This window comes from Ilyonectria robusta, assembly GCF_021365365.1.
Source record: "Ilyonectria robusta strain PMI_751 chromosome Unknown BGZ61scaffold_11, whole genome shotgun sequence".
In the NCBI taxonomy this organism is placed as follows: Eukaryota; Fungi; Ascomycota; class Sordariomycetes; order Hypocreales; family Nectriaceae; genus Ilyonectria; species Ilyonectria robusta.
Window position 1 is genome coordinate 987,647 of NW_025764445.1, and position 419,970 is coordinate 1,407,616.

The window sequence follows — 419,970 nt, forward strand, 5'->3', positions numbered from 1 at the left end:
AATAAGCGCCCGCTTGGTAGGCTGGTATCTATGACCGCCAGGCCGCATCTCTGCGTCCTTTACATGTATCAGGTGGGACAAGTTCATGGCTTCACAGCCATCCTAATGGCTCGATCTTAGAGTTCTGGGACGGCCCATGTCAACTCCACCCTTGAGGCTAGATGAACCGCATGGGCAAGTAGATGCTTGTAACCGCTGGCCGGCTGCCCCGGATGAGCAAACTAATCACCACCCAAGCCCACTCTTTTCCTGTTGGTGCTTCACTAAAAAAAGGAACAAAAAGAGGAGAATCTCTCAAGAGAGGAACCGGGGAAAAAACCTGGTTCAATTTATGCGGAACCGATGCGCTAATCGCCCTGCCGATCAGGGTCCTGTTGCACAGCCCCAGATTCTAGCCCGCGTTGCAAACCCGCCAAGGGCATGGCTCCCGTTGTCTCATTTGAGAGGACAAATTTCCTCATAGAGTACCGTTCAATGATAAAGTAATGACAAGGATATCAAGCCGAACTATAGTAACTATCTAAGCTATCGAAAGTGAGAGATGTCGTGAAAAAATCCACCAAAGAGTCAATTTAGCCAAGTCGATCACGGAGTACATCGTTCCATCCGACGTTCTTTACCCTTATCGCAAACGCGGAGGATGAGGGATTTTGCGAGAACAATCTTAAGCCTGACCATCCCTCACAGAGCTCTGATTCTCATCATAGTACAACTCAGGGCACTTTTCAGTCTTCCGCTGTAAGATCCATCTCTTCGTCCACCAGGGTAAAACAGTCTTGAGCTGGTATGATGCATGGACGCGATCGGGGACCGCGAACACATAGTCCAGTTCTTCGAGTGTCTTCTGTTTGGTCTCGGGTACAAACAAGAAAATAAGGGCTAAAGCAACTAGGTTCAGTCCGGCATAGAACCCAAAAGCACCTGTAGCCGTCATGGCAATCAACATTCGCGGGAAGGTGAGTGAAAGGACCGAAGCCCAGAAATTGTTGGTCGCAACAGCCCAGGACATGCCGATTTCACGATGAGATAGTGGGAAGACCTCAGCAGAGTACATGAAAGGAACTGGTCCCTCCCCTATAAATTGTTAGCATTCTGGTTGTATAGATCCTCTGTACCAATGAGACTTGCCTGGAGAGTAGAACGCTGCAAACAAGTAGACAAAGGTAGCGACTGCAGCAATCCGAGCACTACTGTCATCGTTACCCTTGTCAATCTGATAACAAAGACCGGCAACTATTTCAAATTATCAGCGATACTTGTGTGTAAAACATTTGAGGGCAACCAACCTAGGAGGGTCCAGAACATGTTTGGAAATGTGAAGAGCAGAAGCGTTCGCCGACCAAAGGTGTCAATCGTCCACACTGCGGGCCAAGCGAAGAGAAAGTTGATCAAGCCAAAGCCGAAACTGGCCCACAAAGCTGTGTAGTCGCTGATACCACTCTCTTTGAAGATAGTAGCGCTGTAGAAAGCAATGATGTTGATTCCTAGCCGCACGGTTAGCAAATTCCAACCTCAAGTTGGCATGCATTGAACTAGTGATGTCATACCACACATCTGCTGGGCAATCATGACAATTCCAGATGCCCATGTCGCTCGCCGATTTCTGGGAATGGTGAAAAGCTCGATGAAGCGTGTGACCAAGTTGCTTGTGACCTTCAGTCCAGCCTCGGTAACCATAACCCGCTCCTGTTCCAGCAGGCAGTGGATGTAGTATAAGTCTCGGCCAGCCTGAAGGGGAGTGTTTCTAAGTTTCAATAGCGATTGCCATGCATTTGTATGCTTGTTCTTCTTCATGTACCATCGGGGACTCTCTGGGCAAAAGTACGTGCCGATAACGAGAGGCACTGCGGGGATGAAGGCCGATCCCAACTGCAACCGCCATGCGATATCGCCGGTCTTTCCCATAGCGAGATTGGAGCATGTGCCCAAGAAGATTCCTGAGATTGCATGGTTAGCATGGCAATTAATTCCATCGGCTCATAGCTCTCACCAAATGCCGTCCACACTTGCCACGACATGACCAAGCCACCACGGATGATGGCAGGCGAGTTTTCTGCTGAGAACACAGGGACCGTGACTTCTTTGAGACCCATTCCAATACCAAGTAGCATTCTAAGGAGTTTGTTAGAAAGCGAGTCTCCGCCGGGCCGGGATCGAGCACCTACCGACAGGCTGCGAGCTGTCCCCAAGTCTGTGAGCCGGCCATGCCAAATGGCGCGATCAGAGAGAAGATGGCAGCAACAAAGATGACGCCTCGACGGCCCAGTAAGTCGTTCAGTGGATCAGAAATCCATCCCGCACTATATCTGTCAGCAACGGACATTATATGCCCCGGTGACATATAGTGCATACTCACAAAAGACAGATAGTAATGTAGGGCATCGCATTTACAAATCCGATAATCCAACTATTCTTGGAACATTCTCCCTCGTTTGCGACGGGTCCACAGGACGAACCGGCGGCGTCGGGGATGCCCAGGGCGTCGGGGAAGCTCAGATTCGCTCCGTTGGAACCGGTCTATTGTCGACGTCAGCATGATCTCCCAAGACGAAGATGACAGCTCTTATCCAACCTGATCCCATCCTTGAATAGCTGCGGCGATTGAGCAGAGGATGATGGTATAGTACAGCGCCCAAGGCTGCTTCCACCGATGGGTGACCTCCTCTCTCAATACACGCTTGTCGTCCTCGTCAAGATCATCAATGTCCTCAAAGTTGACTGGGTTTTGTGCCACCAAGGCGCCCTTCTTGATAAAGGGCAGGATGTCTTCTGGGAGCCCATGATCTCGGTGGAAGTTGGTGACATCTTCGAGGAGCTGGTCGCGCGGAATTCCCTTGAGAGGATTGCGAATCTCGCCCGGTAGGTTTTCGGTCAAATTGGCGATCTTCCGCTTCTCCTCCTCCTCCAAGACGTGCTTGTCATCGTGCGCCACACTGTGAAACTGGTAAGCGAATGTAACAGTGGAAAGGTGCGGAGTGATCTATGAAGATAGATTAAGAAGGGAGAACTTACGGCCCGTCGATGCCATTGGTGCCATTCTTTTCATCTGCCATGCTGTTGACTGTGTCCAGGGACGGTCTCCGTCGCCGATTAATGAAAGTAAGCTGGGTATTCTTAGACTCGATGAAATGTATTGGGAAGAGTGGAAGAATAAATATGCTGGTCCAATTGATGAGGTGAGACAGGCGGCCGATGAGGGGTAGTTATGTTGCGTCACGCAGAAGCATCAGGGTATCAGACGCAGACAAAATCCAGTTCATTGGCAGCATCTTCCTTGTTCATGTTGCATATGCCGAACCTTTGTTGACTTAAACAGCTCAAAACCCGCCGATCTCTTCGTCTCATGGTGTCGTTGCTAGTGGTCGGTGTGCCCGAGCAGCTCATAAGCTGATTAGAAATGTCACCCAACCGCTGTCACGCGGCATCTATGTTGAGCAAAGGACCGGGACCCCGGAGTACAGCAAGGCTACATCAGCTTTGTTAGGATGATACCTTCGGCCAGAGTCCGGCCCGGTGCTCATCACACGGCACTTGACGGAAAACCGGGGAAGTCAATCGACCTCGATGCCGAGCACTACGCTATCAATGTGCCGGGTGAGATTTGGGTGTTTTTAGGCACCAACTTTTGTCCCTTGTCTGGGGAAGAGCCCGAAGTTGGCCCAACCAATTGTCTCACTACTTCGCTCTCGCTATTATCCGGGGACGATGCGGAGGTCAGCCCACGCTGTCCAATGAGGCGCAAGTGAGGGTTACCTCGAAGGATCTCCGCAGGGTGAGCAACCATCAATGGCTGCGATGTGATGGTTACATCGCTAAAAACAAGAATGCATTGGTCCCGAAGTTGACCAAGAATGTGGGTACGAACGAGGGCCACGGTTCGAGCTCTAGAAGCATGCAGGATAGCTCGAGGTGAAGGGTGGCATGATTAGGGAAAATATTGCATAGCTTCTTACCTTGTTCAGAAACCGGCAGCCATTATTCTGTTGCCTAATCGTCACAGCAAATCACAGGACAACATTACTACAGGGGCTTGAGATCTAGTGTTGAACATATGTCAGAAATGCTTATTTGCCTCAGTGCCGCCCGTTTTTCGGATGCGGGACAAAGTGAGGAGCTGTTTATGCTCTCTAAATGGTTTAGCCACAGCTCGATAGGAGGGCTGAGAATCCTCATCTAGCTTGGTATATTAAATGAACCAGGATGAAGAGAAATGGAGGCTGGCTCACTGCTGTAGCTGCTCACGGTGGCGAATGGCGGCATGGCCGATAACGTTCAGATGATCATGTCGAGCGGTTTAATCACGCGCAGCTGAAGCAGGAGGCGTTTCTTTTCAATTGAGGATAGAGGTGGTGGTAACAGATATCACAGCCATGCAGATAGATAGATGACATAATAGTAAGGATAGAGAGTGAGTGTTGTTGGAGGGCTGAGACTGGCGTGATTCGAATATGAACAAAGCCCGAGGCAGGAAATACCCTTTGGCATTAGCGGTGTAGAGACATCTATGAATTGCCTCATTTCCAACCGGCGGTATGCCAAAGTAAGATCAATAATAATGGGTCGCCATCTGGAAGCTATTGTATGAAATAGCACAAACCCCAAGATTCTTTCTTTTCATCAGCAAGTCACGGTAGCAATATATGCGCTAGTAGCTCGGGCAGTAAGCTAAAGTATAAGATATGAATCCTCAGCTGTTGCCAGATCAATGGGCTTCGTCGGAATTGCGAATGGCGTGTAGCACGTGCGTAGAGTCAGACCTTGATGGTCGATATTGTGGAAGTGGGATGTCATAATTGTGGAGCAATTTGGTGTCATTCCAGTTATAGGAAGATATAAGAGAGAAATACGAGGAGACTGTCAGCATGTGAGTCCACAAGATCATGCAATAAATGTGTTTAGTTGGTTGTGTCCTAATCCTAACGGCTTCACATTAGTCAATGGGACTATGGGCTCGAAACTGTAACTGTACGCCGCCTAGAGTCATATGAAAACCCACGTTGAACTACACAGAATCGGCATTGTAACAGAATCGCGGACCTGTTAATAGTTGCCATTTCAATAACATCTTGGTTTAAAAGGCATTCCAACACAAAATGTAATAATCTGCCACCCCATCAGCCCGTCTACACTCATCAAGCAGCTGCCAATCGAGCACGGGTGTGTGGCTGTGGTAAGAAGGCCTTTGGCTTCATCGCCGTCACTTCAGGCTTGGCGATAACCCTGGTGCACCGTTTCAACTAGATCGAATCTTCCTTGCAGAAAACCAAGCGATTGTCGCCATCTTTGTGGTCGGTTACATCGAAAACTCCAGCTCCGCCGACAATAGCACCCTTTGTCTCGAAGACAGCGGGGACACACTCTTCCTTGTCAACGCGGTCCGCACACCAGCGGTTGAATGGGTCGGTGGCGGCACTGGCCTTGGAACTGATGCCGAATAATTGACTGGGTTATTCGTTCTATATTCGAGGCCAAAATGGGAGACCAAAATGACGATCTAGCTTGAAATTATCCAATTACAGTCAAGTTGCATTTTGATCTTTCCCAAGTTCCCAGTTCCTCAACCGACCATCTTACGAAAAAGACACCTTGATGATCTGGATGCGATTGTTGTTCGATGGTGGGAGTCCAGCCTGATTTGTCCAAATGAGGATAAGCCAGACCCGCGTACACGAGGATTTCGTCGATAGGTGCCGCCGTTTAAATTTCCTTATCTGCAGTCCATGGGTCCTCGGGGCTCGGAGCAGTGTGAAGGTAAACGGTAGAGCCGCACCTAGTAGGACTTACTGAGGTCGACGCAGATGTAAGTCTTAAAGTGCTTGTCCTATGTAATTTGCTCCTAGCCAACTCTCCACATCACGGCCGTCTCGGAGGTAAATGTTGAGAGAGCATCTGAGTTCCATCCTTGCTCCCGGCCCACCGATACTCGTACTTCCTCGGATCGAACGCATCATCGGCTGACACGCGCGCTTGGTAAACGAATGAATTCGCCGGGAATCCGGACTCGCTGTTAGGATTGCCAAGGATGCAGTTGTATTCACTCTTGGGATCTCGATGGGCTGCGAAGTCGCCCTACTTGGGCGTTCAATCTCCGCTCTACCATCAGCCGCTGTCTCCAAAGCGATGAATGACGCTAGGAACGCCGTCGACAAGTTCGACCTTCCCAACACCAGCCCCCTTGTAGTTCTCGGCGTCGTTCTAATACGCAGAAGTGTGAGGAGTCTTTCCGTGTGAATAGCTTCGGCTTGCCACGAAATAGTGAACAGCCCCGGTTCCGCTACAGTAGTCCGCTTCGACAATACTAGTGCCACCAAGCTCGAATATATTTTTCTTGCTCCCAGTCTCATTGGAGGGGACGAACTAATTCTAGTGCTCCACTAGGTCATCGTTGTTCAAATTTAGGTCGTAAGGGTCGTCCGTGAGAGCTGAGGCAGAATCACGGACCATGCCATAGAAGCCGTCGGTGTCCTGGGTAGGGTTGCTAACTCCGGCGGCCCATCACAGCGTGAGGCCGTAGAGTGCGTGCCATTTACCTTGGAGATGGCCTCTGAAACCCAAATTACGGTGGCTACGGCTATTTTCGGCGGCTTGGTTATCCAGAAATTTCACCTTGAAGTGATTGATGGTGTCGGTGTCACTGGCTCACGTGTTGTCGACCTGGTCTCAGGCAAGGCCTGCCAGGGAGAGCCCTCGAATGAACATGTAAGGAGCCATGATAAACGAGTAAAGAACGAATGGGGACAAAAAGACCAGGAGTGTTTCGAACGGAAAAGAGCGACTAAGTGAGCGCGTCGAAATAAGAACGAAACTGGGGAAACAAATACAGCACGCAGGGAACTATGTCAGCCTCAAGATTGACAGATGACGCGCATCTAATTGCCATCAAGATCTAGATAAGTTCATATGATCTTCGTCGTCAGGGTCGTGAAGCACTTCTCTGATCACCCTAAGTCAGCGCCAATGTAGCGAGCTCAGCTGGTACACAGACGGGCGAGATGGCTGCCACCAAGTATTTTAGCACAAGCGCGGAAAGAAGATCCGCGGAATTTCCCTTCGGCACCGTGCCAAGGTCCTACGCTAAGATACTGCGCTAGACCGTTTCCTCGCAGTCTGCCTCATGCAGTCATGGACTCTGTCCGAATCACGGTTTATTGTGGACATTGTACAAGTGTTTGGCTCGTTGGCTGAGGAAGAAGACGTTTCCATGAGAGTTACAGAGGTCGTAGATATAAAATCATCCAAGATGATGGCTTTTCTTTACCGGAAAGGCACACATGAACAAAGCTCCAGTCATGCCCTTTCGCCGCCTACTTCCAAAAATGCTGCGACCAAAGCCGGGCACAGTGATGACGGCAGAGATGCCTGGCGAACAATCTTTGTCAGCGGGGAAAGCCGCGTAGTTGGAAATTCGGATGTCACCGCTGACGTGCATCACCATGTTGACGTAACCAAACGTACAGCTTAATCTCCTGTCAGCTTTCTGCACATTCATGGGACCGCGCAATCTACCGCGTTCAACCTAACCATGGCAGAGCTGAGCCTGAGTGTCGAGATATGGTCGAAAGAACTCATATATACGAGACGCCACTTCTACATTTTATCGTTGTCGCGGACAAATGTGTGACCGCAGCCTGACGGATACCCTCCTCTGCGAATCATCAATTGGCAATCGCCGCTTCATACTCACATGCATCTGCACACCTTCTATCTTTATCCAGGCGATATCGAATCAAGTGCTGCAATGAATTAATTACGAATTCAAATACGAAGCTTCAGATCGAAAAGGTAGGACTTTGTGTCTGCAGGAGTGGGTGGTCAGCCATAGAACGCCTTGTTGAAATCCCGGGATCCTTGTATGCAACTTCCAGAGTGTAGACGGAGATTTCTCCATACTTGGAGACAGGATTGGAATTCAATAGCACTCAAAAATATGCGATATTCGCTTGGGCTAATCCTAGAGGTGGATCTCGTCGATTAAGAGACGTGGACTGGTGGGAGCGATCCTAAGTGAGCCACACCGCCACCGCCAGTACTGTATTGGAGGCAGTTCACATCACCGACGGAAGATGCCGCCACAGCCAAAGCTTCATTTAGAATGACGCTTAGCATTGCCCGTGGCTGAAAGCTTATGGCTCTGTATGTTCCCGCCCCGCTGGACAAGCTCTGGCTCGTTAGGCAGATTCATGTCTTGAGCAAGCGTGTCTCTGCGGCACCAATCGAATGCGCAGTCCCCAGCCACCACAAAAGCAGAGGAGCTAGCCAAGCCACGGTGAGGAGCTCGTGATGGCTCAATGAGCAGACCTTATTAGCTAGAGTCCTTTGTGGCATCTCAGCTGAGGTAAAATGTGTGCCTCCAAGACCTCAAACGGCTTAGTCCAAGCCATCTGCCGTGCGAGTCTCCGCTCCAGTACGGTGTTCTACTCAGTCTAGATGCAACGGGATGACGCCGCCGGAGTGCTATTGGCCGCCCTATCTCGGTTTATCCTCCCCCGCATGTAGCTTCCTCTCTGCTGCTGTGTTTTCGCTGCGCATTTTTCGCTGCGGTACCGAGTAGCTGATGGCTGAGCCGCCTCGTGGGCTGTGCTTGGCCCAGCGTGTCTCTAGACGGCGACCAAAGCTGCGAGGCTGATGCTATTTTCATATTTGTCGCAGCCATTAGGTTCTGGGCTGGCCCAAGGTCGCCGAGGCGTCAGCGCCAGGGACGGGCTGAGCGCCGCCTCTTTCTGCACACTGAGCTGGTGCTTTTCACTTGGGCTGATGCTGTCTAGTATATAACCGGCGTGAAGTCTGGCCAAATGAAGTGGTTTCTCATCATCGGCACACTCACAGACCTCAGATCAATTCAAGATTGGCGATTCTCGATTACATCTCAATCTCTCAATCTCAGCTCTTGCTCTCCCCATTCGACATGTTGTTCAAGACTCTCTTCACCGCGGTTGCCGTGGCCGTCTCCGCTCTCGCAGCCCCCCTTGAGGAGCGCGACACGTCCCAAAACAAGCCTCACTTTAACCCCTCGGCGACTTGGGCATACAACGTCCGCACGGGCGAGATCGCCTCCACGTCCCGGGGCGTCGTCTCCAAGTTTGACGCCAACAAGGGAAACGACATCACCGCCCTCCTGACCTTTACCTATCCCGCCGCCTCCAAGGGAAAGCAGTGCCAGTTCGCCTTCTACCTTAACGACGGCGGCAACTTCCACGGCAGCGGCAAGATCGACCTCTTCAGCAGCCTCACCCCAGCCCCCGGCACTACCGCCACCTGGCCGCCAGGAAACCAGCGCAACCAGCATCTCGCCCGCCTCTCCGTCGCACGTGGACAGGATGCCTCCTACGACGCCACCTACAGCACTTACCTGACCAAGAAGACCCCCTGCAAGGCCCCTGGCACCAAGGAAGGCTTCGAGCTCGTTGGCGTGTACGACAATGACTTTGTGTCCTGGAACCTCAACCACGCCGGCCCCCGAATCGTGTACACCTAAGTCCCGCTGTGCTGGGCTATTGGTTGACGTGATCGATTTATTCTTCTTCGACTTTCTTTGACCTTTTTGGGACTACTTTCTACACTGAGGCGTCGGATGGATTGGATGGCAAGAGCGTTAGATGGCTGTTTGATGGTTTTTTGCAGGATTTACTCCGGTCCTTTCAGCAAGGCGTAATGCATCGTCTTGGTCACAGATCATATTCTGTCCTTCCTTGGTAGTGAAACTGAATAGACACTTCCTTCCTACTCATCTATCCCCTTGTGAACGGTGCCTGGAAAGTAGCAATGCATGAGTGGTGACATGGAAGAGGGTAGATGTGGAGTAAAAAATCTTGTAGAAATACTGGAGATCACCCCCAACAAATCGTTTCAGCAATATCAATACATAATATGCGAACTATGGTCATTAATCATGCTACTACTGCCATGATAATCATGGTGATCATCTATCCGGCCAGCTGGTCTTGCAAATGCTCCTCACACATGCAATGGACACTTCATTCAACGCTATAGGGTAGGGACCGCCCCCTGTAAACTGCAAAAGTGGGACGCTCCACTGGAGAGAGTTCACCATCCCCGAAAACTTCGATATTCGGAAAAAGCCCACAACCCACATTGTTTACACCAAATATCAGGTGTTCGGATTCGGTACCGGCTCCACGGCAATGAATCAGGGGGAATCATGTGGATGAGAGAAGAAGCAAGACGGGTACACGCAATCAAATAAACTCCGTCCGACTCGTCCGCATTCGTCCGTGGCCCGAGAGTCCACTGTGTCGCAGCAAACCACCACAGGCTGTGTAGACCACCCTGTCTTGGTTCTGTGACTGGTTTTCTCAAAATACCGCGTAGCACATGGAATGCAGGGGATGAAACTTTGGAGATTGGTAATCTGGAGCATTGCCTCTGTGAATCCACACGACTGGGGAGTTGAATTATCAGTCAATGCCGAGTTAGAGAGCAGCATTGCCAAGATGAAGGCGGATTTGCCACTGGAGACAGAAGAACTGAGAAGCCACGATCGAGTTAGTACCGACAGAACTGAACTATTGACGCCCAGTAAGGCAGCTAAATCAAACCCCATGGAAGAGATTTAGTTGCATCGCAAGATAATCACGCGACGCCAAGACCCTGTTCGCCTGTTGGGTCGATATCCTCTGTGTACTTAAGCTGCGCCCGTCGCATGCCATGCAGTCTCCAGCCGCAGGGGGATTGCCATATATTTCGCATCTTCTCAAGCCTATCTTGGAGTACTGTTCGGGTTGTGTTAAGCTCACGCAACCCCGGGCGTAATCGTGCTCGGGAAGCAATCTCGGGTCGCGGGGCCGTTTTGCAGTCCGAGAAGTACGGAGTGTCGGGTTTGACAGGGATCATGCCACACGGAATGAGTCGTGATGAGTCGCGGATGGCCCACTTGGCGCCAGCTCAGTCTCCGAGAACCCTTGATTCCCCAGCCCAGTTGCCGCGTCTTATTCCAACAACTCTCATGACATCTATATCACATCATCGATATCCGAATTCAGGGGCGGGGTTATCACTGCCGCAAACCATTCCAGAAATATCTAGGCTCTTGAGGGAATTAATCGACAGGCTGTGTATTGCCGTTTTAGAAGTACATATTTCAAAGCAGGTTTCAATGCTGCTGTACTCCGTAGTGGTGCTTCAATCCACCCAACATCTTGTAAACCGCATCTAAGGCGACGACTCACTTACACTCAACCCAAATAAAAATAACCAAATAAAATAAATCTCACTGCATCTGATTGTACTTTTGTTGATAAACAAATCACTTTTTCAGCACGTTCCCCACGCTCCCTAGTTCGTATTCTTGCCACCCAACGACCCTACGGGGTGAGATGGCCCCGACAAGCTTAATGCAGTGCCTCCAGCCCGGGGTCCTCCAAGAACCCGAGACGGACGGCTACTCACAATCAGAGCCTTACACGTACCCCAAACTCGAAAACATGGACATCGATTGCGTAGTTGGCCCCCGGGAGGCCCACTTGCAAGTCCGAGCGGGCGGTCGAAGTGTCCGTTGCCACGCGATGGAGTATAATATCTACTCTGACAGTCCCCCCCCAGCATTATCTTTGGCATCTTCTATCCTAATTCAACACTCCTTTACATAGAAGCATCACCCCCGCTTCGTTTTCCTTTCTGTTGGTTCGAGCAAGGACATTTTCCCGTGTGCTACTCTCTGTGACTATTGCCCAGAGGCAAAGAGCAAACGGGACCGTCCGAGCCCCCAATTAGCAGTAATCTGGAAGACACTCAAACTTCTATTCGGCTTCAACTCCTCCATCGTCAAGCCACAGCCAACCCCTGCATCGACCGCCCACCCCCGACAACCCAATCTGAATATCTTCGACTTAATTCCACGCATCGCATCGACTACCGAACTTAATCACCACCATGTCGCAACCGCCTGACGGTGGCTTTTCGCTGCCGGCACCGCCAAGGTCCCCGGCTGGGAGCAACATCACCTATGTCGACCCCGGCACCGGCACTCCTCCGCCTCTGGGCCAGAGCTATGGACTTGACAGCAAGGATAAGCTCGACAACTGTGCCGAGAACAAGGGTGGAGACGCCAGCGACTCGATCGAAGAGGGTGACGATGGCGACGAGACGGAGATGGAGCGCCGCCATTCCATCGTCCAGAACCTCGCTCGGCAGTACACCAACCACTCTATGGGAAGAGTCAATACCCAGGCCGCTCAGTCCATCTTCATCACCGACGACCCCAACTCCCCCTTGAACCCCCGCGGCGAGAAGTTCAACGCGCGCGTATGGGCCAAGACTCTCTCGCACATGGTGACTGAGCAGGGTGCTGGTTTCCGCCGCACCGGCCTCTGCTTCCAGAACATGAACGTCTTTGGATACGGCGCCGAGACCGACTACCAGAAGGACGTCGGCAACGTCTGGCTCGAGGTTCCCAGCCTGGCTCGCAAACTCCTCGGCAACCAGAGCAAGCGAAAGATTGACATCCTGGACAACTTTGACGGCATCGTTCGATCTGGCGAGATGCTCGTGGTTCTTGGTCCTCCCGGTTCTGGTTGCTCGACCTTCCTCAAGACAATTTCAGGCGAGACCAGCGGCATCTACGTCGACGACAACACCTACTTCAACTACCAGGGTGTCAGCGCCGAGGAGATGCACAAGCACCACAAGGGCGAGTGCATCTACACCGCCGAGGTCGATGTCCATTTCCCAATGCTTCCCGTCGGTGAGACCCTCACCTTTGCGTCCCGCGCGAGATGCCCTCGAACTCTGCCCCAGGGAGTCACCGCCAACGAGTTCTGCGACCACAGGCGAGACGTTGTCATGGCCATGTACGGCATCAGCCACACTGTCAACACCCGCGTTGGTAACGAGTACGTCCGCGGAGTATCTGGTGGTGAGCGCAAGCGAGTGACCATCGCCGAAGCCACTCTCTCCGACGCGCCGTTCCAATGCTGGGACAACTCGACTCGAGGTCTGGACTCTGCCAACGCCATTGAATTCTGCAAGACGCTCCGTCTGCAGTCCGAGCTGTTCGGCCAGACCTGCGCCGTGTCCATCTACCAGGCTCCCCAGAGCGCCTACGACCTGTTCGACAAGGCTCTCGTGCTGTACGAAGGACGCCAGATCTTCTTCGGTCGCGCCGACGAGGCCCGCGAGTACTTCATCAACCTCGGCTTCGATTGCCCTGCTCGCCAGACAACCCCCGACTTCCTCACCTCGATGACAGCCCCGACGGAGCGCATCGTCCGCCCTGGCTTCGAGGGTCGCGCCCCGCGAACCCCCGACGAGTTTGCCGTGTGCTGGAAGCAGAGCGAGAACTACAAGGCTCTCCAGGCGGAAATCGAGGACTACAAGAGCGCACACGCTCTGGACGGACCCGACGCCGAGGCGTTCCGTGAGCACAAGAAGTCCTCCCAAGCTCGAGGCCAGCGTCTCAAGTCGCCCTTCACTCTCTCGTACGGTCAACAAGTCATGCTCTGCCTGTGGCGCGGTTGGAAGCGCCTTATGGGAGATCCGTCTCTCACCGTGTTCATGCTGCTCGCCAATTCTGGTATGGGCCTCATCGTTTCGTCTCTGTTTTACAACATGCAACCTACCACCGGATCATTCTACCAGCGTACCGCTGCCCTGTTCGTGGCAATCTTGACCAACGCATTTGCCAGTGCCCTCGAAATTCTGACCCAGTACGCCCAACGCCCGATTGTGGAAAAACACGTCCGCTACGCCTTCTATCATCCATCTGCCGAAGCTTTCGCTTCTATTTTGGTCGATATGCCGTACAAAATCGCCAATACCATCCTCTACGACTTGATCTTGTATTTCATGACGAATCTGAACCGAGAGGCTGGAAACTTCTTTTACTTCCTTCTCATCACGTTCTGTATGGTTTTGGCCATGTCCGGCATCTTCCGTACAATGTAAGTCAATCTATCCCGCCGAGAGATTACAGTATACTAACGCAGCCAAGTGCATCGGTATCACGCACTCTATCACAGGCCATGGTTCCAGCCTCGATTCTCATCCTCGCCCTCGTTATCTTCGCCGGTTTTGCTATTCCAGTCGACTACATGCTTGGATGGTGCCGCTGGATCAACTACCTCGACCCCGTTGCGTACGGATTCGAGGCACTGATAATTAACGAGTTCCACGGACGAAACTTCACCTGCGATGTCTTCGTACCCAGCTCTCTCATCGACGGATACGCCAATGTTGGAGCGGAAAACCGCGCTTGCAGTACCGTTGGTTCTGTTGCAGGTCAGGGTTTTGTCGATGGAGATGTCTACATGCAGACGGCATTCAAGTACTACCACAGCCATAAGTGGCGCAACTTTGGTATCCTCGTCGCTTTCGTCATCTTCTTCCACTTCACTTACATCGTCGCCACCGAGTACATCGCAGCCAAGAAGTCCAAGGGCGAAGTCCTGATCTTCCGACGTGGGGACCAGCACAACGCCGCCTCCAAGATGAGCAGTGATGTCGAATCGTCTCTCTCGCGACCCATCGCCGTCGCCGAAAAGTCAAGCGGAAACACTTCCGACGATGGTAACATTCAAGGCTCAACCAGCGTCTTCCATTGGAACGATGTGTGCTACGATATCAAGATCAAGAACGAACCTCGCCGAATTCTGGACCACGTTGACGGCTGGGTTAAGCCGGGTACTCTGACTGCTCTTATGGGTGTTTCTGGAGCCGGAAAGACCACGCTTCTCGACTGCTTGGCTGACCGTGTCTCGATGGGTGTCATCACCGGAGAGATGCTTGTCGACGGAAAGATTCGCGATTCTTCCTTCCAACGCAAAACCGGATACGTTCAGCAACAGGATCTCCACCTCGAAACGAGCACGGTACGAGAGGCCTTGACCTTTAGCGCCCTGCTTCGACAGCCCGATACGACGCCCCGAGCCGAGAAGATTGCCTACGTCGATGAAGTTATCAAGCTCCTGGATATGCAAGAATATGCCGATGCCGTTGTTGGTATTCTTGGTGAGGGTCTTAATGTTGAACAGCGAAAGCGCCTGACTATCGGCGTTGAGCTGGCTGCTAAGCCTCCTCTGCTGCTCTTCGTTGATGAACCTACCTCCGGTCTTGACTCTCAGACATCCTGGGCTATTCTCGATCTCCTTGAAAAGCTCTCCAAGGCCGGCCAGTCTATTCTTTGCACCATCCATCAGCCGTCAGCCATGCTCTTCCAGCGCTTCGACCGACTCCTCTTCCTCGCTAAGGGAGGTCGCACTGTCTACTTTGGCGACATCGGCAAGAACTCTGAGACCATGGTAGAGTATTTCCAGAAGCACGGCGCGCCTCACTGTCCTGCCGAGGAGAACCCTGCCGAATGGATGCTTGGAGCCATTGGCGCCGCCCCCGGCTCTACCACTGATCACGATTGGCATCAAGTCTGGCGCGACAGCAGCGAATATCAGGCCGTGCAGACCGAGCTCCAGCGTCTCAAGACCGAGGGAGCGGCCAACACAGCTGTGGATGAACATGCCGGTGCATACAACGAGTTTGCCACACCTCTCTGGGACCAGCTGTTGATCGTCACCCGCCGTGTCTTTGAGCAGTACTGGAGAACCCCGTCGTACCTTTACTCCAAGTTCATCCTCTGTTGCTCTGTCTCCCTGTTCATCGGTCTGGTCTTCCTGAACGCCCCGCTGAGTATGCAAGGCTTGCAGAATCAGATGTTCGCCATCTTCAACATCCTCAGCATTTTCGGTCAGTTGGTGCAGCAGCAGATGCCGCATTTCGTCACTCAACGAGCACTCTACGAGGTTCGCGAACGTCCATCAAAGACCTACAGCTGGAAGGTCTTTATGCTCTCGCAGGTCATCACCGAGATTCCGTGGAACTCGCTCATGTCGGTCTTCATGTTCATCTGCGTCTACTATCCTGTCGGTTTCGATAAGAATGCCTCCGACGCCGGCCAGACTGCTGAGCGCGGTGCTCTGATGTGGCTTTTGTTCTGGCAGTTCATGATCTTCACCTGCACCTTCGCCCACGCATGTATCGCCATCACAGACACCGCAGAGGCCGGCGGAAACCTGGCCAACATTCTCTTCATGATGTGCCTGCTTTTCTGTGGTGTGCTCGCTTCTCCCGATAGCATGCCTGGATTCTGGATCTTCCTGTACCGCATGTCACCATTTAGTTACTTGGTATCCGCTATGCTGGCCGTGGGCCTGGCAAATACCGACGTGACATGCGCCGCCAACGAGCTGGTCAAGTTCAAGCCCCTCGACGGCCAGACCTGTGGGGAGTACATGAGCTCGTACATTAACCAGACCGGAGGCTACCTCCAGGATGAGATGAGCACCACGACCTGCAGCTACTGCACCATGTCCAGCACGAACACTTATTTGACCGCCCTGACCTCCGAGTATGGTGACAGGTGGCGCAACTTTGGCATTGGTATGGTTTATATCATTTTCAACATTGCCGCCTCCCTGGCTCTCTACTGGCTGGTCCGCATGCCCAAGGGCAAGAAGCAGGTATAGACAATGAAGGATATAGACGGTATTAGACATCATCAGTCGGAGGAATTAGAGTACATTGGGTGGAGGTATTAGAGACTGCGTGGTATGAGGGGGATTCCGCATCACGGATGGACACAACAGGTCGCTCACATAAATTTTCTTTCTCATTTAATCATTTAAATCGCTCTAGGGGAAACAATCAAGACAATGACGTTTCATTTATCAATCAATGACTATTTCAAATTTATCAATATTATAGACTCTTACAACCCCGACTTGGCAAGGCTACGATAATGATACTGAGCAAGCTCGGGAAGTGTGACTCGAATGGGCTGATCCGGAGTTCGTACGTTCCAGTGACTCGTGGCCCAACGAAAGAACTGATGGGGTTTGCAGCAAGATCAACATGCAACGACATAGCTGACTCATCGGGGATGGAAGTCATTCATTCCGATTAAATCACTCAGACAAGCCAAGAAGTTTGTGGGTGCCAATATGGCTGACTCATCGGAGATGGAAGCGATTCACTCCGATTACATAGCCTGGTACTGCTAAGCGGGTCTGTTGAGGCCAATCATGACTGACTTGTCTAGATGCCTTCGTTCCATCACTGCATCCTTGCGACCCGCAACCTTCATAGCCCCCAATGACGAGTCCGAATACCATACCGCCCTGAATCTGCGCGCATAATGGAGCTAAACCGCGGGTGCGAGGCCACGGAAGCCGCAGCTCCGACATCTGCTGATTCTGTAGGTATAATCATACAGCAGGGGAGATCCACTAGAACTGGTGAATATAAATACACGACTGAATTACCTCAAGGATAGCAGCTTTATCCATCTCACCAACTTTTACTCGGCACCTCCAATTACAATGACTTCACTTTCAGCATCCTGGGTTCGACTTGCGTCGAGCGAGCGTCTCCAGCGCTCCTCTCAAATCCTCTCCATCTCCGGCTCGAACGCATGGATTTTTGGAGGCGAGCTGCTTCCCAGGCAGCCTGTTGACAGCCAGTTTGACGTCGTTGAGCTTGGAAATGCATCTGGTAAGCATTCATAGCGTCACTCGAATGTCATCGACTATTGACTGACCGATGAATTGCCAGTCCAAGCCAAGACGCTCCCTGCGCCAACTCTGGCTCCCTCTCCCCGAGTCGGCACATCCAGTGCAGTCCTTGATGGAGCGATCTACCTATTTTCTGGTCGAGGAGGTATCGCGATGGATGCCATCGACGAAAATGGCAGTGTCTGGAGTTATACACCATCCTCCAGCCAATGGTCCCTGATCCAGCCTCAGCCCGGGTCACACCCCATTCCCCGTAGCTATCATGCTATGACTTCTGATGGCGCATCTACGCTCTATCTCCACGCTGGCTGCCCTGCTGAAGGTCGTCTCTCCGACCTGTGGACGTTTGATGTCACCTCGCGTACCTGGACTCAGCTCCCCGAAGCTCCCTCTCCTCCATGCGGTGGAACATCAATTGCTTTCTGCCGCGGGAAACTGTATCGCATGGGCGGCTTTGACGGCAAGACTGAACAGGGTGGAAGCTTGGATGTGTATGACACAGAAGCAAAGCAGTGGACAAGCATCATATACGCGCCTGATGGGAAAGAGGGCCCGGAGGCCAGAAGTGTGGCCACTCTACTCACTCTCAAGACCCCGAGCGGACAAGACATCCTTGTTACAATGTTTGGCGAGAGAGATCCCTCTTCATTGGGCCACGCCGGAGCCGGTAAGATGCTGACTGATGTTTGGGCCTTTGATATCGAGAAGAAAACATGGAGCGCAGTCAAGACTACTGGTAAAGACGGTGTGCCAGCGCCCAGAGGCTGGTTTGATGCGGACATTTTGAAGCAGTCAAACGGAGACGCAATCATCGTCCATGGGGGCCTCGCTGAGGATAACTCTAGACTTGGAGATGTATGGAAGCTGGATATTCAGGATTAGGCTGTTTGAAATGAAGTATCACTGTCTGCGTATATCATATATGTATCTTGGCGTCCACACACAGTCACAGAAACTCAAGCAATGACGTTGTTGCCCACTTGCCTTACATTGAGTCCTCAATTCGAGTCTTGGGAGCCGCGATTTGTACGACGAAAACGCAGCATATGCAGATATTAAACTCCCTCATCGGGAAGAAAATTGCTTGAGCAAGATTAATTAGTATTTATCTCGCTTTCTAAAGACTTTGTGTTTATCAAAGAAATACCGAGCCTAGGCCTCTAGACTAAGCGTGCATGGCACTGTAATTCCTTCTCCGGAGTATTTTTGTGCCCATCAGGCTTCGTTCAGCAACTGCCATCTCTAAGTGCTTGAGAGATAGCATCCATGCCAGCTTGAAGCTCAACTCTAGTCGGCCATCCGAATCCCACCCGGAAGTACGTGTCGGACATCTCAAACCAATGTCCAGGTCCGACATACGTGTGGTACTTCTTAAGAAGCCTTTCGTAGAATGCAGCAGTTCCACCAACAGGCTCTTTCTTCATGTGAGGGAAACAAACTACTCCACCTTGGGGCTTGATCCACTCTAACATGTCGTCCTTTTCAACCCATAGGGCAACCATCTCTCGCCGAATCCTCATTTCTTCGCTAGTCGCTTCCAAGATGGAGGTCTTTCGGGCAAGAACCTGCTCGGCAATCCACTCGTCAATGACGCTACCGCTGATGTTGATCTGTTCCTTTGCAGCGAGGAACGTCTCCTGGAGGGTCTTGTTCTGGGTAATTACCCATCCCAAACGAATTCCCGGGATACCGAATGACTTCGACATAGAGCTGACGCTGAGTACGTGGTCACCAAGAGATGCGGCAATTGGCAACTGGGTTCCATAATGGACATCTCGGTAGGTCTCATCCACCAGGAGCAGACACTTCTTTTCCTTGGTAATAGTAACGAGCCGATCCAGACTGGCCCTGGACATGACAGTACCAGTGGGGTTGTGAGGACAGGTCACAGAGACCAGTTTAGTGTTGGGTTGGATAGCGGCCTCGATAAAAGATATGTCGGGCGTAAAACCCGACTCAAACTCGAGGTCAACATAGGTGATACCACAGCCGATGGCTTTTGGAGTCTCGAGGTTGGTAGCGTAGTTGGGTCGCACGACAACGAGGTGGTCCGCCGAGGTCAGCTGCGAAGTCGAAATAATGAACAACGCGGAAGCGGCACCAGTCGTGATGAGAACATCGTCTTTCTGCAGTCCCGAGTCTCCGACAATCAAATTGCGCAGTTCCGAGCTCCCTCGGTGCTCATTGTAAACGAGGGTCAAGTTTGGAATCTTGAGCCCCAGAGAGTCGAGGCTTTGGTCCGTGATGGAGCTTTCGGAGAGGTTGTTCTTGATTTTGTCGTAGCCGTACTCCTCGGGCGACTCAATCTCAATCGACATACGAGCGTACTTCATCTTGGTGCGTGCTGGAGACAAAATGGATCGGATTGCTGCAGTGTTTGGTGGTGCGGGGTGAGTTGACGCCGGACGATGGTACTGTGTTAAAAGTCACGAGGCATTCAGGGATGAAAGGAGGTTTTATAGCACGGTCTATGCGGCGGATATTCGCGGCTTCTTTTAAGTCACATGTCGACTCTCTCATTGCCAAACAGGATGGCTACATGGTGGTTCATCAATCATCCCAGGCGTAGACCGAGGCGTTCCGTGAGGTGGTGGTGGCTGCACTGCGTAAGGCCTCCGGTTCGAGCTTCCTTCCCGACTCCGGCTCGAACTTCCCTCCCAGGACTTCGGAGCTTCTTTCCTTCCCTCAATTGTTCGGAGAGTCCTTCCCTCCTCGATCTAACGACAAATTGTGGGGCTACGCCTTTCGTTGCGCCCGTTGTGTCTGGATTCTTTTAGGGCGGGTGTGGGACCGGTCTAGATCGCCACCTCGGACCGCAAGTTAGGTGTAAGTCAAGTATTTAATCGCCCGTTTCAAGACGGAATATCCCCTGCCTTTTTTGCCATATTATATCGGCATCTGCCTTATCCAATACCCTTGCTGCATATTAACTTTATCCCTGTATTCTCAGATCTTCCACAGCCATCATGGTTCGCCTCCCTGAATTCGATGTCGAGCGATGGATGAATGACTATGAGACGACACCAGGCGCTATCAATACCGCAGAGACCTGCGTCGCCTCCGTCTCCATCAATGATCTCTTCGATCTCTCCCTAGACAAGACGTCGTCCAACCCTATCAATTTTGGGACGAAGCTCCTGTACGGTCCAATTCGTGGCTCCGCCGAACTCCGCGAGAGAGTAGCTGGGCTGTACAACTCCGGGCCGTCGGGGAGCCCCGCTGGGAATGTTGGTGCCGACGATATTCTTATTACCCAGGGTGCTATTGGTGCCAATTTTCTGTCGCTTTACACTCTTATCAACCCAGGGGACCATGTTATCTGCGTCTACCCAACCTATCAGCAACTCTACAGTCTACCAGAGAGCATTGGAGCTGAGGTGTCGCTATGGAAGCTCACTGCAGACAACGGTAATGTGCCAGATGTCAATTCTCTTGAAACTCTTGCCAAGTCCAACACCAAGGTACGGCACTTACGCTCCTCCCTAAACCAATTACATTTACACTAACCCATGCAGATGATCATCATCAACAACCCCAACAATCCTACAGGAGCGCCAATCCCCGTCGAGGTTCTGACCAAGATTGTCGAGTTCGCTAGGGCTCGGGATATCATTCTCTTCTCTGACGAAGTATACCGGCCCTTGTTCCACGATTTGTATCAACCTGGCTATGTCGCTCCTCCCTCTGTCGCCACATTGGGCTATGAGAGAACTGTCGTCACAGGATCCATGTCAAAGGCATTCGCCATGGCAGGCATTAGTGTCGGGTGGGTTGCATCCAAAGACAAGAAAATCATCGATGCCATGGCAGCGGCACGAGATTATACCTCCATCAGCGTCTCTCAAATCGATGATCAGTTGGCGGCCTATGCACTGTCTCCGCCCGTTTTGGCCCCGCTGCTCAAGCGAAATGTTGGAATGGCGAAGAACAACGTGGCACTCTTGGAGGCATTTGTGAATGACCACAAGGATGTGTGCTCGTGGGTTAAGCCCCTGGCCGGGACAACTGCATTCGTGCGATTCACTGTAAAAGGTGAGCCAGTCGACGATGTGCGCCTCTGTAGGGATCTGCTAGAGAAGACCAAAGTTTTTGTTGTGCCTGGTTCAAGGTGTTTCGGCGGCGGCAAGGACTTCAAAGGCTACGTTCGGTTCGGCTATGTTTGCGATGCAGACGTGTTGAAGGAGGGATTGGAGAAGCTTAGTGCGTACGTGAAGGAGCATTTGAAGTGATTTAAAAAAGGAAAATAAATGCATAGTATTGACGCCAAAGACTAAGATAAAAAAGAATCGCTTTCTCAGCGTTGATGTGAGGGCGAGATGTGTTGCCATAATCAGCATCCCGGCGGTCCGCTTTTGAGCCGCACGAATTGTGAGGCCTGCCGCTTGCTAAAGCGAGCTACCAGCAGACGGTTCAATTGGGTTAAGAGGGTGTCCATAAACAGATTGGACAACGGGTAGTAGTACAAAAGGAAGGACTGCCGTTTCTCGGCCAGACGGGTATAATCCATGCTCTCCTCCGCTCGCTAAGTCCTCATCGCAAAGATGCTCAAAAAGATGCTCCAACCAAATCCCACGCACACGGCCACGAGCACGCGTGACCGCACCGGCACCCAGAGGAAATTGCAGACGGCCACCAGCGGCCAGATGTGCCAGCCGGCCTTGATGAGGGCCCAGATGCGCTCGCGGACGATGAGGAAGACCAGGGGCAGCTGCGGCACGCGCATAAAGTTGGTGCAGATGAGGAAGATGCAGCCGCTGATGAACAGGCCGAGGGTTTGGTCGAGAACCAGTTTGACCAGCACGTTGCGGTAGCTGACATCGTCGCCCACTTTGAGACAGGTCCTCCACGTCTTTGTCTTGGCCGGGTCGTCGTCCCTCTTCTCCTCCAGTTGGCGGGCGTGGCCGAGCGTATCTGGGAGCAGGCCGCCGACGGGGGCGTTCCGGGTTGGGAACCAGTCCTCCAGGAGGAACTGGATGATGTTGCCGACCTGGGAGCCCATCAGGCCGTACAGGGCAAACTCGCCGACCTGCTGCCAGTCGAAGATGCGCAGGGGATCCTTCCAGCGCATCAGGAACTGCACCACGAGGTTGGCTGAGACCTTGAGCGCCATGGCCTGGCCGGCGAGGCGCAGATTGAGCGCCCGGCGCATCGTGACGGGTCGACAGTCTCTCGATCCCTGCGTCTACGTCATGACAGGGTGGATTGACTCTGTAGTGGCGTCGGGAGACGGGGTGGTGGCTTCTTGATATGAGACTTTGGCGTGTTGAGTTGAGCTGACGCGCCCTTGAAGCGTAAAAAGGAGAGCTGTGAGCTGTCCTTTGCCAATCGCGGCCGAGGTGAGACGTTATCGGATAAGATTGGCGCGATAAGCGGTGGATCTCACCGAGATTGTCCAGCCAGCCAATCAAGTAGCTGGATGCTGGCGTCAGGAATGTTTCAGGTGTTTACCCTACACTCACTTGGAACGTGGATGTCTTAGATTGCTGGGTTTGCCCAAGGCGCTGGCATACAATAAAATTATGTTTAAAATCAGGTTTCATGGTTCCTGTCGCAAACACCGTGCAATCGCTCCAAGCTCACCATGATTGTGTGTGAGGGTCAAAGAGCCGAGACGTCGTCATCACTCAACTCCACTCCACTCAGTGACGCGGCCATTCTATGGCCTAGGAAACATACAATCTCATCAAGCGAACTGTTGAAGAAAGCCCACGGCCGCTTTGGCCTCAGGCAACAATGATCTCAGGCAATCAGGGCCTCATACAAACCTCAATTCCCTCGCCTAGCAAGCGAGCGATAGTCATCACAAACACACATCTTTGACCCCTGGACAATAGCAAACCGAATACCGGCGCAGTGGAAGCTGTAGTGGCTAAGACAATCTAAGTCAAACCACTTTGTGTTCGGCAGTTTAGCCTCAAAGACCCGTAGGCGCAAATGACAAACTATCCCGCTTGCAGCACCACATTTAATAGCGGACAAACACAAACTGCTGGTTTTGCTTGCAAGCCTTGAGACCAGTCAAACAATTCACTCTCCAAATGAAATTGCCTTTGTTATCAACCGTGTTTAAACTGGACTTGTTGGCCGGTCAATTAGCCGACCTGCACAAGCTTCCATACGAGTACCTAACAGCCATGCTTATCTTGCGTAGCGCATACTACATACTTGTGATTGCCTCAGTGAACAAACAGCCTGCCTCTTGTTGCCTGCGAGATGGGATGCTCGACTAACTATAAAGGCCACTCCCTTCTCCTCTCCTCCTTGGAATTCCTGCAGACATTCTACCTTCTTCACTCACTCCTTCCCGACTCTACTGGCCACCAGTACGTGTTGCCAACCATGTCCAGCGACGACGAAAACGACTCCGGCGTGGAACAAGAAGTCACCTTGGCCTCTATCGCCAGAAACCGCACCATAAATCTCCGTGTTAGCTCTGGGTATACGCAATGGGGCCCAGTGGAGGCCTTCCGTGAGCTTGTTCAGAACTGGTATGACTACTGTTAACTTATGCCCTTCATGAGATTCCGTTGCTAAATTGTAACTTCCCAGGCGAGATGGCATCATCGACTCGTTTAGACTTTCTGAAGACGAGTTCAAGGTTATCCGCAAGGAGCGAACCATTGACGGTAAAACGCACATCCTCTACACTGTCCCTAACCCGAAAGTGGCGACGGACTGCCTCGGGTACATCCGGTTCGCCCGGTTCGACGACCAAGAGGGCTTTGTTGAAGTTACAAACCGGAAAGCTGTACTTCAACCAGGGCATCTCGACTTTGGCAGCTCAAGTAAGAGAAACGAGAACACCCAGGCTGGTACACATGGCGAAGGCCTCAAACTCGCCCTTCTGGTACTCCTGCGTGGCCACCAAAACCATGCGATCCGTTGCACTACTGGCAATGTTCGTTGGAACTTCAACTTTTCCAATCTCAAAAATTTGGTGGCTCGACTTGGTAAAATGACCTACGCCCAGATCGACGCCGAACAGAAAGCAAGTCAAGTTCTACGGAAAGACGGCGTGATCCCCTTCGCACCGTCCGCGTCTGACGACGTCCAGTTCCTGATCGGTTGGTCGACGAGGAAAGGCCGAGATGACAAGGGTATCCTACGAACACGAGACCGCGTCCACATCAATGACTTCGAGGAGTGGTGCAAATCCGCCATCTTCCTGCAATTTATGCGAAACGAAGATATCGTGCGAACTACCGCCGGTGATTTGATCTACAACAACCTATTGCCCCGTAGTGGAAATTTGTACCTCAAAGGTCTCCTCCTAAAGGAATCAACCGGCGTCGACTCGGCAAGCATGACAGGCAAGCCGTTGAAGTTTGGATATAACTTCCGCGATGGAGTGACGAACCGGGAAAGAAAGCATATTCAGGGGCGAAATGCGGAATCCCAGGCAATTCTCAGAATCTGGGATCAAGTTTTGATCCTAAAGCCGGAGTTTGTCATTCATATCCATGAAATGCTGCTTGCCTCCGACTCACGCAACTCCGAGATCCCCTCGTCAGAAACGGTGTATGCGGATGTGGCAAACCCATCGCTTTTTCAGAAAGAAACTGTTACTTGCCTCAAAAACCACCTCTTTTCGGGAGGAAAGAAATGGTACTATTCTGCCCATGAGAAGGCACAGGTAAATTCAACCACCCTGCTATGAGCACCATTGACTACTTATTGACAGTGAGAGCTAACAACGCTAAGAATCACGAACTGCCGAAGATTATTCATGGACTCGGCCGTGAGGGAGTGCAGATCCCCAACGCATACTGGTCGATATTGGAAATGTTTAAGTTCGTGAGAACAGCCGCACAGGAGGAGGAGCGGCGATTCCTCGAAGCCCAAATGGCCGTAGTACCAAATACTGCGTTTGCCCAAGAGACCTATCGGCTCATTCGAGCAAGCCTGCGCGGCTGCACTGAGACTCATGACATGGGGGTCAGGTTCGTTCAAGCAGGACCGCTGGCCCTCGATATCTGCCTCTCCGGCACCAGCGGCCCCGTCAAGATCCATTCAAGATGGCTTACAAAGGCTGAATCAACTAAAGAAATCGGTGTAACGAGCACGCTCTTGGAGAGAAATGTGCTTTTTCACACAATCAGCAGACTATTTTCGGAAGTTCTTCGCGAAGTATGTGCAGGCAAGTCCGGCCAAGCCGAAAAAGAGAAGCGAGAGCGGATTGGCGCCCAGCAGAGACTTCTTGAATACTTGGAGATGAAGAAGCACTTATCTTTAGGTACGTCTTCTACTGCCAACCGCCAGCTCTCACTTAAATGGGATGACAAGTCGTCATGGGGCGACGGCGGCGGTGTGAGTGTTCAGCTACATCGCGAGGCAACTTGCTCCCATCTTCGCCAATATGCTTTTGCATCAGAATGTAAGTTCCACTTGCTTACCCAGCATCTACAAATTATTAACATTCGGCCAGTCCATGAGTCGACCGTACGCTGTATAGCTTCAGCACAGCCACCAAATTCCTCTGGAACTGGTGGGAATACAGCCCAAGGATGCCTTAGCCTGACACTATCCCTGAGTGCTGGCTCCTACGATTTCGAGCCACTCAAGACTAGGGAACCCTATTTTGCGGTAATGCTCAAGCCTTCTGAACCAAATTCCGTCGTCCTCGTATCAAACGTTCATACCGCTACGGGCGCTCAGCGAGGGTCAGGAGTGTTCGGACATGCGCCGAGAAAATCCTACAGTACGTTATTCTTGAAAACAACAAAAAGCGCGTACCAATTCTAACCCATTATAAGCCCAGGGAGACGCACTCGAAACATTAGATATTATTGAGCCGCGCGATTGGTTTGACGCTGTTGGAGAAAAGGAAGGATCGGTTGTCATTGGTATCTCCAAAGAAGAGCCACGCAACGACCGGAAGCGACGACGACCGGGCGCATAAGAACTTGTGCTATACCTGGAATCGGCATTCGGACTAGGTATCTAGAGAATGCCGATACTGCTGCTGGTGTTTACGAATGAGCGACACAAGGGAGAGAGCCACCTAGATTGGTGACCAAAGGGGATTTTACGGACCGTTAATCTTTCTCAATTGGGGCGTTTATTTGCATTGACCGACACCATGGATGAACTGGAAAGGGAATGGAATTGACATGCTTAGCCATCAGTGCCTAAAAGTTGATAAGCTGTCAAATAGAGGGTCTGTAACTCTCTGTCCTTAGATGGTGCGCAGCTTTAGGAGTCGTTAGATCTGCTTGACACTTTTAGGCCTCCCAATCTTATTTGAGATTTATATTGACCTTGCCCATCAGAAGACTGACCGGCAGTATCCACACTCAGCTAAAATTGCTACTGAAATGGTGAGCACAGATAAGCAGCAATTCTGACTTGAACGAAACTCTCTGGAGACTTGTGAAAATCTTAGGACATACAATTGATCTGCCACTCTTGCCAATTGGCCTGCAGAAGACATTCGGTACAGTGACACCTGATGGACGACGCGTTTACAACGACGAGATCTACCTCGCCAAGTCCGTGTCAAAGTCATTCACGACGTCACTCGTTTTGCGTGCTATAGATCACGGGCGCTTCAGCTACAGCGTGTCAATGGCAGACACAAGATCTTCTTACGTTATGAGCCCACGCAACTCTTGCCACTTTCTTCGAGATACTTCGACTGGTCAAGTCATTGCTATTTAATGTTTACATTGAAGACCCGCCGTATGTTTCTAATAATACACTTTGGCCTTCCCAAGATGAATGAAAAGTAGGCTACTCGATACCCTTCTACACTTTGAACCTGTGATGTGTGTTTGGATGCCTTCAGGTGTGTCTCGTGACGCCACTCGCTTTTCAACTGAGACCTTGTCCCTATAATACGTCGTTCCAATTCGATCCCTACTAGAGTTTGATTGGGAACCTCTGCCGGAGACTTTCGCCGTACTTGTACAGCACGAATGGAACTGGTGTAAATGCTAGAGTTATGAATCCAAGAACCGAATTTCCCCACCCAAATCCAAGGTCTTCATAAAGCTTCGGCCCCGCAAGCGGAATGAAGCATCCAAAAATAGATCGAATAACTGCTAATGCGGCAAGGGCAGATGCCGCGCCGTGAGCCCCAAATGCATCGACAACGTAAATTTGAGATGGCAGCTGCATCGTTTGTTAGTGCGTCCGGCTTGCATTGGTTGAGCCAGTTTTATGAGCCTTGGAGGACTAACCATTATGAAGAGACTTCCAGAACCAATGAATGATGTCGCTAAGATTGGCACAATCCAATGAACTTTGTACTCAGCCGTCCAGCCATAGAAAAAGAATCCCACTGGGATAAGGGGGCAGAGCCAAATCATGAGAGGAAGCCGGTATTCAGGTTTTGGGGCATCCACGCCCTTCATTCGTTTTAGGATCCTGTCACTCAAAATCCTAAAACAGAAGAGAGCTATCAGCATCCCACTTCCTAGTCCAAGGTAGCTGAGGCCTGAAATACGAGTGCCGAACCCGTATTGGAGTTGGAAGACTGTCGGAAACGTTGTAAACAGCAGGAACATCATCCCGAAGACCAAAGCATTGAAAAGAGAGAGAGACAACACTATTGGAGAGCAGAACAGGATCTTGGTAGGTCGGATAGTGGCACGTAGGAAGAGTGTCGTAGGCTTGTCGTTGGTCATTCCATTTGGCTGTAGCGATTGATCTCCCGATTCTGCTCGCATCTTTTTGACTATTCGAGCAAGTAGGACAGGTGCATAGGTCTCTCTCATAAAGATGAAGCTTAGAATAGTTTGAGTACCGCCCTGGTGCGTGGTTAGTGAACAGTTCAGTCATTGTTGGACTGAATGGTAGCCCACTCACGATGATACTAATGATCCATAATGTCCACCGCCAACCCAAATCCGCAGCTACAAGGCCTCCAATGATAGGTCCCAATACCTACATCCCAAATATTAATCTTGATAACCCACATGAGCTTCATACAGGGACCTACCGGTCCAAGAAGCGGGCCAATGCCATACGCGGCCATCGCCGCCCCCCTTTTTTCAACCGGGACCAAATCCGCAATCGTACCACCGCCAATAATAAGAGGGGCAGCGCCAGCGCAACCAGCAAGGAATCGGCATATTAGAAACGAGGCGAGATTCTGGGAGGTGGCGCAGCCGATGGTGAAAGCTAAGAAAATAACATTGCAGATATGATAGATCCACAAGCGACCATAAAGCTCAGAAAGCGGCGCAATCACCAACGGGCCTAATGCGAATCCCAATAGGTAGATAGATACGGTGAGTGAAGCAATAGTTGTGTTTGTAATGGAAAAGTCGACGATGACCTTCGCTGCGGCTGGGGAGAAGAGCGTTGCAGCAAGGTTTCTGTAAGTGTAAGCCATGACCCAACTCTTCGACCCTGAGGCGACAACCGTAACCTACACTACCAATGTGATGAAGCTGACGAGAGCAATATGGGTTACCCGCTGTGTTTTGGGCCAGTTGTACGGGTGTCGTGGGTCATCGGGTCCGTCCCAATCGACCAACTTGACGCCTTGAGAATCGGATTTGGGTTCCATGGTGACCGGGGGTCTTCTTGTCTTGTGAGTTTGGTTGGAGCTAGCAGGCTCCCGATTGAATACAGTTGCAGGACAACTGGTTTATATGTGTTTTATTTTATGTACGGCACACATCATCCATAGTGGCATGTTCCTCCGTGACTGACAATCCTTTGACTCCACTTTTCCGGGAATCGGGTTCGTAGCATCGGAGGGTCGGATGGTCGGGTTGCTGAGAGTCCGACTCGCGTCACCTTAATTTCTTAGCGACTATTCTGACCAATAATGGGGTTCATATAAGTGGATATTTCGGTACATGATTCTCAGCTCACTCGTCAACTCTTCCTTCACTTCATCAAACGCGGAGCATGCTTTTCACCCAACAATGGATTCATCGACGTCGGAGCTACCTACAGGCGGAATTCCGCGCCCTCCACCAAGTAGACGCAGGGATAAAGACCAGCTATCATGTGACCTGTGCCGGAGACGAAAGTTCGTATAATATTCGTATCGGTTTGCCGCTTAACGACCCATTTAACAGGTAAACTAGGACTCGTTGCGACCGACTACGACCCTGCAGCACATGTTCAAATCGCGGGTTATCCTCTAAATGTGTGTATCCCGTTAAATCCCGCGTTGCATATATCCATGGCAGTCCAACTTGCCCTCGCGACGACCTGAAGGGGAGGTTGGCCGCTTTAGAAGAGCAAATTGTGTGCTTGTTGGAAAGATCCCACCTCCCGTCTGGATCAAGCGCCACTGTCACTCTTACAGACGATGTCACTCCTACAGACGACGCGTCTGAGGCGGATCATTGCACGCCAACTCACAGGCTTCACGACACCCTTCGTACTACCCCGGTCGAGACCGGATATGTCAGCTACTTTCATTGGACATCGATCCTCAATAACATTATTGAGCTCAAAGATGAGATTCAACAGCAGGGCGGAGACGTCTCATCAGAGTCGTCCAGCTCGCCCCCAACGGTGTTTTCTGGGCCCCAGCTGCTCTATGGATGCGCTCCGACAACATTGGAAAACCTCCTCGCAGCCATCCCAGAACGGAAGGTGGCAGACAACTTGGTGTCTGCCTACTTCAGAGATCTAGGCATTTCAAACGGTGAGGAATCATTTGTGTAATTTTCATTGTGCTCTGAGGCATTGTTGCGTAAAGTGGCTGATCACTAACGACTGATTTCATTAGCTTTTCCCTGTCTTCACGAAGGGACTTTTCTCCAACAGGTACAAACTACCCCCAAGACCCCGTCTACTTCTTCAGGAGTGCATGGTGCAAAGCCAAGGCATTTTTTTAGGAAACCTTCTTCAGGTTCATATTGCTAACAAACATGGTGCTCAGTACGAAGATTTCTGGGAAGAGCCTTCTGGCACATCAGTCATCTGGTTGGGCCTTTTATTCGGCATGATGTCCATGGTAATGCTGTTCAAATTTAACCTAGACAATCAAGATCTTAAGCCACACGACCAGGATACACGCCGCAATGGCGGGCTATATGCTACCGAAGTCGTGCAATGTCTCTGTCTGGGGGGATATGCCGACGGAGGGCCTCACGTCATGGAGGCTCTATTGCATTACTTGATGATAGAGCATTGGTCGCGTCCCGACACGGAGGCTAAAGTCTGGCTTGTGTTGGGTACAATCCTCCGCATCGCCTTACGCATGGGTTATCACCGTGATCCTATACACTTCCCACATCTCAGCCCCTACGAAGGCGAAATGAGAAGGCGAGTATGGTCATTCCTATATTCTGCAGATATCATGCTGTCTGTGCAAGTCGGATGTCCAAAGTTAATCCAGGAGGGACAGTGGGATACTCAGCCCCCGCGGAATATATCCGACAGCGATTTCAACGAAGCGAGCATAGAACTTCCCCCAGCACGGTTAGATGATGAGCCTACATCTATTCAGTATGTTGTTGCCAGGTATAGAATGGTTTCCGTCATGGGAATTATATACCAAACATCCATGAATACTAGTCGAGAGGCTTGCGACCTCCGAGGGCTGAACAAACTACTCGACGACTCCTACAATTCTCTCCCACCCCGGCTACAGCTTGCGCCAAATGGAGATTGGTTTTTCGGCTCCGCCGAAGAAATTTTCTATCGCATCATTCTGGTTGGATTCCTACACAAGGCGCGAATTGTCCTCCATTGGCAATTTCTGGTCACCCGCTGCCCGCCTAATGATCCTAGCGAGATTGACAATGCCCGAAATGTTTGCGTCAATGGTGCCCTTCAGATCCTAAAGAACCAGCAAATTTTAGAATCCGCAATGGAACCTGACGGATCTTTGTTTCTCGCTAGGATCAGGCTGTCGTCAACAATATCGCACGAGTTTCTGACAGCAACTACCGTTTTGTCATCAGTGCTGTGCCAAGCTATTTCCTCTCCAAAGGAGTTGGAAAAAAGCATCAAGTTGGAAATTTTAGCCACTCTCAAGAATTCTTACAGGATATGGGCCCAATCAAGTAGCCGGTCAAGGGAGGCAAGGAGGGCGACTGAGTTACTAAATCTTGTATTTAAGAAGGTGGAACCAGGCAATTGGCTTTGGTAGCATACTATGTTTTAGGAAGTAATTTTGCCTTTGAAAGAGAGTACAAGGCAGAATTGACCTTGTTACGCAAGTGACCTTCACTTAATGTGTTGTTTGGCAAATGGAACAGGTCTCAGATATGCAGACAGTAGATTATTTTCTTTCTACAACACTCTCATCATCTCAATTGTACATCGTGTATCATTTTATCATTATATCTCAAACACACAAGACTAGACAGCTGGTTCCAGACTACTCCATAAACAAATGTGACCACTGTGACTTGCGCAGTGGAGTGCACAGTCTATGTGATAGGGGAGCATTTTGGTCATTTTCGTTCGATCCGGCTCTCTTCCTCTTAGTTTTAACTGCACGCCACGAGACCTCCGCGGAATAGGAGATCTGAACATCAATCAGATGATTGAGATGCCCCTTACTCCATATTGATTCGCCGTCTGCTTCGCAGGATCTGTCTGGAAGATTGTTTTAATTGGGACACCATATTCAGAGTGCACTCCCCGCCAAATGCATCACATATTGCTGTCGTGTCGACGAGAAAGTTTCTGGACTCTCAAAGCTCCGCTCAGTGACTCTACCCTTTGACCCTGATTGTGTTATGTTGGCTGCGATGCGCAAGTCAATCCATACCTTGGTCGCATGATGAAGCCGCCTTCACGAATAGACTGTCGGATAGAACTAATGGGAGAGTTGGAAGATAAATGAAGTTCAGAGAAGGGTTGAAAGACTATTGTAACTGATCTACAAGTTGCATGGAGCTGGAATACGAATACACAATCGCTCATGAACAACAGCACCCGCAAAGAGTACAAATAGCCAGATGGTCAAAAATGGAAACCCTGTAGGTAAATTACACTTCGCGAGCCTCCAGGTTTTAGTGCCCGCCTGTGCATCTCGTCGATTTTCAGCGCATTGGCCCCTACTCTGTAGCGCATGGATCCCTAGGTTTTGAGCGCTGTCAGCCCTAGACTTTTGCGTTACAGGCACCTTTTGTTTCTTTTAAGGGTCTCCTCCTGTGGCGGCCACTGTAAATTAAACCCTTCGGCTCAGCACACCTGTTCGATCCCGTAGCTGGATGAACTCTTAGCCTTGGGTGATGTTGGGCCGTGTTCAGCATTTGGATTTAAGAATCAAGACACTGAAATAATGACGAGAGTATTATAGAATAGATGATCCATTATCAAGTATTTAAACTAGTTAAATTGCCGCATATACAAGTCGTGGCAATTTGCTCTTGCTTTTCAACGTTTTGCCCATTTGCACTTGTTTCCAATTTCAATAACCCTGGATTAAAATGAAGACGGAGGCAAAAGGCTGACGTAAACAGAACCGAGCTACACGGGCCAATGTTACCCACTTCGGCTTGTTGCTGGACAGTTAAATAGTTAAATCCGCGTCATGTCCTACCCCGCCGCCATCGACCATGAATTCTCTTGCTCACTCCGTCGCGAGATGCCAAGAGGATCGTCATTGTACGGCTTGACTCCCTGGTATAGCGTCGTTTCACTATACACGGCTATTGAATTGATGGCCCCCGGTTCAACATGCAGCACACCAGCTCTCCACTAACCAAGCGTCCGCGAGCCGCTGTCGCGTGTAATGCTTGTCGGCAGACCAAGTCAAAAGTACGATTGCGCCTGTCTCAACCATTATCCGCCGTACTGACCAGATTAGTGCGATAGCGGCAGGCCTGTTTGTGGGCGCTGCGCAGCTCGGAGTGTCGAATGCGTGTACACGCAGACCGTCTGGGACAAGCGACTGGAGCGCCAAGAAGATCGAAGGTCAGCGCCTCCAACAGAAGAAAAACGCCTGGGAAAATACGCAAACTAAATCGCATAGGGAACCACAGGGCACTGTTGGTGTTGAGAAACAGAGTCAATGAACTCGAGGCTCAGCTCGCCGTGGCGTCCACGTCGGGACAGGCTCTAGATCCAACTTTCTACGACCAGGGGATATCGTCACTCGCTAAAGAAACTGCCGTTGAAGTCTCAGAGGTCGACAGCCTGGATACAAACCCTGAATCTGCCGCCGATATTCTAGCCACCGGTGCTTTTGACCGCCTCACCCCAGCCGAGATTGGGTACTTTGGTAAGTGATATTGCTCCTGGGGAATATCAGTATTGCTCACTGCGTTTCAAGGACCGAGTTCAAACCACGCCTTGTTTCGGTCCATGACCGTCTTCATCACCAAATTAGGCGCCCGCGACTCTCATCTTTTCCAGGAAAACCCACCCGGTGAAAGGTTTGGCCCCTCACTCCAAGTACCAGTTTCGGGACCCGATCATTCCGCAAGGCGAGACGCCGAAGAAGGCTTCCCAAATGCCCAGACATGCATCGAATGGATTGCGAGATTCTTCGACACCGTTGGCTCGGTGCTGCCATACATTAGCGAAGCACCTTTGTTGAGAGAGGCGAACCGAATGGGTGCTAGAATATGGAACGACTCGCCACATTCACGGTCTACAAAGGCGTTGCTGTACATTGTTTTCGCTCATGCTCTGTCCACGCTCGATGATGCATCGCCTGAACCTTTTTACCACCGATCCCTAGGATTGCTGATGACGAACGAGCAATCCGTCTTCAGCTGGAATTTGGAGACAGGTACGTACTGGCTTCTTGTCAGTCTGCTTGAGGCTAATTTGCCGTAGTCATAGCCTTGCTCCTCGTTGGCAGCTACCAACAAAACAGCCAGCGCGCCATGACCAGTTTGACAACTCATGTTCTCGCAGTCAAGGCTTCATATCAACTCGGTCTTCACTCCCCGTCAACATACGAAGGCCTGGGCGTGCAGGAGAAGGAGCTTCGAGTGAAGGTGTGGTTTGCCGTGGTGATTCAGGACAGGTCTGTTACACCGGCACTGTGTTTGAAGCCCCATAGCTAACATTGCGCAGAGTCTTGAGTGCGGCCCTCGGACGGCCGGTTCTCATCCCCCCACAATATGTCCAGGTTGACATCCCAGAGAGCATTGATCCTAGCAAGTACACGGCGGGAACTGTCACCATGTCATCTTCCCTCAAGAGCTCGATATACTACAGTCATCTCATGTGGGTTTCCCTAGCCATTTTGAACGTTCTAATGGAATTAACAAAGTCTAGATCCTTACATCAAATCGTGGGAATCACGCTGGACTCAATTTACAGTTCCAACATAGGAGCTACCCAGATGCAACCGAGGGATCTCACTCTGAAGGCCATCGAGTTGCTGGATCAACTAGAGCGCTGGCGTGATCACAACGCTCATTTTGCGATCCTAAGCTCTAAATCTGACCTGTCTTCGTGGTCTGCCGACATGTTCCAGCCAGAAGCTCATGTTATACTTCTGTCTCTTTTCTACTACAGAACCGTCATGTTGGTCAGTACACCTGTTCTCATGGCGGTTCTGGAACAAGTCACAAATCCTGCCTCTGGCAGCGAGTTGTCCGGGATGCTAAAGGACGTTTCGGCTTCCGTGCTGAAAAGAGACTGGGAGGCGATACGGGGATTTCAGAAAACTCTTTCCGCTATTCTACGGAATGCGCGGCCGTTTCTCAAAGCCAATGCGGTATGGTGGGTGTGTAATTTTACAGGTATGATACTATCGACACTGGGTGTTGGCGAGTGCTGATCAAGACATAGCGCTTACCGTGTGCTGGCATGGCTTGGGATTGTGGTTGGTTTGTATGCGCTCGGCAAGTTTGCCACAAGCAATCGGTATCACAAGCTCAGATGCCGAAACTTTCATGGTCGAAGGCCTCGAGACGCTGAAGTCAGTGGGAGGGTCCAGCATTATGACTGGCAAGGCACATCGCTTTTTACAGCGCATACTACATTTGATAAAGACGATGGGTAAGCATCTACCTTCCCGTACACCCTTGGCTTTTTCATCATTGCAGTGCTATACTGACGCGTCATCACACGCCAAAGGCCTCAACCCAAGTGACCAAGAGGGCTTGGCCGAGTCTGCTGGCATTCCCTTATCCAAGGATGCCTTGCCCTCCGACAATTTCCTGGACTTTATGTTTGGTTCGGTTGATGATTTGTTCTGTCAACTGGGCGACAACGATTTCTTAGGGGGCGAGTTGCTCAGCATGGATCAGGACATCAGTAACTACGATGCGGGGGGCTTTCTGTAGACGCGCCATCATTTTATGTGCCTTGTAACTAGATGAATATTTATTGTAACAACTTGTTCAACTTAAGCTCAAGATATCTGGAATAGCGGAACATTCCACAATATGAGTCTACATCCGTGGCGTACCTTCACCGCGGGCCAGTCCTTGGTACAACTCATCAAACCTCTCCGCTGCAATCTTCATACAATCATGACCGTATATCATTTCCTGGACCTCGGGTGACGCCCACTTATCCGGGACGTTCTTTCCGTTCTGGTTGGCAGCTGAAAACTGCTTATCTCTCTCAGCCTTTGCTTGGCCATCTCCGAGATGGAGTGTCCGTCCTGATGCAGCCGCCAAATCGACGAGGGTGGTAGTGCGCTCCTTGCGAAGAAGCTCGTAGACCTGCAGACACTTTCCGATTGTCTTGGGCGAAGCGTCGGGGGCCCGCGACAAGACCTCTGCCAGCACTGCTGCATCCTCGATGGCCATACCCGCACCCTGGTTCAAGTGCGGAAGAGTTGGGTGGCAGGCGTCGCCGAGAAGGGCGATGGTGCAGTGAGTCCAAGTAGGCAACGCCTTGTGAATGCGCAGCTTCCACTCGCAGACTTCGCCATCAGGAACCATGTCGAGCATGCGCAGCACGAGGGGGCAGAAGTCGGAGAACACGTCCAGCATGTCCTTCTTCGAGCCCTTGGTGGTGTAAGTTGCCGTAGGCGCTGTGGCGAAGTGAGTATCCGGCTGAGTCGATGACATATTGTAGATGGTCTGACCGGCAACGGGATACGCGATCCAGTGTCGCTTGGCACCAATCCACCGCGTGACTTGGTTGCTATCGAGCAGCGCAGCCATTTCAGGGTCTGCCATCATCTTCTCGCGAGGAAGCATGACGCGGTAGGCAGCCTGGCCGGTGTCTTCAACGACGCCCGGCGCTCCAAGCCTGGCGAGGATCTGGGCGCGGACGCGGGACTTGACGCCGTCGCCTGCGAGCAGGACATCGCATTGAACCTGACGGGGCTCGCCGTTCCGAGGCTTCACAGTGATCAAAGGAACGGGGACGAATTGGTCGATGCCTTCAAAAGCGCAGCCGAAGCTCCAAGTAATCGCGGCCTCCTTCTTGCATGCTTCGTAAAGCCCCCCGGCAAGAGATGCGCGGTGGCCGGTGCAGTGGGGGTAGCCGTATTTCTCACGGATGTTGGGCATGGTTACATGGGTTAATTCCTGGCCAGAGGCACCATCTGATTGCAGTCGCTGTTAGAGACGCGGTTTTCCAATTCAAGAAACCTCCAGGGAACTCACCCCTGATGCTGGCTTCAAGCACCTCGGTAGCTTCAGCTTCAATGCTCTCCCAGCAACCGAGCCGGCTCAACACTCGAACCAGGTTTGGCGCCATTTGAATACCGGCGCCGACAAATCCAAGATCAGACGCCATTTCAAAGACTTCAATGTGTTTGAATCCCTTCTTGGCGAGAGCCAACGCAGAGGCCAAGCCACCCATTCCTTTACTAATTGTCAGGTCGCTTCTACCCAATGCCAGAGGTTGAATCTTACCGGCACCAATGATGGCGATGCGCAAATCCGTGGGGTCAGGCCCCGTAGTCCCGTTTCCATTCATATTTAGTTGTTTGTCGTCCGCAACAGGTGTTTCAGGATGCCTGTGGCTGGTTTGTTGGTTTGAAGACCACGTATTCAACACGCTGCGGCGTATATATACTCTGAGGAGTAAGCTTTACCCGGCGTCGGCACTGTTCTACGGCAAACGGCAATATCGTCGACTTACACCTCCGGCTTCTGTGCGGGAGACGACGCGAAGCCTGGCGGATGATCGAATTCCGATTGGCCAATTTGGCAGCCAATCAACCGGAGCGTATCCGGATCTCCGCCATGATTTGGGGCATGGGGAATTAGTTCTCTAGTCTTAGTGGTTGGTTGAGGTTCTCCCCACATCACGATCGCGCTGCGGGCTCGTGGACCGGAGTTGAAGCCGGCCGGAAGACGGGGAAATCCAATGAATAGCCCAGATTTAGTAATCGTTGTCTGTGGTCTCTATTTGATGCGTGTTTGAGTTTGTGTGCGCAACCGGAAGGGCGAGGCTGGAAGCCATATTAGCCAGCTCACTGTGCCCTGATTATTTCCGCTCCCCGGGTTGTAAGGCCGCGTCGTTTGGAGCCGTTCCGCCAGATGGGCTGTTTGAAGTCGACTTCGGTAGTCATCATCGGCAAAAGATACCTTACTGGGGCGTATTGAGACGAATGGTCCGGAGCCAATTCAGTGTGCGAGCAGAAATGCGCTGGACTCGGCTTCTTTTCAAGATGTCTCCAGCAGAACTCCGGTGACACCTTATTCCGTTGCAGAGTAACGAGCCGACAGATAACAGCCAGCAGCACCCACTCTCGATATCAAGACACGTTACTTACTTCGTACTAGCTTACCTGACCACTGCGGGTCTTCGCGATGAACCCGCATCCTTCTGATTCAACCCATGTTATTCCCAGACTGAAATGGGCAGATCATTCCTGATCCAGCGTGTAAGTGGGAAAAGAATGGCATAATCACTGCCAAGAGTGGGGGAAGTGGTGTTTCATGATAAGACAACCAGTAATGGTTACATCGACAAAGATATCTGGGACAAAAGACGAACACTTCCTGATGAACTTGAGTTCGTTAACTTCGTGAAAATGACCTCAACATTGGGGTTGAGTCTCTCAGTCTTAGCTAGCATTCCCAAATGACTGTAAATATTGGTTTAATTGTGCTCGCCTTGACGAAATATTGATTGGAGATCGACTATGCTGTAATAAATATTGTTGAGTTTGGACTTTGCACGTGGGTAGGCTTCGTTCGCAGAAACTGTCCAAGAATGTAGTAGAATGGCCCCTTGAATAAAAGAACGCCGCTGAATTCTCCTACGGCTACAATCCACCTGCCATGGCCAACTAAACAAAATAACGCCAGCGGGGATCCTTCTCGCCATCCCTTAGCTCACTCGTGTCGACATTCTCCGCCTTCACCACAACTCCTTGTGCCTGATCCCGTCTCGTATTGTCTCGTCGCATCCACATTCCAAGCCAAAAGGTGAAACATATGCAAGTCAGATTGCAAGCCGCGGTTGCGATGAGAGTCGGGGCATACCGAGGAGCATACGTAGTCCTGAAAGTGGCTGAGCTTAGAATTCCGCCCAAGTTACCGAGGCCAACAAGGAGTCCGGTGGTGGCTGCCCGAGAGTTCTCATTCACATTGTTATTGTTGTGCCAAGAGTGAACAAGGCAGCTCGGAATGTATGCACCAGCAGCTACCAGAAAAGTCGCAAAATATGCCACCCCCTTATGAGCCTCTGCGTCGATGGCAGCCAGGATGATTAGGCCACACATAGACAGCGCGAGGGATCCAATTATGTGAAATGTCCGTTCGCGAGCCCGGTCGGAGTGGAAAGTTACGCAAAGAAGAACGATAAAGCCCACAAAGTTGGGTGGGACGGTGAGCAAGTTCGTGACGACAGTACTGTATCCAAGACGCCTCAAAACGAGAGGGAGGAAATTTGCGCAGGTCGAGAAAGCAACCGGGTATGTGAAAGAGATGACACACCATGGGAAGAACTTCCAGTTGTTCCAAGACGAGAAGCATTCCTTCAGATTAAAGTCGACCTCCAGCTGCTGGGATCCGTCGCGGAGGAGCCGAACTTTGGCAGCCTCTTTCTCGTCCTCGGTCAGAAACCAAGCTGTATGGGGAGATGCTGGGAGCCACCAGAATGCGAAGAAAGCAAATATGACCGTAAGGCCACCTTCAAGAAGGAACAGATATTGCCACCCCTTAATCGCCGTCCCTTCGATCTGAAAGACGCCGAAAGATATGAGACCGGAAAAGGCAGCAGCGAGGAGAGCACTTCCAAAGAAAATTGCGATCCGGAAACCAAGCTCTCCACGTGTGTAGAAAAGCGTCAGGTAGAAGACTGTCCCCGCGAAGAAACCTGCTTCGAGTCCGCCGATGAGAAGCCGGACAACGAGCAAGCTGGCAAAGCCCTTGCAGGCGACTTGGATCATCGACAATGCTCCCCAGCCAAGCATCAGACCGGGCAGCATTACACGACCCGAGAAACGCTTTGTGAGCATGTTGAGAGGGAGGTCGCAAAGTCCATTAGGGACGTAGAAGAGCAAAATAAGCAGCGAATATTGCTCGCCGACGAAGTTGAGATCAGTACTCATACCATCCGTTTCGGCATTCCCTAGATTACTCTTGATGCATGTTAGAGAAGATCCAGCCCTCTGGCGGTATTGGAGAATACGTACCCGATCCACAGAGTTGAAAAAGTACATAATAGACAGATAGGGTAGCAGGTACAAGTCCATCTTCCTGACTGGATTGTACAATTAGCCAGCATGAAGGATCATGCTCTTCAGATTGCTTACCATATGCCCTATCGAGGGCCTTATCAATAACGACATTGGTAGAAGTCCCAATTTCGGCCGCTTCTGACGGGACGCTGTTGGATCGGGCCTGCGATTTGAGATTCTTCTCGTTGGTGTCCATCATGACTGAGGCTCGAGATGAGACAGCGGTAAATGGTGAAAATAGTGGACGAAACTTTTCAATCCAATGGAATATGTGGCTATAAGTAGTTCAACGGCACCGGTTACTCTCCAAGCTCCTCACGAATTGAGACATGATTCAGGTTACCACATTACGCTAGACTCGACAGAGTCAGGATTATCAAGAGGAACCCACAGAGGCGCCATAAATGAGAAAATTCGTCCCATTAAAGATGAAAGCGGGCGCAATTATTGGTTAAGAAACGACAATTATCAGCCAGAGTCAAGAGTGGGCAATGTTATCAGTGAATGACTTGATATCAAGAGTGGGGAGTGTTCGGGATGCAGCCGACAGAAATGCAGATTCAATGCAACACTAGATATTTCCCCCCCGGGGTTTGCAGACATTCCCTATGAGGCGCATGACTAACTGAATATTTAAACTCGCGATGGATGAAGCCGGTTCTTGATTGTCGTATCGTCTTTGGCTGGGTATAGCAGCCAAAGCGACAGTGAGGCTGAAAGAAGGTTCGTTATATTCGATATGATGTCGATCGTTACGACCTGTACTAGAATTGTGTAAGCGGGTGGTAGGTACGTACAGGTAGCCACGGGTACGCAATCTTGGGGGGCGCAAACTACCGTCTCAGTGTAAGTAACGAAGCGAGACAAAAGCCGAAGCACCGCAAGACTCATGCAACCCAGCGCAAGGAGAGTAAGGATGGTAATGGAAAACTAAAGTGGCTCAAACATTTGACTCAACTTTCTTCCACAGGATTAGCAAGATAGAGAGGGCGTGTGTATACTACCGAGTGCGCCATGATTGAAATGAAACCTACGTCAAGGTAGATTCAATTCCGTCTATCGTGGGAAATATTTATGTGGCAATCCCAACCAAACCAACGAAGCGCTTCCAAGGGCTCATATTGTCTACATTATAAAGCTATTCTATCTCGAATCACTCCCTACCGTGACGCACTCTCAAACGCCTTGCGATTCACTGGTGTCAAAGGCTCCCCGCAAAACTCGCCCTTGTCATCAACGACTTGCAAAATGTTCTTCATCGCATTCAACTCAAAGTTTATTCTTGTTGTGATAGCCGCACCTCCATTGTGGCACGTCAGCGTCACATTATCCATGGCTGCCAGCTCCTTGGAAACCTGTGGCTCGTGATAGTGCACGTCAAGTCCAGCACCGGATATCTTGCCGCTTTTGAGCGCCTCGATCAGGGCATCCTCGTTGACTACCTGTCCGCGTGCGGTGTTGACAAGTCGAGCACCATCCTTCATGTGAGAAAAGGCTTCCGTGTTCATGAGGTCTTGCGTGTGCGCGTTGAGGGGCGTGTGCAAACTGACGCAGTCGGAAACAGCGAGTAGCTCGTGTAGAGTGGGATGGAAGACCGCACCCAGCTCTTTCTCGACTTCCGGGCTCGATCGTATCACATCGAAATAGTGGATTTCCATGCCCAACGCCGCCTGGGCCTTCTGCGCCAGCAACTTGCTGATGTTTCCCAACCCTACAATGCCCAGCACATGCCCACGAGGATTGTACGAAATGCTCCCGACAAGCTTGTGCATTGCAAAGAACTGGTCCGGGTCGCAAGTGCGGGCCCCTCGTTGAGAGCGCCAAAAATTGCGGAAGACTGACAGGATCATAAACAGTGCCGTGTCTGAGACGGCTTCGTCACTGCAGCCAGCTCCGTTGGCGTACCAGATGCCTCGGCGGCCCAGCGCATCCGTGTCGGCCCAGTTGAAGCCAGCTCCAGCGGAGGCGAAGATACGGAGCGACGAAGGGAGAAGGTTGATCAGTTCATCATCCCACTGGCCCATCTCACCACCGGATTGGAAATGCGGGCGATAGATGGCTGCAAAGTCGCCATATCTAAGATTTGTTAGATGGATTACGAGATGCCCAATGGCGATGGAAAAAGGGGCGGTACTTTTTCTCCTTAAGCGCCTTTATGAAGGAAGCTCGGTCCGGCTCCTCGTTGGCGACAACATGAAAGCGCTTGGTAAAGACATCATTGTAGAAGTCGTGGTTGTATTTGATATCCTCGCCGAGGCGGAGAACAATTGGCTTGCTCGACGTCATCTGAGGTGTTTGTGTAATATCAGAGGCAATAAGTGAAAGGGAATTTTCGTCAGATTTCTAGCCCAACTCTTAGTTTACGAGTCGTCTCCTTGCATTGCATTGTTTAAAAGCCGCCTCTCCACCAACCCCGCGTTTGATGGCGAGGACGATGGAGATGGAGGAGTAGCAAGGATCGGGTGTGGGTAAGCGGTCATACGGCCGTAGCAACGGGGATAAATCCGATGGCCTCATGCGGAAACTGTCTAGGCCACCTTTTCGGACACAGTATCTCGGCTTCTAATGGACTTCAGACTGGTGAATCACCCATAGTGCGATATTGAATGTTGAATGAGGGAGTAGCCGGTCTTGTACTACATTAGCTCCAACAGGGATCCCATCCCTAAAGAACCCTGAGGGGAGAACACGCCATCGTCATCCTCATTCAGCGCAGATTGAATCCCTCCTTTTGACCAAGAACATGAGATATGGACAAACAGCAACACAATGCGACTGAGGCGGTACAGCAAGACCCAAAGCTCGTGAAAGTTGCCATTTGGCGATGCCTCGAAACTCCACCTTTGCGCTGCAACAGCCTCTACAACACAACCTCGGTTAGCGTGCGGACTTAACTCCGTAGCGTGAGCCACTGCGGCCATCGCGGCCGAGGTCCTGTGGGGATGCGACCTTTTGTCCTCGATCTAATATTCACATTTGGGGTAAACACGGCGCAGAGTCAGAATACGCTCATGAATCACTCAAAGTTGCACTATTCCTCTGCTTCATTGTAAACTAAACGTACACGCATCGGTGTTTGGCTTCTCTCCAATTCCATTTCTCTTTCCAATCACGACAACACCATCATCATGGGCAGTCCACAACACATTCTCATCACTGGCGGCGCGGGCTTCGTCGGACAGGATCTGGCAGCCGCCCTTGCCAACAGCTCCGATGACTTGAGGTTGACTCTCAGCGACGTTGTAGAGCCGCCTGTTCCCAAGTCCATCAGCCAGCACGCCCACCGCATAAACACCGTTAAGTGCGATTTGACTGACCCATCTGTCATCGCCTCGCTCTTCCAGCAGCCATACTCGGCTGTGTATCTCCTCCATGGCCTCATGTCTGGAGGCGCCGAGGCCAATCTCGAGCTTGGGTGGAGAGTAAACTGGGATTCACACCGAGGAATTCTCGATTTTCTGCGACTGCATCACCCCGGCGCCGTCGTCATCTTCCCCTCGAGTCTCGCCGTGTACGGTCCCGCAAAGAGCGAGGACCCCCCGAATAGCGAGACGACTTGCCCAATCCCACAGTCCAGCTATGGCGCACAGAAGCTCATGGTGGAGACGTATCTCAACGACATGTCACGTCGCGGGCTTCTCGACGGTCGCATCGTCCGCTTGCCCACCATCATCGTGCGACCAGGCGCACCTTCAGCTGCCGCGAGTTCATTCGCCAGCGGCATTGTGCGGGAGCCATTGAATGGCATGGACACAGTCTTACCTGTGGCTAGAGATCTAAAGATGTGGGTTTGCAGCCCGGAAACGGTGGTGAAGAACCTCATCCTGATCAAGGATGTCCCGGCGAGCAAGTTTAACCTGACGAGGGTCGTCAACCTTCCGGGCATCTCTGTGACGGTGCAGGAAATCTTGGATGCTCTGGAGGCTGTTGGCGGGAAGAAGGCCATGGACTTGATCAAGGAGGAGAAAGACCCAAAGATCGAGGCCATCGTAGGGAGCTGGCCATATCAATTTGATACTCGAGTCGCTACAGAGCTGGGAATGGTGGCAGATGTTGACTTGGTGCAAAACGTGACCACCTTCTCGCAGCGACTTCGACTGGCAGCGGAAGCGTCTAAATAATAAGCCATTACATATAGGAGTATAAAGAACACCACGCATAGCTAAACACTAGAAGATTTAAATACAGGTAAATTTGCGCTGTTTAACATACAGATTCCGTGAAGGTTTATACCAGATGGCCGAGTTCGCCTCGAGGTAGTTATCGACGACGTGAATAATTGAGGACTACCCGTTGGCTAAGGTAGGGGGACTCACATCAACTAAAGACCTTATGCCTCGGCTACTTAGTGGGTTATAAAAATCACAGATGGCACTAAAAATTGCAGACTTATCCTTTCTTTTTAACTGCCTTGCCTGTGACTCAATTGGTATTTCTAACGATTTGTTTAATAGGTTGTCGGACCTTCTCTCCTCCCATTCTTCCTACCCTACAGTATCGGCACATCAGGTGTTATTCCCCTATCCAACACAAACCCTACCTTATCAGCACCTTAAGCCCATCTAACCCCTGAGGCACTAACCCTCAACAAGTATAGACTGACTGCTTCGTCTTTATCGTGATAAGGCACAGGCAGACCGTTTGTTATCGCTCTTAAGATCTTCTCGGGGTAGCTGACCGAGTTAACCCCCCCTGCTAAAATCGTCGCCATGCACTCCTCGGGCAGTATGGCCGAAGTGATAAACGGGCAAAACGGCTGCCTCAGTTGCCCGCACGCTGCCAGAGTCTCGGGGACTTCCCCAGACTCATCTATGGCTAGTCAGGTTCCCACCCCCCACTACCCTGGGTTTGTAACTCGTGGCTCGCTGGGAGGAAGATGATGTGGGCCAGAGACTTTGGCCCAATCTGAACTTCTGAGGCTGCTCAAATAAATGTGGACCACCCAGATACGCTGAACTGACTTGAATGACTCCATCTGCTCCGCTCCTGTTCTCGTTTGCTACTTGCTTCAAAAATCCCACTCTGTACCAAATGAGTCCATCAAACACCCCCAAGAACTCTGATCAAATCAGCTGCAGGAACAAGAAGCCGCATGTCGCGTGAGTCTTTGCTCTTGACCGTAGACCTAGCGTCCTTACTTATCCTACAATAGTTGTGTCCAATGCCGTGAGCGCAAGGTCCGATGTTCCGGATCGTTTCCATGCCCCAATTGCAGCCGCCGTTCCGCCGAGTGCGTTTTTGAGCCCGAGGATCGCAAGATTATTGTCTCGGAGAAGTAAGACCAAACTTGATGTAAATACTTAGTTGGGCTGCCCTGATGTGACGTGTCTAGCTACTTCAACGAGTTGAAGCGAAAAGCGGGGGAAGATGGCAATCCACAACCAACAAAGAAACGCCACCCCTCTGATAAGAGCCCAAGAGATCAGCATACGAGTCTAGGTGAGGCTAGTTACGAGAATGCTGATGCCAATTGTGACCTGGGAGCCGACTCGGGCGACGAAAGCTTCTCCGCCTTGACGAATCCTCTTGTCATGACCCCTTCTCAGGTCGTCACAGACACTGAAGGGCGAACGCGTGAGTCTTATTCGGGATATCTACCGCCCTGGAACTGGCGCTTATTTGACAATTGTTCCAGGTTTCCTCGGTCCATCGTCAACATGGGCTTACAGCCGGCATATCATGGGTATGATCAAGCAGCATCTCAATCACAATCTCTCTCCGGACGTGCCTCTCAACGTTGATGGCGCCGCATTCCCCATCAAATTCCCAAGCACGGGACGGCTCGGGCTCTCTATCTCGATGGAAGACCTACCATCCCTCGATTACGCCCTCTATCTCACCAACACTGTCAAGTTTCACGTTGGGCAAACGTACCATCTATTCCACGAGCAGGCTTTCATGCAAAGGCTCTTTTCTCTCTATAAAGACGGTCCGGAACCCCTAAATGCGACGAACCGCATGTGGTTTGTGCAATTCTTCCTAGTTATGGCTCTGGGTATGGCGCTGCTCGCGCGCGGTGTCTCGACAACGAGCCCCCCCGGAAGAGGTTATTTCATTCGTGCAGTAGACTTATTTCCCGATATCAACGGTCTGTATCAAGACACTATCACATCAGTAGAGGTTTGTTGTGGACTGGCCTTGTACTTGCAGTCTGTGGATCATCGGAATAGCGCATATGTTTATGTGAGTTCGATTCTGGTTCTGTCCAGGGCAAGTGTTTTGACATCTGCTACACAGCTTGGCCTCGGTCTGAGAGTAGCCCTTTCTCAGGGTTATCACAGAGACGTCGTCAGTGACCTCGATGCCCACACAGATATGACACGGCATCGTAACGTTTGGTGGACTCTCTACATCCTGGACCGCAAATTCTCGTCGTTGATTGGGGCTCCAAGTTCGGTACACGATAGCGACATATCGGTCCCGCTACCCATGTATCAGAAATCTACGCAAAAGACTTGCGCGCTAGATATGCATGTTAGATTATCGAGACTTCTTGCCAAGGTTCTCAACAGTAGGTTCAAAGGATTTCCCTATTCCCAATGGTTCCGTTTGACCTCTAATGCCTGGCCTTTAGCTGTCTACTGTGTCGATGGAAGGCTCAACTCGTCTTTTCTAAAGAATATTCAGGCTACTGTCCGAGAGCTCGCGGACCTTGCTGTTGAACTTAACGCCACTCCTGAGTTAAAGTTGAAAAACTCTGGCCCGGTTTCCCGACTGTCTGCAACCTTGAACCTCTGCTATCATCAGGCAAGCTGCTTGTTTACCCATCTTCGCTGCTTACAACGCCTAATTCGCGTATAGTGCATGGTACTGGCCACCAGGCCACTCCTTGTATGCCTTTTACATGACAGACTTGATAGACGGGCAAGCAAGACCAGACAGGCCACCATTATCATCGATCCTGTCAAGGCATTGTTGAAAACCTCACATGACTCTGCTCAAAAGTCTTTGCGTATTCTGGCCACATTACAGGCGCAAGGTCTTCTAGGCAAGCCAATCTCATGCAGACTTTTCGAGATTTGAGTGATTAATAGACTTTTCAGAATACTTCCTCCCTTTTGATCTAGACCATGCGTTTTCTGCTGGTTTCGTCTTATCTTTAATATCCGTCATCAACCCCGATTCTGTCGACGTTAATGATGCGCATCTCGAGAGGACATTCTGCCTTCTCGACACGCTCATTGCTGGCGGGAAAATACCTGCTGGCTTTCGGCGACAAGAACTAGCCTGCTTGCATGATTTGCTGCGCTGCTTGAAGGAATCAAATAGCGATACGTACCCTCAGGACACCGCCCGGTCTGGACTACCCCTCGCGGGTACTTACGATCTCTCACAGCAAGGAGTCTCGCCAAATGAGATGCTCGCGTTGGCAAGTCTTTTAGACGGTGATTCAACCCTTCATCTCGATTCAGAAGTTGTAAATAGCTGGTTGTGGGAGGCAGTCAACTTAGTGAGTATGCCGTTGGCCGAAAACCCGGAAGATGGATAGCTTTTTACTCTACAATCCTATAGTTTTCGCGAAGCTTCCCTGGACTCTTATTTTAATACCCTAAAGGTTGTACTCACTTCACATTCTGTGTTTCTTTTATTACCCGTTGGACCTCTGGTCCCCCCTCTGGTATGTGTGCTACTAGGGTCCTATGAACTCCTCATTCTACGTTCTAGCCTCACTACTTGGCCATAGATTTGGTTGTCGATTGTGCTTGTCCCAAGGTGTAAGGCACAGAGTAGGCATGGGCGGATCTAGGAGTACTCGGTTTGGAAAATCAGGAATGATTCGTCAACATGCTCACTTATAGCCGACCAGTAAATTATCCATAGATGGACAATAGTCAAAAAGACCTTATTGGAGTAAAACGGCGGTATAACTGAAAGGCACGGTTTGAGATGCTGCAACAGACGACATGCCCCGTGAACATATTTTGTTCCAGAACCCCAAACCCTCACGAAACCTGCGCTGCTTTATCCGCGTGCGACCTCTCAGCTGAAAGCCACCGAGACAAGGCGTCCCTATCATTGGCGTCCATATGTGGGACGGGGATCAAACGCGATACTTGAACTCGAGATCGCGGTCACCAGTCGTCTTCTTCCTAGTATCGGATACCTCTCCAGCCAGAATGGCAGCCTTTTCCTTGTTCGACCTCACGAGGTAGATAAGATGAGTAGAGACCAGGATGTTGGCCACGACGATACATCCGAGGGAAAAGCCATGGCCGAGCATATATGGAGACTTACGGTAGACCTGTCCGGCGACAATTCCAGCCGAGTTACCGATCGTTTGCTGGATACCGATGGCCGTAGCCCGGCGGTACTGGGGTGCCATGTTGACATTGAGCCACGCAAGGTTCAGGCCAGTACCGTTGTAGACAGCAATGGTGCATACAAAGGTGGCAAAGTACTTGACAGAGTTGTTACTGACGGCGATGAGAAGGATGTATCCGATAGCTCCCAGAGAGTTTGTGAAGAGAATGAACTAGAACGTTTTAGAGTTAAGACCTTGTTGGAGTACATCGGTGGTAACTTACAGGGCCGCACTTTTGGTACTTGTCGGACAGGAATGCGAAGGTGAAGAATCCGATGGCGCCAAGAACATAGACCGGGATAGTCAAGTAGTTAGCAGCCAGTCTACTGTGGCCCATTGCAGCCAAGATGGCAGGGAGAAAGGTGCCGAAGCCATTGCTCAGAATGTTCTGGCAGAATTGCGTACCGGCACTGCCACAAATCGTCAGGACTGAAGAGTGTCTTTCTTGCATTACCGGAGGTGACATACCATAGCCAGACCTTTGGGTCGCTGGCAGCCAGTTTGATTTCTTCCCAAGAGAAGACATCCTCTCCCATGTATGACATTCTCTGCTGGTGGCGGATCTCCATAATCTCACGGTCCTTCTCATTGAGGAAGTAAGCTTGTCGAACATCGCTAGGCAGACCAAACCAAATTCCGAAAGCGCAGACGATACTGAAGGCACCTTCGATGATGTAGACCCATCTGAGCAATGTATTGTCAGCCCGACAGCAGATTTGCAAAGACCAGGCTATCTTGACTCACCTCCAGCCCGGTAGTCCCCCGACTCCGTCCATTTGTAACAGACCGTACGCAAGCAGTCCGCCGATAGCACCAGACAGGGCGACGCAGGAGACAAGGTAAGAAACCCGCCTCGCCATTTCATCTCTCTTGTACACCAAGGTGAGGTACATGTTGAGCGAGGGGAAAAGACCGCCTTCTGCGGCACCTAGAGCCAGGCGGCAGGCGTAGAGGCCACCGACGTTGACTATAAAGCCATTCGCAATAGTTGCGCCAGTCCAGACGAGGCAGAGAAATGTCAGAATGTATCGTGGCGTGAAGCGTTTGACGAGAATCACGCATGGGATCTCGATGATGACGTATGTGATGAAGAAAATGGACACAGCGATTGAGTACTGGGATTGGGAGGCACCAATCGATTCAGGCATGCCAGCGACCTTGACATTTCCTGCAAGGTGAAGTCAGCTACTGAGAGCCCGGGGAGTGTTTGGTTTCCAAGTACCTATGTTTGCCCTGTCAATGAAGCAGGACAGATAGACGACGAAGAGAATCGGCGTCAGGAACAGATCAAGTTTCCTAACAACTCTCGCTTCATCCTTGGGATCAATGTAAAGAGCGTTCTGAGCTTCGTCGTTTGTGCTGGTAGCCTTGGCATCGGTTGCTGGGACCTCATTCTTCTTGAGGTCCACGGGTGTCTCGGTAGACATGGCTGCGTTTTGGTCGCTGGTTCCTGATTGCGTGATTGGTTTTGGCTCTCGAGTTTCTTGATGCTAGTTGACTTGGAGTTGCTTTGATTTACTGCTGATCGCGGCCTGGGAACAGGGTTTATATCGGGGACGGGGAAGATTCAAGGGGGGGGCTGTTTTCAGTCAGGGGGCCTCTCTCGTTATCGCGGCAGTCTTTGAACTGCACTGCTCTAGGTTCATCAGCAAGTATGGGGTCCGTCAGACGAGCTCATCGACCTTGACTAACTTGAAGGAACGAATCTACTGATAATCAAATTTACATTATGTGACGCCCAAAACTCCCGTAGCTTACCTGTTACACTTGATAAGACGATGTGAGGTGGGGCTTGGTGTAGTCCCTGGCTCGGTCGGTCCCGCCGAGTCTCGGGAATGGTGGCCTCGGTCGGTGGGGCCGGCCTATCTCTCAGATAACGTAGCATGGATCTTACCTGGAGATCTTCTCCGACAGAGAGACTTAGTCTACTTGATCAAAGGTCATCAAGCCGTTGCAAGGAAGATAAAAGGCAACGGTCGTGTATCAAGAGAACCCCTGGTCATCACTACTCAATGCACAAGAAGATCAAGATTCGATCTTTCCCAATAACTCGTTTGAAAGAGACACTCTGGCAAGGTTGAGCAGTTACACAATGGGGTCCATTCCAATCGTCCAGCCCAGGATCCGGATTGCAATTGGTAAGTCGCCCCGAGTACCAGAGGACCGCACAGAGCATAGCTAACCGCTCCACCCAGACCGGGGCGGCACCTTTACCGATGTCCATGCCTATGTGCCAGACACGAGCCATGAGCAAGTCTTCAAACTTCTCTCAGTCGACCCCAAGAACTACAAGGATGCCCCAACCGAAGGCATCCGACGCGTGCTCGAGACTTTCAGGGGCACGAGGTTGCCACGAGATGAGCTCATTGACACATATGACATTGAGTCTATCCGCATGGGAACCACGATTGCCACCAACGCTCTCCTCGAGAGGCAGGGCGAGCGGGCGGCACTCTTGACAACAAAGGGCTTCCGAGACCTCCTTGTCATCGGTAACCAGGCTCGGCCGCATATCTTTGACCTCTCGGTGCGGAAGCTCGAGAATCTTTACGAAGAGGTGATTGAGGTGGACGAGCGAGTGACGATGGAGGAGTTTCTTGAGAATCCTGAAAAAGAGCCTATTGACATCAGCAAGGATTCATCACTTGTCGAAAGCCTGACAGGCGAGATAATTCGCGTTCTCAAAGTCCCAGAAATGGACGTCGTTAGGGGACAACTAGAGCGGCTATATGACGAGGGCTACAGGAGCATAGCCGTCTGTTTCATGCACGCCTATCTCTATCCGGACCATGAGAACAAGGTCGCCAAGCTTGCCCGAGACATGGGATTCGACGTCTCGGTATCATCAGAGCTTCAACCAACGGTAAGCGACCCTGGTTCGACACGTTGGTTGCACGAATCGATCACTGACCATAAATTCAGATTAAGATGGTCCCTCGAGGAAATTCGGCCATTGCTGACGCCTACCTCTCACCGATGATTAAGAGATACGTCGAAAGCTTTGGCACTGGCTTCAGGGGTGGCGTAGAAGCCATTGCTAGAAAGCTTCTGTTCATGCAAAGCGATGGCGGTCTCTGTCTCTGGCAAAACTTCTCCGGCCTTCGTGCGATCCTGTCGGGACCCGCTGGAGGAGTCATTGGATATGCCAAATCCTGCTTCGACGACGTTGAGAACCGGCCTCTTCTAGGATTTGACATGGGAGGCACCTCGACGGATGTTAGCAGGTTTGCAGGCACATACGACCATGTCTTTGAGACCGAGACCGCCGAGGTAACGCTTCAGGTGCCTCAACTGGACATCAATACAGTGGCTGCTGGCGGAGGAAGCATTCTTCACTGGAAGAACGGCCTCTTTGCCATCGGACCAGACGTAAGTAACTCATATTCTCCAGTCTCTCAACCAAGTCAGCTTTCTGACGAGCCTCCAGTCTGCAGGAGCGCATCCGGGCCCAGTGTGCTACCGCAAGGGAGGTCCGCTCTCCGTAACCGATGCTAACCTGTTCCTCGGTCGACTTCTCCCAGAGTACTTCCCGGCCATCTTCGGCCCGAACGAAGATGAGCTGCTGGACTATGAAGCAACAGCCAAAGCCTTTACAGAGCTTACGCGAGACATCAACTCTGAAGACGGCTTGAATTTCACGGCGGAGGAGGTGGCGAGTGGCTTTCTTCGCGTCGCCAACGAGAGCATGAGCCGACCCATTCGCGCCCTAACCGAAGGGAGAGGCATCAGGACAAGCGATCACACTCTCGTCACGTTTGGAGGTGCCGGAGGTCAACATGCCTGCGACGTTGCCGAAGCCTTGGGCATCGAACAGGTCGCTATTCACCGCTTCTCGTCCATCTTGTCAGCGTATGGAATCGCTCTGGGTGACTTAACCCACGAGATGCAGCGCCCCAAAACGGACAGCCTGAACAACATTCAGAACCACTTTGAGGCCGAGTTTAAGCCCCTGATCGATGAGGGTAGCAGGGCGCTCATCCAGCAAGGGTTTCCCGCCCAAGATGTCGAATTGGAGCTGTTTCTGAACTTGCGATACGCAGGCACAAACAGCTCACTGATGATCCGAAAGCCTACCGGCTCTTGGGACTTTGCTTCAGTCTTCACTCGTCAGCATCACGAGGAATTTGGCTTTACGCTCGAGCGTGATATCCTCGTCGATGACATTCGTGTGAGAGCTCTCGGCAAAACGAGGGGTCACAACTTTGAGACCATCTCCCAGGCGCTCAAGTCTGCGCCGACGAACAACCTCTCGTCTGGGAAGAGCGTCAAGAAGACCAAGCTGTACACGGGAGGCATCTGGTGCGACGCTAACTTGTACAAGCTCGATGATCTTGCCCCTGGAGATCGCGTCGAGGGGCCTTCAGTCATCCTCGACCAGACACAGACGATTCTCGTGCAGCCCTCCTGGTTGGCGACCGTCCTTCCTCGCCATCTTGTCCTGGAGAAGGCCGCACAGTCCAAGATTAAGGCGACAGAGGAGGCCGAGGACCATATTGACCCCATTCAGCTGTCCGTCTTTGGTCACCGTTTCATGAGCATTGCCGAACAGATGGGCCGCTCACTCGAAAAGACGTCGGTGTCGATCAACATCAAGGAGCGTCTTGACTACTCGTGTGCCATCTTTTCATCAAGCGGTGGACTCGTTGCCAACGCTCCTCATATTCCATGCCATCTAGGGGCCATGAGCTTCGCCGTCGCCTACCAAGCTGAGCTATGGGGTAACCGACTTCGTCCAGGCGACGTCCTCGTCTCCAATCATCCCGCTGCGGGTGGCTCCCATCTCCCCGACGTCAATGTAATAACGCCCGTCATTGAAGAGGGAACAAACAATGTCTTGTTCTGGGTCGCTTCCCGGGCTCACCACGCCGATATTGGCGGAATCTGCGCGGGTTCGATGCCACCGCATTCCAAGGAGATTTGGCAGGAGGGTGCTTCTTTCCACTCGTTCAAGCTCATCGAACAAGGGCGGTTTAATGAAGAAGAACTTCGCGAAATTATGCTTGAGAAGCCTGCCAGGTATCCCGGATGCACTGGGACGAGGACGTGGAGCGACAATGTCAGTGACCTCAAAGCCCAAGCTGCGGCCAATCTGAAAGGCATTCGCTTGATCCAAGACTGTATCAAGGAGTATGGCCTAAGTACTGTTCAAGTAGGTCATTCCTTTTTTTCAAGCAGAAAATCGCACCACTAAACATGTTCTATGCAGAAATACATGAACGGCATCCAAACCAATGCCGAGAAGATTGTTCGCAGTCTCCTCCGCAAAGTTCACGATGAGTTCAGCGGCCTTCCCCTCGAAGCTGTTGACTACCTGGACGACGGCTCCATGATGTGTCTGAAGATTCATATTGACCGCGAACAAGGCTCAGCGACGTTTGACTTTACAGGCACAACAGGCGAGCTGTATGGTAACCTGAATGCGCCCCGTGCCATTACCTTCAGCGCAATCATCTACGTCCTGCGGTCTCTCGTCAATGAGGACATTCCTCTCAATCAGGGATGTCTTGCACCTATCGAAGTCATTCTACCAGAGGGCACGTTTCTGTCGCCGTCCAGTGGTGCTGCTACTGTTGGCGGCAACACCGATACCTCGCAGCGTGTCACCGACTTAGTCCTCCAGGCTTTCCAAGCCGCGGCCGCTAGCCAGGGAACTTGCAACAACCTAACCTTTGGATATGGAGGTGAGCTTGTGGATGGCAAGGTCAAACCTGGTTTCGGATACTATGAGGTAAGTGTGCATGCTACGGATTCAAGAAGTCTTCGTTTCGCTGACTACTCACACCTCTAAAGACCATAGCAGGAGGCTCTGGTGCAGGCCCAAGTTGGGTAGGTCAGTCCGGAGTCCACGTCCACATGACTAACACGCGCATCACGGACCCCGAGTCTCTCGAGAAGCGGTATCCTTGCATTCTCCGTGAGTTTTCCATCCGCAAGGGCTCAGGCGGTGCAGGCATTCACCCTGGTGGAGATGGTTGCATCCGTGATATCGAGTTCCGACGACCGGTCCAGGTGTCGGTTTTGAGCGAGCGGAGAACGATCCCGCCTCCGGGTATCCAAGGAGGAGGGCCGGGGAAGCGGGGAGAAAACATATGGATTAGGCATGATGAGTATGGGACTCGTGAGATTATGCTTGGTGGCAAGAACACTTGTGAGATGAAGAAGGGCGATCGAATCATCATCCGTAAGTATTGGCAATGCCAGTAAGAGAAATGAAACTAACACCTAACAGGAAGCCCAGGTGGTGGTGGCTACGGAAAGTCAGATTAAAAAATTTGACAAGAAATCTTAGCAGTGTTATATACGGGAGTCTTGAGATGTGTATAGTCCCCCGCAAAAAGAAACACGCTTCCAATCAGATGCTAGATAACCGTGTAGGAATTCACTCGTCGGTCCTCCAAATTGAGAAGATACCTAGAATGCCATTCACAAATAACACCGATATTCCCCTTTACCTCAGCTAGTAACATAAAAGAGACATATTTAGCTCATCACTATCACTCAGATGATCTAGCTATACATGGACTTGCGTAGTGCGTTGCAGAACAACGTGATGGCACGAGAACCTGCTTCCAGAACAGCATCCATAGCAATGAAAGGATGCGGCTGGCCCCTCATGGTGGTGACGTCTGTAGAAACGCCGTTTTCCTCAAGCTTCACGGCAAAAATCTCCCCTTCGCTACGGAGAACATCCAATTCGCCAAGTACAAAGCACGCCGGTGGCAGCTTCGACCAGTCGCCCTTCCAGAAGAGAGGGCTCGCCTCGGGGTGCGACCAGTCATCTTCCTCGGGCAGGTAATGTTTCCGGTACCAAAGCATCTTTGGCGCGGGAAGAGCAGGGGAGTTTTGATTCTCTCTCCAAGAGACGTTGTTCGTGGTGTTGGCGGTGTTGTCCATGACGGGAACTGAGAGAAGCTGGAGCGAGAATTTTGGTCCTCCTCGATCAGCCGCCCTCTGGCACATGATGGCAGCCAAGTTTGCTCCCGCTGACGAACCACCTATTTAATGTAGAGTCAATACAAAGGAAATATCTCGTACACGACACTGGGAGTTGGTGCACAGATCTGGGATAATACATACCCGTGGCCATCTTGGTGGTGTTTAGGCTAAGCTTTTCCGCACCATCCCCAACCACCCAAAGAACAGCCTCCCACGAATCATGAACGGCCGCAGGGAAAGGGTTTTCTGGAGCTAGTCTTGTTTGCAATAGTTAATACCTCGTCGGGTGCTCCAACCACGAGAAATAATGGCAGCACTTACCTGTAGTCGACGGCGACAACCACGCACTCGGCTCGCGCGCAAAGATGCGAGGCAATTACATTCTCGGTGTCGATTGTCCCGAGTACCCAGCCCCCGCCGTGGAAGTAGACACACACAGGCCATCCAGCTGCCGGCTTACTACCTCGGGGAGTGAAACATCGTACTCTAACGTCAGGTCCCTGGCTCTCGGCCCGAGCGATGGAATAGTCGACGGTGCTGGCTACGGGCTGCAAGGGACCACTGCCTGGGATAAGCGTGCCGCTTGTTCTCGACGCCTCTACAGGTTGCAAGTGTACCTGCTGCTTGTCGAGGATGTTCTTATTGTAGAAAGCAGCATATTCGGGGTCGATTCGCTCGAGGACCGATTCGTGAAGGGGATAAGGTGGTTGGGTACTCATGATGGAGGTGGCAGGTACGCAGGTGGGCTTGCAAACCAGCAAGCAAGCGACTGTCGGGATATATCAGATTGGCATGTAACGTAACGCTGAGTATTAAAAAGTACAAAGCCGACCAATTATCGGGGCGATAAGGCCTGCAGCGAGTCAGCATAAAATCATACTCTACGGCACTTGCTCTGAAAGGGAAGGTTGTATTCGTGTCAATCAATTACTTGGTGCGGTCGCGAGGTTGGATACACAGTGCGGGGACATCAATGGCACAACATTGCGACGGCCTGTAGGGATACTCCTATGCACAACGATTGAGTGTGATCGACGGTGGTACCAAAGACAAACAAGGCACAATGGCCAGTTGTTATCTGACCGGCAAAACTGTGTCTCACAGCTCTCAAAACTCGGTGTCCCAAGCCCACCACTTCAGAAGGCCCTGCATACACCCAGGTAACAAGATAAGCATCGGCCGGCAATCATTATCAGCACTGGAAGCTCTTTTTAAATGCTACATAGTATTTCTGAACCCCCGACACCCCTCATTCTAAGTTTCTATCCTTACATGCTCAAGGCGACATCATAGTTGAACCCTCATCTATCCGTTGGTTTGCACCAAACTTGCTTTCCGCGGTTGTCCCATTTTGCCCTCCGCTCAAATTCAACAAGATGGATTCCGAAAAGGACGAGAGTAGAGCTGGTGCTATCAACGATGTTGAATTCGGCGACATCGAGGAAACAGCAAGGGTCGTTGATCACCAAGCGGAGAGGCGGCTTTGTCGCAAGTTCGACGTACGAATCTTACCCGTGCTATCTGTCATGTGTAAGTATTAACACAACTTGGGTGAGAAATTGACTTGTTTAGGCTGATGGCAATATTTAGACCTCTTTAATGCCCTGGACAAAGGAAACCTAGGCAATGCAGAATCTGCAGGGCTGAGCGAAGGTATTGGTTCCCAACCAACATACCTGACTTCCGGGATTGACAGCATCTAGACCTGAACTTCAAGCCGAATCAGTACAACTTGCTTGTCTCCATATTCTTCGTTCCCTATGTCATATTTGCTCCACCTGTCGCTATTCTTGGCAAGACTTTCGGCCCAGCTCGCGTCTTGCCCATCCTCATGTTTATTTTCGGGTCTGCTACCATACTCTCTGTGGCAGCTTCTAACTTCGGTGGTCTATTTGCGCTGCGATTTATTCTGGGAATGGCCGAGTCCGGATTTTTCCCGTTGGTTATCTACTACTTGACAACTTTCTACCGTAGAGGAGAGTTGGCTCGTCGACTGGCCCTTTTTTACGCCGCATCCAACATTGCTAACGCCTTTGTAAGTACCAATTCCCTTGCTTATGATGAGTCAATTTCACTGATATTAAATTGAAAGAGCGGATTATTATCCTATGGCGTCTTTCATATTCGCTCGAAGCTTTTTGTATGGCGATACCTCTTCCTCATTGAAGGCGCTGCATCGGTTCTCTTCTCGTTTTTTGCCTTCTGGTACCTTCCTCGCAGCGCTCGCGAGGCCAAATTCCTCTGCGAGGAAGACAAGGCGCTTGCATTTCACCGTATTCAGGTCGATTCGTCGTCTATCGTGTCCGAGAAGTTCAATCTCAAGGACTCGCTGCGGATTTTCACATACCCCTCAACTTACGGCTTTCTCATGATTGAGATCTGCCTCGGCGTGCCGATCCAGTCTGTTGGGCTCTTCATGCCTCAGATCATCGGTCGTCTCGGGTACGATACGGTCAAGACAAACCTATACACAGTGGCTCCCAACATCGGCGGCGCTGTCATGCTGTTGATTCTGGCTTTTAGCTCTGACTTGCTCCGTCTACGATTCCCCTTCATCATGCTTGGATTCACTCTCACTTTTATCGGCTTCATCATCTACGTCTCCATTGAAGATGTTCAAGCTCAAATTCAGCTTGCTTACTACGCTTGCTTTATGATGGTCTGGGGCACATCTGCGCCATCCGTCATTCTCTCGACCTGGTACAACAACAACATTGCGCACGAGGGTCGTCGTGTAGTTCTTACATCGGTGGGTGTCCCGCTGGCTAATGTGATGGGCCTTGTCTCCAGTAACATTTTCCGAGAGAACGAGAAGCCAAAGTACGAGACGGCATTAATCACTACGGCGGCGTTTGGAGCATGCGGGTGTCTCATTGCCGGATGCTTGGGCACCTTTATGATGTTTGACAACCATCGAAGAAACCGCAGGGACGGAGTGAAGACAACGGCTGCAGATGTTCCGACTCAGAGGCTCCGCGAAGGACCTGATGTTCCCGAGTTCCGTTGGTTCTTGTAAACTACCGAAACGAGTCGACCTACGAAGAACTAAGCTAGTGAAGGGCGGGTCGACTTATGGGCGGGGAATGGGCAAAGGGGACTATAGTGTGTCATCTGCCGGTACTACCCCACAAACACAAGCCCGGCTTCCTTCATTTTGCCTAGATCATGTCAGTATGGCGGCCGTATATCGGCGCATCTCCCTCGAAGTGCTTGTATGGGGTCACGAGTCGAGAGGCGAGAGGGGGGATGCAGATAAGCTGTGGAGCGGAAGGATCATCGTTCGATTATGTAACGTTGTACCAATAATACGAAGAGGAGGGTCGAAATGCGTGCAACCCCTCACTTGTTGTCCGAACACCAAAGAATTTCGAGATCAGTGTGCTTCTCTCACTCCAGGCATTAGCTCGTTTCCTTTGATTGTGCTAATTTTCTACTTCTTTTTTCTTTTCGGAAAAAAATATTTCCCCAAGTCAAACAATCCAATCAAACATGGCTTCATCCTATTCCCCAAGCGTTGGTGACCGGCTTGAAAGCCTGGACACGCCGTCAATGATCGTCGACCTTGACCTCATGGAAGCCAACATTAAGAAGCTCATGGATTCTCTTCTCCCAACAGGCCTCAATATTCGCCCCCACCTCAAGACAACAAAAAGCGCCATCTTGGCTCACAAACTTAATGCCGCAGGCGCAAAAGGCGGTTGTGTGGCCAAGCTAAGCGAGGCAGAAGCCATGACGAGTGCTGGCTTTGACGATCTGCTCATCACCTGTGAGATCATCGGCGCACCAAAGGTCAATCGGCTGGTTGAGCTATACAAAAAGCATAGAAACATCCGGATCGTGGTGGACAGCGAGACTGGCGCTTCGGCTATCAACAATGCATTGGGGCAGGCGCCTGAAGTTGCAGACGATCCTATCCATGTGTTGCTAGACTTGGACGTTGGGCTACACCGCACAGGAGCCCAGCCAGGAGAACCGGTGTTGGCCCTCGCTCGACATGTTGGCATGCTTAAGAACCTGCGATTGATTGGCATCCAGGGTTATGAGGGGCATCTACAGCACTTGCACGACCGGGAAGAGCGCAAACAACAGTGTTTGGAGTCGATGAAGACTTTGACGGAGACGGCAGACGCGTTGCGCAGGGAGGGCTTTAACATGGATGTTATCACAACTGGAGGCACGGGGACGGCCGAGTTCTGCGCAACAGTGCCGGGCGTGACGGAGCTGCAGCCCGGCTCATTCATCTTCATGGATACGGATTACAGGAACGCGATAGGCACACGCTACTCCAACAGTCTGACGATACTGTCGACCGTGATCAGCAAGCAGGGAGATCGACAAGTGACCATCGACAGCGGGCTCAAGTCTTTGACGACGGACAGCGGACTAGCGGAATGCCAGGATTCAAGGTACGAGTATGGGTGTCTAGGAGACGAACACGGCTCGTTGAATTGGGAGGAGGGAACCCCGGAATTGAAGATTGGGGATCGCGTCCACATGATTCCTAGCCATATTGATCCCACCATCAACCTGCATGATGTCTACTACGCGCATCGCAGGGGCGTTGTTGAGGAAATCTGGCCAGTTGATACAAGGGGGAAGGTCCAATAGGTAGAAGGTATCTAGGGGCAGAATAACATATCGACCCTTGAGAGCTCGAGACAGAGCATCAAAAATCTGTGCCGCCCCGGTATTGATCATCATTTCGCCTCGTCAGTCTAAGTCCACCCCGTAATTGAAGTGCATGAAGCCCTAAAGTGCTTAATCATGAATTTCCAGCCTTAAAGCCGAGGAAAATGATTTAATATAATACAGATATAGGTTATTACGAGTCACAGGGGATTCAATAACGATAGTCAGGCAGATAAACGGTATATTCTGTAGGATAATAGGACTGAAGTTTACCCCTCTCTTCTTAGTCTAAGGGGTTGCTCTATTTAACCATAAGGAGATCGCCTCTCGATCGGTCAGCATACTAGATGACCACCGAGTATATATCTGCAGCTAGACACCCGCTAGTTTCCCCTATTACATTTAATTAATATTATTATTAAATATAATCTGATAATCCCCCGATAACCTAGTATTCAAGCCCCACTCAATAGACAACGAGCCAGCGTAAAACCTTTGGAAGCTATTCTCGCTGGGGCGTTGTGTCAGAGTGCAGTATAGACCCAGATAATGAAGCAGGTACTAATTATAGCAGTGCACTCACTATGTTTTCAGCCTGACGGCATGTATCTGACACACAGTCATACCACGTGACGTAAGCTTCGGAGGGAAGCGGGGTTGGGCATAAAGACCTTTCGTTCCTCAAGGCAACGACATTTGACTCCTGTCGCTCCTCACAGCCCGATTATCCAGACACTATTTTGCCTGTAGCACCGATACCACGACCATGGCCGAAACTCTCGGCCTTGTCGCAGGAATTCTGCAGGTTGTCGACTTTAGTAGGCAATTTGTGGTAACAGCACGGAAGATACACAAGTCGGGCATAGAAGGCCTAGACAGCCTCTCGGACCACCAAGTCTTCGCCAAAAACCTCCAGGTTGTGGTAGATGCCCTTCTAGATGAATCAGCGAATTCCGAGGCGACCACTGGAGACAACTCCGACGATACACTGGCCAAGGAATGTGCTAGTACCTTATCGGACATGATAGAGACGCTGGGCAGTATTCATATACCCTCGAAAGGATTGAAGCGCGACACTGCTGTTCAATCGTTCAAGGTTCTTTGGAATAAAGACAAAATAAATGCCCTCCAGGACCGACTCGACAAGTATAGTAAACAACTCACTTTGAAGTTGATACTCTCACTTAGGTTAGTGTAAACTGAGAGCCGCGTTAGCACGGAGGCTAACGATCTATGTTTATAGAATGCATGCCAACACCTCGCTGCAAAACCAGCAAGAAATTCTCGACAAGTTAGCCACACTGACGGGCGATCGCAACACCCTGCCGGAAGAAACCTCTTTGGCAAGTAACGGATTTGGATCTGCGGTGATTGAATATCTCGCTGGGCCACTGCAGGAATCCAGTCGCAGTAACGGAAAACTATTCCTTCGTCAAGCATTGGTCAACGAGGTGTACCAGGGAGGGAGGGATGGCGAGGCTTCATCCAAGATCGGCATGTCTGAGAGCCATAGAGCCAGTCTGTACGGCATTTTCTTGGCCTCTCTCCACTTCCCTGGAAATCAGGATCGAGAACAGCGAATTGCTGAAGCTCATCAACAAACATTCCGCTGGATCTTTGAAGAACCGAACGATGACCCTCATGCTGTTTCATGGTCGAGTTTCAAAGACTGGCTTCAGTCAGACGATCAGCTCTACTGGATTACTGGCAAGGCTGGAGCTGGTAAGTCGACTCTGATGAAATTCGTCACACAGCCCGCTCGAACCCCTGGAGCATACTCGCCTCCCGAAGTCCGTTGTGCAAAGTATTTGCACAACAGAACCCAGGAGAAGCCATTCATTGTGGCATCATTCTACTTTTGGGCCGGAGGTTCGATGGTGCAGAAGTCAACTACGGGCATGTTCTTGACGATACTCGCCCAACTTTTACAGGCGTACCCCGAAGCGATACCATTCGTTTCGCCCAATGCATGGGAAGCCTTGTCTCTTTTCGATGAACCTCCAAGATCCTTGACGCATGGCGAAGTTGGCGCCATGTTTCGTCGCGCAGTGATGCACATCGACTCCTTGGCGACACCTGTGTTGTTCATTGACGGCCTGGACGAGTTTGATGGCAATCATCAAGAGTTGATCTCACTTCTTCATGATCTCGTCTCCGCATCCTCTGTCAAACTCTGTGTCTCTAGTCGTCCATGGGTTGAGTTTGAGAAAGCCTTCGTACACCAGCCAAGTTTGCGGCTGGAAGATCTTACATACTCGGATATTAAAAGCTACGTCAGCAGTCGATTCCTCGGCGATCTATCGTTCAAGGATCTGCTACAGAGTGAGACCAATTTTGCTAAAGCTCTCATTGAAGAAGTTGTCGTGAAGGCATCAGGGGTGTTCTTATGGGTTCAGCTCGTCGTCAATTCTTTATTGTCGGGAATTCGCTTCGGCGACCGCGTCATCGATCTCAAAAGGCGGCTCGATCTCCTGCCCCCCGACTTAGAGAAACTATACGGAAGGATTCTAGACAGTCTTGATCCTTTCTATCGACGACATGCTACGGAGTACTTTGCGCTTATGGAAGCGTGCGTTGAACCTCCTCGTGCCCTCCTTCTCTCATTCGCAGATGAAGAGAACCCGATCAAGTTTGCCTTGAGGCTGAAGAGCGCAGCTATGACGCCTGAGCAAATCAAAGACAGAGTGAATTCCATGAGACTTCGAATTAACAGCCGAAGCAAGGGTCTACTTGAGATGGACAGGAGTAACCAGCATCCTGGCCAGTCAACGCTCAATCCATGTGACTTCAAGGTCCATTATCTACACAAGACGGTGAAAGATTACATTGGGAGCCCGGAAGCGCAGAGAAAGCTTGAACGGATATCCGACGATATTCATCTCAAACTTCTTGCGGCTAGGCTCGCCTTGTTCAAAGCCGTCCCTGGCAATGACCCCAATGTCTATGATTCCACCGTTGAGGAGTACATGTACCATGGGGCCAGGACTCTCCCAGAACACAAATTTGACATCATTCACCTGATGGACGACTTTTATGATGTTACAGTATCTAAGAACATCCTGATCCCCTTCCCAAAAGAGGCGCGGAATCAACCCGGAGACATTAGCCTCGCAAGTCGCTTTCTCTGCCAAGCCGCAAAGTTTGGGGTTTATCAGTATGTCAGCGCCAAGGCAAACAAGGACTGCCTCATTTCACATGATGGGAGTACGGGCAGGAAAGGTCACTCGCAGGAACGGGCAGCCAACAAGGGACGTGGTCGTTTTGTTCAGGCAGCTGCAAAATTGGCTCCAGGGCTCTTCCAACCCACTGGTAACGGCTACCCGCTACTACTACTTCCGGTCGAATCAAACAACCCGTGGAATGACTTCACAGTTAAAACTATGGAGGCCATTCTCCAGAAAGGAGGCAATCCAAACTATTCGTTCGATTTCCACTACTGCGCCAGGGTAAAAGCACCAACGGCTTGGAAGGTCGTTATTGCAAGAATTGTCTGTGCATCTGCTTACCAGTCTATCTACGCAAGAGACCGAAAGGCGCTGGGCAAGGTTGCTCAACAGATGATTAGTTACGGGGCTGTTGTGAGTCAATCGACAGTTGAAGACGCCTTGGAAATCCTAGCAGACCGCATTGTGGTTCGCCACGGTGTGGTCCAGTGGAGGTACGAGAGTGACCACTGGTATCAAATCAAGAATAAAGAGGAGATCAAACAATTGGTATATGGCGTCTTGAAACGCTCGAAGGCAAGCCAAGGTCGTTCCGCTATTGAAATTGGGCAAGAGTACAGGCTTCAGACTTCGGGTAACGCATATGGAATGCAGATTCAGCTCTAAGTATGAAAACAAGTTTAAGTATAGACAGCTCTCACAATCGACGTCGAAAAGGTCTTGCCTGTGCTGGCGCTACAAACGGCAGTTAGGTAATTTATCCATGCCCTATGCCTATCGTTAAAATACTAATAATGTTAGAGTGTCTAGAACAGGGGGCAGTATATAATTTATTTGTAATGTGAGAGGTATATTTTGGAATCGGATTTAAGCCGAGGCCGTCGTATCCCTCTACATCGGCAAAGACAAGTTGGGTTAGTTGGTCACCGGCCTGATTGCCGCCTCTCGGCCGTAAGACCGATGCGCCCCCACCAGCTTTAGATGCGTATGTGTGTTCTCACACCATACCTTAGTTTATAGTGGCTTGATAGTCAGCGCAGCAAGTTGACTGTCCCTACCAATTCTCTCTTGTTCTTCGTTGTCACCGAAACTTGACAATCATGGCCCTCCCACTCTCAGCCACACTCTCCAGTCTCCCCCCCGTCATCACAGACGAACCGCAGGCAAAGGTACGAGCCATCCTGCAAGACCCTGCTGCCCGAGCTCCAGTCCTTGTAATTTTAGACGATGACCCTACCGGCACGCAAACATGCAACAACATCCCAGTTCTGCTGATCTGGGACACGAAAACACTGTCAACTGAACTTCAACAAACACCTACGGGCGGGGGCTTTTTCATCCTCACCAACTCGCGAGCCCTGCATCCGGAACCGGCGGAAGCACTCATCACTGAGATCTGCACCAACCTCCAAGCCGCCTCGGCCGCTACTGGCATTGCCTTTGAGATTGTGCTCCGTAGCGATTCTACTCTTCGGGGCCACTTTCCGCTAGAGGTCGACGTCGCAGAAAGAGTCCTTGGGGCTGCAGATGCGTGTCTTCTATGTCCCTTTTTCTTCCAAGGAGGTCGATACACGATTGACGACGTGCACTACGTGGTCGAAGGCGATGTTCTAACACCAGCTGCGGACACACCCTTCGCCAAGGACGGAACGTTTGGGTACGCCAATTCAAATCTCCGAGCCTACGTGGAAGAGAAGAGCATGGGCCGCATCCCGGCTGATACTGTGGCCTCGCTGAGTCTCGACGTTATTCGCAACAGAGATCCAGACGTGTTATTTGAACAGCTACTTCAGGTACCAAAAGGATCTGTCGTGGTCGTAAACGCCACCACAGATCAAGATGTCGACGCCGTTGTGTTGGCCGTGTTGAGGGCAGCCAGCCAAGGGAAGCGGTACATCTACCGAACAGGAGCCGCATTTGTATCCGCGCGGCTGGCGATTGCTCAGATCGCGCCCATCTCGTCTTCCCAGCTCTCCTTCTCTCCACACGTGGGCGGCTTGATCATCGCTGGGTCCTACGTCCCAAAGACGACGGCGCAGCTCAACAAATTAATAGCTTCAAGTGGTGACCGTCTGACGGTGGTAGAGCTTCAGGTGGAGCAATTGCTCAAGTCCCCCGAAGACGCCTCAAAAGCCGTTGCCGATGCAATCGCAATCGCCGAGCGCGAAATTACCAGAGGACAGGATACGCTTGTAATGACAAGCCGCAAGTTGATCAAAGATGCAGACAAGGCCAAGAGTTTGACGATTGGATCTATTGTGGCAAACGCTCTCGTTCAGTTCCTGGTTGAGCTCAAGACGAAGCCACGATACATCATTGCCAAAGGAGGCATCACATCCTCAGATATGGCCACCAAGGGACTTAGAATGCAAAGAGCTCTTATTCTGGGACAGGCAGCGTCGGGGGTGCCGCTCTGGAGGTGCGACGAAGCATCATCGAAGTGGCCTAGTTTGCCGTATGTCGTATTTCCTGGAAATGTTGGGACTGATGAAGCGCTGTTTCAACTTGTAGATAGCTGGAGCAAGTAGCTTTATGGATTAAATTCTATGTAATTATCTTCTCGCTGCTAGTCACTGGTCTTCTAGTAAACCAATACCAGCGACGCACGCTCGATCCTCAACAATTTGTCAACCCCTGACCAATGTTGATCCTTACTGGTCTTCTCCTCGTTTATAATAAGCCAAAAATTGGGAAGTCACTGCTCCGACCCGCCAAAGAAGTAGTTTCCTAGAATGCATGCAACCACAATCCAAGAAACCTGCTGGGGCGCGGAATACCTCTGGGCCATGGCCACGCTCTCTGCGACTGGGGCCCCCGATGGCATTACCGACCTTGGCAGTGGCCCCTCATAAATACGCGATGGATTGTTGAAGGCCAAAGGCCAGAGATCCCTGAGCCCCTGATTTTGCATCAGGCCCATGGCGCCGAGGTCGTCCCACAGCAAACTTCCGAGCACTCGCACAGATCCGTTGTATCCGGGAGATTGCTCATCGGGTGTGGCTTCGAGAGGATCAAATTTAGCGTCTACTGCTAGGATAAAGCCCTCTTTGACTCTCCCTGGCTTCAAGTACGATCGAAGAACATCGCCATCGGCCACAAGGAACATCTTCTGACGAGCCTGCCTGGGCGCATTTTCAGACTTGACGAATTCCATAAAATGTCTGAAATGGCGTGTTAGTGCAATGGCTATAAATGATATCAATAACGAACTCACTTCTTGGCAGCCTCTATGTTTCCGTCTTCGATACCCAACTCCTTTCCGTCCAACCAGTGGATCTTGGAGATATTTCGGATTTCGTCAATTCCTGCATACTCTTGGCCCCAGTCGGCACTGTCGGCTTCAAACCTCTCTTTGAAGTAGTTCCATTGGCCATCATTGTGCTCATGGTCGAGCCGATACGCAACATAGCTCCATTTAAGTAGCTTGCTATCAACATTGTTCCTGAGATAATCGAGCCAGAGACCCAACCCCAGTGGTTCGGGTTCCCCACGAAGTTCCCTCCGGGTAATTGTTTGACTACTAAGTTCGCTGCGGATGATGAGGGTAATTTCCGTAGGGTCGTTCATAGGACGGGAGACAAGATTTTGCACCCCGGCCTGAGCGACTTCCTTGTATTGTTCCTGTCGCGCCACGTATCTGAGTCGTGCAGTATAGTCGGCTACGCGCCGCTCTTGATTGGCATGCCAGGTGATGGGCTGCTCGCGAAAGGGTCGTCGATCCTGTTCAGTCAACAGCACGTTATCCTGCGCTGGTAGCGGGTCACCCTTGTAGCCGTCGGTAGGCATGAAGATGGTGCTGTCAGCGTGCACAACGTTTCCCTGCAGATCGTGAATCTTGTTGGTGAGATACCATTGGATTGCGTCGTGGGCACCTGGAGCTACCGGCTTGTGGATGTCAAGGGCTGCTGCGATTGGCGCCCTGAGACGGTAGACGTGCTCAATCACCCACTGGTGAGCTCTGGCAGAGATGTACTTGTAGTGGGCGCTGATGAATTCGTACCAGAGGCTCGTGACGGAAACGGGTTGGTGGTAGCCTTCGGGCGAGGCGGCGCTTCGCAGGGCGTTGATGGCTTCCTCGTATGGCTTGAGATGATCCCAGATGAGATTGCACGTCTTTCGCAGATTGTCCTTGACCACTCTATGGTTCAGATAGTGAAACACGTTGGTGACGGCCACCAAGTACTGGCAGGCAGCGTGGAAATTTTGGGGATCGTCCAGCTTCAGATCCTTCCAGCGCCTCTCGGACAGGGGAGCAAGGCCCTCCCACACTCTGGTCTTCATAGAGTGAAGCTCCTTTGAGATTACCATAAGCCGCGCCCCATCTTCGTAGGAACCGATTCGCACGCCCATCCAGTCAACTGTTGATCGGTTGCTGTGGTTGTGAGGCGGCAGAGCCCACTCGGAGAAGGGCCGCACGATCCTGAGCACCTCTCTGGCCGTCGGTCGTGGGAGTGATGTTTTCCTACCGCCAGGCAGATGGCCAAAAGAGAGAAAGCTGATGAATTTTCCTATCATCTGCGGCTCCAGGGTGCGATCGACTACCCACAGCGGGGGCTTGCCCTTCGGACGGCTGGCTCCCCGTACATGGTCTTCAATGCCAGTCGGAACGTTTCCTCGTCGGTGAGCGGCATCAGCGAGTGGTTGAGTGAGCGGTGTCCCTTGCCCGGTAACTGACATGTCGAGCTCCATCATTGCCCTGACGAGCTCCTCCTGGTGTTGATCTCTTCCCGCCATGGTGGATTGTGATGTCGGCCAGCTCAACCCACGGGAATTCAAGCGTCTTCGGCAGTATGCATACAAGTCAGGTTCTCGAGGTGAGAAAAATAAGTCGCACCACCTAAAATGTCGAGCCAATGGCGGGTTAAGTTTGGGCATCAAGATTATTTAAAGAACTTCGCATTATTAGCTCACCTGACATTTCACACTTTAGGTATCTTCCGGGGGGGTCTTGAAGGTGATCCACAAGGAACGGATCGGGAGCATTTTAGGCAGCTCCCGCCGCTGTCTGGGATTGAATTAGAGCTCTACAGGGGAAAGTTGTTTATTTGTCCGCTAATTACAGGCCCCGCGCTCCCCGGAACGATGGGCCGAGAGGGCTGGCCAACACGCTGTCGTATTAATTTCCAGTGTGTAGCAACCAACAACCAACAACCAACAGATCTGCATTTCGCTCGGCGATGTCCTAATCTTCTCTAGTCTTGTACTGCTGAATTACCACGGATTTCGGGCCTATTTATGGTACATGTTCATTGGAAATGCGCTTTGACTGCATGTGAATATGGTATTGCCGATTGGATGAATTCTCGAATTTTGACTAAGTCAACTACCCTAGTAACGGATCAACCCACTAACGGATCACCCCCACTTACATGATCAATAGACCTACCTATCAACTTCAAATACAAATAAAACAACAACCAAGTATTCTAATTGGTCAATTTAAAGACTTTTTAAATAAAAAAAAGACTAAAGATTTTAAATATTTATAAATTAACCAATGAAATTCTAGTAAAAGCTACTTATTCTGAATATTCTAACTTAGAAGGTTCTATCCGGCTTCTTGTTGCTCTAATATTTTGAATAGAGATAAAAAGCTTATTTGGGTCTCTTTTAACTGCTGCTCTTTTTCTCTTTTTCGATTGGCTTAATTGCTGCTTTAGAGCCCTATTTTCCTCCTCTAGCTTTGATACTTTCATCCCTAGAGCATCTAGACCCTTACCCACAGTTCGAAATAGATGTCTTGTGGTTGGGCTATTATAGCTAGGTCGACCTTGTGACCGCACCAATAACTATACATCCCTTGAATGACTAGGGGTTGTAAATAGGTTATTTTCCAACCTCTGATTCAGTCTTGAAGGCGAGGGATTAGCTGATTGGACTGTAATAGTCTGATTGGGGTTATCAATAACGAACCGACTACCCAATGCCTTATTTCGGTCCATTAGCCACAATTCTAACCCTTTCCATCTAGCCTTTGCATTGGCTTCTGTCAGGGCGGTATTTCTAGCCTTAAAATAGCACTTTAGGAAGGTCTCTTTCCTTATTGGGCTGGTATTAACAAGGGGATTGGCTAGGGTTAATGTAGCTTGATATGCAGCCTTAATTGGCCCAAAGACTGATATATTAAGAGGCTAAAGAATATGGCTTGTATGTAGCGGTAAATAGACTAATTGGATTCGATTGGCTATATAGAGATGCATGAAATCGGACGTTGCGTGTAATCCGTAGCCATCTAATATAAGAAGTCGCTTCTTATTGGGTCTTTTTGTCTTTAATCCTGGAATAAAGATCTCTTTTAGCCATTCTAGGCTAATTGCATCACTAGTCCAGCCCTTTTCAGATGATGTAAAGTTCCAATTAGTCAGATAGTTCATATCCTCTGGAAATTACTGCTATTGTGAGTTTTTGCCTTTGAAGATAACCAATGGGTTAAGGTACTTTCCAGTTGTGGAAATAGCCTTAAGAATACTAGTCCAATGAAGGCTGTCCGGGTGTTTCTTAATAGTTGATTGTAGTTCTGATTGGCTAAGTACAAGCCTGTTGGTTCCGATCCCTTAAAAGATCCCAGTTTCATCCCAATTCCAACGGTTATGCGGAGGGATATTGCAGATACCTGGTTGGTCCAATATATCAAAGAACCTGCCAATAGCATACGGATTGGCCCCATTTATCCTTTTTGAGTCAATTCCCTTGGCTTTGAGTGTTTTTATTTGTAGATTGCGGCTTAAAAACCCGGCTATCCAGCGTTTTCCGAGAGGTCGGTCATCGCCGGCTGCGCCCAAAATGGAAATAACCAACTTCCGGATCTGGGCATGAGTCATAGCCATACCCAGCTTGTCTTGAAGAATAAGCCAATTACAGAGCTCCGTTTCCTGATGTGTAGAAAGCCTTTGCTGCCATTGGTGAGCCTTGTGACGCGTTTCTCTGCTATTGATCCGACTGTGTAGGGTTGTATAGGGAATATTGTGATGATTGGCTGCTTTGCGTATTGAGGTGCCTTCAGCAACTTCTTGGATAGCCAATTGAAGGTCATTTTGGGTGTAATTGGGCATGCTGAATAGCTCAAAGAGGTTGAATTGCCCAATAAGATGTTGTGGAAGGAAGAAACGCGTGTGGTCGGAGACGCGTTGTGGTCAACGCGGCTTAAAGTGGGGTGATCCGTTAGTGGGTTGATCCGTTACTAGGGCACCTGACTTATCATCTACCGACATTCAACGTGTCAATCTATCGTCCCCGGCACGCTCGGATAGATCATTGGTCATTTATCGACCACGAATTCGGGTGCCGTGACTGCTTCCTGTCTGATGATCAGGTTTTTGTAAATTAAGCGGTGTTGAGACTGCAACATGTCCACTATTAATGATTGAACACCCGCATACTAAACCCTGGCCATCCCCGTCAGCCCTACGACGGTGGCCGCACTCTTCATCTCGTACTTGGTCCAACCAGTGCCGTGTGTTGACGCTGGGGCTGACAATGAACAATGGATCCAGTATAATCAACCCCCTATTGGACATTGAACCACCCGGCCAGGGATGTTGCACAGCCTTCAAGCCCCTGTAGATTGGAGACACGTCATGTAACACATTGCGAATCCTCCTTGGCTTCAAACTCCGAATATCTGCCCCCGCCTTTAAATCTCGCGCAATCTCACTGATGCATCATCTCTCGGAACGCGACAACCCATAGTCGCCGCCACCAGATCCCACAGCGGCTTCAAATCGACTTCTCGCCAATCATGGCGCCTCATTTATTCAAAAACCTGCGCTCCAAGTTCAAAGGGTCGCACGAAGCTACAACACCTGATCCTGTCCCACCGCCGGTCAAGCCATCTCCACCAGATTCTCAGCCAGCGACGTCTCAATCTTCCTCCCAATCCGCCTCCCAATCCGCCTCTCAACCCGCCTCTCAGCACGCCTCTCAATCTACCCCTCAATCCACATCCCAACCCGTTTCCCAACATGTCTCTCAGCCCGCCTCAAATTCGTCCCCTCCCCAGGCTCCAATCTCAACCGAGAGCCTTCAAGAATGCCTTTGGAATGAGGCCTACGACCAGCTCAAATCCAACGAGCCCGACGTGGTAGAAACGTACGAGAAGATTCTATCCAGCCAACTTCATGCCGGGGACTCGCCACCTGCATCGCAGAAGAATGACATCGGACAAACCCGAGAGGAGCGGTCGCATCAGATGCAAGAACTTGTCCGTCTGGGGCTGGAAAAGACGGCGAAGGGCGCATCTGTCAAGCAAGGAATTGAAGGCGGTTTTCAAACAGCATCCATCATGAAAGGAATTGTCGACAAGGCAGTTCAGGCATCACCCGAAGCTTCTGTCGCTTGGGTGGGCGTCTGCTTAGCACTGGATGTGAGTTCGAACGACACAACGCTGGTTTGTACAGACATGGTTGCTCACACTCAATTTTTAATAGATTCTCTCAAATCCAATCACCGAGGCAGGCATTAACCGCCGTGGAGTTTCTTACGTCGTATCGAGAATGGATTGGTATTGGAACTTGGCCGGCCTTCTCCTTGATAAAAATCGGTCTGCAAGCTCTGCTGCAGGGCTTCGAGACGAACTAGAGAAGCACATCATCCAGCTCTACAAAAAGCTCCTCCTCTACCAGATGAGGAGTATCTGCATTTACCACCGAAACCAAACCGTCGTCTTCCTGAGGGATATGTTCAAGCTTGATGATTGGAATGGCCAACTCACAGACATCCAGGACGCGGAGGTTGCTGTGCGAAACGACTCTCAGCAATACAACACCGAACAGGTCAAGTCGCATCTTCAAGGTATTGCCGAAGCCGCCGTCTCCCAAGAGTCGAAGCTCCAGGACATCTACTCGGCTCTTTTAGCCCAAACCACGCAGCAAACAAAATTCCAGGAACAGCAGGCCAAGTTCCAAGAGCAGCAGGCGAAAATTCGAAAAGACGACAACTACAACAAATGTCTACACGATTTACGTGAGACCGATCCCCGAGACAACAAGACGCGAATCCAGGAAACGAAAGGCGGCCTGCTCAAGGATTCATACAGCTGGATTCTCGAACACGCCGACTTCAACCGATGGCGCACCGAGACTGAGAGCCGACTCCTCTGGATCAAAGGTGATCCTGGCAAGGGCAAGACAATGCTTTTGTGCGGAATCATCGACGAATTGGTGAAAGAAAAGACACACGCCATGTCCTACTTCTTTTGCCAAGCCACTGAGCCAACCCTCCGCACTGCAACAGCTGTGCTGCGCGGTATTGTTTACGTCCTCATCGACCAACTTCCGTCCCTTATTTCTCACGTTCCCAAAAAGTATGACCATGTCGGCAAGCAACTGTTTGAGGATAACGTAGCCTGGGGGACCTTGTCCAAGATGCTCACTGCTATGCTCGATGACCCGATACTGGATGGTGTAACGCTTATCATTGATGCACTCGACGAGTGCGTGACTGGATTGCCCGAGCTTCTCGACTTCATTTGTCAAATGTCGACTTCAGCCAGCGCTAAATGGGTCCTATCGAGTCGTAACTGGCCAGATATTGAGGAAAAGCTGGGTGCCATCGAGAGCATCCAGCTGTCCCTTGAGTTGAACGAATCTTCCGTCTCGAGTGCCGTCCGCACATTCATTGGGCACAAGGTCGACCAGCTGTCCCGCGAGAAGAAATACGACGAGAAAACACGACAAGCCGTTCTGGAATACTTGGCAGCCAACAGCGACGACACATTCCTTTGGGCAGCCTTGGTCTGCCGGGAACTTGGAGATCCCAAGGTCCGCAGATGGCATACGCTTGCAAAACTCCACACGTTCCCAGCCGGTCTCGATGCGCTATATACTCGCATGATGGGGCAAATCAGCGATTCCCTTGACGCGGATCTGTGCAAGGACATCCTCGCCACCGTTTCCGTCACCTACCGCCCAATTACCTTGAAGGAACTGACGTCTCTTGCGGAGTCACTCGAAGATTTCAAGGAAGATATCGAAACCGTGAAGGAATTCATTGGATGCTGCGGCTCTTTCCTGAATATCAGAAATGATGCAATTTATTTCATCCATCAGTCGGCAAAGGATTTTCTGCTGAACCAAGCCAGCGATCAAGTCTTGCCATCTGGCGTCATACATCATCACCACGTTATATCCTCGAGATCCATCAAGGTGATGTCGGAAGCTCTGAAGCGTGACATATACGGCCTGCGAGAGCTAGGGACTCTCATAGATGAAGTATCCCCACCCGATCCCAACCCATTGGCTTCAGCTGAATATTCCTGCGTCTACTGGATTGATCACCTTGTTCACGTATATCCCAGACTAGGTGCAGGTCTCATCGAGCATTTACAGGACGACGGCACCGTCCATGTCTTTCTACGAGAGAAATACCTGTATTGGCTGGAAGCGCTCAGCCTGCTGGGTAAATTACCAGGGGGGATCAGCGCAATGGATCGTCTCAGAGTAGCACTTGTGGTAAGTTCAGAGTATGTCGCGAAATAGAGTGTATACTAACCTTGATATCTAATAGGAAGAATCCGGAGCACCTCAAGTAACGAAACTGGTTTCAGACGCATACAGATTCATCCTTTCCCATGGCCAGGTCATAGAAGCGGCACCCTTGCAAGCTTACGCCTCAAGTCTCGTGTTCAGTCCTTCTCGCAGCTTGGTGAGAGAGTTCTTCGGCAAGGAAACACCAAAGTGGATAAGTTCCATGCCAAACATGGATCAAGAATGGGACGCCTGTCTCCAGACGCTCGATGGACACTCTGGCGCCGTAAACGCTGTTGGCTTTTTGCGAAACTTCAAGGAAAATGGGCTCGTCGAAATACTCGCCTCTGGTTCATCAGACTGGACCGTAAAACTCTGGTCTGTTTCTACTGGGCGCTGTATTCGCAACCTTACGGGCCATACTGGCACAATAACAGGAGTCGATTTGGCCTGTATCGACGATGGATGGAGACTCGCTTCAAGCTCATATGACTCTACTATCAGGATCTGGGACACTGAGAAAGGAACTTGCGTCCGCACCCTTTCCGGTCATGTCAGCTCCGTGCAGTCAGTCGCCTTCTCGGGCTACACCAAGAAAGTCGCTTCAGGCGGGCACGACCAAACAATCAAAATCTGGAATGCCACTACGGGAGCTTGTCTCCACACGTTGGAGGGTCACGACAGCATTGTTAGTTCAGTCGTCTTCTTGGACGAAGATGATCAACGACTCGTCTCCGGCTCAAACGATGGCACGATTAGGATCTGGGATACGGTTACAGGGGATTGCGTTCGGCTGCTCGAAGGCAATAGTGGCTCTGTATACTCAATCGCCATATCCTCCACACTGGCTCGACAACAAATCGCTTCCAGCTCTGCGGATAACAAAATCAGAATCTGGGATGAGGAGACGGGAACCTGTCTGCACACCCTTATCGGCCACAAGCGCTACATCACGTCAGTCATCTACACCTGCATAGGAAGCGATGAATATCTTGCCTCGGGCTCTTACGATCAGACAATCAAGATCTGGGACACGATGAAAGGGACTTGTGTACAGACCATAAAGGGAAATGCCGACACGGTGGAATCGCTTGTCTGTCTACAAGATCGCTACCGGATTGCTTCCGGTGCGATCGATGGGAGAATCAGGATCTGGAACGCAGAAATAATCGACGACGTACAGGTGGTGCAGAAACACGATAGCGGAGTTGCGTGCATCGCGTGTTCGGGTAACGGCGAGCAAATTGCCTCAAGTGCACGCGAAGGGGATATCAAGATTTGGGATACAGCTACGGGAAGTTGTATCCGCACACTCGCAGGACACACGACATTAGTGACGTCGCTTCTCTTCTCCAAAGATCACCAGACGATTGCGTCGAGCTCAAGCGATGATACGATTAAGATCTGGGAGATATCGACCGGAGCCTGTCTTCAGACCTTTGAGGGCCACGCTGGGTCAGTCAAGTGCATTGCCTTATCTGAAGATGGGCAGCACCTCGCCTCTGGGTCGGTCGATTGTTCAGTAAAGGTATGGGATACCAGTACGGGCATCTGTCTTCGGACTTTTGAGGGGCATGGTGGTTCAGTGAAAGCAGTTGCTTTCTCAGCGGACACTCGGAGACTGGCATCGGGTTCAGATGACGATGTTATCAAAGTTTGGGACTTTGACACTGGAGACTGCCTCCACACGCTGGAAGGTCATGTTTTCTCAGTACTTTCAGTCGCCTTCTCCGCCAATAACCAGCTGCTAGCATCTAGTGCAGGCGATGAGACAATCAGGATCTGGGATCTGGCGACTGGCGCTTGCATGCAAACCATCAACGCCAATAGAGTGGTATTTGATCTCAAGTTTGATCCGACGAGCAGCTCGCGAATTTATACAGATCTAGGTGTTTTGGATCTGGATTTGTCGTCTTCACAAGCGACGCAGGAAATCTTAGAGGATCCCCATTATCATGGCTACGGATTGTCCACCGATAGGATGTGGATCATGAAAGATGGAAAGAATGTACTGTGGCTGCCTTCAGAGTATCGACCGCGGCAATACGGGGTGATAGGATCGACGATTGCAATTGGCTGCAGCTCTGGGCGAGTGTTCGGGATGCAGTTTTCGGCGACTAGGACGGCAAAGTAGGTCCACAAGCATCGTCAATGTAGCTTATTATTAGAAACCATGTCGTTTTTTTTAATTTGTTCTTTTTGCCTTCTGCTATAACTGGCGGTAACCGCCAGCCTCACGGATCTATTTCTCAGGCGTTGTATTCTGGGTGAGAACGTGTTGAATAAAGAACCAAGCGGTGATCCAACCGACGAGGAACAGGCATGTCGGTACGAAGTCTCATCTTAGCGGGTACGGCGAGCGGCTAACACAAGCAAGCATGGAACACGGGTTGGAAACATCCATATCTCAAGTCAATAGTGATTCTGATTGCATCTTGAATCGATAGAGGCAAAACCTCCCAGTTCACCACAAAGTCGCCCATATGCACTTTGTCTTTTGTCGTCTTGTGCGGCTGGTCCCCATGGATGTGGAAGAATGATATGATACTGGTCCTTTCGATTCTCTTGCAGTTTCAAAACTCTCTTCGGCGTGAAGTCCAGCGTGAATTTTGGGCATCTATCGTGGTTATTCAGACAATCTCGTATCCAGTGAAGTGAGAGAGTGAGGTTCTGATTTGACCCGATGCACGCGTCAATTGGGCGTGTGCTGACGACGTTTGAAGCGACGTCCCTTGAAAGAAAGGCCGTGGTCAAATAATTGTGCTCGAACATATATTAGACACTTGATCACACCAACAGATGCAACGATGTCTAGATAGCCACCGGATTTGATTCGACACCGGGAAACGGATGCTGTAGTACGCAAATCAGAGCCAAGATATATCGCTCTGCAAAATCTCTTCAACAAGCAGCAATACGAATTATTATGATCGGTGTTGTCCTTCAATTTCATTGAACCAGCACTCGTGCTCGTCTCATTACCGACCATTGGTCTATCACGCCGCATTCTCGTTCATCACCCCTCCGGCAGCGATGAAAAGCTTCTCCAGAACCACCGCGGATTGCATTACACTGTCATGGTCAGCTCCATGAACAGTATGAGTTTCGAAATCGATCACATCCCCGAACTCCCCCTCTTCTTTTCCTTTCCAGCACTCCTCCATATAGGCCTGTCCCTTGGGACCAACCAAGGCATCCGTCTCGGCAAAGTAGGCGGCCACCTTCAATTTGGGCATCCCTTCATTGTTCCCGGCACTCCGTCTATTCCGCTCACGGTCAACTACCTCCCTCACGAAAATTTCGTAATCCTCACACTTCCCCCATGACAATGCCGGTCCCTTCTTCAAGACCTGCAACGCCTCGCTATTCGCGCCGACGGTATTCTCCTCAAACACTTTCTTCATCACCAAGGCGTCTATTTCAATTTGCACGTCACGAGGCAGTTGATAGACTGTTTCCATCCTTTGGCGGTTCTTCTCCAATTCAGAATCATCCTGACCACCGCCTGAAATCACATTTGAAGCCTTGGTAACTACCGCCCCACTTGAAGCGAAAGCAGGCCCCGCCTTGAGAACAAAGAATTTGGGAATGAGATGCCAGACACTGAAGGCTGAGGCAGGTATGTATTGAGCCAGTTGCATCGATGTGACGCGAGAGTGGGAGGGGTGAACCCAAGGCGCTATGAGGATGATTCGCCAATTAGCAACAACATTTCTCATAGTGGTAGGCGTGAAGGAAAAAGATCCACATCGAAGGGGAGGGAGACATACCCAGCATCGTCACAGACGGCTTTTCTGGGTGGAGGATATCGCGATAATGATACAGCGTGTTCAGTAAATAAATTGTCCCCGCACTATGGGACGCGAGTGCGACATGCTTGATACCGAGATGCTCCAGGAGACGGGGCACCAGTTCAAGCCAGACCGGGACTCGCTGTTCCAGGGGGACATCGGTAGACTTGCCCATCCCGGGTCTAAGGATGCATTCGAGAGTAAGTCTCAATAGGCATAAGAAGGGTAGAGATAGTGACCCACCGGTCGACGACCAAAACGCGTACGCCTAGTTTCTGAGCGACGAAATGCAAGGTGATGCTCAGATAGCGGGACGCGAACATGCCAGGCATGAACAGGACAGTTGGAGGGCTGGGACCCGTGGGCGGTTCTGGAGCTCGGCCAGCATCCGCAAAGCTGACAGTGAGGGCCTCGTGGTCGGCAGTCGCCGGGAGAGTGAGGGTCTGATGGAAGCGAGGATCCGAGACGTATCGGATGGCTGTAGCGCCAGGCTGTTCGTGATCTGAGCTCATTTTCAGTCGTTGACGGTGGGGAATGCAGGAGCTGGAGAAGTGGTGCAGTTGAGGCGATTGAGAGTACGGAACGATCCGGCCGAGCGACAGACAAGAAGGACAAGTATCTGAACAGTCTGTGAACAGTCTGGTGCAGGAGGTTGATGCAGATTCGGAATGGCTCCGTCGCGATGTGATGGTGCAGGTTGACGGTTGCAAGCTTACGCAGCCGTGGGAAATATCACGGCTTGGTGGTACCACCCAGGGAGGAATGGGAATAACGGGGCTGCCTGGTGAGGCTGAAGCCCCCACTGATTTCCTATTGTCGCAAATCCTCCACGCTGCCAATATTGATCCTTTATTAATCCCGGTTGAGGTACAAAGTACAAAGCAGGGTCTGGTGATCCACTTCGCTCGTATCGACAAACGAGGACTCGACCTCCTCTGTTACCACGGGACGCGGCGGTCAATTGAGGTTATATCGCTTTGCTCGTTTACCTGGATGCGGAACAAATACACTGAAAAGCTCTGGCTCGAACAATTATCCCGACTCGTCCTGGATTGTTGGGCCTGAATCCATCAGGTTGTAACATGGAATGCCACGAATCGGCTTTTTTATCCACGTTGTTGTAGTATTACGAGCTGAATGATTCATCCATCAATCTAGACTATTTCCTTTATCTTGGAGCCACTTGCAATTGAGATTTGGTTGGGATTGGCAAGTTTCCATTTCCTGTAACAGCTACAGGGTAGGATTGGCGAAGTGAACCACAGTCAAATCTGTTCGCTTTATTACCCCGCGATTTCACCCCAACAACATCTTTAGGCTCAATGCCGCGAACAGAAACTTAAGGCTCCGTTCTGAAGATGTTTACTGAAGTGAGTCTCATCTCCTGGTAGATATCTATTTTCTGCTTCATCGTCTCAAATGCATTGACTGTAACAAGAAACTTAGGTAGACCTGACAGAAAAAGACAAGTTGTCGAGGTCACTTCAGTATAGGTACCAGTGGATAGGACGAACAACAGAACAGCTCTGCAGCCTGCGTATTTTGTTAAATTTCGGTGCACTCTGTTTCCAACCTGCAGCTAAGGCAACCCGTAAAGCCTTCGAAATGCCCAGTTATCCAATACTCTTAGCCCACCCGGCAGTGTAGTAATGCCCTTTCCACCCGCATCGAGGTCTTGATCGTATTTGCCCACTGCCATGCCCACCAAGAACTCTCCAAGTGGCTTAGTAGGACTGTATAAGGAAGGCATCAAAGTCCGGAACAAGGGTCCCAGAAAGACACCCATGATCCTATACGCAAGGCCAGGATCGGGGATGAACGGCTTAATGGCATCGTGATCAGAAGCGTCTACACCGGCTGGGCGTACAGACTCGATTTGGAGGCAAGGAGTACGCAAACTTGACAAGAGCGTTTCAGTTTCACCTTTGACCCGACCGTAGAAGGCGGTAAAAAAGTTGGGGTTTTGCGTTGCGCCTCCGCCAGAGACGTAGATAAATCGAAAGGCTTGACCTTCGGGAGCAAGGTCTGAGAAACCTTTAGCCGCAGCCAGAGGCCAATCTCTCGTAATCTTGACGCAGTCCCTATGCGTAGAGTGAGCTCGAGTCACGAAGGCTACGTGGTGTATTAAGATGAGGTGGTCAGACTGACTCTTTCGTAACTTTTAGAGCGCTAATACCCAAAGCCCAAACCACGCCGTTGGCTCCTTGGAGCTGGCTGAGAACTTGAGAGTCATATTTCTCAAAATCTTGGTGGATAATGACGTTCACCTTTGGATTGTTGGATGCGGCTGGAACCGCTCGCCGACTGAGAATCGAAACCTTGGTGATCTCTTTCGACGCCAGCATGGCTTGGAGAACGCCGGAGCCGACGAGACCGGTCGCACCGGTGAGAATAAGATGCATATTTGATTCAAGGTCTTGCAAATAGTGGAAGGGAAACCGGTCTTACTTCAGGCGAGATTGGGGGATTAATAGGACCGCATCAGCCCCAGGCCATGATGCAATAAAATGCCCGATGACTCCCTAGCCAACCGACCGAGGTGTAAGCAGGATGCAGGATAAATTATTGACTGTTCACCTCCAATTTTGTCTCGCCTCACAAGTGCCCCCTTGCGTTACCGGCTACACCGAAAGGAGCAATCCTGGCGGTGACCTGCGTGGTTGCTCGCGATGGCTGACGCCACCCACTTCACTCCGTTGAAACGGATCAGAGCAATCGGGTTAACGGAGACAGCACTGGTCTTGCACATCTTTCACGTTTCGTGAAGGACCTCTTTGAGAACGCAATAGAGAAAGTCCTGACTGAATGAACATCTGTTGCTGCCTGTCCTATTAAGAGGGGGTGTCGACAAAAGAGGGCGGCTTGTGAGACATTGCCAACTGGCGGACTGTGCATCAGGAGACTTGAGCGCCGACGCCTATTGCTGTAGCTGCATAATCCCCCCCCTGCTCTTGTGGAGTGTTTTGTTAAAGCCATGACAGGGTGCAGGACGCAAGCCCAAAGTTGGGTGTTTCCCCCTCCGGATGGACTCACAATAGCAACTTCTTCACAAACATAACCTCTAACAAAGATCAATGAGCTGGGATCGCTGCATTAAAGACAACAAGCAACACGACCGTGCCTCGTTGAATTGAAAATCAGATCTTACTTTGCCCTTTATTGAAAACTTACGATGTGTTCAAATCGATCCTCAGTTCGTGGCTATTCACGGCCTCGAGCTACGTAAGAGCTTTCCTTTCTGCATCTCAAAGAGCAGGGAAGGTAAACTAACATGGAGGAAAACCATAAATGGGTTCCTATTTCCCTCTTTATGTCTAAATTTATCCCCGGTTAGCGGACGTGCAATTAAATTAACGGTGACGGAGACGGCCACTCCCAGAGACATGGATCTCGATGACGCGGCCTAATTCGCTACATAGAATTCAGTCATTGAATTAAATATTAGCAACTAGACCCGGAGATCTATCGCCTCCGTTAAGAGGACGGCGAGTATGTGCGTTGAACATCAGACTATCTGATTACCAACAACACTTTTTCAAAGTGAGTAGGCATTTTCTATTTAACCAAGCCACTGAACGCTTTGCACTCTGGTGAAATAGGATCCCGACATCTACGTGGGGCATGACGATCCGCCTATTCCTAGGCTGCCAAGGAAGTCGGATCCCACTTCCGAGAATAGTGTAGGGGGCATCCTAGCATCGTAGACGTACCTACGGGTTTGCTTCCAGGAGCCCCTTTGTTCGTCACCGGCAGGCGGTATATCTCTCCCGTGGGGAAACACCTGCGGGCGGTCTCGTTATCAACACCTCGTATATGCCCGGCTCGTACTGCTCGGTTCGGGAATTTACACCGCTCACCGCAAGTAAGACCAATTTTCGGATCCGTTAACCTTCCGGCCGGAGCGGTGGCGACCGGATCGTGTCGGCGAGACCGAACTGTTAAACCACGATACGAAGGCGTGCGGGCCGTTCTAAACCGGGCCCCGGGGAGGTTGGGGGAAGGGAATTGCCATGAACGAGCTGATGCTTATGCTGGCGCAAGTTTTCTTCGTCATGGACGTTGAGACGCTCACTGCCGATCGAGATCATTCCAGTCGAGGAAGCCGATGATGCACCTGGCTCTAGGCGTCATGGAGCATCCCATCCGGGACTATGTCGCGGCGCAGAGAGATAGGCCGTACTTGCGGTCTCGCCGAAGACTTTAACTGATTTAGCTCACGCAGCTGGATCCATTTGCCTGTAGTTTATGAGTTAGTGTCGTGGATACATCGTGGTGGAACCGTGAGGTGAAAGCTGCGATGCCATGGAATTGGTGGAAATTCCAATTATTGAATGCGTAACTTTGGGATTGCATCTTGTCGTATTCGAAATAGGTCAAAGAGAATCTCTAAATTCATATTTGGCATGATAGAAGGTTCAATATTTGGGCACCGGACCGAAACCAGTGGCGAATTGCTAGTTAATAAACTAATCAGAATCAAGAGCCGAAACATACTATCTAAGCTAGCGGAGACAAGACCCGGACGGGCTGGGATGGCCGGGCCCTTTTCTGTACGAGGCGGAAAATTAACATACCCCTACCTATTGGTGGAACATCCCAGTTGATCCCACATGGGGCCATGGATCGGGGACGTCGGCACGATTCTCAGCGGCTGCTAATCCACAATCGACATCGTCCCAACTCCCGTTTCAGGTCGCAGCGGTTATAGGCCAGCTAGTTAAGGCCGTTCGGAAAGCCAAACCCCGAGGGTTAGAGCTAAATTTCTCCTTTGGGGTTGGAGGCCGTAATGACAGGAGTTGATGATAGGAGTACTATCGGGAATGCCGCGGTCGCTGACTGCCGCAATTGACGATATAAGGCTTTCGGTCGTCCGCCAAGGGCTTCTAGTCTGCATCCATCCATCCATTCTCAGTTTACCGCATCCTCTTCCAACTCTCCTCACCATGAAGTCCATCTCCTACCTCGTGTCGGCTCTGCTGGCCACTGTCGCCGTCGCCTCTCCCACTCCCGAGCTCGAGGAGCGCGCCACTACCTGGTGCGGTGCCTTTGGCAGCGTGACCACCAACGGAAAGACTGTCTACCACAACAACTGGGGCAGCGGAGATGCTACTTCTGGATCTCAATGCACCACCTTCACCGGTGTCTCGAGCAACTCGTTCGTCTGGTCCACCTCTTGGACCTGGGTTGGAGGCCCCGGCAAGGTCAAGTCCTACTCCAACGTCGCCCTGGAGAAGACCAATAAGCCGCTTTCGGCCATTAGCTCCATTCCTTCCACCTGGACCTGGAGGTATGCAAACCCACATCTATATACAACATTGTCGCAAACTAACCCCATTCAAGATACACCGGAACCAACATGATCTCTGATGTGTCCTACGACCTGTGGCTCGCCCCGTCTGTTGGTGCCAACAACAAGTACGAGATCATGATCTGGCTCGGCGCTTATGGCGGCGCGCTTCCCATCTCTTCCACCGGAACTACCCCTCTTGCTACTCCTACCATTCTCGGCACCAAGTGGAAGCTCTTCAAGGGTCCCAACGGCGACACCACTGTCTTCTCCTTCGTTGCCCCCAGCAACATGGGCAACTTCAGTGGTGATCTCAACAAGTTCTTCCAGTACCTGACCGCCAGCCAAGGCGTCCCCACCAGCTCGGTCATCACCAGCCTCCAGGCCGGCACTGAGCCCTTCGAGGGTAAGTTGCGAATTGATATACCCTCAAAATGTCTGATCTAACATATTCACAGGCTCCAACTGTGTCTTCACGACCTCTGCCTACACCATCTCTGTCAACTAAATGATGGGGATTTGGATTATTGAGGAGCTACTAGTTGGCCGACCATTGTTGTAAACCCCCTTTCACTGTATTTATTGTATTTCGCTATATATAGACATTGCATGCACCGGTTCTGTTGCAGCTTTCAGAGTAAAAACAAATGTGAGTTCTTATCGATAAAATCAACTTGTCTAGCTTGTGAAGGAGATATGTGAGCTACGAAATCCTTGTTGACAGTCAGCTCGGCGTGTAGAATACTATTATTCGCATATACGCATACGTCTATTGCTACTTCCTCATCTCACCATACGCCTAAATCCGACTGACATATATTTTCTCATTGAATTAGGTTCAACATGGAATATTGGAAAGTAATTCTTACTAGTCATCTCCTTTATGGATATTTGCAAAGGGGCATCATTGGCAATTTCTTTATGATAGTCGGCGGTCTCGTTGTTGTAGTCAGTCTCATGTCGAGTTACTATCTGCTTGTTTTCGAATGGTCATGTCTATGATAAACCAATATGCCATGGTGCGGGGTCTGTATGGAAGAGTAGTACGGTGAAGTGTATCCCACTGTTCAAATCCCGGACTTTCTAGGTCAATACTGAGAGATTGGTAGCAGGGGAAGTCAGACTTTGGTTACAAAATAGGGCGCCGAAGTAGTGGGTGGGACTTGCGGTGTGGGTTTTGATATCGTCGACTCCACTGCTCCCTGAAAATTGACATGGACCCTTGACGACCCGACCAACCGAAATCTAAATAAATTCTACATTTTAAGATTATAATTATAGGCTTAATTTAGGTCAGTGCATTTAGGCTGTAGGGTGGACTAAGATTTTGGTTATGAAGGCTTTTTCAAAACTCGTTTCCAAGCACTAAAGCAGCCCCGAAATGTAGAACTGCTGGTTTTATTTATTTATTCAGTATACGCTATTTTACCTATATCTAGGCCTATAAAACCCCTGCTTACTAAATCAGAGAGGAAAAAACCTGAAAGCTATTTCTAGCTACAGGATGAAAACCTCGCTGCGGCTTCGCTCTGCTACCCCTAGGGGCTGCTTGTTGTCATCGGGTCTGTACTAGTAATCTCGTCACCAGCCTTGTCCAGGTTCGCACGTGTGCGAGTCGCCCTCCTAGAACTACTGGTTCTTTAACGTCGTATCGTTTTCGCGCCTGAGTTCATCGATGAAAATAATACCACCATGGTCATCGGATCTTGTGAGGGTGATATGGCTGTCGCTATCTCCCTTGGGGTAGGCCTGGCACCAGGCTAGTCGATTGGTATCCACGTTGTAGCTTCGTAGGATACTGTTTGAAGACTTGTTGAGTCGAGACCCCTTCTTTGGAGGGAATTCTCTGCGCTATTGACAGTGTATGTCGTTCTCATATCGGCATAGGGTGCGAGAGGCGCGTTGTCGGGGCTGGCTAAAAAGCTGCGGCTGCCCTGTGCTAATGACATTGACGTTGTCCCGTAGGTCGGTTCGCCGCGCAAGGGGGTAGAATTTGACTGGGTCGTCCAGGTGGGCGGATATCCCGTCACAAAGGCTCTGGTGGAATGATAACAGGTCTGAAATATCCTGAGGGCCTTGTTCTCCAAAGCAGATTGCCTTGGCAAAGAAGCTTCGCCGCTGGAAGGGTGGTCGTCCACCATGAGGCGGAGCCATAGACGATAAATGTAGCGCCCAATCCTATCATCTCGGATATCGGTAGATAGGCCTTTGGTCTCAAAATATACCATGATCTCCTTGTTGAGGTACTCCATCACATCACCGCCTCGAGCGAATGCTCATCGAGGAAGCCGTCGCTCATTAAATCTTGTCATCCGCCCCATTCGACGCCATCCAAGCCTGCAAGGCTCTACTGAGCGGAGGGAAAGAGCTGTTATTTCGTAAAACATGTTTTGTAATTCTCCTCGTATCAAAAACGTCATCTGCCCAGATAGCGGCTCTGGGGTTGGTGAGTTCAGATATCTCCGATTGTAAAAAGGGTGCTCCTGTCTGGTCCGGGACATCCTCTCTATTATAGCAAGGGCCAGTTACTAGATAGGGAGAGATCGCAGAGAATGGTGGGAGGTGGATTTCGATGGCATTTCGGGAATCGGGCTCCAAGCCAGTCTCTCGGCACAGAGTGCAACAATAGATTGACAATCTTGGGCGGCCCGGGAGGCTTGGGATTGAGAAGAGATAGGATAATGTTTTGCGTTTCCAGGTCTCTGGGGGAAATCGTGCTTTCTTTTATGTGGCGAGGACCCTGAGAATGCAATAAACCTAGTTCCACCCCCAGTTTACCTTGTCGGAGCCAAGATACGGTATTCTCCAAAAAGTGAAATGAAGTTCAATATTTAAGTTTTTCTTTTCAGCGTTACTCATTATCGCGAGATATATCACCGTGACACAAACAGTAGAGGCATATTTAGTACTGCAATTAGCACTAGAAGAAATAGTAACTTAGACAGTGGGCTGTTGGCTTGTTTGTTGACTTTTATTTCTGGAATCAAGTGCTCCGTGATAATTACATAATTGAGGGACATTGAAAAATCCGTTTGTAGCTCCTTGATTGATGCATTTGTTTATGCTAGTTATGTTAACGCACCGATCAAAATGTTATGCACAATGTGTGCAGGTGAATGTACTATCGTCCCTCTGCCGATGTGCGAAATCCCCCTCCCATCCTCAGTTCCAGGGTAGGCCGATTCTTACGGGCTCCGAGTGCTACGCTATGCTCAATTAGGATAGTACTCTCTGATTGGTTGAATGTCTGCCGAAGCGGGACTTGTGATGATAGTGTCATGAACGTGTCACGACAGGCATTCTGATGGCGGCTAGGATACGCCTCCTAGACCGTAAAGCTACCCCACCCCTCTCCCCGTCTTCAAGTAAGTTGCTCTGCTGTTTAGTGCCCGATTTGGAAACCGATCTCCCATTGGCTGGTGACCGATCATGCCCTTAGCTGGCCGACTCTCAACGCATCATGTTTGCATTGGAGATTGAAAATGCGCGAGGGGCTTGCCCAGTCCTCTCTTCCGGATTTAGCAAAAACCAAACTGTAATTAACGCCGTTGAATCCGTAAATGCCGATCACTTGAACTCACTGTGTGTCTTGATGTGATATATAACTGACATGCCATTCGCTTTATGAGCAAGCCTCAAGCAACTACTCTTCTCCTCATTATTCTACTAAGCACCGCTTTAAAACACGACACGGTTTACGTACAACTAGACACTTTTTCACACCTCTAAATTGTCCCTCCCCAAACATATCAGTCATGGCTGCTTATATTGCTACCCAACGCCACGATCTTCCGCTCTACGCCACGACGGAGATCTGCTCGGGCGGGACGTATATCGTGACTGGTGCCAACGTCGGCCTTGGATTCGAGGCCTCCAAGCACCTTGTGGCACTTGGTGCCGCCAAGGTTATCATGGCCGTCCGGAACATCAGTGCCGGAGAAGCCGCCAAGGCCAAGATCGAGGAGGCCACCGGAACGACTGGTGTTGCTGAGGTCTGGGTCCTCGACCTGGCAAGTTATGATTCCGTCAAAGCATTTGCCAAGAAGGCAGAGACGGAGCTCGAGCGTATCGACGCCCTAATTGAGAATGCAGCGGTCGCGATGGCTGGGAGTGCTCTGCCCGAAGGTCACCTTGCGCCGATTACTGTCAATGTGCTTAGCACCTTGCTTCTCGGAGTCTTGCTGTTACCCAAGATGAGCGAGATCGCTCGTAAGTTCAACATCGAACCTAAACTTGCCTTCGTCTCAAGCACGGTTGGGTTCGATGCCAAGGAGGATTGGGATAACGTCAAAGACGATCCGTTGCGAAAGATCAGTGCGGACGAAACCTTGGCTATGAAAATGTATGTAACCCCTAAAAGAGCCAGAGTTACACCCTTTGGGACTGGACTAACGCCCCTTGATCTAGATATCCGCTTTCCAAACTCATGGAGTCTTTTGCAATCCGCCAGCTCGCAGCCATCAACCCTGTGGCTCGCACAGGAGTCGTTATCAATTTCATCTGCCCTGGCCTTTGCAAGACCGAACTGAGCCGGGATATGCCACAAGCTGTGCGCGAGAAGTTCGACCCTCAGCTTGCACAGCATGGACGGACGGCCGAAGATGGCAGTCGCACGCTCTTGGCAGGCGCTGTCGCTGGCAAGGAAAGCCATGGACGCTTGATGGATTCCTGCGAAATCGACGAGTAAGTTGACGAATTTCCTTTCACCCCAGATCATTGCTCCTTGATGCTGACGCTGATGTGATGCAGGAGCAAAATACCTGAGTGGGTAACAAACGAGGACGGGAAAGAGTCGCAGCAGCGTCTTTGGGATGTTATCGCCAAGGAACTGGAGTCTGCTGAGCCTGGCTGCATAAAAAAGATGCTGGATGTTTAGTGGTTTCTAGCCCTTGGAGGAAGAAGTTGTTCAGGACGCGGCTTTTTGCATGTGGCATATCAAGTGAGAAAGTATTATTATATTATGTTATGCAAAAAGGGTCTTGAATCTCGCCTCCTTGTATAATTACGTTTGTGCCTGTCCCATCATGCGATATTCGAGTTTGTTATATTCCGTTCTACTATTCCTTCGATATCTGAACTGCCTGGATAGTATCATACCACCTTAATACATGTATTCAGTGCTCTGTAAAAGCAGTTGAATCGTCCCACAAACTTTGGCCGGCTTTGTCGTGCAGATCACCGACCCACGGGAATGTTGCAAGTGTTCGTCGTGCATCTTCCCAACTTTGCAGTGCGAGGGCCTCCACTGCGACCTTCACTTTTGGAATCAGCCAGGAATCATCTGTTTGCGTAAATATCGTATATCTCCCAATAAACAACAGCCAAAGCAGCACTTCTTGATCCTCTCGTTGCGCCGTAAAGTCATGCTGAGCTGCTGACCAAGATAACGTGGATATCCGAGGGTACCGGATCGTCTTCCTGTCAAGACCTCGCAAGAACGTCACCAGGAATGACGCTAAACCGAATTGAATTGGCGCGTGCAAATGGCTGGGGAATCGAAGTTGGTCCAGAGAGCTGGCGGAAACAAGGCGATACCCAAGCACTATTAGAAATTCATGAAGTTCATCCCCGCTCATCTTTGGTCGACGGCCAACGCTTGCGTCGTTGAGACCCCATGCAAACTTTCTGATATCGACAAAAAGCTCCCATAGGTCGGTACCCAACTGTGTAGACAAGCGAAGGTCAATGCTGCTTACAGCATCTTGAATTTTCTCCCCGCTCCAGTTTCCATCATGTCCAAACAACGCGTGGCTACATCGTCGGACGTCCTCGACGGTAAATAGGGTCTCCGACCCCAATTGCAGGGAGCATTCCAAATCAACTCTTTGACAAGAATTAGCATCCAGATTCAGCGAATCACCGCGTTGTGGACATTTCACCTCAGTATCATTGTAGTCAGGCCAGGTTCCGTTTGTGCGAGCTGGGATAATCCTCCCCGCAACTCCGTCATCTACCGAAGCCCTTTGACGTGAATGAGACCTCGACGAAACTGACCCTGTTGACGCTCATACAGTACCATTGCTACTATAGCCGCGATGGTCTGATTAGAGACTGCGTCGCTCCCGGAAAGTCTTTCATTGATCAGGCGTAACGCCTGTGACATGTGGCGCATCGCCTCAGTATTCTTTTCCTGGGTTGTAACTGACATGTTGATAGCTGGGATCGCAGCAGCCACAGCGCAATGGAAGACTTTGGTATTGGTAAGAGATTCGGAAAGATGTGTGGATTGAGATGTGAGGAGACAAACATACAAGCTTCGTCAAGCAACATGTATCGAACCCACATTGAAACGCCTCCACTCGGAAATGAAATGGCGTTGCTCAGCTCCGGCGCATATCTTGGTCCCCTCAACAAGTCAAGTACTATGAAGAACGTGAGTATTAGTGACGATAACTCGTGGTAAATATTGTATCTTTGTGAGAGATGACCAAACATACCTTTTCGTGCCAGCCGTGTGGACCCAGGAGCTAGTTTTACTGGAAAGGACAAACCATCTCCGACCGGGCGGACAATTTCAACGCCTACATCTTCGTTCGATTGCGCCTCAGACGCTTCCGATGCCGTGTCTGAGATGCTAAAGAGGCTAGTAGCGGCGGCGACTCTGGGTTTCAACTCTTTCTTCTTGGATACAGGCACGAGCACCTTGCCGGCAGTCCGACCCTTGCCCGCGTGGCTGCGGATTTGCTTCCTGGTGGCACAGCTAAAGGCGGTATTGTTGTCAACGAATTGAAATGACATATTCGCAGTAGTACAGTCACATTTGATGGGTAGTCGTATCTCGTCTGCTCTTGGTTGTGTTCTGTAACATGTCAGACTCGCTCCAGAGGGGTTGGCATGTCGGATTGTTGGATGATTCCGGGGTTACCGGCGATATCGGCTTCAATAGAGTGGATACATTCACTACATCCACCCCGGCGTGCATTCGGACGTAAGCGATTTTCGTCTCAATTTGTAGTGCGTGTCATGACGGCAATGGCAAACTGCCCCGACATTCGGGACTCGTGCTGAAGGTGTGGAATAACTGTGGGATGCTTCATGAACGGGTAGGTCAGTGGCGTCGTATCTTGTGGAAGAAGTTGCGCGCGCCAACTCATTTTCTCCCATTTAGTTCAGAAGATGGATTGGAATGCAAGAGGCTCAACTCACTTGGCAGTACATGCCGTCGGCGGGGCGGAGTACACGGTCGGGTGAAGGATGCTGATGCCATCCTGGCTGTCGTGTAAGTCTCGGAATGTTCGAGAGAGGAGGATCATGGAGCCATCATTAACCTCATCATCAGTGACGACAGTAGAGACAGAGTACAGCAATTACGATTAAAGGTAATGATAGATAGGGTCAGATCTAAAGAATCGGGTTGAAAGTGAATGAAGGCGGTCATCGCGAGACTCACAAAGCACCAACCTTGTCAAGGGAAACGGCTCAGGTCGCCACACAAGTTCCATTTCTCACTCGAGAACCCACAATGTAAGCCTTGAGGCTCGATTTTTGATCCTTGAGTGAAAAGCTGAGTGCTTTTAATTTAGATTTGCCTTCTGGGTCAGGCTGGCTGTTTTGGTATTGTGTGTATCCAGGATCTTCATGCATCTGACTTTAATATTTCTCATCTTCGGAGCCTAAACATCACGGGGGCCCACTGTTGGCATAAGAAAGCAGAACCAACACATGGATTTCATTCCCCTTTTCCTACTCTACATTGCCTATCCCGCATAACCGCCCCTCTTCTCTGCGTCCCATAGTTGGACCTTGATGGAGAGAGGAAGCAATATAGGGAAGGCCCTGGCGACAAAGGTGGTACTCGCTTCATGGCCGCCGCGCGTACGACACAAGGCGCCTTCATGGGGCCGCTCATTTCTTAACGCACCCGATATCCGGTGTGGAGGCCGAGAGCCAACAGGGATAATGAGTGCGGCTTGGAGTACATATGGCGTAGCTGGCAAGGATTGAGACGATGGTAATTGGAGCGATCGAGCGGTGGGGGCTGAGAAATGCCCCGTTCGGCGTTCATTTAAACGGACCCAGAAAGATGCCCGAACCCAGCTTCGCCGTTGTCGTTCTCATCAGGGACCAAAGTCCCAAATTGATGCAGATGCAGGGGCTTTGGGGGCATTTAGGTCCATCCACCAATGAATATCCCAGCTGAAGTGTGATTATATTGAACAGAGTTGTATTCAGCAAGAAAAGGGGAGCTGCGGTTAGAGATTCTGGGCGAATTGGGCTAGCACTTCGTAGTAGATGCGACCGGAGATTTCACCTTGCTGTAGGGCTGAGAGCATGATTGGATACGCCCTTCAGCAGACTCCCCTTGCCGACCATTGCTGCTGGTTTTTGTTTCCAATTTTAACCCTCATTTCGGACGGACTGGGCCGTCGATTGTGATGCCTGATCCGGCAGACAGCTTCACCGTCTCGGTCGTTTAAGATCTCCGGCTTGGCCCATACTTGTCCCACGACAGTTTTCTCCTCGACCGGTCACTGCATGCAGAATATGGCTATCAATGTAAGTTTCCCCATCGTGAATTATGGATGGGCTCCCGTCCGACAACTCTCAAAGAGGCTAATGGCATCGTCTTGACAGTATGACGACGCGCCTGAGGTGGCTCCTTTGTCGGCTGCCCCCGAGGTTTATACCCCTGGGATGCAACAGGCGACTGGCGGACAATCACCAGTATTCAAAGCTGAAAAGTACTCAGGCTACTCGAGTCCGCCAAACTATAACCCGACTCCTGTTTATCCGAACGCATACGGTAGCTATCGAGAACTGCAGCTAGAGGTAAAGGCGGACGCTACTAGCATTCAACCTCTGACGATCGAGCCCGAGAAGAAAGAAAAGAACGAAACGAAAAAGGGTATCTGTGGGTGCTCTCTGCTGGTTCTTGCCCTGTCGGTGATTATTGCTGTGCTCAGTATTGTCGTGATTGGGTTGGCGGCAGGAAATGGAATCGCCTCGAACAACTATAATGATGCGAACTTGAAACTGGAAGCATTGAGCTCCTCCTATTATTCGATTTTAGGAGCAGCCACCACTACCTGTAGCTCTTCTTCCGCTTCATCCGGCCTTTCGTCTACGTCTACGTCCACATCCTCTTCCGCTGCTGCCACTGCAACAGGTTATTCGAACATTACCAATGGCTGCTCAGGTGACGATGAGACGACTACTGGCAAGATGTACACATCGAAATGTATGTTCCATGAAAGTGAACATACCCACAGCTGCTAACAACTCTTATTTAGTCTATGACAAGACCTCTTATACCATGTACTGCCACCGCGACACTCCGAACACGCCACTATTTTCACTCTTCGCTGGGGATTTCAATGGTTGCATGGAGGCCTGTACTGCCTGGAACAGCTACCCGGAAACGAATCGCACCACCTGTGAAGCCGTCAGCTTTATCCCTTACTGGTCCGTTATTGCCAACGCAAAGGCAGGTGGTGCTCCGGGTGATTGCTACCTCAAGCCCGGTCCTCAGAGCAAAGGAGACTTGTCAGAGCCCGATATTGGCGCCGATACCGAATACCATTGTGCTCTGCGGGAAGATTGAGGAACAGTGGAAGGTCGAGGAGGAACGAAGGAGTATTTTTGGAAAGTTGCGCATGAATTGGGGGAGTTGAGAGATGGTTTTAAATTCTACCGCGGTGCGGGGTTTCTGGTCGGTCTACGCATTTAGCTACAAGCTCTAACCTATACCTTTGTGACCGGTCCAGTGAGCTTCATCTTCTACTCCGGCAGAGTATGATCGTCGGTGGTGTTTGGAGCATTTGGCGGCGTAAGCCCATGCCGTTCAGACCAGCGAATCAAGGATCGGTATCGTGAAGGCCTCGGACCTTGGTGACTGAAGTCCGCTCCGCTCCGCTCCCCGAGCTACGATCAAAACGTATTTTTTATTTGTCTAATCAACTTCTCAAACTGCTAGCATGCATTAGTGGAATCCACCAGCTTCCGTCATCTGTGTCTGTCCAGGCGTCATCTCAATAGCTAATGTGTAGCAGATAAGCGGCCATAACGAATGTCTGGGCTTACCTTGGTTTGGAAGGAGGGCAGTTGAGTGGTGATTTTCTCTAGATTCAACCACTAACACCTAACCGAAACCTAATCAGCAGTCCCGAATCGGAGGGCACTCAGCGGGCGGTCCCGGAAGTCCACAGCCTCGGATCTCTATGACCTCTCGGCCCGATCTGCAGGTTCCATAGGTTTACCAAGGTAAAGGAGAAATATTAGCATTATCCTGTCAATGCCCCGGTATTATTCACGTATTGTTATCATGTATGATGCCACCCGGTGAGATGGAGATGGGTTTTGCCACCGATTTGCTCATGGAAGACGTTCGACGTTAAGAGATAAAGGCGAGAATGCTCTGGCTTTGGACGACCTCGTCGTAAGCGGTGTGCTGATGAAGGCCATCTCGGTAGCATCATGCCTACCCAGGCTTCTACAGAATGCGCGAAATGTCTATAGAGTGAGATTTTAATTACGTGTTTCGTCGAAGCGAATCAAGTGAGATAATATCTCCCGACTCACCCACTTGCACTGTATTTCGGTTGCTACGGTCAATGACGCAGGTGGCCACGCCAACCCCATTTCCGACGCAGACGCATAGCAGATTTGAAGAATTCTCACCACAGACCTTGAACGTCTGACGGAATCGTGCTCCTGCGTTACATCTAAGTCTTGGAGGAAAGGCCTACTCTCCCGCCCAAGACTGGAGCCAGCAGACTAAGGGCGTAAGCAGATGTCCACACTCGGAAGCAGAGATCTGCGGTAGAGTAGATTGCTTGAGTTCGCTCCCGGATCCGACACCGCGAGCCGACGAGTCTAATTGCCGTTCCCCAGATCCAGATCCTCGGAGTCCCGCGGCTTCCCCGCATCCTCTGAAACTCAGTCCCACATGGCAATGTCACTAATTCCGCCGGTTATAGCCTCATTAAGTTTGTTTCTCACCCAGCGAGTCAGAGTGTAAGAAAGACCTAATGTGGAGGCGATATTAAAAGTCTATCCATGACGTCCAAGCAATTGATTGGCCGGCTATTTCACTCACCTCAATTTTACTTGATCTTTGGTCATGGTGCATACATGATGTTTAGATATGGCGCTAATCGGCATCAAAGCCGAGCAGCCTGACATCAACTCCGGCTGTACGGCTATCCTATCATCGACTATACGGTTGATTTTGTTTGCTCGTTTGAAACGTATGCAGGAATTTCCAGCCTGATATTGCTAGTATGATCTTTTATCTATAAAGCTCAAGCGTTCCCGCGGCTTACGATTGTGCCTGCGTTATTAACAGTCCCTTCACCAGTCCCTGGTGCTTATTCTCAGGTCCTTACATTAATTTTTCTTCCCAAATTAAATCTTCTCAACATGTCCGACAATGATGAATTTACGCGCAATGAGATCTTGCACAAGATCCAAACTTCAAGCAGCATCCCGATCTCGCCCGAGCTCTTTGAGCAGCTTTACCTTGCCCCGAAGACCGATGTCAAAGGACAACTGCGACAAACATTTGGAAATCCTACCCCCATAGGTTTGTATTGCTTCATCATTTACGTAGATGTACCATCGTTGCTAATTGAATTTCTCAAAGCTTTGGGTGGTCTTTTGCTATGTGCTATGCCACTTTCCATGGTGTTGCTTGGCTGGCAAGGTGCTGGTGGATTCGGCGGCGCTGCGAACGTGTAAGTTAACAATAAAAACTGCAGAAAACAATCGCTCTCGACTAATTTTGGCATTTTTTATCGTGTAGAGGATCGTACTTTTATCTAGGTGGCCTCCTACTCATTCTTGGAGGAATTGGCGAATGGATCTTGGGTAAGATGGATACCAAACTTGCCCATACTGCCAACATACGCTGACAAGAAAAAGGCAACACGTTTCCTGCAACCGTATTTTCCATATTTGGTGGGTTTTGGTTGTCCTTTGGTGCTACCATTGTCCCTGGGTATGGCGCATATGGCCTTTACTCTGTGAACGGTACAAGCGACCCTGCACAGGGCCTTCAGGAGCCGGCTTTCTTTGCCACGTTTGCCTTTCTTCTCCTTGCCATGGCTCTCATCTGCTTTTTCTTTGCCATTGCGAGCATTCGCACCAATGTCGCCCTTCTTGGAATCCTTGTGCTTCTGGTGCCGGCTTGTAAGTGATCCCTATTCCAGCGTTAAAGTAGGGGCGACACTAAAAATTCATAGTTGCCTGTCAGTCAGCCTGGTTCTTCGCCATTTCCCACCACAGCCCGTCCGCCTCAACCTACCAGCACGTTGGGGCTGGGCTGTTCTTAGCGGTGTCATTGTTGGGCTGGTACATTTTTCTCTCGCTTATCCTCCTATCTGTTGACTTCCCCTACACCCTTCCGCTTGGAGACTTGTCAACTGTCATCCCTGGTCGCACTGACCGAATGAGGAAGGTGAAGACTGGCGAAATCGCTAGTGTGTGATGAATGGCCAGGGGAGGACGAAAGAGGAGACGCTTTAGGAGGATGTGATTGCTAGTGTCTTAGCGCGCGACAGACAACGTTAATGAAAAGCCTATGGTTTTGGGTTAAATTGACAAAGCATCCTTATTCGTGATCTGCTGCTGTTTGTCCGAAACCCGATCAAACCCGATTTTGTAACTCAATCCTTAAAATCCTGTTCAGTGCGCGAGTAAATACTGTACATGTCGGCTACGCTGTTGGTCGGACTGCATATTTCCAACCAGGCAACAAGCGGCGGCGCAGGGCGTCTCAATGGAACGATTCGACATCACACTAGCTGGCTAAGGAAAGGTGAACTGTTGCACTGCCACGGGTCTCGAACGAGGCACAATTGACCATATCACCAACAACACTCAGCTCAACCAGCACAGCCCGATTCTTCCCCGCCTTGGCTCTATATAGGACGGTCACCGCGTTGCCGTTTCGCAGATAATTAAATACTCATTCTTTCACAACCAAGTCGTTCGACGCTGCCCACATTCTACATCCATCATGCCGTTGACTAGCGTTCACTCAACTCCCATGTTGGGCATCCGCCTAGAGGGCGGTCAGACTGAATTCGCGCCAGGTGACACGGTCACTGGGTGCGTCTACCGGCAAGCTCAGATCGTCAGCCCCGATGCTTCCATCATCCTCCGTCTACATGGACGAACGAAGTCCAGGATTCACTTCAGTCGCGGAGATCTTGGGGTTGAAACGTATCGTGGGCGGTTCAACTTGATCAACACCGCCGACCACACGCAAACGCTCTTTCAAGGGCCCCTTCATCTCCCAGATGGAAGCGACGAGCAGGTCTGGCCCTTCACCATCACCCTCCCGAAGTACGTGGACCACACAACCTTGGGCAAAGTTCCAGAATTGTGTAGCTGGTTGCCCTACACCGGTGGAGACGTCGCAACCCGTCCCCTGCCATCCACCTTCCATCAACAGCATAGTGGATTCAGAGCGACAATAGAGGGCTTTGTCGAATACTTCCTCCGAGCTGAATTGAACGTTGCGGGACAAGGTTCATCAGATGTCAAGGAAGCGGTGCTACCTTTGAACGTCAGAACCTTGGACCCTAATGCTCCAATCGCGGACTTCAAACTGATGCCATTCCGCTCCCCTCGCACTCTCTCCTCTTTTCGCCTGATACCGGGAAATGAGGACGTCGAACTGTCGTTTTCTCAGAAAACGAAGCGCCTTTTCGGGTCCAAAAAGGTGCCTACCATCAAGTTCAATGTCGAGGTCGATTTCCCGACTGTTATTCAGCTGGAGAACCCGAATCACATCCCATTTCTCGTCAGATTGATCCCGGACTGGGAGAAATCTAGTGCGGTTCTCAAGGGTGTTGAACAAAAGGTCAGGCTTCGACAGTTTACGATGTCGATTATGGCTCAGACTGAAGTGATGTGCGAGGGGACTTCTGCTCCTCACTGCGCAGACGACAGAGGGGAATTGGACCTGAATATTCCACCCGCCCTGGCCGGTATTGCGAGCGAAATATACATTCCATGTTCGGATAAAGCGCCGCCAGTCGACATTGGGAAGATGATTAACCTACGTGTTGGTGGTCAAGGTCGCCTGGGACAGGTGGGACCAGAGATTTCGCGTGGAAAGCTGTATCCTACCTTCAAGACGTACAACATCCTGCACACCCACAAGCTAAACTGGCAGATCCGTGTGGAAATAGCCAAAGAGGATTTCATCATCACTGGGTCGGCAAAGGTTACACTCTTGACCCCGAGCGATGAGGGGCAGTCTCAAAAGACGTCTGCACCGGACCCAGCGCTTCAAACATCAGAGTCGTGGATGGAGCCGCCAGCGGAGGAGCAAGCGCCCCCAAGTTTTACACAGGTTCAAGCGGAAGATACCATTCTGAAGGAATATGGAAACGGTGACAGCAAGAAGATGTGAGGCTGGGTCGGCGTATTCTCGGCCTGAAGGCACTTTTTCATTTGTGAGATGATTTCGTGTTTGTTCATACCCAGACTAGCTTGCATTAATTACAAAACTTCTACAATTTTACCAAGCTCACATAATTCCTAGACATCTTTACAGTGAGTTCAGTTGCAAATTCCAGTGTTGTAAATATGGACGTCCTCATTCGTCTTGGCGCAGACTTTGCCGCCATCACACAAAGACCTACAGTGCTTTTAAACCCTTACCCAGTAGCGTTCTCTCTCCGAACTCTCGCTCTGCGACTTGGAAGAGTGGCAATCCCTGGAAATACCCATTTCCCGTTGTTCCAACAGCCTCCCAAGTAGATTGAGCCTCCTCTTCACCAATAGTCACGAGCGGCTGCCCCGAGCCGGCAGCGCTCGCATCGGCGAGTAACTGTATCTGACAACATCGCTCAAACAACACAAACCATGCAACAGTGGCTTCAATAGTAGGCCCCAGAGTCATGATTCCGTGATTTCCAAGTATCGCTGCCTTCCTATTCCCCAACGCCGCAGCAATCGCCTTGCCTTCAGCGGGGGCCAGAACGAGGCCAGCAAAATTGGACCACAGAATATGGTCTTTCCAGAAGACACAAAAGTCTTGGGTTATCATTTGCAGCGACCGCCCCGTGGCACTGAAGGCTCGTCCATAAGTGCTGTGTGAATGGGCCGCACATAGCACGTCTGGGCGTGCCTTGTGGATCTCGGCATGGATGGCGTAGGCGGCTGGAGAGGAGTTATTGACAGTGCAAAAGGATGCCAATGAAATAGTGAATGGGATTGAGCATACCATAGTTTAACCTCCTGTTCTTGCCACCATCGACGACTTTGCCGTCATGATCCACACGAATGAGGTCTTCGTCTCGAATGAGCGAGAAATGCATACCTACGCCCATTTGTTAATCTGATATGGATTCGCAACATTATGAAGGGTGTGTTTTCTTGTTCGGCAATAACTGAGCACATTCCCATGATCTGCAACCCTATCAAGGACTAGCCACATACCAAAAGGATTTACCCAAAAGCTGTTGCAATCGACCGGATCTCTGACAGTGATATGCCCAGCAACACCTTCCGCGAGCCCAAAGTTGGAAAACACGCGAAAGGCAAGAGCAAGGCGATGCTTGAGGTATTTGCGCTCTTCGTAGGGGTCGTCGAACTTGGGCGCTTGCTCGGCTTCATCGTCCACAATGGCTAGGCGGGGGTCCCCGCTTGCATATGTTTTAGTTGTTGTTGAGGACATCTTTTTGGGCACAACTGCTTTGTATTGAATAGCGGGGATGTGTGTTCTAAGGTAATTTCTAGAGTGTCAGTGTTGTCAAGAAGAATGAAGATGAGCGTGGATATGGAGTCGCATTATACTACCTTTTTATGTCGAAGCTACCGTCTGAGTTGGGATCATTATGGCTCTATTGGCGGTATTCGGAAAGGGTTTCCGAGCTTGGTTGCCAGCATTCTCAAGAAGTCGTAGCAACTTGCTCCGACCTACTCTTTCTCATCCTCTCTATTCCGACTGGCGTTTCCGACCAACCATCATTGGACCGGGCTTATGCATACTCAATCACACCCTCATACCGTCCGATAGCCACAAAACTTCGGTAAATTTGGTCAATTGTTGTGGTCATCTACCGTCCAAAGGCGTTCCCACATTGCCGAGGATATTGGTGATGCGGGGAAATGGTAGGACGCGGCAAAGGCAATCGCGTGTGCGATGTTAGTCAACCCTGCAGAAGGGCTTTGCCATCATTCCGCTCTAATACCCAGATTCCGCATCCCTTCGATAAGCGAGTCACACTCTAGTGAATTTAATGCCGTATCAGGCCGAAACAAGCCGGTCCCGCGTCCTACACATTTCGTTGAACACGATTAGAGGTGCGTGCAGTTCATCTGCTATGGAGCGGTTCGATGGAAAACTGATATCATCAATAATAATCTGAGTTTGCTTGCCATTATGAGAAGCCAGACAATCCATATTTTCTATGAAGAGGAAGCGGCTTGTTCACAACAGTACCGGAATATATGCTTTATAAAAGCCAGGGCAAAGATAATATGTCACTGGTAATTAATCGTCCAGAGCCGCAACTTACCCTACACCCATGACGGTTTTCTCCCATAATTCCCTTCAGAGACAATAGCATACAATGGAGTTGAATAGCTTCGGGCATAGGAAACTGTTATCAATTGGGGAAAATGGTGTATTTTGGGCTCGATGGAGGAGAAACAAGCATAAAAACTCGATAAAACATCATTGCCTTCTCATTTTCTCCAGCTAGGCAATCTTCCTCGGCGCCGTAGCCGTGTCATGAAAGTTTGGCTGAGATTCCTTGTTAAAGCAGTTTCAAGAAAATAGATTCCATCCTGATGCATTCTTGTAGAGAGCCCGAATCCCCCAAAAGTAAATAATCGTTGTAGCACCCAGACACAGCGCGTATTGTATGATAAAAGGGCTGAGCTCCTTGAACTTGTAGGTTGGGGCTCCTTCAAGTGCTTCGACATCGTTCTCGTTTGTCCATTGCGGCTGACCGCTTGGATTTAGCGAGATGGCTGAGATAACCACGTCACGAAGATAGCGTTCAAGATTGTAGGGAGTGATGTTAAACCGAGCATTCCAGCGGTCCTCAAGACCCATGTATGGGCTACCCACGACTGATGTACCGTTACCCCATATCGAGTTGACATGTTGCCAGAGACAAGGAGCATTGCAGTGTCCGATATTCGGCGATTCGCAGGTGTCGTGTGTAGGTATGTTATTTTTCCTACATCAAAGACAAATCCAAGCTCTGCGATGAGGAAAATGGGCTCAACCTATGCCATGGAAAGTCCACATTGAGAGACACGGCTACAAGGCAGCTATCTCTTACGATGTCCCGATCTAAATTAAGGACCTCTGTTAAATGGTGGCATTGTATGCTGTGATTGGTGACGTGTGGATCAATCCTCATCTCAGCTTGCCTGATTTTCAACTTTAGACTGGAAAAAGGTTCAATATTCGCTTCCTCTCCTTGTCATTCCCAATAAACTCATGCATCGGGCCTGGGAGGAACGTGCTTGCATACCCGTGATGCTATGATGACAGGATCACGGAATTAGTGGAAGGCCGCCCAATCGACTGCCCTAAGGGCTGTTTCATCATGTAATAAATCAAGAATAGCGAGGGATCCCTGTTTCACTGCCCCAAAGTCCCACAAGGATCTGGGGGGGCATTGCAAATGCCAAGACGCTAATATGTCTGGTGAATTTTACAATCACCAGTCTCCCCACTGTATCATGGGCCACCGTCACTTTGTCGAATACGTAGTACAGATCGAGCCCTACGGGGTATTGCGGACATGCGGTGAAATTCATTTGAAAAATGAACGGCGGTTACAAGCGCCTGAGATATGTTATTGTATGGGATCCTTGAGGGTTAGGCTGTTTGACATGCTTGAAGCCGACTGACCGTCGCTTCCTATCCCCCCAGGTGTCTCTCCTGTCCCATCTCATGTCAGCATTGCGGCTGAGAGTAGGCACACTTCTTAATCAGGTTTGCGCCAAGCGATGGCCGCAACTGAGTGTGTCGAAAACTTGATTCAAAGTTGATCAACGGCCAAATTCCTGTGGGGCAAGGTGACATGGAGGGATTCTTGATGTCACATAAAACAGACTACGGAGCATTCTTGGCGCTTCCCAGCGGCTATGCCCTCCCCGTGCGAGCCGCCTTGGCACTGGCTTTGGGGGCTGGATTTATACTGACAGGGAAGCAAAAGGCAGCGAACGATCTTGCCGAGTCCTTATTAATCCTGTGGAGTTCATAATCCTCCCGATCCTTAATCCTGCCGAATCCTTCTGCACCCCCACAGAAGATCCTTAAAGCTAAGCTTACCGTGATTCTTTGCTTAATGTGTATTAGTGCAGCCTATCCTATGTAATAGTCAGTAGGGAATTCCATCCTTCGTGGACTGATCGTCATAGACACTTCAAAATTCATCTCGCCAAACTAAGGTAGGAAAATATCCACATCACGAGCCTACACTACCAGGCATCACCATTATGGCCTCCTTACGGGCCGACAGGCCGGAGTAGTACATATAAAGAGTCCTGTCTCTGCTTCCTGTGTCTGAGCTTTTGCTGAACATCCGCATCAATCCTCTTCGCCTTCTTGAAGACGAAACGACTCAAGCTCTTAGCGCCGGAGACCTAATCCTTGGGATCTCGTCTTTAATCTACCTTATATTAACCGCCCTGCTTCCAAAGACCTCAGCTAACGATGAGGCCCACCACTGCTCTTCTAGCCTTTGCTGCTTCGTCAAGCGCATCGCCGCTTTTTAGCAAGCGACAAGATGTCTTGGACAGCAAGGAGACACTCTGCAAGGGTTGGGATCTCCGAACCCCAGAAGGTGCTGACGACCTTTGGGAAAGGACGGCGGCGGGTGTTTCTCTTGAGCTCTTCATCAAGGGCCAGTGGGGTAAGTATTACTCTTCAACCCATCTGCGTAAACCACCAAGAGACCACCAAGAAATGGATTGCTGACCGTCCGAACCACACAGAGCATGAGAACTCGTGGGTTAAGAACATGGAGGACCAAGTCCAGGGCGGCACATCAGGCAAGTCTGGTGCCGCCGGCTGCGCCGCCCTCGGCAACGACTGCAACCCCATGAACGGCATGAGTTGCGAAGATCAGTTCGACAAGTTCGGAACCTACCCGCTGGCCAAGAACTCGTACTGGATCTTCCAGGCCGTCAAGGGCCTGCACGAAAAGTTCAAGGAGCTCAGTCGCCAACTCACCCAAGAGACTCTCATCAACGGGTTGAGGATCCCACAGATGGTGACGGACTTTGATGGGTCTGAAGGCGAGCCGGGTAATGTCCTGGGCTGGCTGGCTGCTGCCTCTACCATTGGTAACGCCGTCGGAGGTCTCGTTCCGGGAGCTGTACGTTACCCTTATTTTTCTTCATTTCAGTGGCGGCTAACACAACTGGTATCAGGGTGGCGGTATCGCAGCGGGCTTCGGTATCCTAGGTGGTATCTTCTCCGGTCTCGCCGGCCAGGGTCAGGATGAGATCGACCAAGGTTCCATCTCAAGCGCCCTCGCCAACGCCTTCGACCAGGCTACCACTGCCCTGGAGAATACCCTCCGGATCGCCACAGGCGGCGGCACCAGCCAGGATGAGTACAATTCTCTGCCCGCCCCCAAGTGGGACACGTATGAGACCAAGATTGCCAAGTTCTTCAACGGTGGCTGGTTCCTCGTCGACGATGACGAAGAGGCCGTCCGCGTTGCAATCGCGTCCATCAGCAACAACATCCAGAAGAAGGTGGCCAACGACGTCATGAAGGCTGCCAGGCTGCACCTCGTCGCCGACAAGCGCGACGGCTATCTCTCGCGCGAGGACTGCGGCTATGCCCCTGGCCGCCAGTGGCTGGAGCTGAAGGCTGGCGAAGAGTACTGCTTCTACATCATGAGAAACAACCCGAACAACAATCGCATCAACGACTGGGTCGAGGTGGAAGCAGACATCTACGACAAGATGGCCTCGTACGGGCTCGGCGATCGTGAGCCGTACTACCGCGCCAACATTGACTGTGCGCTCAACGGCGGCGATAACGATGATATTGACCTGGGCAGCATGGTCTGGGGCCAAGTGCCGACGTGCTACTTCACGCTACCAACTGTCTTTATTGAGAAGGACAACGATGTCGGCTGCGGGAGCCCCTTTGACGATCCGAACTGCAACTACCTCAAAGCTACACCGGTATCGTAAGTGCTCGGCATTATGAGCACATGTGTGTGGCTTTGATCGGATATGTGTATTTTTTCTTCTTCTTCTTTGCGGTGGTAGAACACTTTATTATTACGTCTGAACGTCGGGGGTAGCCAAGCCGTGATGAGCCCGTCGGTTGAATTGATATATGTGTTAAACACGTTTCTTTATTAAACAAATGATTGATAAAGATCCCTTCTGTATTGTAATTGTGATAACCGTTGCTCCGTTCCATCATTGACCGATACTCACTGAATGTTTCGTTTCATCCAGCAGCTGTGTGGAGCGACTTGTGGGCCACGCGATAGCTCATCTGCCTCAGAACAAAGAGCCACTGATTGTAGATCGAATTCATGCTATAATGTGATCACTTGACAAGATATATCCGACCCATATTGTCGCCTTATCCTACTTTAAAAAAAGAACATCGCTCTGGCTTTGTGCTGCCATGGTCCGGACATGATGCAATTGACAACTTGGCCGTCAGACGCTAAAAAGTCCCAATTTGGGTAGATCAGCATCACCTGATCGGACATTAGAAAAGGCCGCAAGGCTTCAGTGCGTGTCTGGCGTTCTATTGGGTCGCATCATGACCAGGCATCAGCCGCTTGGCTACAATCCGAGCAGACTGCAGTTTTCCAGTCGCATACGAATACTCCTTTTCTCAGCAGAGGGCATCACGGCCAGTCTAGTCTTGGCATTCTATTACCCGTTCAGAAGCCATGTCAACGGCTCTGCCGACGCGGGAGAAGACGACGCCAGGAACTTCCTCCGCCACGCCTTCGACCACATCTCCAGCTGCTCCTCCGCTGCTCTCCCCATCGACCAAACACAAGCGCGTGCTTGCATGTGTGCTTTGCCACCAGCGCAAGGTCAAGTGTGAGCGCAAGTTTCCCTGCTCCAACTGCGTTAGGTCCGGTGCGCAATGTGTGCCCACAACCGTGATCCCACGTCCGCGAAGACGGCGGTTTCCTGAGAGAGTGCTCTTGGAGCGTCTACGTCATTATGAAGACCTGCTGCGTCAGAACAATGTCAGCTTCGAGCCCCTTCACAAGGACTGGTCTGGAGCAAAGGCATTTCCCAACTTGGAACCCAACGGCGATTCAGACGATGAGCAGCCGTCAACCACGGGTGCAGATTCATCGTCTCTGTCGCCAACTGCCCAGCCCGACACACCACATGAGGCCAGGTACGTATCCCGACGAAGTCTAGAATAAGTTGACTAACTACGGTACGATAGGGACTTTTGGCATGCCATAAAACAAGGGGTAGGCACGCCACCGTTATATGTAATTGAAGCTCTACTCACAACTTGCAATAGTTTCTTGAACCGAAAAATCAATCAGACTCCTCTAATGAGGACACCAAAGAGGGCGTGGCCATAGAGGCATGGGATGCTCTATTTGACAACACTGACCATCTTCTACTCGGCTCTCGAAAAACATCCGTTGATCTCTCCGCCCTGCAACCCGAACCTGTACACATATTTAGGCTATGGCAAACGTACCTTGACAATGTCAACCCGCTCCTCAAAGTCACCCACACCCCCAGTTTGCAACCGCGAATAATCCAGGCGATGGGTAACATGGCAGATATCAGTCCTTCTCTCGAGGCGTTGATGTTCAGCATTTATTGCATGTCCATTAACACCATCCCCGCAGAAGAATGTCAAGCCCTCTTTGGCTCTCCAAAGGGAGATCTTGTCATGAGATACCAATTCGGCGCACAGCAAGCCCTCGCAAACTGTGGCTATTTGCGGACCAGTGATCGCATCTGTTTGACTGCGCTATACCTTTATTTGGTATGTTTATCTGATATTCTCCGGACGTTTACTTACCAGACCAGGTCTCTGTCAGCTCCAGCACAAACCCTCGATCACTGTCCTCCATACTTGGCGTTGCGGTTCGCATTGCGCGACGTATGGGGATCCACAACGAAATGGACAATGCAAAGTGCACTCCTCTCGAGGCCGAAATGCGTCGAAGACTCTGGTGGTCACTCATCGTTTTCGATTCACGAATCGGCGAACTTGCAGATCACAAAAGCACGGGTATCTCCCCCATCTGGGACTGCCGACTTCCTCTGAACGCCAACGAATCGGAACTTCGACCAGAGATGAAGGAGCTTCCACCTGCTGAGCTGAAATGCACCGAGGCGCTGTTTGTCGTCGTCCGCAGTGAGATGTCTGATTTCCTCCGACATACCTCATTTTATCTCGACTTTTCTAGTCCGGCGTTGAAACCACTGGCCAAAAATGCCCAACGCGAGCCCATACCAGAAGGGAGCGAGCTGGATACCCTTGAACAAACTATTGAGAACAAGTATTTCAAGCACTCTGACCCTGAGATACCACTTCACTACATCACCATCTGGGCATCGCGAGCGAACCTTGCCAAATGGCGAATTGTGGAGTACTATTGGAGATATTCCGGGTCTTCTGAGAAGCCGACCGAAGCCGACATCGACTGTGTCATTGAGCATGCATTTACTATGCTCGAGAGCGACACGAAACTCATGTCCTCGCCGCTCACCAAGGGATATCATTGGCTTCTGGAGAAATACTTTCCACTTCCTGCATACATGCACATCGCTCGAGATCTCAGACGTCGACCCGTCAGCAAACATGCCGCGCGAGCGTGGGAGATAATGAGTGACAGCTTTGAGGCTCGATTCGTTTACTTCAACAGAACACATGCTCCTCTCTTCAAATTCTTCAACAGAATCATTCTCAAAGTCTGGGAAGCTCGTGAAGTCGAGTTGACACGACTGGGAGAACCGATAACGCCACCAAGGATTATTTTGCGCATTAGAAGCATGATCTCGCAAATCATGCAAGATGAACAAGAGGCCAACTCTGTACAGCCTGAAGGTATTATTGAAATGGCCATCAACGATCTTTCGATGGCAATGCCGATGGGGCTTGACACCAGCAACTTCTCATATGCCATGGATTGGCAAAACACCTACGGAGGAGCTGGGACGGGGACGTATCCTCCCGGGACTGGACAAAGCTCGTCTGGTGCTGATATGAACCAGTTTGACTGGGCTACGATGATCTGGGGATTGGGCGATCAAAGGGGATGAACAGAATCACGCAACCTCAATATTAGGGCGATTCCCACATGGACGGGCTGTACAAAGGCAGAAGTACTCGGCCCATGGGATTGGGCCCGTAAATGCGTCGCATTGCAGACGCTGTATTTTAGTGGTAGACTCCCCTCTGTGGTAATACAATCTCACCTTATTATCCACGTATGCGCTCTGATCTGAGGCTCTTGAACAATGCAGAGAAGCCGGCTAAAACAACTGACGGCCTTCTGCCGATCTAAATATTCTGTAAGCTTGCGGGGAACAGCCGGCAACGGAAGAGACGGCACCAAAAGGACCAGGGAGTGTGGGGTTGAGCTCCCTGATTTGGTCACGACTCAGCTCACCCCACAGAGCGAGATTGTCCGATAACAAAAGTACCGTCGTGATACCATGTAAACGGTCGGACGGCGGCTGATAAGAGCGGCAAAGGTTCCCGGTGCTGATATCGGGTGGTCTCGTGTAAGTGGTGAGGGGCGTCAGACGACCGAGGCCATGGATATTGAATGCAATGGAACACGCAACCCAGCTGTTCGGGTTTGACAGCCGTAACATTGCATTTAATATCGTCCAAGAGCAGAAGAATTGACTTTGCTAATATGTGGGTGCGGACCAGATCGATACTCACTATCACTGTTGTAAATCAATCCGTAGTGATGGACCCCATGAACCCTGCCCCATAACCCAGAAGCGCGACGAATATCGCTTGAGACGGGTCCAGAACCGTCCGTCTTTCCACCGTAGGGCCATCGAGGTTTAGCTTAAACCATTGCTTGACGCGGCCATGAATGTCGTCAGCCAGCATGCCGAGAACCCTAGACAAGTCCGTTTCGCAATTTGGAGCGCCGCGCGCCAAAGCCGTGGCTCTCAGATCTGGCACCGGACCATGCTCCACTACCATTGGAGGTGCAACGTAACCAACGATCCGGGCTCGAGATAAGTTTAGACATGTCAATTGGCCTAGTAGGCAGCTTCCTAGAACGTGTTGGTGCTGAGGGTTGTGTGTCAAGTGACCGTAGGAGACGACGATAAGCATCCGTAATCCGTATAATAAACAATAGGGACCTCAAAGGTGGCACCGCGCCATGTGCAGGCACTGATTTCCCATTGTAGACTACGACCTGCTTGGCATCGCCCGAGACTCTATCATGGGAAAAGAGGAAACTCCTAGCCCGTCTCCAGAGGGCGTGGTGAGAAGCGACTCGACCAGCAATGACATACCCGGCGAGAAGAGCGCCAGCCTCACTGGCCAGGATGTCGAAGTAGGAAACAGCCACCTTGTCGATCTCGAAGTCGACTTCGACCATATTTTTGCCAAGGGCGAGGAAGAAGGCGACTATGCCGCTGATACGAGTCCGTTTCCAGCTGTGCGAGCTGTCGTGCCGGAGACGGATGACAAGGACATCCCAGTAAACACTCTGCGTGCCTGGCTCCTAGGAATTGTGAGGTTCTCCCAATTGGTACTAACGAGAGCACATTGTTAATTGGTTCAATAGGTGTTTGTATTCCTTGGCGCGGGGGTCAACCAGTTCTTCTCCCTTCGCTACCCCGGTGTTCGCATTGTATCCCTAGTCGCCGAACTGATCGCTTTCCCGCTTGGCGTTATCTTGGCAAAGGTCCTTCCAATCAGCCGCTTCAATCCCGATCGCCATTTCAACATCAAGGAGCATGCCCTCGTCACCATCATGGCAAACGTGTCATTCGGATTCGGATCGGCCGATGCAACAAACATCATCCAGGCCGCCAAACTCTACGGGTTCAAGCTTCCCGCTGGACTTTCTGTCCTGGCCGTGCTTTGCTGCCAGCTGAGCGGATATGCCGTTGCTGGTCTGGCTAGTCGATGGCTTGTTCAGCCCGCGAGCATGATCTGGCCTGGAGTGTTGAGCAACGTGGCGCTCCTGAGCTCTCTTCATTCAAGAGCAAATGCCGTTGCTGATGGGTGGAAAATTACCCGGATCAAGTTCTTCATGGTGGTGGGTGGTTGCGCGTTCGTTTGGTATTGGTTCCCAGGCCTGATGTTCACGGGCTTGAGCTTCTTTTCGTGGATTTGCTGGATTGCACCCAAGAACCTGGCCGTTAACCAAGTTTTTGGTATGGTTACCGGACTGGGTCTCTTCCCTTTGACATTCGATTGGTCCATGGTCGCCTACAACAGCAACCCGCTCCTGAGTCCACATTGGGCGGCCGTCAACGTCTTTGCTGGCTTCGCTCTCTTCTTTTGGATCGTTGTGCCGGGGATTTACTACACCAATATTTGGTTTACGTCTTACCTACCGCTATGCACAGCGGATGTATACGATCGTTATGGCGAGTTGTATAATGTTTCGAATGTCTTGACTGGAGAGCGGTTCGACCAGGAGAAGTACTCTGAATACTCGCCTCCTTATCTTCCAGCAACCTTTGCATTCGTCTACGGGCTATCCTTTGCGTCAATTACTAGGTAAGTCGCTATGCAGATGTCTTACCAGCCACTTGCTTAACCAAACATAGTGTTCTGTCACATGTCTACTTCTTCCACTGGGATGAACTGAAGCATGCTTTTCGAGGTTCCCTCAAACTTGACATTCACGCCCGTCTCATGTCAACGTACAACAAAGTCCCTTGGTGGTGGTGGGCCACTATCCTCACGGGTGTTCTTGCAATGAGCTTCGGCATGGCCGAGGGCTATGACACAGGACTCCCGTGGTATGGAGTGCTCCTCGCCTTTGTGATCCCAGCACTGTACATGGTACCCTGTGGAATGATTCAAGGTGTAACGAATGTGGATGCTAATCAGTTGAACGTACTCTCGGAGTTCATTGGTGGGTATATGTTCCAGGGCCGACCAATCGCCAACATCCTCTTCAAGATTCTCTCAACGGATGTAGTCGGTCAAGGGCTATACTTTTCTTCCGATATGAAACTGGGACATTATCTGAAAATCCCCCCACAGACCTTGTTCTTTGCTCAAGGACTTGCGACAATTCTTGGTGCCTTGACTCAGGTCGGTGTTACGCAGTGGATGCTTGGCAACGTGAAAGATATCTGTACGGAGGACCAGGCCAATGGCTTCTCCTGTCCAAACGGACGAACAGTATTCTCTTCATCAGTTGTAAGTGATCTGCCCCGAAAAATCCGATGCAATGGTCTTGCTAACCCTTATTGTGATTATTAGATCTGGGGCCTTGTTGGCCCCGCTCGCCTCTACTCTGTTGGGGCGATCTACAGCGGCTTGCTGCATTTCTTCTGGATCGGGTTGATCTTGCCGCCCATGACATATTTCATTTGGAAGAAGACCGGCAATAACTTCATCAAAAAGATAAACTGGCCGCTCATCTTTGTGGGAACTTACAATGTCCCACCAGCCACGGGAATCAACTACAGCAGTTGGTACATCGTCAACCTGATCTTCAACAAGATTATTTACAGGAAATTCTACGCCTGGTGGACAAAGTACAACTACGTGCTCGCCGCAGCTCTTGATACCGGGTTGGCTATCAGTGGGATTGTCATCTTCTTCGCGGTGACCTATGGACCAAACGTCCAATTCCCAGACTGGTGGGGAAACACAGTGTAAGTTCATTGGCCTTCAAAACGTCGCAATGACCTTGGATACTGACTAGGGGATTGAATAGGTGGCAGAACACTGCCGATGGGCTGGGACTACCTTGGTTGCAGATGCCAGACGTTGGGTATTTTGGCCCAGCTAATGGAACGTGGTCTTGAGATTGAGGGCTCATGATAGTAGAGCGATGATTAGGAAAAATTGAGCATCTCACAAATTCTCTATCTCAGACAGCAATGTTAGGTTCCCATCCATGAAGACACGTCAATTGGAATCCGTGAGTGAATGTGCCTTCCAAGCGAGCATGGTCTGTATAACCCGTAACAGAGTTTAGAACAGTATGTAAACATAAGAAGGTACATACGTTAGCCCGAACATAAAGTATAAATACAGATAGTTAAAGTTTTTTCTTATTTTTCTTATTTTTCTTATTTTTCTTATTTTTCTTATTTTTCTTATTTTTCTTATTCTTGAAATATCATTTTAACTACTAATGATCATCGAGAGGTTAATATACGACGTTCCGATAAGCTCCTCTGATCTACTGTGGACGTCGATACTCGTACCCCCAGCGTCCTTCCTAAGGGTCCGGATATAAGGTAGTTACGCATCTCGCTAACCGCCGGCCTGTTTTTTGCCGATACTCATTCGGTTATGGTAGATACTCATCTGCGCATACTCTGCGACAGTTCGGTAACTTCGCCAGTTAATGTCGAGTGTGAGGTTGAAGGCATCGATAGAATCTCGTCGGTCCAAGAGGCTGATCCTCCACCGCTGTCCAAAGAGGTCCTTGGAAGATATCGCATCGGCGGTCTGGCTGACGGGTGTGCACTACTTTGGATCGTTGAGGATTAAGCTTGAAGAATTTGGGGATGTGATAATAGGGATGAATACGGAGGCTTCGCTCATTCTTCCGACCTCGTCGATCACGCTCGGATCTGGCTTCCAAGCTGGAACATGCTGCGACAATTGGAGCAGTGCGACCGGAGTTCCAATAATGACATCTTGCTAATGGTTATAGGAAGAAACTGGCTCAAATCACTCAATCCAAGCAAAACTCGTCCACCTCCTTGATCCAATCCTGGTGCCATTCTCGTCCCCACCTTTATTGACACACCCCAAAATCTTCCTATCCTAAGGCGTATTTGACAACAACGCCACTAACAGAGGCCTAATTCATGAGGACAATTGATATCTCCCCAGATTTTATATTTTTGCACTTGATCTTTGTGAGTATCGGGTTCCGAGGATTCATGGCAAGCGGGTCAACCATCGTTTCAACCCTCGCTCAGTCGAACGACGTGAACTCTAGGATGGTTTCCTACCGTGTTGCTACCTCTTGGGAACGATGTCTAGGCGAACTGATCATTCATCTAGATCCTAAGATAGTAGTATACACTCTGGAATCTAAAAAAGGAAGGGAGAATAGCTCAACAAGCAAAGGGATTCCTGAGAGTAACAATCCTTGGGCAGCTAAGTGGAACGCTTCGAATTCATCCGAGTTCGACCGAATTCGTCCGACACCCAGCCCAATAAGTCTCGCTGACCGAGTTCGTCAGACAATAGGCTCCACGAGAAATAGAGACAAAGTTTGTAATGATTCGCCGAGTTGACAATTGTCTAAATCGCCAATAGAACCCCGGCCTCAATGGACTCGGGCGGGCGGAATTAACATCGATTGTTTCGCCCGAATCCACGGCCGAACTCGTCCGAATCGTCAGCTTCCAAGAGTGACACGCCAAGGCGATTTTCAGCGACTCGGACAACGATAAATACTGACCGCAGGCCCTTCCAGGACAAGAAAGAAAACATCCCACATCACTCAGACCAAAATTGCATAACATTTTCCCTTACCATCACCAGCAATCTAACATTGTGGCTTGGAGTCTACAAAACAACTAACACCAACACAATTCAAGATGGAGTTCGAGACCGGCCTGTTCATTAACAATGAGGCAAGATACTTTGTAGCTCGATCCATTTTGTCCTCCGACATCGTGCTGACTTTGACTACTTTTAGTACATTCCATCCTCTTCAGGGGAGACCATCTCTGTGTACAACCCCGCGGACAACACCCTGGTGACCGACAAGGTCCAGGTAGCTTCCGCCGAGGACGTGGACAAAGCTGTTGCAAGCGCCAAGGAAGCGTTCAAGACGTGGAGGTCGACGCCCAGCGGACAGCGTGCGGCCGTCATGAACAAATACGCCGATCTCCTCGAGAAGCATGCCGATCAGATCGCACTGCTCGAGACGACTAACATGGGCATGCCTATTGTCGGCAGCCGTATGCTGGTCGGCGCTCAAGCCCAGTCATTCCGTTACTACGCCGGGCTCGTCGACAAGGTTCACGGCGAGACGTACACCGAGGATGGAGACGGCCTGTTCAAGATGGTCACCTATGAACCTTTCGGTGTTTGTGCTGGAATCTCAGCCTGGAACGGCACCAACCTGTCCGTAGGCTGGAAGGTCTGTCTCATCGCATCCATCTGTTCTTCAAGCATTTGTCGCTTCTAACATTTGCTGCATTTAGATTGCCCCTGCTGTGGCCATGGGAAACACGTTTGTGCACAAGTCATCAGAGAGGAGCCCCCTCTCCGCCCTCTTCCTCGGTAGGCTGGTCAAAGAGGCCGGGTTCCCGCCCGGCGTCATCAACCTGATCTCCGGCGGTGGCGCGACGGGTGCAGCCCTTGCATCACACATGGACGTTGCGAGAATGTCCTTCACGGGTTCCGTAGCGGCTGGACGCAAAGTCCAGATGGCTGCCGCGCAGAGCAATCTGAAGCCCGTCACGCTTGAGCTGGGCGGCAAGTCGGCCTCGATTGTCTTCGAAGATGCGAACATGGCGAATGCCATCCGACACAACTCGCAGAGCTTCCTTGCCAACAACGCTCAGGCCTGCTCCGCGGCCTCCCGACTATTTGTGCACGAGAAGATCGCGCCTGCGTTCATCGAGAACCTCAAGAAGTCTTGGACAGATCTCCTGGGTACGATCGGTGACCCCACGAATACCAGCACTTTCATGGGACCAATGGTGGATCAAGCGCAGGCAGACCGCGTCAGGGAGTACGTCAAGGGGGCTAAGGCCGATGGCGTCGAAGTCTTGGTGGACAGCATCGAGGAGGTTGGGGCACGGCCAGGGAGTTTCTCGGGTCTTACTGTCTTCCTCAACCCAGGCCTTGACAGCCGCATTTGGAAAGAGGAAATATTCGGTCCCGTGCTCGTCGTTCGCACTTTCAAGACGGAAGAAGAAGCTGTAGAGCTAGCCAACGACACGGAGTTTGGCCTGTCTGGTGAGTCTGAGATGCACCTCAACCCGGATTCTCAACTCCCAATTCGTCTATAAAAGTCAGAGTTGTAGTAGCACCAACGTCCAAAGTACTAACCATCGTAACAGGCATCATCTTCACGTCCGACATCTCCCGAGCTCTCCGAGTTGCCTCGAAACTCGAGGTCGGCACACTCACCATCAACGCCAGCCATTACCCCAGCAAGTTCACACCGTGGGGAGGATGGAAGCAGAGCGGATACGGACGGGAGGGAGGTCTCGAGGCAGTCAAGGAGTATGTTCAGTCCAAGACGATCCACGTTAACCTCAATGCTTGAGTAGATTTCGATTCCAGTTTCATTTGATTTCAGGATCTGGATACTACTATAGATATTTCTTTGTCTTGGCTCGCAATATGCAACTTGTTCGAGAATGGTGACAATGTGTGAGGCTGTGTTGAGACGTGACGCTGATTGGAAGAGGTCGCAACATATTGGATGGATGATGATTAATGCCGAGTGTTCTGGTGTGTCAAACAGAGGTCCGATGGACCAATCAGTAGGCAGGCAGTCCCTATAGAAACCGGTCTATTAGTACTTCCGGGAAACAAAACCCGCCTCAGGCCCATTCGCCTGCAAATAGCTAGTTCTAACTTTTATACATACCTCTATGACATTCTGTACCCAATAATCGCGATTCGGCACTGTCGGACACGCTGGATCAGTTTTGTGACGACTAAATACCTTCCGAACGAGCTTCTCCGCATCCATCGGATCTAGCCCTTTAACTCCACCTCTCCCTCTTCTCAACTGGTGCTGCGACGCAACCTCGACATGAGCCAGCCGGCTCACAAGAGACGCAAAGTCCCCCGCAAAGGCACTCACAGCTGCTGGGAGTGTAAGATCCCATCCTTACACCGCCGCAGCCTGTAATCTGACGCAGAAATCCAGGTCGCAGGCGGAAAGTCAAGTGTCTCTTCCGTAACCCGGACGATCCGACCTGCATCAAGTGTATCGAGCGCGAATCAGCTTGCATTTCGCAAAGGCTCTCCGTTGATGATGCCATTTCTCAGGCTTCATCAGGCCAGACAGATACTGTGTCCTCAGGAAACGTCTACTGCCCGCCCGTGTCGACTCGAGATCTTCTCGAGTGCTCAGCTGCGACGCACGCTCACGATATCGCCGCTGCTGCGAACGGCGCCGAAGGTGTCATCACGCCCGAGCAGTCGCCTCAGTCTGGCTTACACGGCGCATCATCTGCGGAAGCCAACTTCGACCACCCGTATTTCGCCGCGCATCAAAAGAGCGCCCACGAGCGACATGATCAGATTTCGCAACGCTTGTATGCGCTCCTCCCGCCTTCTGATCTGCGCAGCCTTCTAGCACATGAGAGCCCCGGTGCCTCTTTTGTGCTCGCTTTCGCCCACAGTCGTGATGATCAAATCGCAGGCCGCGTGCTGCCGAACTGGTCGTTGGCATCCTCCAGCTGGCCATCGCCGGACACCCACCCTGTGCTCATGGCCAAACGCCTTTTACAATACGCCATTTGCCTGCAGTCCCTGCCGCCCAGCTTTGACGCCACTCGCCTGAAGACCACTCCCGAGGAGAAAGCCTGCGAGCTGGCTGGGAGGTGGGTTGGGGCCGTTACATCCCTCGTCTCGAATGACGACGAGCTTGTGTCCTGTGCCGAGGGCATAGAAACGTTGGCTCTTCTTAGCATGTTTCAAGCGGATGCGGGACATATGCGAAGGGCGTGGACGACGGTCCGCCGGGGCCTGAACTTCTGTCAGCTCATGGGTATCGACAAGCCGTCAACGCGACAGCTCGTTCGGTCGTGTGCGAGCTCCAAAGACCCTGCGACAAGGCCATCTCTTCCCGTTTTGTGGCTCCGCCTCAACTGTAGTGATCGTTACCACTCGCTGATCCTTGGGCTCCCGGTTGGTTCCCATAAGGATACCTTTGCACGCGTCGACGTGGTGCCTTGCGGTGGCCCGCTCGACAGGCTGGATATGGAGCATGCTGTCATTTGCCGGAAGATTGCCGACCGGAATGACCTTTTGTCTGGATCGCCCGAAGCTCACTCCCTCACGCAAAGTATTCACGACGATCTCGAACGCGCCTCAGGCATATTGGATGATCATTGGTGGGCGATCCCGGCCTCTTCCCCCGGAACGGCTTGGGATACAGTCTCGCCTACGGGGTCGCCAGCGCACTTCCTAGCCGCGCGTAGTGCCATCAAGCTCCAGGTTCAGCACTTTACACTGCTCATACTGCTCCATCTTCCCTATCTGCTACAAAAGAACGAGGGCCAACGGCATGTAGCAAGCCAGGAAGCTTGCATACACGCTAGTAGGGCCGTGTTGGAACGATTTTTGGCTTATCGAAAGAACAACGCCATGATCATATCGGGAAGACACATCGACTATTCCGCTCTCATTGCAGGAATGACGCTGCCACTGGGCTATCTAGAGAAAAGCCTTGAGAATTCTTCAGCGATGGCATCGGATAGAGTGCTCCTAGAAAGGGCAATACTTATCTTTCGGGACATGACATCTTGCAAAAACGACCGACTTGCGGTTGAGTCTGCCGACACGCTACACCAGCTGCTCCCTATCATGGCGGATGCTCCTCAGGGAAGGGGCCAAGAACCTCTCAGACTCAAGGTTCCGTTCCTCGGCACTGTCACAATTCAAAACAGGCCACTCGGTTTGAACAGTGCTGCACAGATTCCGCAACTGGAAGCCGGCACCGCTGGGTTTAGTCTTGATGACTTTGACTTCGATCCCCAGCTGTCTCTCACTCTAGATTCGGAGCTTCTTGGCATGGAGAGCTCAGAGCTTTTTGGGGTAGGAACTGCTGACCAGTCTTTCCTTACCCCTGCGTCTTCAAATGTAGATTTTGAGAACGGTGTGTTTCAAGGCATTGACAAAGTATACTGGTCTATGCTGGATCAGGCTGTGAATGGGGTCGCCGAGACGCAAGGCGATAGCGTGTCGGGCAGCTGAATTGGAGAAGCATGTAGAATTCTACTTAGTTTCTTGTAAGATCGCGGGCGGAATGCAAACGTTCTGTTCTCAAGATCAATGGTCAAGGGCATTTGTTCGAATCATGTCTGCTAGAGTCTCGGCTACGCATCAAGCTCAATAGCCATTTGGGGACCATGAACTACAGGAGGAGGCATGTCATATCGTTACCATAACGGACAAGGAATAAAAAGTACCATCCGACTTTGTCGCAGACTGGTTAGTCCAGCTCACAGAGTTGTCTGGTAATTGGCCTCTGAACTTTCGACAACGCTTAAGTAGCCTAAATGAAGTCCCGGCGGACTTGCAGGTGGTGGGTTGTCTTGAAAAGAACAGTTTTTTAGCACTTCCCTAAGATGATATCGACTAGGGATTGCGTAGTGATGATGGCAGTGGCGACAAAGCCGAAGTGATTCCAACTACCACAGGAGTGACAATTGGCTGTCAGGATTGGAGCTGCTATAGTGGTCTTCCGCTGACAACCCAAACTTGGCAAACCTTTCTTTGCCGCATACTTCGGCTTCACCTGCAGAGAACACTGCATTTACAATTTCACAGCAATCCCAACTCACATCCCTTCGGACGACGAACTGCAGCACCAGGCCCGCTGCATTTTATATCACTAGTAAGCACTAAAATGCCTTTCGTGTATGGTTACCAACTCTAACATTTATAGTGATGACCATTGAAACCACACGGCCGCCGCCAATGCTGAGTGGCTGCGACGATTCAAACGCGACGTTGGGATTCTCCACGAGCTCAACAATAACGCTCTATCGACAGACTCACCGTCTGCGTGAAGTGGGATCTACATCATCGGGACTAGTGCACATCATTACCCTACAGGACAGCCGAGGTACGGGTGCGCCCCAAACAGCTAGTGGCCGAATACCGGGCTGCAGCCAACCGGTTTTGGAATGGGAATGCGTGCATGCATTCGCCTTGAGCGGGGATGATGGAAGCGGAATTCCTTTAGCGACTCTTCGTAACCTGGAAAATCAGATCTGTTCCTTCATTCATCATTGACCGTCTCGCAATACACCACCTTGATTCGAAACCTGCCTCTAGCGATTAAACTGCTCTAGATCTATTGAAAATGGTCTTCACGGCGCCGGAATGGGTCCCCCAGCTGCCCTTCGGTACGTGTTTCTTCCCCGCACTTTGCAGCGGCTAGGAGAATGCGGAGGTGGATCTATCCGTGGCTAAACCTGAACATCTAGAGATCCCCGACTCCATCACCATCGCTGAGTTCATGCGCAATGAGCAGTATGGCCGCTACCCTGTCGCAGAGTCCAGGAACCCGTACACATGCGGTCTCACGGGCAAGACGTACTCTGCCGCCGAGGTGGTGAAGCGCGAGGACTGGATGGCTCGCGCCATTGCAAAGAGGCTGGGCTTTGACACCTTTGACCGCGACTCTACCGAGTGGGACAAGGTGGTTGGACTCTTCTCGTTCAACACGGTCAGCGGCTCAATCCAAGATGAGGCTATTTCCAAGGCCCTGTAAGCTGACGAACCATTCAGATCGACTACCTGCCCTTCACGCACGCCATCCACCTCATGTCGGGAATTGTCACACCCGCAAGCGCTGCGTATTCAGCCCCGGAGCTAGAGCAGCAGCTGCGGTCTGCGGGCGCCAAGGCACTTTTCACCTGCATTCCTCTGCTAGAAACTGCTCTTGCCGCTGCAAAGGCAGCTGGAATATCAAACGAGAACATCTTCATTCTCCCCATGCCCGGGTTCAACAAGCAGGTTCCTTTCAAAACGATTGATGACTTGGTTGAAGAAGGGAAGAACTTGCCGCAACTCCCACCGCTGAATTGGATTAAAGGGCAAGGAACAAGACAGGTTGCGTACCTCTGCTATTCTAGCGGCACGTCTGGTCTACCTGTAAGTCGGCACCCATCGTGCTTGCGGAGTATACTAAAGTGAGATAGAAAGCCGTCATGATTTCCCACTACAACGTCATCGCCAACACAATCCAAAAACGAACATACGACAGCGTCGGACGCGAGGCCCAAGGAATCAAAACCCAGGTCATGCTCGGACTACTCCCCTTCAGCCACATCTACGGCCTTGTTCCCATCGCGCACGTTGGCACCTACCGAGGTGACGAAATCATCGTTTTGCCCCGCTTTGAGCTCAAGTCGTTTCTGGCCGCTGTCCAAAAGTTCCGCATAGAACAAATTAGCGTTGTGCCCCCAATCCTCATCCAGATGTTGAGTAAGCGCGACGAGTGTGCGAAATACGACCTCAGTAGCATTCGGTTCATTTACACCGGCGCTGCGCCTTTGGGAGGTGAGACGGTGGATGAGTTGTTAAAGATGTTCCCAAACCGTCAAATCGGTCAAGGTTATGGTAAGCATCTTATCATCTAGTAGTTGACAACAGCCTAATCAACTTGCGTAATAGGCATGACCGAAACCTCGACGGTAGTAGTGTCAACTAGTGAGTTGGACACACTCGTCGGCTCCTCTGGCTCACTCCTCCCCGGGATCAAAGCCAAGATCATCGACTCCAAGGGGAAGGAGGTGACAGATTACGAGACTCTTGGTGAACTACTGGTCCAGAGTTCTTCTGTTGTTCTGGGCTACCTCAATAATGAGAAAGCGACAGCCGAGACGTTTGTCTTCCACGAGGACGGTCGCTGGATCAAGACAGGCGACGAGGTTCTTGTGCGCAAGTCCGCCCAAGGAAACGAACACTTTGTCATCGTGGACCGCATAAAGGAACTGATCAAAGTCAAGGTTTGCACCATTTTTCTCCTACGCAGTGAAACACTACTAAACAAAGCACTAGGGTCATCAAGTCGCCCCCGCCGAGTTGGAATCTCACCTCCTCACCCACCCACTTGTTTCCGATTGTGCAGTCATCCAAGTCCCAGACGCACGTGCTGGGGAGCTCCCCAAAGCATTTGTCGTCAAATCTCTCGAAGCGGCTCAAAAGTCTGATGAGGAAACCACGAAGGCGATTCATCTTCACGTGGAAGAGCACAAGGCGAAACACAAATGGCTCAAGGGCGGCATCGAGTTCATCGAGGTCATTCCAAAGAGTGCCAGCGGTAAGATACTCAGACGGGTGCTCAGAGATCACGAGAAGAAGTCTCGCAAAGCCCGGGGAGGGAAGTTATAAATGTGAGCCATGGATTCGCGCATTCTAACCACATTGTCTGGTCTGCTACACGGAATGTTAGAGCATAGAATCTCGGAGATTCTTTGTATAGATGGGCCATAAATTCGAGAGTAGTACCATGAGTTAGTTTACTAGTAGTGGCCTACCAGTTCTATCCAACACATCCATCCACCACACCTCCATCCCGGCATCCCTCTGCGACCAGACCTCTTCTAGTAATTTGCTTACACTATCAACCGCATGCAATCGTATCTTTTGCGTGAGCATTCGCATGACTGAGCGAATAAATTCCCTATCCGAAGACTTTGTCATTAACTGGCCCGCCGTCAATAACGGGATCGAACAGGCATGCCAAAGCGCACTCCCCAACGGGATGCGTTGCAACAGAGCGATCGTTGAGCAAGCGAGCTCCGAGAGGAAATCGGATGCAGAATCTTGCTCGGGTATTAATGCAAAACGTTTGACCCGTAAATATGGGCTGTAATTGTACAGTATCAGCAGTGCTGAGAACCTGTAAGCTTCGGCTAAGCTGTAAAACTCATTGGTGTAGTGGTTTTGGGTGGAAGAAAAAGCCGGTCGGGATTCGCCGTGTAATTGACATCTGTCAGCGTTAGGACTGAAGGATACCGGTTTCAAAGAGTCGCATTCGAGTGAGCAGCCAGGTATCTTGGTCCCATGGGGAGGCTCCCACTCTAGAAGATCCTTTTCAACACCCTCGAATAGGTCCTCCAGATCCACTGTATAGGGTCCTTTTCGTAATCTGCGAATAATGCTGCCAACTCGACCGACGTGGGGCATAAGAGTACCCCAACTGCCGACGAGAGGATCGAATGAACTGCTACTATTCATGTTGCGGCGTTCCGTATGGATGTCTGTGGCAGACAACACTTCGTAGATGGCCGGGGAGGAATGTACGAGCCCTTCGTTGTCAGACACAAAGCTAGCAAGAGTCTCAAGCCAGCAAAGACAGTAGGCCAAAAATGGCGGTATCCTTTTGTTCGAATCGAGGCGTCGGAGCAGGAGACGCTTTGCGGAATGGAGGTGTTCCGTGCCGCTGCTCCTCGGGTCAAACCAGCACTATAGATCGAGGAGGGTGAGTACAACTAAGCTTACACCGGGGCACGAAACACACGAGTTACCTCAGTCATGCCCATAAACAAGATAGCAGTGAGGACTGCCAAGGAATCAGACTGCTTGGCAAGATCCTTTTGCAATTTGGACATCGCCATAGCGCGATAATGCCATGCATACGCCATCCCGTCCTGATCTATGTTACTCTGCGCCATATGTAGGGCGGATATGGCAACCACAATCGAATTGAGTGCTATGTTGTGACTCATGTGTGGTTTTAGCTTCTCTCCAAATGGATTAGTACGGCCAGTCATCATCGATATGATATTGGCTGTATGGTTAAAGTAATGATCCAGAAAGTACTTTTCGCGGCATTCCTGGGATAGGCTCATATTAAAACTCGAAAGTGACGTCGTAATTGTAGACTTGTGGGTGAACGCGATATCGCTAATTTTATGTGTACCTTGCTCACTCGCGATGGGCTCTAGAAGGCTTTTTGAGTATTTTTGACAGTGCCTTTATGATCTAAGAGGTCAACTACTTACTCGGAAAGGATAAAGGCTGTCCAAGAGCCCTGATGTGGTTCAACTCGGATGTGTTTGTTGGTGACGATGGGGCAAATCCGGGTTGCCATCGCCATTGCCTTCCAGGGTAGCCGGGGCACTCGAATCCTCTTTTGGAACATTGGGCACAGCTGGGGAGAGTTTTGTCGCATCGGATATGCCGATTTCGGCAATTTTCACATCCTTAGAGCCTGCGCATCAATGTCTGTACGCACTAGAACGGGGCATGCGTGATTGGGTTTACCTCCAGGGATACGCCGGATCCTAGGCGGCAGCTTGGCGATGGGCTTAGCAGGCATCGTCGACCTCAAGCGGGTAATGGAGTGATCAAACGAGTATCAGGAGATTTACCCTGGCACCGACAAAAAACTGATGTTGACGAGGACTTGGTTCCGGAGAAGTGGGGGATGGTTCCGAGAGATCTGGAGGAGACCAGATGGAAGATATCGGGATGACGATAAGGATGTGTTGCGACCAATTGCAAGACTCGCTCTCGGTTTCCTATTGCGGTAAGGAGCTGTTGGAGCTCCTTAACGCCTATCAGCTTCGATGTAGCGCGTCTCCTGAGAAGTGGAGAGCGGAGATTGAATAATTGTTCACACAAATTCCGAGAACATTCCAGGACTGCCCAATCAAACAAGGCGGACTCTACGTCTAGATATGGCCATGCTGTGTTGCATGGCTGTATGATTAACAATTCCAGCATGAACCCGGCAGTGTGAATAAATATGTACGCATAGAGAGGGAGGCAAAATTAATAGATCGCCAACACACTCACCGACCAAGCCCACAGTCACCCCTCTCATTCTTTTGTCACTCACCAATACAAGCCATGCCATCCTCTGCTACCACAACGACTGAAGGCTACGCCTATGACGTGAAGACAGGCACATTGTCTCAAGGCCTCACCACAGAGTCCGTTAAGCCTTCCTCCCTTACCGCAGACGTCTCATATGATGTCATCGTCATCGGTGCCGGATTCTGCGGGTTATCCGCTGCTCGTGACTTGTCTCTAGCAGGAAAAAAGGTGCTATTGCTCGAGGCTCGCGATCGCATCGGCGGCCGCACTTGGTCGGCCAAGGCGTTGGACCACACATACGAAATGGGCGGAACCTGGGTTCACTGGCTACAGCCCCATGTCTGGGCTGAAATAACACGGTACGGGCTGACCAGTTCCATGAAGGAATCTTCGGGCATGTCAATGGATGCGGTGTGCTCGTATGCGATTGGCAGTCAGGGCAAGTTCACCGTTGATGACCCGGCCGTTATAGACAAACGACTTCTGCCATTGATCGCAAAGTTCATGGACTGTGATGGCGAAGGCGGCCGCTCTCTTTTCCCGCAGCCGTTTCTTCCGCTGGAAAATCGCCGCATCTGGAGCAAGTACGACATGAGCCTGCGAGCGCGAGCGGATCAATTGGATATCAGTGACGAAGACAAGGAATTGTTGCTATTATTCCTCAATATCAATAGCTTGTCCGCGCCGACGACTAGCTCTTACCTGAACTTCCACCGCCTTTACGCCTTGTCCAATTACGACTTCAATGGCTTTATGGAGATCTGTGGGAAATTCAAGTTCAAACACGGCACTACGCAGCTAGCATCTTGCATGTTTGACGAGTTCTCGGGTACGACGCTATTCAAAGAGGCTCTCAAGTCAATCACAACAAAGCCGAACGAAGTTGATGTCACAACGACGTCTGGAAATTCCTTCCGCGCTTCAAACGTAATCTGCACCGTGCCTTTGCACTGTCTATCTGACATCGAGTTTTCTCCTCCCCTCCCTGCAGTCTGGACAACCACGAGACATGCCAATATGGGCGGGAAGGTCCATATTCACGTCCAAGAGAAAGTTCCTGCCTGGTTTGGTCTTCGTGACGAGACTGCCAACGTTTCCGCCCTGTTTACAGAATCGCCTTCATCGACGGGGGGGACACATATGGTGAGCTTTGCAATGTCTGAGGGAATGATTGCTCAGGATCACTTGAAAGCAAAGCCATCAGCATATCTTGAGGCTGCTACCGCCGATGTCACCCCGCCCGGGTTGAACGTTTCGCCGACGCACATGTTCTGGCACGACTGGGTGCGTGACGAATTTGCAAAGGGGGCATGGGCGTCGCATCAACCAGGGACTCTGAGCAAGGGTCTTGGCCAGATCATGAACAAACCCCAGGTTACGGAGCGGCTCTATATGGCTAATGCCGACTGGGCCAATGGATGGGTTGGCTATATCGATGGAGCGATTGAAATGGGCCGGAGAGCCGCGAAGGAAATCGCAGTGAAGAGCCAAGTTATGTCCACGGCTCAGTCTTGGCCTCCTGCAGCCCGTATGTAGAGAGGTGAATCTGATACATTGTGAGATTTTACTCGCACAGCGAACCTAGACGCCCACTATATATGCGACATTCCCTGGTGAAGTCTTGAATGAGGGCCGCTCGAGCGGTTTATTTGTGGGGAGCGTGCTCCTTGATATATAGACAGAGCAGTGACATAAACAGTAAACGAACCAGGCACACCCAGCCAGCACTCGATGTTCAATAAATATGGCAATGTTCTAGATATGAATTGAAGGATTCAAGCTGTCAGGTCGGTATTGGGCAGCAGCTACAGTCGATCGACTTCCTTAGGAAAGACTGACGGCTTGCAGTTGGTATTACTACATCTTACCTCTGTAGTATTAATGGTCCACCTCAAAGAGTCTACCGCAATCCTGAGAGTCACATGTACTTATGACGAATATGTTATCTATATATATGTATAATGGGCCAACATTCTCTAAATATGGTACCCGGGGTTGCACAGTCTAAGCTGAATTAAAGTCGGCCCTTCACCGTAATCTTTTGCATCTCGGCGGATATTTTCAACGCTCGCCTGGCTGCCAGATCCAGGAGGATCTCCTCGCTCCCTCCCGGGACGGTGAGTGCCTTTACATCTCGCCAAATACGCTCAACCCTCTCACCTCGGCCCCCTCGAGTGAGTCCAACTCCGCCCATAATCTGAATAGCCTCGCGAACAACATGCTCCAGAACAATCCCGGCGTGGGCTTTGAGTTGAGCTGTTGTACCCGCGAGGAGAAATTCACTCTCTTGCTGAGACAGCTGACTCAGTTGATAGACCAAGCTCTAAACGATTCTGTTAGCACTTGAATGCACCCGAATATTGCAACATGTCCTCTTACCTCTATCCATGATTGAAGTGCCTCTGTCTCTCGGCTCATATTGGCAAATTTGAATCGTATAACGGCTAGCCAGTGAATTAGCATGGAGTTTGTCTCGAAGTATTCCAGTCACTCAGGAGCCTTTACCGTGTTCAGTGAGCTTTTTCCCGAATGTTTCTCGGTTCAAGGCGTATCTTTTAAATTCAAGTAAGCGTGATTCGAGGTAGAGGGATGCGGGCCAATATACTTGATCGAGTCCTCTAGGCAAACTCTTGCGCATCTCAATGCTTGGAATCCGAGGAAGAGTCTCTACGACGCATTAGTAGCTGGTACATTCAAGTTGTAGAATGGTATTGAGTAAAATTACCTCGTGGTTGAAGTTTGACATTACGTATTTCAATCCATTGCCACGTTCGCCGACGATCATGTCCAATGGGATTTGAACATCGTCGAAGTCAACAAATGCAGTTCCGGCAGCGTTGGAACCGGACATTGTCATGTGTTTGGTTGAGACGCCCTCTGTTCGGGGAATGACCAAGAGGGTGAAGCTACCGCTATCCTCTTTGACCAGCGTTAGGAAATAATCAGCATACATGCCAGATGTGATCCACTGCAGTAGATGTCAGCTTGTTGTCTTGCTAGTCAAGTTGTCTTGGGTATTTGAAACCTTTTTCTGGCCATTGATGATGAAGTGAGTGCCGTCGTCAGACAGCTTTGCTTCAGTTTGGAGGCCCTGGACATCCGAGCCGGCGTCAGGTTCTGTGATAGCCAATGCTATTCTTGAGCGACCAGAAAGAATTTCGGGCACGACGCTGTCGCACATGTTGGGTTAGTGATGACTGCGATTGCAAAATAATTCTTATTACTCACGATTCTTTGATCCTCTCAGTACCAAACCGCTCGATAGCTGGAACGGCAAGAGTCTGCGATTCAATGAGCTTACTTCAGCACCGAAGGAGCGAATGTTACCCACAACACCACCGACCAATCCATTCTCAATGCTGCCATGAAATGATTAGAATCAAGTCCTCGGATGCAGTAGAAAATATGATAAACTCACCCAATACCTCCGACGCGACCAAACTCGTCATGGATAATTAAATCGTGGAACCCGTCCCATTCGTCAACAGGGACATCACCGATAATCGGATATTTCCCTTTCCAATTCTCTCGGATGGACGCTCCAGATGCCATGGGCATGAGCAGCCCATCATCAGCTGCCTGCTTGTAGAGTGAATGTGGGAGCGACTCGGACTCCTCCCACTCGTGGACATGGGGGATGAGATGCTGCTTCACGGTTAAATCTCCGGTTCTCGTCGCACGCACTCTTGAGTGAGTGAAGACGCGTACCTTTTCGACCCAAGTTCTCATGGCATGGCGAAGCCGTCGATGGCTGTCGTGGTAATACGGGCTTGGACATCCTCTTGCCCACGGCGCCTCAGCGAATGGCAATGGGGAGCCATACAGCCATTTGCTTTTCAGCTCATCCGAAAGAGGAAACATATTATCGGCGAATGATTCAGGGAGCAGTATTTGCCCAATGATTGGGCCTAAGGTAAGTTTTACAATGTGGTGGAATGTCTTTTTACTCTCGCGCTACAACACGCTCTGTCCGGGACCCGGAATTCTCGTCATGGGAATTCCGTCCTCTTCCGCCTCGCCCAACTTTCACGGAATGGCGCTGCTCAACCCCGCATCCGGGGTAATTTCCGTGGCCGGTAGTTCCTTTGGACGAATAGTAAGATTGGTAATTGAATCATAATTGATTTTAACTGATTTTCGTCCCCGGCAACTACCCTGCACGAATTTGACCATCTACACCACATAGCAATCAGCTTGTCTCAGCCATGATCGTCAACCAGGTCCTCCCTCAGTCCATCGGCGGAATCCTTCTTTGGGTTCTCGCATTTATTGTGATTAAGGCTCTAATTAATAGATTCGGTGGAGGACTGAATGCAATTCCCGGCCCTCGGTTCGCAGGATTTAGCGACCTGTGGAGGCTTCTTGTTGTCTGGGGACGACGGCCCGAGCTAGCGCACATCGAGCTCCACGAGAAGTATGGGAATATCGTGAGACTTGGGCCGCGGACAGTCTCTGTCGGCGATCCCGAAGCCATTAAAATTATCTATGGCTTGAATTCAGGCTTTGTCAAGGTATGACCGGTGTCATTTCAGCTGCGTAGGTAAGCTTGCCCTGCTAATGAGTCGCTTTAAAGTCCGATTTCTACCCTGTTCAGCAGACGACCGCCAATGGCACTCCTCTCCAGAGCATGTTCAATACAACCGACAACAAATTTCACGCCAAGCTCCGGAGAGCTGTGTCGAACGCATATGCAATGAGCACCCTTGTCAACTTCGAGCCTCTTGTCGATTCCACCTCGGTCGAGTTTCTCAAGCAACTGAAAGAACGATACGCCAATCGGTCCGGCGATTCCGGCATATGTGATCTTGGGCAGTGGCTGCAATTTTACGCGTTTGACGTCATTGGAGAGTTGACTTACTCCAAAAGACTGGGGTTTGTGGACCGCGGCATCGACGTAGACAACATCATCGGAAATTTAGAGTGGTTGTTGAATTATGTTGCTGTGGTGAGTCGATGCACCATGATAATCTTTCTGAGATTCGAGATAACTGACGTTCTCTAGGTCGGCCAACTGCCCTTTTTGGACCGCTTGCTAATTAAGAATCCTTTAAAATTATGGCTCAAGCTTGGAAACACGACATCCCCGGTGGTTACCTTCGCGAGGAAGCAGATGTCTACTCGTGATTTCGCCAAGGAAAAGACCGCAGATGATTCCTCAACCAAGGGGCCTGTGAGAAAGGACTTTTTGTCTCGATTCCACGAAGCGCACATCAAAGATCCCGCTTTCATCAGCGAAGATCGCGTGCTTGCCCTCACGGTGGCCAACATGTTCGCTGGCTCCGATACAACTGCTATTACACTGCGCGCCATTTTCTACTATTTACTCAAGGACCCTCCCAAGATGGAAAAGTTGACTGCTGAGCTTGTCGAACAGAACAACGCTGGAAGATTCACCAGAGACGACGCGCTTGTCAGATGGGATGAAGTACGAGACTTGCCCTATCTGGGCGCCGTGATAAACGAGGCTCTGCGGTGTCATCCGGCCGCCGGGCTTACGCTTGAAAGAGTTGTTCCACCGCAGGGCATCACCGTTGCAGGACATCATTTACCCGGTGGCACCATCGCTGGGTGCTCAGCGTGGGTGATTCATCGCGACGAGAGTATTTTTGGGTCAGATGCCAGCGAGTTTCGACCTGAAAGATGGATTGACGCGACCGCAGAACAGCAAGCCAGGATGAAAAACGCCTTGTTTTCATTCGGTGCAGGGTCAAGAACATGCATCGGAAAGAATATCTCCTTACTAGAGATGTACAAATTGGTCCCCGCCATCATCCGAACATTTGAGGTAAGCGACCGCAGCGGAGAATCTGGCGATTCTATCTACCAGCGCTAATCACCTAACCATCTTAGATTGAGCTCATTAACCCGAAATCATCTTGGAATTTGCATAACGCTTGGTTTGTAAAGCAAAGCGGTTTTATGGTGCGGCTTACAGAGAGAGAGACCATCCTGTAAATAATTGAATACGGCCGACGTGACCCAGGCAGTAAGGCATTCTATAACATCATGGGCCCGAATAAGATGGAAAATCAAGAAAAAGGTGTAACGGATGTCACCATAGAGGTATTAATTGGCGGCTTCCCACCCAGCTTTGTGCGCCGACAAGCAATAACCGTCTAATGTTTGACATGAAGCATCCCCAAGCCCAGGGACGACTTGGATTAGTCGAAATTTATCCCCCAGCTTCCCCTGGTACATAGATCTCCCCCTCGCCGTCACTCGCCTATTACATACATGAATGTGAAGACTATGCCAACCCTCTACCCTCTAGCTTTAAGTTGCGACGCAAAGAGACTTCTAGGGGTTACTTGTGTGCCCTGGTTTATAAAAGTCCCGTTGCCTTGTTGACCAGCGTCTCCGCTGCAGCCGATACACCAATTGATCCCCAGAGGTGCGGACTCGAAAGAAGTATCCCCCCTGAGATTCCACCCAACTCCACCGTTTATAGACCAACCCTGGCCAGTACCCTTGGTGTCGCGGTTCACGAAATATACTGGCACTGAAGAATCCTCCACTAGAAGTCCCTGAGCCCATCTCTGGTGTGGGTAGATCGATTGGAGCCCTGACTGCGTGACATGGCGGAGGACAGCATTAGGCCCTGGCGTTAGCGAGCCCGTCATGACGGAGAATGCTTCGGCTGTCTTGAGCCCGTATTGTCCACAATCTTTTACAAGAATCTGGGAGCCTTTGATCCAGATGTCGGAAGGGATTGCCACTCCAGTGGTATCTGCGTCCCGGAACATGGCTACATCTTGAACCGTTATCCGGCTAGCGTCGTATTGAATGTCAACGAACTGGTTGAAACCACTCAGCACCAGATTACGTGCCCAGCTGTCCACTGTCCACGGTGCGAAACTGATTGCAGCGCCATTGCAAGCTGGCTTGCTAAGAGGGCTTCCTGAACAGGAAGATTTGAGATAGATAGAAAGCTGATCGATCCCAATTTCTGAGTTGAGGACTGGCGCTTTGTATGCTAAAATCTCTGGCTGCATGTAGGCTGCGTCCAGACTGTCCGTAAGAGGAACTAGTAGGTTGATCTGGGTGCCCTCAACAGAAGAGATAGTGTTGGGTTGCCGGACCAGTTTGCCAACCTGCGTGCACTAATTAGCTCAGGCAACATGGATTAGAAGGCTGTGAGGCACATACCTGTAGCCAAGTTTGATTGACACCATTTCGAACCAAATCACTCATTCCGTTGTACCGGACCCAATCCGCCGTCACTGCTCTCTGCACATAGACTGACTGACCAGGACTGAAGCCCGCAGTGTCGCTAACATTTAGCACCGTTGTACCTATTGGGACATAGGAGTCGGTTATGTTGGCCCGCACCAGCACTTTGGCAGGACTCCCACCAGTTCCCAGCGTAATTAACGGGGAAACTGGTTGCTGAGTGGAGATGAGCCTGGTCTGTCCTGGGCCGGCCCCTCGGAGCGTCACACCACTGGGTATTGACAGTCCAGAGGAGATTGTAAAGTTGCCTTTTTCCAGGGCAACTATACCACCCCCTGCAGATGCAGTCTGGTTGAGGGCCTCTTGAATTCGCTGGGTCTGGTCGCCGTTGGTGGGAGCAAGCGTAAGCCTCGGTGTCTTCTTGACTGCGGGAAGCGATTGGTTTGACGCATGATAGCCGCTGAAGCTAAAGTCGGGCAATAGATCTCCTTTGAGTGTGGTGATCTTGTGCCATTTGATGGTGGGGCCTGAGGCATTTCGCCGCAGCGTGGGGCCCAAGATAATGCCAAGGCAGAGTAAGGTGAGGAACATAACGACGAGAACTCTGACGTAGAGGGGTTTTTCTTGAAGTAACATAGTGATAGAGTTGCGAAATGCGCGTACACGGTACCAAGAGAATGTGATGGTGGATCGAGGACGAGGAGATATCTGGTCGCGATACGGCTGGAAACACGCAGAAATATCCTGGAAAGTGCAAGAAGAGGAAACAAAACGTGCCTTTCTCCTCTTTTGTGCAGTCAGCTAAGCAGTCTGGACTGACATGGTGGCGGAAAATACGAATGGGGAGCCAGGCAGTAATCTTTTTGGCCGCCACAGGACGGGTTCATAAAAGTTCACTAGCTCACACTATGAACTCTCCACTTCAGATACATCACGGCTCCTTGAATATCGGACAGAAAGCCGCAATTAGAACTAGCGTCAAGACCACATATTTCGCCATGATGAATCATTCAGACCACTCACGTGCAATCCAAGGTCCGGATCCGTGGCCATCTGTGACCAGTCATATTCGCTACCTCTCGGGTACTCTTTCTGACGGATTTGGGCTGTACGCCGTGCCGTTCGTGCCGGGCCAGACATTTCTTAGCCAGCTTGCTCGCCAGAGTCTATTCTCGAGCTTGTGTGAACAGCCGGCCGGCAACAGGTTCTATCCATAACTTGTCCAGTTCTCCGGGTCGAAGATGGCATGGCTCAAAATTTGGCGCGTCTAGATCAACTCTATCATGCCTGAATTAGTCTTTCCGTCGCCGACCTTGCGATGTTGGTAACGGTTCTGGATAGTGTTGCCGGTGAAGTTCAAATGCAGAAACTAGCATTCCCCGGCAGAAAGCGCCAAGAGCTTTGGCCGGTAGTTCTTGGTGAAGGAATGGGAAAACCACAAACGGTCTAACACTAGCCTCGGAGGCGTTCCCATCTCGGCTAGTTTGATGTCTCTGGCATGCTGTCAGTTGCTAGCGTGGTGGAGATGGACGGCATTGAGGGATGGGAATTGGGAAATACGGCCTTGGCGGGCTAAAAGTGACTTTCACTAGAGACAGCACACGTTGGCTTGTAATGTGATATGAATTATATTGTCTTGGCAGGAGAGTGGAAGACAATCGGGACGTCTAGAACAAACTGAGTTTGCCAAGAGAAATGCGGCGATTCCAGGAAACTTTTGGTGGGTTGATGGCCATAATGGGAAATCGGAAAGCTCCGAGAGGACGATTAATTACACTGTGAATATGTGCGTACTAAAAACTCATCACTCCCGATTGAGTTAGAGTTAGTCCGCCGCCGTTTATACGGCTGGATTAATCTGGAAGAAAAAAGAAGAAAAAAGAAGCAATCTGAGTTTTTGAATTAAAACCTACCCGACAGTGTAGTACAGACTTTCAAGTGCCACTAGGTTGAGCTCCTTTCGCAAAAGCTCATTGATCTTAGACGCTGTCTAGATCTGCTCGAGACTTGTCATAGGATCCCTTTCGCCGATTCTGAAACCCCAGAAAAGATGGTCGTTCTAGGGTAGGTGTCAACTAGTAATCTAACATAGGTAGCTCTTACTTACCGCGTTGCACTGAAGAACCACGGATGGCAACGAACTCTTAAGGATATTGCTTGAATAACAGCTCAGTACTTTTTTCAGTTCACTTTATGTCTAAATCAACAATCACCATCTATGTCTATACCCGAACCGGCCCTTTGCCTGGGTCCTTTGCGTTTCCCGTCGTCCTCGGAGTCTTCTGTCATAGATGGACCGCATTGTCCTTTCTCTGCTTCCGAGAGACCTCCAATTTCTGTATCACTCCCTTCAGTGGAAGAAGTGGCAGCTGGGGCCGCCGTGGATGCCGTCACTCCTGACATGCCCCACGCTGTAAATGTTAGCACCTTGTGCGAATACAGTTTCCAGGAGCACGACTTACCCTGGCTTCCTAGGTTTGTCGCAACCTTTGTGAAGATAATCAATGACATTACTGGTGAGATCAGCTTGTTGATTGAAAATCCTATGGCAAGCTTGTGTGCTCGCTTTCTCAATTCAGGGTCGAGGATAACTGAACAGAAGAACCAAAAGCTTGGCAGCTGGCCAATTATGAGCATCGGAATCAACTGTATGATGGTGACATGCGCCGAAGTAAGTCCCCATAAGAAAAGTGCTGTGTTGAGAACTCGGTAATAGACCATGCTGAGCCGTATGACTTCGATGCTAGAGGCAATGCGAGTTATGGGAAGCATATTCTCTCCAGCTGTATAGAAGTAGTTGTTGAAGTAGGCATTCGACCCCCACCTTCGACGCTGGCTGAGGTAGTGTTGGACTGATTGAGGTGCGACGGTTTCGCTGACAGAATCAGGTACGAATAGAGTGCGTAAGTGCTTCCCCTGAGAGAGCATAGAATAGGTGAGCCGTCTATCAGTTCCCTAGAGTAGCTTGTCAGCGCCACTTGACCGGTTTCACTTGTGCGGTGTTCCTATCTTACCAGATACTGCACTTGATGTGACAGAACGAGATATTCGGTGACTGGCTCCGCATATTTCTGTATGGCTCCTGCCATCTCTTTCCGCACTGCAATCATCGTGATACAGCCTGGAAGACAGGTGACTTTTCCCACGATGCCTTCCGCTCGCCTTCGAACATACTGTCCGTAGGTGTACTATTTTAAGTAAGCATGGTGCCCGGGGATGGGAGAGAGATTACGGACCTGAAATTGCTGATAAAGATTCCAAAATGACCATTCATATCCAGGTTCCAACTCCACAAGAACCAAGCCACAGGCTGCAATGGCGTTCTTATCTCGTGCGAGGGCGTTGGCGAGTCTGGCTATGGCGCCCTTGTGGATGGTTGAGTCCGCATCAGTGCAGAAGACCATATCGAACCCCTTAAAGTCCGACCCTTCGGTGAGGATCGGAAGGATTTCTTGCCATATCTCCTGTCTTAGAAGCTTCGTGTAAAGTGGCGAGTTCATGCGGGGGTAGTTGAAGAGATCGTGGCAGAAAATAAGGGAGTCTTTTTTACCGGCATTCTTCAGCTTTTCGATGACGATGACAGGCACATCTTCCATGAAACCAGCCGTAATGCGAAGAATGCCTCTCTTGAATTTCAGACTGATATACGGGCGTTCAAACTCGCGCACCACCCTCGTCATATGTGATCGGATGTCTCTTGGGTTTCCGTCAAGGACTATCACCATGACTTGGCGGTGGGGCTCGACACCGTTATCTCGGAGAGAGTAGACTGTTTTCACAATCTGCTCTTCACTCTCAGAGTAGGCGGGTATGAGGGAGAGGATCCAGCGCTCAGAAACAGGCTCGAGAGGTCGGAATAGATGGTAGATGCCCTGAGAAGCCATGCCCAGTGGGGAAATCAGAGCTGAAAGGAAGTCCTTGCTTTTGATGAATAAAACCACAACCAAGTTGAGCTTCGACTTTTTGGCAAAAATTGTAAGGACCGCCATGACGATGTTCAAAAGGAGGATCAGTGCCATGAATATGATGCGCTGATTTCGAAGATCCATATGGCTGAGTACCCGTGCTGGATTGACTGGTTCTTCGACTGTAGGGTATTGACAAGTTTCAACAGTGTCTCCATAGTTCCAAGACCGAGGAAGAACCTCCGGTACTGGCTTGGATGCGACGCCGACGTTGTCATGACCCTTCTCCAGATCCACGGGATCTGGTATCTCCATCTTGACTTGCACAGGAGTCGTACCTGATGGCTGCAGCTTAGTGTCGTCCATCGTTTTCTGCATGTCGAGTTTGACTTCCATCGTGCTTTCGCGCAGCACTTGGTTTGGCTCGTTTTGTCGAAAGTGGCCGTTCCTGCGTTGATTAGTCTCTGCCATCTGACCATTGAGGTGGGAAGCGCCACTGAAGAGGAGGACAAAGTAGAGGAAAGCAACGGCGGCAGCGCTATGTCCTAGAATGAGGCGCTGGCAGCACGCTTGTATCGTGACCCTGCATTGGTATGAACTGAGAGGTTCATGGCGGCCATGCCGAATGGAATGTAATACATTCCACAAAATACAGGTCGTTCACCATGGATGAAGACTGCAAAATGATATATCAAAAGCTCTAGACCCAGTTCGCCGGTGCTGGAAACGTGGTTGTCAGCCTTAGCGTCTGGGAAGATGAATGCAATGACAAAATCAGGCTAGCCAGTCTAGCAAGGACCGAAGAATCCCAGTCAACTCTCAGAAGTACCTCCACTTGATCTCCATAGTTCCACTGTTAACTGCACAAGGATTCATACATAAGTGATATACCGGCTGTCCTTTATTTCCCATTGGCCACCCTTTATTTTTATGGAGACGACCACTAGTTCTAGAGCGCCGCTACTGTTTTTTTATGGTAGACGCTACTCCGTTCTTGGGAGGGATAACTGAGTTTCTCACAGGACTTAACTAACTAGGTAAGTTGGTGGAGTATCTGAATGGGGTCAAGCCGCCGAGATGGAATGCGGAGAACGGCCTCAACGTTGCCATGAGTGTGGCGGGCGTTACTCGTGGGCCGAATGCGGTACAGTTAGACGCGCAGTGACAGTTGCCAACGTGGCTATAATGCGTGACTTGAGTCAGGAGACCCCAATTTGCTTTTCCATGGGAGCTTGGAAGCTAAGCGTAATCCGTTCGTGGCTGTCACCACCAACCGACCATGGCATGGTCTAGGCCTTGTGCTCTAGGCCCTAGGACCAAAGGTAAAGCACCGCTACGTGCCGGCCGCTAGACACCGGGGAACCGGGGAGTGTCCGTATGTCTCCCGCAGTACGGGACGCTAGATGGGAGCAGTCGACAACTACCGGTATGGACGCCAGCCAGCCTGTAGCCTATGCGGTTCTCGGTACTTTCTTGTCAGGCTTTGTCTAGACCATGACGCCTTGACTTTACTCAAGCCTAAAGTCTATGAACACGGTTTGGCTCTTTCTAGAACCACGTGGACTGCGGTTCCATTTGGTCTTGGGCATAGGTCGTACCAGGTCTCTGAACCCAGTTCTTGTCTTGGCATTTGCATCACACATCCATCGAATCGAACCACGTTTTCGGACGAGAGATTTCTTCTTTCTCGTGATTTCTGGGCTTTGACTAGCCTGTTGTTGCTTTTTGGAGCGAACCTTGCGTACCTCCACCTTCAGAAGTCCCAACAACTCCCGGAAATGTGGCCGAGGCCATTCTGAATGCGGCTTCTCGTCGTATGTTTCTTCACTTTATGTCGAATGCTGAAAGAGAAAATTTTCGTCTTGCGGAGGGCAATAGACAGATATAAACCGCCTCGTCCGATCAGTTCTACTCCCTGCTTCTCATCCTCATCCATTGACTACATCTTTCACCCAACACTCAACTATCACTCACCTACATCACAACTTCTATTCCTTGTCCCTCAATCACTCTCTCCAAGATGACTCGACAAATCTCTTTGCCTCTTCCTCTTGCCTTGGGCATGACTGCGGAACACCGCTCCAATGGCTTCCAACAGGCAGTCTTTCCCGATTCGCCCCCCTTGACGCCTCCTGCGGATTTGGACTTGTCCAACAAGTTTGACCTGCAGTCGAGCGTAGTCACTCGCGATTCGCGTCCTTTGGTGGCCGTGATCGGGGTCGGGTACGTGGGTACCCATCTCGTCGAAACCTTTTCCCGCGGCTTTGACACCTTGGGCTTCGATATCTCCGACAAACGCATTCAAGATGTCAAGTCAATGTTCGCCGGGAACGAGCGTGTCAGGCTATCCAGCAACACCAGCGAATTGCAAGATGCAACCCATTTCCTGATTTCTGTGCCTACGCTGCTTCGTCCCGACCGCAGCATTGACTCGTCATACTTGTGCAGCGCCCTCCAGACTGTTGCGGCGCATGCCCGGCGGGGTTCGACGGTCGTGATTGAAAGCTCAGTCGCCATTGGCATGACCAGAGAGCTTCTCGGTCCTCTTGCAAAGACCTGCGGCTTCTTCGTTGGCATGTCTCCAGAGGTATGTAGATACGCGGACAGAACATTAAGCATGAATACTGACAGAATTAGCGTGTCGATCCTGGACGTACCGAGCCACCTGCTTTCGATATCCCTAAGGTCGTGTCGGGCTTGGATGACATTGCTCCAGGCTCCCTGGATAGCATCCTGCGTCTCTACTCGACTGTTTTCCACCACGTCGTTCCGGTATCCAAGCCTGAGGTCGCTGAGATGACCAAGCTCTACGAAAACTGCCAGCGAATGATGTGCACCGCCTACGCCAACGAAATGGCTGACGCATGCGTTCCCCATGGCATTGACCCTTATGAGGTCTGCGAAGCCGCGGCTTCTAAGCCCTTTGGGTACATGCCTTACACTCCCGGTCCTGGAGTTGGCGGCCACTGCATCCCTATCAACCCTTATTATCTTCTCTCCAACAGCCACTTCCCCCTCCTAAGTGCCGCTACCGAAGCCATGTGGCGGCGTCCTGCGGAAATTGCGACCCGGGCTATCGAGACACTGGAAGCGGACGGCCTTGGCCAGTCTAAGCCTCGCGTGCTCGTTGTCGGTGTTGGTTTCAAGCCAGGCCAATCGACGCTGAGCAACTCACCTGGACTCGACATCATCAAGTCCTTGGATATGTCCGGCAAGGTAGATGTGAGCTTCGCCGACACATTGGTTACTCAGGAAGCAGTGCCGCAGGTTCTCCGCCTCGACGACGCAGGATGGAACGCTACCACGCTGGAGACATTTGACATGATTCTCATCGCAACGCGACAAGTTGGGTTTGAGTACAGTGTTCTAGAAGAGTTGCAAGGCGTCAGGGTCGAGTGGGAGTGCCGCAAATACTAGAAAGGCGTTTGCAGATGGGTTAAGGATGTTGAGTATTTCTTATGTTTTCTTATTTTACAGACTGTTACATTTTGGTCTCATTGTGAGAGGCCTGGGATAGATTCCAGACCGGCGGCTTGGAATCCGATCTGGAACGGTTCTTAGACCTCCAGATCTCGGTGCCCGAGATTGCCGGATGGTGCCCTCATCTTCATTTACAGGATCGAACCATAGCCCTTCGTTAAATAGGAAATCAAGAGCTTTAATAATTACCACCCTGATTTTATCCACGCTGTGTGAAACAGGAACGCACAATCGGTTACCGTTTGGGCTTCGTTAATACTTTTCATATAGTAAAATCCGTTTATCAGACTTTTTTTATGACACATTCTATTGACAGGTACAGCCAAACTATTTATCTTGCTTTTTTAGTATATGGCTTGAGAAAATCTCGGAGAAAATTGGCAGTCATGGCCGCTCTAATAATTATCCCAAGGCACACTGCCATACCGATTAAGTCGACTAACGAAGACAACACCACCACTAGAGGCCTCGTAGCACACAATGTCATAGCTAACTCTGGCGGGCTTGGATTCCCAGGTGTCACTGGCCCTTTTCTGTGCGCTTTGGTCGAGGCGCTTGTTCTGCGGTGGGAAGAATGTGTTCGACGTTCGCTGTCATTCTGCGGCCGATGAAGCTCAACCCAACTTTGAGCCACCGTCAGCGATCGGGAATTCGCTTGGAATAAAGTCAACGGAAGTACCATTTCCAACCCAAAACTGAGGGCGAGAGTCCTTGGCAACCACGGCAAATTCAGTCTATCGCTCACCTTATCGTACGTAAGTTTGGTAAGGAGCAGCTCGAATGACGCGATTGTAAGCTGGAACTATTAAACTTTACGATTCATTCCGTGCATCAACTTTCGGCGGTGTAGATTCGAAGCCCACATTGTGTGGCGCGGTTCTGATTGTTGGCCCCCAATGATACTTCACCAGCCTCAATCGTCAAGGATCAGTCCTAACAAGATTTTCAGCCAAGATTCATTAAGTAGCTGATCGAGATTGTGGCTGAGGGGCCCGGTTTGCCTATTCTGTCACAGCCTCGTCGGGTTCAACAAGTGCAAATCAGGCCGCAGTCTGCCTTGTCAGAAAACTGAGGCTTTTTCACGCTCCCCGCCCTTCCTCTTCTTCGCCCTGTTTTTCATCTCTCCATCCCAGACTGTAACGAGATAGTCGGTAAACTGCTCATCGATCATCATCAGGAAACCTCATGAGTTCTGATCAGTCACCCCTCTGGCAGGTTTCAAGATCCACCCGGAGCCATGGAAGCCATCGGTGTGGGCGCGAATGTTCTGGCATTCGTCCTTCTCGGGCTAAAGAGCGCAAAATTCATCCATGAGACTCTGTCGGCAGTCAAGGATGGCCCAGAGATTGTCCAGCGGGTTGCACGAGACATCTTACAGCTGCACTGGATCTTGGAACGGGTGCATCAATCTCGAGCTGCTGCGGATGATGAATCTCTGCTATTTCATGCTCAGCAATGCGTAGATGATCTAGGCAGCTTGGCAGAAATCGTGCAGAGACTTCAACTAGCGACAAACGAGAGGTTGACAGGCAGGTTTTGGAAGCGGATCAAGACAGTCTTGAGCGAAAAAGACTTGGCCAGAATCAGCACTCAGGTGACTCAGAAGGCTTCCTTGCTGGATTTTCGAATCAATCTGCTATCCAGGTTTGCCTACCTATTATATCGAATACTCACTGTCCCTCTTCTAACGACGAATTAGCGATGCAACTTTTGAGATCAAGGATGGACAGGATCAACTCATGCAAACAACTCAAGCACTCGACTCGTCCATCCAAAACCAATTCAACTCATTGACAGAACGCTTTGTTCAAATGGAAGATGCATTGTCAAGTAAATTAGCTGACAGAAAACCCCATCTGCCGGTTGGCCCGCCTGAGCACACACAAGCCGCAGAACCGATATCGGTGAAAGACATCGGCGACATGCTGCAACAAATCCGCGACCACATCGTCGCATCTCCTACACAGAGTATTTCAGGACCTGTGACTGGCCAAGGTACCACTGATGGGCTGTTAAATAGCCAAGTTGAACCCCCACGGGTCGACCAGCAAATGATGAACAGCTTGGATCGTCTTTGCCGCCTCATCGATGAAAAGCGACGAACGATTGATGCATACTCAGAAGATGACGAGTTAGCAGAATCCATCATGGAAGATCTTCAACAGATAGTGAATTCCCTTCAGCAACATGGAGCGCCGGTTGAACGCTCGGAAGATGGCTTGCTTGAAACCAAGGAATTAGAGCTAGTGTCTTTTCGTAATGGCCTCCGTCGATTTGCGAGGGGATTTGGGGGTGGCATACTTGAAATCAATGGCCGAAGTATTTATCTCCAGGACTTAGCCTCAACAAGAGCCTCGTTAACCCTTAATGTTCCACAGATAACGGAAAAGCAAAATATTCACCTGGTACAAGAATCCAACAGTCTAGAACATTGGATCACACAGACATTGGCGTCGGGAAGCTCAGTTTTCTGATCCACAAGCGCAAGCGGTCTATTCAGGAGAATCTTGAAAATAGCCGGAAGATTCAGAAGAGAGGCGGAACAGATTATTCAATGTCATTGACCTTTTTACCAAAAAAGTCGAGTTATCAGCCTATGATTGTGGCCTCTTCATTTCAGCATCAAACAGCCGATGAAGGCATCTTGACCTTCTCAACTCTCATGGTAAACCGAGTCCTGCCTGCAGGATCATTGGTATTCAAACTAGCAAGAGAAGGAAACCTTCAGGAGCTTCAAGAGATGTTCAGGAACCGAGAAGCATCTCCAAGAGACCACGATGAGCACGGTGCTTCATTACTTCATGTAAGTCACTCAATGTCTTCGTCAACGAGACACTAACTTCTGATTGAATGCAAGTATTCAACAACACAACCTGAAGTATGTAAATTCTTAATTGCTTGTGGTCTAGACCCAGACCACGTTGCAAATACTGCTGGGGTCGAAGGTGGCCAGGGGTATTTCGTGTACGCCTAACGCTCTTGGACGTGAGAATGATTGAACGAGAAAGCTGACCAAAGGCAAGATCTCTGCTACAGTTTGAATTAAATGATGATGAAATGGATGGTGAGGAACTTGTGCGAGTAAATCAGTGTCGCAAACTGCTTCTTGAGGCCGGCGGTGACCCAACTCTCAACCTCACAAACGAGGGAGAGAGTGTGAGCTATCTCGGAAACTCGATTGCCACGGGTACTTGTGTCCGCAATTTCTCGTCCAAATCTACATTAACACGAACTGATAAAATTACAGGAATCATTGCGAATTGCCTGGAATTCCGAGCTGACTGGGCATATTGCAAATGCCACCAGCTACAAAATCAATGGTCAGTCGGCGTTTCTAGCACACTGCAGGAATCTTGCGTGTACTATGACTACTGAGAGCATCAAGTTATTCCTGGCACTAGGTGCAGATATCCGTGATCGCGACGAAAATGGGTTTACATGTCTGCATATGTGTTTCCTAGAAAGATCGTACCTTAAGGATCCACATGAAGAGTTCAATGCTGTTAAGTTCCTCGTGGAAAGTGGAGCCGACCCGTCTTCAAGGACATATCTCGGTGCTTCAGTTAGCGACTTTGCTTACTGCCGAACAAAAGAAAAAGGGAGCTATGATGGTGACCTTTGGGATGCAGTTCTACAAAGCTGTAGTTTCGACATTTCGCAATTCCGTTCGCATAGCCATCGAAGATATGCAAAGTACACAATGCAATATAGTCGAGAAGATTTCGAAGCGCTTTGGGAGGGGAGAGAAAGCGAATGTCCATACTGGGATGATGAACCTTGGCCGCCACTGGAGCCTGGAGAGATCGACTATGGCTATGGGGGTTGCTCCGAGGATGACTCAGAGAGGATGGATTGCGAAGGCGATGAAAGTGACAGCCAAGTCGAGATATCAAGTGATGGACTCCGGGAATGGGAGGGTACTATGGAGTTAGGTGGTCGTACGTTGTGTGATCAGTGCTGGAAGAAGTGTCACGGCCTGGAGAATGTCGAAGAAGATACAAGTGGAGACTCAGAATCTGAAAGTGATGGGCAGGAATCACCAAGAATGGAGTCTCATTGCGAGGAGCAGTTGAATCAAGGAGACATTACGTATCAGCAAGCCGATGCTCGGGGAGAAATGCCGCATTTCTCACCGCTCTCGGACATGGAACTGGACAATCCATGGATTGATTAATGATTTACATATGACGCGATATCAATTGGATTTATGTTGACGGGTTCACTATCATAAACACTCCACATAACAGTCTTTCTGTTTCTCACTTGAATGCTGCTCGTGAAGACCTTGGCTTGTTAGCGACCACCAGTCAATTTGGCATTTGAAGTTAGCCTCTGGTGGTTCTTATTCACTTATTGTCTGAGAAACAAAACTCGGCTCGGCTCAATGACTTTCGTTCTACCTCACCGGCCCTGCCTTGAGGCGAAGAATGTGACCGTATCGATGAACGATAGCAACGATGACAACTCCAGCAGCCACAATAGCAGCTTGCGTACCAAAGCTAACGTCGTATCCGACCTTTGCACCCCACGGCTGCTGGAAATAGCCAACACCAAAGCCACCGATGGCTCGGGCAAAATTGGACCAGCCAGAAACCTCCGCAGGCGCAGTAGGATACGAATCCAGGACATATGCCGTGACGGCAACGGAGGCGGTCATGATACCGAAACTGTGTAGACCCCAACCCATTACGACAGCTGCGGCTGAGAGGCGGTGGAAAAGCGCCTGTCCAAGCAGAACGAGCCCGACGATCATAAAGACGGAGGAAATGTAAATCGTGTACAGACGGGCCTCGGGCTCGAACACACCATTGTGCTTTCGGACATAGCGACGAGCGACGAAGTCGTTGAAATAGTGGCCGAAGACTTCGCCAAACATGATTCCAACAATGGGAGAGAAATAGAGGTAACCGACACCATTGAAGGAGTAGCCGTAGCCACCGAATTCTCGCGGTGTGCCAAATAGGATGGCGGTTGTAATGTTGATGCCGATGGCCCAGGCAAAAAAGAGCAGACTGGACCAGAGTTAGTATGTACAGACAGTGATGGGGCATAGAAATGACGAACTAGGCGGACAAGATCAAGAAAACCGGTGGCTTGAGCAGAGTCTGGATATATCTCTTGAAAGAATCGTATGCCGTCTCGTAGTAAAGCCGATGGTGCTGGAGCTCCCATATTCCAATGACCCTAGACAGCCTTGCTAGCACGGTATGACCGCGCGGAGGTTGGTCGCTAGAGGGAATATCGCGATTGTACCAGGTCTCGTCAAGGAAGCTGAAGATCAAGATCATATCAAGACCACAGACTCCGACACAGACCCAGAAAACATTCTCCCAGGAACCAGTCCCGCCGAGAACAAAGTTTCCGACCAACGGTCCCCAGAATGGCGAGGCGATGTAGAGCAATGCCCACAGGCCAATCTTGCGAGCGCGTTCATGGAAGAAGAACATGTCCTTGATGAAGGCGATCGAGATTGTCTGTGCCGATGTGATGAAGAAGCCAGTGAGTGCTCGCATAGCAAAGAAGAAGGTAAAATTGGGCGAAATTGCGGTGAGAATAGAGAAGATGAGCCCCAAAAAGTTGGACCAGAATAGTGTCGGCGCTCGTCCAAGGAAAGATGTCATGGGGACCCAGATCAAGCCTCCCAAAGCCCTAGAGCACGAAGAAGTCGAGGTCAGCATATTTATGTATTAAGGAGTCGTCAGTGGTCTCTTCTCACATCATCAAAACGTTAATGCTGTTGGTGTGGTTGACGTTGGCAATGCTCTCGTGCCACTCCATGGCCTGTAGCAGAATCGGAGCGCTGCCAGCAGCCGATGTGAAGTCGGCGCAAAAGGCTCCCCAGGCAATTGTGAGAAGAATGGCATGTTTCTTCCAGGAGGGCCAGTTCAGGGGGTCACTAGGGTCCTCGGTGGGCTGCGGCAGGAGAACAGTCTGCAAAAGCCTGCGTATTAGCTACCACACTCAACTATACAATCGACAAAATCGCGGCAAAGAATCTAGCGGGAGATCTCACATGGCCATCTGCAGCAAGATGAAGGGGCGAGTCGCCGGGTGAATCGACATTGAGGACAACGCCGCCTTCGGCTCGAGCGGCCTGAGGAAAGGCTTCAACAGTCGGGTGCTTGTCCAATCTTTCGTCAGAAGAGACGTGCTCGACATCTGGCTTCTCCATAGTGGCAAGGGGGAATAGTTGTAACACTGAATGTAATTGACCTTCAGCTCAAAGCGTGAGAGATATCATTAAGCTTGTTCCAAGCTGAACGGCTTCATATATACGTGCAGGCCAAATGCCATGTCAATATCCCTGCTGAGCAGCAGCCCGGGGTCATATTCCAGGATGGCAGGATGGGTTCCGAAATTGCGGACCCAGTTCCCCACGGGGCGCGTCTTCCCCACGGGGTTGAGACTTGTGGCGTGTCCTTAAGCTAGTAATGAGCAGCTGACTGTTGGTGTCAACACCAACGTGGTTGGAAATTCCGTAAATTTCCGTTGGACGCGCGAAGCCAGGGATGTCACCCAGTCACCACAAAGCCACCAAGGAGGAACTAGGGGCTCCACTTCCCCTCACGAGCAGCTATCCTGGTATTGTTATCATCTCCTCAATAATCTTCATTATCAAACTCTAATCAGGTATCATCGCCGAGGTGTCCGGCGGTTCGGTGTCGCGGCGGAATTTGATGGAATCGAAGCAACGACCTTTGGGGCGAAGAACGGCGATGTGAGAAGCCGCTTCTCACGGGTAGTGAACTATTGAGCACGAACAAGACTCAAGGGGGGTCAATGTGTGACTTAGGCCGAGTTTGAGAGAATAATGCCACGCTGTCTTTGTGTCATGCCTGCAGGATAGGTATTTTAAAATACGTTTAGTAATTAATGAGAAGTTTATCATGTGGTATTTTCTTGAGTTTATTGGATGATAGAAGCATGACAATGTAGTAGTCCTGATGAAAGAACAAATACTGATGCAACATGAAATCAAATTTATCAACAAATACAACTAGATCATGTACAGTAACCGCTGTCTAGGCCACAGACTCCAACTCAGAACCACCATTAATCCCGAGAATAGTTTCTGTGATGCCGTTGGTCTTCAGTCCATTCTCCTTGAATCCATTCTCCTGCTTCTTGGCGATACCATTCTCCTTGGCAACACCATTCTCCTTACGAGCGCTCTCCAAGCGTGCAGTAACGGCATCCGCTGGGTGTGGCGACAGCTTAGCTTGTCTCAAAGCCTCCCCGAGGTCCAGTGCGGACGATGGGGGCAAAATACCAGCGTTCTCAAAGGAGCGGAAGGTCTTAACCCAGCAGTCGTACGTGTCATCGTACCTCGTCCAGCCAAACTTGCGCGCCTTGGACACGGAACCGATGGTGAACCAGGCCTTGCCAACCGCCCAGTCGAAGAAGTCCCAAGTTCCCCAGTGGAAAGCATCAGGGTGGCCACCGTGCTTGCGAACGACACTATCCCAGGCCTCTTTGTTGTCCTTGGCCCAGTCGCTCATGTAGAAATTATGTTCCATGCGCTGGCCTTCTCCACTGGCCTTCCATGAGTCTGATTCCGGGATCTGTGACATGCAATTAGTATTCGAAACGGGCAACCTAGGCTTAGAAGTGGCCACGAACCTCGACGCCAAAGTATTTGCCAAGCTTTGGCCAAAAGTACTTCCACACAATAACATCGCCATTGGTGTGGTTGAATGCCTCGTTCTTGGTGTGCTCTCCCGTGGAAGCCCAGACACTCATATCTGCGAGACTGGGGGCATATGAGGAATCATCGACCGAGTTGAAGAAGAACTTGTTGCCTGGGAAGACGGGGACTTTGCCATTTTCTTTGCAGCAAAGGATATAGATGGCCAGGGTGAGGGCAGCGGACATTCCGTTTCCTGTTGAACCCATTGTCAGTGTGACGTACAATAACCCTGGTCGGTCTTCCTTACCTGCTGGAGTGAAGCCGATGATGGCGTTGGGTCGAATGACGTTCCAGTCCCATGTGCGTTTTGTAGCAAGGTCGAAGAGGAAGTCTTCTTGTGGGTAATAAAAGTTCTCGCCATGGTCGTCGTATCGCTGCATTTCTTCGTGGATGGGAACCTCGACAGGACCAAGATGAACGCCGTAGTGCTATATGATATTAATAAAAATAGCCCGGCAGCATCGTGTGCTCGTGACGAACCTTTCCTCCGGTGTGGAGGCAGACGCGCTGCAGAGTCTTGGCAGCAACAACGTCGGTTGCGACAAGGAAATTGGTGAACAAGGGAAGGTTGAGCTCCTTCAACTTGGCAAAGTCGGCGACGTGGGCGTATGAGGCGAAGTATGCGTGCGTCACATCGTGGCAGAGATGTCGCATCTGCTCAATGAGGTCTTCAACAGGCTTCAGGAAGTCGAGGGCGATGAACTTGATGCGGTGGTCCTGCCAGAACAGCTGCTTTGGAGTTCGACGAGATGTGATGATAATCTTGGACCTAGACGGACCAGTCAGTAGCGCATCCAATGGCATTATTGAAGATTGACTGACCACTCGGACTCGGGCTGTCGAATAAGATGCTCGATGATTGCATTGCCAGTGATGCCATTGGCACCAGTGACAAAAGCGACCTTTCCCTTGTGCGAAGCCATGATAATGATAACTGAAAATGTTGGTGGATGAGAAGATGCTTGAATGAGATAGGATGATTAAGAAAGCTACACTTGGCAACGTGAGGGGTTATGTGTATTTCAGTTCATGGTCCAGAATGGTCCAGATCAACACAAAGCAGCCCGGATTGATTCATCGACGGGACGAGGAAATAATTCCGGAGAACGGGAGACGGCATCGTTTGCCCCAGATTCGGAATTGGCCATTTCCAGCTCCGGAACTTGGGGTAATTCGGAGGCCGGGGCTAGCATGGGAGAGCAGCGAAGCGACGGATCCATTTGCGGTTCGGGGCAGTTTACCCCGGACAATCATCTGGAATGTCATTTTTAATTCAGCAAAGAGTCGTGTGGTTTTCTCATTGATCCAATTACAGCGGCAGTATCTACCATCGACTCAGCGACACAATGGCCATCTACAGGAGCAAGGAGTCTCTCAACTACCCCCAAGACGCGACCATCACGGACGTCCTCTTTCACCACAATCTGAATAATACGCCTGCAAACAAGCCGGCTATTATCGATGGAATCACCGCTGAAGTTGCCTTTACGTATTCCAGCTTCAGGGCCAGCGTGAAGAAGGTCGCGAACCATCTCCGGCATGAAGTTGGGGTGAAGCCTGGCTCAGTGGTGGGTATTTTGTCAACAAACAAGGTAAGCAGGTCCAGTCTAATATTCACTATCGACCGTCGACTATGGTCGAATAAATCACTAACGCATGGTGCGCTACAGAACTATTACCCAATATGTGTGCATGCCATCCTCGCCGTCGGCGGCGTGGTATCCGCGTTGAATCCGCTGTATGAGCCCAACGTAAGTCAATCCATCCTATCTACCTTCGGCAATCCGTCCCTTAGCGACAAATATGCTAACAAAAAGTCTAGGAATTGGCACACGCACTGGGGCTCAGTGAACCTACCCACGTCCTTGTCGAGGATGCACTGCTTCCCCGGCTTGTGACAGCTCTGGACACATTGCCCGATCTTTTCCAGAAGCCGGCCTTGTATGTCTGGGACGTTGAAAAGCCCGAGCCTGGCGTGTACGAGGCCTTGAACGCGGAACACATTATAAAGCACGGCTCGGCCGACTTCGAACACATCAAACACGCCCCTGGTGTCGCAGCCACATTGCTCGCCTTCATTTGTTTCAGCTCTGGAACTTCGGGGCTAGTAAAGGGCGTAAAGCTCAGTCATGGGAATATTGTCTCCAATATTTTTCAACAATCACAAGGGCTTCGAGGCATGTTTGCGCCTAGCACCGTTGTCGCATTGATTGTCCCATTCTTCCACGTCCTGGGCTTGGCTGGGTTTTGTTGTCAATATGTCAGCCAGGTAAGCTTCTCTCCTCCCTCTTGTCTATTACGCGTCCCATAGAGGCCATGCTAACACTTGTTATCAAGGGCGCCCCAATTGTGACATTTCGAAGATTTGAAGTCGGACCTCTGCTGGAAGCAGTCAAGAAACACCAGAGTAAGATAGATCAAAACTAATACTCCGAATGCGCAGCTGATTTACCGGACAGTCACGCATATCAACGTCGTACCCCCAATCGCGCTGGAGCTCTTGCGCTACCCCATCGCTGGGAAGGGGGAATATCCCTCCGTCAAATGTTTGATCAATGCTGCTGCCCCGCTGAACCAACGACAAGCAGATCAACTTTGCGAAAAGTTCAGTTGCGTTGTCACTCAGTGGTATGGGATGACCGAGGCGAGTCCTAGTATCGCGTCTCAAAAGGAAGACGAGGTCAATATTCCCGGCACAATTGGAAGGCTTTTGCCTGGTATTGAAATGAGGGTAATCGACGAACACTACAACGGTAAGTTGATTACACTGCGCTTAGATTGATGGAATTAATCATGGCTAACCTTTTCTAGACGCACAGGTTGGCGAGTTTGCGATCCGCGGCCCCAATACCATGCAAGGCTACGTCGATGGCGAGAAGCGATCCGACAACCCAAACACACCAGATGGATTCCTGAGAACAGGTGACATCGGCTATGTCGACGACGAGGGATATCTCTTCATTGTCGATCGAGCAAAGGAGATGATCAAAGTCAAGGGGTAGGTTATATTCATCTAGGCTTGTCGCTTCTTTGACTGACGACTTTATCTCTTGCAGGAACCAAGTCGCACCGGCCGAACTGGAAGCGATTCTCATAACCCACCCTCAAGTTCTCGATGCCGCCGTCTGTGGCATCTACAACGAACATGGGACTTCGGAGATGCCTGTAGGGTACATCACGACGAGCGTGCAAGGTGCTGAAGAGCAGGAACTTCTCAAAGCTGACGTTTTGAGACATGTTCACTCTCAAGTTACCAGATACAAACAGATCACTGGCGGCCTGCACATTTTGCCGGCTATTCCAAGAAAGTAAGTCCACACGACGCATTCATGTTCTAGACCTTAATACTAACAACAATAAAGCCCTGCTGGTAAAATTCTGCGACGACTTCTGCCGGCCAAGCTACAAGCCACCTACCGTACTGGCATGCCTGCAAAGTTGTAGGCGGGAATTCTAGATTTCAGTAGAGACAGCAATGTAGATAGAAGTTCAGTGATAGATTTCAATTTGACCATTACTTAGCTAGCCATTTGACCATGTCCAAGATACATATTGAGAATCATCAATTATCGCATATTAATAACCACCATTCGTAGGGTTACAAAGACTCATCACAGCCTTATCCACATCCATATCGATGTCAAACACCCCCGTGGACTCCAACGAACCAAATATTGAATGATCGATATCAAAATCCATGCCTAGTCCTCCCCCTCTTCCTGAGCTGGACTTGTCGTCTTCTGCGATCGTAGAGAGTCCCTCGGCGGGCATTCTGGGGTTCATCCCATCACCGTTGATGATGGCTTCAAAGTTGAAATCCAACATCGCCCACTCCGGCAGCTCGGGCGTCGGATTGTCAGCGCCGCCCTCCATCATCGCCCACAGGCTAGCGTTGGTCTGATCGGATCGTCCGGGCTGCGTGTCAGAGAGCATTGAGGCATTTTCGGTAACCATGCTTCCTCGTCTGTCAAACCCGTGCGTGTTATTTTTGTCGTCGGCCGAGAATGTGCAAGACGGGTCGATTTGGCCTGTCGTCATTTGCCCGCTCTTGGTTGACGAGTCGTGTGGCAAGCCGTCAACATTGAGTACAGACGACCGCGATTCTTCGACACGATTACTACCCCCAGCATTCTGCAAGCCGTTTGCACTTTGCGCAGGCCGCTCTTCCGAGACGACTTCGTTTAGCGTGCGCTGAACGATCAGGGTCAGCTTACGGACCCAGCGCATCGTCTTTCCCGACACCCAGATCCGGTGGCAGTACATGTTCAACGATCGAGTAGCAGCCAGGATCAAGTCCTTGTATCTTCTCTTGAGATTTGGCTCCCTTGTAACCAAGCCAATCATGACCATCGTCGCACTGGTCAAGTAGTGGCTGAATGGGAAGCAGTACTTGAGCGCGCTGTCCTGTATACTCTCGTGGGCGCTGAGGATGCTAGCTGCGAGACTCGCGCAAAGCGACACGGATTCGAGTTCGTCGTCTTGGGTGCGGCCATCGGGCGGCGCGTTGGTTAAAAAGGGTCTTCGGATTAAAAGTCGAAGGAAGGTACTGCACTGCATATTGTGTAAGCCAATTTGAAGAAGATGAATGTCCAGAACTGAGTCTTACCGAGAAGAGCAGCATTGTTTGTTTGACCTGCCATCGTAACCTCGTGCCAAACTGGAGATCTGGTGATATCCTTGGATCAAATGACAGATCTTTCGGCACGTTTTCCAGCAAGTTGCACAGCACACTGTCTGCATACTCCACCATGGCAGACGAAGTGGGATTCAGTCCCTTGATGCCATACATGAGTTCCCACACCTTGCCCACAACTCGAGAGAATCGCACCATGGCCATCAAATATGGTATTGGTGTGATCGGCTCGCTTGCAATCTCTGCCGATGTCTCTCTTTTGAGGCTCTGAGCCGTGTCCGTTGCTTTTGAGTACTGGCTCAACCAATCATCGCCAAGTTCCAACGGCAACGCGGTATCGATGTTGCAGTCTTGAATGAGATATGGCCGCCCCGACTCGATTGCTAGTCGACGGTCTAAGACATAGATGGACCACCAGGTTCGGCAGTACATCTGGGCCCAAAATACGGGCATCTTGTCGTAAGTGCTCTGTCGGTGCAAGCCAACAATGTGCGCGTTGGAAACGAGCAGTGCGTGAACTCTGACCGCTCGTTGGGTGGCATCCAAGCGGAACAAATACAAGACCTACAGACTGTCAGTAACTCTGCGGAAAAGGGGACATAACCAGAAAATCTTACTCTCAGCAGCAGGATTTGCATTGTCACCAATGACTTTGCAGCATTGTTGCTCATCTCCATTGTGTCCTGCATCAAGGCCAGACCAACACTATACAGACTCCACCCAGCGGAATGGACGCCGTTGGCATCTGTCATTCTTGTCGATACGCTGCAGCGGCCCAGAGCTAGGCAGAAGCAGATTAGGGCCACCGACATGCGCTTCTGCTCTCGATCGGCGGAATTGCTCATTGACCACAGTGCTGAATACTCCCACAACTCGTTGAATGTCTCCCAGACAGTTGGCCGGTGAAGAATTGGGTAGAGGATATGGATCTCGTCCATAAAAATAGCGAGATAGCGCCTCCATTCTTCCTCATTGGCGACAACGCCGTGCTGGTTCAGAACACTCTCCAACCAGCCCCGAACCTTCCGTGAGCCTTTGTCCCCAGACGTCGCCGGATTCGAGAACGATTGACCTGAGGGGATTTTCGGGATCGATTTTGAAGTGGAGTTGACTGCATGGCCAAGGCCCTCGTCGACGTCTTGAAATGCTGGGCTCATTGAAATCTCGCCAGCGAATGTCTGCCCGTCTGCCTCCAGGACGTTTTCAAGCTCAGTAGATCTCGGTGTTGGGAAATCTTCTCCAGGCAATCCGCCGTGAGCGTGCGAATGTAGCGGAGGTTGGTATTTTGCGCCATCTTGGATTGGACTTTGCATGACGTTCAATCGACGTTCGACTTCGACCAGGCGTGACAGAAGCTCGTGGTTTGAGACACTAGTCAAGTGTGAGTATCACCGGCATACAGATACACGTGGAAGGACTGGGTTTCATACTTGCTGCCAGTATTGAGGCTCGATGAGTCTGCTTCAGAGCCCGTAGCCCAACTCTTCTGGTCTTGCCTGGCTTGTCCACCACGAGGGGCAGACACACATTGCCGCTTTCTGGCTATGCATTGTGCGCAAGGTTCGCCGCCCTCGCACTTGAATCGATTAGCACTCTGGTGTTTGGAATAGTATAGTATGATTCGAACCTTTATTTTCCGCTGTTGACATGATGTGCTACAAACCCTCGGTGAGCCGCCTGGACATGAAATTTGACTGCGTGAGAACATCGGCACCTACCATGCTCTAGATATGTATTTCCCCCGCTTCACCTTCTTTGCGGGTCGCTCTGAAGGGTCCGGGCTGGGTGGCGAGCCTTGGGCTTGCTCATCTACGGATCCTCGCTTGGCGTGTTCGGCGTGTTCGGCGGGAGCGTCGGCTGGCTCACCGCCATTGTCATCGTCTATTGCCGCGACCAAGATGGTCTGGCCAGGCTCTTCTCGGGTCTCAGTCGCCATGCTGATCGATGGCTGCGCCTGGGCAAAGAACTGCGCGTTGGGGAAGCTGTGGACGCGAGGGAGATGCAGCCGGGAGGTCCGCGATATGCGAGTGTGGGGTCTCACGACGAGGGGGGCCGGAGGACGATGAAGCAAAAGGAGCAAATGATTTAGATTCTAGCCTATAATGACGTAGCAATAGTTCGCTTATTCAACTTCGGTCGAGACCACCGGCGAACCCCAGACCCCAGATCACTTGCCCCGGATCACCACCGCGGAGAGCAGCGTCGCGGCCCACCCCCGCATTGTGCGGCGTCGACGAGTTCTGTCTAAGTTTGGATCTTGACTGAAAGGAGCTTAGACGGGGTCGATGAGGGGAAAGGGGCTGTGGCCACTTTTCCAGCATCCGGAATTTTGGACGGAAATTCCGTGCTCGAGACGCCAATTGAGCCCTGGAGTAACGCATTTCAAAGCTTTGCCTGTGAAGACCGGCGAGGCAGTGGGATGTCTCGGAGAAGGCCATCAAGAATAGACGTCAAGGCCTCTGGGTGAGTCATTGGCACCTACGTGAACAGGTTAGTATGGTAGCGGATTGACGAAGTTGCACTATGGCCCTACCAGGTGACCAGCTCCCGACAGGACCTGCGTCGTTGAGGGGGCCCGGATGATTCGCGCAACCGATTCTCGGTCCGGAACAGATCTGAGGTTTGTCAGTAGGTGTTCGACTAGCATTGACGGTTACACTTGCATCACTTTACTCTCGGAGCCCCAGACGAAGTGGTGGCGCCCTCGAGATTGGCCTATCAGCCCAAGAATCTCCGCATATGGTGCGGCAATATACGTGGCCTATATTGTCCATTCAGTGCATTAGCATGATGCACAAATCACATGGTAAGCTTTATACGTGCCGCTTCTTGAGCCTTTGGTGTTTTGAGCATCCTTGGCGACGTAGCACTCCCGTCAATTGGAAACGTCCCGTGTTCCTTGAAATCATCAGTGCGTGCCCAATTTGCAAATTGCATGTCAATACGTACAATGTATACCTGCAGCTGTCGCTTATCCCAGTCTTGGAGACTTGCACTCTTCTGAAATGCTGCGGTGAGATCCTCCCTGTAAAATATTGTCAGCGCTGTTTCACCGAGCAATTATTGGCAACCGACTTGGAATTCCACGTGTCCCGGCGCCTCATAGTCATTCGTGCGACGGCCTCGGTCTGATCTTTCATCTGGAATAAAATAGGTTCGATAAAGATGGTCGCCAAAAATGCTTCAGGCTCCATCATGGCTGCATGGCACCTAAAGTTTACCCCGTCAATGAGTATTTTTCTTTAACATGTGAAGCCAATCCAACTCACATGGCTCCCCCTCCAAATGAGTGTCCAATGCCGATTACAGGCTGTTCAACATCGAAATATTTCAGCGTATGGAGGATATCGCGAGAGTCGTCGGGCCAAAATGCTATACGCAGTCAATACCGACCGAAGTTCGAGGCGACATCGCCGAGACAGCTAACCTTTTGGTGGGAGGACGTCCTTGTTCAACACGGCACTGTCGCCATGGTTTGCAGCATCAATCGCAATCAATCTCTTGACTCTAGACCGTAATTCCGGTTGAGCTAGAAGCAAATCGATGATCAATTTCCAGAAATGTCTATTGAACGATGTCCCGTGCGTGAGAATTATCGTAAACCCAGCTTCATCTGCGTCACGGATGCGGTAATCATGCGCCGACAGCCTCAACGGTGTGGGGAGATTGTGTCGGACCGAAGCTTCATTTTGCCCCGGGACGCTGGCTGGGATGACAAGGGTCTGACGTGTATAAAGAGACGCCATTGGAAGGATCCAGCCGCAGATATGACACAGAATGATTGAATGGAATGTTCACTGAGCTGCGTTTGAAGCCTTCGCTGGGACTGTTATTAAAACAAATTTGGACGCATCCGCGCGCGACGGGCCGGAACTGGGACAATTCCGTACAGCGGTGGGTTCGCCCGCAGTCCGCTAAAATTCCGGCCCACCAGCGCTACAGGGATTCGATAAGCGCTGTAAAAATAGACCCCCGCTGTAAAAATTCAGGGAGAATCGAACGCTTCCACGTCTCTCCGGTCAAGGCCAGTATCAATTTGGCATCCCCCAAGCATCACTTACAGCACTGGGCTTAGGACTGTCCGCGCATCCAGCATCATATATGTTTTCAACACTAGTGATACTCAGACAGAACCGTTCCCTGCCCCCATCAGACTTTCTAGCGGAGGTCAGACTGGCTGCCGACACCGAGACCTTCATTCCCAAAGTCAGTGAAGCAACCGATGCGCTAGACGGGTTGGTTCATACCTACCCTGCAACAACCTCAGACTACGGGGCTCGACACCATCAATTTCACTGGTTTATTACACGTACGTCTTTTGAAGCTGTTGAGGGGCTATGCGGTGTATGCAGATAAACTATATAGATATGTGAGGCCGACCAACCTCTGAAGGCGGCACCGCTGCTAGGGCAAGTTAAGTTAATCAAGGACACACCACCCTGTTGGGGAGCCATCCATTGTTCAGAGCATGTCAAAACTGGTCAAGATAAAATATGGCGGAGGCTTAAGTTTGGCTTGCGATGTGAAGAAGCTTCCCGCAGGCACCCTGAGAGCCTCCTGCAATACAACCTGCTTCTCTAATGAATTTTCAACCCAGGCCTCTCTCCTCTTTCATCACCTCAGAAATCAATCTGGTGGTCTGGCACCCTCCTCTACTGCTCCTCCTCCTCCTCCTTCTTGGAACATTGCCGTCATGTCGTCGACAAACTTTGCGCCAAGCGCCATATACGAGGACCACAAACATCTGCCATCGATTATACCTTCGCACACGCTTCCAAAAATCGAAGCCGACTCTATCATTATTGGCGCTTGTGGTGTCAGCATCGAGGAGTGTCTAGACGACGACTGGTTGTTGTCAGATTTCTGTACTTTCAACTTTCTGCTCAAGGGCCTTGGGAAAAAGCAAACATGGCTCAGTGCAGTTTCGGAGCAGGATTTAATTGACGTCCTCGCCAAGAATCCCGAACTGTGGCCAGGATTCTTGCACGGCAATCCCTACATGGATCGCAAAATTGTTTTCAACAGCTGGCCTGTCGACCAAAATGGGATGACGCCATTTTCAGTTTGCCAGTCCTCTGAGTTAGTGTCGACACTGGTCACCGAGGTTCAGGCCGCATGCGCGCTTGCAGCAAAGTCAACCCCTCCGTCCCCGATCGTTCTTATGTTATTCGGTCATGGAACTCGAAGCCTTGGTATTTACCTGGATTACAGCAAACAAAAATCCAATGACGAAGCATTGCTTAGGATCGACAGGCTCCAGGCTGCCATTGATCCACGCGCGAATATCACCTTCATCACCACGGCCTACTACTCTGGAGGTTCGGCCATTTGCCCAGACCTCAACAAGCGAACCCTCCGCCGCTTCATGCAGGCCAATGCTGCAATGCTGGTCAATTCCTGCCCAGGTGACTGGAACATCGCGCCCAATCGTCGTCTTCGAGGTCATCTCCGGGCTTATTTAAAGAGGGGCCCGAGTCATACAAGGGAAAGAATTGTTAGACATAGCCCTCTCCGTATAATAAATACTAAATCAGAAAATAAATCAGAAAATAAGTCAGAAAATAAAACATAAGGTAAATCATAAAATAATCATAAAATATAGGAGTACGGCTGGATACACCTTAATCATCCGGCTATACGGGAAGATATTCAGAGGTATTAGAGCAGTTCCGGTGGATGCAGCCGACTCAGTGTAAAGCTTAACGATCAGATACTGGCAGATTGAGGGGCTGGTGTTTAGAACTGGTATAACTGAACGATAGCGACTGGATTGAATATTATCAGATTTGATCCTTAGAGCGAGAGCAGGGCCAACGGGACACGGCTGGCTGAGCTAGCCGGCGCAGAAGGATGTAGACGACTACCTAGTCAGGACGGGACAACATAGGACAACACCTTGAAAGCGCCTGGCACAGCGGAAGGCGACAGACCTGGAGCAAGCTGGCACGAGCTGGTACCTGGGCCACCCTGGACGTGGGAGATTGGAAATTGTAAAGAATTACAACAATAGCAGACTGAAAATAGATAAAATCTAGGTAGATGTACCTATGGTATCCCGTTTCAAGTCTTCACTAGCCTACAGTCAACCCTGCAGTCGATATGCACACTACAATTTCGGCGGCGGTGTCATCCTAGATACTGTCAGCTACTCCCACGTCACGACGTATCTGCTTTCTTACTTGATGTGAACAGCCTGGGGCTCCAGGTAGCTATACAACCCGTATGCTCCCAGCTCTCTGCCCTGGCCACTTTGCTTCACTCCACCAAATGGTGTGTTGAGTTCTGGGAGATATGGCGAATTTACGGATACGCCGCCTGTCTCCATGGCCACCGATACTCGCAGAGCTCTAGCCAGGTCCTTGGTGTATATGCATGCTGTGTTCCAGCAATTTTGTCAGTGAAGGTATAGAACAGCAGGGTCATGGGTCCATACCAGCGAGTCCATAGGCAGTATTGTTCGCCAATGCAACAGCTTCGTCTTCGCTTTTAAACGTCTTGACTGTCAAGACGGGCCCAAATATTTCCTCACACCAGACCGGGCTGTCTGCCTCTGGATTGACAAAGATGGTCGGCTCGATGAAACAACCTACCGTGCCCTTCCTCTTGCCTCCCACAAGAAGTTGCGCCGACGCTTTACCTTTCTCGATGTAGGACATGATGCGATCAAACTGCAATTTATCAACCACTGGGCCATGGTTCGTCGTCATTTCTAGGGGGCTGCCGCCCATCGCTGCCGAGGCCGCTTCAAATACGGACTTGATGGCAGCAAAAAACTTCTCTGCGATGGACTCCTCGACGAGTACTCGTGAGGCCGCTGGAGGTTGTTAGCACAATCTGTTGACGCTATGAGCAGGACCTCGTCTCACCAACGCATATCTGGCCTGAATTCGCGAGAAAGCCTTCAGCGACACTATAGAAGTCAGCAAACATCAATGAAGGAGGCACATACAGCGGGGCGTAAACATACCCAGCAACCGCGTTGTCAAAATCGGCATCGCTAAAGACTACTGCAGCAGACTTTCCTCCCAGCTCAAGTGTCACACGCTTCAAATTGCTTCTACTGGCAGCATCTTGAACTGCCAATCCACCAGCAATGGATCCGGTGAAGCTGATTTTTGAAATGCCCAAGTGCGACGATAGCAGAGCTCCCGTTTCCCGAGCGCCCGTCACAAACTGCACAACGCCCGGGGGGAAGCCGGCCTCCGCATACAGAGGTGCCAGCGCCAAAGTCCCAAGTGGCGACTTCTCAGACGGCTTGAAAATGACCTGAAGATTCTGTCAGTTGGGTGGTAACCAAATAGGAAATATAGTCGCAAACCGTGTTTCCCGCTGCAAGGGCTGGGCCAAGTTTCCACCCAATGTACATGAAGGTAGAATTCCAAGAGGCGATACTCGCACACACTCCTAACGGCTTGTATCGTACAATCTTGGCGAATCCATTGTCTTCCGTGAATGATTGACCAGCGATCTTATCAGCCCAGCCAGCATAATCTAAAAGGAATCAGCATGTTTCAATATTTCCAAACCAAACCACCCAGCAGGGACAATCTCGCATGCTTACATCTATACACCTGCGCCATGTGCGCCAAGTCGAAGTGAATGATTCCGGCAATCGGACGACCCGTGGGTAGTGACTCTGCATACGCCAGGCGTTCAGCATCTCTCTCAACGAGGTCGGCGAGCTTGTTTAGGCATGCTGCTCGCTGAGAGCCTGTGAATGTTGCCCATGGGCCCTGCTGGAACGCCTTTTGGGCGATGGCAACTGCATGGTCGATATCCTCCTTGGCAGCAATTTGCACGTCGTCCACGACGATTGAGTCGTCTACTGGGTTCAAGAGAGTCAATTTCTCTGCGGACTTGCTGAGACTGTCCACAATCTACACCAAATGGACGATCAGCTTGTGAGGTGTGAACACGGCACTTGCGTCTAACCTGGTTATTAATGAATAACCCACGCGATGGGAGCTCAATTGGTGACATTGTCATTTTGATAGTGTCGGAATACTCGATTACTTTTGCTGTTAGGTAGTTTCAGCCTCCCAAATCTGGGGCTTTTTAAAGATATGTTGCCCGACGGTGAAGTTCCGGTACCTTCGGAATTGCGACTGTTAGAGCGTCCCGGTGCTACGGCATTTCGGGGTGCCCACAGCCAGCGATCTCCACACGACCTCATCATTTTGTATCATAATGTCTACAGCTGCTCAGAAAGTCCAATTGCAGATCTATATGCTCTTGTGTCTGACTATTTGAGAGACATCATTTTATCTATCTTGGTGCCATTATAGGAATTATCTCAACCAAACACCAGAGCCATGGCGTCAGCGAACGGCCCAGTTACCGAGCTGGTGCAAATCCCTCTTGCGGTCCCCTTCTCGGAATTCTTGAGCGTCTTTAGCCAACATTTGGAGCCCGTTCTTTTGGCCCAGCCGGGACTACGCTCAGTCATGACCGGCGTCACTATACCCGCCAAAGATGGAGAGCAACTCTTCGCCGTGTCACTCACCCAATGGGACAGCGTTGAAGCGCACGAGGCCTTTTTAAACAGCCCCGACGCGGGTCCCTTCTTTGAAAGGGTGCAGCCGCTAGCCACGGGGCCACCGACCGTGGAGCATTATTACCTGGGAACCGTCGACCCGTCAGTCTACCAGAGTCGCTATGGCCTGGTTTTGAAGTTTTCTGTACTCGACGGCCAAATCCAAAGGGCAGCATTCCAGGGACACGTTTCTACTCAAGGAAAAGCAGCAGCTTTAATGGGAAACTGCGTGGAGCTGCAATCACAGAGCGCGGCTGTCTTGTTTGGTGATAGCCAAGTCTTCGGGGCAGCAACGGGCGTATGGGACTCGAATGAGTTGGCGAGCTCCTTTACGGTACGGTGGCACAGAATCGGGACTAAGAAGATATCACCGGCCCTTTAACGGATATGCAAGCACAGCGACAGATGCACAGCTTTGATTCATAGTCTCAATTCAGAAATCCCAGTACTCCAATTCGCAACATCTCCGAAACAGTATCCAAAATACTTGTCCATAAACAATAAACCTAGACTAAAGCAATCATGTTGGCAGGACTCGCTACACCTCCATGAACATTCAATGGGCAAGACGACAAGAAGAACGTCCAGCGCTTTTGTTCTCGACACCACTTGGACAAGTCTTCGAGCCAAAGCAGCTCTGCCACAGGACAGCCCCAACCAGCGATGAGCACCTCGTGATAACAGAAGCCAGCACTTTCATCAGCGGGAAAAGTTTCCCACGCCGGCGCATCACCTCCCACTGCCGCAAAGCGGTTGTCCCAAAGCCATTGGAGCAACCTCACATCTTGGTTTACGCCACACGATGCCGGCGGCCAAGCTTCTCCAACCTCTCGTTCTTCATGTTCGGTAAGCTCGTAATATCGCACCGAAAACCCGGACCGGATGAAGAGAACGTCACCAGCCCTAGGCTCAAGCTTGTCAGACGACATCTTCTGCTGCCATTGAAGACACGCCATCAAGTCGTCATACTCAATGCCATGAGGGCGAGCAGCGTCGTACTTTATGCCCGTGGCCTCTGCGTACGCCCAGTAGTCGAGCAATATTCCTCGGCCGGCGATGCATCCTGCTTCATGCCACGAATGAATTCCCAACTTCCCATCCGGCTCGTTAACGATTTCGTCTTTAGTTGTGCCATTGTAAAAGAGCTGCTCCTTTTGGTACGCGAAATGACGCAAGCCATCCCATTGGGTGCTTTTCTGTGTGTTGAAGGTGATCTATGTACAGCTGTCAGTCATCGAGATCCAAGCCAATTCGTCTTCGTTCGAGGCTTACTGTGTCATCGAGGACATGCCCTGGACCAGTAATGGTATGGGAATATACGTCTTTGTGCCTCTGAAAACCGGGTGTCTTTGGGTGGCTCAAGCACCAGCTAAAATGCACCGTAAGAATGGGAATTGGACGCCTTCGCGGATGCAAATGATATTTGGGTCTAGGCATACTTTAGGCTGAACCGTTTCCCCTCGCGGATCTCAGACGCTGCGTCTCGAACAGAATTAGGCGATAACAGGTTCTACGGTCATTTGTCAATACGTGTACCGACGATATACTTCTGAATAATTACCAAGGTTCCCAACTGGTCATCCTTCCCCCATAGCCCCCAGGCCGAGTATGGGGGATCATCTTTTCGGAGCGGCAGGGCGCTGAAGGAAGGGCGGACGACATGGGACAATTCTGGCATTTCCATTTTCAAAAATATTAGGAGTGTAACTGTCTCCTGGGCATTGTCTCCCAGCCTTCCGTGATATATGAGGTGCTCTGCGGAAATACCGTTCCCCCCGGCGCTACTTTCGGAGCAGCGGGTGCACTCACCGAGCTAAGACACCTCCGTTCCGGGCATGGCCAGTGTCCATAATTTCCTTGAGAGTGCCAGAGCGATCCATTTCATACAATGCTAGACTCCGTAGCCGCAATTGATACCATTGTCGATCTTGAAGGAGGTCCATATCAGATGAGAGCATCTATTTTCCAAGCTCTGTCCCCCGCCATCTATGATGGTGATAGTACGCCATTAACAAATGAAATGATACCAACTTGAACACCAAACAACGCATTCAACTGGACATGTCAATTATAATTGACTCTTCGCCAACAAATAGCCCACCGGTCTACGAAACGACACCGGAGCGGGCCAAATCCGACGATGAATCTACGCCAGTCCGGCCGAGAGTCTCGCACAGAAGGCCGAGAAGCGATTATCCTGCATGCCAAACTTGTCGAAAACGGAAGGTTCGGTGTATCCAGAGCACGCCTGGTGACCGATGTGTCAACTGCCAACTCTTTGGGGATGAATGCAATATCCCGTCCAGTAAAAGACGGCTGAGGCCCAAGGCTCCGACTCAAATCAACCCAAATGTTAGAGCGGGGACGATTTTACGCCGGTTAATTGGAGGTCCAAGGAAGCGTGGTGCATCTTGGATGAATCAACAAATACCGCCCCTCTCGGGTGTGCCTACGCATGAATCGACCTCAGCTTGTTCTTGTGAGGCTAGCTATGATTTTAGTCAGTCATGTTGGTGTGCAGAAATGAGCATGGAGGGCGACGATGGTTTCACGAGCAGCGTTGGCTCTGATTTAGAAGCGACACTCATGGATGAGGCTTATCGCCAGCCCTCGAAGAGCATTCAGTCTACTCCTGCAGAGCCTATAGGGCTTCTATCACTACTAGAAGCATGGGATGAGATTGGGACGCTAAATATCGCATAATCATTGTAATTATTGGTCTTTGGGAGATAAGGATGGTATATGTCGTTTTAAATGTCTCGTTTTAGCGGAGTGCAAATTAATGCACGTAGACCTCGCGTTATTTTATCAATGAATTAAAGTCCTTTCATCAACATAATCTCCAACCCATATTTTTCTACATTTACCCAAACATATAAATTCAGTTCTCATTACTGCCTGTGCATCTTTTCCCATTTGTTGAGTCGTAATACCCAAGGCACTAAGCCCATCCCGCGCTCGGTCCGTTGCACGGAAATCGCCAGCCATCTCGGAACATTAGACGGATAGAATTCCGCAACACCGGCCTTTCTGTGTCGGAGAAGGCCTTCTGGTCTCGCGCTTTCTCGGTCGGCATCGTGAATACCTTTCGATTTCCTACCTCAATCAGCCCATATTGAATGGCTGCCAGTGGTTAAAATACTGGCACATAGCACAGTAAAGAAGCTGCCCACACCGAATTGAATCAATCAATCAATCACTCCATCATCACACCAATTGCATATTCGCAGCGATAATAAACATGTCTTCGAAATTCCAACTTGACGTTATCATCGTCGGCGCAGGAATCGGAGGGCTTGGGGCTGCGCTCGCCATCACAAATGCAGGACATCGTGCGACGGTGCTAGAACAAGCAGTGGAGTTTGTCGAGGTAAGACAGTGACCATCGCTCGAATTATTCCAAGCAATTGGCTAATTACCATTAATTTTCACAGATCGGTGCAGGCGTTCAAGTTCCCCCGAACGCAGCAAGAGAATTGATACGATGGGGAATGGGGGACCGGATGGACGCCATCAGCTCCAAGCCGACGCGGATCAACTACCGGTCTTGGATCACCGGAGCGCCTGAGGGCTTCACCGATTTGTCGAGACATCGCGAAAAGTATGGCGCTCCGTACTGGCAAGTCTACAGGCCCGACTATCACACCGTCCTCCTCGAGGCGGCCACGGCAGCAGGTGCAAAAGTACGCAAGGGCCAGACTGTGGTTAAATACAATCCGGAGGAGCCTTCAGTCGTGTTGGAATCCGGCGAGGTCGTCCGTGGTGATCTTATCATCGCTGCTGATGGCGTCAAGAGCATCGCGAGACGGGCCGCGGGACTTGGGACCGAACCACATGAGACTGGCGACACTTGTTTCCGAGTCGTGATTCCAAGGGAATGTCTGACAAACGATCCCGAGCTGGCGCCATTGAGCAAAGACCCAAATTTTGAGCAGTTCTTGGGTCCTGATCATCACATTATTGGGTAAGTCTCGACCCAATGGTACAATCTGAACATGTCGACTCACGGTGGATTAGCTACAACATGCAGAAGGAGAAGACCTTTAACCTGCTCATGGTCATTCCCGATGACCGCAAGATGAAGGGCTACAAGGCTCCCGCCAATGCGTCCGAGGTGCGGAATGCGTACAAGGGCTGGTCACCCATGTAAGTCAACCTCCAGTGCATCAATGTTTGGCAACCGCTCACATCTCCCAGGATCCAGAAGCTGCTTTCATTTTTGCCAGACGAAGTTGAGAAGTGGCGCCTAACAGATCTCCCTGCAATGACCAACTGGGTGCATCCGAGCAACAAAATGGTCCTCATCGGCGACGCTGTTCACGCGACACTCCCCTACCTGGCTCAAGGCGCTGCCATGGCAATCGAAGACGCCGCCTTCCTGGAAGAAACCTTCTCCCACCTCAAGTCCAAAGACGACCTCCCTGATTTGCTACAGTTCTTCTATCGGGGAAGACTAGATCGCGTCCACGCAATCCAGCGGGGTAGTTTTACCAACCGGTTCTTCATCCATATGAAGGAGGAGGAGATCCTGGCTATGCGGCGCGGCGTCTTCAAGGCTGGAGATTACGCCAGCAGCCCGAACCTGATGGGCAACACGATTTTCCAAGATTGGCTGTACGGGTATAATGCAACATCTGATGCTGCACTGAGGTGGGAGAAGGAAAATGGCGGAATCAGTGCACGGTTGTAGCCAATTTGTGTTGACGTGGTGAGTGAGAGCTCATTCTGTCGATAGCTTGAGATGACTGTCTATTCAATTCTAAGATAGTATTTTTATGAGATTATCCGATTACGAAGATGTCTTGACGTCACTTGCAATTTGTGCACGACTACTCCCATCGTTTTGTAATTTAGCTCGAATCTGGAGGCCATCGTTGCGGCTTTCATAGTTAGGATGGCTAATGAGATGCCCTCGCGAGAGCATCTATGTGCATCCCAACTTCTAACCACTTCACCAGTACATTCAATTTTACATCTTACGCCCTTCGTCATGTTCTAATTATCACCCGGCAACCAACATCCATGCATGGCATTCTCAGTTAAGGGCTGACAGCAGTGTGTCAGTTAAAATTGCAGGGGCCTACAATGCCTTGCTGCGCCACAACAAACCTTAGAAATATCAACACCCGCTTCAATTTGGAACTAAACCTCTTAACCCACTTCAATCTTTTATTCTTTTTTATCAAAATGGCAGGCGTCACCATCTTTTACGCTGCTCTCCTCTTCTGGACGACCCTTGTGGCCGTCGGGGGCCATCAGGAACCGTTACAATCACCCGCAACCGCAGCGATACCAGGTCGAATCACTCCACAGGGCTGCTTCAGGTTGCTTCCAGCAAATGCGACGAAGATCGACCCAGATGAGAGGATGATGGGATCGGCTTTCGCTTCTCCGGGCCAGTGCCGTTACCTGTGCAATGGCGAGGAGAAACCTGTCATGATATTGCACAAGCTGCAGTGTTTCTGTGCCGACACTTACCCGTCTCGGTTGGCACTGATTGATGACGACCAATGCGATTTCAGATGCCCCGGCTATGACTTGGACGCGTGTGGTGGCTCAAAGGCTTATAGTGTTTGGAATACAGGTCTGGAAGTGAATGTGGAGTATGACGAGGATGCCGACACGCCTCCTCCGAGCTCCTATACTTCAGCCTCGACATATATCAACAACGTTATCAATACGTTCTCAGCGGCAGCTATCAAGTTCGCGAAGAAAGTTCAAATCTTCTTCCACTATATTGGCCATTCAGAGTCAAACCGAGCGGGGCAGTCGAGCAAGAAGTCAGACGAGTTGCAACCAGTGGTGGATCTCTAGGTCTAGGAGGGCACCAACCGTTACGTAGAATACATGCAGTCTACGATCAATCTCCGGCTCAGGTCAAAGAGGTGATAGCTAGGCACGCACTTTATCTGAGAGTCTTCAAGCCAGCAATCAGATAGCACAATCAAAGAAATGTGACCACTGTCAAAAATTCATTTTAAAAAGCGAATGGTTGGTTTAGATAAACGTCGAAAGGAAGAATGTGCACTGAAATGAATGAATCAGTTTTGAGCCGTCCCCTTCAACCAACCTACAAGCAACATCCACAATACTAGCTACTACACATCGTTTGAAACGATTCTACCAATTGATAGACTCGGCCTGGAAGGTAATTCAGGGACTAAATCACTGGCCCATCATCATTTTTGTCAAATATCCCACCTCCCTTGGATTAGTTTACCAAACTCTCATTTGGGGTATCCACAAACAGCAAAGTTGGGGTGTATAGGGTAACTTGAATCATCGCGGTGACCCCTTCACAGTTCAGTGACAAGCACCCGGATAGAATGCATCTAAAATCGCCTAAAATCATGTGAAACCGACATGTGATTGTTTGTAGGTTCACAGGTGGGAGGGGGTAATTGCGTTGCCATTATCGTGGCTGATGACCATGAATCTTCTACATGTGTCGGTTATCATCCCATTCTGGCTCACGATGCAACAGAGTCATGGATGACTAGCAAGGGTTGTTCGCCTTCCCTTAGCCTTCCATCTAGGTCTTCCAGCGTCTCATGCACTCAGTAGCTTGCCCTAAGTGCCCGACGACGCAGTCATCTCGCGTCATATCCATTTGTGATTATTGGGCAGACTGTCTCGATTGCCTCAGCCCTGGAAGAAAGAGGGCAGGAATGCCTTCGCGTCTCAGCTGCAGACTCACTGTGGCTGGCTTCGGTATCTCTCTTGGGGTAGGCTCATTTTATTACGCCCATGCAGGGATATTTAAGGACTCTGAATGGCTGTATTTCCGTCTCTGGCCCACGTGCTGTTTTAGAGCGGGCGCGACGTTACGCGCTCGCAGTATGAATCCCAATTCAGATTAGCGGTTTTTGTTCTCATTCACAGGGCGATATTTCGTATCTCGTATCGTTTCCGGTGGAAGGCATATAATGATCAATTGCAGCGCATCAAATGTAGTCTTTTGTGGCCATGGACAAGACATTATTCTCTCATTTCTAGAGCATCATAATGAAGAACTCCAGTGTTGAGCATATGCTCATCTCAGATGAAAAAGCCCAACTCTCCCTTTTCCCTTCACTCCCAGTTCCGGCCAAGACACTCCGCATCTATCGTCGAGCCATCTTAGGCCGCAAACATCTCTTTGCCCAGTCGGATTCTGATCACGGCCAATATTTCGTCAAGAATCCTATCCCAAACAAACATGCCGACAAGTGGAAGCCAATCTTCTACCGCGGTGATAATCCCAAGTACACTCCGACGACAAAGGCCATTGGCCGTGCGCGTCGGTCCGGGCTTTGGGACTCCTTCAGAATAGAGCTTGGCGATGGCGTTGAGGAAGTGCTGCAGAACAAGAGAAGAATTCGGGAGCGGAAGTGGTATCAGACGAAGCAGAAATTCCGCAAATGGTTCTGCATGGCACCGACGCCACCGAAGAAGCCACTGGAGGATACGCAGGAAGTGCAAGGCCTTGTCATGCCGTTGCGGATGCGAAAGCCGGATTTCCTGACCAGAAGCCTTCAGTTCACAATAGGGGGAGAGACGTATACGTGGAGCGGGACGAGGAGGTTTCTCCCCAAATGGTCGAAGCGGTGGAAGGGAGTATCCCACGATCTCAAGGTAATTTCCGTATCCTCTTATCACTACAACATACGCTGACTCAAATTTGCAGCTCGTCAATTCGGACAACGTTGTTATTGCGACGTTCGAGAAAGATCGGTGGGCATCATTCAAGAAGGCCCAAAAAACCGAAGACCCTGCCAACAAGAAAAAGTCCTATCTTGGCACCCTCAGTATTTTCCCCTCAGCTTCCCCGAGCACTCCCGCTTGTATCAATCACGCCAGACAGACTGCAGAGCAGGATGAACTTGACCCTTCCAAGAAGCCCAAGCCCAAGAAACACACCAAGTACATCAACTTTGATGGGTCTCACTCTGGCGAGATCACCGAGGAAACGATTGTTTTCACATGCTGGATTGCAATCGAGGCAGAGCATCGCCTTCGCTATAAGATTTTCGATATACTTCAGGCAATCGGCGAAATACTCGGCGGATAGTTTATCAATCTCCATGGACGGCTTCCGGTATATTGTCCGGACCTAATGCTAAGTTACAGCCCTGTTATGCCAATGGCTAAAACCCATCTCGCTCCCTGTAACTCCCCTATGTCTACGTTTGATCTTGATTTAACGGTGCTCTCGGCGGTTGACAACGTGGTGCTCTTGGAGAAATGAATCGCTATTTAAATTACTTCGCTTGAATTCTGAACGGCGCACTGTTGCGTTTCCTTGTTTCCGTTTTCAGACACTTTTCAGTTTCGCTCAATCGTGTAAATTACAAAACCCATTACAAATGTCATGAAGTTCCAAAGATTCAGTCATCCTGGATTTGCCCAGTAAAAGCCGGCAGTCTCTGGGAAACCTGCTCCCATGACTCGCTACCATTGACCAAATTGCAGACAGCTTGAATGATGGCGTCCTCCGAAGCTCGCACTTGACTAGTTGAGTCTCTTTCTCGTAGTGTAATCGAACCATCCTCCACAGTATCGAAGTCAATTGTAATGCCCAGCGGGGTTCCAAGTTCATCATTCCTAGCGTATCGCTTGCCGATAGACGTCGATGATGCGTCCACGTTGTTGGAGATCCTTAGCCGCCGAAGTCGGGCTGCAAGCTTTTTCACCGCAGGCTGGAGTGAGGGGTTGTTAGAGAGAGGGACGATGAGCACCTTGGTGGGTGCTACGGAAATGGGAATCGAAAGAACCTAGGACAGTCAGTACATTTTCCTCTTAAAGTATGTTGGGCTCTTACTCCTCTCGCAACATCGTTTGGCCGATGCCAGTACACATGCTCCAAGAGACTGTAGAGGATACGCCCAATGCCAAACGAGGGCTCGATGACATTTGGCGTGTACTCACGTATTCTCTCAATTCGAGTAACCTTCTTGATGACACAAATGTCATCAGAAAGCTGCACGGAAGTTTTGCCATCAGCCAACTCCTCGGTTGGAACCGTAATGACGGCTTTCTCGGTTAGCTCCGCAGCTAGATTCTCCAGCGTTTGCTGATCCAACGAAGCCATGGCGGCATCGACCTTTTTGGCGTCCTTCTTAAATCGTGGGCCAAGGAGCTTCTTATCCAGAGTCGCCTGCCATTCTTCCACCTCAATCGGCTCTGATCGGGGCTCTTTCACAACAAGTTTTGTACCTGTCTGCTCCGAATGAACCGAGAGATCGTATGCGCTTCGATCTGCACAACCAACGCATTCGATCCAGCCGTAGCTTGTTAGAAGCTCCGCATCCCAACAGTCAACAGCGTAATGGGCCATTTCGTTATCAAGATGCTGCCGAAACCGGAGCTTACTCTGATCTGCTCCAATATTCAGGAGGAAAAGATATACTCGCGCAAGGAAATAGCCAAGAGTTTCGTTCTCCACCAGGCCGGTTTGGACAGCTTCGCTAATTGACATGATGGCGATGGTAGTTTTGCCAGACTGTTGGGTGCCTTTATCCAGCAATGGTAGGTTTACCTCTGCAACCTCGGCAAATCGTTCGTGAGACTTGCTGGCCTCGGGGTCTACGTAGTGTTCAATCTCGGCCATGAGGAATTCTCTAACTCGCAGTAGGCCAGAACGCGGCGATATTTCGTTGCGGTATGATTTTCCGATGCTCGCAGACGCAAACGGCATGGAGCCCTGGCCAAACTCTAGGAGTCTCCGGAAGTTGAGAAACTGTCCCTGTGCCGTCTCGGGCCTGAGGTAGATCGGGGCTGCAGCGCTGGGACCGATGGTGGATTTGAACATGAGATTGAAGGGAATCGGCGACAGAACCTCGCCATTGCCGTCGGGGTTGCGGATGTCGTGTTGCTTGATGAGCTGGCCGAGTTCAGGACCATCGTAATTGTCGATCTGCAGTGTAGATGTCAGCAGGTGTGTTGTAGAGTATCGTTGGGGAGCGTACCTTGGCGAGGATTTCTTCATACTCTGTAGCCGTGGCATCATCCAGCTTTCTGGACTTTTCTTGACAGTCGACTTCTGCTGTGCTTTGGTATTTCGCTAACCTCGCTCGAAGCACAGATTCAATCAGGTGGTCGGTACGGAGATATTGGCCCTTGACCGGGTCTTTGCTCATCCAGTCGGCAAACTTCTCGACGTGTCCGCTCGTTTTTAGAACCACCTCGGGTGTCAGTACTGTGCAGTCCAGTTCCATCATGTTCTCCTCGATGACGAAGTGGTTCCGCCACTCGTTGACGATGTTGGCCTGGAGCGCGCAGCCGGGCGGGCCATAGTCGTATAGGCCACGGTTGTCAGTCGAGGCACTGGCCGATGTACGATAAATCTCAAAGGCCTCGGCGAAGAAGAACCGTCGTTTGAGCAGAGACTCAAATCTCTGGCGACTGAACGCCTCTCCGGTCATATCCGTCATATCGGCCATAATTTGGATGAGGAGATGTCAGATGTACTATTCCAGCATTCCAACATTCCAACGTCGCAATATTTGTAGGCGGGGACGAATCACTAAGCCTTGATCAACCTAGCACGAGTCACACAGATCTGGGATGGTCAGCAACCCCACTAGAACCGGCGTCTGAGTCAGGCCTGAGTCAGAAGGTGAGTAACTACAAAAACGAGGCTCAAGTGTACAGATTGTTGGGATGTTCGGCGAACTGGGCGAACTGGGTGTGTCTCTATGTTCATTCTCCACGCATTGTTGCCTACTCCTAACACCCGGTCACGCGATTTCCGCGCCATTTCACTCTGTAACGTTTCGGGCCACTTACTTCAGAAGAGCAACTATGATCCGTTAAGACGATATCGAGTTATTTAGCCTCGAATCCCTTGAGAGTCGTCATCAAGATAGCTATAGAACATATTCTTCATATCAAGACATTACACTGGATGCACCTGGCTTGTAGCCCTCTTTGATAAATCTGTCAGCTTCATGGATAATCCAGAGGCTTTGATCCACGCTCGGCGAATCTGAGCCTACATCAAGCTGCCGCCATTCTTGGAAGAGGCCCTTGAGATGGTCACCCATCTTGAGGACCTTTGGATCGATGAGGTTCTTCAATATTGGTACTTGACAGGCTGCAAGTAGAATGAGCATAGCTCCGGACATTCTGGGAAATGAATTAGCAAAGGTCTGGCAATAGTTTTGGTCGGCTTGTAATGTCAAGATCAGTACAAGGGGAGACATACGAAAGAGAGCAAATCCACGTATCGACTAGAATCGTGTGTGCAAACCCCCGTAGATTGAGGACATGCAGCATACAGGCGTCAATGCAGGCCCGGCACTTGGATAGCGCATCTTGACTAGGTGAAATTGCACTGATGCCATGGGAGCCGATCTGACTTCCACTCAGAATCCACATCAGATATGGACGGTAGATGACGCCCTGACAGGTCAAGTACCGCTGCCTCAGAAAGCCACCTGCATCTGTCCGAGTTGGTCGTGTGTCGATACTAAACTCAAAGGCGACAGGCAGAACATCACGCCATTCGTCAAGCTGGTGATTCAGCTCGGCGACAATAGGCGGGAATCGTGCCGTGTCGAGGGCGGCTCCGGTGCCCCGAGCATAGAGCAGTTGATGGACTCGATTCAAAAGGCGACGCATGCTGATACAAGCGAGGAAATAAAGAGCCGATTGCTCCTCTTGGTCGTTTGTAGAATGTGTGTGATACGCTCCAGGCAATGGAATGGAAGACTCGATTCGTGCGATGCCTGACGGAGGGCATGCAGATAGTTCTGCTACGTAATCGCTGTGCGAATTAGCATGGTTTGGGCAGCCGACTCGGCCAACTGGAAAAAAATACCTTTCAAGAATATAACATGACCAAAATATCCTTCTCACACGTTCCTGGTCTTCGGGTGTACCTCCATTGGGAGGATAAGAGAGAAGTAGCAGACATTTGGCAGCCGTTGCGCTAAGGAACTCCCAGGCTTGGAGCGGCCGGACGAGAAAAGCAAAGTACATGCTAATTAGTTAGCCTCTGACAGCTCTTTATGCAAAGAACGACATGTTTGAGTCGTTGGAGCAGTACTTACGCAGCGAAGAATAGGCATTGCGCAGCTTCTGAGTTGGTATGCAAGTGTGCTACGTAGAGTTTCTTCAAGGCGGATTCAAAGTAGATGTCGCCCATCTTCCGCTTCATTAATCGTCTTCGCGACTCGTCTTCGGTGAGAACCTCCCCAGACGCGAGGCCTGCAAGGGTCTGACTTGCACACCCAAGCGCCATGGTCAGGAGAGTGAGACACACCTCGACGTTGTCCTCGGAAGGGACGCCAGCCTGCAGTGTCACTCGAATCTTCTGAAGTTGCTCCTGGGACATGGTTGGGTACCAAAAGTTGAGATTGTGCTCGAACGAGTCGAGGATGGAATTGATGTCGTCAATGTCGACGTATGGATACATTGCGTTTGGCCTTATCGGAAGGATTGTTCGTGATTGTTCCAGGTGGAATATTGAAGTGTGTTCGGTGCGAAGCGACGGGAAGATGTCGAAGTGAGGCCATTGGAGGATTGATTCCGTGGTCGAAGTGTGCATTGAGTCGAGCACTGCATTGTCGAAGCTATATCCATTGCTGGGATGCGACTCGCTGAGGGCTTCTTGAATGGGGACGCTGGGACGGCGCGCATTTCCCTCGTTGTGAGGCGATCCCGAAAAGGAGCTTCCAAATTGCGCATTTGGGGAGACGTAGGAGACGCGACGATCGGGCTGCGAGCCAGTGGACTGCGCGATCAGTGAATATGGCGTCAAAAATGAGTCGTGACATTGGCACTCACGAGATTGGCATTTATTTCGTGGAGGAACTTTTCGACGCGCAGGATTCCCTCGAGGATGAGGTCATTTTTGCCTCTCCTGCGATGCAATTAGAACAGGTGCTGTTTATTATTCCCGGCAGTTTGGTGGAAACGTACGAGTTGGACTCGGCACCATATGTACAATCCTGGTCGGCCGTGGAGCAGGTGGTACACGGAGTTCCTCCATCACATCTCACGACTCAAGTCAGCGAGGAACGAGGAAACAGGAAACAGGAAACACGCGGAAGCACCGAGGAGCAGCCGACTGACCGTATCTTGCGCCCACGACAAGTATCGCACTGCGGAGAGTTAGAGAGAAGATGGCAGGGGATGAAGCTAATTGACTTACCGCATGCGATGTGCGGAGCCGTTTCCTCGACGGCTCGCCTGCGGGCTGGTGGAAGCTGTCGCCCATGGCCTGCAGCGGTTGTTGGTCAATTGCACATCACCACGAACGTGAAGGAGCTGCGAGAACGGCGGACCGAGACGGACCGAGGGAACGAAGGATCGCCAGCTTTATGAGGAGAGTGGGTAAATTGGCCGTCCGGGGGGGCGGGGGAGGGGCATGCGGGGAGAACAAGGGTTAGGGACGATGACTATTGGTGCGGAAATAGCCTGTTGGTTGCTCCTCGTGTGAGGCCGGCTCGTGATGCTCTAGTTTTGTTGATGCGTGGTGTAGTTTGGTGATAGTTGCGTTTGGGGATGGATGCCACTCGACACCTTGTTACGCGTAGTGGGCATCTGTCGAGGATGGACTAATGCTCTACGACTCTCCCAATACTCTGGTTCGGGTGCTGGCCCAGTTTTCGGAATGTCTGGACCTGAACAGGGATGCTGCGCTTAATGCTTGTTGAAGATCATGAAATGCATAGACAAGGCCATAGATCGACAGGTTCATATGGGCAGAAGCATCCAGGATTATAAAATTCCTCGCTAAAGCCATCGATCAACAGGTTCATATGGGCAGAAGAGTGCGAGATAATAAAATTCTTAGCTAAAGCCATCAATCAAGAGGTTCACATTGGCAGAAGCTTGTCTCAATTATAATGCTACCTCTGTCATTCGATCCCTCAGTGACCGTAAGCTCTGCCACAAAGACATCACGCCCAAGTTACAACCCCCTAAGCCAGACCGTCCATCTTCTCATCGCCCGTCACATTAAGCGTGTTCATAACCGTCTGCGCACTCCTCTTCTCCAGACTCTTCTTGACCGGGTTGCGCGCCTCAAACACCTCCGACAGCTCCTCCAAGGTGCGGTCCTTGGTCTCGGGGAAGAAAAAGTACATGAATGCACACTCGAAGAGGTCCCAGAACACAAACACCAGATAGTAGTAGTAGCCAATGTCCTCAAAGGCAGGCCCGCTGCTGTACTGGACGACGGTCGACGCACAGGCGCTGGCGAAGTTGCCGATGGCGGTTCCCTTGGCGCGGGTGCTGGTGGTCAGGGTTTCGGCAATGTACATGGACTGGAGAGGCGTCCATCCGAAGGAGAAGATGATGCCGAACAGGAAGATGAAGGCCACAGTGGTGTTTGCAACCGCCGTGTTGTCGGGCTGCTCGAGGGACAGCTTGCTGGTTCCGGTCATGACGGCAAAGCAGCAAGAACACGCGACAATAGAGTACAGTAAAAGAGGGCGTCGGCCAATAACATCAGTCAAGCGGGCTCCGAGAATGGCTCCAAAGAAGCACAGCACCGGGTTGATGCCATTGAGCGCAAGCACCTTCTTCTCGCTGAGAATGCCAGCGTTCTTCAACATGGCTGGGAGATAATACGAGCTGAGACTGTTTCCACTGATCTGACCAAAGCAAGCCATGCCGATGACGCAAATGAGACGGCGGCGAGCGCTGTGGGTGTTCCAGAGCTCATGGTAGTCCCACCACTTCTTGTCCGAAGCCTCGGTCGAGATCTGCGTGCTCATCTCCTGGAGCTGCAGCTGCACCATCGGGTGCTTTACGTCACCGTCGCCGTGGTAGGTGGCAAGCACTTTGGCGGCATCTTGATAGCGATCCTGGGCCATGAGCCAACGCGGCGACTCGGGAAGAAAGAAGACTCCCAGGACGACGAAGCCCGACGTGATCATCTGGCACCAGATGGGAATCCGCCAGGCCTTCTGGTCGGGATCGCCGCTGGCAGTGGTCATGTAGCTGCACCCGTAGACGACCCAGCTCGCGATGATGCTCCCGATATACCAAGTGCAGTTGTACAGGCCGGTCAGCGTGCCGCGCCACGAGGGGTGCGCCATCTCGCTCACGTAGCACGGCGCCGACACGCAGCAGAAGCTGACGCCGAAACCCAGGAGGAAGCGGCCCGCGAGGAACTGGCCGCGGCCGGTGGACGTGGCCTGCACACAGGTGCCGATGATGACGATGAAGGCGCCGGTGAACATGCCCCAGCGGCGGCCGAAGGAGTCGTTGACGGGGCCGGTGAAGAAGACGGCGGCGGCGGAGCCGATGTTGTATAGGGCGAAGACGATTCCGAGGCTCGAGCCTTCGACGCCCCTGTAGTTGAATTGTCAGTTTCGCTCTTGTCATTGTAATATAAGAATTGCCACGCACATGTTGAAGTAGTTTTGGTACGACTTCATGCCATTGAGACCGCCCATGAGGGATCCATCGTAGCCATTCTACACAAGCCACGGGTCAGCAAAGCCGATTTCAACTACACCACAATTGACAGATCGACGTACCAAACATCCGCACAAGTAGGCGCAGGCCAGCACGAGGTACAGGCGAAACATGCCGCCCGTCCACGGCGACACAGAGTGGTTCTGCGCATCGTGGGCCAGCTGCACCGCGGCGCCCGTGTCGCGGATGCCCTCATCACCATCCGCAGGGCGCGGCTTTTCAGAGCTATTCGCCATGGCAATTGAGGCTCGTATCCGAAGTCGGCGAGTACGGCAATGATATGATGATTCAACACTGCACAAGAGAGCAGGACAATGGATGGCTGGGTCGAAGCTGTATCGTCACTCGAGGGATCCAAGGCCTTATATACCAGATCGACAGGGCCCGTCGCAAAGCTCGATGGCCTGTTTCCGTCCCATGACAACGAACCTCAATAAACTCCATCACGTATGGCCCACTCTCTCCCGTCTTGAGTCTGCTCCGGCTTCCCCGCATTCTGGCGACGCCAATCCGGGAGCAAAAGAGCCGGAGGAGGTGACGGACTGGGCAATGGCGAGCCTGGGGTGCAGAAGCAGACAACCACACCACTGTGCAACTGTCCAACGGCATCCAGACGCGGAAAGGCGCCGTCCGGGAAGAGCTTGGGGCCCTGCATCGTTCTCGAGGGATCAAGGCACCGTCTCGGCTCCGACATCCCCGGCGGCGGGGACCACGGGGATCATGGATCATGGGGGTCACATTTTGCCTCCTCATTGGCTCGCCTGTGTAGTCGGCTTCTTTGGTTCCTCGGTAGCGGGATGGTTCCAATGCTTCAAATCTCCACATAGACGCATCGACGGCGTCAACGCGTGGTCGACCACATGCGCAACCGCCTGTCGATGAGTCAGGACTCGTCAAGTTGGGCCTTGTCTCTATTGAGTGCTTTGGCTCGCTTGGGTGTGACCTTGTTAACTCAAGAGCATCATTCAAGCACATCATACCAGCCCTCTGATATCTACTAGGATCATTCCACTCTCTAGTTAAGAAGCAGCCCTGCAGGCACAATTCGATCATATCATCGACCTTCCAGACCTCACAGTTTGCGTCGGGGAAGCTAAATTGCTTGTCAGGACATTTTTACACTATTCGTAAGGGTAGTCTCCATCCGACGAGCCATCCTTGCGATTATACGCTCGGTGCTGTGCCCTCTGGAAATCTCCCTTCAGAGGGTACTCGAACTGGTCCCATACGTCCTTCAATCTCAAATCCGGTGCATCTACTGGCAGCGGCTTCCTCTCCCAGATGTTTCGGTAGATGCCTGTCTTTTCAATTGGCTCCTCTGGATCTTCACGTCGGGTGTCTTCTTGGCTGGGGAGGATGGGAAGTAGCTTAAGGTCTGGTGTTTCAGAAGTGAGGAATTCCAGAAGTTGCTGCCTATAGGTGTCTGAAAGCTGCCAGATTCGGTATGTAATGTCATAGCGGTCGGGATGGAGCCAGACGGAATCTGGTTGGACGTCTGGAGATGCCTCCGGGTGACGTCTGTCGAAAAGCACGACGCCGCCTATGATGCGCGACTCGGCCCAGAAGGCTACCACATCGGCAAGACCGTTGGGATATTGTTCAAAGTCCTGGTACCATGGCTGGCGGAATAGAGTAGGCCAGGCACCGTCTGGGTACCATTGCCAGAACATATCATCCTTGGGAGGAACCCATGAGGCAATGCCATCGCTGGTGTGGAGACTGGTTCCCAAGTTGAATACTTGGACGGCGGTTTCATGGATTGCTTCTGCTGTGGCCTCGACTAGTCGAGTCTTGAAGGATCTAGATCCAACGGATGCAGCACGGTATTCGGCAATCAGCTAAGCGCGGACTCAGTAATCACATCTCAGAGAACATCAAGAGCCCGCGAACGTCACTTACAGTTGAATCTAGTTTTATCAAGGAAAGATCAACATCCCTGCGAAACTCGCGCGTCTTTTCCAAGACGCCAGGACATAGCTCTTTGTGTGCATCGTGAATGGGGTGGTCATCGGTCAGACCACCGTCTGAAGTGTCCTGGACGACACTGGCCAGGGGCAGTCCGTCGATGATCTGAGCAAAGGTCTCTTCGGCAATCTTGGTCGAGAGAACGTTTGAAATGGCGCGAATCAACACATCGTGATGTGCGCCTCCCAGACCGATGCCGATGCAGATCTTAGGCATTGAAGGAGGGCCATCTGGTTGGAGATGGGCCAGGTCTTTCTCCTCTGCCATGGCAGATTGCGAGATAAGTAACGTATTAGAGTATAAAAGGCGATAAATCGAATGCCAGAGAGTGAAGGCGAGTGTTGCAGCAGCGTGAGGGATGATTGATAGGGATGATTGATTGGGATAAGTTGGATCTACTGAAGCATCCGCGAGAACAGTGATGATACAGGCCTGAGGCACCAAGGCAGCAAGTGAGACGGTGATGATCGGATTGCCTTGACGCCTTGATCAATCCGAAAATATTCCAAAAATATTCCCAAAATAGTCCTGGCCTGTCTTTTCTATTAACACAACAGCGAGGCTGTGCACAACAAGACTGCCATCCTCTCGCAAGCAGCGGCTATTCAAACTGGTCGCTTCTGGGGGCTGGCGCTTATCACCGCCATGGCTCCGCTAAACTTGTCGTCGTGCCCTATCACCATCGCCCATTGACGCCTCCAACTGTGAGTCTGGGGGGATATTCACTTCCCCGTAGCGGCGAAGCAGGCCGCTATTTTGAGGCCAGTCTGTTTGGCGGGGTGGTGGAATTTTACGACGACAAGCAAGACCCCATGGGAAGACGACAAGCAGGAGTGCCTTACTTGATCGACGACGGGACAAAAAGTTCTAGAGCAATTGAGATCTCGAGAAACTACATCTTTGAGTTCATCGACGGGAGTAAGTACAGTTTTGACATTAGACCTCCCTCGCTCCGATGATAGGATTCTAATCGCTTTCAGACCTGACGTTCCCCATCCGTGCATCATCCAGAGCCCGTCCAACCACCCTGGCGGAACTGAAAGAGACAAGCAAAGAAACGTCGGGCATACGGCCGCGTCAGCGGAACCGAGTTCCCAAGACTTCATCGCCTGAACGCGACAATGAGCTCTACGTGCCGAGTGCAAGCAACCGCGGGTCTAGAAGTCCGAGTGCTGGGTCGACGGCTCACCGTCAACTACCTGTTCACCCTCAGTACCGCGCAGTCCGCACTGCTCATCCCATGGTAGAACAGTCTTACGGCGGAGCTGGGTCCCAAGCTTTCCTTGACACCCAAGGTTATGGAGGAGTTGGCAACCGAGCCTACGGAGGACCTAGCAGCCAAGTTTATGGGGGACCTAGCAACCCAGGGTATGGCAGACCTAGCCACCAAGCTTATGGAGGACCTAGCAGTCAAGCATATGGGGGACCGAGTAACCAAGCATACCCGGGGAGCGGAGGTTATGGTTGGGGTCAGAGCGGTCCAAGATATGGCCATTAATGGGAAGATTCTTTGTCCCCTCTGGAGAGGTGGTGAAGTGTGTGTGGGTATGGATTTGGGAGTATTGGGGTGGCGTTATTGCCTTGTTTGACGTGTGGTTTAGCAGTCATAGCTCTACCGTTTTTGATCTAATAAGTGTTCTGTTATGTAGACCTTCCATTCCACTGAAAGTGTTCTCGGCTCGCTCAAACGGAGATGTGCATTGCGAGTGGAATTCACGTAGATGAAGCGAAGCATGGATATATCTCCAGCCATAGCTTCAAATAGCATTCATTTAAATTCCCCTGTGTTACAGCAATTACCTGCTAGCAAGTGGACAGCTGCGCTGTAGTTAAATGGGGGGAGGAGATTGATAATGCCTTAAAAAGGGTCGAATTTATGATATTTTATAGGGTAACTCACTAGATTCAAGGTATCACCTTAAACTAATGTAATTGGTATAAAGTGGCACAAGAATTACCAAGGAAATTCTCCATATATCACAATATAATTATTTATTTTAATTGCCGCTGACCAGAAATGAACGAATTGACTTGACGCCTCTGCCAGTCCAAAATATCCCAAAAATATTCCCAAACTAGTTCCAGCCTGAGGCCCAGTCGAGGATTATGTGAACGGGAGTTCAGGCACCTGGGCTGAGTAGATGACCTTTTCAACCTCATTGGACCTCGGCATGTATCTAGAAACCGGGTCGGATTATCTTGGATATGCATGTTACTACAGTCAGCAAGATCTTTTAGTCGTCAGACAATTGATTACCCCATAAATACCACAATGATTTCTACTTAAGCTGTCTTACTATCCCCTCCTCTACTGCCCCGATCCAAATATCGTCGCTTCATCAACTGCTACCCATCAGGATTATGACAGAGCGGCACCAAAACCCGTTACGCAGGTTTCCAATCGAACTTCAGCGGGCGATATTGACATGTCTCCTCTCGTCGATTGAAATCCAATTCCTTGCCTTCAAATCAGCTGGCTCAATACAAGAGATAATTACAACCGGACATGGTCTATAAGATGGCGGCAATGACTGGTGCTTGAAACTTGAATTCGCGAATAATCTGGGAAACAAGCACGAAGACTGAACCGTGACCTTTCTATCGAAGGGCCGTTTGACCACGTCACTAATCGCATCAACAACACTGTCGGCATCAAGCTCGCGCAACAAAACCCGACGGGCGATATCCCAGAACTTTACTGAGGAAGCAAAGAATTTACGTCGCTTAGTTGTCATTCGTAATGTCCGTGTTGAGAACTGCATACAAACGGCGGGTGCCCAGTGGCAGCAGCCGTCAGAGTACCGCTCGACAACATTCCACGTAATTCCGACCTTCTCAGACCGGTAAAAAGAGACATTGAAGAGGATGAGGGTCGCTATGCCAGATGAGCGGACGATTAACGACGAGTTCCGAAGATGGCTAAGACGCATGCTGAGCTTGGTGATGATAGTCTTCTTGGTTTCTAAGGCGCAATTGGCCACTAGCGGATGCATAGCACCCAGAGACGCAAGGTAGGTTACTTAATTGTCATAATTAAATCCTGGATAGAACCGATAAAGCCTTGGAAGGCACGCATATTATTTTTGTTTTCTTACGTGAGGTAAACTACTAGGTTTTAGGCGCAGATAAAATCAGCACGGAATTTGTGATAATTAGCCCCGTCTTATGTCCTAGTCGCCGCGCCGACGCGGAGATAATGGAAATTGGGCAAAATACAGCGGATGTGTCGGACCGGAGTTTGGCGGTCGCGAATCTGCTTGTTAATTATGCTAGCCTTTCTAGAGAGGCAATGGGTATAAAATGGCATGAAAGATGACTACAGAAAATCATCTACTCCATCGCCTTCTTTTTTATCTGCTTGCATTCCCCGCTCCCTCCAAAGAAAATATTTGCCGCTGTTGACTACCATGGCGAGAATTTGGCTTGTAACAGGCTCCTCACGGGGACTCGGCCTCGCCTTGGTTGAGGCCATTCTCACTTCTGGGGATTCCGTCATCGCGACAGCTCGAAACAAGGACCAACTTAGCCACCTGGTCCACAAGTACGGCTCCGACCGAGTCCTTACAGCGGCTCTCGACGTCACAGATAACGATCAAGTCCTTCGTGTGGTAGAAAATGGCCACAAAACGTTTGGCCGCATCGATCTAGTTGTGAACAACGCAGGCTACGGCGAGACGACATCGATTGAGGATTTCGACCCCGAAGCGTTCAGGGCGCAGATCGACACGAATCTCTTCGGCGTGGTCAATGTCACTAAAGCCGTGCTCCCCATTATGCGTCAACAGAAGTCTGGACATATCCTACAAGTCTCCTCGGTTGGCGGGAGAGTTGGGTCACCCGGCCTTGGAGCGTACCAGGCTGCAAAATGGGCCGTTGGAGGCTTTTCAACTGTCCTCGCCAAAGAAGTTGCACCGTTCGGCATCAAAGTCACTGTTCTAGAGCCGGGCGGTATAAAGACAGATTGGGCAGGATCATCCATGGTCCAAAGCCCAATCAGTGAGCCATACCAGCAAACTGTCGGTGCATTCAAAGATTTGAGAATGCGTTATATCGACAACGGGTCCGAGCCTGAAAAGATTGCAGACGCCATCTTGCACATCTCTAGGGTTGACAACCCGCCGCTTCGACTTTTGCTTGGTCCGGATACTGTTCAGTTGGCGAAGACAGCCTCGGATGAATTGGCTGCATCGGATGAGAAATGGAGAGATGTAACAATGCTATCTGTTTAGATCAGTAAAGCATGACCTAGTCGCAGATAGTCAGAAGAACCAAGTCTATGGCACTCATTTTATTCACTCCAGGTTTCGACGTCACGATGAATTTCAAGACGAGGGGCGGGATTTCGTTTAACAAGTCTCTCAAAATCTATTAATAGTGCATTACAGCCAGCTGGATAGCTGCACTATACTAATACAGAAGGTAAGGGCAAGTGCCCGGTTGTTTTCTCATACACCTTAAACCATCAAGTGGAGTTGAAGCAGGTGTGCACCATTTCCGAAATCTCTCAAATTAACGGAGATTACAGGCACTGGTGGTAATAGTCATTGTGCTTGACACATTTAAGTCCGGAAGCGCACTTGGTGGCACCCTTGTAAGATGAACCACCACCGCATGCCTCCCATCGTCCCGCAGAGCCGCTCTCGGGGAGAGCCGAAGGGGTCGAAGAAGGAGTTGCCACAGGGGTCGAGTTGCGGTTAGGGGTTGGCAGGAATGGGGTAACATCAGGCGCAACGGGGGAGACAGTAGCGGGAGCTTCGGAGGTGGTAACGGCCTGGAAGGTGGTAGCAGCCTCAGTTACGGAAAAGGCGGCAGAGGTTGCCTTTAGAGTTGATGTAGGCTCCTCAACAACATCCTCAACATCTTCAGCTACGGCTTCGGTCGTGGTAGCCGCAGCTTCAGAGGCCGTTGCGCTTTCCGATGCTGACACTACACTGCTCGAGGACCAGCCGTTCTTCTCAGAGAGATAGTACCACCAGTTGCGGTACATCCAGCCGTCAAAGTCGGTGATTTCCATCGAGGCGCCAGCAAGCATGATGAAGTTTGTCACACCGGTGGGGGTCCAGTCGTAGAAATCGTCCAGGCCAAAGGTGTGGCCCATCTCGTGGAGGAGGATGTGGATGTTCTCGGAGTCAATGTTGTTCATGAAGTACTCGCGGCCGACCTGCTGACCCCAGCTGTAGCCGTAACCACCATCGAGACCCTCGGTAAGCCAGAGAGACTGATCGAAGTGGTGGTCAGCTCCGCCTTCACAGGCGCTGTAGTCGCTGTCCAGGTGGGCGTCACGGGAGCAACCGATATTGCACATGGGGATACCGTCGGCGTCAAGGTCGGTGTAGACATCGTAGCCAGTGGTAGAGCCCTCAAGGAGGCTCTTGTCGGAGACAGCCCAGCCGACAATGTTGACGTCGACCTTGGAGTAAAGGAAGCCGTTGTAGCCATACACCCACTTGAACCACTTCTGGTACTGGGTGTTGTAGACGGTGGCAATCTTGGCGCGCTCGGCCTCAGTGACGGTCTGGTTAGAGTCCCAGCGAACGCAAATGTTCAATTTGCTACACTTGTGATTAGTAACTTCTCTTTCTTCGATGCTGCTTCGGAAACGCTTACCCTTCATTGGCCATGACCTGGTGCCAGCCCCAGTTGACATTTCCATCAGCTCCACCGTCGTAAGTGGAAACAACATGGTCCCAGACCTCAGTAAGGGGGGTTGCCAGGTCAGAGGGCGGGCTCCATCCACTGGCACGCTTGACGGGGCGGTTTCGGCTCTGGTATTGAAACGAGCGCTTGGATTGCTTGGAGTCGAGGTTTGCCCAAACGGATCCGTCAAGATCAGAGAGTGCCGTGGCACAGACCGCAAAGCTGGCCAAGACGATGGCGGGAAGTCCGGAGTAGAGCATTTTGTTGGTAAAGAATGAATGAGAAAAGAGTGAATGTATAAAGAACGAATACGAAAAAATCCGACCCAAGCGGACTGAATGAATGAAAGACGTGGTTTACATGAAGAACAAACAAGTCGACGGCGCAAATAGGTATATATTTTGTTGGACTGGACATGTCGTGATACGACGGCTTCTCCCCGATGGTCCTCTGGACCACAGTATTAATTTCCCACCTATTGCGTCAGGATAAAGTCGTTTGCTGAGGGTAATTAGTTACTAAACCTGTGACATGAAACGGGGTAAACACGGACTGTCTAGCCTATATTCGGTAATGAGCCCCGTTGGTCCACCCAAATGAGCTGTCGTGTGTTTGAGACCCATGTCTGACAATTCGTATTCTTCCCCTTAAGTTCAAGCTTAACTTTGAGTCTCTAAGTCTGGAACACATCGGGGAGGATTCCGATGAGCAAGGCTGTAAAAATGTGGGCTGTCGGGTAACTGGCGCTGTCGGGCAACTGATTTTAACAAGGAAATAAATGGATGCGAAACCGAGTCGTATTGTCGTGAAGGAAGTAGCCAATGCTGACTGAGCGCGAACGTAAGTAGCAGGAACCCCCTTTTCATTTCCCGACAAGTTTTACGATTTCTGCAACTTGTCAGTTTTTTCATGTTGAATAGTTCTGGAGAACACGTGGGGATTCTAAGATGAAGGATCGAATTATTGGATTATTCGTCCCCTTTATGTAAGAAGTAATAGTAATATATACGAGAAAGTTAAGTCGTATCTACATTAAAGCCATAAAGATGCCAATCGCCAGAGTTGACATCACAGCAAGAACACTACCAGAAGCACGCGATGCACTACCAGTCACAACCACAACAGCCGTTTCAGCAGCGTTATCGCTGCCGGACTGAGAGCTAGCAGGAGCGTTGTCAGCCTCAGAGGAATCGGGTACAGTACCGGTAGACTCGGGAATGTCCACCACGGTTTCCGCAGCGCGTGACTGGGTAGCAATGGTAGAGAGCTGGATGCTGCTCACGACGATCGCCTTGGTGCTCTGGCCCTCAGAATCCTCGTGCGATCCAGTAGGAGCGCTTTCAGGGACTTCAACAGTACTAGAGGCCGCTTGAGTGGAGATGCGGATAACGCTGTTGTAGGGAGTGAAGGCTTGGCCTGCCGAGAAAGAGGCTGAAGCAGTGGCTTCAGATGCGACCACCTTGACGGTTGGGTAGGTCTCGGCATGCGAGGATTCAGTTGCCTCCTCAACAGGGCAGATGGTGGTGCTCACAGCCACGATGTTGGTGGTAACAAAGGTCGTCTGGGCCGAGGCAGGACAGTTGGGGACGGTAGAAGGGCAGGCGGTGACGGTGGCAACGTTGGTGCTGAAGACTGTCGACGTCGTGAACTGAGCATCACTATAGCTGTGAGCAGCTGCTTTGGAGGTTTGAGTTTCCTCGGCAACCTCGGAAACCGGGCAGACCGTGGTGCCGATAGCAATGGTCTTAGTCGTAACGTAGGTCGTCTTGGAGATGACAGGGCAGTTGTTGACGCTTGATGGGCAAGCGGTGATAGTGACCACATTAGTCACATAGGCAGTGGACGTGGTCATCTCAACTGAGCTGGTAACATGGGAAGTAGAGCCAGAGGTGGTCGTAGTAGGGTAAGCAGCCGAGTCCGAGGTAGCTTCAGTTTGCGACGGGCCGGAAGACTCGGACGCAGTGCTGGTGGCAGATCCGGAAGCACCCTCTGAAGAAGAAGCCGATCCATGAGAAGTGGTTGAGGTCTGGGTGTCGCTAGAGACACCGGAGGTCTGTGTATCGGTAGAGACACTCGAGGTTTGGGTATCGGAAGAGACACCCGAGCTCTGGGAAGAAGTCTGAGAAGAAGAAGAAGAAGAAGAAGAAGAAGAAGAAGTCTGCGAAAGAGTGGTCTCTGTGGAGACACCGGAGCTTTGAGAAGCCGAAGAAGTTTCGGAAATGGAAGGGGTCTGGGTTACATCGGAAGTCTGGGAAATGGTGGAATCGTCAGAAGTAGTTGAAGTCTGGGCGTCGGTGGAGGCCGAGCTTTCAGAAGCAGAAGGAGTCTGCGAAGGAGTGTAGGTATCGGAACTGGTAGGCTGTCCCGTGGGTGTAGTCTGTTCAGACTGAGAACCGCTCGTCGAGGTCAAAGTCTCGGAAGCGGAGGTAGGGGTCACATCGGACGTTCCAGGGGTGGTGAGGGTGACTGAAGTGGCCACCGAGGAGGTAAGGGAAGTGTAGGAGCTGGTGGGAGTGCCAAAGGTACCCGGAGTGCTCTCTGTAACTGAGGTTGCCGAAGTCGAAACATCAGTCGATGCGGTAGTGGTAGCGGCACCGCAATCAATCAGGTTCTCGATCTTGAACTTGAGGGGAGTGCAACCATCAAGAGGAGCAGTTCCATGTCGCACAAGGGCATCTCCAGTCTCGCAGATGTAGAAGGCCGTCTTGCTGTTGGACACACAGGTCAGCTCACCGTCCGTCTCGGTGCACTCGAGGAACGACCAGGACCCGGCGATGCTGGAAGTCTGGTACAGATACACAAGACTGTTCGTGTTGGTGTGAACCGATGCGTAGACCGTCACATCGCCAACCTCGGTTTGGAGATGGCTGTTGTCCACAAACTTCCACTCGAGATGGGTCTTGCTTCTGCTGTAGTCGACGGCCAAGAAGTTGGAGTAGATGTAGAAGCCGTAGGCCTCCTCTTCATCACCGACGTAGGCACTGAGACTGACGGGAGTAGAGGTTGCGTCGCAAGACGGAGCAGCGTTCGTGATGGCAGCGGTCGTTGAGCTGGCCTCAGCGGTAGTACTCGATGCCACTGTAGTCGTGGCGGTCGAGTTGGATACCGGATCGCGAGTGATTCTGAACCAATCTGACGTCTTGTATTGCCAGTCGTCAATGTTGGCAGGGTCTCCGCCGGTACGCAGCGTTCGTCCCAGAATCTTGTAGTCACCGGAGGGAATCTTGGTGCCATTGGCAAAGAAACCCTGGGGAGCAGCATACGTTCCTCCGTTGAAGCGGGGGTATTGCTGCAGAGGGAAATCGACAACTTCGCCGCTGAGGGCACTCGGAACCAAGCGGAATGCGCCGTGCCAGTTGTTTTCGCCTGGGACGGTTGGGTAGGTCCAATCGCTTGGCTGCCAGTCTCTTGAAACGAACTAGAGTCGCGTTGTTAGCAGGCATTATCAGCAACAGAAGTGGTGACCTACGTCGAAGCTGAATTCCCACGAGGACCAGAGAAGGTTGAAGTACGCTTGAGGGACGTCTGTTCCCTCTTCGAAGGTGTACACATGGCCCTCTTCGACGAGTCCTCCGTAGCCGCTGAAGAACAAAGGCACACCGCGCTCCATCTCCCACGAATCGCTGGCGTAAATACTTCCCTTGATACCCATGTAGGTCACTCGGACGACTTCGCCGTTATCACCGACAAGCACAACACCACCGCCGTACACAGGGAGCATGCTCGCGCTGATGGTCTCCGGCTCTGTAAAGGTTAGAGTCAACGTCTTGGTCTCACCAGCGCCCACGGTGAGGCTTTCAGTCGAGAAAGACACCTCGGCGACATTGCCAGTTCCGGCGGAGTACGAGGGCTCGAAGGAGACCCAGGCGTCGCCGTTGCCCTTGGTGTGGGAGGTGATGCCAGCCTCGTGGGTGATGATGTAGGTGATGGACTCGTCGCCGGAGTTGGTGACCTTGACTTCGTGGGTTCCCTTGAAGTTGACCGTGTCGTTGAGGTTCACGTTGGCAGGGCTGATGAAGGTCGAGTACAGAAGCACCTTCTCAGCATCAATCAAGCCAGCACCCTGCTTGGCGACAGAGCTACGAGTCATGGTTAGCATAAGTTAGACTGAACTTGCCGGTGGAACTTACGCGAAGTTGTCAGTGCCATCGTTGTGACGTACGGGCTTGCCACTAGCAATCATTCGCTCATGGGCAATCTTCGCTCCTCCAGCGCCCATCGCAGCACGTCCACCGCGAGATCCAAAGAAGAGCGCTCCAACACCCGCAATCTAGACGAAAGGTCAGTCACAAAGCCCACATAAAGCACGAGTATACCTACGTAAGGAGTAGCCATGCTGGTCCCCGAGTACACGGCCCAGCTGCCCTGCGAAACTGGCCAGGTGGACAGAATATAGCCACCGGGCGCCGAGATCTCTGGCTTCATCCGGCCATCGAGAGTAGGTCCCTCGGAGCTGAAGTCGTTGATTCTGCCGTCGGCGAAGCCTGTCCTAGGAATCGCGATGGCCTTGTCGTCCTGGATAAACTCAAAGGTAACGTCGTGGCCGTTCTCTGCTTGGGTAAACAGCCAGTCTCCATCGTCATAGAGGATGAGGGCGGCTATGAGCTGCTGTTAGTTACATTCTTGTGTCATTCAGTAGCTGAACGGTAACTTACAGCCTTGTGGTTGGTCCTCCCTGTAGACGGCTCGGTCGACGCGCTCCCAATCCGCGCCTTCGGTCTGGACGTAGAAGACGTTTCTCGTCTTGCCGATAAGTGTGCTGTCCTGCAATTGCCAACCGCAATCACCAAAACTAGATATCATTAGTACAAGGGCTACAATCAATGGCGCAACACCTACGGAATGATCATCACAGAGTCGTCGGCGGTGCTCTCGAGGTCCCAGTTGCAGGCGTCAAGGTCACGGGCACCAGTCTGGATGCTGGCCGGGACGGTGCCGTTGAGGTTGAACGGTAGGAATCTATCGCTCAGATAGACCTGATGGATGTCAGTACATGTATCATGTCAAGGTCCTCTAATACAGGGCTTACGATTTCTCGCTCTTCACCACCAGACGAGGTAGCAATGACGCTGTAGGCGACCCAGTCCGAGGCCTGAACGCTACCGACAGTGGTGCTTTCGAAGCCGTTGCCACCACTGCTAGTGTAGAAAGGTCCTGAAATACCGTGTTAGTGTCAATTACATGCAGTGGCAATAAGACACTCACCCATATCGCCACTGTTGCCAGCAGCAAAAAGAACCAACGCGCCCTTGGCCTGAATAGCGGTGGCAACCTCGGCCGTGGGCGTGTCCGCAAAGCCACGGTTGGATCCTAGTGAAGCACTGATGACATCTGCGCCCTCTTCGTAGGCTCGGAGGAAGCCAGCGACGATGACGTCTTCGTACGTGCCGTCCTCGCAGCCAAAGACCTTGTAGGAGCGAATACGCGCCTTGGGAGCTACACCGGGGACATACTCATCGCCACTGGCAGCGATTCCAGCTACGTGGGTTCCGTGGCCAAGACAATCCATCGGGTCATCGTCAGGGATGTATTCACCTCCAACGACATAGTCGTTGCCGACCAGGTCATAGCCCGCGTCAACTCTGAAGCCCTCTCCAAAGCCACCGCCGAAGGCTTCGTGGGTGTAATCAATTCCGCTGTCGACGAGAGCGATGATGACATCCTCTCCGTAGTAACCGAGAGCGTGCATCTTGGTCACCTTGGTGTCGTTGTGCGCAGTCCAGGCAGGGTAGCTGCTCTTGCTGCTGTCCTGAACGACCGCTGAGCCACTCACAGGAATCGTCATGTAAGCGGCTGGCCAGATCCTCTCAACCTCATCCAAGGCCTCGATGTCGGCAACAGTTTGGTTGTCAGCGGCGTTGAGGTCAAACGAGGCACCATGGAAGAGTTCCGAGTCGAAGCTCAGCGCAGGGGTTGCCTCGCCTCCAGTCTCCTGGAGCTTGTCATAGAACGCATCGCTATCCTACAATATTGTTAGAGCTGCCGTGACTGATAATGGTGAATCGCTTACGGTGCTTCCATCACGCTTCCTAAACTTGGCAGAGCCCGTTTGGGAGAACTTGACAATGTACCGTCCAGAATTGGAGGTGAGTGCAGTCGCAGCCGATGGAGCTGGTTGGGTGGTCTCGCCAAGGACACTCCCAGACAGGAGCAGCACCGAGGCTACGGAAACGAGGGACTTCAGGACACCCATGGTGAGGCCTGGTTGGGTAGTTTATGCCAAGGAGAGAGTGGGCGAGGTGCCTTGATCCTTCATCAATCCCAAACGATATGTGCCGGCCTCTTATATGCAGTTCTTCAATCGTATTGGGAGCCGGGCATCGCGGCTGTGTGCCCCAAAACATGCCACCGCTCATCTCCCATCCTTGTCGCCAAGTACGCGACTGCTGGTCTTGTGCAGCTCATCTGATTAGATCCATCTGATTAGATTGATAAAGAAGTATCCCCCATCCTCACTCCTATATCGGCCGCACAGACTGGCGGCCAATCTCAACGCGAACTCCACCCAGAGCGGAACAGTTCTCATGACAGTACCGATGCATCCTTGAGGTATTCTGGCTTCCCTGGCTTCCTCCAATAAGACGCGTGCGCCTAAACAGATCACACCACCAGCAAACGGGTCCAACGGCACCTTCCTTTGAGGTACGAGCGTAAACACACTCCCGAGGACCTGCCAAGGACGCTTCCAGGGACACTGCCAATAGACTTATCAATCTCTCAGGGGCTCCCTAGACGCAGCGTGGGACGGCCCCTGCATAGCGTGGCGCTGGCGCCGGAGCTTAAGCCATGAGGTTAGTGCGTTTCCTCCTTCGACTTCGACGTTGCGATGCCAAGCCAACGCCAGAGGCATTTTTACGCTGTTGGATGGAACTGGAAATCCGATGTCGGGAAATGCCACGCTCCATTTGTAGCGAGTTTCCTCTTTCATCACCACCTGGGACTAATAGAGCTGCCATACCACGTGGGAGGTGGGCAGTGCATCTGCATGGGCATGGCACGCTGATAGTGACACCGGAGCGAACGATTCAAAAGGACAAGAACCCGCCGCGGGTCGGCTTTAAAGGAAACAGACATATCATATCCTATTGACAGCGGGATTGACTACCGAATCCGGCAAGGGTAGCATTGAAAACGAGAAGGATCACCTGGTAGGGCGTACACCCTTGCCAACCGTGTAAAGTGCTCTTACATTGGTGGACCTCGTACTTTATCTAGTTTAGACTTAATGACTATTGAACTTAATCGTACTGCTCTCTTCGGTGCGGCAGCACTAAAAACGCGCACCTGTTACTCTGTGCTGCTCCAGGAGTGCCCGGATCCCGCGGGAATAACTGGGACGGGTTCAACAAAGGCATGAGGCCCGTGATTTTAAGATTTAATTTTAACGAGACACTAGAACTCTTGGATTCGAGCCAATCGGCAGATCTCGCCACCGCTCTCTACACGCGAGCTCCCTGGTCCAGCTGTTGAAAACGGTGAGAGCATCATGCGCACCCTGGTTCATGGTCACTCGCCATCACTTGCACCTTGGCTCGCGTGGTAAAATAGCTAGTCCACGACAAGAATTGCCAAGGGTGACATCATTTAACGTTGAGACTAGATCTGACCAAACTAGACCCATTCTCTACAAATGTTCAAGCACTAGAGATGACTCTTGGGCACGTCGCTTCCTCCAGACACAATATGATCCATCAACGTCTCCGCAGCCATGTCAAGACTGAAAGCTCCAATTCTTTCAGCATCCAACAGATACGCTCTCGGGAATTGCGGGATATCCGTTTCACCCAGCACCATCCGCGCAACCGCTTCGCCGCTGAGCCAACACTTGTCCATTCCGTGCCCATTAAAGCCCGCAGATATCCATTCTCCGCTTCCCGGCCTGCCCGTAAGACTTGCCGGGACGTTGCCCACAAGCGGCATGCCGTCTGCGGTGAATCCCATGATCCCCGACCACACCTTGAGTGGCTCGACGGGAGCTGCGTCCTCCCATATATGTGAAGCTGCCGAGCAAAGACTCTCGCGAGCGTCGGCGGCGACAAACGAGTCGTCGCTCGTTAGTAACCCGCTAAGTCTCTGCGCTTCTCCGCCGAGAAACATGACTCTAGTCTTCGCATTTTGCTGAGCATAGTATAAACCGACCTTGAGCAGTCCGGTTTCCGCGTCGTAGCTCCCCTTGGCGACATGAGACCATGAGATTCGGTCTCCGAGTAGCGGGAAGGAGGGGCCCATCTTCTGAGCAGACATAGTCCCTTTCAAAGGGTATAGCTTGCCGGTCAGGTTTGGTATCAATCGAGCCGAGTAGCCATTCGTGCAATGTACGATCTGTTTAGCTCGAATCTTTCCCCGTGGGGTATGTAGCGTGTATGCGTGGGCACTTGATGGCACGGATTCGTAGTCGATAGATAACACAGGCGTATTCGTTTCTAGAGTGAACCGTTCCTGGTAGTCCTTTTTTAGACCCGACAGGATTGCTGTCATCAGTCTATAGGGCCATAACGCTGCCACTCCGTGTTGCTCCGTAACCCCAACGACGTTCCCAAACTTGTATTTCTGTGTTTGAACACGGTCAGTGATCCCTTCGGCTCTAGGGTAGGAGCAGCGCACCTCGGTCTCCCCTTTGGGTGTCACCTTGTACTTTACATCACCATCGGGTACCGCCTTTGTAAGTTGGTTAATAGTTTCAACAGCATCCTTAAACGATTCCTTGTCTCCAAAACCAGTTACGGAGTTCACTGTACGAAACTCAACCGCATCTTGGTCGGCTGGGCTGAGCTGAGCCACTAGGTCCTTGATACGACGGATATTCGCCTCACTGAAGCGAACAGTCTCTACGGCGCGTTCAAATCCAATGGAGCTGACCAGTACTGAGAACAGAGAGTCGCTATCAGAAACGAGGTGCCCTCCATTGCGACCAGTTGCCCCGCTCACCGCCGTACGAGCCTCTAGCATCGTAACGCGAAGCTTCGCGGCAGAGGGATGGTGCAATAGGGTATGTGCGACGCTGCAACCGGTGATTCCGGATCCAATAATGACGATGTCAACCTCTTCGGGGAGAGAAGGCGACTGCGCATTCGATATGGTTGGATGTGCCGGCTCCTGCCAAGCGGCAACCGTCGGATTCATACTCGGCAAGCCGGGTGGTTGCTTGATGAGGTTCTTGACATCTTGGAAGTAGCCTAATAGAATTAGTCTCGTTTTAGAAAATTGGAAAGGAGCTATACCGACCTGGATTCGTCATGATGGTGGGTGTTGCTGACGAATGGAAAAGACTACGGCAGAATGCCCTCTGAGCTTTGAGGGGTGAGCATTTATTTGTCCCTCTCCCTTGGACACTGAATTGAGAAATCCGGCGGTTAGAACCGGAGCAATAAGACCATGTGACCAGTCCGCCACCATTTCAGTGGCTGGAATCACTCTAGTTATCTGGGACTGCATATGAACTGCATACTACACAGCAGCTGCCGCAGTGTCCGAGATAACAAGCCGGTCAAAGTCCCGGTCCAATATACAGGCGGAAGATTCAACCCTAGATCACCACACCCTCCGCTCATCGCGCGTCTGGATGCCTAAATGGGCCTAGGGTTGAATCTTTACGAGGTGGCTGTCTCACGTTCGCGCGCTCTTTTGCCTCCCATTTCAGGACTAGTGGATTCTAGACGGAGATGTACCATCTGAGCCATGGAATCAGAGTGCAAATGCCCGTAGTCAAGAGGGATTGAAATAAATATCCAAGAGTTCGCCATATTCACTCTATACAAGTCTTATCTCACTCAATCAATCGATCTTTTTACACCATGCCTGCAAGTAAAACTCCCACTGGAACCACCAAACTGAGAGTCGAAGGGCTCGGCGATGTGGACGGCCTCGAATTCCCCGACGGAGTCCGTCAATTCTCGGGAATTCCGTACGCAACAATCACCAAACGCTGGACGCGTTCACAGCTCAATTCTTCATGGCCCGATAATTTCCATGATGGCACCAAATTAGGGTAAATATTACAGATGGGATATTCAACAAAAAACGCTAATTCCCTCCAGATGCAGTGCCCCCAACCCGCCTGAGTATAACGCTGAGGTGGATACGCTTGTCCCAGTCCACATCCCCAGCCATTATGAGAAGCCTGCCGAGGACGAGTATAACTGCCTTGTCATGAATATTACTGCTCCGCCAGTAGATTCTGACACCAAGCTCCCTGTCATGGTGTATATTCACGGCGGCTCTTTTCTCTACGGCGGCGCAAACGGTGGCGTCTTCGACTGCGTCAATCTCGTCACTCATGCTCTGGCTCGCAAAACTCCCGTCATCGCAGTCAACTTCAATTATCGCGTCGGACTTGGCGGATTTCTTGCCTCCGCTGCCATCAAAGAAGATTTGGAGCGCGATGGTTATGAGGGCGTGGGAAACTTTGGACTTTCCGACCAGCAAGTTGCTCTTCACTGGGTTAATCGCTACATCGCCTCGTTCGGCGGCGATGCAAACAACGTCACCATCTACGGCGAGTCTGCTGGAGGGATGAGTGTTTCTCACCAAATTGCTGCCAAGAACCCTGCGCCATTCCATAGAGCCATCGCCATGTCCGGCCATCTAAACACCATCCCTGCTTGGACTTTGGAGCGACACGAGAAACACTATCGCGCTCTTCTTACATATCTGGGCATCGATCCAGACTCCCCATCGGGACTTGATCAACTTCGAAACGTTCCTCAAGATGTCGTTGCTCGCGCAACACTGCCTGTCGAGGGCATTTTTGTGGCAACGGGAAACCCATGCGACGACGGTGTCTTCCACGCAGCACCGCCAAGTTTCAACACAATCGCGTCTCCGCCTGACTGGCTCAAGTCGTACATGGTGGGAGACGTGTACGATGAAGGGATGATTTTCTACGAAAGTTTCTGCGAGGATGACTTCTCATCAGTGCGGACCCAAATGGCGACGCGGCTTGGCCTTGATATCACCGATTCCATTCTTGAACTGTACGGAATAACTGCAGACCTCCCCAAGAGCGAGTTTGTTAAGCAGATGGAGATCATGGCCGGCGATTCGGCATTTAAGGCCCACAATTGGGTTGCTGCCCATCGTTCCCAGGTCCGGCAGACATTTGGTTATCATTTCGATCAACGCTGCACCCATGAGGGTCTTTTCAAGGGATTGGCCTACCATGCGCTAGATTTGCTGTACCTGTTTCTTAATTTCGATGAGAATCTTACCCCAACACAACAAGAGCTCGCCAGGTCCATGGCCAATCATTTCATCGACTTCGCCTATGGAAAAGCACCCTGGCCGTGCATCAGTGAAGGTGCATCTTGGATGCGGTATGGACCCGACGACGGGTTCAAGGTCGTCAGCGAGGCTGAAGATGAACAAGTGCGCAAGTATTCACGGATGCAAAAGATCATCCTCATGGGCGTGTATCAGAAATTCACACTTGCGGTGGACGACATTGCCGTGAAACGTCATCGAATGGGAACATTCGAATGGAAACCTGATGCAGACGGCTATGCGACTCGTGATGACTAGAGGCCGAGTGTATGCCTAACCATGCTGCCAGGAACTCGACATGTCTTGGTAGTGAAATACTTATCGAGGAAGTGCAGCACCGGATGTATTCACTAAGCGTATCCGTTGGGGGGGCTTGGATTAGTACAAATACATTTCAATCTTCAGCTCTGCTGCAAAATCCGTAGCTAAAGTGAGCCTCGACACGTCGGGCTGAACTTTTGCCCTTTCCCAAACTTCCTGAACAATGTCCCACGCTACTTGGTTGTTCCGCCCCTCGCCATTGTTCTTCAAGTGATGGAACGTAACGCCAGCCACCCTTCGCTCCTGAGCCTTGTCCTCTGTGAAAAGACTGGCGATGAATAAAGGATAAACTAGGGGAGCAACTAGCGGCTGTCGAAAGGTAAATGCTCCGGAATCCACTATTGCTTGGATAGATGCGAATGTCTTCATCCGTATAAGTTCCTTGCTGGGAGTTTCTGAAATGGGTGATTCGCCGCCGTTACGGGTTGCGATAATAGATCGAAGAGCCCGGCTGTGAAGGATAGACGCTAGACGGAAGGCCTCCCAGATGTGAATTTGAAGAAACTCATCTCCAAGCTCGCCCGTCCATTCGAGAAGCCTTTTCTCGGCATAGGGCGATTCTAAATCCGCCAGTATGTTGATGAGTGAGTACGGCAGGCCAGACGTGTGCTCAATGCCAGATGTTTTGCTAGGGGCCACATATGTGGTCCACAGATTCATGGGTTGACTAATTCGGTTCAAAGTGAAGTGGGGAATGTCCAAGAGGGCAATGACTTCAACCAGATGGTCAGCCAGCACTGGCCGCTGAGCGTTGCTAAGAAGCCCTCGGTGTTGCAAAACAGCGCGTAGTCCCTTCATTAGGGGTGTCCAAATGTATAGAGAGGATATCTACATCAATATTAGCATCGAATAAACGGTGTTGAAAGCCACGAGACATACGCTGACGCTACATAAAAGGACGCCGGTTGAGAGCGTTGCATCTAGTTCAAGCTTTTCAGGTGTGACGAGATCTTCAAAGTAGCTAGAAAGAGCCGACTGGAGGTAAATCGGTGTGAGATGCCTCGAATCCTCCTCCACACTTGCTTGGTAGGCCAAAAAGGTTTGACGGAGGGACGGAGAGGTCTCGCAGAGAGGCAGAATATCTGATTTCAGCAGGCTACCCTGTCCATTTCTGCCCGTGAGTGTTAAATGCCCACTGGTGACAACTATTTGTCTGAGTGTTAGCTTAACCCAATTCAGCAAGGAGATTTCTTACAATTTTCCATGAGCCTTTTTGACACCTCATCACTTGGCTCTGTCTCTGTGCTAGGTGTGGAGCCGACGCCGTGTTGGAGATAGAGCATGTCCAGTTGGCTATCCGGTGACCAAACTTGACCTGATTCCACCATGTCATTCAGCTCCATCGACGCATTGGACGCGATATTGGAATCATCGAAGCCTATGGATCTCTGTTCGAGGCGTGACTGACGGACAGGATTTAACAAAATCCCTGTCGTCGACGAATCTATATCGGATGGGCCCCATGTGAGGCGCGTTCCATACCCTTCGCAACTTATTTTTGCTTGTATACATCGCCCGCAAGCCGGATGCGCTTCGTCGCATTTCTTATGGCGCTTTTTGCAAGTCCAACAACTGACGCGTGTAAGCGGTATAATCTCACAATATTGTGGGAGGAGCAGGGGGTACCCTTTTCGAGATCGCCGGATCATGATGGAAGGATGGAGGTCTCTTCCGAGCCGGATAGAGAGTCACCCTCTCAGAGTATGTACAATTTATATGCTGTAATTACGATTCATGTGATGGCGTATAATTTTAGATGCTCTCGATCATCTCGAGCGCTGTGTTGTTGAGGAATGTAACGGACTGGACGGAGATGAAATTGCGGGGATGACGCGGTACAATTTAGCACGTGATAGCTCTCATCACGATAAGACTGCCCGCTAATTTGAGCTCTCCAGAGTTCCACCCTACAGATGGCATCTTGGTGGTTGCATAGGCGATAATGGCAAGATATACGGTGGCAAGATATACGCTTCGTCTGGGCAAGTCTCAAAAGTGATTGAAAAGGAACCAATTGAAGCTAATCTAGAAATCAGAGTCTAAGTCTGCTTCACCTTGATTTCTCCTTGGGCACCTTCCTTGACCATGTAATAAAAAGTCGTTACCAGCTCTGGATCATGCTCATCTTGGAGCTTCTCTTCCTCCACGAGCTTGAATCCGTACTTCTCGTAAAAGGGGACGTTTTTGGCATTGGTGCATTCGAGGAAGCATGACGAGTCGCCTATACGATCCACCACCCAGTCCATGATCCGGCCGCCAATTCCCAAGCCCTGCGCGTCAGGTCTGACGGCAGCGATTTCGAGATAAAAGACTGATCCGGGGGCATATCTACTCGTGATTCGATCGAACGCTGCGTAGTGATGGGCATACATCACGGCAGCTCGCTGTCAAAGAAGTCAGCCAATTGCTCGTTGAGTGTCGTATTTATCAGGGAGTAACTTGCCTTTTCGTCACCCAATGGTTCATTCGGTCTGTTCCAAACAAACTCCCAATAGTATCTCAGGTATGAACCCCACCACCACGGTCTTAGCCAGCGGTACTGTGATCCGGGCGGGTACAGGAAACACACGCCGACGTTGGTGGGCGTCGATTCTTGAGTAACGATTTCCATCCCTATGGCCGCCAAGATGTACTCGCGAACTCGAAATTCCTGCCATCTCTGTAGTGCAGGGAGCAGGCTATCCCATCGTGGCCCGGATGGGTCGCGGTAGAGCCAGCAGATGAGAGGGTCGGAGGAAAACGAGAGGCTCAACGTTTTGGCAGCAGCTGCCACTGACTTGGAGTCTTGGATAACAAATTAGCTTTGTAAACCCATCTCGAATTGATGCAGCTGCACGTACCAAAGCCCAAGGGTCGCAAGTGAACACCAAGACGGGCTGCGTTCACCATGGCTGATTGTCAACAATTTGAAAGAGGTAGATTCTTCTCTAGAGTGTGGCCCCGAAGAGCAATGACTTCTGGCACATTCAACAAGAAGGGGCGGCACGCTTTACCTTGGACCAGTCTTGTTTTACACGATAAACGGCTCCCTCGGAACAGGGGAGAGATCCCCCCTCTCGTGACGTTGCCACGGAGGAGATCATCCGACGGCTTGATTGTCGCGGCTGGGCCTTCTAAAAGAGGTAAGCCCTATCTTGGAATGCAGGGGAAGACAATCTAGACGAGTTATCCCATTATGACAAGCGGTGCCGCGCTGAAGGGCGGGGGACATTAGCGTCGTGCTGGATAACGCATCCTTGCAAGCCTCTCATGCATCAATTTGGTTCCATGATGAGCTCCAATTGTCTGAATGGTACTTGCCGCGTGCTGAGACCGACGTCAAAACCGACAAGATCTGTTCATTACCCTTTCATTACATCGTTTCTCCATAGCTCAATTCCATTCCCAAATCGCTCTTTGGCTATTCTACCCATCAATCATCATGGCTCAACAAGATAACGCCGTTCAGGACAGCCCTGGAAACAAGCTGTACCCCGAAGTACCCAGGATGCGATCGCCGCACTTGGAGTTTGTTTATCGCCTTGTGGCCCAGATGCACCCAACCGATGGCTACGACATAGAGAATGTTCAAGGCACAGGCGTTAGCCGGTCAATTGGGCACATTCAATCCGGCACCGTGCGAGGCCCGGGGATCAATGGGATCGTAGTCGAGAACAGCGGTGCTGATTGGGCCGAACGAGTGCATTCCAAGAAGGTAAGGTTTCATCAACATATGCCATCATTTGCTAACGAGTACAGATTTACTACAAGCTCGATGCACGATACGCTATTCGAACTAACGATGGGCATCATGTCTTCATTCAAGCCCGTGGCCTTTTTAGACCAGGCCCCGGAGTTGAGTTCGACTACGATGGCGGCGGCAAGACAAGCTTTTCCCAGGATGAGGTTGAGTACTTCACTCATATCACATTTGAGGCCGCAGGCGACGGGCCGTACAACTGGATGAACGGGATTGTGGCCATTGGTGCACTGCAAAGCTTCGAGCGCAGTGCCATCATCGACTGCTGGCGTTTAACAAACTTCCCTGGGTGTGCAGTTGAGGATGTTTATGTTGGTAAATAGAGACCTGTAAATACCGTATTGAGCTTTCGATTGCCAATTACAATACACGACATGCGACTTGATGTTAACTTAATGCGAATAATGACACCCGTGCTTATACGAATTGTAACCTGTATCTTCACCCACACCTCCGGGCTTCCATAACTTTCAACACTTGTACAGAGGGTATGGACAGTTCTCATTTCTTAGTTCTGCCGCAGTGCACGGTGGGGCTAGGACACGACTAACCCACGGCAGATCTTGCTTCCCTTGCTTGCCTCGGATCTTCGTCTTGCGCTTATCATGACAATATTGCAACCACAATCCTGGTCCTCGGGAATTGGCGTTGATACCCCGCATGCGGCTTGAATGTTCCGGTCTATCTTTGCCCCTGTTGGAATGAAACTAATTTCACACCACTAACTGAATATGGCAACCGGAGCCGTCCTGTGATATCGTGCCCTCACACTGATAGTGATCATGGGGTGCATGTGTTCGTAGTGCCGGCCAGACGCTCATCCATATCAACAACCTGGATATTGAACTCTATGCAGCGCTCAGCCATACAATGCATTTAAGTTGATTGTACCGCTGCCAACTCGGCGCCATCAACCTCCCTCACACCTCTACATCACTCGCAGGTTGGGTGCACGTCTACAGCATCGACAATGGCACCGCACATGAGGCCACCTCCACCCGACTTCTCAACTCCCCCGGGGACATTCCGTCTGCTTGGAGGTCTGAATATTCCACCTTAACTAGATCTCGAGATGGCAAGACTGATACACAACTATAGAGGATGGACAATTCGAGCAGACTCGGATCTTGCCACACCCGGCACCGTCTGAGGATCCAAATGATCCTCTGGTAATTCTCCTGACTGGAAGGATTGCCCGCCTATACTGACCTAATTGTTACACAGAACTGGACTTCTGCTAGGAAGGCCGCCAATTTTATTCCCATCCTCGCTATCACGGCCGCGATATTCACTCAGTCAGTAGTCCTTTCGACTTTGTGCTGTCAGTGCTAACATTGTGCTTGCTGCAGAACCTCCTTGCCTCTGATCTTCTGGGTGCTCTGGGTCCCCGAATTCAACTGGACTTATGCCCAACTCAACAACTCACAAGCTATTGGCCTCGTCGGAACAGCCACGGGCTGCATCTTCTTCATTCCTCTGGCCATCAAATATGGCCGTCGTTCAGTCTATGTGGTGTCAATTGCAGTCATCGTCGCTACAGCCGCCTGGCAAGCTTGTATGACCACCATCATAGACTTGTACCTATCGACTTTCATATTCGGCCTTGCCAATGCCATCAACGAGACGATCGTCCAGATGACAGTAAATACACCTTTCCCTCTTTTCATACTCGACTAATATTTACGCATTTAGGTCGCTGACCTATTTTTCGTCCATCACCGCGGCACGGCGAATGGTGCGTACATGGTGATGGTTATGATTGGGGTATGTATCCATCATTTGTTGGGCACTAGCACATCTAACAATCTGCAGAGCTTCCTCAGCCCCATAGCCGGTGGGTATATGGCAGAAGGTGGCAACTGGAGGCAGTGTTTCTGGGTTCTCTTTGCCGTGGAGGGCGCTTTGTTCGTCTACTTCTGCCTCTTCTACGAGGAGAGCAAATACATTGTGCGCATCGAAGCTCTGCGGCAAGACAGCCCGGAACCCAGCTCAAGTCCCGTTTCAAAGAAGGGTATCGAATCTAACAAGCAGCCACAAACTTCCTCCGCTTCGTCAAATGCCCCCGATTCGCAAACAAACGTCGTTGACCCAAATATCCCTTTGCTTTCTTGGCGCCAAAAACTGCAGTTTATCACAAAGACTGACGAGAGTCTCTGGAAATGCACATATACTCCTTTCATTGTGTTGTTTCGATTCCCTGCGGTCATGTACACGGCCATTCAGTATGCATTTTCCCTCTGCTGGATTTCCGCCCAAGCCTCGGTTATTTCGATTGCATTTTCAGCCCCTCCTTACAACTTCGGTCCCGCCGGCATTGGCAATATGAGTTTGGGTGTCTTTATTGGCTGTATTATTGGGTCCGTTTATGGTGGTCTCCTGTCGGATCGAACAGTCCTGTGGTTCGCTCGTCGAAACTACGGGTATTTTGAGCCAGAGATGCGGCTTCATTTGCTTCACTTCCCTGCGGTATGCCTTGGCGGCGGCATGATCATGTTTGGAGTGACCACACAAAGGGTAATTACAGTCATCCCCATATCGCGACGGACATACTGACAGTAGTAGGGAATGCACTGGATATATCCAAGTCTGGGAGGCGCCATTTTTGGGTTTGGAATGGGCAGTATCAGCGATATTGCGCTTTGTCTCCTGATGGATAGCTATCAAGTGGTGAGTCAAGTTAGACGCTTGGTGCATCCATATTTCTAACCGTCAATAGGTCACAGGCGAGGCGTTTGTTGCTGTTACCTTTGTCCGAAATTGCGTTAGCATTGCCATCTATTTCGCGCTTGTTCCGTGGATGGATGCGCAGGGCTTGCAGAACATGTTCATCGTCATGGGCATCTGGGGAATGGTAGTGGGATTCTTACATGTTGCTTTCATATTGTGGGGCAAACGATTCCGCGAGAACACGGCGCCAATGTATGAAATGATGGCCAAGGAGAGAGAGGGCTCTCGTATATGAGGATGGAATTGGCATGGGCATTGCTAACATCATTGAGACTGCGCTAGAAGGAAATGAGTACAGGTAGGAAAATATCACCTTGTCACCACTCTCTATTCTCAGAGTGCTGCAGCATTCACGCGTCATGGCTCATGGGTCCCTGAAGCCGGCATATGACTACCCAATTGCCATTGCTAATATACTCGGCTTGACTAGGGCGACATTGTGTATTCAGTTTAGCTTTTGGTGGACTTTGGGCCTTTCGCAGTTGGCAGTGAGTCTTGTGTCGAGCCAACTGAACTACTGAACTTCCATGATAAGTGAATATGGACTCCAATCCAAATCAACAAGCATCTACGCCACAATTTCTCGAGAGGCTCAAGTAATGGAAGTAGCGAATTCACGAGCCTTGACTGCACAAGATGGAACAAAGTGAATTATTGTCAACACCTGCCCTCAGAAGTCCTCGCCTTAACTCCGCTGTACACCTCCCACCTTCATCGCAGCCTCTCTATCTCCTCTTCGAACTTGACCCACGCATTCGGAAACATAGCAGCCGTAATCCAATAGTTATCATCATGGTCCTTGCCCATTACGGCAAAAAAGTTGCGGAAGCCCATGAGTTCGTCCCAATGTTGGAAATGATAGTTTACCGCACTCCCCACGGGATTGCTCCGAGACTCCGTCTTGTCTCCCTGACGCGTGACTGCCCCGCTAAAGTCGACAGTCTTGATCAATTCGGCCTTGGTCAGGTTGTTGATCATGACCGGCAGCGCGTCCTTCTCTCCGAACATGGGTGTTTTGTTACCGCCTTTTTCAGCCATGCGGCGAGCGTAGCGCATGAAGCTGAGCGTCTGCTGTTCTGTCGTCTGCTCTATGACGTGGCGTCGATGAGCCACGGCAGTTGGCCCCATGGGTCCTCTGGCGGTCTGAGGGGATAGAAACGTAAATGTGCCCAGCACCATGTTTTGGATATACACGCCTCGTTGGTTGGCCAGCGCGGAAAGCCGGAATCGAGCGTTGACTAGACTCCCGATTGTTACTGGCCGTGCCTTCTTCTCTGACCATGCCACTGTTCGAGTGAACCATGCTGTCAGTGCATCTCCCTCTCCGACAAACGGCTTTTCGTCAGTGTCCTGAGCAGCCGCAGTAGCCTCTTCCTGGACTTGACTCTGGATCTTCTCAAATGCCTTCTTGGGAAGGAAAATGACGCGTGTTTCAACGGGAGGATTGCGGAGGTGATCCCATACGAACCGGGACAGAAACATGGAAGTACCCAAGGTCCCAAGACGCTTCCCTTCGAGTCTGAAGTCTTCTGGCTTCTCGCTATTTGACTGCTCCGCTTCCAGAAGGACATCTTTCGTTGCGCCCAAAAATGGTGGAACTTCCTCTTCTCGACCCGAGACCACGAGCGACCAGCAGCGCAGGAGATCTTGGTAGCCAAGAGCATCCATCAGAATATGAGGCCAGGAGATGGTGACGAGCGTTGCATCGTTGAAGGAGGTGATGTTCAATGATAATTGAGGCGCTTCCTGGCTAATCAATTCTGCAGCATTTCCTGGAAAACTTGGCGGGCCTGCCAACGGTCGAAAGTGACCATCGAACTTCTGGAGGGATGGGCCTTCAGTTGCCTTGGGGAGCCGACTAGCCAACGGGTGCTCGTTAATGCTCATGTCCGACAAGGCATCGTGATTGTACAAGAAGGCCGGCCGCTCAGCTATAAACTGCTGTGGGGCAAAGAGCTCAAGCTTCCCATCTTTCTACGTAGTGTCAGTCTACTTGCACATCATATCAGACATCAAGCTCTTACCTTCTCCCTCAAACGCCCACCGAGCTTCCTCCAGTCCCCTATCTCGAGAAGTCGGCGGAGGGAGTCCTGGATCTTTTCAGCATCGAGTATGTCGTTGAACCGCAGTGTCCAAGACATGGTCTTCTCGCGATTGGTCTTATTGTCGTCGGTGGGGTGCACGGGGTAGATGTCATAATCCATGGTGACAGGAGGGGGGTTTTGCGTGGACGTCATGTTGAGTCTAGGATGAATTTGGATGATGGGAGGGATTGACGGTATTGTTCATTTTGGGGTCAGTCTTCATATATGACGCCGATAACAACGGATGGGTGGAACCAACGGTATTTGCTGTAGTTGAGGTGCCGGATCAGGGAATTGCCCAGGGAGAGTTCGGCAGGCATTTGAGCCGCGGCTATCTAATCATATCCTTGGATCGAGATGCAATTGACTTAAACATGATGTCCCACTGTACTTGCTTTCGCCCTCGGCCACTTGGCGTTTGTGATTGCCTATTTCTCATCTGGAACTGGGTCTAGTTGGAACTGGCGTTGCGGGCCGAATGAACTGTTGATCTGAGACAACCTGCGCGTATTATTATTGGTATGTGGCTAAATATGCCCCTTTACGCTGGGGTGCTACGTCATTTCTCATTGTTCGGGTCTGGAATGTGGACGGAGCTGTCTCGGGTCGCTTTTAGCTCTCGGCGGATACATGACCATGGCCGTGTTGTTTTGCTCTCATTTGACTCATGTTTCAATAGTATTTGTGTCTGTTCTAACACGTCATGTATCAGTCGCTGATCATATTCTAGATTTCTTTCAATTCGTTTTGTTGGGCCACCAGAAAGTACGCACATCACACAACAAAACATGGGATCCCTGTGGCCCAACTGCTTTCTCAAACCGTTACATGACACTTCATGCGAAACGATTAGACATCGTATCGGGCATTTTTGAGGATACTGTGGCGTATTTTTGATCGTTGACAAGTGGCGGCCGGTGATGTCTCACGGGACGGCCCACCCGTCACATTCCTCACAAACTCGCCAATAAACTTGAGGCGGACTTGACACCTTGTTCTCATTCCATGTTTGTCTCATTATATTTGATTGTCTGCCGAAATACGTCACTATGTGAGACGCAGCGCAAATTACTGACGCAGAATTCCAGGCCAGGTCTTCCTCAAGCGGTGTGCATGCGTGTGGTCCGGAGGTAGGTTCGAGCACGCCGAGAGTCCACACCTTGACTTGATAACTTTGAGAAAATTATACGTAGGACTATATTGGCATTGGAGCACATTCTCTCGATAGGTCTATCCGACAAGAACCGAGAATTAGTGCAGTCGGCTGGAGTAATATTTTATGCGAGGAATCTGGACCAACTCGGCCCGTAAACTGGTATGGCCACAGCCAAGACTGTTTAGGTTGAGTCAGGCAACGAACGCTTGCTCGCAAAATTCAGCTACTAGAGGTAAAAGTGGGAGTTTGTCACGAATTCTAGTTCATCAACGAGCATTTGTTATCATCAGTGCCAAGGTTGAGGCTGTCGCTATCACATGGCAGTTGTCTACAGAACAGCTCCAGGTACTAATCACATCTCCGAAATGCTTACCGTGGCGTTATGGACAGCCTCGAAGTAGAACATCTGGAAATGGTAAATGTTATGTCTAAAAATCCCTCATCTCAGCATTACGGATCAATACTGAACAGTATAAACCTCTCCTATCAGTCGGGATACGTCTCTCCTAAGCCCTGCGTTTGTCGAGGTCTGTCTACGGTGAATGGTACCTCAATATCACAGCCAGGCATCGCGGATCCCAAAAAATTCCTTGTTCGTCAAGTAATTCCCTATAATAATTCCCTTCGTGCCCCGTGCTCGTAGCCTGCCGTATCCACGTGGGCCACAACCTGTCGGGAGCACTGGCAGGGACTTGGCGCCGATTACCGCGCTTCTAACAGCATCCCGGTCCTCTAGGGCCGCGGCTGGGCGCTATAAGAGCGCCTCCTTGCACAGCTAGTCGTGTATTACCATTCCAAGGAGCTTAACTGGAAGTGCTCTCCTGCGGCAGACGGCCGGTGAAGCGAGATAGCGCGAATCGCCACCTCAGCGGGGCTACGTTGGGCTTGTGGTGCAAGACGGAGCCTCTGCCCTACGGGTGGAGGCACATTGTAGAGCAGTATTCCAGCATATGATGTCTTATAACAAGCATCATGTTGTAGCTTTCACAGGTATCGCGACACAGGTGTCTGATTCTGAGAGGGCGGGAAATACCTCATCCGTCTTTGGGAAAATGATCTGGAGCATCAAATGTGCTGGAAACCATCTGACGCTTACAAAATTCAGAAAAGTTATGACTGATCTACCTGTGCGCAGAATTTACTCTCTCGATCTATCTTGATGGTCTACCGATGTGTTGACTGAAACTCAAGGGACCGAGCTCGAGCGACTACGGAGGCCATGGCTCATCTCGTCGAAATGGACCATGAAATGAAGCGATATGATGCGTCACTAGTTCGAGGTTCCTTACACTTGTTCTGGAGTAATATATGTACGATACAAATTTATCTTCTGGTTCTTAAACCAGTGCCGGACCTCCAGGATGTGTTAAGAGACTTGGATAGCTGGTACGTCAATGACATTCGGGAGGGTCTCTGTATTCTGACCGTGGTCGCTCCTGAGTTCTGTATGTTTTCCATTTGGCATCCTTTTTCCGGATTGACGCTGCTTACCGGCCTCGCCTGCCGTGCGTTTTCCAATATCCTGGCATGGTTGGTGGTGAGGTCTTTGTTGGTTCACGACGCGAGTTTGCCGTTGTCGTAGCCGGGCGGGGCGGGGCCGTAGCGCGTGGCGGATTTCGCGGGGGGTCCATCATTATCCATGGCTGTCTGGGGAGACCGGGGATAGTCAGAGCTTCAAAAGGAGGGCACGGGGGCTTCAAGGTCAGTGGGACGGACAGACTCGAGGCCAGACATCCGGATATCCGGGGCTGGGCGTCGGGCTTCTCCGGGGAATCTGGGGATACACACTCAGATAAACGCTACGAGCCGCGCCTGTATGCCGAGACTGAAAATTTGCAGCGAGTGACAAACCCTGGATGATTCGATGCTGATGACAGGATGCCATCTAGGGCCATCTAGAACGGTGGGTGGCGGCAGTTGGGATCGGCTACTACGAGGACGACTGCTCCGTAGCGTGTCTACGAGTTGCAAAGCGAGCGAGATGATTGGATATTGCCTCATCTGCTCTCTCAATCTTTGTGGTCCGCGATCCGAAGCTCGCTAGACGACTCCATCTAGCCTCTCCTGGCCACCATCTCCACATCCGAGCCACGCTCCCATCCCATGCGGCACGCCAGTGGGGGAAATACACTTACCCGTGGCGAGTAGCACAGCTCAATTGCTTGGCCCAGCTTGACAAGCGTAACTTGAGCGTTCACCCCGCCCGCATTGCCGAACTCGTTTGCCGCATTGTCTGGCATTGTACGTCATGCGATTCGTGCCCACATGGCGAGGGTAGCCGCTCTGGCCGGGCTTCAATTGATACTTAATATCCATCGTCGCCCTGCTGCTTGGGTTTTATTTCGGACATCATCGCGTCAAACACACTTACTTGTCACTTCAACTCTTGAACCAAGTCTCCACACATCTTCACAATGGCTACCAACGGCACCACCGCCGCCAGCGGCACCAACGGCACCGACGCCGCTCCCAACACCACCCACAGATTTGACCCAAACTTCACACAGCATGTCATTGACCTGATGAGCCCCGAGACTCTCCCCCGCCACCGCGAGATCCTCACCTCGTTGATCAAGCACATGCACGACTTCTGCCGCGACGTCGAGCTCAAGCAAGAAGAGTGGGTTCTGGGCGTCAACTACATCAACTCGCTCGGCCAGGCCTACCAGAAGAACCGAAACGAGACCTGGAGAGTCATGGACGTCCTGGGAATTGAATCGTGAGCATTACTCTCTCCTCAATCGCGTCGCCGCCGCTAACAAACAACCTCAGTCTCGTCGACGAAATCAACCACACCGTGACCACCGACGACGGCCGCGCTCCCACATCCTCCGCCATCCTCGGACCCTTCTGGTCCCCCGAAACCCCCTTCCGCGACCTCGGCGCCAGCGTCGTCCAGAACATGCCCAAGGACGGCGAGCTCACCCTCTTCCACGGCGTCGTCAAGGACGTCGACACCGGCAAGGGCATCCCCAACGTCGTCTTCGACATGTGGCAAGCCAGCACCAACGGCAAATACGACGTCTTCGACCCCGAGAACCAGACCCGCCACAACCTCCGAGGCAAGTTCCGCACCGACCGCGACGGCAAGTTCTGGTTCTACTGCCTCAAGCCCACCGAGTACGCCATCGACACCAGCGGCCCCTCTGCTGAGCTCCTCAAGATGATGCACCGCCATCCCTTCCGCCCTGCCCACATCCACATCATGGTCACTCACCCCGACTACGTCGGCGTCACCGCTCAGCTGTACCCCCGCGACGACCCTTACCTCGAGACCGACACTGCCTGCGCCGTCAAGAGCGATCTGGTGCTGGACTTCAAGCCCGTCGAGAACGAGCCCAACGGCGCCATCCTCGACTGCGAGTACGACGTCCGCTTGATCTCCAAGAAGTACAAGCCCGACAACACCATGTTGATGGAGAACGCCAACCAGAGCAAGTTTTAAGCGAGTTTTGATTTACATCTGATAGCGGCGGCCATGAGCCGTGGAGTCGAGACGACCCCGTAGCGAGATGCTACTCATTTGCGGAATACGCGAGTAGCGATTGAGAATTAAATCTGTAAATTAGCTGCAGGTTGACTCAGATGAGGCCATGTATATATGAATGAAAAAATTACTATAACAAAGTAGTCCACGTGCAAAAGTGACATGCCGTTGCAACCGCAAACTTGAATGCCCATTGTAGATTATCGTAGATTATTGTAGATTATGCAGGGACCTGCTAAAGGAACCCTTGTCGGCTACGTGCGTCATCAAGCAGACACGCCGTATCCACCAACCTGTCACTGCCCATGATCCGATCCTAACATACTCCGTAGATTGACTCGCGAAGGCAGAAGGCTTGGAGCTAACCGGGCAGTCACGTGAAGCTCTGGATAAACGAACTTCCAGAGTGCCAAGTTACACGGAGCAGATGAGTTTTGTCGCCTGCAGGTGAATTAATTCGGTTAGAGAAAAGCTGACCATCAGATCATTGTGTATGGAGACTACAAATAAGCATGAATAAATGGATATTAATGGCCTATCACTGGTTGTAGTCTTCGCTGCTGGCACCTACCCCGTGGGGGGTTTAAGCGAGGCGTCAGTGCATTACAGCTCATTCATCACGCCACTCAATGTAGGACGGATAACTGTCGAATTTCTAAATCTCGTGTCTAAAGACATTCACTAATACCTCAGAAGCAAGATGTATGTTTTGAAAACCGTGTATTCCAAAGTAGCTTACGTTAGCACCTGGCTATTCTAGAAGCTACTTGTGAAGAATAGAGTAGAATTGGGTTACCTGAGATGGTGGTATAGTGCTACCATCTTATATACTATTTGGTTTTTTTAGCTTTACTCAATATCATCAGATAGATCAAAGCCATATAGTAATCTCAAATAGTAGGAATAAACAATAAGTGCTTCATCTAGCACTAGAAGAAACAGTAGCTAAATAATAAGATTATTGCCCACTAGTCTCTGCCTGAAGCTTCTATTTAACCCCTCTAACTTCAACTCTATTATCTACAGTTAACAACCTTGCTATCTGTAGTTAATAACCTTAAGATAGTAATCTTATTCCGAGTAATAGAATATAAGGGAGACTGACATCTCCTATCATCAAGAGACCAACTTCCCTTCTAATACTTATCCTATCATAACTAATTTTCAATATAGCGAATTTCATTCAAGCAGCTCTTTCCAGGGATAACCTATTATATCCGCATTATAGATCCCAACTCTAATATAATCTCGGATTCTCTTAGAATCTAGAAGATAAATTAGAAAGATAGAAGCTAAAATTCCTCTTAAGCTTTCTTAAGAAAGAAAATCTATTTAAGCTATCGCTATACTATCTATAACGCCTAAATAGAAGCTAATAAATTGTATTAGCTATTTTTAGATACTATTTGCTTCTTAATAATAGAATTAGGGTTAATGGGTAAGGAAATTAAATTCTTATCTGCAATCTTGTTCTATATATCTGAATAGAAATAGCCGCGCTTTACGACTTGGCTAAAAATATCAACAATCCCGATCCAAGAGGTCAAGTCTTCCTCCAGGATATCGCCGGGCCCCAATACGACCCCTGGTTCCAGGAGCTGTTGTATTGTATTGGGTTGGTACGGATGCTAGCCATATAGGGTGCTGGCTAGAGGGGGGATTCGAATGACTTGGGTCATCATGGGCGTTGGGGATCTCGGGGCGTTAGGTCGGGTCGTGGGAGTTTTCAGTGCATTCATCAAGGTTAGACTGGGTCGAAAAAGTTAGACAGGATTCCAGCAGAGAAGAAAAAAGCAGCTTAAAACCCAAAACTTGGGCCTTGGCAACTGTGACGTGCGCGCAACGAAAATGCAGTAAATTCAAACACTAGGTTCCCTCATCGAGGGAAATCTTATATACTATATTATAGAAATAAATACTAATCACCTTTATCCTATTGACTTATAGCAAAGATAACCTCTCAAACAATACTTTTGCTTTCTCCAATTAGCTTATCTCTCCCCCGCCTCAAGCCTCCCTGGAAGGCATGAGGTTTGCTATATCAGGGTTGAGAAGTAGCAAGTATATGTCCTACACCCAGTTTGATAAACAGATCAAAGAGGCTCTGCTCAAGTTTGGTGCCCAGCCAATCTTTGACCTCTACCTTGCCGACGACGTCCTGGAAATGGTAGACGAAGATTTCTTCAACTGGTCAACGGATCTCTTCATAGTGTTTGTGAAAAAGCTCAACATTGCAGAGCAAGTTCGACCTTACACGCTAGCTTGAAAGATTGAATTCCTCGACGAGATAACAACGGATGATCCACACATCACTCAAAAGGCACGTGGAGATCGCACGCCTATCTCACGAGAGGTCATTCGAGACTAGGAACAGTTTGCACCCTCCGATGGGGCGAGATCAGCCTTGCGGTCAATATCACGGGACAAGGAAACCTGTACGGCATCGTGCGTCGAAAAAGATCACCTTGGCTTTCATCTTACGCCACGCATCTCCTAAATGTCCCTGGAAAATTCCCCTCTCGTTCCTTTTCGAGCGGGTCCCTGCACTAAAGTCTCGATATTACTCGATCGTTTCAGTATCGACTGTTCAACCTCATTTAGCATCGCTAGCTGTAAATGTTGCTATGCTTTAGCCAGATAATCCAGACGGAGTTGTCTATGACTTGACGTCGCATTACCTACTTGGCATGCTGAATCCACGAAAGGGCCTTTCTGGGGTGGGGATGTCTAGCGATACACTTCGGACGGCATATCGTTGCATCCGTAAATCCAAGTTTAAAGCACCCGTCTCTTAGCCTTAACCTATAATTACAGTGGCTACCGGGTCCGGAATCAATCTATTTAGAGGTTTTTATCCAGTATATTTTAAGAAATCTAAGCTCGATAAGGAAATCGGGTTGATAACCTTCTGCTTTGGTTGCAGGATCCTAGGTGAATTACTATACAATGAAGAATTCCAAGCCGCCGAGAAAAGCTTGCACGGACAGCTGCAGATCATCACCTCGTATTCGGGGGCCGGCACATCTAGGGGCCAAGGAAAAGATCAAAATGGAACATGAGCTGTTAGGGCAACTCCTCGTTGATGAGGATGCTAACATTTATATTCGTGGTTCACTGAACATGTCCCATGACGTACGACAGATTTTGCGAGACATCCTCTGCCACAAGCAGCAGAGGGCAAACTCCGACTTCACCATTTTTGAAGCAATGAAGAGGAGAACAAAACAACGGCAAGAGGACGTTTGAGGTTAACAGAAGCATAAATCTAGATCTAGGGAATTTGGTTTGGTGAATGTCAATATGTTGTCTTCCCTCACTTGCCCCAAGCAGTTTGAGTAGTAGCTGGCTGTACACTTAATTCCTTCGTGAAAGCGTCAATGATAGCGTCCTCCTGAAAATCAAGGACTTGGGAATTTCTTGAGTCGCTTAATAACTGAGAAGCTTCCTGCCGTCTTGCGTTCATGATTGACGCCCGTGTCTTGGTCTTCACCGCGGTGCGAATGCTCTTGTAAAAACCAAGACCGGGATATGCTACGATTCCGAAAGCGGCTGGGATCCTGCTAGTTAGCGATCTGCCATATACCACCGAGATTTACCTCAGCTTAGAACCAGACGCTTACCTGAAGAGATTTTCGTAGAGAATCCTATCAAGCCTTTCCCAACTCCTAAAACACCTCCTACCACACCGTCTTTGACGGCGCCCTGGACTGGTTTAACTGCCAGGTCAGCAAAGCCCTCCCCAATGCCCAAAACCAGACTTTTGCCAGACACCATCAGACCAGACTTCCAGTCCGTGACCTTGCCATAGTCTCGCACCTGTTCGCCGTAAAGCTTTGGAAGAGCTCGGGATCCTTCTGCAAAGGCTAGTGGTATGTCGACAAAGACGCCCTTAGAGTAGGTTTTAAAGAAGTCTCCGACACCAGAAGCAGATGCAAGGGTCATCGATGACACTAATTTGGAATCGTAGACCGAGCTGCTCTTGTGTGTCCTACCGTCGAGTGAAACACTATCTGAAGTGTGCGACGAGTGATTGTCCGTAGATGACGATTTGCGTAACGATCTCAGGATCGATCGTGACGAACTTCCAGCGGAAGGTGTCGGGGAAAGTGAGTTACGGCTTGATGTGGGTTCATCAACGTTGTCGGCGGCCTTTGAAGCTTCCTTAGCGGAAACTGCTGCACGATGCACTTCGATGGGTCGTGAAATAATACCGGCAACAGAAGAAAACATGCCATAATATGTTCCCACTGCAGCCGATGCTGTGCCTGAAAATGGATCCCATCGTCGATTCTCTATGAGAATTTCCAAAGAACTATGCCTGAATTGAATATTAGTAATCAAGAACCCCAATGAATAGGCATACACCGACATTCCGCGGCGTGAAGAGAACTTGGACAGCTTTAGATTAGGATATCTTTACTCACAGTTTGAGATGCTTCCGATCGACTTTGAGATGGTCGACCAAAACCTCAGCGGCAACGCCAGAGAGGTTCACAACTTTATCCTTGCGTTCATAAGTCCAAACTGCTGGACGATCCTTGAGAATATCGCAAGGTAGGCCGACCATGGGTAAGTTTGCGTGAAAGGACTGTGCGGCCCGCTTCACGCCACATTCCTTTTCCATTTTAGCAGCAATCTTCCCTGCGGATGCAACTACATCCTCTTTTAGACAGAAGAGAATAGCTTCAGCAAGTTTCTTGCTATCAAGGGTTTTGTAAGGAATTGGCCGAGGTCCAGCATTCGCCGCCGCAGCCATATCACCCCAGAACTGTTGACTGCGATCAAGTCAGTAATTGCACTGAATAGCTCACGTTTTCAAGAGGTTTACTTACTCTCCAAAGAAGGGAACAACGGTCGTAGGTCGTCCAAACTTCAGGCCACAGGCAGTAGTGCCCGCTCCACCATGATGCACGACAGCTACTACATGCTGGAACAGCCACTCGTGTGGGCAGTCGTCGCTGTAGTAGATGTTTTCATTCGAGTTTTCTGCTTCTCCGAGCTTGCTCCAGCCCCTCGATATAATGGCACGTACTCCAGTAGACTCGATAGCAGACAGTAAGATGTTTGTAACCTTTCCTGGGTCATCAATCACGACGCTACCGAACCCGATATAAATTGGTGCAGGACCCTTATCCAAAAAGGTGACCAGATCAGGAGGAGGTGTGTACGAGGGGGGTTCTCGGAAGAAGAAACCGCACACATCTATTCAAGTTAGTATCCACTCAATCTCATCATTGACATACTATCCGTACCTATGTGACTATCCCAGTCAGTTGGCTTGGGTATCAATGCGGGCGACCAGCAGTATGTGAAAGGAATCCTCAGAGTTTCTGCGAGACCAGGGCCCTCTGATAGTGGCACTGGTTCCAAGTCTAGCGTTTTTCTCCAATCATTGATAACATCTCCGAGTCTAGTCCATTTGTCAGGTAGTTGAAAACCATTAAGGAACAGGGTTGCTTACCCTTGCCAGGTCATCCATTCAACCATAGAGTATGAGACAAAATTAGAAGTCCCTTCACTCACCGCAGTCGTCTTTGACCTTTTCAAGTTTGCTAGAGGATGTGGGAATGACCTGGTACTTGACCAAGGCATCGTGAACATCAAGTGCACGGGAATACCAAGGGCCTGAGAGCAGTGAACGTGTGCAAAGCTTGGTGGATTCGCAATGATAGCATCTGCCACAAATGGTTTGTTTGACTTGGGGTCAGGATCCAAACACGAACGCCAGCACCCGTTCAGCATCTCTGCAACCATCTGTCGCTTCCTCTTGATCTCTTTGACTTTAAGAGACTTCATATTCGGGATCAATCCTGGGTTCTTGACCATATAGGCCATAAGCTCTGACGGGTCGCCGCCAATGGGGAAGAATTCTAGGCCATGTTCAGTCACAAACTGCTCGAAGACATTGTGTGTTGCCAAGCGGACTCTATGACCGGACTTTTGTAATTCGTTCCCCAGTGCGATGAAAGGTTGAACATCCCCACGACTTCCAACGATTTGAATGACAATGTTGAGTCGGATGTTCCAGTGCCGCGGCTCCACTGTTGGAGATTCTGGTTTACTTTCCGAATAGTCTGGAGGGTGGCTTGACTGAGAAGAGCCAGGTCGTTCGGCGTCTGTGGTGGGTGAGGCTGGAACAAACCGTGATAGTGTCCGAAATAGTCTTGAGTCCGGGTCCACATTGACACGACCGTCATCTAGAGCTATATCAGAATCAGTGCGATATGGAAGATGACATTCGTTCTGTCGCAAAATTTCGTACCTGCCACTTCTACATTCCCCTGTACACTACTTGAATCAAGGACATCTTCGTATCGAGGCAGTTCTTCCACTGCCTCTAAGCCCTCCAGTTCGTGAAGAGCCTCGTTTCTTTTACTCTCCAGAGCCATGGTTGTCTGAGAACGGAAAGCCGGTGCCTTACCGTAAAATTCCAGGAATTGCTGCGGCGAAAAGAGTAACCCGGACGATTTGGCTTGGCATACGAGAGGGGGGAGTCGTGGGAATGGGGATACGAATAAACCGATGAATTCATTCAGATATTACTCGTTGTGTCCCTCGGTCTCGCATTTCTCGGTTTCGAGTGTCTAGCCCACAAGGATTGAAAAAGGCTGTTTTTGGCTGCACGATTTGCCACTAATGTCTCACCTTGTCAAGGTCTCATCTCACCTTAAATCGTATGACAAGATACCTGGCGTCCCCAGTCCGTTAGGTGGCGAAGGTGATTGTCACAGCTGGGAAGGTATCAGTACTCTGCTGCTCACACTAGTTACCTGCCTTTATTCGTACCGAGACTTGTGTGGCAGGTCACAAAACAATCTGTCTTATCCTAATGGGCTGACCTGCTCGCACGCTTGTTGGCCAGCAATCCTGCATCACAATCGGCCCGAATGACGCCCGCCCCATACTGGATGCTAGTGTAGCCAATGAGTGGTATGAAGAATCGCACTTGGACTTTAACGTAAACCTTCTCTGCCGCTCTCCGGAGATGCTATACTCGTATACACCTATCATTAATTTGGATGAGGATTGGTGTCGGAGCTGGTGCGGCACATTGTGTGAATGAGACTTCTGGCACTCATCAGGCATTCCTGAGCATTCCGGTTGCATCCATTTTACTTCCGCAATAGGAGTGTGTCGCAACATTGAAGCCGATTGAACGAGTACATTCAGTCGATAGTCAAAGGCATATATAAGGAGCAAAAACTGACCTAGGTGCTATAGATAGTAGTGTATGAGTTATTCTGCTCAGTTGTTAAAATACTGTGATAGATAAATATAGCTATCCATAAATGAATTCACTTAATAATCCACGAAGATACTGTGATGGACCGGATTGACACCCCAGAGGCCGATGACTAGGCCTTAGCTAGCTGGATTACGGGACATATAAGGCCCCACTCGCCTGCAACTGTTGACGGGACCATCATCGATTTTTTTGAGTCTTGCAGTCTATTCTAGCTTTTGGGCCATACGGCCAACAATTCTGTTTCTTTTCCCTCAATTTTGATACCTTCTCTTGTTAGGGATATAATCACAATCTTCTTCATTTTCCCTGATTTCATGACGACTTGGTTGACGTGCAATTCCTCCGGGAGGTTGTTATTTTGATCGAGTTCATACTTCTTGTTATCTCAGCAACCCTACAAGCCTCAATTGGTGGGTGTGATTGTTTTGGTCCAAAAGGCAAGTTCCCCCGTTTTAGAATATTATAACACAAACTGGAGGTTATAGAAATATAATATAGAGCTGGATTATATTTAATTAAGGCTCTCAAATCAACGTATCATCTTACCGTTGTAATTATTTGAAACTGAAAATTATATTAGCCGAGTTGGGACCGAGTGCTGCTAGCTGTGGAACAATTTCCGGTCCTGGTTCTAGATCCTGAATCTGCATTCGACTATTAGCTTTGTACGGGACACGATTCTATCATCTTACCTTTTCGATTGTCGAAGATTGGATACCATGTTCTGTCATCTCTTTTGCCAATTGGCCCGCCAAGGATCTTGTTACTGCATTGCCCCTGCCTATAGCTATCATAATCTTGAGTAAAAACTCCAAGTCTTTCTCTCCATGAGAACTGTAGTCAGATAGTACGTCCTCTAGAAAAACCAGGGCCGCAATATACGCGGAGAAGTTAATTAAAGGGTTCATGAGAGATACTTGAAGATCAGACGTGATCCGAAAAATATTGAGGATGTCCTCAGGTGCCGGGAGAAGCCGATATTGAGATTCGAGCTTCAGGTGCTCTGGGAGAGTCTGTGACTTCACCATGAAGAGAGCTGCTCTGTGAAGGCAAATTGTAGCCGTATGGATAAGGATATGAATGAACAAGGCGTGTTGACAGTGGTTGTTTGCGGGAAGACGGAGAGTCTCGGGCAGTAATAATAAGATTATAGCCAAGTCGTTGTCTAAAGCTCTGTGTCGCTTCCAGAAAGGGTCAATTTTGGAATCCAAATTTGTCGCCAGGTTGACTTGAGAGGTGTGGTCCAAAATCTGGTAGAAAAGCTGTGAAACTCTCACTCTTGCTGCGAGAGCGGAATATCGTTCTCCATGTCGCTCATCTGTCAACATGCATGTTCTCTCTTCGCGGCCACTGCTATAAGCCTTATCAGAAGCAGGAAGTCGGGTTTGCATCTATATCGATCAATTTTCGTACGTGTGCATGAGAGAGCTGCAAGACATACTTGAGGATCCTGGATCAGTGTTGGCGATTTCGTAGTTGCAGAAACAAGACGGTCAGCGCAAAATATCACCCACCGTGTTCGGCGCTGTTCCTCTGAATAAGTCCAGTCTTGGGGTGGTTGCAGAGGGGAGGTTGAGCTTTCGTCAACTCCGTCGAATTTGTGTAGATTCAGCATCAGCGCAATTCGGACACTGCGACAGAGGCTCAGTGATGCTCTGGAGAACATTACATGTTCAGCTTCGAAATATGCGATCAACGACTAGCATTGAGCATGGGCTAGTGTATAGAGTCATCTTCTGGGCCCTAGAACATTAGCGCGTCCACCTTATATTTCTTTTCATCGCAAACTTACCCCCATATCGTCGGGGCTTGCATAGTTTCTAGCGCGTTGATAGAATGGTTTTGCTAAGTGGCGATGGGGCTCGGATAGTACATCCTGCATATTTTTACCACGTTTTTCAATTTTCAGCAATAGCCTCCACAACCAATTAAATGACGTAGAACAGCTCGAGTTGCGACTAGCTCAATCGATTTGAGGCCAAAATTAACTACTAGCCGTTCTACAGTACCAGTTCCCCCTATATCTTTCTGCCTTTCCTCGCTACACCTAAAAGTTTGCCTCTCGGACAATTTCTTCCAACAGCCGATGTGTCTTGGTTGCAGACTCAAAAGTTGCGTAGCGACTGGTGTCGCCTTTCGCGTACGCATCATAGATCAGCGCAATATTGGCTCCTTGTTCGGGAATCTCGGCTGCCACGTCCAGCCCTTGACCGCTCAGATCCACATCCTCAACTTCTTCAGCCTTGCCAAGTTTGATCTTCATTCTCATATCACTGTGGATCATTTGCCAGTGTTCTTCGGGTGCAGTCACCACAATCTCCCCTTCAGTGCCTGTAATCAACCAACGGAAACCGGTGTTGTCGATGGCAGATTGGGGTTTGCGGAACGCGATAGACGCGACTGCTCCGCCTTCCAGAACACCTTGTATGAAGATGTGATCAGGAGAAGTCTTGATGTGTACCGGGTCTACAGCGTTGCCGTCGGGTCCAACGATCGGGACGGTGGAGAAGTTTGTCTTCAAAATAGACTGCAGCTTCACAAAGTCCCCAAGAATATCAACAAATGAGTCCAGAACTTGTTCGTGGTCAGATGCGTGCGTGGCAGCAGATGAAGAAAGGGTCCAGACTCACAGTGCCCAAAGTACATGTAAAATTCATTGCCAGCACTTTTCATATCAAGGTAATACTCAAGGCCCTGCGGGCATATGGCTGTGGGAGCGACACTCGACGATGCAAGAACAGACGAGCTGATAACTTTACCAATCTTGCCATTCAAGATGGCTTCTTTCAGTTTCAGCACGAGTCTGCTCCCTCGGGTTTGTAAGCCCACCATGGTCTTGACGCCATTGGCCTGGGCCAGCTCCGTCAGCTGTTGGGCCTCAGCCAGGGAAGCGCCAAGCGGCCACTCGACAAATACACTCTTTTTGGAGAGAATAGCGGGTTGCGTAAGCTCAAAGTGCTTCCCGACCCGCACAGAAACAACGACGAGGTCGACTTCCGGCTCATTGGCCAAATCTTCCGGGCTTCCGTATGCCTTGGTCGTCGACGGCAGACCATGAGCTGCGATCGAATTGCGTGCAGACTGGACAGTCGAGTTTGCGATTGCAACTAGCTTGTAGTCCGGCGAGTTTAGGATGCTAGGGAGATGAACGAACGCGGCCCAGCAGCCTGGTTCGGGAAAATGAGATGTTGAAAGCCCAATGAGGCCAACGCGGATGGGTGCCATGATGTGCTGAGGCGGGACAGTGACGAAAGATTGAAAGAAGTCGGTGACAACTAGATGGGTTTACTCTCCCAGCCATTCCCGGCAGCGGTTCATCGAAGCCTGGTATATGGTAGTCTCCGCGGAGAGTCTCCGCGGAGAGACCCCAGTCCAAAGCCGGAGCGCTGCGACCAGTGTTATCGCCATTGGACCGTGGTGGACTTGCGGGCTCCAGGTTTCCACTTGAACTCCGAAGCTGACAGATGCAGGTCATATATCGCGCCATGTGTCTGGACGGCCTGATGTCTCAAGAGTGCGCACCAACGGGTGTGCGAAAGGGAGGCTTAGACGGCCGACTACCTGTATCAGCGTCACTCGAGTATCAAGCGGTCTTCCAGCACGCTTCTTTACATTCCATTATTACGGAAAATGAATAGGAGCATTCTAGCACCTTGTTGGCTTGCTAAACTATGATAACAGGCGGATTAAGACGCAAATCGCCCGCTAATGACGCTCAATATATTGGAGAGTAGGGATTACAGAATCCATGGGGAATAGCACTGGACATCTAAGACGGGGATTTGCCGCTAGCTATTGTTATTATATGCATTAACTGTCTAGCTGAAGGGCTATTAGGAATCTATTAGAATACACAGAATAAGTTATATATAGAATTAGGCGGAGTTGATTCCAGCAATGCTTTAGGTCACTCTAGGTACCTCAGCTGTTGTAGGGGTCTAGTGGGTCTCGTGACCTAGGTGGAGGCTTATGACAGTCAAGGGGTATTGAAAGTTAGAGCTGCAGCAGGAAGCATAGGAATTGTATGATGTGATTGATCTGACTAGCTAAAAAAGAGGAGACACTGCTGTCGGCTCTGTGATCGTCAATGTTGGCTGTTGCCTTACAAATTAGGTGTAAATCGGGATGGTAGGTGAACCCGTATGAAATTGGAGGTAGTTAATCCTTGTGTCCCTTCACCCAATCCACTCCGACAGAAAGGAAGTTTCACATAAATAGATCTCTTGTTGCCAGAAGTATTGTATCTTTCCAATCGAATTTACCCTAAACTTAATAAACACTAATCGAGTGGTGGACCTAACTTGACTCATCTTTCCAAACATTGAGCATCTCTCGTACAGTGAGAGGCTTGATGCCTGGAAATCTAGAGTTCATTTCCGCTGGAATAAGAGAAATTTTCTCATTTGCCGTCCATTTTGTGAAAATGGACATGAACCCCTGGAACTGCGGCTTGGGGATAAACGCATAACAAGGCACTTGGGATGGCAATTCGGTTATTTCCCCCTTTTCCAGCTTTTCAATAGAGTCGTAAGTAACCTTGAATTTGGAACCTGTCAGTAAGTTAGCAGACTGGGCTTCTATAGGCTAGTTTAAGGTGGGTTGGCATGCCAGTCACTTCCTCCGCGAGACTTAGAAACTCATTCCATGTAATGATATCGCCAGCAAATCTTGAGACCTCAGGCCACTCATCAAGATCCTGTAGAGCTACCACGTACTTTGCCATGTCAAAGGAATAAGTGAGAGAGAAAGGCGTGTTGCCATCACCAGGAATAGCAGCTTCCCTGTTGGCAATATCGATGCCAAAGGGTGACGGGCGAAGGAAGCTCTTAATATGAGGCTGACCCCAGTAATCAAGAAAGCAACCATTGTTGACTACAGTCCACTGTAGGCCTGACTTCTTCAATTCTCCAATAGCTTTGAAGTAATCAGTTAACATAGGGAGCTCTTTAATAGCTCTAGAAAGATGTGTTAGCAAGCTAAATCACAAGAGGGCGAAGACGTGTTGACTTACGATTCTGGATAAGCGATACCAAATGTGCTAGGAATAAACCTCTTTGTGGTAGAGGAGTTGGTAGACGCCTTGATCAAGTTCAATTGAGCCACAGCTAGAGCATCGCCTTCATAATTAACACAACTGATAACAGTGTGGATGTTATTCTTCTCAAGGACCTCTCGGATAGAGTCAATGTTGGTATAGTCAACTGCTAGAGCAGGAACGCCGACTTCAGTCTCAGCCTGTATATGATGATCCATATTAGAAATGCTGTCAAAATTGTTTCCATAGCTAGATCTCGATGCGGAAGGGAAACATACGTGGCGAGAAAGGATGAATGGAGCATGACGAGTTTGTTCTTTTAGAACCTCCACAATAGTTCGGCCAACATTACCATTGCCGCCTGCTACTGCAATGTTCACCATGATGTATGATTTTGAGATTGATACTGAATAGATTGAGATATTGTGCCACAAAACTGAAAGGAAAATAGAAGAGAGACTAAGTCAGTTCCTATATATAGTAGCCAAGTTGGATATAACTGGAGACAAGTAGCGTACTGAAGGAGAAAGATAGATGCGGGATCCGCAGATGTAGAGATAGCTAAGAGCTATAATCCACTGATAACAATACACCCCACCCCCACCTGTCGTTCTACTATCCTCTTGTTGGTGTGGATCCGACCGTATCTTGGCAGACTGGATTCAATTTACATAGCTATGCTTACAATTTTTGGCTGTGCTGTGAACAGTCGTTGTGATTTTGTGCCCAAGTATTCTCACAGCCACTGCAAGGTGATGATACATGTTACTCAATTTACATAACCCCCCAATCTACCAAGAATTGATAGATATGATAAGGTATCATCACGCCTGACGTTCCCACCTAGCAATCAAGCTCTAATATATCATACACACGATGCGAAGGTATCAACATAAATCGTGGTTGGTTATGAAAAAAGGCTCGATAAAGAACACATTTAGCTTTGGGATCTACTAGCACTATACAAATTATCACAAAACGCCCTATGAGCCGCAAACAGGGCGGGCAAGCCACCCAAGGCTTCCATGATGCCGAAGAATTCCGGCCTCCGTCCGGAAGCCGCCTCACTTCTGCTAGCAACTTGACGAGTCACGCCTCCATCGCTTGGACCCCACACAACTAGCTGATTGCTTTCCTTGAATAGAGGAAATTTATTCAGGCCGGCCACGAAAGCGGCCAGGTCAGTAGCATATGCCTCGGCAACGCCTACCTGTGACGGCGATAACCGATCATTGTACTGCTGCCAAAGAAGCGCTGTATCGAGCATGTGATTGCTTTTTCCGCGATTGGGACCGTCCCAGGGATTACCCTCGTTAAAATTTCCCACGTAGCCCTTCGGCCACAGTGTAGCCAGGAGGCAAGCAGGTGTGTAAAAGAAGAGGTCGTTCAGATAAGCCGTAATGAAAACGAGCGCCGCGTCGTCATCAGTATCGACTGACAACTCGTACAAATGGAGGAGCTGTTCGATAGCGGGGTTGGATTCAAACGTTTGCGTCATAGAGTCGCAGAAGACCTTGGCTATTCCATTCTTCTTAGGCGCCAGGACAAGGAAACCCATGATAGAAGACTACAGTAAGGGTTCAGTAAGAAGAGATTTTGGCGGTAAGGATTAATAAAAGACACACCTCGAAATTTCCTTGGACGATGAGCAAGCGCTCACACCACTGTTTGCCCGGGAAGATGGTGTCGCTATCTTTGAGCAATCCGTCAAAGGAGACGGCGTCTGGAACCACCTGCCCATCAGCCACAACATTGAGCCCCAAGGTGAAGTCAGCCTGGCCCAAGATTTCATCCTCATTCGCTGTCACCAATGCGTTAATCCGGTCATTTGGTGATAGGTCGGCTTGTTTAAGGGAGTCTGTGACCTTGTTGTATATCGCCTCAGCAGTGTCGAGAGATGCAGGACTTTGAACAAAGGTGGAGCCACCTAAAATTGCAGCCTGACTGAAAAGAGGCTCCGAGGATTGCAAATGATAGCAGATAGATACTTGGATATCAATTAGAACCCGGGGTGGGGAGGGGGGATGGTAAAAGTTGCAGTTCAGCTCGGCGACGACTTACTTGCTCCAGCACTCTGACCAACGGCCGTGATGGAGTCCGGATCACCACCGAAGCCTCCAATGTATTTTTTAAGCCATCGGAAACAAGTCTTTTGGTCAAGAAGTGCGTTGTTTGCAGGATAACCGGCTTCTCGCAGTTCTTGCGACGTCAAAAGACCCGGAAGGCCTAGTCGATAACTTTGTGTCCGTCAGCTATCCTTCATCTTAAGCATGTATGTCGGTCGTAGAGGGCGGTATACTTGAAAATGACGGCAATGACTGGAGTCCCCTTTTCCTTGGCGAGTTCGACGAATTTGTCTATTATGGGCGTTGGGGATCTTGGGGCGTTAGGTCGGGTCGTGGGAATTGTCAGTGCATTCATCAAGGTTAGACTGGGTCGAAAAAGTTAGACAGGATTCCGGCAGAGAAGAAAAAAGCAGCTTGAAACCCAAAACTTGGGCCTTGGCAACGGTGACGTGCGCGCAACGAAAATGCAGTAAATTCAAACACTAGGTTCCCTCATCGAGGGAGGATTTTCCCGGTATACGACTGGAATTGGCTGCATTGTTCGCAATTGATATACAACGTGTCGAAACACTCACTCACTCAGTGCATTGCTGGCATGTCCAATCTTGATACCAAGCATGCAGCTCAGTCATTCGGCCGTCATCCGAAGAAAGATAACACCACCAAGATGCGAAACCATCGGATTTGCAATTGCTCGGCCATATCTCTCGCATCTTTGCCCCGGTCAAGCTGGCCGTACCCCTCGTTCTGTCCGCGGATTCCGCACAAGGATCGCAATTCCACCGGACAATCATCAATATACTCCCAGACCCGTTCATCCTCACCAACAAGGAGCTGCACTCTCGAATGAAGAGGAATGCTTCCAATGAGCTGACGTGTCATATAGTTTGGGCAAATCACACGATCTTTCCAGTTCCGGATCTTTAAGCCACTGATCGCCATGTGGGCATTCAGAAGCCTAACTGGCCAGGGCGAGAAAGACCTGGCACAGTTAGTTGCGGCCGAGGTTGAAAACGCCCGCGAACGCACTTCGGAAGAAGGCCCCCATGACCTTTCTTCAACGCCTTCTACTCAACCAGAAATCCAACCCCAAGCTCCTCCACGACCGGGAGATAATGACGCACGCCTTTGGAAACATCACAGCTGGAAGCGATACCACAGCCACGGCCATGCGATCTATCGTCTACCACGTACTCAAGAACCCAGACGTATGTGCCAAGCTGCGTAGCGAGATCCGAGATGCAAACCTCTCGTTGCCTGTTAGCTTTGCACAGGCGCATGCCCTGCCGTATCTTGGCTTCGTTATCTAAGAAGGCATGCTAGTCCATCCGTCGGTCGGCATGCTGTTGGCGCGGACGGTGCCTGCTGAGGGCGCACAACTGTGCGGTTACCAAATCTCCGGAGGAGTCGAAGTTGGTCTCAACCCATGGGTTCTTCATCGAAACCCTGAGATTTATACGGACCCGGATGGCTTCTGGTTGGATAGATGGTCACCGTCTGTCTCAGATGAGGAACGGCTGCGAGAGATGAACCGTGCCTTCTTCACCTTTGGACACGGTTCTCATACGTGCAGTGGCAGATGGATTAGCATCATGGAGATGACCAAGTTGATTCCAACTCTATTGCTGCATTCTAATATGGAATTGGTAGATGACGGAAAGACGTACGGATTCGATGATTATTGGTTCATGATGCAGGAAGGGTTGTCTGTCAAGTTTTGAAGCCGAAAGTGAGAGGGAGTGTAAGGCTTGGAAGGTATCGTCAATCGGAATATGAAATTCATTACCTGCCCCCCCCCCCCCCCAATGCATTAATACCTCCTTGTTAAGTTTCGGTTTCGGAATATGAATTCCATCAAGTTGACACTGTTATTAGCCAGCGTCTTACAGAACCAAGCTATACGCATCGTGCCGCTTCCTTCGCGGCGAGCAGTGCGGGTCTACACAGGAAACCCTCGCCAATAAACTAGCCTAAGTATACGCCGTTTGGCGGTGAATACGGTAGTAGGAAATTGCGTCACTGGACACTGGGGTGCTGATTATGTCGCGGCGGGATATACATAATGAAAATGCAGTAAATTCAAATACGAGGTTCCCTTATCAAGGGAAACTAATGCATTCACCTATACAGCTTCTACTAATACTATAGCTGCCCTAGTGAGTTCGTCAAGATCTTGCAACGGTAGCCCAAGAAGGTCATTGTTTACCACTCTCTTCCCCGCAATATCAGCGCTGCCATCGGGGAAAAATACTCGACTGTATAACTGCTTGAGAAAAGCCGACCAATCTCCCTTTTGAATTCTGTCAGCCGCTTCCTTCCAGCGTCCCACTGCTGTCTCTTTGCTGAACTTCCAATCCGCGTTCGAGGTTCCCGTTACCCGCTTGACGCTCTCGAAAATGTCCTTCTGGCTCAGCCTGAAGCTGGAAATGTAGGCGACGTGGTTGGAAAACTGGCTGAGACTACGCGATGCGTCTTCTCCCTGAGCAGGTATTTCTTCAAGGCTCAGTAACCCTGAGATGGCTCTGCCACATTGTCGATAGCTGCTGACATTGATCATAGTCTCGCCCTCGTCAATCCAGATAACCTCGCGATTTTTTATGTCGATGCCGAACGTATCAAGCCCGACCGAGAGGCTGTACTCGTACCACATACCACAGCTCAATATGATCCAGGAACTCACACCAAGCTCCTCGATCAGAGCAGTAGTTCCTGTCAGTTGCGGTGGAAAGGGACAGTCCGCGAGGAGCACTTTGTTGGCAAAGTCAACACCATACCAATTTGGCATGACATACGGCACCCCTGCTTTGGCAGCGGCTCGAATTAGCTTCTCCTGCGAGTCCCTAGGAGCCGTCAATGCCATAGTGATGATGAGAAACTGCTGGCCCTCGAGTGCGGCAACAAGGGATGCTTGGTCGTCATAATCAACAGTTGCGATGTTGACACCGGCAGGAAATCCTGTGGAGCTGGCGGAGCGCGTGATGGCGGTAACTGTATGCTTGCCGGTTTTAAATAATTCTTCGACGAAGAAGGACCCTATCTGGCCACTCGCCTATCGAGAATAGTCAGTATGAGCATCTAAGTGCAGGTGAAGCTTTCACTCACACCAACAATGGCGACTCTTTCAACACGTTGTGCCATGGTTCATAGAATAGATGGAAGCAGGTGCTTGAGTGAGTCTTGTTGATTATCGATGATTCGAAAGGAGGTTGATTGCAGGAATGGGTAGGAGAGAAGGCAGAGTGACATTTTATAGGCTTGTTACTCGGGACTAAGTCGATCTTCAACATTGTTAGCAATCGCAAACTCCACGGAGTGACACTCATATTGATTTTTAATCAGTTTATTTGTCATCAGCAGCGGGACTCACAGATTTCGCAGTATGTCGTGTTGTTGCAGAACTTCAGTCCTTCAGTGTTGAGAGGAGTCTGTATTGTGTCATGATCGAAACGTCGTAAAGCTAGTCAGAAACTCCCTTCGGCTAGAGTTCCGGAGTCCTACAAAAGAATCACGACGACTTTCTATAATTAGGCTAGCGTTCCGGAGCCCTCAACCCATGTCAACTCATTCTGATTTGTTCTTCGGGGTTTAATCATGACTGACCTACCTTAATTAGGCTAGCTTTCCGGAGCTCTCAACCCACGTCAACTTATTCTGAGTTGTTCTTTGAGGCTTAATAATGACTGACCTACCTGAATTCGGCTAGCATTCTGGAGGTTCCGAGTACACCTTGTATTGTTTCGGAATTGTCTGATGGTAGACAAACACCAAGCAGCTCGTTCTCTGGCTACTACATATTGCACTGTTCATCCCTCGTGTTTGAGTCTCCATATCATTCCTACCATCTCATGAATCAATTCCATCGCACAATGGCCCGCATTCTCATCACTGGTTCTGCCGACGGCTTCGGCCTCGAGGCTGCTCGTCAGCTGGTTCAACGCAAGCACACCGTTTATTTACACGCCCGCAATGCCAAGCGTGCTGCCGATGCCAAGGCGGCCTGTCCCGGCGCGGCTGGAGTATTTATTGCGGATCTGTCCAACGTTTCGGAGACAAAGAAGCTCGCCGAAGAAGTCAATGCTACTGGGGACTTTGATGCCATCATCCTCAACGCCGGCATGCTCTACGGTCCTTTCCGCAAGACGGCCGATACTGGCATCCCGGCTATGGTTGTTGTCAACGTTCTGGCCCCCTATATTCTCGCCAGCCTCTTGAACCCCCCCAAGCGACTCATCTTCATTTCCTCTCAACTGCACCGCGATGCCACCAATCTCAGCGCCGATGACATTTTTTGGTTGGAGCGTGGCGAGAGTGCTTTCCAGGACTTCCCCGCCTATTGCGATTCCAAGCTGCATGTGATGCTGCTTGCAAATGCCTTTGCGAGAAGACTCAAGAACACGTCGGTTCTTTCGGTTCACCCGGGATGGGTTGCCACCAAGGTTGGAGGCGAGGGAGCCCCTGACAAGTTAGAGGACGGCGTGGAGACGTACGTCATGTTGGCTGAAGGGGACTACGATCAGAGTCTCACTGGCAAGTACTTTGACCCTAAGCGAAAGCAAGCCACTCCTCTTCCCTTGTCAGGAGATGTGAGCTTGCAGGATAAGGTCGTTGAAGCGTGCGAGAAAGTTGTTGGTCTGAAGCTTCCCGCCTAGGTTGAAATAGCCGGGGCAACAGGGGTAGCCATAGACTTGGTATCAGGTTTATTTTGCCAATCCAGCTTCAGAAGCTCGCTTGGCTGTTGCAAGGGAATATAACCGCTTCGACAATCATAGACATACCAATCCTTAGGTTCCATAGTAAGCATGTATCTTACTGACGCCCTACTCACCCCTTGCATCGCATAATCCATCGCTTCTCAACTCCAATCAACGTGCAATTGTCGTCTTTTCCAGATAATTTCCAGTTTCAGCTCTTGGGAACATTTGGTAGCTCATGTTGAAGCAAACTTGCCAGCTCTAGTCCGAGAGCCCCTCGCCGGGCCAACCCGAAATCGCTCCAAAACAAGAAACTTCTTGACGGTGTCATGGGCCAGCTTGATTATTCGCCCGTTGTATGTGTAAGAGTTTCCAAGCGTCGTCGTCACAGCGAAAGGTTCAGTCTCTTGGCAGACCGTGACCAAACATATGCGAGTCCCCTGGAGACTGTCTACGCCGAACAACTGGTCCCGTAGGTACTTGTTCTCCACGTCTCCCCAAATTACAGCCTCGAAGAAGTTTTCGACCGTCATTATTGGGCTTTCGCGCTTGCACAAAAAAGTACAAGGGCTCGACAGGCCAACCTTTTAGGCTCTTCCCAAATGCTGCAAAGAATCCTCTCGTAGGTCTCGTCCAATGTCTCCGGTAGGCTAGTGAAGGCTGCGTGGATAGCCGAGGGCTGGTTGAGCCTTCAGAGGATTGCCAACTAGCATGCCGCCTAATGAAACCTATGTCAGTTAGCTAGTTTCACAAATCAGTGCCTTGGTATTTCATGAAAGAAATATCTCACTTCCATTCCTTTCGCCCTATGCGGGAGCGCTTCTTCAACACTCTAACATTGGTCAAGGGGCTAGGGAGTGAACTTGGGATCTAAACGTAGTTCCCTTTGAATGTAACGCCGAATATGCTAGTCAAAATACGAATTTGACATAGATAGGAACATAGATATCGGATCCGGGGCTCTCCGGGTGTCAAGTTCGTCGCGACTCGTTGCCAATGTGGACACGTTGCTGAATGCCTGGTCCTGAGTCAGGAGCCGGAGGAAGTCGACGAACTCATGACGGCATCGTGACTCATCTACTTCATCCAGTGGTTGTTCGACTATCGCAACTGCTCACCCTAAGTTGGAGTTAGCTTTTCAGCTAATAACGCCATGGGATCGCACCCCACTGGAACAGAACAACTGTAGAGCAGAATGACGACAGTGATTTCGTTATAGTTCAACCTCTAGTCACTTGGGGTTACTTGGGGCTCATCGTTTCCTACATTGACTCATTCCTAATCCTTCAAACAAACGGGCTCGTAACCGCAATCTCTAGCAACTACTTGTTGGCCATTTATTGCATCGCATCGTCTATTATATAGCTAGCTATGGCGGTGGTAATATCGCCACCACTACGGCACACTCTGCCACTGCTGCCACCACCGTTACTACTCACGTCAGCGATATCAGACGAAAAAAAGATCTAGCCTGTAGAATTGACCCATCATCCTACTCGCAACATGTAAATAAACTCTACCTACTCAGTAAAGCACGATTAAAGTGCGCCGCATTTCTGGAAACGAAATAAGAAGTAGAGATCTGAGGGCTGTGATTAGTGCAGAAGTGGAAATACGGCGCACTTCCATCGTGTATTACTGAGTAGGCAAACATGAAGGGAAGTTTTTGACAATCCCTGACAAGCATCCCTAGAAGCGTAAGGGTGTTATTATTATACCTAAAAGACGTATTCTCTGAACTTTATTCATGCTGCCAGCGCATAGCTACCGACCATGGCATAGACGAGCCAGTAGTCCAAGTTTTGGTCACTTTTTATCAGGTCAGCAACATCCTGTGCCACCTTCATCCTCCCAGTTTCCGCCATATATGTGAGACATTGAATAATCCAGTCTCGCATGAGGATGTCGTTTGAAGTCTGATAGGCCATGTAGAGAGGAGCAAGTAGAACATAGCACTGTAAGCTCTGTCGTGATGAGAAAGGTATAGTGTGACCTGAATTTGTCTCTGGGAGGAGGAATTGGGGTACAGTGGCGCAAATCTGCTGCGTAAGGTCCATAACCGTAGCCAGGATTTTGCTGCAAGAGCTGGCCTCGTACCTGTCGAATGGAGTATGCTTTATAACAATGTTGTTGACTATCAGGCGTGCCACGCGGATACCATTGTTGACCTGGGTAATGAAGTGGTCCGCGAAAATTTCGTAATGAGTGCCAAAGATAAGTGGATGAGGCTTGGCAGGAGAGATCTGGTGGGGCCTCCAGGATGACGGCATTTTCAACTCCAAGTTGAGAAGAAGTTTGTCTAACTGAGTTGCTCTCTGGACCAGGTTGTTATCCCCACCGCTGTGAATATCAGCTTGCAGGTTAACAACTTGGAATAAAATACCCAAGAATTCCCACTTGACACCACTTAGATGAGAGTTCAGGTGGCAGTATAAGTCTTCTACTGCAGCTGGTACTCGGACAGCTATTGCTGCAGAACTGACAGTTAAGCTTGTAATTAAGCGGGCCTCGAGTTGGCATCTAGTAGGGCTTAGGTGTCGTTCTTGTGTATATGGGGCGATTAAGGATAATCCTCCATATATATGACTCATCCATGAGGATGAGCTTTGAGGGCTTCGATGGACTATCTTTTCATACTGGTCGAGAAGCAAAACAGATTGAAGGGCCTCTTCTACTCCAGAGGCTGACAGCCCCGCTAGAGCTTGTCCGAGCTTCTGTATAGCCTTATAATAGCTGGCATTAGCTAGTTGCATTAAGTCAGGAGCATGCAACTGATTCGCCATAAAAGCTAAGCTAGTCGCCTCAAGACTTGCAGATAGATGGCTAGCTGCAGACGCCTTATTGCAGAGCGGAGCTACTGATCCGAGACTGTGGGAGAATCCGAGAACGTAGGTGGAAACAAAGAGATATCGAGCGCGGACATCCCAACCGAATTCCATTCCTTGGGGAGCGGACGATTGAGTGACGGCTTGGGCGGCGGCCTGACGTGCCAACACCTTTTGCTGGGTAGAGCGGGTCTCATCGCGGAAGAGAAGACTTTGGCGATCGCGGTATCCATGGCATTTGATCCGAGCTCTCCGGCATTGTCCACAGCCCTCGACCAGAAGGTCACACTGTCATCACGTTAGGTCAATGACGTCGAGTTTGGAGTGGCAGGGGAGTGTACGTACTCGGAGTTTCCTCTTCCGGCAGGGAAGACAGTCCCGTGACGGCTGACCGTAGTTCACCATAATTCATTCACGAAAGTCGGCTGTGAACTGCTTGTACTCCGGTTGAATGTGCCAGAATGTTTTGGAGAGATCTCGAAGTAATCTCTGCAATAAGAACCCGACATTGCCGAAGGCCTCAACTTGCCTGTATTTGGCTAGCGTTCCGGAGTCTCAACCGATATAAGCTTGCCTTGATCAGGTAAGCGTTGCGGAGTCTCCATCATAAACGCTTGCTCTGAAATAGTTAGCGTTCCGGAGTGTCTAACCTTAACTTCTAGGCTACTGATACTATTACGACAGCTAGATGCTTCAAAGAGAGTGTATTGTATGTAGCAGGGATCACTGAGACCCCGGATCTAGCCAAGCTTACGTGCTCTTACGTACTCTGCGGCGAAATAGGTGTAGGCTGCAGGACCCTGATGATTGCGTCTTCAGTCCCGTTACTAGCTCTCTGGATCATTGGAACAATTCCCATTCTGCCGCGAGAATACGACTATATCCATGGTTCCTGGATAAGATGACGATTTTTTTGCTTCATACATTTCCTGCATCCGAGAACTTGAAACAAGGGCTTAAAGAAGGAGTTACAAACAGGTGGAGGTTCTTCCTCTGGTATATCTTGAAAATCGCTAAAGGGAATCAACTATATCGACAAACATGATATCAAACAAGATGGCAAGTGCTTTTCTTCGTGTCTTTCCTCCTCTTTTATTTTCTCCTCGGGTAGAAGGTGATAGGGGCGGGTTCTATTGCTGTCGGAACTATCAGTTGCTCCAAGACACTATCGCCAATTGTTGCCAAACCAGAAGACATGGCTCTATCCGCCTCAATCTCAGTCAGATACAGCGCTGTTCTTGTAGAACAAATTCACGCATCACATTGTCTGACCAATGTTATCGCTCGGTGACTCATAGATCTTTCAGGCGGCGATATTGCATGTCTGGCGGTTCAGTTAGCCTCTCAGCCCCCCCCGTAAAAGATTTGAGATCTTGCTCACACTGGGTCCTTTCTATAATTTGACACTACAGGGTCATTCAAGTTGGTACCCCGCCAAGAGAATGTGGATTTTAGAAGTCTGTAGGTAGAAATTCGCTATCTTTATCCAAGTTGCAGAAAAGTGCTTCAATATCGCCAGTCGAGAAACCCGAATCCATGCCTTCTCCTGAAAATCTGTGGGATAAGTTGGACTGCCTGATGTTTTCGTCTAAGCTCGAGAAACCCATGCCGTCGTAAGACACCGCATCAGATCTATGCGGCTCCCAGGCCGTCACAGGAGCAGTTTTGTGAATGCGTTCGACATATGACCGGCCCTCGTGCGCGCGGTTCGGGTGCTTTAGCATTGCTTGGTCGCACAAGTTCTCGACGGAGTTCCATGCAAGAACCTCGGCCACGGAGATATCCTCGTTGTTGTAGCGCTGGAAGACAACATCAATCTGCTTCCATGCCCGATCTGTATCCCCGTGGTCAGGCCGGCGCGCGAGACCCAGAAGCAGGCCCGCAATGCAATGAATCGGAATTGGCCATCTGAAGGCCCACTGCCAATGATTCGAGATTGCTGCCTTTTCTCCACACTCAAATTCCTCAAGACAAGCGAGACAATCATCATAGAGCCTGGGATTGTTAGTAGGGGGAAATTTAAAACGTAGGGATGTATGCTCACCGGCCTTGGAGTTGCTCAAACACGTGACATTGCAACTTTACTTTTGATGGTGACGCATGGAAGTAGAGTATCAAGACATGTAACAACTTGATCATCGCATTGTACCAATGGGTGATGACCAGTTGCATTGAATTGGATCCGTCGAAGTGCTGAATGAACTTGCACCGAAGGTATTTCTCGGTTTCGTCAACAATCGCCACGAGATCTTTGCAATTTGATATTGTTCCCTGGGCCTTGAAAAGGTTGTGGCACGCCTTACTGAGTTCCCTTCTTATGAGAGGTACCGTCGCGTCGCTAAATCCTTCCCCATCGCGAGGTCCAGGGTCGGTTCCCACTAACGTGGACACTTTCCAGTCCGCATCATTGGCGTTGTGCGACTGGTGAACATCACCGATAGTCAACATGACTGATTCCAAGCCGTCTATGTTAGCAAACTGTGCGTCCAGAGTAGCGATATGGCCCCACATCCGTCGCCTCATCTCAGCAATCCACGGCCCGCAGCCGTAGTACGCCGGATCTCTCTGTATGCCGATCCGCCTAGCAATACTCGCTGCAAGACCAAGCAAACCCGAGCCTACTTCAGCATTCCCAGTATGGAACTGACAGGTCTGTTCACCGATTAGTTAGGCACGGATAAAAGTAAGGACGAAACATGTTCATGTACAATGTAATAGAGTAGAGCATTAAAGAGGATGGTATTTCGGCTCCTCATCAGGTCCGCCCGTTGAAGTGCGAGTTCAGTCTTCTGCTGAAGTTGGTTGCTCAGTTCCGATCTAGCCACGCCAATCTGCTCCTGGATGATCGATGCCGGTAGAACTGTTGCGGTGATGTATTGCGTAGCGGACATAAGAGCCTCCACTTCACCAGCGGAAATGCAATTGCCTTGTCGATAGTCTGCCACCATTTGCCAGTAGTGTCCCTTATGGCTGATTCGAATGAAAGGTTCAACATGGTCGAAAAAATGGTTCATCAGCACATCTTCCTTACATCTCGGAAGATGAAAGTAAGATGTATTTCTGGTCTTAGGGCTCATTGGGTGTAGAGGCCAGTTCCACATCTCATCATCAGCACTATTATCAAAATTGATGTTAAGATGGCAGGGTTCATAGATGAAGTGGTCGATGCTCATCGATGGATGCGGTCCCATGTGATCGGAGTTTCCTAGCCGAAATATATGGCTTTCATTATCAGCAGGAGTGTCTGAACCAAGACCAGGACTACTGAAAGGGCTGTTTCCAGATGGGCAACTGTTTCGCTGAGAGAGTTGGAGAGCTGAGTCGGGGAGAGACAAGGCGATCAGGTCTTCCACTATACGTTCTAACCGCTCGACCCTCTTTTGAAGCAGCTGTTGGCTCATGGCAGATTCGGGCGGGGCTTCATAGACACATTGGACTCCATGACGGACACAGTTGTTGCAGGGCTGCTTCTTATCGCAACGAACCTTTCGGCGGCGACAAACACGGCAGGGCTTGTTGAAGTTGAGAACGTCGCTCGACATGTTGTTATGAGAGTTGCTGGAGCTGATCAAGTCGCGCTACCGAAGCCATCGTCCAACCGCTATTAATCACCCTTTCATTTGGGAGATAGAAGACGTGGATTTTAAATGCCAGACACAGTCTTGGCATTTTCCGTATTCCGATAAGAGGAGTGGCAAATCGGTCTCAAAAGGGGGATGCACTAGGCTCATGGGTACCCATGACCTTGAAGGCGCATACGCCCGTGAAACTATGGCTCTCTACAAGGTTAGACCATTCAGTGAGAAATACTATGTAGGGCTCTGAGAGAAAGAGAGACGACGCCCAGTGCTGCCTGGCTGGAAACAAGGGACAAGGCTCAGCAAGGGGAGTTTCTTATCAAGAGAGTTGCATGTTCGGGACAGCCTCAATGCCTCTTATGATAATGATATTAAAGAGGAGCCTGCGGCCAGGCAGGCATCATAATTAATAGCATCTTCTGGTTTGAGTGGGGAGAGGCAGCCTTCTGACAACTGGCAGAGCCTGATTCTCACATCCCACCAAGCGCGGGCTCGGCTAATATTCTCTCGTATCGGCTTCTTTGGAATCCAGACGAAAATCACAAGGGTCGTAGGGCACCCAGTGCTCCATCCTGAGGAGTTTGTCACGTCATCAACCTAATCTGCGGTGCCGAATTCAGTGTCGTTAAAACCGTTACGCTCGGTATAGGTCTTCAGGCCATATCAACAAAAGCCAGAACGTTCTATGTATCTGCATGACTTAGAGGTCGTCTCATGGGTGGAGACCGGAAGCCTAACCGTATTCAGTTTATAACCGCTCCAACGAAGGAACGAGCCTCAGCTTAGGCTTTGCAACCTTGAGAAATGGGGATCAAATGGCCCACTGGTACTACTAGTGATATGGAAGTGATCTAATTCAAGTTGCCAGACTTAGCCCGTCACTGCAATTGAGCAATCAGGGATCGAGTGGGCTGCAGGAAGGGTCACGATAAATTGTACCCACCATAATCTCTAGGTCAAGGATGTTCCGATATCCATCAGACCGTAGCCTGGCTGTCAAGCACTAGCCACACCCATCAAGCTCCAGATCGCACTGCGCAAACGCCCTTACGAAACTTATTTTAGCCGGTCGTGCCGAGGATTGAAACCAGACCTTGCTATTCGCACGGAATCACCCAACCGCCAACTCACTCAGTGTCTACATGAGGCTAGCGTTCCGAATGACCAACTCTAACTTTTGGTTTGAGACCGGGGGATATCTAGTCGTAAATGTTCGGCGTAGAGTTTCCGCGTGTTTAGATGTCGATTCTGTCTGATTGGGTCAAATTGATTGTATTGCTCCATCGTGTGACTATGTGTGTGCTGGTGTGCTGGTGCTAGATTTGTTAGACAGTCCGCTCAAGCACCGATAAGCAGCAAGGAATTTCAAAGACCTCCTCGATGTACGAATATCTATAAAACAACGTCTCCCAGCGAGCTTTTGCCACCTTGGCTTGAATTCTGCAACATCGATTCCGAGGTGTCGGCGAAACTTGGCCAAATACCCAGTTCTTCCAGCTCTGTGTGCAGAGTTTTCTTCCTGAATCTAAAACTATTGGATTTAATAGTCATGGCGGCCAGCACTACCATGAAGGCTCTGATCTTCAGGCCGAAAGGGCAGTCCCTAGCCGTCGAAGATGTCCCTGTGCCAGTCCCTGGGCCAAAGCAGATCCTCGTTCGGGTTCAGGCCGTCGCACTCAATACGGTGGACGTGATGAACCTGGATCATCCGTTGGCTGTTCAAGATACCCGTGTGGTAGGGTCGGATTTCGTTGGTGTTGTGGCAGCTATCGGCGAGGATCTCAAAAGCGTGGACGACCCCCGAGCAGTTGTCGGCGCCCGTGTCGCTGGGTTTGTTCAAGGCGGTAAGCGTTCTTCTGCTCCCTTGGGATAGAGTCGTATCTAATAAACCACAGCAAACTCTGGCAACGACCGTCCCGGTGCCTATGCCGAGTACGTCGTAGCAGACTACGACTTGACTTGGAGTGTTGCAGCCAACGTGCCGTTGGAAAACGCCGCCACGGTCAATCTCTGTGGTCTCACAGCTGCGCAAGGTCTCTTCTACCGCATGGGCTTTCCGTGTCCGTTTTACGGGACCCCAACGTTTGAGGGCGTAGAAGAGCCCGTGAATGTCCTGATATACGGTTCGACAACCAATGTTGGCCTTTTTGCAGCGCAGCTGGTCCGTATCGCGGAAAAGACTGCAGGTAAAAAGATTCGGCTCATCGGGGCTGCCAGCGCCTCAAAGCACGCCATGTTACGGGAGGCGCCGTACCAGTACGACGTCTTGGTCGATTACAAGAAGTCTAGCTGGACAGAGGAGGCCCTCCAGGCAACCGGAGGCAGCGGTGTTCTTTATGCAATTGACGCGGTTTCTTCTGGTCCAACAGTTGCTAATGTCGAGAGTACATTGAGCGCCAACGGCAAGTTTGCCGCCTACCGGACTCCTAATATTGGCAACTTTGATATGGCTGCCTTGAAGATTAAGCCTGTCATCGGCGCAGTTTGGGAGGGCCTTGGAGTCGAGATTGAATACCATGGTAAGTGTATTATTTTTCTCACTCTGGCGTGACTGCTGTCTAACGCGTATGCAAAGGTGTCACTCTGCTCGCGGATCAGGAGGCGCGCAAATTCGCAGCTGCTTTCTTCAAGTTCATCGGCCAAAGTACGGCTTCAGACCTCAACGTCCCGCAATCAGTTCCTATTCGTCTTATGCCAGGTGGAATCGAGAAGATTGTCTCTGGTGGTTTCAGCGTGCTTCGGCAATCGCCTTTGGCTTCCGGGGATGGTTCACAGCGGAGTATGGAGGCTCATCTCCGGCCGGTCAGCGCGGAGAAATTGGTTTATAAGATATAAGCTGAGCACTAGTCGTGATTGTTTTACATGGTACATTGCAAGGGTCATTTGCCCTGGCTCTGGATATACACAATGTCTGCGCCCTCCGTCAGTGCATACCACTTAGGCTAGGTGAACACGCTCTTTGATCCATACATTGCTTTACTCGTAATACTCTTCACGTCTTAAGTTTTCCCCGGGCCGTCCGTGGGGCCCGCCAGGCAAGCGATACACAAGTAGCATATGACCGGGCTGTCGCATTGGGTCGGGACGTAGCTCCGCGATAGGAGTATTCCTATTTAACCGTTATCAAACTCGTACGATATCGAGAAATCAAGGAGATAAACCAGGAGAACAATGGATGTAATTGATTGGGGGCAAGAGGAGACTTTGACACATGCATTGAGTAGTTCCCGAGTGAATACATAGCCAATAGTTGGGGCAGTTACCGGATTGTACTTAAATCCGTTCTTTGGGCCACTTCTCATTGAATGAAGAGCAATGAAACGTAACGTGAAAAAGGTAATGAGGCATCAATTTATCCTTCTCGAAATGCAAAAGTATTTACACAGCGGCTATATGTACTTCTAAGATAACTTGTCACTATCTCTCGAGAACCTGTCCCGAGCTGCTCCTGGCCCTATACTCAAACACCCGTTCACCAGCATAAATATGCGAGTGAAGCTTGAGTAATACAACACTACTGTTGAGTTGGGACTTCTTACAGCTTCTGTCCCGCAGTGGTGGGGATGGTGCTGGCAATCTTGCCAGAGCCCAGGGCAGTGACCTTGTAAGGCAGCTTGGCGGAGGTGAGCGTGCCGAGAGGAGCCGAGTTGATGGAGCCACCGAAAGAAACATCCTCGACAACAGCATATCCAGTCTCCTTGGAGTCGGCGAAGAAAATAGCACGTTCAGCGGAGTTGACAAAGGCAGAGCTCTGGACCAGGACCTGGGCTCCCATGCGGGTGTTGACACCGGAGAGAGTCATGGTATCCCAGAAGTTGTTGACGATGTGGACGGTGGCGAATCGAATGAGAGGCTGTCGGCTGTTGACGTTCTTCCAGTAGTTGTTGGCATAAGTGACGCGGAGCTTGCCAGTGTCCTGGGCGGCGTTGCTATCCGAGTGTCCGATCAGGGAGCCCTTCCACTGTTGGAGAATCCATGGTTAGCGACTTGCCTTCGCGATCAATACTTAATTGTGGACGGGTAACATACGTGGTCGTGGAAGTAGGTGTTGGAGACGGTAACCCAGTCAGCAGCGTGGGAGATGTCGAGGAGGCCGTCAAGGTCGTCCTTGCCAGCGCTCAGGTCTCCAGAAAGGTCGCAGTGGTCGACCCAGACATTGGTGGACTCGTCGATTCCGATGGCATCACCGTTTTCGGCAAGGACCTTGGCAATCTTGAGGTTGCGGAGGATGACGTTGCTCTGACGGCGGACGTAGAATCCCACGCCGGTGATGGCTATGAAAGGTCAGAATCTCGAAAACACCACAGCTTGCCACATAGAAAACATACAGCTACCGGCGGCACCAATAATGGTCTTGTCAGAGGTAGGGCGGACACGGTCGCTGCCGCTCAGCTGGCCGGACACGATGATAGTAAGGGGGCCGTCACGCTTAGCAGCCTCGATGAGGGCAGCAACAGTGTTTACAGTAATGGTAGATCCAGCAGCACCGCCAGTGGTGCCTCCATTCTGGGTGCAGTAGCCTACAGAGCAGGCCTCGGCAGCTTGACGCTTAAGAACGGCATCCGTGGAGTCGATGGGAGAACCAACGACCAGGGTGGCGAGGAAGGTAACGAAGACGGCGGAAAGCTTCATGATGAAGAGATGAGAGTAATTGCGGGATTGGGAGATGACAAGTTGGTGAACAAGGATGCAAATAAAGTGAAAGTCAATGAAGGTTGAAGAGTCGGCCAGGCGAGTTGAGAAGAAGAGTGTGTTGAACAAAGCCGAGATGATAAATAGGACGAAACAAGCTGGTTTTATACTCATCCAACCCCTATGTGAGGTTTCTACAACAGATAATACGACCTGCCCCTGTTGGTACAGCTGCTTACACGAGATCACGACAACATCATGGCTTCGCCGCTCTGGGGTACTCTCGACACGCTGAATTAGGAATTAAAGTTGTTTTTCAGCCGTAACGTATCCGATCTGGCCTAAAAACCATATCCGATACCCTAAATTCGAAACGCAGGTCATCCGAAGACCGAATGCAACGGCGTACACAACTCGCCGTCGAGGCGTCATTGGTGCATTTAAAACCGGGATGCTTGGCGGTTGGTGGAAAATCCGGACCAAAATTTTGCTAAGCACAAACGACGAGCTTGATAGATGGATTTGAAACTGGCTCGCGGCGCGGCTACCACCCTGTTCGGAGTGTAGATCTCCATTACCGGAATGGGGTAGCTGGACACGTCTCAGCAAGGCGGATCAGGGCTAGCTGGTCAATATGCGCCCAGGGTCTTTGCGTGCTTGGCAACGAACAGCTTACAGGTGACGTCGTATAGAACCCCAGCCGTTAATTAGGTGTTGAGGCTTCTCCGCCCCCTTAATAACCTTTTCCGACTGTACCGAAACGTATGATTTAAGCTTAAGTCCTGTCTCATACAAGACCTTGACACGATCCACACGTTGACGGTTTTCCCGGATGGGGGAACCCTGCCTGTCAGGCATTTCCGGCGTTTCGTTTGTCCCCGAATTCCTTCTCATTCTACTCAGACTTGAGGTTTATAATGTGTCATAAAAACATGCTGTAGATGTCAAGACTTTGGAAGCCAGTGGAATATTCTAGTAAAGTTTTCGGATTTACTAGGACATGGTGTTGGAGGGAACGCGACTCGTGACAAAACACAGTCTTTCTTACCATCCACGATACCGGCCTGAAGTAACACTTTAAAATGAGCTACGGTAGAAAATAGGGATTTCTTCCGGCGGCTCATGAATTAATCCGCACCGAGAGTTCTGTCAAATTTAGATAGTTTTCTCTTCGGGACGCGGCAAAACATACAGTCGGGTACAGGGTAAGCCGCCTTGAAATAGTAGATATTTCAATATGACTTCTATAATAAGTAAGGGCTGGGGTACTTCTCGCAGCTGGGTGTTAGATTGAAATAATGGGTAAGATTCAGGATAAATAATTTACTCCCTCTGACCTGCAGGCAAAGCAGTTGGTCGGGAATCGTCTGGTCATGCCAAGTAAATAGTTTTAAAATCGAACATTCTAAAGAAGGCATTTCTAGGTCCCCTCCGCGTCTCTCTACATACACCACGCGAACGCCGGATACGCGTCGTCCGATAAGATAGAACATTGTCGATAAGATAGAACAACTCGGGAATAAAATAAAATCCGAATTGGGGACATGAATAAAAATATGACGTGACTTCGTATGAGATGCATAAATCCACGTCTATCCGCACCTGTGGGGTGTCGCATGAACAAGCTTGGACCGGAAGATTTCTAAGCGAACATTACCCCGCATCTTCAAACTTGATGGTGGTGATGTGATGCTCAATTGAGATAGAAATCATCAAATAATCATCCTCCGAATTCTGTACGTGATTTCTGCTATATATATGGCTTTGAGCTTCTAGGAGTGTTGCTGCCACTACACCCGTAACTATACCTCAAAATATTCTTCAGCTTGCTCTAGTTTGGTATCAGTCATCCGCCACCTCCGCAGAATCATTCATCTCGAACTCCACGGTGTAATTATTCCAGATGCTAACGAGAACAAAAAAGAAGGCGCAAAAGGAATAGTTCAATAAAGGAAAGAGTACGTTGCCTATATAATTAACCGCTCCACGAGCCGCTTCAACTTGCGTGACTGAGAAAGATGCCAGAAAATGAAGTCCATAGAGTCATCTCGTTTGACCAAGAAATCAACCACTTGATGAATGGCACCAGCAGAAACCAACTCGGTAGTCAACATGCCGAAACCCCGCACTAAATATCGCCATGTCCTTAGCGGTGAGGCGGGGAATGAACCTTGCCCAGTTTTTTTCCCTCTCGTTTGAGCCGTTCAAATCAAACTCGTGCTTGGTGGTCGTTCGACTGCCGAATCCAGCCGACCCCCTTGTCGATCACGAGCTCGGCTGCAACCTCATCGAGGCTAAAAGCAATCCGCAAGGCTCATTGGAGGGACAATAAGCAGGAACAAATGGTTCTCTGCGCCGACTCGGCCCGATTTGTGCAGTAAGCGCAAAGTCAAGTCAACAATGAGGATAAAAACTCGATTGGACCTTGAATAGAATGCCACGATGGAAACCAGTCAGGTTGCTTCTACAAACCTCCAGTTGCGACAATGAAGCTCTCCAAGTTCGGTTTGGGGCTTGCGGGACTTGCGTCTCTCGTTGCTCCGGCTTTGACGCAGGGAACAGAGTGGCCGATACTTGACAATGGTTTGAATGAAGTTGTGCAATGGTTAGACCCACGCCAGATGCTTTTGAACTTTGCATGGTCTGACAGGTTTATAGGGACCACCACAGCTACTTCGTCAATGGCCAGAGACTGTTCATATTTTCCGGCGAGGTGAGTAAATATTGCTCCCTCAGTTCAATTCGGTTTGCTAATGTGTTCTAGTTCCACCCGTGGAGATTTCCAGTGTAAGTTGGCCGCAAAAATTGCCAATTGCTCTCTAATAGTCATTTGTAGACCCGAACTTTGGCGAGATCTACTTGAAAAGATCAAGGCGGCTGGGTAAGTCAATCTGAAGCCTTCGACTTAAGTGCTTATGTGACTAACAAGATCTGAGCTTCAACACCTTCTCCATCTACACATCATGGGGTTACCACAGCGCCTCACCGGATGCTTTGGACTTCACCAATGGTAGCCATAACCTTACGTCCATCATGACCCTGGCCAAGGAGCTCGGCATGTATGTCATCATGCGCCCTGGTCCCTACGTCAATGCCGAGACCAACGCTGGTGGCTTCCCGCTGTGGCTGACGACGGGTGAGTATGGTGACCTCCGTAACGACGACGATAGGTACACCGCAGCTTGGAAACCATACTGGGAAGAAATTTCCAGTATTGTTAAGCCGCACCTCATCACCAACGGCGGCAATGTCATCATGTTCCAGATTGAGAACGAGCTAAACGGCCAGTGGAAAAACATTGCCAACCGAGTACTGAACCCAACTATTGCAAACTACATGCAGTTGCTTGAGGACAGTGCTCGTGACAGCGGTATTGATGTTCCCCTGGCTCACAATGCTCCCAACATGAATGGGTACTCTTGGTCCAAGGACTTCTCCAGCGCCACCGGTAATGTCGATGTCGTTGGATTGGACAGCTACCCCTCGTGCTGGAGCTGCAACCTCAGCGAGTGTACGGGCACAAATGGCGAATACAAGGCCTACAAGACCGCCGAGTACCTCTCCTACTTCAATGTTCAGTCCCCCAAGCAGCCGAACTTTATGCCCGAATTCCAAGGCGGGTCGTACAACCCTTGGGGAGGCCCGCAAGGCGGATGCCCGGCAGATATTGGCTCCGAATTCGCGAATCTCTTCTACCGAGACCTCATCTCTCAGCGCGTCACAGCCATCTCGCTCTACATGATGTTTGGCGGGACCAACTGGGGGCATTCAGCATGCCCTGTTGTGGCAACGAGCTACGACTACTCCTCACCGGTGTCTGAGAATCGCGCTCTTTGGGACAAGTACTACGAGACGAAGCTTCTTGTTCTTTTCACTAGGGTCGCCCATGATTTGGCCAACACTGATCGGGTGGGCTCTGGAACCAACTACACCACCAACGACGTTATCACAGCCGCTGAACTCAGAAATCCCGAGACCGACGCTGCGTTTTATGTGGTTAGACACGAGGACTCATCGTCAGGAACTGTTGAGACACTCCGTCTCACAGTCGACACATCTGAAGGCGAGCTCACCATCCCTCGGTTCGGCAATTACATTAAGATCGACGGCCACGAGGCGAAGGTCCTCGTTACCGACTTCAAATTCGGCGACAAGAAGCTGCTCTACTCGACTGCTGAGGTGCTTAGCTATACTACCATTGACGGCAAGCAGATCCTCGCGTTTTGGTTGCCTCAGGGCGAGTCTGGCGAGTTTGCGATCAGGGGCGCGTCTAAAGCCAAGGTGTTGCGCGCTGCCACGAAGAAATCCGTGACGGTACGCAACGAGAAGAAGGGAATCACAGTCTCATACACCCAGAAGGCGGGCATGAACTCCATTAAGCTGAATGATGGTACACGTATCTTGATGCTTGATCGAGAGACGGCGTATCGTTTCTGGGTGCCAACTTTGGACAACGATCCGTTTGCGCCTGTCAACAACACTGGTAAGTTGATAACATTAACATATAAAGAATTAGGGTTGATCGTTTCTAGTCTTTGTCCAGGGCCCTTATCTTGTCCGTTCTGCGGCATATGACGCGAAGAAGCGAGTGCTTGCTCTCACTGGCGACGAGGAAGAGGCGCAGACAATCACAGTGTTTGGCCCCGAGAAGCTGCGTTCCATCACTTGGAATGGAGAAAAGGTTCCAGTCAAATCTCGTGACGGCCCAGTTTATGTTGCCTCCATCAAAGGTCCTTCGACTGTGAAGCTTCCATCTTTAGGTCCCTGGTCGTGGGCCGACAGTCTTCCCGAGATTGCCAATGATTATAAGCCGACTTCAGATGGTTGGGTTGGTAAGTGTTAATCCCTGAGAAGCATGAGATACAGCGATTAACCTAACCATTTCCAGTTGCCAACAACACAAAGACTCCCAACCCGACCAAGCCTGCTGGCAACAACCCGGTCCTATACGTCGACGACTACAAGGTCCACTACGGCAACAGCATCTACAGAGCCACTTTCCCCAGCACGAAGAAGCCCCCAACGGGTGTCTTCCTCGATCTTATTGGCGGATTTGCTTTTGGTTATTCTGTCTGGGTCAACTCGGACTACATCGGCTCTTACTACGGCCTCTCGTACCTCGGCTCGCACTCGGGAACCTTTTCCTTTGACAATGCTACGCTCAAGGATGATGGCGAGAATGTCTTGGTCGTGTTGATGGACCAAAGCGGCCACGAGCTACGTTCATCGGCGATTGACCCTCGTGGCATCACCAACGCAACTCTCGTCGGCTCGGGGAGTGACTATAGCTTCACTGAGTGGCGGATTGCCGGTAACGCTGGACTGGAGGACAACATCGATCCCATGCGAGGACCGTTCAACGAAGGAGGACTCTATGCCGAGCGAGTAGGCATGCACCTCCCGGAATACCCCGATAACGACTGGACCGACCTCCCCAGCAGCACCACTACCCTCGTGGTTCCCTCCGCCGGTGTCCGCGTGTTCCGCACCGTCGCACCTCTTGACGTGCCCAAGGGTGTCGACGTTTCCATCTCTTTCCACCTCACAGCAACCTCAGACGGTACCTTTACGCCCAGCAAGCCTGAATACACGAACCGTCTACGGGCTCTGCTCTTCGTGAACGGATATCAGTACGGCAGGTTCAGCCCGTACATCGGACACCAGATTGACTTCCCCGTGCCGCCTGGCATTCTCAACTACCATGGTGATAATTCCATTGTAGTGACGGTTTGGAGCCAGGCGAGTGAGGGAGTTGAGATGAATGTGGAGTGGGAGCTTAACTATACTCATTCTACCAGCTTTGACATGGGATTTGAGAGTAGTTACCTGAGACCGGGATGGACCAAGGATCGGCTTAGCTATGCATAGGTTGTATATTCAATTACATCTGGTTTGAAAGTAGTCAACCTGAGTAGCAGAGTCGCGGAAGAATAGAAGAGACTCGCATAGTGTTACAGGCTCAATCACTCATCCTCTAGTCCAAAGTCGCTTCGCGCACCTGTCGCAACTGCATCCTCAACAAGAACACGTATAGCAAGAATCGCCATACCCTTTGCGCACTTGATTGCCGCTGCGTGTGCCTCGTCCGTTCCAGCAGCAGCGGTGAATCCTGGGTTATGAGCAGAGATATCCGGACTTGCTGGGATCGCAAAAGCGCCGTGGAAACTGGGGACTAGATGCGACACGTTACCCATGTCTGTCGACGCATTGAAGTTCTTGGTCTGCCGAAGCATGATGTTTTCGCCCAGAACTGCCATCTCGTCCACGTATGTTTTGCAGAGCGTGTCGTTGACGCGGAGATTCATGTACGTCGGTGACCTACGAGCACGTCAGTGAAGTTTCTTGAGGAACGAGAACTTGGGAGTTGCATACGGGATGTAGCTAATAGAGCAACCAGTAGCCGCAGCACCAGCCTCGAAGCACGCCTTTACCCGACGTAGCAGGTCATTGCACCGCTTCATCGTAGGGCTTCGGATATTCCAGTTCATTCGAGTGTATTCAGTGATGACGTTGGGAACCGTACCACCAGCCTCTATGACGCCATGAATCCGTTCATCAGGCTGGATCTGCTGTCGCAGCAATGCCACATTATTGTATGCCGCAACGGCTGCGTCAAGTGCATTTACTCCATTCCACGGCTCACCAGCCGCGTGGGCCGTCTTGCCTCTAAACTCGACACGCAGTTTGTGGCTTGCGATGAGCTTGAAGCCCGCGAGGCCGGAAAAGTCACCGCTGCTTCCGATCTGGTGCGCTGCCACGGGATGCGCCATGATGGCGGCTGCGATATCTTGTGGAGGATTGAAAGCGCCAGCGTCAATGAGTTTCGCTTTGCCGCCGCCGCCTTCTTCTGCCGGCGTACCCAGAATGCGTAAACGACCGGGGATTTCCAGCTCTGTCATCGCACGAGCGGCTCCCAAAAAAGCAGCGAGAGACGAAGTTGCGATCAGGTTGTGGCCACAGGCGTGTCCTATCGTGGGGAGGGCATCGTACTCGGCACAAAACACGACAAGCCGTCCGCCCTCTCCAATCTCGACTTCGAAGCTGGTCTCAAGGCCATAGGTCTGCTTTTTGACCGTGAATCCCTGGTCCTCGAGGTACGCCGTGAGAGTATTGTGGGCGAGAAACTCTTGATATGCTGTTTCGGGGTTTGCGTGGAGAAATTTGTTGATATTTTGATGTAGCGATGGACTCAGATTGTCAAGACTTTGGTCGATGATGGCGCGTGCCGTCTCGATGACTCCGGGTGACGACTCGGCCGAGTCCATTGACGTGGGAAGACAGGCTCTGCTATCGTCGAGTTCATTCACAATCTGGTCCTCGTAAATTTGTGAAGCTGGCTGAGTCCCATGGCCGCGACCGGGTCTGATGGGTTCGCCCTCTTTGATCTCAGTCATTATGTACCTGGGGAAGATAGTATCCAGCTGAGTTTACGGGATTTAGGAATGGAGAATGGAGGAAGGGGAAATGAGTATGAATCCTGGGGTATTCTGACATCATGTCGGGCTTTTAAGCGTTTGCGTCACTAACACGAGCATAATGCCACTCCTCTATTTTTGTGGCGAATTCGACCTAGACTTGTAGATCGTGTCGATGGAGTTCCAGAACGTTACGCCACGTATTATGTATGTATTATGTACAGCCGACGCTCGGCAATCCACTTATTTCAAGATCCTGGTCGACAACGAGCTTATCACATCTCGTTCATCCACGAAGAAAGCCATCATCTGACTCCACTCTCACATTCTGGCACATGATAAGCCCATTGTCGATCATCGATAGCCGTCGGTCGGCTTTATCGGTCATGTTATCGCGACCTTCGGCTACAGAACTCCACGCCGATGCTTCCCCTCTCCACAATCACCCAGCCACGCGAGTTGCATCCCAGTCACCATCTCAAAGCAATCGAGTTCTTGCCTGCCAACATGAGTTTCGAATATGCCGCAGAAAAAAGCAGCGCCAGTCCCGGCTCGCCGCTGTCGCCCCAGTTGTGTCGACAGGGAGAGGGGCGGAATGCGGCGCGCTCACGCAAGGGATGCTGGACGTGCAGGGCAAAGAAGGTCAAATGCGACGAGGCAACACCTCAGTGTCGGCGATGTTTGAGGTTGAGCCTCTTGTGCGATTATATTCCAAGGAGGAAGGCGTCCAAGAACAGAAGTCTCGCGATTCAATCACGGAGCAGACACACTCCAACGGCGGAAGATGGGACAAACGTTGCATGCTTTCAACGACTGGCACGGAATCGGCTTCAATCATTAATCGAACAAAATGAATCACGATCCCTATCGACATCTTGCATCCCAGCGCCAGCTACCGGAGCCTCCTCTGTCGTTTTCACATCAGCAGACCACGAGTCAATTCGATATTTTCGGACCTCCTTTGCGAAGCTGCACCACACAAAGAACCCAGACTATTCGCTCTATTCCATCATGTTTGGCATTGCACAGGTGGATCCCATCGTCATGCACATGATTCTCGCTGTCGGTGGAAGAGAGATGGAGTTCCGACGCAACATGCAGACCGAAGACAATCGAGGTATTGGGTCCCCTCTCTGGCATTACTCGAGTGCCTTGAAGATGATGGCCGACCTGGTTGGGGATGACGATAGTGAGCGGCTGGATCTCGACTCGATCCATACGGCGTTATATCTGATGCTTCTATATGAGCAAAAATATGGTGACGAGAGATGTACGGGCGTCGCAAACCACCTGAGCGGTGCGGCTTTGATCCTAAAGCACCGATGCAATGACAAACTACTGCTGTCATCTCCTTCGTCAGGAGGCCATTCAAGGGCATTGATATCGACATCGACACAAATGACACAACAAGCGCCCGGCAGCAAACCACTATCTCTCTATTCTGCTCGATTGATAGTCTGGATCGCCCTTTTCGATGCCGCAGCGGCATCTTGTGGAGTTGGCGGAGAGCTGAACGCAATGCTGTTCAAGCTGATGGGTGGAAATAATGGAACTGATGGCCTTGCCAGTCGTTTTCAACCCTTGGAGAGTTTTGATAAACTGCACCGGTTCTCGAATCCTCTCTACAGAACGACTTGGGGTGAAAACTATCCCCAAAGTGAGTTGCTTGATGACGTGGAGAATCGAAGCGTCTACTCTCTTTTGGGAGCCTGCACCCAGCTACGTTTTATGATAGCACAGCTCGCGAAGCTTTACGAATGCGATGCGGCCAGTGCAACGGAACGTGCCTTGGTTGTCGAACTCTCCATCCAAGAAGTCAGCAGCAAGTTTAGCGAGCTGATGGAGGTAGCTGCGGAACTATCGCTCACTACCGACAACTCGCATCGGCTGGTGGCCAACATTCGAAGTGTCGTGCCGCATTTCTACGGCGTGGTGCTGGATTTTCTCCGTCTCACGCGGCCCGACGATGAAGCAGGGCTATGTCCACGGCAAACCAGCGCGCTACGCCAGATCATGAACCTGGCATTCCAAACGTACAAGCATGGCGGGGATGAGGCCATGATGCCAATCGCCTGGCCCCTCTTTATGGTTGCATTGGAGACAAACGACCTTCTCCACCGCGAGTGGGCCCTTGAACGACTTGAATCGATAACCAGGTTCGGCAAAAACTTTGAGCGAGCCCATCGGTTCCTAGTCGGCGTAGTTGATATGCAGATCCAGTCGGGCAGGCGGGTGAATGTGCGTGAGCGTTTTCAGTCTGGGGAAGTGGGCCTCTTTGTCATCTAGCAAGAAGTAGTTCGCATAATTAATGTTAATAAATACGGATACCCTTAGGCTGAATCACATTCTCCAGTACTGTTCTGTTCCGAGTTTAGCGAAGTGGTGCTGTTGTTATCTAGCACTCGCAGGGGAATGAAGCGGTCTCCACAGCGTCGATGGAATACTACTCTGAGCGGTGTGCACTAATTATACCCGACCATCGGCTATCTGAAAACCCAAGCACACATCTTGTTGCTATCTCTTATCATTTTGCCAGGTCAAAGATTAACATTCCCGGGGCTTCGTCATGATTGCAGGAGATAACTGCGGGGAAATAAGAAACCAAGTATATTCCTTTCTCTGAATCATATATTATTCAGGACAACCACCAATGCAGACTTGCTGAATGCATCTTTCATAGTTCATTTACCTCATGCACTGCCTTGACCCCGCGGAAGCACCACAGAGATCTACAATCTTCTCTCACCAGTGGCCTGCCTCGCTCCCATTTCATCATGTCTGAGATGCGAACAGTGGACGTCAAGTCCCAAATCGCGGACGAAACTGCAAAAGACATTTCTCAGGGCGAACTCCATTACGAGGAGCTTAGTGCAGAAGATGACAAGAGAATTCTACGCAGGATTGACATGTGGTAAGTGACAATCTCATTCAACACTGGCGTTCGGCTTGATTGTGGAGTCCAAGCTAACAAAATGGCAGCCTTCTCCCAGCAATGGCCGCTTCATATATGTTTCAGTTTCTAGACAAATCTGCCCTCAGTTACACCGCCATTATGGGCTTACGAACAGACCTCGAGCTTTCAGGATCTGGATATTCATGGGCCAGCAGCATCTATTACTTTGGATACTTGATTGCATCCTATGTAGCTGGTGTTATCATGGTTCGGTTTCCCATTGGCAAGACAATTGCGGCATCCATGTGCGTTCCCCCGTCCCTCCTTTATACTGCCGGAATAATATTGACTCGATACCTAGAATCATCTGGGGAGTCATATTGATGCTGACCGCCGTAACTTTCAACACTGGAAGCCTGTTGGCCAATCGCTTCTTTCTGGGTGTCGCTGAATCCGCCATCGCCCCAGGTCTCAGCGTTGTCACTGCAATGTGGTATAAAAGATCAGAGCAGCCTCTACGCCATGGAGTATGGTTCCTTGGAAACACGTGCGCAGGAATCTTTGGTGGCGTCGTCGCTTATGGTATTGGACATATTCAGAGCATTGCACCATGGAAGGTTCGTCATCTCGTTCGGTTCTTAGGGGACGCAAAGCAGGAACGATAAGGCTGACATATATTAGGCCGTGTTTCTCATTTTTGGAGCAATCACTGTCGCCTGGTCGTTTGCCATTTTCTTTCTACTTCCAGATACCCCGATGAAGGCATGGTTCCTGAGCGAAGAGGACAGCCGAAAGGCCGTTGCGCGAGTCAAAGATAACATGACCGGCATTAAGAGCGACAAGTTCAAGTGGTACCAATGCACCGAGGCATTGCTTGACCTAAAAACCTGGGGACTCTTCTTAATCCAACTCTGCAGTCAGATTGCCAATGGAGGAGTGCACAGCGTAAGAACAACACCACAATGGAAGGGGTTCATGACTTACCATCTTGTAACAGTTCGGCTCTATCGTGATTAAGGGATTCGGTTTCAGCACACTCAACACCCTCCTTGTCCAGATGATCAGTTTTGTGTTCCAGTTTGTCTTCGTCCTCCTTGCAACGGGAGGCAGCACTTGGCTGCACAACACTCGCACCTACTGGATGGCATGGAACTTGGCCGTTTCAATTGTCGGAGCTGCAATGGTTCGACAGATTTCTTCGGACAACATTTGGGCTCGCTTTATGGGATACTGCCTCACCGTCGCATACAGTGCCAATTTCCCACTGACATTGGCCATGTCGTCTGGAAATTTTGGTGGATTCACAAAGAAAACCACTGTCAACGCTATGGTATGTCGGTCCACTGTTGAAGTCAAGCAATGCTAATTTTGGTTGTTCGTAGATCTTCATCGGGTATTGCGCCGGAAACATCATCGGACCTCAACTATTCTTTGATGATGAGGCCCCGTCGTATCCTTCCGGGTTTCTGGCGATGATGATCTGCTATGGAGTTGCATTGGTAACTTGTTTTAGCCTACGATTCTACCTTATCTGGGAGAATCGCCGTCGTGACCGTGTTAGCAATGAGGAGATCAACAGTGATTCTCAGGGAAGCCTGGATTTCGGTTCATTGGACAAGACCGATAAGGAGATGTCGCAGTTTCGCTACGTTTACTAGGGCGTTTGACAAGTTCCTGCAGCCCTGTCGCAATCCATCGTCATTCTGAGGCAAGTTGATATGGTTTTTGGGAAGATGGCGGGGTTCAATTGCTTGCATCTCGATAATTGTTAAATACCAGCAATCCCTAGCAGCCAAGAACATTATGTGGTTCGATCTCTATACGTAGGTATGTCTTCAACGAGAACAGAGCAGACAATACGATACAACATTTTGTGGTCATGACTATGGGGTATCTCAATCGATATCGTCACTTAATTCGTCGCCTCATACCTGACGGGAGGAATTGAGCAGTGATCAATAGTTTGAATGCAATAAGAAAACTTAGAATATAAGGTAATCATGGTTCTCGGTAACGCCAGGTCTTGACAACTATTTATGGCATTAGCAACGCATCATCACGCAATAAGGTCTTCAAACAAAGCGCACTTACGTGTTCTGTCCACGGCACTGAGAGAGAAACGCCGTCGCCCAAACCCGTCGTGCGTTCCTTCCAAATTCTCTCCAGGATGGTGGTAGATGCTAGGTTTCGAAAACCCGTATCATCAATGATCGAATTAATCCTTGTTAGAATGTAGTCATGTTGATAGGGCATGGTGGCTTCTGTGCCAGCCATGAATAGCGGCCAGAATAATCTTCTCGATCCCTTAAATCCGACGGCAATTTTTGACCCCATGTTCAAAATATCATTGATACAGGTTTGTATCTCTGGACTTTCAGCTGGCAACGATTTATCCACAATTCTCAGACTGTGGAGAAGGAAGCTGTGTCGAAAGGCATTGGCTAAATAGTCGCCAGTCGGATCGGACTCGGATCCCTCGAGCTCTTCTCTACGCCAGACTCGGATCTCTTCCCGAATGGAGCTCACCAAACTGTCCCGCCTCCGGCCTTCTTCGTCGACTAATCCTAAATCCCGAGAAGATTCAAGAAGTCGAGAAAACTTGAGAAATAAATTCAGTGGACATCCTGAAAAGGATTCAAAAAGCCTGGGGCACATCTCTTGGTACGCGGCCTCACGAATGCTGTCCGGGAGCAGTGTTTCGTAAGTTCTGGGTATGCAACGTAGCATATGAAGCCTTGATCCCAGAAGTGTCAGTATTTCCAAGCAAAAAGGCCAAGAGACTTACCATGATAATGCACCGAATAAAAAGGTCATGCATGGTCGGTCAGATAATGAAGACTTCAGGAGTTCGGAATGCCTCCGACAGATGCTCGTGACTCCATTCAGGTGAATACCTCCAGCTGATACACCGGTTTCGCAGACCTGATGTGAATGAATCAGTGAGTGTTTGACACAAAGAATTTTCATAAAAAAAGGTTCAGGCCTACATCGTGCAGTACAAGAATCAGTATTATGGCTAAACCGGCCTCAACAAGACAAGGATCGGTAGAGTGGTTGTCTAGACCTTCTAGCCAATCAATTAGCTGCCGGATTGCCATAAACCGATACTCTAAGGCTTCTTGCTCGTTGTCCAGTGTATCGTAGTGATTGATTGATAGATGCCCAAGAGAAAGGCCCAATACCGCGTACAAGACTCCGGAAAACTGCAGCGACAACGGGAGCAGGTACTGTTGGAAGGGATTGGACCAAGACGCAGCATCATCTACAACCAGCTTAGGGCACACTGACTCGTCGACTAGTAAAGAATTAGAGGGTACCACCTGGGGTTTTAGGATATGAATTACAATATTGAAGGAGAAATTGGACGCGCTCCTGGTCCAGGTTTGTTGGTAGAGATGCAGTGTCGAGTGGGGGCGATAAACTTGGGAGGGCATCGAATTTGACGGCGGCAATCCGAGAAGCCCAGGTCATGCGGCTAAATGACGGAACTTCCGATCGTGAAATTTGTGTTTCTTGAATTGGAATACTGGATGAGAAGTATGTCTTCATACCAACCAGGACTCGCTGGCCCAAGACGCGTTTTGTGCCGGAGACGGCGTCCAAAGGGAGCAGTAGCTCGTCATCTCGAGACAGGCAACTGGCAATACTGAGTGGGGACTCCTCATCGACAGGTTGAACGGTGTCTTTGAAGGCCAAGGAATTTTCTTGCTGGTTATCCTGAAGTGCCAGGCGGATATCTGGCGAGGTGTTGGGCGTACTAGAGATGGGGGATGAGTGATTTGTAGGGGTGGAGGCTGATCCAAGATCAAGACTAGGTTCCTCCAACTCTGGTATGGATGGGATAGTGATACTAGAGACATCAGTGCGGCGAGTGCGACGGATCTTGTTTGGTCGAGGACTATCAAGGACAGGGAGTAGTTTCCCTGACAGCCTCCCTCTGCTGGCAACACCACAGAATTTTAGCGGGTAGCCCTCGCAAACATCACCCTCAACGCGATGTTAGCTGAGAATTTCTACTGGGAAGGGAGATGCCACATACCTTGGCTGTGCACTGGGAGCAGCTTGGTCTTTCACGGCCGCACTTCCTGCATTTCTTTCGACATGTCCCACAGGCGGCACCTTGGACACGGGTCAGAGACGCGCGCCATATGCAATGTGAACAGGGGCTCACCTTTGACGCTGGTCGGCATGACGCTTCTCGAAAATGTGATACTACACGGAAAGGGGAAACGGAGTCAGGGTGCACCGTGTGGTTCTGGGGGCAGTGGTTGTTCATTTGAGCTGAAAGCGGTAAATGGCCCATTAACACAATTAACAGAGCGGGGTTCATTCGGCTGTTATCAAGATGATGTCTTCCCCACAGTCTCAAGTGGAGTCAGGTGTGTGTGATACGGACTCTACGGAGATTCCCATTCGCCTCCTACGTAACGATCGAGATTAGTGCGCCCGCAAATCGGCTGCGGGGAGCGCCACCTTTGCACGGCGGAAGGATACCGGAGTGACAAAGTGTCATTAGGGGAGAAGTGGCTATACGTATCGACAGGAGTGGCTAACAGACGTGGATACAAAGGCGTAGGTGACACGCAAGTCACCGCCATTGGCCTGGCTTCGCGTATCAACTTCCATTACCAATTGCATATCTAGTCCCATACATACGGGTTTGGTAATTAATTCACGCCGTTCAGTTGTGCGCTTACACATGCACTGTCAAATTGAATCGTCTCGCAATATCTCTCAAGACTCCATGGTCATAATTGGATATTATCCCAGGCATCCAGATGATGCATTTGCAATGCTAAAAACCCAGCTATTCTAGCAAATCTACGAATCAAGAGGCTCGACCGACTTTATAACCTTGGCCGGGACGCCAACCGCAACCGAGTAGTCAGGGATGCTCTTCGACACGACGGCCCCAGCTCCAATAGTACAGCCCTTGCCGATGGTAACGCCGGGCAACACCGTCACATTTGATCCAAGCCAGCAATCGTCTCCAATGGTGATGGGCTCGGCGTACTCAATGTTGTCCCTTCTCGATTGCAGACTCGTCTCGTGCGTGGCAGTGATCAAACTGACGCCGGTAGCGAAAAAGACTCGGTCGCCGATTGTCACATGAGCGCAATCCAAGATGACGGTACTGTAAATAATTAGCAACCTGATCTACAGGCTGTTTGTCCCACGTACTTGAAGTTGGCGTAGAATCTGTCGCCAACTGTAATGTTGCATCCGTAGTCGACTTGCAAGCTGGGCTCGACGTAAATGTCCTCTCCAACCTTCCCGAAGAGCTCCTTGATCATGGCGACCCTCTTCCCGGCCACCTCGTCGGCCGTCTCGGCTTCGCCTGGGACATACGTGTTGAATGTCTGGGCGAGCCGCCGTGCGCGGTTTCTTGAATCAACGAGCTCTGGAGCCAGGCAGCTGTACAGCATGCCCGAAATCATCTTCTCGTAGTCATCGCACCATGGGATTTTGGACAACGACTTGGAGTAGGCGATGGCCGCCTGGTTTTTCTCCGTGCTGAGTGGAGGAACCATGATGTTTGGCTGGTGAATGGACTCGGCTGGCTATACCGCAAGGATTATAGGCGTCTGGTCCCTGGTCGCTTCGTCTCTTTGCGCCTACTTGTGCTCCTTTGGGAGCTGAAATTCAAGGCGGGGAATATAGCTATGGCAAGAAGAAACCGCACAAGTACCACATAAATACTCACTGAGCATGTGGTTGGCCGTGATTTGTCACAATCCTCGCATCTTGGCGACATGCAGATTGGCTCCATGCTGAGCAACGACGCTAAACAGATCCGGTTGAGCTGGCCGAACTGCTTGATTGGGAATAGGCGGCTTTGAATCGCAAGCTATTCCTTATATGGCAAACCACTTACGGTGTCATCATTGTGTAGGGTAAATGGCGGCGATGGGATTGTGCTGTTGTGAATATCGACTCTTTTCCTCAATTATTCACAATGAGCGCATCCGATCACGAGAGTAGACACCATACGCTTCAAGAAGCCATCTCCTTACACCCATTCCCTGATTTGCCCTTCATCCCAGAATACCGCTCGGCGCGCCAACTTCACTTGGATGGACAGCGACATTTGCTGCCCCAGCCTGAACCAACCCCCTCCGTAACTGAAGATGACATTTTCATCAAAGCTCGAGATGGGTATGACATTCGCACAAAATGCTACCGACCTGCCTCGTCAGTCACAGAATCACTCAACAACTCTCATGGCGGAAAGCAAAGACCCTTGATTGTCTTGTTCCACGAAGGTGGATGGGTCATGGGCAACAGCACGGATGAGGACTCCAACGCCAGGACGTTTGCAAAAGAGCTAGGAGCGGTTTGTCTCAATCCAGAATACAGATTGGCGCCTGAAAACCCATTTCCAACCGGCGTACTTGATTGCTGGGACGTCTTGAAATGGGCTGCGGCAAACGCTGACCAGCTGGGTGTTGACCTCGCCAAAGGCTTCATTGTCGGTGGATCATCAGCCGGTTCAAACATAGCGGCCGTGTTGGCACACCGAGCGGCGAGAGAGAAGCTGAATCCCCCTTTGACCGGACAATGGCTCTGCGTCCCCTATCTCTTGCCACCAGAACTTGTCCCAAGCAAGTATCAGGAGCGTTATTCCAGCATGTGGGCAAACCGTTCTGATCCCGTCCTTGGGCCTTTACTTGACGGGCCAGAGACCATGAAGACCAGCGGATTTATCCATGACTTGGTCAAAGCCGATGTGCTGTCGCCTTTGTTTTCACCATTTGCCGATGAATGGTACCCACCACGAGATGATCAAGACACGACCCCAGCGCATCGAACATTGATACCGAAAGCCTTCTTCCAAGTGGCTGGCCTAGATCCGTTACGAGATCATGGCTTGATTTACCGTACGGCTTTGGAAGAGGAGTGGAAGGTTGAGACGAGACTTAATATCTACGAAGGCTTTGGGCACATGTTCTGGACGAATTGGCCACAGCTTGAAAGGAGCCGTGATTACTGGAAAGACATGGTTGAGGGTATCAGATGGCTGTTGAAGGGTCAATGAGATCTTAGCTTACAATTTGTCGTGGCCGTCTTTATCATCCTTTTTAAGGCTCATTTATTTCGCTACCGATATTGTCGTATCGACTGCATCTTTTAAGTGTAATCATGTTCGTCGGTCGTCTCATCATTTGGGTCGCGACCGAGGTATTTGTGCCTACCTAGGTAGGTAGGCGTAGTATGTTCTAGGCCCTCTAGTTAGGTACACATGTCACCCCCCGTCCTGCGATAAATCAAGCGGCAGTGATTGCGAACCGTCAAGTGAAGTGTCTTGATTCATCTCATTTGCTACGTAGGTCGTGTCCCGAGGACTTCAAGATGCGCTCTATCAATCCTCCCATCTGCCCTTGACCCACTGAACGATAAGATGGCCAATACTCTATTCGAGGATGATTGCTTCTGCCTGTAGCTCAATGTGCATCCCGGGGATGGCGAGGGCGGAAATACCCACAGTCGCCCAGGTAGGATGGTGATCCGGCATCCTAGCGTTCCAGATTTCCATCATCAAAGCGTCATGGCGAACATCGGTGAGAAAGCAGGTGAATTTGTGCACTCCAGCGAGACCAAGTTTGACATCGGAGGCTTTGAGAGCGGCATCCACGCAATTGAAACAGGCTTCAATCTCGTCTCGGAGAGAGGTCGTGACGAGTTCGCCCGTTTGAAGGTCGAACCCAGGCTGCCCCGAGGTGACGACCAAACTACCCGACAAGGGAATTTTGGCAGCATGCGATACCCCGAACGATGTGAAGAGTTCTCCCAGTGGCCCGGGGGTTTGTGAGAAGGTGACTGACGGCATCCTGGTGGCGCAGCTGGGAGCTAGTAGATAGGCGAGAATGTGAAAGAAAGGAATAGTACTGTGTTTGAAGCTGGTTATCTTGCCCCCAACCACCCTAGTATATTCCCCGGGCATATATAGATACTAATCTCAACGGAAGTGAAATCCTGAGTAACCTTCTGCTTTGGGCGACCCGGCCAGGTCGGCTGTCGTGGACGAGCTAAGCTAGTTTCAAGACACAATATTGAGTTGGATGCAAGCGACGTCAGCGCCCATTCTCTAATGATCGGCTTTTTACCTCGATAACCAAGCCCATTTGTGGCTTATCGGCACCCCGCAGATAGTGTCGGGGACGCGATGAAGCTGCTGCGGTGTACCCGCTTGACGATAATAAAGCCAACCATCCCCGAGGTTTTCAGCCACGAGAACTATACGAGAAGTGGGATAAATATCCTTCGTATAGGCTTAGTGGTTCACGACATAAATCAATGCAGGCTGACAACATGAAGACTGACAAGCACTCAGCGTTACAGTCGACTCTGTCAAATCGCAGCAACGACCGAGTCGGCGAGACCATTGAGATTCAGAACTTGAACGGCCTAGATGATGCCATCTTGCGAGCACAGGGCCACGAAGCTGTCCTTCCACGGTCGTTCTCGTGGTGGGGGGCCATCGGCCTGGGCTACAGGTACAGTGATATGCAAGCCAGGTATACCCCTAGCTAATGTCTTTTCTCTGCAGTATTACCAATTCATGGATGTCGTACACCAGTTGTTTTGGTACAACTCTCGCAAACGGAGGTCCACAGGCGGTTGTCATCGCCGTAGTGGTTGCCGGCGTTATCCAATGGATCATCACTCTGGGGTTATCGGAGTTGGCTTCTGCCTTTCCGTCGTCCGGGGTACGTTACACATGCAGACATTCCGCATCAACCGATGCTAAATACAGCTAATACAGGGCCAATACCATTTCACCTACATCCTGGCACCCGAAAAGCACCGGAACTTTGCCGCCTTTGCGGTCGGCACATTAAATGTCATTGCCTGGTGGATCGTGACGTGCTCCGGCATTTCCCTCGGGACCATCTCTACCCTGGGCATGATTTCCTTTTGGAACCCTAGTTTCCAGGCGACGCAGTGGCAGACATATCTGATTTTCGATCTCGGCATCATCCTAACACGTAAGTGGATTCTTTCTCCTATATGCAGTGCTCTGACATTGCTTCACAGTGATCCCCATCTTCCTCATCCCCAACAGGCACATGGGGCGAATGACGCAATTCTGTTTACACCTATCTTTGGTGGGATTTCTGCTCGTCTTCATCACCATACTCGCCATGTGCGACAGCTTTCAGTCTGGTAGCACAATTGCAAAGCAGGGGAGCAACAGCAGTGGTTGGCCAGATGGAATAGCCTGGATTCTCGGCATCGGTAACGCCCTGTACGCATATGGTGGAACGGACGCGGTCATCCATATTTCCGAAGAAATCACTCACCCTGGAAAGCGTTTGCCGCAAGTAATGTTAGTCGTATCAATGCCAACCCTTTGGGCTAGGCTAATATTTCCAGGAATACGACAATGCTCATTGGTGTTGTCACGACAGTTCCTCTAGCAGTCGCCTACATGTTTTGCATCCAAGACATTGATGCCGTCATCGCCTCACCCTTGCCAAGCATGGAACTCTTCTACCAAGCTACGGGTAGCAAGGTCATGGCAACTTTTCTACAAGCCTGGACCACCGCCGTGTACTACTGTGAGCCTCCTATATCTTGTTAATATTAGTTCTCAGTACTAACAGCTTTTGTAGCTGCTTTGCCTAGCCAATGGATCACATGTGGGAGAATGACCTGGGCTTTTGCGAGAGATGTGAGTAACCAGTTTTATTATCAATTTTATGGTCTGACAATGTGCTACAGAAAGGTCTCCCTCTTTCAGCTTACTGGGTCGAAATCAATGAGCGATTCCAACTCCCCCTAAGAACGACGATTCTGTCCGCGTGTTTTTGTGCCATCTATGGCCTCTTGTACATCGCATCGACGGCCGCGTTTAACTCCATCATAACAACAGCGGTTCTGGCATTAAACATTACCTATTGTGTGCCCCAGGGCATTTGTGCCATGTACGGAAGATCCAAGCTTCCAAGGAGGCATCTGGATCTTGGCAAATGGGGGTATATTCCAAATTTCTTTGCACCACTCTGGGTTGTCATCATTGGAACCTTTTTTTGCCTCCCGGGTTCACTACCAGTGTCTGCAGACTCGATGAACTATACGTCAGTCGTACTTGTTGCTCTGCTATTGTTGATCTTGGGGCTTTGGACGTTCCAGAGACGGCATTTCGATGGCCCGACGATTGACTGGAGCCTTCTTAACGAGCTGAATGCTGTCGATGATGAACCTTCAACATCTGTGGTAAACTAAGAGTGCATAGTCACAACGTCAACATGTGGAACTTTGGACGGTTGGGTAGATACGTTTCTGCACAACTCGTGTTGCGCCGAGGAGTCAATTCAATCTCCGAATATGGTTGTGTCACGAGAGTGAGACTGGTTCCGGGATTTCGAGTAGAAGTTTACCTACCTTAACACAATTAATATTTCAAGGAGTTTACTTGAAAATAATTACCGAGGGGGCGTGTTTGTACTCGTGTTGGCTCGGATTCTTCCGAGAGGCGATCAAGTATTGCTGGACAAATGTTGATCTCGGCAAATAAAGACGTGACCAAATCACGCACCTATAAAATGTATAGACATTTGGATAAAATCTAGAATGGTTGATAATGAAGATTGTGGGACTGATGCAGGCAGAGAGTAGTAACGTACGGATACTTGACTTGTTGAAAGTTGACGCTGACGGACCTGCCTTTGTCCAGTTTGGGAATTCCTTCAAAGGTTATGTGGCCAAAAGCTGTGAATATGTCTTGATGAAGCAACCTGAGATAGCTAAACTTGTCGCCGAACCCAATCTCCTCAGATTAAGAACCAAGCTGGTTTAAGACCTCCTTGGCATTCAATGCACCCTGTTCAATTGCTCCGTCAATGAATGCCCTCCATCCATGGGCCCAGTCCGCCGAGGCGAAAAGGATGTTCCCATGTGCGCTCTGTAGTTCTTCCTGGTACAGGGTCATATACTTTGGTGGCCACCATGCCGGCCCTCCTTGCGAGTAAGGGTCCGTGTTCCAGTTGTGGAAGATCTAAAATCGGAAGGTCAGCTTTCTTTCTTGATATGACGGTGACGACACGATCACTAACCATTTTCTGGATATCCATTTGATGAAGCTTTTGGAAAGCTTCAACAGTCTCCTCTGGACAGTTTTCGGCTACATAGTGATCTCGTTCATCTTTCCCAAAGGCAACTATATGAGCATTGCCATTGTCCAAGACTCCATCTCCATAGCCGTAAAGCAAGAGATTAGGGTAGGCCATGCCATTCCAAGACGCAAGTCCGGGTCCTTTCACCTCAGCATGGATCTTGTTCATGAAGTTGACATGGCCAAGATTGACGGCCTCCTGTCGAAATTTGGAAAGAGGCGGCTCGAAACGAATGTGGCGCAGGACGTTGAGAGGAATCGTCGAGATGACCTTGGAAGCGCGAAACGTGAGGCCGGAGGTGGTGCTGACCTCGACAAACGTTCCGATATCGACGATGGAAGACACCTCGGTAGAAAAGGAATATTCCATGCCATTTCTGATAGCTTCGTCAAGCATGGCGCGTGAGAGATTCGATTGACCTTGGCGAAGCTTGTACAGGAGCCACACGTCCTCAAAGTTGTCAGAAGAGTGTGCTGCCAGTGCATGCGATCGGATCATGTCCCAAAGACTGGAATTCTCCAGGGTGCCGCCAGAAATATGGAGGATCAAAGACAAGAGCAATGCAGACTCGTCGGGGCTGAGCTGGTCTTTAATTTGCTCATACCGTTCCTTGCAAGACATGGCATCCAACCGTTCGACGTCTTCTCGCTTGACCAGTACATTTCCAAGTTGTTGATGCGGCAATGGGCAGATGGTGCGACATCCATTCCCATCCACGTTTACGAACAAGTCCCATGCCTTTGCCTGAAGCTTTCCGGCTTCACTGTGGCTCAGCTTTTTCGTATCACCTGCGAGAATGTGGTAATCAGCACTGTTTTAGACGCTAGTATTCGCATAGTATCTTACCAGAAATATTCATCGTGTAGTAATTATTCTCATGCATGCTTTGCCTGGTGGTGACGAGATCGCGATCAACACCATAGCGCTGCATCTCCCTGAACAAGTTGCCTTGAAAGTGCGAGACCCAGGTGCCTCCCATTTCATAGACGTAGCCTGGGGTGCGTTAGCGTGACGTCAAATACTAGGCGGATTTATGAGGGCCTTCATACCATCAAGATCAACACTGTACGTTCGGCCGCCAACGCGGTCCCTCGCTTCAATTAAGAGGACTTTCTTTTCTAATTTCGGTCAGCCAAGAGAATCGTGCTAGGCCATCCATAGCCCTAACCTGCTTCACATACTTGATAGAGCCAAGTCCCTGGCGGCAGTCAAGCCAGCATACCCGGCGCCGATAACAATACAATCGTAGGCGTCCTCGCTTTTAACATGCTTCGGGGGACTAACGACGCCCCTACAGGGCAAGGAACCTTGAGACATGCCGGAGGCTGGCGTCCACACATAGCCTTCGGAAGTGATCGTTGGAGCGCTCATTGTTGCTGTTGGCTGTTTGAAATGCTGAGAATTTGTAAGACAATTACATCGAGATAGTGGAAGAACGCGAGTATTGCCCCGAGCCCATCGAACCAAGCGTCTTTTAAGGCGTCTGTAGTGTGGAGGCTAAGTGAACTTGCCAAACCCACCTCTTCCAAGAGAGGCAGTTGGCCCAGTAGGCTTGTGGCGCACGTAGACACTCAAGCGGGGAACTACACTAGGCGCCTGTACGAGTGATAAGTAGCACAGAGATATTATGGGTCTCCTGTATCTCAATTAGCTCTATCAAAAGAGGCAGGCCGCCCAAGAGGCACAATGCATGATGACTTTTCCATCTACTCGTGTGAGACAATACGTGTGCGGAAGGTCTAGACCCCAGGCTAGAAGGCCAAGTTTCGGCCACTCACGCCATTGGAAGGAGAGTCCATTCGGGATGTCCCAGTCCGTTAAAACACTCCGATTCTCGGTGACACGACTCCTTCGTATTGGCTAGTGGATAAAATGCGCCTTTTACCGGCAAGTGTCCCAATCTCGGAAGCACATTTGCCGATGTTTGGCGGATAATCGGCGATTGAGATGGGCTCGAGATTAGCGAGTTCTAATTCATACCCTCTACAACATGTAATGCAAATACGTTTGCTCACATGCGTCCTGACTAAATGCTTGCCAGATTAGGCTTGAAGATATAATGATTTAATGATAAGCCTCCTGTGCAATAGTTTGAGCGTTCTGTTTTAGCCGTTTCCTCCCCCATGGCTGCCTACCCAAAGATGTGAATTCTTGTGAAGATAGTGTTGGGAAACTGGATGTCATAATGGTATCAAGTTTATCAGCGACATGGAATTTTACCCATGTGATTATTGGGAGACGGGTTTGGACCAGTTTTCACCAAAAAAGGGATGTTCATAATGTCAATATTTATTGATATTCTTAAAATACATGCAAACAGCTAAACTTATAGCTTGCTACAGCACTCCTTGATCGCCACTGACTTGTTGCTTTGCTGGTTAGAGCGTGGCACATCGTTGCTGGGGTTCTGCGTAAAAAAGCTAGATGGCTTCAACTCAATATTGATCATCTCCATAGGCATGACGGGGAAATCCTCGGGGCGCGGGTTGTGTGTCAGACCAAATGAGTGCCACAGCACCACGTCTGTATCCGTCACGTCTTCATCGCGCTTTGCCCAAACGGAGAGACCGGAGTCCTTGGCACTCTGGTTCGTGAACTCGCCGGCTGCGTACAGTTCGCCGTCGCGATATTTTGTCACCCAAATGGCGTGAGTTCCAAAGGTAGCTCGTTTGGCTCCAGGCGCCGTGGGTCTCATGAGCATCATCTGGGAAGCATGCGCGTGAAGCTTGTACGCTGCTGGCTTGCCAGACACTGAGTTGATAGAAGAGTTGTTGATGATCTTGTAGGTTCTGCTTTTGTTGACGTCCAAGTCATAGCCTCCGGGCCTGGTAATATCTGTGGTTACAGCATGATAACCAACTCCCAAGGGGTCTAGAACGGGGTCATCAGGCGTTGGCACCGAATCGTCGTAGGCCACGGTGTTGGAAAAGCCATCGATAGCAGGGTCAATACGGAGATTGAATAGGTGTTGATGATATGGCGCGCCAACTCCATCAGCCACACGAGTCATCCAGGGCAGTGCCACTCCGTCAGCAACAGGCATCGTTGACACAATACCAGTTGCCCGCACCTCAACGTGGATGTTGGCAGCTTGGTCCAGGGTCCATGCTAGAATATACTCGTAGTTCGAGACAGTAGCAGTGCCTGCGAATGTTAGCGCCAGTTCACTCATGGCCGGTCGCATTCTCGCAATACTTACATTGGATCACTAGGCGTCGGTCCCGGACCACAGAGGAAGTCGAGTTTCGATAGTTTGTATGCTTCCACCCGATTCCGTTGTCGATTTCATGCATGCAGATGACATTCTTCATTGTGACGGTTTCGCCCTTTGCATTTACTCGGTGGCCATGGAAGTATCGAATGGCCCCTAAGCAATCGCAACCCAGAGTTAGGCAATTCGACGTCATGCCTAGCCCAATATCGCCCAAATCGAAAGCCTGCTTTCTGATATAAGGCTGTCTCGGGTCTGCGTAGGGAACAGTCATCTCACTTAGAGAAAGACGGTGTAGTATATTCCGGCCGTCAAAAGTGAGGTTGTGAATCAAAGGACCCTCTCGGACATTCCAGCCCAGGCGGAATCTCCACTTCTGCCACTTCACCAAATATCCATCAACCGTGAAAGAGGGTCCTTCTGGCTGCACAACCTGCAGAGGCTTCAGGTCCGTCCGAAGACCTTCCTCGAGCAACGCGGCGCTGTATTCAACAGGCTTGCGGGGAATCCATTCCTGAGTGTCGACCCGATCATCGTTTGAGCCCAGGGGCAGATGATCAATTCGGACTAGCTCTTTTGTATTCGAATCAAATACAGGAGAAAATGGAAGTGGAATTGAATAGTGGTTGGCCTCCAGATCATCCGACATTGCCGCATACATGTAGCATTGGATGAGACGACGTGAATCGTGCACGCTATCGTCATCCGTGCCGTACGCCCATGGGTCGTTCAAAACCCTCGCCCTACAAGCGTCTTAGGTCAATATATTTGGTAGTGCATCAGGAGACAACTTTTCAACGTACCCCGCAGGAAGTTTCAGCTTCTCAATCTCTTTCAGAACAAGCGGGTGGTTGCTGCAGGCATCCTCAATCTCAATTTGCTCGTCAGCATCTGCTGGCGGCTGAATGCCCGACAAAACTTGATCAATCTGGACCGAATTCGCGGTGAGATCCACAACGGCGCGATGGAAGGCTTTATCATCAAGAGTGTGAAAATAAACGTATGCCATTCGGTTTGGTGGTGTGGGGAGATCCAGGTGCAACCTTTCGGCTTCGAGGTATGGAATTAAGTCATTTTTCGGAGGTTCCTCAAGAGTTATGACCTTGTATCGTAGCTTGCTAGTATGAGTACTGTTCAAGATTGCAACGACTTGCGCAATCTCATCTGCGTGTAGAGGGTCGAGAGGGTGTCGACGAAGTATCGTGGCGAGAGACATGGCTGCAGGGTGACACCAGCCGAATACAGAAAAAGATTTTGGACTAGGGCTCAAGTCAAGAATTATTTGTACGGAATCTTGTTGAATACTCGATTGATGGTTCGCTCAGAACCATTTATATCTTTACGACTTCCCACGTTAAAAAATTGGTGATTCTTTGTGCACTAATGCCGGGAATGGAAGTCGAGACAGCGGCGATGGAAGGCTAGTACAAGTCATGCAGTAATAACAGCCGATGCTGGAGTATCTAGTAGAAGGCCTTTGCTGAGTTGCCACTACCTTATTGCCGAGGATTGGATCTAGACGTACCAGCGCAAGAATTGATAACACTAACTTAATCCGAGCCTCATTCAATGGCGGAAGAGCTTCCAACCCGACTCTCCTGAGGAGGGCTCCGGCCTGGCTCAACTGCCTAATATGGAAGGTCATGCGAACCCGATGGACTCCACCAGCTTTTCGCTAGCTGAGTCTAGCTCTGTGGCTCGATAAGCCTCAGCACCATTCCACGGATCCCTTCGCGAATTAGAGATGATTCGTACGTGTCACAGGCAATGGTCTGCTTCTCTTGCATCTCCTCGCCCCCACATTCTCTTTGTGTGGCTTCGGCGAAATATTACCCCTCGAGGATCCGATGAAACTCCGTGATGTAGGCGCCCTCAAGCGTGTTCTTTTTCCTCATCCAGAAAATCACTCCGCAAGTTTTATTACCTGCAGATTGCCTTGACGTATTTAACGGCCCGTCCCAAACACCCGACAGCCTAGGATACTGGCATCATTGATAGCAGAAAGTCTCAGAAACCATGGCCAAACTACCACTTGAGGGCAAGACGGCCATCGTAACTGGATCATCTAGGTAAGATTATACATTCCATCTACGTCTCTCTCTATGGAATGTGTCATAGGCTAAATCCTGTTATTTGAGGTGAAGAGGGATCGGGGCAGGAATTGCATTAGACCTTGCGCAGAAAGGAGCCAATGTTCTTGTCCACTATAATTCTGAGTCAAGCACAGCTGCAGCTGAAGAAGTGGCGGACAAAATCCGCGCCTTCGGGAGGAAGTCGACCACACTGAGGGCGAATCTCTCTAATGTAGACGAACTCCAGAGCATCCTTGACTGCGCCTTGAAAAAGGTGAGCGAAACAGGCAAGATTGAGATCTTGGTACACAAGTAGGATCCCTCCCAACCTCCCTCTGCACTCTCGCTTAACATCTTGGCTTACTACGATATCTAGTGCGGCTGTTGGGAGAGATGCACTTCTGAAAGATACGACGCTCCAGTTCTACGACGACCACGTCGACTGCAACATCCGTGGACTCTACTTCCTGACACAAAAAGCATTGCCGCATCTGCCCCGGGGCGGTCGCATTGTCATCGTCTCATCCGTTGCTGCGCGACTTGGCGTAGCTACTCAGGGCATCTACTCGGCCACGAAAGCTGCTGGCGAGGCTCTCGCTCGAGTATGGGCTAAGGAGCTGGGACAAGAGTATGGTATTACTGTCAATTGCATTAACCCGGGGCCGGTAGCAACAGGTGAGTTCATGACCGGCAGATGACCGGTCAGTTACTTCCATTGCGAGATCGAGCGCTGATGAGATGAGAATTAGATCAGTGGCGTGCGAGTTCCGAGGAATTTTTAGAGGCTATGCAGCCCGTCATTGAATCGACGCCTGCCGCGCCAAGAGTAGGAGAAATTGAGGATATAGCACCTCTTGTTTCGTTCCTGTGCACCGAGGAGGCGCGCTGGGTGACGGGGTCTGTCCTTTCAGCTAACGGAGGCTTGTACAACTGATGATCATCGATCTGCTAGCATAGTATAATTATTAAATACCCCCCTCCCCGTTTTATCCACTGGTAGTGAATGTGAGAGAGTCGGGTGTGTATACACTATGCAGGTGACGAGAGTGCAAGCATCAGAGCAACTAATCAAGTTTTAAATTGTTCATAGTAATAAATTAAATCACATCCGCTTCACAAACAAGGTTAATCGCCTCAGCACGCGCCTGAAACATCGTCAGGGTTAGCGAAGCAGGTTCCGAGACCATCTGAGCATGCGAAACCATTCTTCGCAGCATCCTTGCAAGCCGTCTCCCACTGATCACCAGCGAGACGGTCCGTATCGTTCTCTTTTACGCACTGCGTATTTGGTTAGCCGTGGTTTCTACAGCTGAAGAGACTACTTACTCGACCGGAAGGGCTGTCGTAGGTGACACCGCCCCACTGGTACTGGGCATCATCGTAAGTCGTGCAAGCGGCTGTGGTCATGCGCCAGTTGTAGGCATCGCCATTGTTGCAAGCGCAGTTTTCGTGAAGATCAGCGGCGCTATACTATTGTCAGCGAAAGTGCTTGAGCACTTAGAGAAGGAATAACTCACGCCAGGGAGAAGAAAAAGAATGCGGCGGCAATGGCCTTGGGAGCAGAGAAATGCATGATGGTGGTGGATAGAGGGGTCGGTAAAGACAACGAGTGGAATTCCTTGTGTTAGGCGGGTGTGTAAAAGAGTGTGGTAATGAGACAATGTGATGCTAGTCGATGGTGTCTGATAGCTAAAGTGCAAAATAGGTCGACTTATATAAAAGTGTAGCAGGAGTTGAGCATCTTCATCGACTCAAGACCGGCCGGAAACTCCATTGTCCTCGCAAACTCCGTCTTGGCATGAACCAACCGTCGTGTTACGAAACAACCCCATGATCCGGCATCTCCGTGCTCAGTTCAGAGGTTCAGCGGCCTGAGATACCACGTGGGGGCCGAGTCTGAATACTACACCGACCGAAATAGAGTTTCGTCTGGCCTGATCGATCGCGGCAGAGTCGCGAATCGCGACGGACGTCAAATTATCCGTAGCGTAACGTGCTAACCTCAACAGACGAATTACTATAATCGGCATCATTCTCCGTGATAGTTGGTCCTTGCAACGCGGGGATTGGCCCTTCCTGTTACTTGCGGGGCTGATAGAAAAGGTCTATGCTTCGTCCCCAGTCTAATTGTCACCATTACGGTTGCTTTCTCCGTTTACTAACTCACTACGTCTGTCTGAAACGGCACGCCGCCAACAGTCAACGCCACGCCCCATAACTTTTGGCTGTGCACCGTAAAAGGGAGCATAAATGCTGGTGGAGAGGTAATTTCCGTCCCGCGGATGCTTGTCCACCCGAAACGTGGATCGGATGAACGTACATGGGGACGCATAAATTCAGTCGCTTGCTAAGCGCAAAAGCATGGCTCTATTCTGAGAACACGATTAAATGGCACCCCGTGACTTCAATAGAGTTTACCAAGTCTTGCCAAGGGACTTCTCAAACCGGAAATGTCCAGATTCGGCCAGATTCGTCCGCTTTCCGATGTGGTTGTGGCGTATCTGGTGATCTACAACGGACGAGATGCAGGGTGTCATTCGGTCTCTCCGCTGACGTCTCAAACACACCAGACCCTGACGGCAAATTCACGGACTTTAGCAAGTTGGGATGAACCGAGGGGAGTGATACTGGACATCCAATATTTTTTATTAAAGACAGTCCATGACGGCCACTGTAACTTCAGAACCAGCTCACAGCATCACCACTCGCTTCAACTCAACTCCACCTACAAGACTCCTAGTCTGCCACCACATTCGTTTGCATCTGCATTCTCAGTCTTAATTACACTCTTTCAAGATGCTTTTCGCCACTGCCATTGCCGTTCTCGGCCTCGTTTCTTCCTCTACGGCCGCCCCGGCCCCTACAGTCCTTTCCGCCGATGATATTATCGTCCTCAAGACCGATGGATCCACCGAGATCATGAAGGCTGCAGACTTTGAAGCTCTTGAGTCCAAGTCATCAGCGCCTACATCTTTCGGTCTACGGGATGCCACGGACGCCAAACTCGTTCGTCGCTCCTGCGAGGACAGCAGCACTGAGATCCAAGTTCTCTCTGATGAAGAATTCCTGAACTGGGATGTTGCCATCTCTCCAGTAGTCAGCAGTGTTGGCGGTGTAGGCTCTGTCTCCGTCTCCTCTGGCTACAGTATCTCCAACTCAGTCTCCGTCACCGCATCCGCCAGTCTCACTGTTGTCGAGAGCCTCCTCTCGATGTCTCTCTCCGTTTCATACTCGGAGACTTGGACCACCTCTCAAACTCAAACCCTGACCTTCACGGTTCCCGATGGAAAGCACGGTGTCATTGTCAGTGAGCCCTACGTCCGCCGCGTGCAGGGCTTCATGCTGGAGGGCTGCAGCGACGACTGGAAGAAGACCAGCTTCATGTCGGATACCTACTCAAGCCAGAGCTATGGCGACATGCAGTGGGTCAGGGGAGTCATTCGTCTCTGCAGCAGCGATACCTACCCTATCCCCTACTGCGTTGGTACTGGCCAGCACGAATAAGCAGTACGCCCTGGATCGAACATTATGAAAGAATGGTGCAAGTTATGGGTATTCAGAGAAGGATAGAAGAGAGAGAGGGTAAGCTAGTTGGACTTTTTAGTTGCTAGCATAAGAGATAGAGTTCATATTGTATAATACAGTATATGTATGCACATTAAGCCCCTTTAGCTATTGCATTAAATCGTTCCTTTATCCACTTCGCCTCTTTCAAATACAGTGCGCCCTCGAAATCCTTCTGGTAATATAGAATCAGCGCTTCCAGTTCTTGTCGGCGGTACGGATCTGAATTTGATGCCCATATTATCTTGAGAAATTTAGGCACAAAGGTGGACCCGAATGGTCTCATATCACCGCATTGGCTAGCCAACATGATAGCCTCGTCACGAATGTCATGCGACTCCTTGATGAGCTCAGAGGACTGGTTGAATTTGCGCAGGGCGCCGTTCAATCTGGCACCCAACGAAAGCAAATGTGCGTATCCAATCTGGTAAATCACACGGATTTCTGTGACTTTGGCGACGTTCGATGAGGCCATTGCCACCACACTGTATTGCTGAACTATGTTGCGAATCGTTGGGCGCTCGAGCTGCATGAGATCGTAGACTGACTGTATCTGGTCAATATATCTCTCAGGCTCACGAAGATATGATGCACCCTCCGCTTGAACTCCAATGTCGAGACTCATAAAGGTTCGCCCTTGTTGGCATTCATGCGGGCGCGATTTGCTGCAGGTGCTTAAGGCCTCCCAGAACCATTGGCCAAGCTGGACTTTACGGTTGATCATGCTCTCCCATAGCTGCAAGTCTAATTGTCAGTGCCCATCAGACAAGTAACGCAAATTTCTGCATGACTGCTTACAATTATCTGACAAATTCCAGACATGTACTCGGAATCAATTTCTTTTAGTCTGCCTTGGGAGACAGCATCCTGGACCAGATTTGCCAACATTAGGCGGTGTGTTGCAATTTCGTTGTGCTCTGGGTCAATTATACCCTACACCCTTCGTTATTCTTACTTGACCATAAAAAAATTCGCAAAGTTCTCCTACCTGGCAGATATAGATATTAAAAATTGTATATATCTTTATTCCTATTGATTGAGCGGGATTTGCCAAGGAGATCCTCAGGGCCTCGAGGGCGTCCCCGTACACAGCGAGGGCATCGACTTTAGGGTGTTTGCACAGATGAGTGTTGAATGAGGCAACAAGAGCAGATACGGAAAGATCGAGCGCCGGGCTAGAGCCAACACGTCGAGGGAGGTCCAGGAAAAACTGGCCCCCGAACGAGCGTATATTGTACCTAACATCCTCAACACCAAGGATGTGGACAAAGGAAGATGCAACTTTGGTCGTTTCGTTGCTCAAACTTGGTCTTGGAGTGTGGGTGACGGTTGCTACTTGCATCGAATCGCGAAAGTTTTTCTGGTGAAACTTCCAGCGCTGTACGCCGTTTCCAACACAAGGAATTCCGCGGCTGGTGCATCTCCCACATGTCGGCTTTGCTTGATCGCACTACATGGACTGGTCAGTTGGCCCCTATGCTGGTCCTTGTACAATACGGGAGCTTGCCTTTTTCTTTTGCTTGCGGCAGGCACTGCATCCTCGAGATGACGGAACTCCCGGCATAGTTGTAGCAGGTTCTCGACTGGAATGAGTCTAAAATTATGCTCGAGTATTCCGCATCTCGTGCCCAAGATGGGGGGGCCGAGCAAATTTATACCTATAATTACAGTGGCGCACAGCCCCAGTAGATCTGGGTACATCGTCAGATTGGAGGGTCGCAGAAATGCTTATTTTCAGTACCGCTGACTACACTGCCGCTGGGGATTTCTATGCTGTTCTAACCCCCTTTGACGTAAATAACTTAGCCAAGCTTGGCGGTACGCAAGATAGACGAAAGTTACTCCAGTCTACTGCAGTCAGCTGACGACAAGGCGTAGTACACAGCCAATCAATATGCCCCTGTGCCCATTGGCTTCCCTCCCCTGAATGCGAAGCCCTCAGATCAGCTCGGAGTTATAGATCCCCACCGAGTGATTGGCTGCTGTGTTGCTTTTGGCCACTCTGAGTCAGTAGATTGAAGCAAGGCGGAGTGAAGCCGGTACCTCCGTTCGCTTCCCCGTGTAGCGTGCTTGGCATGTTGCTGCTTGGCGTGTAAGTCGGGCCTTGGCAATGGCGAATTTACACTGCAGCAGTTTTGCTCGCATCTTCCATGACGCACACTAATTCCAGTTTCTATTAGCATCGACTGCATGGCGGAATTCCGCCACACCCCCACTTCTGATATCTCAGCAGCTTGATCATGGTCTCCATACGACATGTCCGAATCGTGATGTCCCGACGCCAATAGTCACGCAACTATTAATTGTATAGTTATACGAAATCGTTGCAAACAGTAGTGTATTAATTTCTATCATTTCAAGTTTATACCTTGAGGATATTTGCAGCAACAATAATCCCACGAGCAGTCTTGCTCACCCACCCCTGGGCCACCTCAAAGTTACCATCCTTGGCATATTGGATACCCTCAGTCACTCCGGGGAAAGTAACAGCGGCATAGCCAGTGTCGAGGCCGGGGGCAGTGACGACGTGCTTGTAGAACTCGCGACCGGGAAGTCCTCCCTGGGAGATAAAGCCACGCTGGAAATCACGGTACTTGTGATTGATGATGGTTTTGAGATCGTCATCCCCGCGCTCAACTGCCAGAAGCTCAAGGGCCTTGGCCTCATCGGCACTCTTCTTGAACACTTTAATGGCCGCGTCAAGCTCTGAGAGATCAAGCTCAGCACCTTGCTCTTCGGCATACTCCACAAGGTCATCGTAGTAAGCGCGAAGCTCGACAGCGTAGTTTTGAGTATCGATAGGAAGGATATCGTCGCTAGCCAGATGATATGCCACAAGGGCAAGATATTGGCCCATCGAAGCATGGACGTGGAATCCAGGATCTCCAAACGTCGACATCCAGTGGTACGTGTCGTAGTTGGAATGATAATGCCAAATCGGATCATTCGCGCCGCCTGAGCTTCCAACGTCAAACGAGCTGATGCCTCGGTGGAGGAAAGAGGTGTAGTCGGAGCCAGAGCCAAGGACTTCGACTTCTCCGCCAGATGCTTCATACCACGCTTCAAATAGCGAGATATTGTACCCTCCAAAGTTGGGATGAATGACCTTCTTCATGGTCTCGGTCGCGAGGGTGTGAAGCTCAGGCGTAGCTGCGAGATTTGGCCGCGGGCCACTGACGGCGACATCAATGTTCAGATATGCCACCGCAGTTTCAGTGAGCCAGTCAGTATGGTCCTCAACCCACTCGGTGGATCCGATGAGACCCCATTCCTCAGCATCCCAGGAGCCGAGAACAATGTTCCTCTTAGGCTGCCAGCCCGACTGACGCAGCTTGTTTATGGCGCGAGTGAATTCGACCAGAATAGCTGAGCCTGAGTTGGGGTCACCATTGCCTCCCTAATTGCGCAATTAGCACCTGCTATCTATACTTGGCTGCCCTCATAGCCCAAGTGTAGGTCGACTGCACTCACAATCATCCATGTATCTCTATGATTTCCAATCACGATGGTTTCGTCGGCATTGGTTCCGTTAATCCATCCAATGACATTCTGGATGGGTCTTATCTCTTCGCGAGACGCAACATCCACCGTGAGCTTCACACCCGGTGCTGGGCCGGTGCTATAGTCGGCGTCCAGACCTCCCACCCACGTTGTGCGATTAACCACCTCTCCGGAAATGCCGTATCCATCGAGGGCCTTCAGCAGAGGCTCCACGGAGAGATACGAGACGGGAAGAGACGGGATTCTCGCAACGACGTTGGAGATATCAGCTCTCGGAGCATCCTCATGGGACGGATAGCCTGGAGTTGTTGGGTCTCCAGGTTGGGTAGAGAGGAACAGGGTAGAGCCTTTTTGAACGGAGTTGGGGTTTCTGGCAGGTCCATCTAGAGATGTTATGTTAGCGGGAGGCTCATTTCTTCATCTCTGTTTAGGGCCTCACCAGGATATGCTTCATAACCGTTCGCAACGGTCATGTTGCCGTCATCACCAGGATCTGTGAAGATGACGGCCGCAACGGCACCAAAGTCCTGAGCATTCTTGACCTTGAGTCCACGGAAGAGGCCGCCGTACTTGATGAGGGCAATTTTGCCCTCAATCTCAACTCCAAGCTCGACGAGCTTCTCAAAGTCATCAATAGATCCACGACTAGTAAACGCCCGTCAGTAAGTCATTGGTCGCCGTGCTACTCTTTTCTGGAGCCTTACCCTGCGTACACGTATTCAGCCGTGACATTGCCTGTTGGCGAGTAGGCGAGCCAGGTTTGTTGCGAAATCCCTTCGAAGCCGGTGACTTCATCCTCCTCGAGGACGTCTTCTTCGATTTTAACCTTCGAGGTCTTGCCGTCGGCACCTGTAAACTGCAAATCCGCGCTAACGGGGTATCGGAAGTAGACGTGGTACTCTTTGAGATGCGATTCGAAGCCATTCTCATTCCAGCGGTCTGCCGTCCACTGGGCTGCTTCCTTGCCATAACCAGCGAGCTTTTGCTGATAGCCGTAGTAGTGGGACCACTCATCGATGGTTACATTATCAAACGCATTGACCAGAAGTGTTTCCTGATCATCCAAAATCGGCGGCCACTGGTCGTTGCGCTTAACGACGCGCTGACGGTGGGTGTGCCGGGCGACCACATTGAAGTCATGCTGGCAGGCGTTCACCGTAGCAGCAAGGGCGCCGAGAACAGAGAGCTGCTGAACACGCATCCTTGGGAGTAATTATTATGCAGATCCCGTAATGGTATGATCTGGTGAGAGCCTGTTCTCTCTCAACGGTGTTGGTGAGGGGTATGAGGAGCAGTGTGTATCGAGAGCCATATAAATAGACACACATTGCCAAGATATGCCACAATTGTGCTTGTCCGTGGTACCATCCGCAACAGCCCAGCAATGGGGCAGATAATGACCCGAGCCAATCCTGATCTCCAACTCTTACCGTGGATATGTCGTGCCACTCGGGTCAGCTTCCTTTCCAGGCCTCTGAGCTTACGACACCGTCAGCTTTGTGATGTCAGTGAGCTCGGGATTGACCTTGTCAGTGTCGTCATTGCTGCCTAGCTAAGTGGTGATAGCCAGTTCAGGAAGCTCATCCTCGCTGCCCAGTCACGCCGTTGCAAATGCCGGTCTTGGTGCGGGGATTGTAGTGTGACCTGCCTCATCCGTGATAGAGCTCCTTGGCGATCAGCGGGGCTCGAAGTGTGAGAGCGGCAGAGCCGAATGTTAACAGCCGACGCACGCTTTTGTATGAGAAATATAATTAAAGTTCCGCATAAGGATATCGTTTTACTTTCATGCTTATCTCTAGCGCGTAGTTTTGAACAATGACTGAGTGGCTGTAAACGGTTAACGAGGTGCACCCATCATTACTATTCCAAAGATAGGGTAGCATGACGTCGCGATTTAAGAAATAAAGTATGGAGTCTAAAGGATTGTAAAATCATAGAATTCAATGTCAGTAATCTGTAGTAACGGAATGCTTGATGGGTGTTCCATTCCTTCAGGAAGATGTATGCTGCGAGTCATAACTACCCGACAGTATTTTATCACACCTTAATCGTCAACTTGTTTTCTGCAGGGTCTACGATGTTCGATGAAATTAAAATACCTCAGTGCCATTATTCCATAGTTTATTCCGTAATATTACAGGGTCTCTAGTGTGCAACTGGGAGTTTCTTACGGTGCTCGCAAGACCTATTCCCCATCGCAGTTCCTCGCGATCGCTAAGAAGTTGCTGCAACTCCCTCTAAAATGTAACAATGTCCTGGAGTCCTCGACCTGTGTCAGAAATCCTATGCGGGGATTCTGTTGGGCTCGGCGATCGCGGACTGGGATCTTCTCCAAAGAACCGGAAAGTCCGGAACAACGCTGGTGCCAACGCCAACTGAACGGGCACTAGACTTACCGACATACCGGCTTCGAGTTTCCCAACTCTCCTATCTTTTGAATGGGACGGGCGGTGAGAAGTAGATCCGGACCGTCCGGGATATGTCCATCGGCTTCTCGGATGTATTTTCTTGATTCCGATCAAGAAGCCGGTCTGCTACATGTGGGGGCGAGAGGGAAGGCAAATCGGCGGCCGCTCGTCTCAATTTGTTCACTCGATAATCGCGCCCTATTGGAGAGACGGCTAGGCGGACCTGAATCGTAGGCATTTGGGATACAACAAGATTCGCACAGATAGCACAAGACTTACGTCCAGCATTCCCATACGCGTGTTGACATTTCCGCTACATCTACTCGGTGCGTCGCGTTTTGCGGTGATGGTGCCAATCATTTGCCCCGCGTATGCAGGGTGATTCCATAGCAACACGACAGCGCGTTGAAGGCATCAAGAGACTGAGCCCTGACCCTCCGAGGTTATATCCGGAGTGATAGAGTACAGTAGTACACTGTACTGAAATATGGAACATGGCGGTGCTCGTATATTATCCTGACCTTATCCTGACCTTATCCTGACTCTATCGTGACCTAGACGAGCCACGGCCTGGCCCCCACTTCAGCCCGCCGGCGTATTTGTCAGCCGAGGTTCCGCGGAAGCTGTTTGAAATGTTGATTGTTGATCGACGTTTGCTTTCGTCTGGATCTTAGTCCTGTGATCCCTGAGTGCATTCACCTCGAATTGCCATTTTGACCACTCCAGGTACCCCGAAGACCCAAATACTCGTACCATGACACCAGAGGCATCTTCCCGGAGAGTCCGTGCCGTCCCCCGCTGCCGTTTATATGTGCGTCACTGGGTCATTTCGCTAATGGGATCGAGTTTAGTCGTGCGACCTCTGTTATACGAAGAAGATCAAATGTAATGCGCAAAAGCCTCGCTGTTCGAATTGCGAGCAGTACACATCGGATTGCACCTATGCAGCCACCAGCCGAAGAACACTGAGCCGGAAGCAAAGACAGCGCGCAGCCGTTGCACCTTTGGAATCTCGTGTGGAATACCTTGAGACACGTCTTGCGGACGTTCTTGAAAAGATTGACCGGCTTGAAGAGAGACCAGTCCCCAAGAACACTGCGCGGAGCCCCTCATTGTCAGTTATAGGCTCAGATATCAATGACCCGGGCTTGCCAGCAGGGAAACCACACGGCCCTTCTATGGAGTTGCCGCCACTGCAAGAAGTTCTGGCTGCAGTGGAGAAGTACCTGACAACGTCCAACGCCTTCCTCCCCCTTTTCCACCCTGGCAGGCTGTTGCGTTCTGTACATAGGTGGTACTCGCACCCAGAACAGAGGGTTTCTGCAACCTGGGCCGCCATTAACGTAGTCCTCGCTCTGGCCTACTGCCAAGCCGATTCGGACGAAGAGAATTATGCAAAAAAGCCCGTCAAATACCTCAATAACGCGCAATCAGTATTGACAGAGATCACGATGCGAGATGTTGACCTCACGAATGTTCAGGTTCTCGCTGGGTTGGCCATGCTGTTCCAGGGGGCCCTGGATCTTAAACCGGCAACAATTCTCATCGCTACTGCTCTACGCCTCGCACATGGACTCGGTCTCCACACCCGCAGTAGCTCTGCGAACTTGGATAATTCGCTGGCCTTGGAGAGAGACCGTGTGTTTTGGATAATATACATTCTAGATCGGGATATCAGTTTTCGCACGAGGCAGCCACCCCTCCAACTCGAAACTGAGATTGATCTTGACTTGCCGCCCGAAGAGTCTAGCGGAGACAATGCAGAGTTCATGGCCACCGGAAACAGCCAGTTCAACTTCCTGCGTGCTCGAATACAGTTGGCCCACATACAGGGAAGGGTATACAACTGCCTCTATTCGGTTCAAGCACAAAATGTATCCCCCGAACAGCGAAATAAAGAGTTAGCAGGGGTTCGCCATTTGCTGAACGACTGGACCTCTCATTTGCCATCACAAGTTAAAATGTCTGCGTTATCACAAGGTGGCACTCCCACCTTATCAAGGTACTTCGGGGTTCTCTACGCTACACGCCAGGCGTGTTTGAGCTTGGCCAGCCAGGCGCATCCCTGGGACAGGCGCTGGCTTGAAAACCTCCAAGCCTATAGCGGAGGAAGCGTCGCAGAGGAAACAGATACGCCTGTGTCACTCACTCATAACTGGCAAGGGCTAGTGCACGAATGTCGCGAATTTATGGCATTTTTCGTGAGTATACACCGGAAGGATGCCTCGTTCATCTGGTAAGAACTGCGCGCCTGGGTGTGATGTTGGAGTTAACACAGTATCTGATTAGGATGACTGCATGCACTTATATTGCTTGCTTGGTTTGTGTAGTAGCCAACAGCGTCGTTTATCCGCTCCACGATTTTCTGCAACTTGACATGCACTTGTCAGTCACTGCCTTGCTGTTTCTGGAAGATATCGTTCTTCAAACAACAGACGATTCTCTTCAAAAACTACGAGACGCTTGCAAGGAACTCATGCTAAAGGCCTCCTTTATATCTCAAGAAGGGTCAGCGGAAAATAAATAGGAATCATCAATATGGTTGGGGAATAGAATCGCTTTACTATTAGCAGTCACGGGATTAGTTAAACATTGGATGTTTTCGTACAAAGAAGAAATGTTCCTTATAGATATTGTTTTTAAGATTCGCCATGTTACGTATTTACACGGATGACTGCCTAATCTTAGGATCGTTGAGCGCTATGACAGAGATGTGCGCGGAGGAGTTGAAATGACCTGCATTTTGGCCCAAAGCAAAAAAACTGACGAGGTGGCAAATCTTCTCGCAGCACCCCTAGTGTTGCAGCCAGAGTAGTTTCAGTTACGTGACCGGTGGTGGCCGATTTGGTGACAAATTCAAAGCCGCTCAGCAGCTTCCACGGAAGCCGTCCGCAATCGGAGATCTGCACGACTGGCCACGTTGGCTCATTCCATTGCAATAGCTGACAAACAACGGCTGCAAATTGCCCCACTGCGTGGAGATTTAATGGAAATGAGCCAGCGCACAAGTGAGTCCATGGCTTGATATGGAGACTGAGCAATAGCCGAACAAGCTGGAAGGATTCTACCTCGTTAACGCTGCGATGCCATCCCCTAGTCAGAGGGCGTCGAGAATGAAGTATAAATATGTGACTTCGCCCCTTATTTCCGTGGCCTAGTTGCTACTCCCTCTTCACTTCACGATACAAATACATAAGAAGATCACGGTAACCATTCAACCCTCAAACCGCCTCTCACACCTACTCTTTCTCGAAACGCCGTTGCTGCCAAGTCACCAACCTCCAACCTCCAACATGACGTCGCCGCCCCTACCCAGTTTCGTCTCGTTCACAAACACGTGGCACAACAAGCCTTACGCATTCATCTCGCCCACGCGTCCAGAACTATCGGCAGCCGGCAAGAATGTGGTAATCACAGGCGGAGGCACAGGGATCGGGAAAGCCATTGCCATCGCCTTTGCCCAGGCTGGCGCCAAATCTGTCGCCATTATTGGTCGTCGACTCGATCGCCTCGAAACTGCTGCGGACGCGGTCAAGGCAGCTGGCACTTTGACTCAGGTTATCGTGGAAACCGGCGATGTCACGAAGATCGATTCCATCAGGACAGCCCTAAACAACGTCGTGGATAAGGCGGGCAAAATCGACATCTTTGCTTCTAATGCTGGTACACTCCCCGAAGAAGCTCCGGTTTATGGCTACAGCGAGGCCCAGTTGCGGCTCGGCTTCGAGATTAACGTCATGGGCGCTTTCAACTCTCTACAAGCATTTCTTCCGCTGGCGGCCCCCGGCGCCAAGCTCTTCAATACAGGGTCCGGCATTGGACACTGGGCGCCGCTTCCAGAAGTTCCAGGAGTATTTAGTTATGCGGCAACGAAAGCTGCTACACTGAAGATGTTTGACTACTTTGCTTCCGAGAACCCCGACATTCACGTCGTGAGTATCCAACCGGGCATCATTGCCACGGAGATTAACCCGAATATCACTACTGGGTTTGATACAGGTATCTTTCCCCTCCCAACAGCGGTTTACTGTTATGGTAAAGCACTCTCTCTCTTGTTTCCGATCTAATTCTCTTAGTCGAACTGCCTGCTGAGTTTCTTGTTTGGCTTGCGTCAGAAGAAGCCGCATTTCTCAAGGGCAAATTTGTCTGGGCCAATTGGGACGCGCAAGAGCTTATGGCTCGAGCAGAAGAGATTCAAAGTTCGATGCTACTGAGGGTCACTCTGAGTGGTGTCGAGATGTGAAAACCCCGATGGCAGCTGGAGAGAAAGTTCAGCGGGCGAGGAATATTTATGGACATACACGCGAACACATCCCGTTTAGCACCGGGTAGATCGAGGGCTAGGCCGATAGAGCAACTATTACATATTTATTGATGGGTGCTGAGTATACTGTTGACCTTTGAATGGACTGGGTGTATGGTCTGTATTGTTGATACTATTGTTGGTGATTTCTTTTAATGTTGAGCTTCTAGTCCCCCCTCTGGGTATGTGTGTACTAGGGCACCCTGACCTCTTGATTGATGGGTGCATTTCCCGACCTTGTCTTAAAAACCCTGGATGAATCTCACTCATTTTATCATAGTCTTGTAATTACAAGTTGAGCGGCCGCATTTTCTGCTAAATGCATTTAATTTGACAATCTTTGGACTTCTTCCACGTTCACGATTTCTCGTCTGCATAGACTCTCTTTCTCGTCTAGATCCGATTCCTTAATATTCTTTACATATCTATCTTCAGGTTTTGTGCTGCTAGTTGGGTGTGCCTATCACATCCAGATGATAGGTAGTCCACTGTCGTGACACCAGCATGATCCCTAGTGAATAGTAGCTACGGCGCTCGATTTTCATTAGGGCTGACAAGTCGCTGGCCTGACTTGAACCCTACGCAGGGGGGGATTTTATCATTAAGACAGCTGTTTTAGACCACCTTAAGAGCTATTTTTGCATACTCATATTAAAGACGAAGCAGTTCCTAGTCCGCTGTGGCACAGAAATAGTCGGCAGAGTTGCATTGAGCGAATGCGGAGGTGCAACTGAGCATCCCTGATTAAAAGCGGCCAGTAGTCACTTGTATAGGTTGAGGAAAATTTCCATCGATCCGTTGCGTATAACAAGGAATGTTTATCAATAGGTTATATTCCTTGTCCGATCCCCTACTGAGAGTCAGGTGTTGGAGGTTTACTACAGTTTGGATTATGCCCGGTATAAATATGTTAAAGAAATAATGCGCACTTTCGTCCACCAGAAAGCCAAGATTTCATCAGCTACGGACTCCGCGGCACCCATTAACGGGTGTGGTTTTCGTCTGTCTCACCCTGACGGTGTCCGCGGCCTCCGTTTCTCCTTTGTGCGTGACGCTAGGGTAATATTGGCGCCTCATGCCCCTCACTTGCAAGCCTGTCGAGAAGACGCCATTCATGCCGTTTCCTGCGTAGCGAGATGACTATCGTTAAATACCTAAGCTGAGATTAATCCACCGAACAGCCCGGATTTAGAAAGCTCCGACTATCTCACTGACCGCATCTAGATGAATGGTGCGTACATAATCCAGTATCCTCGCTGTGGAAAGCCAGGCACGACGGAACGGACCAACAAAAATAGATGGGAAACGGGGATCTGACCAAAGATATTGAAACGCCATAGCTGGGTTCTTTACAAAGGTCAGATAAATGAACTTCAGGCAGGGTTAATGAGAGGTCTGGCAAACCCCACGTTAGACACCAAGCCAGTTGTTTGACTGACTTGACACCGACAATTATTAGCCCCATGGCCGCCCCATCCACTGATCCTTGGAACCCAGAAGCTCTAGGTCCAAGATCCGGCGGCTCGCGTTTAGCGAAAGTCCGGATTTCCGCAAGCCCGTGTTATAGAGCGATTGGTTCATGTCAGATCTTGGTGTGGAGAAAACCTGTCGCACGTCTTAAATACGACGTGGCCTGTGGTTGCTTTCCATCCTGAAAATTCGAAATCAAGGCCGGCGATAGAATCACCGTGAAGAGTAAACGTCAAGTCGAATAGACGATGTACGTTCCTCCAATCCTGATTAATATCCTCTGATACTATTTACTAACGAGTGACCAAGCTTATCCCTCCTTTGCCATGGCTCTCAAGATTATGGAGGTATCGAAGGTGATCAAGGCCTAGATAGGCGAAGCCTGGGGTATCATCTCAGCATTCCGGGGAGAGAAACTCTGGTTCCCTGGAGTCGTCAAATCAAGTCTCGAAGGATATGGTGTTGGTGCTGTTCGCTCCCTTACATTTGCGAATATGCCGAAGCCTGTCCGAGAACGCCTCGAGTCGGTCGACGCGGCCAATCATATACTTCGGTACAGAATCTTCAACGAGCACCCACAACGCAAACCAACCGCATATGCAAGTATGCAAGTGTTCCCTGTTAGGCTTCCCATGAACGCGACGCATCGCACCCATCAAACTGCCTCGGGCCCTCTGTTCGGCTTTCGATAAACGGTGCGCCCTGCCTACCCCATTAAATGGCTCACCTCTAAGTCTGTTAGCAGCAACTCGAATCCGATGACCGGGACCTTATGCAGGCACTCATAGCATCGGGGAGGCTTCAGCATATCCCCCAAGTGCAGCCTAGGTTTACAGGACGGTCGAGTACTTCCTAAGTTACGGTTAGACCACCTTAGTTCTGGGTGTAAGCCTTGTGCCAAGCCGATATGGGTAATTACGAAATTTGCTGTAGATTGTGTGCTGACAGAATGCCACTCCACAAAAACTGATGCCTCCCTCATCTGTAACTGCAGTAAGAGGAGCCCTTTCATGTCCCTTGATCCCGCTAGTGTGGAGGAAGAGGAAGCTATTGCGGATACTGTTGTAGAGGATTACCCAGAGATCACAAGATCCATGAGTGCGACTTTATAGTGAAGGGATGTGGACACCTTTAGACAGTCCCATTTCCTCTCCGAGGTATCTGCTTTTGAACCCACTTGAGCAGGGGTGTCCGCTTTTGTACCCGTCGAGCAGAGGTGGCGGGTTTGAAATCTGCCCCCTGTAGAAACACATACCAGCACCCTCGAAAAATCATGCACTGGAGGTACATGAAAGGGAATCCGGGATACGTCTCTGTCTCTATGTTGATTGTATGTGACTCAAGTTTATAAACCTGAGCTTTAAAAAAAGAATTTATGGCTTCTCCCTTATGGCTCTTTATTTCCTGCGGCTAATGCTGGCTAACTAGTCCAAATGCTCTCAACTGGTATTCAAAAGGTCCTACTGTAGCATACTCCAATACTCCTTATGTGGCATCTTCTTTGGATTCATGCAGTCGACACCGGTGATGGTCATTCAACTGCAGGTCCTGCGTGACCCGTCGCATCTCTTGGATCGGGGTTGAATGCCGCCGTTTCCTCATAAGCCGGTGGCAGATCATGTGAGAGAGAAGAAGCGATGATTTGAGTCTCACATCGACAGGCGTCTTGATAAGTCGGTAGCAGATCAGGTGAACGAGTCCAATAAGCGATGGACTCATAGTGACGATAACGAACGCCTTCAAGCCACTGACGAAATCTATTCCGGCGAGATCCTCTGATACCTCGATATTCCCTTGGTGTTTCATCAACCTCATGTGACCGATTATGAATCGCGGCGAAGATTCGATCCTCACTTTGACGGGCCTCCTCATTCCGGTCGTGGAACCAATTCTCGACAGTGGCGATGATTCGACCCTCACGTTCATAACACTCCTCATTCCAGTTGTGGATCCAATTCTTGATAGCGGCGATAATTCGCTCCTTACGTTGATAAACCTCCTCATCCCGGTAGTGCAACCCATTCAGGAAAGCTTCTCTGCAGCTTCGATGTGCCCGTGGTGCGTTGTTGTTAGCCATATTATTTAGTGTTTGTTGGCTCGAGGGTTGTTCTTCAAGTGATAATAGCAGTTAAGAAGACTTCGAGGTTCCTAGAGGAGAGTCTTCATGTCTGTAGATTTGGGACGAAGATTATGAAAGAAGCTGAATATTATTAGGTTGGGGAGCATGAAAGATGGGACGTACTCTTGCTTAAATATCTGCTTGATTTCTCACTATCCGGGTACCTGCAAACTTAGAAAGACAGGTGATGCTCTCGTGGGGCAGATATTGACTTTTCTAATGTTTAGCCTTTATGATGGCAGAAGCATAACCTCGAGTCTGCACCTACATGAACAGATGCTATAATAATTAGTTCGGCAAACTGTCTGAAGAAGAGAATAGAAGCAGATGAAATATCTATTCTTACCATGTGAGTTTTGACGGCATCACGTCTTTATCCCACTCAACTCACCCTGACTTTGTTCTCTCCTCAGCTCCTACAAACCCAACAGGCCGAAGGCTAACCAACCTACCAGAACCTTCCCGAGGCTAGAGGCCCCTCCATTTCCAATAGAGGACCCCGAAGTACAACCAGAACCCCCAAGCCTCAATAGCTCATCATATACCAGTTTCCCGTCGCCGGTAGGTTAATAGTAGACTGCTCTATGGTAGAGTGCTCTATGGTAGGCTCCTCTATGGTAGACTTATGGTAGCTCCTGTGCACGGGGACATTCGTGCCTTCTATCAGTACTGCTGCTCGCGTCGATTCCCCAACATAGCACTGGCACCTTCCTCCGTTATTCGCCAGCACGGCTGGTTCTTTTTTCCGCTCCCTGTCCTCTTCTGTGGTCTGCTCTACTTTTCTCTTCTTCTCTCTTACTCATTTCCAACGCCCACGCCCATTTTTTCTTCTTTTTCTTTCTCGTTGCGCGTTTCGCCCAATCTTCTTTCACCTACTTTTGGCCGGCTGGTTTGCCAGCTCACCTTCACCATCACCATCTCCCGCCTCCTCTCGCGCGCCGCCCGCTGACCACCCGCCCCGTCGTTGATCCAGGTTCTCGCTCTTTGTAGTTCGTTTTCCGCTTCCCATGGTCTCTGCCGTGCTGACATGGACAAAAAGGAGACACCAACACCATGGCCGAACCCGTGACCACTATCTTGATGTGGAAACTGATGGCATGCCTTTGGAAAGCATGGAAATCTCTGGAGAGCATATGAATTCCAATGCAATTTCACAATATGGAATCCAAAATTTGATTGACCCGGAGCTGAAACCCCCAGAGATGGACCAGTCCATCCTGAATTTTTTAGAATATCTAGCGCTTGGGGAATTAATTATAGATTCTTTCAGATTTTGACTGTCAGACATAATTTAAGAGTGGAGAGGTTCAATTAAAATATCACGGTGGTCTGAAGAGGTGAATTTAATTATGCTTAATACTGGTATCGTTATTTTATTTTTCCATAAAACCATGCACTTTTGAGCTGAAAAGCCGTCCGTTTTGCGAGTGGTACTGATTGAAGTAGGAATTGAATCCCATATCTTAACCCAACTCAGACATGACCATCAACCGAAGTCGATAATGAGGTATCAGAGGTAGCATTTAATATGGAAATTGGTGATTTATTGTTTGTTCATTCGAATAAAATTCTTTAGTCTAGGTATACAAGAATTCTCAGTGCAGCCTTGGGTATCATATTTTCATCGCGTACGAACGTTCGACCTCTTCCACTTCTACTACCATGTCATTTCGTACATATATTCCAGGCATATCGTGTTCAATACCAGTATAGCTTCGGGAATCGCGCAAGTGACTAGATATCACGGTCTGGATCGTTTCTTGACCGTGACCAAAATCTAACGAGTTATGTAAACCACGCATATGATTTGATAGTTGACGAGTGGAGCTCGAATCATCGGCCTCCCCTTCACTGGTCCTTGGGATCGTGCTCAGCTTGATGGGGTGGATGTGGCCCGCTCGGTTGATAGATTGGCTCCTGCTGTACGAGCCGATGAATGAATAGGGGAAGATGCGGCGGAAAATTGGTCGAAGCAATGGGAAACAAGCTAACATAGGTAAGCCAAGCGGGCTGATGGACGGAATTCAACACATACCAGACACAATTGCGACATTAATCTCAACATTCCTCCAGATAAAACCCAGTGCTACGTCACGTGGCAGCTCCGTTGTTTGGGGGTTAAATCGAATTGACTCAACAATGGTAATAATAGAGGCGAGACAAACACTACCTCGTTAGTCGTCCGCCTTCCCAAGTGACACAGGGGAAACTCACATAAAGCCAACCAAGAAGAGTCCAATAACGGCAAGCTTCTGACGAGGTCGAAGATGTAATTTGCAGATTTCAATAATCGGCAAGGCAAGAATAATAATATCCATCACACAATGTGCTAGGATTGTGCCAAAGAAAAACTTTGACTCGTTGATGGCGCAATGGCCATTGATCGATTTATCCCAAAAGTATCGTGTGGGGATACATTGGAAGGATACCATAAACGTTCGGAGAATGATCCACATGGCGGATATGACAAACATAATCTGGATCGGAATTCGAATCCATGACAGCTTGAATAACCGCCAGTAGAGTGTCAGGATTGTGAACTTTGTTGAGGCGATTGAGAAGGCATAGAAGTACTCGCAGCAAAGCATGAGACGTCTGCCGTGTTCAAGTATCTCCACTCTTTGATCTTCAGTGATGGATGGATGGAATGTTTGGCCAAGGTTCCAACGGGCAGCCCCTATATCATTAGCATGGGAGTAATTGACCTGAGGCGTAGCTCTTACATATGATCATGAGGATGTTGTAGCTGCTCGCAAATATCTCCAGCCTGTAAGTATTTCTATACGTGAAGAAGCAGGCGGATAGACTCACAAAGGCACACACGCAAAAGTAATCATCGACCCACCAACGCTGTTTCGTAATCCGCCGTGCGATTACTCGAAGTACTAGCGCCACAAGGGCGGCAGTCCAGGTGACGATGGCGGCGACATAGACATTCGTTTGGAGCCCTGCCATGGCCGCGACTACTAGCCCACGACTTCGCACTTATCAAGGATTTGATAGTCGAGAGTAGACTTCATCAAAGAACGGCGGTGACCATAGAACAACTGAAGTCGCCAAAAAATGAGTGCCAACGCGAGTAGAATGACGGGGAGGGGGGATCATCTTCCGGCATGTGTTCGCGTCTTTGCGGAGAAGGGTCACAACTAGCTTCTTTGAGGCTAGCATACCGGCCGGCACACCATTGCAGATATTAGATAAAACTTGAGGAAAGCCAGGCCGCCACATAATCCCCTCTTCTTCACCGTCTTTGGCGAGATAGAATGGATATGCAAAGCCATGTTACGTCGCGTCAGCATCGAGCCAAGACTAGACTGCGGCTTATCCGGCTACGGCTCCGGACACGTGCAGGCCCAGAGATCAGACGCCTAGACGATGGCTCTTAATCTAGGGGCAAGCGCACTCGCCGAATGGCTGAAGTTTCCCGGGTCTAGAATCCGATACTGACTCGCGGCAATACGCGGCTTCAAAACACGGCAAGGAAAAAAGCCTCAGATATCAATCACTGTATTCGATTTTGGTGAAGATATCAAGTCAGCCTCACGCGTTTCCGTCGAGCCTGGTCTAGTGCTGAGGTTGTCTTCACGGGTCTTGTATAGTTGAGAGGGAGGCGAGTGGGAGTGACCAGTGGGTAGACGAAGTCATAATTCACAATTATCTGTCATTGCGGGGTCATGTTATTTGTGCCATCAGGACTTGAACAGCGGGCGGCAAGAAATAGTCCGGGGTTGGTAAGGATGTCATTCAAGTGCCACGATTGGTTGCCCTGCGGTTGAGCTGCTTAGTCCCAACTTAGCTGCATTCGGGCCCTGCGATTGTGTAACATTCAAATGGGAGATGGTGTGAAGCACGGCCGTAGATCCGCGGCTGTGTTGGGTGTGCCCATCGTGGCGACTGAGAAAGCGAGATCCCGGGATGGTGTCGTATTGTACCTATAAAGATCGGTCGCGGTTGAGTAATCAGAGTTTCATATAGTCGTGGGATCAGCTGTGACTAGTTTAGGCCATATTAAATGGATCAGCGAAATCTGACAAAATACAACGTAGCGTCCCAAATTCTTTAGTCGATGTGAACATCATTTGAAACTGCGACGCTGCAGAGAGGGGTTTTGTGAGTGACATCGGCGCCTATGAACTACTTACGCTTCCATCTGAGAAAAGCAATATTTCAACGCGTGGAGAAATAGAGAAAAATGGTGTGACAGGCGACTTGGAATGTTTGGGCTAGCTGGTCGCTTGCTGGGGTGCCTCTAGGGTGGTCCGGGCTAGGTTAAAGGATCAACTGGAATCAAGCTGGAGGGGAGACATCAATTTCCTTTCCTTTTAAGATACTTTCTGGAAGTCAGAGAGACCGAAAGGTCTCGAGGCGGAAGGAGGATCTATTATTTTGCCGTTCTTAATTTTAAGAGATTTATTTGAGTCCGTCCACCTGATATCGCGATCTCGCCCGACCTCTATCTTCAACCTTCCTTTAATATTGGGCTGCTGCAGACCTAATTGATATCTTACTAGCGAAGTTTCCTGCGACCAACCCAAGATCCTTTCTCATAAGATACTTCCCTATCGGAAGATATAGAAATCAGACTGCTCCGACCTTATACGCATAATCTGGTACAGCTTCAGGCTGACCAGCCAAGATGACTACGCGACGACTTTCTGTGTGTGGTTTCCCTAGGGTAGGTTAATGAGTTGGGTGTTGTTCTTGTCCCTTTCGGCTGCTAAAGTGGCAAAAATATGATTCTGTTCTCAATGTACCTAGTCACAGGAAATCCGCCTAATACTAGATAGTGGAATATTGCACAATGGCGACCTCGGAGCTCAAAAACATCTCGAAGGCGCCGTAAAAGAAGTAGCGGAGAGGCTATCCTCCTCGCTAGCACCAGCCATAGTCACTATCGAGGTCGATCTGCTTATTGACAACGTGGGTGTAAGAGCCCCAGCTCGCGATCCATCGTCGTCGATGATCAGACCAGTGGACCCACCAAAAGACTCGAGTAAGATTTGCAGTCCGCAAACATCCAATGATTGAGATGGTCACGGGCTCCAGACCCCATTATAAAAAGGCCTCTAGATAGTGAGCTTAGATGCAAAAAGCCCCAGCACGGGCTCGTTGGAGGCTGGTGTAATGAGATCGAGTCGAGTGTAAGTGCCAGTCGGGAGGCATGTGCGAACCGCCTGTCACGCGTGGGTTGCTAATAGAAGACGGGACAAGGGGCAAATTGAAAGAAAATTAAACGAGACAGAGGTATGTATAACTAGATTGCTAAAAGCTCAATACGCTTGAACGAAGGATCCGTTTCAAGAATGTGACCGTTCACCTCATATGCGAGATCTAGGCCGTTCTTGAACCGGGGAGTCATACATCATTGCTACCTGACTTTGGTAGTTTGAAAAGCAAGCAGGGGATGCGGTGAGTAACTGAAGAAGGTTCAAAAGGTAGTGATTTGTTCTCCCAGACCCATGGTTCAAGCGTGAGCACTGAACCTTTTACTTGGTTTTGATTTGGCAAGGAACTTACCAAAGAGAGTAACCTCTATTCGAGACTAGTGGCCGAGGGAATGATGTTCTGAATATTATCCTGTACTGAGATTCAACTTTGTGTCTGCACCCAATAGCAGGGACATTGTAGAGTTAGGGGAGGTAGCATACGGGTCACTCAAGTCCATCTGTGCCATTTACTGGGTAAATTCATGCCGTAGCGGTTGTTCACCAGCAGGGGCATTAACCAAAGCAAATCTATGAGAAAATTCCGACTTAGAGAGCAAGACATGCAAAAAACAATCGGTCTAAGGTCACAATAATAGAATATTAGTGTACCCTACGCCTGGTTCCCAACCCTTGACAGGATGATCCGAATGCGAGATGAGCGGGCCAAAATGTACATGAGAATATTAGTAATGCCGGGAAGCCATGATCCGTGTTCTGCATTAAGCGATCACATTAGCTCACCGATGTGGCTAAGATGTCAGAGGCCAGAGCCTACGATAGGCTTCGACTGCGGTCGGATTAGCCCTTGGACCACCCCTTTTCCTTAGCCTCAGGTCAACACGCGTATTGCGAGCAGGAAACCAGGAGCGTACGGAGTTATATTCTCCTTTAGCCTCAAGCGTTCAGAGAAAAAGGGGTCCCGAAGTTGAGTAAAGTCGGATTCGGCCCTTCGGCAAAACCCTGCAGTAATACTCACCGTTGTTTATCGTTCACTCACTCAGGGGCGCAGGGCTTTCTGGGTCATGAGCTCAGCCTAGTGGGCCAACTGCAACGCTGAACTTGTGTTTTATGGTGCCAGTCGCATTGATAGTCATAGATGAGACCTATTTTGTTTTGCCCAAACAGGGTTCCCCTGTTGTTGGACAACCTAGTCTGGAAGGTTATTTCCAAGATTGGAGGGGTTGTTTCAAGCATCCAAGCGGACTAGTTAAAGCTCGTATTTCCTATTCCCAATGGGGTTGTCCATCCGAATGACGTAGGATTTTCCAAGTTTTGGGAATTAATCATTGGAGCAATTCGTTTTTCCTTCCCAATGTAGACCTCGAGTATAGTGCAGACCCATTAACAGGGTTCCCCTCTAGGCTTGGCAATACTGCCGGTTTACGGTAGTAATTCGCCGAACATATGTACGATGAACATATATAAAGCAGTGCTCAGCATCATGACGATTCTACAACACGATCTCTATCCTGTCCGCCATCTAGCTTCTTTCCTCCGCTGACTGCGGATATTATCCAACGCCTTCCCAGCTCTTATCGCCTTCATCATGCGTGTCACACTTCTCTCGTTCGTCTGGCTCTACGCCGCCCTTGCCTCAGCGACCATTACATGGTCGTTGCAAAGGGTCTCGAACCCGACGTCAGACCAATCCGACGCATACACCCGCATCACAAGCGCTATGAACTTGGCAGTCGGTCGCTACAATAGACTGGCCTCCCGTGCAAGCAAAACCATCACGGTCCAATACGTCCCCGGTGTGGCCACTGCGGATGGCAGCTTCAGCGGCAACATCCGATTCGGCTCGAACCGTTCGTACATGAACGAGCGAACTTCGCTCCATGAAATCGCACACACTCTCGGTATCGGTCAGACTCAAGCCTTCACCGACAGGTGTAACGCCAACAACTGGCCTTCGGCAACCGCGCTCCTGCGAACATGGGACGGATCGTCGGCAGTCATTAACTGCGGAGGAGGCCACATCTGGCCATACGGGTTGAACTACGACACCGAATGGAGCGAGTCAAATGCGAACCGACATTGCCAGCTGATTAACGCTATGTTGGCTGATGGGCTGGCAAACTGATAACGTTCGAGCTTGGAGGATTGTGCGGGTTTCTCTAGTATTATATTGCAATAGTTGAAGGGAATATGTGTTGGAAATTAGGTGATAGCCTCTACATACGGAGAGAATATTAAGATTGGAGTTTGTCTCCGAATATCATCGCTGCATCACTCGAATCAATCGCGCCGAACGGACCACCCTGCTTCTCGGCCTAACAGAACCTAGCTCTTGACTTACAAGTTATTAAAGATGAAATACTGACTAGCAGATTCTGACATGGGAAAGGTCCATGACTGGAATCTACACGAGATGTATTTGGACGTCCTTAAGAAGAATCTCGTGCATCTCCGTCGTGTTTGATCCGGCCTGGACAAACTGACACACTTTCGTGGCGCGGAGCAGGGCGACGAGGATGTACAGCTGCTCCGCCTCGTTCAGCTCCTCATCCGTGAGGAAATCCATAACGTTCTCGGTCAGGCCCTTGATGTCTTGGTAGCCGCCCTCCTTGGCCGAGAGGTCGATGTTCATGAAATCGAGCTCAAACTCCTCACGGAGAAGTTGTACGTACCCCGGCGCCTCCTTGAGCAATTGTTTAGGCCCGTGTGAGATTTCATAAGTACGACCGACATATGATAACCAGGAGTCGATCCGCATGAGCTCGACGTTCAGGCTCTCGCAGTAGGTCTCTTGGTTGTGCAGATCCATCGATACCTGCCAATCGTACGAAATGAGCAGCTCGAGTGCGGGAATAGGTGTCTGGAAGGCTGACACATGCACTCCCTTGTAGAGACCTTGTGAAATAACGCCTCCGCGGGCGTTATGCGCGTAGGCCGGATATGAAATGTTACCGCGCGAGATCCATTCACGGGTCATCTCGAAGTGCCTGGGGTTGCAGTAGACGAGGCTCGCGTTCTCTTCTAGGAACCCTAGCAGCGCTTCCAGAATTACCGTGACGGATCCGACGAGTGATGTTAGATGAGGCGTGTTGGACTCCCACGGCGTTGCCCAGAATCCTTGGTAGACGTCGACTTGACAGAACCAATACAGGTCCATCTGCTGGAGAGCCACGGTCCTCCCTCGCGAGTTGTTCCGTCTGTCTCGCTCGCGCTCCCTCTCGTCTCGTTTCCGCTGACGTTCGATCTCTCTCTCACGAGCTAGTTCCTCCTCTGTCTTAGAAGCTCGCCTTCGCGGGCTTGAGCTCGGCCCGTCCTCCGGGTACTCTAGTAGGAAATTATGCCTATCATGTCGTCTCTCCCATTCTGATTCTTCAACAATGACTTTGTCTCTCTGGATCTCACGGATCCGCTCGTTTCGCGCAGCCTGTCGCACCTTGGCAGCATAGCTCCGGTCGTTCATAGACGTGTCTTGCGATTCCGGGCTTTCTGACCTGGCCGCAGGAGTTCTCTTTTTTGATTCTTCTCGGTGACTGTCCCCTTCTGTTTCTGTACTCTCATATTCGTCTTCTACCGTGGCCTGCCTTCGAGGTTCGCCTTTCTCTCGCTTCTGGCTAGTTGAGTCTCGGTGTGATTCCGCGGTCGTTTCCTCCCAGTGTGGCGCCTGTGTCAAGAGAAGAGTAGTGGATGGCCTCTGGGAAGAAAAGGGCGTACTGCCTATTCCAGCTTCGGTTACGGGTGGCGCCTTGCCATCTATGGTCTCCATAGTGACACTTGCTGGTTCATTTCCAGGTTGTTGAACCTCTGCCCCTTCTGGCGGGGATAGTGACTCGCTTATCTGGCCTTCAGTGTGAAATGCGGTCACTTGAACTGGCGGAGGCTGATCGTAAAGATTCTCTCCAGGTTCCTTGGCGTCTTCTCGTACGAAGTCGCTGGTATTTTCAGGCTGTAGCTCTTGCGTATGTTCAAGCGGCATATCCGTGACAATGCCTGGCACACTGGAGCCTGGAACTTCCTTACCCGCCTTCTTTCCAGCCAAGGCCGAGTCAACGGCCGGGTCAGATGGCTGTGGAGGTGGAGGCTGGGCCTCCTTGGCTTCCTTGGCTTTGACCTGGACCTTCGCGGCTTGGACTTCTGCCTCTCCTCTCGACTCCCTCTTCATTTCCAATCGAGCAGGCGGAGCAGGCAGAATGATAGTCCAAGGGCCATCGTTAGGCCGACGGGTGATGAGGGTACCCCGAGACTGCGACGTAGAAGCCTTGGTATCTGCTTTATCATCGGGTCGATCACGAGATGACCTTCTGGTGGATGACGATGTCCTGGGGACTGGTCGCTCATACTCGGGCTCAAATCTCTCCTCTGGTAATTGCATTTTCACTTCCCTCGTCGGTCGGAACCGATACCTGTATTCATCCGTGTCGTAGCTGTCATCACGACTGTATCGGGGGCGTCGCTTGGGATTTTGGCGGCCGGCCCATCGATCATCTAACCGTCTAGTAGTACGTCTCGTCAACGAATTGAAGAACCTCTTCGCCACAGTACAGGTATCCCAGGTCCGCGCCAGCCACCTTTCCGAAACAACTCCCCTGACATCTCCATAACTCAAAGGCACAGAGCGAGGTATCGCCGACGTGAAAGCCCTGGGGGTAAAATGAAGGATTGGGCCGAGGATAGGATGGTTAGAACTAGTAATCGATCCAACGGCGCCTTGCATCGAGACAGATTTGTCTTTGAACGAACAACTAGTGATTCTCATACCCGTCATCAGTCCCATCACGGCAATGTCCCTCATGGAAACTTGCATCGGCGCAGTGACTAGGTCTGAGGGGCATCGATCGGCGTCGTAGGTGACCGAGTCATATCGCACTGATGCACCACACGGTCCATTGATGGCTTTACAGAAGGACACCCAAGATGCCTCCCCAACAGATCCTTCAATCGAAGGAGTAGCTTTTCTCAACTTTGCTGGACCTAGCATCCTTCCGCGGATTTCGTTGAGCCGGCTGCCCAGCCAGAAGCTCGTCGAATACCAATAACGACTCAACTGACGATGCAGTCTACCCGGTATAGGACGAGGTTTAGATGGATCAATCGGAGCGCAGTTAGTCATATCCACAACATGCACTTCGTAGTCTGATGATCGTCTAAACCGGCGTCGGATAGCTGCAACGCCTGCCGTGGAGCTCGAGAAGGTTGGGATGTTACGTGAAACATCCTTGGTCACAGGAACTTCATCGAGGTCAGGAAGAGGCTCTTCTCCAACCGCGTAAGACTTGATATGTGGACTCTCTTCCGGCCACAGATCGGCCCGCAGACTGATCTGAGGGATAGAATATACCACGCGGAAGCGAAACTGGGAGAGTTGCCAGATGCGGCGGCCCTGGCCGGGAAGGGGACCGAATACAACGCTGTCACAGAGGCGGATGAGTTGGCCGGTGATGAAATACTGCTGCAGCGCCTGAGCGCTGGTGACCAGAAGCGCGAACAGCGAGACGACAAGTGCCACTACGGCCGAGATCGTGCTTGCGTCCCATTGATTAGCCATGTCGGCGGTGTTTTGAAAAGAGACAGATAGACCAGCTGGGATCAATGAAGTTGCCTGTCTGATCGGGCCAACTCGTGGGGCTGTGTTAGTGACGAACTAGTTTGCGGCTGAATGCGCACCTGATTTCTCCTATGAGACGTGGGTGATCTTGACTGGACGCCACTGTGCTCCACTGGCTTTATCGTAAGCGATATCGTATTGTAAAATTCAGCGTAATAAATAAAATCAACTTTTAGCCAAGTTTAATGTATTTATTGACATATATTTTACCAGTTCTGCAGTGTAGTTGGTTTTCTATAGCTTAGCTCAGTATCATTCAATCGATCAAAGCCATACAGTATTTGCAAACAATAAAGACAACATTCAGCGCTACATTCAGCACCACATTCAGCACCACTTCTACAGTTTATTTAAGTATGTCAGAGGAATGTGCGTATATGAGCCTCGGTCGTCGAGGTCCTAAACTATAGGGTTACCGCTCGATCAGCCGAGACATATTCCTGTGCACATTCCTGAACGCTCTTTGGTGTACGCCTCCTTTGCCCGAGTAAGTACAATACGTAGAAGTACATAAGCCCAATTTAGTCCAGGGTATCAGAGATTCCACTGACGCACAATGCACCCTCTTTCGTATGTATCCTCCTTTGCAAGCTGTCTTATCAATACCTCATAATTATATTATATTTTTTAATGCATTAAGTCGGGGCTTTCCGGTCTTTGGGGATAAAGGTCATCTGATCAGACGCTTGCAGCCACTAGCACCAGGATTAGCGGCTTCCTTCAACAGGAAATACCGTACCGCATAGGCCCGTAGCCTGACCTATTGGGACCAGAAATTGGGAAGATCTCGTACAAGATCTGTTAGGAGTCATCATCTCTTTTAGTATCTCATTCAATTTACAATCTTTTGGCCCGTTCTTTTGAGACCTCTCAGAGATCCATATGATCAAATGGTATCAGCTGAGAAAGTCATCAATTTTGCTCAGTCAAGCTATTTATCCAAATTTTAATCTCGACCCTATCCGACCTTTCCGTCACAACACTATCGCGGTCATCACAGCTCTGCCTCTGGGTGGGTTGTGTGTTCTTAGCGTCCTCTGCTCACGCCCTCACTCAGTATCAGAGTTGGAATTAAGTATTAGCGATTCATGATGTGTGGGGAATTGAATTAGTTACTATCTACAGATTGTTCAATTGACAGTATTTTTAGCCTATTGATGCAACATTCTCTTAAAACTTGCTTAATCAAATTATGCCCGTTGCGGTATCCCTATTGGCTCATCTTTGTATTCATTTCGAACTCTTGAACTTTAGCCTTCCGAACTAGTAAACACACGCCACCACAATAGCTTCCACTTCTCTTTTGCGAGGCTGTTGGGTCTTTGAGCCTCTCTGTTGCTCATTTCCCCACACAATAGTACAAAATATTTAGATATAGTGGTGGAGTACGAGTAAAGAGAATCCAATCATTAAAGGCTACTTAACACTCACTTCCCCTTCTTCTTTATCACGGTCATCTACTTTCCTTTCTGAGCAACCCATGACTTATAGTGATCGTCTAATGTCTCGGTCAGTGGACGATACGATACACCAAGCTCCTTAATTCCCCTTTTATTCTCGACAGAGAACCTGACCCCAAGATTGGCGCGAATCCATTTCCGCGTCAAACCGAACAGAGGGCCCACCACTCGCACGAGGATATTCGGCAGTTCGTGGCGGGGAAGGGTCCATGATTTGGCATGCGATCTAACGTCGTTGGAAATGTCGAGGAATGTCGTCATCTCCTTGTGGCAGATAATATATCTCCCGCTTGCAGATGCAACCTCTGCCGCCTTAATATGCGCTGTGACGACCTCCCTCACATCAACGGTGCAGAAGCTCAAGTCGGGAACGCCAAACCAAAGCTGTCCGCTGAACAGCTCGTCTAGCAAGAAGAGACTCCCAGAATCGGATCCAGTTGTTAGAGACGGTCCCAGAACTAGTCCCGGGCAGATAGCAACCATATCCCAGCGTGATTGACTCTTCTGGATCTTCCAGGCTTCCTTTTCGGCAACGACTTTGGAATAGTGGTATGGGTTGTGAGTAGCAGAGCTTGATTCGTTGAAGTAGCTTTCATGCAGGATGTTGTCCTTCATACTTCTGACATCGATGTAGTCTCCAAAAATTGCGCCAACTGACATTCGTTAGTAATTAAAACAACATAGGGTTCTCAAACTTGGTTCTTACTGGTCGATGTCAAAACAACTCTTTCAACACTCTCCGTGCGGTTAACGCTGTTCAACACATTTCGAGTTCCCTGGAGGGCCGGCTCGACCATCTCCTTCTGTCCATCCTTGATCTTCTCGGCCATAAGGAATGGGGAAGCAACGTGATGAACCACCGAGCAACCTTGCATCGCAGCCTGAAATGAACCCGGCTGTAGCAGATCTGCTTCGAAGAGCTCAAGCTTTTTGGGATATTTCTCTTGCAACCCTCGCAGTGGCTGAACTTTTGAAGCATTCTTCAAGTTGCGTACAGTGGTGTGAACCGCATATCCGGCCTGTAGGAGCTGATGGACCAGATGAATGGCGATAAAGCCGCTGCCGCCGGTGACAAGATGTGTCTGTGAAGCCATGGTTCCTCAGCCTGAATAATTGTAAATTGCTGAGAGCTGTACGTTGCATGTCCAGGGGATCAAAGATTGCCAAGACATATTAGTAGATATCTTGGTCATGTTCTCGGTGTCCGCGGGATAGAAGTGGAGCTTATCATCAGTCTTAGCGGGAGTCCGAATTGAACCGATGCCTCCGTCGGCTGTTCCGTTTCCCCGATTGAGAAAACAAACCAGGGATTTCATTGGGTTTACACTTAGGGCCGCCGTTTAATTTCAGCTTCCCCGCCTTGATATACGTCCCTGAAAGACGAGCTTGCTTTCGTTATCGGCATGTCCGGGGCCGATACTTGTGTAAGTTCACAGGTCTGTCCGCTCTCTCCATAGCACGCTATCTAGATACTCTCAAATCTCCCGGCTTTTAAGTTTACTTCTCTCCCCTGTTAGTTCCTACACTGCGGGGTGGTCGGATATTCGGCGTGCACATGCAATGAAACTAGCGAGATATGGACATTGTGAAAAGAGCCGAGGCTTGGGCTCGACCCAGGAGATACAATTAAAATTCACCATGCTAACAGAAGGTGTGTGCGTGTGCGTGTGCGTGTTAGTTCGTAGCCTGAAGAGTTTAGGGTCCCTCGCTCCATCAATTCACGAGATCAGAGATAACAATTGCTGGAAATTCGTCAGCAAAGATTGGTAATTAGGGCGGCTGGTCACAAACCTGCAACCTTCCTGGGTTTTCATCCGCCTGTCCCTCGTCGTGTGGCGAGAGTAACAAGCCGGCCAGATATGTCTTCGACTCTTGAACCTTCATGACTTGCTGTCGTAGGATTAGAAATGATACCGAGCTAACATCGAAGTAGCTTACCTCTTCAAATGAGTCACGCACGTAGAATCGCACAGTAGTTACTTCTTGCGTCTGACCGATGAGGTGGATTCGCGCAAGGGCCTGCTCTTCAACATTCGGGTTCTTGGATATTTAGTCCCATGCCGACGAGATCTCAGTGTGAAGCTTACCAATGTGGCTCCATAAGGTAGGCTCTTGTTGCTACCGTCAAGGTGAGAATGAAAGCTGTCAGTTATCCAGAAATCACGGAACGGCAAGGATGTTATCGAAGGGGCTGCTTACCCAGTTGCACCGCAAGAGAGTGTCAAGAGCATCACGCGAATAGATGGGTCAGTCTTAAAACTATCTATGATATTCTGTCGTTCTTTCTGGGGCACTTTACCATCAAACCGAACGCTTCGAAGTGAAACCCGTTCTAGACCAGCTTCGACAATGTCGAGCGTTATTCTCCAGGTTGAAAATATGATGCTGCGATGAGTTAGCTATGGTGATCCTGGCTTATCGGAGTATCCCACTGAAAATGAGCAAATACCATTTCTGGTTTGGCGGGAATATCTGCGATAAGAGCCTCTACCTTAGACGGCAGACTGAGGGTTTCTGTTTCCACTTGCGGCTCCATCTCATCTAAACTCGATTCAAGAGCGCTGCCGTGTGTAGAGACGAGTGCCGTGGGGCAACGGGGGTTGTGACCGCACGCTACGGTGTGACCGTTTTGGACAATCTTTTGCGTACAATCAGCGCAAACAAATGTCAGGCAGCTGAAGAACTGAGGGCTCTGTTGTGTGGCAGTTGGGTCCTCCAGAAGTGTCTCAGCGATCTCCAGCGTTGACGAACATTGCGAGCAAATTAATGGCCCCATCTCCCGCTGCACATTGAAAGCCCCTTGGGCGATGCTCGCCCAGTTGTCAACTTCTCGTGAAGCTTGCGGTGCTTTGCCATGTCTCATATGGTAGTGCAGTCCCAAGTTACAGACAAGTCGCAATGACTCAATTTGCTGCAAGATGTTGACGTATGTGCCCGGGCCAGAGGGTTCGAGGTCTTTTTTCAGAGCTGCGTCAATACTGATGATAGCTTGCTGGCGTAGCTTGTTGTACTACACTCGCTCTTCCTGGCTGAAGTCGACGGGACATTGCATATCTCGCCGAGGAGGGAGGTTGATCGTTCCCTTGGCCTGCCTGAGTATAAGACAGGCCGAGAGACGTTTTAGCCTCTTTAAGGCACAATACTGCAGGCAATATCGGGACGTGGTATTGGGTCGGTTGTTGAGGAATTGGCAATTCTGAGGCCCCAGGTGGCGCATGGAAGTTCCACCCCCATGGGTTTGGTGAATGGCAGGCGAAAGCTCCAGGTGAGTGCCACGGACTGGCTACATTAGGTTGGTAACAATTGCCCTGGGTTTCACTGCCCGGTGCGCTCTGTGACTGAAAGCTTAGGGTATTCCAATGGCTGTTATGGTCCGGTATGATCGTTGAGGTGACGTCTCCAGCAACTCGGGCATCTAGGTGCGGTATGCTGGTAGTCAAAATGCCATAGGATACTGGATAAGGACAGGATTGAGGCTCTGCCAACGATGCCGGTTGAGCATCAAAAGCTGCCTGATATCGTGAGAGTAAAGGTTGGTCACCATCATCTTGAACCTGTTCCCCGCTTTCATATTGCAATCGTCGTCGTTTGGGTGCTTGATTCAGTACTTGAGCTGGGTCCATCTTTAGATGATTCTGGAAGCTGGGGTAGAAATCCTGATGGTTGTATTGCTCAGAATCTCCTCTTTGCCCCGCTCGCCAGGGAGGTGTTTTCGTGCCCAGGTCTCTTATGGAATATCTCTATATCGAGGAGGTCCTTGGAATTCCTTGCTGTTTATCGAGGCTGGAGGTGCCTGTCCAACAGGCTGCGCAACATAGCCTACTAAGAGCCTACAGCAGAGAGATTGAAACAGCCTCATTTTTATACAAACGGAATCGTGCCGGTCAGAGGTTTACTTAGTGCGTTATAGCGGAGTCCGTATTGCCAATTATACCCTAGCTCCCTGGAATAGAAGGTGAGCCTCGTGAGGCAGAATCAGTAGCGCATTTAAGTATCGGGCAGCAATGACAATGTTCAGCTCAAGGTCATAGGTACAGCCCGTGTGGCATATTTGGGACTCGGCGCTTAGTAGGCAAGCTGATTGGAATAGCATCCCTGCAACAACTCCACTGCCAGCACCTTCGCCCCCAAAATTGCGCATTTGGTGGTGGCTGTGCCTCATCACATACCGATTTCTCTAGACAAGGCTCTGGACTTCTCTTCGTCTACGAAGCATCCCCGGATCATTTGAATGAAGCCCTTTCTGCTGGAATCTGCGTGATCCGCACATAACCATATCTAAAGAAACCTCAGTCGCGCAACAGTTCGCTCAAGATGCCACTGGCACCCGCAGTCTCAGCTCTTGCGAGACAAACTTTCAAGACTGCCTACGATGAGCTTGATCGCACAATCAGCCTAGGCGACAAACGAGATTTCCAGAGCACGACTCTCCAACATGTCAAAAAGGCTGTGCTTGACCTCGAGAATCAGCTTGCCGCGAAACAATGCCTTCGAAATATGCGCCGCCTCGTGCCCTTATTTCGAGGGCTTGAACACTATTCAAAAGTCGTCGACGTCCTCTGTAACGGGACTCCATTTCTACCATGGATATGGGCACCAATTACTCTTATCCTACGAGTTTCCTCTGAGTATGTTGACGCTTTTGAACAAATTATCAAAGGTTATTCTGGTATTGCCGAGTCGCTTAAGCGGTTTGAGATTCTCAGCGTTGCCTTTATTGATGAACCAGAGTTTCAGCAAACATTAGCTGTTTTTTATGCTGATATTCTTCAATTTCATATACATGCCTACAAGTTTATTCGGCGGAGTGGTGAGTATCAACTGCATGTTAAGAGCTACTTTACTTTATCTAAAAGCTCTCAGGCTGGAAGTTGATATTTCTCGCATCGTGGGGGCGCTTCGAGAGGCGGTTCAATACCATCCTTGAAGACTTGAAGCAGCATGGCTCCTTGATTGATCAGGAGGCAAATTCCCGCAACATTGCAGAAGCAAGAAAGATGCGCGAAGATATTCGAACATGGAGAGAAGAGAGCCAGAGCCAGGTCCGCCGCGAGGAGGTTGAGCAAAACGCGAAGCAGTACGAATCGATCACGTCATGGTTGAGAATCAACGAATCCGATCAACTGGCCATTTTTGACTCCATATCTTCAGAAGCGACAGAGTACCAAGGAACCTGTGGATGGATCTTGGCCAATCCAAAGGTCAGGTCTTGGGCCGATAGCAAACCAGACACACCAGCCCTTTGGTTAAAGGGGTCAGCCGGAACAGGAAAAAGCGTTCTGTGCACCCAGCTCATCAACTTCATGAAAGGATCGAAATTCGTCGTTCATCACTTCTGCACTTATCGATATGCATCGTCCATCATGTATGAGAAGATCTTAATGTCTTTGGTGCTACAACTTCTCCGAAAGGACGACGATCCGGTCGCTCACGTGTACAAGTCATACGTCTTGGAAAAGAAGTCACCTACGACTGCAGTACTTGAGCAGCTCTTGCGCACACTTCTCTTGAGCATGTCAAGTGATCCTAACCAGGCCGAATATATCTGGATCATTATTGATGGGCTGGATGAGTGCGAGCTAGACAAGCAGATGCGCCTAGTACTTCTGATCAACCAGCTCACATCCAAGCCCTCCTTACCCGGGAGTACTGTGTGCAAGGTTCTAATCTCGAGTCGTGCTCCTTCAGAATCATTGCAACGCCTTCGAAAAAAGCAAACCATTTCCCTTGCTGAAGAGAAGGACTGCTTACATGGGGCAATCTGTCAATATGTTGGCCAGAGATTGAAATCATTGGGTACAAAGCTCCGCCAGCTCGACATAGAACAGCCCGAAATCGAGGAGATCCAGACTGTGGTTGTGACGAAAGCTGACGGTAAGTGACCTCTGACCTATGATCCAGAGGCATATTAGCTCATACTTCAAGGCATGTTCCTCTATGCTCGACTTGTCATGGATTACCTTGCGAGCAATATCTTTTTCAGTGGCGACGAAATCAAGGAATCGGTAAATCAGCTACCGCAGAAGCTCACGGATTTGTACGTTTTCAGTTACTTCATGGCATGGTGCACAATGCTAATTCTCTCACTAGCTACCAAAAGATTCTGACGCAAATCCCAGTTCCCTTGGATTCTCGGTCTGTGGACCGCATCAGATGCGTTCTGGGCTGGGTTGCATTTGCCGAAAGACCGCTCCAGAAGTTCGAATTACTCTCTGCCATCACCTTCAGTTCTGGTAATCCTGAGATTGGTCGTCTGACGCCCCAGTACATCTTAGACATATGTGGGACTCTCATCGAAGAAAGACAGGATTCAACGTTGGCCTTCATCCACATTTCCGTGAAAGAGTAAGTGTTGAGAAATGAGCAGGTGAACATAAATTATTAAGCGAGTATCAGGTTCCTTCAGATCTATTCAAGTAGCATCATCATTGACAAGCAACGAGTACTTCACGACCATGGGGTAGCTGCCATTACTTGTCTTCTTTCTGGATTGAAAGTTTTTGGAAATACGTACCGGCAAGAGGATGCATATCTCCGGGTGGCCAAGGGATTACATGGCTTTCACGTTTACGCCACCGAGTATTGGACCGAACACTTACTTTCTTATGCTGTGTCTGCTGATACGCTTAACACAGCCTCATCCCCGTCTCTGCTTGCCCTTGCTTGCCAACTGGCAGATGAGCTAGAACTGTTAGGCCCAGCAACCCTCTGAATGTGAGTCAGAAGCCACCCTGATGGATGAGCGACTGGTGTCTCTGCGAGACCACGTGGTACTTCAGAAACACGTGGAAAGAGCTTTGAAGGCAAGGTCTCTGAAGAACCTTGAGTCCAGGATCTTGCAAGCACATAGTGAGTAATTTATTGCAATCTGGTCTTGTCGAATAGATTATTTACCCTTGTTCAGCCTCTGAATCAGACCGTCAGCGGTCAAAACCACCAATTGTCTCTGAGGGCATCTCCATCATGCTAGCATCATACCAAGAGGTTGTCAGATCCTTGCTGTACCAAACTCACTACCCCGGTCTTTCTGTCGACGAACTGGAACTGTTCAAAATTCACTTTGGAACCGCAGCCTTCACTTGCCGACTAAGTTCCTGTCCACGGACAACATTAGGCTTTGAGACTGAGATGCTTCGTTCGGAGCACGAGATGTCCCACGTCCGATGCTTCCGCTGCACATTTACCGGTTGTCAGTACCCTCCTTTCGCGTCAGCTCGAGCTCTGAGAAACCACACGAGCAAATATCACACGCCAACCACTGTTCGAAAAGCGATTCGCAACGTTACATGGGAGCACTCCTACCAGCGCTCTTACGTTCGCATGGATACGCCTCACAAGCAAGGGACTCAAGAGTACCAAGAGCCGTCTAAGCCCAGCAGTCAGCACTCCGTCGAGCCTCAGCAACCTCAAATCAGGCCGCCTCCGCCTATGTATAGACCAAGTCAAATGCGAAACTTACCAACGCTATATGATGAGGAAAAGACTGACTACGAACGAGGCTTACAAGGCCTTTGGGATAAAGTGAACAATTTTCCCCCAGACAGCCCAGAGAATCGTATGGCACGCCAGAAGATCATGGAATTCTCCAGGATGCTCATCGTCAAGATTGGAAGACGGCTCACGGAGCAACATTCCGAGGCCCAGGAGCAACAGGGGAAGCAACCAAAGCACGAACAAGACCAAAATGTTCAAATCAGCAACACCGAAGGTGATGAACTGTCTTAAGTAACTGCGTACCAGTTACCCAGTCAAGTGTCAGATCCACGGGATGAATGATATCAAAGATAAAAAAGAAAGAAGGGTATTTCAATGAGTGGAATGCAGTGCTGGAACTGCGGCGGCTTCTACCTAAATACGTGCATCAAGGTACCTCACATTGAATTGCAAGTTTGGAGGCATGTAAATCCTGTTAGATGCTCACGGCGTCTCAATCTTACCCATCTTCACGAATCTACTCTGTAGTTTGGCATCCCTCGAATGTCTATTATGCAGTGACCTTGAGCTGTGGCATATCGGGGCCAATTGATAGACGAGGGGCTCCAGAGATTGGGGCAGAATGGTGACAGTATTGGGTCTCTGTATCTTCGTCAATTGGGAAAACTCCGTTAGGGCCCCGAATTTGGGTCGAAGGAGCCACTCTAAGCAGCTTAATACCGCAAGTCATCGTGTTTTGATTAACCTGCTTGATTGTAGATATCGCATGTTTCAGCCTCGCCTATTTTGGGCATGTAGTAGCCGTAATACCCATTTATCCATGGCCTCCACCGCGGCTAAGGGTTCCTTGATGTTTGCCATTCCCGAACCCTTATGCCAACAACAGTAGATCCTATTTTCTGGGCGACCTCGACCCCTTTTAGACCTGAACGAAGTTGACTCGATGAGCTGAGGGCCACTGGGTGAGCCTTTTGACGGAATCCAGCATATTGTACGGCCTACTCCATGCTTATGAAGAGGTGTTTGAGCAAGAATTATTCGCTTGCCCAACAAGCAACTGGAATTGGAGCCCTGTTGAGTCTTTAGCCGTCTATATTGTCTGTAATGGCATCTCAGACCGGCTTACTGTCTACAGAGAGACTTCCTCCTTGAAAGATATCAATTCCAGACCTTATTTGATGCCTCCCTGTTTGACCTGTAGTTTTTGCCTCCTACCATATAGCGAATGACCTAACGCTTGTTGGTCATGTCTCCCTACTCATTCATTGCGGTCTATCTTGAGTCACGATTCAGACCTCTTGATCTTCTATTACCTCTGGTAGTGGCCACAGGGTTCCTAGTAAAATAGCAGTGCTACTGGCTTAAAGTGATGAAGGACACACGAAGGCATCCAACAGCACATGGAGAACCCCACAAAGTAATCGACAGAGGGGATAAGGTCCCTATGTTCAGCATGCAATTGTTAAATAAATACATAAATAGAAGGTGAATACAAATGGATCGCATATCCGCACTTCAGGATCAATTTCTTTGTGCCTTTCTAGTAAACCTTGCCAGAAGGCCGATGATTCAACGACTGTAAGGTACTCACCCATACGTGGCGACTGTTTACTCAGTTTTGCTACTTCAAGGTGTAGAGCAGCGTTCCCCAGCCAAGTTGGTCATATCCACCGCTGTTGGGACCATAATTGCCAGATCCCCCTTCAGCTCCCCCGTTGTCCGAGACGACCAGGTCCCGGAACTGCTTCGTCCATGTCACATTCTCATTCTTGAGAACACCATAGTGGTTGTAGAGTAGTTCCCAGTTGGGTCTCAATTGCCCGCGGCCCGTGCTACTAATGGTCGGCATGTTTATCCATCCGTTGTCGTAGGGAGTGTAGGGGACATCATAGCCTAGATTATATCGGGCTACATATTCGGACCTATTTCGCGTTAGTAAGATGAAAATGCGACTTATATCTGACAGCCTTCCAGAGGGTTGTAACAGACTGAATGAACCGTCATCTTTGTTCAAGCAGAGGGAAGATAGAATGGTGTAATTTGTGACAGGCGGAAATGCAAAAGACAGATATAGACATACGCGGCAAGAATAATACTGCTATTGTAGGCAAACAAGTCGTTCCCTTGGTTGTAGGCAGTCTGACCAATAACGCCCAAAAGCGCGATGTTCAGTGTGTTGTGTCCTTGATCGCGTCCGGACTCCATCGTTTGGCCGAGAAGCTGGTTGTCATAAAAATGCATGAATGGAACCGCCTCGTTGATCTGGCCGTTGCCTGTGCCGTTATAGAACCAGCGGATTCCTCGGTTGTAGATAGCTGCGTCGTCAGCCAAAACACCGATAGACATGGCCGAGGCGATCTGACTCAGGTCCCAATTAGCGTATACCCCTGGTGCATAAGATGCCCAGTTCTCGTGTTCTGTGAACCATCCATCTACCTTTTTGTAGAAGATACCGGTCATCATGCCCTTGAACTGCTGGAATTTGTCAGTGGACCATCCCTCGTAATCGCGCATGATCTCTCCGGCCTGGGCGAACTCATAACCATAGATACCCGCGGCGAGGTAGACATCCACGGTACCAGAAAGGGCTGTCAATGTCGAGGACCAAGCATCCATAATGCGCAAGGCTGCGTCGCCAAACTCGCTTTCCTGGGTTACAGCCCACCGAATAGCAAGTACATACGCAGCAGCCACATCGCGGTACAACTGTCCATAGTTTTCGGCGTGTGTCCCGTCGTATCCTCGATATACAATCGCGACTGGGTTGGCTACGTACGACGAGGAGGCGTATGAGCTTTCAAGGAGCTTGTTCCAGGCAGTTGTCCATGGTTCCTCTCCTGCGGCGAGTTTGGATCGAATGCGAGCGAAGTCTTTGTCCGTGTGGAGAAGTCCTGGATGGCTGAACGAAGCGGGTGCCAAAACTAGGCCAGTCGAGGTCGGTGCGACCGAGCTAGAGACTGAGGTACTGGACGCTGGTGAAGATACCGTCGTTGTTGGGAATGAAACCGACAAGTTCGGTGTCGATGGCGTGGAGAAGGGAGAAATCACCGATGCCGAGGTTAAAGAAGTATTTAAAGGCAGAGGGGTGGTAGAAGATGAAATGGAAACAATTGTAGAGAAAGTGGATGACTGGCTGGTAGAAAGACTCTGTACCGAAGTCTCCGAGGTCTTCAGATTGTAAATGCTGGAGCTATCGCCATGATGATGAGACTGGTGTGAACCAGCGTTGCAAGCATGCCTACCGCACGCGGGACCAAGAATGGCAAGCGAAAACAATAGCGACGCCTTTATCATGATAATGAGTGCGGCTCAGGAACGAGTAGTGAAAATAGCAAAACGAAAGGAGTGGACGAGATTTCTCGTGTAAAGAAGAAACTTCAACTGTTGACTGGCATTCGAAAAGGACAATGATAGAGCGAGGGAATATCGCTGATTACATTAATAATAAAACACGCTATCATGAAGGACGTCAAAACCTGAGACACGTCAGACAGGGTAAGTAGGGAGTCTCGGTTAGCGATGCGAGCTAGACGCCGCCAGCAAAGATCAGTACCGAGAAACTGGCCATGTTGGAGTGCCAAAGCAATCTGGGAGATTATGATGCCCACTGACAAAAGGTTAGCCGAACGGTGTTGCTAGAGAGGACACTGATGATTCGTGGAAGATTCTGTCACTTATCGTGGATGGCGATTTAGCTGAATCTGAACTACAGATGCTGTTCCAATCACAAGGGTTGTAGATATTATCAAGGGGCCACCGGATTAGGGCTAGCAAGGGTTCATCGGTCTCCGCGGAGCCGAACTCCCGTTTCTTTACTCCGTACGTTTTGAGCTAAAACAGCGATGTCCGAAATGGTGAACGGAGTCTTATGATAAAATGAGGACCTCCCTTTCCGCGCACCCACAAGATATCCACTTCCATTAATGTACCTACTGTTGCTCCTCTACCCATTTTGCGACATCTATTTATCTACTACAGGCTCCCGTCGCACCAAATCCTCGTACAGCTCTCGCATAAAACCTAGATTGACTCGCTTTGTTGGTGGGAGATGTACTTGGTGCAGACGGAGCCGCCGAGAGAGTCTGCGTTACCCTACAGTTCGGGCTTGAAGGCCTTTGGTTGAGACCACCTGAGGGATTGACTGAACTGATGTGTGGAAGCTCTTGATCAAATGTTTTACAATGTAACTGTAGGAAAATAATACAAAGAAAGCGACAAGAGCTGCTGCAATAGCCGCGTAGGTGGTTTCACATAGAGCGAGGGCGGTGACAGCGGCCATGCTAGAAATGGATGTGATCTAGACGGCGGCATGTACCTTTTCTGTACACTGGCTCGGCAGTGGCATTTAACTTGCTCTATATTTGACATCAATCACGCCGTGTAATCTATCCAGTCATGATGCAGTCTGGGGAATGGCCTTTGCTTTGCAGGCTTGGCTTAGACGATTGCTACTCTAACCTCAAAGCCACATCGCCTAACCACAAATCTTGGGAGTTTGTTTGCCGTCAAATGATGTTATTCGCCAATTTTATTTTGCCAATTGGTTTGATGTTGCCTCATATTTTCTGCGAATATTCACACTGGCAATATTGAAGCTTCGCATGAGCATCTCAACGCGCTGAGTCTCGGCAATTATGCGGCCACAGTTGGTATTCATTCCATTTTGTTCACTTCGAGTTGCGTTTCAACTGCATGTCGCTCGCTTGACTGAATGTGCATGCGTCACCTCGATTTGTAGGGCTGATGGGTGTGTATAAGAAACCACTGTTCCATTGATACCAACACGGCGTTTACTCACATCGGAGAACTATTACATTACCTTCTTATCGCGCATAATATTCACAGGGATCCTGACAAGCGATGGCGGGGGCCATGGGGACTTCCCCAGATCATGTTGAATGATGCCGCCGGGCTCACTTTAAGATCGCCCAGGTGAATATCGCGCTTATCTCCGGGGACGCTTCCCTCCGGAGACAATATCTCCGGGACGCTATCTCCAGGGATGTATCCCACTTTGCCGATGTGCAGGATATGTCAGCGAGATGACAATGGCTGCAGCAGGCTTCCCCTGCAAGCCAGGAGACAGGCGACGAAGATATTATTGCCGTCGAGGTCAACGGCCGTGCATAAGTTGGAGTCTGCTTGCCGCGCCAAGTAAAACCACGACCGCGATGGAAACGAGCGACCTAGACCGGCGTCACTGGCCTCACGCCTTTCGGCGCTCAGCGTGTCATTCTTCTTTCGTGGCTCCATGACTCGTCAATAAAGATAAAATGGTGCGACCAGGATTCGGACAGTTGTTATAGATAAAAGACTCGCCGGCGTGCGTTGCGCATCTTAGCCACTTGCCTCTTTGCGTGACTCTGGCCGGTTCTGAAGTGCTTGGGGGAGTTTCTGCTATCAACTTTGTTGGTCGGTCGACACGCGGCGTGGAATTTCTTGCGACTCGGAAGTATCGTCGATCGGGGTAACGCGGCGGCTGCTTGTGTATCTGACGGCCATCAAAAGAGCGTCAGTATTGTCATAAACGTGTCCTCTGTCCGAGCTTGTCCTGATATCGCATCTCGTGACACGAAAATGTATCTGATGCAAAAAAGCTGCCCCGACAGATGCTCCTCAATCGGCACGCGGACAGTGTCGTTAGATCGACCATCAAAGGGGCACCGCTGTGAATACAAGCCCTTGTGTAAGGAGTCGATATCCGTTGTTGGCCTTGGCTAAGTGCAAATCAACCATGTCGGATGACTCCGTAGATGAGCTCTGGATACCAGGCAGCTGCAACGGTTGCAGTGCTGAGGAGAACTTTTGCTAATTGAAGCTCAGAATTGAATTGCCGGTGCAACTGCCTGACTCTTATGTGCAGAACTATTGTCATCGCTGACAGATTGGAGAGTTTCGGGCCATTGCTTTTGTGATTAACCGCTTTCCAGTTAATCCACGGAGCTGGGAACCCTTTTAGGCCATGGTGATATCAACGAGCTGAAGGCTAGCTCTTTTAAATGCGTTGCCGATGTCGACTGCCGCGTGGCGTGAACTCTATGGGCCTTAGATTATGCCGCGGCCGACAAGGCGAGGGGCGTGGTGGTGGTAGATCATTTACGCTAACTTCTTCGTAGCCTAGGAAGTACTCGTTGCAGATTAAACCACTAACAGTTAGGAGTCAGTAAGTGGTGACGGCCAGTTACCGCCCTATTGCTCCGCATAAAGCAGCTTGCTTAGCGAGATACGAGTCAATCGCCGAGCTTCCCCATGGGGTTCGGTATCACAAGACGACTCTGTGCCCCATCACCACTGCTACTCTCTACCCCGCAAAATGATATCGGCACACGCGTGCCGTGCAAGCTAATATGAGTGGCGCAAAGCGTCCAGGGATCGACTCATACCCTACAGCTGATAGGTCTGGCTGCGTTCTGGGTCTTGTTTCCCGAGGTCTGGAACGTTTGTTGTGAGCAATACTACTCTAGCGTAGCCACGAGGGTAGCCACGAGGGTAGCGTCGATGGAGATTGATGATGGGTACAATTTGGGCAAATCTCAGAACTAGATATTTAACAGCCCTTCCTTGCCTTCCATGTTGGGTTGTAGACTCCTTGCCAGGCAATCAATCTGCATTGAGACGCGCCGTCAATTACCAAACACACTCCTGCGCTGTCCAAAATGGCGACATTGCAAGTGGTTGGTTTCCCACGCTGAATCTCCCCACATAACGAACCAGTGACAACTAACCAGCATCAATCCGTAGGAACGGGAGGAAATCCAGGATGAGCTCCACATCGAGGTGCTCCCTGGTACTGAGATTATGGCTGATGTTGGTAAACACCACTTCATCAAGAGCGAACACTCCCATCGGGTCCTTGTTCCCCAGCCATCTCAGGATCCTCACGACCCCCTCAACTGGAAACCCATGTGGAAACTGTCGACCATCATTACCGTGTCAACCATGACTTTCACCCAGGGATTTGCCCCGCTGGCTCTCGCACCCATGATTCCCTACCTTATGGCCGATTACAAAAGCTCTCTCGGGGATATCATTCAGTTCACCGGCATCACAATCCTAATCCTTGGATTCAGCAACTTTATCTGGTTAGTGCTCCTTGTTGATCACCCGCCCCGATTCCGTTTCCACACATGCTCATCTGCTACAGGGCTCCGATATCTACCTCGTTTGGCCGACGCCCAGTGCTCATTGCGTCTCAGTTGGCATGTTTGGCATCTCATATCATCCGCGCGAGAGCTACCTCGTACGGCGTCTTCATGGGTGCTTGTGTGTGAGTAATCGCGTTAAATACTCATTTCTCTGGCTGTCTTATTGATCTGTTTTGGTAGTCTCAATGGTCTTGGAGCCGGTCCGAGCGAGATCCTCCAACCTGCCGTTATATCAGATATTTACTTCCTCCATGATCGCGGCACCTGGAACACTCTGTACTGGGTTGTTTACATGGGCTCCTTGATGGTAACAGTTAATTTACCCCATCATTAAGGAAATGACTGACATATTAAGGTTGCCCCAATCATTTCCGGCGCTATGGCTGATCACATCGGCTGGCAGAACTTCTGGTGGCTCAATGTGGCTATGACAGGGGTGTCTATTCTCCTGGGCATTTTCTGTTTTCCAGAAACCAGATGGAGTCGAGTCGAAGCCGGCCAAACGGACGCCGTTGCGAGTGATACATCTGTTAAAGGCACTGGCCAGCACAGTGAAAACTCTGCTACCGATAACAACCCAGAGAAGCTATCTGCTACAAACGACCATCCTACACAGCAACGTGCGACAGACGTAGATCCCTACTTGGGTAGAGGAACGCCCTCTAAGCAGCAATGGTGGTTATTTCAGCCCAACGCACACCCCTTCAAGACCATCTTGTTCGATCTTTGGACTCCTTGGAGATTATTCGTGTTTCCGATCGTCTTGTTCGCCTCCTTCGTCGTTAGCTGGAGCTGCAGCAACTTTTTGATCTTGAATCTCACCCAGTCTCAAGTCTTTGCAGCTCCCCCATACAATATGAGTTCCCAGTCGATTGGTAAGTTTGTCCGACCTCAACCCCCACATTTTCGAGTCATATCTAATGTTTTAATTCTCAAAGGTTTCCTGAACTTTGCAGTTCTCGTTGGTGCGTTGATCGGTCTCGTCACCGCCGGTCCTCTGGGTGACTGGATCTCTGCACGAGCAACAACCCGAAACGGCGGTATTCGAGAGCCAGAAATGCGTCTCCCTGCTATGATCCCCTATGTTCTTATCATGATATTGGGAAATGTCGTTACTTCCTTGGGATACGAGAAAAAGTGGCCATGGCCTGTTATTGTGGTCATTGGTTACTCTTGTGCTGGCATCCAGGTGGCTGCTCTGCCAAGTATTGCTAGTACCTACGCTGTTGACAGCTATAAGCCAGTCGCAGGTCCTCTTTTCGTGGCCATTACTGTCAACAAGAATCTGTGGGGTTACGGAATGGGCAAGTTCATCACTCCGTGGACAATCAAATCAGGGTAAGAGGACTTTTCAGTTGTCTCTTGACGCAATCCGCTAATCAATCGCCTAGGTTCTTGCCGGTCTTCATGACCAATATGGGACTCACGGTTCTTTGGTGTGTTTCTGGAGTCCTCTTCTATTATTACGGGAAGAGCTTCAGGAGATGGACTAAGAATAGTAATGTTCACCAGATGTAAGAATAGTTTAGCATTGCTATTGGGGGGTTGCTTCGATGTAATATAATACCTGTGAGAAAATTTTACCGTTGCGCTTGAATGTAGATGGATGAAAACTGCCTTGATGCTTTGGACGTAATGGTTAAGTTTTGCATCAATTTTAAACTACCTATTCCTACTCGCACGTATCCTATTGAGGATCGCGGCAGTTGAGGCAGACATAGCACGAGGCGGGCCACCGCCATGCTCCCGAATCCAGCTCTCTTTTTCTTCTATTTTGTGTTCCGGCCCCTCATTCACCATCCATTCCGTTGGCGCCGACGCAGAATAAGGCTGAGGACGTGCAACCGTCTTAGCTTTCAAAATATCCTGACGCAGGCTCATGAGCCAGGGATGCACAGCTGACATTATCATTAGAAAATTCGTTAACTCTTTGAAGCCAGACTTACCGCGGACATAGTCGTGCACCGTGACAAAGTGATTCTCTGCAGGAGGCGTGATCACTAACTTGACTCCTCTCTTCCTAAGCGGTCTGTCTTCTCCACAGCATTTCACAAGAAACTCCGTGTCCGAGTCCTCCTCCCAGCTACCGTCCTGCTTCGAATCATTCGCGTAAGGCCGGTCCTCATCGCTGAGATCTCCGTACGTGACATACTCGGGGTCGAACTCGCCTCCCGTGTGATCCCTATGCCACGCCATCCAATCAAACTCCCATTGGTCGAGGTCGTAGACTGAGGCCTCAATAGATGAAACTTTTGGCTCGGTGAGAGGCAGCTGCGAGATCTCGTGCCACGTGCCGCTGCCACTACGTCCAGTGTCTGGTTGGAAGTAGGGTTCGAGATCGTCCGCACTACGAGGGGTCTTCATGACGGAAATTGCGGTGGGAAAGACGCCATCGAGAGGCCAGAAGAGACGCTTGATGGTAGGAGAGAAGAGGACATGTACATGATCGCTTCGAAGCTCTTTGTACGAGCGGTAGGGAGGCTCGTCCGACTGGCCTGACTGTGAAGTTGCCATTGTTATGTTGATGATGAGGTTTTATCCACGAGTCTGCACTAGCGTTCATTCGCTTGGCGGATAAATGAATTCATCACGTGCACCCGTTCCTCTTTCCAGGTTCATGCTTACATCCTCCGTAGGAATATTGCAAAAGTGCTACAATGAAGACGTATGAGGGCGAAAGATCGATCCTTGTCTAGGTAGGTCCACATTAATAATCCGATAGCGTGCTAGCTAAGTCGACATCGACGAGCTCTTTATCTTCAATCGATATGCTGTGATTCACCTTTCCTCCGTGTAAAATTGCTTTCGGTCAACGTGAACATAGTTCCGACTGGACGAGGGTTATTTTCAGCCATCCTGACATCGTCAGACAGGGACGAAGTAATTGGGTCGTGTTTAATTACCATCGAGAATATTGCCTACTGCTTTTTGTCAACAGTCTCTTCGTGCCTGCACCGTCGTTCCCTACTTCACATTTGCACAGTCAATCCGGACCGCCACCCATCTCCATCTCACTACCAACAGAGAATTCAGCCGTACCTAGGCTAGAGTGCGTATGACTCCTTTCGAGTCCATGACACGGATGAAGAAGAGCAAGGCTTGATACCAACTGGGCTCACAATTAAGCCTAAAATACATCCGGTTTCAGATGTCAATCGTCTAGGAGATTGTCCTTTCTGTTGCGTGCACACTACCTGATTAGCAAGTCCCACTGGTCGAATGGAAGATCAAGGCTTCTGCCAGGCCCTAAAAAAGTCGACAAAAGCCGGACCCCGATTGGCCGTGTTGAAAATAGCCGTCGGCTACGCGTTTCCGTCTTTGGATACGAAAATGCGGCCGGATTTGGCAGCAAGGGGCCGCTGGTCTAGTCCGCGCGCTTCATCGTACCCCCCATGAACATATTATTGCCTCAGTGACCTTGCAAACTGGAGGGAATGCTCCTGTACCAGTGGTGGCCAAGTGACGGTTGAAGTTCTGTAGAATAGCCATTAGCTAGCTGTCAAGACGGAGCTGGATCCAAACCAGGAGGGTATTGCATGATGCGATGTGCCTTCTCATGATGTGGTTACCGAAACTGTTCATAAGGAAAGGCACTAAAAAGGGCGTGTGTCGCCGTTGCATCATGGCGATAGCGGCAGTGAAGACAATTTGTGCTGTGACTGTAAGGGCCTAGCTATGGATGCCCAAGTCTCCGCGTCAAGCATGACAGGGCTAGCCTCATCTACGCAGATTACGCATTGAAAGCCGGGGCTACTAGGACAGGGTTTACAATCTTAGATGCAGTAGTGTGCGGGTTCTAGTCTTCTAGATGACAATCCGGCTTGTGAATATTTTGTGAACCCAACTAATGACCCCGGATCTTCACAGTCCCACCTCCGGATCTGCGGGAGTGGTTCCCGATCCAGATCCAAATACTGGCACGAATGCAAATACTTGCATATCCCACGCTTTATTGCGGACGCAGCTTTCAGTCAGTGTAACATGGGACTAAGTCCCCTGTCAAACAAGGCTGGAGTGGTGAGGCGTTTCTCCGTGGGGTGCGTATTAAGACCGGGATTACCCCACTTCCGTCATGTTTTCATGACAGACTTCGATATGACGCTTACAATTCGCAGGCAAATTATTGCTGAGCGGCATCTGAATTCCGATGCTCCCATATTATCAATTATTCTCAAACAAATCATTAACGGGGCGGATAGAGAGCAGCGTTGTTCACAAAGAAATTGTACTAATAACAGGCATTCCCCGCCCCAGCCCACGAAAGGTTCGGCAATCCGGCTTCTATTTGTAATATCAGCATGTGTGCCTTTTTCGTACTCCGTCAAGAGCCAATCAAGCAATTATCCTCATTTGTGCGTTTCATTTGCCCACCCTCGCTTCGAGAACGTGTACGAATACAGCAATGCCACCTTGGACTATCGACCGGGCGTCCACACACCGTCGACTGGCTTCTTCAACCGAGCTCCCCCTCGGACGCCCCGCTAGACTTTAAAGGGCTCTTGGGCCGTCTTTCGACAATCAGCCACAGCCGCTTCTGTGTCACCCTGCAGGACGCGCTTCTGTAACAGGAGGCAGCCATCTTTCTTGTGTAACTTGTCAGATTTAAGCCCGGTCACAATACCAAAAAGGAAAGCAGCACGCGAAGAACCAGGAACGCCTAAACACTTCAAAGCGCGTTGGCGCTCCAAACGCCAGATGAGGCAGTCTGACAACGTCGAGACTCTGTCAGAGCGATGTATGTGTGGGTGGACCCTGTCAGTCGAAGCTCTCGGCTACAAGACTAAGCTTCTCTCAGTCTAAACATATTCCTGTAGACATTCCTGGCGGCGCCGCAGTATACTTCCACTGTGCCGCAGTGAGTGCAGTGGTAGCAGTACATAACGTGAGCCAGGACCGAGGTCTCAGAAGCCCCAGCAAGGTCCAACCAAGTCACCCTTTAATCGGCTACTTGCACATGCACATCTGCACCATGGCATTATGTTAACCGGCACTGTGTGGCTGAATCAAGACGGTTCGCTCGGGCCTCCTGTGATCTGATTCTTGAAATCCCGAGATTCCCCCCTGTCACGAATCCGGGGAACCAGATCGACGTACAAAATCGGCCCCGCCTCCTTACCTTTTTCTGGGGCCGATGATTGTGCGTACATCTTTGAACATTTCAACCTTGCTTGAATGCTGTGCTAGCCGATTTACCTCTACGGCCGCCATTTACTGCATTCATCGACATGTGGTATCCCCGGGCTGCGTGGGTGATCTTCGTCGCCGTGGTGGCGATTCCCACAGCCCTCGGCAATATCTCATCTACCTCGGCATTATCAGCACTGCCGGATTGTGCTGTACGTTTGCATCTACCACTTCTACCACAAAAGCCCCCTTGATTAATGCGTGTCATTTAGATCAATTGTCTGACGATTTCAATTGACAACTCGATATGTTCCGCTACCAATCAGACCTGCATCTGCGCCAATGAAGCACTGCAAGCAAACCTCACTGCTTGCGTTGCAGGGACTTGCACCGTTAAGGAATCGCTCAGTATGTGTCTTGCAATCGGGCATGATGCTCAAGCTAATAATATCTACAGCTACCAAGAATGCAACCATGACCTTTTGTAGTGCATCCATCCGACATCATTCCGTCAATTACGCCGTTGTCACCGGTGTGCTTGCAGTGATCTCTGGTTTATTTATCATCCAGAGATTCGCGTTGAAGCTCTATTCACGACTAGATGTAGGCCCAGATGATTGGTTTACTTTAATCTGCGCCTTTGTTAGCATCCCGATCACGGTCCTTGCTATTCACGGCCTTGTGCCCAATGGAATGGGTCGCGACATCTGGACCTTGGAATTTGCCAAGATTTATAATTTTGGCAAATACTTTTTGATCATGGAAGTTATCTATTTTGCCGAAATCGCCCTCCTAAAGATCGCCATGCTATTCTTCTATCTTCGCATATTTCCATCCAAGCTTATCCGCCGAGCACTTTGGGGTACCATCATCCTCAACTCTTTATTTGGTATTCTCTTCGCTATCATTACGATTTTTCAATGCAAACCAATTAGCTACTCTTGGCAGCTGTGGGATGGAGAGCATCAAGGACAGTGTTTAGATATCAATGCAATTGCATGGTCTAACGCCGCAATCAGCATCACACTCGACATATGGATGATCGCGATCCCGATGGTCCAGATCCATTCACTTCACTTGAACTGGAAGAAAAAGGTTGCTGTTGGGGGCATGTTTTGTGTTGGCACCTTGTATCTCAACCCTCCCGCCATTTGATGGAAACAAACACTGACATCATCTCAGCGTCACTGTTGTGAGTATACTCCGACTTCACTCTTTGGTCAAATTCGGCGCACAGTCGACGAATCCGACTTGGGAATATCTGGATGCGGCCCTTTGGTCAACAATCGAGATACACGTTGGCATTATTTGCAACTGCTTGCCATCTTTCCGCCTATTTATCCTTCAATTGTTCCCCGCGTTGCAAAGCAGTAGCGAAAGGTATCACGCTAGCTACGACAGAGGCCCTCCGAGGACGAAGACTGGAAATAGGCAATTCGCAGCAATCCGAGGGTCAAACGCAGAGACGGCATTCAGTCGAAACGACTCGCATGGAGATGGCTTCAAGGATTCAGCCCTGGGTCATGCTGAAACTGATGAGATTCAATTGGTTCGAATAAGGGATCATGATAACAAAAGTGCGAGGTCGGATCATTCTTTTCAGTCTACATTGTAGTATAGGAACAGACGTTGATTGTTTTCATTGGCCTATTTTAGCGTACAGGTCTTAACGTAATATGACGATACCCCGGGTTTTCATTGTGTCTTGGCCACCTCATCTTATTATAGCCACATAGAATAAGAGCGAGAGACCTTGATGGCAACTTAACTCCATCATGCACGAGCTCCGTGGAGTTTAGTTCGAGTCCCTCATACTCAAGACCGTTGTGCCTATAGATTTGTCAATGCACCTACTAGACGAAACGATGGCTGATAATTTGAGAATATGAAAAGCTTACAGTGAATTATTCCTGCAGCATTGTCCACAGAGAGAACATCTTGACAAGTGATGATCTGGACAGGATCCGGGCGTTCGCACGTGCCGATCAGGTTCATATCAACATCGTACATACCCCAGCCACCGTTTTCTTCATCCTTATACAGAGCTGTAGTACAAGTTAGCTTCATGGCTTCTCACAACTTTGTGAAACTAGTGTAGTAATTTTAGAGCTCGAATCCACTTACTAAAGTGAGGCGCATCATCGCCGTTATCGAAGTATTTGCCATCATTGTCATAGACTTCAAACCGAGTGACATCCCAGTCTGCAGCTGCCTTGGCGGCGGTGCATCCGTCACAGGCAATGCCGCCATGGGAAGCATCGTTGTAAAACTGCGGAGTCCAACCAACCGAGTTCACAAAGTCATCGCAGTTAGGGGGGTTGTTAAAGAACGAGATAGAAAGACTCGACGCTGCATCGGGAAACTGGTTTTCGGCGCCGCAGAAGATAAGAAAGTCGGCAACGGCAAAACGAGTATGTAAGAGAGCAGCCGCTAGGGGAGCAATACCAAAGTACATCGTGATGAATGATCTGATGGAGATTGAAATGGGATTGAATGATAAGTGGACTCAAGGCTGTAACTTTCAGTGGGGTTAAGCGTGATGAGGGTAGAGAGTTGGTGAAATTAGAAGAGATTCGCCCTCTCTTATGTCCGATGTTAAAGTGTTCTCAGGATCGACCTAGAAATTCAGAACTACAAATGACGTAGAAAGCGCACTATTCGTTCTGTCATAAATATCCACGCAAACTCCGAGTAAGCATTGACGAGATCAATCCTAGACGTTGATCCTTCCAATCCTTCGTTACGACTTATTAAACTGCTGCCTGTTAATTAATGCCCACTATCAATTCTTTCATTGGTTGTTGAGGCCACAGAATGACGTATAGGGTGGAATTGGAAAACACCTTCGAGATCAGCGTTGACAACTTTGGCTGAGGGTGCAAATATCCGTTTATGACTCCTTCCTAAAGGGGTTTGAGAATAAGGATCTTCATCCAACAGGGCCCAAGCTGAGCCAGCAGCAGCCAAAATGGCGATTGGATGGTACGGATAAGGCGGACGGAAATCGGTACTCGACCGGGCATTAAAGTCTTGGAAGTTGCCAGCTGTTGCTGATCAAGTGCCAAAGAGTATGAAGAATGACATCGGCATGTGGCTTAGTTTGGAGGATTCCATATTTTAGCTCACGGAACCACTGGCATGCAGATCTCATCTGGATTGGTAGGCCGCCATTATATTCTCCACAGCTTTTCAACGTAGTCTGTTGTGGGAACGCGGCAGAATGAAGGTCAAGGTTAAGTTAAAAGGTTCATGGTCATGTCTTAGATCCGCAACAGAAAGAACATCCTACAAGGACTGCAGGGATGAATTGTAACTTCGCCACAATCCATACCTGAACACATGTCGATTTAGCATATACCGTCTCTCATCGACATCGCACGTATTATTGTCTATAAAACACCAATCTTGATGCTGATTATCCATATTGCTTCGGAGTGGGTTGTCGGGCGCCCATTCAACTGGCCATCGGTGGCATTTCTCAGACTTATGACAGATGCCTATTTTTTGCTTGTTTTTTCGGCATTGAGGGTAGTCTTAAGTTGCTCCTTCCTGTTTCCATAGTAGGCAATATAGAATCAAATAATGCGCTAGAGAAGGTGATGTTTCCCCTGAGTATGAAGCTTTTGGGTGTAGGGTAGCCCGGAGTTTATGTTGGCGATAGAAAATCCTCTATCCTGGGCTTCCGTCTCTCGCAATAGATTGGGGTGCATTCAAGAGAAGGTCAGGGGATATCCCCGTATAAATACAGTGCGACTTTGACAATGGATCGGGGTCTTGGACTAGGATGTCCCCCATGAAAGTGATTTGGGTGAAGGACAGGATAGTCACTGACCTCAGATGAACCGAGACACGTCACTAGCTAGCGTGTGAGATGATCTACCATGATGCGGCGATGAGGTACTCATCTCCACCTTGATTGAGCCTACATTCCGGCAGTTCGATGCAGGATCTCAGCAATCTAGGATGCATGACGGTAAATCTAGAGGTTGGCGCAACGTGGTATCCGTGGATAGTGCTGTCATCAGCTGCTCATTGGGAGACAAAGCAGACACTTAGGGATGAGAAGAGTTCAAGGTAATCGTGCTCGTATGTTAATGAAAGTGTATGTAATGTAGAAGGTGACATCGCTCTGTCCTAAATTTAACACGTGAACCCTGGCTGTCAATATCTCTCCGCGACCGGGGTTGGGCGGTTGGAGCCCAGCCGTGGTGTTTATATAGCCCCCCAGTCATATCAGAGTCTTGACGTTCACGTGAGCGTATTCCAACGCAACCCCATCCTAAACGTGCGCTTTACAACCTGATGCAAAGCGGCTGGCTACATTGCGTGATTAACGCTTCTGTACAGCTGTTCAGCTTCCTCCAGGCGACCCTGTTCTGCATAGAGGCTCCCCAAGTCATCAACCGTCGTTATGGTCAACAGCTGATTTAGCTCTGGGATAGGAGCACTGTGATCCAAAGTCCGCTTCGATGCCATGTCAGCCGGGTCAAGGTGCGTTTGACCTTGATACGGGCGCCTCGAGTCGTACAGTGGATCGGCTGCCGATGTGCGGTCGGGTTTCGAGTTCGTTTCCAGACCTCCAATAACCCGCTTAAACATGGCCTCGGCTTCCCCATATCGACCCTGGGCTTTGTAGAGACGTCCAAGGTCCCGGGCCGTCGTTAGTGTGGATGCATGTTCCGGTCCCAGTGTTTTGTCGTAGCCTCGGAGAGCGCGTCGGTACATGGCTTCGGCACCGTCCGATCGGCCCTGTTTCTCATACAGAGCTGCGAGACTGGCGGTTGCATTGAGTGTTGGCACGTCCTCTGCCGCAGTCGCTTGCTGAGACACTCCAAGCTCCCGAGCAAACATGGCCTCAGCATCGTCAAGTCGACCGCTTGACATGTAGAAGCTACCCAGCTCGTGAACAACGTCAATAGTCGACGTGTGTTCAGGCCCAAAGAACTCCTCATGGTGTTGAAGTCTCTGTTTCAGCGCAGCCTCATCGCCGTCAATCTGAGGCGTGATTGGGCTGAGAAGAGAGCGGTTGTCTGCGCTGATGGGGGAGCCCAGGGGCGTGCCAAGCTGCGAATCCACGTGGGACTCTCCGTCTTGAATGGAACGAGTAGATGGGGAGAACATGGTTATTGTGTAGAATCGCAGTGCAGCTCATCCAAGGCTGTGAGGCGTAACTTCAGTTTCCCTCGCCATCTTTATGTGCTTCAGCAACCACCCACTTCACCGAGGCCAATAAATCCCGCTCTCGACCGTCGACGCGTTCATTACGAGCAATTGACAAGTGAAATGCTGCAGCGGAGGCCATCCAAACGCAAGCGCGACAATAAATGTTCCTGATTTGCGTTTGAAGCGCGGGAGTATGTCCGAAAATAGAATGCGACGCTAGCTAAGAGAAACTAACGAATGATGATACACCCCATCAAACCAAGTCGTTTTTGCCGAACCAGTGGGTCTGAGCAAACGCGTATCATCGCCGGCATATCAAACTTCAAGATATTATTGGATTGGTTGAGTCACTAAACTTGGCTCTGATGTTTGTTTTATGTGGGATAAATGTCACCTCGTTGTCGGCCCTAGCTTGCCGAATCGGGCTCCATTCGCCAAGGATGACGACCATCAGACCAGTGTAGCGTTGCGTTATCTATGGCGTTTTTGGAATCAAACAGAATGATATGTCGATAAAGAGGAACTCTTGGTCAGCATTGGCAAGGGATCGCGTCTGGGGTTGGTCCTTAGCGCAGCCAATCCTCTCGTGGCTGGCCAGGCATGCTAAACTATTGATTATCACCGTAGATCTGTAACACAGTATGTTTCTATTCGTTTTTTCTCCAGCCTGGTTATGCTGAGCCTCGCATTGCTTTTTATGCTGCAACTGATTGATAATTGTCAACATACACGCGCCGGAGGCGTCCCAATCGTCGCAAACCCCAGTTCTCATACTTGCACGCTGAAGCAAAGGAGCCAGCGATTACTGGAAGTTCTTGCGATTCAAACCTCCCTCGCCTTCGTATATCACGCACTTACGCTGCCAGCGTTACAGGAAATAGCTCACTACCCCAGATACGGAAAATCTCTCAGGTTGGGTGTGGTTGTTCCCTGCCCACCTGTTACCTCCGATGCGGCATTGTTTGGCTTACTCCGTTTACATCTGACAAAGGCAACTTGCGCTTGAGCCGAGTTATCCATTCGCGTATTCATGTGCCGTCTCAGCCATTCTTTGGTAGCTTCCACAATGGGAAGTGGCCGGATTTTGGTTTTGCTGTAGGAAGAGAGGCTCTAGCACCAGAGTTGATTTAGGGTGGATTAGCTCTGTTTACTGTAGAGGCCATCTTCCTAGGAATGAATAGTTGCTCTTCTTTGGGCACTCTTTTCAAGAATTGCCGCCCTCAAGCCTTGTTTGACTTTAATTCACAAATTGCCACAAGATATACTCTGTGAATTGGACTATGACCAGTCTGTGCACAACTCTTTGTGTTTATTACCCCGCCTTGATTGATATAACAAGCCTCGTCTCAGCTTACTTGGCGTTTGAGCTCAGCCCAGTCAACCCCGCTTTAGATGAGGCTATGTTGTCCAAGAAGGGAATGCCGCAAAGTGACGTGAGGGGCGTTCTGCACGCGTCGTTGTAGCACGTGTCTGTCTTCAAGTGGGTGGGACGTTGTGACGCTGAATGTCTCGCAAAATGCCGCCATCGTTCCTTATCCAAAGCATCCATTTTGAGCATCGAATATCCGATTTTCAATTCTGTTGTCTGGATACGCATTAAACATGAGATTCTCCGTCGATGTCAGATCAAAAACCCGGCCATCTATGCCAAACTACGACTTCCCAACGGAGCCGGTCGCAGACGCTGATGCAATTATTTCTGGTCCCAACTACCGCTTCACGATAATCAACGACGTCGTTCTGCGGTATGAATGGGCCGTAGATGGCATTTTCGAAGACCGCGCCTCAACTTTTGCCATCAACCGGCGCTTCTCCCATCGCCCGACTCCCGTCATCAAAGACACCGAGGATGGCCTTGAGATCATTACCCCCGCCATCCATCTTTACTACGACAAGAAGCGTTTCAGCCCGAACGGATTCATCATCAATCTCCAGGTTTCGACGAATTTGTGGGGAACGGAATGGCGATACAGCCATGGGCAATCCAATCTTGGAGGCACGGCGCGAACGCTGGATGGAGTCGACGGCCGCTGTAACATGGGCGCAGGCGTGCTCTCCAAGGATGGATTTTCAGTCATCGACGACAGTGGGAGCATGCTCTTCTCAGATGATGGCTTTGTGCAAACACGACGCCCTGGAGATCGTGTGGATGGGTATTTCTTCGCATACGGCCAGAACTTCAAGGGAGCTATGCAGGCGTTTTTCGACATCTCTGGACATACACCACGGCTTCCCCGATGGAGTTTGGGGAACTGGTGGAGTCGCTATCACAGCTACACTGCTGATTCGTATCTCGCCTTGATGGACGAGTTCCAGGAAGCCAATATTCCCCTGTCCGTTGCCGTCATCGACATGGATTGGCATCTCGTTCATGAAAAAGAAGTGACACATACTGGGTGGACAGGATATACCTGGAACAAGAGGCTTTTTCCGGACCCAGTCAAGTTCGCCGACGCTTTGCACGACCGAAATCTCAAGATGACTCTCAATGACCACCCTCACGGCGGGGTTGGACCTCACGAAGAGCAATACGAAAAAATGGCTCGCTTTCTCGGCCATGACACATCTGACAAGACCACTATTCTCTTTGATCCCACGAACCCCAGGTACATGGAAGGATACTTTGGGATTCTTCACAAGGCCCTGGAAGAAAAAGGCTGCGATTTCTGGTGGATTGACTGGCAGCAAGGCTCAATCTCACGTATCCCCGGAATCGACCCTTTGTGGTTGCTGAATCACTTCCAATATCTCGACACAAAGCAAAAGGCCGGCGCAAAAGACGCCCTGGTCTTTTCTCGCTATGCAGGACCAGGAAGTCATCGCTATCCCATTGGCTTCTCTGGAGATAGTATAGTTTCGTGGAGCTCTCTCGCCTTTCAGCCAGAGTTTACTGCTACGGCTTCAAACATCGGGTATGGGTGGTGGAGTCACGATATCGGCGGCCACGTTGGCGGCTCACGAGATGACGAACTCGTCACCCGCTGGGTCCAACTCGGTGTCATGTCGCCCATCATGCGGCTGCACTCGTCCAACAATCAGTGGATGTCCAAGGAGCCGTGGAACTATCGCCGAGACGCAAACGAGGTCATGAGCTTCTTCATGAAGCTACGGCATCGCCTGATTCCCTACTTGTACACAGCCAACGTCAGCTTCGCCGAGGATGACCAGCCGCTTGTGCAGCCGTTGTACTGGCAATACCCAAAGTTTGGCGTGGCCTTCAGATATCCAAACGAGTACTTTTTTGGCCCATCACTGCTCGTGGCGCCGATTGTGCAACCTATTGATCATCGGACGCAGCTCGCAGCCGTCAAGGTCTGGCTGCCTCCATCAGCACCTCGCCACGTCGACATCTTCACGGGAACTGTTTATAACAGCGATCGGGAGATTGAATTGTGGCGGACCTTGCGTGGGATACCTGTGCTGGCGCCAGAGGGGTCTATCATCCCTCTTGATGCTGCCGCGGAACCAGTCAATGGCGGAGGCAACCCAGATGATTTCGAATTGCTCGTCGTTGTGGGACGTGACGGAGAATACACGATTGTTGAAGATCGACGCGACGACAACAGTTTGCAGCCGACTGATGAACCTGAGTCGGTGGACTCCTCAAACAAACTGCGCTCCATCCCGATCAAGTGGCATCAAGAGTCCGGAACCTTGACTGTCGATGCGCCAGCAAGTCGTGGATGGGCAGTGCGATTCTTATCTATGATTGATAGAGAGAATCTGTCGAGAATCAAAGTGCACGTCAATGATTCCCCCGTCGTTAACGTCACTGTGGCCATCGATCCAATCGGCCACCCATTTCCCGGAACCGTCGTACAACTCCCCAAGGATGCGCTGGAATTCGGAGGAACGCTGACCGTCAAACTCGGATCTGACCCGCAATTGAGCGTTTCGAACTCTTCGGAAAAGATGAGATCGTTGTTGTTCGACTTTCAGATCCCTTTCCATTCGAAGGATGACATCTTGGGGATCATTCAAGCGCGCCAGCCTCTTGACATGAAGCTTTATAGATTGCAAGCCCTCAACCTGGAGCACAATATCCTGGGGCCGATCTTAGAATTATTGACTGCGGATAGTCGGACATGAGAGACTGATGTGGTGCGGCAGTGATGCAAATTCGGTTTATTCAAGGATTCCTGCTCTCAGTCCGCGGGCTTTTCGATTTTAACAACCCGGTTTCGGCTTCACGGAATGGTGAGCCACTAAGTGATGTTCTTAGATGGTCCTGGATTCATCTTACGCTCAAAGCTCAGATACAATCTCAAAAGGCTCTTTTGTGTTTGGGCCCATTGCTGTAGCAGTCGCTTGTGTCGATTTACCTGCCCACATCTCTTTCCGTGACTAGCATGATCAGAAAATATTGTGCCTCTCATTTCTTCGCCCAGCCAACTGTGTAGTACACTAGCCTGGAAGTGTGATACCATCGCCAGTAGGCTTCCAGAGCATGCCTGCAGTAATTCGGCCCATGACTCTACCAAATTATGATACGTATCGAACAGGGTCGACAGTCGCCATTCATCCTCGCAGTAAGGCATCCAGTAAGTCTCCACCTTAACACGATGCGAGCAAGAACAACCATCTAGTCCAGCAATCAGGCGAAGTAAATCCTGACAGTATTACGGTGCAGAGTATGCTGGAAGTATTAAGCCTAATACCGCATCCGAATCTAGCCGCTGATGTCGGAACGGAGTTAAGGTTGAGCGCAGCCACTCCTTCGCTGTCACCTCGTATCCCTACTGCATGACGCCCCCGTCGTCTAGCCGGCTATCTCGGGACAAGGTGTCCGTCAGGTACGAGCCTTACAAACTTCTTTGTAAAAGTAATTGTCGCAATACTACTACGGCAAAAGGGGATGACTATTCCTCTTGTCGGTTGCGTTATTGTAGTCCATATCTCCGTCTGACAGTAATTACCGCCGTTGCCTCCCCAAATAGCTTACGAACGTTATTATTGAGTCACTCATTACGGGCAGATTCACTCAAACACATTTCATAAGGGTGTCAGTATCTACATCTTCACATCAAGGCGAGTCGAACCGTGCTTCCGTTGCCAAAATCGAAATTCTCCGCCGACTGACGAAGAACGGAATAAATTTCGTAGTAGGTTCATCACTTTTGCTGCTCATTCCAATTGATGGTATTCGGATTTAGGCCTGCATGTGCAGTCCGCTCGTATCCGAAAATGCACTCTACTGCAGTAATCACAGGGACTTTTGGCATCAGCGAGAGAAATATGACACCATATCAATTACATAGTCGGATCATGTTGTTTTTTTCTTGGAGAAGGGGCAAAAGTCCCTAGTCGAACGACTATACCTTCCTACTACAGGCTAGTTACGATACCAGTACTAAGAAGTATATGGACAAAACAGTAATTGGAGATATTTGACTTTTCACATGCTTATGGGAATTATTTCATGTCGTTTTTCAAGTATATATACTCCTACAAAGCTCGTTCAGGAAGCTATGCTATCTCACTTCATTATCATCACATTCTTGATCATCATCATCGACACATTCTATCAACCCAGGGTCGAGCTTCTCACAGCCATAATTTCTCAAGATGAAGACGCGGTTCACCCGACTTTCCACTTCGGCAGTTTCCGTCGCAATTGGCATGGCTCTGTACGAGAGATTCCCCATCGCTCAAGCCATTCCCATGACTGGCACGAGCCTCAATGCACGGAATGCTGTCTCACCTAACTTTGAGGACATCTACCTCTCCAAGGTGACAGACAAGATCTTCGGTCAAGATGCCACCCACTATGATTACATCGTGATCGAGTCTGAGAAGGACCTCGCCATTGCAGCTGCGCACCAATATGCGGCGGCATGGACTTCTGGGGACGATGATCAGATCTTAGTCGCCTTCGTCAATGCCACCATGGCCGGACACATGAAGGAGGAGCAGGCAAGCGACAACAACTGGCTTTGCGGCGAACTCGACAGCGTCATGCTTCCCCATGTGAGCAAATGTGCTGGTGTAGAGAAGCGTGACATCGCCGTTGCTATCGAGGCACGCTCCAAATGGAGTTGGACCAGGTCCAAAGCACACGTCGCCACCAATTTTGGAGTGCAGGTTCTCGCCGGATACCTCGGTAATTTTGCCTGGAATACCTTTCCGGCGAGCCCAAGAAGCGTCTGCACCAGTGGCGCTTGCCTTTCATGGGCAAAACCACTCAACGCCTTCTCTGGCTATTTCGCTCAGCAACTGGTTCAAGATGCCCTATCCGCTGTCGATTTCAACCAGTTCAGTGCTGAGGCCTATGGCGGCGTAAGCGGTGTTGATGTATGTATCAGCAATCGCGCATCAGGTTGCACTTAGGTGGAATGCCACTGTGTTAGTCTTAGGGCCAGGCCCCGATACTTTTCTTTGAAGATGCACGGCGAAGCCTTGTGTTGTCCAGGCCAGAGGCTTAGGAGCAATGTTTAAGTGTTTCTGGGCCTCAGGGTAGTCGGGTATAGAGATTACCGAGTCTATACCTCTAGCTTCTATTCACTGGGATGACTGTATTTAACCAGTAAATCCTTTAGTTTAAACCATGGGATTCAACATATCCGATGGCGAACGTTTTGGTACAACATAGAGATATTTGTAGCCTCTAACAAAATATGTTTTAACTGTGAATGACTCCTATGAAGAGGCAAGACGGCTAAATACTATTCGATTCTAATCGGAGATCCGAAGACGAACCGAATATCTATATGCTTGCTAGATCCCTCTTGATCATTGATCGGCTCTACACAGCTCATGCTCAGATCCAATCGGATCATTGGCACTGTACAGTTGCTGAGGAGTGTTGAGGGGTATGCAAATGTCTCTCTCCCCACCCAGTGCGCCTTGGCTTTCTGTTCTCTCACAATTCATTCCTTGGCTCGGCTCTCCCATTGCAGCAGGAGCTGAATGACCTGAGGCCCATCCAAAGCCACTATGTTTGAACAGGGGACGAAACGTGGCGATACAAGCCGCCGCAATACCCAACGCTGGCTCCATCACTGACCAAATGGCTACGTCACTAATCTGTAGTCAGAAACTGAACTTGAGCTACTCCGACTTGGAATCAAGACTCACATTGATACATAAACGAACTCAATAGACGGTTTCAAATGCGTGATATACGGAATTCGAACAATAAGGGCTATTCCTCCTCTAATTTCGTCGTTTTCGTCAGTTTAGGTAGCGCTTAACAATTTCGGAACACTAACATCATGCCGAGCCTCAACAGGATCACTATAGTCACCTTGGTTCTCCTGTTTATCTTCACATTCCATAAGAGGGCGACAGGTAACAGGCCCAGGCACCAGTCGGAAAGAGCTGAAAGGATGTTATGCACAACGACGGCTACCGGAATGACATTCTTGTCAACGCAAGAGCCCTTATAACCATACGCCTGGTTCCAAAAGTACGACACTGGTTTGCATTGGAAGACAAGGATGAAGAAGAAGGCAGTAGAGACGATAGTTCCAACGCCAAGATTAACCCAAATAATCCAGCGATAGGATCTTCGGGTCGCCATGCGAAGAAGAAGGATGCAGACCGAAGCTCTAATTGTGAGAGTAATTGGCGCATAAAGCACTTCGCAGATATACCAAGCTCGGAGTGACCTAGCCACCTCGTGAGGTCCGTCGATCTGCGAGCTGGGTTTGCCTGTTGTTCCATTCTGGACACCGTCCAACGAGATTGCGCCATATGCCGTATAACCTATCTACATAAACGATATTTAGTTTCAAGTAGACCCGGGGAAACGTGAAACAGGGGAAGCCTACCATCGCAGAGAGTATCAGGTAGTCATCTGTTGTCACACACTTGACAAGGAATATTTTGATGTACACTCGGATCAGAGTGCATATGCCGGCAACGATAAGAAAGACCAGTTGGATGATAAACAACTCCTTTGACCGATTAGGCAACTCTAAGTTGCTGTCGTGATCCATGTCTCCTTTTTTGACGATGATTACAACGACAGGATGAGTTGATGTGATCGTAGCGATAGAAGCGGAACTGACGGGCAAGAAGTGCTCTTATGCGCCACCTGTTAATCCTTGCCTACCATAGAATGTCACCTTAAACTCGGACAGGCTTGTAGCTTCTCCAAGCGAGATTCAAGTCATGCATGCGTGTAGCAGTTTCCCCTCATTGTCTGGAAGAGGGAACGGAGGACGTAAACACATTAGGAAATGACCTCGTGCCCCCTCCCTATGAGGCTAGTAAATCTTGAAGGCGGGGGAAACAGGTGCCAAGATCACAGGGCTTGCAGCGAGTAGTCACATACTTGTATGTGAAAATGACTGGATTCAAAAGTACAGCCACTAGAAAAAATGAGGCCTAAAAAAAGCAAAAACAGGTCGTTTTCAATTTACCGCACTGACATTAAACTATACGCTCCAATAGGATTGTGACACATTTAACGGTGAATAATAAATTCGGATGATACGACGTGACAGAAGCTAACATGAAACTCAGGTTGAAGTTCCGCACCAATCTCCAATGATTTTGCTAACATTCTGACTGGCTTGCCATAGAGCCCAGTGCGAAGACACAACTGTCCCCCGAGTTAAACCAGCGTGAAAATACTTCGCCATGCCCGCAGACATCCAGGCGGTAGAGCTGTGTCTTGGGTAGCGCCAATGTACAACCCCGGGATGGAAAAATTGACAGCCCCCTCACAGGCTAGTGGCAATTCATCATTGAAATTGATCTCAGCAGTTCGATACCAGCTCATAGGTCCCCTCATCCTGTTTTTGAAGTACTCGGCGACATAATACTTCATATCGGCATCCCCAATCAGGGGAGATGGTTGCAGGTAAGGAAGATTTTCGAAAATCAGACCTGTACGAGAGTCAAATCCGAGTTTTCCATCTGGAGTAAGCCCTCCATAAAAAGCCGTTAGAATCTGCCTGATCCTATGAGGGGCATTAAAGTAGAGGTCATAGGTCGAGTTGCGGAACTGCAACTGGTATCCGAAGGTTGGGTTTATTCCAGCCGCGATTTGATCTGCTAGATCCACGTATCTTGTGGTGGGAGGGAAGTACGGTGTGCACACGCTGAAGATGCCCTTGAAGAGTTCAGGGTGCCAGAGTGCTGTGCGATAGACCATGGCTCCACCCCAATCGTGGCCACCAAGAATGACCTGCTCGCCAGGCACAATTCGGTTGATTAATGTTGCAAGATCATTAGACATGCTTTTCAACGAGAATTTCGTAAGTGCGACGGGAGCGCTGGAGCGGCCATAACCCAGCATATCTGGGGCGATAACTTGGAACCCCAGCGACGTCAAAGCAGGGATTTGATATCGCCACCCATATGAGAGATCTGAGAATCCATGGAGCAGAAATATTGTGCCAATGGGCTCTCCAGATGGTTTGCAAAGCAAATAATGATAAGTGTTGGAACCAATCTTGCTGTAACCCCGAGTATAGTTGAAACCAAGATCAAATCCTGAACCGGCTACCCGGGGTAACAAACTCGACAAGGAGACGAGATTGAAGAGAGCGAGAACATTTACCAGCATCATATTTGATAAGACTGGCTTAAAATGATGACTGAAAATAAGAAAGGCTACACCGATCTCTCAATTCGTAGCGCAAATGAGCTTGAAAGGAATAAGTACACGGCAAAAGAACAAGAGTTAGTCTCCTTGAACACTTTTATACGGCCATCTCGAAAGCGGCTGATGTCGTTCTTCATTATCCAGAACTCATTGTAAAATGGTGTCGAGGATACAATGCTAAAGGCCGCCCTACCATATCGGGTTCATCTTGCGATTTTCCCCAGGATTGTGAACCCTAATTTCTTGGAGACGCGAGTTCTTCCGCATTCGTCACGAGCTGCAGGTGCTTTCACATCACCTAGAGTGATTCATGTACAGTCTTGCAGGGTTCAAAATTTGCAAAACGAGGGGTAAGCGAGGGCCTCGGTAATACTACCTTAGCAGGGGCTGTAGGACGACAAACCTCGGCTCGGTCCAGATAAGCAATTCCAAGACCGATTTACTACGTATGCTCTAGCTCTAGCCAACAATCTACACAATGGGTACATATGATACAATTCCGTTCTCTGTTCCGGTCCGCTGGGAGTCCTCGTGTGCAGGGGTCAACCCGGTGGCCGCCAGGTAGATTCATGGAACCCATGAGACGCATGGACGCTGAAACGATGGCTTCTGCCAAGACAAGCAAGGGGTAGGTACAGCAGGGGGTAAATTTGAACAGGGGAGGAATAAATCGGTGGATCGGTAGACAGAGAGTCGGCCAGCAAAAAGAAGGAGAGTAGGCTGATTTGCAGTGGTATGACCAGCTATGGCGAGAATGAGTCCATACCAATGGGCTCCCTTTATCAGAGAAAAATCCGAACCTGGGCTGAGACACATGTAGACAAATTGTCAAGGGCTATGGAAGCAGGTATTAGCTGCTGCATATTTGGCACCGCGTTAGCAAATTATTTTGAAGGATTTTGATGTACTTAAATTCATCAGTAGGAACTGTCATTATGCTTGTAACTTGATTAATACACTCAAGTCAATCAAAATAAACTATAGGATATGCTCTCCTCACTGAAAAACATGCTCCAGTCCATCTCTGTCAGCTGTTCATTGCCCAACCCAAACAGAAGTGACCCTCCATCAGTCACCGACGGTGTATGTACTGCCCCTTCGGCCCCTTCAGATACAGCTTGGAATAATACAGCCACAATATCCGGAGAGCGATCAGAAGTCCGCATCCACGGCTTCATCTCTGCAAATACCTCAAGAGCCTTGTTTAAGCTCTTGTTCCATGACACAACACTATCGGCCTGCATGCCACCCGGACTAGACGAGGTCTTCATGGATATTGAGAGTAATGGCACCATACACGCTTGGAACAGGTACCACGCGGAATTCCAAACTTGGATTCGATTGGGGACCCAATGGACCGCAATGGCGTCAATAGCATCCGCCGCAATTGCACGGCACAAGTCAGCCATCTGCACCTCTGCTTGGCTTGGAATTTGTCCATTCAGGTCCTCGTAGGCGAGATATAAGAGAAAACATCGGGACAACATGAGGCGTACATTATAATATCTGTTGCGGAGGAACTCACTAGCGACAGTGATGCGAGGTGGTGGATTGATGGTGTCTTTGAGAATTAGAGGCAGTGCTTCATGCCATTGTTGCAGTTCGAGATCAAAAGCCTGAGCTTCTGCCGTGTTGAGGCGTGTAGATTGCGCGAAACGATGCTGGAGACGATTGCAGATGTGGCAAAACTGGCAACTTGCTCGGAGGGAGATTGCAAAGTGATCGTCCGTGTTCAGGGCATTTGGTAATAATGTGTTCATAGTCGTGCTATCCCACCGTCCACAAGTCGGGCGACCCAAGGTCATGCTGGCCCACGTATCGAGGCAGTAAAGACTCCACCATGTCCGTCGCCGAGTCTCGATTCGAATGCCAGAGCGCTGAGCAGTGTCGGGATCCTGATAGTCGTTCCGGACTGGGGACTCTCGATGTAACCCCAGAGCTATAGCCAAGCGCTGAGCTGCGCCGAGGATCGCGTATGCCATGTTTGGCGAGTTTCTGTAGTGGAGATAGTATCCGCCAAGTAGGCACAGCGCCTGCAAGCTTTCCAGATTTCCAGAGCCCAGAGAGTCTAGATCGATGAAGGAGCGAGCCTGGTTGTAATAATGGATGTGAGCAGTGTCACTTCCAGAGGCAATGGAACCCAGCGTGAGCACCATGTTGCATAAACCCTGCCATGCCGGAGTTTGACGATCGGCAGCGGCGAAAGTTGCCCGAAAGGACTCCTCATGTATGAGCGGTGTAATCGAGTGTACGTGCTCGAAGTAAAAGCCAACGTAGCGCTGTTCTCGCAATGAATCGGACGACGGAGCAATACCAAGAGCTGGTTTCATCACAGAAGGACGGGGGTCATTTTGTTGAACGTCAGGCCATGTCTTTGATTCCTCCATAGTGCGCTTCTTGGCGGCCGGGCAAAGCCGAAATAGCACTCTCAGAACAGCGCTCACGGAGGTGATGCCTAGGTATGAGCGGCGGTGACGGTCGCCTGCCAGACTGATGGCGTTGATGTCGTCACTCGCGGCAATTGTGGCCGGGTTTTGTGCCGGCTCTTCCCAATGTCTCTCCTCCCCAGACTCACCAGTCTCAGACTCATCGGGGGAGTCGTGTGCATCTTCGAGATCACCGGAGACGACAGGGGATACACTGGTCGAAATTGGCCATATCGGAGTCTGGAGAGATCTGTCGTCTGTGGCGCTCGGCGATAACAAGCCGATGAGCTCCGATCGGTTCTTTGCAAGCAAGTCATCGAGTGAATATCCAGGAAAGAGGCGTTGAAGAACTTCAGCTTGGCGGCGCACAGTGTCTGTAGCCTTCTCTAAAGCACTTTACACAAAACAAGAAACGGTAATTAGTAAAAGAGTCAATAGCATTCTTTTCGTTACATGGTGAGGTACCTCTTGCTTGCAGCCTGGCGTCTATTCCGGTGTGTATAGACGCAAGCTTCAGAGACGTGGTAGTGTTGGCAACTCGAACAGGGATAGCCACCATCGCATTTCACCTTTCGACGGGTGCATTCCAGACACGACTTGTTTACCTTGCGTGAAGGACCCGAGGACCTTCCCGAACTTGCGGGCGCGGGATGTGTTGGAATCTGTGACTCAAATGAATGAAACATGCCGACTTGGACATGCTATTTCTCTCTTTGGCATCCTTCGGTCTCGTATAGAGCGGAGAGTAGATCATCAGTGACGCAGACAAAGAGACAGAAATACACGAGCAAATCCAAGCTAGTTGAGAGGGGTAAATATTCCGACTAATGGGCGATGGTTTTTCCGACCCACCTTAAAGGGCTACTGTACATGTTTCTCCCCTCTCAATCCTGTTTTCTGGTTCCGTGATCGATTGCTTCTAATTGCACTATACGGAGTAGTAGTGGTTGGAATTCCCCTGCTTTAGCATATACAGAAGCCACAGTGTATTTCATGGACATGTAACAATGCATCGATTCGTCTCATTTCACGGTTCGACAAGAACGCCTCCCAGTTAATAAATATTACAAACTGTTTGCTCAATTTTAGGTTCGGTAGTATAAACGCCATTATCTCACAGGTCTTATAATCACAACCTCTGTGCTCCTTGAGCCTATCTGATAAAAACTAGACCGAGGATCCTCTCTGTTTGATAATCCTCTTCCGAGCCTTTGCGGCTTCAACGCTGGCCTTTCGCGGGTTCTTTGCTTCGAATATAACATCCAGCTCCTCCAGTGTAGAGCCTTTGGTTTCAACGAATAGGAAATACATAAAGGTCATCTCGAAGGTATCCCAAAACACGAAAAACACATAGAACCAATAGCCGATCTTGACAGAAGATTAGCGCTGAGCTTGAGAGGGAGGGAGATTGGGTGACTTGCATTAGAGAGCGCAATGGGACCAACAAAGGTGTTGAGGAATCCAGCCGCTCCGGCTGTCAGTTTGAACGTTCCCATGGCCTTGGCTCGCATCTTATTGCTCACGACTTCGGCAGGGTAAATTGGCTGCATTGGAGTGAAGCCACAGGCAAAAACTGCGCCGAACATGAAAATGAAGACGATACTGACAGTGGACGACGCCTGGTTGCCGTATTTCGTGTATCCTGCTGCACATGCCGCAACTATTGCCAAGCATACGGTCATGCCTGCTGTGGCAGTGATAAGCATCTTGCGGCGACCGACGACATCGTGTAGACGAGAGCCAATAATGGAAGAGACCCAGCCGACAACCGCATACACAATGTTCAGAATCAGCTTGGTGTTGGTGTTGGTGATTCCAATACCAGTAAGCATAATGGGCAGGTAGTAGGACACGATACTAATACGACTGTCAGTCCTGCAAGTTGTGGACAAAGGATCGTCATAACTGACTTGTTTCCGCTAAATTGGCCAAACCAAGAGAATGCGATATTGAGCATCAATCTGTAACGGCTGGAACGCGATTCAACAAGCACACTGAGATCAAAAAGATCTTTCCAGGACGCTTGGTGGTCTTCATCAATTGTTGCAATCATCTCTCTCATTTGCAGGGCAACAAGCGGGTGGTCAATGTCGCCGTTGGTGTGATACGTGGCGATAATAGCCCTTGCTTCTTCGCGTCGGTTCTTGGCAACGAGCCTACAGTCAGAGGTCAGCAATCCTGAAATCTCCCTATCGACCGGGCTATCACTGCTCAAGGGTAATCGACCTACCATCGGGGAGACTCAGGGTAGAATTTGATAAGTATGCAGACCAATCCCGGACAAACCATCTGAAGCCAAAGAGGGAGTCTCCAATCGATGTCACCACTATGGGCGAGGTATTTGTGGCAGGCGTACACCGCTGAGGTAGCAAACACAGAGCCCTAAATCGATAGTTTAGTAAAATATTACCTGGTTTAAGATTCATACATACCACGTTGTAGAAGGTGTTGTACATTCCTGCGATGGTTCCGCGGTAAGCTGCCGGGGCTAGCTCAACCAGATACAGAGGAGCAGCAGTATGCGCACAGGTCGCAAAGAAGGACAGAAGAAACCTCCCGGCAATAAACATGGGCAGAGATGTTGACAGAGACGTTACGACAGTTCCAATGCACACGCCCAAGCAGCCAAAGAAGATGTGCCATGTTCGTCCATACCAGTCCGTCATCCAGATGAAGAGAGCGCCGCACATTTGACCAACCTGTAAAACTATCAGTACTAAGTAGTGGCAAAGGAATATGATATTCGCCCTCACCTGGAAAATCGCAAAAACAATACCGGTACTGGCGTTGCCGTTCTCCGGTAGGTTGAAGTATGAAGTGTAGTTTGGAAGCGCGTTGATGGAACCCATCAAGCTGCTATCAAACCCTACTTAATTCAGCATTTTTCAATCTTTTTCAGGGAACGTGGGTGCATACCGTTCATCGTCGAGCATAGAAAGACGGCTGAACAAAGAAGATACAGCTTGATGTAGCCTGGTCCCCGTGGGTCAGGCTTGTCCTTGGCCATGATGTTGGCGTACGTCTCCATCGAGTCCTGCATGTTTTCCATGTTTTCAACTTCCTTCAACATGGATTTGTCCTTGACTTTGTCCATGATGGAAGACTTGGGCTCGTGATGGAGTCAATCGAGTTGTGTGTTGACTGTTGGATGAGAGGGGAGTCCTGACGAAGAAAGAACCAGACCTCCAATCAGCAAGCGAACCAGGCTTGTTGCGAAGGTTGGAATGATATTTCCCTAAAATTCTGAATTGAAGAAGGCATGCATGTATTCTTATAGCTCTAGGTTCGCTTGAAGATGCTTGGCTTGGGGAGTCGGTCACAATGAGACATCCCTGTGATTCCCCGCGGGGTCCCCGGCCTTCTCCAAAGACTAGGCCGAAAGCGTGACACGGGGATTTATATCTTCGTGCCAAGAACGGGGGTAGCCTCAGATCCCCCGGACGTCACGCCACTTAATGATGCGAGGTGGAGAGGTCATGTAGCTTTTGGCCACCGGAATGACGGCCATAGCCGGACTTCAGTTTTGCAAGTCTGGTTTATTTTAGTCATGACAATTTTTTTGGAGGTGACGGGGAATGTCCACGCTCATCTACTATCATTCATTACATGCTACTCGGTTCAAAAAGATGTGTCTTATGCGATGCCTATAGTTTTGCGCTGACACTGGTTTCTGCTACATCCAAACCTGACGGCCCATCATAAAGCTGAGAATTCAATACAGCAGCGTTCACCTGTAGGATATTTAATCAACCAATGCCCTTCTTCGCTCAGACGGGCCAGTGGGAATTCACAGTACTCACATGGTAGGGTCTAAGATCGCTTACACGACCAACGCCAAGTAGCCTCATAGTCGTCACAGCTTCATCCGCGAGAACTTCATTTCGAGTCAGTCGGCAAATGCGATTTTGAAGAAAAGGGAAAGCGAGAAAACATACTCTCCAGAGATCGGTAAACGCCTTCCTCTCCGCCTACCGCCAGGCCGTAAAGTGCCGCTCGACCGAGCCCAACACCCTTCGCGCCCAGAGCCAGCGCCTTGATCACATCGGATCCTCTCTTGATGCCTCCATCAACCCAAACTTCCAACTGATCAAGAACCCGCGGACAGAATTTTCGTATTTCCAACAGGGCCTGAATGGGCGTGTTGGTAGTATCCAACGCCCTGCCACCATGGTTAGATAGGATGATGCCCTGGACGGCCGGGAACTTGGTCGCCAGGTGCGCATCCTCATGAGTTTGGATGCCCTTCAACACAATTGGAAGGTCAGTGTGACGGCACAGCCAGACCAAAGTCTTGTCCCAGGTCAGGGCAGATTCCGTACCCCAGACCGACGGAGATGCGCCTGCTGCGACTTCTGCAGCCTTGTAACGTTCATCAGCTTCCCGTTTTCCTGGGAATGGAGCATCGAGAGTCAAAACGATGAATTTGATCTGCGGGATATTCTTGATGTGAGCCAAGGTCCTCTCTGTAGCCTTGGTATCCTTGAGAACGTAAAGCTGCCAGCCGAACACTGCGTCGGGGCCTGCCTGCACAATGTCTGTCACGGACATAGACGCGTTCTTGCTGATGATTTGCAGTGCATTGAGCCTAGAACAAGCAGCAGAAATACCAGCTTCACCCGAAGGATGAGCCAATTTGGCCATGGCTGCTGGGGCAATGAAGATTGGCAAGCCGACCCGATTGCTTAGGAGAGTGGTTGATAGCGAACAGTGGGTGCAGTCCACGAATACCCTCGGCCGGAGCAAGATGGACTTGAAAATATTTCCGTTGGCTAGTTTTGTGATTTGATCGTCTGTGCCGGATGTGTAGTACGCGAGAGCCTTGGGGCTGAGACGCTCCAAGGCAATGCGTTCCATCTCGGCGATGCTCAGTATCGTCGCCATTGGGAGAGCCAGAGGCGTTGCTTGTGTGATTGTTCTTTTGCCCTGAGCAGTGGGCTCCAACCGACCCAAAAGTTGCTTGGGGGTTAGGTATTCGTCAAGAAGTTCGATTGGATGGACGTCCTCGAAGGCATTTGTCGCATCAGTGCCAGCATGGCGAAGAAGGATGGCCTTTCCCCCAGGGTGATTGCCTAAGAAGCTGGTAACCTGGTGTGAATCAATCAGTTAAAAGCGATTGAAAGTGACCAGCGCCCCTGTACAATCACTGTTATGATAGACTTACATTGTAAACGTTGCCGTGGATTGCAATCCAGCAATCATCTTCGCTCCGGTGGTGGTGCACTAAAGCCGTCAGCGACCGAGACCAGCTTGATTGATGGTCGATGACTTACAATCTGGCAGTGAGAACAGCTTATCTTCCATAGTTTCTGGTGTAGTTGCACTATGTCATGATCCTCTCTCTTCGTGTCACCCTACGCTTTTGCTCCTTGGCACTGAAGACTGAAAGATTGAAGTCCAAAGAAGACATGTCACCTGAGTCGAGTCCAGCTTCCCCACATTTCGGTCTTCGTACCAAACGAGTACGGAGGATTGGATCTCCGTATCACTTTGGGCACGGGAATAGCGCTTTTCCCGAAATTACTCAGGCTCATACGTTACACCACAATACCCCGCCCGTTATTAGCCATTGTGAAATGCCGTATCGTCTTAGTCTTGTGCGATAATAACACCACTGAATAAATAAGTCGCCTCAATCCTGCTTCAGTATTGATACGAAGCACAACTTTGTACTGGTTGCCTCATTGAACACCAACCGACAAATCGAAAAGGCAGTAGCAATATTTCAGTCTTTTGCCAGCATGCAGCAATCTACGGAGTTGAAAACTGGCTGGTCCATGAAGCAGTGTGATGACCAGTCCGATGGTACTTGGTTGCCTGTAAAACAAGTGCCCAGCGAGGTCCATATTGACCTTCTTGCCAACAAACAGTATGCATCATTACCGGCGTCAAACCACGCAAGTACTAATAAACTCTTAGAATCCCTGATCCGTTCCTGGATGCCAACGAACTTGCAGTGCAATGGATCGCGGAAAAGGATTGGGTCTACCGAACCCAGTTCACCGCACCTTACGTCGAGGGTGCTAGAATGGACTTGGTATTTCTGGGACTTGATACCTTCGCCACTGTTAGTCTCAACGGAAGGACAATTCTGGAGTCCGACAATATGCACGTCTCTCACCGGGTCCATGTCTCTGAGTATCTACTCTGGAACCAAAAAAACGAGCTTCAGATCGTGTTCAAATCTGCGCTCCTTTGTGGTCGAGAGCTCGTCCGCCAACACCCGGAGCACACTTTCCACGTCCGCCAAACCGAAGGAGGCCGCATTCCCGTGCGCAAAGCTCAGTACAACTGGGGTTGGGATTGGGGCCCTATCCTGATGACAGCAGGGCCTTGGCGACCAGTTCTCCTCGAGCAGTACGTTGCGCGTGTTGACGATGTCTGGGCGCAGTACCAAGTCTCACCGGATCTTAAAACTTGCTCTGGCCACTTGTACGCAAGGGTCGGCGAAGGTGTGCGGGAGGGCGACAAGATTGTCCTGTCACTTTTCCATGAGGAGAAAACATTCCTTCAACAAGAGTGTCATGTTGACGCCAACGGCTTAGCTAAAGCAGAGGTGCAGCTTAATGAGCCTTCATTATGGTACCCTCATGGCTATGGATCACAATCTCGGTACCGACTTTCCGCAGAGCTCATCCGAGCAGATACGAAAATCAGTGCCCAGACCAAATTCATTGGTTTTCGGCGTTGCGAGTTAGTCCAAGAGACGGATGAATTTGGAAAATCCTTCTACTTTCGCATCAATGACATCGATATCTTTGCCGGTGGTTCATGCTGGATCCCCGGTGACAGTTATCTTGCACAAATGACCAAGGATCGGTATTTTGACTGGATGAAGCTCATGGTGGAATCTAACCAGATCATGATACGTGTGTGGGGTGGTGGAATCTACGAGGACGATGCATTTTTAGACGCTTGCGACGCATTCGGGATATTGGTCTGGCATGATTTCGCATTTGCTTGCGCCAGCTATCCAGTCTATCCCAAATTCCTCCAATCTGTGGAGGAGGAGGCACGACAAAATATCAGGCGGCTGAGAACTCACCCTTCAGTGGTCATTTGGGCCGGAAACAACGAGGACTATCAGGTCCAGGAGAGGTACAAGCTGGAGTATAAGCGTGAGGACACTGATCCAGAGTCGTGGCTCAAGTCGACATTCCCTGCACGCTACATCTACGAGCACTTGCTACCGAAATGGATAAAGGAGGAGGATCCGTCAATGGTCTATCACCCGGGAAGCCCTTGGGGTGATGGGAAACACACAACCGATCCAACGGTGGGTGACATTCACCAGTGGAATAGTAAGTCATCCCATCCATCGCTCGTTACGATTTGGCCTTACAACAACTAGTCTGGCACGGAGAAATGAGGAGATACCAAGACTGTGATCAACTAGCCGGTCGTTTTATCAGCGAGTTCGGAATGGAGGCCTATCCCCATGTCGAGACCACCCGCCGAATGATCACCAACCCCCAGCAGCAGCAACCAGGCTCAATGATGATGGACTTCCGCAACAAAGCCATTGATCATGAGCGTCGTCTTATGACATATGTCGCCGAGAACTTCCAGGTCTCATACAACTTATCATCTTTCACCCACATCACCCAGATTCTTCAAGCGGAAGCCATGCGGTATACATACAAGGCCTGGCGACGAATGTGGGGGCGAGCTGGCGCGCGCAAATGCGGCGGCGTGCTTGTCTGGCAGCTCAACGATTGCTGGCCTACCATGTCGTGGGCTATCGTTGACTATTATCTCGTCAAGAAACCAGCCTTTTACGCCATCTCGCGAGCTCTACGGCTCTTGGACGTGGGCATTGCTCGAACTTGTCCAGTGTGGACTTCAGGCCATGCCGATACGACGGCCACCAACACCAGCGAATTCGATTTGTGGATTGCAAGTAGCCATCAAGTGGCAGTGGAGGTTGACGTGACGATCAAGTTCATTTCTATCCGGTCGGGCGATCTTGTCAGTGAAAGCATCACTACCCAGACGCTGGCAAGCCCAAACGGCACGACAGAATTATTCCGGGCTCATCGAGTGAATGCGGCTAAGTCTTGTGATGGTCGGGACTTAGAGGGCTCCGATCCCTTTGTTATTCACGCGGTCATCAGTGTAGATGGACAGGTTGTGGCTACAGATACGGCCTGGCCGCAGCCCTTTAAGTACCTGGACTTCTCTGATCGAAATGTCACGGTAGAAGCCTCTCCATCCAACGATCGGATCACAGTATCTGCAGAGGCTCCGGTAAAGGGTTTTACGTTCGAGGAGAGGGAAGGACTCAAACTGAGTGACAATGGATTTGATGTTATGCCAGGGGACAAACATGTTGTCACTATCAGTGGTGATGCTGCTTTGGCTCAGGATCTTAATTGGACTTATGTCAAGTAGTACCATTGACACAGTTGTTGTTGTATGGATTAAAGTAGTATGGCAATAGTACATACGAAGGGTCCACTGGCACACTCACAGCAAGGTTATCGTCTATGGTGAACGAGAAATGAAGGCTGAAGTAAGAGCTTCAGGAAAAGATAAGTGTGCAACAACCTTATGAAACGAGTTGCTGTATTCCCCGGCGCTAGGTGTAGTTTTTGAAGTGTGCCCCTATTGTTTGTAACGACTGTATGGCTTTAATCTATCTAATAATTGAGGGGCTCTAAAAGCGTCCTCATCGAGTCTCTGATGTGCCCAGAATCTGCCTAGCATGTGCCGTTATCAGTTGGTGCTGATTGAAACCTTTTCGCTCTCCAGATACTCCACGCTGAGCGGATAGTCTACATAGCCTACTGGTGAGGTGTTGACGTAGAAAGTGCTACGGTTGTATGCACTAAGCTCCAGGCCCTCCTTGATCCGATACACCAGATCAGGGTTTGCAATGAAGTGTCTCCCAAACATGACCACAATATCCTTGTCCGGATGTTCTTCGTCGACCAACTTCTGCGCCTCGGCGGGATTATACCCCCCAGCAACGAGGATAGGTCCCTTCCAGAGGTCATATGCAAAATCCAACCGGTCGTCGCCTTTGGCATCCTCGCTACCGGACACTCTCGATTCGACCAAGTGAAGGTACGCGAGGTTGAATTGACTCGCTTTGTTGACGATGTCTGTGAATTGTGGAATTGGATCATCCATCCTCATGCCCTGAAACAAACTCCAGGGGCTGAGACGGAGCCCAACACGGTTTGAGCCAACGGAACTGACCATGGCCTCCATGATTTCGCTAATGAGCCGAGACCTGTTTTCCACACTGCCGCCATACTCGTCGTCGCGCGTGTTACTGACATCTTGAATAAATTGATCAAGGAGGTAACCGTTCGCGCCATGGCACTCAACGCCGTCGAAGCCTGCGCTGATTGCGTTCTCCGAAGCTTTGGCAAAGTCTTCAACCGTTTGCTTGATTTCTTCGATGGTCATGGCCTGTGGTGTCGGGGAGTCTTTGTCGATTGGAAGGGCGCTAGGTGCCACGATGTTGATCCCCTCTTTCTTAGCCACCTCGATATCGCCAGCACGGCCCATTGCAAAGAGCTGACAGAATATGAAGCAGCCTTTACTGTGGACCTCGTCGGTGATGGCTCTCCACGCAGTGACTTGGTCTTGACTCCAAATCCCGGGCGCGTTAGGAAACCCGCCGCACGCCGATTGAGATACGAAGGTGCCCTCCGCGATGATCAAGGTGCCGGGTACAGCGGCTCGCTGCCCATAATATTCCTTCATCAAGGATGTCGGCACGCGCTGGTCATCCGCTCGGAAGCGTGTGAGTGAAGGCATTCCGATACGATGCTTCACTTCCACATTGCCTATTTTCAAAGGCTTGAAAAGTTGTGATTCGGCCATTATCAAAGGTTTTGGGAAGGTCGTGTGCAGTATGCTGGTATTTCACCTCTTGTGTTGGAGAAGTATGTTGGTAGTTTGGGTATCTAGGAGGCGAACCTTCAACCGCTTGGACTGTGAGGTTTATATACCGCTTGGCCTCTAGGTACTTTGAGGGCACAGCCTAACCAAACCAATGATGTCTAGTAGGAATAATCGATTCTAGACTGTTCCGATTATGATTACTCAGTTCTTACATTCTCGGGGTAAAGATACCCCATCCCAGGAGCAGAGATCCTTACATTCTTGGAATAGAGATATTTCCAGTCATGGAGCAAAGATACTTCTAGTCAAGGGAAAGAGATGATTCCTAATGGGGAAAGTGGGTACTTCCAATTGTGGAAAGATCATACTTCCGGAAGTAGCCTAGAGTACTTTTTGCGCAGGGCCAGTATCTACCTACATATTCCGCACAATTGTGATGATACCGACAATAACAATTGCTGATTACAAAGAGTAAATTATCTGTCGGATCGAATCTATGCACGATGCATAAGTCTCACGTAGGCTAGGTTGGAATTCTCTGAAAACTGTCTGCAGGATTCACATCTACTAGACACGACACAAGTCTTACTACGAGACATGGATTCCGGTACCACCCACACAATCTCTCCTGGATCACGCGGCTCTTTTTTTTGGATGAAATATAAAGCGGTAAGGCAAGTATTAGGCACGAGTAAACTTGTTCAGCGAGTCATATTCCTTCACAGTAACAAGTCTGCTGGCCCTAGCCAACATGTCAACCCCCACTACAAGGGAACCATAAGAACACAGATGATGGGCCGTTTTAGACCGAAACATCTTTCCAAAGCCCCTTGACTTGCGGCATGAACGCTTCGTCTGACCAAATGAACTTTTTCAGAATTCCGAGCAGTTCCAACCATGACCTAAACAAGCCTCCAAGCCTGGAAGAGATGTTTCCGTGCAGGAGTACGACATAGTCAGAGCGCATTATCCCTGTCTGGGCAAATGCCCCGCCTATATACAATAGCCAGAGTAGCAAATCTGGTTGATCATCCCACATGGGGTCGTCGTTGGTTTGCTGTAGTTTGCGGAGCAGTTGCAGGGAAACATGGGACTATGAAACGCAAAGTCAGCACACACCCAAGTTAGCCGGGCGAATCAATATGGCAAATCTTCAAGGATTTTAATACCCAGACCTTCTTGAAGGGAGCAAGACAAACAAATTTGAAGAACGCGATCTATATAGGTAACGTACCGGGATTACTAAAGCACACCAAACCTTGCAGCATAGCATACTTGAGCATAGGTATGCTGCAAGACGACAGCACTCCAGCATAGGTGAAATATTTCCTATTCCTAACAGCCGGGATTGGATAGATGCTTGGTGGTTATTTATGTATGCCATTGACAGTATATCTGGATTTGGTGAACGGGAAAAGTCTCGAATGCACTGCAATGCGTATACGTCTTCAAGTACCTCGCCAAACTCTTTCGGTAGTGAGTGGGATAGCGCTTGGAATCCCGGTGGCAGCTGAAAATAGCTCGGAGAGAATGGATCTCTTCTCCATTGAAGCTCTGCGAAAGTGGTGTGATCAACAATGCGACTAGATCCTGTCATAACTGAGGAATTCAAGTCTTGCCTATTGGTCAACGTAAGAGTGATTCCTTAAATTAACCGCCTTGTAGCTTACCAAAATATGGCACGCTTAATGCCGCCAGCGAGATTTATTCGCTCTCTTCGACAGATATCAAGCAGTTGTTGTATTGCGGTCATGTGAAGTTGGACTTGGAATTGCATCCCACGCTGAGCCTATATCGTTGAAATATCAGTCTTTCGTAGTTCTATACTGTCGACATTTTGAAGTGCAAAAGGAAAAGATGCTAACCTCCACACCAGCTAGCAGCAAAATGGCGCCAATGGTTGATGCCGAAGTAGCCCTGTCTAGAGAACTCATCCTTTCACGTATATACCCCATGGCCTCACTCTGGTACCCAAGGCACTCTCGATCAATGGTTCCCTCTGTCGCCGCAAATGCAAATGTGAGCATGACGGCATTCAGAAGAGCAGGATCATCAAGCCCAGTTTGGAAAACTTCGCGAAAGCTATGGAATGCAAGTTCGTCCGCGACGCTAAATACTGGCTCAGCGGCTTGCCTCGCTTTGTCTAAATATTGAATGTAAGTCTGTTCTAGGCATCTTTGAGCAGTTAGGGCAAGCTTACAGTCACCAAGAAATACCTGCAATCTCGAGGAATCCACAGCAAGCGTCTGGAACGGATCAAGCGCGCCTGCAGATAGGGAGTAGGGCGACATAACAAGGCTTTTAGGACGTCTTCTTCTTTTGCTTGCTAATCTTTTCGCGTAATCGTTCGATGACACTATACGGAAATTGTCCCTTGACTCTTGCTGAAGCATTCGTTTGTTCTTGAGCGCTTGCTTCACTGCATGAGATCGGGCATCTCGTCTCATTTTCCGGTCTTTCGCGTCGTCTGGATTAGTGATGGAGATGAAGTGAAACCTTTCATCTGAGTAGAGTCAACAGCTGGGCAACGCGAGATTGTCTCTCGATGTTTTGACCTACTTGTAATGATGTCATCGTCGACGTCTGTGGAGGGATGACTTATCGATACCATGGTATAAAATGAAGGTGCCTCGGTAACGATAATAAGGGTATTTGTTTCCTAAATGCGTAGCTAGAGGCATGTAATAGAGTAGAACCAGCCTTTCTCACGCTGATTTCTACTCCGTGAGTCTTATTCTTAGTCTTTAATCTGATTGGACACAGAGCGCAGCCAAAATAGCAGCGTTGGACTCAGGCTGACAAATCAAACTTATCCGCAACAATGTTCTCCCGTTCCCTTTGAAGCGCGTACTAGTGCTCCCGTCATCGCGACGTGTCACAATCGCGTCTTGGTACAGGGTAGGCTGAAGCAGTGAAGTGCGCCCGTTGCTAGAAATCATAAAGCCACGAGCACTATAATCAGGTATCCATGCATCCAAGCCCTCCATGGTGTTATCGTAATCCTCTATGATTAGTGTGTAGCTTGACATTCTACGCCTTGGATAATTCTGCTTAACTGCGCCATCTCTCACTTGCAAAAATCTCCTAAACATCTGTTCCATGTGGCGTAAAATTAATCCCTGTGACTTAGATTAGCTGGGACAGACTCAATTTCAATCTGAGAAAAGAAGCCATGGAATTCTGACTTCTACTAAAGGGATGGGTCAATAGCCCATCTTTGATACATAGAAAGACAGTGGCGATTAGCATTCGTCGCTCGCTGCCTGACAGAGCTGGGACCATAATCACAGGGTTGGGTTATCTTGAGGGATATAATCGGGAAATAGAGGGAGGTCTGATTAGCTGCAAAGTCAGAAGTATGGCACGAGATCCCCAAAGTCCCTTACGATAACCTCTCAATGTGGCAGCCTATTTTGAGGCTGTGCTGATGGGCTGATGTGAGACATGCCATGGCAGAACTTAATTGGGCAAGTTGACTCTGAATACAGCCCAAGACGTCACCGTGATGTCATGCTCATCCCCGCATTCAGCCCTTTGACGCCACGGATACTAATGGGACAGGAATGTTGCACAGGCGAGATTCGTACAAAGCTCAGCCAAACGCTGAAAACCCCTGTGCAGTCTTTCCATTTCCTACTCCATTGTCACCACCATAAAGCTACTGATTCAAGACTGTCGCCCTGTATCCAAGATGGGTAAGTCAATAGAGTTTACTTGTGCACTCCACACCTGGTGGCGTTATTATTTACACCAAGGCAATAGCAGAATCTCAGAGCGCAGACAAGCCGGTCCTCAGCTACAAGGCTGGAGTAATCCATGCTGCTGGTGCGTGCACGACGGAAATCCACATCGAGGCGCGAGTTTCCATCCAAGACGTATGGAACGATCAGTACCATGGCAGCCAAGTAATGGGTAAACGGCCGGGGATGTATCTGAAATATCTTCCCGCTCGATTCCATGAAGTCAGCGGAGACTTGCTCACAGGCGGTGCATACCTGTTCCGCACGTTCGAGGAGGCAAAGGACTATGAGAACTGGACCACCAACGATTTCGAGGTCGGTGAGCCGAAGACCACGTTCTGGAATCAACCGCTGTTCAAGTCCGTCAATCTTTGGGTGTGGAGGGTTATTGGGGCTCACAACTTTACTCCCGTCGACGGACACGCCATTGGTCGCTTCCAGCGCTGGACATACGACATCAAAGACGCAGAGTCGATTTTGCAGCAACATTACCCCGTTCTGAAGGATGCCGCCGAGAGCAGGGGGGCAGAGTCGTTCTGGCTTCTACATTGCCCGGAATCCAAAATGTTCGCCGTTCAGCTGTCTTTCCCTAAGCCGCAAGGGGATGACTTTGACTCCATTCAACAGGGCGTATTGTCGGTGGCCGAACAAAGTTCCATTGGCGATGTTTTCCCTGATGTTTTGAAAGCTGAAATAGTGCTCGACCGTACGAGCCCATACTTGGCACTCTGGCTGCCGCTGGAAGGGTCCGACGAGGGAGTCAATGTGAAGAGCCCAGCGTTTCCTACCGTCTTGAAAGCCTGAGACGAATTGAGTATTCTACTATAGTAGCTATTATAATTGATATTTTCAGGATCAGTAAAATAACCCAAGCTCCTTAGCTATGAATATAATCTAACAATTAGTTAAAGTTAAAGTCACATACTGTCAGTCTTGATAGCTACTTTGTTAGTAGGAGATGAGAGCTGCCGTAACAGCTAGTCAAACGGCACAAATAAGATACAGCCCGTCTCATAGTTCAAATTGAAGAGAAAAGTATGCCCTTCCAACTAAGGAAGGAGCAGTACTTTTAGTAGTATCTAGCTTGTCAGGCTAGCCCTGCTATTCAAAAACTCCAACCCGTCAACAAGCACCATCACACTACTTTCCTCCCATAAGAACACAACCGTAGGGTATCTTAATCAGCCACAGAGCCCTTAGCGCCGCACTTCTTCTCGCAGTAGTAGTTCATCTGAAAAAGAAAAGACGTTAGCAAATATCCTGCTATCAAAGGCCATTTTAAACGGCTATCTTACCTCATCACCGCCAATGAGTCCACCAGCAGAGGTGCAAGCCAACTGGCTGTCGTTCTTTATTCTAGTTAGTAAGCCGAAATGAGAGTTCAAGATGATAGGGAGCTCACGTAGGTGCAATCCGGGCAATTGTGACCCGCAGTGCGTGCGTGGTAATAGCGGCAGGCGCACTTCGTGGCATCGACCATAATCTCATAAGTCGTCTGCCAGTTGTAGCTCACGCTCCATGCGGTACCTCCGATAGGAGAATCAATTCGGTCTCCTCGGCAAGAAGCGGCATGATGGAGGTGGCCGAATGCTCTACAGCAGGTGAGGTGTGTTAGCTTCATCCCCTTGAGTTTCTTGGGGGAGTGAGGATGAGTGAGGAGAAGATAGACAACTTACGAGCCGGCAGCCGCCAAAAAGAAAGCGAGATGAGCGACGTGCATTGTGGATGAACGAGGCGAGCTGTTCAACCTAGAAGGATGGATGAAGAATGTAGGAGTTGGATGGTGTTGGATGTTGGATGAAATGCTGGGCAGAATAGTTGATATTAAATACTTGGAGCAAGGCGAGGCTGTTGAGCATCTATCAGTCTGAAGAGACTCAACCCGATAGAGAACTTGTCCCTAAACAGAACCGCGCTTAGGATAACCCCCCTGCGAAAGTATAATATTCCAGTGCTAACCGTAAGAATAGCTCTCGTATAGAAAATACATAGCACCTTCCCATTATGGAAGAAAGCTATGAACAACTGATCGTAATTCCCAACCTCACGGCCAACGTTGAAATTGGCGGAGTGGCGGGTGGGGGGGTTGAAACTCAAATTCCAGACGAATTCCAAGACTACTCTGATATAGGAATTCGGCACCAACTATCCGTACGCCCGCAATTCACCAACCCAACAACATGGGTCCCAATTTCGCATCAAATCCACTAACGACGAACTACCATTAAACGCCAAACCTTACCTGGACAGAACCAAAACAATCACTGATTGGCCCGGGTGCAGGACCGAGACCGACGTACGAGGGGAGCTCAGCCTAACAGCTCAGCCTAACAAGGCTCTGGAGAATCATGTTATCCCGCTTATCTGACGGAATAACCTAACGACTGCACCATCGATAGCACTCCTACTACGTTCACTTAACTGGCTCTGGAAATTAAACAAAGACTTTGGGGGCATCAAATGATTCTGGTCAGACCCCAAGAAGGAGCATCCATAGTAATACACAGCGGCGCCTCCTCCGAAGTATGGTTCGGAGACCTCACCGAAGCGTGGCTCGGAGACGATCCTCAAAGTGGATGACACATCGCCTTATGCTCAGACCGCTTCACACAACACGGGCGAGGATGGGGCCCGACCGGCCGAGAACTCATCGCCTGCGTGCACAGGGACCCACCACTCTACAACCTGGAGTAGTGTTCCTTTCACATCAAGACCATGAGGCTCTCTACACTCTCTAAGCGACGCACCGAAGACCTATATGCGGCACCTTAAGATGTCACAGTCATGAGAACGCGGGAGGAATAAGCTTTGTTCCTACGCTAAACATCACGCTTGTCCAGGGATTTATCGCCTGTCATACCGCCCTATGCCCCTCCTCCCTCCGCCCCTCATTCGAGGTTGATCATATGACATCTTTTCGCCCGGTCGAAGAGTAAAAGCCCCCAAAGCGGGTTGATAGGCGCGGGGCCAACTACACGGAGACCCCGAAGCAGGTATACTAGCGAAACTTAGACTTATACTCGTAGTGTACCCATACTCGCTCGTATCCCGTATCTATGATTCTAGTCCAAAATAGCGTCGATTCAATCTTGACGTGTTGGCTCTTCGTATCGTTGGTAGTGTGCCCACCAGACATGGTGGCCTTGGCAGGCGTTAGTCGCTTTCGGTTTTGAACCTGGTACGCTAGCTAGAAACGTTCTAGAAGCTTGCCTAATCTGTAGATATACCCCTGAAACAGTAGCCGTGATAGCCGGTTTACGCTCGGACGCAGACGTTCTAGTAGAGTAAGAGGAAGGTCTAAGATTATCCTTAAAAAGATAAACAATATCATTGGCCAGCCACTGCAAAGACCGTGGGGTAGGAGTAAAGCGCTGTGACATTCTTTCTATGTCTCCACTTGTCGCACGATTCGTAGGGTAAGACTTGCAAGGGTTGATTGCCAATTTGGAATTTGGGAATGGAAGAGAGTTACACAACGTTCGCAAAATGCTGAAGCGGTGAAACTACATCTAAAAGGCATCAGAGGTAATAGGGGATAATGCAGTTGTAGTTATCGGCTCTTTTTTCATCAGACACACTGTTATTAATCCGGCCTGGAGTTTGCCTCGCTGGAACCCATTCCCGGGAAGCAAGATAAAGGGCACTTTACTATAGAGTAAACCTCTTGATTGGCAGAATAGACTTTCCCACTAACACTCCCATGGGTAGGTTATAGAGATCCACATCTGCCGTATGACTCCCCACAGTTCAACGCGCTTAATTGCCCATGTGCTACGGCCAAGGCCTCGACCTTTGCCGTTACCCGATAACCCTGCCATCCAGGACACCTTCATGTCCCTGGTCCCGAGCCGCGAACCTGACGATCAGCAACAGTTGTGCCTTATCTTAGCTTTGTGTGAATAGATACCATGTCGATGTTCATTTCGGAATATCGCTCATCCTTTGGGGACCGTAGTGTCCGCTAAGATCAAAGAAGACGGGCGGACCAGAAAGTTGGAGTCCCAACCTCTATCTGAAATATATAAACCATCACAAGTCGCGCCCTCTGGTTTCAAATTTTGTTGTAGAACATCACTCTAAGCTACATCTTCAAGCTCACAGTCCTTCTTTCTCAGAAATTCAACTCTTTCCAACATGGCTTCTACTCTCAAGTTCGCCGGCCTCTTCCTGATCACTGCCGTCAGTGCAGCCGTTGTCAACAGTGGCGGGATCCCCAACGCGTCGAAGTGGGTTCCTGGCTCGACTCTTGAGCCCGGTCACCTGATTGTTCCTCTTGATGGCGTCGGTAAGCGACTTTCTTTCCCCCATTGTAACATTTACTTACTGGAGTAGAACATGCCGTGAAGGAGTCCGACTACTTGAACTGGCTCAAGTCGAAGGGTGTGCTCCTCAAGGCTCCTGAGCTGGACCCATCTTGGGTCACCTACAATGCTTCCGACATTCCCGCCGTCGAGACCAGGGAGGTCGTCACTGAGCGTGACCTTGAGGCTCGGGCCCCTTGCTCTCAAACCTACTCCATTACCACCGACAACACGATCACATTCGTGGACTGGGACCTGCAGATGTCGACAGTCGCCTGCGCTCACTTCGGTGATTTGACCGTCACTGTCACTTCGGGCCATTCTATCGCCAATACTATTGGTGGTAGCGCGGGCGTTGACTTGGGGTTCGTCAAGGATCGCCTGACCGGTTCACTCGGGATCAACTACAGCAGGACATGGACAACCACACAGTCGACGTCGGACGCCCATGTGGTCCACGACGGGTTCTGTGGTGTGATGATCTACAAGCCTATTACTACGCGCCGGTATGGCCGCCAGTTCGTCGGATGTGTCGGCAACATCAAGCAAGTCGGAACCTGGTATGCGGACAGCCACAAGTCTGCAAGCTACAACGGTCTCAGCTGGGTTGAGGGTGCTGTCTCGTACTGTGAGAAGAGGCAGGCAAACCCACCTTTGTCCCGTTGCGAGGGTGGCGGCAACTTCATCTAAACTGCCTGGGATTGCCCACTAGATATACAGAGGGCTGTCCCAAAAGTGATTTCTAAGCCAAGTTATTAATCTGGATGGATCGACGCTAGATTAGTACCCTTCATAGTAAATTACAGCAAACATACGTCTTCTATATCGCAAATCTTTTCCCCATATAGCTGAGTGAATAACTTTTGTGATTACGTAACAAATTAATTATATGCATAGTTTAACTCAAGACCTCTGTTACAACTAACGAGAAACTGATGACGGAAGGCCTACGAGATTATCAGGGCTTTGGTTGCCTGGAGAGGGATAGCAGCCATAACACAGCAAATTCGTTGCGAACAAGTAGCAGAGTAGATTCATGTCTAGCTTTATATAAAGGGGTCGACTTGGCGATGTCCTAAATATCACTATTTCGTGCGAGGGTAAAAAAGGTCGTATTGACACGAGAAGCTAGAAGCTGAGGACTAAGGGCGGTTGGCAATTGGGCAGTTGTGGTTTTATCTACCAAATTGTCGAACGCATCTACAATGTGGCTTGAACATCTGCTTACCCTATTTCTCAATAGGTCACACCACATAGGAGCATTTCCAGCCTTGAAAAGTCCATATCAAAGCTAGTAACCATAGAGTCTTGATGGGTAGAACTAGAATCAGTGAGACTGAGGATAAAAGTGCCATGACCAAGCAAAAAAAACTCACGGTCACTGTCATGGCATACAAGCGAACGTACCCTTAGATCTCTACCCTACATTTCTTCTAGAAACGCGCTGCACTCACAGTATCGGTCTGTTTGATAAGAACGCGGAATGCAGCGCGCTTCTGACACGCAGGTCTGTGCCAACCCTGTACGGTCATTGACGCTGGACATTTCGCCCCCTGAAATGTAGATGCGCACTCCGTACGGAGTAGCTAACTAAGGGACGCGAAACTCGTGTTTTTGTGTGAACCACTGGTGTTGGAAATCGCCCTCTGAATCAAGTGTGAATCAGGACGCCGAGTAAACTCCGCCGTGACACACCTGTAAACAGCCCCATACCGCACGAGACTGCATTGATGGATTCCCAACTACAACATAATCATTGAAAAGCACCTATCGCGACGCAACAACATCGGGATCAAATCGAACAGTACCTTAATATGACTCTATACCAAATGTTTACTCTGACAAAGGTCATGGATGATCAGGGTTAGTCGCCATCCTTCCCGGGGAACCACCCACGGAGAATGGGCATCCGGGACCCAGGAGCATCAAGGATCTTTGACATCGCACATCGAAGCTGAGGGAGTATATAACCATCATAGGCTTGATCAACTGTTTCCTCTCAGCGTGTCTCATACACTCGATAAAGAGTGTTTCTTGCTTTTGCGAACCCCATTTAAACACGCTACGTTCTTTGGACGGTAACCTCTGTCTTCATGACAATGCCCTTGCCGTCGTCTGGGATGGGCAGGATCATTTCCTCGCTTCCGGATCGGTCCCCCAAGCTGTCTGGTTTACCGTAAGTACCCGATGCAAGAGGACCGCCCTTGACGCTCGCATGGAAGTTGCTTGTCTCTTGCGCCGAGGATTCCTTTCTTTCGTTGAGCTCGTAGCCAGGTCCCACCGGTGTCGTCTGTACGATATATCCAGTTCGTCGCCTCGATTGGCCGCCGCTTGCGTTGCCGTAGAAGTTGGAGCTGTATCCTTTGCTGCTCGCAATATTGAGCCAACGGCCCACGAGAGGTTTCAGAGTCGGTGCGCAAGCCGCGATAATCCCAGTTTTGAGCTGAAGACTGCACATGATATTAGAGTCAAATGTCCAAGTGGTTTCACGTAGGAGAGACTTACTATCCCCAGAACTGAACCCTTTGATAGCTGGAGAACACACCTGTCAGAATAGATTACTTGAGGGTGTGTTATTGTTGACTTACAACGCGGAGTCTGGGCTTGCGCCGAAACCGATCTGGTAAACAGCTCGTATAATGCCCATAACGACGGCCCTTGAATCGAAACTTAGCTTTGAAACATTGGGGAAGCATTCGTGGTCCATACACATAACCCAAGCTAAAGACACCGACCAAGTATATGCGTGTCAACTTTTTCATCTGAAGGTTCCAGATGATCGGGATAGGCAAGGTAGCGAAAGCGACGTCGGAGGCAATGTTGAAACCTGAACACAAAAATGGTTAGTTGGGGGCCAAGGCATATGGAGGAGAGTGAGATATCAATACTCACCAGTATGAATGACACCAAATTTGACAAAGAGGGTAATAGGATAGCATTTCCCATTAGCTGAGCCATCCCAGTACTGTCGAACAGGACTGCAGAAGAAGATGATGGTACAGGATCCAAAAATTTCCGAAAACACGACGAATGCTTCATGCATCCAGCTAGGTCAGCGTCATGTGAAGGTGTACCAGATCGGGTTGGAGGTTACCGAGAAGGCCGTACAGCGCATAATTGTACCAACGCGTGCGGCTCAGCCTCAAGAGGGACAGTCCAATGGAGACTTTCAGAATGGCAAGGCCGGGAATGAGGCCGATGTTCGCCTGGAGGAAGCTGACGAATTGGAGATTCGTATCGTCGGCCTGAGTTCTCGCTTCGTAGTGCTTGCCCATGCCGTAGTTAGCTTGTACGCCGAAGCATATCATGGTGGCCAAGCTGGTTATCTGTAGCTCCCGTATGTCAAAGTCAGTCATCTGCTTTACTGTTTCACCCCTAGAACGAGGGACATGCTGATCACCGATGGGGAGCGCCATACCCCAGCGAACATCATTGTGTAATCGTCCCATCCCACCATCTTAGATATCGAGGCCCGCACATAGACTCGCAAGCCAATTGCCAGAAGTCCGAGACTGCAGAAGAGGCCGGTGACACCCAAGATCCACTCCGTGTTGCTCTCGTGGGCCCGTTCGGCCGCGTTCGGAGGCGGTGGTGGCAACGGCCGCCCACCGAGTCCCATTGTGAAGGCGGGACGAAAAGGAGGGAAATTATTAAACAAAAAATAAAGCAAGAAGCATTTCAAGAGAGAAAAGGACCAAGAAAGCAAAGTAGGCTGAGCTGCTGGCAATAGAATGACGTTCTGCTTTTTAATCCAACAGACACAATGGACGAAGCAACCAAGGAGGGAAGATTGAACGTATGAGCAGGGATGGGCTGCGACGCGAGCTTCTCTAGCTGCAGAAATCGCCCAGGGAAATGCCAGTCGACCAACATACTAACAAAATTCTTCGCCTTCGCTCGTCAAACATCCTGGGCGCATGTCGCATCCATCCCATCACAAATTGGCTTAGTTCAGTTTGGGTGCCGGCCGTCTTGGCGCACTGCCCAGCGATCGTATGATAATTCTGCCGATCCAGATGGGCAACTAGACTAGATCAAGGACTTTGACTATTAACCGACAATTGAAAGTTGCTGTAATGCACATTTGAATAATTCTCAAGTATTCCTAGGCCGATGCTCGCGACAAAATATCATCGTTGAGTAGCTAAAACCCGGGGAACAAAGCCCGACTCCGAGCCCTGTAAGGTCTAGGAAGAAAATGCCGGGCATTGGAGTGGGACGTCTAGCCTACTTTAGTCATGTTGGCCGTCGTCTCTCTCGTCAGATTCGGCCCATGTTCTCCGTCGTCTACAATGTATTACTTTACGGTCACTACCGCTGATGTGGGAAGGAATTAAATAAACCCTTGCAGCAATCGGTGTGTTGGTCAACCTTGTTCCTTTCCGCCCCTTGGAGCCCCTTGTTGCAGACATGCAGCAAAGAGGGGTCGAGTTCGTCGTTAATGTTACCTTCTTAGGCAGATGTTGGTGGAGAATATCTAAGGGGGTCATGGGTCCTGGGTTCATCACATGGAAAGCAATGGGAGTTTCCTGAAGAAGATCTTTTCTGACCCATTCAAATTTACGGATATACAGTCCCATTCAGTACAATGGTTATATGCAATTGATAGAGTTGGTGTAAAACTGTCCTTCTATCCGGCTGAAACTGTTGTGCCGTCATAAATTCACGGGTTCCACCACCAGAAACAGGATACCAGGCCTTGTCGCAGCCTTGTCAATTCCTGGTCCCGAGTGGTTGGAATTAGCACTAGGAACTCATCTCGGCCCCGCTGATTGTTGATCTAGGTCCAGTTACTCCACGCACATACAGGGAAATCGCGGAAATATCAGATCAGCTCGCAAAATAACCTATCAGGGATTGGACAGCAGACAGGAGGATCTCAACCCTGGTCATCGCGACCAACACAATGCATGCCGTCAAGGATTCTCCCTTGCCTCGGTTAGTAGTGTGCATGGCAGATGGGTTCCTGCAGGTGTACGGAGTAGGAATTAATCAAGACAGACCATGCGCCCACCAAAGAAAACCGGAGGTTGGATGACTCGGCAGGAACATGATGTCGAAAGCAGCAGTGAAGTCCCAAAGCGCTCGAGCTGCACTTTTAGGCCCAGGATTGAGTACGGTCAGTCCCAACAAGAAAGATTCTGCCCCAGGGGGCCAATTGGATTGGTTCGGAGACAGCTTGAATAATAATCCTTTGATCCAGTTGGTCTTGTCGGTACGTCAAAGTAAATTACACGGTTCCATTGAAAGACAGAGTGGCTGAAGCACATAGGCTCGAACTAAGCAAGGTCCAGCCAACCGCCACCGCCTGACCTCTACTCTTTTGTTAACTCGTGCGAAATTGAGGGCGGATGATTCCCATTCTGGGCTGAGGTCGCATTTCTGAGACTCCTTGATCAGAGAGGCTTCTCGTGGTTAGACTGACCGTCATCTGTGCATTCATTCCCCGTAATTGCCGCAACCAACGATCGCCGACATCCGTTCCGCGACAAGCGGAGCAGTCAAATTACCGACGACCCGGAGAAAGACAAGGAAGGACTCTTCGCCAAGAATCAGCTTAGGGCGTTAAATGTTGACAGCCTTGTCAATTGCAGCCGGCTTCTTGGCCGTTAGCAGGGATGCTGCCTATACGGCAAATCGTCTGTCTCGCTCAAGTCTCGGACCCTGCTCGTTCTACGTAGGATTTCCCCTGGAAAATGACAGAACGGTCTGTTGGGTCTCTCACCTTGTAGGTGGTCTCTGCGCTTCAATAGTCTTTGACGCATGAACCGATAGCCTTGCTCTCCTTCAGGCTTCGCCACGTGCTGTAATTATTCAGTGCAGGCCCCCATGCGAACTGCCCAGGGTGCTCGTGGTCTAGTTCTTTATATCAACAGGACTTTGCTCCTTCTATTTCCCTTCTTACCATCCATCGCTAAGTCCTTCCACGTGGCATTCCTGCAGCCTAGTACACCATCACACACCATGCGTTTCGGAACTGTTGTCACCGCCGCCATTGGCCTCTTGGCCAACACTGTGTCGGCCAGTACAGATGCGGAAGCCTCTGATGACTTCATCAACCAGCTTAACGAGCAGGCTATTCAGAACCTCAACACAACTGAGACGGCCAAGCGCAGTTGTAATCTGTTTACGGCCGGCGTCCGAAAGGACTGGTATGTTGAAAACCACACGGCCGCATGGCCAGATCCTTAGCTTATACCCTCCCCTTGCAGGACCTATCTCAGCGCAAAGGAGCGCAAGGCGTACATCAGCGCTGTTCAATGCCTCCTCGCAAAGCCCTCCAAGATTGACCCGGCCTTTGCTCCCGGTGCTCGTAACCGATACGACGATTTTGTAGCCGTTCACATTAACCAGACGTTGACTATCCATGGCACGGTAAGCAGTCCTTTCGGGGGGTCAATATCGAGAAGAGTGGCCTAACATTCTCCCCAAGGGCAATTTTCTGACGTGGCACCGATACTTCACGTGGGCTTATGAGACTGCTCTTCGAGATGAATGTGGTTACACTGGGTACCAACCGGTAAGTGCAGAGCCTTTCTGACATGCCCTATTCCCCCTTCATTGAGGCTGACCCTCGCCTCCAGTACTGGAACTGGTTCTACAAGCCCGATGACCCATACAATAACCCGCTGTTCGATGGTAGCGACACGAGCATGGGCAGTGACGGAGCGTACATGGAGCACAACGGTACCCTTGCCTCTCAGGGCAATCTCTTTGTCCCGTCAGGCAAGGGTGGAGGTTGTGTAAAGTCTGGGCCTTTTAAGGAGTACGTTGTCACTTCCAAAGTTCATACACAAGTACATTCATACTGACGCCTTCAAAGCATGGAACTGCACATCGGTCCTGTGAGCCCTGCTATGCGTGGGTTGGCTGCTAACCCCAGCCCCGATGGCAGGCTGGGATACAACCCGCGCTGTTTGAGTCGCGACCTCTCTCCCATCGTCTTCACCAAATTCTTTACGCTGCAGAACCTCGTCAACATCACCATTGGCCAGGCGAGTAACAGTATTGGCTCATTCCAGACGGAGTTTCAGGGCCGCTTTGGTGATGCTTTCCTCGGTCTCCATACTTCGGGTCACACTGGTATTGGTGGCGAGGCCAGTGACGTCTTCTCTTCACCCAATGAGCCCACCTTCTTCCTTCATCACGCCATGGTAGACCGCGTGTACTGGATCTGGCAGGCTCTTCACCTCAGCAAGGCCAACACCATTGCGGGGACCATCACCATTAACAACTCGCCTGCAAGCCGTGATGCCCTCAAGTCGGACATCCTCAACATGGGCGGTGTTCTAGCCATGGATCGTCCCATCAGCGACCTCTTCAATACTTTGGGGGATAGCCCGCTGTGCTATATTTACATTTAGAGTACGACTTGGACAATATACTGTACATAGGTTCTTCTATTCGCCCCATCAGAAGGCGAAAAACACGGAAGCTACTAGTCCAACTTGCTTGATTAAGCACAAGTTTAATTTACTACTATCAATAATTTATATTATAAACATACAATCAAACAAAAGTGAATTTTATCTGCGTTCCAAGCCATGTCTTTTACCAATCCTTTCCCACCTCCCATGTCCAAGAGCGCCGAGGTCTCAAAGCGACATCCTGACACTTGCCACGGCTCAATGGGCAATAGGTTTTGGCAGGCGGATCCGAGGAAGGCATCCAAGGGCTTGAACGACTGTATCAAGAATGCTTGAATGACAGAGACTTGGTTAGGGCAGCCAGCTGCCAACTGATTCGGGGAGATAACCGCCTGTTGCTCCTGTTCACCAGCCCCGTCGTGCTAAATATGGCTCGAATGAATGGCATATCGAGCGGGCTGACGGATTGGCATGGCAGCCTTGAGACTGGATATCTATTAATGTCCGATTCTGAGGCAGATCAGTTCTATCAACAAGCTTTTAAGCTCTTTGGCGCGGCCGGTTCAATCCGTGGCACGGCTGTAGTCCATCTTCGTCGAGGCTGCGTCGCATTAGCAGAGTATCTGAATGCTGTATTCCCTGGACTCGATTTGATTACACCTCTCCCAGAGATTGACACCTGGCGTGGATGAGCAGAGTCTGAGCTAGACTATGCATTCGACCTGTACCAGGGGGGTGGTGGTATGGAGAGACTTGTGCTGCCCATACGATCTAATCTAACTTCTGTCTGCTCCCTTACGGTGGGCAAGTTGCCGGCCCAAGATCCAAAAAATACAGCTTTATCCATGATTCAAGCATTTTCTACCCACTACTTCCTTAATAAGCAAATATACAGCTTTTCAGCTTGAAAAGGTTAAACCTATATAAATATATAAGTTGTAGTTGGCCCAAGAAGCCGAGCTCTGACTCGTTCCCTCTCTTACATATTACCTTTCCCACCAAGGAGCAACGATGCCTTCTTCTACAGTAACAAGAAGCCTCGTCGGCTTAGCTGACCCAACAAACCCAACTGCCATTAAATATACAACCGGAGATGAAACCACAAGCAATCAACTATCGCCGACAAAGTCTTTATAGTCGACTTGACCGAGCTGAAGTAGGGGTAACAACTTTACAAAATCACCTTACCAGCACATTTAGCAAGTCCAGAAAACAGCAGCAACCGCGCAGATCCAGCTCGACAAACGGCTTGAGAATTTCCACATTGGAGTATCAAGTGCACAAAGCCGTCTCAACGAAGGGTTCGACCAAGCCCATGGCAATAGATTCACAGTGCTTACAGCTGGTGAACAAAGCTCACCATCCGAAAATATCTCAACAGTGTGCATGAACACCATCCCGTTCGACCTCCTCGTCGGGCTGGCTCAGGTAATCGAAACACTACAGCATGAAGGGCTGAACGATGCTGCTCTATCCAGCACCTTATCAGCAAGCACCCGCATTATGGAAACACTGTTCGGAACCACCTTACCTCCTCGATCAACAACTAAACAAAAGCTACACCTGTGTTCTCTCACGGTACAACTTCTTTGCTTGGGTATTGTATTTTATGCCTAGGCCTATGCTGGGCGGCGTGAACTTTTGTTGTTTGTGACAGATACGTGGGGTTGCGGCCCAAGGGCCTCGAAGGTGGGATAAGGGGAGCGGTCTTTGTTGTGCTTGGAGGGTTGGGGCTGTTGCAGTCGTGATTGCTGGGAACGAACAGGGCAAGGAAGGGATTCTTCGTCAAAGACCCGTACTTATTCAGGCATTTCTCATTGGATTGGCTCCAAAAATTGCTTGCCGACATGTGTTGCATCTAGCAGATGGAATTGATCATGTGTGTGAGACGATCTTGATATTCTTCCTGTCTAATGAGGTCTTTTGGGTTAGTCTTATAGACGAAGAGAATGACGATGACCTCAAGATGGCCGCGGACAGCCGAGACGCTCCGGATGCCTCGGGGTCTTTGGATTTATCTAACTATTGACCCGATTGAAGGAAAAGCTAGGCTGGCGGGGAGGCCGGTGACAAGGCTGCCAAGGCAGGTGGCGATGGACACCAATGATGAAGGAAAAGCTTTATCCCCGCAATAGCGGTTGAAATCCCATATCCTGATGGGACAACATGTTACGCTGGAACATATGCCACGCACGGGAAGGTGTCTCATCATGTCCCGCCTGTTAGCTTCTGACGACGGTGAATGTGGCGTTGACGAGTGTAGGTTTCCTGAAGACGTGAGGTGCTTGGGGCTAAAGGCGATGAATGGCAGCATAAGCGAGATAGATATGGCTCAGGTAGATCCTTCTAGAGTATATCTCTCACGGCCTGCTCGATACCCTGCTTCTCCAACTCTAAGTTATCATCCCAAAGCCCCCAACGCCTATTATCACCTAGCTCCTGTTTGCTAAAAATACCACCCCGAGTCAAATCTAAAACACCTCTAAAGTCACCTTCTGCAAGCATCTTCTGACTATTAGTAATGACTGACTCAGATTTCAGATGCTTGACGGTCCACTTCTGCCCTTGAACTTCCTCAAGTATTCCCAGAATATCTTTCTAACTGATATAATATTCCCTAATAAAAATATATTGGTTCTTTGTTTCTTTAGTATAGTCGAGGGCTGTAATTACAGCTTTGGTAATATATAATAGCGTGCAGGCTGTAATAACTGCAGTACTGTTATTAATAAGACTTGCAGTCTTATTAGTAAAGTTAAAGCCGAAAAATCTAATTTTTAAAGTCCAGTCAAAGAATATACCAGTAATAACACTTATTCAAGATAGCTAAGACTCTTTTATTCAAAGGTAGTCAACAGTAGCCGCCTTATGGGGCAGAATGCCATAGAGTATTGCAGCAAACTTGGCATCCCGTGGATATGGCCCAAACTCGCTAGGGAAGAACCTCTGGACACCAGCAGCTATAGCTGCGTCAATAAAGATATTTTGGTCGCCCGCTGCATTGGCCCCAATCGTACAGATCACTACATCCTGGCCCTCCATAGCAAGCTGGATCTCAGATTGGTTGGTATAGTCTGCTTTGAAGACCGGTATGCCTTCTGGAAATATAGAAGTAGACTCTTTGCGGGCTAGGATGCTGACTTTGTACGACGAAGAGTTTAGAAATGCTTGGAGGATAGGCATGCCTAGGGTTCCGCCAGCCTGGAAATATTACTAAGTATAATATTCGAAGGATAGAGCCGGAGCCCAGCCCACATCGAAATAGGAGTAGTTTAGGGAGTGATAGGACGTACGCCAATAAGGAGAATATTCTTGAATGGAGCTATTCTTGTTAAGAGGAGTAGATGCTGGGTGATAGCCTCGATGATGCCGTAGTAGATAGAATGTTAAAGTGCGTAGCTGTGGAGATAGCTATAAGTATCAAGGCAATTTTGTGTTCAACAGATCTTATATCACAGAACTATATAAATACATATAACGGACTAATAATTTAATCGAGTCTTATCTATATATGAAAACACTCTAAACACATTATTTTAAAGCTTGATAATTCATAAACATTTTTACATAAAAGCTCCGGTGTTACTTATCGTAACCCATATTGGTGGGGATCTGTCCGCCAGACTTCTAGTTAACCCGCTGCCCGATTTGCATGTAATTTGTAAGTCAACAGCTGCTATCACAGATTGTTATGACAGCAAATCGGGAAAGCGGAGCAACTTGGGGTCCGACAGACAGACTTTTACTAATAGTGTGGCATGGGTTATGCCGTTTCGGCTTGGCTGCCGGCCGTAGGGCACACAAAGTCAGCCCCTAGACGTTTAGACAGGGGTGCGAGACGTCAGACATCGTCGTGATTGGCACTCTGTTGCATCTAGCAGATGGATAAGATCATGTGTGTGAGAAGCTCTTGCTATTCTTTCTATCTAATTGAGGTCTGCTAGGTCAGTCTTATAGATGAAGATGACCTCGGATGACCTCGGACGGCCGAGAGGCTCCGGATGGTCCGGAGTCTTTGGCTTCAGCTAGCTATAGGAAAAATCAAGGAAAAGCTAGGTCTTATGACGAGACCGGTGACGAGGCCGATGACGAGGCCGGTGGTGATGGACGCCTATGATGAAAGAAGAAACCTTCAATACAGTAGAAATCCGATATCCCGATACCTAATAATGTGACACACTCATAGCTTACAAAGCGGCGTTTCGGGCTGCGAGTCCAATATCCAGCTGCCGGAGCCACTGAGGGTGCCGGACCTGGTATATCTGCGCAGCCAAGCCGTGCCCTGGAAACCGACATGCTGCGCTTTGCACACTCGGTCCTCTCGTCAGGCACGGGGATCTTTCTCGGTGTCCGTAGGAGGTCTCAAACGTCCTCGGTGGTTCAATTCTATTTGACGATTATAAATTGGATGTTCAAGATGTCGAGGAGCGAATGGGTACCTTCGACCCTACCTTATCCACGGAGGGGTACATTAAATTACCTTTTCTTCAGGGTATAATCACCGCGGCCGAGGGGAAGTCTGAATAATCTGAGACCCGCTTCATAATTGGTTTATTCATGGTCCAATCGACAGGAGACGCACGGTTGATCTCGCGATGTGAAACATACGAGTCCTTGTTGTTCACCATCGAGAGCTTTCCATTACGAACTTCTACGACGGCACCCACGGCGACTGGCGCAGGGTGAGCGATGCGGAGACTGGAGCTTCTGAACGGCGACGACAGTTCATCAGAGACAGGACCGCCGCTTGGTCGAGCTTAGGCGAACTTGATATATTGGAAAGAGACTTGATCAGCACGTTTGCGGAGTGCTCTTCGAAACTCAGACCGTATACATTTCCACATCACCCAGCATACACAAAAACAAATTCGAGCTTCTCTTTGAGTCAAGCATTTATTTTCCACCTCCCGAGCGCCTAGGTCTCAAAGCGATATTCCAACACTTACAATAGCTTAATACGTAATACTTTTTGGCAGATAGATCCAAGAAGGATATTTAAGAGCGTAAATAACTATATTAAAATATATAAATAATAGAGATCTAGTTAGAATAACTAGCTGCTAACTGATTTTAAAAGATAACTGCTTTTTGCTTTTTTTTTAAAAAAATTATCTATATTAATAGAGTATTTAAATACTATATAAATTAGGTTTAATTTAAGTATATTTCTACTGGAGATCAATATCTGGTGTAGGTAAGCAGAGTCTAAGCTCGACTATATATTCAATCTGTACCAGGGGGGTGGCGGTATGCAGAGACTTATGTCTGCCATACGATCATTCCAAAGATTCTTGCTTCTTGCTCTCCCAGTACGCTCCAGCATCCTGCATGAGAGGCATATGATACTGTTTTAGACGCTGCAAACATATGAAAATGGACTAAGGACAACGCTAACATGAGTGTCGCCCGGCTTAGCGATCTGCGCTTCCTGGGAGTTGGGAGGAGCAGTGGAGCGCATCCTCGAACTCCACCCCACGATCCAGCTAGCCAAGTTGCACCATTCTCACGGAGTCATGAACTTGACGCTGTGGAGAGAGTACTGGTAGATGCCATCGACAATCAGATCGACCCCTTGATCCAGACAATCCCGGGCGTGGAGGACCGCCGTACCCTAAAGGTGGTCAGAACCAACAGGATAATTTAGTTCGACAGCGCAGCTACATCAATCTACGTTAATAACCCCCCGGCCAATGGGTGGGCAGCTCTACGGCACATACTACTACCCGAAGAGGATGGCTCCATGGGTTACTGGCCTGTTCAACAGCACGATAGATAATATAACGAACCTGAACAATTCCAACGTCACTGGAGCTATCCTATGGCCGGATTGGCGCCACCACCGGAGCCAACATTGTCGAATCTGCGGAAGCGCAGCCTGAAGCTGATGGGTCAAACAAGGCACTGAGCATGGCTAGTTTACTCAAGCAGTTCGTCGGAAGCTCCATGGCTGACATTCCAAACATTCACTAAGAGTTTAACAAGGCCGTAGCCGACCGGAAGAAAGTCTTGTTGTGTACAACGACTGGCAGAAGGGTCAGGAGTACCTGGGGAGGCATGACGAGATTCAGCGATGGCGGCCGGATGTCCACGGCTTGCGACAACTTCCATAAGACCATTGTAGCCGGGAGGCTAAATCTCGAGGCCGCAAACTAGAACTTACTCCGCCAGTATGGCGAGATATCTCTGTTGCTTCGCTTTATCGCCCAAGATTGGGAGCTGGGCGCGAAGGTCCTGAGTGACATCAGGGAACACTACTCAGAATTGCTGGACAAGCTGTACACTCACAGGAGCGACTCAAGCCGGATCACCACGGTCTACATCGCAGCCATTGAGGAGCATAGCGATCACCTCGAGCCTTCTTTCAGCTGGTTTATTAAAGCACTTGACATGGTAGAGACCAACAGGTCTCGGCTGACAGACGTGGTCGGTCGCTCGGAGCTCCTGAACATCATTCACTCGGCAGAGCTCTGTTGGTCTGGCCAGATTATCGCTGCGCTTTCCTGTGTCCCAAGATACCAAGGGGCTTGGCCGACTGACAGAACACTAGGCCTTCCACGACCCGACCTGGGAAGATGAAGCACTGCTGTTGTTCCTTGAACAGGGCCGGGCTCGAGCACTCCTCGACCTGTTGGCCCCAGAGGACATGTCTGAAGACTTCCTTGACTGGTCGCATCGACTACGGACGGAGAAGCTTGAATGCGGATTGGCAATACCACTGTTGTAGGTGGTGGCTATGGAGACGGCGCCTCGCCGGCTATTTGGCCAAGTTACGCAGCGACATGCGAGAAGGAATTGAGTCGCCGAGTCGAGCTATGATCTTCGCCTGACTGCACCGACCACATTTCGCTGTCGATACGAGAAGCTGGTACGAGTCAATCACCGACGATTCTATCGTCATACATATGAATCCTTCGTGAGATGGGGTCTTGATGCTATGTATAAGCCGCAAGGGAATCGAACTAGGACGGCCTAGCTACTTCACCGACCAGCGGATGGAGCGGCCCGACTTGCAATACCTGAAGCTCTTCAAGAATGTCGATATTTACAATTTGCCTTCCAAGACGGAGTACCAAGGTCTGCGGGAAGAGCTGTCGGACGAAATCATTAGCCCGGCGCGTCAGCTCATTGACGACAAGTCGGACTTGATCGTCGTCCCATGCAGTCATTGAACATATTTCCCTTCTCGGCACTCCTCCTTAACGGCCAGCCTCTTGTCCTCCGGAAAGACGTGTCCGCAGTGCCGAGCCTCTCTGTCTTCGGGCATTAGGTATAAGTGGCAAACAAAAGTACAAAGGATCACGCGGCGATACGCGCGGCCGTCGTCTACAAAACCCTGGTCAAAAACAACCCGCGCGTTCCGCGCTCAACATCGGGCGCCGCGGCCATCGAGATTGCGTTTCGGCTCAGCTGCCGGGCGGCACACAAGGCCAGCCCCGAGACGTTTAGACGGGGGTACGAGACATCAGACATCATCGTTATTGGCACTCGTAGCTTACAAAGCGGCGCTTCGGCCCGCGCGTTCAGTATCCAGCTGCGGGAGCTACTGAGGATGCTGGACCTGGTATATCTGCGCAGCCAAGCCGTGCTAGTCGCCTTCCAGGCCCGTGTTAACAGCGTTGGCAAGGGCTCCTTGGGAAACGACATGCTGGGCTTTGCACGCTCGGTCCTCTCGTTAGACGAGGGGCCTTTCTTGGTGTCCTGTGGGAGATCTCAGACAAGGCATTGGCCATGCTCATGTCGTTCCTCTTCCAAGAGCTCACTGAGGTCGTGGCTCCTACTACTACGAGTACTCAAGCCTCGGCCAGTGAGACTTCTCTCGCGACTGTTTACGAAGGGCGCAGATCAGACTGTGCCACACGGATACCCCTACCGCCAAGGCAGTTCCGGGAGACTACAGAGCTGCATGTATAGCGCTAGATCCAGCCCGTGTCAGCCCCTGCCACTTGAACAAGATCTTGAACAGTCTGCATGATGTCATTACAGACGAAGGTGGCGGTGAGCAGTCAGATTATTCTCATCCTTTCTTTGGGCGCCATTCATTCTGGTAGGCCATGGGCGCAGAGAATTGAAGATCTCGCGCCCTAAAGTAGCTCGATCGTAGCGCTCCAGACTTGGCTGAGTTGGTGCTAGATTGATTCAGCTACGTACTTCTGGAACAAGTGGTATGTTACACAATTTCTTATTATCCCACCAACCAAATCCTTTCTTCTCATTATACGTAGCACCATTGTCAGGGAATAGCCACCGTACGACTGAAATAACCCATGAACCTCATGAGACACGATGAGCACGACCCCAATACTAAGAAACTCAAATTCGAACCAGCAAGTGTCTAGCCTTGGGACTTTACCATTCTCGTAATGAGCTGTCAAGGATTAGAGAATCCTACAAGCACTGCCCCAGTCGTAAAAGGCATCTCAAACTTCAATTATGCGTGGCCCATGCTAACAACCACTGCGGTGGGTCCAGTGTGAAATTGCCCGGTATTTAAGTTTTTTAGCTGTTTTATCGAAATTAATGCACAAGGATACCCGAGTCGGAATAACCAACTACCGGTAATACTCGTCAGTCAGTTCCCCAGATCAGCTAATGTGCGTGCAAGGGAAAGGAAGTGTTCCATATGCAGGGTCCAATATGGCTTACAATATAGGACGGGTTCAGGCGGAAGGGTAATTAAAGCGGAGAGTTGCTAGGCCTGAAAATAATCCAACCCCAATTCAATAGTAGAGAGATTAATAATTAATAATTGAAACTCACCTAAGCTGCAACAAAGACGCTGGGAGACGTCAGCTTCTCTTTCTGTTGTAATTAAGCCCCACTGATTGTCGCTTTCCAGGTTGTAAAGGACGCCAATAATGCACCGGAGCACATTGCGATGACCATATACTCCTCCTGGATGCTCAAATTTATCGCAATCCACTTTGAAAACGCTGCCCCGGCGAGAGCCATCCATACCGTAAAGAAACCAGTCTCCCACCAAGCTTGGCGGACACCCTCTCTTCGTGCTCGCTCGCCGCTCGAACGCATGCTCGTGCCCCAGCCGTCAGCAGTCAGTGTAACCAAGCTCCAGAAATGAACTGCGGGTAGGGGAAAGTGATAGAAGAACATTCCTGGAATAACCCAGAAATATGATGCCAGAGAAAGTCGTTGAGGGTTGCGCAGCATGTTGTAACCCACGCCAACAAAGTTACGCAAAACCATATCGCCGAAGGAGAAGTGAATGACTTGCTTGTCTGTAAAGATGTAGCAGGCAACGGCCGTGGCAATGATGAGAGGCCAAACTTCTCGTTTCGCCATGCTGAAGAAGAGAAGAGGGTTGTGCTTGACGTAAACCTGCGGGTGGAAAATGGCTTCGACGTGAGTTGCTCGGCCCCAGCGGACTTGCTGCTTCAGCCATCTGCTTAAGGTTGTTGGCGTATCTGTAGCTGTCAGGACATCGGAGCTGAAAACCACTCCCCACCCTCGAGCAAGAAGGTTGGTTGTGAGATGGCGGTCTTCGTTGATGATCTACGTAGGTCAGGTTAGTTTGGTAGATCCCAACAACACTTGAATGTACACATACCATTCTCTTCCCAAGGATTGACTGCCCATACCACGGAACAAGGATGCATGGCAAAGCCGATACTCTGAAAAGTGTGCTGGGCCCGCTTTGGCAATCACTAGTCGCGGTGACGGCAGTTGATGATCTTGTCAGGTATAGTTCGCTCCAGTAGACAGTCGAAGAGAGCCTGGTTATGGCAGTTTCCTCTTGGTTATGAATGATGAGACCGGTGCTGGCGCCGCCGATCTTGGGATCAGCAGCAACGCAGTTGACGCTCCGCTCGATCGATTGTGGGAGGACCAAAGTGTCGGAATCAGACGACCACAGGAACTCGACTCCGAGTATGTCGGCGATGACGATGGAAAAGATAAAGGTGGTGAACATGATGCCCTTCTTATGTAGATGTTTTTGCCGAAGACACAGCTGCTTGATTTGACGTTTGCCCGAAAAGGTGATGTCTTCCTCCTCCAAAACCTTCACAGCTAGGTCGATGCAATGGCGCAGGGCAATTTCGTGGCATTTTTCTTTGTTCACTTCGCGGCCAGCTTGTTGACATTTCGAGATCTCTTGCAACACCACTTGCTCGGCAATTTCGCCCAAAGGCTCGGCGATGTGTATAACCTTTGAATTGGCAGGGTAAACCTATTTTTTGGTTAGACCCGGAGTCTCATTCGATCGGAACAAGAGTAACTAAGAACGAAACAACTTACCGAGTTGAAAACATCGACCATATCCTGATCATCAGCTTCATCACCATCTATGCCAACCAACAAGAAGTCGCAACCTATTGCGGATTTATAGCTCTGTAGCGCTCGAGTGAAGAGTGCGGGATCCTCTCGCCAGCCAACGACAGCAGCCATACAATCCAACCTTGACTTCGGTGGCTCGAGTTCCAAGTCCAAATTTTTAGATTCCGCATCGTTGTTGGGCGATAGACCTTGTTCGCAAAAGGTGATTCGTCGGCCCTCGTTGAAGAAGCGATTCAACTCGGTGAGGGCTATGACAACAATCATGTCAAGCGTAATCGGCCACGCGCATCGTATCGTCAGTACCCAGAATGCCGGTACCGAAATGAGGCCGACTATGACGTTGAATATTTTCCGTAGTAGAGATACGTCCCACCCAGTTACAACTGTTGGGACAACTCTGTGTGAAAGCAATGCACCCATCCTGGTGCTGGTAAAGGGTAGAGACTGTGCGGAGTGTTGGATAGATTAAGAGAAGTTGTAAATGAATGGATGGGAAGAGAAGTTGCACAGAACTAACGGTTGGCTTCAGAACAAGTTGTAAATGAGGGAATGGGAAGCGGAACTACACAGATCTGTCGGTGGCTTCGGGATATATTCTGGGTCCCCTTTTCGTCCACGTAACGAATTTCCTCTCCACTCTTCCGTTTCGGGATCTCACGGCTACATTAGCCCAGCGTATTTTTGGATCGGCATTTTACCCGCCAAGGCACGTCGTACAACGACTTGCAATGCAATGACATTATGTGGAACCACCCACTTTCACGAAAGTTAAAAGGCTGGTCTCGGGATTCCCCGAAAGGATTCAAAACTCCTCTTCCCTCTTCCCTAGCCGATTGAGAAATCCGCCAAGTGTGACGAAGTGGTTTGATCACGATGGCGGGACCCTTGGCAGCAAGGTGGTCCAGGGAGGGAGATAACGTCACGGCACACGCAAAGTTTCACTGAACATTCTACTTGGCATTCCATCCGACCCCTGAGCTCTTTGAGTTTCATGAAGAAGAATATCCACTATATCCACCCGTCAGCCCCCTGATTGAGTAAGGGTTAGATAGGAATCATCCATTCCTTTGGCCTGTGCCCATGGATCCATAATTAACTAATTACGATACGTTTTCAGCACTGAGATGGGGCGCTTCAAACTATAATTCGAATGAGACTACGTCGACTAGGGGTCAATGCTTCGAACTGGCCACGTCTTAATCGCTGTGGATGCAGGGTCTTCATATTCCAACCTGTTTCCTGATTGAACTGGACTGCTCCGGAAAGTCAGCCCTCTATGAAGAAATATGTTTGTCACATACAAAAATAATCGGTTCATTCCGATAGCCATCACTACTATCTGCGCTGTATTGTTCTTCCTACTCATCAATCCTTCTTTGGAAACCCCCAAGGCCCAGCTTGCCAAGTTCACAGGGCACAAGTCCAACAACACCGCTCCATCTCACAGCCCGGAAACCACACAACAAGCAGAGGCACTGCCGGACCGTGGCGGTGCGATTCGCACTGAGGATGTGCTCCTCATCCTCAAGACGGGCAGCACAACCATGTGGAAGCGCATGCTCTCCCATATTCCCACTTCTCTAGCCAGCGAAAGAATTGCCCAGAAAAACACAGTCATCTACTCCGATTCCTCGGACATTCTTGGGAGCTTTTCTATCATCGATGTACTCGCCAATTTGACGGATGAGGCAAAATCTGCCCCGGAGTTTGAGACATATCGACAGATACCCAAATATCGTGAGAACAACAAGTACTTTGAGGCCGCCGGTGTTGAGGGAGACGAAGATGGCCCGTCGGGCGGCTGGATTCTTGACAAATATAAGTTTTTGCCCATCTTCCAGCATGCAGGTCTCAATTGGCCGGATGCAAAGTGGTATATTTACATGGAGGACGACACCTATCTCTTCCTGCCCAGTGTCTTGAAGCACCTCTCTTCCTTCGACTGGCGTGAGCCTCATTACCTGGGTAGCTATGCTGCCAAATCGGATGCTGTTTTTGCTCATGGTGGCGCTGGCTTTGCTCTATCCCGTGGTGCATGGGAGAAATCTTTTGGTCGCAATCCCAACATCATCAACGAATACCACGACTATGCAGTATCGCATTGCTGTGGAGATCAAGTTCTTGCTCACGTTTTGAAGCAATATGACATTGAGTTCGGTGAGAATGGTGGCGACAAGAAGTTTACCTGGGGATTCAACCCGCTCAATCACTGGACTTTCCGGTTCGATACGTCCAACTGGTGTCGGCCCTTGATGTCATGGCACAAGGTCCATAACCGAGATGTTGCTCAATTCTACGAATTTGAGAAGAACTGGGACTCGAATGTGAGTTACACTTCCCTCTTGCTGGCAACATATACTAATCTCAACTTAAGGAGACTCTTCTCCACAGAGACTTCTTCAATAGCATGGTTCTTCCAAGTATCCAGAAGCCTGTTGAGTGGTGGGACAACACAGCTGCCAAATATGAGATGAACTCGTTCAAGGAGGATGGGCCATCTCCTAGTGGTAACTTCGACTTGGACCTCTGGAAGAAGTCCTGGCAGTCCGCCGAAGCGTGCGAGGCCGCTTGCAAAGGCTGGGACGAGTGTATGCAGTGGACATTTGTTGAGGACTTGTGCAAACTAGATGATGGGCTGGTCATGGGCCAAGGCTATGCTCCCGCCATGTGGCAAAGAAAGACTTCATTGAAGCACACCAGCGGCTGGGTACCGGAACGGCTAGACCGTTGGGTATGTTAGAGCGGAAAGTGCATTAGGACAATGAAATGAGCACTTGGGAGTAATATTAACTCGAAAGCGCCGGAGGAAACATTTTAAGCACCGTGCACGTAGAGCGTAGACATGTAGAATTATAATGAGCCAATCACCCATGGCTTTTGACAGAAGATTCTCTTGAGCCGTCTGTAATAGCATTTAGCAATAGCCAGAATGTCTTGATGCGGAGCCGCACCAGTTAATGTAAGTCGCAAATCTGCTGGGATATTGTTGAAATTCCCCGCATCACCGTGATCATGGCGAGGCGCAAGCATAAAGGTCATTTCTTTTGCATCGGTAACTAGCTTTACTTTACCTGGAGCGCTCTACACATGGTTGGAGTGCTGTATCACGTCCAGGATGATCTTGAAGGGCTAGCTATGTGAGGCGGAATAGCAGAACTAAAGTCGGTGTGCGGTGGAGACGCATTCGCATTGACACCCTCCCACTGACTTGTATCTGGATTTCTTTCATTACAAGGACCCACGGTGGTGCGGTTTTAAATTGCAATGTCAACATTCCCTAGTGTTGTGCTCGTCACATCCCTGCCCCTGCTTCATTCGACAAGATTGTTGCCTTCCGTCCATCCTACTCAGTGACGAATTGTGGAAATTTCTCAAGATAGCCGAATAGAATCTCAAGGTCATACTTGTATTGCGTGCACTAACATGTCTCCCTTCTATCGGTTCGCACCCACAAGATTCAGAAACTCATTTCGCATCGTGCTCTCGCGCTCGAAGCATCCCAGCGCGCAACTTGTTATGGTTTTCGCATTAGTCTTTTGAACGCCGCGAATGACCATGCACAAGTGGCTGGCCTCCATGACGACAAAAACGCCCTGAGGCTTCAGTATATCCATAACAGTGCGGGCAACCTCCTTGGTGAGCCGCTCCTGAATTTGCAGGCGACGGGAGAACATCTCGGCGATGCGAGGGAGTTTAGAGAGGCCGATGACGGTGTTGTGTGGGATGTATCCAATGTGCATCTGGAAGTACAAAGTTAGCCAGCATTCCCCAAATCTGGTGCATACTAGGCATGTGAAGAAGAGGAAAGACTTGCCTTTCCAGAAAAGGGTACAAGGTGATGCTCGCAGAGACTCCAAATGTCAATATCTTTGACAATAACTATCTCATTGTGGCCCTCGTTGAAGAGTGCGTTGTTGATTGTGTCCTCCAAATTGACTTGGTAGCCTTTGGTCAGAGACAGCAGCGCCTTGGCATATCTTGAAGGTGTGTCCAACAGTCCCTCACGATCGACATCCTCACCGATACACTCTAGCAGAGTTCGTACAGCACCTCGCATCTTTTCCAGGCGCTCGTCATCCTGTTCTTCATTCTCTTCTTGACAGTCTCTGGTTTCGGCGTCTGGGAGTTGGGTGTTAGTAAGAAATCTGCAAGAAACCTGCGTTTTCTGTGCGAGAGAGACAACGGAAACATACCAGGTCGACCAATGCCATTAACGTCAATTAACGGGCCAGGCGACCTCGTCATGACGCCATTCCCAGGTGTCCCAGCCTTCTTGATGCGCGTTTCGTAGCTGACATCTTCGGCTGCCTTGCCCAGAGAGTTCGCGCAACTCTTGCGCTTTTTCCACGATGAATCATCGCCAGTCGGGGAAGAGGTGCTGGTATTGTCGTACGCCCTCTTACTGACGCCGTTTTTGGACTTGGGCATTTTGCGCGGCCGAAGAGAAAGCACCAAGTCACTTCAAACGAGGAGGATGCACAACGCAAGGAAACAGAAAGAGAAAGCAAACCAAAAGTGAGACGAGAGGTGGCTCGAGTTGGTTGTACAAGTCACCTGGAATGGTTCGGGCGCAATGTCCAAAAGGCGGATGGAACGCAAGGTTCACTCCCCGGTTTCTCTGCTGTATTTATGTCGCAGAGGCCGATAATGAAACCCGTGCTGTCCTAAGATGGGTGCGCATCAGAGCAGTCGGAAACAATCGAGTAATTTGCCTTTTCGCCGTGGTATCTTGATGGGTGTATTGAGGATTCTGCGAACCATCTAGCTCCGCTGTTATGTCCTTATCATCTTTGTCAAATATCTCTAGTAATTTCCACCCTCTATGATAGCATCTTATTCTACTGTGACTCACCAGTATCGTACTTTTTCGGTAATCTTTTCCCTTTTGATCGCACCCTTGCCAGTTGTGTAGCGCGAATTAAAAGGTTGTGCTGCAGTGCTTTGTCCTGCTGCGGGAGGCCAACTATTGCCCGGCGTGGCACCAATAACTGTCGGTGAGCATGCATTGTACGCCCCGAAAGGAAGCACCGCATGATGAGGCATATATACTCTACTGCATATTTGCGGGATTTCTGGCTTTTTAAGTGCTTTGAAATGCAAAATGTTGAGTATTGGGAGCAAATCTTCCCCAGTTGAGACATGTGCTTCTCAACAATGCAGGCGAGCACTCAGCCTCAGGGCTCTTTTTACATTGAACAATTATCCATAGATTGGTTGTCTATTCTACTGTGATATTTCACAAACAATACATGGCCTAGATGGCCTGCCTATGAATCCACAGCCTTTTTCTTAATCTGACGATGAAGTCTTCGTCGTTCTCCCCTGTAGGAATGTGTTGGGCTGGTTCCCATCTACATGATCTAATGATAGATATGTGACACTTTTGGCATTGTAATTTGCCTGTCATCCTAGCGTCGTATCTCACCCACCATCTCGCTCGGTGACATTGAAAAGGCCGTCTGACCATATTGCCAGGTCATGGTGTCTGTATGGAATAACAGGCTATGCAGGAGGCCGTCCACAACCACTTCATTACCAACGGAAACCCCTCAACATCTTGATACAACTCGTGGCTTACGTGGCCCTAGTTCATTGGATAGTTTCACAAGCGATTTACTTCCTGAGATAGGCAGCATGGCTACGTACCAACATTATCAAGATACACAATGCGGTTTCAATGGCCTCCTGCAGGTCACGAGCAGTGGATCCATGCACATTAATCCAATGGTAATTGATCAACCATGACGCCAAGCCTCAACAATACCTAACAACGAATTCTTTGCCGACAGAGGATCCATAATTTGGAGGATAGGCTGCGTAGACTGGCTAGTGACGGGTCAAGAGACTATGGCCGGTATCTCCGATGGATGAGCTTTCTGTAGCACCCAGCCTGAAAGCAATTAAATAGCGGGCACAACCGGTTAGCATGCGGTTCAGTTCTGCTCATTTCACAGCCAATGGTACATCACCGTCTCTACTAGTACGCAGACGGAAACTCATCGTGAACTGACATGGCTACTCTCGACGCCTTGAAATCTGCTCTTAGACAGAAAGCTGCGGCAATAGACTTGTCTACTACGCAGCCGCTGTCCCACGCGCAGTACAGCTCTGGCTTCGACATCTTGGTGCAGAGCTCGGGGTGGTCTATTTACGAAGACTTCATTATCCCCCAACTGGCTCTGCTGCTAGCCCCCCTCTCCCAATCGCCTATCCAGCTTTCGGTGCTGGAAATTGGACCCGGTCCGAAGAGCATACTCGGGTATCTACCTGATGATGTGAGGCGCAAGATCAAGAGATACACTGCATTCGAGCCAAACAACTTGTTCGCTACAAGGTTGCAAGAATGGATTTCCTCGACCTCGGACATGGAGTCCTCGTTGCCATGTCTGGAGACCCCGCCTGACATTCACCGAGCCCCGTTCGTTCTAGACGGAAGCACCAGCACCGCTACGAGTGATAGCAACGAAAAGTTCGACGTCATTCTATTCTGCCACAGCATGTACGGCATGAAACCCAAGCGCAGATACACCGAACGGGCGCTAGAAATGCTTGTTGAGCGGCCAGAAAGCGGCATGGTGGTGGTTTTCCATCGCAACGGGACTCTACAGCTGGACGGCTTGGTGTGTCATCGAACAGCTTCTTTCCCTGAAGGGGTCATTCGCGTGGCAGACGATGATGAGGCACTGGATCATTTTTCTCCTTTCGTTGCGGGTTTTGTTATGAAGGACGTGGACGTGGACACGGCTGTTCGGACTGGGTGGCGTGAAGCCTGTCGTGCCCTTGGCCGTCGTGAGGAAGCCCACCCAGACCATCTCTTGTTCAGCGCACCCGACTTCATGGCGGCATTTACTCGACATGCAACCGCATTGCCGGAGCTGACAGCGCAAGTCCCATTGGCGGAAGTGAATAGGACGGTCAAAAACCGGGAGGCTTGCTTCCACCATCCCGCCTCGATTGTTAGACCGACCGATGTTCGACAGGTCCAGCAGTGCGTCCGATGGGCCTTGAAGCACGGAGTCGGCCTGACAGTTATTGGAGGGGGTCATAGTGGACATTGTCTCTGGCCTAATGTTGTCTCGGTTGACATGAGCGCCTTTGATCGAGTACACATTCTCACAGCCGAGGACGCGGGAGGAAGATCTGGGGCCAATCTCAATTCCTTGGTCGTCGCCGAGGCCGGTTGCAAGACGGGAGATATCGTCCACAAGACCATGGATGCGGGTTTGACAGTTCCCCTAGGCGCCCGCCCAAGTGTAGGCGCTGGCCTGTGGCTACAAGGCGGCATCGGGCATCTGGCGAGGCTTCACGGGCTCGCGTGCGACGCCATTGTCGGTGCCGTGGTAGTCAGTGTCGACTCTGGCCAGATCCTATGCGTCGGATGTGTACCAGGCCAACACCAACCTCTCGATGCTGTTCGCCCAGAAAACGAATCCGAATTATTGTGGGCAATAAAAGGTGCCGGGACCAACTTTGGCATCGTGGTCAGTGTCACTTTCAAGGCCTGGGCAGCCCCAACCTATTCGGTTCGGAACTGGATTGTTCCACTGAGCGACGGCGTCGAGGCACGGCTCAAGCTCAGCTATTTTGAGAAATCCGTCGCCGGGAAGCTCCCCCGGAACTGTTCTGCAGATGCGTATCTATACTGGGATAGAGGCCAGCTGCATCTCGGTGTGACTATGCTCGAAGCTTCCACAACTGGACTTGCTGGAGCGCCGACGCCCCCTCCTACGCCCATAAGCGCATTTCTGGGACCAGAAGACAGTTTCAAGACTGTGGACGGCGTCGGTTTATTCGACACCGAAATGTACATGTCCCAGATGCATGGCGGACACGGCAGCGGCAAGACCTCCTCGTTCAAGCGATGTGTATTCTTGAAAGATATCGGAGCAGTGATCGTCGCCGACAAGTTGATAGCGGCTGTCGAGACTCGTCCCTCATCACTCTGCTATCTCCATATTCTGCACGGCGGAGGAGCGGTCAGCGATGCGGCGGCCGCTGATACCGCTTTTGGCTGTCGAGACTGGGACTTTGCCTGTGTGGTAACCGGTGTGTGGCCCCGCGACCAAGATGGAACCGAAACCGCTCGGTCTGCCGTACGCTGGGTTTACAACGTCGTCAAGAACCTGTTGCCCCTGGGTAACGGAGCTTACGGCGCCGACCTCGGGCCGGACCCCCGGGACGCCGAGCTCGCGGCCTCGGCTTTTGGCCCGAACCGGCCCCGCCTGGCCCGTCTTAAGCGCCGGTTGGATCCACGCAATGTGCTGGCTTACGCCTGTCCGATCCCGACAGCGCCGGTAGAACAGAAACTCGTCGTTCTCGTCACGGGCGAATGCGGCGCCGGCAAGGACTATTGCGCCGATGTCTGGGTCTCCGTGTTCGCCACATGGTTTCATAAAAGTCTCACGGCACGTGTTGTCAGTATCAGCGATGCAACCAAGCGAGAGTACGCAGCGGCTACCGGGGCCGATCTCAACCTCCTGCTTGGGGACCGGGCCTACAAGGAGAAACACCGGCCAGCGTTGACATCCTTTTTCCAGGACCAGGTGCGACAACGACCTCGGCTACCTGAGGAGCATTTTCTGAAGGTGGTGAATAGCGCCGTGGGTGTGGATGTGCTGCTAGTTACCGGCATGAGGGATGAGGCGCCGGTTGCAGCTTTCTCGCATTTGGTGCCAGATAGCAGACTCATTGAGGTTCGCGTCAAAGCTAGCGAAGAGACGCGGCGAGTTCGCCGAGGGAGTCCCGGTAGTGATGGCAACAGCAACAATGGCAGGTCGGATTCAACGGCCTCGGACTACCACCCCAGTCTCGTATTCGAAAATGACCAGCCAGGAAGTGAGGCTGCAAAACGGTTTGCCGAACAACACCTGCTTCCCCTCCTCCACCAGGATCTGCAACAACTGGCCAAGATGGTGCCTCTGGTACCCAACTTTCCACGCCCTGGCATCGAGTTCCGCCACGTGCTCAATATCTCTCAGCAGCCAGGTGGGCTGGCGCTGTGCACATCTCTGCTCCAAAGCCACTTCGCCGGTAACTGGGCTGAAGTCGGTGTAGTAGCGTGTTGCGAGGCTGGCGGCTTTGTCTTTGCGTCTGCGTTAGCCTCGCGGGTCGATGTGCCTTTGGTGCTAATCCGCGAAGCTAGCAAGCTCCCCCCACCTACCGTTTCTATCATCAAGTCCCCGTCGCATATTTCGTCTTCGGCATCCAACAATGCAGGAGAGAAGAGGATCGAGATGGCTCGGGATGTGGTCCCCAGGGGTGCGCCAGTGGTGGTGGTGGACGATGTACTTGCCTCGGGAGAGACTCTCTGTGCGGTGCTTCGCCTTTTGGATGAAGCTAGTATCAGCACCCGGCATGTCAGCGTTATGGTTGTCGCCGAGTTTCCTTTTCACCGTGGCCGGGAACTATTGCGCAGTCGTGGGTTTGGCAGCGTTAATATACAAAGCCTTTTAGTCTTTGGAGGTACTTGAAAATGGAATCACGGAGTTTTGTATTCGAAATTTCATTTTAGACTACAGATCACACATTGTGTCTATTCCAAGCTCAAGTTGAGCTTGGCATTAAAATCTTAAGACCTACCCTATACGCTACAATGGGCAAGCGTTCTCAACACATCAGACGCTCTATTTCCACTGTCTCCTGACTGGATATCCGAATCTACCCACAACTAACCAGAATCCAGAAACTATTGGTTCGTAAGGCAACTCGTGATCATGACACTTGCTGACACACGGTCTTGTCATTCGCTGGACGCAGTTCGGCGACATTTGCGTGCCGAGTAACCGAACAATTTATTACTCAATTGGGTCTGCCTTTAAGCCTAACGCAAACGAAAGACGTCGATTGACAATACGATCATATCGATTGACGATAGCTCGTGTGATTACGAGGTGACCGTGCTCAAATGTCGGACGGCGACTCGTTCGCGTGAAGAATACGAGACGCAACGTTCCGTCCGCCCAGTCAGCTCGTATAGAGGACAATAATTTTAACCATCTTAGGCATAGCGTGACTTCTTGGGAATGCCGATGGGGAAACATAAAAATAAACGAGCTCATGATAGGTGGAAGCAGCCCATGCTAAACTATGTTAAGCTAAACGGTCGACTCTATACGGCAAGCGTCTTTTGCTTTCGGCCTTGACCGCCCTCGCCGAACCGGAAGAATAATTCGGACTGACTTCTCCGTGATCATGCGACGATCAAGTGGCCAACCCCTCAAGTGGCCAACCCCGCGCATTCCACACGGGATCGCGCCGTTCCTAGTTACGTAGTAGTATGTGCATCATTAGATTGAAGTCTGGGACCACTGTCGAATACGGGGACGGCGAATGCGAGCTGACAGCGGAATGGAACCTCGGAGGACTTGACGAAGGAAGCCGACGACCCGTGCGTGAATGAAGTAATTGATCTAAAAATAAAGGTCATCTGCCTTACACGGCAAGTATTTAAGAAGACTCTCGACACGACAAACATATCTTCTCATCCTCATCAACTACCACTTCTCTCTCCCATCTCATCAAAGCCTCAATCTCCAACACATCAACCCATTCAACTCTTCAACCTTAAGGTCAGTACCAAGACTTGAACACAACCTAACTGAACAAAACACTGACATCCACAGTCAACCAACCCAACCGACAACATGAAGTTCACCGCCTCCCTCGTCGCTCTCCTGTCCGCCACTGGCGCCTTGGCTGCTCCCGCCGCCGGAGCTGTCTCCATGATGGCTGCCGGTAACCAGTGGACCATTCAGAGCCTCAACCGCGTCTGCAACGCTGCCGACACTACTTGCACCTGGAACTTCAAGATCTTCCCCGGCAGCGGCACTGCCACCGCTTGCAAGTACGTCGTCAGCGGCGCCGGTGCCTCCCAGAGGAACGGAGGTCCTACAAAGTGCGGCAACTTCCAGATCACTTCCGGCTGGAGTGGTCAGTTTGGTCCCGGCAACGGCTTCACCACCATGTCCGTTGTCAGCACCGGAAAGCACATCATCTACCCTGCCTACACCGACAAGCAGCTTGCTGGTGGCAAGGTGGTCAAGCCTGACCAGGCCTACACCCCCGCTTCTCTTCCTTAAATTTTCTCATGACGGATGGACCACTTAGCTTCAAATCTCGGCATATACAAGCATACGAGTAATGTTTATTTAGAACAGGAACAAATCATAGTAATTATTCCTTATCCACTTGCTAGTGTGAAGTCGTAAATTTTGCCATTGGTGTTCCATGCCCTCGACTCATAAAACGGTCAACTCCAAGTGATGACAGTGTAACTGTGCCTCGTGGCCACTACGTGGATCATGTAATTCTCATAACTAGCCGCGATGGATCCAGCCATCACAGCACGTTCCGCACTCATCCCGCAATTGCACTCGTCGAACCCCGCCATGATCATTGCGGTCAGGGGCGTTTTGAGCGTCGTCCAACAACCAATCTTTCAACTCCACGACGCACAATGAGAGTCTTGAAGAGTTCTAGTTCCTTGAAACGGTGACCGCACGCTTCTCGACCGATACAGCATCGGACCCCCCGACGTAGTCATGACCAACTTTGACGACCAGATAAAGAAGGCACTAGGGTTTGAGTTTCAAGACGCCCATCAGCAGATTTGCATCCACCATATCAATTGCAATGGAATATTGCAGACCAAACGAAAATAGGTGTATCCTAGTAGTACGAGGGACAACGGTACTAGCGAAGAAAGCAGTTCGACCGAACCCGATGATACCCTAAACCAGCGCGATTGACAGACAGTACAGGCATCTGGAGGATAAGCGGAGCCAATTACCCAAGACAACTTATCTCGATCTATAACCCACGATTACCACGGAGTGCTTGTGTTGTGGACGCTAATAGCATTTGCCGAGAGGATTATAAGAAGGCCTGGAGATGCCTCTATATACAATTCAGTGACGAGAGAGCAATCCTTATGTATCGGTATAGTACGTATATACATATAAGAGCGCGGTATGCCAGCTGCTTTATGCGGAAGTACTGCAACTTCGGTATTTAAGTGACCTCCAGTGTCGAGGCCAGCGATAATAATGCTAAGAGCTATTTCCTGAATGGTATGAGCTATTTATACCGAGTCGTAGAGGCAATCTAAGGTATACTAGAGAACCAAGAGAGGGGGTTTCATCAATCTTATGCTTAGGATAAGATGTTAACGGCGCGAAAGCAAAGCATAGGGTGCGGCTCAGAGTATCTGGGCGAGCTTCCTGAGATAGCGTCCCAGAAAGCAGTTTTTTTAAAAAGAATTACTGGGGAGCACCGCAAGGCATTAAAAGGCATCCTAACCCCGGAACATCCGTAGCTGGATTTCATAAGATTGTGTAACGACGACTGTACCGTGCCTACCGAGATCGGTATCCCCTGCAATCATACTATCTACAGAAAGCTTATCACCGCAACGCCTCTAGCTAAGTAGGATATCCATCTGCGTTGGTATTTGGGAGAGCCTGTAAGCGAAGGCGTATATCGCCGGATCCTAGACCCAAAGATTGCCAACAATCTTCGTGGACGGCTAGAAAGCAACTCCTAGCCTATACCAGCGAGTATGGTAGTTGGGGCCAGTAGTCAGACCCAGAGCCGTCAGGTTTCAGACAGCCAGCCTTAAAGCAGTCAGCCAAAGCGCCGCGACCGATCACCTCGAAGTTGAAACAAGACGACTCTGGCCCGCTTCATGGGCGAGGCTAGCTAGGCACAAAACAGTCAGTCAGGCTAGGGATGGACACTACCTCTTGGGTCTGGGAAGACTGCAGGAATACGATCAAGTGGGCTCAAGACTCAACCAAGTGTGCGAAAACAGTGGTCTCAATGGAAGCCTATTGAGTGACGAGGATACAATACTTTCTATCTAAGCGAGATCTACAGCAGTCAAAGCTAATTGACCGAGATAAGTGGGAGAGGATAGCTGGAGACAATTTCGCATGAGAAATCAACAGGGACATGTCGGTTCAAGGTGAAGGTCAAAGGGATTGTATTGAGCCTTGATAGGACTCCTCACGACCTCTCAGTGCTTGGCCTATCGACAATTGGTTTACCGGTGAGGGAGCATAAATAACTACCGTATACCCATGGATATGATATGTCGCAATACCGCTACGGCGAAAGGGAATGATCACTCCTCTTGCCGGTAGTGTTATTGTGGTCAATATCTCCGTCTGACATAATGGAGGCTATAGATCAATTCAGTAACAACCCAATTACTACCTTCGAGCTACTATCTACCTAGTCGGGCGTGCGCCCTCTTCACTCTTTGTGTATTCTAGTCCTGACACATCTTGCCCAAGCCGTACCCGAGCTGGCTCGTGCCCTTGAACCGTCGCATAATACTAACAGGTTGATGTAACAATCCATAATCAGAGAAAGCTATTCTCAAGACGAGCTTTCTATTTCAAGTCAAGCCTTGACCTTGTACTTTCTCCTAAACATATCGTCAACAGACTCAAGGTAATATACACCGGAACCAATAGTTGAGATATCGCCCTCGGGCATGTAATTCTTTTTCAGGTGCGCCCTCTCACGGAGCTCGCACATCTTCATTTGGTCAGTGCACTTTCAACATGAACAGGGACTGAATGCCTCACGGAATCATAGACCTCTGGTGGTGATGCCTGTCTGGCGGAAAGCCTCCTCTTCAAATCCAATGTGGCTGCGATATGCTCAACACTGCCAATGACCTTCAGCGAATAGAAGCTTGATGCCAGGCCAGACCCGTAGCTGAAGACGCCGATTCTCTGGTTCTTGAGCTGCTTGTCATCAATAAGGCCCAGCACGCCGGCAATACCGCTATAGACGCTGGCGTTGTATATGTTGCCGCAGTTAGTCGGCACCTCAATGCTAGGCCGCACACTCTCGTCGAAGCGGTGTTTGCTCAGTAGCATGAATGTCTTTCGACGGTCTTGTCAGTGAGAGATGCTTGGTAGTTGAGGTCGCGAATTTCCTGATGGATCCCGGAGAACACTTAATAACTTGGGTTGGTGCGAAAGTCGTTGTAGTAGAGGCGTGCAAAAGATTTGGCGACCAGTTTGCAGGTAGGAGCGTGAAATGCCATGTAGTCGAAACGCTCGACAGGTATGGTTTTGATGCCGTCGCCATTTTCCACTTGCTGTAAAGACAGGGACTTGTTATAGGCTGTATAGCAGTGGTCCAATGCCCTCAAATAGCATTCAACGGAATAGTGACCATCGACAATAGGATACTCACTGGCAAGGTCTGGCTTGTAGAAGTCGTAGACATGCCGCATATGTGTACCACGGAGACCCGGCTCGACGATTACAGGCGCATCAGGGCCGATGAGCATTGCAATTGCCCCAGCGCCTCCAGTCGGCCTTGCAGTTCCCTTAGCATAAAGCGCGATATCGGCCGCCACGACAATAGCGTCTCTTCCGTCCCAGGCAGACGACTCAACTCAGCTGACGGCATTAAACAGGGCACTCGTCCCGCCGTAGCAGGCGTTAATATTATCGACGCCTTCGACGTTTGTGTTATCCTCGAATAACTGCATAAGAACAGTCTTCACTGCTTTCGCCTTATCGAGAATGGTTTCAGTTCCTACTTCCAGGCGGCCAATGGAGTGGGGGTCGATGTTGTATTTCTTGAGGAGATTGGCTGTAACAGTGAGAGAAACAGAGTACACATCTTCACAGCGAAATGCGGCGTCAACGATTGTAAAGTCGATTGGGGGACTGGATGTTGCGCACCTTCTCGGTCATCGCAGAAACTCATCTTTGACTGGCCCAGTCCGATGGTGTATTTGCCTGGGCTAACGCCATCGAACTTCTCCAGCTCGGATTGTTCAACAAACTTCAAGTCATTAGTCGGGTGCGACACTCGCGAGATATAGTCTGCATGCGGGAGGGAGTACCTGACTGGGAAAGTAGATTTCCATGGCCTTGATGCCAATGTTGCATGGAGGTTGAGCCATGTTTTTCACTGCCGTAGAGGAATACAAATGCGTTCAACGACCAAGGAAAACAAGATGAGCTGCGCGAACAGACATACAGACGGCATGAAAAAGAAGGGGAAAAAAGAGAGAGAAAAGGGAAATCATAGAGCGGGGAATTTAAGTAACGCTTGTTGAGTGATGGCCTGTCTCAATTGGTTCAACTTTGAACCCGAAAAGAGAGCGGCAGTCTGTAGAGAGACATGGCAGGAAATACTGCGGTGATATCAGCTCCCTGTAGAGATAGCGGAGGGTGGCCCGACCAGCAAAATTAGAAAAGACGAGATGGGCGGGTAAACAAGCTTGATACTGGAGGTGGGGGATGGGGACTTCTTAGCAAAATGGTAACCCCCCCCTCTTGACTGGTTTCCTAATATCCCTGCAGCAAGACCATGAATGCATCGACCATGGCCTGAGTTCTTGCAGGCTCTGCATGAGCCGAGAAGTCTTTTGTCCCGGGCTAACCCCACTCGTCCAAATTTACTCGGGAAATAGAAATTACTGTAGCATAATTTAGGCTTAATTTGAGGCTGAGTTTTGTGGCGGTAGTGGCGGTGTTTAGGTGTGGACGGAAGAACCTTTTATTCCGAAAGGCACCTGTGGGAATTTCGCCCTCAGCCTCGTCTGCTGCGTCTACGTCAGCGGCCGTTTAATCGTTCAGTCACTAAAGTGTTCACGGTGCATCGTCTCCATCATGGAAGTCGCTCTCACTTTCGGCAGTCTGGGTGACATCATCGCCGTCTGCCAGCTTGCCATCCAGCTCGGCCGCGCCATCGGAGTTGGAAGTGGGGCCGTTGGCAATAGCGCAAAGGAGTACCAGGATTTCCGCGAGGACCTGGATTCCTTTGTCCGCATCCTGATGCAGGTTGGTCTGAATGTGTCTCTGCATTCTGATGATGAGAAGTCTGACAAGGAGATTTCGCAGGTTGTGGCGACGTACCAGCAGCACGAGCCTTCGCCCTATCTAAACGGCCTCGACAGTACGGCAAAGTCCATCATCGACCAGTGCGGATCCCTCATTCAAGATACCCTGGAGCATGTCCATCCGAAATACCACGATAGTCTTCGCGTTGCAGGGTCTGGAAAGAAAGTCAAGGACATATACAGGAAGGTTGAGTGGATGACGAGAGAGACAGACCGCCTGCGCCATGTCCGGGAAAAGCTGCAAGATGGCGTCCAGAGGCTTTCGCTTCTGACCACCCTCGCTGCAAGGTGAGTCTCGTCCGGGTACCCCGAGGTGATTGCACTGCCATACTAACTCGTGAGCTTCCACTAGGAAATCTGCCCGAGTCGACAATGCCACTTTATGTGCCCGAATCGAAGAAATCAACCGGCTTGTGTCCAACACCTGCCACAGTCGGGAGGAGATCCTTAAACTCCTGCGAGATCAGGGCAGAGCAAGTGAGAAACAAGCCGACAAGCTCGAGGATGTGAGCCAGCAGCTTGTGGTACAGGAAGAGAGTGGCCGGGATATTCTAGGATTGGCCAAGGCCACGTTCTGCGGCATCCTTGAAACAAAAGCGCTCCTTCTTCAGATCTCCCAAACCGTTATCAATCTGCAGGTTATGGCGTCCCACTCGATATACCTTCACCCGCTGGACCCGACTAAGGAGCTTCCGGTAGTCCTGGAGGACGCCCTTGGAAACGAACTCCCTCTCCCAGCTGAATGGCTAGATTCGTTGGAATGGGAAGTAAGCATCCGCCCTTGATTCCAAGTCCTGTGAATTTCCATGTCTAACCTACCCCAGGTCCTCTATCAATTGCTCACGGGCCGCTTTAAAGACCGTAAAGGCTATGACATGGTACTGAAGCGAGAATTTGCCCTCGAAGACAGCTCATCAGGGCGAGATCTCGATACAAATCGCCCTCTTCACTTCTGCCTTCGACGAGGGATGAAGATCAACATGAGCATGGTCTTCGACGCCGCCACCGTGGTCGCTGGCGCTTGTCCACGATGCCATACGGTGACGGATGCTCCAGAAGATGTCACCGTTCAATGGTAAGCAAATCGCAATACCCTTAGGCATAGGGGTGAGACTCAACCCGTCTAGCATGAGGCCTGACTGCGGGATGTGGTTCCGCATGCAGAGTATTGTTATCGAGGCTTCGGAAACTTCGGATACACTGCAAGGCTCCGATGTCAAATCTGTGCCCACTGGCCAGAGATCGACAATAGTGACAAGCATTCCCGTCGAGCCGGCCGATTTTCAAAGAGTGCGACTTCTTCGCCAAGAAACATCTGGTTTGCAACCGGCCAGCACCCAAATCGACATGAACCTGGAGCCTGGGTCCCTCGCCCGCCACTCTCCGCTGCCTATCACAGCTAGTGCGTCAAAGGGCGAGGGTGAAGAGTTCCGGACCAATCCATATCCTGCCCCTCCGATCTATGGCCAACGAAATGACGACAGCCCCTTTGCTCCAAACCCCCAGGGCTACAACCCCAACGGTTATGATCCGAGATTTCAGTATCACAGCACCAACGTCTATTTTCAGCCTCCCTATATCAATCCTTTCCCTCAAGTGGTCCCGCCTTTTGCACCGACAGCTAATCCTCTTAATTCCCGCTATTACCGGGGTCCCTTTCCGTATCCCGACCATACCCCCCACATACCCTCTCCACATTTTAATGGAAGCCCGATGTATTCTACAGCCCCTAGGAATGACTATAATTATATAGCTGAGTATGAAGACATTTCAAGCACGGCCGCCACTGTTGGTTCTCAGTCCACAAGCTCAACCTCGTCCTCAGAGAAGGAGGTGAAGGGAATGAAAAGGGATCTGCGGAAGGCCAGACACAATCGACATCACGAGAAATTGAGAAGGGAAAAAGATTGTCAGCTCCCTGAGAATAGACGTCACGAGGAATTGAGAAGGGAAAGAAGGGAAAAAGATCGTGAGCTCTTTGAGAATAGACGTCACGAGGAATTGATTAGGGAAATATTACGTCAGCTCTCTGAGGATAGACGGTGGTAAAATTATATCGGGCAAGTTATTACAATAGGAATTCGGATAACAGGATAGGATTTCTGGAGGTCAGCGATACTTGTCGACTGTATTAAAGGGTTTATGAGGGCTAACCAAAGACAGCACCCAACACAAAAGCAACCGAGATGGATCCAATAGGAATCAGAGAATGGTAAGTATAAAGTAATTTGGCCCCAGGAGGAATACCCCAATTTCCTATCCTTCAATCAATATGTAGGTGGATGGGCTTTATATGATGGATCGGCACAATTACCTGGACGAATACAGGAGGGGCTCGCGCAAATGGTATACTTGTTGCATCACAGACTCTCCACTGGTAGAACTTGGCGCAGTTTCTGCCGGACCGTCTGGAACAATGGAGGAGTGGGGCCTCGTAGGAGAACCTTGTAGAGTAGGCAAAGGCGGACAAGTGGGATTGGCATAGCAGCGATATATAATGCAATAGGTTGTGGGGTTGGCTCCGAAGCTAGGTCTAATTGCAAAAGTAATTCCGAGTACCTTGAAGGGCATGACTTTGATGTCATTGTACGGCCAACCCTACGGCATTTGTTGTATTTGCTTGGAGCCCGTCTAGCTACGAATGACCCCGCGACCCACGTCGTATGTTTGATATGCTTACTTTGATGTCGGAGGAATTCTAGAATTCTGGGCCTACTCTGGGCTGCCTTCAATGGCTGGATCGGCTGCGGGGAAGACAGGACGCAACTGTTACATCGAGTGAAGCTGAGCTTGTTTCTAGAGCTGTGTTGCCACCTCCTTGTCAGGGGCAGCCAAGGGCTCAATTTTTTACGCCGTGTTAGTGAGCCGAGCGTCGTGATGTAACGTGGGTCAAGCGGAGGCATAACCTTAATGTGGATTTCGAAGCATACTGAAAACACAAATGAGACACCAGCGCTAGCCAATGGTGGTGAAACGTCAGTTTGATACACACTCCTTCTTCACGATGACGTCTGTTCTTGCTTAGTAAAGACCGGTTCTTGAGAGTTCTCAGACAATCATAAAAGCCTTGTGTTGTCAGCCTCTTTTGCGAAATGACTTGATATATTATTTTCAACTCTCACCTCTTACCTCAATTCCTTTCATTGCTTGGCTGGCCCACCATTCTCTTTCCTCCTCCCTCTTTAATCATCATGCATCTCTCTCTTATTTCTCTTGCTGCCCTGGCTGGCCTCGCCACCGTGGGTCTTGCTGCTCCCACTGCGGTCACCTGCACCCCTAATAGCCAGGGCGTGGATGTGTGCTGCGATCAATTTGGCGGATGCGAGCTCAGGAATCGTGCGTTGGACCAAGCCAATATCATTGTCTCTGGGGATGCTAATATGTGACCAGGCCTTTCCGATAGCTTCCTCGAAGAGAATGAGATCAAAGCCGACTAGCACTTAGTTTGAATAGGGATCATATCACTCTGAGACCTCTGGGCCCTGTCAACGCTACCGACCTGGTCCGAGATCAACGACCACGACGAACGCTATTTCAACTGACATATCTGTCATCAACAGCCCCAAAGGCCCCGCGTTGAGATGTCGATTATCTCCACGACACTCAACAGATTAGCTAGAGATAGTTGTCATCTTCCAAGGTCATATATTTTTGACTGATCCCTTGTCCTTCACTAGCTAGAGAAACTAAGAGCTTTCATCATCGATCCCATCTCTCGATGTGATAGATGAAATCATTTTCTGGGGAGTCAGTTGCGCTTTACCTAAGATTCTGCATCGACGTAGAACCTCAATTTGACGGCGATGGCGATCGATCATGACCTCGTATCGTCATCGGAGCGATCGATATGAACACCATCGCCAGCCCTGTTGCCTCATTTATTACCAAGAACAAGACCGTAAAAACTGCGTCAACTCTCATAGTACTAAGGTGGGACCAAGCCTACTATAGTTGGTAATACACGGGGGAGGATACCAGAGAGCTGCAATACTGCTCACGCATTGGACAGATTGTTGACCGAGTGCGGGTCTGTCCATTTTAGCGCTGTTTGAGTTGACAAAGTTTTTTCAGTACGCTAGAAAGAAGCATACTTTAAGAAATATACCCCTACCCTAGATATTTGCTAATAGCCTGAATCTTCTTATAGCAGCTATAAGGTATATTAAAGGATTTTAAGAGATTCTTCGAATATAGATCTGGCCAGGTACTTGACAAGGGCAATTTGCATAAAGAAGGATCTGTTTAGGATGGCGGAAGGAGGAGCTTAGAATAGCTATTGCACTAGGTCTCAGATCACGCTCCAATAGGCCTCAAGCAGCCGGACTGAAATACCGTCTGTGCCTGAGGACGTACTTTTGACCTGGTTAGTGGCTGCAGCTAGCTCTTTGTGTAAGATGTGATACCGCTACGGCAGTTGTCTCTGCGGTGCGCTAGGAATCGTAAGAGGGTCCGTTCCTAGGTCTTCGTTGCTGTCCCGTCTCTCGAGCAGAGCTTGCTTAAGTATGCTGGCCTTCTTTGTGGCATTCGCAATGACTCTTCCGTCTAGGACTAGAGGCGGGGAGTTAATGGCCGGACCAAGCTTGTGCCAGTGGACGATCTCGTGGAGTTCTTTATCTGATCTGAACCCATCAATCCGGCCCTGCCAATAGCTGGCTCTTTCCTCCAGTACGACCCGAAGGAAGTCCTTGCGTTCCTCTAGCAGGCTGTCCCCAGGGTTATCCCTACGGGCCTTGTGATAGGTCTTCCGGACCATATGGCTCTTCTCTGACCACCACGGCGCGCTATGGTTATCCCGGCCGGACCGGTTCTGAACAGCCTGTGCAGCATCTGCCAAAGGCGGCTAGTATCGCAGCTGGTTTCCTCCAAGCAAATCCGGGGCTCCTTGGCTGACTTCCTCGCTCTTATCCTGGGATCGGAGACATGTCGAATTCTGAATGTTCTATCCTCCGCAGCGGATAAGTAAGTTGGTCCGACCTTCTAACGTCAAGTATTTCGGCCGTAAATTTATGTCCAAAATGGCTCGTTCGTAGTTCAGGGACGCCAAGGACCAGCTTGCGCGGCTGGTTATTCTCGTCCCGAAAGGAACCGGTAATCCCACACAGGGTACAGGTTGTGCTTTTTTCCTGACTTTCACCCTTCAAACGAGACGTGAATCAGGCTGCATGGCTGCTTCAACACCGCTACAACCGCATCCTTGGCAATGAGTCGAGAACTCCACCGAGTTTACGTGTGACGTTGGTGCACTGCTTGTTAGCCGGTCAAGTTATACATCAACCATGCCAAAGAAGGTATTGGCGCAGGAGAATACAGATATGTGCGTTTTTCATCACAACTTGAAATCATTATGTAGTTATACCTCGTTGATATTTTTGTCCTCATCACAACTCCTCCTGGCGTCTTCGGCAAACCGTCGGCATCTACATCTTCGCGCCAAGCCGACCAATCGCACCATCAAAAACATCAATGATTGCCTGGTACATCTCGCCGGCTGATGATGCGTCGCTCTTTGTTCCCACGAACAGTGATCCGTCCTCCAAAGTCGGAAATATGATGGCGTGAAAAGCCCGGGCGAGAATCTTGACATCGTGGAATTCGGGGTCGAAATCATGAAGCATTGTCTCGAAATGCTCCTCTTTCATGTCGTGATGTTTGAGCGCTGCTAGTTGATTAGGGTCACCCTCTTTGGTCCACTGCTTCATCATGCTCTCCTCTGGAAGCCCGTCGGATCGATTGGTGATGGACATCCAGAGAAGAACATAGAGAAAGGACTCGAGGTCATGGCGGTATGTGTGTCGTTTATATATCAAGACCTCAATGGCCATGAACAGTGGTATACTTACCGAGGATCTCCCGTCGGGAAGAAGGTCCTCAAGTTTGGCTGCCATGTCGAGATCAATGAGGATGCCCTTTGGATCCCCTGGGCCACTCGCTGTTACAATCATGACGTTCCAGATGGAGACATCTTGGTGAAGAATGCCGTTGTTGTAGAGGTCTCTGTGGCCCTTGATGGCGTCGCGAAGCGCCTCGAGAAGCTGTAATTTGTCATTGAACTTTTGAAGGGGTTTTCCGAGAGGAGCAACAACCAAGCAAGAGAGGATCAAGTTCTGAAAAGACCGAATGGTGTTCCCTCCTGTCGAAGGTTGACTCTTTGGTTGGGTGAAATCGAGGACGCCTCTGACATGGGGATTAGCCGTGGAGTTGCTGGCTGCGGCAGTGGCGGGAAACACTCGGGGCGTGTCGAATTCAAGACCTTCCCGAAGACGTTCAACGCTGCTCAGGTCATGCTGGCTGAGGAGGCGGAAAACACCCCAGACGTTGCGTTGGTTGACCAATTTGAGCATGGCTTCTTCCGGGAGCCAGTTGACGGGACCGTCGTCAACCAGCTACCACTTGAACTTGACAGCGAGGTCCCACGTCCCCGAAGTTGACGCCCGTCTCGCGCGGTAAGCGGCGGTGCCACCGCCCACGATGTCTCGGACCGACGACAGCGGCCGATGCTCAACCTGCACACGTTCTGGCTTCGCGTCGACCTCGGCCGAAATGAGGCATCTCCCCGTCGCATCTTCTTCAAGCGACGGATTATTGCCGAGCTGTACTGTATCCATCAGTGTATAGCCGACAACCATGGTCTTGAAATGAGCGGAATCCTGGTGGATATTGATTGGCTCCCCTCCATATATTCCACCCCGATCGAAGACCCATGGCTCGGCCGAGTCTCGGTAGACATAGAGCCCGTGCAGGAATAAACGCGTGGGTTGAGCCTCAAAGACGTTTTGCGCAAGGCTGCAAAGGCGGAGGAGGCCATCCTTGTAAGAGCCATCCTTGTAAGAGCCATCCTTGTAAGAGCCTTCCTTGTAAGAGCCTTCCTCCGATTCGATCATGTGCCCAATGACCTGGACGCGCGCCCACTTGAACTCGCTACTGTCCTTGGAAAGCAGATAGAAACGAGGGTCGGTGGATCGAGTCGAGGGGGTGACGTGCCAGGTGGAGAATGACTCGCGAGGGCCGAGATCCGCACGCTGGAGCCAGGCAAGCAATGTCTGTCCAGCGTCAAGTGGCGAAAGATCGGGTGTCAGGTGGCCGTGGGATTTAGCAAGGGACGACCAGCTCGTGTTGTCGAAATACTTGGCAAAGAAACCTCGCACGCTGCCGTGGATGTGGCCGTTGACGTCGTCGAGGACGCTATTGAGTAGGTCCATGATGGATGACTTTCGTTTGTTCGAGTTGAGTATAGGCGGTGGGACTGTTGGTGTTCGTGTTGGTGATGGTTAATTGGTGCTTCATTGTGAGGCTGTTGATTGGAAGTTGGGGTTATCACAACTCCACACCGAAGGGAACAACGCCTTGGCCTGGAAGCGTGTGACTGAGCAGACGTGATGTGTCGTTTTCTCAGTGGCTGGGTTTTACACAATGGGATTTGCACATTCGGGATAGGGTTCTACCGGACCGCTGTCGGCGACGTGAGACTTGGAGCAGCGCCGAGCGTAGCCGACTCATAATCCGGCGTGAGTATGAGCGCATATTAGCTGTTTATAAATCCCCCTTGAAGCTCGCAGATGTCTTCTTAGAACTTGGTCTTGAAGATGCCGACTGAACCAAGCAAGCATTCTCAACCTGCTCCCCAAACATCAGCAACAACTTGACCATGGCGCTTCTGAAAGACACTCTTATCTCTTCCGACATTTACAACAACCTCCCATACATTGGCGATGTCTCACATGCCCCCGAAGAGAGATCTGCGGATCTTGATGCTCTTCGTGAGCTCTTGAGCAAGCATCACGTCCCTCGCGGAGTCAGCTTGCGACTCGTTCATAAGCACTTCGACACAGGTGTTGGCGAGGTCATGGTCTTCAAGAATGCCACCATCTACACGGGCGCCGTCCAGCTCATGGGTCCCGTCGACACTGCTCAAGCTGAAGGTTTGAAGCCAATTCACTATTTTGTCGATGAGAACAGCACCCTCCAGGCGTATGAGTACGGCACAACCGGCACAAACGTCCCCGACATGTCTGGGTCCGAGCCGTTCCTCGCCGAATTCTGTCGCCTCGTCATTGAGCGCCGTGTACAGCGCGTGTTTGGACTGAAGCTCAGGGATGAGCCGGAGACCATGAACATCAAATGGACCGAATACGAGATTCCGCATAAACGATGCACCATCATGATTCCCGAAGGAATGCCATGTCCCCCTGATACCCCCGAGACGTACATGTACCTTCACTTTGGCACTTTCACAGACACTTAGGTCCCTAGCTCTTTCATAAAACTCATCTGCTCTGGCTCTTTTATAAACATCTAGCTACCTTGTCTCCTAATACACATAGTGTAAAAAACTGCCAGATGCCACATGCGAAGTGTTGGCAGAGGGTCGCTAGTTCCTACTTGATGGGAACTTTGGTCCCCGCCAAATTAGTCTAATCTGTATATTTACGCAAGCGCATATATTTTTGAGGAGCTTCTTGCGATCAGTCTTATGCCTCTTAAGATAGTCTGCCCTATTCTGACACCGCTGAGCTGCAGGGCGCAGCAGGGTCTGTTCTTTTAATATAGCTCCAAAAAAGCAATTAGAATATTATGAAGTTAATTAAGATCTTATTAATATAAACAGTAAAGCATATAGATTGGGGGCTAGTGGCAGGGAATCTGTTGCAGAGCGGAGATAATCAAGATTTCATCTGATAAACTCAAGCAGTAGTATGGTATGTGTAATATTAAGTTAGGTAATCCACTATTATGACGTGCTCCCTGAATTATATCCTACTATTCAGTCTATTATTTGTGTACCGATCCTTTCTTCGCACTTTATTTGGTAACCCTCGCGTATATCTGCTGGGTATGTTCCCAAACCTTCTCAGTCAACTTCCTCTGGTCCACCAGGACTTTCTCATTATCCGCCGATTCGCTCTTGTTAGATACTAGGAAGACTCCGCCGCCAGACTGTTTCGCTGTCTCGAGTCCTTCCGGAATCGGGACGGAGAGACCTTGACGTGCCGGGACGGTATAACGGGCATTGGTGACATGGAAGAGAGATCTCGCGCCTGCATCTTCCGGGCTCGCCGCCAAAAAGGTACAAATGATAGGTGACACGATCCATCGCAGCAGGAAGCCGATAACTCCGCTGGAACCGCGCGTGAACAGGGGCGTAGCTACCGTCCCCGGGAACTGGTGAACGAAGCTGATGTTGGGGTTCTCCGCAGCCCACTTCTCCAGCATCAGGGTGAGCATTGTTGCGCTGTGCTGCGAAGAGCTGGCGATGGAGAAGTTCCCCGGCTTGACGAGATCTAAGTCGTCCTCCCGCAGGGGCGCCTCTAGTCCACCTGCGAGGACGTTGGTCACATGCGGGTTTTCTGAGTTGTTGAGGAGCGGCAGGAGAAGCTGGATTGCTCGTGCGCGACTGTAGTAGCGGGTCGTCATGGAAGGCTCGAGTCCTTCAGTTGTCTCTGGAACATGGCGATGAGTATTTGGAGACAGCCTTTTTTTTTTTTTGGATATGAACCTACCTATTCGTCCCTGAAAACTGATAAATCCGACTGTGATAAAGAGCAGGTCGACCTTGGTCTCGTTTTGCTTGATCTGACTGACGGCAGCGTCCACGTTACGGACGAGGGAGACATCTTGCTCGATAAACTCCAGCGACGCCGACGGGTTCGATTGTCGCAGCTCTGCCAATAGCGGGACGGCAGCCGCGGTGCTTCGGCCCGTGATATACACGCGCGGCGACTTATCTCTAGTGGCGACGATGAATTGCTCGAGTGTCGCCTTGCCGATGCCAGATGTTGCGCCGATAAAGACGGCCACGAGCCCCGAGGGAAGGGCCGCCGGCAAGGCCTGGGCGTTGGATTGTTTGATGATGGACAGAGCGACCATGATTGTAGATACTGAAGAGAGAAATACAGTAGTTTACGCGGTAAACGACAGCTGCACTGCTCGTAAGTTATATTGACGTAGTGGCTCGTTTTCGGCTTTCGGGGATCGACCGGGTGCCGACCTTCGGGGATCACCGGTTCCCGACCGGGAGGATTACAAATGATTGATTGGCGTAGATGTCGGCGGTTACACTGGCCGAATCCCGGCTGACACATGTGATGGTCCATTTCAAGACAGTGATGTTGCGTGACATTTCTAAGCTGAAAGCTCGATATTTGGTCATCGTGGAAGCATTGATGAGAATTAATTGAAATGTGGAAAAAACCGAATTCTTTGACCTTGTGCCGGTAACTTGCTCATCTTGAGGGAGCAAACAGAAGTTCGATTAGTCAAGACCATGGTCAGGATATCCGTATCGTAGACGATTGCTTAAACCCGGTCACTGTGCCCTTATCGGTTAGAGGGGATAAGCAGCGAATCAACATGGAGAGAGCCCAAAGTCTCCGAGACGGCGTAACTTGGCCCCGCTCGCTCCATGATCTGCTTGCTCTGTAGAGCGCGAGTTCGATCGTTCATTTTATGGCTCACTGGATACTCCATGAGGGAGAAATGCCACGGGAGATCCGACTCTAGAATAAAAACTCGTCATCCATAACATCTGGCGGCCAAAGACATTCCTTTGTGCTCGCGTGTCTCATTTAATATGTACATGATTGAAGCAAGTGGCTTGGGAGAAGTTGATGGCTCGTTGATCGAAAGTCGCAGTTCAGACAAGAATTATCTTTCTGATCTCCGGATTAGGGATCTAATGTCGATGTATTGTAATGGAGCCAACAGTCCACCTAGAGTTTAATACCGTAGGGTAGACCTTTTACTAGCTTACGGGGTCCCTACTTAAGGCATTGAGTCTGCTTGAAAAATAGGACGGCATGCTTTTTCCCTTCTTTAATTGATACAACACCTTCGGTCTCAGTACGCTTATTCCACTATAGCTGTCGCAGCAGTCGATGACGATATTTTTCTTTTTCTTCTTAGAGAGATTCAGAAGTAATTCATCAATTGCTCTTGGTATCTTTCACCCTCAAGAGACTGCTTTTCTACTGGTTTTCTTCTCCCGTTATCCTTCTAGCCTCTACCCTACGGGCGGGTGTGGTCTGCACTAAAGGCGTCTCCCATCACCAAAATATCACATTTGCAGGACAGATACTTGAGGTCGGCAATTCTGCAGGCCTGAATCAATGGACTCGTGTATCTCGTTTTTCTCGCGTAAGTGCGTGGAAATGGAATTGAAACCCTTCAAGCTATTACTTACGATCGGCAAGTAATGTACCACTGCTCACTGAGACATGAACAATTATTTTCAGGTACGATACTTGGGAGTGGCCATCTGAGAAATCAGGCTGCAGCCCGTGATGTCGAATGGCTGTGGCACTTCAAGCTCGAAGTGTCAACCCCCATCTACTTTTACATTAGTCAGTGCCTAAGCAGAGATGTCCTGACGCGTAGAGGGCTCCCTGCCTAGTGATAGGCAAGACTGTTACGTTGTAGACAGAAGTCATGTGTATCGCCTTCTTGATGCTCGGTTCTACCACTAAATAGCCGGTGGCGGCCACGTGGACGATGGTGCCGCATCTTCGGAAAGTTGGATTTAACTGGTATCATAGCATTACCATGTGTTGTTCATCACATGCCAGCTGTCTGGAAAATATCTTGCGATGATGCGATCGATAGGCTTGTTCATGAACCGTTATTCGGTACAGCGGCTATTGAATCGCGCATGTGATCCAAGTGATATCATGGTATCGTGGCCGGATCAAAATAAGGCCACGGCAGGTTTCAGAATAGTGATCAGTAATAGCTGCCACGTCCAAAGCTGCCTTGCCCAGGTTTTCAGATGCCTATTTCTACTAAAAGAACTCGGTTGCGCCTAGACCGAAATCGCCTAGCCAGTTGGTTGGTAGCCCGATGACGATCGCTTGATAACCCTTGTCGTGGGCCACATGGCGGGGTGGAATTGGAGGTGACCCTCGCAAGGTCCGCACAAAAAGGGAATGGTAGCTCCGATCCATGACCTTAACTAAGGCTGGTTTACCCCGTGGCAGACCAAACAAAGATGTGCTCCATCGCCAATCGGCCTAGTTGCTCTATCCCCCTGTGCAGCTTCGGAAGGATGACGATGGGAGATTCATCATCTGATGACGTCTCTCAACAGTTTTCCTGCCCTATCTGCTCCACAGCTTTCTCGGTTTGGTAAGAGGATGGCAACAAAGGGTTAAGGTTGCGAACTGCTCTTGAAAGTGATATGCTCCTTATGCGTCGGGCCGGCCTCTTCTAAACGTCTCCCTTCTTCCACATGCTGGCCTCGATGGTGCCTCGGCTTCCGACTACCGAAATCTAGAGTAAATGTACTCTCGATTCAAAATGATAAACGTCCGTAGGTTTAAAGTTGTGTATTTATTGACCGATGCCTCCCTTTATTATATTTAGTTATCTTCACACCTCAGTCAAAACACTACCCAAGATTCACCTCGAGAACAAAGTCAACAAATCATTTACAGCCCACCCAGAGAAGACGCGAGCGTCGGCGACAATGTCAAAACCGAACCCAAAAGATTCGATCAAATCTACCTGGCCTCTTGGAGACAGGTCGGAATGGGGTTTGAACCACCGGATCATCGATGCGCTCAACGTATACCCCATCACGCCTGGAAAGGAAGTTCCTGTGCATCCGAAGACTGATAAGATACCCTACTTCGTTCAGTGGCAAGGACATGCTTGGGTTCTTATGCACGCCTTTATACCCATTACCATCCACCAGACATGGCTTTGGTATACTGGCAAGGAAAGCCTGAACCCTATCGCCGTATTCTTTCTCTACTTCTTCTCCTTTACCGTGGTTGTCATCCGAGAGGTTAAGGGCGCCAGAAAAGCAGGCCAGGATCTTGGTTATCTTGATGGCGACGTCCACGAGCGCGATGGCATACCTGATGTGGGCGTGGATAAAGTGGCTGCTGCGCTCTGGAAGACCACGGGATCCCGTATCGCCATGGCCACCTACATCTCCTACAATAGCTACCAGTCCCCTGCCATGGCTCTTGGAGACTGGCACTGGTGGGCTTGGCTGTGGTTGCAGATTGGCCTATATGGCATCGTTCTCGACTTCTGGTTCTACGTATACCATCGCGCGATGCACGATATCGATTGGCTGTGGAAGTATCACCGCACTCATCACCTCACAAAGCACCCCAATACACTTCTCGCAGCGTATGCCGACCATGAACAAGAGTTCTTTGACATGGTTGGTGTCCCGTTCTTGACTTGTATGACATTTCGCGCTCTTGGTATCCCGTTGGGCTTCTATGACTGGTGGATTTGCCACCAGTACATCGCCTTCACCGAGGTCCTCGGCCACAGTGGTCTGCGCGTCTACGCTATTCCCCCCTCTACCTTGACCTGGTTACTTCGCATGTTGCATTGCGAGCTCGTCGTTGAGGATCACGACCTACACCACCGCAAGGGTTGGAGGAAGAGCCACAACTATGGGAAGCAGACCAGACTGTGGGATCGAATCTTTGGCACTTGCCACGAACGAATTGAGTCGAAGCCGGAGAACGTTGATTGGGACAACGGAGTGTATTTCCCGATATTATAGGGTTGAGGCTGGACGACGCGTAATCCTTGGATTGCAGTATATCCAACGTCATCCCTTGGTGAAGAAACAGTCAATTGATTCGGGACACTATCATAGCCGGTCTTGCAGCGAGTCAGAAGTGCATGGGTCACATTAAGCGCCTGGGGCGCCATTGGTGGAATTATTGTTACATGCTAAACCATGGAAAGGACGTTGACAAAAGAGATTGTTAGAATTTATTTCATTGATAATTTCATTTGATTCAAGATGTCCAATGAAGTCATGAATTTTCTATGTTTTCCATTCTTCAAACAATTTCCCTGAAATGCAGCGCACTTCTGCAAATAACTTCGTGTCCGTTCAGGGAGCCCTTGCATATCCAACAACCACCATTGATGTTCTCTAAATTTGAGGCGTAAATTCTGTCGAGCACCTTTCTCGTTCTCGACGGATAGTAAGCCCTGTTTATTGGGCCAATTCTTTCGAAATGCGCATGTCGAAAACCCTCTCAGCAACGACGCCCACCACCCATGCCTCCTCCCGTGCGGCGTCCTCCACCCATCACAACGACTCGAGGGCCACCCATTCTGGGACCACCCATGGGGGCCATTCGTCCTCCTGTGTGATGGACGTGTGTTACCCTTACGGGTCTCGGGCCCATGACAGGACCGTGGTGTACAACGGTGTGGCGTCGTGGCGGGAAGCACATGTTCTCGGCTTGTCTTTTTGGTTGTAGTAGAATTGGTTGGCTTCAAAGGGGAGGTATGTTTAAGTTATTGACGTTGCGAGTATGGTTGGTTTCGTCAAGATACAATGGGTAGATGTAATGTAATCGTTGCTGAGCTGATCGATAATGATTCATGAAGAAGAAAGAAAGGTAGACTATATACACATTGACGGTCGCGCCTGTCAATACGTTTGCGTCATGCCTCGTCACAGGCTTTCCGCTAACTGTGCTTGGCGCTCTAGAGTTTACTCCATCTCATTCATGTGGCGATGCTCGGGGACCTGACCAACGCCGGAAAAAGACTAGGCCTGAATATGCTTCAACGCCCTCGCTATAATCGCGCTTCAATACGTCAATTGAGTTCGGCGACGTCCGGCGTGGGCTTGTGGCTTGAATACTACAACGTGATATTTATTCCGAGGCTCCCGTTAGCCTCTCCGCTACTCGGATGTCGTCAACCGTTTGCATAGTGGCGCTTTCAGCTGCTCCATGTCAAGCCGAACTTCAGCGAGGCTTTATGTGGGTATGCATTGAACCGGTGGTATGTATCGGCCGAGTTAATTTGGTTGACACGTGAAGATTTCAACGCCTTTACAAGCCACCAAAAGAAGAACAGTAAATCGGTCATATCCTTCCAGCCCCGGCGTCCAGTTTTGCCCATTCCATAGATGAACGAAATCGGTATACGAGATGGTCCCTCTCCCCGCATTTAGTAAGCCCCGTGCTTCTGCCTTGTCTCGTATGTTAACCAAGAGGTCTTGCCGAGAAACATTGTTCGCTTCGTCTGGCTTTTGTTGCTCCTGCCGAGATACAAGAACAGGCATTGATCCCATTTCCGCTAGCAGAGTACAAGTATGACTTGTGAGTGCTGAATAAACCGACCGAACCAGATAGGACACGAGAATGGTTCTATATGCGCTCCATATCTCCTCCTCTTGTAATGGCATTGTGTCACGTAACAAAGGCAATGCATCGGGAAGAGATTCGCCAGTTTCGTGATATCCAGCGCCGTCTAGCTCATCTGTGTTGAGACTGGAAGATGCAGAGGAGGTCCAGGACGATGGCGGGACTGTTTTTGGCTGTAGCTCAATGACTTGGAAATGAAGTAACAATTCTCTTGTCCAGGATGCCATCAGAGCTTCGTGCTGTTTGCAAGGACGTTGTCGCCCCGCAACGGCGCCAAAAAGTCCAATAATCTGGTACAGTATCATGGCCTGTACTCGAGCAAGAGCTTCGCGAAAGGCGAAAAGGGCGGCTTTCGACTTGTTTTCATGGGTGTCTAAGATTGAAGGATGATATGCCAATGTGTTCCCCGACTTCGAGGATTCGATGAGTTGCTGAACCTCGGTTTCAAGCAATTGAGACAGGACGAGCCGGCCTTGATCACCTAGCGTACTGTGAGCAGCGCAGACACCAAGTGCTCTTTGGAGGGAGTGGTGGAGTTGGACGTGAGGTTTGATGCGGAGCCGGAGAGCTGGATGTAGAATAAATGGACTCGACGCGGTTGCTGCGAATGATGTGACGAAGGACATGAGTTCCCCCGCACAGAAGTCCCAAGTCTCAGAATCATGCCCTCGTGGCCATATATCGTGTGCTGGTAGTGCTCGGGGGATGCTTTCTCTTATTCGTTGACTGTTCCGATGGTGTTGTTTGCGGCGATGTCTTGAGACTTGACTGTCCCCTCGAGCCTTATCGACGCTCCTGCTTCTGATACAAGTGGACTGGTCTAGCCGCCCAAGCAGAGATTCCAACGTCTCATTCTCGATGTTTGCTTCCTGTTCATATATTTGTCGGACTGGTGGCTGTGGCTCACATGGAGGTGGCGGGTTTGGAGCATCCCAAGCCAAGTCCAATGGGGAGCTCGTCAAGTCAGGCAAAGCTGCCATCTCAAAATCGCTCAGACCAGTCTCATTCACGCCCTCCAATATAGGGATGTTATCCACCCAATCCCACAGGTCCGAGGACGTTGAACCGTCAACTAAGGGCTCATTCGGCGGTGTCTGCGTGATTGGGTAGGGAAATTCGCAGACAAGGGTCTTCTGGACGCATCGACGGCATGCTGGAGTCCCGCGGTCGCAGCGCCGCTTGGCTGAGACGCAGGCGGCACAGGATGTTTTGCGGAGCGACATGATGATCTCGAAATGAGGCTCATGAGTCTGAGACTGATGGGTTTGACAGATGGACGGGGTTCGGTTTCGGACGGATCGGAGTGGAGAAATGTCAAGGTGCATTAGTAAGACAAAGCAACCCGTTTCGTTACCCGCGCGCGATCCGATTGTGTATCTACATGTGTCTCAACGGGATACCAGACTCGAGATGTTCTTGGAGATGGTTTTTTAAGTATCGCCGAAGAGTGCAAAGCAATTAAAGATAACTTGATCCATAAATCGGCAGTGTGCTGCGAAAGACATTATGGGGTGATTGACGAGCGCATCTGTGTACCTAATAGCCATACTTAAATCAGCCCAGAAACACTCTTGATAATCTCTCATTCCAAAATCATGTTTGAGTCGGGTGAATCACGTCTTCCTGAGGTGAAGCGTAGTTGTCTAGCCTATCTTGAGGCAATAGAAGTAGTTAATATGCTACCAAGTGACAACAATACCAATATTTCGGACTTAGTCTGAGGTTCATCGGTGACGACTACTCATATCTCCATCCTCGCTATTGCTGCAGCTGTATCTACCAAGCCAACAATACCCAGATCTTCCTTTGTCACGAGGACATCCTCCCCCGAATAACTTTTTTCCTGAACAAGTTCCCAGTACGTGTGTGCGGCGTCCATCAACTCTGCCCAACCAGGCCACAAGTTGTAGTACGTCCCTTTACTAACCGTGATGTATTCTGCCTTCTTTTCATTGACCGATGCCCACAGCGAAAGAAGCTCTCCTGCAGTCATCTGATCTGTCGCACCGAGAACGAACCTAGCTGGAAGGGTCGTTTGAGGTTGGTCCAAGATTGCCCGAGCAAAGAGTCCAACATTGGTTCTTGCATCACCAATCAGAGTGAATGGTACCGAGGATGGAGTTGCCAGCAGTTGAATGTACTGATCCGGACCAGCGCTTGGAATTGCAATTGGTTTGTAAAACGGGTACTGTAAATTCGAGGCGTACATACTGACCCAAAGAAACGTCGTCTTACGCAACAACTCTAGGTCTGACCTAATGTAGTCGTCGACTTTGTTCTTGGAAACGAAGTGCGGTATGATAGCTTTGCCTTGACTGATTTGAGCTGCATTGGGAAGCGTCGACCAGATGTAGTGCTGAAGGGTTGACGTTGCGGCTGCAGCTTTGGCCAGGTTTATACCCTGAGTTGATTCGGTGTCGATTGCATTGTCCACGCCAAGAGTTGCAAAAGGTTCGAAGAAGTTGGTCGCTGCGAAGATGGCATAGGAGCCGACAAATGCAGCTTGGAGGGAGGCAATGTCGTTAAGATCAGCTTGTACAACTTCGGCGCCAAGGTCGCGAAGTGAGACAGCCGCCGCGCTTTTCGAGTTTCTGGTGATAGCCCGGACGGTATAAGCATCATCGCTGAGGAGTGCCCGGACCACAGAGCCGCCCTGGATGCCAGTGGCACCAATGATTGAGACGAGCTTGGGCATGTTGGCGAGATTGAAGAGGGTTGACAGGTTGTTTGGTTGGTTCAATGGAATGTAAGGTATTGTGCTCAGCGATGTGAGAGGTTGGATCATGGGGGATTGATGCCATTAAATGCACCACCACTTGCCTCCCGTCTATGCCTGCAGTGGAGAAGCCATCCCAACAACTCATCTCTTTCATCGAATACCTAATTAAGTCGACCCACGCATGTCCGCAGTTGGGCAGTGGGTGAGAGTGGCCATGACAAACCAATCTCCACTTCTCTCCGCCCTCCGCTTCCGGCTGCTCCACTTCTCGCCGCCGCCCCACTTTACTCCGCCGTGATCCCGTTGACAGCAGACACGCGTGCTCCGTAAGCTAGATTGCAGAGACTCGCCTTTGACTCGCGTGGTTCAAGTAGACTCTTGCCATCGACGATTGCGGCCATTATATATAAGAGCTGGCAGTTCCTTCAGAAACAGACCTGATTCGACAAACCACTACAATCCACACATCTAGATGATTCAACGACTCGTCAAATTCCGCAAAATGCCCATCACAGAATTTGTTTTTCCCCGCCTCAATCAAGATCCGAATCTCTTGAAAGGTCTCAAAGACGTATTGCCACCGGCGGCCAAAGCCACCTTTTCCGATGTTCCCGGCTTGTTGAATCACTACCGCGGCAAGGTGGTCAAGGCCCAGCGTATCGCTGAGAGCGCAGCGATCGAGCATAGTGGCTTGGTTCTAACTCTGGGTATGTCGCTTCCACTATCTTTTAATATCACCACATCGATCTTCAGCTAATAATGTGCAGAGTGGGATGACATATCCTCATTCAATACTTTCTGGGCCTCCGAAAAGTTTGCATCCTTCCGGGAGACCATGAAGCCCTACCTGCTGGGTCCTGTAGCACCAGACCTGTTTAGCTCTGACAAACAAACCCACTCGGGTGGGACAACGTCTTGCAAATATACACAATACGTCAAGGTCCATGATATCAACACGGAAGCCACACAAGTGGAAAGCGCTTGGCAGGCATTGGTTTCCGAGCTAGGAAAACAGGACACGCCGAGTTTCAGCGGCTGGGAAGTCCAGGGCGCAAGTTCGTTTGCGGGAATGCTTGGGTGGGACTCTCTGGAGGTGATTCTTCCTATTTCCTCTCATCAGCGGTGAGAAAATACTAAAATTAATGGGATGTAGGATTTCGAGACTGCGACAGAGGTGCCTTTGGTAAAAGCACGTTTGGAGAAACTGGCAACGTATGGGCTTGCATCATCTTATCTCTTGGAGCTGGAAAAGAAGACCTAATGCTGAGCCCATCGAAAGCTTACAAATAGTTCCTCCCCTCTCAATATTATTCAAACCTTTGACAAACCTAAAGCATATAATTGTGCCTATGAAGACATTCTGCTACATTAAAAATAAAGAGTGAACAGTGCATCCACACTGATGCTAACTTGTAGCACGATTGAACATTTATTGCTTGATCGAAAGTGCTGTGCATTCCTGATGCTGAAACCGTAGTACCTCCGTGACATATCGTCACTTATAAGTATCGCTCCCCTGCAATCAGGGACGTCACCGACCACGATGTAAAGCCGACGTGGCGGACTACGTGACTGTCCTGGCCCTCGACAGCTGCATACATCACTGTCTTCGGTGACGCATCGGCATCAGACGAACGGGCATTGCAGACCTCGCTGATCCCCATACTGAAACTTCTCACATGAGGCATTCGATTTCCGTATTGGACCACGAACTATGCTATCCAGAGTCAGACGATTATTGCACCACGCACAATCAACGAAAAATTGATTACAAATGGGGACTTGCTGCAACCGATGGGCTAAAGTTGAATAATAAGGTCTTTATACTACTATACATCTTAACCTAAATCCGAATCTCACCTCTAATATGACCTTCTTTTATTCCTATTGATATTCAGACGCACTTTCATAAATGCTACCATCATCCTTATTTGAGTCCTGGTATGGGCTGTGCAACATCGAATCTGAGTCTAGTCTCAGAAGTGATGCAAAAATGTTCCTCTCTTCCTCGATAGATTGGCGGCTCCCGTAACACGTTCTGTCACGCTCTCCGTTCAACAAAGCCCATGCCTTAGTCTTCACTCTTCGTTCTGTATCCGAGCTGAGACGTCGAACAATTTCAGGGACTAGGACTTCCATCACGCGGGGTAATGCGTGCAGTGCTACAGACGATAGTAGGTGGGTTCCAGAGGCATTGACCACATCGAGACAGCATCCAGCCTCGATGAAAACTTTGATCGAGTCGAGTTGGTTATTTTCTGTTGCCTTAAAGATTGGTGTTTCCCCAACCTCATCAACGGCCTCCAGATCAGCACCTTGCCTTACTAGGATGGTAAGATATTAGCGAGCGTCTCATACCTTGCCGAACTACCCCTCTACGATTCGACAAAGCCGTATGCGATCATTGGGTTATGCAACGAAAAGATACCAGAAAGTCGCAACACAAACATGGTTTTTGAGACAATAGAATCCATTCCCATCACGGACATGCGGGTTGCGGATGAACCTCTAACTCTGGACACCTGTGGCTTCTGCTGGCTCCGGGAAGAGTCGCAGTACCTGGGGACGTCGCGACCCTTTGTGTCAGTTGACGAAGATCATGGAACTGTCCAAGCATTCCTGGAAGAGACTATCCGGGTCACAAAGTCTGCTCTTGGATCAAGCGCGATATATATATACGACTGGAGGGTGGGTTGTGGAGTCCTTTAGTTCGCTCGAGCATCAGGCACAGCTGGCCACTAACGCGACACATCTTGCCAGTACAGAAAGAATGGGACCGACTACGAAGACAAAAGTCTCGAGGAGGAAATCAAGGACCACCGACATCTCACCTATGCCCCCATTGGAGTTGCTCATAGCGGTACGGGGCCCTAATTCCCAGTTTTGTTTATACAGGGAAACATGCCCTGATTAACGTCTGAAGACTATTCCCATCAAGGTGCATTAGATCGGCTTTTCTTACATTTAACTCAAGACGAGCTAGCGACCTACAAACAGAATGGAGCTAAAGTTCGCCTCATTAAGTAAGATTCAGCTGACCCGAATGAGTCGCCATGGAACTGACCCTGTATGAATGAAGCGCATGGAGGCCCTTAGGACAGGTTGAGAATGCTCCACTCGGCGTCTGTGATCGGCGCTCTGTTCACAGTGAGGATTTGATCGAAGTCGACAAAGTACTTCCCAACGTTGTGGAGCTAGAGGCTTATCTCTACTCTCGGCCGCATCATAAATGGTATTATATATCGAGGCAGACACCGGGAGATATCCTAATGTTTGTGCAATGGGAAGGCTACGAAATTCCCAGTGATACCAGTAGGCCATCCAGGACCCTTCTTTCCTTCACTGGAGTAGGAACTGACCTAGTAATAGCGGGTGTATTTCATGCGTCTCTAAGTGGACCACAGACGACGGTGGGGAATAAGCCACGCGAATCTATCGAAGTGCGCATGATTGTGATTTCATAAGTTTGAAATCGTGGAGCAGTGTAGCCCGAAATGCAGCATAACATGCATGCCGTCAGAGACGCGGATAAGAGCTAATTGACGTGGGTTGAAGTTCGATTAGCTCTAATGAATGATGAAACAATTTAGTCGACAACATGATAGGCATTCCGTAAGACCTTTTATCCTTGCAATAGGCCATATTGGCTCCAAATTCCCGATATCATCCATGCCATTTCCAAAGAACCCATTTTTCGATGCGTTGTTGTCCCGTGATGCCCAGCACTTAGCGCTAGGACTTCGCTGTCATGTCGAAGCGAAGCCGTATCTGGCCCGACCCTGTGAAGGGGATCTTGGAATTCTCTTCGATAATGACCATTCTTTCGGCCGAAAGATACTGTTGCCAGGGCCGACTTTTGGCAGCTTGGCATGGTTGGGAGGGAAGCTGCGGAGAGCTGGCAAGACTGGAGAGTGAGTTGTGTGATCTCGCTAAAGGAGATTCCCAGTGCTCGGCTGTACTCATTTTGAAGCCTGGCAGCGGATGTCGTGAATGAGCAGTTTAAAAGATCTCGAGCTGCAAGAACAGAGATAGGATAATAGCAGTGCAATCAAGGTACGCAAGGCAGGATTTCAAAAGCCCCGCGTCAACTTTTATATTCAGGCGGGCCGCCCTGTAATGCTGGATGTACTCCAACCTCTAAGAATCACATGCAGACTTCTTGTATTTTACCGTAATACCACCAATTAGATTGCGATTACTCTAACTCTTGCAGCAAGTAAAACAAGATTTTTATTCTAATGAACGAATCATAGCGTGACACATTTCGTATTGCCACCCTGCCAATTATTTATTTCCGCTTTTAGGAATGCCCTCACTCACATACAGCAACCCAAACCTGCCGGCATAGCTGCCGTAAGAGCCCGTCACTTCCAAATAGTTTCCCTCACTTGCCTCCCCTCTTCCGCCAAATGACACATATTGCTAACTGCAACAATCTAAGCCTAGAGTTCAATTTCTGCCCGCGCACTTCCTCCTTTTTCCCTTTTTCCCATTTTCCCCTTTTCGCTGCAACCTGACGCCAACAAGCTCTGGTAAATTGCAATAGACTCCATTTTACGGCTCGTGCAGTGTAACAACGGACCGAGCCCTATAGTGGCTGCTAGCCGTACCTATAATCCCAAGTATTATTAGTTGTTTTTAGCTTACTTAATATCGTCAGATAGATTAAAGCCATGCAGTATTCTCAAACAGTAAGTGCTACACCCAATTGCCAGTATTATAATAATAGACTAAACTTTTAGTCCGATAATCGTTTGGCGTAGCAGGAGTACAGGCCTTAATATAAAAAGGTTAGAGGCCATTAATATATATATATCCAGAGGGGGACTCAAATCTCTATACTGTAAAACGGCAGTTGACAGGGAATTAAAGCCGCTCAGCAATATCCAACAGATAACAACGGAGTCCTCGTGGGCGCTGCTATCGCTTGGTTTACTACCGCTGTTCTACGTCCCCAACGTTGCGGTGTAAAATTTCTAGATTTGGTTGGCGTCTGATTCCTAATTAAGAGAACACGGCACTTTCATGCTAGTTACAATCATTACGCCGCAACTGGATGCTGCACAGCGTGTCTTAAGTTAACTATGCCAACCTAATTTGACAGCTCATAGACTCCACAGCCTCACAATCATCATGCTCTGTTCGTACCTTTCAGAGAATTTGTCTTGAGAGATCAGATTCCGAAATGCCCACCTGAAGAACAGCCCGTATCGTCAAACCGGTAGCACTTGGCCGATGAAGGCGACGATGCTCGCTCGCTCGATTGCTCACTCGCTCGATTCGAACCACCGCAGTGCAGCGATTCAGCCTGACGCAAATGAAAATTAGGGATAAGAGAGTGGGATAGTACCAATCACCGATTAGCACCGCAGTTCCGACGACTGGCGAGTCGCTGTAGATCCAGGCAAGGGGCTGGAAACTTTCCGCCTTATGAGAAGTTCAGTTCCATTAAAGGCTATAGATAAACGATGTGCAACGCCGTCGTATGCCTTGGACTATGACGTTCCGCCTGTCTTTCCTCGCAGTAAAGCCATTATCTCTTCTCCACAATACGAGTTCCCCTCCGCAGCCGCAACAACCTCTTGCGTGATCTGAATCTCATCTCCACGTGCCTCCAGCAGTAAATCCAATGTCTTTCCCCCATCAAAATTCCCTGCTGCAGCCACAACAACCTCTGGAGTAATCTGAATCTCATCTCCACATGCCTCCAGCAGTAAAGCTATTGTCCGTTCCCCGTTAAAATTCCTTGCTGCAGCCACGACAACCTCTGGAGTAATCTGAATCTCATCTCCACGTGCCTCCAGCAGTAAATCCAATGTCTTTCCCCCGTCAAAATTCCCTGCTGCAGCCACAACAACCTCTGGAGTAATCTGAATCTCATCTCCACGTGCCTCCAGCAGTAAAGCCATTGTCCGTTCCCCGGAAATATTCCCCGCTGCAGCCACAACAACCTCCTGCGTGACCTTGGCTCCACTGTTTAGCAGGCATCTTACCGTCCTTGGATGCCCATTCAATGCGGCTGCGAGAAGAGCTGTTCGGAAAGGACCACCCCCTGTGTCACAATCAGCCCCACGACGAAGCAGCGTTTGAACCAGCTCGCTATGACCCTGCGCCGCTGCGGCCTTGACCGCTGTGCCGAAATACCCGCCCCGTGAGTTGACGTCGACGTCTTCGCGGCTCACGATGTGTACAACCACCTCAAGTAAACCAAAATAGCTCGTAAGCGTCAAATCTGTCCAGTGAAACAAATGGCTCCAAGGAATTTCGAAATCTGCTTTCCATACCTCAACCCATGTCGGGATGTGTCCTTTGGATATACGACAGAGCTCACGGGCATTTTGTAGAAATGCGTCTCTTTTAGACCCATCCTGAGACTTGTAGTGCAACGTCCAGTTCATGGCAGCATATGAGATGAAAGGCAAAGCCTTGCTGCCAGACGTGCCCTGTGCTGTCATGTCGAGATCTTTAAGTGACAGCAAACGAACGCAAGAGACAAAAATGGTGCTGTGCGCCAAAGGCACATCAATGCTGCTCTGCCATACGTTCTGCAGTTCAGGACTTGTCAAGAACTCTCTTGCCGTCTGGTGCATGAGAGATACTTTGTTGTCGTAAACACTGACGAACAGGCCACAGAGGTTTTTCACCGTCCTTTTGAAGTTTTCGGGACGCCACAGCCTAGACTTGAGGCCGTCATAACTTCTGAACTCTTGTTCTTGCAATGCCAGGGAGTAGTTGACTTCGTCAAGTGTTAGGGGCCGTGTGGCAGCGATGATAATCTGGAGGAGATATCTAGCTCGCTTCTCATTCTGGCTGCGGCTCAGAATCTTCTCGTAGGCGTCGAATATCCCCGATGGAAGCTGAGATAGTAGGTCCTCTATGTCTGAAGCTCTGCTGTACGCACTTCGATTTTGGTAGATGATATCGAAAGTGAGACTAAGCCAGAGATAGGTGCGGTTATCCATGGCTTTGAGACATTCCGAGATCTTCTGACGATCTACTGCCTCGAAATCCTCTGCAAATTCGTCAACTTTGTGGTCGATAACGAGGTCAATCTCATGACGAATCTCTTCAGACTTGTCATCTCCGTCGAATCGGATGTATATTTCAGCGGCAGACGATTTCTTGAACTTGGAGAAAGACATATCCAGGTCATCATACGGACGACTTGTAATGAGGAACTTGAGTCTTGATGACGGATGTGTCCGGTTGCCGAAGTAGAAGGTCTGAAGTGCCTCGAGTATCTCTTCACGACCGCGTTGGCTGCATTCGTCCAAGGCATCGAGCACACAGACGACCTCCCCAGCGTTGGTTTCCTTCACACAAGCTGTTAAGATCTGCCAGAGCTGATGAAAGTTGTTTCGTAGGCTTTTCCCGTAGTTTTGATAAGAGTCAGCTGCTTGGCGGATCAGTGAGTCGGCACTGTGTTGGGTGAAGAGCTGGTGTAAGATAGCGGACAAGGCGTCATGGCTGTCGGTACGCCGCTCTTCGCCATCCTTGAAAAAGAAGTAGCAGACCGTAGTAGTTGCGGGGTTAGCCAACTGTCGTATCTGGTCAACTATAGACCGTGCTAACACGGACTTGCCGCAGCCAGGACCGGCGGAGACCCAGATGATGCTTGAGGTGGTGCTTTCGAGCCATTCTTGATACCTGTTGTCCTTGAAGAACCACTCACACGTGCCAGGGATTCTCCTTGGGTTGAAATTCTTGTATGCGTCATGTTCTGCGGCCAGCAACTCAAGCAGTTCTCTTTCATGCTTTTCGTACTGCCTTCGGACATGCATATTGCCTTCCCCGTCGGTCCGAGCAGCAATCTCAGTTCGCCCTGTGAAGTCCACATTCTCGTCATGTCGCGATACAACTGTATTCTGTTAGTGGGGGCCATTTTCAAGGGACGAGCCACCTACACTGCGTGCGAAGAGTTATTGGGCTGTCCGTGTTTGGGTAGAAATCCAAGAGTGCCTTCGTTGTAGAGGCAGCTCGCGCTGCAGCAAAGTCCTGCCATTTCTTGTTCTTGTGGCTATCCGCATAGTCACAGACTGCCTTAACAATGATGCACGGGATCTCGTCCCATACACCGGCTCCTTCCATCTCGAAGGCAATGAGGTCGTGGTCCTTGGCAATCCTGTCGCGATCTAGTCCAGACTTCATGACGGTATCGCCTGATCCCACGCATCCGATGAACACCCCAAGCTCTGGTGCCACTAAGGCGTCACCTTCATGGTGCTGGAATTTTCGCTTGTTGAGGCGACTTCTGGGAACGAGACTGCCGTCACACTGAAGCTCCTCGCACGAAGCACTCGAGGCTGCTTTACAGGCACCCGATTCACTGCAACCACAGTTCCAAGAGTCACGGTGCCTGTGAAGATAGCCTGGCTCAAAGAGGCGATCCTCAGATGCTGTAGGACGGTTGTAGAGGTCCCGATGCCCGGCATTCATCGCCTTCTGCTGAATTTGCTCCAGGGCCTGGCTGGCTCGGCGCTGCAGGTCGTCGCGTCCATCGCGCGTCTCAAATATTGCAACAAGGGATCGGATATCCTTGCTAGGCCTGCCCAGCCTATCTTCAACAGTGTCCTTGGGGGCGAACTTGCCGGGATGCTGTCGCCCCAGGTCATATTGCACGATGCTCTTGCTGATGACCACATCTCCTAGCAGAAGCTCTTTGCTTGTCCTGGCTCCAGGTACTCCACCACAAATACCGGCCAAGATGGCTAATTTGATCTTGGTGTAGCTTGATCGGAGACTGGCCGCTGCGCTTGCAGCGTTGACCTTTCCCATGCCGGGGAGGAGAAGAAGAACGACGTGATGGCTTCCAATCCGGCCCGTCTTGTATTTGTTGTTGTCCCCGGGTGCATTTCCCAACTGGCCTCCATCTCCTTCCTGGATCTCGTCGAAAGCAAGAGCAACGGCATCGTATTCGCAGCCGACGGCGCATATTACCGCAATCTGAAAGCCCTCGCGGCGGAGAGCGCTGGCATGGCTAGACATGGGGAAAGGTCCAAGATTCGTCGGGATAGGAAATTGTTACAGCAGCAGCAGGCTCTCACGACCATCGTTTGGTGAAGACGAGGAGTGATTGTCGATGGCTGGTGAGCCGTCTGTTGTGAGATCCACGATGTGTATCGAGTTGAGTTGCCTACACGTAGGCAGCAATGCGAGGCTATGCAGGGCCGTAAGACTGCCTGAGGCCACAACTGCGCGGCTTGCGGCTGTGTCCACTCTCGACCAACCGTAAGATTTTGTCTCACTCAGAACCAGGCTGGCGCTTCACCTATGACACCGATTAGTTCGTTTGATTGACTACTCCACCATATATTTTCGTGTGTAGCTATATTGTGTGTGACGCGCTGAGATTGTCCGATATATTATTGAGGAATATTGCACGGCATCGGCTAAAGTTACCAGTACACGGCATACGCACAAGCTCAAAGAACCAACGCTATCACAGCCAGGATGACACCCACACCTGGTAATAAACCGCGAATGAACGTCTCCTTCGCTGCCTCTTGCAGAAGCCTCTTAAACTCAGTGCCATTTGAGTCTGCTGCGTCTGAACCTGACTTGTGTTCAGTTGAGGCTTGCTTCCGCATCTCCATTACAATTTTTGGGTGAATGTAGCCCTATACGGGACGATGAGGAGGGTGAAGCATGCGCTGGACCAGAGGAGACGGAACGAGCCTGTGCTAGTAAAGGGGAAGCTTCACACCCCCGCGTTGGGAGGCAGACTTTCGGCTTTAGGAGTGGCCTTATCTTCAAAACCAAAAAGCTTTTCCTTTTCCGATGTTTATTCAATCAGGCCTTGATTGGTAAGCACTGGGGAAATGCAACTCGGGAAGTGGAATTTGTCTTTCGAGTTTGTCTTTGGAGTTTGTCTTTCACGACTTTTATGATTAGTGAGGCAAAATGATCCCACTATCCGAACTCATAGGCGGATTCCGAGGCCTAATCAAGCAGTTCAGTCCCGTTTGGGGTAAAGGGTCTTTGATTACCTCCGGATTGAATATGAATAAGCGTATTTAGCAGCCCCAGCTCACGGATAACAGGAAAGTAAGACCATCGACCATAGCCGCCTTGTCGGAAAGCGCCGTGGAAGCAAGAGATTGCCTGACCCAGCAGCCCAACTCCGCTCCACTCCATGTATTCCTTGAATCACAAGCGGAGTTCGTAGGTAACTGGATTTGTAATCTTAGGGGATTATTCGGCACGGGACTTTCAGGCCTCACTGACCAAGGAGTGTCTAGGATAAATATCTCCAAAGGCTCCTGCGGTCTGTGTCAAATTGATTTTGAACACCTTCTAACTCTCAATCCTCCAAGATATCAATTCAGCAACTCAATTTCCCAACGGCGCAATGTCTCCTATTGATGTGTTTGCAATTCCGAAGGGCTCGACTGTTCTGGTAACCGGCACCAACGGCCAGGTTGGCTCTCACGTTGCCGACCAGTTCCTTCAATTCGGCTATAAAGTCCGTGGCGCAGTCCGCGATACGAAGAAGAATGCCTGGCTCAACACTGTCTTCAACGAAAAGTACGGAAATGATAAATTCGAGCTAGTATCCATTCCGGACATGGCAGTGCCTGAAGCATTTGACGAAGCTATAAAGGGTACGCGTTGTTCCCCCTTCTACAGAAAAAGAAGAAGCTAGTTATTACAGGGGTGTCAGCTATCTCCCATGTAGCCACTGTTATGATATTCGATCCCGACCCAAATAAAGTCATCCCTACTGTCATTTCCGGTGCCATTAATGCACTCAAAGCTGCTTATGCAGAGCCAAGTGTTAAGCGCTTTATCTTTACCTCTTCTTCGACGACGGCAGCGATGTCGCCCAAGCCAAATGTGCCCGGAATCGTTATAACAGAAGATACCTGGAATGAAGAAGCCGTTAAGCTGGCTTGGGCAGAACCGCCTTACCTTCCGGAACGCTCTGCTATTACTTATGCTGCCAGCAAGACGCAAGCCGAGCAGGAGGTCTGGAAGTTTCATGGGGAAAACAAACACAAACGCCCAGACCTAGTTGTCAATATAGGTGAGAAAGCGCAGTCCTAGGAATACTCATCCTCTAACCATACAAAGTGCTTCCCAATGCGAATCTTGGCAAGAGTCTTGACCTTGTCAATCAAGGGCATGCTTCTACCTCCGGATTTATTGCTCTTGCGTGGCATGGTCGAAACATGGAGATGCTTCACCAGCTTCTGCCTCGTATGCTCAACCCTGCCCCAACCTCTTGACCGCACGTTAACACCAACGCAAGAATACTATATCGATGTCTAAGACTGTGGGCTTCTCCATGTTGCTGCAGCCATCCACCCTGATTTTCAAGACGAATGTATCTTTGCTATAGCAGAAACTATCAACTGGGATAAGATTCTGGGCATCTTGCGCAGGCAAAATCCGGAAAGAAAGTTCATTGATAACTTCCAGAGCGAACAGGATCTCTGCGAGGTCAAGCCGAGAGCCAGAGCAGAGCAACTGCTTCGTGACTTGGGAAGGCCGGGATGGACATTGCTCGAGGACAGTCTTCTAATGAACACGGAAGATCTCCGTGCTGCGAACTGACATGTTTAGCCCCTAGGTCGTCTGTATTTGGCTTTTGATGCTATTTTATTCTTTTAAGCAATTTCAATTCAGAATAAATTAGACCTTAAGCGATGCCGTCAAGATAACACACCGGGACATTATCCTCCGAAGTGGTTATATTGAGTTAGCTTGAAATAATTATATGAACTTTCAACTGTACTATAAATGCATTCCCGATGATACAATCAGTCTTGAATTTCTAGATATCAACACTCTGATACCTCCAGCTCTATCATATTTCTTTTTGCGTTTAAAGTATAATTTACTTGTCATGTAATCAGCTCCCTCATCTATCTCAGGAAATGGGGAGACGGTGGTCCACATCCTCAAGGCGTCCCCCCTCCACTCTCTTCTTCCCTGGGTTTGGGCCTCCTCGTAGATTCTAGGAAGGCATAGTGGGCTGGATCTGGATGACTGACATGACATTTCCACCTCTCGGGATCGTTCTCCTGGCGCTCCCGAGCATAACTCAGTAGTGTTTTGGCGCAAGTATCAATATCTCCCTTCACATTCTCGCCGCCGTCGTTGTGAAGTCTGCAGTACTCCTCCGTTCGACGGAAAATGGTGTCGAAGGTGGTGTACCAGAACTTTTCGGGCTTGAAGGTACCTTTCTTCCGTCGTGATCCCTTCGGGGTCGCTTCCTCCTGCAAAGCCGTGTACCATTCTGGGAGTGGTAACTCGGCGTCCCCCACCGGTTTCTTGACTTCTTTGAGTGGTCCATATCCCCACAAGTGTTTCTTTGACACTCTGGCGCAATCGCTGAGTTTGACGTCTGCGAGTCCCTTGTTCCCTCGGTCGCCCTCGGTGGGCTTGACTGAGAATCTGGCGTAGTATGAATCGCTTGTGCCGGCGAGGCGGCGTGTCTCCTCATGAGCAAGTTCTGTATCGCTGATCCTACTTCTCCCGTACTTCAGGGCTTGTAACACATAGAATCCGCGCGGCCGATCCTTAAACAGATGATGTTTTTCCTTCTCTCCACAGCCAAGGCTCACCACTGCCGCAACCGTCTCATTGCCAGAAGTCGCGGTTGCCTGAGAATTGACAGGCTTGGACATCCAGATTGCCTCGTTCCAGGCAATATTACTAGGGTTGTTGTTGCCAGCACCGCCATCTAGGAACTCGTCACGACCAATGGCCATGCTTTCGAAGTAAAATGGCGCCGCAGAGGTGGCGCGACAAGCCTTCCACATGTGAAGAGCCTTCCCTCCTAAAGTCATAGGGTTGTGCTCTAGAAGATCTCCCTCAGAGCGAGGACTGTGGTTGTAGCTACGAAAAAGGTACGGACGTTGCGACCCCTTCTTCTTACACTGTGCGACGAGGGCCCTGGTTTCCGTCGTTAGCTGACTGACATATTCGCGATGATAAAAGGCGCAATTTACTCACACCTTGCATGTGAAGTTCTGGCGATGTGGAGTCTTCTTATAACTAATGTCGTTTTCCTCGGCATAGTCATACTGTCTGAGGGGCTCTGTGTCATGGCAGTCTTGTCCAAGCTCATGGCAGCGGCAGTGGTCCGTTATGACACGGATAATTGCGTCTTTCAACTTTTTCGAGCTGTACGGCCCTGCTATAGGGCGTGACAAGAATATGTCGTTTCCCAGGCACCAGTACGCCTTGATGGCATCAGGGACGTTCATCCTAAGCCGCCCGAGCATCACAGCAATAAGGCTAAGAGCAAATTAGCCGATGAGGTGCGTGCAAATGTGGGCGATGTGAAGGGGTGACTTACCCTCCCGTACTTGTACCGACCATGAAGTCAAAAAAGTAGCAAGGTAAAATCGCGGGGTCCTTTGAGAAGGCGAACAGCTCATCGTCCCTGATGGTAGTTTTCTTCTCTTGCTTCTTGTCAGCAACTCGCCCTTGATGGGAGCGGACGGCTTCTTCAGCAGTGGTTTCGTCGTTTGAACCTTCAACGATCAACTCTTCAATTCGGTTCATTATCTTGAGCAGTATGAAAAGCTCAGACAGGCCTTTGATACCACCGCCATCTAACGAATAGATTAGACTTCATCCTTTGTGCATCGAGCTGAGCTCCACTCTCACCTAACGAGAGAACAATGGGCGCCCAGGGGTGTTGCTTGGCTTTATTTCGGGTGGCAATCGTGTCTGCCCTTCGAAGTATTGGCTCGGGCGTCAATTTACTGCTGTCAGATGTCGACATGTTTGGATTGGATAGAGAGAATAGAAGTGGGTGTCTCCGTGGAGTAGTGAAACAGGACGGATCAACGAGACTGAGTACGACGGGGCCACGTATGGAGGTGACATAGTGACAACACGCCAGTCGAGCCTAATATACCACATGGGAGCCTTCCTAAGGGAAAGAATCAGGCTGGCGGAAATGTCAGCCCGGAGCCGCTGTCATATCCTGGAGATTTGGAATACCACATCTCGAGTCTTGCGCCTCAGAGAAGCTGGCTGTTCTCAGCTCGGAACTTGCCCTGCATTCATTGAGATAATACCCTCGTTGATCCTTGGATGAGTAGTCATGCGCGATATATTTCAAATGACCTCGTTGCACAAGTGTCAGCCATGTCGCAAAAGGAACAACTTCATTGGAGAAAACAGGGCAATCAGGCTGTCTTGGCAGTCAATAAACCCGAACAATGGGTGTAGGGGCTGCGGGGGCCGAAAGACGGCCTGGTGCATAGGTAGGGAGGCGGTTCGAGGGGGCGGGAAACGAGCAGCTGAAAGCACATTCAGAGACACGACTTTCAGTTGTGGCTGCCAGAATTCCCACTATCACTTGGTGATACACAAGCATAAGCAGCCACTTAAAACAAGGACTCGGTGTCTTTGTTTGTGCTTCGTCAACACGTCTCAGGCGGCCTTGGGGAAAGCCACATGGCACGTTCGATAAACGGGAGCATGTGCCCGGACGAAGCCTCGACGCAAGTGTGACCTACAATGTCTTGGGTGTGTGGGCTAAAAATGATCTCCAGTTGGGCGTTTTCGAGTGGCCGGGATGGTGCGGTGACTTACTACTAGCAGAGAACACACATAAATAATATCTCATCGCCCCCCACACGGTCGCAATCAAACTCACACAACCCAAAGCGACCATCATGGCGGACACTAGAACCGGAACCCAACTATCAAACTCGACGACATCGTCGACAAAGTCGCTCCGGGGGCGAGTTGTCGTCTTCGAGTTGGATACTAGCCAGAGGACGACTTCGAGCGTCGAAAAGCTGGGGAGAAAACACATTACGCGTAAGATCCATCTCGTTTGGCCTCGTTGTGCCGCACTTGAATCGGACTGACACTGACCGAATGCTCTGTAGCAACCTATTCATACGACATTAAGCGGTGGCAGCGGCACGTCGATGTGCAGATACCCACCAACGAGAAGAAGAAGGAGGCCAGCGTTCACATTGCCACTGTGCAAATGCCTGCTCGCGCATATTTGGGAAGAATATTTGGAGATTACAGGCAAATGTGGGCTGTGTCAGCTGCATGATGGGTGCTCTATCGGGCTTTCAATTGGGATATACTCGTTCGATATACAATCATTGCCAATCAATACGTACTTTGATCCATTCATTATCACGCAGCGCCTGTTCTCGTGACAAAATTCTCATCCCGTCTGCACAGCTGCATGACGAGATTTCAGCTAATGCGCGTCACCCGGAAGATCATTCGATACGAGCAGGGTCATGGGTAAACCACTAACCGGTGTTTGTTATTACAATGTAATTGGTAGCCTGATGTATTCGGTGTGGGCAAAACGGCCCCTTTAGGCAGCTTGCATGCCATCACCTGCCACTAGATGAGCCACAAGCGGCTACCCATCACATAATGACGCGTGTTTGTTACCTAAATATGATGGGTGCCAGTGAGTGGTCAGTTCTGTTGGGCTCTCCACGAGCCACCCAGTCTGCCTTGTTGGCATTCTGCCTTGGCTTGTCACTTGGTTGGCAGATTTCTTAGCGTCGGCTGCTTCATTGTGCAACAACTGGTAAGCGTTAATGGTTTCATTTTCCTTGAGAGGCCTTCCATGTGCCCGAAATGATCTGAAGCGTGCTGCATGCAAATGCCCCATTGGGTGTCCATTTTAAACTGGGCTGCAGGGGGAGTCAGGCAGTTGGCACGGGCAGCTACGCCATGCATGGTAAGATGACCAAAGCCAAGGCGTTCCGAGTCGGCGTGTGTCCGACTGGATGATTGAGCCTCGTCAGGCTGTGTCCGTTGGAAAGAAATTGGGCAGATCCAGAATCCAGAATGAAGTCGGGAGTCGACGCGGCCCTGAGAGTATTAATTCAGGCACGGTTTCCCCTCCTAGGCCTTAGCAGTGATTCTTGAATGATTGGGCTTACACGGAAGCCCAAGACCTGTTTATCACAGACTGCAGAAATCTGGTATCCCCGTGATGCGTGCCGCACTAACATTCAAGAACCATGCGCTCGGGTATTCGTAAAAAGACGGTGAAGCCGGACTATTGTTGCACTTGGAAACCTCCCCATGTATGTCTCAGGCCATGCCTTGCTACCGCTTACGGAGCACCTAGGCTTTCAGACGTGTCATTTTGAGGCGGCCACAGTAATCACCCTTTGCAACACCGCTCTAAGGCTAGATCCAGATGAGCTCATGCAGATAGCTCCTAGGGAGGCATATCGCCGAAGCTCGGTTTTACAGAGTCCCAGTGGCGGTTGGCCGCTGAAGTATATTATACTACTTGTTATAACTATTTATTTCACCCTCTAAGACTAAGCCCCAAGAAGCTGAACCCGAGACCTGCTCGCTAAAAGGCTGATATGGTCTGCTGCGGTCTGTGCACAACCAATCAGGTCATCATTTACGATGCGGTCGGATGAGGCAAAAATACTGAAGTGAGAGATTTACTGATTTTATTACTGTGGCAGCTACTGAGAATCGCCGGGAGGAGGGTTTTATAGGAGGTATATACCAGTCTGATTTTCCCTGCCTTACTTGCCTAATAAGGTATTTAATTAAGTATTTAAACCTTACTATTTGTAGATTACTGTACTTTCTTAATCTATCTTATAAAAATCTAAAAAAACCTAAGATTAGAAAATAGATATCTGAATAAGAAAACAACAATACTAATAACTATTTCTAATACAGGCTGTAATATATATAACACCAGGCCAGTAGTTAAAAATCGCTACAGTAACAGCTCTTAGTTATTTTCCCAGTACCCGCGCAATTTTAAATTCGCGATTACCGCAAAACTATAGACTCCTCGATACTCCGCCTGGACGGCCTAAAGCAAGTTTATTGACTCGCTAGAAAGGCAGTCTACTAATCTTAGACGCCTTGCAACGCCTTGCATGTGACTTTCTAGTCCCAAAACGCAATGATGCCTTTTTGCGCATTCCAAGTCGGAATTCCAGATGAGCCCTGCCGAGGGAGCCTCCCTGGCGGGGTGGCATGCCCTGTCTCGTCTTTGCATCCCATCCACGCGTGTCTAGGTGCGATAAGCAGAGCCGGAAAACCACGTCCTTTTACCATGGAGTTTGGTTCAAGAGAGAGTGCCCAGTGGATTCGAACGCACCCGATGACGACTGTCGCCAGGAGGTCGACACGTCAAAGATCGTCGTGAATGCGCCGACTTCCTTCCAGAACGTCCCCGAGAACTGCGACAAGACGCAGATATGAAGTTGCAAGGTTGGTTGTGATCCTTAAGAATCTTACCATTGTATTTTGCTAACAATTTGAACCTAAATAATTGATCCAAGTCGGCATGGATATCTTCTAGAAGGCGGTTAGTGCTTCATCCGTTCCCTTCGTCCCCTTCGTAGGGGCGACGGCTTTATACAACGCCTTTGTCAAGCTCCTCAAGAATATCAACGCGATATGGGGCATCCCGAGCTGTGGCCGCTTTCTGCACGACTCCAAAGTTCGAAACCTCTTCCGTGAGGGGTGCTTCGACGCTTCCGCCTACGAAGTACTGGGCGCCAAGTTCATGGCAGCTATCAACTTCTTTGGGTCCCTGTCAGCGCCTCAGACGGCATCCGTCATCCTAAAGATGATTTCCGGCATAACTCTCATCGACGAGATGCTCTTCTGGGAGGCTAAAAAGCACCCTGGCCGGGTCATTACCAGTGCAGTCATCAGCCGCGTTGTGATTCAGCTCCGGAAGAGCCGAGGCCAGCAACGAATGTCGGATCTCCTGACGACACAGGTTTATTCGGGGAACTGCTACAGCAAGTCAGCGTGCATGGAGGAGCTGCAGCACGCCGTTAACGATAGCCGAAGGGTTGTAAGAAAGGGGGTTCTTAGAAAGAAGACTATTGCCGGGGACAAATGAGATGGCGGCTGCGACTTAGACAGGGCAGTGGAGTTTGTGCCTCTTAGCGAATTAGGTAGTGGTGTGGAGTGCTTTCATCTTCTTTAGAGAGAATTAGCATTATTTATATATCTCTAGTATATTCTAAATACTTAATACTTAAGTTTTTTAATACAACACGAAATATTAAGTAATAAACTTAAAAAAGAAAATTAATTCAACTTGAAATGCTGTATATTATCTTGAGATAGTTAATCTAACTTCTATCACTTTTACTTTTCTTGATATCTTAAGATAAAACTTCAATAAAATCTTAAACCGTATATATAACTAGATTTAAGGTGCTGGGTGTAGCACTTATTGTTTATCCCTACTGTTTGAGATTACTGTATGGCTTTGATCTATCTGATGATATTGAGTAAAGCTAAAAAAAAAACCAAATAACTAGATTTAAAGCTGACTTACTCCCCGGCTTAATCTTAGCTCAGTAGCATATTAGATCAGCCTGACTCAACTTAGTCTCTCTATCTCAATCTTCACTACAACCTTTAGCTGTATTTCAACTTGAGAGCCTTACTACCCTCTGCAGTTAAAGGCAATATAGATACAGTGTCCGATCCGACACTTTCTCGTCTCACCAGTATGCCGTAGAAAAGTACAAGGGTACTTCACCAAGAACGCTTCTAAGGTTAGGTAGAGTACCCTGTCAATGCAACGTACAGTCCGTGTATTGAATTAAATTAACTGTTACGTATATCAAATATCGAGAAGTATTGTGACTGATGTGTAGCCCAAGGTACTGCCAATAGCAAGTATGAAAGTTGGGTATTTAGACTGGTAGTTTAGTCTGGTCAAGCTAAACGGACTAAATGGGCAGTTTGAGGCTTCTACACGCACTGGTTACAGTATTAGGAGCCCTAGTAATACGAGTCTCGCTGTCGGCTCTACATTTCATCGATCTGAAAACCTCCAACCCGCTTTCCGCGTCATCAGGGTCGACACCTAGAAGACTCGCGAGTATCAAAGGCTCGTCGGCCTCATTGCTAGTTACCCTGCCTTCCAGCGCTTCGCATAAAAACTGAAGGTGCTCATCGCTCTTGCTGAGACCAAGTCTCGTCTCGGAGTTTAGATATTGCCGCCACTGCCGATAAGGCAGACGAAAGCACCACGCCGACTCCCAGTCTGCAGCCCGGCTCCCGTATTTCTCCATTAAAGCATTAAGTTCGATGTTCTGGTCGGATAGGTGAAAGATCAGATGGCGTGCGTACACAGCTTCCTGAAAGGTCCAGAGGCGACTCGACCAACTAGAATACGCCATCCGGATAAAAAGCTCCTTGAAGTCTGAAGTAGACGACAGTAGGGAGTGATCGGCGTCGATGACGACGGTCCACTTGGCGCACCGGGATATGGACTCTATGGATCTTGCAACGGCTTTTCGGGTGTCTGGTCGATGCAGGTACGCCAACGGCACGCACAACGTGTCTATCCAGAACCATTTTCGATCCAGGGGAAGGTCTTGGGAGTGAGGCAGCTGGGATAAAATTTCCTGGATGGCGGCAATTTGACAGACGGGCAGTTTGTTATCGGCTGCGTTGCCCAAGGCACCTGCCACGCTTCGGCATTGTCAGCCACGATATCCCGGGCCCAAGTGAGTAAAGGAGGTAGCGCTTACACGTGCGATATAACAGTAAAGTCTAGTCCTGGCCTATATGCCTCAACGATGAGCCTGCAGTTCTCCCCAAGCCCGTCAACGGCGACCAGGGGAATATACTTTGCGGCTATGGCCACCGTAATCTCATGCATCGGGGGACCGACTAAAGTGCAACAGCAAGAAGATTTGACGTGGCGGGCACTAGAGTTTATGTTGTCGGCCTTGGCGTCGTTGGCGCGGCATCGGTCCACTATAACTTATACTACGACGCCCTGATTCCTACTAGGACCTAAATGTAACGGTCGTGTCTTCTGGTCTGCTGTAGACGTGGTCTAGGGTAGGTAGAAGGCGGGTTGCTGGTGGATAAACTGTAGGTTTATATTAGCAGAGCGGTTAGGGTATTACTTATAGAGTAAATGTTACGTCTGGTAATAGTCAAGCATAGTAATATATAGCGAGTCAAGATAATTGAGGTAACCAAATTATATTAATAGCTGAGTAGCTGCCTATTGGGAATATGTACTACTCTGTTATCTATATACTTAGATGGATTATTATATTATATAAGTAATCTAGTAATCTAGGATTATAGGATTATAAAGGTAATTCTATAATTTTATTTTAGTTAGTTGAAAATTATAGGTATTAGAATATTACTAGTTCTAACTGCCTATTACCTACTTAAGGTATATATAGGTTATAATATAATATCTTCTTTCTATTAATTCTTATTTTTAAGGTTTATTATAAGATTATTTCTTTAATTTTTATATATATATCTAATTTTAAATTTATAAATATTCTGCTAATTATTATATTAAATTATATTTTTAAATTTATTAAGATTAAGTAATATTTTATTCTTATATAAGTTATTATTTTTAAGAGTTATAAAATTATATTTTATTCTTACTACTTTAAGAAGTAATTAATTTATTATATATCTAAGAAGTTTTTATAGTATAATAAATATATAAGCTTAGGTTATTCTTATAATAATTTTAATATTACTAGCTTTTATAAGTAATTCTATATATTTTATTATTCTTTTTAATATTAAATTTTATAGTAATTAAGAATATAAAAGCTTAGTAAAAAGTTAATTTAGATATTAAGAAGGCTAAGAGCATCTTAATTAAAATATTAGCCTATTTAATATATCTTTATAAATAAAAAAAAATATTAAAGAAGTATAATTCTAATTTATTTATTTAAAAAATCTAGAAACTAAATAATATTAATAGGATATATTCTTAAGAATTTATTATTCTTAAGAAGTAATAAATTATTAAAAAGATATAAGCTACTAATATTATAAATATATTAAACTAGTCCTCTATACTAAATATATTACTTAATTTATCTCTATTAAATTTTATTATTACTAGTAAGAATTTTTTATAATTTCTAGATATTATTTCTAAAATCTATTTTAATATTATAACCTATATATACCTTAAGTAGATAGCAGGCAGTTAGAATTAGTAGTATTCTAATACCTATAATTTTCAACTAATTAAAATAGAATTATAGAATTACCTTTATAATTCTATAATTCTAAATTACTAAATTACTTATACAATCTAGCAATCTATTTAAATATATAGATAATAGAATAGTATATATTCCCAATAGGCAGCTACTTAGCTATTAATATAACTTAATTACCTTAATTACCTTAACTTATTATATATTATTATACTTAACTATTACTAGATATAATATTTACTTTATAAGTAATACTCTAACTACTTTATTAATATAAACCTATAGTTTATCTACTAGTAACTTACCTTCTATTTACTCTAGATTATATCTATAGCAGATTAGAAGATATAATTATTATATTTAATATATATTTCTTTAGGTGCTTTTTTATTTAAGGAAGTTTTTTAATTTAATTTAATAATATATAAGATTTTTATAGAGTTTTTATATACTTTCTACTAGGTTGTAATTTTTCTATTTTATAAGATACTTTATTTTATTATTTTCTCTTTTTATATTAAGAATTACTTTAACTATAAATTTCTAGTTATTCTTAACTTTTATTTCTTAATTATTATTTTATATCTTAATATAAATAATATCAGCTGCTAATTTAAGTAAGAAAATATAAAAGATTAAATAAAGCTTAATTTTTAGTAGTAAGTTTAGTTTGTAATTATTTTCTGAGATTTTTTCTAAAATTTTATAAGATCTAATAAATTTAAAGTTTAATTTATTATTTAGCCTTTTTATTATAATGTTTTTTATTATAAGGTAGATTATATCTCCCTCTTAGAAGATTATCCCTTTAATCTTTTCTAATTATAATATTTTTTTATTTATTTTCTAATAAATTCCAGTTCTATTTTTATTTCTTTATATAGCTATTATAACTAGTTAGTATTAAGAATTATCTTAATATTTAAGAGTTCTTTTTATAATAATCTATAGATATTAGAAATAAATATAAAGTTAATATAAGCTAGTATAAGCTTTATTATTCCTAAGGTAGATATATTATAAGCTAGTTATACTATAGGCAGCTTCTAAATCTAATTATTTTGCTTATAATTAATATAATACTATAAATACTATTTAACTATTTAATTAAGTCTTTCTATTTATCTATCTACTTATAATCTCTAAGCTATTATAAGCTTATAATTTAATTCTATCTAAGCTATTAATTCTTACCAGAACTTAAATATAAAGATTATTTCTCTATTAAATACAATCTCTTTTAGCAATTTATATATACTAATAATATTTCTTAAAAATATATAAGAAAGTTATTCTATATCAGTAGACTTTTAATAGAGTAAAAAGTATATAAACTTTATAAGCCTATTTATAATAATAAATATACTATTATAGAATACTCTAGTTATTAGATTTTTAAATAGCAGAAGCTTAATAATATAATTTATAGTAATAAATTCCTAAGGTTATTATATTATTAGTAGTAATTATAAGTATTTATAAGGCTTATATTATAGTATTTTTAACTTTTTATATAAATTATAATCTTTAGTAATATCTAAGATAACTTTCTTTATTTAAGAGAATAAGTAGGTTATTCTTAATCTTCTAAGAATTCTATTAATATCCTAATATCTATATAGAGGATGTTTATATATATTCTATACTAACTATTTTTACAGTTTATTTAGTATCTATAATTAATCTATTTATTCTTCTTTAGAAAGTATATTATTATACTTCTAGATTTCCTTTAGTAGTAGGTTTTCTTATTTTACTATATATATTACTATAAGAATTCTATTAGATCTATAAAACTTCTATTTTTCTTTTTTATTAACAAGTTATACTTCCTTTATTAGGTTATTATTATATATTTAATTATCTTGTTATATTCTATATATACTATCTATAAGTAGTTATTATTTCTTAGTATTATATAATTATAGTAGAATCTCTTATAGGCTTAGCTTCTAGTAAGCCTCTTAGTTTAGTAGTATTTTATTTTTTTCTTTAGGAAGCTAGATATTAATTCCCAAGGTATAAATACCTACCTATAGTATATTAATATTCTATAGTAATAATTAAATTTATTAGAGAATACTTTATTATTATTATTATAAAATAAGTATTCTTAGTGGATTTTCTTCTGCTATTTCTTATTAAGTATCTTAT

At 49.9% G+C, this 419,970-nt stretch overlaps 160 protein-coding genes across 160 annotated transcripts; 78 read left to right on the forward strand and 82 right to left on the reverse strand.

Moving 5' to 3' along the window:
* Positions 1-664: 664 nt before the first annotated feature.
* On the reverse strand, positions 665-3,053 carry BGZ61DRAFT_494507 (sugar transporter; the record flags this gene model as incomplete). Its single annotated transcript, XM_046250770.1, has 9 exons — positions 665-1,074; positions 1,129-1,233; positions 1,287-1,484; positions 1,548-1,937; positions 1,991-2,112; positions 2,166-2,300; positions 2,357-2,517; positions 2,573-2,933; positions 3,013-3,053. 9 exons carry the CDS (start codon positions 3,051-3,053, stop codon positions 665-667), a joined length of 1,923 nt encoding a protein of 640 aa, XP_046103820.1.
* Positions 3,054-8,857: 5,804 nt separating this feature from the next.
* On the forward strand, positions 8,858-9,762 carry BGZ61DRAFT_453188 (uncharacterized protein). Its single transcript, XM_046246045.1, has one exon. It carries the CDS (start codon positions 8,906-8,908, stop codon positions 9,473-9,475), a length of 570 nt encoding a protein of 189 aa, XP_046103821.1. The 5' UTR covers positions 8,858-8,905; the 3' UTR covers positions 9,476-9,762.
* A 2,127-nt stretch (positions 9,763-11,889) lies between these two features.
* On the forward strand, positions 11,890-16,469 carry BGZ61DRAFT_533199 (ABC transporter; the record flags this gene model as incomplete). The annotated part of the gene is made up of 2 exons (XM_046253972.1): positions 11,890-13,895; positions 13,946-16,469. The coding sequence occupies 2 exons, from the start codon at positions 11,890-11,892 to the stop codon at positions 16,467-16,469; spliced, it is 4,530 nt and encodes a 1,509-aa protein (XP_046103822.1).
* A 604-nt stretch (positions 16,470-17,073) lies between these two features.
* Positions 17,074-18,498, forward strand: BGZ61DRAFT_453192 (uncharacterized protein). The gene is made up of 2 exons (XM_046246046.1): positions 17,074-17,493; positions 17,554-18,498. The coding sequence occupies exons 1-2, from the start codon at positions 17,322-17,324 to the stop codon at positions 18,393-18,395; spliced, it is 1,014 nt and encodes a 337-aa protein (XP_046103823.1). The 5' UTR covers positions 17,074-17,321; the 3' UTR covers positions 18,396-18,498.
* Positions 18,499-18,584: 86 nt separating this feature from the next.
* On the reverse strand, positions 18,585-20,068 carry BGZ61DRAFT_453194 (pyridoxal phosphate-dependent transferase). Its single transcript, XM_046246047.1, has one exon. It carries the CDS (start codon positions 19,844-19,846, stop codon positions 18,740-18,742), a length of 1,107 nt encoding a protein of 368 aa, XP_046103824.1. The 5' UTR covers positions 19,847-20,068; the 3' UTR covers positions 18,585-18,739.
* A 411-nt stretch (positions 20,069-20,479) lies between these two features.
* BGZ61DRAFT_478744 (aminotransferase class I and II) lies at positions 20,480-21,742 on the forward strand (the record flags this gene model as incomplete). The annotated part of the gene is made up of 2 exons (XM_046249042.1): positions 20,480-20,974; positions 21,029-21,742. 2 exons carry the CDS (start codon positions 20,480-20,482, stop codon positions 21,740-21,742), a joined length of 1,209 nt encoding a protein of 402 aa, XP_046103825.1.
* On the reverse strand, positions 21,740-22,818 carry BGZ61DRAFT_453196 (uncharacterized protein). The gene has a single exon (XM_046246048.1). It carries the CDS (start codon positions 22,660-22,662, stop codon positions 22,036-22,038), a length of 627 nt encoding a protein of 208 aa, XP_046103826.1. The 5' UTR covers positions 22,663-22,818; the 3' UTR covers positions 21,740-22,035.
* A 1,034-nt stretch (positions 22,819-23,852) lies between these two features.
* On the forward strand, positions 23,853-26,255 carry BGZ61DRAFT_353878 (uncharacterized protein; the record flags this gene model as incomplete). Its single annotated transcript, XM_046240563.1, has 3 exons — positions 23,853-23,990; positions 24,106-25,146; positions 25,215-26,255. 3 exons carry the CDS (start codon positions 23,853-23,855, stop codon positions 26,253-26,255), a joined length of 2,220 nt encoding a protein of 739 aa, XP_046103827.1.
* A 959-nt stretch (positions 26,256-27,214) lies between these two features.
* On the reverse strand, positions 27,215-29,025 carry BGZ61DRAFT_506678 (major facilitator superfamily domain-containing protein; the record flags this gene model as incomplete). Its single annotated transcript, XM_046251874.1, has 5 exons — positions 27,215-27,623; positions 27,692-28,261; positions 28,320-28,397; positions 28,453-28,831; positions 28,889-29,025. The coding sequence occupies 5 exons, from the start codon at positions 29,023-29,025 to the stop codon at positions 27,372-27,374; spliced, it is 1,416 nt and encodes a 471-aa protein (XP_046103828.1). The 3' UTR covers positions 27,215-27,371.
* Positions 29,026-29,354: 329 nt separating this feature from the next.
* Positions 29,355-31,697, forward strand: BGZ61DRAFT_41932 (fungal-specific transcription factor domain-containing protein). Its single transcript, XM_046243459.1, has 4 exons — positions 29,355-29,500; positions 29,555-30,123; positions 30,208-30,245; positions 30,361-31,697. The coding sequence occupies exons 1-4, from the start codon at positions 29,373-29,375 to the stop codon at positions 31,573-31,575; spliced, it is 1,950 nt and encodes a 649-aa protein (XP_046103829.1). The 5' UTR covers positions 29,355-29,372; the 3' UTR covers positions 31,576-31,697.
* Positions 31,698-33,171: 1,474 nt separating this feature from the next.
* Positions 33,172-35,683, forward strand: BGZ61DRAFT_533206 (fungal-specific transcription factor domain-containing protein; the record flags this gene model as incomplete). The annotated part of the gene is made up of 9 exons (XM_046253973.1): positions 33,172-33,197; positions 33,247-33,353; positions 33,412-33,660; positions 33,712-34,173; positions 34,221-34,413; positions 34,464-34,616; positions 34,668-35,137; positions 35,187-35,396; positions 35,475-35,683. 9 exons carry the CDS (start codon positions 33,172-33,174, stop codon positions 35,681-35,683), a joined length of 2,079 nt encoding a protein of 692 aa, XP_046103830.1.
* A 108-nt stretch (positions 35,684-35,791) lies between these two features.
* On the reverse strand, positions 35,792-37,160 carry BGZ61DRAFT_494521 (uncharacterized protein; the record flags this gene model as incomplete). Its single annotated transcript, XM_046250772.1, has 2 exons — positions 35,792-36,900; positions 36,962-37,160. The coding sequence occupies 2 exons, from the start codon at positions 37,158-37,160 to the stop codon at positions 35,792-35,794; spliced, it is 1,308 nt and encodes a 435-aa protein (XP_046103831.1).
* Positions 37,161-38,598: 1,438 nt separating this feature from the next.
* Positions 38,599-40,189, reverse strand: BGZ61DRAFT_478751 (major facilitator superfamily domain-containing protein; the record flags this gene model as incomplete). The annotated part of the gene is made up of 3 exons (XM_046249043.1): positions 38,599-39,894; positions 39,949-40,016; positions 40,069-40,189. 3 exons carry the CDS (start codon positions 40,187-40,189, stop codon positions 38,599-38,601), a joined length of 1,485 nt encoding a protein of 494 aa, XP_046103832.1.
* Positions 40,190-41,153: 964 nt separating this feature from the next.
* BGZ61DRAFT_506679 (uncharacterized protein) lies at positions 41,154-42,368 on the reverse strand (the record flags this gene model as incomplete). Its single annotated transcript, XM_046251875.1, has 2 exons — positions 42,128-42,368; positions 41,154-42,069 (listed from the first exon to the last, which is right to left on the reverse strand). The coding sequence occupies exons 1-2, from the start codon at positions 42,277-42,279 to the stop codon at positions 41,154-41,156; spliced, it is 1,068 nt and encodes a 355-aa protein (XP_046103833.1). The 5' UTR covers positions 42,280-42,368.
* A 606-nt stretch (positions 42,369-42,974) lies between these two features.
* Positions 42,975-44,173, forward strand: BGZ61DRAFT_391761 (NAD-dependent epimerase/dehydratase). The gene has a single exon (XM_046242834.1). The coding sequence runs from the start codon at positions 43,122-43,124 to the stop codon at positions 44,112-44,114; it is 993 nt and encodes a 330-aa protein (XP_046103834.1). The 5' UTR covers positions 42,975-43,121; the 3' UTR covers positions 44,115-44,173.
* A 529-nt stretch (positions 44,174-44,702) lies between these two features.
* Positions 44,703-47,482, forward strand: BGZ61DRAFT_546649 (fungal-specific transcription factor domain-containing protein; the record flags this gene model as incomplete). The annotated part of the gene is made up of 8 exons (XM_046255340.1): positions 44,703-44,839; positions 45,146-45,268; positions 45,326-45,567; positions 45,629-46,176; positions 46,231-46,504; positions 46,568-46,740; positions 46,795-46,972; positions 47,061-47,482. 8 exons carry the CDS (start codon positions 44,703-44,705, stop codon positions 47,480-47,482), a joined length of 2,097 nt encoding a protein of 698 aa, XP_046103835.1.
* Positions 47,483-48,034: 552 nt separating this feature from the next.
* Positions 48,035-49,722, reverse strand: BGZ61DRAFT_353456 (major facilitator superfamily domain-containing protein; the record flags this gene model as incomplete). The annotated part of the gene is made up of 5 exons (XM_046240522.1): positions 48,035-48,466; positions 48,519-48,705; positions 48,764-48,979; positions 49,040-49,463; positions 49,518-49,722. The coding sequence occupies 5 exons, from the start codon at positions 49,720-49,722 to the stop codon at positions 48,035-48,037; spliced, it is 1,464 nt and encodes a 487-aa protein (XP_046103836.1).
* Positions 49,723-50,387: 665 nt separating this feature from the next.
* BGZ61DRAFT_478756 (5-oxoprolinase) lies at positions 50,388-54,562 on the forward strand (the record flags this gene model as incomplete). Its single annotated transcript, XM_046249044.1, has 7 exons — positions 50,388-50,433; positions 50,491-51,158; positions 51,218-51,664; positions 51,723-53,444; positions 53,502-54,023; positions 54,086-54,476; positions 54,525-54,562. The coding sequence occupies 7 exons, from the start codon at positions 50,388-50,390 to the stop codon at positions 54,560-54,562; spliced, it is 3,834 nt and encodes a 1,277-aa protein (XP_046103837.1).
* On the reverse strand, positions 54,561-55,958 carry BGZ61DRAFT_391765 (alpha/beta hydrolase fold-domain-containing protein). Its single transcript, XM_046242835.1, has 3 exons — positions 55,553-55,958; positions 55,373-55,488; positions 54,561-55,290 (listed from the first exon to the last, which is right to left on the reverse strand). Exons 1-3 carry the CDS (start codon positions 55,948-55,950, stop codon positions 54,803-54,805), a joined length of 1,002 nt encoding a protein of 333 aa, XP_046103838.1. The 5' UTR covers positions 55,951-55,958; the 3' UTR covers positions 54,561-54,802.
* Positions 55,959-56,607: 649 nt separating this feature from the next.
* On the forward strand, positions 56,608-59,941 carry BGZ61DRAFT_421643 (major facilitator superfamily domain-containing protein; the record flags this gene model as incomplete). The annotated part of the gene is made up of 5 exons (XM_046243511.1): positions 56,608-56,761; positions 56,822-56,884; positions 56,935-57,266; positions 57,324-58,243; positions 58,702-59,941. 5 exons carry the CDS (start codon positions 56,608-56,610, stop codon positions 59,837-59,839), a joined length of 2,607 nt encoding a protein of 868 aa, XP_046103839.1. The 3' UTR covers positions 59,840-59,941.
* Positions 59,942-60,567: 626 nt separating this feature from the next.
* On the forward strand, positions 60,568-64,048 carry BGZ61DRAFT_421646 (uncharacterized protein). The gene is made up of 3 exons (XM_046243512.1): positions 60,568-61,048; positions 61,104-63,776; positions 63,826-64,048. Exons 1-2 carry the CDS (start codon positions 60,627-60,629, stop codon positions 63,688-63,690), a joined length of 3,009 nt encoding a protein of 1,002 aa, XP_046103840.1. The 5' UTR covers positions 60,568-60,626; the 3' UTR covers positions 63,691-63,776; positions 63,826-64,048.
* Positions 64,049-64,124: 76 nt separating this feature from the next.
* On the forward strand, positions 64,125-65,552 carry BGZ61DRAFT_478761 (uncharacterized protein; the record flags this gene model as incomplete). The annotated part of the gene is made up of 1 exon (XM_046249045.1): positions 64,125-65,552. One exon carries the CDS (start codon positions 64,125-64,127, stop codon positions 65,550-65,552), a length of 1,428 nt encoding a protein of 475 aa, XP_046103841.1.
* A 167-nt stretch (positions 65,553-65,719) lies between these two features.
* Positions 65,720-67,701, reverse strand: BGZ61DRAFT_353644 (uncharacterized protein; the record flags this gene model as incomplete). The annotated part of the gene is made up of 2 exons (XM_046240540.1): positions 65,720-66,185; positions 66,239-67,701. 2 exons carry the CDS (start codon positions 67,699-67,701, stop codon positions 65,720-65,722), a joined length of 1,929 nt encoding a protein of 642 aa, XP_046103842.1.
* A 2,981-nt stretch (positions 67,702-70,682) lies between these two features.
* BGZ61DRAFT_453215 (WD40-repeat-containing domain protein) lies at positions 70,683-75,661 on the forward strand. Its single transcript, XM_046246049.1, has 3 exons — positions 70,683-71,386; positions 71,451-73,472; positions 73,528-75,661. The coding sequence occupies exons 1-3, from the start codon at positions 70,763-70,765 to the stop codon at positions 75,619-75,621; spliced, it is 4,740 nt and encodes a 1,579-aa protein (XP_046103843.1). The 5' UTR covers positions 70,683-70,762; the 3' UTR covers positions 75,622-75,661.
* Positions 75,662-76,483: 822 nt separating this feature from the next.
* Positions 76,484-77,790, reverse strand: BGZ61DRAFT_478764 (Alpha/Beta hydrolase protein; the record flags this gene model as incomplete). Its single annotated transcript, XM_046249046.1, has 3 exons — positions 76,484-77,166; positions 77,258-77,460; positions 77,522-77,790. The coding sequence occupies 3 exons, from the start codon at positions 77,788-77,790 to the stop codon at positions 76,484-76,486; spliced, it is 1,155 nt and encodes a 384-aa protein (XP_046103844.1).
* A 1,067-nt stretch (positions 77,791-78,857) lies between these two features.
* BGZ61DRAFT_353813 (nucleoside-diphosphate-sugar epimerase) lies at positions 78,858-79,680 on the reverse strand (the record flags this gene model as incomplete). The annotated part of the gene is made up of 2 exons (XM_046240553.1): positions 78,858-79,359; positions 79,427-79,680. 2 exons carry the CDS (start codon positions 79,678-79,680, stop codon positions 78,858-78,860), a joined length of 756 nt encoding a protein of 251 aa, XP_046103845.1.
* A 2,541-nt stretch (positions 79,681-82,221) lies between these two features.
* Positions 82,222-83,073, forward strand: BGZ61DRAFT_353978 (concanavalin A-like lectin/glucanase domain-containing protein; the record flags this gene model as incomplete). The annotated part of the gene is made up of 3 exons (XM_046240571.1): positions 82,222-82,565; positions 82,619-82,971; positions 83,024-83,073. The coding sequence occupies 3 exons, from the start codon at positions 82,222-82,224 to the stop codon at positions 83,071-83,073; spliced, it is 747 nt and encodes a 248-aa protein (XP_046103846.1).
* Positions 83,074-84,203: 1,130 nt separating this feature from the next.
* Positions 84,204-84,817, reverse strand: BGZ61DRAFT_546664 (uncharacterized protein; the record flags this gene model as incomplete). Its single annotated transcript, XM_046255341.1, has 1 exon — positions 84,204-84,817. One exon carries the CDS (start codon positions 84,815-84,817, stop codon positions 84,326-84,328), a length of 492 nt encoding a protein of 163 aa, XP_046103847.1. The 3' UTR covers positions 84,204-84,325.
* Positions 84,817-85,238, reverse strand: BGZ61DRAFT_453220 (uncharacterized protein). Its single transcript, XM_046246050.1, has one exon. It carries the CDS (start codon positions 85,064-85,066, stop codon positions 84,842-84,844), a length of 225 nt encoding a protein of 74 aa, XP_046103848.1. The 5' UTR covers positions 85,067-85,238; the 3' UTR covers positions 84,817-84,841.
* Positions 85,239-86,320: 1,082 nt separating this feature from the next.
* Positions 86,321-87,252, forward strand: BGZ61DRAFT_494537 (putative short chain dehydrogenase/ reductase; the record flags this gene model as incomplete). The annotated part of the gene is made up of 2 exons (XM_046250773.1): positions 86,321-86,907; positions 86,973-87,252. 2 exons carry the CDS (start codon positions 86,321-86,323, stop codon positions 87,250-87,252), a joined length of 867 nt encoding a protein of 288 aa, XP_046103849.1.
* A 427-nt stretch (positions 87,253-87,679) lies between these two features.
* BGZ61DRAFT_518521 (uncharacterized protein) lies at positions 87,680-89,378 on the reverse strand (the record flags this gene model as incomplete). The annotated part of the gene is made up of 3 exons (XM_046252365.1): positions 89,003-89,378; positions 88,817-88,927; positions 87,680-88,560 (listed from the first exon to the last, which is right to left on the reverse strand). The coding sequence occupies exons 1-3, from the start codon at positions 89,301-89,303 to the stop codon at positions 87,680-87,682; spliced, it is 1,293 nt and encodes a 430-aa protein (XP_046103850.1). The 5' UTR covers positions 89,304-89,378.
* A 1,671-nt stretch (positions 89,379-91,049) lies between these two features.
* BGZ61DRAFT_478770 (uncharacterized protein) lies at positions 91,050-92,106 on the forward strand (the record flags this gene model as incomplete). The annotated part of the gene is made up of 3 exons (XM_046249047.1): positions 91,050-91,061; positions 91,140-91,743; positions 91,796-92,106. 3 exons carry the CDS (start codon positions 91,050-91,052, stop codon positions 92,104-92,106), a joined length of 927 nt encoding a protein of 308 aa, XP_046103851.1.
* A 1,853-nt stretch (positions 92,107-93,959) lies between these two features.
* BGZ61DRAFT_315063 (GPR1/FUN34/yaaH family-domain-containing protein) lies at positions 93,960-94,950 on the forward strand (the record flags this gene model as incomplete). Its single annotated transcript, XM_046238858.1, has 5 exons — positions 93,960-94,086; positions 94,147-94,237; positions 94,306-94,370; positions 94,425-94,691; positions 94,745-94,950. Coding segments are annotated over 5 exons (756 nt in total), but the record flags the coding sequence as incomplete, so codon positions are not given.
* Positions 94,951-95,429: 479 nt separating this feature from the next.
* Positions 95,430-97,039, forward strand: BGZ61DRAFT_453226 (uncharacterized protein). The gene has a single exon (XM_046246051.1). The coding sequence runs from the start codon at positions 95,521-95,523 to the stop codon at positions 96,922-96,924; it is 1,404 nt and encodes a 467-aa protein (XP_046103853.1). The 5' UTR covers positions 95,430-95,520; the 3' UTR covers positions 96,925-97,039.
* Positions 97,040-97,152: 113 nt separating this feature from the next.
* On the reverse strand, positions 97,153-98,193 carry BGZ61DRAFT_533228 (class II aldolase/adducin domain protein; the record flags this gene model as incomplete). Its single annotated transcript, XM_046253974.1, has 3 exons — positions 97,153-97,676; positions 97,741-97,836; positions 97,956-98,193. The coding sequence occupies 3 exons, from the start codon at positions 98,191-98,193 to the stop codon at positions 97,153-97,155; spliced, it is 858 nt and encodes a 285-aa protein (XP_046103854.1).
* A 3,003-nt stretch (positions 98,194-101,196) lies between these two features.
* Positions 101,197-102,692, forward strand: BGZ61DRAFT_353868 (uncharacterized protein; the record flags this gene model as incomplete). Its single annotated transcript, XM_046240560.1, has 3 exons — positions 101,197-101,395; positions 101,478-101,860; positions 101,916-102,692. The coding sequence occupies 3 exons, from the start codon at positions 101,197-101,199 to the stop codon at positions 102,690-102,692; spliced, it is 1,359 nt and encodes a 452-aa protein (XP_046103855.1).
* A 587-nt stretch (positions 102,693-103,279) lies between these two features.
* On the forward strand, positions 103,280-105,963 carry BGZ61DRAFT_453228 (uncharacterized protein). The gene is made up of 4 exons (XM_046246052.1): positions 103,280-103,881; positions 103,933-103,960; positions 104,014-104,493; positions 104,538-105,963. The coding sequence occupies exons 1-4, from the start codon at positions 103,415-103,417 to the stop codon at positions 105,774-105,776; spliced, it is 2,214 nt and encodes a 737-aa protein (XP_046103856.1). The 5' UTR covers positions 103,280-103,414; the 3' UTR covers positions 105,777-105,963.
* An 894-nt stretch (positions 105,964-106,857) lies between these two features.
* On the forward strand, positions 106,858-109,644 carry BGZ61DRAFT_506692 (small oligopeptide transporter). Its single transcript, XM_046251876.1, has 5 exons — positions 106,858-107,221; positions 107,276-108,219; positions 108,270-108,870; positions 108,934-109,331; positions 109,394-109,644. Exons 1-5 carry the CDS (start codon positions 106,928-106,930, stop codon positions 109,482-109,484), a joined length of 2,328 nt encoding a protein of 775 aa, XP_046103857.1. The 5' UTR covers positions 106,858-106,927; the 3' UTR covers positions 109,485-109,644.
* A 1,598-nt stretch (positions 109,645-111,242) lies between these two features.
* On the forward strand, positions 111,243-112,927 carry BGZ61DRAFT_546686 (aldehyde dehydrogenase; the record flags this gene model as incomplete). The annotated part of the gene is made up of 4 exons (XM_046255342.1): positions 111,243-111,278; positions 111,344-111,790; positions 111,855-112,614; positions 112,719-112,927. 4 exons carry the CDS (start codon positions 111,243-111,245, stop codon positions 112,925-112,927), a joined length of 1,452 nt encoding a protein of 483 aa, XP_046103858.1.
* Positions 112,928-113,249: 322 nt separating this feature from the next.
* On the forward strand, positions 113,250-115,895 carry BGZ61DRAFT_453230 (uncharacterized protein). The gene is made up of 2 exons (XM_046246053.1): positions 113,250-113,486; positions 113,540-115,895. Exons 1-2 carry the CDS (start codon positions 113,423-113,425, stop codon positions 115,591-115,593), a joined length of 2,118 nt encoding a protein of 705 aa, XP_046103859.1. The 5' UTR covers positions 113,250-113,422; the 3' UTR covers positions 115,594-115,895.
* An 812-nt stretch (positions 115,896-116,707) lies between these two features.
* On the forward strand, positions 116,708-118,743 carry BGZ61DRAFT_533234 (uncharacterized protein; the record flags this gene model as incomplete). Its single annotated transcript, XM_046253975.1, has 6 exons — positions 116,708-116,750; positions 116,832-117,073; positions 117,136-117,501; positions 117,549-117,969; positions 118,024-118,358; positions 118,411-118,743. 6 exons carry the CDS (start codon positions 116,708-116,710, stop codon positions 118,741-118,743), a joined length of 1,740 nt encoding a protein of 579 aa, XP_046103860.1.
* Positions 118,744-118,804: 61 nt separating this feature from the next.
* On the reverse strand, positions 118,805-120,783 carry BGZ61DRAFT_42026 (fungal-specific transcription factor domain-containing protein). Its single transcript, XM_046243475.1, has 4 exons — positions 120,622-120,783; positions 120,360-120,560; positions 119,883-120,298; positions 118,805-119,820 (listed from the first exon to the last, which is right to left on the reverse strand). Exons 1-4 carry the CDS (start codon positions 120,674-120,676, stop codon positions 118,867-118,869), a joined length of 1,626 nt encoding a protein of 541 aa, XP_046103861.1. The 5' UTR covers positions 120,677-120,783; the 3' UTR covers positions 118,805-118,866.
* Positions 120,784-121,814: 1,031 nt separating this feature from the next.
* Positions 121,815-122,754, forward strand: BGZ61DRAFT_453234 (amine oxidase). The gene has a single exon (XM_046246054.1). The coding sequence runs from the start codon at positions 121,930-121,932 to the stop codon at positions 122,710-122,712; it is 783 nt and encodes a 260-aa protein (XP_046103862.1). The 5' UTR covers positions 121,815-121,929; the 3' UTR covers positions 122,713-122,754.
* A 354-nt stretch (positions 122,755-123,108) lies between these two features.
* BGZ61DRAFT_546694 (acyl-CoA dehydrogenase) lies at positions 123,109-125,037 on the reverse strand (the record flags this gene model as incomplete). The annotated part of the gene is made up of 9 exons (XM_046255343.1): positions 123,109-123,499; positions 123,556-123,620; positions 123,682-123,728; positions 123,782-123,843; positions 123,902-124,144; positions 124,202-124,346; positions 124,405-124,476; positions 124,595-124,821; positions 124,885-125,037. The coding sequence occupies 9 exons, from the start codon at positions 125,035-125,037 to the stop codon at positions 123,191-123,193; spliced, it is 1,323 nt and encodes a 440-aa protein (XP_046103863.1). The 3' UTR covers positions 123,109-123,190.
* Positions 125,038-125,381: 344 nt separating this feature from the next.
* BGZ61DRAFT_494549 (pisatin demethylase) lies at positions 125,382-127,131 on the forward strand (the record flags this gene model as incomplete). The annotated part of the gene is made up of 4 exons (XM_046250774.1): positions 125,382-125,687; positions 125,750-126,121; positions 126,179-126,961; positions 127,027-127,131. The coding sequence occupies 4 exons, from the start codon at positions 125,382-125,384 to the stop codon at positions 127,129-127,131; spliced, it is 1,566 nt and encodes a 521-aa protein (XP_046103864.1).
* A 305-nt stretch (positions 127,132-127,436) lies between these two features.
* Positions 127,437-128,937, reverse strand: BGZ61DRAFT_353282 (uncharacterized protein; the record flags this gene model as incomplete). The annotated part of the gene is made up of 2 exons (XM_046240503.1): positions 127,437-128,267; positions 128,323-128,937. The coding sequence occupies 2 exons, from the start codon at positions 128,935-128,937 to the stop codon at positions 127,437-127,439; spliced, it is 1,446 nt and encodes a 481-aa protein (XP_046103865.1).
* A 1,611-nt stretch (positions 128,938-130,548) lies between these two features.
* Positions 130,549-132,566, reverse strand: BGZ61DRAFT_353582 (ESV-1-84; the record flags this gene model as incomplete). Its single annotated transcript, XM_046240537.1, has 4 exons — positions 130,549-130,757; positions 130,809-131,301; positions 131,361-131,534; positions 131,583-132,566. The coding sequence occupies 4 exons, from the start codon at positions 132,564-132,566 to the stop codon at positions 130,549-130,551; spliced, it is 1,860 nt and encodes a 619-aa protein (XP_046103866.1).
* Positions 132,567-134,313: 1,747 nt separating this feature from the next.
* BGZ61DRAFT_353777 (uncharacterized protein) lies at positions 134,314-135,668 on the forward strand (the record flags this gene model as incomplete). Its single annotated transcript, XM_046240552.1, has 2 exons — positions 134,314-134,838; positions 134,889-135,668. 2 exons carry the CDS (start codon positions 134,314-134,316, stop codon positions 135,666-135,668), a joined length of 1,305 nt encoding a protein of 434 aa, XP_046103867.1.
* Positions 135,669-136,750: 1,082 nt separating this feature from the next.
* On the forward strand, positions 136,751-139,935 carry BGZ61DRAFT_453250 (uncharacterized protein). Its single transcript, XM_046246055.1, has 6 exons — positions 136,751-137,375; positions 137,431-138,050; positions 138,110-138,534; positions 138,589-138,695; positions 138,755-138,926; positions 138,979-139,935. The coding sequence occupies exons 1-6, from the start codon at positions 136,969-136,971 to the stop codon at positions 139,903-139,905; spliced, it is 2,658 nt and encodes an 885-aa protein (XP_046103868.1). The 5' UTR covers positions 136,751-136,968; the 3' UTR covers positions 139,906-139,935.
* Positions 139,936-140,127: 192 nt separating this feature from the next.
* On the reverse strand, positions 140,128-141,903 carry BGZ61DRAFT_478787 (major facilitator superfamily domain-containing protein; the record flags this gene model as incomplete). Its single annotated transcript, XM_046249048.1, has 4 exons — positions 140,128-140,743; positions 140,796-141,380; positions 141,448-141,662; positions 141,745-141,903. 4 exons carry the CDS (start codon positions 141,901-141,903, stop codon positions 140,128-140,130), a joined length of 1,575 nt encoding a protein of 524 aa, XP_046103869.1.
* An 850-nt stretch (positions 141,904-142,753) lies between these two features.
* BGZ61DRAFT_546718 (uncharacterized protein) lies at positions 142,754-144,341 on the reverse strand (the record flags this gene model as incomplete). The annotated part of the gene is made up of 5 exons (XM_046255344.1): positions 142,754-143,293; positions 143,352-143,611; positions 143,666-143,846; positions 143,899-144,187; positions 144,241-144,341. 5 exons carry the CDS (start codon positions 144,339-144,341, stop codon positions 142,754-142,756), a joined length of 1,371 nt encoding a protein of 456 aa, XP_046103870.1.
* Positions 144,342-144,764: 423 nt separating this feature from the next.
* BGZ61DRAFT_352908 (4-coumarate-CoA ligase) lies at positions 144,765-146,862 on the forward strand (the record flags this gene model as incomplete). Its single annotated transcript, XM_046240463.1, has 9 exons — positions 144,765-144,896; positions 144,936-145,010; positions 145,089-145,169; positions 145,241-145,687; positions 145,756-145,825; positions 145,878-146,171; positions 146,230-146,416; positions 146,475-146,726; positions 146,781-146,862. 9 exons carry the CDS (start codon positions 144,765-144,767, stop codon positions 146,860-146,862), a joined length of 1,620 nt encoding a protein of 539 aa, XP_046103871.1.
* A 132-nt stretch (positions 146,863-146,994) lies between these two features.
* BGZ61DRAFT_353223 (fungal-specific transcription factor domain-containing protein) lies at positions 146,995-149,987 on the reverse strand (the record flags this gene model as incomplete). Its single annotated transcript, XM_046240495.1, has 9 exons — positions 146,995-147,373; positions 147,476-147,714; positions 147,880-147,969; positions 148,025-148,615; positions 148,669-149,285; positions 149,358-149,422; positions 149,575-149,627; positions 149,679-149,706; positions 149,770-149,987. The coding sequence occupies 9 exons, from the start codon at positions 149,985-149,987 to the stop codon at positions 146,995-146,997; spliced, it is 2,280 nt and encodes a 759-aa protein (XP_046103872.1).
* Positions 149,988-150,433: 446 nt separating this feature from the next.
* BGZ61DRAFT_533246 (Alpha/beta hydrolase family-domain-containing protein) lies at positions 150,434-151,797 on the reverse strand (the record flags this gene model as incomplete). The annotated part of the gene is made up of 8 exons (XM_046253976.1): positions 150,434-150,529; positions 150,585-150,666; positions 150,725-150,812; positions 150,871-150,949; positions 151,001-151,076; positions 151,127-151,261; positions 151,321-151,423; positions 151,479-151,797. 8 exons carry the CDS (start codon positions 151,795-151,797, stop codon positions 150,434-150,436), a joined length of 978 nt encoding a protein of 325 aa, XP_046103873.1.
* Positions 151,798-152,744: 947 nt separating this feature from the next.
* BGZ61DRAFT_533247 (uncharacterized protein) lies at positions 152,745-153,713 on the forward strand (the record flags this gene model as incomplete). The annotated part of the gene is made up of 2 exons (XM_046253977.1): positions 152,745-153,440; positions 153,654-153,713. The coding sequence occupies 2 exons, from the start codon at positions 152,745-152,747 to the stop codon at positions 153,711-153,713; spliced, it is 756 nt and encodes a 251-aa protein (XP_046103874.1).
* A 513-nt stretch (positions 153,714-154,226) lies between these two features.
* BGZ61DRAFT_352905 (aldehyde dehydrogenase domain-containing protein) lies at positions 154,227-156,037 on the reverse strand (the record flags this gene model as incomplete). Its single annotated transcript, XM_046240462.1, has 7 exons — positions 154,227-154,426; positions 154,485-154,865; positions 154,918-154,961; positions 155,019-155,317; positions 155,370-155,542; positions 155,613-155,928; positions 155,984-156,037. The coding sequence occupies 7 exons, from the start codon at positions 156,035-156,037 to the stop codon at positions 154,227-154,229; spliced, it is 1,467 nt and encodes a 488-aa protein (XP_046103875.1).
* A 326-nt stretch (positions 156,038-156,363) lies between these two features.
* On the forward strand, positions 156,364-156,966 carry BGZ61DRAFT_353228 (uncharacterized protein; the record flags this gene model as incomplete). Its single annotated transcript, XM_046240496.1, has 1 exon — positions 156,364-156,966. One exon carries the CDS (start codon positions 156,364-156,366, stop codon positions 156,964-156,966), a length of 603 nt encoding a protein of 200 aa, XP_046103876.1.
* Positions 156,967-157,090: 124 nt separating this feature from the next.
* On the reverse strand, positions 157,091-158,268 carry BGZ61DRAFT_533250 (uncharacterized protein; the record flags this gene model as incomplete). Its single annotated transcript, XM_046253978.1, has 4 exons — positions 157,091-157,798; positions 157,857-157,953; positions 158,024-158,094; positions 158,146-158,268. The coding sequence occupies 4 exons, from the start codon at positions 158,266-158,268 to the stop codon at positions 157,091-157,093; spliced, it is 999 nt and encodes a 332-aa protein (XP_046103877.1).
* A 1,819-nt stretch (positions 158,269-160,087) lies between these two features.
* BGZ61DRAFT_353424 (salicylate hydroxylase) lies at positions 160,088-161,274 on the forward strand (the record flags this gene model as incomplete). Its single annotated transcript, XM_046240520.1, has 3 exons — positions 160,088-160,548; positions 160,602-160,730; positions 160,782-161,274. The coding sequence occupies 3 exons, from the start codon at positions 160,088-160,090 to the stop codon at positions 161,272-161,274; spliced, it is 1,083 nt and encodes a 360-aa protein (XP_046103878.1).
* A 476-nt stretch (positions 161,275-161,750) lies between these two features.
* BGZ61DRAFT_453254 (uncharacterized protein) lies at positions 161,751-162,547 on the forward strand. The gene has a single exon (XM_046246056.1). It carries the CDS (start codon positions 161,772-161,774, stop codon positions 162,396-162,398), a length of 627 nt encoding a protein of 208 aa, XP_046103879.1. The 5' UTR covers positions 161,751-161,771; the 3' UTR covers positions 162,399-162,547.
* A 1,066-nt stretch (positions 162,548-163,613) lies between these two features.
* Positions 163,614-164,634, forward strand: BGZ61DRAFT_353317 (uncharacterized protein; the record flags this gene model as incomplete). Its single annotated transcript, XM_046240506.1, has 2 exons — positions 163,614-164,198; positions 164,251-164,634. The coding sequence occupies 2 exons, from the start codon at positions 163,614-163,616 to the stop codon at positions 164,632-164,634; spliced, it is 969 nt and encodes a 322-aa protein (XP_046103880.1).
* Positions 164,635-164,950: 316 nt separating this feature from the next.
* Positions 164,951-166,996, reverse strand: BGZ61DRAFT_494561 (glycyl-tRNA synthetase; the record flags this gene model as incomplete). The annotated part of the gene is made up of 3 exons (XM_046250775.1): positions 164,951-165,337; positions 165,385-166,479; positions 166,532-166,996. 3 exons carry the CDS (start codon positions 166,994-166,996, stop codon positions 164,951-164,953), a joined length of 1,947 nt encoding a protein of 648 aa, XP_046103881.1.
* Positions 166,997-167,452: 456 nt separating this feature from the next.
* On the reverse strand, positions 167,453-172,231 carry BGZ61DRAFT_494562 (uncharacterized protein; the record flags this gene model as incomplete). Its single annotated transcript, XM_046250776.1, has 11 exons — positions 167,453-167,690; positions 167,770-168,330; positions 168,385-168,546; positions 168,617-169,299; positions 169,353-169,428; positions 169,488-169,569; positions 169,641-169,669; positions 169,827-169,884; positions 170,503-171,869; positions 171,927-171,994; positions 172,058-172,231. 11 exons carry the CDS (start codon positions 172,229-172,231, stop codon positions 167,453-167,455), a joined length of 3,498 nt encoding a protein of 1,165 aa, XP_046103882.1.
* An 885-nt stretch (positions 172,232-173,116) lies between these two features.
* On the reverse strand, positions 173,117-174,176 carry BGZ61DRAFT_353397 (uncharacterized protein; the record flags this gene model as incomplete). Its single annotated transcript, XM_046240516.1, has 2 exons — positions 173,117-173,833; positions 173,895-174,176. 2 exons carry the CDS (start codon positions 174,174-174,176, stop codon positions 173,117-173,119), a joined length of 999 nt encoding a protein of 332 aa, XP_046103883.1.
* Positions 174,177-174,478: 302 nt separating this feature from the next.
* BGZ61DRAFT_42205 (uncharacterized protein) lies at positions 174,479-175,551 on the forward strand (the record flags this gene model as incomplete). Its single annotated transcript, XM_046243524.1, has 2 exons — positions 174,479-174,878; positions 174,941-175,551. Coding segments are annotated over 2 exons (918 nt in total), but the record flags the coding sequence as incomplete, so codon positions are not given.
* A 1,752-nt stretch (positions 175,552-177,303) lies between these two features.
* On the forward strand, positions 177,304-178,299 carry BGZ61DRAFT_453262 (uncharacterized protein). Its single transcript, XM_046246057.1, has one exon. The coding sequence runs from the start codon at positions 177,368-177,370 to the stop codon at positions 178,187-178,189; it is 822 nt and encodes a 273-aa protein (XP_046103885.1). The 5' UTR covers positions 177,304-177,367; the 3' UTR covers positions 178,190-178,299.
* A 35-nt stretch (positions 178,300-178,334) lies between these two features.
* BGZ61DRAFT_589040 (uncharacterized protein) lies at positions 178,335-179,920 on the reverse strand. Its single transcript, XM_046256557.1, has 2 exons — positions 179,568-179,920; positions 178,335-179,512 (listed from the first exon to the last, which is right to left on the reverse strand). The coding sequence occupies exons 1-2, from the start codon at positions 179,855-179,857 to the stop codon at positions 178,480-178,482; spliced, it is 1,323 nt and encodes a 440-aa protein (XP_046103886.1). The 5' UTR covers positions 179,858-179,920; the 3' UTR covers positions 178,335-178,479.
* A 2,406-nt stretch (positions 179,921-182,326) lies between these two features.
* Positions 182,327-185,790, reverse strand: BGZ61DRAFT_494567 (peptidase S8/S53 domain-containing protein; the record flags this gene model as incomplete). Its single annotated transcript, XM_046250777.1, has 10 exons — positions 182,327-182,374; positions 182,704-183,015; positions 183,067-183,676; positions 183,728-183,867; positions 183,918-184,202; positions 184,293-184,389; positions 184,437-184,573; positions 184,627-184,751; positions 184,803-185,529; positions 185,608-185,790. The coding sequence occupies 10 exons, from the start codon at positions 185,788-185,790 to the stop codon at positions 182,327-182,329; spliced, it is 2,664 nt and encodes an 887-aa protein (XP_046103887.1).
* Positions 185,791-187,054: 1,264 nt separating this feature from the next.
* BGZ61DRAFT_391852 (FAD dependent oxidoreductase-domain-containing protein) lies at positions 187,055-189,077 on the reverse strand. Its single transcript, XM_046242836.1, has 3 exons — positions 188,823-189,077; positions 188,202-188,773; positions 187,055-188,147 (listed from the first exon to the last, which is right to left on the reverse strand). The coding sequence occupies exons 1-3, from the start codon at positions 188,833-188,835 to the stop codon at positions 187,239-187,241; spliced, it is 1,494 nt and encodes a 497-aa protein (XP_046103888.1). The 5' UTR covers positions 188,836-189,077; the 3' UTR covers positions 187,055-187,238.
* A 314-nt stretch (positions 189,078-189,391) lies between these two features.
* Positions 189,392-191,114, forward strand: BGZ61DRAFT_533263 (Alpha/Beta hydrolase protein; the record flags this gene model as incomplete). Its single annotated transcript, XM_046253979.1, has 2 exons — positions 189,392-189,585; positions 189,635-191,114. The coding sequence occupies 2 exons, from the start codon at positions 189,392-189,394 to the stop codon at positions 191,112-191,114; spliced, it is 1,674 nt and encodes a 557-aa protein (XP_046103889.1).
* A 64-nt stretch (positions 191,115-191,178) lies between these two features.
* Positions 191,179-192,949, reverse strand: BGZ61DRAFT_589043 (uncharacterized protein). The gene is made up of 4 exons (XM_046256558.1): positions 192,804-192,949; positions 192,373-192,749; positions 192,057-192,322; positions 191,179-192,005 (listed from the first exon to the last, which is right to left on the reverse strand). The coding sequence occupies exons 1-4, from the start codon at positions 192,824-192,826 to the stop codon at positions 191,235-191,237; spliced, it is 1,437 nt and encodes a 478-aa protein (XP_046103890.1). The 5' UTR covers positions 192,827-192,949; the 3' UTR covers positions 191,179-191,234.
* Positions 192,950-193,216: 267 nt separating this feature from the next.
* Positions 193,217-194,196, reverse strand: BGZ61DRAFT_589044 (uncharacterized protein; the record flags this gene model as incomplete). Its single annotated transcript, XM_046256559.1, has 3 exons — positions 194,018-194,196; positions 193,621-193,961; positions 193,217-193,561 (listed from the first exon to the last, which is right to left on the reverse strand). The coding sequence occupies exons 1-3, from the start codon at positions 194,064-194,066 to the stop codon at positions 193,217-193,219; spliced, it is 735 nt and encodes a 244-aa protein (XP_046103891.1). The 5' UTR covers positions 194,067-194,196.
* A 402-nt stretch (positions 194,197-194,598) lies between these two features.
* BGZ61DRAFT_353530 (uncharacterized protein) lies at positions 194,599-195,239 on the forward strand (the record flags this gene model as incomplete). The annotated part of the gene is made up of 2 exons (XM_046240533.1): positions 194,599-194,871; positions 194,916-195,239. 2 exons carry the CDS (start codon positions 194,599-194,601, stop codon positions 195,237-195,239), a joined length of 597 nt encoding a protein of 198 aa, XP_046103892.1.
* A 659-nt stretch (positions 195,240-195,898) lies between these two features.
* Positions 195,899-197,878, forward strand: BGZ61DRAFT_353420 (major facilitator superfamily domain-containing protein; the record flags this gene model as incomplete). Its single annotated transcript, XM_046240519.1, has 8 exons — positions 195,899-195,956; positions 196,015-196,085; positions 196,141-196,211; positions 196,266-196,557; positions 196,609-196,680; positions 196,729-197,430; positions 197,479-197,583; positions 197,633-197,878. 8 exons carry the CDS (start codon positions 195,899-195,901, stop codon positions 197,876-197,878), a joined length of 1,617 nt encoding a protein of 538 aa, XP_046103893.1.
* A 476-nt stretch (positions 197,879-198,354) lies between these two features.
* Positions 198,355-199,880, reverse strand: BGZ61DRAFT_494573 (uncharacterized protein; the record flags this gene model as incomplete). The annotated part of the gene is made up of 2 exons (XM_046250778.1): positions 198,355-199,617; positions 199,668-199,880. The coding sequence occupies 2 exons, from the start codon at positions 199,878-199,880 to the stop codon at positions 198,355-198,357; spliced, it is 1,476 nt and encodes a 491-aa protein (XP_046103894.1).
* A 3,169-nt stretch (positions 199,881-203,049) lies between these two features.
* On the forward strand, positions 203,050-204,506 carry BGZ61DRAFT_391864 (Intradiol ring-cleavage dioxygenase). The gene is made up of 2 exons (XM_046242837.1): positions 203,050-203,602; positions 203,656-204,506. The coding sequence occupies exons 1-2, from the start codon at positions 203,298-203,300 to the stop codon at positions 204,326-204,328; spliced, it is 978 nt and encodes a 325-aa protein (XP_046103895.1). The 5' UTR covers positions 203,050-203,297; the 3' UTR covers positions 204,329-204,506.
* Positions 204,507-206,050: 1,544 nt separating this feature from the next.
* Positions 206,051-206,636, forward strand: BGZ61DRAFT_533269 (uncharacterized protein; the record flags this gene model as incomplete). Its single annotated transcript, XM_046253980.1, has 2 exons — positions 206,051-206,113; positions 206,361-206,636. The coding sequence occupies 2 exons, from the start codon at positions 206,051-206,053 to the stop codon at positions 206,634-206,636; spliced, it is 339 nt and encodes a 112-aa protein (XP_046103896.1).
* A 791-nt stretch (positions 206,637-207,427) lies between these two features.
* BGZ61DRAFT_453275 (uncharacterized protein) lies at positions 207,428-210,925 on the reverse strand. The gene is made up of 7 exons (XM_046246058.1): positions 210,633-210,925; positions 209,832-210,567; positions 209,623-209,780; positions 209,203-209,572; positions 208,795-209,145; positions 207,991-208,688; positions 207,428-207,919 (listed from the first exon to the last, which is right to left on the reverse strand). The coding sequence occupies exons 1-7, from the start codon at positions 210,757-210,759 to the stop codon at positions 207,684-207,686; spliced, it is 2,676 nt and encodes an 891-aa protein (XP_046103897.1). The 5' UTR covers positions 210,760-210,925; the 3' UTR covers positions 207,428-207,683.
* A 1,374-nt stretch (positions 210,926-212,299) lies between these two features.
* On the reverse strand, positions 212,300-213,315 carry BGZ61DRAFT_353914 (uncharacterized protein; the record flags this gene model as incomplete). The annotated part of the gene is made up of 2 exons (XM_046240566.1): positions 212,300-213,007; positions 213,058-213,315. Coding segments are annotated over 2 exons (966 nt in total), but the record flags the coding sequence as incomplete, so codon positions are not given.
* A 348-nt stretch (positions 213,316-213,663) lies between these two features.
* Positions 213,664-214,841, reverse strand: BGZ61DRAFT_533271 (putative oxidoreductase; the record flags this gene model as incomplete). The annotated part of the gene is made up of 2 exons (XM_046253981.1): positions 213,664-214,190; positions 214,247-214,841. 2 exons carry the CDS (start codon positions 214,839-214,841, stop codon positions 213,664-213,666), a joined length of 1,122 nt encoding a protein of 373 aa, XP_046103899.1.
* Positions 214,842-215,912: 1,071 nt separating this feature from the next.
* Positions 215,913-217,034, reverse strand: BGZ61DRAFT_352912 (uncharacterized protein; the record flags this gene model as incomplete). The annotated part of the gene is made up of 4 exons (XM_046240465.1): positions 215,913-216,185; positions 216,232-216,571; positions 216,628-216,845; positions 216,930-217,034. 4 exons carry the CDS (start codon positions 217,032-217,034, stop codon positions 215,913-215,915), a joined length of 936 nt encoding a protein of 311 aa, XP_046103900.1.
* Positions 217,035-217,588: 554 nt separating this feature from the next.
* On the reverse strand, positions 217,589-219,072 carry BGZ61DRAFT_353409 (Alpha/Beta hydrolase protein; the record flags this gene model as incomplete). The annotated part of the gene is made up of 4 exons (XM_046240517.1): positions 217,589-218,218; positions 218,277-218,638; positions 218,713-218,888; positions 218,951-219,072. 4 exons carry the CDS (start codon positions 219,070-219,072, stop codon positions 217,589-217,591), a joined length of 1,290 nt encoding a protein of 429 aa, XP_046103901.1.
* Positions 219,073-219,763: 691 nt separating this feature from the next.
* On the forward strand, positions 219,764-220,438 carry BGZ61DRAFT_533273 (cytochrome P450; the record flags this gene model as incomplete). The annotated part of the gene is made up of 2 exons (XM_046253982.1): positions 219,764-219,941; positions 220,041-220,438. The coding sequence occupies 2 exons, from the start codon at positions 219,764-219,766 to the stop codon at positions 220,436-220,438; spliced, it is 576 nt and encodes a 191-aa protein (XP_046103902.1).
* A 401-nt stretch (positions 220,439-220,839) lies between these two features.
* Positions 220,840-221,855, reverse strand: BGZ61DRAFT_353123 (uncharacterized protein; the record flags this gene model as incomplete). The annotated part of the gene is made up of 2 exons (XM_046240484.1): positions 220,840-221,766; positions 221,820-221,855. The coding sequence occupies 2 exons, from the start codon at positions 221,853-221,855 to the stop codon at positions 220,840-220,842; spliced, it is 963 nt and encodes a 320-aa protein (XP_046103903.1).
* A 728-nt stretch (positions 221,856-222,583) lies between these two features.
* On the forward strand, positions 222,584-223,366 carry BGZ61DRAFT_354039 (uncharacterized protein; the record flags this gene model as incomplete). Its single annotated transcript, XM_046240573.1, has 1 exon — positions 222,584-223,366. One exon carries the CDS (start codon positions 222,584-222,586, stop codon positions 223,364-223,366), a length of 783 nt encoding a protein of 260 aa, XP_046103904.1.
* A 1,731-nt stretch (positions 223,367-225,097) lies between these two features.
* On the reverse strand, positions 225,098-226,721 carry BGZ61DRAFT_421747 (uncharacterized protein). The gene is made up of 2 exons (XM_046243513.1): positions 226,579-226,721; positions 225,098-226,521 (listed from the first exon to the last, which is right to left on the reverse strand). Exons 1-2 carry the CDS (start codon positions 226,636-226,638, stop codon positions 225,154-225,156), a joined length of 1,428 nt encoding a protein of 475 aa, XP_046103905.1. The 5' UTR covers positions 226,639-226,721; the 3' UTR covers positions 225,098-225,153.
* A 963-nt stretch (positions 226,722-227,684) lies between these two features.
* BGZ61DRAFT_533277 (uncharacterized protein) lies at positions 227,685-229,775 on the reverse strand (the record flags this gene model as incomplete). The annotated part of the gene is made up of 3 exons (XM_046253983.1): positions 227,685-228,228; positions 228,278-228,885; positions 228,942-229,775. 3 exons carry the CDS (start codon positions 229,773-229,775, stop codon positions 227,685-227,687), a joined length of 1,986 nt encoding a protein of 661 aa, XP_046103906.1.
* A 1,603-nt stretch (positions 229,776-231,378) lies between these two features.
* On the forward strand, positions 231,379-232,646 carry BGZ61DRAFT_494581 (chaperonin 10-like protein; the record flags this gene model as incomplete). The annotated part of the gene is made up of 3 exons (XM_046250779.1): positions 231,379-231,655; positions 231,707-232,330; positions 232,387-232,646. The coding sequence occupies 3 exons, from the start codon at positions 231,379-231,381 to the stop codon at positions 232,644-232,646; spliced, it is 1,161 nt and encodes a 386-aa protein (XP_046103907.1).
* A 700-nt stretch (positions 232,647-233,346) lies between these two features.
* BGZ61DRAFT_494582 (family 1 polysaccharide lyase) lies at positions 233,347-234,443 on the reverse strand (the record flags this gene model as incomplete). Its single annotated transcript, XM_046250780.1, has 3 exons — positions 233,347-233,772; positions 233,841-234,085; positions 234,140-234,443. The coding sequence occupies 3 exons, from the start codon at positions 234,441-234,443 to the stop codon at positions 233,347-233,349; spliced, it is 975 nt and encodes a 324-aa protein (XP_046103908.1).
* A 2,486-nt stretch (positions 234,444-236,929) lies between these two features.
* On the forward strand, positions 236,930-240,311 carry BGZ61DRAFT_353594 (family 35 glycosyl hydrolase; the record flags this gene model as incomplete). The annotated part of the gene is made up of 7 exons (XM_046240539.1): positions 236,930-237,048; positions 237,102-237,156; positions 237,208-237,230; positions 237,280-237,324; positions 237,380-238,926; positions 238,976-239,275; positions 239,332-240,311. 7 exons carry the CDS (start codon positions 236,930-236,932, stop codon positions 240,309-240,311), a joined length of 3,069 nt encoding a protein of 1,022 aa, XP_046103909.1.
* A 95-nt stretch (positions 240,312-240,406) lies between these two features.
* Positions 240,407-241,708, reverse strand: BGZ61DRAFT_353124 (metal-dependent amidase/aminoacylase/carboxypeptidase; the record flags this gene model as incomplete). The annotated part of the gene is made up of 2 exons (XM_046240485.1): positions 240,407-240,761; positions 240,816-241,708. The coding sequence occupies 2 exons, from the start codon at positions 241,706-241,708 to the stop codon at positions 240,407-240,409; spliced, it is 1,248 nt and encodes a 415-aa protein (XP_046103910.1).
* A 486-nt stretch (positions 241,709-242,194) lies between these two features.
* Positions 242,195-244,191, forward strand: BGZ61DRAFT_453279 (uncharacterized protein). Its single transcript, XM_046246059.1, has one exon. The coding sequence runs from the start codon at positions 242,282-242,284 to the stop codon at positions 244,142-244,144; it is 1,863 nt and encodes a 620-aa protein (XP_046103911.1). The 5' UTR covers positions 242,195-242,281; the 3' UTR covers positions 244,145-244,191.
* A 441-nt stretch (positions 244,192-244,632) lies between these two features.
* On the forward strand, positions 244,633-246,409 carry BGZ61DRAFT_533283 (major facilitator superfamily domain-containing protein; the record flags this gene model as incomplete). Its single annotated transcript, XM_046253984.1, has 6 exons — positions 244,633-244,769; positions 244,838-245,056; positions 245,113-245,368; positions 245,433-245,696; positions 245,749-246,081; positions 246,134-246,409. 6 exons carry the CDS (start codon positions 244,633-244,635, stop codon positions 246,407-246,409), a joined length of 1,485 nt encoding a protein of 494 aa, XP_046103912.1.
* Positions 246,410-246,733: 324 nt separating this feature from the next.
* On the reverse strand, positions 246,734-248,941 carry BGZ61DRAFT_589053 (fungal-specific transcription factor domain-containing protein; the record flags this gene model as incomplete). Its single annotated transcript, XM_046256560.1, has 7 exons — positions 246,734-246,781; positions 246,843-247,485; positions 247,537-247,673; positions 247,739-248,046; positions 248,096-248,738; positions 248,791-248,870; positions 248,923-248,941. The coding sequence occupies 7 exons, from the start codon at positions 248,939-248,941 to the stop codon at positions 246,734-246,736; spliced, it is 1,878 nt and encodes a 625-aa protein (XP_046103913.1).
* Positions 248,942-250,685: 1,744 nt separating this feature from the next.
* On the forward strand, positions 250,686-251,998 carry BGZ61DRAFT_453283 (Alpha/Beta hydrolase protein). Its single transcript, XM_046246060.1, has one exon. It carries the CDS (start codon positions 250,708-250,710, stop codon positions 251,785-251,787), a length of 1,080 nt encoding a protein of 359 aa, XP_046103914.1. The 5' UTR covers positions 250,686-250,707; the 3' UTR covers positions 251,788-251,998.
* Positions 251,999-252,162: 164 nt separating this feature from the next.
* Positions 252,163-252,579, reverse strand: BGZ61DRAFT_494590 (Endoribonuclease L-PSP/chorismate mutase-like protein; the record flags this gene model as incomplete). Its single annotated transcript, XM_046250781.1, has 1 exon — positions 252,163-252,579. One exon carries the CDS (start codon positions 252,577-252,579, stop codon positions 252,163-252,165), a length of 417 nt encoding a protein of 138 aa, XP_046103915.1.
* A 482-nt stretch (positions 252,580-253,061) lies between these two features.
* Positions 253,062-254,978, forward strand: BGZ61DRAFT_353527 (amino acid/polyamine transporter I; the record flags this gene model as incomplete). Its single annotated transcript, XM_046240532.1, has 7 exons — positions 253,062-253,246; positions 253,300-253,459; positions 253,516-253,765; positions 253,788-254,079; positions 254,127-254,311; positions 254,366-254,424; positions 254,475-254,978. The coding sequence occupies 7 exons, from the start codon at positions 253,062-253,064 to the stop codon at positions 254,976-254,978; spliced, it is 1,635 nt and encodes a 544-aa protein (XP_046103916.1).
* A 553-nt stretch (positions 254,979-255,531) lies between these two features.
* On the reverse strand, positions 255,532-257,239 carry BGZ61DRAFT_353207 (uncharacterized protein; the record flags this gene model as incomplete). The annotated part of the gene is made up of 5 exons (XM_046240493.1): positions 255,532-255,750; positions 255,809-256,656; positions 256,715-256,861; positions 256,918-256,986; positions 257,050-257,239. The coding sequence occupies 5 exons, from the start codon at positions 257,237-257,239 to the stop codon at positions 255,532-255,534; spliced, it is 1,473 nt and encodes a 490-aa protein (XP_046103917.1).
* A 955-nt stretch (positions 257,240-258,194) lies between these two features.
* On the reverse strand, positions 258,195-260,295 carry BGZ61DRAFT_478836 (copper amine oxidase; the record flags this gene model as incomplete). Its single annotated transcript, XM_046249049.1, has 3 exons — positions 258,195-259,012; positions 259,068-259,822; positions 259,883-260,295. The coding sequence occupies 3 exons, from the start codon at positions 260,293-260,295 to the stop codon at positions 258,195-258,197; spliced, it is 1,986 nt and encodes a 661-aa protein (XP_046103918.1).
* A 731-nt stretch (positions 260,296-261,026) lies between these two features.
* BGZ61DRAFT_506721 (uncharacterized protein) lies at positions 261,027-262,085 on the forward strand (the record flags this gene model as incomplete). Its single annotated transcript, XM_046251877.1, has 4 exons — positions 261,027-261,148; positions 261,224-261,463; positions 261,528-261,826; positions 261,901-262,085. Exons 1-4 carry the CDS (start codon positions 261,096-261,098, stop codon positions 262,083-262,085), a joined length of 777 nt encoding a protein of 258 aa, XP_046103919.1. The 5' UTR covers positions 261,027-261,095.
* Positions 262,086-262,285: 200 nt separating this feature from the next.
* BGZ61DRAFT_518561 (uncharacterized protein) lies at positions 262,286-262,763 on the reverse strand (the record flags this gene model as incomplete). The annotated part of the gene is made up of 3 exons (XM_046252366.1): positions 262,669-262,763; positions 262,478-262,616; positions 262,286-262,429 (listed from the first exon to the last, which is right to left on the reverse strand). The coding sequence occupies exons 1-3, from the start codon at positions 262,722-262,724 to the stop codon at positions 262,286-262,288; spliced, it is 339 nt and encodes a 112-aa protein (XP_046103920.1). The 5' UTR covers positions 262,725-262,763.
* A 1,506-nt stretch (positions 262,764-264,269) lies between these two features.
* BGZ61DRAFT_453286 (uncharacterized protein) lies at positions 264,270-264,665 on the forward strand. The gene has a single exon (XM_046246061.1). The coding sequence runs from the start codon at positions 264,362-264,364 to the stop codon at positions 264,653-264,655; it is 294 nt and encodes a 97-aa protein (XP_046103921.1). The 5' UTR covers positions 264,270-264,361; the 3' UTR covers positions 264,656-264,665.
* A 144-nt stretch (positions 264,666-264,809) lies between these two features.
* On the reverse strand, positions 264,810-266,279 carry BGZ61DRAFT_478840 (uncharacterized protein; the record flags this gene model as incomplete). Its single annotated transcript, XM_046249050.1, has 4 exons — positions 264,810-265,451; positions 265,514-265,648; positions 265,704-266,165; positions 266,208-266,279. 4 exons carry the CDS (start codon positions 266,277-266,279, stop codon positions 264,810-264,812), a joined length of 1,311 nt encoding a protein of 436 aa, XP_046103922.1.
* A 798-nt stretch (positions 266,280-267,077) lies between these two features.
* On the reverse strand, positions 267,078-269,417 carry BGZ61DRAFT_494596 (uncharacterized protein; the record flags this gene model as incomplete). The annotated part of the gene is made up of 4 exons (XM_046250782.1): positions 267,078-268,112; positions 268,187-268,599; positions 268,656-268,861; positions 268,921-269,417. 4 exons carry the CDS (start codon positions 269,415-269,417, stop codon positions 267,078-267,080), a joined length of 2,151 nt encoding a protein of 716 aa, XP_046103923.1.
* Positions 269,418-271,300: 1,883 nt separating this feature from the next.
* Positions 271,301-273,220, forward strand: BGZ61DRAFT_391903 (fungal-specific transcription factor domain-containing protein). The gene is made up of 3 exons (XM_046242838.1): positions 271,301-271,405; positions 271,476-272,860; positions 272,914-273,220. The coding sequence occupies exons 1-3, from the start codon at positions 271,379-271,381 to the stop codon at positions 273,149-273,151; spliced, it is 1,650 nt and encodes a 549-aa protein (XP_046103924.1). The 5' UTR covers positions 271,301-271,378; the 3' UTR covers positions 273,152-273,220.
* Positions 273,221-273,819: 599 nt separating this feature from the next.
* On the forward strand, positions 273,820-274,867 carry BGZ61DRAFT_421783 (uncharacterized protein; the record flags this gene model as incomplete). The annotated part of the gene is made up of 2 exons (XM_046243514.1): positions 273,820-274,623; positions 274,701-274,867. The coding sequence occupies exons 1-2, from the start codon at positions 273,918-273,920 to the stop codon at positions 274,865-274,867; spliced, it is 873 nt and encodes a 290-aa protein (XP_046103925.1). The 5' UTR covers positions 273,820-273,917.
* Positions 274,868-276,768: 1,901 nt separating this feature from the next.
* Positions 276,769-276,972, forward strand: BGZ61DRAFT_319908 (uncharacterized protein; the record flags this gene model as incomplete). Its single annotated transcript, XM_046238923.1, has 1 exon — positions 276,769-276,972. A coding segment is annotated over one exon (204 nt), but the record flags the coding sequence as incomplete, so codon positions are not given.
* Positions 276,973-277,928: 956 nt separating this feature from the next.
* BGZ61DRAFT_478844 (uncharacterized protein) lies at positions 277,929-278,474 on the reverse strand (the record flags this gene model as incomplete). The annotated part of the gene is made up of 1 exon (XM_046249051.1): positions 277,929-278,474. One exon carries the CDS (start codon positions 278,472-278,474, stop codon positions 277,929-277,931), a length of 546 nt encoding a protein of 181 aa, XP_046103927.1.
* A 1,647-nt stretch (positions 278,475-280,121) lies between these two features.
* BGZ61DRAFT_391910 (uncharacterized protein) lies at positions 280,122-281,471 on the reverse strand (the record flags this gene model as incomplete). Its single annotated transcript, XM_046242839.1, has 5 exons — positions 280,122-280,503; positions 280,552-280,682; positions 280,731-281,193; positions 281,240-281,276; positions 281,328-281,471. 5 exons carry the CDS (start codon positions 281,469-281,471, stop codon positions 280,130-280,132), a joined length of 1,149 nt encoding a protein of 382 aa, XP_046103928.1. The 3' UTR covers positions 280,122-280,129.
* Positions 281,472-285,269: 3,798 nt separating this feature from the next.
* On the forward strand, positions 285,270-285,806 carry BGZ61DRAFT_354058 (uncharacterized protein; the record flags this gene model as incomplete). The annotated part of the gene is made up of 1 exon (XM_046240576.1): positions 285,270-285,806. The coding sequence occupies one exon, from the start codon at positions 285,270-285,272 to the stop codon at positions 285,804-285,806; it is 537 nt and encodes a 178-aa protein (XP_046103929.1).
* Positions 285,807-286,085: 279 nt separating this feature from the next.
* Positions 286,086-287,141, reverse strand: BGZ61DRAFT_353870 (uncharacterized protein; the record flags this gene model as incomplete). The annotated part of the gene is made up of 1 exon (XM_046240561.1): positions 286,086-287,141. The coding sequence occupies one exon, from the start codon at positions 287,139-287,141 to the stop codon at positions 286,086-286,088; it is 1,056 nt and encodes a 351-aa protein (XP_046103930.1).
* A 3,561-nt stretch (positions 287,142-290,702) lies between these two features.
* BGZ61DRAFT_453290 (NAD dependent epimerase/dehydratase) lies at positions 290,703-291,866 on the reverse strand. The gene is made up of 2 exons (XM_046246062.1): positions 291,450-291,866; positions 290,703-291,396 (listed from the first exon to the last, which is right to left on the reverse strand). The coding sequence occupies exons 1-2, from the start codon at positions 291,835-291,837 to the stop codon at positions 290,741-290,743; spliced, it is 1,044 nt and encodes a 347-aa protein (XP_046103931.1). The 5' UTR covers positions 291,838-291,866; the 3' UTR covers positions 290,703-290,740.
* Positions 291,867-292,349: 483 nt separating this feature from the next.
* BGZ61DRAFT_518568 (P-loop containing nucleoside triphosphate hydrolase protein) lies at positions 292,350-294,366 on the reverse strand (the record flags this gene model as incomplete). The annotated part of the gene is made up of 7 exons (XM_046252367.1): positions 292,350-292,485; positions 292,535-292,633; positions 292,682-292,783; positions 292,831-292,885; positions 292,943-293,128; positions 293,176-293,753; positions 293,887-294,366. The coding sequence occupies 7 exons, from the start codon at positions 294,364-294,366 to the stop codon at positions 292,462-292,464; spliced, it is 1,524 nt and encodes a 507-aa protein (XP_046103932.1). The 3' UTR covers positions 292,350-292,461.
* A 691-nt stretch (positions 294,367-295,057) lies between these two features.
* Positions 295,058-298,468, forward strand: BGZ61DRAFT_494602 (uncharacterized protein; the record flags this gene model as incomplete). The annotated part of the gene is made up of 8 exons (XM_046250783.1): positions 295,058-295,553; positions 295,607-296,617; positions 296,669-296,780; positions 296,834-297,024; positions 297,187-297,433; positions 297,537-297,592; positions 297,660-298,057; positions 298,115-298,468. 8 exons carry the CDS (start codon positions 295,058-295,060, stop codon positions 298,466-298,468), a joined length of 2,865 nt encoding a protein of 954 aa, XP_046103933.1.
* A 1,330-nt stretch (positions 298,469-299,798) lies between these two features.
* On the reverse strand, positions 299,799-301,471 carry BGZ61DRAFT_494603 (GPI anchored protein; the record flags this gene model as incomplete). Its single annotated transcript, XM_046250784.1, has 3 exons — positions 299,799-300,099; positions 300,258-301,098; positions 301,420-301,471. The coding sequence occupies 3 exons, from the start codon at positions 301,469-301,471 to the stop codon at positions 299,799-299,801; spliced, it is 1,194 nt and encodes a 397-aa protein (XP_046103934.1).
* A 3,362-nt stretch (positions 301,472-304,833) lies between these two features.
* BGZ61DRAFT_494604 (major facilitator superfamily domain-containing protein) lies at positions 304,834-306,840 on the forward strand (the record flags this gene model as incomplete). The annotated part of the gene is made up of 7 exons (XM_046250785.1): positions 304,834-304,851; positions 304,919-305,259; positions 305,322-305,444; positions 305,503-305,629; positions 305,678-306,197; positions 306,261-306,660; positions 306,714-306,840. 7 exons carry the CDS (start codon positions 304,834-304,836, stop codon positions 306,838-306,840), a joined length of 1,656 nt encoding a protein of 551 aa, XP_046103935.1.
* Positions 306,841-306,913: 73 nt separating this feature from the next.
* BGZ61DRAFT_421793 (uncharacterized protein) lies at positions 306,914-307,842 on the reverse strand. Its single transcript, XM_046243515.1, has 2 exons — positions 307,269-307,842; positions 306,914-307,220 (listed from the first exon to the last, which is right to left on the reverse strand). The coding sequence occupies exons 1-2, from the start codon at positions 307,834-307,836 to the stop codon at positions 306,985-306,987; spliced, it is 804 nt and encodes a 267-aa protein (XP_046103936.1). The 5' UTR covers positions 307,837-307,842; the 3' UTR covers positions 306,914-306,984.
* A 2,705-nt stretch (positions 307,843-310,547) lies between these two features.
* Positions 310,548-312,061, forward strand: BGZ61DRAFT_353966 (uncharacterized protein; the record flags this gene model as incomplete). Its single annotated transcript, XM_046240570.1, has 4 exons — positions 310,548-310,658; positions 310,719-310,854; positions 310,904-311,576; positions 311,629-312,061. 4 exons carry the CDS (start codon positions 310,548-310,550, stop codon positions 312,059-312,061), a joined length of 1,353 nt encoding a protein of 450 aa, XP_046103937.1.
* A 180-nt stretch (positions 312,062-312,241) lies between these two features.
* On the reverse strand, positions 312,242-312,901 carry BGZ61DRAFT_478856 (uncharacterized protein; the record flags this gene model as incomplete). Its single annotated transcript, XM_046249053.1, has 3 exons — positions 312,242-312,276; positions 312,345-312,491; positions 312,571-312,901. 3 exons carry the CDS (start codon positions 312,899-312,901, stop codon positions 312,242-312,244), a joined length of 513 nt encoding a protein of 170 aa, XP_046103938.1.
* A 1,862-nt stretch (positions 312,902-314,763) lies between these two features.
* Positions 314,764-315,567, reverse strand: BGZ61DRAFT_353032 (uncharacterized protein; the record flags this gene model as incomplete). The annotated part of the gene is made up of 1 exon (XM_046240476.1): positions 314,764-315,567. One exon carries the CDS (start codon positions 315,565-315,567, stop codon positions 314,764-314,766), a length of 804 nt encoding a protein of 267 aa, XP_046103939.1.
* A 1,686-nt stretch (positions 315,568-317,253) lies between these two features.
* On the forward strand, positions 317,254-319,698 carry BGZ61DRAFT_353148 (glycosyl hydrolases family 31-domain-containing protein; the record flags this gene model as incomplete). Its single annotated transcript, XM_046240487.1, has 1 exon — positions 317,254-319,698. One exon carries the CDS (start codon positions 317,254-317,256, stop codon positions 319,696-319,698), a length of 2,445 nt encoding a protein of 814 aa, XP_046103940.1.
* Positions 319,699-321,174: 1,476 nt separating this feature from the next.
* BGZ61DRAFT_533311 (uncharacterized protein) lies at positions 321,175-321,936 on the forward strand (the record flags this gene model as incomplete). The annotated part of the gene is made up of 1 exon (XM_046253985.1): positions 321,175-321,936. The coding sequence occupies one exon, from the start codon at positions 321,175-321,177 to the stop codon at positions 321,934-321,936; it is 762 nt and encodes a 253-aa protein (XP_046103941.1).
* A 402-nt stretch (positions 321,937-322,338) lies between these two features.
* Positions 322,339-323,546, reverse strand: BGZ61DRAFT_353218 (uncharacterized protein; the record flags this gene model as incomplete). The annotated part of the gene is made up of 4 exons (XM_046240494.1): positions 322,339-322,627; positions 322,684-322,761; positions 322,818-323,317; positions 323,379-323,546. The coding sequence occupies 4 exons, from the start codon at positions 323,544-323,546 to the stop codon at positions 322,339-322,341; spliced, it is 1,035 nt and encodes a 344-aa protein (XP_046103942.1).
* Positions 323,547-324,071: 525 nt separating this feature from the next.
* On the reverse strand, positions 324,072-325,650 carry BGZ61DRAFT_494611 (epoxide hydrolase; the record flags this gene model as incomplete). The annotated part of the gene is made up of 3 exons (XM_046250786.1): positions 324,072-324,154; positions 324,205-325,059; positions 325,566-325,650. 3 exons carry the CDS (start codon positions 325,648-325,650, stop codon positions 324,072-324,074), a joined length of 1,023 nt encoding a protein of 340 aa, XP_046103943.1.
* A 406-nt stretch (positions 325,651-326,056) lies between these two features.
* BGZ61DRAFT_421804 (fungal-specific transcription factor domain-containing protein) lies at positions 326,057-328,344 on the reverse strand. The gene is made up of 2 exons (XM_046243516.1): positions 328,054-328,344; positions 326,057-327,982 (listed from the first exon to the last, which is right to left on the reverse strand). Exons 1-2 carry the CDS (start codon positions 328,272-328,274, stop codon positions 326,131-326,133), a joined length of 2,073 nt encoding a protein of 690 aa, XP_046103944.1. The 5' UTR covers positions 328,275-328,344; the 3' UTR covers positions 326,057-326,130.
* Positions 328,345-328,755: 411 nt separating this feature from the next.
* BGZ61DRAFT_494613 (general substrate transporter) lies at positions 328,756-330,616 on the reverse strand (the record flags this gene model as incomplete). The annotated part of the gene is made up of 7 exons (XM_046250787.1): positions 328,756-328,956; positions 329,034-329,445; positions 329,499-329,744; positions 329,819-329,970; positions 330,021-330,287; positions 330,360-330,454; positions 330,505-330,616. 7 exons carry the CDS (start codon positions 330,614-330,616, stop codon positions 328,756-328,758), a joined length of 1,485 nt encoding a protein of 494 aa, XP_046103945.1.
* Positions 330,617-331,157: 541 nt separating this feature from the next.
* Positions 331,158-332,984, reverse strand: BGZ61DRAFT_453302 (FMN-dependent dehydrogenase-domain-containing protein). The gene is made up of 5 exons (XM_046246063.1): positions 332,859-332,984; positions 332,750-332,808; positions 331,524-332,673; positions 331,389-331,462; positions 331,158-331,319 (listed from the first exon to the last, which is right to left on the reverse strand). The coding sequence occupies exons 1-5, from the start codon at positions 332,887-332,889 to the stop codon at positions 331,233-331,235; spliced, it is 1,401 nt and encodes a 466-aa protein (XP_046103946.1). The 5' UTR covers positions 332,890-332,984; the 3' UTR covers positions 331,158-331,232.
* Positions 332,985-333,206: 222 nt separating this feature from the next.
* BGZ61DRAFT_421810 (glycoside hydrolase superfamily) lies at positions 333,207-335,976 on the forward strand (the record flags this gene model as incomplete). The annotated part of the gene is made up of 3 exons (XM_046243517.1): positions 333,207-333,454; positions 333,505-334,886; positions 334,937-335,976. The coding sequence occupies exons 1-3, from the start codon at positions 333,327-333,329 to the stop codon at positions 335,974-335,976; spliced, it is 2,550 nt and encodes an 849-aa protein (XP_046103947.1). The 5' UTR covers positions 333,207-333,326.
* A 324-nt stretch (positions 335,977-336,300) lies between these two features.
* BGZ61DRAFT_506737 (putative N-ethylmaleimide reductase) lies at positions 336,301-340,167 on the reverse strand (the record flags this gene model as incomplete). Its single annotated transcript, XM_046251878.1, has 7 exons — positions 340,000-340,167; positions 339,641-339,943; positions 339,306-339,583; positions 339,111-339,229; positions 338,675-339,059; positions 338,249-338,533; positions 336,301-337,395 (listed from the first exon to the last, which is right to left on the reverse strand). Exons 1-7 carry the CDS (start codon positions 340,049-340,051, stop codon positions 336,301-336,303), a joined length of 2,517 nt encoding a protein of 838 aa, XP_046103948.1. The 5' UTR covers positions 340,052-340,167.
* Positions 340,168-341,014: 847 nt separating this feature from the next.
* Positions 341,015-342,167, forward strand: BGZ61DRAFT_421817 (uncharacterized protein). The gene is made up of 2 exons (XM_046243518.1): positions 341,015-341,135; positions 341,203-342,167. Exons 1-2 carry the CDS (start codon positions 341,132-341,134, stop codon positions 341,982-341,984), a joined length of 786 nt encoding a protein of 261 aa, XP_046103949.1. The 5' UTR covers positions 341,015-341,131; the 3' UTR covers positions 341,985-342,167.
* A 190-nt stretch (positions 342,168-342,357) lies between these two features.
* BGZ61DRAFT_353277 (uncharacterized protein) lies at positions 342,358-342,801 on the reverse strand (the record flags this gene model as incomplete). Its single annotated transcript, XM_046240502.1, has 3 exons — positions 342,358-342,411; positions 342,476-342,529; positions 342,583-342,801. 3 exons carry the CDS (start codon positions 342,799-342,801, stop codon positions 342,358-342,360), a joined length of 327 nt encoding a protein of 108 aa, XP_046103950.1.
* A 2,513-nt stretch (positions 342,802-345,314) lies between these two features.
* Positions 345,315-346,188, forward strand: BGZ61DRAFT_421822 (uncharacterized protein; the record flags this gene model as incomplete). Its single annotated transcript, XM_046243519.1, has 2 exons — positions 345,315-345,465; positions 345,513-346,188. The coding sequence occupies 2 exons, from the start codon at positions 345,315-345,317 to the stop codon at positions 346,169-346,171; spliced, it is 810 nt and encodes a 269-aa protein (XP_046103951.1). The 3' UTR covers positions 346,172-346,188.
* Positions 346,189-347,273: 1,085 nt separating this feature from the next.
* BGZ61DRAFT_518581 (uncharacterized protein) lies at positions 347,274-349,100 on the reverse strand (the record flags this gene model as incomplete). The annotated part of the gene is made up of 7 exons (XM_046252368.1): positions 347,274-347,931; positions 347,987-348,013; positions 348,070-348,138; positions 348,191-348,308; positions 348,374-348,514; positions 348,576-348,807; positions 348,900-349,100. The coding sequence occupies 7 exons, from the start codon at positions 349,098-349,100 to the stop codon at positions 347,544-347,546; spliced, it is 1,176 nt and encodes a 391-aa protein (XP_046103952.1). The 3' UTR covers positions 347,274-347,543.
* Positions 349,101-351,394: 2,294 nt separating this feature from the next.
* BGZ61DRAFT_421830 (uncharacterized protein) lies at positions 351,395-352,958 on the forward strand. The gene is made up of 5 exons (XM_046243520.1): positions 351,395-351,633; positions 351,694-351,856; positions 351,915-352,001; positions 352,066-352,247; positions 352,305-352,958. Exons 1-5 carry the CDS (start codon positions 351,446-351,448, stop codon positions 352,843-352,845), a joined length of 1,161 nt encoding a protein of 386 aa, XP_046103953.1. The 5' UTR covers positions 351,395-351,445; the 3' UTR covers positions 352,846-352,958.
* Positions 352,959-355,194: 2,236 nt separating this feature from the next.
* On the reverse strand, positions 355,195-356,448 carry BGZ61DRAFT_494622 (isoflavone reductase; the record flags this gene model as incomplete). The annotated part of the gene is made up of 5 exons (XM_046250788.1): positions 355,195-355,446; positions 355,522-355,660; positions 355,751-356,049; positions 356,142-356,170; positions 356,445-356,448. The coding sequence occupies 5 exons, from the start codon at positions 356,446-356,448 to the stop codon at positions 355,195-355,197; spliced, it is 723 nt and encodes a 240-aa protein (XP_046103954.1).
* A 1,795-nt stretch (positions 356,449-358,243) lies between these two features.
* Positions 358,244-360,933, forward strand: BGZ61DRAFT_478873 (uncharacterized protein; the record flags this gene model as incomplete). Its single annotated transcript, XM_046249054.1, has 7 exons — positions 358,244-358,468; positions 359,017-359,238; positions 359,396-359,568; positions 359,792-359,983; positions 360,136-360,409; positions 360,463-360,753; positions 360,832-360,933. The coding sequence occupies 7 exons, from the start codon at positions 358,244-358,246 to the stop codon at positions 360,931-360,933; spliced, it is 1,479 nt and encodes a 492-aa protein (XP_046103955.1).
* A 417-nt stretch (positions 360,934-361,350) lies between these two features.
* Positions 361,351-363,558, reverse strand: BGZ61DRAFT_518583 (family 2 glycosyltransferase; the record flags this gene model as incomplete). Its single annotated transcript, XM_046252369.1, has 4 exons — positions 361,351-361,397; positions 361,492-362,355; positions 362,411-363,031; positions 363,100-363,558. The coding sequence occupies 3 exons, from the start codon at positions 363,556-363,558 to the stop codon at positions 361,657-361,659; spliced, it is 1,779 nt and encodes a 592-aa protein (XP_046103956.1). The 3' UTR covers positions 361,351-361,397; positions 361,492-361,656.
* Positions 363,559-364,405: 847 nt separating this feature from the next.
* BGZ61DRAFT_391961 (uncharacterized protein) lies at positions 364,406-365,944 on the forward strand. The gene is made up of 2 exons (XM_046242840.1): positions 364,406-365,462; positions 365,513-365,944. Exons 1-2 carry the CDS (start codon positions 364,425-364,427, stop codon positions 365,876-365,878), a joined length of 1,404 nt encoding a protein of 467 aa, XP_046103957.1. The 5' UTR covers positions 364,406-364,424; the 3' UTR covers positions 365,879-365,944.
* A 628-nt stretch (positions 365,945-366,572) lies between these two features.
* BGZ61DRAFT_589080 (uncharacterized protein) lies at positions 366,573-368,618 on the reverse strand (the record flags this gene model as incomplete). Its single annotated transcript, XM_046256561.1, has 4 exons — positions 366,573-366,878; positions 366,953-367,257; positions 367,332-367,557; positions 368,568-368,618. The coding sequence occupies 4 exons, from the start codon at positions 368,616-368,618 to the stop codon at positions 366,573-366,575; spliced, it is 888 nt and encodes a 295-aa protein (XP_046103958.1).
* Positions 368,619-369,149: 531 nt separating this feature from the next.
* On the forward strand, positions 369,150-372,608 carry BGZ61DRAFT_533328 (phosphoribosyl transferase domain protein; the record flags this gene model as incomplete). The annotated part of the gene is made up of 1 exon (XM_046253986.1): positions 369,150-372,608. The coding sequence occupies one exon, from the start codon at positions 369,150-369,152 to the stop codon at positions 372,606-372,608; it is 3,459 nt and encodes a 1,152-aa protein (XP_046103959.1).
* A 1,173-nt stretch (positions 372,609-373,781) lies between these two features.
* BGZ61DRAFT_533329 (uncharacterized protein) lies at positions 373,782-374,216 on the forward strand (the record flags this gene model as incomplete). The annotated part of the gene is made up of 1 exon (XM_046253987.1): positions 373,782-374,216. One exon carries the CDS (start codon positions 373,782-373,784, stop codon positions 374,214-374,216), a length of 435 nt encoding a protein of 144 aa, XP_046103960.1.
* A 248-nt stretch (positions 374,217-374,464) lies between these two features.
* Positions 374,465-375,796, forward strand: BGZ61DRAFT_506748 (uncharacterized protein; the record flags this gene model as incomplete). Its single annotated transcript, XM_046251879.1, has 8 exons — positions 374,465-374,716; positions 374,995-375,129; positions 375,163-375,229; positions 375,293-375,447; positions 375,500-375,503; positions 375,566-375,653; positions 375,690-375,733; positions 375,764-375,796. Exons 1-8 carry the CDS (start codon positions 374,679-374,681, stop codon positions 375,794-375,796), a joined length of 564 nt encoding a protein of 187 aa, XP_046103961.1. The 5' UTR covers positions 374,465-374,678.
* A 543-nt stretch (positions 375,797-376,339) lies between these two features.
* Positions 376,340-378,367, reverse strand: BGZ61DRAFT_506749 (hydroxymethylglutaryl-coenzyme A synthase N terminal-domain-containing protein). The gene is made up of 6 exons (XM_046251880.1): positions 378,008-378,367; positions 377,844-377,946; positions 377,571-377,781; positions 377,113-377,525; positions 376,728-377,041; positions 376,340-376,677 (listed from the first exon to the last, which is right to left on the reverse strand). Exons 1-6 carry the CDS (start codon positions 378,065-378,067, stop codon positions 376,540-376,542), a joined length of 1,239 nt encoding a protein of 412 aa, XP_046103962.1. The 5' UTR covers positions 378,068-378,367; the 3' UTR covers positions 376,340-376,539.
* A 350-nt stretch (positions 378,368-378,717) lies between these two features.
* BGZ61DRAFT_453326 (uncharacterized protein) lies at positions 378,718-381,540 on the forward strand. Its single transcript, XM_046246064.1, has 6 exons — positions 378,718-378,950; positions 379,011-379,297; positions 379,362-379,776; positions 379,834-380,084; positions 380,137-381,117; positions 381,173-381,540. The coding sequence occupies exons 1-5, from the start codon at positions 378,780-378,782 to the stop codon at positions 381,056-381,058; spliced, it is 2,046 nt and encodes a 681-aa protein (XP_046103963.1). The 5' UTR covers positions 378,718-378,779; the 3' UTR covers positions 381,059-381,117; positions 381,173-381,540.
* A 2,886-nt stretch (positions 381,541-384,426) lies between these two features.
* BGZ61DRAFT_589086 (uncharacterized protein) lies at positions 384,427-385,350 on the reverse strand (the record flags this gene model as incomplete). The annotated part of the gene is made up of 1 exon (XM_046256562.1): positions 384,427-385,350. One exon carries the CDS (start codon positions 385,348-385,350, stop codon positions 384,427-384,429), a length of 924 nt encoding a protein of 307 aa, XP_046103964.1.
* A 42-nt stretch (positions 385,351-385,392) lies between these two features.
* BGZ61DRAFT_533335 (uncharacterized protein) lies at positions 385,393-386,208 on the reverse strand (the record flags this gene model as incomplete). The annotated part of the gene is made up of 1 exon (XM_046253988.1): positions 385,393-386,208. One exon carries the CDS (start codon positions 386,206-386,208, stop codon positions 385,393-385,395), a length of 816 nt encoding a protein of 271 aa, XP_046103965.1.
* A 379-nt stretch (positions 386,209-386,587) lies between these two features.
* Positions 386,588-387,281, forward strand: BGZ61DRAFT_453327 (uncharacterized protein). The gene has a single exon (XM_046246065.1). It carries the CDS (start codon positions 386,655-386,657, stop codon positions 387,249-387,251), a length of 597 nt encoding a protein of 198 aa, XP_046103966.1. The 5' UTR covers positions 386,588-386,654; the 3' UTR covers positions 387,252-387,281.
* Positions 387,282-387,632: 351 nt separating this feature from the next.
* Positions 387,633-388,908, reverse strand: BGZ61DRAFT_421850 (uncharacterized protein). Its single transcript, XM_046243521.1, has 2 exons — positions 388,507-388,908; positions 387,633-388,446 (listed from the first exon to the last, which is right to left on the reverse strand). Exons 1-2 carry the CDS (start codon positions 388,871-388,873, stop codon positions 387,809-387,811), a joined length of 1,005 nt encoding a protein of 334 aa, XP_046103967.1. The 5' UTR covers positions 388,874-388,908; the 3' UTR covers positions 387,633-387,808.
* Positions 388,909-391,463: 2,555 nt separating this feature from the next.
* BGZ61DRAFT_478884 (uncharacterized protein) lies at positions 391,464-392,525 on the forward strand (the record flags this gene model as incomplete). The annotated part of the gene is made up of 1 exon (XM_046249055.1): positions 391,464-392,525. One exon carries the CDS (start codon positions 391,464-391,466, stop codon positions 392,523-392,525), a length of 1,062 nt encoding a protein of 353 aa, XP_046103968.1.
* An 820-nt stretch (positions 392,526-393,345) lies between these two features.
* Positions 393,346-395,393, reverse strand: BGZ61DRAFT_453330 (uncharacterized protein). Its single transcript, XM_046246066.1, has one exon. It carries the CDS (start codon positions 395,358-395,360, stop codon positions 393,789-393,791), a length of 1,572 nt encoding a protein of 523 aa, XP_046103969.1. The 5' UTR covers positions 395,361-395,393; the 3' UTR covers positions 393,346-393,788.
* A 524-nt stretch (positions 395,394-395,917) lies between these two features.
* BGZ61DRAFT_279329 (uncharacterized protein) lies at positions 395,918-396,832 on the reverse strand (the record flags this gene model as incomplete). The annotated part of the gene is made up of 1 exon (XM_046238435.1): positions 395,918-396,832. A coding segment is annotated over one exon (915 nt), but the record flags the coding sequence as incomplete, so codon positions are not given.
* Positions 396,833-397,358: 526 nt separating this feature from the next.
* Positions 397,359-398,117, forward strand: BGZ61DRAFT_533340 (uncharacterized protein; the record flags this gene model as incomplete). The annotated part of the gene is made up of 3 exons (XM_046253989.1): positions 397,359-397,563; positions 397,624-397,949; positions 398,010-398,117. The coding sequence occupies 3 exons, from the start codon at positions 397,359-397,361 to the stop codon at positions 398,115-398,117; spliced, it is 639 nt and encodes a 212-aa protein (XP_046103971.1).
* A 623-nt stretch (positions 398,118-398,740) lies between these two features.
* Positions 398,741-399,473, reverse strand: BGZ61DRAFT_478888 (uncharacterized protein; the record flags this gene model as incomplete). The annotated part of the gene is made up of 2 exons (XM_046249056.1): positions 398,741-399,180; positions 399,344-399,473. The coding sequence occupies 2 exons, from the start codon at positions 399,471-399,473 to the stop codon at positions 398,741-398,743; spliced, it is 570 nt and encodes a 189-aa protein (XP_046103972.1).
* Positions 399,474-399,933: 460 nt separating this feature from the next.
* BGZ61DRAFT_353031 (uncharacterized protein) lies at positions 399,934-400,320 on the forward strand (the record flags this gene model as incomplete). Its single annotated transcript, XM_046240475.1, has 1 exon — positions 399,934-400,320. A coding segment is annotated over one exon (387 nt), but the record flags the coding sequence as incomplete, so codon positions are not given.
* A 1,963-nt stretch (positions 400,321-402,283) lies between these two features.
* Positions 402,284-405,574, reverse strand: BGZ61DRAFT_421861 (uncharacterized protein). The gene is made up of 3 exons (XM_046243522.1): positions 404,761-405,574; positions 402,622-404,714; positions 402,284-402,528 (listed from the first exon to the last, which is right to left on the reverse strand). Exons 1-3 carry the CDS (start codon positions 405,290-405,292, stop codon positions 402,352-402,354), a joined length of 2,802 nt encoding a protein of 933 aa, XP_046103974.1. The 5' UTR covers positions 405,293-405,574; the 3' UTR covers positions 402,284-402,351.
* A 1,630-nt stretch (positions 405,575-407,204) lies between these two features.
* On the forward strand, positions 407,205-408,409 carry BGZ61DRAFT_533343 (uncharacterized protein; the record flags this gene model as incomplete). The annotated part of the gene is made up of 4 exons (XM_046253990.1): positions 407,205-407,457; positions 407,508-407,879; positions 407,927-408,052; positions 408,126-408,409. The coding sequence occupies 4 exons, from the start codon at positions 407,205-407,207 to the stop codon at positions 408,407-408,409; spliced, it is 1,035 nt and encodes a 344-aa protein (XP_046103975.1).
* A 322-nt stretch (positions 408,410-408,731) lies between these two features.
* On the reverse strand, positions 408,732-410,753 carry BGZ61DRAFT_42495 (acyl transferase/acyl hydrolase/lysophospholipase). Its single transcript, XM_046243626.1, has 4 exons — positions 410,474-410,753; positions 410,160-410,418; positions 409,814-410,098; positions 408,732-409,753 (listed from the first exon to the last, which is right to left on the reverse strand). The coding sequence occupies exons 1-4, from the start codon at positions 410,589-410,591 to the stop codon at positions 408,757-408,759; spliced, it is 1,659 nt and encodes a 552-aa protein (XP_046103976.1). The 5' UTR covers positions 410,592-410,753; the 3' UTR covers positions 408,732-408,756.
* Positions 410,754-411,492: 739 nt separating this feature from the next.
* BGZ61DRAFT_478892 (uncharacterized protein) lies at positions 411,493-411,887 on the forward strand (the record flags this gene model as incomplete). The annotated part of the gene is made up of 2 exons (XM_046249057.1): positions 411,493-411,640; positions 411,712-411,887. 2 exons carry the CDS (start codon positions 411,493-411,495, stop codon positions 411,885-411,887), a joined length of 324 nt encoding a protein of 107 aa, XP_046103977.1.
* A 2,155-nt stretch (positions 411,888-414,042) lies between these two features.
* BGZ61DRAFT_478893 (uncharacterized protein) lies at positions 414,043-414,698 on the forward strand (the record flags this gene model as incomplete). The annotated part of the gene is made up of 2 exons (XM_046249058.1): positions 414,043-414,055; positions 414,190-414,698. The coding sequence occupies 2 exons, from the start codon at positions 414,043-414,045 to the stop codon at positions 414,696-414,698; spliced, it is 522 nt and encodes a 173-aa protein (XP_046103978.1).
* Positions 414,699-415,585: 887 nt separating this feature from the next.
* On the reverse strand, positions 415,586-416,480 carry BGZ61DRAFT_533346 (uncharacterized protein; the record flags this gene model as incomplete). Its single annotated transcript, XM_046253991.1, has 3 exons — positions 415,586-415,594; positions 415,645-416,290; positions 416,350-416,480. The coding sequence occupies 3 exons, from the start codon at positions 416,478-416,480 to the stop codon at positions 415,586-415,588; spliced, it is 786 nt and encodes a 261-aa protein (XP_046103979.1).
* Positions 416,481-419,970: the final 3,490 nt, after the last annotated feature.

Excerpts from the sequence above, each read along its gene's own strand:
- BGZ61DRAFT_453188 (XM_046246045.1), top strand. The coding sequence starts at position 8,906 with ATGTTGTTCAAGACTCTCTTCACCGCGGTTGCCGTGGCCGTCTCCGCT.
- BGZ61DRAFT_453192 (XM_046246046.1), top strand. The coding sequence starts at position 17,322 with ATGACTTCACTTTCAGCATCCTGGGTTCGACTTGCGTCGAGCGAGCGT. Across the intron at positions 17,494-17,553 it reads TGAGCTTGGAAATGCATCTG|TCCAAGCCAAGACGCTCCCT; the intron begins GTAAGCATTCAT and ends ATGAATTGCCAG.
- BGZ61DRAFT_453194 (XM_046246047.1), bottom strand. The coding sequence starts at position 19,846 with ATGAAGTACGCTCGTATGTCGATTGAGATTGAGTCGCCCGAGGAGTAC.
- BGZ61DRAFT_453196 (XM_046246048.1), bottom strand. The coding sequence starts at position 22,662 with ATGCGCCGGGCGCTCAATCTGCGCCTCGCCGGCCAGGCCATGGCGCTC.
- BGZ61DRAFT_41932 (XM_046243459.1), top strand. The coding sequence starts at position 29,373 with ATGCTTTTCACCCAACAATGGATTCATCGACGTCGGAGCTACCTACAG. Across the intron at positions 30,124-30,207 it reads AGATCTAGGCATTTCAAACG|CTTTTCCCTGTCTTCACGAA; the intron begins GTGAGGAATCAT and ends TGATTTCATTAG. Across the intron at positions 30,246-30,360 it reads AAGGGACTTTTCTCCAACAG|TACGAAGATTTCTGGGAAGA; the intron begins GTACAAACTACC and ends CATGGTGCTCAG.
- BGZ61DRAFT_391761 (XM_046242834.1), top strand. The coding sequence starts at position 43,122 with ATGGGCAGTCCACAACACATTCTCATCACTGGCGGCGCGGGCTTCGTC.
- BGZ61DRAFT_391765 (XM_046242835.1), bottom strand. The coding sequence starts at position 55,950 with ATGAGTACCCAACCACCTTATCCCCTTCACGAATCGGTCCTCGAGCGA. Across the intron at positions 55,489-55,552 it reads GTTGTCGCCGTCGACTACAG|ACTAGCTCCAGAAAACCCTT; the intron begins GTAAGTGCTGCC and ends ATTGCAAACAAG. Across the intron at positions 55,291-55,372 it reads CACCACCAAGATGGCCACGG|GTGGTTCGTCAGCGGGAGCA; the intron begins GTATGTATTATC and ends TACATTAAATAG.
- BGZ61DRAFT_421646 (XM_046243512.1), top strand. The coding sequence starts at position 60,627 with ATGGCCGAAACTCTCGGCCTTGTCGCAGGAATTCTGCAGGTTGTCGAC. Across the intron at positions 61,049-61,103 it reads AAGTTGATACTCTCACTTAG|AATGCATGCCAACACCTCGC; the intron begins GTTAGTGTAAAC and ends CTATGTTTATAG.
- BGZ61DRAFT_453215 (XM_046246049.1), top strand. The coding sequence starts at position 70,763 with ATGGCGCCTCATTTATTCAAAAACCTGCGCTCCAAGTTCAAAGGGTCG. Across the intron at positions 71,387-71,450 it reads GCGTCTGCTTAGCACTGGAT|ATTCTCTCAAATCCAATCAC; the intron begins GTGAGTTCGAAC and ends AATTTTTAATAG. Across the intron at positions 73,473-73,527 it reads GTCTCAGAGTAGCACTTGTG|GAAGAATCCGGAGCACCTCA; the intron begins GTAAGTTCAGAG and ends GATATCTAATAG.
- BGZ61DRAFT_453220 (XM_046246050.1), bottom strand. The coding sequence starts at position 85,066 with ATGTCCCGGACCAGACAGGAGCACCCTTTTTACAATCGGAGATATCTG.
- BGZ61DRAFT_453226 (XM_046246051.1), top strand. The coding sequence starts at position 95,521 with ATGCCGTTGACTAGCGTTCACTCAACTCCCATGTTGGGCATCCGCCTA.
- BGZ61DRAFT_453228 (XM_046246052.1), top strand. The coding sequence starts at position 103,415 with ATGTCAACGGCTCTGCCGACGCGGGAGAAGACGACGCCAGGAACTTCC. Across the intron at positions 103,882-103,932 it reads GACACACCACATGAGGCCAG|GGACTTTTGGCATGCCATAA; the intron begins GTACGTATCCCG and ends ACGGTACGATAG. Across the intron at positions 103,961-104,013 it reads GGCATGCCATAAAACAAGGG|TTTCTTGAACCGAAAAATCA; the intron begins GTAGGCACGCCA and ends AACTTGCAATAG.
- BGZ61DRAFT_506692 (XM_046251876.1), top strand. The coding sequence starts at position 106,928 with ATGGGAAAAGAGGAAACTCCTAGCCCGTCTCCAGAGGGCGTGGTGAGA. Across the intron at positions 108,220-108,269 it reads TCCTTTGCGTCAATTACTAG|TGTTCTGTCACATGTCTACT; the intron begins GTAAGTCGCTAT and ends AACCAAACATAG. Across the intron at positions 109,332-109,393 it reads GACTGGTGGGGAAACACAGT|GTGGCAGAACACTGCCGATG; the intron begins GTAAGTTCATTG and ends GGGATTGAATAG.
- BGZ61DRAFT_453230 (XM_046246053.1), top strand. The coding sequence starts at position 113,423 with ATGAGCCAGCCGGCTCACAAGAGACGCAAAGTCCCCCGCAAAGGCACT. Across the intron at positions 113,487-113,539 it reads CACTCACAGCTGCTGGGAGT|GTCGCAGGCGGAAAGTCAAG; the intron begins GTAAGATCCCAT and ends GCAGAAATCCAG.
- BGZ61DRAFT_42026 (XM_046243475.1), bottom strand. The coding sequence starts at position 120,676 with ATGCCTGCTAAGCCCATCGCCAAGCTGCCGCCTAGGATCCGGCGTATC. Across the intron at positions 120,561-120,621 it reads GATCCGGCGTATCCCTGGAG|GATGTGAAAATTGCCGAAAT; the intron begins GTAAACCCAATC and ends GCAGGCTCTAAG. Across the intron at positions 120,299-120,359 it reads ACAGCCTTTATCCTTTCCGA|AGCCCATCGCGAGTGAGCAA; the intron begins GTAAGTAGTTGA and ends AAAGCCTTCTAG.
- BGZ61DRAFT_453234 (XM_046246054.1), top strand. The coding sequence starts at position 121,930 with ATGGAGATCTGTGGGAAATTCAAGTTCAAACACGGCACTACGCAGCTA.
- BGZ61DRAFT_453250 (XM_046246055.1), top strand. The coding sequence starts at position 136,969 with ATGGAAGCCATCGGTGTGGGCGCGAATGTTCTGGCATTCGTCCTTCTC. Across the intron at positions 138,535-138,588 it reads ACGGTGCTTCATTACTTCAT|TATTCAACAACACAACCTGA; the intron begins GTAAGTCACTCA and ends ATTGAATGCAAG. Across the intron at positions 138,927-138,978 it reads CGATTGCCACGGGTACTTGT|GAATCATTGCGAATTGCCTG; the intron begins GTCCGCAATTTC and ends ATAAAATTACAG.
- BGZ61DRAFT_453254 (XM_046246056.1), top strand. The coding sequence starts at position 161,772 with ATGGCAGGCGTCACCATCTTTTACGCTGCTCTCCTCTTCTGGACGACC.
- BGZ61DRAFT_453262 (XM_046246057.1), top strand. The coding sequence starts at position 177,368 with ATGGCGAGAATTTGGCTTGTAACAGGCTCCTCACGGGGACTCGGCCTC.
- BGZ61DRAFT_589040 (XM_046256557.1), bottom strand. The coding sequence starts at position 179,857 with ATGCTCTACTCCGGACTTCCCGCCATCGTCTTGGCCAGCTTTGCGGTC. Across the intron at positions 179,513-179,567 it reads CAGGTCATGGCCAATGAAGG|CAAATTGAACATTTGCGTTC; the intron begins GTAAGCGTTTCC and ends TCACAAGTGTAG.
- BGZ61DRAFT_391852 (XM_046242836.1), bottom strand. Across the intron at positions 188,148-188,201 it reads CACCCAAAGGGGAGACCGAG|AAATACAAGTTTGGGAACGT; the intron begins GTGCGCTGCTCC and ends GTTCAAACACAG.
- BGZ61DRAFT_589043 (XM_046256558.1), bottom strand. The coding sequence starts at position 192,826 with ATGATCCGGCGATCTCGAAAAGG. Across the intron at positions 192,750-192,803 it reads ATCCGGCGATCTCGAAAAGG|TTGTTGGACTTGCAAAAAGC; the intron begins GTACCCCCTGCT and ends TACACGCGTCAG. Across the intron at positions 192,323-192,372 it reads AAAAAGGCTCATGGAAAATT|TTGTCACCAGTGGGCATTTA; the intron begins GTAAGAAATCTC and ends TCAGACAAATAG.
- BGZ61DRAFT_391864 (XM_046242837.1), top strand. The coding sequence starts at position 203,298 with ATGGCTACCAACGGCACCACCGCCGCCAGCGGCACCAACGGCACCGAC. Across the intron at positions 203,603-203,655 it reads GACGTCCTGGGAATTGAATC|TCTCGTCGACGAAATCAACC; the intron begins GTGAGCATTACT and ends AAACAACCTCAG.
- BGZ61DRAFT_453275 (XM_046246058.1), bottom strand. The coding sequence starts at position 210,759 with ATGGCTCTGGAGAGTAAAAGAAACGAGGCTCTTCACGAACTGGAGGGC. Across the intron at positions 209,781-209,831 it reads GAATGGATGACCTGGCAAGG|ACTCGGAGATGTTATCAATG; the intron begins GTAAGCAACCCT and ends CAAATGGACTAG. Across the intron at positions 209,146-209,202 it reads GTTGTTCCCTTCTTTGGAGA|TCAACAGTTCTGGGGTGATA; the intron begins GTAAGTAAACCT and ends ACTTGATCGCAG.
- BGZ61DRAFT_421747 (XM_046243513.1), bottom strand. The coding sequence starts at position 226,638 with ATGGTGAACTACGGTCAGCCGTCACGGGACTGTCTTCCCTGCCGGAAG. Across the intron at positions 226,522-226,578 it reads GCCGGAAGAGGAAACTCCGA|TGTGACCTTCTGGTCGAGGG; the intron begins GTACGTACACTC and ends ACGTGATGACAG.
- BGZ61DRAFT_453279 (XM_046246059.1), top strand. The coding sequence starts at position 242,282 with ATGCTTCCCCTCTCCACAATCACCCAGCCACGCGAGTTGCATCCCAGT.
- BGZ61DRAFT_453283 (XM_046246060.1), top strand. The coding sequence starts at position 250,708 with ATGAGCGCATCCGATCACGAGAGTAGACACCATACGCTTCAAGAAGCC.
- BGZ61DRAFT_453286 (XM_046246061.1), top strand. The coding sequence starts at position 264,362 with ATGTCTCTCTCCGTTTCATACTCGGAGACTTGGACCACCTCTCAAACT.
- BGZ61DRAFT_391903 (XM_046242838.1), top strand. The coding sequence starts at position 271,379 with ATGACACCAGAGGCATCTTCCCGGAGA. Across the intron at positions 271,406-271,475 it reads CAGAGGCATCTTCCCGGAGA|TCGTGCGACCTCTGTTATAC; the intron begins GTCCGTGCCGTC and ends GATCGAGTTTAG. Across the intron at positions 272,861-272,913 it reads AAGGATGCCTCGTTCATCTG|GATGACTGCATGCACTTATA; the intron begins GTAAGAACTGCG and ends GTATCTGATTAG.
- BGZ61DRAFT_453290 (XM_046246062.1), bottom strand. The coding sequence starts at position 291,837 with ATGGCTTCACAGACACATCTTGTCACCGGCGGCAGCGGCTTTATCGCC. Across the intron at positions 291,397-291,449 it reads AGTTGTTTTGACATCGACCA|TTGGCGCAATTTTTGGAGAC; the intron begins GTAAGAACCAAG and ends AACGAATGTCAG.
- BGZ61DRAFT_421793 (XM_046243515.1), bottom strand. The coding sequence starts at position 307,836 with ATGGCAACTTCACAGTCAGGCCAGTCGGACGAGCCTCCCTACCGCTCG. Across the intron at positions 307,221-307,268 it reads GGTGCACGACTATGTCCGCG|CTGTGCATCCCTGGCTCATG; the intron begins GTAAGTCTGGCT and ends TGATAATGTCAG.
- BGZ61DRAFT_421804 (XM_046243516.1), bottom strand. The coding sequence starts at position 328,274 with ATGTTTCATTCATTTGAGTCACAGATTCCAACACATCCCGCGCCCGCA. Across the intron at positions 327,983-328,053 it reads CGCCAGGCTGCAAGCAAGAG|TGCTTTAGAGAAGGCTACAG; the intron begins GTACCTCACCAT and ends TTTTGTGTAAAG.
- BGZ61DRAFT_453302 (XM_046246063.1), bottom strand. The coding sequence starts at position 332,889 with ATGGAAGATAAGCTGTTCTCACTGCCAGATT. Across the intron at positions 332,809-332,858 it reads GCTGTTCTCACTGCCAGATT|TGCACCACCACCGGAGCGAA; the intron begins GTAAGTCATCGA and ends TGACGGCTTTAG. Across the intron at positions 331,320-331,388 it reads GCGATCTTAGACCCTACCAT|GTGAACGCTGCTGTATTGAA; the intron begins GTGAGTACTGTG and ends AATATCCTACAG.
- BGZ61DRAFT_421830 (XM_046243520.1), top strand. The coding sequence starts at position 351,446 with ATGCGTTTCGGAACTGTTGTCACCGCCGCCATTGGCCTCTTGGCCAAC. Across the intron at positions 351,634-351,693 it reads GCCGGCGTCCGAAAGGACTG|GACCTATCTCAGCGCAAAGG; the intron begins GTATGTTGAAAA and ends CTCCCCTTGCAG. Across the intron at positions 351,857-351,914 it reads CGTTGACTATCCATGGCACG|GGCAATTTTCTGACGTGGCA; the intron begins GTAAGCAGTCCT and ends ATTCTCCCCAAG.
- BGZ61DRAFT_391961 (XM_046242840.1), top strand. The coding sequence starts at position 364,425 with ATGTTTGTCACATACAAAAATAATCGGTTCATTCCGATAGCCATCACT. Across the intron at positions 365,463-365,512 it reads AGAAGAACTGGGACTCGAAT|GAGACTCTTCTCCACAGAGA; the intron begins GTGAGTTACACT and ends TCTCAACTTAAG.
- BGZ61DRAFT_506749 (XM_046251880.1), bottom strand. The coding sequence starts at position 378,067 with ATGGCTCAACCTCCATGCAACATTGGCATCAAGGCCATGGAAATCTAC. Across the intron at positions 377,947-378,007 it reads AAATCTACTTTCCCAGTCAG|TTTGTTGAACAATCCGAGCT; the intron begins GTACTCCCTCCC and ends AATGACTTGAAG. Across the intron at positions 376,678-376,727 it reads CACCAGAGGTCTATGATTCC|ATGTGCGAGCTCCGTGAGAG; the intron begins GTGAGGCATTCA and ends GACCAAATGAAG.
- BGZ61DRAFT_453326 (XM_046246064.1), top strand. The coding sequence starts at position 378,780 with ATGGAAGTCGCTCTCACTTTCGGCAGTCTGGGTGACATCATCGCCGTC. Across the intron at positions 379,298-379,361 it reads CTGACCACCCTCGCTGCAAG|GAAATCTGCCCGAGTCGACA; the intron begins GTGAGTCTCGTC and ends AGCTTCCACTAG. Across the intron at positions 380,085-380,136 it reads GAAGATGTCACCGTTCAATG|CATGAGGCCTGACTGCGGGA; the intron begins GTAAGCAAATCG and ends CAACCCGTCTAG.
- BGZ61DRAFT_453327 (XM_046246065.1), top strand. The coding sequence starts at position 386,655 with ATGGCGCTTCTGAAAGACACTCTTATCTCTTCCGACATTTACAACAAC.
- BGZ61DRAFT_421850 (XM_046243521.1), bottom strand. The coding sequence starts at position 388,873 with ATGGTCGCTCTGTCCATCATCAAACAATCCAACGCCCAGGCCTTGCCG. Across the intron at positions 388,447-388,506 it reads CAGTTTTCAGGGACGAATAG|AGACAACTGAAGGACTCGAG; the intron begins GTAGGTTCATAT and ends GCCATGTTCCAG.
- BGZ61DRAFT_453330 (XM_046246066.1), bottom strand. The coding sequence starts at position 395,360 with ATGTCGCTCCGCAAAACATCCTGTGCCGCCTGCGTCTCAGCCAAGCGG.
- BGZ61DRAFT_421861 (XM_046243522.1), bottom strand. The coding sequence starts at position 405,292 with ATGAATGCCGGGCATCGGGACCTCTACAACCGTCCTACAGCATCTGAG. Across the intron at positions 404,715-404,760 it reads AATAACTCTTCGCACGCAGT|TTGTATCGCGACATGACGAG; the intron begins GTAGGTGGCTCG and ends AACAGAATACAG. Across the intron at positions 402,529-402,621 it reads AGATTCAGATTACTCCAGAG|GTTGTTGTGGCTGCAGCAGG; the intron begins GTTGTCGTGGCT and ends ATTACTCCAGAG.
- BGZ61DRAFT_42495 (XM_046243626.1), bottom strand. The coding sequence starts at position 410,591 with ATGTCGACATCTGACAGCAGTAAATTGACGCCCGAGCCAATACTTCGA. Across the intron at positions 410,419-410,473 it reads GCCCATTGTTCTCTCGTTAG|ATGGCGGTGGTATCAAAGGC; the intron begins GTGAGAGTGGAG and ends TCTATTCGTTAG. Across the intron at positions 410,099-410,159 it reads GTCGGTACAAGTACGGGAGG|CCTTATTGCTGTGATGCTCG; the intron begins GTAAGTCACCCC and ends ATTTGCTCTTAG.